The following is a 487,587-nucleotide window of genomic DNA, read 5'->3' as shown; positions in this document are numbered from 1 at the left end:
CTGTTTGAAGAGTAAATATTATTGGATATTTCTAACACCACCGTCTATTAAGGCTTATTAAGGCTTATTTATTAAACACAGTGTCTTGGTTCTTTTAAGTTTCAGTCATAGGTTTGCCTGAGGAGACAAAGCACCAAAATCACTGCCTATTTACTTTTCTTTTTTTTTTAAGTTTCAAACTCCAAGGCTTGCCTGTTTGCTGATGTTTTACACATTTAAAAAGAAAGTTGTACCCATGAGTTAATGGGTTAATATCAGTCTAACCCTCCTGCTTTGACTGTGTCCATACAATGTTGGCCTGTGTTGGCTGTTGTGGTCCGGACAGTGGCACCACCTCCACCCTCTGCAGGGAGAGAAAGTGCTGCTGTGAGCAGGACACACTGCAGAAACTTCTAGCGGACAGGATAGAAACCGATGTTTTATCGACCGTGTACAGAGATGAACGAGCACTCAACTGCTCCTAAAGCGTTATTGTTTATTTAGACAAGTTATTTTCTTTCTTTATTTTCTTTATTTTTTTTACATTGTTTTAAATCCCGATGGCTGAAGCCCGGAGAGAAGAGGAGGAAGAGGGGGAGCGCAGAGATCTGCGGGACGTGCGGAGCAGAATCCAGCCAGCAGGTATGTTTGGGAATATAGTGGCTGACAATCCTCTGATGAGCTGAATATAATAATTTCATCTAGTTTTAAAATAGTATATATATATTTTTGTAGTTCAAAATAGGACACAATTTAATTTTGACGTTTGAAAACGGGCAGCAGTGGAGTATAAATTAACCAGACGTTTTGTAACTGGCGCTGAAGTGCAATTAAATGATTTGTTTAAGTTGTTTTGCGTGTTTAACACCTTCACTACAAATCACATAAACATTACATCACTGTTTAGCTATCCAGACTGCTGTGTTTTAAAAATGTTAATGTACTTTTCCCAGGCAGCCATATTTCCCCCCATTAATTTCTGTACAATGAAAATCAATATGATCAATAGACTCTTGAAACTTCTGGAGACTTATAATTCATCATAGTCTACATTTGTTTTTGTCAAAGTTATATTATCCTTTCAGCCCGGATGGATATGAAATGTCTGCACTGCTAAGAATAATGTAAAATTCACAAAAGTGAATGCAGACTTGATGTTCATAATAATGGATTGCACAAATTAAGCACATTTCAAGAGTCTGTCATTTGATTTTCATGACTGGAAAGCAATGTCTGTTTAGAAAGGAAGGAAAAATACATCAGAAATCTATAACTGTTCTTCATGCTTTTTGAAAAGACGACATGATTTATAGTTACGGAGCCAAACATGCCAAAATACTAGTATGGTCCTTCAACAACTCAATGACTTATCCTCTTTTCACACACAAAAAAACTGTTTATATGTGTCGTGTACGAGCAGACACACACATCAAAAACATTAGACTTGTCTTTAGCATGGGTGAAAATCTTGAATAACCTAAAAATATCTTTACTAAGTGTGTCAATAGCTGTGAAAACATGGGTGAAACAAACATTAGATTTTTTTTGTGTGTATTTGAGCTTTGACATCTCTCCTTCAGTTGCTATGAAACACAAAACTGTATGAAGCAGTGTGGCTGCAAAACCTGCAGCTGACTGTCATGTTTATTCTACTGAGTGGAAGTGACGGTTAGTAAAAAGTATTTTTTTAATATTTCTTACAAAATACCAGACAGGAAAGTGTGCTTTTTGCTAACTGTACACATCCAGTCTAAAACAATAATTTGATTAACAATGACTTGACGTTACAGATAAAATTCATGAAGTGAAAGTATCATTATTACAAGCCACTGGCCTCTTTGTTCACCATCATCACGCACCACTGATGAGTGTCTCGGTAGATAAAATATGTGGCTGTTACAATTAAAAGTAGCTGCAAGCAACAGAGCTGAAAACCTGTTTGTCTGTATCTTTTTCTATTACTGTAACATTATTTACCTTTTCAGTAAACCAGCTAGTGGGTACAGAAACTTTGGCTCACATCTCATAGTAATGTGTGTCACTTTAAGTTTTGATTTGTCTGTACTCACCCTGTGATTTACCTTAGTGAACAAACATTAGCTTGACATACAAGCAGAACTGTCTTAGTCATAAGTCTTAGTTAGAATTTCTTTCCATTACGGTCCAGAAGAAAGTTTCTCGTCAATATGACACGGTTTCCTTTGTTCGTCATTTTCTCAGCAACACCTGGTGTTCAAACACTTACATCCCCTTTTCCCCTGTGCCCTGCCCTTCCCAGCTATCTGCAGCCGGTGAATCAGCTCAGACTAACCCCCCTATACCCCCCCACCCAACCGCACCCCGACCCCACCAGCTGTCTAGATGGGAATTCCTGTCAGTCCCTCTGGGCAGACAGGCTGCTGTGTCATGAACAAGTTGTCATTTCTTTTCCTCCCCCTTTTAAAATAACGTTATAATATGATGCATTCCATCATAAGTGGTTTGCATTGGCCTCAGAGCATTTACCGTGTTTCAGGTAGTTTCCGCTGTGAATCACTTGTCTGCATTGACACCATCTAATCTTCTCTGACTAAGGTGCACATCAGCTGCTGACATTGTGTTATTCACACATGACACCATAATCTGTCCGCTTCACACAAAATCTGTTGTTTTGACCTGGATTTTATCACAAATTATGCTTCATTGTTTAAATTTTACATGAGGTTGGTGCTGGGTATCACGGTTTGGCCTCTAAATCCAGAAATGTTGTATTTATTCCAGCATGTATCACTAAACTTGTTAGAAATTGTCTCTAACTAAAGTTGGAGACAGACTAAAACTAAACTGTCATTGAGACTTTTCTTATTCTGTCTTCTCTAGTATCTATAGAGTTCTGGCTGGAGCAGCATGACACAGAGAGACAGAGAGGCAGATTGTTTTTCTTTCTTTCCCTTTGTTGCCAGCCTTCTCGCCAGCTGCTCTGCGACTGCTGCTGCTGTGCTGAGTAATGACAGCATGTGTTCAAGTGAGAGCGCGGCTGTGAAGGGAAACCTCTCCTGCTGACCTCAGCAGCTTTGTCGTTCGCTTGTGGTGTCTTTTCAGGTGTCAGCGTTCCCCAAATACGAGGAGTATTTACTGATTTGAAACTTTATGAGCTTTTTCACTGGAAATGTCAAGGAATGTGAGAGCGTTTTCCATTTTCTCAACCTCAGTGCTTAGTCAGTTGAATAATGTTAAATGAGCCTTTATTTGGTAAATCATATGTTAAGTAAATCACTATTCCAAGAGTACTTAATGAGCGAGTATAGCACACTTTGTGCAGGTCAATGTCACTGCAAATTAAAATTGCTCTTTCAAATAACTCCATGTTCTGTTAGGGATGGTAATGCTGGTTGGTAATGTGGGTTCAGAGTCAAATATCTCGATACCTGTTGGATGCATTGTGAGGAAATTTTGTACAGACATTCAAGGTTCAAAGAGTATAAGTGATCTCATGATGGTCACACCAAATTAAGCAGTTTGACATAATTGAGAACATGTTATTAAGCATCCTTCCAAACAATGTATGAACCTGGACCTGACCAGTGCTCAGTTAAGAGCTGGCATCATTTTTTGGTTTCCACCCAGTCCCACAGGAAGTCAGAAAATGTCAACTATGTGACTTGGATGAGGTTGAGAAGGAAATGCATTTTATTTTCTGCTGTCCATTGTACCATCATCTTAGAGTTAAGCATTTCCTGAAAATGTCTGCTGGATATCCCAGTCTGTTTGTCCTGACAGATGAATGTAGATTACAATACACATTCACATACAAGGTGGTTGAGATAGCCATCAACGTGTGAAAGTTTTGTGTGTTTAATTAAGTGTATATCTGATATAATGTGTTTTAAAACAATACTGTGTATCGACTTGATTTCCTTTTCTTTTGTTCTTCTTGATCCTGTAAGAAGAGTCTTGTAAACCCATGTGGGCTGAGCACCTGGAGTGTATGACACTCCAATAAAAAAATCAATTCATTCAATTACTGTCCTGTAATCTTTGGGTCATGAATTAGGTCAACACTGATAACAGATGAAAACAATTACAGGGCCCTCACCTGGTTTATATTCACCTAAAAAAACTGACATAACCTGTAACTTGTTTTCCCACAGGTTATAGCAGGATCAAATGTGTTGCCTTTCGATCTACATACCAGTGTGTTTTTCCTTGACACTCTCATTAGTGTCCCCTTTCATGGCTAAGCTCATAATACACAATGCATAACGCTCTTTATAAATGTCTTGTATTTGAGATAACATTGTCTCAGTGCTGCACACTTTCCTACAGCTCAACCTAGATAAAAGTGAAGTGCTGGTTATTGGTACAAAGGCCAATGAACTAATTTTTACAGAGACTTAACCACAGCCCAGCCAACTGGTGAGCTATTAAAATGTTATTTTTGAGTCTGCAGTATCACTAAAACTGCTACTTACCACCTCCAATTATCATCATCATCAAGTGCATCAATTTCCCACCCAAAGCTATACAAAAAGACTAATGTTAATATAGTCGGCTCGACTTTTGTAAAGCAATCTATGATATGACTGAGAACTGAGAAGAAACTTTAGAAGACAAACAACACACATTACACCTATTTTAAAGTCCAAAAACAGACCTGTTAGTTTTTATATTGATTTTAAAATTCTCAATATATATTTTCAAAGCGCTTCATGGTCTTATATCAGACTACTTATCTAAAATGCTTTTAATATATGGACCAGAAGGGCTCCTCGGGTGCTTTGGGAGTGTTTAAACTGAGTTTAGTTCCTGTGCTCCAGGTTGTTTGAACAGACTCCCAGAACATCACAGAGTAGATACTTTTAAATGTAAACTCAAAAGCTTGTTTTTTAGCCTGGATTTTGCTTAGAGTGTTTCTATGATCATAAGCTGCCTCTTAATGTTTGTGGTTTTTAGTATTAGCTGTGTATGTGTGTACTTTCCTCCAATTTATTTGCTTCAGCATTTTGCTTATACTTGTGTGCAATTGATTCAGGCTTTTGTTTTGTGTTCTAGATGTAATTTGTCAGTTGTCCTAACCTGTATGAAAGATGCTGTGTATATAAAGTTTAATTAGTTTATTTATAGGTTCATCTTTATTTTTTTAGCCAAACAAAAAGGTAGTGAAGTTGATTACTGTAGCACTTGTAGACTCATGCCAGTTATGGATGGCACAGAGCGACCTGCATGTCCCTGTGACCTTTTACTTGGCAGGAAAAAGACAGTGCAGTATCGTGTAGCACAACCACAGCTTCCTGAATGACCACATTCCTGTTCGTTAGATTGGCCAAGTAAACACAGGAGAGCTGAGATATTACAAGCAGAGCCCTCCCACTCTTCTCTGTTATCTGTGGGTGTGTGACTGCAAGCCTCGAGTTCTTTTCCACATTGAAACATCACCGAGACACTCATTCGGTGGACCTGGAAGGAGGTATGGAGATATCCATGTTGATCCTGGAGGTTTTATATTTATTGGTTTAATTCCTCAGCAGGTAGGGTGCCTTGTTGCATAGTATCACCAAAGAGTCGACTTCCGTTCAAGGTGACACAACTGTGTCTTTATGTTACGTTTGTGAGACTGCACATGTACAAGGAAGTGATGATACTTTGTTTAAAATACCAAAGCTTAATTCTTTGTCAGGCAAATGCTAAAAAGACTTCCCACCATTAAGTGAAAGTACAGAATCTCTATTCTCACGTGTTGTTAAAGTGTAACTTGAGGCAGCAGCAATAGCGGCACTAAACAGATAACAAGTAACAGGTGTGACAGGTGGATCTGACTGTGAACGAGGTCATGGTTTCAGGCCCACGGCATTAACAACAAAGCTGACTTTGCCGCTCATATTTTTACTTCCTCCAACAAGTGTTGTCTCAAATGGGAGGACTACACTTGAAATTACTCCTGAGAGATTAGATTATTTGCGTTAATGATATTGCTCCTTAGATTGGCCGTTAACTAATAGACTGTGATGTGAAAGCTACTTTGTTTACATCTTGTTGTTTGATTAAGACATGAAAATTAGGTCACTGCCAAATACTAAAGCAAATAATAGAAGTAAGTGTATTGTATGTGTCTGAAGCTTTGCCTGGAAAGTACCAGTGTAGCCGAAGTACACAGTGCTTTTTGTATGGGAGTAGTTTGTCTTTCAACAAACATAATGTACAGTCAGTGTGTCATCTAGATACAGTGCAGCAGACAAAATTAAATGTACATTCATGAAGTTTAAAAATGAGGAATGGTGTAGCATTGTCATCATAGTTTGTCTTTATCTTTTAAAAATAACATGCATCATGTTTACATAATAATTACTTCTTTGTAAATTTAGATTTGAAAGCACAAACACAGTTGTTTTACACTAACTGGTTCATCAAGATTGAATGGTTGATCCTGTTGATTAGAGTTAGGTTCTTGTATTTCTTGTTTAAACAGTCCAGACTCTAAACAGAAACAAATAGGATTTTAAATGAAACGATACCTGTGAGTTCAATTACTGACTCTCAGCTTCAATTTGAAGGTGTTGAAATCCACACCAGATCAATAGCCTATGAATTGTAACCCTTTTTACATTAGAGTCCCCCAATTTTTGTAGAATCAAAATCTATGGGAGTAGGTTGCAAATCCATTTACATTAGTGAGTATCTAAAGTCTGGTAACCATAGTGATGCTTTGCTAGGCCTGTGCTGCATTTCTTGCCCATTTCGGTGACTTTTACCTTCAGTCTTCTCTTCATCAATTGAAACACGTGATCGGATGCATTGAGTTCATGTTTCTCACTTGGCCAGTGAAGAGCATTCCACTCTTTTCCCTACAAACTCCTTGGTTGCCTTGTTTGTATACCTACCATCATTGTCCTGCTGTTATTCACTAAATGCATATACAGAAGTGCTAAAAGTTCTTTTCTGTTCAATCAATATGGATGTGACTGTGAGCACCTTCAAACACCCCTAACTTACAAACTGTGTCACTGTCCTGCTACTGACACACAAAGGATGGTCGATATGACCATATATAGGAAAAGAGTAACGTCCATACACTTACTCCAAAGCCACAATTTTTATTATTCAAATAGACAATGTTTTGATTCAAGTCAGATCTTCATCAGGTCAAAATGTATATATTTTCTTTTCCTATTGGTGCTGTACATAGGTGATATAATTGTACCCCTTCAATATGACCATATACAGTGTATCATGAGATGATATAAATTTGTCTACCATCAGATTTTGCCATATGGTTCATGGGGTGGTAGCAACCCCTTAATATTTCTGAGTGTACAGTATTAGGCCATCATGGGCTATGCTGTAAATCAATGAGCAGGACTGTTTTATGGTAATATTTGATTTTTACATTGATTTCTGCATCAATGTGATAAAGTGTTCCAATTTGTCAGGTATTTCATTCACTGGACAAGGCAAAAGCAGACGTTCAAATCTGGTCAGTTTCCATAAAATGTACTGTATCCTGTTAATATCAATATTGCACAAAAAACCTTACATATATTCTGAGAGAGAGATGTATGATAGAGATGAGTTGCCAGGATGCTACCGTTGTTACAACACCTCACTTATGGAAATGGTAACACTGTTTTCCTTCACAGATCTTCCTGAGAGAACCAAGCCAGATCATTTTAATTCCAGGTATGCCATTTTCCTTCTTGAACTTGTGGTTTTATACATCATATCTAGTTGTGTAGCTTCACCAAACTGAATCTGTAGCTGGCAAAATAACACTGTCCCTTTAACAGTCAGATCTGCTGATGGTGAGGTTGTGAATGGACCAAACAATGCACTGATCTATCCTCTCTGAATGACAGACTGAGGTCAAAATGGGGACGGATGCATCATGCTGCTTTTTTAGTTGTTGTTTAGAGACATTAAGGAGACTTTCTAACTGACCCTTGTAGACCTCAGCAAGATCAGGGAAATGATTTAAAAACATAGTTCATGATAGATCACACAGGATATGTTAAGATCCTGGTGTTTACATCTTAAGTAATCAATTAACTTAACCACATGGAACAAAGAGGTGGGCAAGGATTTTTTGGTTTTTCCCCCAGATAGTTTACATCACCCTGCTGCAGTCAGTCCTTAATGAGCAGGATATGTGTTAATGATACGCCTGCCTCCTCCGTCAAGGGAATTCAACATAGCCTTGATGAAGAGAGTGTTGGCGCAGAGTATCATATTAGTTTAATCCCTGCACAAAAACAAGGGATCTTAATGTAATATTGCCGCTGCTGTGAAGTGAAGACAGTTTAGGATTAGAAAAGATCTAAAACCTTTTGAGAGGAAAACAGTCTGAGGATAAAGTGCTTGGTTCCTGTCTGGAGATGATGTAGTAAACAAGAACAGTCATTTGAATTATGATTGTTACGCCTATATTGACCTAGAAGTGGTACCATCCACTGGTCATCATGTTTTTGTAAGGTAGGTGGATTTTAAAGGAGCACATAACCGGCATTTGTTATTCATGTTATGTTATTCTTCTCTCATGTAACTTTTTTACAATGCTGGAGGCATGTTTGGTGATATAAATCTGTGGCTTTTTTTTTTAAACCCATATATAAAATATTTATGCTGAATAGTAATGCAGAAGTGAACTAATCACTCCATTTGCTTCTATTCATGTGTGTCACTTTTATGTTTACATCTCAGTGGGCAATAGTTTGTTCCCTCAGCAATCTCACTGCATACTAAAATGCACTATATAGTGTATCTTACTGTTTCATATTATAATGCAGACATCTTAAAATCTCAGTCATAAAAGTATCTTTTTTAAATCACTTCAGCCTGTTTTATTGTATTTCCTTTAGATTTTACTTTTCTATTGTTTTGCCCAGCCTCTTTTATTCCCCTATGTATTATCATTTTCCTCTTTTTAGTTTAAAGTTAGACATTATTTTAAATATTTTGTCATTAGATACCTTAGCATCAACAGTATAAGTAGCTGCATTGCCAGAACATATTGTACTTTGTTGCCCAGCGGCAAGTGAAGAGATTTATTTTAACCATTGAGTCACCACTAAGGTATGACACTGATCTTTTCAGTTTGTGTCCCACGCCTTAGTGATAAATGGATTTCCTGTTGTGTTCTGTCTTTCAGCCAAGGGCCTCTGTCTTCTATACGAGCTGCTATCAAACGAAGTAAGTTTGCCGACATCAAGGGTTTGTCCCTTGAATGTGCAGTTTGTAGAAAGTGAAAAATCCAGAATTATAATATGCTTTATATCTGAGACTAACCTGAGTCCTTGGATGACAGCATGTCAATTGTGATAGTCTAGGATAAACACATTGTTTTTAAATGAAAGTTTTCAACCAGAAATTTGATGAAAGCTTGATAGCTTGCTTTTAATGAAATCTTCAAGTTTCCATCTGAAATTTAAAAAAGCAGTGTAAAAAATGTGATATACTGTATATAGATTAAATTAAAGTGCTGAGCAGGCAAAGTTATGACAGTTCATATGACTTTTTTTCTTCCTTCAGCAAGAACAAACTCTCAGAGTGACCATACCAGAGACAGAAGGTAATGTGAACACAACTATCTTTATAATCCCTGTTTATATTTACTTGATCATTGTATACTTTGCTGCTCATTAATGCTGATTGAAATACACTAAGATCTACAAAATTTACATCTAATTTGTTGCATGTTGCTTTGCAAATAACCATAACAAAAGCACCATTGTTTGCCAGCAAGACACAAATCGAGGAGTCAATAACAAATCATTCATAACCATTCATTTTGGCATTTTTAATGTGTCACATAAATATAAACTGCATTTCAGGCGACCAGAGATCACCATCATCTCAGCAGAACCTCTGGTCAGCAACAACTGGTTCCCAGGAACGTCTGTGGTTTTCTCACCTCCCCCTCAGTCAGGCTGGTCTGCAGGCATCCAAGCTGTTTCCCAGGTAGGCCTGATCTGAATGTCTGTGACAGGGCTTAATTCAATTGGCTATTTGCCAGTATGTGGAGGTTCTCAGAGATTAAGTGTGGTATGACTGTGCTGTTGAAGAATATTTCTTCCTAATGAGGGAAAAAAAAACACTGAACGGGGTCATAGACAGAATTTTTGAAATACTTCGGTGTGAGCTAAAATCCCCCCATTTTCAGAAAGTTTTTACTAGACACCAATTTGGTCTTATTTTATCATATTTTATTTCTTCAGTTAAGTGTTAAAGAGTACGGTCTAGACCTGCTCTATGTGAAAAGTGCCCTGAGATGACTTTTGTTGTGATTTGGCGCTATATAAATTAAATAAAATCGAATTGAATTGAACACATAACTAAGTAAAATATCCCACCACATACTGTAAATGCTAAAGTACATGGGGAAATAATATGTGTGCATGTGTGTGAACACCTTTCTTTTTCATGACTTAGCCCCCACCATCCTATGACCAGGTGATTAAAGAGAGCCAAGAAGAGCACATTTTCAAGCCTACTGCAGCCCCCCGCCAGTCCACCTGCACCACCACAAGTGCCACGCAGACCGACCCTGTGAAGGAAGACAACTCCACTACTGTCCAACAGTGCGTTGCCACTCCACCGACAGCAAAGAAAAGATCTGCTGGTGAGGCATTTGAGAATCACTTGTGGTCAGTTTTAAGTTTCAGTCTATTTCTACAACACAAGATCATTCTTTACATTTACCTGCAGGTAAAAAGCCGCAAAAACCACCAAGGCCATCATTGCCGAAACCAGTGGACAGAGAACCGGCTGCCGAAACTGTTGGACCCAGTGATGAGAAGGTTGCAACAACTACAACAGAATCCACAAACACTGAGGAGCAAAGTGACTCTAAGACTGATGTAAAAGAAGCCAACCAGGCAGACTCTACTCATACATGTACCAGATCTGTTACTGTGCACTGGGATATTCCTGCAAAACATCCTGCACAGCTTCTGTCTGCCTCTGCTATCTCTGCTGAAAATACTCCTTCCTCTTCAGACTCTGAGCACAGTCAACGCCCCGTTCCACTTCCTCGTATAAAATCTCGAAAGCAGACCATCAAGGAAGAAGCCAAAGTTCAGACTTTGGTCAAACTCAGTGAAAATTGTGACAGCGTTCAAGTCATCTCAGGCACTGATCCAGAGGATTTCTCCTCAAATAAGTATCTAAAGGAATTGTTGGAGGTCTTTAGTGTAGAACACGAGTGTGAGGAGAACGGTGATAACCAATCAGACGAGGCCTCTCAAGGTGAAGATGCTAGTGGCGAGATGAGTGCCGGCAACAGTCAACGAAATATCCGGGCCAGGATCCAGGCCTTTGAGAGCCAGGCTGAAGATGGAAATGTGGTTGAACCAGCCAAACCAGAACCTCTACCCAGGAAGACCACTAACAGACCTCCAGTTGCTGCTAAACCTTCGATAGCTTTTAAACCTCAGTTTAACCACAGTGTCGATAATGACAATCAAAATGTACCAACCACAAACATCCCCCAAAGCCCTACACCAGCACCTAGACCTCTGCAGCCTAGGAAATCCGTGGGATCGTCTGTAAAAGAGGAACTAGACACTTTACTTGCTAAGGGGGCCGTCCCACACCGGTCACGTCCTTCATTATTGACCAGAGCCAACAGCATCCATGAGGAGGAAACTTCAGCAGCTCCTCCTACATCTCCAGTGAAGCCTTCTAAGGAACCTCTGAAACCCAACCTTAACATTAACAACCACAACTCAACCTCCGCGGTCAAAGGGAATGAGTGTCTGTCAAGTGAGTAGCATTTAGTTTTGAGGTGGATATTGTGCAAGACAAAGAGCACTCCTCTGTGGGAAAGCATCCTATATTTTTTGTGATTGATTAATCTGTGGATTAACATATTGATTAATAGTTTTATCATAATAACACACTTTTCAGAACAATGTGCTGTACATCAGTCAAAGCAATCAACTAAATAGAAGCAACATAAGTTTTGTCTACAAGGTCAAAAATGATGATGTCAGTTGTCAGAGCCCAAAGTTTTAAAATGGCTGTCATTTTCCATAGTAAATATATATTTCAGGGAAGTTTGACCTTTTGCGAAATGTGATTATTCGCTATGTTTGTGCGTTGGATAAGATAGTTGATACCACTCTCATGTCTGTGCGTTAAGTATGGAACTAAGGCTAGGAGGCAGTTACCTTAGCTTAGCTTAGCTTAGCATAAAGACTGGAATCGGGAGTGAATCCGTCCAAAGCTGTATTCGTCAAGAGTATGCAACTCCCTGTAAAACCACAAATTTTTACATTTCTGTTTCAGATTAAACACATGAGATAAAGGCTAGCTCTCCCTGTCTCCAGTCTTTATGCTAAACTAGGCTGACACTAAGCTAGTTTGAGTGCTCTGAGTGCTTGAGTGTTCTGGATTACATATTAAAACTTGATTGTGATGACATGTATCCTAAGAAAACAAAATATTGTTTAGTGTAACATAATCAATATACAATCATCTCTGTGTTCAGATCACATCCCAGTCAAGCCCCAGCGTAATGTGGACAGCATTGAAGGCTCATTCACCAGACAAAGTGTAACAAGGAGACCAACCACCATCAGAGTTCCCAGCAAAACTGATTCATGTGAGTTCAGTGTACGGTAAACCATGTGACTGTTGAAATATTGTCTGAATTATGTCATAATATACTGAAGTTCATTTGTTAAAAGTGTTTTGTAGAACTGTGTTTTCTAATTTATATACAGTACTCTGCACATACTGTACATACCTTTCTCTATTTTTAAAACTCATCATAATGTAAGTTTTCAGTATGTTTTAGTAAAGACAGGTCTCTTCTCAGTTTCAGATCATTTTCAGGACAGTCCTCCTCCGCTCCCTGCTCAGAAGCCCATAGGCTCCCTGAATACCTCAGTGAACCACAAACAAGGCCTGCCCCCCATCCCCATCCTCTCCACTCAGGTAGGATTTGCATCACTGAACAGAGTTTTGAGAGCACTGGCTCAGAAAATCCCATCTTCTTATATCAAAAGTTTCCACAGCATTAAGGCTATGCCTTATGTTTTAGACCTGAAAACACACTAGGAGGGTGGTGTTTCTTCTCTTACAGTGCTTTTGAGTTGTATGTTGGTATTTGAGCTTTTAATCAAAAAATAGCTCTTGAGACTGCTTGCCTGAGTGCTAATAATGTGTTTCTACCTTTTAAACTATGATGTGGTGCATTCTGAGCCCAGAATGTCCCTCTCAATCAGGTTTATCTTGTCTATCAGCTGTGTGGCTTACCTGCTTCATTTCCTCTGTTTTCCACAAACAAAGAAAACCATTGTGGCTCCATGAACACATTGCCTGCCATTGAGCTGAAGCTAGCTGTGGTTTCTATGGTTACTATGGTTTCCAGTACTGTACACCGATTCAGTGAGTCTGTTTTACTGCTACTAAAAATGCACAATTGGATTCTTCTGCAGGAGTCTTTCAATGTTGGGCCGGAGCCATCACTACCATCTCGGTGAGTGAAGGGGAAAAAATCCTCATCAGTAAAATTTAAATGTTAAGTGGTAGTGCACTTTAAAAAAGATGATGATATGTAACTTGATGATGGTGTTGCACTTCAGGAAGCTCAGTACAAGCAAAAGCCTCCCACCTCGCCCACCTCCAGCGAAAACAGGCCCGGGAAGACCTCCCCCACCCAGCCTGCAAGCCACAGGTCGATCCCATTCAGGACCACGGCAGGCTTCACCTAAACCCCAGACACAGAAGCCCCACAGGAAGGGACCAATCTTACCTCCAAGGCCCAACCCAGGCCACCGTCTCTACAACAAATACACTGTGAGAGAGATCCCACTGCACACCTGTGCGCTGTCACTATGTATCAAACACTACATGATGAGCATTTGTTGAATTTTTTTGCTTTCCTCCATCAGCTTCAACTTCCCCATGGAATCACTTCCTCTGACTACAATGGGAGCAATACAGGAGAACTGTCATTTCAGGTGACAAAACTAGCTTAGATATTACCTTTACATAAAGTGCATTATTTCACACATTAAATTACATTGTCAAGTCAAATCCACAATGATTCAGCAACAGTGAACACTTTTTGTTGCCTTTTTCAATAGAAAAATGAAGTGCTTCTGCTGCTAGAGGAGATTGACCACAATACATTTGAGTGCCAAATTGGAGACACTAGAGGTAGAGTCCACAAGTCTCACATGAAGGTGATCACTCCTCTTGACTCCGTCTCAAACATGTCCCCATCACAGGTAACTTGTCTTTCATTCAGGAGTAAGCACATGTCTCTGATACTTGAGCATCACTTTCTCTTTTGTGCCCACCGGGCTCTGATACATTAACCTAATAAGAGGTTCTGTTCTCTCTACAGAGTGCTGGTTCAGGTGGAGCTGGGTCTGGGCTAAAGGTTCAGGCCATACATGACTTCACACCAGGTGAGACATCAGTTTTTAAAAAAACAAACAGCTGCTGGTAGTGACAATTTCATAATACCACTGGAATAAAACAATATATGGATATAGTTTAACATTTTGGGTGTGTAGCCAAGGCCTGGAGGAGATTAGTTTAGCATAAAGACCGGAGACAGGGGAGAAACAGCTAGCATGGCTCTCTCCAAAGTTTAAAAAATCCACTCATAAAGTTCAATAATTATATCTTGTTTATTTAATCTGAAATATAAAAACAACTATTTGTGTTTTTTGTAGGAACAATTTAACATGTTAAGAGATTATTAGAGGTGCTAGAAAGCTGATATTTTAAATTTTGGACTAGGCTAGCTGTTTCCCCCTGCTTTCAGTCTTTATACTAAGCTAGGCTAACCACTTTTGGCTCCAGCTTTGTACTTAACACATAGACATGAAAGTGGTGCAAATCTTTTCAATTCAGTCATGGTAAAAAGCGAATAAGTCCATTTCCCAAATGTCAAACTATTCCTCTGACATGTTTTCATTATTAAAAGATAGATACTGGCTGAAAATAATCAAAAGCAGTGTAAATTTTGTCAAAGGATTTGTTGTACTTGGAAGTTGGATTATATTTTTGGTATCATAGATGACTGATGTGTATGTTCTTGGCACAGAGGGTCCAGGAGAGCTGAGTCTGCGGGCAGGAGATGTCGTTAGCATGGTAGAGCAGGTGGACAGCAAGTGGTATAGAGGCACTTGTAGAGGATCTACTGGTTACTTTCCTGTCAATTATGTCAATGTGCTGGTAAATGTCATTTTTTTCACACAGACATCATATATGCATCACACCTTTTTGGAGAGTTTTACATTATGGCTGAGAAATCTCTGACTTGAGGAAATTCATTATCATTGTCTTTTCCAATTAGTCAAATTCACCAAAACCCCTCGTTGAAAGGAAAGCGAAGCCATCATCTGCAAGAGTCAGGTAAAGTTTTTACATCATATCAACCTTTGCACTAGCATTTACAAACTAACATGATGAATTAACCTGATATTTCAAATGTTGCATACTTTTGAAGTGGCCCGAGATGTGTGGCAAGGTTCGACTTTGAAGGCGAGCACAGCGATGAGCTGTCGTTCTCTGAGGGCGATGTGATCCAGTTGAAGGAGTACGTGGGACAGGAATGGGCTCGGGGACAGATCGGCGTCTTTACTGGAATCTTCCCTCTTAACTTTGTAGAGGTCATCGAAGAGCTGCCTCCGCCTCCAAGTCAGCAGCAGACACAGCCCAATAGGATAGCACTGCCTGGTAAGATTACCTAGAAGACTAAATCCATTCTTTTCATTATGTGCTGATTTTGGTTAAGTGGTAATATTTTATAATACATCAACATTTTATCCTCTTGATCCTCCATGGAAAACAACAGAGCGGCTGTGTCCATCAGTGAAGAGCCTTTATCCATCCTTTTTCTTTGTGTTGGCTGGCATTTTACTCTGTGGCATGCCAGGAATGTGTGCTTCTGTTTCTGTTTCATTACATAGCTGTTTACAATAGGTCTGTTTACACACTCATGCAACTAGGTCCGTAGCCGGGAGTTTAGAAATACTGGGCTCTGAGTCTCCAAGTTTATTCATTTATATTTTTCATATTTTATTTATCCAATTATCTGTTCAAATATTTTTTCTGCATGTTCCTTCTTAAATCAACAAGTATTTATTAAATCAACACAACTAAGTGAACTCAGAGAGACTAATATACCCGTCTTCCTACCACAGAATTAATACTAGATTATATAGTTTTTTCTAAGAAACTTCCAATTAAAATTATAAGAAAATTACAGACCTGCATATAAATTTGTAAAAAATTAAATATACTGACTTTAAGAATACTGTAATCACCCCAAAAATGTGCAAGTTTTTAAGTGCAAAATATAAACTGCCATAGATTCAATAATGTTTTTTCTTTTCCTCCCCTGATTGGATGTTATATAGTTTTCATTTCAATAATATATTATGATAATTTATAATACATATGTATTATAATAATTTGTCTTTTTTTTTCACAGGCATGGGTGCCTCTCCCAGTACCCACCCCAAGGTTGCCAAAACAGATCAGGTAATCAATATTTATATAAAGCAGAAACATCAATAAGGAGAAAATATCAAATAAAGGTCTGTTACAGTTAAATATTATGCATGTGTTCTGTTTTAATTACCATTTGTACCATGTCTTATCTTGTCCCGCTCCACTCTCTAGGCATCTCAGGCCACTGTGGAGTGGGTGGTGGCTCTGTATGACTTTGCTGGGAAGTCAGACGACGACCTGTCCTTTGAACAGGGCGACCGAATCCTGATCACCCAGCATATCAACGAGGAGTGGAGCTGTGGCAGGCTCAACGGCAGAGAGGGCATGTTCCCAAAGGCTTTTGTTGAGAGCAGCGCTGGTATGAAGTTCTCACGGTGTTGTTGAAATGATGAAATTACTGCCCTCTACAGAGTTCACTGTTATCTGCACTAGTTCCAGTTTGCCTCAGTTGTCACTGAACTCATCATCAGAGTCAATTGAGGCAAATAATTAGATGGCACATCAATGAGACTGTCTTATGTTTTTTTAAAAATCTTAATTACATTAAAGTTAAATATTGTTGGCATTACAGTTATAATTTGCTTTTCATTATTGATCAATCCTCAGATCCTTTTCATAATTGATGTGGTCTATATAATGTCAAAACATGGTGAAAAAAATAATTTCTTAAAGCCCAAGGTGACATCTTCAAATTGCTACTTGTCCAACCAACAGTTGAACATTTTTGAAAAAGTCAGTCTGCACTCTCATAAGTCAAAGAAAATCAGCAAATCTTCAAAGTTGAGAAGCTGGAACCAGGTTATGTTTGAGATGTGTACTTGAAGCTACTTAAACAATTAATCAGTTTTCAAAATAGTTCATTTTCTGTCAATCAACTAACTTTTTCAACTCCATAATGGGCACTAATAGTCAGTTTTTTAAGACCAACGTCATTATTATTCATTCACTGATATTGTGTATACGTCTTTCTCAGCAGGCCAGCAGTTGTCTAATACACAGCAGAATAAAGCTGCCGGTGGAGGGAGAGCCAAGGCTTTGTTCGACTTCGCATCAGACTGTGATGAGGAGCTCTCTCTGAAGGTACGGTGGTTCATATTTCTCCCCCTATTATGAATAATTTCCATAAATTCACAGTTCAAATGATATCTATTGAAAGCACCGCCACTAAGAAAGCCTAATTCCTTCTTTTGCAGGTTGGGGACATTATCACTAATCTGGAGTCCATTGATGATGAATGGTTTCTGGGTGACTTAAAGGGGAAACGGGCCCTGGTCCCCAAAAACTATGTGCAAGTACTGTGATAGACATGTGGCTTTCAGTACAAAATAAAGGGGACACTGTTGGATGACCAGAACTGAAACGAGGCCTGAGGACAAATGTTTTTCGTAGTGGAATTCATAAACATGAACTTCTTTTAACTGGAAAGCAGTATTTCATCTCCAAGTAGTGCGACATCTGTTTTCTTGTGTAGCATCAACTTAAAATGAAGTGTTTACTGAATGATTTATCTTGGTTATAAATAAATATTGTGTGAATCTGGCTGTCAATTTGAATTGACGTACAAGCTATTTTGGATCCTTCACCAGTTGTACATTTGCACCATCTAGTGGTTTGTCTCTTCCATTACAGTTTGATCACTTGTTGCATATCAAAAAAAAAACAACCTTAAGTTGTCATACTTTTACTTTTCACCTACAAAACCTTGTTTATTGATCACATGGAATAAAACTTAACAGATCAGACCAATTCAGGGAAATGGAGTGCTTACCACCAGATTAGGTTACATAAATGCTTCAGTAATGTGACAATTTTGGCAGTAAAATTGTTATAGAAGCATCAGTTTCCCCTGAATTGGCAGAATTCCAGAAACTGATCAGTTATCTTCTAATGAAACATGACTTACTGTTAAATCCCACTTACTGCTTATTCTCAAGTCACTTAACATTCATTGTACCTATAACATTGGCAAACTACCACCTTGCAATACAGTATTAATGCTGTTCAAATGTAACATGGCAAATGTAATGGTCAGATTGAAAACAAGTGTCAGATTTTTTTTGTAAGGCTTCTGGATATGATTTCACTGTTTGTACAGGTTTTTATTGTGTCCAACTGCTGTGTGTGTATAAAATGTTGCAGCCCTTCTACTGTATGCACAAAAAGAAGATTGAAAGAACACAGTACAGTTTGTGGTCATTTACATTTTTTATTAAATCTGTCAAGGTGTTTAGACTGTCTCCTGGATGGGGGGCTCGTAGCCATCAGCCCTCTCCACCTTGGCTCCAGTGTCGTCACCGGAGGCCTTTGCTGCACTGCCGGCACCGCCCTCACCATGGAGCTCCATCAGTTTGCCCACTGCAATAGAACACGATAAGAGTTTAAAAATCAGGGTGATGATTCAAAGTTAAGAGGGCATAAATCCAACCCATCTTCAGAGACACTGAAATGGGGATCCATTTTTTGTTAGGGATCATCAGACGATCTCTAATGGATAGTAATCAGGAGATCATATGGGACCGAAAACAGTCATCATGTGTTCCCTTAAGTACATAAAAAAAAAAAAGAATAGGTGTATATCCAGTACTGTTGTGTACACTTACACTCAAACTTGGGCTTCTTAAGCATCTTGACCTTGCGAACGTAGACGTCGTGTAGAGGGTAGATGGACTGGCAGGCCTTCTCGATGTCCTTGCCAACGCTGTCTGGGATCCTGGAACATAAAAACACAACATTTTAGTATTAGGGTCACCAATCTTTTTCAGAGATGTCACAAATCAACATAAACCATCATGTTTAACTAAACATCACCTGATGGTAAACCCAAATACAAGAAATTGAATCCGCAAAGCCAAGACTTGACCTCTATAATTGGACACAACCCACAATCTAAATCAGCCATTTTGATCACCACTAGCATTAGAAACATGCCATGAATATGCAATAAAATGATTATTCCAGTTCATTTAGCGGCAGGAGAAACTATGACTTACAGCTTGTTGACGACTTCCTTCAGGTCGTTGGTCTGAACCTCACGGGTCATGATCTCCATCATCTTCTTGCGGATCTGGCGGACCTGCTGGTGCTGGGCGTAGGAGGTCTTTCTGATCTGGTTGGTGCGCTTCTTTGTGAAACCCACGCAGAACAGACGCAGAAGGTAGCCATCGGTGGTCTTCACATCCACATGGGCTTCGATCATGGTCTGAGTGGAAAGAAACAACATTCCTGGTTAGATTTTGAATACTGCATATACATATATATTGTAGATGGAAAGGTGGCACTCTCAATGTGAACGTTTCCTCGTTGTGTTCCAAATGTCCTCTCTGTAGTAATGTAACCTCTGCTGTGCTCACATTCCCTCAACCTGCTTCTTACCAGATTTCCTTCATCACCCAAAATATTGTGTTTACAACCTGTAGATGAGTTGTACCAGACTGCATTTTGGTTTACTTGGCGTTGGATATATATTTGCTACTCAATGCCTTGTAGATAAGTTTTAGAAAAACACCACGGATTACTGATGTATGACCATATGTCTTGCAAAGTATGTATTTATTCCAGTAATTACAGTTTTAGAATTTACAAGTTATTCAAGATAAAAGAAATAAGTATCCACTAAAACATCAAACTAGCTGTGCTGTTCTTACATGTAGATTGAGTGCAATAAATATAGCCAAGCTGCGGTTTCAGATGAGAAAAAGTTGCACCTTTAAGTCAGAACAATACAAGTCTGTTGGCTGCACTGTATCGTGCCTACTGCTGCAACTGTCAGTGGAGCGAGTTTCTGTGCTTCCTATGCATTTTATCCTATGAGTACCAAACAGATGCACTGTAAGTATAACTAATGTCCCTGCTTAGCTTCTGATGGGCTAACATGATTTTTTTATGGTTCATGTTTAACAGTTTGCTGCTACTGAGCTCCACTGTTGTGGGACAGTAATCATCAATACCATTTCACATTGTGTGGTTCAGTCAACTACTATCAGAAATAAAGATACAAAAAACTGGTCCATAAACGCAAACCATGGTAAGGTGTTACCACCAGAGGAACTTTCCCAGGGGACTAAGAACTGTTTTCAGAACTCAAGATCTAATCCTAAATGTATTCCCTGTGGGACAGCTCAAAGTGTGATAGAAGTAGCTACTTCACAGATACTACGGCTGCTTCAACTTGTGTACCGCTTCATTCATAAAAACAGTACTCTAGTATCGATACTAACATCATATTTTCTTTACCAAAGTTAAAAACTAAAATATGAATTTAGTTGTTTCCCCAATTCAGAAGAAATAAAGAAGCAAGATGCACAGAGTATGCAGGTGGTTGTGTGAGCTAGAGTGAATGAGAGAAATAGCACTAAATAAAGACTTGTTTTTAAATGTGACCATCATAAGACTAACAAACACTAAGCAGATCATTAACTGTGGAGAGGCGCTCTGAGTTTTCAGCCTCATTTTCCTCCTCTACATGTCTCATTTTCATTCACTCATTACATTCAAATCAAACACTAGTCACACAACATTAGATAAGAACAACATGACTCTGGGGTTTTATTCTCATTTGTAAAATTTGAGTTTTAACCACAGTCATATAATCTGTCAATTTACCAAATTTTTATGGTTCTTCAGATGCAGTGGAAACACAAACAGGAATGCACAACAGGAATTTTTTGTTCTAAGGTCCTCTGGCTCTATTGATCCTGGAATGTTTTTGGTAATAAAGAGTTTTATATTGCCATCACTTGTTTAACTATGGTCATACGTATTATGGAGGAATTACTGCATGTTCGGAGACATTAAGTACATTAGTGACTATGGTTTATGAAAACATGGTTTCCCCCCACCTACACTAGTATTCTTACAATATATTATATATTCCACCGATCTCACTGTAAACAGTGATTATGCCTAAATGACATAACTGCATTAAGTTTTTAGCCCTTTCTGCAGTAGATAAAGCATCCATGCTGTTATCTACCAGATACACTCAACCTGCTCAGCTCTTAACTTCTATTGTTGGCTACTACTGCAGCAGTCTATCAAATATCTCAGTAGACACCTGAACTTGGGTTCCTCTCAAGTTGTCCTGGCTGTTCCTCATCCTTCTAGTCACAAGCTCATGTCACATGTACACTATCGCTGCTTCTAAAAACAGTGCAGCTAATGCTGGAGGTTCACTACGCTCAATTTAACCAAATCAACATTCTTTGGTGAAAATAACATAAAAACAAGGCTGGTATCGAACCTCAAGGCTTTTAAAGAACTTATCAATATGGGTCAAATATGCTTGTACCGTTTCCTAATTCTTGATATTGTTAATAAATCACAGGGCATAATGGGTGCAGTGAAATATTGAGATGTACAGCACTGTTCGTGAAACATGTAATCATTACCTGCCATTTCTTGACCATGGAGCACATTTTGTCACGGGTCAGGTCCATGCCGTGGAAGTTTGTGAGGCAGTTCTTGCCCTGAACATCCTCAGTGATGAGCTTGAACTTACGGAAGGCCACCTCATCGTTCTGCAGGTCAGCAAGGCTCACCTCGAACACGCGTCCCTTAAGACCGTCTGAGGCAATTCCTAAGTGGTGGTGAATAACACAAGAGGGTTAGAAAACAAGAACTTAAAGGACTGAATAAAAAGGTAGTGAAATTAGAGAAATGTACAGAATAGGAAAATCAGTTGATCTCATAAGTAACCTGCAATCATCATCTGGGACTGAAACAGTTTGTTATTCATTCCCATTGTATCAGAGTATCATCTTTAGAGTCTGCCATGTATTAAAAGTTTATCTGAAGCCAATATGAAGCTTCAACCGTCCAAATGAGCCAAATCAAGCAAATATCTTTCAATGTTATAGTCCTTTTAATGTCAAAGTCCCTCTCTTTGTTAATGTACTTCCACCGCAGCTCAACAGGGAAACACTGTCCGAGGAAACACAAAGAGGGAATTCGATGCTAAAAAGACTGTAAATGTGGCAGATAGGCACTTTATTTGACTTGCTCAGACTGCTGAAGCCTCACAAGCTTCAGATAAACTTTTCAATGCATTTTTGCACAAAATGACTGTGTGGACACACTGAGGCCCCCCATCACTTACATTGAAAGCGCATTTGAAGGGGATCTTTTAATAAGCCAGTATGAATAGGAGGAATGAGTACAGTGATGAAAACCTCTTTCACTGGTTCATTTGGGCATGTGACTGTTATTTTAGGATGGACTTGAAAAATTGTGAACCTATCCTCTTTAACTACAAACAATCTCATCAATCCTATCAGTGACAATGATATAGTTCAGGAATAGTGTGCTTACATGCACAAGGGTAACAAGAACTAATAGTTAAGTTGCATTTTCACACTGAAGAGATCGGCTGAAAGGTTTGTGCTTGTCACTCTTATATTACAAAGAAGATGAAGACAAATATGAGCTATATGCGAACCAGTTTACCTCCAGTTGGAACTGGCACTATAAGCATAATATGTCAGGCAGTCCGTTACGGCACACATTGACTACATATTAAGCAATTTCACTAAATAAAATGCAGACTTACTGGTTCCCTGGGTCCTGGTGACCAAGGTCTTGCCAAGATTGCGGATGTTGAACATAGCAGGTGCCTTGACATCATACCAGTCCTTCTTGGAGAAAGGGTCCACACTACAGGAGAGTAAGAAGTATTTAGCATTCATTTAAAATCCATTACTCTACGCGAACACACAGCTCCAACCAAAACACAGACAGCTTGTGAGATAGAGTTAGAGGCTAACACGCACTGCTAAGGACACTGCCCGGGTTAGCACGCACCATAAGAGGATTTGGCTCAATCGTAGTTATTCACAAATATCCAGCGACTTTTTCAGCGCTTGGACACACAACTTGGGTTGTTCATTAATGTCAGTACCACTATTCTTATCATTAAACACTCTATTGTGGAATTTGCCTACCTTATTGATAGATATGATCGGCTAAATCAATGCTAACACATAACTAGCAGCATTTGGCATACTCACGTTAGTGGCCTTAACTGTGCGGCCAAACTCGTACGGTTATTACTGCTTTATTTAACGTACTCAGAGCCTGTTGGATTAGGTATATACGTCTAATTAAACCAACTATAAAACGTGAAGATGTAATATCACAGAGTCAAAGGAAACAGCATGTTACAACTGCATCCAGCGCCACAGAGGCCGGCGGCGAAGAGGTTAGCACTGGCCCCGTAACATCCACTTAAAATCAGCTTCATCCTTCATATTTTTTAGACCCAAGCGTTACTAGTGTAATAAGCAATACGTATTTTGTGCTCCGGTGTAGGAATTTTCTACTTACATCTTCTTTTTGGCACCTTTTTTGCCGCCTTTGGTCAGCCTCTTATTCTTGCCGACTGCCATGTTGGCTACAGGGAGTGAAAGAGGAGGAAATACGAAATCACGCGAGAATTAAAGAGACCGATTTCGTGAGATTTGTCCTATCTCGCGAGTCCTCCGTGCCTTTTTTTGGTGCCCTCTGCTGGTAAAAAGACTAAACAGTCCATTAGTCAGGGGTTTCATGAATTAAATGTATTTGTTTGTGTTTATTGAAGCAGATAAGTTAAGTGTAAGTAATTATTTGAAATTCACAAGCAACAGATAACCTCACTGTGAAATGTAATTACTAGTGGGCACTAAATTAAGTTTAAGTTTAAATACACTTAGCTTTTAAATAGACTAGTTTAAATGGAAAACCAAGGTTTTGAAAATCATTTTCAACAGATACATACAATAGAAAGGAAAAGAAAGAACAACAGTTCCCTAATGTAAAAGTCCATACAGTTTTGTATAAAACATTTCCAGTCTCCATCCTAGTATTTCTCCGGCATGTGTGAGTTCTTTGTTGTTCTTGAATTTTACTACTTTCTAGGCAAACTATGTCAGTTTTATCATCCCTCCTTTTGTCTCATTGGGCTTGTTCATGTGACACATCAAAGATGAAAACAGCTTACATTGCATATGTTTACAATTAAGGCGGTGAATATGATCATAATTCTAAAACCACATCCAATACACTGCCAAACCACTCAGATCAGGACAAGACATGACAAAAACTATTGGTAGAATGATTTATTTAAAGATTGCACAAGAATAATAAATGTAGGTGTTAAACTGCCTTCACGGTGTAAAATGATCCCATTTGTTTCCATACTGGAGAATGAAAAAAGGACCCTTGATAATTGTATTGGTACCCAATATAAACCAATACCCAAGTTTAGAAATCAACTGATATCAGAAGAGAAAAATAAACAAAAAGTATTCTTAATTTCTGAATTTGTGGACTCTGGATCGATCGATCGATTAATCGATCGATTAATCGATCGATCAATCAATCAATTTTATTTACAGAACGGAATCACCATTCAGCATGGTCCCAATACACTTTACAATTAAAGAGAATACATAGGACAAAACATACAGTAAGCAATTAAAATAATGAAAATTAAAATAAAACAATTTTAAAACATATTAAGAACATCAGTGTTGAAGGGATGTTAAAAGATGATGGACCTGACTAAGTAGCCTGTAATGAAATGAATAAAGGTTTTCAGTCTTGCTTCTTTAACGAGTACTGGAAGGTCACCCCACAGATAAGGATCATGGTAGGCAAACGCTCTGAAGCCAACTGATTATTTGTTAACTGAAGGAATGACCAGGAGACTAGAATTGAAAGAGCGAAGAGGGTGTGCCAGTGTATATGGTGTAATTATCTCAGATAGGTAAGGTGGTGCAAGTACATGCAAGACTTTATAAGTTAAAAGAAGAACATTAAAATCAGCTCTAGCTTGCACTGGTAACCAGTGAAGAGAGGCCAAAATGGGTGTTATATGGTCAAATTTTCTAGGTTTTGTCAAGATTGTAGCTGCAGAAGACCTTTAGTAGCACAACTAGGAACACCAGAAAAAAGGACGTTATAATAATCAAGTCTGGAAGATACAAAGACAAGGATTAAGGTTTCAGCATCACACAAGGATAGAATAGGTCAGATTTTAGCAATATTACTAAGATGAAAAAATGCTGTCTTGGTAATAGCCTTGATATGAGACCAGAATGTCAGACAAGATTCAAAAATAATGCCCAGGTTTTTGATGGTCAAGCTTTCAGAAATTATACATCCATCAATGTTTAAAAAAAAGGTTTTGGAATTGTATAACTTGAAAATACCTACTGGAAATTTCAAAGAGACATTCAAACAACATAACTTTAGAAAGATGTTTTTAAAGTGAAGTATGTAAAACATTTTTTATATGAAAAATCAACTAAAGGTCATTGGAATTTCAATTTCAGTTTCACACAATATCCTTTCACAATTTGATTGCTTATAAAATTCAAATTATTACAGCTTTTATGTGTTTCCACAGGTGTCACAGGCACCACATGTACTATGTGTTTAATTTGCGGAAGATACAGTGTGCCTTTATTTCTAGAGTTACATTACTATACAATGATTACTTCGATTATAAAAGAAAACACCAACATTACTCTCTCTGAACAGGAAGAACCAGTCTCTTGGTGTGTTAGCACATCATGCTGGTGTGTAGGTTACTCCACCCGCACTGTTATTGTAACAAAGGGGAAGATATAATCTGTTGGTAAAATTAAACAAAACACTCCCTAAAAACACAGTTTCCCCAATAAGCAGACATACAGTAATAGTATTAGTAATAGGCTACTGCAGGTAGCTGAGAAGTGATGTTTCATGTGCAGTATTCTAAGAAAACACTAACATTCATGTGTCTGTATCTAAACAAGTAACAAAGGTCTGATAAATGTGATGTTTCTTTACACGCAACAATATTTGGAAAATGTGCACTGCAGCCATTACGTGTGCAAAAACATTCTAGCAGAGATAATGTGTCCGTCAAGATCATTTGTATGCCAGAAATTTAAAATCTTTTCACCTAAAATGTTTGAAGCCTTCCTTACAAATGACAAAACATCCCAATGTCTTCTTGTTTTTACACTCATAGTTTATGCCATTTGAAATGTTGACTGAATTATTCGCACAATCATCAAGATTGAATTGATTTTAATAGCAGATTTTATCATGTGGGATTTTCTTTTGTGATCTTTAGCATCCTTTGCTTTCAGAATGTTTATCATGAATCTTGAAAGCTTTTGTCAAACATAATCTGAGAGTAAAGCTCTAGCTCGAGTGCTAATAGGTCAAACAATTCAGTATTTGCAGGAATGATGACTATTCTCTGCTTAGATAGTAAGAGTTTAGATTTGGGCGGCAGGAAGAACAAAAGAAGATTACAGTGAAATATACAATTTGAATATGCCGCTGAATGTCTCAAGCTTGGAGTCTCATTATTTCTATAAAACACAGTTAGAAAAAGAAATAAGGCCTGGCTTATGTTCAATTTAAAGGTCAGTAAAAGCATTTCAAAGCCTTATTTAAGAAGGGCTATGGGCTGCAGTGAACAAGTCTGTTGATTTTAGGTCATTACATCAGAGACAAGACTCATGGGTGGTGCTGTTGGCTTCCATGACTCCCAGGGTCCCTGAGGGCTCAGCTACACTTCACTGGGAGGTCAGTGGTAACGGTGACGACAGCTGCCTCTGTGGCAACAACACTCATAGCTGCTCAGCCATCCTGCAGAGAAAATATGAAGTCACCGGTATGAGCAAAGAAAGGAGAAGACAAATACTTAAAATAAAAATAAAGGCATTATTTAATACATTATACAGTATTAACACTGTTGGATTGGGATTTTACTTCATGCAATAATAGACATAAATGAAACTAGGACCTCTGCTGAGCTATGTGAACATCTCACGTCATGGGATATTGGTTGTGATTCGAAAAGGCACGCAAAGCAGAGCTGTCACTCTGCTTTAATGTTTGGTTCCTATTGCCTTGGGAGGCAGACATCTGTCAATGTGCTGTTGTGCTGTAGAAAAACAAAGTACTAAACACATTTCAACCATCCTTTCTATTATTCACAGCATAAAACTGTGAAGATGAAACTGTTCAACATGTTACACAAACAAAAATATGCAAAATTACTGTAGTTTTCCTGTGGGGACGCAAATTACAGGTTGGTAATGTAGTAACTTTTCATTTATGGGTTTATCTATTACATGCTGTGAATTATATCTATAAGGAATGCATATTATATCCTCTGAAAATGTATGGAAGAAATTAGGCTTCCTCATGAGTTTTGCCATACTGTACTGTCTGTACAGTTTTATAGGCAATGTGGTGAAAGTTTTTCTGGATCTCTTCCTGCAGATGCCTTTTGTTACGTAGTGATATGTACAACTTATGAGGAATGCCACAGTCTAGTTTTTGAACTACTTGAATATATTGTTTTCATTAGAGTCAGCTATCATCACATTTTTAACATCGAAATACATTTTGGTTTCGGAAAAATATTGACTGTTTTTTTTTTTTTTGTTCATTAAAAGTTTATACCGTCAATGCTAAGTTTTCAACTAGCTTTATGGCTGTAAATTACGACATACTGTATGTTTGTCAGCCTGCAAGAGAAGAATATATAATTTTAACTGAATTTTAGTGAGTATTTTGATCCTTTTTTATTGAAGCAATACCAGCAGTACTAAGTAAAATACTCAATTGCGAGTAAAAACATTTACTTGAATACAAAAATGCAATGCAAAATGTACTTCAAAAGTAGTCATGGTGCAGAATGGCTCCTCTCAAAGTGTACTTATATTATCATATCATTGGATTATAATTAGTGACGCATCGATGTATAAGGAGCATTTTAATGATGTAACTGGTTTAGGTGGAGCTGATTTGAACTTCTTCTTATGAGATCATCACTTCTTCTTAACCTGCAAAATAACTACAGCTGTCAGATAAATATACTGGGGCAAAAATTACAATTACAATAGTATTCATTCATTCAGTGTAGTAGAAGCAGTGGTGGAAAGTAATTTAGTAAATTTACTCAAGTACTGTACTTCAGTTCAGTATAATTCTAGGCACTTGTACTTGACTTGAGTATTTCCATTTTCTGCTACTTTCATACATTTCAGAGGGAAGTGTACTTTTTACTCCATTACATTTATCTGACAGCTGGAAGTTAGTTAGTTAGTTAGTTACTTTGCAAATACAAATTTTCTTCAAAACATGTGTTTTGAAGAAAATTTGTATTTTACTTGTATATCATGTTATAATATATACAGTATACGTTATTGTAGACTATCCAAAAGAATAAAAGTAGTCTACTAAATTAGCTAAAACATTAAAATTCTGCTTATCTATGAATGCATCAGTAATAATCCAATAATATAATGATATCCTTATAATATAATATGACCATTCAGCCTGGTGCTTTACTGCACCACGCTTGTGGAGCAGCTTTCATAACCATCTGAGGGCAGCACAGACACTAGACTCTTTTAAAACAAGCTTAAAAACCTTTTTATTCAGGAAGGCTTTTTCATCATTATGTCTCTAATGCTGTAGCACTTTGAGAAAGTGAAAATTAAAAGTGCAGTATAAATGAAATGCATTATTATTATTATTCTGCATAGTCTGTGCTTTTACATATAATACTTCCAGCATATTTAGATGATAACAGGCTATTTTTGTACCTTTACCTTTTTGTACCTCAAGTAAAATGCAGCAATTTTACTTTTAACATAGTATTTTTGCATGGTGGTATTACTATTCCTAATTCAGTAAAGGACCTGAATACTTCTTCCACTACTGAGTTAAGGTATTCAGCATTAAGTACAGACAGGTACCTCAAAACTATACTCAAGTGCAGTAGAATACTTGAGTGAATATACTTAGTTACTTTCCATTTCTACCCTTATATATTTCTCTCAGGATGACGGAACATAAATCGCAGTAACTGAGTACAAATGGTTTTCCGTGAAAGCCAGTGTAGCGTGCTAAAAAGCCACCTGAGCGACACACCTGCCACTGAGCTGAAGAGACCCAACTCCCCCACTGCGCATGCTCAGCTCCACTCAAGGGCTACACTGTCATGGCGGTGACGAGCTGAAGCTACCGGGGTAAAATCAGGAAGAGAAAGCAAGCGCAGCTGGGTTAACGCTGACATTTACGCAGATCAGTGGAGTTTCCCGGGGAGGACGGAGCGGACCTCCTTCCTTTGTCGACTTCCAACGGAGCTACTGACGGACTTGCCCACCCCTTCCAGTTTGTGAGTTTTTTTCCCTTCTGCCAGGCGCGCTACCTGTCAAGTGTCTGGACTCGGTGACAACAGCAACTTCCAACCGCTGTACGGGGGATATTAAACTCACCGTATACTCGTTTACCGTTTGACCGGGCAGAGGAGGGAACAGCTCCGCTTCACCTGCTTCCCTCCTCGTTACCTGCAGCACACTTCCCCACGGCTTTCAGCAGCATTAATCCATCCGTCTGCTATCAAGTTACGGACCTGGGGGAGAGGAGTAGTTCACTGTGGAGTGAAGCGGTGACAATTGTGTCAACGGCTGAGAACCACTCTTTGCTCACTTTCGAGGCTCATTTGCTCAACTGTTTTGGATGGGGAGGGAGACGTTTTGCTTGTGTGCCTGTAGACTGTCAACAACTCAGCTGAAGGGGAGATAGATTTCCCCCCTCTTTTTCTCCTCCCAACCATCAGCTGCACTGTCACCATAGGAGGTGAACAGGTGCCTTACCTGTGAACGCCACCTGTCCCCGTCCTTCCTTAGCAAATGGCTAGCGAGGAGACAGCAGGTGATGGAAAGGACGGGATATCAGGCGCCATGGCGCTCAACCCCGGAGTGCCTATCAGGGGGATAAGGATGAAATTTGCCGTGCTTGCTGGCCTGGTGGAAGTTGGGGAAGTTTCCAACCGAGACATTGTGGAGACGGTGTTCAACCTGGTAAGCTGATTATAAGGGCTCAGAATAGGCCTTGGATAGCACTGTCACACGCTGTAGTGCTGAATGTGACATCTGAACGTTTTGGGAGAAAAAAGTCTGACATCATCCTCATTTACATATAAAGGCGTTGATGATCCCGCAGCACTTTACACAATTAGTTGGGATACTTTACCGCCAGTTGTTTTAAATTCAATTAATGGTTAGCAGCCACACATTGGGAACTATGTCCTGAGTTATAGGCTAACTGATTGTTCTCTAGTTGCCCTTGTTGCCCTTATATGACATATAATATTGTTTATATGACAAATAACACCGTGCAACCTTGACTGGGTCCCTCAGAAGAGTTTAAATGTGGATATTTTATTATATCACCCTTATTTAGGCCTTTATATTGTGCCATACAGTTTCTCATTTGGCACATTTATCTCCGTCTTTTCTTATGCTGCTACAGTTTTATACTGTAGTGTATCTATCTACGGTATACATGTATATGAATTGTTTGGCGTGATCAAAGAAATCAGGTTAACTGAATAAGACATGATGACCAGTGTCAGAATCATCATGGCAGGTGGTGCTCTTTGTGACATATCCAGGTCAGCCAATGTGTGTGTGTGTGTGTGCCTTATCTGTCTACTACCTGTTGGCCACATAAAGTCCTTATCCAGTCTTGTCTGGCTATAGCATTGATAGTCCTTCGGGCTGCTAGAGTTATCGAATGACTTTGCGGCACCTGAACGAGAATGAATGAACCGAACAAGGAAGTTCAGCGTGAAGGAGGAGAGCATGCTCAACTGGAGCCTGGCTGGTTAGGTGGGAGGCAAAGACAGGGAGGAGAGGTGGAGGTGGAACCTGCAAAACTGCTTTGTCACTGTGGCAACACAATAGAGTCCTTTTTAGGAAGGGAGGCTCATCCTCTCTACGTCTGTAGTAACAAAGTTTGCTCCAACACGAGCCCCCCACAAAGGAGGGAAATGAACTGTAGTAGTTGTGACACTACAAGGCACAAATCTATTTCACCATCCAACCAGCAAGAAAACCTCTGGGTGCAACAAGAAAGCAAAAAGCAGCTCGAGAGTTGCTTGTAGATTGTAGCTGTAGCTACTATATCATCATTTTTGTTTTACATCTTAAGTTTGAGGTGTAAACTGAAATATTTGTGGGTTTTTACTCTAATGCTAGTTAATGGACAAGATGTTGGAGGCAACAAATGTGAAAAAACAGCAATCTATAGCATTCAGTTGCCCTGTCCAAAGAGAGAAATTTACAAATCAGTACATATATTATTGTGTTTTTTGTTTGATCTGGAAAAAGTTAATACTGCACAAAAATGAGCTGGAGAGAAAGTCATACAGGCACACAGTATGATTTGACAGAAACGTCAGTGTGCAGCTCTGCTGTGTCCCTGGGTCACCATGTTTAGTACGGTCAGTGTTATTTTAGGGCTTTCAGAGATAGCACCATGCATTAATCATGTCCACCACCGGGGTGTCACGATTTCGATTCTAAATGGATAATCGATTGAAATGAGCGTTTGATTTCAACCTTCAAAATCGAAAGTAGGATTTGCGATTCTTCCTCTCCACCTCCGCCTACTCGCACGTGCCCCAGGAAAAAAGATAAACAGCATTTCAAAGATTACGGCATAGCTTACCGGTAGCCTGCAGCTGCATTACTTTTCGAGACACCTTGGCCACTGCCGGAGTCGGAAATGTTGGAGAAACAACAGAACTGGAAAATCCTCCTGCTTCCCTGAAGTCACCGGTGTGGCAACATTTGCCTTCACTGTGAGTTGTGTAAACAATGAACACGTTGTTGACAGAAAAAAACTACAGTTTCTAAAAAGTGCAACACTTAAACTTAAATTTACCAGGATTAAAGCCACCAGGATTAATCCTAGTGGCTTTTTGCAGGTGAGGAAACTCAAGCTGTTGTTGTAAAGTCCCCTTCTGCCATTTAGTGGCTCTTCTTTTTTATGTTTAACAGTTTGTTAACAATTGACTGATGAAATAAGTTATTATTACATTTTAAATTATTTAAATTTGACTATATGCTCTTAGTGTGGTACATTCCCAAAAAACATGGCAGTTTTATCACACTTGATACCTTGTAGCCTATATTTTTAAAGAAGAATTTAAAAATGTAACTGACAGTTGTCAGAGTATAAAACCAATGATCTGTTGATCTTTACAAATCAAGACTCAATAGTCTAGCTCTGGCATTGCCGTCAGTGCTGGGAAAAAAAAAAAAGTTTATATCAAATCAAATCGTGACCTTAAAATCGAAGGTCAAATCAAATCGTGACGCCCTTACCCTCCACCCTCCACATCCTCCGCTCACCCTGGGCGTTAGTCTGATTTACCACAGAGGCCAGAGTCTTCTCTTTTGTCGTGTCTCATTTGCAGCCTCTCACCACATGAGTCCTACACTGTATTTGATTAAATGCAACATAGTTTTCTCAAGAGAATTATCCTAAAATATTTCTAGTGTGACCTAAAACAGTGCTTGTGATGACTCGTGACACAAGAGCTGGGGTTATGAACACCAGGATTCACTGGTTTTAAAAAAGCAGCTCATTATGCCGGCTTAGTTTTTGCCTGAAGTCAGGAGAGCACTAAAGTGCATCTCATATTCTTTGTCAAAGGAGCTGTAACTCAAACTACCGTGTGGGTTTAACACTTTTGTCTCTCGGTTGTTACATCTGGTCCTCTCTAGCTAGATATCTGTTAAGCATGCCATGGTATGTTTCAGATAAAAGTGAAAGTAAATGTGAGTAAATCAGAAAAGGAGGAGTTGAAACCTTTCTAGGCCTCCTCTTTACAATAACTAACAGTTAATATTCAAACTGTCTTCCACAATGTTTTTAATTAAAATTTTTCTGTGTGGTGGAGTATCCTAGACACACAGCCACATATTTACTGTAGCTGGAGACTGGCTCATATTTAGCTACTGAGAAATGTTGTTTGCCTTATCCTGGCTTGTGGGATCGTATCTGTCTCCGTCTTCGTTGACAATCACAAAGTCTGTTCAAAGCAGAGCCATTGCACTAGAAGAAACAAGTTTCACACCATATTTATTTATGTAATTTCTTTTTTCATGCATCCAAAACAAGCATAAGCCCAGACACAACTGCACACAACCTCCCTTAGTAAATATGCCATCTTTGCTGTAGAGGACCACAGTGTGTAGCAAGTTAGATTTCAGCTTTAACCTGACTACATGTCCAATTACACTTAATGTTGCCTGATTAGACGCCTCCTCAGGAGTTTTGTTATACCGAACAGGGTGGGATTATGTCGGCTGTTGTCATTGTTATTGGTCCATAAAGTTTTCTGACGTCACATAATTCCCAGCATAACTCCACCCGGCTACAACCTGAGTAGAGGTCTTATAGACTAATTAGAGTAATTTAAAACACCTGTGTTATTATTTGTAGTTTTCATTAAATGAAAAGTCTGTGGTCCAAAACATAAACATAGAGTAAGGTTGCACACATTTGACAGTAAGAACCTTCTTTAAACCCATGTCTTGCAGTTTTGAAAGCAGCAATATATTTTGTAACACACTGAATCTGAATCAAAGGACTAATAATAATGTGAAAAGGCTACTTCAAATTCCACCGAGAATCAGTGCCCTACTTCTTCACTCTGCACAGCTTTCTATCACTGTCAGCTCACTGTTTAGTCGGTCTGACCGATAAAACCAAAACCATACTGGTTCAGATAGAAGGTTAGGCTGAAGCTCGCAGCCCACAAGATGACACATACTGATTATGAGCTTCTTCCGTCGCACAAAGGGACTAGTAAACAATGCTGAACATCCCGCAAGCCAGAGACACCACGTAGGACCTCTTTCTGGTTACCTGTCAAATGTTCAAAAGTCCAAAGGTCACTGGTGTTTTAGCCCCAGCTTGGTCTGCCAACTCTTAAGGAAAACAACTGGGTCTCTTGGGTTAGTAAATGTTTGACTCTCTTCCCCAGTTAGTCGTTTACTTCATCTTTTAAGGCAAGTACAATACAGTCAGTTTATGAGCTCCTGTGCTGTTAGCGGCTTCCCACATTTAACAGGAAACAGCGTTTTGTTTTCTTGGTTTGGCAAAGCAAACAATGTGCCGAAAGCTGCAAACAGCTGCAAAATGAGCTGTTAATTCTCAGCTGGATCGTCTGCAACAAAGACTATTGACTAATGTTTCTGCCTACTCTGATGTCATTCTCAGTCGACACTAAGGCGGCCTTAGCCAGCATACAGTTAGCATAAGGTCAGCATGTTTATAGTGTAAACACCCTCACATAAAGAAGAAGATTTCCATGCAAAATTAGTTTTCCCTGCACAAAGTAAATTGTTTTTCTGAATCAGAACACCTCAACATTATCACTGTTAAAACATGAGCACCCACCTAGGAAACAAAAGGAAGCGCAAAGGTTATAATCCTGTATCAATGGAATTATGATATAATGATATGAACATTTTCTGAACTTTAAGAGGTCACTTATTGGACTATAAAGTTATCCTTAACAGACTGGACCATTTTTTTCAACTGAGATTTGCTTCTGTCTCATCATGTCACACATGTGCTGAATAGTGTTATAAAACTATGAACGTTGATATGTGTGTTTTATGTCGATGATGATGATGTTGTTGACATTACCTGGTCCACCGCAGTCCTCTCTTCCACTGAGTAGAGCAGAGACTCTGTAAACTATTGACTGATATAAAGCTCTGTGAAGGAGAGCTGTCCTGAATCGAGCTCACAGCTCCTCTGTTAGGTGACACTGGAGATGGGCGAGTTAGTGGTGTGGAATGTAACTTTGGCTCGACATGAAGACAAGGTCATGAGGCTGGCTGCAGGCTTTGTGGACAGCAGCGGCAACCGGAGGTATCTGACCACGTTGTCATCGTTTATTCCTGCAGTTTGAAGTATTACATTAAGGTTATATCTGTTTAATTTGAACTAGATCTGCAATGATTAGTTGATTAATTGCGCCATCTTGGGCTTTGAGAAACTGTTCTGACAAATCGATGAATTGAGAAAATAATCACTAGATTAATTGACAATGAAATAAAAATTAGCTGTAGCCCTAATTTCAATGTATATTGTATAGAGCACCAAAGACAGATAGTCTGTCACAAAGGACAAGTGGAAGTTGAACTCATTGTGATGTTTTGTATATTTCGGAAGGATTTATTTCATATATGAAACGCCCATCTAGGGGACTAAAAATCCATGAATGCATGTTCTAGTGCCTCAAAAACCAATGTAATTCTGTAATACAGGACTATTTGTAAAACTGCAGTCTAAAGCTTGTCGGGAACTTATCTGTAATGATTCATAGAGTGCTTCAATTTGATGCCTGAAATAATTTTCTGTAAGAACAGCCTTCATATTTTCCTCAGCTGCTCTCTTTCCTCTCGAGCTACTGAGCATCTCTGCTAAGCTGATTTCATACTTTGCACATAAACTTCCAGTCTGCAGGCGGTTTTATTAAATCTATATTAGGCTGTAACTATAGCTTAAAAGTTCTCTTGTGTTTCAGATCTTTTAATATTTCATGTTATGCGCCTGTATTTAGTTTCCTTTGTAAGGGGCAGCCACAGAAAACATAGGCACCTTGTTTTGTTCTGAATTTCAGGCTCTCTGTACCTCTTATTTGTGCCAAAGAGAGGGAAAAAAAAAATCAGTTTTATATTTGTTCAGTATTATTTTAAGGTGCCATTCTTTGTCTCTTTGTGTCTGAACATGCACGGTATCTGTTTGATGGTGTGTACTCTATCATCTCTAGCACTGATGTTGACACAGAGGATCCTCCTTTGAGATAGGCTGTCATAAGTGAAATTAATTGTTCTAAACTGCATCTTCTCTGCGTTTCTTTAAATAGTCTACTTAATACCTTTTCTTACTCACCACTGCGGGGAAAGAATTATGCAATGAATTTGCAATGTGTCAGGTTTTAAAGTCCTGAAATTGATTTTTAGTAGCTTTGTTTCAGCAGAACACTAGTATCAGTGGGTGTAGGCTTCTTTTGGCTTTCACTAACTAGGGATGGTATAAGGTTTAATGCAACCACATTGGTATTTTTTGCCATTTTTAGAGACCTTAAAAGTCATATTTCCCCACTTACACCTTTTGGTATCTAGCCTCTAGAGAGTTGGGTCCATTGACCTTTGGAAGCTTTACCACTGCCAGTATTTCTTGCGTAATCTTCCATCAGAAAGCATGCAGTAAGAAAATATGAGCACTGAGTGATGTGAATGTAGTAGTTAAAAACGGCTAAATGAAATCAATAACAGCAATAACATTGCGCTTTGATTACGACCTTGAGAAATGAAATAGAAAAGTGCATCTCCTTCTAATTCCTAGCCGTGCCTATGTGCATATGATGAAGACAAGAATGGATCAAACAGCAAACAAACACACACACACACACACACACACACACACACACACACACACACACACATATGCTCCCTGCACACAATTTAACACAAGTGGCAGGGAAGTGAGGGCGATCCTTGTCCTCTCTCCAGGCATGCTTCACCCTCTCTGGCAGTAACAAAGAGTCCTCTAATCTGACACATGAATGAAACTCTATCTGCTTCTCTCCGTTATCTCTTGCATCAGCCCAATTCTACAGTCACACCTTTCTCCTCTTTTCTCCACTGTAGCTGAATTTAGTTTGGAGCACTTGAGGACTGTTGTTGGAAATAAGCGTGACCTGACTCGGTTTATACTCTTTAAATGCAGGATTTTTTTTTTTTTTTTTTTTTTTACATCAACATGACCTTCAATGCTCTTTGTGTATGTAAGTGACCTTGTTATTTCCCTACACAAAAGAGGGCATTTTTGTTGCCATTACCCCATTTTGGCTGTAACATCTTGTTTACAGTTGTAGCAGTTTCTGCATCGGGTCAAGTTTTGACCTGAATAGGAATAGATTTTGTGGCTTGGAGTGGGTGCATAGGCTTTACTTTTTTTTCCATTAATACTGCCTTTTAAATAGCCTTTCACCTACACAATGTGCATATAATTACACCTCTACAGTCGTAGCAGTGAAACTAACACAATGAGCATCATTTGGGTGTGAACACAGGTTTGACTAACCAGCCTGCATTTACCTGTAAATAAACTGGTTCTCAACAAACCACTACTGGGATGTCCGTTTTTCTGCTTACCTGTCCTGTATAGTGAGTCATTACTTAGCCCTCAAGCAGATCAGATAATGCACCCATTATGCCTCATCGACCGCTGTGTGCTGACAAACATACAGATGGCCTCAGGATTCAATGATGTTTGAAAGAGATTTGTGGCGGCGAAGAGACCGCAACGTCTCACGCAACACGAATAACTGTACGAGAAAGATTGAGATACAGTACGTTTGGGATTTGTAACTGGGATGGGGTGGTATTGTTTCTAATTAAACAGAAATTTGATTTGATTATTAACACTATAGTGAATAGCCCTTATCACAGCAACAGTATGTTTGTTTTCGCATCATCCTATGGGCACAGTGGTTATGAAAACATGTTACATTCGGCAATTAAGTGCTTAACTACCTCAAGAGATTTTTGTCTGTTCCCCCACTAAATGTAGTAAGAGATGTGGACAACTGTTGTAGGGTAAGGGTTGTTCCGTGCTGGCTGTCACAGAATTTTGACACAGCACAGAATAATCAATTAGCTCAAGTGTTTGTACACGCTTCAGCCCAGTGAGCACGATTTTAATTATTAATTTGCTTGAATTTTCTGCACTTCTTTGTAGACTAATTGGTTTGTGTGTACAGTCGGTAAACAGAAGAATAGAATACATTTTCTTACCACACATGGTGCTTTTCGAAGTCATGTGTAAAATGTTAATGGAACGCAATAGACACGTTCACATCCATTGTTTACTTGAAAGTTGGTTTTAAAGCTTTCGGAGTTAAAATAAATTATTCACAGGGAGCCAAACTTTGAGAAAGATTTCAACTTTTGTTGTTTAGGTGGTTTTATATCTATGGATTGGTATCCCCCTTTCAGATAAGGGCGATAAGGGCGTCATTTTTCTTTGGTGAGTAGTGTCTCTCTACCATCAGCAAAAAAAAAACATTCTTCACATTTTTCAATCATTCAACTTCAAGTTTGAGTGTGTTTAGTGAAGGATTAACTAGTCACAAATCATTTATCTGGGTCTGAGATGGCTGCCATGACGCTGCCTGTTTTTAGGAATCAGGGCCTTAATATAGTCTACTTCTTGGCCTACATCTGCCAGCTCACAGAGGCAACAGAATGCTACTGGTTATGTTGGACGGAGCTGGGAACAGGAACGGTCGGTGGAGACTCTCAAAGACCAACAGGATGATAATTAAACTGTGCCTCAGAATCAGCCACAGGGGCAATTAGAAACTGCTCCCTAGTATTTTTGAGTGTAGACTAATACTGTACTGCTTTACGAGGGAGTTATATGAGCAAGCATGGGCTTCAAAGCTGCAAAACTGGGAAATTTCACATGTTGGCAGCTCAGAAAAACAGTAAGAATTTCTTGTTCTCACTGACAAGAAGTGGGTGAGGGGGTTTTTAAATTCTGATTTTCCATCTGCTGTGTAGTGTGTGTGTATAGAGAAAATTTCCCACTAGCGATCATATCCTACACAAGAATGAGAAACCAAATATTCTACTTGGCCTCAGCCCCAGTTTGGTTTTTGTTTTGACACACATTACCCCCCCCACCCCACCCCACACACACAAACACAAATTACAACTCGCTGGACTTTTGCAAGATCTCCCTTCCCCCTCCCATCCATTTTCGAGCTGCCCACTCCAGTCAGGGTAGCAGTGGCAACAGGGAAATCAGAGCCTTGTTGAATTCATTTTCCCCAGTAACTTTCCATAGAATTCATTGCTGGTCCTGGGGCTGTGAAGAGCTCCAGCTTATCCAAGGTTTGCCCCACAGTCATCGGTCATGCAAACCCACAAGTTATACTAAACTGTTGACTATAAAAACCATACATTTTCTGGTGCTGTTTGTTGCTCAGTGTTAACTACTTCCAGAAAAATGGCCAAACCCAAGATTCATGTCTTCTTCTTAATTATTTAATGTTTATTTGTATAGTGATAAGTATATGGCATGAACTTATGTCACATTCCCCAGCAATTATATAACTGGACTGCATAATTTCATCTTTGACCTTGAGTATGAAGGTCAAAGTCATTATTGAAATAAAGGCGATGTGCATTCTTTGGACATGAGACACAACTGGGGTAATGAGCTGTGGAAATGCACAACAATTCTCAAAGCCTAATTCACTCTGGTTGCACAGACACACACACACACACCATGCAAAGAAGTATAGCTACTGCTACGTTAATGTGCTGGCATGGTGGTTAAATTGACATGTCGGAACACTATAGCAGAGCTTTTGGCTAAACAGGAAGCGATATTAACCTCCCGGCCTGCTATCGTCTCTTCTCAGCAGGGGGTGTAATGATATGCTAATTCTGCTTGCCTGCCAGCCAGGTTTCAGTGTTGGATGCTGAAAAGGTGTGAATATTAAAACATGGCATGAAATGTTGCTCCTTTTGTAAAAAAAAAAAGAAATAGTATGTTGAAGCCTCAAGGTGTTGGCTCACTGTAGTCCCTGTGGTGGGGATTTCTCAAGGGAAAACACAATATAATTGTTCAGTGAGATCAGTGAAGCTTCTCATGGTGTGTTCAGAACAAATGTGAAGTGAATTTTCACCTCATGTTACCTGCGGGGGTTTAACCAAGGGATCATTTGTGTTTATTCGCCCCAAACAGCCAGAATACATTACTGTACATTAGCCGTAAGCTAGCAAGCAACGGCAGGCACCGACTGTGTCTGAGGGGGTGTGTCTGTTTGTGTTCAGTTCAGCCTCTGACTGAACTCGAAACTCACCAGGAACTCTGGTTCTTTCTGTTATTTCCCTCCAGTCTCTCTCCTTTTGCCCTCTCCTTTCTGTATGTTCATGAAGTACATTTATAAAGCCCAGCAATACATGCAAGTTTTTTGCTCAAGTTGAAACATTTTTTGTGTCTATTCATGTCTTTGCTTTAACTTTGTATGTTATTGCGGCGCATAAAAAATCCACTTCGTGTTTGGTCTGAACGCACGATAACAGGTTTAATGCATGATGCCTAAATTCCAACATGTTTTTCCCTCCTAGTGTTTGAGCACTATCTTCTATCTTTTCCATTATTTTTAGGCAGATGAATTAGTAGGAGTGTATACATTACTTTATGGTGAAGATGCACCTTGTTTTGGAGGTATGTTGTGATGATGCAGTGGCTTTTTTAGGGCTACTTCCAATTAAATTGCTTTATATTTCAATAATCATTGTCTGTATCAATATGAGTGCCACAAGAGATTTAGCCTACACTTTCTCCCAGTTCAGGTCTTAAAGGATAGGTTCACAGTTTTTCATGTATGTCTTAAAACAACAGTCAGGTGCCCATATGAACATTGAAACATGTATCTCTTGTCATTCCTCCCGTTCATACTGGCCATTAGAAGATCCTCCCAAATGTGCTCACAATCTAAGTGATGGGGGACAAAATCCACAGTCCTCGTTTTGAGCAAAAATGTATTTAAGTTTATCTGAAGATAATATGAGTGTTCAGCCAACTGAGTCAGTCAAATTAAGTGGATATCTTCTAAAGTTAGTCTTCTTAGTAAAAAATTCCCTCTTTGTGTCTTGATTGCAATGTTTTCCTGGTCAGCTGCAGTGAAGGATCGTGGGAAAAGAGGGAATTTGGCACTAAAAAGACTTTAACTTTGTTGTTTTCTTGTTTTTGGACAGACTTGAAAAACTGTAATGGCCGACCTTTCTTGACTACTTTACCCTTTGCTCAAATTAATATAATTTTATGTGTTTAGCATATCTTTCCAGCAAGCATTTAACTGGAGGGCCAGTGGCGTTATTACTGTACATTCATTTGCACTCGCAAGAAGACAGTGTGCACTGAGCTTCTAGCAGTGTAAAGCACTATCACACTCATGGTGAGTTGACACAACTCACTCACATGCAGTCACCATTAAGTTGGCAACTCTCTATGGCCTCTATAAGGACAATGGGCATAAAGAAGTTTTAAGGTCATACTTGCTTTTTCTAGTATTTTGCTATGATTCCATGCTGTTCAGTTTAGTCCACTATGTCCAGTAGGTTTCATAGAGGATCAGTGCAGATTGGATATTCTGCCATCCTCTTAACTTTATGATTTCATGGATAGATGGTGATGGTGGTGATGCCATCTAACAATTTTTCACCTCAGACAAATCAGCCTTTGTTTCACAGGACTGTTGCTGAATACTGACACAATGGTGACCATTTAAGACCCCCCCCCCCCCCCTCCCTGCTTGTAAGCAAATGCTCAATGTGCAGACCAGCCTGTGGGATGTTTGTCTGCATTAGTCATGGGATATACTGCATGATTATACTGTTCTTAAGGGATCATCTGTTTCCCCCCAGCCTATAGTTGTAAGGTAGTTTAGTCTGTCATAATATTACTATGCATATCACTCAGCTAATGCTTGTGTGATACAACTGGTATGTTGAAATTGGGTTCTTCTAAGGAGAGACTCCCATTGGCAGATGCGTTTATGTTTCTAGGCTTTATGTATAAACAGATACACACATTATAATCTAATCTTCTGCTCTAACTGTGAATTTGGAGGTGTGATTGTGCAAGTTTCTGTGAGTTTAAATGGCAAGATAACAGGGCCTCTCCTCAGATAGATGGCTAAAGGCCAAATCTGGCAACCAAAATTTTTTGGCCGCCAAGAAATCTGAAATGATCTCTTACTGGGCTACCACAAAACTTTTAGGCATGTTTTAGAAATGTTGTGTACATATGTACGAAGTCTAGCAAATGTATTACTGTGACTTGCTGTTTACTACACGTGAAGCTATTAAATAAGCCATATAGACAGGGAAACACGATGTTGTGTGATGCACGTAAGAAATGTACAGGCCTGTGTCTTCACTGTTGGTCTTCCAGTGAACAGTTCTGAAAAAACAGGCCCTTGGGCGAACATGACTGGCGACCCCTGGATGGTTCCGCTACCCTTGACCTGCTTTCAAACTCTGCATCAGCAACTCATCTGTTGCCAAGGCCTGGCATGCAAACTGTAGGGAATACAGGCTGCACATCAGAGGTGCAGCCTATGAGTAAATGCTGCACAATAAAATGTAACACAGTATTTTTTTTACTAGAAAATATTCAGCTTGTAGTGGATATCTGAACAGATATTGTTTGTCAAACCAAACAAAAGCAAAAATTCAGACTGGATGGAAGCTCTTTCTTCTCCGACTACTTCAGACATGGTTAGTAAGAGGTGCCTACCGTTCATAACTGTTGTTTCTTAAGCTTTGTTATAAATTTGCACCTTGCACATACAACTACACATCACTTTTTTACACTGCAAGGTTTCAGTGGTTTGAAAACCTCAGCAAGATCTCAACTTCCTGGGTGCCATGACATTACTCAGTAGCATCCTTCTTCTTTTTGCCCTGTGTAAACTTCAACCTATCCTGCTTTAATTCAATGACAACCTGTATCAGTCAAGTTCTGAAACTGTGCTTCTTAAGTTTACTCAAATGCATTAAATCCCATTTGTTATCTGACCAAGATGCACCAATGTTTATATTAGTATCTGGTGAACTGTTTTTTTAAACAGAAATAAAAAGATTTTTGATGATAGCAATATCTAACAGGACAAAATTTTAAAGCATAATTAAAACTGTAAATCTGAAATCATGTAACATTTGTCTGGGGACTGTATACTTTTGACTAACTGGTATGTTTATGATAATTATTATGTATGTGGTACCTGTTTTTTTTAATATTCTAAAACTGGCAACACTGCTTTGATCCACAACAGATTAAGACTTGATGTAAATAGCTGGAGAACTATATTCATGTAAATGATTTGATGTTTAGCATTCTTTTAAAATATTCACCATATAATTATTCACGGGATCTCTCATGGTGTTTTGAACATATGTTTTTATTGAAATAAGTTTGAAGGCAGTTGCCTCTTAACAAATGATTTATGTTGCACCTCTGACTTGCACTCATAACCTGAAAACAATAAGTAGAAAAAAAAGGAAAGATAGATCAGAGTGGTCACATGGTTCACCGTTGTTTTACTCGGAATGAAATGTGTATAATTATATTTCTGTCATGAACTCATATGTTGTGAATAACAAGACTTTCTTTAACTACCAGAACAGTTTAAGGAAACAGATATTACCATAGCAACTGACCGTCCAATTACTGTCTGTACACTGCAGTTCTCAACATGACCATGATGTTACAAAGTCCTGCTTGTGCACAACAGCACCTGTTTTACCACCAAACATTTTTTTTGGTTTAAATGTGTTCGAGACAACTGTCAAGAGTCTTGAGTGACTTGGTGCAAATTAAGCTTTAGGCCTCATATATAGAAGTTTTTGTAGAATACTGCATAATTACTTGCTAGTTCAAGTGAAGTATACTTGCTGAGGTTTTCCATTTCAACTTATTTCAATGCAGTCTTTACACAATGTCTTCTTTTAGCATACTTATTCATATGCAAATAGAAATAAGTTTTGATTGCTATAAAAGCCCCCCTTCGGAAAATGATCTCTTGTTTTGATTGTAATGTCTGGAAGTACCAGGCTGTGCTTCAGGAGAAGGTGGAGGAGGATGAGAACATGTTGTGGAAGGTGGGGAAGTATGCATATCTTAAATCAGTGAATTTGTTTGGGCATAACGGTTAGTTGAAGACCATGTAATCCACACCCAGATATTTGATAAGCTGCCAGAACCACAGATAGGCATTTTCAGATTTCCTTACAAAGCAGGAAATTCAAAGCATGTTTATTCCTCTTCATTTCTGGAAGAGGATGAAAACTATTAACTTATTTCCAATATTTGAGAAAACCTTAAGTTTAAATGCATGATAAATATCAAATAGATATTTTCAGGTCTCAACCAAAATGGGATGTTGAGTTACGTAGTTTACACGTGTGAAGGTGATCAGGTTTGACATCTCATGACCTTTAGCTATGAATGAGAGTCTCCAAGGAGTTATCATTTCCAAGTTCCTCATGGTTGTAACCAGTAAATGACTTGGTAAAGGCATCATGTAAAACCTTTTTTGAAAGTGTAATTTTAATTGATTTGTAATAATGTTTAGTTATTTATCCCTTTTTATAATTTAGTAAGAGCTCCCTTGTATTGTAGGCAATAGATAGAGATGTAGCTTATCTGCAGTGTGATCTGTGAGTGACATGCGGAGAACGGCACAGCTGTTTGTTGATGGTACTTGGGATTAAAACCACAAGTTTCACAACACCATTTGCATTTAAATGTGGAGATGCTATCAGTTCAATCCAGTTATCCATTTCAAAGAGACTGAAATATGTTGGAATATTGATAGAATGTAGTGCAGTTGTTATCCCTTAACATTAAAAAATCATGACAAATCTTGCCCATCACAAGTTACCTTGAAAGTTGCTTATTTTGGTGATCAGAAAGCCTAAAAGTTATTGGGCCTCATGCAGGAATTTTTTTTCGTATTCTTATCCTAAAACTCTCTTTACTTTTTTCTGTGAGGTTTGCTTGAGTGTTCAGATTCAACACACTCTCTTAACTGCCCCGAACTAAATCGTATGTTTCAGCCTGATAATGTCACCTGTTCATGAAGAGGTGCATGTTCATAAGATTTGATCTTTAGCATAATCTACACCCCTAAAATTGCCATAAAAGGCTACGTGTACTGCTCCGTTTGTTTTAGTGATATATTTTATTTTTTGTTGATTTTGATGTTGTATTTAAACTCCAAATTAATTCAGATTAAGACATTATAATTCTAAGTCAACCAAGAAAGGCAGACTATCTGTTCATGACTCGTATGACAGGTCTGGACGGCTGGTAAATTTTTTTTCGTACCTCAGAGGAAATTCTAAATGAGAGAAAATTGATTGACTTTACAATAATATGGAACTAACAAGCAAGAATCCTCATGTTTTGGGTGATGGAACCATCAAATATTTGGGATTTTTACTTTTTATACTTTATTAATGATGTGCTCTAGTCCATCAAAGAATAGATAACCAACATTGTATCCACAGATTATTGTATGCACAAGATATGATGTTACTCATCCTGCCATAATCCACATCCAACATACACATAGGAGTTTTTTTAGATGTCAAAAGAATGATGCACTAACCCATAAACAGTGACTGTCTAGATATCATGTCATGCCATCACACATCCACAGCACCATCAGACAGGCAGCACCTGGTCACAAGCCACAAAAAGTAAATGTTAAAAGGTCGAGCGTGTTCATACTGGTACATCTTGGGGTTTATCAATTTGGCATCTTACATCTCGGATGTTTCATTGAATTATACCCGCATCATCAAAGTTGAGCAGTTAGTTTTGGTGTCTCAGAGACAACTGTGTCCATATTTGAAACATCGAATAATTCAGCTATAGCTCTTTATCTTGGTTGGTTTTCAAAGACCAAACTATAGTTTTTGTGTGTTTTAAACCTAAATTACAAAAGACTTTACTTGTGCTCATTCAGTGTATATACTACGGCATATACACAATTACAGTATACTGTGTACTGGTGCACAATATGTTTGTCTTAACTCATAGTTTGCCATTGGTTTCAGTTCATTTCAGTATAGATACTAGACTAGATAATCCATATATCTTGTCTAGTATCTATACTAGATGGCATGAGGTGGCTGTGGAGGTCGAGTGGGTCGTCCACTAATTGGAAGATTGGCAGTTCAATCCCAGGCTCCTCCAGTCCGCATGTCTTAGTGTCCTTGGGCAAGATACTGAATCCCAAATTGCTCCCGATGGCTGCGCCAGCAGTGTGTGTGTGAATGTGCATTAGATTAGATTCTGATGAGCAGGTTGGCGCCTTGCATGGCAGCCTCTGCCATCAGTGTATGACTGTGTGTGTGAATGGGCGAATGTTGACATGCATTGTAAAGTGCTTTGAGTCGTCAGAAGACTAGAAAAGCACTATATAAATACAACCCATTTACCATTTACCATATATCTTATTTTTGTGAAGTGATTGCTCCCACATAAGGATGGAAATACCAAATCTGTCAGGGAGTAAACTGGCGTTTGCACTGTGTGCTTTATTCAGTAGCATTCAACATCAGCTTTTGTTGATGAGAATTTTAGGATTGAGAGAGGAAGCTGCAGTGACACAGGAAGTATAAACTACAACAAGCCCATTGGAGTGCAGTAACTGTGTTAGGATATGCTGCAGACAGTTTCCTGATTCCCCATTCAGGCTTTCCCTCTGGAAATTCTTTAGCTGAGGTGTTGGAGATTTTATACTTTTCATTTGCCAAGGAAGTCAGGAAGAATGCTGTTCATAGCCCATTAGGTGCACTGGGTCTCATGAAATGAAGAGGATATCAAGAAACCTCAGACAGTCTAAAGTTACTCTTTTCATTACATGAACTACTAAAAGTTGACCTTAACTTGATCCTATTGTCCTTATTTGTTCATCCTCCTTTGTCGTACAAGTCAGTCACTGTAAGAAATGTTTAATGTTACATTTAAGACCAATAAGGTTGAGTTAGGGCATCAGCAGCTTAATCAGATTTAGCCTGTGGGAAAAAACTAGTGGTGCTTTGCATCAATGTTTGGATAAGCAGGTCCCTACATTGTATTGTTCTGTATTCTTTCTAGTACAAGCACGAGGATGCACATGCAAACCATGAACACGGGGTATATGTTCGGTCAACTGCAGAAGGTAATGCATATTACCAGTTAGTGATGGTTATGAGCTGTAAAAATGGAAAATGTACCAATAAAAGGCAAGACCTGCAATACTGGTTTCAGAAAAAAAAAGATAAACTAGGTTTTATGAGGTAGCGATTACAATCAACATGTTTGTTAGCCTTAAGGATTTGAACAAAACTGTGTTTGTTTACAATGATAACGTCACCGGATACCTTTTTCAAATTGAAGTATCTAATCTAAGGTGGGTCCTTCATCTTGAAATCCTCTTTTCACTCCTTCTTCCAACAAGGCAGGCTGAAATTCCTCACTAATGTTTATCTCTTTCCTTTTTCACCTCCCTGATCCAGCTGCTATTTTTAACACGTTGCACCAGAGCCAACCTTCCCATTTACTGCTACTATGCAAACTTAAACCATTGACGTTGATGTATCAAACAAGGAAATTCTTTGTTTTCTTCATGATTAAATCTCTCCTTTCCATGTCTGCATTCACACTGTCGTCTCTCTAACAAAAAACACATATTCTTCAGCATTAATTGTGTTAATACTGGATATCTCATTCCAGACAGATTTTCTGAAATAGAAAGCCAAGCAGTCAATAGATCGTATTCTAGTATTCTTTTAATTTTGAACATCTCATTCCAGAAGCAGACGACTTTAGTTGGTCAAGGTTGTCTTGGAAAAATGGAGATTGCCCTGAAGCCTAGACTCTGACGTCTAATGAGGACCATTTCCTGACAAGCCTTTTCCTTTTGTTGACAATAGCAGTCACACTGCAAGTTAGATTGCCGTATAGTTCTTGGCTTAAAATTGTCTGTTATACAGTGCACCTCTTTATGTAATGCTTTGCCAAGACTTTCTTTGCTTAGTGGTCAAAATGGTCAAAATGCAGCTACTTACTTTGATTCAAAGTGTCATCCAAATGCACAAGCTTGTGTTTGCTGAAACAAACGCGAAACGTGTGATAAATGCATGACATGGTGTTCCCATGGATTACATTCGTCGTCCTCCTCCTTTTTTATTAGTTAAAAAAAACTCTAGCCCATTTAGCACTAACTTTATTACTTCAGTACAGAATAAAGAGGATGACGCACACAAAGACATCCCCAGAACTCTTCCTGTCTTCAACAAAGTCTTTGTAATAAAGTTGAAGATGAAGTTTTATCTTTCCATTAGGGTTGTTGATTATATTCTTGATTAATTAATTAGTCGTTTGGCCTATGAAATATCAGAAAATGTTGATCATAGAAGACTAAAGAAACCATAAAATATTTATATTTAAGAAGCTGAAATAAGAGAATTGTAGCATTTTTTTCTTTAAAAACGACTCAAATGATTATCAAAATATTTGGGGATTAATTTTCTGTCGACTAATCAATTAATGACCAATAGTTGCAGCTCTACTTTTCATGTTAACTCAGGCTAATTCCAGCTCCTGTTCAGGAGTAACTTTAAATTGTATTAAATAAGAGGCGTATTTTGGAGAAAGTTCGCATATTTGAGCGGGAGCCCATACAGGAAACAGGAATGCTGATAGAGATATACAAAATTGGTATTTGTGTCGATACTGACCTTATTAAGAGGATCGGATAACGGTCACGGTGTGAGCGATCCATATTAAATACAGTTTCCTTGTCAATGTCAACATAACATTGAGCGTTTCCGCTATCGGTTACATTAATTCAGTCATGGTTGGCTGCTGATTCAGTTTTTAGTGCCACAGCAATCCCTGTCCTGATATTACCTCACATAAAAATCATTCCAGTGAGTTGAGGTAACAGAATCGGCATCAGGAGAGAAAAAGTTGGATAGGTGTATCCCTAATTGCTGACGTACCTGTAATTTCAGCAAACCTTACTCTGTCAACAAGTAAATCAGAAAGGATGGAGCAGCATGGCTATAGGGAGATCTTCCTAAACCAACTTTGCTCTTATTTGTTTGAAGTTCCAAAATATGTATCTGCTATCTGTTTTCTTGCTTTGGATCTTTGCTTCTTCCTCATTAATCCCATCCCATGGTGCAAATGGCATAACAGACACATGAGTGGACTGATGGCAAAAATTTAATGTAATCTAAAACAGCATCGGTCAATTCTATCTATGTGTTATCTGTTGTTTTTCTCCATGTTGTATCAAAACCTGTTTTCTTAGAGAAATAAAATGGAGCAACAAAGGAAATTATTTGTTGATCAAGCTTCTGCCCGGGAATGATCACATTTAATGTAGTGTAAAAATGACTGCCAGCCAGTGTTTAAAACCAACGCTTGGCAGGTTGCCCTTCTGAAGATATTCTTAGAAATCCAGCTATTAAAATATCTCTCTCCGCCTCTCTGTCTCTCATTATCGTGTTTGTCTCAAAGTGTAAGAAAGGTAACATTGTGGCACTGATGAGAGAAAATGTACTCAACAGTGTCAGATAATCAGTCTTCTAATTTAACTATAATGAGTCAAACCCCCACAAATGCTTTAACAGTTTCAGTTTAATTATCACTATTTGTTCATTATTCCCAGTGTTGACGATCAACACAAAATGAGTATTTGGTGCCATTTCTAGAAAACCTTCATAAAGTGGCTTTTGAATAACAAGTTGCTCTATATGAAGAGAGTGAGTCAGGTAAAAAAAAAGTGGTTGTTGTGAGCTGTGATCATTGTACCAGTGTATTCCATGGTCACTGCATGCATAATTGTCACCACTTTTCTTTCCACTCCTGCTTTGACAAATGTAGAGTGGCAGAGTCCTTTACCAGGCTGGATGTCGGTTGGATGTTTTGTGAATATTTTTTCACGACAGGAGCAAGAGTAACAAGCCATAGTGCAAGACCGTATAACAAGTAGTTATGCATGATTCTTAAGTTCTGTGGTTTGGTCGTGTATAGAGAATCACCAATCCACCTTTTCTTTCCCAATACAGATTCTGATACCTCATCTCATTATATCTGCTTATCCTGAACTGATCTGATAGCAGTGCTCTCTTTTTTTCCCCAAGATTTAAATCTGTATACATCACTGTGTCGAACTCATTGGCATCATTTTCATGTAACCTATGGCGAGGGATTGCTGCTGTGACTGAATGAATGTAACCGATACAGGGAAACACAGTTTTATAATGACACTGACAAAGAATAATAAGGTCAGTATCACAGTATTGTAATATAAGTATCCAGGGAGCTTATATGAGTTATGACTGTGTTGAAAGCAGGCTGATGTATCTCTTGAAATCTCAAAAATAGTGTGGTTGATCTGTGTTGATGAAGGGTGTTTTAAACTACGAACATATCTCTGTATATAAAATACATTTACATTATTAACCAATCAATAGATTCTTCAGTTTTACTTCATATTTTGCTGCATCTTTACTGCACTTCTGTCACCCATATCATCACTTGGAGTTCGCCACACTTTCTGAATCGGCCATCACCCAACACTGTAGCAGTCTTCCTGCTCTCCTCCGTTCTTTAGTGTGCACTTGTTTACATTGGAAAGGGGATGACTTCCTTTTCCTGTTGACACACAATTAGCTGGTTGAAAGAGATTTATTTTATTCCTTACAGTAATTTGCAGAGCAATTTCACCTCACAGTTGAAATGAACATATTTTTTTCATATTTTGAGAAAGAGTTGTTTTATTGCCTAGCACTAGAATATTTTCCACATTTTGATAATCTCCAAGTTATCATCCGATCTTTCTTTTTTAAAGAACAGAGCTTCAAATGAACATTTAGCCCAGATGTTTCTCTTTCCATTTGACTGACTTTAAAAGACATCCTACTGCGAAGTCATTTGATATAAGCTTTGAAATTCAGTTAAAATGGAGGTGGTTGTGCAACAGTGATTAACAGGAATGATTAAAGGAAATAACACAGCATTTGTTAAGCTGAACAAGAAACAGTGGACAGACTTGAGCATGTACGAGCTCAAAATATATCCCCCCCATTCATCACTGAAATGGTTCTTGCGTGTTTTATAATCTCTTTCGAATTCACAAACCCCTTCAAATAAAGTACCTCCTTTTCACTCCGAGGCCCTCGTCTGACTATTTCCTCTCATCTACTCCATCAGAAGCTCATTCCTCCGTATCACCGCCTGCACTAGAGGGATTTGAGTAGGACAGATTATTTGGTTGACCTCCCTTTCTGCTGGAACCATTTCAACATCTCACATCAAAATATTGGAAATGTGAGTGTTCATCAGCAGTGAAGAGCGCAGGATTATAAGATGTTGTCATATCACGAATCATGTGTTGGGTCACTGTTGATGGATGTTTCTGTTTGGGTAGTGTGTGTGGAGTTGGGGGTAGGGGGGGTGGGGGGGGACTCATGGAAGAATAAGCTAAACTGCCTTCAGTTTGACAAGATAGCTTGTTAAAAGAGATTTAGTTAAAAGAGCTGTTGAAAAAGTAGGCCATCGGTGTTTGGTGAAAGCATGGTCACTCCAACAGCCTATTCATTGAGTATTTCAGTACCTTGGTTTATATAAAAAAGACTGAAAACCATAGGCAGGATGGGTTGTAATTACACACAAGCTGACATTTATAGTCCTCTTGTAGAGAACAAATTGAACTTGCTCTGAAAAATGACAAGCATTTACATATTTTTTTCCATCACTGAAGCATCACAACACACTAACGAAATCAGCTATAACCAACCATTCAGATCTTCTAGACCTCTTCTCGCGTCTAATGAGAAGATAACAAGACATCGACATACTGTATTCTGATTGCTCAGAGCAATTCAAAGCCTGATTTAACCCATCTAACAAACTACTAACATGAGACATGCTAGACGTGAGCACACATTTATCACAGGCATTCTTCTGTTGTCCATTTTTGCAGTTGTCTCATTTAGGCAAATTACTTCATATTCAAATGATTTCACCCATAGAATTAATTGCAGTTTCATTAGGGAGAGAACTGAAAGACGAACATCAACACGGACACACGGACACACAATGAGTAGAGGGGCTCATCGCCCCGCAGCCGTGGCTTGGCAGCATCAGTGTTCCTGCCTATTACATTTAGATGGGTAATTTTCTCCCCTTTGGTGCAAAATGACCATCATTTGTTGCTCGCTCTCATCCTCAGCGTCATGTAGCCGTCTGTAATGCTTTAGAAGTCCCTCAAAAAGCTCCGCTCTGATATATTAAACCTTTACTTGTTAATGTCTCAGTTTCTTGCTCACTGCCAAAATGTATGGTCTCTATCTGTGTTTTGTAAAAACAGTGGAAATTATATTGTTGACTGATGAATTGTAGCCTTTATAGAAACATATGCAATGCTACATATGCGATGATGTTACTCCTAATACCTTTTGGAATAAAAGTTTTAAACAAATATTAGAGAGTTTGGCAAAAATGTGCATGTTTCCATCAACTAGCTATACATAAATATACTGAAGAGAAGATGACAACTTAGATTACACGATTGTCTTTCTATTTTATTTTTTTTATTTCTGGTTATTTCCAAATTGAAAATGTGCTTAAAATAGGTAGGCAGGAAACATAAATTAACAACATGTTTTATTTCAAAAGTCCCATTATGCAGCCCATAAATATTGTTGACACTTTTTGTTTTAACAAGGATTTGGGGATATGAAAGAAATATTTGCCCTGTGGATTCTAGTGACATGTTTGACATTGGATTTGGAATCTCAGTTTTTCAGAAGTCCTAATCCTTCGTTGCTCCGGCTATCATGTAACCTTGAATACAAGTGTAGCTCCGGCAATAGATATGAATTCTGGTTGTGGCTTACCAGTTAGCCCTGCCGTCCTCCCATGTTGTTCTCCATGGAGACCATAGAAGCCTGTTTGTGCTTTGTATTACGGCCCAGTGGCTGCTTGGCTGCTCAGCCATGATTAATTCAGGCAGGCCTCAGGGGAGAACAGCCAGGCTAGGTTACCCAGCCAGGGATCTGGTGTCTATAGCTGCCATAAAGACACTGACTTTATGGCAGCTTTAGATGCAGGTGCCTCTCTTGGCTGTAGTTGAAGCTGTAGCTGGCGACGTGTAACACTTGCTCCTAAAATAGAGCAATGTAAATGACTGAATTGAACAATTGAAGAAATTGAAACGCTGTGAACCTCTTCAGCATGCACCGATAAACACATGAAACTTGTTCTCTCACAGCTATAGGAAATTGCTTTTTGTTTTTGCTGGTGCAGTTGGTAATGGTGGCAAAGTGGTGCATGGTTTCCAGGTTTGGAGCAGAGTGCTACCATAAGACAAAGTATGTTTGAACATGACATTTTATATCCTGAAACACATTTCTATAATAAGATACGCCATTGACACAACTCCAGAGCGTTCATCTCCTAGTTATACATGTCAGTTATAGATGTAAAACATTCACCTGAGTAGCTTAACTTGGTTGGTTTGGCCTCTTTTTGAGAATTGTGATAATATTTGGCTTGATAAAAAAAAGTGGAAGAAAAAGACAGATTCTTTACAGGTTAGTGTGCCGCTGCAGTCCAGACAGACTCTCTAGAAGTAAAGGTAGTTCTCTCCTTGGGCATTACAGACTATAATTCCTGTCACACAGACCTCAAATGAATGTTGATATTGAAGATTTGAGAGGCCAGTACATGCTGTAATGATGGATAATGTCAGATAATGTTATCTGTTTTTTTCTTTTTTTATAAGCAGATACTTCCAAAACAGAACATAACACTCTTACACTCACAAATGACAGCTGTGGTCAAATTATTGTTTGTGAATTTCTCTTCTCTACTCAGCTCCGCTATCAGTCTTTCACAAATCACTTGAAAGTTGTATACAAGAAGGTTGATTTTTCACATCACACTGCAGAATTAGGGGACCCAAGGAGATTTTTTTTTTTTTACTGATTGCTTATTTTATCTTACCAAAAACCCCCAAAATTTACAATGAATGAAAAGAAGAAATTGTCAAATTTGAGAATCTAGAACTTATTTGGTAAATTACTTAAATATTTAATTCTTTTCCAAAATAGTCACTAGTTTACTTTCTGTCTATTGACTAATCATATTATCACAAAGTGAAGTAGATCATGGTGGTTGTGGTTGACGATATCAGTTCCTCACATCACAAGATGTTCTGACAAGATAACTGTTCAATCTATCTTGAAATCAAACATGTTCCCAAACGTAGGAAGGGACAAACCCACAAACCCAGCCCAAACTCTTTCCCCGTTATCCTCAAACGTATGCCAGGTGTATGTAAATGTAGTGTGTGGGGCGCTCTGTCCCCATCCCCATATTGTTCTCCATCCCCTTGGTCAACTGACTCTGATGGATGGATGACTCGCTCACAGTGTCAGGCTCATAAATCAACTGTTACTGTGGCAAAATGGCACCCAACATCCATTAATGGCAGACCTGGCTGCAATCGGAGGCATCCACCCCCAAGTTTATACACGCTACTCTGTAGAGAGACGCGTGATTTATCAGTGACTTGCATGGAAAGAAAAAATAATGAAGGAGACAGGTTGCCAGTGGGGCATTAATGAATGCATGTGTTAATATAAGTGTTTTTACATAGGCTTTGGCATGTTGCCCTAACAGCTGGGCTAGCTGAGAGACCTAATCGGTCGTACAAAACAAAGACATCATCTCAGGCACTGGAAAAATGTGATGGACATTCTTTACGGTATTCTGAATTTTTATAGACCAATAGATAAATAGAGAAAATAATTGGCAGATTAATTGATAATGATAATAATTGTTAGTTGCAGACCTAACTGGCAGCGTAGATACTGACAGAAACAGAAAGGTCAGTATGACATAGAACGAATGTCAAAATGGCGACGTTGCAGTATTAACTACTTGGCCACCAGAACACCCCTTGGTTGTTGTTTTTTTTCAACTGACCCAATCACTTCATCCAGTGTTAAAGTACAGAATTAACATTTCTTTTTTGCTTATATGCTGAGATATCTGTTGTCATATAATGTCTGTCCTTGTATGTCAAGCTGACACAGTGAACATGGTGCTTGTCACAGGGACAATTGCTAAATGTGACTGTTAAAGACATTTTGGTGCTTAAAAGTATATTTTTTGTTAAAAGTATAAGTATTATAATCGGTATGATTATTGGCATAACAGCATAAAATATTTGTACATTGCATATTAATGATAAACAACAATGTATGAAGATTAAAAGAAATGGGTTTTTGTGTATTTGGTGATGGATAGTCTCATTGTTTTCATGTTGACGCCTTGACATGAGAGAACAAATCGATATTCTGTGAGACGAGGTTAAAGGGACGATAGGTGGGGTCTGCGTCGGTGTTATTGTCACTTTATCTCCTGTCCTATTGGATGTTGGCGGCAGCAGCGTTTCCCCAATTTTCCCGCTTCCCTATCTCGCACACAACACACACAAACACATGCACACGGAAGTTAATCTAGCTTCACTCATTTTAATGGGACAGTTTCCATTCCCCCGTACCCAGCGATTATTGTTTTCACATCCAGCCCGTGTAATGGCCGAGTACGACTATCACATGTTCATTTTTTTGTCCAGTCACACCTCCTCGATTCTAAACATGACAGCCTTACTCTTGAAATTAATTTGACATCAGCATTGTTATTTTCCTTATCTTTTTTCTATTAGGCAGGGTTCAATAATAAAAATGTCATCACAACTATTAAGAAGTGACAAATTATGACATTTATGGCTCATACAATTTATTTCCACACACCAAGAACATTACTCCTTCGCAAGAAGACAAGCATTCTGCCTCACCACTCCCTGAACAGGCTTTAGCTGGAGCTAAGGGTCACTGACGGGGTGGGATGCATTTACATTCTTTCTTGTTGTCCATGAAAAACATTTTGTGTTTTTGATGTAAAACTCGCTAGTGTAAAAGATGTGAAGCTACAATGAAAACAGTGCATACTGGGTAGCCCCTGGTCTTCAATGTAGATTTTAGGATGAGGTTCAGCGGTATCACTCTATGTATTCTCTTGAATATCATAAGTGAAAATTAATCTCAACTCGGGTCTGTGTCTGCCAGGCTGTCAGATGCTGTTAGTATTCCAGTGCCTCCTACAGGAACAAAAGACCTCTAAATACTCATTTCACTGTTTGGGTCTGCACTGGATGTCTAGCTTAGTTTCACTGACATGGCTACTTTTTTGATATTTCTTTGCTCTGGGTTTATCACAGTATCTCAAGGCTAGCAGTAAACAGTTGAATCCATTGTCAGACGTACAGACATACAGACAGAGACCTGTGTTTTCCCCCTGACCTTTAATCCACTTGGCTAGCAGCAGCTCTGATGCACGATTAATCATCTGTCTGGGAGTGTGCACACACATAGTAATGTGAATACATTTGTTTATGCCTTTTTGAAGCTCTTGGTTATGTTTAACCGGTGATAAAAGTGGAGTTTATGGCACATTTGTGCCTATTGCTCTTTTCTGTTTTCATGATTGCTGACTGACACTGAACACTCTCTCCCCCACTCCCTCCCTCCCTCACCTCTCTCTTTGTATCTGTCCTCCAGCTGGTTGGCGGCCAGTTTGACCTGGAGATGAACTTTATCATCCAGGAACCGGAGAGCATCGTGTGCATGGTGGAGCTGTTGGACAAGTGCGAGCCCACCTGTCAGGCCGAGGTCTGGAGCATCTTCACAGCCATCCTCAAGAAGAGCGTCCGCAACTTGCAGGCGTGCACTGATGTGGGGCTCATCCAGCAGGTGGTCCAGCGTATATCCACCACCGACAGCATGATCGCAGGTACTGAAGACAGCAGCTCATCTTGGAAAAAGTGTTTGGAAGCATGGGACACATTTTCCAACATGTTTCAAGCAATATAACTTACCCATCTGACCTGTCCAGTTTAACTCATCTGAAGCCATTAATTGTGGTTAATTAGTCTGTAAATATCATTGTTTTTTAATTTAAAGGTAGTTGGGTTGTGTAGCAATTACAAAGACTGTGCAAGACACCGACCAAGATACTGAATCCCCACAACCGCTAGAAGACATCTGTGTGAAGGGGGAAGAAGCTATAAGAGGAATTCCAACTTTGAGGATGAATTGAATCATTTCAAATAAACAAACCAATCTTAGCATTTTACCATCCATTTTTCGTGCTTAAAGTAACTTCATGGTTTCGTCCTCCAGCGTTGAAGGCTAGAGCGTTCCCTGATGTATTGCAGTAAATAAGGACACAATCATCCTGTATAGTCTCTCTAGAGTCTAGTCTGTTGCCCATCTGCAAATTAGTACAAATTAATCCTACAGTGTGCGGCTCAGTGAACTTTTCGCCGGCTAGAACAGTGCTGGCCTAAAGGGATTGTGCAGTCAGGCAAAGACAGATACAGCCCAGCAGTAACCAGGCAGCTGAAAGTGATGGTTATAGTAATATTCACAAAAGTACAAATGCTATGCCTTTTAACTTGTATGCAAAGTCTTCCTAAAGAGTTGTTTCATAGAACAGATGTACATTTTTAATTGATTTCACATGAGCAACTTTAACTGCATCATATTAAGCTTAAAGATTAACCTTTGCCTTTTTTTAAATCCCTCTTTCGTTGCACTCACAGTAGATTTGCAGGCTGTCGCTTCCTCTCTTCACATAATTTGTCTGAAATACTGACTGCGGATGACAGAACTGCTGAGTTTGGGTACTTATGTGGAAAAAAGACCTGCCCAGATATGACTGCCACTCATCTTTATATTTAGAGAAGTACATGTGCATGCTACTCATAGATCTGTCATACTCTCATCATTAGTCAGTAATAACTGATGAAAGTCGGTGCACAGTAGCTGGGACTCCCAGAGTGTCCTCTCTATTTTAAGTCTCCTGATTTTTAACTTGGATCCTGCTCATCCTACTTTAATTATTCTCAGCTCCTGGTAGCTGGGACATCACTGTAATATTAACACATCAACGTCAAGATGAAATCACTGTGAGGTTGATGGAAAAACTGGCTAAAACTGACCATTACGTTGAAAGAGCACATCTTGAAAGGTTTTTTTTTTTTGAAATGCAGTCATCTGGAGCTTCCTCTCACCTTCAGGGTTCGATTATTACATCTTGTATTTCTCTGCTATGCTATGTTCAACCCCTGTATGTTTCTATGTTTAACCTCTGCCCCCGCTGTGTGTGTGCGTGCACGTGTATCTCTTTCAGACCTTCTGGTGGACATGTTGGGCGTGCTTGCCAGCTACAGCATCACAGTCAAAGAGCTGAAGCTTTTCTTCAGCAAACTGCAAGGGGAGAAAGGCCAGTGGGTGAGTCAGAGTCATACCACGGTGATCTGTCTTGGTTGTCTGGGACCTGCATGAGGAATGTGCTAGCAACACTTCAACTGCTGTCGTCCCCCAGGCCAATGCCCTCGTCACAGAGACAAGATAAATCATGTGGAACCAGCCTACTACTCCACTACTGTGGTCTTGAATCCAGGGCAGCGTTACATTATTGATATTACGTTGTTTATGAGATTAGCCTTAGGTTCTGAATTTGAGTTACCTTTTCCAGTCTATATTTACTACAATATTAAAACATTGTGAGCCAAAAGACCTAGTTGGAGAAAATAAACTACCATAGTTGTCGTGTGCGGCTGTAAGGGAATAGCCACAGTAAACTGAAGATGTATGATACGTGTATGGAAGATAAGTTACTATATTAAGACAGAACCAGTGGCACAGAGGGAGAGACAGATGAGGCAGGAAGAGAAGGAGAGTTAACCCATTGATCACTGACACTAATCAAGTTGTCAAGGAAATGGGTCAAGTTGCTTTTATGTTTCTAGATTTCACCTCTCTCCCACTTTTTCAAGCAACTTTTGCCACTGCTCCTCTCTTCATTTCATCCTTGTGAAATATCCGGGGAAATGGGATGGGTGCAGAATTTAACCATATCTAAAAACTTGTTGAAAATTGCATAGGAATTTCTGACACTCAACATTTATCCGACCCCAATATCAAAATTCTGTGAGTTAGAACAGCGTATTTTTGATAAACGTACTTTGCAATATGCATCACTTGTACGCCGTAAGAAATTAAGACGTTTCAGTGTTCTGCTACAGGAAGTAAATCTCTTTGGATGTCAACGCCTGATAAGTCTGAGAGTTAAATTTAAAGCAGTGGCAAAGCTGTACTTGCTTTTAATCATCTGTGGCTGCAACCATGAACTGTAAGGGCCCTATTTTAATCGCGCAAGCGTAAAGACAAGCGCAGGGTGGTAGGCCGCGGGCGCTCCGACTGTGTGGGTGTCTCTAAGCACACCTGCTATTTTGGTTTATGTAGGTGCAGCAGAACAAAGTGCAAAAGGGGCGGCTGACGTGCAATATAAAGTGCGGGATGTGATAATTAATAAATACACTATCAGCCGGTCACATCACAGCTGTGCCAATCAGAGTGAAACATGTTAAAAATAGCTTAACAAATGGAAAAGACTCTTCTCCAGGAAATCATATTGTTGTGTGGATGGTGCAGAGCGTTGTGATGTCAACACACCATGATTAATTAGTACAATGTACAATAAATAACTACAATGATGATGACAGAAATAAGTAATAAAAAAAACTTGGTGAAGCTGTTTAGGTTTGATTGCATTGCAAACAAATGATTGCATCACTCCAGTGCTGTTTCAGTTTTAATCTGAATAAGACCCAATTTCCACCAATATACCAACAACTGGCTTTGCTTTGCCTCATTTGAATGACCTCCCACCTGTCTGTGCCTCTCCTCCCACCTTTGCCCTTTGTGCTTGGCACCAGATGGGCAAAGCAAACTGTTTTAGAGGTGGCGGTTGTGCTGCCACGAAAGTAGGAGCCTAAGAGTGTAACTAGGGTTTAAATGCTTTTTTTTTGTGCATGTGTATGCGTGTTTGGACATTTACACTGTCAGCTGTCAAAAATGATCCCCATATATCGTGTTGTCTCCTCAGCCTCGTCATGCAGTGAAGCTTTTGTCAGTGCTGAAGTACATGGCTCACAGGAATGGCCCAGACTCCTTCTTCAGCTTTCCAGGGAAAAATGCAGCTGTGAGTACACTTCGTAATGCCACAAATGTTGCCACTGCACCACAAAAATAACTTCTCCTTAAGTGTTAACCCATAGATGATGACCTAACAAGTGTAAATTTAGTGTTAGTGAATGCTCCAGTGCATCGAATTGCAAAATTTCCCACTAAATATTAATGCGATAATGGTCAGCCGCCAGAATGTGGAACTGCACCACAACCACTTCCCAAAATTTTCAAGAAGTTCTATTTCCCTTCAGACCAATGAGAGGGAGAAAGATGGGACTTCAGATATTACATGATGATCTCTTTGAATTGCTTTCCATTGTGCCAATCATTCACTGACACAATTGATTTTTCTCCAATATATAACCTTCACACATTCTCTTAGTTAATGAAAACATTGTCTCGTCTGCCATTATCACTCAGACCTTCCTCAAACCTCAAAGGCTGTTACACACTTACAGAAAAGTATCTAGAAATGGAACTAATAGCATGCTCTTTGATGAAACTGAATGTTTGAGCACTATATGTTTATATTATTCATGTGTCTCTTACTCGTTGGAGCTGTTGCTATTCGGGTCATTCCATGCCAAATCAGACAGAATCCAGGAAACTGGTTTCAGCACCGTCTCAGATTTTGTTCAGAGTTTGTCTATATAATGTTTGGGTCCCAAAACTAAGGCCTGTAAAATATTTTTGTTTAATTTCAATGTTTTTATATTTTTTTTGGCCTTGGTATGTTTTTTTAATTTCTACAATCTCAAAACTGCCTCATCTTGGAAGCCATGCTTGGGCATTAATATCTTTAAAAATATTATTCCTAGCCTCACCAAACATTGAAGGATGGAAGACAAACATGTTGACTGAACCATTAAAAGTTTGTACTGCATGCCTTTTGATTTTCTAGACTTGGAAAAAAAGTGCAAAATTCCTAAACAAGAATGATATCGAGGGTATTATCAACCCATTTTTTCAAATTTTCCAGTTACCCCACATACCACACAAATGCTACCACGCCTTGTTTTACTTCATAATATCTTCATGTCCATTGGTGGTAGAAACCTCAAATATTGGCACAAAATTAATGAAAGATTGTATTTGCAGAAAAAATAATGATTGATATCATATTGGTGCAAAAATGCGGCTTTGTAGTACCCTCAACATTTAGGAATTTTGCACTATTTTACAAATCTAGGGCCTTATAAGAATAAAATGGCATGCAATACAGGGCTTTAATGGTTTTGGTATACAGAACACATGTTTGTGTTTCATCCTACAAAGTTTGGTGAGGCTAGGAACAATACTTGTAAAGATATGAATGCCCATTTTTGAGGCTATAAAAATAAAATAAAGTTGAGGGCTTAAAAAATATGAAATCAAAGGTTTTGTACAGAAATATTTCATAGGCCTTAGTTTTGGGATCCATTTATGATATAGACAAGATTTGAATGAAAACTGAGACGGTGCCGCAACAACTTTTATCTAATTTGACATGGAAGGATCCATTCAGCTTTGGACTATTCAAATGGTTGTGCTTTGCCTGCACATTAGTTTATTCAAAACATTGGTTGTTTACGTTCTGTAGATATTGCTTTAAGTACCATACAACCACTGTTAGGTTTCGGATAGGAGAATGACACCTGATGAGTGTTAAGTGTACAACATGTTTGGATGAAATACAATAAAATGCACATTACAGGATCAGAGATTACCTAGATTATTGTGCAGACACTTTAAAAGAAAGAATCAGTCATTTCCTTTAGCGATATCAAACAGATTGTTTATTCATTTCATGTTAGATTTGTTTGCACTCTCCAGTTTTAATGCTCATTGCAATTACTTTTTGGTCTTGAATTTTAGGATAATTTTCCCATCACAATGACTCTTTGATCAGTCATTAATCGCCAACAGTAATTAAGTCTGTGGGACATAGCAAATCATTTCCTTTTTGATGTTTTTCTTGATTTATTTGTTGTAGGAGTAAAGGACAGATAACGTGATTATTGCAACATGAAGATAATTGAACTTTTCATCACATTAAATGCACAGGAAGCTGTGTAAATATGTGCACCATTGAATGTCGCATCAGTCAGGCCCTTTACATTATGTGTGTGCATGTGCAGAAGTCTGCCTTGTGGGTTTGGAGTCTCATGTGGTTGATCTGAATTTCATTAGTACTCGTCTGTGTTTGTCAGCATTGTGTTTAAGAAGTAACACACGTACCTCGTTCTTCCTGCTAACAAGAGGGGAAGGCCTGGGAGCACACAAGCCCGCACACATACAGAAACAATTTTAGAGTAATGGTGTTCAAACTTCCTGGAAGGGCATGTTTGCTTGATATTTTTCCCCAAAATAGTATGTTTTCTTTCCTGTTTGTTAGTTTTGAGATGGTCAGAGCGATACATATCTCACTGTCATCTTCTGTTATGTTTTTTTTTTTTTCCTAACAGGCTATAGCTCTGCCTCCCATAGCAAAATGGCCATACCAGAATGGGTTTACATTCCACACATGGCTCCGCATGGATCCTCTCAACAACATAAATGTAGACAAAGACAAGCCTTACCTGTACTGGTAAGTAACATAGAAACACTGTTCTCTAACCAGTAAACTCTTTGCCTTTTAACTGTTTGTTCAAACTTCCTACATATGAATTGCTGGAGTAGTCTTTTTTTTTACCTCTCACTTAAAAAGTAGTACATATTTTTAGTTTAAATAATACAAAGAGAAGGGGAATTGAATGAAAAGTTGGGTTTGTAAGTAAGTACATGTGCATGAGTAAATCTTCATCAAAGTCTCCAGTACTACTGTGGTATATCTATAAATACATTTGAAGCCTGAAACTGTGCTGAAAATCTGCAGCCTCCAGCCTCACAGATGAAAAACAGTTGTGCTTCCCCCTCCATCTTTCCTGTCTCCTCATCCTTCGCTCCCTCTGCGAGAAGCGAGTAAATCAAGCCCTCCGATCATCTCATTTTGAAGCAATAATTAATTTTCTGTCAAAAATCTAATTTATACAACAAAGATCTGTTTGGGCTTCTGAGAAAATGATAACCAAGCCGGGCGGCCAATGAGCTGCTTGAGAGAATCTGTAATAAAAGCTCCTCTTCAGCCCTGTGTCCTTTTAAAAAGAGATAAATTCACTAAATTGCATGCAGGGGCCCCGTCCCGCCGGGACACGGTGAATGATAGGAAGACTTTGTGGAGTTGAGAAATGATTGTTTGCTATCTTTATCCTTTTCAGACCCTTTTTAAAGTGTTTATAAGATTTATTGGACACTATAACCCTTGCCCTTGTTGCCCTTGAATGTATTCGACATGAAACATTAACTCTAAGAAACTAAAGCTGTATGTTTCTCTTTGTTTCTTTTTAGCTTCCGCACCAGCAAAGGCCTAGGTTACTCAGCACACTTTGTGGGCGGCTGTTTGATAGTGACCTCATTAAAATCCAAGGGGAAAGGATTCCAGCACTGTGTGAAGTATGACTTCAAACCACAGAAGGTATGAAAAGAAGTAAAACAAAACAGAGCACAGGCGCTGGTCTGGTAACCCAGACAAACCAAATATTCATGCACATAAAAAGACAAATCCTGGGAAGGTCTCTGTAATTAGATTACAGAATTCATATGTCATCACACGCATAATCAATCACATAAACACACACAATAAATCTAAACCTTGCTGTATGAAGGAACTGTCATATCTTACCTGACTCTGGGGGGAAAAACAGAACCAGAAGAAGGAGGAATGAGGGCGATTTAAGAGAGGGATTATCTAATACACTCAGTCCCTTCCAGGCACAGTACTCACTGAAGATCATCACAGTCAGAAAGATCCTTTGCCTGTGGACAATATGAAACTTCCTCCTTCTTCCTCTGGACACGAAGGCACTACCTTACCCCAAAAAACCTCATGAGGAGTCAGAACTCATTTTAGTTGTTTTTTCAGTCTTATTTTTAATCTCTCTTATATCTTTCTGCATGTTCTGTCATGTCTGTCTGTCCATAATAACCTATTTCACAGTGGTAAGAGTGGTAACCTATTTCACTGGTTGTAAGGCTGAGGAGAAAACTATAAACCTAAGTAGGTGGGATTTTAGCTCGAGGGGACCGAGTACTGAAACAAGATGGAATCAGGCTAATGGAGTAGGTTAGATGACTCTCACCGTATGCTGACTTATTGATATCTTCTGTGTGATTGATACCTCGGATATACTGTAACAGTTTCACAGTGTGAGAATATGCTGCTTTCTGTTTTGTTTTTTCTGCAGTGGTACATGGTGACTCTTGTTCACATCTACAATCGCTGGAAAAACAGTGAAATTAGCTGCTACGTGAACGGGGAACTGGCTTCCTTCGGAGACATCGCCTGGTTCGTCAACACCAGCGACGTAAGTAGCAACAGTTCGAAAACGTTCTTCGATGTCTGCAAATGTTCTTTGGAATCAGCCGCAAGCTTGTGTAATATTTTCTATCTGAACAAATTCTCATGGATTATTGGTTAAAGGGATCGTTTGACATTTCGGGGAATAAGATTATTCTCTTGACCAAAGTTAGATGAGAAGCTCAATACCACTCACATGTCTGTGCAGTAAATGTGGAGCTACTGCCAGCAGCTGGAAACAAGGGGAAACAGATAGCAGTACAACTAGAGACTGGTATCAATCTTCTTATGTAACTGGAAGAAAGCGAATAAGTGTATATTTATTCCCCAAAATATCAAACTAATTCTTCAAGTGGACCGTTTCTATAGCTGAGTGTGTTCTGTATGTGTTTGTACATCTTGACTATTGCTGCACAAACCCCCAAGGCAAAATTTATGGTTATAATTCTACCTGCTGCATCGTACACTTTACAGTACATTAACTAGACATGTGGGTCCATGTAACAAGTTTTCTGTCATATATCAAGATATTGCCGCTGGAGCGTGTACCAAAAACTGAAAACCAAACCTTGCTTTCATGCCCTTCTCGCTCACACATAGATCTAATCTCAGTCTTTGCTATCAGAGGCCTTGTGGGTGAAACCATTTTCTCCCATCTTTTTGCATGGATAGTACAGCGGAAAAATGGTTACATACACTCTGCTCCTCTCACACATCACAGTACGAACTCTGTCACAGTCCCCGGGATTACTTTCTGTCATGCTGAGATATGAGATTTTTAAATCAAATTTTTGTAAGGAATAAAAATGCCTCCGCAGTGTAATATAATCCTCTAGATGTGTCAGTATGTCAGAAAGCAAATTAGCTACTTGATTGAGATGTGGCCATATCATTCTCAACATTTTTTCCGTATGCCTCACTGACCATGACTGGAGGAAGATTAACATTATCATGTTAGCTATGCTCGTAGTTTGAGGCTGTGTGTTGCTGTTTATAGTAAGTGCTAACATGAATTCCTCTTTGTTCTTTCTTGCTATTTTGCTCTTTCCTGTCTTTTTTTCCCTTCCTCCCTCCCTTCCTTCCTTCCTTTTCATCTTTCATTCTTTTCTTGATTCCCAAACTAATTGTTTTCTGTCTTTTTTTTTTTCTCCTTTCTCGATTCCTCAAAACCCTACCTCAACCACCTCCCCCTCACCCCTCCCTTCACTTGCGTTCTCTCTGCTGCAGACATTTGACAAGTGTTTCCTGGGATCGTCGGAGACGGCAGACGCCAACCGTGTGTTCTGTGGACAGATGGGGGCAGTTTACCTGTTTGGAGAAGCTCTCAGTGCTGCTCAGATCCTGGCTATCTATCAGCTGGGTCCAGGTTACCAGGTGGGAGGGCATAACACTAGATGCAATAGTATTTTTATGAGGGATATTTAATAACTGATACAGGGAAGTGATGTGTGCTTTTCAACCATTAACGGATAACTGAAAAAATATAGTGCCAATGTCATTTGTTATGAAGGAGGCAATGTTGTTTTTTAAAAAAGTCCTCCTAATATCACGGAACCTTTAAAAGTACAGAATCTGCTGCATTTTCTGTGGTCGCTTATGACAAATGTTGGTCAGTTTGTCAAGTCCCACCTGTTTTGGTTGACAACGCCAATAAAGTAAAGAAATGATTTGAGGGCAACAACATATGGAAAGTTGTATGAATCAGCCTTGAACATAAGCATGATAGCAGCATACTTTTGAACAGTGATTTGGTTGGAGCTGTGTACTTACTTTTGTTAGTGCTAGAATAGTCTTGGTCACTGACCCTTTTGTAATTTAGAAAGACACTTCTGTGGGGAAAAAAATAAAATAATAGTCACTAGTTTGTCTGTTTTCTTTTCTCAGACACTGTTTTATTTTCTCTGGCACTAAATCTCTTCCTCTCCATTCTCCTTTTTCCTCCTCCTCCTCAGGGCACATTCAAGCACAAGGCTGAAAGTGACTTGCTGTTTGCGGAGCATCATAAGACCTTACTGTATGATGGCAAGCTGTCCTCTAGTATTGCCTTCACTTATAACCCTCGAGCCACAGATGCCCAGCTCTGCCTTGAATCCTCCCCCAAGGACAACGCCTCCATATTCGTCCACTCACCCCACGCACTCATGCTGCAGGTAATAACGCCTTCAGTGTAACTTTTTGCGTGTATAGCGAGTGGAATTGATATTGCTGGGGTTGCCGTTATTTCACTTAAATCAGAATCCACCTTGCTGTTACCTTTTTTTTTGAAGCAATACCAGTACAAATTCATTCACCACCTGTTCGCCTGCTCCTTCCCTCCCACTGTTCCGTACCGTACCGCGCTTTACTCTTTCTTTCCTCCTCCGTGATAATGAAAGTGGCCCAGTTGGCATCTTTTCATTTTAATAGCCTCATTAGGGCAGAGGTTCAAATATGTTGAGTTAGCCAGACTGCTGCAGCTGCTGAAAAATGCCATGCTGGTACGCTAATTATGGAATTAGCCTTCCTTTGGACTTACAGTTTAGTTTGGAACTACATACAGTACAAGAAGTCCTGCATTTTTCTTTTTAGAAGTAGGTGGTGATCTTTGTGGAAGTTTGCCACTTTGTGCTTGAAAATGCACTCAGGCACGCACAAACACACACACACACACACACACACACACACACACACACACGCACTCACTCACACAATACTGTTTCTTCACTCACTTTGAGTTTTCTTTTCTCAAGCACTAATTGAGTTTTCTCTCATGCCCTCTCATCAAAGAAGATGCTTTGTTTCCTTTGTGAGTGGAGCTTTTGCTGCCACAAAAACATATGCCCCATCCACCACACAAACTCGCACACAGTGTGAAATATGGATGAATATGTGACCTATATTTTCAGCTTTTCCATGCCATGCTCAGAAATTCCAATCCTATAGAGATGAAAAAGTTTTGTCAAGCCACTGTTGGTGTTGCAAAATACAACAACACAGACACCAGCTCATGCACCAGACTACCAAATATTAAAAGAAAATATGATCAGTTTCAGCCTCGTTTCCTGTGTTTTTCGACATTCTTATGTCGGTAGTCAACTAAACTAACAAAACTAAAGAAAATCCAAGGGTTAACACTTGAGTTGGAGTTCTTGAATCATCATCTTGCAGAATGGCATCATTTGCCCTCTCAAACACTGAGCATATCCATAACCTGGAATTATTATAGAAGCTATAGTACAAAAATATGTTAGGTTTAAGGTACATTTTAGCGGTCAAAGATTCAAAGAGTCCATTACGATTTGTGCCTGTTAGGATAGAAAGCAGATTGTCGTAGTACAATAAAGTATCAGTATTTTATTCACTTGTGATTATTTAGTATTCTTTCAAATACATCAACACATAGAACCAATTTATTGCACATCACAGTGATTAAAAGAACAAATATTGTGACTGAATTAGATGTTTGTGTGATTCATATATGAATGTTGGCCCTGTTACATGTTAAATGTAGTCATATGGATTCATGTGTGTTTGTTTGCACAGGATGTGAAAGCGGTGGTGACTCATTCAGTCCAGAGTGGCATACACTCTATCGGTGGTGTGCAGGTCCTCTTCCCTCTGTTTGCACAGCTGGATTATTGCCAGCCCTCCAGCCACGAGCTGGACACCTCTGTCTGGTAACCATAAACACTAACACACACACACACACACACACACACACACACACACACACTTAAAATGTTCAAGGAACAATTTGTAGTTTTTGTTTATCCTTCATTCAAGTTTATCATTATTTTGTTTTCTGGTATCAAGCCATTCTGATAGTGTAGAACATATAAAGTGTAAATATTTAGGCTGCTGGTTTGATGGCTGTAAAGTAGCATAATCAGTCACGTTCGCTGCAGTGCTATACTTCTGCTCAGGCATAATGGAATCTCCTGCTACTGCTGTACTTAACAGCTGAGTGGCAATCCTGACAATCATGTTCTGCTTACAATATACAACTTGAACTAATGCATTATAACCTTAATTAATGTTTTTCTTATGCCAGAAGAAATTAAATTGGCTAAATACTTCAAGCCACTTAAACAGTTTGAAGATGTGTGACATTATTTACCTCATTTTTAAGATGATATTAAACCTAGTGTTTCCCTTGATGGTTAATGGTGAGCTGAATTGTTTACTAGCGTAAAATAACATTATGTCAGGCTAAAATAAAGGTTCTCACTACATGTGGCTGGTATACAAAGAGCTCACAAAGCCTGTTATTTAACATTCTTAATTGGCCCTATGTTTTTAGTCTATTACCGCTGTCTTTACAGATACAGTACCTCAGCTGTCTGTCAAAAATTGTTTGTGCTATCACTTTCAAACTACAGTAAGTGTTTAAAAAGCAGTCATAAAATAGGTTATATGTTATATGTTTGATGTCCTGCTGAGTTTGAAAGCTGTGAGGCCGTTTTACTTGTAACTGCAACGTTGTTGTTGTGTATGCTGCCCTAAAGGTGATGCTAACTAGAATCTGTTCTCCCAGCACAATGGAGACACAACACCCTCATTCAATCACATTTCATGTAGGATATGCCCTTCACAGCCAGGACTTTGTCAGCAGCTTACATAGATTATTGTCACTGTCTCTCTCTCTCTCTGTCGCTGTTTGTCTGTCTGTGTACCTCTTAGCTGCACTTTGCTATCCTTTGTGATGGAGCTCTTGAAGAACTCAGTGGCTATGCAAGAGCAGGTCCTGGCCTGCAAAGGCTTTCTGGTCATCGGCTACAGTTTGGAGAAGGTAAGACAAACATAATTTGGCTCAGCTGGCAAAGAAATACACGAGAGAGCTATCTTCCTGCGCTCATAATGAACCCAGCACAGTATTCCCTTAACACCACAAACACACTAACACACGCACACACCAACACCAACACTTAATATGAGACGGACTTTGTTTTCCCTCAGCTGTATTTAGAGGTCACAGCTGGCTCGTGTGCTTGTTAGGCAGAAGAGGAGCTCCTCATCTTTCTCTGCATGTGTCCTTTATCTCCCCTTTCTGTGTTGCACCTCATTCACCCCTTTCTGCTTTCCATGTCATCGACTCCGTTCACTGACCTATCATCCTCTCCTCCTTTTTCCACCTCCTATTGTGCCACTTTCCGCCTCCTTGTCTCCCTGTCTGTTCTCCAGTCTTCCAAGGTGCATGTGACGCGGCCCGTCCTGGACATTGTGCTGGCCTTCTCCAGATACCTTAGCAACTTGCAGAACGGCATCTTGCTGCTCAAGCAGCTATGTGACCACATTCTGTTCAACCCTGCCATCTGGATCCACGCCCCTGCCAAGGTAAAATGAATATACTGTTTGAATACACGCATACACATACATGCACAGTAGCACATTATTTTACATTTGGTTACATTTGTAAGGGATGCAGATAAGCACATTCACATGTAGACTGAAACACATATTGGTTACTGCATACAGATGTGCACACTCACAGATCTGCAGAGACAAGATCACCTTCTTTTGCTCTGTATGCTCTTGCCCTGATTTTATTTTCAGTGTTTCAGAGTTCAGCTAGGAGTTCAAGGTTATCCCTCCACCTGTGACTCACTGACTGCTATTTAAGTGAGAATGGGTTGCCGACAACCCTTAGAGGCTTAGAATCCTCCACGTTCTTCTCATAGGAACAAGAAACAAGGACACAGTAAAACTGGATTATTCCACTCAAACTCTAAAGTGTGTAAGTATATGTGATTTCTCATATGTGCTTTATCTTCTGCAGGTGCAACTGACACTGTACACTTACCTGGCGACAGAGTTCATCAGCACAGTGACCATCTATAACGCCATTCGCAGGGTGGGCACTGTGCTTCAGGTCATGCATACACTGAAATACTACTACTGGGTTATCAACCCTCAGGACCGCAGCGGAGTCATGCCCAAAGGCCTAGGTGAGACTGCCTACAAAATGCAAAAATTAACTGTGTTTATAATGTAATACAGTAATGTAACGCTATTAATGTATAGTGTTCCCATTCCTCTTCTCACTCTCCTTTCAAATATGTAATCAAGACATGCGTGTAAAGACAGATTTCACATGCAGACATGAGCATTTGCACAGAAATGTGTGCACACATACGAACACACACTCTCACATTTACTCACTGCGAGTACTCCAAGTAATAAATCAGGTGCAGAACTTTGCTTTTACAAGAAAAAAATAGACCTTTAGAATTTCTTGCCTTATCTTTCTGGATCTTGCCAAGTTGTTCATTTATTAGCCTACTTTCAACAGTCATTGTGTGCTGTTTTGGGTTTTCAGATGGTCCAAGGCCAAACCAGAAGGAAATCCTTTCTTTGCGAGCCTTTCTGCTTCTGTTTGTCAAGCAGCTCATAATGAAGGTATGTTTATGACACCAAAAACCAGACCCACCCCCCACCCCCGCCCCCAGCTAAAACAACTGAGGAAGTGGCACATTTGGATGCCAGAATTATGCTTACTAGTGGTTCCTGTAGCTGGTGTTTCATTGGCAGTGGTGCCAACATGTTGCAGTATGCGTAAGAACAAACTAACCGCCACTTTACACAACAGCAAACATAGTTTACTCTTGGTCAACCCATAATATAATAACTTTTAGATGTCAGTGAGGGGATTAAAGCTTTCAGCTTTCACTACAGCTGTCTGTTGGCCAATAATTTGTTATACACTTAATAATGTAGGTGCATACATTTTTTTAATTGAAGGGTTTATTCAAACTGGCATGTAAAGCATTTAATTAGCATGTAAGTGTAAAAAAAACCCCTGCATATTTATAATCTTGGACTTATTTATTTTTTGAAAAGCAATCAAACACTTCTAATAAATGGATATTAAGGGGAAATAACTGAACTTTTCCTTTGTGTCTTTTATATTGAACCATAAAACTGCATAATGTTGTAATTAGTTGAATTTACATCTTTTCCCAAGTTTCTCAGTGGTGCACCTCCTCTCACAAATCAAGTTTGTGTTTTCACAGTGGTGAAATAATCTGTGCAAATATATTCTAGGATCATGGAGTCAAGGAAGACGAACTACAGAGTATCCTCAACTACCTCCTTACCATGCACGAGGTAGGGACGCATACAGTACCTTTGTTCATGCAACAATGAGCAGCCGAAAGCTCACCACTAGGTGGCATCATAACACTTCTGTACTGTATTGTGTCTTCCCACCACCTGATATGCAGAGCAGGAGCAAACAATTCCTGTTGCTCAAAGAAGAATTACTGTTTCTTGTTATTTTTCCAAGTTTGCCAGTTAGAGGTCCTGACAGAAGTGGTTTTGTTTACAGTGGATTGATGCATAACAAATGAATCAGTCAGTTTGGTCAGTTACACAATAAAACTATGTAAGAATAAGGGGTCATTACAACATGGCTCAAAAAAACCACTGTTATGTAGCAACCCTTGAATTTATAGAGCACATATTGTTATCCTTTAGTTCAGACGTGTATAATGTATTGCATTATTTCTACTGAATTTTCACTATGTTCTACCATTACTGCTGCTACCACCACTACTATATATTACAAGAATAAACAGCAGTAAATAACTACACATATATCTGCCTTGACATAGAAAACTGACTTATACTGTATCTTCCTCATAATTTAAAATATCACCATGGAAGCTGATCTAATTCAGCTTTACTAGATGCAGTTTTACCACAGTAGCCTCAAGTCTCCTTCTCTTTGTCCCACAGGATGACAATCTCATGGATGTGCTGCAGTTGTTGGTGGCTCTGATGTCTGAACATCCTGGGTCCATGGTCCAGGCCTTTGACCAGCGCAATGGGATTCGGTAATGATCATATTATATGCATATGCATATTACATATGTACTGATAGCTTTATCAGTGTTACTCAGTGTCAAAATGGTCAAAAGTGGAGTTGATAACTTTAGTCTTGTATTACTGTAGCTTTATGTAACATTTTTACGGTGGATACTGTATGCATTCATTGTTTTTGTTTAAATTAACAACAGATCAAATTCTGTTTTGAAAATAGAAATGTGTTTTGCATGAACATGGTACATGGTATATACAGCTAAATCTCTAATGAAATGCTGCAAGTGTGTAAAATATTGTGCATTTTAAATATGTATTTTTATTTTTAATTGATTTAAAACATCAATTGAATTTTTGTCTTTTTTTACAGTGTGATTTACAAGCTTTTGGCATCAAAAAGTGAAGGAATAAGAGTGCAGGCACTCAAAGTGATGGGCTACTTCCTGAGACACTTGCCACCAAAGTAAGTACAGTGAAAAAGCTAAAATACACATGAATATATTCCTGGACTTAAGAGGTTGTAGATTTTAAAATTATTCATAAACACACACAATTTTGATATTAATAAAATATGAAATAACTGCAATCAATTTTATGTATGACAAAGTCCATTTCCAAATGTTCCCTATAGTTACAGAGCTACTGTAAAGTATTGCAGTGTGCAGAAGAATCTGTCGCTCTTATATGGATAAAATTGTAAAAAAAAAAACAAAAAAATGTTGCATTTGACCAAACCTGCCGTATTTTTATTTTGTGCATTCTACTGACATAAATGTGACACTTGTAGGTTACCATTTTGTCTAATGAGCAGTACATATACTGTGTTATTTCAGTGTTATTGCTTTATTGATTGATGTTCAGGTCATATTGTAAGATGTTCCCCACTTAGTTTTTACCAATAACCACCAATTATAATGTGCGCACCTTATGCTGCAATCGTAGTACCAGAAACAACTCTAGTCTTGCCCTGCTGGCAACAGCATTGTGATCCAAATGCAAGATTGACTATAAGGCACTCTGCAAACAGTGCACAGTTTTTTAGCTGATTTATAACACTAAAGATGGAACTGATCCATGATCAGAGATGAAAGCGACAAAGACTTTTCTGTGAGGGACTGCTCTTACTTAGTCAGCGGGGATTCTCTTTTTCATTTCCTCCGTGTCAAACATCAGCTGGAGCTCAGCTGATTTATACTGCTAAAGATTTCAACCGTTGCAATTATTTGACTCATCAGAAACTCCAGATTTTGCCCTTGTCATTTTAAAAAATTTACAATAATATAGGACTGTTTGAATATTATTCAGTATTACTTTTGAGATAAAAAATACATTGTGCTATCTCTGTGCAGTTATATTAAGCCAGTTGTGTATGTACCAGTTTAAAAAAAAATGCATTGCATTACTTTCTGATACAGCAAAGTCATGTTTACTGACAGACCTTTGACCTCCTAATGTCCTAATTAGGAGGAAATCGGAGGTTATGCTGAGTCACGGCCTCTTCTCCCTGCTCACTGAACGCCTGATGCTCAACTCCAACCAGTTCACCATGACAACCTACAACGTGCTCTTTGAGGTCAGTCGGCCTACGTTCACACTCGAGGCCTGCGCTTACAAGACAGAAATGGTCCACAACTGCCCGAATAAATATTTATGTTCAACTGCATGACAGTATTTATTTTTAATATGTGGTATGTGTGTATGAATTATAGCAGTTTAAAATGTTTGCCTTATTAGATTACTGTTTCTTCCAATTTTGCCTTTACTACTCAATATAAATATTTAACGAATTATACATAACAATAAATTGTATGGCCGACCACCTGCAGAAACTGGATTTGACAATTATTTAGCAATATACAACATGATGGTGAAACATAAACATAGCTATGTGTATCTATTGTGTAGTTTGTTTCCCTGTTATTGTTAAGACCTATGTAGATATTTATGACTTGAATTCCCTCTCCGTCCCTCGGTAGATTCTTACAGAGCAGATCTGTACTCAAGTGATCCATAAACAGCATCCGGACCCCGACTCCACTGTGAAGATTCTCAACCCACGTAAGTGCCTCCTCTGCGCCACACTACTCTCCTAAATCATTCCCTGCAGCGTACCCTCTACATACCTATTGCTCCATACTGCACTGGAGGATATTCCCCATGGAACCGTGCGATTGCTATATACAGTCAAACAAATGAACGACATAAATTTTGCAGCCAGAGGGTATTTTCATACAACTGAACCTCTGATGTAAACCTAGCATGAGGATAGCTAGATAAAATATATACACATGTGCTAGTTTTATTGATTCTCTGTATCATGTTTTGTCAGGATTAATTTACACATAAAGGAATGATAAATGTAATGAAATTATGACGTCACTTAATTCAGTTTATTAATATTTTATATGCTTATGAAACAGATGTATGTATTAAATTAATTCAATCAATTATCCAATAATATTTAGGTGAGTTTGTAATTTATTGTTTTTAATGCATTTGTATAAATCATTTGGAGTAAATAATGCGAAATGTTATTATTATTTTACCTTCAAACTTAGTCTATCCATGTTACCTTTTTGTTGTATGTATTTTATAATTAAAGATGAAATATTTGTTACAATGATCATAGCATGTAATTAAACATAACATGTAATCAATATTATTTATGACCTGAATAACTATGTACATACTTTGCGTACGTATATGTATTACTATATACTATATTACTACTGTATATACTAGCACACACGCAGTTTTATTTATGTTTTCTACCAGTGCATAATTACAAGAAGAAAGTGCATAATCATTTTCTATATGCCGCAACATAACCAGCTGAAATGGCGACTCCGGGCTTTGATCAATGTTGCCATTCTATAATTTACTTACCTCAAATTTCACGTCAGCTCACAACATTTTTTTCTTATGGTGAAATCTTAAGTATTCATTTCAGCTATGAAAAGAAAACTTTCCTCTCACTTTTATGCTCATGCTCCTGCACAGGCACACGCACCTTTTGTGCACACACACACACATACAAAACGGCTTTAATCAGTTTGAAATCCAAGCACTTGGTATAATCACAACCAAGGTTTACTTCCAACCAGCCTTAATCTGACAAGGTCCTGCTGTAGTCACACATTGATTATCTTAAGCCTTTATTGTGTTAAAAACTCTTCTACCCAACCATCCTAGACAGGCGGTATATATCATAGAAACCTTGTATGGGTTCGTACATGTGAGCACATTCTATGGAACATAGAGCGGTGGTCTGTTTCTCCTTTGCTGTGCATTCTCTTGATTTAATCTGTGACAAACTCCCAAAATGGCCCCCTGATTGCAGTCTTTAGTAACGTCAGAGCCAATCAAACAAACCGAGGAAGTACTGTTTCCCTCAAATTAACTCAAGGGAAAGGAACCAAGAGCAAATGGAAAAAAGAAGGGAATACGCCATCCCTCCATCCTCATTCCCGGTACATGCTGGGGTAATTTTCTGGCGGTAAAGGTTCAGCGACTCATAATTTGAGTGACTAAGGCGTAGAAACAACACAACCGTCTGCCGGGGCAAGGGGGCATCGGTTAGCGCCAAGGTCTGAAGAGACAAGTGAAATCCAAGCCCTGCCGTCTCTCTACTCAAAGTAAATGGACACTGACATTGCCTAGATAATTAATCTAAACAGTCAGTCTCTTTGGTTTAACCGAAAGCTAAGCCTTCCAGAAGGGCCTGCGACTCTGGCTCTCTCATTTGAAACAATACCAAAACCATTACAGTATGATAAAGATCAATGGCCCGGACTTTTATATTTCTCCTCTGTTATGTTTTTCTTACCACAGGCACAGATTTTCAGGTGTGTACAGCTGGGAGTTCAGATAGTTTGTGACACAATGATTTGCACATGTTGAGACCAATGTATGATTTAGTTGTTGATTTGTACAGTTTCCTTTTCTGCGCCCAAAAAGCAAGTTTTATGTCTTAGCAGAATGCTGAATGTTTCCAAATCCAAGCCTTGAAAAAACAAGCTTGCCATAATGTATTATGTTACAAAATGGACAACACAGACACGGAGAAGTATCTTATTTACATGCACTGTATATTTTAATGTAACTCTATGAATATTTTTATTTTAACAGAAATATATCCATTCTGTTTAATGTTTTTTTTTAGAGATTCTGAAGGTAATAGCTGCTCTGCTGAAGAACTCTCCCCCATCCCCCGAGAGCATGGAGGTGCGCAGGGTTTTTCTGTCAGACATGATCAAACTGTTCAATAACAGCCGAGAGAACCGCAGGTAAGAATTCAGCCTGTTTCACAGGAATCGAGAACTACATCACACACAAGTCTGAACTGTGTTTACGTGCTCGTGAGATTCACATTCAGCCCTACACCACCTTCTCATACTATAGCTGTGTATGCTTTTTTTTTTTTTGTTTCAGGAGCCTGCTGCAGTGCTCGGTGTGGCAGGAGTGGATGCTCTCTCTGTGCTTCATCAACCCGCGAAACAACGAGGAGCAGAAAATCACGGAGATGGTGTACGCCATCTTCCGCATCCTGCTCTACCACGCCATCAAATATGAGTGGGGCGGCTGGCGCGTCTGGGTGGACACCCTGTCCATCACCCACTCCAAGGTCAGAGCGCTCATTATAACCATGCACGCCTCACACACACACACACACACGCAGAGGTTATCCACAGCTTTGTTTATCTTTCTCTGTGGATCTTCTTCTATCTCCTCATCTGTTTCATTTTTACATTTTTTTTTTTTTTTGTGTTTCGTTTCTGTTTCTCTTTGTTTAAGCTCACACGCTCTTTATCTTTCTGTAGTAAACACAAGCACGCACACACACACACGCACACACACACTCAAATCTTGCTGCAGTATTGTCAGCCTAAACATTCACCTCATGACCGTAACCACGTCTTTGCACTTACCCTGCTCCTCAGTTTGATTCCAGCCAAACGAACAGCAGTATTCAGTCAAAGCCATCAGCTCTGTCACCCATATGTTTAGTTTGAATCTGACATAATGCAATTCATCAAATAAGAAATTAGAGAGCATAATCGTCTGAACCCTCTAACTTGCAGCATAGACCAGCATAGTAATTAAACCTTGCCTCTCAGTGCCCATCAGATTAAGCTATGGAAGCCATACAGTGATCATTTAAAACCTAGTTGCACTATAAACCAATGAGAACGAGTCCAGCAGCCCTTCCATTCTTTATTTATGTATAGAGTCTCTTTTCTTTCACGTTGCACAGATAAAAATAAACTTCTGGCACTTCTTATTTCCAAAAGCTGAATTCAAAATACTGCTTTAGAAATTCAGTGTTGATATCATATTACGCTACTCTGTTCCAAAGCAGTGAAGTAATTGAGGTTGGTGTCAGATTGTGGTCTGGGGGGTTTTTAAGCCTGGCAGATTGAAGGTTGAGTTAAAGAAGTGCTTGTGATATGAGACGCTTCACCGTGGCGTGGGTGCTGTGAGCGTCGGCGTCCAGTAGGGGGCACAGACAGACTGCCTGGGAGATGATCAGTATGAAGGCGGCAGTTAACAGGACAGTGTGTGTGTGTGTGTGTGTGTGTGTGTGTGTGTGTGTGTGTGTGTGTGTTGAATGCTGGATGCTCTGAACTCCCAACATCTCTCCATATCTCTGAACACAGTAGAACTAACCTGCAGTGAAAATAAAACATGTACATGCAGAGGCTTAAGGAAATTTTCCACAGTGGCAGACAAGGACGGTATTTGATGTATGACAGTCAAAAAGATGACTACGCAACAAGAAAAATTTGCTTGATATATAGTGTTGCAGTGTCAGTAAAACTGTGACAATGAAAATATAACATGTTTATGTAGGTGGTATTGTTAAAATAATAAAAAAAAATCCAGTTTTGTTATCCCAAGTTTAAAATGCATCTGCTTATAAATATAGAAAGTGTGATTTTGATATTTCTGTTTGGCAGTGACAAAAAATCGTAGTGTAAATATAATCATCTGAGATTTTGGCTATTTATGAATAACATCTTGTTGATGAAGGACTTTTGTCCTTTCGTCTGTACATATTGCTGGAGTGTGTTTAGGTTTCACTTTGCAATGTAATAAAGTGTTTAGTTTGGTGTTGTGCAGAAATTGTTTATTCTCCTTTGTAAACGACAGGCTGTAATTGCCTTTTTTTCCTATAATTGCACAAGATTAATGCTGTTTCTCCTTGGCTCTAGTAACACTGCACTCGTGTAACAACGAAATTTCGCTCACAAACTGTGTGTGAATAAACCCCAAGCACTTGTAAGATGTGAGATATACACACAAGCACACATAAACGTACACACAGTGCAGGGAACCCGCCTGTGAATCGGATAGTTGCGGTGGGTGCTAGCCACCAAGATACATGCATCTGCTATAAAAAAGCTAAAGAAACTCAATTGCAATTTTATTGTCCCGTTTGATAGATTTCCTGCCACCTTTGTAGCACCGAAGCTGTTTGTCACTGTTGCTCTCTCCTCCCACTGCTGCAGGGCTGTGTATGTGTGCATGATTGTATGTCTGTGTGTGTGTGTGTACAATCGTGTGTATGTGCGTGTCTGTGTTTGTGCGGATGTGAGTTAGCGGGCACGTTTTCTCTTTACCCTCCTTTTCTCTCGGGCTCTAGGAAGCCCTTCTCTCTCCGAGCCCATTGAATATTCATCGGAACCATGCGAGAACAATCAGAGAAACAAGGCCTCATAAATACAACCAGCCCACTGGGAGCCTCTTGATAAGTGCATATGTGTGTTCACAAATACATATTTGAACGCTTCTTTCTTACGTAGGCTTTATGATTTGGTTTGTCTTGTGTCAAACTGGTAAAATTGTCAGCTTGGCATGTATAGAGATGACATGGCCTATGCTAAATGCGTGATTTCACCCCACTGCTAATAGAGACAGTCTACATAGTAGAGAAATTGCCCATGACTCATAATGTTTGAACTGCAGTCTCCATTAATGCATTATTGTTTTCTGTATCATGTTTTTTTTGATTTTTACATTTTTCAAATTATTTAAGGTACATGATTAAGATAGCTTCCATTTTATTCCTACTTTTATTTTTATACCGGCAAATAATAACTAACAAGAGGCACTAACAACTAAATGTAAGATTTGTGAGAATTAAAAAGTCTGTGTGTTTTGGGTTGCTCCGTGTGTGTGTGTGTGTGTGTGTGTGCATGCTTGTGTTGTGTATCCTTATGTCAGTCATTAACAAGTACTGCAAGTGTATCTGCATATGTGTCTCTCTGAAAAGACAGATGTTCTTGCAGGTGGGCACGCTGACACAACAGCCCTCCCACTCACAGCCCACACACCCACCCAAGGTGCCCCTCGTCCATCTCTGCACACAAATCAGTCCGAGAACAAGGAGTTCTCCCAAAGAGAGAGATCGAGGCGTGAAGGTCCCTCTGTCCTTCAGACTCCCACTGTCAGCTAACTTCATTATACCTGTCAGACATTTTACCACAAAGATAAATATGAGCAGAAATGAGCCAACAGATCTTTGAGAAAATAGAATGTATGAGCTGCTAATTCTATAAGTAACTTTAGAAGTGGAGCGTTTTTGGAAGAATTGAGTTTAATTGTATCAAATCAGCCTTTTTTAGTTAATGATGGAATTGTTTTTCAGTAAAGCTGGTGCGGTCTGAGGTTATTGAGACATTACATACACAAGATTCGAGCTGTTGTTCTTGGCAGAAGGGTTTCAGATCGGCGCATTGACAAGTGGACAAAGAAAGGAGAAGTCAGAACATTGAAAAAACCAATGCTAGACAATAGCCATGCATCAAATATCGTCTGTGCTACCCAGTAGCCCAAGAACTAGTATCCATGACTTTGATCTACTACCCTGTAATTCTCAGGTAATTATTAAAATCTCAACGTGAAATGTATAATAATCAAACGATGGCTTATTTAGCCCGCAAGACTCCTCACTAGGGATCTTTGCGCAAGCTTATCTTACTATGACTGCGATAGACATTACAGATAAGGAATGTATGCATATCACTGAATCAGATGGGCAGGAGGAAAAACTAAGAAGAAAAGTGTTTAAACAGGGAGTGAGAAATGAAGATATTGCGAACAAGAGCAAAACCACACAGCCAGCTCCGCAGTAGCAGATGACATTGATTTTGGAGGAGGAATTGCATTTAGCTAATCGGATTAGAGCCACGCTGCCCTCCCCATTTCCCCTTTGTTTTGTGGTTGCTCTCTATCTATTGATCTAAATGGGGACTCCCAGGCTCCTACTGCGGGGGTCTCCCAAGATCAGCACTTTGCCACCCCGACCCTCACCTACCAGATTGTGGTGTGGGGCCTTTGCTTATTCTGGATCTGTTATACTGCACAGACGTGCGGACAAAGTTGTAGCTTCTGTTTGCTTTGTTTTGGAAATGCGATAGCTGATATCTGATGCAGTCGATACTGTTCGACTACAGGAAAATGGGGATTTTATTTCTGTTTCTGTTTGTTGATTTTTACGTGATATCTTTTGTCAAAAAGAATTGAGTTAGAAATGAAAATAGTAACTAGCCGTATTGAAGTATTGAAATGTATTTTTGTTTATAATGCCCCCATCCCAGGCGTTTCAAATCTTTTGTATAAGCTGGCCATGCTGTGCCCAGTTAATACCATGTTACCTGTCACGTTAGAAAGGCCCACCATGTTTTTGTACATTACCATAACATTTTTCCATACCCCACTGAGGCCAGGCCGAGTCATGGAGTAGGATTAAATTAGATTAGATCAGCGCTGATGTCCTAGCCACCCAAGGCAGTTTCTATATATTGTAGCAAGGCTAAACGCTCTTTTAAAAACCACAGAGACATATACTACCTCTGTCTAATGGTAACTGGATCTGTTACAGAGCCCCATTTAAGGCCAACATACATCATCTTAATGTACAGACTGCATCCTGAATCTATGACGTTATGTGCAACACTGCTCTCCTGCATAATTTCCATCGGAGCTGCGCTCTGAATGTAGCCTTTTAATTGCTAAAAATGCTAAATGTCAAATTAAGCTCAAACTAATGGGGTAGAAGGTCTTGCTGTGTGATCACTGGGAGAGACGGAGGAAGAGAGAAAGAGATGGACGACTGGTGCATTTAGAACAGGCTGTGCACTCAGAAACAGCTATGGATTACCAATCACTGCTTCCTACTACAGAAGATTAATGAGCACCTGTGTAGCAGGCTAATTTAGAACAATAACGCCTAATTAATTACAAATAATCAGCTTCTTTCTCTCCCTTTCCTTTCTTCCTCTCTCAATGACTCACTTTCTTTCTCTTCCTCTTTTGCAATTTCTTTTTTTTTTTTTTTTCTTCAGCCTTTTGATCTCTGGCTTTTTAATTTTCTTTGTTTTTCTCTCTCTCTCTCCTCCTGTCCAAATAGCCTCAGGTAAAAAAGCACCAAAGTGGGTCTAGTTTCACCCCCCCCACCCCCCTCCCCTCCACCAACCCATCTTTGACTTTCTGTCCTCCAAGCCCAGTGATTAATGCAGGGTCTTAAATTAGGCGTGGGAGGATTTGCCGATGCTGGACACGCACTCAGCACAGCTCACAGACACACACTAATAGTATCTACTGCTAATCTATGACTGCTTACATGGATGGGCTCTTCCTCAAATGCCACTGCAGACCATTGTCGTTATAGACTAGCAGTCTAGTCTACCCATATCAGATGGTAAGGAGACTGATAGCGGTTAATAGGCCGTGGGCAGCTGTACATGAAAGAGAGGAAAAGTTTTAAATATGGCGCAGTTACCCACAAATGGTCCCAGTGGTTACATGTAGAAATTAGGTGAAAACTAAACAGCATTTTGAGAATCTGTTGCTTTCAATTTGAAGTCTGAAGAGATCATTAAAAGACCAAAAGTTTAACCAATGGATATCAGTTAAAGAGAGGAACTACAGAGGTACATCATGAAGTAACCACTAAAGTGTATCTTGATGGGTTTATAACATGAATCATCAACAGTGTATTTGAATAGTTTATGACATGGATCATCAACTAACAGCTGTGGTGATTTTCATTTTACTGTGATGTGTAAATGTCCTATTGATGCAGCATTTAATGATGCCTTTCTATGCTCTCCAACAAAAGTGTATTAAAGAAACTACACTTAAAATTAATTAAAGTTAATTAATAAAATTAATTAAAGGATAATTTCAGTTAATATTTTTGTTGTTTAATAATTGTAGTAGTAGTAATAAAATGGTTATAGTCACCAAGTTAATTGCTGAAATCTGGAAGTGCAGCAATATTAAGATGAAATTCAATGGGGCAAGAAAGAAAAGCAGTCAGGTGATGATTCAGGTTTTAAACAAACCCCCAAGTTCTTTTTATTTGAAAATGCTACATGTTTGGAAGAGAAAACAAAGGTGAATGTTACAATTATTATGAAAACTGTCTGTTGCAAACATCCACGGTTATAGACTTCCTGTAAGTAGCGTAGTTGTATGCACACAGTTTTCCTGTTCAATGTCGGGATTATCATTGACATTTTGGGTAGGCTCACTTTTGGTTAGATCTCCAAATAAATTTAGCTAAACAGTTGGCTTGTTAATAATCTCTCTGTCTTGCCCCGTCGGATGTTGCCCTGTTCTTAAATCTGAGCAATTACTTTGATTGGAACAATGTTAATGTAACTGATAGAAATGATGGCCACAATTACAGAAATGGAACCCAAGTTGTTGTTAACAGAATTATCCATTGACTAATTAAAGGACAGACCAATCTGGTAGATTTGTGATGCCATAAACCAGTACTGTTTCATATATTGTAATATTTTTTTTATGTGTGTTTTGCAGGTAACCTTTGAGCAGCACAAAGAGAATCTGTCCCGCATGTTCCGTCAGTACCAGCGGCACGAGTCTGCAGGCTCTTTCAGCACTGTCCGAACCGTCTCTGGTGCCAGCCAAAGCTCGGAGACCGCGGAATGTGTTAATGGGCCACCTGCAGAGGAGACCGCTCCTTCCACTGTCATTGAGCTGACAGTGGACAAGCTGTCCCCGAAATCCCCTGACTCAGCATCGAGTTCCACCATCACCTCTAGCCAACTGGAGGCTGCTGATGAACGGGGACACACATCCGTCACTGTGTCCAACATCTTGGCGCAGGCCGAAGAAGAAGACGAAAAACTGGTTCAGGAGTCTTCTCCAGATGGCTCAGGTGATGGGAAAGAGACTGAAGATACTGTGATACAACAAATTAATAAAGACGGACTGAGTGAAGAAACCAACACACAGGAACCAGTGACTGAGGCTTCCACTGAGAAAACCGATAATCTACAAACATCAGTTAGCGACCAGCCTGAAACGAAGGCAGCTGAAGTGGTCAAAGACTCTGCTAAAACATCTGTGAGTGACGACACACAAACACCTGCAACAGATGACGAAAAATCTGAGAGTGAACATAACAAAGGTGAATCATCAAACTCCATGACAGATGACTCTTTAAATGAAGCAGACACAGAGCTTCCAGTGACTTCAGAGCAAGAAAGTAAGAATGACCAAACGTCCCCCGAGACGACGTCTTGTCTGGAGAACAGTGTGCTGGGTGGAGCCTCTGTCTTCAACGAGGACTTGGTTGACGTGTCGTCTGTTAGTGACCAGATCCACCCTAGTGATGCTGATGATAGCCAAGAAGAATCCTCTTATGCTTCTGCTGCTGCCGGAGAGGAAGTGGAGGTAGTGGAAAAGGAGGGAGATAAACACGATGAAGATGATGAAGGCAAGAAAGATGAAGGACAGGAGTTTCAAAAAGAAGAAGAAAAAGATGAAAAACAAGAGGTTACAATGGAAGAAAAAACTGAAGAGAGTGAAGAAACTGAAAGTAAACAGATGTCCGATTTAGAGAGTCAGAAGGTGGAAACGACTCCAGCTGCAACACCTGAACAAAACATGACAGAATCACCAAAAGAAATAGTTGAAGAGGATCAGTCTTCCTCCATCGCTGAAACCGCTACTGCAGACCAGCAGCCCGCAGATCCCACACTGCCCTCTACAGCCCAGGAGGTCGCAGCAGCGTCAGACTCCGTCTCCACCTCACCTGGCCAACCTTCGGAAACCCCTTGCACTACCGGGGAGGAAACCCTGTCCGGTGCCCCAGACAGTAGCACCGCCACCTCCAGCTCTGACACCCAGAAAAGTGCAGACGGCAAGACCAAAGAGATCAAAATTGCTAGACTTGACGTGTCTAATGTGGCCTTAGACACAGAGAGGCTCGAATTGAAGGAGACCTATACAACAGTATGCATCTCTTTGATTCATTTCTCTAATTTTAATTTATAGATTTCATTCAGTCGTGTTATATACAGTAGATTAATATGTATATTTTTCTGAAGAATCAAATAGACAAAATTGACAGTTTCAGTCCCTATAACTGCTTTCCGTGTTGCCAATGTGTCTATAGGAAACAAGCCAAGGCCAGCCAGCGGCGGCGGCAGCAGCAGCAGCACCAGCACCAGCAGGAGGGTCTGCAGGCCAGCCGAGAGAGAGCGGCACCTCAGCCCCTCGTTCCACCATGTTTCGTATCCCAGAGTTCCGCTGGTCCCACATGCACCAACGCCTCCTCACTGACCTGCTCTTCGCTATTGAGACAGATGTCCAGATGTGGAGGAGGTAGGGTAACAATCCGCTGACGGTGACTTTACTATTGCCTTGAGCTAACAATAATTTTGTTAATTGATTAATGGAATAAAGATTTATTGACTCTGTGTCTCTGAGGAGCAGGCGGAAGATTTAATCTCACGAGCCGTCTGCTCATCGAGGGGCGTCTGAAAGAGTCTTTCGCAAGTCTTAGTTTTGTTGCTGGGATGTTTCAATTGTAGGAGTTTCTCTTTACATGTTTATTCATTTAAAGGGAAGGAAAAATAGTGGCCAGCAATCTTTTTATTAACCAAAATCTTTGCACAAAACAGTACTGCAATGTACTCTACATTAAGCTTGAACTAAAGTCTCTGTTGATGCAATGGAATTAATTTGTCATTGAGGACCCTTTACATCAGACTTGAAAGTGTAGACCAATGCACTGGAAACATTTCTGTAAAGAAGTAGGATATTTATATCCAAGAAGCTTAGTAGTGCAACTACTGTAGGTAGAGCTATAAACACTCTCTGATCTGTAGGGTCTTATTTAAGTTATCCAAGTAAATTAAATGTCCAAGTAATAGATGCTGTAAGTGTTGTTCCACACTGGTTTCATTTTAAGTTTGTGTTATTTCTGCTGCTGTGGAAGCACTACTTTGTGTTTCAGTAACAAAAACATTTTTTTTATTTTCCTCCTTCTCTTCAGTCACTCCACAAAGACAATTTTGGATTTTGTGAACAGCAGTGAGAACGTCGTATTTGTCCACAACAGTATACACCTCATCTCCCAGGTGGTGGACAACCTCATCATGGCTTGCGGAGGCATTTTACCTCTGCTTTCTGCTGCCACCTCTTCTTCTGTGAGTCTCCTGATGTGTGTTGCTTTGTGTGTGTGTGTGTGTACACTTGTCTATGGTTGCAGCATATGTAGCTGATGGCTCCAATCACAGGAAGCTATTCATCCTCAATGACCTTTCCCAATCACATTAGACTACAGTTAGCCCCTTCCTAACATTGTTAGTTTGTTTTTGTGTTGTCTGACCTCGGTGACTGTGGCCGTCTTACATGATTCTTTGCTTCTGCCAATGACTTTGCCGGCCTGTTGAAGAAACGGGTTGATGTTCAATTCCATTATAATTTAGTTGTTTGTGCTATGTAACCAAATTTAAAAGTAGAGGTTATAAATTCCAATTTTATTGTAAATAGTGTGTCATTGTGATGTGTTTACAATATAACTGTGCCATACCATACATGTTTAGGTATATTTTATATTGGAAGTAATTGTAATGCTTGTTTCTTATTTATAATTCCTGGAAAATGTCTTTGTGATTAGAGCCAGCATAAAATCTGCATGTAATTTTACTTTTGTTCTTCTAGCCATTAGTCTGAGTCATAATCTAAAAGTCAAAAATAAAAGGTTTAATTTATTATCTATTACCTGGACAAAATGAAGATATAATTTTCATCATCTTATATACAGAATATCTTCCAAAATTAATCTGTACTTAATATCTACTGAATCAACAATCTGTTTTTTTTTTTTTTTTTTTACTTATCCTTTAATTACTATATATTTTTTCCTCTCTCTACTTCCAGCATGAACTAGAGAACATTGAACCATCCCAAGGCCTGGCAGTGGAGGCTTCAGTCACCTTCTTACAGCGGCTCATCAACCTCGTGGATGTTCTCATCTTTGCCAGCTCCCTCAACTTCTCCGAGATAGAAGCTGAGAAAAACATGTCGTCAGGAGGCATCCTCCGACAGTGCCTTCGTCTTGGTAGTCACGCTGCAGTCTTTGTTTTGTTATTTTTCCCCATGACTTGCTCCATCTTTTTCATTTTAATGGAATCAATATTCCTGAAACTGCTCATTTACTTCTAATCTCATGCATTCTTTCCCTCTTATGTCCTATTTTTAAATAAAAAAAAATGTAGCGAGTCAGAGGTTTAGCTGTCTTTCTACTAATGTTCCCCCTCACTGAATTTCCTTTGTTTATCTCCTCCTTCGACCAAGCCCTCTGTCCTCCCCTGTTCATCGATCCACCTCATATCAGCCGGCAGTAGCCTCTTATATTAGCCCCAGTCATGGCTCCCTGTAGCCTTTTTGACCCTCCCTTCTGCGTTGTCTTTCTTTTCTGCCTTCTCCCTCTCCATCTCCCTCCGCTGCTCTCATTCCCTCTCCTCTTTCACTCTGCTCGTATCGGCGCTCTCTTATCTTGTTATTATAACCCCACTGCATGGCAACACTCTAAAATGGCTACTATCATGATATAGTGAGTTCTCCATAATGGCCTTGGCTGTACTGTACTGCAGCGTAGCCCGGGGCCTTTTTCTGCCTTCTGTTCCAGGCTATTAAAGTTTCCTCTGACAGCATCAAAAAGCCAAGCCTCGCTCTAGCTGAATAAAAGATATTGAAATTCTTACATTATTCATTGGTGGTGCACCTTTTCAGCAAACACAGAACAACACAGTACACACACACACACACACTCAGAGTGGAAGCAGCGCAATACTTTCTACACTGATTTAAATAATTTCTTCATGCTTTGCTCCATATATGTAATGGTGCATATCCAGGTATCCGTTTTTGCTTTTAGATACTCATTACAGTGAAGGTTGCAAAACAAAAAGGCTGTCAAAATGCAAAGTTGTAATACAAAGACCACTTCTTCTCTCAAATATTATCCTACCATCCTACGCTGTTGAGGTTTCGCAGGAAAGGGATGCCACTGTACTACAGGTCCAGTTTTAGAAAGCAGCCGTTATGAAATGAATATTTGATGAGGTATGTGCTCCCCATTGCTGGCACCTAATCTGATTTTGGAAGACTGTAACAAGGTTTTAGCGTCTCCACCCCTCCCTCCCCCTCTCTTTTTATAAATGGTTGTATGAAAGAGTAGTCCTAATGGAAAAAGCGAGCCCATTTCCAGACGGAATAATTCCCTCCTTCGTAATCTAAATGGCTCAGAGTTAACATTTGTCAGTTGTCAAGTACAGCACAGTGGGGGTTGGGAAGGCCTCCAACAGAGGGAGCAGTACATTAGATTACAAATGGTAAGCGTGCCAGCTCAGAACACACCTAAAGTTGCGGGACCACGAGATATTTTTTCGTGACGAAGGACGTGTTTTGCTTCTGAGCACGTGCACACCCTAGCAGCGTCATTTGTTATGGAGCTCTATACGGTGGATGTGATTCAAGAGCACACCCTTGCACTACGACCTTGGGAGGAGAGGTGGAGCAGGGAAGAGTGAACGATGCTGCCAGAGTTGGGCCAGAGCACTGACCTTGTCATGGCCCCCACTTTTTCTCTTTTGTTTTTGTCTCTCTCAGCTGCTCCTCCTGTGTCTTCTCTCAGTTTATGTTCTGGATTTTTACTGAAATGTCTCTATTTTTTTTTTTATGCATTTGCCATGGATGCGATCTCCTTTTAAGGCACTTTCACACTATTTCAGACTAATCGTCATTCACACGTTTATTTATAAATTACTATTTATAGAACGTCACATAATATCTCTGTCTCCATCCTTCTCCAGTGTGTGCTATGGCAGTGAGGAACTGTCTGGAGTGTCAGCAAGCCCAGTTTAAGCACAGCAAAGAAGGCTCAGCACACAGCTACACAACCATGCCCAGTGCTGTGCTCGGAACAGCCAAGTCTGCAGCCGCTCAGGCAAGTTATCCAGAGTATCGTTCTACACATTTTCAACAACTCCAATTTGTTAACCACTTTCATCTTGCTGTCTTTTAAGTCTTTATTATATATAACTATATATAGTGGCTTTTTTTGGCCCCAAACAGATTGTAAATAACACTGAAAATCTCAGCAATCTGCTCTCGCTGTTGCCATTATTTTAGTTTTATTTTTGATAATAGCTGCATCTTCTTTCACTGTTTTCCCCCTGTACTCGCCGGTAGACCAGAAGAAGCTCTGCCCTTTTGTTCTCCTCGCCAACAACAACCAAGTGTTATTGCATTAGCTCATATCTTATTATATTACCGCACTGGTTGCTATTTGTTACACAAGACAAGGCCTTGTGTCATTGCTCCTTTGATTTGATACAGTGACTTCCAGTAAACTCATGTTGTTCTTCCCTGAACCGGGTGTTAAAGCTCATTTATAATGCAGCGGCTCTATAGAAAAGCCATTATGTTAAGGACATGATCCCAGGAGGAATAGCTTCCCTAAGCTGTGAAACCTTACCCTGCTCCATGAAGTGCACATGGATTAATAAACATTCTGATTGGTGTTAAAGTGCATGAGCTGTTTGCACTTTACTTGTAGACAATAATACGTTTCATATGGAAATGGTTTGATTTTCATGCTTGCATGCAGAGTCCTGTTGACGCAGTGACAGGTGGAATGTCTCCAGTCAGAGATCTGGACCGGTTGCTCCAGGACATGGACATTAACCGCCTCAGGGCCGTCGTCTTCAGAGATATTGTGAGTTGTACAGCAAACACATTATTGTATTGCACACGTGTACTTTAACAGAGTTCATTCGGAAACACATATTAAATTACTCAACTATCACAGCTTTCTGAAGACACACACACACACATACACACACAGATTGTTTAGTGTGTGTTGTTTGTTTCAGGAGGACAGTAAGCAGGCCCAGTTTCTGGCTCTTGCTGTGGTCTATTTCATCTCAGTCCTCATGGTGTCCAAGTACCGCGACATCCTGGAGCCCCACAATGACAAGAAACACCCTCAACGATCCCAGTCTTCCAGGAGCACAGGTATAAAAACAGCTCAAAGGAAAACATCTTTCATCTAAGATATTTATCTGCATAGGAACATAATACTGCATGCTGTAATGCAGTGGTTCTTAAATTGTTTTGCTTGTTACAGTCAAGTACGGTGCCATTTCTACCTCTGACCTCTTGATGAAAAGTGTTGTTCCCTTTTTAAGGGAAAAAATATGTGAATGATTTTATAGCCTAATAAAACTATACAATTTAAAACTATACAATAATAAAAAGGGAAAATATTAGAAGAAATTCTAAAAAAAACCAAAAAAACCCATGATTTTATGTTGCTGAATTTAGCCTCATGACCCATTTTTTGTGTCCCAACTGCTATAATTATAATCATATTATCATAATATAATTTTTATAAAATGGCTTCATTGCTAACGTTTCTTCATTACTATTTGTATCTTCTTAGATAGTGGTGCCATTTCTGGTGGACTAGAAGTGGAAAATGGTGTCTCTTTCCGGAGGTATGATTCTGGCATCGGCGAAGACCACACCTCAACCGCAGCGAGCGAGGCAGATCTGTCATCCTCTGGCGTGGCTCACGGTCCAGACGCCATCTCAGAGGCCTTGTCTACGCTGTCGTCTGAGGTCAGACCCTCTCTTCCCGCTGATTCAAAGGGCAAGAATGTGAAGGACATTCTGCGCAGCCTAGTGAGCACCCCGGCTGATGATATCATGGTGGATCCAAGTCTGCTGCCCCCAGCTTTCCTAGGAAGTGTGGGCGATGCAGCCAGAGAATCATCGCTGCAGTTCCGCTCGTTTGATAGGTGAGGGCTCAGGTTCAAACATGGCTTGACACACACATATACAGTACACCACCATATTTATAGGATATTCTATTTTTCTGCTCTGCACCTTGGTGTTTGTGGGGGAAAAAAAAAATCTGGACCAAATTCCCCTCCTGTTGACATGAGTGCGGACCTGACAGCTTCATCAGTTTCTCAAAAGCCCATATGGTGTATACTCTTGTATTTCTCCAGCTTCACAGTTGACAGTTTCATACCGTTTATCCCAACATAACTGCAGGGGACTTTTGAAAGTCAGACCTTGAAGACATCTCAGCTTGGTATCCTCAAGAGGAAGCTTTGGTGGATCTTGAAAAACATTCTGTAACAGAAAACCCTTTTGAACTGGGAAATCCTAGTCTCTCCGACTCTTTTCCCCCCTTACTCCCATTGTTCTTTCTGTTAGCTGTTGATGCAGGTCCTCATCCAAAGCAAACTGCCTTACAAAGAACCTGTCTTAAGGAAAACGGGAGTCATGTCTGGGATGAAGAGACTGAGAGACAAAGCTGGCAGGAAGCTGTTTCTTTTCACCATGTCACTGATATTTAACGAGTTTCTTTTTCATCTCTCCTGCTGCTCGTCTCTCCCTGTCTAACAGTGGAAGGGGTATCCCCCTTTTTTTTTTGGCATAAAAGCTGTATAATTTGCATTACCCCTGGAGGTGCTGAGGTGAACAGTCAGGAGTGAGGCTTCAAAAGCAGAGCCATGTACTGAAGCCACAGACGGGCCCAGGTGAGAGAGGATGGTCACCGGTCTGGTTTGCATTTGGAGCATTGATTCTGAGACAGACATTCACAAACGGCTGAGGGGTGGGGGGGAGAGTGGTAAAGAGTGAGAGGGAGATGGGAGAAGGAGGGAGGGGGGGGGGGGAGAAAGACGCCTCCATGGGGGTGATGTCAAGTCAAGGTTCTCATGTATTGAAGAAAACATTTCCCCATTTCTTTCTCTCTCTCTCTTTCTCTCTCTCTCTCTCTCTCTCATACTCACAAACACACACACACACACACACGCTCAGTCAGTCTGCCTACCCCCAACTGTGGGAATTCCACGGCATCTCTGTGATCGCATGTCTTTATCTGAGGAATGCTTTGTCAGGTCTCAGGGCGCTCCTCATATCAGGGGGATTAGACTGGCTCCTGTCCGCTGAGCACACTCGGTAGGAAGAGAGGACGTCAGGAGAGCTGGAAAACATAGACTAACAGCTCGCTCACTGCTTATGGGAGCCTCTTCATATGAGGCATACAGCCCAGGCACAGCCAGCAAACTTTCCCTCAGCTATCTCTCAAGAAGAGATGGAAGCTGCTCTGAAGGGTATTCACACATGAATACATGGTAGGGCTATAAATAATAATTATCATTGTCAATGACATAATATTTTTTTTTTATCCCATGAAAAGACCAAAGCCAACAGTATGTTAGTCCATTTCTCAAGAACTGCCAACTTCCCCACCCCATCTGTGACTCAGTCCCAAGCCCATTTGTCACTACTGAAGACATAAAACTACAAAAACAGGTTATAAATATATACTTAAAAAAAAAAAAAAAAAAAAGATAATTTACTAAAAGCTTGGCGTTGTAGTCTTTAGCATATGTTTCTCAAAAAGGAGTAAATAGCATATGTGTCAGGGACTATTTCCACCTGTGTATTTGTCGATGTCGGATTTACTCAGTATAAACTACAGTGCCCATGTTCATTGTAATTAAGGAGCATGATGTCACCCAGTACAACCTTGTGGCTCATTGATGTGGTTTAATAGTTTTTGGACAACAGTGGGAGGTCTGAGCTCAGAGGAATAAGGTTTGAACACTTGGACTGAGAAAATAAGCACATTTTCATATTTGAGAAGCTACAATCTGTGAATGTTTGGCATTTAGCTTTATAAATGACTCAAACAATTAATCACGAAAATCAGCACTGAACACCTGCAAGGCTTTCTTTTATTATTATATATTATTATGGACTATTATCCATATCATCCAGTGGCTTTACACCTGTATTTATTCTCTTATCTCCTCAGTTTACTACTTTTTATCAGCCTGCTGTCTCTCAATCCTTACACTTGCTAGTTCTACCTACCATGCATGTACATGTAGTATGTACTAACAGTGTTTATTATCTTGTTGTAATGACTCTGTCACTGCTCGGCATCTCCCCCTAACCCGTAAGTCTCCCAGTGACACCACTGAAAGCCAGAGCTGACATTCTACACTGACACGTCCTGCCAAAACATGGCAACTTTCTTCTAGCCCAGAAGGCTGGATTTACGAGACCAATGTATGAAAAAAGCTGGGATCTCCCAGATAAAAACTGGGGGTGGGTCAGGGGGTGAAGTATCCTTACTGATTTATTTACCAGTGGAGACCTGTTGGATTTCTCCCATCCATTTTTCAGCCATGCCCCTGTTATGACAGCCAGTCTGCAAATATTTGCTGACACTAACCAGAACTAAACAGTGTCATTGTACAAGCCAGTGATTTAGACTGCATGGTTCAGCAGAATATGCGAGTGTTAGACATAGGGATATACATGGTGCAGTTGTTTAGATTCCTGGCAGCAGACTCTGCATGCATGTAAGAGCCGATGTACAGAAAAGCTTTGTGTTGATGGTGAAGTGTTGTTAATGTAGTGCTTAGAAAGAAGCTAAGCTTGTCAGAAACAAACACAACTTAAAGAGTGAAGGTAATTTGCCTTCCTATTGAATTTCTTCACCGCTATTTACAAAAGTTGATGCTAAAAAATAAAGGATTCAGCGCAGCGGATAAAAATGGGGATTCGCACAAGTTCACCTGTTGTGATGCACCTGGAGCAAGTTCTCTGGTGATCCTGCTGTACATCAAACTGGCAAACTAATCAACTCTTTTGTAACCATGTTACATACAAATCAGGCATTTGTATGGATTTATGTTAGACAACAGACTTTACTGATTCCCTCATGTTACTTGATTACTTTAAATAACTGAGATTCATATTAGAACCTAATCAATATGTTCGATTGTGATGTCCTTCCGTATCAATATTTGAGAAGGGAATTAAAAGATATACATTTTCAACCGGAAGCTTCTTTAACTGAGAATAATTTAAATTAAAAATCACATCATTATTAAAGAATCAATCTAAAAGAACAATTGTCAAAAAAATTAAACTTGAATGAAGCAAAAAAAAGGATTAAAATACATTTAAAACGCAGCCTATAAAACATTTATGTACCACAATTACTACGAGCATATTTCCCTATGTGAGCCAAGCCCATATTGGCACAGGCTCTATTTCACTTGTACAGTGTTGTGTGATTTTCAGTCTTAGAGCCAAGTTACCCAGTACTGTAAAAATTGTATTTATTTCTTTATTAACAAGCAACACGAAACATGAACACAAAGAAAATACACATGAAGACAGGACTAGATACCTCCCAAGATTACAAGATAAGTATTGCACTATGTTGCCCACAGTATATGCATATATAAACACGTACACCTGTGCATACATATAAATATGTACATATATACAATACATACAAGTTCAAAAATACATAAACTTTAATAATACAAAAACCTTTTTTGCTACTTCAGACCAAATTTCAACATTTTCTGTCTTTGCCTGATGTTTTCTGGCTGCCCCCTATTCTGTATAAATAATATCCAATGTATGCATTTCTAATACATATATACATCATGCATGTATACTCGCATACACTGCAATACCCTTGTGCGTGCACACACATACGCGCACACTCGAAAGACCTTGAGATTCTGCTATTCTCATACCCTGTTGGTCCCAGTTGCTCCATGTCATCAAGGTAATGCCCCGTTCACGCGAGCCATCATCATCATCATCCAATCACAGCTCGAGAGAGAGTGTCAGATGCGATGGACTTTTATTAGAGTTGATTTGAAAGTGTGCATGTGCAAATGTGTCAGTGTGTACAGTGAATGAATAACATTTAGAACATTCACATGCGAAGGGCTGCATGAAACAAGGGTGAAAGGGGAGATCAAAGCTCTGTCGGGGTTTACGCTCGCCTCCCTCACATGAGTCGGCTCTGAGGTTAACACTCTAGAGAATGGTATTTTTACACACACGCACACTCACACACACACACAGCGTTCACACTTCCTTACTCAGTCTTGCGTTTCTTTTACCTGAAATAGCAGAGATTACTGGAACACAGTGTTTACTGCACTTATCCATTGTGGGTTAAAGCCTTTAAATAATTCAGCCTCAGCGTACACACACACACACACACACACTGCCCTGGGCCCCTGTTTGTGGGTTGAGTGGGGCCGCTGACGGCTGATTAATCGACTGGGGCGGCCCACTCATGATAAGTGTGGCTAATGACCTGCTGAATAATTCACTGGGCCTTTGCTGTGGAACAGATGGAAGGCCAAACACATACACGGACATGTTCACTGGCAGACTCGTACACACTTGTACACTCGTGCATTTATTTGTACACTCATATGCATATATTCAAATATTTGTGGAAACACACACACACACACGCACACTCCTAGCCTCCACTCACCAGAGGTCTCCTGTCTCTCTGTCTTTCCCTCCTGCTGTTAACACCCGGGGTGCTTCACGTCAGCGCCGCCCTTGTTTCCTGATACCACCATGCAGTCTACTCACTATCTGAACAAAAAAAAAGAAAAGTAACCAGATACTTTTATCTACAACCTTCCTGGCTATCAATACTGATTTCATGTTTTTTTTATGTATCACTCTGGATCTTTTCAGTATGTGTTTGTATTTTAAACACAACTGTCAAGTCTCTGGGATCCTAACGCAGCTCTATTATTCTCAAATCATAGATCACTCGAGGCAAAGGTCAACTGTCAGGGTTTAGCATTCACAGTAACTTTTAATAGATCAGATCAGCTGCCTTAAATCAACCGAGAACAGCCTTTGATACTGCAGCCAGGTATCTGTCTGCACCACAGGGAGCCAGACCCAACTATCCTCTCGTGTGCATACATACACACTGAGTCTGGGAACGTGCAGGAATGTATGTTAGTCTTTTGTCTGAATGCACACGTTCTTTTCTCCGTGTATTCAAATCTGTGCATTAGATGTATGCTTGCATATCTCAGTAAGACTGCATTGGTTTGTGTTTCTGAGAGGGAGCAGTAGCCGGTGATTAGGCCCTGCTTCCCCTGTGTCAGCACTGATAAGCAAGGCCAGGGCTCTCTTTGATATGGCCAGTGGTCTGTCAGAGCCTTGTTCTAAACTGACAGCTTATCTGCATGCTGCTCTCCTCCCATCTGCTGTTCGCCGGATGAGAATTGAACTCCACTCAGTTGTACCACATCACTATGTTGAAACATTTCCCGTTTACTTAACAGGAGGGACATCTGAAGAAGCAGCATTATCATTTCCTAGATAACTGTGTGGAGAAAAAAAAAAACATTTAGTTGTCAGTGATTTTGCAATGATTTGTAATGAGCTTTGAGTGCTATAGTTACACTTGTGATTTTGTTGTTAATGTTTTTTTTTAAATGTATTCTTTGATCAGAGATTTCTTGATCTAAATTGGAAAACCAATGAACTTTACTAAATTTAAATTGTCATTTAGGCAAAGTTCTCCCACAGCATATATGCATTTAGGAGTTTGACATATTTTGTTAAAGGAAAAAAGTGGTTTTATCGAAGAATATTTCTCAAAAGAAAATATAGAAAAACTTTTTTTTAACCAAAACTCCAGTATCATGCAAAAACTGTTATTACATTGGCACCAGTGACAAAAAGTTTTATATTACACCAGCCCCACCACATGCTTATAATTTTTGAAGGATTGCATTTGATTACAAAAACTTTTAGCTTGTGCTGCAGAACTGTGAAAGTTAGACTGGAAATGGGCTTCAGCTGTCTTTGTGTGCAGTTAATTGTAACTACCAATACAATATATTTTGATTATCAAATCAATCTCTAATTCAGCCACCTGAAATGTTTCCTTTAAAGCCTGAGAGACCTCACAAGGCTGTTGTATTTTATTAGAACTAGATTTGATGCATGAAACAATTAGCATATTAGTCCAGATAAAAACCGCTGCAGGAGTCCTTTTGGTTTATGGAAAGATGGATGTGACTATTTTAAAACATTTTGTGTAAGTAAAGTGTCTCTGAAATTACTCTTCCAGTCTAATGGATTGATAATGTTGTTCTAGCCACGCTGTGTACATAAAGGTCTTCGAAGGCTCGCTGTGAACTGGCACCATCAGCATTTTCTTACAATAGTTCTGTCAAGGTGACAGTTAAATGAATAATTTGTCTCTTCTCTCTACAGAAGTGTCGTCGTCGCACCTAAGAAAGCGGGCATGACGCCGTCTCCAGGCACTTCCACTCCTGTCCCAGCAGCCACTGCTGCCTCAGTGTCCGGTGGGACACCTATTGACAGTGTCGCTGTGGTATCTTCTGGCGACGCCTCTCAGAGCACCTCTGCAGACTCTGCAGCTGGTGAGTACACACACAGGCACACACACGCGCACACACACATACACAAATATTGGAAGGGCAGTGTTTCTGTGAGGGCAGCTAAGTCATAGCGTCGATGAGCCTGCTCTGAAAAGTCAATATTTATTTAGAGCTTGTGCACTTCTGCGTGTCTGACAGAATAATATGGCTGTGTTTGTACAACGTAATCCAGTTATCTAAGGACAGACAGGACATGAAACACTAGCGTTACAATAATTCAGTTGCAGTTGCTGAAACAGCTATAGTCTTGGTTTTATGAAGTAGAAATAAAAAAAAGAAAAAAATGCATATAATAAAAAAAAATATATAGACTGCAAAATAAAAATGCATGCACTTTTTATAGAATTTGTGATTACAATCATTTCTGATAGGGTGTTTTAAGGTGAATCACCAAAATAACAAGTCAAACTTTTTTTCATTGCAACGCTATGAGCACACTAACTCTCCTATATTAACTGATTTAGCATTGACAATAAATAATGAGGTTTTTTGTTAGCTTTCTGTATATTTGAGTGTATATGAATATGAAATGCTTCTTTATCATGGAGTCTGTGTGTGTTTAAGAGAAGAGAGAGCGACGTGAGAATGCAGTTTGTGTGTTTTTGGAGAGTGTGTATGTGTATCTGTATGCGTGCGTGTTGTTTGTGCTTGTGATTAATGATCACTGCTAGAGTTGTGTGCGTAGTTGTGTCAGTTTGTGTCAATGACCAGTGTTGAGTAAATATGCTTTGTGAGTTTGTGCGTGTGTGTGTGTGTGTGTGTGTGTGTTTTAATGGGGCGGTGGGAGGACTAATGGAGACGTTCATTTACTCCTCTTTGTTTGAAGGAGCTACTTCAGCTCGAGAGGGATACTCTCACCAGGCCCACATGGCACTGCTTAACACCTTACATGCACACACACACACATGCACACACATTCCAGGCCACATTACACTGTCTGTCATTCCTTAAGAGTTATCCCTGCTTGGAGACTGTCCTGGCTGGAAAAACAAGCCCGCTGAAACACCAGAGGAATCCCCCTCCTCCATATTCAGCTGGGCATTAGCTTATTTATGAGCCACAGGGACGTGAATTTACTGCCAGATCAATCAAACATGGACTTTGTACCTTGTGTGCCTCTGTCTCCAGAATGAAGTCGTAAAGCACCTTTTAGTTGTATAATGAAACAGTCACAAAAACAGCCCAGAGGGGTAAATTGGTATGTAATGACAATAAAAGTAAAAAAGTAAAAACAATAAAAAACAAGCTTTTTTTTTTCCATATCTCACATTCCAACACAGGTGTAACACTGAAATATTACTTAATTATAACAACTTAGGTATTATTTTGCATGTGTCAGATATATGGCTGCAATATAAAAAAACAAAAAAACTCCATCCAAAAATTGCTTAAAGTATGACTGTAGCTGACAGTGAAACCTTACCAAATCTCTCAGTGTACAATTTAAAGGTTTCCATCGTGGAAACCTCAGAATTGTAAATTGATAAGGAAGACATATTGTGCTCGGAGTACATCATCTGCTATCTAACCATAAAATTATACTTGTACCCCCACTTGCCCTATTCGACCATAAATCCCCCCGTTTCTATACATTTGAATGGAGACCATTGTATTATTTCATAAGAGGCATGTTTCCACGCAGGTTTATGGTGCTGCGCTGGCCGTATAATGTATTGCTGTGTGTGTGTGTGTGTTTGTGTGAGTGTGTGTGCAAGATATGTGTGTGTATGTGTGTGTGTGTGTGTGTGTGTAGCGTCCTATTCTTGTCCAACATCCAGACTAATAACAGAGTTCTTTGGTTTCTCCCTGCAGCAGGCGGCCAGGTTCCAGCCAGCGCTAGCTTGCCATCTGTCCCCCCACTCTCCCCTGTGACCCAGCACACAGCCCCCAATATGAGGTGATTCATCTTCTTTTCTCTCTCTTTCACACACACATGCGCACACACACACACACACACATACACTATCAGCTCCTTATGCATTTAAACATACACAATCACTTATTTATATTATCAGCTGATTGTTGCTTTGTCCTTATTCCAATATTTTTTCCTCTTAAATTAAAACCATATTTTACTGATGTTATATTGTTAAATGACTGAATGATATGATTTATTTTGTAGTTGCAGGCCAATTTAATGGCACTCATCATGTATTGTGTTTTGTATGCTGTTTGCATTACATCTCTAGTATCTCAGAGCGTCTGGAACATGCTCTGGAGAAGGCAGCTCCTCTGCTGAGAGAGATCTTTGTGGACTTTGCCCCTTTCCTCTCTCGAACCCTGCTGGGCAGTCACGGACAAGAGCTCCTCATCGAGGGCACCAGTGAGTACAGCGTCGCACAGACTCAATACAGATTCACACAGACTGTTACCACTTATCCCCTCTGCTTGTTTACGATATTGTTTCCCCTTTGTCCTTGCAAACCTTCTTATAAGTGCTGTCCTCATTTAGATGCAATAACATCTCCTGGCTGTTGTTAATCCAATAGCATGATGAGAGTGCGTTGAGCCCAGAGCTGGTAGTTGTGCTGAAGGTTTCCAGGGGGCCAGGTCAGAGGCCAGGCCACTAATAGCAGTGTTTGGGATGTCTGCTGCCACCAAACAAAATGGAAAGTTGATTGATAGCTGCAGGGGGGCCTGAAGAGAAGGCAGGGGGAGGTGTGTGTGCGTGTATGTGTATGTGTGCGCGCTTGTGCATGCATGTGTGTTTGCCTGCATGTGTCTCCATGTCATATGAAGAGCAACTGAAAGACCAAAGGCTACTCTGCCTTCTTTCCGTCTGTGCCTCTGCAGCAGAGTCTGGACACTCTAGTTGCCCCCTGCCCTCTAAAAGCCCAGAGCTCACCATTAGGGATCAATGGGACATATGCTGGCCAAGTCAGGCCTGTAATACAAGGCCCAAATATGTATTAGTTTACAGTAACATCATGTCGGCTCATTAGGCCCATCAATACTATCTGCTCCCTTGCAGATGGCACAAGGTTAGGTAATCCCATGTCCCATGTAGTCCCATGTTGCAAAGCTTGTTGAAGTAAAAGGCACCAAAAATAACTATGAAATGTTCATTCCTTGCTTTCTTTTCCGTTCTTCTCCAGGTCTGGTGTGTATGAAGTCCAGCAGCTCAGTGGTGGAGCTCGTCATGCTTCTGTGTTCACAGGCAAGTCTGGCATCTTTATCTTTCCTTATCCCCGTCCTCCGCTTTTCCACCAATCTTGATTTATCAGGCTCACCTTGAGTGTAGTAAATCCAAAGCCCAGAGTGGACAGTGAGCCATCCAGTGCCTTATCTCGTCCACCTTTCCACATTCACCCCGTCCCCGAGTGAGGGCAGAGAAACCGGAGAGAAGGCATCTTTGGCTACAAATATTGGTTTGAGGGTCAAGGGTGACCGACCTGTCCGTGTCACCTTTGACCCGAGCGCCAGCCCTTGTGGCCTGGGCCAAACTGATGAGGAGGGATAATGTAGATTTGATGGTGCTTTGCATTGATTATCCCTCTCTTCTCTGTTGTCTTGTGGGTGTTTTGTTGCCAAGTTTATTTAACTGCTGCCGGATTCATGAATACTAATTCAAGGATCATAAGCAGGCGTGGGCAGATCAATGATAGCGGGTGTCAATAGATCACTCCGGGATGGCTCATTAGCATTAAGAGACATAAAGCTACTGAAGGACGTGTAGTTACTGCATTTGGACCGAAATTCAGTACACAGCGTGTTATACATTTTCGTGTAAATACATCTCATATGCAGTGCATTTATTCAGCATAGAAACACTCATTTTCACACAGTCGCCGTCATATAGACATACCTAGTGACAAGGACAACAGATAATAACTCCCCTCTGGCCCTGTTTGTTTGCGTCTTTTCCATTTAAAGCACCTCATGAAAAAACAAAGCTCTCCAATAATACAAAAACACGTCTGATTAATGACACCTCTCTCACCACTGCGCTCTGCTTTTTTTTTTTTTTTTATCAGCTTTATTTCCTAAAGAAATAGCGCCTGTCATCTGGCTTTCTTTCCTCTACCTTCTCCCTCTTTTAACCCCAATACCCTATTTGGTTCCCATTATTCACTTCGCTTCTTCTCTAAAAAAGTAATACAGTCAGATTACACATCTGCTTGGATGTCAGTGGCCTTGCATAGATTTGGGCTAGTGGGACACATGGAGGGAATGTGAGCCCCATAACGTCCGGAGACGAAGGAATAGCAGGAGTGAAAGCTAGATAGAAAACCAAAGAGAGAAGAATGACAGGCTCTAATGCACCTATTTGTCATATCTGTCAGGGTGTTGTTTAATGCTAATCTAATCAAAGGCAGAATCTTGGTGATTGCTCCGCTGCACAGCTCATGCCTCGCTTCCCCCTTTGGTCCCCAGCCCAAGCTATTTCTTCCTTTCTCCAAGCTCCAAGCTACCCCACCCAATCTCCACAACACACACGCCTGCACACACACACACACACGCTCTCTCTCTCTCTCTCTTTCAGTGAGACGACCAGGGATTGGCCAGCATAGTGTTGATTGCTTCAATAAATCATCCAACCAAATTCTCTCACAGCTAATGCAAATGTAATTTTATTGTTGTGTAAAGGAGGAAAAGGAGGGGGTGGAGAGCAGGGGAGATATGCTGCTTTCCACCAGGGAAAGAGGGAAACAGGGACAGACTTTCCTCTGGGCTAAATTACAATGTATAATTATTTGTGTGTTTGTTCTTCTTGTGGGGCAGTGAGAGTGAGCCAGTGCCATGATTGATGACGTTATTTAGCAAAGTTTGTTGGGCCCCCTGGCACAGGAAGCACTCAATTCTCTCACAGGAAGTGCCTCAGTGGCCATCTTGTGACTCTTTCCTGCCTTCAAGCCAACCACTGGAGGGAGTAGATGGAGATGATTTTGATTGATTTTTCTCCCCCCCCCACCCCCCCTCAGGCCCCACACCTTCATCGGAGATGCGATGCGATACCATCTCTGTGAAATTTTAATTAATTTCCCGTGCTTTGAGATGGAGTGGAGCCAGGGTGAAGGGTCAGGAGGCAAGGGACTACAGAGCAGTTTTTAATCAGGGATCCTATGAAAGTTGCATTGGCGGCCACATCAGCTTGGCATTGAGGAGGGGATTGTAAACCGCTGTTTGATAGTGCCCTGTTTCTAAACAACTACAACAGCGCTCCCAATCAAAGGACCATTTCGAGCAGACATTAACTGTTGTGGTGGCATGTTGCCTTGTTCTCGGCTGTAATATTGATCCTTATGGATTGCTGAATATACAAAATGAGGATTAATGATGATATACTGTAGTTGTAACAGAGTTGAACTTTATCTGTACCTGATATTGTTGTCAGTTCAAGTTGTACTCTGTTACGGGAATGCTAATACATTTTATTAGATAAATAAATGGAGAGAAAGAATGGCTCAAAACACACACAAAAAGTGGAAATCTATCATTTCTCTTGTTATAAATGGCTCTCTGGTTAGTCTCTTAAGTTGAACAATGATCTATTATTCCTTCCTTTGACTAACAGATTAAAATGTGATGCTTAGGTGTTAAAGAAATAATTTCAAATAAACAGAGAACAGATTTTTCTAAGGTGAATATGAAAATGTCATTGTCCTCCTAGGTTATTGAATGTTAAGCCTTCCTCAAAGTAGGTCTTGCATATTACATGAATATCATCACTCGCACGTAAGGAGCCACTCTCCCCCTCTTCCCATGCCCCTGATTCGCTTTGACAGTTTCACTCTCTCCCTCACACTTGTTTTCTCCCATCTTTGTCATATTTACGGTCAGCGTGTTGTTTCCTGGGTGCACTTCTTAAAGTGGCTTCCACCCAAAACATCAGATTAATAAATAACACGCTAGGACAAGAGAAAGAGCTTCCCCATGCGCTCGCTGCCGTCTGTCCAGAGCTTTGAGAAATCATCTCATCGGATACTTGACAGTCTACGATGAGCAGAGACCCATAAATCTCCTCAGTAGCTGCATTTGTGTCCTGTAGATCAGCCATTATTGTCCGGCCCCTCTGTCAGCCCATCCATCCTTCTGCCATTTATCAGAAATACATCCTGTACATGGAGTGGAAGGAAGGAAGAGAGAGAGTTGTGGGGTTGAGGAGCACTGGTTTCACGATGGTCAAGCCCAGATAGGAAAGACTGCTCTTCCTTGCTGTATCAAAAGAAAAACCCCTAACATTATACATGTTTAGATTGTTTTAAAATTCAGTGTATATGTGAAGTAATGTTTCTTGATATCCATATCATGTCCAGATTTCTAACCTTTGTCCCGATGTTACCTTTGCTCTCTCTCTCTCCTCTTCTTTTACCAATCAAAGGTCGGTTCATCCAAGTTACACATAAAGAAAAAAATAGTTTTCTTACTTACCGCAAGTATTGTTCAGCCATACAGATAGTTTTGGTTTTATTTTCCCTGGTTTTGAGATATCAGTCTATGAAATGTCTCCACTTACCTCCACCCCATCACAATGAAGATTAATAAATGTAATTTTTGGTGCTCACAGCATTGAAAAATATTATTGGAACTACATACTGCCAAAGAAATAGTCCTTATGAAAACTGTTCAGAGAGATCTGCAGATTAAACCAGAGTAACATGGAAATATTCCTGCAGAGTAATGTTTCTGCTGATTTTTTAAAATTTTTTTTTTAAAAACCTCATTCATTCCCATTTTTATTGAGATAGATATTGCAAAGCTTAAGCAAATAAAATCAAAAATATATTCATGCCACATTGAATGAGCATGTAAGTTCATTCTTGACCTTGAAAACAGTAGTTTTGCCAAAAAAAATCTTATCTGGAGTTCCACTTTTTCCAGAGCCTTCAACTGTATTTCACATCTTTCTCAATGGATGGACTTTTCTCAGATGTCATGGCGATAGCTCAGTTGATTGTATTCAGTTGTCCACTGAGATGCGACTGAAAGATCTGGAAAAAGCTAAAATGCATAGTACACATTACAAATAAGGCTAAGTAAGTGAACCTCAAATTACTTTTTTTTGATGAAACATGTTTTTTTGTGTGTGAACAAACCCTTTAAAGGACCAGTGTGTAGGATTTAGTGGCATCCAGTGCTGAGGTTGCAGATAGCAACCAACTGAATACCCCTCCCCTTCATCCTCCCCTTCCAAGTGTGTAGGAGAACCTACGGTGGCCATGAAACTCATGAAAAACATTAAAGGCCCTCTCTAGAGCCAGTGTTTGGTTTGTCCGTTCTGGGCTACAGTAGAAAAATGGCAGTGCAACATAGCAGGCTCCGTGGAAGCTGACCCACTCCTTATGTAGATATAAAGGACTCATTCTAAGGTAAAGAAAACACAATGATTCTTATTTTCAGGTGATTATGCAGTAATTAAAACATACTTATGAATATCATATTCCATTTCTGCCAAGTCCGTTCCGCTAGATGCCACTAAATTCTACACACTGCACCTTTAATAGTCAAGAATTCAAGCTGAAGTACATTTACTGTTAAACACTTACATGTTAAAAATGATTTTGGACTAAATGATGTATTGAACTAAAACGGCTGGAACGTACACTATCTCTGATCTAAACAACTAGTATTTCGTTGTGACCACTGATGCCTATAATCCTTTAATAGTAATTCAATAACATCAATGTTAACCCCGCTAATCCAATGACTGCACATTATCATATGTTCCCAGCCAGTCTCACCAAAGTTAACCTGTTTAACAGATGGGCAGCTCTCTCTCAGTCAGCGGGGAGAAAGACATTGACTTCCCAAAACACTTGGCTCCTCCTGACCCTTGACCCTCTGACCTCCAGGTTAGGACTAGAGAGTGGTGGAGGCATAGAAGTTTAAACCCCCGCAGTCAGGGAACAGGTCGTGAGTGCACGGTCGTCATGCTCTACAAAATCAATACCATAATCTGAGAAACGAGGGAACGGGTTGCTAGCTTAGTGGTTATAAAAATAAAAAAAAACAACCAGAATTCAGTTTTTACATTGAAACATAGGCTCAGTTACTTATACTGCTAGTTACTTATTTTAAAGGTTATGTTGGTGAACGTGGAGTCTTGATGTTTGAGTTGCTAAATAGTCATTTATATCTGTCAGTGGTCATATTTCTACTTCTCTCCCGTAAGTGAGGCTTTGATGGATCAAGAGCAGACCGTGTTGTATGAACCACTTGGGGAGCTGAGAGAGGTGAGAGAAGTGGCGAGGAATGTGATGAAACCAGGGGACAAAAATACTTTCCCCATCATTTTCCTCACAGTCAGACCCACACCCCACTGTGCAGTTAAACAGGCACACAAGGTTCAAGATCAGTGCAAATCAAAGTGTTATTTTTCCTCCCTCCCCGTTCGCCCTCACCCTGTGCTCTGCTCCTTTGCCCCTTTACGGCCATGCCACGCGGCTCAGTGTCCCTGCCATCACTCTGTAGTTCAGAGGATAATATCATGTTGTATATTCTTTGAAAGGGTACTCTCCTGTGAGACATAGAGAAAACAGAGTAACACCAACTGGCACTTAATTCTGCAGGCTCCCTATCGTTGCCAACTATGCAGCTAGAGAGAGGGCGGTGGGCGTGTTGTGTTGGAGGAGTTGGGGGGTCAAGGGGGGTTTCCTGACAGGAAGTGAAGTCTAGCTGAGAGGGGAGAATCAGACGGGAGACTCCTAAAAAATTGAGTGGCTTTTAATTTGGCTCCCAGCCGGTTTTACTGTGAGCTGGCTTCAAGTGGCTCGGGACTGGAGGGCCTCAAGTGGCATGAACGGTTGGTTATTTATACACAATGTATAATCATGTTTCAAATAAATGAATTTCCCCGACAGAGCCCTCTCCTCCTGACAGGCACTGTTAATGTAATGTTTTCTTACCTGACAGGTCCCAAGTTATAAGACCTTGGAATTTTTTCATGTATTTCTCCCCCTGCAATCCTCTCTCAGCTATCCTGCTGATAAAATCATGTCCTGGCGTCTTAGCTAAGATTTGGAGTGGAAATTCATTTCCCTGCATTTTTTGATTTAGTAAAAGCAAGTTTCAAATCTTGGACGTGATTGATTGTTGAAATAGGAAAGTTCACTCTTGTCATTCCCTATCATTCTTCATAGGCCCACTCTTGAAGTTAGAGTTGCACAAAGTCATACTTAAACAATTGTTACAATATCCTTAAAGCTATAATATGTAACTTTTCTGCATTAAAATGTCTAAAAACAACTAGACCTATGTTAAATACTTTGAGTTGTATACTTACATTATCCCAAATGTTTCCAACAATTTTCAAACCCAGAGAAATCTGTCATTTTAATCAAGGTCTGTTTCATTTGGTCGCCTCTCAATGGCATCATACCCCCTCTACCAAAGAGTATACGCGCACAAGATGCATGTGTCAGCGTTGTGGTTGTCTGCCACAATGGTGTCTACCAAGGAGTATATACATACAAGATAATATATTGGCGTTGTGGTTGCCTGCCAGAAACTGTCATAAATTGACTGATTTATTCTGTTTTAAGCAACATTTTTATGATAATCTTTTTAGATCTTGGTCGTTTTTAACTGTATCTTTAAACCGGATGAAGGAGTTTAGTCATCGGACGTCTGGATCTTAAGTTATCAGAAAAACAAGCTTAACAAACTTTAGCAGCAGCTTGGCTAGCAACCTCTCCCAGACATCTTCTTTCTACTGAACAGCTTTGGAGAGACACCGATGTTTTTTTTTTTTTTTAAGTGAAACTGCTTTATTTAGTGTTTTAGCGGTTTTAATCCCTGTGTACGTTTGTTTTGGAGATGAGGAGACCTCTGTGGATGATTTGGCTTCTGGTAAAAAACATTTTGAATGCCTGAGTCTTAAGTTGTCAGAGAAACAAGCTGAGCAAACGTTAGCAGCAGCTCAGCTAACAGCCCCTCCTACGTCCTGTGTCTGCTGATCAGCGTCAGAGAAACATTGATTTTTAACGTAGAACTGCTTTGTTCAGTGTTTTTACCCATTTTAACCACTTCATCTGTTTGTTCTGGAGTGGAGGAGACCTCCGCAGATAATTCTGCTTTCGGTAAAAACATCTTGAACAATGAACACTAAGGTAATCCTATCCTGGAAAAGCTGGTTGTTTAACAGTAAAGACAACAACTCCCATGATCCCACGCTACTTCACACCATCATCACACTTCGTCTATTGTTATTGTTTTGATTTAGAGACCCCTAGTGGCAGAAATTTTATATTGTGTGTTTAAGCACAGTGATAGGGCTGTTTCAGGTATTGTCCTGCACAGGTTTGTGGCCACAGATTAAAGAGAGCGGTATTAAAAGGCTCTGTCATCTGAGTAAATATTTTACAAAGATGAAATTCCTGTTAATAACATCCCTAAATTTATGTTCATTCCAGTTAGTCTATGAGTGAGTCCATTTTCCAGCTCTATCATCTTATATAATGTATTTCTTGAGCGATTACATGACTGCTTTTTAAACAAGTTTAAATAAGTTTATTTTTCACATACAAGAAAATGGCTCAAGCATTTTTGTTGTTGTTGTTGTCAATAGTCTAGATCCCCATCAGTAGTCTCTGTTCAGCAGAATATTTACAACTGGGCAACAAGGAAACGATATGATTCAGCAAAAAAGTTAAATAAGCTAAATAACGTTTACATACAGTACGTAATGGACGGTAACTACCTTGAACTTTTCTGTTTTGTGCTGCACCTTTAATCACCACTCCCTTTCACGCCCACAACAACAGGATGCAGATTTTGAGCTTAAGTAATGCAAAAGGTAGTCTATCATCATCAATTTAAAAGGCCTAACGTGCAATAATATCCAAATGTTTTGATGAGTCAAGTCAATTTTATTTACACTTTATAGTGCCAAATCACAACAGAAGTTATCTCAGGGCACTTTTCACATAGAGCAGGTCTAGACCTTACTCTTTAATTTACAGAGACCCAACATTCCCCCATGAACAAGCACTTGATGACAGCAGCAAGGAAAAATGGGAAGAAACCTCAAGCAGATCCGGATTCTAGGTGGGCGGCCATCTGCCTCGACTGGTTGGGTTGAGAGAGAAGGAGGGAGGGGGAGAGAGAAGACACAGAGAAGCACAGCAACAACAATAATAACAACAACATTAATAACAGAAATATAGATGATATTCACTTATAAGGCTAAACTGCATTTCAGTTGCAATAACTGTGAATTCCAATATATCTTGATCATTATACATTATATTACTGATTTTTATGTGTCTTCTAAAAGAGATGGCTTGAAATTTACACTGAGCTTTCATCATCAACTAAAGGCTAAGCTAACAAGACAAGATGTCTTACAAATAGAGCAAATTTAACCCAGTGTTGAGGCATACTGGAACTAAAAAGGTATAAAGAGACAATTTTCAATCAGCATGATTAGGAACCAGTTTCTATGTTATGCTGCACAGTTAACGCTCTTGTGTTAAACTGCACAGAAAGGTCTAAGGCCCACAGTTCAAGTCAAAATAAATAAATGTAAACAAAAGAAGTTGTGAAATGAAGAAATTAGGTTATGAAAATTGGGTGATTGCTTTTTTCGAGCATCTGTTCAAGTATTTTTAGTCTCCCGATATCATTAAAATCTGACATTAAACTGAATGAACCAAGTATCAGATTTGATAAGTTTGAAAAATTAATTATTTAAAAAGGAGTCCGTTTTTTATGATATACTGACATCGTTTGAAACTGTATGTATTATGTATTCCAAGTAAATATATTGTCATGCACAGCTCAAGTGCCCTGACATGTTTTTGGTTTGTCTGTTTGGGGAAGGGGGTTTAAGTCCTGCTTTTGCACTCTTTGTGTTAGTGTAGCCATGAAAATGTGAGTCCATGAAGCTCTTGGAGACCCTGCTGTATAAATATTTGGACATCAGTAAATATTCCTCCAGTTGTGAATTTGATCACGCAAACACCAATACAAGTGTCTGTTTTTCTTTAAGCTGATACCATCTGAACACGCACATGTGGACTGTTGAGAGCTGAAGTAGACACGCCGGTGTTAAGTTATTCACACACACACACTCACACAAGTTTTCAGACACAGCAGCATGAATAAGCAACAAAACTAGTCAATGTCTACATGAATCAGACAAAGGGGCTATGATGAATAACATATTTGATAGCTTATGCTAGCTACTTTTTTGTTTTGTCTTTGTCTTATTCATCCGCTCACATAGGTGTTTTTTTTTTTGAGGGCGTCGTTGATATCAGATCGCTGTTCACATTTCAACATTTGGATCACACGGCTCCAAAAAACGGTTTCCTTGTCTGTTCTTTTTTTTGTTGTCGTCAAAACGCAAAGGTTAAATTCAAAATGTCAAGATTTGTCACCACCTGTTATTGACGTCAGTGGTCATAAACACTTTTATACTACAGCAGTTACTGACAGATTTATTTGAATTAATTTAAGATGTCCAACATGTTTAAAACATATGCGTTTTGTTTCCATCTGCTAAGCTTTTTTGTCTCATCGCAGGCTTACCCTGTCACCTTGGAATCAAACTCTTATACTTGTAACTCTTACACATTTTTGGATTTGAAAAAACGGAAAAAAAAATCAGTAGCTTTCAGCCTCTTTAATTTAGCTTCTGCAGCGCTGCCACATTTGACACAAGGATTTATGCTTTTGTCCTCTCATCTAAAATTGAATCCCCATAGCCTTTCAAATAAACAAATACTTGTGATTATGAGTGATGCCACTGAAAAGCACTACTGACTTATTTATTATTTCGAGAGAGCCGAGACATTTCTTTCCTCAATGTCGGAAAATGTTTTCCTTGTGTTGTGGCGAGCCTGATGTTTGAAAGGCGATTTTGCTCAGGAGGTCTGTGTTTTCTCACTAGTGGTAGTGGTATATTTAGATGTTGATTATGGATAATCAGCTGTAATGACGGAAGTGTATGGCATGTGTGTTTAGACTCAATGCCATCATCACGGAACACAGACCAAACAGAGCTGTCTTATTGACTTCAGATTGAGACAGGCATTTCCATGAATAGATTAAAACTTTCATTCATACACACTCTCACACGCAAAAACGAAAGAAGAAACAAAATGCAGCTCCTACTAGCTTTATTAAACACTGGTGGCAAAACGTCTGTCTAGTTTCCAATCAGGATCAAGGGACAGCGCTCTCTCTCCGTCCTATCATCTGTTAGGAGGTCAGGTTAAAGGTGAAAGGTCACAAATGGCTGCTTGTATCCTCTCATCAGGAGTGCTATGGTCATGGCCCCTATCGCGGCCATAAAAGCTGTGACACTGCTGACCAGGGCAGCCAAAATCCAATATTCCATCACTGACCTGTCTCTGTTTCCTTTTTGTCACTAGGAGATACTCCTCAGATCAGGGTCATTGCTTTTTTTAATTCAACTAGAAGAGCCATTTCTTAGCCCATAATGACACCATTAGTCTTGCTATCACCTTTGTCTGTGTCCACAAAATGCCAATGGCCTCTACGCCGTTCGTCAAACCTAATTTCGAGCCTTGCGTCACCGCTTCAGTTTTTACAATCGATAATCTTTGTATTTCGGCTGTAGTTTTATATGGAATTTGTAGCCTCCTTCATCAAACGCCCAAGTATTTTAAAGAAATCACGTAAAGGAAATTTAATGTCACTGGTTCTCCAGAGAGTATGACTCTATTTACGGCCTCACTTCCTGTGGTGTTTATTTGAAATCCGGCTAGCACAGTCTGGCCTGGTCTGGAAAATCCCCACGGCCACGGGCTAACACTCATGGTTAATGTCCTTCAACTACAGTCTATGCTTCAACTAGAAGGCCCCAAGGCTACTCTCGCACACTTCCTCCAAAGCAAGCCTCAGCCACAAAAAAACCCCTCTGCCAGTACTCAAGTCCAAAACACTGTTTCCACTCCCAAGTGCGGACTTTTATTCCCTCCGTGCCCTCTTTATTTGGAATGTATTGTAAACATGGTCAATGCCAATATGAGCCTTCAGGACAAAAAGCAGTTATGAATTGAGGTTAAGTGTTGGGTTGTTGTCTGTATGACGTGCAGTTGGTTACAGAGTGATGGTGCACAGGCATTTCAGAAGAATGGTTTCTTTTGGCTTGGGGCATGATTGGTTCTGATGGTTTAACATTTGTTGTGCAGGGAAAAACTGTTTATGGGTTTGGAAACAGGGAAAAACTGTTTATGGTTTTGAAAGTCATCACATATGTACAGATATGTTTGGATTTGTATTAGAAATTCTTGTAAATTGATCTTTCCTTCCTCCTTGTGGCGCTGATATCCTTGTCCCTGTGGGCTCTCTAGGTTTACTGAAAGGGCAGTCTCTACATAAACACACAGTTTCCTCTATCAGCTCAAGAGATGATGACAGCAGAGTTTAAAAAGTTTATGCTTGAATACACATTCACATAGCATATCTTTCATGTCATAGTTAAACTGTAAGAGCAGTTGAAATAAGTTGTTTTGGGCACCTTGTTGAAATTAGAATTTCTGTAAGCTTTTAATAAAATGCGGATCATCGTAGAGGTTATTTCTACAACTACTGGAATAATCTAAATATTTATCAACACATGACACATTCAATGATATCTCAATAATGTGGAATGCGTGGTGGAATTCAAACTGTGATTAATGATTTTTTTAAAAGAGTAGTTTGGTAGTTTAGGTCTTTTAGCATGAGGCTTTTTTGTGCATATTTCTCCATCTCCCCAGAGAGGAAGAAGGGGAAAAAGCGCTGTGAGGTTCAGACAGGCCTCATGACCTTGTTGCTTTATTATTCTTTTAACGGTTGTGTTGAAGGTGTTGAAATATTGAACAGAGAGACGATGACCGCTTAGTTTCCCTTCTCTCGTTGTCCCTCGAAGTTGAGGATATAAAGTCACACACGGCTGCGGTTGGATTGTTTAGACTGACACCTTGAACCATAACGTTAGTCAAAGAGAGGAGGAAATTTGTGTATTTACATGTGATAAATGCACTCTCAACACAGTTCTTTCACTCCTTTCCACTCGTTTGCCAGCTGATTTTGTAGCCTGTGCTGACCAAAGCGGTTGGTATCCCTTTTTGGATCGTGTTTTATCGATGATGTTTCTTTTTAAGCACGTACACCCTTTAAAATGTGGTGTAGAATATATTAGCTCTACCTTTTTCAAATGTCTAACTCAATCCAAATGTAGCATTCCCTCCCCACTCCCACATGTGCCAAGAGTTTCACAAGACCGTGTTTGACATTAATTCTCAATAACATTGCAAAGTTACATCAGTAATGTATTGATATATTGTGTGTTTTTGTGTGTTTGCTTGCAGGAATGGCAGAACTCCATTCAGAAGAATGCAGGTCTAGCCTTTATTGAGTTGGTCAACGAAGGCAGGTGGGTAACTCCGACCTGCTAACTGCTGTCCCTTCTCCTTGCAACAGCACTTCTTCATTATCTTTCCAACCTCTACCCATCGACCACTTTCCAATTTCACCTTTTCCCGGATCACATCACAGCCCCTCAGGCCCTCAAGATCCCAGACGCCCTTGTGATGTGGTGGCTATTCAAGATTCTGGCCAACAACAATCAATGGTCAGGGAGTGAGGAGGAGCTTGGGAGAGTGAGGATAGAGGACTCTGGAGTTCAAGGCTCCATTCAATACCTGCTCATCCCAGAGGGATTTGGGAGAAGGAGAGGGGTGACAGGGGCTGTGATAGCTTGTTCCTCTGTGACACTTGGGAAATCGCTCTTAGTTTCCTACTGTTCCTGTGTCAGTTTATGTGTTTCAGCTTGAGCTTTTATCCGCCTCTAATAATCTCTTCTGTCTACGTCTGTCTTTTGTTATTTGTCTTTTTTTTTCTTGTTTTTCAATTATCCCCACGTATGATTTATCTCATCTATTATTTTTACCGCAGGTCCTCCTCGTCTTTCAGATGTAGAACGCCACACTTTCCATTATTGATCCTAGCTTTTAGAATGTGCAGGTTAACTCACAGTAATGCTAATGAGACAAGCAACGTAGTCCTCTGACTTCTTTGCAGAGGACTCACTTTAAAGAGGCTGCTCTTTCACAATCATACCTCAAGTCAGGGTCAAAGTGTGGTGATTTTTAGTCTACTTCTGCATGCATATATGTTTAAACAAATGCATGTCTGATCTGTCCCTTAGCTGGGATCAGACAGTTATTTAAAATTATGAACTGTATGATTTTAATCTTAATTTGTATAACAGCATTCATAAATGATTTATAAAAGTTCCTATCCAACAATCACATTTATCTCTTTAAATCTAGACATTATACTGTGGTTTCCACAGTCAGTCCACCCTAATTAGGTTTTTAATAGCAGTCTGTAATTTCATTTTTATATCTGATCTGTGGAAAGTCAGCATCAGCTGGTAAAGGAACATTTTAAACCAGTGAAACCCCTATTTCTACAATGACGATTTTAAAGTGCATGTTAAAAGAAATACACTTTAAAGGATACTGTAAGTCTGTTTTGTCCATAAGTATGTGAGTACAGAGCACCATAAAGAAGGGCAGTGGTTGGGTTATTGATAGCGGGGCCTAGACAGGGCAAGAGAGGCTACAGAGGCCCCAGCACCTCCGCTCCCCTGCTGCCCTGTGCTGAAACAGCAGGCTTAGGTTACAGTCATCCCCTGGCCCCTAAACCCCCACCCCATACTCGGTCCCAGCCTGGGCCCCCCCCCCCCCCATCCCTCCTTTCTGGCCCCTGGTCTGTTATTGTTCCACTTTGCACAGTCCTGACCTCTAGGGCTGCAGAGAGGTTTCTTCGACCTGCACACACACGCGCACACACATAACATGCATGTTTCATCAACACTGATAAGAAGAGGGAGGGAGGTAGACTACATATGTAGCAACATGGGCAAAGATCCTCCCTCTTGTCAGATGCATATCATTAACAAATCAATTAGCACCTGCACCCCTGTTAAAGGATGTAACTGGTTTGGTCTTGTTTCCAAATTAGATTTTCTGCTTATTTTGCACGGTTCTGTTCAGCATTTTATGGATATTACATGGCTTTTCCTTTTCTAGGTTACCAGATATCAGTGTTAAACAGATGTTTAAAATGCTCTGAGTATCAAGATTTTATGATTCCCAAGCCTTTATGTGAGACGTGTAGCGTCTTTTGACTGAAGTAAATGAATCACATAATCGACATCTATACACTTTTGTTAGAAATGTAAATAAAAATGCAAATAGATGTACAGTATTTCTGATGTTCTGATGCATGTCTCCCGTCTCCCTCAGGCTGCTGAGTCACACCATGAAGGACCACCTAGTTCGCGTGGCTAATGAAGCAGAATTTATCCTCAGCCGACAGAGAGCTGAAGACATCCATAAACATGCAGAGTTTGAGGTAAGATGCCGCATATTGCTGGCAACCCATGCACAGACACAGAAGTATGGGCATAATATGCCCATTGACATAATTTCTTCTTAAGTAAGCAAACTAAATCATCCTTAAATATGGACCATTGAAAATCCATCCAAAATATATGTATTTTACAAGTTTGGAATTACAGCTTACTGTAGCAAATACTGGAACTTGCCACATGTTCAAAGTACTGTACAAGAAAGATGACGGATTGCCTAGTTTTGCGTTTGTGAAGCTGTTTCCTCTCATTGTTTTACTACACAGTGAGAATGTGATTGACCAAAAATATAAACTGATTGCAAGTTTTCATTGAATAGACAAAGTTAGACCGCATTGCCTTGTGTGACGTGACAAAAAGCAATTAACTATACTTAGCAGAAGAATATGAGGATCATCTCCAACCACGAGAGATGCAGGGTTTGTAGTATTTTCAACACACTCCATTGTGGATGGCTATGATAAATTCACCGAAAACAATTTTCAGCCTATATGGCTTCAGGAGAATTAAATGAGATAATAAGATGAAGATGGGAAAGACTGCAGCATTATTTAATCTTTCCCATTTCCTTCTGTTAGATCCACAGCTTTAGGCTTGCTGTGCTTGGACAATAAAGTCCATTTTTAACTGAAGGCCCATCGCGCTAAGACTACTTTGATAGAAAAATGGTTGATAGCTTCATATTCTCCTGCTCTGTCTGTGAATATATTCAATGAAAACAAGAAAGAGGTAACAGTCAGTGAGAGCACAGAGGAGCCGATCCAATGACTACTTCAAACTTGTCCATCAAGTCAGATCTGTCACAGCAAACTGAGAGGATAAATGTTTACTTTTCAAACATAACCCTGTACTAATCTTGAACACACACACACACACAAACACAGACACACGCACACACACACACTGGAGTAGTTTGAGGCTGGAGATCACGCTTGGCACATATCGCTAACCAAACATTGTGTAGTGTTAATTTATCCCCGTGCCTCTTGGCCTAACTGCAGGCTTGCCCTCTGAAACATAACTTCTCCCCCTCTCCTTCCTACCAGTTCTCAGCACAAACGTTGCCATTCACATGTAGCCGCCGGGCCAACTCCGTCCTGACCCATGGGCACCCCTCATTACCCCTTTCCCAGTCCAACTCTGCTACGCTACCCTCCCTCTGCTTTCTAGATCTCACCAAAATCATTTCCTGTCCCGCTGAGATCCTGTCCATTATACTCCCGCTGGGGGTGTATTTTGCCAGTGACAGGAATATGGCATCCTCCCCTCTCTTCCACCCCCCCCCCACCCCTCCCTCATTTCTCAGGAACCTGCCAGCACTAAAAGCTGCAGACAGACCTGAGAGGTGCTGGCCTGAAGGGCCGACTGTGTGTAAACCCACCACCTCCACCTCTACTCCCAAGCCTCAGCCCTCAGCTCCCACTTTGCAGTAAAATGTGATGCTTTTTTAAGGTTCAAGGAAGGGTCTCTCTTACATTCGGGTGAAGTAAAATCCCTCAGGAGTGTTGAAAGTCAATCAGAGGGGTAGGGGCACAACTCTTGCACATCAAACTTTTGTCTTGGATTGCTTTTTTTTTTTTCTCTCCTCCTTGGATAGGCTGCTTTTCTATGTGATTGGCATCTTTTTCTTGGGAACCCTTATTACTTACACTGCTCCCAGTGTCAGTCATTTGCAGAGTATGATCTGACCCAACGTGACCTTATCATCAACACACAGACTGCTGGAGTGTGATTTAGTTCTGCTAGGCTGAATGTAGCAGATTTTTTTTTTTTTTTTTTTTATTCCACTGGATACAAATTTTATGAAAAGGTGCACGGTAGTTGTGCTCTTGCGAAAGTGCATGTATGTCATGTTAGGCAGCTGTGTTCATCTGATGCAAGAGCAGCAGGAGGACGGGGAAGGAAAAATGGCTTGGAGCATGGTGCTGACTGGCAGGGAGACAGACTGTGCAGCCAGTCTACACACGACAGCCTCTAATGAGCTGCTCTGCTTCGGCCTCTTTCTGGCTATGTCCCTACCCCTTCTCGATTTCTCAAACTCCCCAGCATTGGTCCCCGATTCCTAACCTGGCATACAGTAGTTTGGCTCAACATTACACTCGACAGGCAATGTCCCCAGCTCTCCAGACCAATTTGATTAATTGGCTTTTTGGTTGTTGTCTGTCCCGTTTGTGTGTAATGACATTGCTGGTTTCTGTTCTTTCATATGCATTTCCAGCACAGGACTTACCATGCCCTTAAAATCTGTACTTTACATCTAAATAACAAGAGTTGGAAACACAAATAAGCTATTACAGGACCTTCGTTGCATGTCATACCCCTCTCTGTGTTTCCTGCCTATCTAAACTGACTGTCAATAAAGGCAAAAGGCCAAAAAAAAACCCCAAACAAATAAGCAATGTAACTGATAGAATTCAAGTCCTGTTCTTACATAAGACTTTAATAAGCATGCTGTTATTTGTCTGTTTACTAGCATGCATGAAAACACAGTATGACTTGTTTTTTGATGAATGAATGTTGAGTAAGAGAGGGCAAATGACAAGGCAACCATGGACAAGGCATCTGCTGTTCTGCTACTTAGTAGTTAGCTGATTTGCTCTGTCAGCCTTCTTTCTCACCCCACTTTCTTAAGTCATACTTTATAATAAATATGCAAGCTAGACTCTCCTGTATCTGTATTGCAAGACATTGTGTGCTCTCTGTGTAGGCCTTTTTCTAGTACAATACTGTATGCTGTGTAGGGTCAGGGGGTTGTTTTGTTTCTAAATGAAGCAGCACTATCAGCTACATGAACTGATCAACTGACTGGAAAAAAAATACAACTAACGGAAAGCTATAACTTTCCATTAGTTGTATTTTCTCGTTGTCATTTTGAAACTTATTCTACCCCAGCAATCTTCCAGCCGTCCTTAATCAGATACCTTTCAGAGCTCGTTCCAAACTATGTTTCACAATTGAATTCCCCCACTTAAATGCAGTTGCTCCTCAGTGACCTCTGAGAAGAAGTGAACCCCTGATAAGTCTTGCTCTGATATTGCTGTATTGATTTTTGCCTCCATACAAGCTCTGCTTGAGCCTGCTGGAGCCAACGGTTTCATTTTGCACTGCCACAATAAAAATAACAGGCCAATGAAACATCCCCCCTGAGGGCGTGGGTGGAGGGTTTTGAAATAATTTTCAGCTATGTCCCAGTTTTATAAAGCATGCTTTCTTTCTATTGTGTTGTGGCAAGACTATAGGTTGGTTATTGTCTTAGAAATAGACCAAAATGGGCCTCCGAAATCACTCTTTTCGGCTGTTATTATTACACTGCAAGTGAGGAGTTTTACTAAGTCATGCATTATCAATTGCCCATACATAATCTGCATCCTCCCTCATTATACTTTACTGAATCTAAGAAATCTTGGTATAGTTAAACAACAGCACTGAATGCCAACCACGGCCCAAAAAAGTAGAATCATTCAGTACATGAAAATAAATTCATGTTTGCTGCATTGTTAGAGTTCAGATCCTTGAGAAGCCAGTGAAAGAGGTGTCGATTTAGATACCGGTTTGCCTCAGAGACATAACATATGCTTTCTCCCTCTCGCTGTCACTCCCTCTTTCTCACTCACACTCTCAGTGGCTCTCTGCGGGACACAATTGAGTTATCTTTGGCTCTGAGAGTAAGTTATTACAGTGGGCTTAGGGTGAAACAGAGATGAAGATAACTAGGGGGAAATCCAATTACCTTTTAGGGTTCTCTATCTAATAGGATCCTTAATGTGAAGGAAATCTGAAGATCGGATGCTGCTGCCCAGCACAGCGAATGATAGACTCTGATATCTTCCAGTGGAGCAGGATGGAAAGGGGAGGCCGAGAGATGGGAGAAAGGAGGAGAGAGAAATCGAACTCCCTCTTTTTATGGGGCTGTTCATTAGGGATGAAATGTGGTGGGCTCAGGGGCACAAGGGCAGATAAGAAAGTCCAGATAGGGAAGAGTGAGCAAGACCCAAGTCATTTCTATTCTTTCTTACCCTTCCCTTCTGCTCACTCGTTCTCTTTTTTTTTTTTTTTTATACCCTCTTGATTCATCCTCTGCTGTTATATGGAGTAATTGAATTGACTGTCTGAGAGATCCTGTGAAAGCCAGACGATAGCAGCTAATTAGTGCTTGGCGTCATTGTCTTCCCTCTGCTGAGCTTGTAAAACGATCTGATCCTTCTCCCCACGTTAATGACATTAACATTGAGCTGATGCTCATTATGTTCTATTATCATAGCTCTGGTCTCTGGAAACTTGAGCATCACAGAGCCGAACATCAGAGAAAGAGCCCGGGCGATGATGTACTGTAACAGTTTAAGTTAGGTCAGCTCTGCAATTTAAATATAACCAGCAGGCAGATCAGTTCGCTGATTACACAAAAACCTGTTCAAGGGAATTACTTTTATTGTTAAAACAGAAGCAATCTGCTGAACAAAGGTTACCCAAACACACATAATGTAGAGCCAGAGAACCACAACTCCCAAAGGCTGTTTACATCAAGCCATGCCCAGCTCTCAGACTGATAGCTGCCACCAACTGTAGCTTGCTGTCATGTAGTTGTCACAACTGTAATGTAGTATGTCAGCAGGACTGCATGCCCGGGCATCTCATTGTGGTCAAAACTGCTGTCAGGAGAATAAGAGAAAAAACAGGAACATGTCTATTTATGTGATGCCATTGTAGCACAACCATCATGATAGTGGTGGTTTTTCATATAATTCATTTCATATAATGTACAATAGTGGTACAACGAAAACTCTCCAAAAATAGGCAGCAATAGTTGTCTTAGTGCATATTGCTGACTTTATTGTCAAAATATATAACATTTTTCCATGTCCGTTCTTTTTACTGTACATGTGCCATTTTACTTAAGACAGCAGCAGATAGAAAACAGAAGTGGGGTACAGAGGATTGCTGGAGAACAGTTGTCTCAGTCCCGCTGTCTTGTCAGCGTAATGAAGTCCCCAGGTACCTCCTCTGCAGCTCTCATCACTGTGCATGTGTGACCAGCTAACCCTCGAAGTATGACTTTACTTCACAGTTCCCTTTGTTTCAGTCTAACACAGTCTCTTTAGTCAAAGGGAGCATGTTCTCTTGAAATTTTTTTCCTGTTCCTGGAGCAGAGCAGTGTGTTATAGTTTTTACATATTTTTATTTAATTTAGTCTTTGCTGCTTACATTTTAAAATTATTGATAGAAATTTGTTTCGGTCATTCAACCTTGAACCTCGAGCTTGGTGCCATCGCCCCATATTCATGATTACAGGCAACAGCCAGTCCATGGGCATGTATTTTTCATCTGGTCATGTCCTTCCTTCATTTGACTATTTTTCACCTCCACACGACAGTTTTAACACATATGATTTTTCACGTGGCATGACCTTGAAGCTGAACCGTGGTCATTGTGCGAAGATGGCAGCAATGTAGACTGATGTGGCAAGAGTAGGGCGCGGTTTTGCAGAGACAAGAGGTTTCAGGGTAGAAGAGATGAAGAGGCTGCCAGCCGAGCATGGTGACCAGTCCATTAAAGATCAGCCACGGACAGTGTAAGGGGAGGAGCAGGGAGGAGGAGGAGGAGGAGGAGGAGGAGGAGAGAGATACTTTGATAAGTGTTGCGCCTGCGTTAACCTTGATGGTCGCTAGCAATGGGCTGATGCCAGCAGCAGGGATCTGTTTCAACTGGATTAGATTATTTTTTTTCCCCTCCTGCGCTCCAAGAGGAGGAAAAAAAATCAATACTTGGGAGCACGGCATGACAGGGACATCATTTCAGAATTGAAGTGGCTGTCAGGCATTGTCATTTGGTGACTTTTGTTCGCCATTGTACTTTTAAGCCCTCATTTTTCTCCCCCTCCTCTTCCTTTCACTCGTTTCTTCCCTAGCCCATTGTCTGAATTCCCCTGGTGACATTTTATGTTGCAATTTGAAAACTCGAGGGCAAGAGATCAAGTGCAAGAGAATCTCTTTGAAACCAATTGGTGAACTGGTTCAGCATCTACTTTTGTTTTGCGACCCCCATCCTCCTTTTCTCATTTCATCCTCTTGTCTCCCTAGACCTCCATTGTGTTCCAGGAGGAATTTATTTGTAGTATATTTGCATTCTGTGATACCAGACAAGGACAAGCCTGATTTCTCGCCTTCCTCTGGACAGTTTCTCTGCCCGTTTGTAAATGAAACCCTCTGGGAGTGCTTGTCGACGGATGTGAGAAATTGGAGATTCTCTCAGAGCGATAGCCCAGACTTGGAGAGTGTGTAGCCCTGATGTGCCACCAATGTCAAGAGCTTGCAAATCAAACGCTTTAATAACATCTCTGCTGGTTTTGTTTCTTCCTCCTGTTCTCCCCGACAGAACCTTGAGACCCTGTTTTTGTCAGTCGGCGTGTTGAAGGCTCACTGTGGCACAGCAACACCGCTAGACCTTTCTCTGTCACTCTAATTGATAAACATAGGGCTGATATCTTGTAATGAGCCTCCATTCTCCGGCCTATTATACTGGTTAACCCTCTCAACCCACAGAGGGAGAGGAGGAGGGGAACCAAGGCATCATCTGACAACAACTACAGCATTTAGATAAGGCTGACACTGTTACAACACCACTACTGTGGAACTCCTCTCCTCCTCGTTTCCCCTGCTTATTATTTATAGAATCATTATTACAAAAACATGAGCAAGAGGCAGTGATAACTACAGCAGCAACGTTTAACAGCAGAAAACCGATGTGTGTGTTGTGCTCTGGTATAAAACGGGGTTAAAACGCACGTGTAATGTGATTAAAACGCACGTGTTCCAATGCTTTGTCTCCGCATGTGCGTGTTGCCATTTTCTGCCATTATGTGATTTTAGAGATGATTACTGTTCTTTCCACTCCCCAGTCACTTCCCTCGCAGCCCATTTCCTCCCCAAACTCCAACACACATCCATAGTTATTTATTTGAACTGTGGATGAATTGCGGGAGACACGACTCAGTGTAATTTACTCGATTAATGCCAGCCATTATCATTTCGTCTTCACCAAGCTGTCTCCTCCAGCAGAGCAGGCACCCATGCCGGCCGACCCTGTCAGCCAGGCCATGTAATGGAAGGTGCTGCCCACGATTACAGTGTCGCAAGTCATAACGGTCTCACTGCAAGCATGTTATGCCCTGGTGGCTGAAGCTAAAAGAGCATAGTCTTCCTTCCCCTTTTTCCTCAGCTGCACTCCTTTAACTTGGTAAATGGAAGTGTTTTATGTCTGAGCATGTCTTTTTTATGGTTGTTTTCTTGTCAAAATATGCACAGTGCCTGCTTAAGTCACTCCAAAAGAGGCATGTTTCTAATAGCAAACTGGAACAAATACTTTTAATTTAGTTCTTATGTTTCCTCAGCATTCCTTTAAAAGAATGAAAGGAAGGTTTGTTTGAAAACACCCAAAATGCCTCTTTTTAGTTTCTGTGCTTCACAGTATTCTGTCAGTGGAGCTAGATGGAAGTGAATGCAGGACGGTGCCAAGGAAGGAGATTTAGTTATTCGCTTTAACCTTTGTAATAACATAACATAATAAGTCCTTCATAATACCCCGGCATATTCTCTGACTTCACATCAACGGAATGACCTCCCGAATTAACAGTGACCTGTCTTTTCCACTTATAAGCAAACCTGACTTTGGGTTTTAATGGCACTACTTATGTGTTCAGCTTTTTTGGTTGTTATTTTAGGGGTGAGTCTGAATTTGGCCTTTTCTCCCGCAGTCAACTTTGGCTTTGGATATGAGAAAAGCCCATTACAGCATGGAGGGTTTGGGTGTTTGGGCAGACTCAACACACAGGTGATGAAGTGTTTGTTTATGGTTATGAGTTTGAACCCAGCACTGCTGATTAGTACTGCAGACTTTACATGTCTCAGACAGGGGCTGATGGAAATGAACTCTTTATAGGCTCGCTGCTTATATCTGTTTTTAAAGGTCTGTAAATCCAAGTATCCAATAAGTGTTTAATATATTGTTTTCAATATAATATATATCATCTTCTGCAATAATTTGAAATTAAGCATAACCAGAATTTTAGGATTTTTGGACTGGTCCCGTCCTTTTGGTCGGGCTCTCTTCCATGTCCTCATTCCTGCTTGCCTTTACCTCCACTGATCAAGATTAATGGACATACGACGCACACACACTCGCTCACAGCAAAGCATTCTCTGGTTTAAAATTTGAAACATTTATCCGGAAATCCCTCTCCCTTTACTCCCTTTATTTTGCTGTTTCCCAGGTCATCATCCTGGAAGGTCAAGGCCCACTTTAATGCCACACAAAGAGACATAGATTGATAATTAAGGCTCAGCAGCCTGCAGAAAAGCCTCCCTAATGTGATTTATACCTATAGATTTTCTGTCAGATATGAAATGTTGTCGTTCAAATTGAAGAGGAGGACCCATTATAAAGCGCTTTACTGGTAACTTTGGGAGAGCAGGTTGCATTTGTTCAGCCATGTATCTGTGTTAATAGTTACTGTATGACTGTTGTACCAACGCTTTGGTTTAAGGTTAATTTGATAAAATTGAATGAGTTTTCATTCCTCATAGCGCAGCTGTAGCTGTCCTCAAAGCACGCAGAAGAAAACATAAATGCACCAATGCAGTTATCTGTGTGACTAGCTGCACTATACATAGCACATGTTTTTTTTTTTTTCCTGAATCCTTTTTTCTTACGCTCACCTTCAATAAAAATATCACCGTGAAGCATTTCTTTTAGAGTAAGCCATGAGCGCAACACAAGTTTGCAAGTGAAATCGGTTCTGAAACAGAGATTGAAAATCAAAACGCTGTTTCAAATTATAGCTGTTATTTTCAGAAGGTGTTTTACTTTTACCATCTCTGCAGAGTTCAAAGGCCCATTCTGATAACAAATTCCGACAGAGAAAAATGTCCTCCCTGTGCATTGTGGGTATCGTGTGATTTGGTGCGCCGGAGGGCATTAGTAAATACGTGTCCACTGTTATTAATCAACATGACATGAGGACAGAAATGACCCCATGCTTTTCATTTGGTTCTACTCAGAGTGGAGTTTCTATAATGTGCAAACACTGTTGTGCTCGTGTCTGTATTGTTCCTTCCTATAGATGTCTGGGCCATATATGTTATCGGCAAGATATTAACCCAAGTTATAATTTATATACTGTATAACTCACTCTCTGGACACATTTTTACATGCATTTGGAATATACATACTCATGATACTTTCACTTGCAAAATGTGTAATGCGTTCTGTCTCTCTTCTTTCCAGTCTAACTGTGCTCAGTACGCCGCAGAGAAGCGAGATGAAGAGAAAATGTGTGACCACCTGATCCGTGCAGCCAAGTACCGCGACCATGTGACGGCCACGCAGCTCATCCAGAAGATAGTCAACATTCTGACTGACAAACACGGAGCTTGGGGAAACTCTTCCATAAGGTAAAACAAAAGCTACTGTACTGTATGTCTTAAAACAAGACTGAAACTGGAAGTTTTACATTATTAAGTTGTCATTTTGCGCTCAAGTAAGATGATTATTAAAGAGTTTACCCTCAAAACTATTTTAGAATTTATATGAATACAGGGGGAGGGAAATTCTGTGTGGTGCCGTTAAGGTTGTCTGTGCTCAGTCACACTGCCTCACGCATACATACACACGCTATTTTACATTTTGTACAAGTGTGGTACACTTTAAACAGACAATAAGTGATGAAAGGTGAAGCATAGTATATAAATGGATTTAATTATGCACCTGTTTTGTTTTTCTTATGATCATAGCATGTAATTTTCTCCGCCTTGAAAATTATTCAAACCACTATAATGGTTTTAATCTCATCATAATATGTCTCATCCCCCAATACTCATGACTTTGATTAAATTAGATTTGCAAAGGTGAAAATGTCAGCTGTGGGTTGAATGATGCATTGACTCGGGAGAGAGATGAAAGCCATTTAAACAGCTCGGCACCCATTAAGAACAGAGGAAACCCTATCCTCTGTGTTTGTTTCGCCGAACAGGCAGCAAAATCCAATGCAGCTATTCCCTAATGATGGCTGTTTGTGCAGGTAGTGTGTAATGGTGAGCTGGAGAGACGGCCGCTGGCTCACGCTTGTTAGGCTGAACCAACTCTCCGGGGACTCGTCTGGCGAGGGTTAGTTTGCTATTGGATCAGGAGTCTATCTCTGGCTGGCTTTGTTTTCCTTTGCTTTTTTTTTTGCTTTTTTTTTTCTGTCTTATATCAGGATGTGGTGTATTATTTGTCATATTTTTCTTTCCTTGATTCCATCTCTTTCCCTCTCTCTCGTCCTTCCATCTCTTTCTTTCTATCAGGCCCCATGTGTACTCACACAAGGCTGTGCTATTTACTATGGAGATTGTGTTCTACGGGCTCCGGCCAGAAAAAGTCCCCCATTACCGGCCCTTTATGCTGTTGTGCTATTGATGGTTTTCCTAATGGTTGCCGATGGGTGCAGGGAGCCATTGGCACTGGGCCTTGGAGTGCAGCGCTCTTTTAATAAATCACAATCAGTCCTGTGCCATTACATCAATATTTTTGGTCAATTACTGTGAAGGTCAGGTGGTGCAGCTTCGCACCAGAGCCTGTGGTATGCGGGCATAGGAGAAACATCTGGTGCTGCAAACCCTAGTAAAGAAAATGTAAGAGAAGAAGAAGATAGACACAGAAAACAAACTCACAAGCACACCTGCAAACCTACAGGCGGCCCAATATAAGAGATATTCTTTCCTCCTGTCCACACATACGCGAACCATGTGGTGCAGCAACATCTAGCCTGTAAATAAGAAGGGGAGGGGGAAGAGCGGATGCACACGATGAAACCCACAACCTTTTTCCAGCTGTGAAAATTAAATCCAGGAACACAAAGACAATACACAGCTATAGCCCCGTTTCCACCAAAAGTTCCAGGTACTTTGGACCCAGAGGAACTAATCTCAAGGTCGGTTGGGTTGATTAGATGCAGAATTGGTTAATTTCAACTTCAGCAATACAAATCCTTGGTTTGGAGCACTGAATTCCAATTATGTGGTTTGGAGCCTTCTACTCATGTAAACCCAGAGAACCTCTAATGCGCGTCTTGAAGGGTGTCTCGTGCGTGACCATGACAGCAGCAGTCTGGCTCTTTGATTGGCTGGACGGCCTGTAACTCAACACAGAGGGTAGAGGAGGAAGGGGCGGGGATGAATGTAAGAGGAGGGATATGGTGCTATCATCATGGTGGGAGGCATGAAAATGACAAACGGTTTGATTTCTACAAGTGCTAAATCAGTGGTTTTCATGGTGCTGCTTATCTGTTTACCTCAAACCTCACACCAGGATACGGTTAAGATGAAGTGTTACACGGACACCTTAGTTTATTTGATAGTTATTTTAAATGACAGAGTATTATGGTAACACTCTCTTGTTTCCTCCTTGGTAACAGCATTATTTTTTTCATAGTTTTATCATAGTTTAATTATAGTAAACAAAGACAAATGTCTGAATTCACGTTTGCATTTATGTTATTTGTCAAATGCACATAGACTAGATGGAAGCTTTTTATGAATTTTACCAATTACATCCCTGATAGTGGAAAAGTGTTAATAAAGAAGCTACTATAAGCTTGTTGTCTTCTTGTTTTTATCTTGTTGAGGTTTTCAGCTCCTACATCTATCAATTCCTTTTATGTGTTTTATGTAGGGTTGTTTTACCCCATAATAGCTGTTAGAATTAGTTTTCAAGCAGATGCAAATATACTTAAAAGTAACTAGAAATGAGCATGTAAAGTAAATTTTCTCCCGGAGCAGCATGTCCCCAGACTCCCTTAGTTGTGGCATGTTTTCTCTATCCACGCAATGTTCCCACCTTTTTTTTTTACCCCTTACCTGTTTGCATCTCTGTAAGAGCGTCTGTCGCCACAGTATAACGTCATTGAGTGTTTGATGGTTATATATTTCTGCGTTAGAATGTAACCGTTGTGAAACAATCAGAAAATAACGTTATATTTCTCTCATTCACAAGCTTTGTTCTCTCTACCGCCGCTCCCTCTCTCTCTCTCTCTCTCACTCTTTTATTAAAATGAGTAGGGAAGCTGAAAACAATGCCTTACTTTATTTTCAACGTTAACAAACAAGGAGAAATGTCTCTCCTTGTCCTAAACTGGTTCTAAATTGATGCGTGAGTACTTGTTTTATGAATGATGCGGCACACAAGTTGAAGCAGCCGGACTGTGTGTGTTTAACCAATCAGTGACAGTCATCCCTGCAAAACCTGCCCCCAAAGTTCCTGTACTTTTGGAAAGTACTACCCCCCCTAGCAGGGACTTATTTGGGGGTAAAAGGATCTCTCTGGAACTTAATTTAGACCCAGGTCCCTCAGGTGGAAATGCAGGTAGAGGAACTGAGTTCCTCAAAAGGTTCTTAGCACCTGGGGAAAGTTCCTGCGGTCGAAACACGGCTTATGATTACGACCTTTTGTTGCTTGGGTGTAAAATCCAACTCTGCCTGCTCACACGCTATAAGAATGTATTCCCCAAAGTTTCCATTCAATAAAGAGTCTGAAAATGAAAATATTATTTTCTCACAAGCTGATGGGAATTGTTGTTTCCTCACGGCAGGCATCTAATATCTTCTGACATAGTGTGACCTGCCTGAATGCAATTTGTGTCTTAATATCCAGCTTACAGCAGCCCTGGCCTCTGGAGAAAAGAGGTGTTAGGTGATTTCCCCTTTTCCATTCCCCTGCTCAGTCTTTTCCTCTGTCTGTGGTGCTTTTTCCCTTTCTTTTTCTCATTCACAGCATACAATTTCATTCCTCTTTTTCTCTCCCTCTGTGTCCTTTACTCTTTCTTGTTTCACTATCTACTTCAGTTGTATCACAGAGTGTCCAGGGAGGATTCCCTCTACCAGACAAAGGAAGTATCTATTGTTTTTGTGCCCTTGTCTGTCATCTAGTGTCAAGGCATAGACGGATCCACAGCCAGACAGATAGGACGACTACCTGTTCATCCATACATTTCTGTCCCAGTGCCTGGAGACTCAGGTGTACAACATGCCAGCCTGCTGTCTTCCTAAGAGGAGAAAAAAGTAAATGAACAGCTAGCAAGATGGCCACAAATGAAACAACTGGCAGATGTCATTTTTTTCGCTCCACATCTCTCCAGTTTTTTATTTTTTTATTTTTTTATTCCCTATTCTTTGAGCTTGGGTCCACTGAGCATCCAGACTGCCGCTGTGTTTATTTGGGTCAGGAATCATCTTTCATGTATATGACACCTAGACAAAGTCGACAGACAGAGAGGGGAGATGAGGGCAGATGATGGAGAACGCCAACTCACAGTCTCTGGGGACACACACTACTCTCGTCTTTTTTCCCCTCTCATACCTTCTCTTTATTGCATTCTAATAGGCTGACTAATGTACCATGGAAATTCACTCTGGATGCAGGAAGCGGGGGAAGTAAAAGGAAGGTGGCTGCAGCTGAGTGTGATGCAGAAACGGTGTGCACGTGTTTTTATCCAGAGCTGTTGTTGACAATCTACTGATGTAGCCAGTCTGTTTGAGGCAAATGGAAACATTATTCAAGATGCAGAGGTTTAGGTATACTCCCTGGCATTTGCTGTTCTCCTACTTTATCTTACTCCTTTCTTCTAAGGCTACATCAGCATCCTTTTTATTCCCAGTTTATTCCAACGATCCTCACCTACAGCTAGTCCCCCCAAAGCACACACACATCGAGCACCAACTCCTCTCCCTCTGCTCCTCCTCCCTCATATAAGCAGCTCATTTTCTGCAGCACCACTGCTCTAATGGACGCCCTTAGGCTAGAGGCTTCCCAGCCAAGGGACATCCATCTTTTGGAATGTCACACTCCCGCCCGGCGAAAAATCTTTGTGATGTGCACTCCAATTTTTCTTCAGTAAATCAAATCTTCCTTCCTTCAGAAAGACGAATGCTTTAGGGTTGGAGTGTTATAGAGAAAATCAATGCCGGCAAAATTGAAACAGTATGCCCTCGTATTGATCGGCCTTGTGAGATCGAAAACGAACAGCTTTGTAACTGTTCCGCTGGACAGTTAGCTGACCTGTAATGGACAAACTATTGATATTAGCATTACTATTTTATCTTGTGCTATGTCATTTCTCCAGCACACTATTGAGGGAAAGAAGCCAGAGCAGAACAGTCACAGTCAGTCCCAGAAAAGGGTTTTTTACTGTATCCACAAATTATATGGTGGGAAATGGTGTCTGAACAAAATGCAGAGGAGGTTTCCTCATAAAAATTTGTTTAGATAATATGGCTATTGACAAAGCAAGTTCTAGAAATGATTTATCAAATTAATATATTTTCAAAGAAGGTACTCCTTTTACATACTATCTCCCCATGAGATGTACTGCATTGCATGTGACACACAGTAACATATACATTTGACCATTTTACACTACCTTCTATCTTCTTCGTATGCTACTTCCAACCTCTGCCGATCATAAAGAGTGCAACTAACGATTGTTTTCATTATCAGTTAATCTCTTGACTATTTTTTTTTACAATTAATCAATTTATCACTTAGTCTATAAAATGTTGGAGAATAGTGGAAAATACCCATCATATTTTTCCACAGGCTAACATGACATCTTCAGAAGAGGGACCATGTGTGTCCACATTCAGGCAAAAATATTCAAGTGTAAGCAAAAAAATATTTAGCTACAGGGCACAAAGGAGAGAAAGTCTGCACACTGTTAGGTCCCAAATAAATAGTTTAATTAAAAAGAGAAAAATAGGATTAAACTATTTATTTGGAGCCTAACAGTGTGCAGGCCTTCTCTCCTTTGTCACATGACATCTTAAAATTGTTTGTTTTCTCTGAATAAGAGTAGAATGTCCAAACATATTCAATTTACAGTGATTATAAAAAAGAGAAGAGCAACAAATCCTCACATTTAAAAAAAACAGGGAACCAGCAAATGTTGCATTTAAAACTTGAATAATTAATTAATCTTCTAATTTGTTGTTAAAACCCCTGAAAACTAGGTTTCAAATTCTCTATGCAATCAAATATTCAAGACTAAATAAGCTGGTATAAGTTTGAATTCGGATAAAAAAAAAAAACACCCTTAGTTGTAATTTAATAAAATCCCAGCTAATTAGCTGAATCATAACTGTGTGGGTGTGGTTTTATCAGATTTGATTGACGGCGGCTTCTCCTTGGCAACATAAGCAAACAACTCCACAATGATAATCACATTAAAATTTGTTTAATTCTGATTGGTGCTCTGAAATATGCATCATATTAGATTATAAACCACATAATTAACACCACTGCTTACTGTCCTGTAGTCATACCAGGGCTTGTTGGTTTTATCCATCATGTTTAGCCTCCTCTTCTGGATTGAAACTGTATCACCCACCCAAGTAATGAGTTTAATTGTGTTCTGAACATACTGCAGAGTTATGCTTACCACAGAGAGAACATTCATGTCCACATAGTATTTTTTTAAAATAAATGATTGCATGAGAAGCTGCGGCAGCCAGATTCATCTCTACTTGTATGCTTTCATTCCAGACTTAAATCACAATTATGATACATAATACTGAATGTAATGCATGTGTTAAAGCCGAGGTCTGCACAATGTCTGTGTTGCCTCGCGTGTATGTTTTATGAACAGAGGAGCGCTGGTAGTGTGCATGCAGAGCTGAAAAAGGAAATGGGACTCCAACACGTCAATGGAGATTATAACCATAGGAAACAAGAACATAACTGTTTAGAATACACTGGCTCTCGGAAATGCACCACACGAGAGGGGCAGGAAGACAGAGAAAGAGAGAGGGAGATGGATGGAACGGAGGATGAGAGAGAGATATTTGTTACTTGAAGCATCAAAAGTTGAGATGGAGACAAAGACAAGACAGAGACAATTTTTTCCCACATCCTTTCTTCTAGCTACAGTATATACTAAGTCATACCGATGAGTAATTGTGCAAACCTGTATGTAAAAGGTTGAGAGTGTGTCTTGTTTGCTGGATGAAAAACTCTGCAGCTGCTGTCTTATCTGACCATCAGTTTGCCTTTGTTGCATTTGGGAAAAGAATAAACACTGTAGCTGAACCTCCAATCTTTGTTAATCCTGAATTTCTGGGGAATCATGGGATTTATGGGAATCATTTGTGTACTGCATCTTTCTATTGAGCAATTGTTGTTTTTTTTTTTTGTATTCTAATCTTTATATTTTAAAACTTTCCAAAAAAATCTGAGAAAATTGAATCAGAACGATTGTAAACCTGCAAGTGCAGTAGATAATCATTAAGATGAGCCCTTCTTTACATAGAAAAAAAAGTCTGTTACTTTATACAGTACCTAACTGGTCATTTGTACTTGTAATGGTTTTTGGTTTGCTTATAAATACTTGCCGTCTAAACACAAACATGACCCAATGTACTGAGCAGTGGCAGCTGTCGCAGTCCGCTGCTCCCGTCTCATCCGAGGCAGAGACAGTTGTTTCCTTTAGTCCAGGTCCTGACTACTTCAAAACCAATTAGCCAGGGCTCGAGTTGTGATCATCCATCTGCCTTGATACAGTCATAAACATACCGCATAAAGAATCACCAGCCGAGACTCCCAGTATCACGCAGGAATCTCCAGCACCAAAGCCCTTAAACGGGGTTTAATGTGAAACCCTCCACCTCATTAATCATGCACAGTAACATGTGTCTGGGACAGAGAAGTTGTGACGGGGGGACAAAAAGGATGTTCCTTTAAATCTCTGGGGGGAGAACGTTCAAGTTTGACAGACGTGGATTCCATCAGTTACATAAAATAACGTGCCACGAAGGCCCTACCGTGCAGTCCGGCTCATGGATATGAATTAGAATATAGTCTTAATGATAACATTTACCTCTACTGTATATACAGTACAGTGGCTGGGGCTGTAAGGAATAGTAACAAAGTGTCATGGTGGAACATATTAACAGCTGATGATGTCCATATGTTAGCATGGTTAAGTGTTGGAGTGCAGACCGAGACTCAAAAAAAAAATACACTTAGTGAATCATTTACAACAAAAAGCTGAGTGGTTAAGTTAAACCGGTACTTTCAGTTATTATCAGGGAAATTATTAAAGGTTTATTTTTCATAATTTATAGATTTTGTTTCACATACGTTAGAGCAGTGGTTACCCCACAACCCTGTCAGATGAGCACTAATACTCCTTCAATACCACCCGTCATGTTCTTAATGTGCTCATTTGAGCTGATTTTAAACTCGCCACAGTTAATTGTATAAGAGTTACAATACATGAGAGTAAATTCTCAAATTGTTAATGTTTAGTCTAGTTTTTTTCTTTTTTTTCAGTAGATCTTGACAACTTTGCATTTGTACTTCTACCACTTGGGAGGTGGTAATTTTTGACCATTTATCTAACTTTTAGCTATCTTTTTTGACTTTGAGGTGTATTCTGTGCAATCAACCCATCATAGCTGGTAGTTTATTGGTACTGAGGATTACTCTCACACTAATTTATAATCCTCTTTGTGGGTTTAGTTTCCTCCTAAACATTTTTTTTTTAATTTTAGCAAATAATAATTCCATTTTTCAAATTAGCCCGAGCTAATTTTCTACCCTGGCAACTGAACAAGTATCCTTTGGGGTGCAAGTACCCTAGTTTGGGAATCCATGTGCTTTAACTGACTATGCATATGCACAGTGATTGGTTGCTACAGTGTTAGTGTTTTACCTACTCTGCAGGCGAGAATCGGCAAGAGGTTTTTAATGTAACCAATGTTCCTTAATTTTTCCATTTACATCTCGATCCTCTTCTTCCTTTTTTACACCATTCGTATTGCCCGTCCCCTCCCTAGCAGCTCAGAAATGTAATGGAATCCTTGTTATGAAGTATGAAAGAAGGCCGCCATCCCAGAAAGACCAATTACACCATCCTGCTTCGCTGCTCACAGCACGGTGTGACTCTGTAGCAACTCTCAGATTTATGAGTTTCATATACCCTTAAGAAAGTATATGGCCTTGGTGGAGCAAGGTCATGATAAAAGGGCGCTGATCAATATCTGAATGAAAAGCCATTTGGGAAGTTTTTAGGGCTTTTTTTTCCTCCGTTCTCCCTGGATGCAATATCTGCAGAGTATCGATTGTCAGGGGCCAGTAGTTAGTCAAAGGCTATCTCCTTTGACTAACCCCTTTGCAGCGTGTCAGCCCCCCTCTTCCTCTTGATAGATTGGTATGCTTCCAGCCACTGTAATTACACCACGAGACCAGCAGGTCATTTATTTTGCTACTTTCACCATTTGCCAAAAATCGCCTTTATCTTTACAATCCAGCACTTTCTTGTGCAACCAAAGCAGGAAAAGGGACATATAAAATACCGTTGTCCTCGATATAGAAAGTGGAAGAGTGAGGATCATCCTTTACTCATAGATCTTCAGCTTGTATTCTTGCTGTAGATTTACTCTACACCCCCATCCTGTGTCTGAGTTCAAGTTCAGCGCCACACTTAGAGGATAAGACCAGGAGAGTTTGATACGTAAGCTCTGTGTGTGTGTTTTTTTTGTTTTTTTTTTAAGAATTGATATTGATAAAAGATGTTGCGGCAGATAGAGCGCTTCATTCATCCCAGAATGACTATAAACACACTTTATCGGTGAAAAACAAATGTAATAATAGAAAATGGAAATAAAATAAACACAATAAACAGACACATACAATATATGGACTGTTTCTATAGAAAGTCTATTTATACTACAAACAGTATGAAACATGTAAGTATAGTAAATATGAACAAGTTAAAATTTTGTCTGAGGTACAGTATAATGTCTCATATGTACAAAACAACAAATATGAACAACATGATACATTTTTAATGTATGTTTATTTAATATAGTTTATTCATTTTTTTAAAAATTTTAGTTTATTTTCTCAAACGAAGAGATAACATGAGCATTACCAATCACCTTGCAATGGAATTGCTGCACTTGACACACACACACACACACACACACACACACACCGTGCTCTAAGTGCTGTATAATGGGCACAGCCGTATGATGGAGAGAGGGGAGGAGGTGCTCATGAATAGCAGACAGCCTTGCTAGATGAGATTGCCGAGCCTTGTAGCCCTGCATTACACAGAGGCAGGACACACAACACACTAGAGTGCAAAGGAGAGGGCACAAAGCTGATTTGTTTGTATAATAAAATATTAACAAACCCCTTAGAATAACAGGCAAGCTCGATTTAATTTGATTAACTTTGCATAGGGTTAATTATAAATTAAATGTATGATGGTTTGCTTTTTAAGAAGTTCAAAATTATATGTTTCAAAATGTGTGTTTTTGTTATCAGTAGTTCTACCGTGAAGCCACTTGGTTGGTTTTGGAATCTGAAGTGTAAGGTTAAACATGATCCCGTGTTTGTGTTATAAATGTGAAACTTTAAGACTGAAAAAAAAATCTCCTCAGACTCGCCCATCTCAGCTGACCTTGAGCTTCTCCGCCGTGCTTTTTCTTTTGGGGTGGTGTTGGAAACGTTGGTACGCGTTCAGATTTGTCATACCATTCAAGATCAGCTTTGAAAGCTAGAGGTCAGAAGATTATTACAATGGGCCAGTAATGGCAGAATTATTCAACTCCGGTCCAGTGGATGCCCTCATTACCGAGCAGTAGTGGTGATAAATGGCCATAAATGCATGTTGTCAAAATCACAGGAAAAATGTGACTCTTCATCAAAGATACAGATGGTACCGCTGAAGCAGTGAAAGTCTGTATATACTATTTATTATGTTGTTGATGCTTAGATAATTTTCTACAGTGAAGCTATTTTAACATTAAAGAATAAAAACATTTTTCACATGAGTGGAAAACACATTTTCACAGCACGTTAAAGAGTCCTGTCTTTGGTCAATATTTACTACTTTACTAAGCACGACACTTTCCCTTTACCTCCCATGAAATCTGATATAATTAGTGTGTAATTGTCTGGCTTTTTGTTGGTGAATTTACACTGAGTGTAATTGCTGCTAATTGGAAGCTGCACACTAAGCTGGTGGTAATTAGGGCTCGATTTGCATTATTTAATTTGGCTGCACTGCATTGTGGGGAGTCTGAAGCCTTTTGCCTCCCACCCATGGGAGTACTTTGATCCTCACAAGCCGGTGATGTTACAGAGATGCAATATCACTCCCTCTTTTTCTTTTTTTTTTTTTTTTTCTCAGATCGCTTTTTGAAAGCTCTTGGATAAATTGGAGTTAATTGGGAGGAGTGGTAGGTGCTCATGTTGTCTTGGTAATGAGAGTGTGTGCACTCTTGTGTGTTAAAAGCAAATTCAGTGAAAAGGGAGTTAACAAGGGAGTGATAAAACCAAAGGATGTGAAGGCACGTATACTTTGTTTAAATGTGACTGAATTCCTTGGTTCATATGTAAACCTAAGATTTAGATTTTTAGTTTTGATTATTTTCTCTCATCGAGCGCATACGCTTTGATTAGATATGTTTTCATACATTTTTCATCTCAGATCTGATCTAGTGGTGGTTCATTCATTGCATGTTATTTAAATTCATATTAAAAATAGACAAATTAAATGACTTGATCCTGTGATTAATAATAAGGATGGGCAAAATTACATGTGTACTGTCATTTAAGGGGATAAGATGGAAATGTTGCTGGGTCTGTGACCCTAACGTTACCTCTGGTAAATCTTGTAAACAACATTAGCCGGGGTGAATTAACATACACACATGTAGATGGTCTTCTTTATACCTCATTGGAGTGGGAAGGATAAGCATTAATGCACATGTAGAAAATCACTTCAGCAAGACTTAATCATGCCAAACAATTTCAGTGGGAAGGTATTTGCTCCTGTTTCATTTTAATTTGAGTCTGGAGATACCATCGAAGCGATCGCTGCCACCACTTGACAAAGAGCCAGTGCTCAAGCAACCAGTCCTCAACATGACAAATCCTCAATCTATTCCGGCTCTCCCGTTTCTTCTAAACACATGGTTTATGCAAATCAAAGCAAAATGGTCCTGGGGATAGCGGCAATATTTGAGCAATTTGAGGGCTGCCAATAGGAACTGGCATTAATATAAAATAAGCAAGGAGAGAAATCTCCTCTGCATATGCAGGTCTCATTGACTGTACCCAAATTAATTTAGCAGAAAGGTTATGAATGGATGTTTGTGCCAAAGTGCAGTCGCTTGTAGTGATATATGAAAGCATATTCACTCTGCATGTCCTGTGTGCTATGATAAAGGTCATGTTATATCATTTACATAACATCCAATGCTTTGAAAATGAACCCAAGCAAAACAGTGATATGTTTTGTACCCCTTCAAATTCACCCATAGTAAATTCAAGCTTTTTTCTCCAAAAAAAAGATAAGTTCATTTGAAATAAAATTATAAGGAATAAAATTAGATACTTCTCTAATCCATTCCCAATGTCCGTTTAAAAATAAAAATAAACTTTTAAAGACTGAAAATGGCGTCAAAGAAGTAAGAACTGTGATGCATCTGCCTCTGGACAATCATGTCAGGTTGGATCTTGATGGATGGGAATCATTTGTCCTTGTCAAAAAAAGAACAATCGTGCCATTGAAATAATGTGCTATCAAACTTTCGGGAGCTGCACAGAGAATCTATTAACATGTTTAAACTGGTCGTTTGATAATGATGAGCAATGTTGGCCCTACTTAGAATACCACTAATCCCAATAATATATGGTGATTAATAGAGGTGACATGGAAGTGGATTGGAATTGTTTATTTTAGGCTTTTTAATGCTAGATTAGTATTATATTTAGGATAAGATTAAACCATAATACATCCCTAGGGAAATCTGGTTGGTGTAGCAGGAAATGGTAATAGCTTGCAAAAAAACAAAACAAAAAAAATCAACAATAAGAAATTAGGAATTAATTCATGCAGAAAAAAAGGGGGGAAAAGTTTTTAAATTTGGTTAAAATTGACACAAAAGAATCATTATCATTGACTTTATATTTACTAGTGCTTCAAAAACACTCTTTGTTGAAACTGTCAAACCTTACTGGCATTAGTACAGTCCTGTAAATAGGCTTCTTGTTTATTTGGGTAAATAGCACCTGTGTGCAATAGATTATCATAGAGGACATAGTTAATGTAGTTCACTTGGCCCTCCACTTTTCTAAACGCTGTTCCTTCCAAATAAGCATTTCATTAATCCTGAAACAGCTCTCATACTGAACACTCGTCACAATTAAAGCATTTGTTTTGTATGTCACCTCTCTATGCCAGATCTACTTGGACTCCTACTCTGTTTTGATGTAAATGGACAATTTAGGAGTGCAATTGAAATTTTAAAGAGCTCACCAGTAAAATATCTCCTTGCAGCGTGGTGATGGTTTGTGTTGAGTTTATTAAATTGAAGGCATAACTATTTTGTTAACTGATTAGGGACAAAGAGCATCGGGGCCACATAAAAGGAGAAACTTGAGCTTCTCCATTCATCCCCTGTGTTGGTAAACTTCCTCAAATTTACAACTCCAGAGTCCTGAAGAGCATCCAAAAGATGTTTAAAAAAAAAAGAAGAAGAAGAAAAAAAGGGTAATCACTATTTACTACCTCACATAAAATTCTTCCGGACTCTGTTTCATCAGTAGCCAATGTGGTCTACATTAGAAAGGCTTGGTATGCCTCAACAAATTCCCCTTAACACACACAAACTCAGAGCACGCACAGTGAGATATTGTATATTTAAGTATCGCTAAGATTTAAAAGAACACACACACGCTCCCTCTGTCAGATTCGGTCTGTGTGTGTCTCTCCCCCACTTTCATCATCAGACAACAGTCACTTCAGGCTTAACGAGCGGGCCTTCCAGACACCTTTTATGACCGAACTAATTACTAATTACACAAGTGGTTGGCGTGAGCCACAGCACAACGCTGGCCCTTTGTTATTTTAATTGTTGTTATTTTGAAGAATGGCGCTTCAGTAAATTCTGCCAAGGATGCCCTAGGAGGATGGATGAGCTCTGAATAATTTATCATCTTTGTGGAAACACACTCAGTGTGCGGTATGGGGGGTTGCATAGCGCCGTACATCTCCGTTCTTGTTACAGCGGCGCTCTCATCGGGGATTGATGACGAGGTACCTTTCATCGTCCGTCCACCTCTTCTAGCACCCCATCATTAGGACTTCCATTGTCGCCTGTTCATGGCGTACTGGATGAATATGAGTGGCTGAGGTAGTCCCCCCATGCCGTGACTAATTACTCCAGCCAATGGTTCCCCTCCTGATGGATTAATGTGTATTGTGTGGATCACACAGACCCCCACCCACCCCCCACCCCCTCCATGGGATGAGAGACGAGTGCGTCCTGATTCAGAGCTGTGTGCCATGCACAACCTTGATAATTATTTTCATAGATGAATACTATTGCAGGCAGGATGATGAAGTGGCCATTTGCGTTCAGAGACTATCACATGCAAACACGGAGCAGGGTCTTTGTCACTGGTGAGAAATCTGCTCCTGCACAGACCTGTGTCCCGTGTGTCATTCCAACTCGCGTTCTGCGTGCACACACACACACACACACACACACACACACACACACACACACACTAGCACACAAACACAAACACGTACACTCTCTCAATTCATTGCTCTGAATATATAAACTCTAAATTCCCATTTTTGCCATTTTCTTAATTTCACTTCGTTTCGTATTGTGCATCATTTTTCCGTATAGTAGTTCTTCTCTTCAGCTGACTGCTTTACATCCAGACTTAAGATATGAGCCGCAGCAGCCACTCACTGCTCGTCATTCAGCCTTTTAAGACAGATTTTTTTTTTTGTCAGATAAATCAAATAATCAATGGTTTTCATTAGCAAGGCCATACAAGGTTTTAAAGGACCCACTTGGAAATTGTATTTATTTTCTTGTGCAAAGCTCCTTTCCCTTTTAGAGGCCCCTGTGTGATCATTGGTGTTGGGCTGAAGATTTGTGAGGAGCCCCCGGCCGGAGCAGCGTTCAAGAGTAGATCACATAAAGTATGCTGGGGTTCTCCCATCATAGGCTGTGCCACGGAAACTATAAACTGTGTCTTCCTAAACCTTTACAGGATAAACTGCAGCCACCTTAAATTTGTTTTAGAAATGAATAAACCTTATTTTCGTTTCATGAGAGCGTGGACCCTGTCGATTGATAAAACTTATTATTATTTTTCAAATGGTACAGGAATTAAAGACATTTACAATATTTCACCAAACCATGATCACTTTTTGCAGTGGTTTTAGCATAATCTGTCGGTGAATAACTATCTAAAACCAACCCCAGTGGAACCTCAGGATGAGTGTAGAACATGATTTTCTTACTTCCTGAAAGTGTTTCTCATGAGAACATTTAGTACAAGTAAAATTACTATTTGACTTGAGTCCGACAGTCAGGATTTAGTTTCACTGAAGACCAAGTGCGTGTTGTTTTTTCCTCCCCACCTGAGTTGTTAATCATTAACACATGAGCTGTTTTTACATTTAAAAGTGTTTTTTTGCGCTGCCTAATTGACAAATGTACAGCTTTGTTTTATAGTAAAGTTCAGATTGAAAAACCTTTTTAAATCGTAGAATAAAAAAAAATGCTAATGTTACGCAAAAGATGATTTTGCCATGAACCATGGGTAATGAATATTTTCAATTATATTTTAATTAAATCACTTTCAAAAACAGAGGTGATATTTCATAATAGACAGTCACACAGTGTACATGCACAATGCTATATGCAGTCACTCCTCATTAAAAGTTAACACTTTCTTTGCCTTTAAGAGCAGAATGATTTACTGACCAGGCTTGGTAAAGGGTGATGTAAATTGGTAAGAAAAATGGAGGCTATAGACATTGATTAATATTGGTAATGCTATCCATCCCCTCCTCTGTGTTTGTAATGGCCTTCTTCTTATCCCGCTAGCCATGAGTCCTGACAAGAGGTATCCTGCTGGGCTTGAAATGAGCCTAGAATGGAAGCACGTGCCACAAAAGTGTGTGGAAAATGATCATGCTGTCATTTGCTCTTTGCACTTGGTGCTCAGTTCACCTTCCCAAAGAGACGATGGGAGGAAAAAGAAAAGCAAAAAAAAAAAGGAAACACCTATAGAAGCCGATACCGTCATTATCAAGGACAGAGATTCAATGATTTCGAGGTCTAAACTTGCATATAAGTGAATGTTTTTAAAGAGTGATTCTAAAGGTTAAAAAAAAAAAAAAACACCAAACACAATACTGGCTTTATGTATGCTTCCTCGGACCGAGTGCTAATGCTGGGCTGCTATACCATGCTGGCTGGTAATTGCTAACACATGTGCTACCTCTGTCTCATTGCAGCCGACCGAGGGAGTTCTGGCGCCTGGACTACTGGGAGGACGATTTAAGGCGGCGACGTCGCTTCATCAGGAACCCCTTCGGATCCACTCACTCAGAGGCTACGCTCAAAGCTGCAGCCGAACACGGTCAGTCACATCCACCAGTCACACCCTCCTCCCCCCACCCACCCACCCACCCCCCCTGCCTGTTGTGTGCACTGCCTTTCTTACTCACTTGGTGGTAGCACCAGGTACAAGGCAATAAAAATTAGTCCTCCCGTTGCAATAAAAGATTTATTGTACCACAAGACACAGTAAAATAGCACCCTCATTAGAATTTCACACAGGTAATTTCCTACCCTGCCTCCCATTATGCAAAGCTGGACTAATAATCAGTGTTAGTATGCTTTACTCAGACGTTCAGTTTTGAGCTGAGTGGTTGTGAATGACATGAAATGTGAAATTTTGTTCATTCTTTTTTTTTCCTCGCTGCATAACAGTGGCTGATATCAGTGGTAAGTAACATTCATGCCCCTCTTCTATTTTTAATCACTGAGAGTTTTTCATTTGAATGAGGGGTTATTTTTATTATTTAAACATTATTTATTTATAAAAATGTATAGCTTTTGCTGTTGATATTAAATGTTTTGTGAGGTGTATAACTCAGGAGGGGATGTATTGATTTAATGTCTACTATTGTTAAACGGTAATATATGATATTGGTCCTTTAGGTTAATTATACTGGCAAAATACAAATTGCAGTGTAACACACATTCCTGTTGAAGTCCATATTGTATTTGGATTCTCTTTATAATGAGGGGGAAATTAAATGTGGTTTGGAAAAAAATCATAAATACTTTGCTATTAACCCAGAATACAGAGCTGTCATTAAAACTGACAACATTGATCATTTCCTTTAGTATTGGCATAGAGCCAATGAATTCTGCCCTTTTTCCATTGTTTCTGTGCACTGCCCCATAAAGACAGGTGCAGATTTTCAATAAACTGTGCCTGAGAACAACTACACATTCCCAGCAGTCTCTTATAGTCACAATATCTAAATGACACATGTCCTTGCATTAGCACTAGGAGTCGCATTTCTCCTCTAGAGAGATTGTAATCCCTCGTCCCTGCAAAGATCCAGTGCACACACCAGGGTTTGCAATCATCGTCATGCTGGGCCTCGATTTACCAGCTCTATCAATTACTCTCTCTCCACAAAACGGCCATTTTTGGACCACAAATGTCCTCAATGTGTCACCTGCAAAAGTCCCCTTAAATGTGACATCATAGACAAATGGCAGGTGTGACAGGAGTCAATATGAGTTTGATCTAAAAGCAATAAGTGTTGGGGATCCCAGAATCCTGGGAGACTTCTGATCTGCAGTAATGGCTGCAGCGTGGAGGCAGCTGGAGACCGGGAACAGAGTTCAGCTGATCGCTGTTCTTCTGCAGCCAGCCTCTGAATTTTCCTTTTGTTTCCATCTTAATTCCTCTTTATTTTTCTCCTCAGTTTGTTCAAAACAGAAAATAGACATATCACTTATACTCTGTCCATTCTTTTAGCTGAAGAAAATGTGTTGAAGGCACTCTGCGAGTTGGTTATTCAGGTATTTGGTCTGCTATTCAATTTTATTCAAAACGATTTCAGCTTATGTGCTGCATGTATTCATTACTGAGGGAAAAGACAAATTCCTGCAAACAACATTTGGTTTCAAAGTCAAGTCTGTGTAAAAATAGCCAGCAGCCAGTTGTGGCAAGGGTATGCTACCTCAAGAGAGTATACTGCCTGGCTGAAGTATGGGAATATATCATTAAAATAACTCTTTGACATTGAAGCCTGACGGCATCCATTTTCTGATGTAACCTTTCGTCTTGTTTTAGTCGACCCAATGCAGGGCTGAGTTTTCAAACAGAGCACAAAGGTCATATCTGGCTGTAATTATATTCATCAGATGCAGAGGAGAAAATGCAGTCTCACTCCCTAAGAAAATATTTAGTATAAGATCAGCCTGAATTTACCCTAATTTTCTAGCTACTTGTGGCTGCACTTTTCAAATCTCACATATGATTATAAAGTCAGAAGCAATGGAAAATATTCAGCATTTTTTAGTTAGTGATATATTGTAACAAAATTTTTTTTTCATTTTTTTTTTTAAGTGGAGGGAAATATGTGTCTTTTCCTTTTAAAACATGGAGAAAATGTGCATTTCTGTGTTAAGGACATGGACAACTGTTATCATTCATACCGCGCCAAGATGATTTCCACAGGAGAGTGTATGGCTGCCAGTAGGCTTGAGTAGGCTGTTATGTTTTTATGGCTGGAAAGAACCATCTTTTCTGGGGATTGATTTGGTCTGGTCCAGGGCCCGTGTAGCAGAGGTGGCAGAGTAAATACCTGAAGACTAATGTCTCTGTTCTGGTAATCAATACTCGCCTCATGACCACACTCCTGGCTACGCTCCTGTTAAAAACAAATTTGTTAATTTTGACAATTTAATTGCTGTGACCATGCATGCCTTGAGTTGTATAAGCAGGTAGCTGAACCTCTCAGTCGGGAAATGGGGTCTTGGAAAAAGTGTAACCTGTTGGGATTTATGCACGTTTCTGCTCCCTGTGTGATGAGTGATGGGGTTGAAGTACCCTGGTAGATTTTTCTGTTAATGTGGCACGCCAGCTCTTTGCAGTAGATTGTTCGTTGTTGTAATATTTTTGATTACGCATTCATTTTAATGATACTCTTATTTTTTTAAGGTTAATGATAGTGAATCTATTTTTCAATCTATTTTTTTATTTTTATATTTTCCTGGGTCATTGTTATTTGTATTATTACTTATTTGTATTAATACTTATTGTTAATTTTAGTCAATTCCATGTTTCACACACATACTTTAAAAGTTAATTGTTGAAATCTTGAGTTCCTAAAGTTTCCACTGGATTTCATGAGTTTTCATGTTTGACATAATCCCCTTGCCACACACACACACACACACACACACACATACACACACACACACACAGACAAAAGTACATACAATACCACCACAACCTCAAAGTTGCCAAATTAAAAGAAGAAAAAATAAGCTATCTACTCCAAGAACAGAGAGCGAGAAGTTAGCACGTTGCCTGTCACTAAAGTGCACATGTCTTTTATGTATGCCTAGTGATAGGCGACATAACTGTGGTCAAAATAACTTTTCTTGCTCTTCTATTATACTCAGCCAAACAATATGCTGACTGGTTATTATTTTTGTTGCTGTTGCTTCAGTGTTATATACTGAGGAGCTAATAATAACTTGTGTTTGGGGGTAATAGAAGGAGCAGGGAGTCTTGAGGTTTAGTTGCATCAGACTGTGTATAACTAAGGCCAGATACTGCGTGTTAATAGTACTTGTACGTTAGGGTTGAGAATTGCTGAATATATTTAATGTGAAATGCATAGAAGGTGAAATACATCTCTGTTTTTAAGCTGGTCTGACAAGTTCCCTGTCCACTTCCTTGGTGTGAATACAATGGCATGTGGTACGTATTAGAGGAGCTGGTAGTAATTTCAGTGCTGCTAACTAAAGAATCCTCCAGGGAGGCTTAATTACAGGAAGACCATTCTAAATATCAGTGAGCTGCATATTTTCCATGACAAGAGATTTTTTAGCCCTGCTCTTCTAGCAGTTTCAAAGTATATAGCCACATGACGCGGCTGTGCATTTTAAGGAAGTGCAACTGATCTCCCCTCAGGTGATGATGAAAAAAACCCCACTAGTTATATGTTCAGTGACTCACTCGATAAAAAGCAGCGTTGCCTTTTACCAGAATGCTAGATTATAAAACATACACATGCACAGAAGCGGCGAGAGCTCTCACTATATTGCCGGCTATGTTTACAAAGAGGGAAGACTTGCCAGCCAGTCTGTACTGTGTACTTGTGTCTGTGGATCCTTACCATGCACCACTGGGGAATGCAGGGCTCTGTAAATGTTTGCAGATTACCATTTTTCTTAAATAATCCATTTGGAACCTCAAGTCATGTTCGGTTGAAATCAAAATGGGCAGTGTACGACCCTCATTTTGTTTAAATGTGTTTGGATAATCTTTGCATGTTTGTTTTGATGTATGTTTAAGGGCAAAATGAATTTTAGGGTTAGGATCATGTCAGTCTTTTGTCTGTCTCGTTTTGTTTGCCGTGTTTGGTTTGCCTGCGCGCTGCGTGTAGTTGAAAATGCAGTGTCACTCAGCTCTGCTCCAAACTGATGAATCAAGCTTAAACAGCAGTGCTGATGAACTTTGCAAAGTTTTTTTTTTAGCGTGTAAACCCACTACACTTTACAAGAGCTGTCCTTTTTTTTTTCTGTTGGCAAAACAAAGTTGTTTTTTTTACCCACGTTTGGAAGCTGACAAGATTTAAATACCATAAAGATAATATTTAAAATAATAATAACCTAAGTTACTTTACTAAGTAGTCTCAAATCAGTGCATTTCACGAAGACTAATGTAGTTCTGAAAATATAATTATAGATTAGATTTGAATTTTGGTTTTGTGTGAGGTTATTATGATAGTCAGTGATTGGAGGTCCTTTTTATTTAGCAGTACTGAACACCACTTGAAGCTGCAGTATAAACTAAGGCAGTGGGGGTAAAAAAAAAAAAAAAAAAAAAGCTGATGACTCATTTTACAGCAGCTACTCTTTATTAGTTAGTCTGTGATGTGGAATGATATTAACCTTTTCTTTGTCATGTTTTCCTCTTTGCACTGGTTGCTGATTTTTACTGGAGTTTCTCTGGAGAGAAGAAATCTCAGCCGAGTTCTTGCTTTCAGTGTTAAAAAAATTCCTCCTCAACGTGTGAACATTGAAACTCTGCACTGAAATAAAGTCAAATAAAATCGCTGTGTTAACCTACAATACAATGTGATATTAATTTAACTGCGTGTTGTAATACTTTATGGCTGTAATGTACTAAATATAAAATAAAAAAAAGCCCCTATTTTCCCCTCAGCGTCCGAAGAGGATATTCTCAAAGGCAAGCAGTCCATCAGGAGTCAGGCTCTGGGAAATCAAAACTCTGAGAGTGAGACGTTACTCGACGGAGACGATGACACTCTGTCATCTTTAGAGGAAAAGGACCTGGAGAACTTAACAGGTAAAGAAACAGATCATCCTTTTCACCTCTCATACCTGCATTCTCAGTCATTCTCAGCCCTCCCCATCTTGCTACGTTATTTGTCCCGCAGCCCCGAAAAAATAAAGAAATAAAGCTGTTGTCATTTTCTTATACGCCACTATACTATATATGTTATTCCATTGCTTTGGTGTACTGAACAGTGAGTTATAACATCATGCACTAGTATGCACATCTCCCATGGTAGACTATCATGATTTTCCCATGCAACGTTTCTGTTTTGGTGTTACATCATAGCACTTTTTTAAAAAAATTTTTTTGATTCATTGTAGGGTTAATTGTTTGACTCTTTATGTACAAATAAAGCAGGTTTATATCTATGGACAACTCTTTTTCATTATGGCACCACTATCCCAGGAGAGTGCTGGTGAAAAAACACTGTATATCCAGTTTTCTGTCTCTGCCACTGGAGGTCTGCTTCACAAACATACACACAAGCCTGAGTAGCAACACTCAAAACATTTTATATCCAGCAGTAGCCAAGTTTATCCCAGGCTACCGCTTACCCTAAAATGGGACATTATCTGATTCAAGAACAGCAGCATTGCCTAAATAAAAACCTTAACTCTTTGCATGAGCCTTTCAGCCCTCCTTAAACGACAACAACACAACCTTCTATTAAATTATATCCAACCCAGAGATGTCGTCAAGCTTTTGTTGCTTTTGATACGTAGCCTATGTTATTTAAATAATCTCAATTAAATATCATAGTCTGCTAATCGGATTGCAGTGTAATCCGCGTTTTTTTTTTATATGTATGTGCAATGACAGCGCGCCTAGCAGACTTAAGATGCATTAACGTGGCTCAGAGTGGCTATTAAAAATAACGCAACTGGATGACAATAGGATTAAACGTTTGAATCCTGTCTAATAACGTGACGTGTATATACTGCAAGCGAAGGTTCAGCTTTTCTTCCCCTTAAGCAGCTGTCTACTTCAGGTGTAATTGAATGTCTTTTGAGTGAACGGAACAAAAAATGTTATTTCAACCCACGGATAACATGTCAGTACTCACGGGGTTCACGGGAGGCAGAGGAATGAATATATCTGTTTATTCCATCCGTTTGCATGAGTGTGAGGGGTGCTCAGGGAAATCAAGCCGGCCTCCGAGCCTCCCCTCTTCTCCGCAGCGCACATCTGCAGATACAATGGCTCATATGTGCGCAGAGCCGGGCAGAGCTTCCACCCACAGCTCCCCTGAGCCGAGCTCTCATTGTCATACTGGCATAAATTAAGATTGATGAGGGATTAAACAGAGCTTCACCCCAGCAGCCCGCAATCAATTGATTCTGACGGACAGTCGATTCTACTTTTTTGACGATTACGCCTCAAAGTTTTACACTTTAAACGTCTTGTTTTTTAGTGCGACTGTTATTTGGGCCTTCAGTGTTACATTTTTTTTTTTTGCTACTGCACTCATAGAGCCTATAGAAGCAGCTTGCACTGTTGCACGACTTCATTTTATCTTGTTTTTTTGCACATCAAGAAGGAGGAAAACATGCAGTGACGTAGCCATAGCTGTTAGCCTCGCCATTTTTAATAATGTTGCAATTCAAATGCAAAGTAGTTTAATATCAAGATCGTTTTTTTAAGAAGAAACAAACTGAAATACATGAATTAATTATCATTAATTATCATTGTCTTTCACCTGTTTATCCTCCCACTCATCACCTCTTCTTATGAATTAACTGCGTCTACCATTAAAGGCCCATATCTAAAAAAAAAAAAGTTATCTTTGCAATGAAACAGCCATCAAATCAGAGCAATCTCTCGTTCCGTTTTCTGTGTTTACCTTTTTTTTTTGTTTTTACCACTGGTGACTTTTTAAAAGGCTGTCCCTGCTTGCTTTCTGGCCGGCATCTGTCTGTCCTCCAGGCCCGGTAAACGTGAGCACCAGTGCTCAGCTGGTGGCTCCGGCCGTGGTGGTGAAAGGCACCCTGTCCATCACCGCCTCCGAGCTCTACTTCGAGGTGGATGAGGACGAGCACGGCTTCAAGGCCATCGATCCAAAGGTAAGAGACTCCATTGATCCCGTCTCAAAATAGTCACTTAACATAAGCCATGCTTGAATTTCCTATAGTGCTGGTAAAATGTTACAAGCAGGCTTTGGATTTGAGTGGAAGTCTTTCAGATGTGTTTAATATCTGAGTATCTATGAATGTGTTGTTTTTGACTGAGCGTATATGGGGACTGTTAGTGTGTTCCCAAGTTTGTATTAAGATCTGATAATTGTGAAGGCAAGAAAAAATTAAAGTCTTGTCAGCCTGTCGTTGAATATTATTATAGAAATGTCATTTATAGCAAGTTGTAAAAATATTAAGAATATAAAATGATTCTTTCTTTTTTCTTAAAATGTTGTAAAGTAAATTTAAAACCACGAAAATGCTGAATATTGTTTAGTGGTAATAAGAAATTGTATGTTTTTGTAATAAATGATTTATCAAACTATCTTTTGGGGGGCGGAACCTAACGACAAATTGATAAAGCCTTCCCACTAGCAATGATCATCCTTTTTAGGTCTGCAGCATATTTTTTTTTCTCTTCATAAACACATCTTTTAAAAAAACAAAATACACGGAAGTAGGCTATTGAGCTCTGATTAAAAGATAAACAGTAAAATTTGGATACTTAGAAACTATGTTAACTTAAGAAGCCTGCTGACCTACAGGTGGTTGTGTTTGTACAGTTACAGTAGAGCAGTTTTAACACTACATGAAGCCATTGTATTTGTGTTTAAATATAAATGTGTATATAAAGGGGATAAATTGCAATAATATCAGAAATTATATGGATGTGATTTTCTATCAGAATCCATCAAAATAAACCTGACAATTGAGGTGTCATACACTATGCTATGGGCTGCACTGCATTATCTAAAGTGAGCCGCATTAATCAGATGAAGGCTTTAGTTTAGCTGTAGGCCCTCTGCTTTTGCTGCTGTTAAAACAGAGCAGTGATGCTCCCAGGCCTATATATTAACATGCGTCGGTTGATTTACATTCATTCGAAAATCCTTTTGAGCCAGTGACGCACTGTAAAAATAACTTATGGCCTAAACTACGCTGTGCACATTCCCTCTTTAAATTTAGCAAAAAGCTTCATTTTTCTCTTTTCTTATTTCCAACGTAGACCAGAGGTTAGATTATCTCTGGTGAAAATGAGTAATTTAACGTTTCTCTTCATCAGACAATAACAAAAAAAAAAAAAAAAAAAAATAGAGTGCAACAGATTTGCATCATTTGCGTCATCTCAGCTGTCAAAACACGTCAAGACACGAGGCCTAGTTGTAATTTAATTTGCAACATTTTATTAACATTTCTTTTTAAGTCACATAATGAAAAAAATTGAACTTGGCACGCTACATTTTATTCTTTCACTTAACGATTTTGTGCATATATTTAAATAAAAGTTTCTTCACTTTGTGAAAACATTTAAAGGAGACAACTAAAAGTTATTACATTTATCTTAAAATGTACCTTCACTTTCTCTCTGGCAGTGGCCCAATTGCTCCATTTAAAAAGAAAAAAAAAAAAGAAAAAAGGTTTTTGTGGTTTTCTCGCTGCATTGTTTTGTTACTGATTTTTTTTTTCACATTGCTTGGAGAATCAGTTGGAGAACCATCTTTGTCCTTCTCTGAAGTTTTATCCCAAAATGTCTCTCGACTCAATCTCAACAATCACTTCATAATTTGTCCAAACTTTTAGCATTGGTGAGGATTTCCCTCGCTAGTCTCCACGTCTGCTTAGCAGCAGCCTCCAGGGCTGAGTGAGGCTTTCCCTGAAACAAGTCCAAGTTTGGCAAGAAGTAGTGGGGACATCTGCGGCACTGCAGACAGGATATGAGCTGCAGCAGGATGCCATTCAGTCGGTCTCCGAGGCAAGACTCGTCCCAGTCGGTCTCTCTTGGGTGTTTCTCACACTCGTACAGCAGCAGGGTCTTCATGTGGTAGTTGTTGAGCGGCTGTCCCGGTAGCTCCAGGTGACGGTCCCTCAGAGTCTTGAGGACGGACAGACACTTCTTCCTGCAGCCGGCCATTAGCAGCCTGTTCTCGGCCTCGCTGAACTGCAGGACCCAGGCATCGCTCTCTGCAGAGCTCTGCTTCCCCGTTAACGAGTAGCACTCTTTGGAGAGGAGGTTAAAACCCTCGGCTTTGACTTCTGCTACCCGGTTAGGACCAGGCCAGGGGATGTGAGGCATGGGCCACTGGGCTGCACTTCTGGGCCAAATCCCAGTGCACTTGAACGCGGGGGTGATCTGCACCACATACCTCTCCCTGATCCGTAGTTTGACCTCACTGGTGTCCGCTACCATCTTTACCACGTCGCGGTAGCTGCATTTATCCACGGCTTGTGCCACCAGAGTCTGAAACCTGGAGCGGATCTTTCTTGCTGATAGGTAGCCCGAGGCGGTGATGAACTCGACCCACAGCGACATGCTCCTTTTACGGCCATCACTCAGCTTCAGCACCGCGCAGCCGGGCAAGGAGCCGTCGTCCACAAAGTTGAACACCCCCATTTGGTTGAGGTAGAGCACCACCTCAAACTCATTGGGGGAGATGACCTCCATCCCCTCATAGCGCGCATCTATCTCACTGAGGGAGCTGATAAAACGAGGCTCCTGCACTTCCACCTCCTTTAGGACATCCGACACCACTTTACAAACCTCCCTTATAGTCTTCGCAATGGCCGCTTTGCGAGCTTGGCATCTCTCGTTGTAATATTTGTTAAGCTGGTAAACCAGCTTTGCCTGCGTCGCAATCATGTTAGGGCAGAGGTCCGGGCTGTACACCGGAGAGTCGCAATAAGTTGACGGATCCAATGCTTACCGGTAAAGCCAGAGGCAAATGCTTCCCCGTGCAGGAAAAATGTGTAATCAAAGTTTTTTTTTTTGCTTTTGCAGCGGATGGACGTCAGTGTAAGGAGGAGGAAACGGATAGGGATGCAACGTAATAGCCTGCTAAATATCAGTCCAACTCATGAGCACTTCCAGCACGGCTAGGTAGATTCATATTCAGGTTGTGGGTCCTGGGCTGCAGACGCTAAAGGCTAAAACCACCGTCTGTGACCACTCATCTCTTCCTCGCTGCTATTCTCTCCTCTGTGCCCCCCGCTCACTTTTCGTCCACACTCAGCTGTGAGCTGGACTTGTGTAGTTTATGAATGGTTCCTTTAGCAAGAGTGAAAGGGGTCGGGCTTCTCTCCCTGCAATCATGTGCAGAGCTGTCAGTGCAGGCAGCCAATCAGAGCAGCCAGACGCAGACGGTCCTGCAGGAGAGCCTCCAGTCCGCCTCACCAGCATCTGGGCGCACGGAGCTGTCCGCTGCTCCCATGTCGACACAGGGAAACACAAACCTTTAGGGTTTTATACGGGTAAATGCCAATGTACACGCTTTAAGCCCAGCAGTTAAACTTTATTTTTTTTCTAGACAAGCGGTCGCTCTTTGCGCGCAGTTTCGCCCGGTGAGTTTTGAGGATTCAGAGTATAGGCAGTGTGTGAGTGACAGCTTTACTGCGTGTTCTGCAGATAAGTCTCAGTCTCTGTTTCTCTCCGTTTTTTAACAGAATGTGTTTCTTCGTGTTTTACTTGTGTCTGAAAGGCTCTGTAATTGCAGCGGTTTTCCTCTCATTCGCACTTGCTATTTATTTTTATCTACTGGCGTATGCAGCATGTCCTACTTTTGTTATAAAAAGTCTAGCGAGCTGATGATTTTATAAACTTGTACGTTAAGCTTTTAAATGTGATTTCCCCACTTTTTGTAAAAAAAATGAGGCACGATAAACGGAGGCAATTATTTCATATAATTAAAAGTGTAAAGGTAAAACCATATTTAGGCTACGTATTGGTTTTTATTTAGTCTTTATCTAGGATTAGTTACACTTCTCTTTTATTCTGGGGTGAATCCTCTAATAGTTAACTTATTATTCTTATGAAATTGCAATTCTTATAAACTGTAAATATTTTATGCCGTGGGGTATTATTTAACATTTTGTTAATGTGCATTTAAAACGGTAAACAGGTCGAGTGCACCTGCAGTTTTAGGCTCAGTGAAGCTCGAATTAAAGGCCTAAACTATAAACTGAAACACAAATATTACGTTACTGATGTCCACATGGTAAGATTTCATCCGATTGAAGTTTAGTGAATTCATTTATTTGCACAGTCGATATTTTGTCGGGAGTCAAATGAAAGAAGACACGGCGGCCGTGGCTTCACACACTCACACACACACACACACACTCTCTCTCTCACACACACACAGACACACACACACACACACACGCGCGCGCGCGCGCGTTAATTTACCCGTGGGTTTATCTCTGTGAACCTTGTCCATACTGAATATTTTAACTAAGGGTCTCTCCGAGGTTGTAATTGTGGTGCCCTCGTTACCTAGACTTCATGTTGGAAGACTAAAGAAGCCACACTTTCCTCTTCAGAGAAAGGGCTGCGGTGTGAGACATACTAAGACATGTGGGAAAATAAAAAATCCCACAGTGAAAGGCCTATGAAATATTTATGCAAGTCTTGTAGCAGCCTGTACCTGTGCAGACTATCACACGGTGTCCGCTGTTCTAGTTAACGAGGTCGCGGTCGTTATAGGTGTCTGGTGTAAAATGCATGGAGTTAATTGGACATTTTGTACGACTTTGAAGTCTCTCTTCTTTTAAGACGCTTGTAGTTCAACTCAACATGTTTACATTTTAATTATGTATTTTGAATACTCGACAAAACCTCCTGCTACTTAAATAAGTTCACTCCTCTATACAGTCCAATCATTCCCGAATTTTCAGAAGATAAATTGCACTAATAATTAACGATCACAGCCTCTGCTGTAATATCTTGAACGTCATTTTTCACTGAAATGCTGATCAGAGACAATGAGGCCTACTGTACAAGTAGCATGGCTGCATAGTGGAAAAATGTCGGTATGATATTTTCTCTGCAGCCTGCCTGAAAGCAGCATATTGCCTACATTGCTAAACCTTATTTCTAAAAACAGAAAAGACAATCCTGAAGCATGTTCAGAAGTTTTGTGCAAATATATAAAATATCCACGAACAGATTAATTTTCATGACACTTGTTACAAAAATAATATAACATAAAGCAGAATATTGATTCAGCAACGATTTCCAGTAACCCTTTTGCTGATATGAGCTAGCCAACTATGCAGAGGATTCAAAAATAAGCCACAAACATGTCAGAAAGGGCAAAGATGAATTTAGCCCCCCTTCATAGTTGCCACATCCTCTGGACTTTATCATGGAGCCTTTTCAGAAAGTGGTGATGAGGCTAAAGGGAGTGTAAGATAAGATAACTTATGATTAAATTTGTAGAATTTATCATTAATTTCAGTCTGAAAGAAGCTGTACACCCGATGGATATTTGAGCTCATGTCAATGTAACTAAAAACTTCCCACATTTAAAAAGTGAATACACAAGTTAATAAAGATCATTTTTGCTTGACTTTGGATCAAAAACAACATATTTGATATGTCTATAGGTCAAAGGCAGTTAGATGTCATAAAAAACTATACACAGTATTGTATTTTGATTAAATGACTCATTGCTGAATATTGTATGCAATTAGAACAGTTAAATAAACTTCAGTCTCAGGGGTGAAGTTTCTAGGAAGCATATCCATTTGGATAAGCTTCTTAGAACTACTAGGGTATTCAGAGAAACTGTGTCAAGTCAACTGTAGCTGGATTTATCAAGAAATTTTAAAGAAATACCAAACTGAGATTGCCTCCCTCAGCATCATTATCAAGTTAAGCGATAGTTATCCTTATGTGGCTGTAGAGTTTAGAAAAAAGTAACAGATGAGAAAAAATGTCTGGGTGTTTGATTTCAGGATGACTGTTTATTATCAAGCGCACGGCTCCAGAGAGATTAATCGACACTACTTGGAGAGCAAGTGTCCAAATATTATGAAGGACATGCTAACTGTAGCTTAATGAAATATATGGCAACACAAACTCCGGCTTTTATAAAGACTTTATGAATCTGTTCTGGCCCGCTTATCAAACCGCATGTTCCTGAGCAATTGTGTTAATTTTTATTACGATGTAAAATGGAATGGATACGGTGGATTGGATTTATTTTGGCAGTTGATAAGGGTGGAAAGGTCAGTCATATCTCAGAATATAACACTTATCTTGTGTGTATGTACGTTTCTCTGTGTACATATGTGCCTAACTGCGCATCACAGACTTAAGCTGGAAACAAAAGTAGAGTAAGCACACTGCTGGCACAGCTGGGAACAACTTCGAGAGCCAAGCATTTAATATTTTTTAGCTTTGCCAATTCTACTTTCTTTTTTTCCCCCCCTCTTTCCATTGCCTTACTAAAGGTATATATAAATATAATGACAAGCGCCAAGTGATTGCCACTTATTCATTCATCTATTCTTACTACTCCTGTGTGCCCTTTATCTCCTGAAAACATCTAGAATTATCTGTGGTTCCTAAAGGGTTTTCCCCCCTGCTTTATATTGACTGGAGAAAAGATCAGGGGCTTGTCAAGGGGCTCTTTGATCTGAGCCTGTGTGACGACGCCACAGTGATCCCCCTCACGAGCACAAAACAGTCTCCATGCCTGCATGTGCAAATCTCTGCCAGCTGATGAGTAACCTCACTGCTTCTCATTTTTTATCTTCTTCCCCTATCCTTTCTCTGTTTCTCTTTCTGGTCTCAACCTTATTCTTCTTCTCCCTGGCTGGCTACTGTGTATACAGCACTGTTTATAACATAGTTAACAATCAGAAGAACAACCTCTAATTTGTCTATAAAACATATTTTAAACACGCATACCTGAGGATGATATGTAATAAATGTCATGTTAATGTTTTGGTTATAATTCTTTAAATGTCACCATTTTCTGGAATGCCATGAAAGTGGAGATATTTGAAGAAAGCAAGAGAAAAAGATTGGTTTGTTTTGCAACAGAATATGCAACAGTTGTCTGATCGAGTTAGTGCGCTTTGTACTTCCAAGCGAGTGATAAGACATCCACCAACCGACATCCACACACATGTGAACAGAGATAGTACATTTTTGATACTCTTGTTCACACATTTTGTCGCTGCCTCCCAAACCCGGATGGACCCAGCTGCTCCCTCCACAGAGGGCTCAAAGAAAATCATCGCAGGCAACTAATTGGCTGGCAGGCCCCTGCATCTGCTCGGCAGATAGCAGAACTGATGAAGTCATGGAGCAGATGTGCGAGTGTGTTTGCTTGTGTGTGTGTATATTTAAGCAGCACCCTCTCTGTGTTTAGACACAAGCCATCAATATTGCATGTGGAGTTATTGTTGCAGAGCCTCTCCTGCAGACTACTAATATTGCATGAATGAGGAAGTGAAAATGCTCTACTTCTAGCTGATTGGTTAAAGGAAATATCAGCAAAAACCTGATTGGAGGATATTTTCAACCCTCCCTTCGATCTGTATTGCAATCCGAGTGTTTGATAAATTATTCCTGTGTCCTGATAGCAAACTGTTGACTAATTCTAACTGTTGTTTTGTATATGTAGGATGTTCACACTAGCAAAATAGCAAATGTTGACTTAAAAATTGTCCAAGCACATTAATCTGATTGTGGTTTTGATGGACACTGTTTACCCACAAATCACCACACACCAAAAATGAAAAAGCTAATCGAAGCAGAAAAAAGTGATAGAAATGTAGAGGGTGGTGCAACAGTTTCAGCAACAGTTTGAACAAAGAAATTAGAAAATAAATATTCAGTGAAACACTTTTGCTTGCTCTTCATGAAATTTCCAGTTTGAAATTGTCATAACATGCTAAGATTGAGGTCGGCTAACAAATTGTATATAATTTCCTGTCAGTAAAACATAGAGTAGTACATCAGCTGCTTGTATACTAACTGTAAAAATAGTGCACTGTCCACATTAATGCATAGCAGATACTTTATAGCATTTATAGCAAGTTTTTCTGCCACGCCCCCCTTTGGAAGCAAAAATATGTACATTTTACTCTATCTGGATAAATCTTGCTAACCTGAACCTCGTCAGCGTTGCATGCATCAGCCCTGTAATTTCCATTTGAAACACAAAGCATAGTTGAATGATTGTTACAATGATATACAGTACTAATGATGCCTAGTGTATTTTTACTGTTCAAAGCGATTGTAAATATATAATATCAGAAATCTATGTATCTCAATTAAAATGGCATGATATTATTGCCTCATATATGCTACTATTTCTGAACTCTGTTGACATTCTGTTGACATCCACACCGTGTTTCCGAAAAGTATTTTCAAAAATGCACCAGTAAATTTTTGCTAAAGGTCAGTGTCCAACCTTGGACTATGCAATGATAAAACCCCCATTGAGAAGACATTGGTAACCGTAATTAGCTGGGTGGCGACGGCAACCTGGGGTTAGCTAGAGCGGCTGAATGGATGGTCACTCAGTCAAGGAAAATCACCCCAGTGTTATGTAGCCACCAGTCCCATATCGTTAAGCTCTCCCTAAAGTGTCAAACTGCTGGGACCACAAACCAGCCCCCCTACCCCACCACCCCTCCCTGCTCGCTCCGCCAAACTCTCATGGTCGCCAGGGACGACCTTCGGCTGCAGCTGCCAATCACAAAGAGCCATGGCAGCAAGAGGTCTCTGAGAGAGGAGCCTATTGATTTTCCAGTTAGAGCCTAAGTAGTTTGTGCTATAGGGCTAACAGACAGCCTGAGCAGGTATGTCATTATCAATGAGCCTAAGGAAACGGATCCCCTCACTCTCACTCATTCATATTGGCCTCCTTCCATCCCTTGTTCCCTCCCTCCATCTCTCCTTCATGCCATTCCACCAGAGTGCATGACAGAGTGCATTCTGAGATAGTCAATAAATCGCTCAGCCACACCATGACAACAACTGGCAGAGTGATGGGTTGGGATGACCTTCCTTCTCTTTCTTTCCCTTCTTTGCTTCACTCTTTCACTGTCTGACCGTCCCTGCTTTTCAGGTACAGTAATTATAATACCTGGAAGACATGAAATTTTTCCTCACCATAGACAGACTTGTTATTATCACAGCCATCGTGTTTTCCTCTTGGATTTTCCAGTCTTCGAATCCTCAACATCCAGAATCAGTTTAATCTCAAACATCATGTCCTCGCGGCCCACTTTGGCTCATCCAGTCATCAGGAAACCAAATTATTATCTCCCTCGTTTTGCTTCAGTGCTTATGTGGAGTCACTGACTAGGCTTTGGGAGCTGCTCAACACAAAGACATGTGCAAACAGTTAGCAATGATTTAAGCCAATTAGAGGAGATAAGGCCAAACAAAGGTTTAAAGCTTCCTGAAGTGTTTTCCTTTTCCCCAGTAGAGCAGTAAAGTCTTGTTACCTTTTCTACTATCCTTTATTTCTCTGTGTCCCTCATGCAAAATGCATATGCGCTCCACCTCCGTTTCCTTTTCCTTTTCCTTTTAAGTCTCAAACTACATCGATGGTTGAGATATAGTCCCTCATATTTCACTCAGTAGTTTTAGTGAGGTTATATCAGTGATTATGAACTCATTCTGTAGGCATGAGGTCAGTGGACCCATGGCCAGATGTTGAGTGTTAAAGAGTGACGGAGGAAGACTTGTTAATGATGGCCTTCAAAGATTTAGAGTTACCCTTTACATACAAGCTCCTCCTTTTGCTTATAACCCATACTTGTCAGGCTTCTTTTTGATTTTGGCCAGTTGTCAGACTATGAGATCACTGACCTTCTATGGCCAGAATTCAAGATAGTTCTTTTTCATTTATTTTTATTTAGTCACCCTATGGGATGGATTGCTGTATTTTTTTACAGACACTCATGATTCCCAGAGGATGAACCATAATGATTTTGGTGATCCTGTGACTTTTCCTCTAAAACTCCACCATGACCTTCACATTTGCTATTTTATGTGAAATGTCTCAACAACTATTGGATAGATTTCCATGAAATTTGATATATATACATTCATGGTACCGATAGGATGAATATAATGACTTTGTTCATCCCATAACCTTTTATTTAGCACCACTTTCAGGTAAAATGTTTAATTAGTCTAATATTTACAACCAAATACCTGCATAATGAATGACATTCACATCAACCTCAGCTGTTATTTGGATTTAGTGCTATTAGCAAATGTTACTGTAGTGTGCTAAGGTGCCAAATTAAGATCATTAACAAGATAAACAGTGTGCTTACTAAATATGCCTCTTAGCCTGCATACATTAGCATTTAGCTCAAAGCTGTAAACTCTTATTTTAACATCTTTCTATCTGTCAAATTTTTTCTCATTGAAAATGTTTGATATTTATTCCCTGGAGTTTATTCTTTAAATTGTTGTTCTAATCGGACAATTCAAGTTCGGAGATATTTCAATAATTTTTTACCCCTGAGGAATTGTAAACCACTGAGACTCTTGCAAAGTGGGCTGATGAATCTCTGCAGCGAGTGGTAACCAGGTAGGACAGGTCAGGAAAAGACACTTGCCACATTCGTAATCACATAAGGAACCATTAAACACAGTGTCATCTTGCCACCTAATGATGACTAATGTCTCCCTTCCAATTGCTTTTCCCACACGCACACAAGCACACACAAACACACAACTACCCCTTCTCTTTTCACAAATAAACAATGCTCGGCTTCTCTCTAGCCACATGTTTGTGACCTGACTTAACACAACCGCAGACCACTGTGGCCGAGACCTGGCTCACACTTAACCAAGCACCTCCAGACAAGGAGCTGCCACCCCCTCTTTGCACCTGAGCCTAGCCCCTCCATCATGCTCCATCTCTGGGCTTGACTGGGCCAGTCAGGGGGCAGGTGCCTCCCCTCCCTTCCTTTGATTGATCCCCTCTCTCCATCATTTATTCTCTTCGTCTGCCGCTGACACACATGTCAAAGGCAACACGCCAGCCTGATGGATAGGCCTGTTTATGGATGCCAGTCTGCCTGGTAGGCTACTGATATTACAATCAGCACCTGTGTACCTGCTGTTCACACAAGCCTCTGTTATTCAGCTAAGGTCAGAGAGAGACCAGACTCCGATTGAAAGATCGATGTGTAGCCCAGCATATTGGGAAATTGAATTGTAAATGTGGTCTTGTTTTGTCGGAAAGGTCTGTGCTGCATCTGAGATGATAAAACTAGATCCATATGTCATTGAATTTGAGTAAATATCGATGTTGTTGAGCTTCCTATCATCTGGATTTCTTATCTTAGAATACCTCATAAACACAATGACTCGCAGGATGACTCGCCTGGGACATAATATTCATTATAGCTGTTAATTCCTAAAAGAAATCCAGTGTAATTCTAACCAGCTGTATTTGTTGTCATAAGGTAAGGTGATAGCATTGATGTGTGCTCTGTGTAAAGACATCTCAGAGCAGAATGCTACATTGCTGGATTCTGGTGCCTCTATTGCCATTATGGTTAATGACCCATCCAGTCTGGTTGAAATGGCACATCCACAGGGACATATTGCATATTACTTACTCATCCAAGACTCATTTATAGCAGACATCAGCACAACAGAGCTTTACTCCTGCACTATAGTGGAAAGACTTTAGAAAAAAGTATAAATACAAAAACAATTGTAATACACAGATTATCTTAAATTCTGTAATAAAATCAAAGAATGAATAAGTTTGGGTTGTATTGACTTCTCTAAGCTACTACTTATACATTGAGTTAAGATCTCAATAAGAAAAACGTGATATTTTTCTTGCACAATGGTTTTTCATTTTCATTTGTTTAACAGCTCAATTAAAATTAGTTTCACACCAGCAATCACAATCAAATCTATTCTGTATCGTAAAGTGCAATGCTTAATCCAATTAAAAGTAAAAGTTACATAAAATAAAATGCCGCAATGTCTATCCATAATTATTTTATTGTTTTTAAGACAGAAGATTAACTCTTCAAGCAGATAGTATGTATGACATCTACAGTAAGCGCATCCAAGTGAATATTGTTGTTCTTCATTTGTATGTTAATTACATCATAATTTATCTGCCTACACAGTACAAACAATGTTTACCAACTGGCTCACTCTATTAGTCGTAACTCTCAAAATGTTTCCTTCTCACTGATAAACCTGTAGCTGCGATTGAGTCACCGTCAAATTCTAAAAAGTCTCCATAGCCTTTCTTTTATCCAAGTGTTATTCTCTCCCTCTTCTTTCGTTTATCCCTCCTTCGGACAACAAACCTCGAATTCCCTGAGCGGGGTGTGCTTTTCACCCCACACCCACTTAAGCTGGTGACAATAGCCGGATTAGAAAAGAATTTACTTCAGCGAAGCTTTGCGCCAACCCCAAAAAAAGCCTATCCATCACTAAATGGCAAAATGGGAGATTGAAGGAAAGCGGGGAGAATGCGATAGGAGCCGGTCAGCGATCTTAACCTGTCTGATGTTTGCCATGGCAGCTTATAGAGGTGTGGAGGGCCAATAGCGTTGAGTCTTTAACAGCTTTGGTGCTTCAGTGGTGGCTCTGGGCTGTCTCCTTGATTTTCTGAACATCTGTGAAAAGCATATACATTCTTTTTATCCTTTTCCTGATGTGCAAGTGTTTACTGATGAGCTTGACATATCAAGGAACACATTTAAGCTCTTTCATTACCATCGCAACAGGTGCCCAGCAATACGATGAAGGTCTTGTATCTGGCTGCTGGTGTCACAAGTCTGCGTTTTATATGCACTATATGATCATACAAAGCTGATCTTGGTTTTTTTATGGTTCATATCTGTTGCTGTAGTATTGTTGTCCAATTCAAGAGTAGCAATGAGCCAACTCTAATTTTAAGTGAACTGTTTGAATCTATACCATGGTGTTTCTTTATCACAGTCCAAAGTCAAACTTGAATCAATTTTAAGGTAGAATTGTAATGATGAAGCAGTGATGAATTCAGCTTTCAGTGTGAATTACAGTAATTCAAAGGTAGCAGGTAAAGACAGCAGAGTGTGCCCCCCCCCCCCCCCCCCCCAATTTGTGGATGCCGCATTTCACATCCCTCTTCTCTTCCCTTCACTTATGAAGCTTTATCCATCTTTTGTTCCCCATCACCTTTGAGTCACCAACTCTGCCCTTTGTGGCCTAAGTCTAAGCTGTGATGGGGGTAAAAAGGAAGTGCTAGCCTTGAATATTGTTAAAAACAGAGGGAGGAGTCATCCTTGATGCTATCTCTGTGTCATTTGCCAAAAAAAATAACGCTTCTTCATTGAAAAGGCTATTCACATTTTTTTTTTACTGAGGTCAAGACTTATGAATTCCATGTACTGCCACAATTAGTGTTTAAAATAGCCACTTTGCTATCTTATTATATGTCAGGGACCCTCTGAGGCTTTGGCCCTCATAGCTTATCCCCAAAGGCTGAATGTTTAATGAGTTAACGCACTGAAGTCTTCACTTCTCTACCAATTAACCCCAAGACCGCAGCAGTATTTCCCTAAATCCACACAAGACCTTTTTTTTGTCCCTACTTCAAAAAGGCTAAGCAGCCAAGGAAAGGACAGAAGAAAAGGCTAACCTGTTAGCAAACAGTGAAAAGGGCCAGAGAGGGTTTAATCCTTATTAGGCTAAATTCAGACTAAGTGGCCCCAAAGATCCTTTCAAAAGGGGACTTTCTTCAGGCAGTGCAAACTCTCACTGGGTGACGTTTGGGACTGAATGCCTTGAGCCTTTAGGCTTCATAACCTTACATTCGCTCTGCAAGCTGGGCTTGTTTATTTTTCTTTAATTCTCTCACACTCCAGCGCAGCTTCTTAGTTGTGTTTATTTTTTTTGACCTTGTAGTTTGTTTTACTTCCCTCGAGGCAAATGGACCTTTATGTGTGACCAGTGATTACATCTTGGATTAGTTACATGATGGCAGAACAATTGTGTCTATCAATCATTGGTGGACACAAATGGTCTTGACTACTTATACTGAAGTCTGTTGATAATGCATCCAATACAAGCATTGTCTAAGTTCTTTCTCATATATAAACTCTATTTTCTATATTCTGTCTGCTTTATACTGAACCATTTGTACTTAAATTGATCTTTAGTGCTATGTTAAAGTCATTTCTTTGGGTTTGGCAAGCAGGCTGTTGATTTGACAGCTGTCAGGTACTTCACTTTTATACCTTTTTATATATTTTATATTCCCAGTGCTTACCCAGCTGCACTACTCCCATAGTTCAGCAGTCATGGACCACATGGCTAGACAATGATGGTGATGTGGCCAGTTAAAGCACACTCCTGCGGTGCCACGAAGGCTACAGGATAACTGCTGGAGTGTGAAAGTAGAGTCATGTGGCTGCACTGTCTTAAGGTCATATGATTCTAAGTTTTTACGGTGAGGAAGCATTGTTTTCCTCATGAATGAATAGCCTATTTTACTCCCAACCAAGCCACCCAACTCTTACCCTCCGCCCATACACATTCTACCTGTGCTCTCTCTAGTAAATGCGTACCTATTTCAAGGTGTTGTTATGCTTAAAATGTGTAATTTCACCTTTCTCCCTCTTTCTAGCACCTACAGCACTTTCAGTTCTTCCTTCTCCCTCTCATGATTTTTTTTTTCTGGCTATCACTCAATTTCAAAAGCAAAATCTGTCTTAATTGGCTCCAGAGGGCTCGGGGAGGCTTTGTGTCAACGGTGATGAGGGTCCTGATTGGTCCAGAGGCACAGGCAGCCAACAGACCCTTGTTAGTGTGTCGGGACCCTTTGCTTGCTCGTTAGTCTGATGAACTCATTTACTGATGGCTGGTGACAAGGCGTAGTTTACCAGTGTGGAACAGAGGATTGGCGGTGGGGGGGTGGGGGGGTTAAGGCGAGGGGGGGAGGAGGCAAACAAGAATATGGGTGAGGAACAAGGAGAGTAGAAGGTGGCATTACAGTGTGTGATGAACTATCGTGTTTTTGTGGATGCACCAGATGAGAGTGTCAAAAAGCCCTTAAATGTCAGCTTGTGTTTGTCTGTGCTTTCTTTCTCATTTGCTGCCGCAGTAAAAGCACTGTTGGCGTCGTGGTCCACTGAAACTGCGGTTATCGTAGATGGCTTGATTCAGCGGTCAGTCATGTGAGGAAGAATTGCAAAAAGCATGGCTCTGATGTAACTCTTTGCAGTAGGTTTACTCCACATTTGTGACTCTTGAGTCAGAATTTCTAATTTATTTTCTGGAAGTTTTCAGAAATATGCAACCTTAGTCCATTGTTTATGTGTAAAAGTCATTTTTTGACATGTGCATGAGTGTGGGGGTTTAGGAGAACCTAGGGAGTGTTTGGGGAATGAAAAGCAATAAGCAACTCTACATGCTGATAAGTCCACAGGTTTTTTTTTTTATGAAATCTATCAAGCTCTCCCAATACTGCTTGTCCCTCGTCTCCGTTTTGATGTTGATGGATCACCTCTCTTCCTCCCGCTCATTAATTTCATCACCTTATCTCCCACACCACTTCATTTGACCAAAAGGTAATAATAAATCCCTCATCCATTATCCTTTAACTGAGGCAGCCATGCGGAAATACTTAATAACAGGCAACAAATTGAACTTCAATCACCTCATTTTCCTTCAAGGATGCATAGCACATTAAACTGAACAGCCCAATATGCATATATCACTTATCTCACACGGTTTATGTGCAGTTTTAAATAATTCTTTTTACATAAATGGCAGTATTGGTGTTGTAATTTGACTTTTTTCTTATTTTATGACAAAAAAGTATATAGTTTATTGGCAATTGGCATTGGTTTCTGTCTTCAACCCAAGGGTCTTATCAGCCCCAAAACACACACGCTTAGCCTGCCCTGACAGCTGAGGCAGTTGAGAGCCTCATCTATCTTGAACCACGCTGCTGATAGTCTGTTGCACCCCTAACTTTCCCTTAATTTAGTGCAGTTTCAATTAGATTTCATCCATGCTACCATGTTACTCTGCTAGACTTTACCAATGTTTCTAAGGAGACAGTGGTTGGTAAAAGAAACTGGGTTTTGGAAAGGAAAGGGTGATGGAGAGGGTTCACTGGCAAGGACTGTCTGCAAGATTCAGTGGTGACAGTTTTTGTGTGTGTGTGTGGTTACACACCACAGCCACAGTCACCCGGTCTCTCTTCATGTGTCCCTCTTCATTCCGCAGTCTTTTGGCCATCTGACAAAGACAAATGACAGTGCTTCAGAAATGAGCAGCAGCAGCCGGGCGCACAAACAGGTTGAAAGAGGAGGGAGATGGAGAGGGAGAGACAGAGAGAAACCATTGCAATCAAGGCTAGTTCCTTTGTTTTCTGTTTGGCTGTGTCCTCTCGCGTGACGCTTTGAAATTGATCTCAGGACGCACCAGACCTGAATCCATGGATATTGTTCCACTTGAAATGAAACATCAATAAAACTGTGCTTTATTCTCAACCAATCACGTTGACGTATAAGCTCCTGATCCATTCGATGTTTCCCTTAATGGAATCTTCTGTCCTCTTTGCACCTCTCATCATTTGATTTTTATTTTTATCATTTTTAAACTGAACAGCCTTTTTTTGTTCAGACTATAAAATATAACTTTGATGTAAAATATAACTGATGGTTTAAATTCTTCTTCTGCTTCTGTGTAGCATTACCATCTCTTTAAACCTGACTGATCCAGTTCCAGTATTACTATCTATCACAGAGGAAGCTGGTGCACCCATAACTCCAGCTTGGACAATAACCTCCACACCATTGTAATTTGTCCAGACGTGGTCAGAACAGCTAGAGCATTACAGCTCGGATAGTTTGTCACGCTCCTTGTCACCCAGTCAGCTTTTTCATCTGCAAGGGAAAGGGCGCAGCCAATAGGGACAATGATGTTGGGAACATAGAGTGCTATTTACAGCGTTCCAGGAGATTCATTGGTCTGGGGAAAAATATGATATCTGGCTGCCTCTGCTACTGTCACATCTATCTGTGGAATCAGGGACTGCAACTTCATCAGTTCAGCCCTGGGCATCTTCTTGTCATCTGTCGTGAGGTCTATGAGTGTACTCCTGGGGATGGAATGAGTCAACCACACCCTTTTAGAGGTTAGAGGTTACTCTCCAAGCATTCACTCATCATACACCTGAAGACAGGAGTATCATTTTTAATCAGATAGTATGAAGAAGCTGGTTTTTAGCCATGCTAGCAGTATGGCTCTAGGGATGGCAGTGTTGGTTGGATGGTCCACCACTTTGGTCCAGACTGAAATATCTGAACAACTACTGGATGGATTTCCACAAAAGTTTGACATTCATGTCCCCCTCAGGATGAATTGTAACCACTTTGGTGATCTATTAACTTTTCATCTAGCGCCACCATCGGGTCAGAATTCCAATACTTTGATTTATGACCAAATACCCACTTCAGGTTTTGTGTGAATTAGGACATGTTAGAGTGCTAATATGCTAAAGTAAGATGGTGAGCATGGGAAACATTGTGCCTGAGAAAAACATTTAAAAACTAATCAGGTCTCTCTGCCTGTTTGTCATCAAAATTCAGTCATCTCAACTAGAAAACAGATTGCTAGAAACACACTGAAACACAAAAACATGGCTAGGAACAAGACTAAACACAGTTTCTCATTTGCTTGTTTCATTCTTTTTATACACACAAAAGGGTATAAACTAAAAGATCCTATGATATAACCGCAACTCAAAACACATAGCCTGTCTACAGTATCCTTTTTGAAAAATATTTTAGAGATATAAAGTATGTTTAATTCAAATTGGTAATTCAACAACTAGTTATCTTTCCGTAAAACTGTAAATGAAGAAATGTGTTATGACGACTGACCTGCTGTGATGGCACTACATTCATAAGAAATCAAGATACTAGCATTTTCTTTGCCACCAATCTATTTTCTTCTGGTTTTTAAAATGATTAACTTTTCATTTACTTTGTTTTGATGAGTCATTTTTTTGTCATGATGGGTCCAGCATTATTTTTTTTAACACCGTTACTTGCATTGTGTCATTTACAGTTTTGTAAATATATTTATCAGTATATCTGAAATTACATCTTTGCTTAAGGATATTTCCACATCTTGCAAATATTTCGGTATGCTTTAAAAAATTGTGTTGTTTGCTCTTGTAAGTGCTGCACCATCTTCATGATAAGGTTGGCTACATGCTGACGGTGACTGTTAAGGAAGATAGTAGACTGCCGGATGCAGCCCCAGTCAGCCTCTCCAAGCCACAAATCCACATTTAATTGAACTCCAGAGACTTTGAAGTGAGTCTGTGATGCAGGCAGGTCTTATTCCTCAGAGAGAGAGCGAGGGAGAGGCTGTCCTCCGCTAAAGGCCTCAGCTGGTCCCCTCTGCTGTCCCCTGCCTTTAATGAGCTCCTTTAACGTAACACTAGACCTAGCTTGCTAGCTCACATTTGAATATTTTTGATTAATAATACAGTCTCTGAACCATACTGTGAAAACCTAAAGTGTCCCTTTTACCTTTCTACTATATCCCTGTTCGCCCCCTGTCAGCAGACACCTTTGAAGCTAAAAGCAGAGGGTGAAACAAAAGCCTAGTTAACGAAGCAGTGCTAAGTAGGATAGTAGCACATCTAAATGCCGGATTAGTAGGAGTACAAATCACAGGGGCAGGGCCAAGCATCTGGCTCTGTCAGGCACTGTGACAGCCATCAGAACAAGTTACTCTGACAGCAACCGCAATCTCCATGGGGACAGATTAAGCTCAGTCCATCGAAGCATTTTTAAATGTGGAGCTAGCTAACATAATATTGTTTAACCCCTTGTGTCAGTTACCATCATGGAAATACAAAAAATAGTCTAATCAGCATAAAATAGGCTCTTAACCTCATCTTTGTCACATCAACACAGTATTTTTTATTGTTGCTTCTATATATTGTAATTTTCTGATATTCCTAGTCACTTGTGTGCTGTAATATGGATTATCTTTTAGTGAACTAAACATTTCCATCACTCCCTCCAGCTGAATAGTGCCCATTTTCTTGCTAAAGGAATCTCTTTTTCATTGAGGCTGATCAATATAAGACATTAATCGTGCTGTTCAGGCCTTCATGCCAGCGCTGTGTGAAAAATGAACTAACCTGGCCTTTCTGCTCTTCTTCCCCTCCTTCTCTCTCTTCCCTGATCTTGTCTGTCCTTCCCTGGCTTCTTTCCTTTTTAAAATTTTCTTCCTTTACTCCTTTTTTTTTGTTATTCCATTTGAATCTAACCCCTTCCCTCCACTTTGGTCTGTTTCTCTGTCGTGTCTTCCAGATTTTAGCCTATACAGAAGGTCTTCATGGAAAATGGCTGTTCACAGAGATTCGGGCTGTCTTTTCAAGGCGCTACTTACTGCAGAATACCGCTCTGGAAATCTTCATGGCAAACAGAAGTAAGACAGCACCCAAAATTACCCATGTGTAAACATTTTACCTTATTGTAACCCTGACTGATATGCGTATAAAGTTTCTTGGTTCCTTTCATATTGCAGCTTAATACTGGAAACATCAAGATTTGTTTAATGGCAATGTGGTGATTTGATGTCATATACAGAAGATAATTCTTGATATAACTGGACTATTTCCTGTGCCACCTACAGCGGCAGTCATGTTCAACTTCCCAGACGCAGCCACGGTCAAGAAGGTGGTCCACAGTCTTCCTCGTGTTGGGGTGGGCACCAACTTCGGCCTTCCACAGACCAGGTTAGACACAAAGTGACACACAGACATATACAATCACTCTTTCATGAGGTACTCAAATATTTGTTGGGTGCTTCTCATAATTCCCTGTAGACCTGTTTACAACTCGTACATCACCACTCTTGCATCCGAATATTGAAGTTATGGAAAGACCAAAGGGGGTCAGAGGGAGTGAAATTGGATTAGACAGTGTTCACGTTGTTGTTAATTACATACTAAAACCCCAAACTAGATTTCCTCCCTCCCTTTCTTACTGCCAAATGTACAAAGAGGTTGGTCACTGATTTGTCCATCCCTCCCACTCTTTCCTCACCTCAGCAGCATAATTGGCTTCACACAAACATAGTCCAGTTTATTTATTTATTTCCATCAGTGTGGAGCAAATAGTTGCTTGAAAGCCTGCAGGGCCCACCTCCTCCCCTTCCCTGCCTTCACTCACATCATGCTCTGTGTCCAGGCAGCGCTAGAGCCAAGGCCAACACAGATGCTGGCGTATACGTTCCCTATGTAAGGTCTTGTAGAAATCAAGAAAAGTGAAAGTGTTGCCCAGGAAATCTAAGGGTACTTTTATGACATATTTTTATTATGTGATATGGTGTTTGGTTTGACATATACAGTGGTAAAGGTGTAATATTTTCCCAGTGTTTCGGGAAAAAACACTGGATGATAAAGATAATAATAACAATAATAATAATAACAATACAAATCTTGCATAAATTAGCTTAATAGTCCAAATTGTAAACATAGTGACTGCAGGTTCCTGTAAGTTAGATTAATTATAATTATCAGTTAATATTTCTAATGAATTAAAATACAGTTTAAAAAAAAAAGGAATACAATTAAAAATTCAAAGACATGACAGTTATGGACAAGTATACATTTTGCAGCCAGGTTTCATCCTGCATATTGTGAATTTTTTTGTCTTTATTAATCTGAGCGATGACAGTTTCATTGTGGTGGGATTTGTGAATATTTGTTTGACAGGAAGATTCAGAGTCTACAGATGTTTTCTCAATATTAAGAACAAAGTACTACATGTAAATAGTGTAACGCTGAAGGCTGTGCAATCAGTCTGAGTAAGAAAGTACATCCAGTAATGAGTCATTGTGGCTGTAGGAGAGTGTGTGTGTATATAGCACAAACACAGGTTTGGGGTGAGAGAATGTGTGTGTGTGGTTGTGTTGGGCTCATTAATCAGGCTAGTTTGCAGGCCAGGAACACCTTGCCTCGTTGACCTGAGGACAGCTGCACAGGGCAGTGCAGTGCATGCACGCCATCTCATACAGCCAGCACAGCACAAATTATTTCATGTTCGGGGTGCTACAACGATAATTACACAATCACACTTCATTATCCATTAATATTATCATCATAATTTGATATAATGCTCCTGCTTTTAAAACATTTTGCCAATATCGAGCACCATCTGTCTTTTCTCCTTTCTAAATTAACACATTTAATTATGATGTGTTCTACAGGAGATATAAAAATACAGAAACCTACAAAGACACTATGTTAATGCATATTATTGCTTGATGACAGTAGAAAATAGTGGGTCTTGTGGTACACTCATAGTTGGAAAGTCGTATTTTCACTTTTGAGAGGACTAATGACTATAATCACACCCTGACAGTGATTAATTCCATCATTTTCCTTTGTTTTAATTGGATTGGGGGTCATTTGTTTTTGTCCTACTGCATCACGCTGAAGGCCACGTATGTGTGTATGCACATGCACGCAAATATGTGTGTTCATCCAAATTTACTGCATATTTGTCTAAGCCTTATTTGCCTAAGGCTTTTTTCATCCTGCTAGGTGCTGTTCTCCTGATGTGACTGACTTTGTCTTTGTACTGCTCGGCACTATTTGTCCAAAGGGCAAGGACTATGTGACCACTATGAGAGAAAACAATGACTACAGTTGTTGTAATGTCGTCTCTCTGTGTTTGTCCCTGTAGACGTATATCTCTGGCCACACCAAAGCAGCTATTCAAGGCATCCAACATGACCCAGCGCTGGCAACGTCGTGAGATTTCCAACTTTGAGTACCTCATCTTTCTCAACACCATCTCTGGTGAGGACACCACCGAACACCTGTGTGGTGTTATTACAGATGGAGGCTCAGTACTGGCAATAGAAACATACACAAATACAACTTTTTTTAGCAATCATTTTGAACTTGTACTTTCAGTCCTTTGTACAATTATTTATATAATCTTTTTTATATAATGTTTTTTTTTTTTTTACTTTCTTTCCTTCCACAAGGTCGAACCTTTAATGATCTAAACCAGTACCCGGTCTTCCCCTGGGTTATCACCAACTATGACTCAGAGGAACTTGACCTCACTCTGCCTAGCAACTTCAGAGATCTGTCAAAGGTAAGACATTCAAGTTGGATCCTCTCCTCCGCTTTAGTCTTTTTTTGTAATTCCAAAGAGATGGAGGGCAGTTCAGATACAGGAAATATTTGGTGTGTGTGTGTGTGTGTGGGTGTGTGTGTGTGTGTGTGTGTGTGGGTGTGTGTGGGGTTCTTTAAGTCCATTTAGTGGCCGTGTAATTGCCATTGATCATAGTTTAGTGAACCAGCTCTTTAATCACTGGTGGCTGATTACTATCTTTTCTCAGGAGTAGCACTGTCCTTCTCATCGCATTTAAAAGCAATTAGTATCAGCTCGATTTTTTAATTAACATATTTTTCCCTTTTTTTTTTTTAAAACATATCTATCCTGATTGAATTTGAATCCAGTGGTTTGAACAGTTTAATCTATTTGCAAATATATGAAATTGGGGAAATACTGTGACAGATTTTCCAAAATTGCAAGTGACATACATCATAGATAATCTGTATGATTGGTTGTCTTTTGTCCGTTCAGGCAGTCTTGCCCTTCTGCAGTTAAAGCAGATTTAAACCTTTCATGACTCCCATTTTCTGGTTTAGCTATCGTTTTCTGGCCATAATTCAAACTTCATAATTGAATTCTTTCAAGTTTGACCTTCCGCAACACTCCAGGAAGTGAAGTAATACTCCCTGGTAGCTCCAGGCATCAAGTGATTGGGCTTAAAACAATGAAACCTGCCCTATGATGCCCCCTCACACATAAATAAACACACTCTTGTTGCTGCAACTGCTTAAAAGATTCTCCCCCATATTGTAAGTAGACATGCAATTATTTACTCGCATGAAGAAAAAACATACTCCTAAGCTCACCAGCTCCTGTAGTTGGACAGAACATCAGTTGTGTGTAATGGTGTCCAGTGGTGGGAGGACGGAGGATTAGTTTTAGAGTGAGATGATTGAGCGACTGTGTAGTTGCTGGAACCAAAATGACTGAATAAATCAGCCATGGAAACAAAAAAGGTATGTGTTAATGGACGGGGGATACATCGGAGGAAATGCATTTTAGAGTTACACTTGAGGGCATTTGTTCAGGTCCTGGGGCCCATTTTCATGCAGGATGAGGGATAGGTAGAATTGAGAGGTGCTCAGCTTGTGAGACAAAATGGAACATATAATAGTTCGACAGTGTCCAGTTTGAGTAATTGATCCAAAGGTTTTAAGGCTTTTTGCACTTTCGTCACGACGAATGTGAGGTGAGCAGTAGCTTTATATTGTAATAGGAATGTAGGAGTGTTGCATGTATTTGATTGACCAACTGTCAAATATGGTAGATTTCCTGATGATGTTGCATTGCATTTTGGAAAAAGTTGAGCCATGTTCAACTTTGTGTGTGTGTTTTTTTTTTTTTTCTGGAGCCCCCTATGTGCTGTGTTCATATTCAAGTAAATGAGAGGGCTGCGTTTTTTGATGCATTGCTATTGTTGATGTGAACATTGCTTTAGTACCCAGTCACACTAGAAAGAGGTATGGTGAAATTAATTGTTGAAGCCTCACAAAATTGGTGAGGCTAGACATTTGGTGAAATAGTGACTGTTGGAGGGTCGTGCACTGGCACATAGCAAAATAAATACGAAGAGTAAAGCCCTGTTGGCATTGCTTTTCATTTGGCAGTGTAATGGAATGGTGCAACACAGCTAACATGAGGTAGCCATTTTTTTTCCACTGATAGCTGTGATTCCCTTATAATATTTTTTTTTTTCACCCAAGATTTGAGTGTTTAAATTCTGGCGACCAACCCTGTAGGCAAACATTGAAATGCATGTAACTGTAAAAATAAAGAGGGTGGAAAAATATCATCTGTACAATATACCTAAAATAAAAAAGCCCTGCACAAATACCATGGTTTTGAAACACACATGAACCATCCACTCACACTTCCATTCTTTCACACTGCCTTGTCATACAGATTCAAACACCCCAGCAGTCAACACCTTGTCCCTTAGGTTCTTCCCAGTCCTGCTTTCACTTTTGATCCGCTCCTCTGTGTCTCTATCCTCTGTTTTTATCCCTCCCAGTGTAGCTTTCTGCACTGTATGAGGCTGCATAATATTTCTGTTTATCTGGCTTCATGTTGCCCAGTAGGCTGAAATGTGACAGTTGTACTTGCCTCGCCAACACACACAGACTCACACAAACACACATATACACAAGCATGCAGCCCTCCTTCAGTTTCTTAGCTTATTTCTGCCTCCCGCTCTTCTTTGCACTGCCATGGAGTTTGGACAGCTCAGCCTCTGTGCTCAGTCAAGCCTCGCAGCCCCAGGGACTCAACTGAATGAAGGGGAGATGGGTGAAAGGAGGAGAAACAGAAAGACAATCAGAGAGCAAAAGTAAGAGGAGGAGAGAGTGTAAGGGAAGAAGAACAACATCATTTGCCGTCCCTGTGCTTCATTCTCCTCGGAGAATTGACTAGCACCAGAAAGGGGGGAGTGAGGGGGGGCAATCTTTATTACATCTGTTTTATTCATGTTGTTGACACGCGTGTGATATCAGTGTATGACCACTGGACCGTGGCAGACTGCAGTGTCTGGAAAAGGCCACGCAGCGCTGTGCAGCCCTCCAAATCAACCCCCACCCCGTCAATTCTGCACCCGCAGTCGCTTCCTGTGCTGTCTTTCTTTTCTTTGCATCTTAATGTTTCCTGACCTTCACGGTTAGTTCAGCGTTGTATGTCTATGCCTGCATCATCACCACCTTGCTCGGTTTATTTTCCTCTGCTTTGTTCATTATTTCAGTTTTCTGTCTCCCTCTGTTTGTCTCTCACTCTTTCTCTCTCCTCTCCCTCCTCTTTCTCACCCTCCACGTCTCTCTTATCCCCCTCTTATGTCACGTTGGTGGTTGTCTCTTGTAGAAACAGGTCATCTGAGAAGCCTCCAGTGACACTGAGGAGCCCAATTGCCATGAACGTGTGTGTGTCACACAGTGTCATCATCCCCAGCACAGCAGAGGCCACACAGAATTTATGTTCCCTTCTGCCAGAGCCATTGTGACCCCAGGGACTTTCTTATCATAAACTCTAACCTCAACCTGACATCAAACGCCGACCCCCGAGATAACATTGTAGTCACGATAAGCACACACTAGAACTGACTGCATGTGTTGAAAATCTCCCCTGTTTTTTTTTTTAAATTCCTCCTACATTTATTATACACGTCCTATACACTGTCACACATTTCCCCACAAAAATACACTTGTCCTGTATATACAGTATATAGCTGTAGGATGAATATAATTGGTCAGTTGGGTCATATAGTTCCACATAATGCAAAAGTATGCTCAGACTTTAATGAAGCTAAACAAACAATTAAAAGAACTGCTAACCCTTCTAACCATAGATTAGGTAGTCTGCATTTACATGGCAACAGAAATAGTGAGGATTTATTGAGCGTTCCCTGTACCTTTGTGCTATAACCTACTACTCACAGCCAGATCAGCTAATGGTGTATTGATTTCACCATACGCGCCCCATATGTTTATCCCCCAGGCCCTCCACACCATTTTCACTGTTTAAATAGGACATTATACATAAACACTCCTTTCAAAAGGCTCTTTAGATTTATGACTCAAAGCCCTAGTGATGCTCAAATAGTCAGTAAGCCATTATACTTCATCACCGGTGACCCATTATTGTTTTAAAAGCAAAGTAGCACTGGATAATGTTCTTATAATAGTTGTCAGGAAGATCCTTGTTTCCCCTTATGGCACTGTATTTCTCTGGGTATACATACACATTTCTTTTTAAAATATTTGTGCTCTCAAAGTAATCAGAGATGGAACAGAGGTAACTTACTGAGCAAATTTACTATGGAGCACATTTCAGCTAGGTTGGCATCTGGCAGTATTATTGACAATCCAAATGATCAGTTTAATGTTTCTGTGACACGCTGTCAGTTCCTGATGTTTTGGCATTATGGTACTAATATTTCCTTTTTAAATTCTCTACATACAGCATGCGTTAATGCATGTTTCCAGTGTTTTGACATTGAAATGTCATAATACTCTATTACAAATACACTGTTTTAAACACGAATACGATCATAAACCATGTGTACAATACCTGTCGATGTGTTAAGGGACATCCTGTACTCTTCTACAAATGTTATTACCTGCAAATTGGCTTTAGTTACTTTAACTATTTCTTCTGAATTTTTCATCACAGTAACTTTAAAATGACTGTGTAACACCATCTCTGTCTCCACTCTTGATAAAGAACTTATTAAGACTAATCCAAGATTAATTTGCAGATGCTTCCTTTCCTCAAAGCACCAGCACAATTTTGTTCTGTAGCTAACTCTCTAGTCTAATTAAAACTACAAGATTGGTTCATTTATCTGAGTGCTCATCAGAGCGCTATTCTTTGGCATGACATATTAGGCCAATCTGCAGTGGGGCGGCAGTAGGCGTTCCATCAGCACACTGCCGGGTGCTCTGCTCTGATGTACGGCGCCGTCACCGCCGCTCTGTTGTAGCTACTGTAAGCTGAGAGCGCTAGCCCCTCGGTAATTTACAGCAGTAAACAATGTCGGGCTCGCGCAAACCAACAGCCCCCACATGCACTCACACACAATTCTCTCTCTCTCTCTGTCACTGTGGCACTTTCAGTCTTTTTTTTTTTATTTTATATGCCTCCTCACCCTTTTCTTTTTTAATGAGTCGACTGTTATTAGGGCTATAAATCAGACCAATGGGTGTGATGTATAATTCACTGTGTGTACCCACCCACCCCCAGTGGCCCTGAGGAAGCCCACAGTGTATCACTGTCAACACAGAGCTGCACAGTGTTGTGACACGAGGCACTACACATTTCACTGTGCAAATCCGCACACACTCAGGAACACTATTTACAAAATAACTCAAAACACACACACACACACACTATTCAGAAAAAGCAACCGATTCTGCACAAACACTGTGTGTGCATCTGGTCCTGTACACACAAATACATGCACATGAGAATGCCCTATTACACCAACACAAAACAGTAGCCATAGTGCAGATCAATATCAAAGCCTGGGGCTCGATGAGTCTTGCTGTGACAGGCACCCTATGATATGAAAGAGATTCAATTGATCCACGCCCTACTAGACCCTCATCCTCAAAAGGCCATCATTCCATTACCATTGATCTGGTCTGTGTGTGTGTGTGTGTGTGTGTGTGTGTGTGTGTGTGTGTGTGTGTGTGTGTGTGTGTATGAGGGAGATAGATTAAGGGGGGTTTGAGAGAATGAGGCACAGCCAACGGAAGACTAATAAAAATTGAACCAGCCTGAAAGTGATTTCTATAAATGAGTATTTAAATAATAGCCGGGCAGCACAAGCTTATTGGTTTTTGAAGAGCAATGGAAAATTAATGCAACTTAACCATTTTTCTAGACTACAAATAGGGCTGGTAACCAGTGTATTAGTTACAGATTAATAAAAGTATAAATTAAAGGAACCAACAGCCTTGCTATTGATATTCCTAGTAGGCTCTCTTTCATTGAAGCACATTAGTTTTCTCTGACAGACTACAGCTGCAGGGGCTCTGTTTCACAGCCTCTAAAAAGCACTCTGTGGGAAAGGATTGATCTCTGAAGGGAAACATCATCTAATATTCATTTGAGATTGCACAAAGGTTACTAGCTTCATTTTCTTTGGAACGGTTATGCTGCAAATCATGGTCACAGAATGTATTCACTGTAAAATTCAGTACTGCCTCTTCCCTTTGCCGTCATGTGTTTGTTATTTCTCGTCTTCATCTCTGCTATCATGTCAACCGGTAGTTAACAGAAGTTGCAGGTTATTTTTCAACTTTAGTTTATTTTCAAATATGTTTTATGTCCAATTTTCTCCACAGCCCATCGGTGCTCTGAACCCCAAGAGGGCAGCATTCTTTTCTGACCGATATGAATCCTGGGAGGATGATCAGGTGCCGAAGTTCCACTATGGCACCCACTATTCCACCTCCAGCTTCACGCTGATGTGGCTACTGCGTATCGTAAGTGCAATGTATATAGGAAAGTGCGTAATTTAAAATTTGCTGGTTATAAAAAAATATATAATTTGCAGCATTCTTAGTTGTTGGCTCCTGCACTGATAGATAGCATTGCTAACAAGCGACACTGGTTGTGTAAAGGCCTCGCTTCCACTGAGTGTTAAAAGTATAGTTATGCGCAGTAATATGCATATCCAAGATATTTGTCAAATAATTTTAATGTAATTTTTAAGTCATATTCCCTTTTGTAGTTCCATATTGTCATTCATTCATTCTTAATTAGGCCTCTGCGTCATAGAAACAAATTTGTTTATATCAAATTGAGAGTATTTATATGCTAAATATTGCATCACATGCATATTGTTGCTCATTTATTGTTGTATTGATTCATGATATTGTATATTGTTGCCATATATGAATAGATGAACAACAAAAACAATGCAATTCAGTGTGTCTGCCATGAAAATAAATGTTCACTTTCAGTAAAATCTTATTTTTTTTAATTTTTTTCAGAAATAACAGGCATTGTATGAGCTCTGATTTGTTTTTGAACAGCATATGTAGTGTTCGTTGTGTACTGGAGTGCTCTCTTTTGGTACCTTTGTTGAATGGATGCCATCAATCTTTCCATACTGCACTCAAGGGAGAAGGAGGTTACTAAGTTTCTCCAACGTGCAGTTTTCTGCTGTTATTGTCCCAGTAGCTCACTGTCTCAGTGACTCCCAGTAGAATTACCTCATTGATCCCTGCACATCATTAGGCAGCTTACTCTAAAGCCACTTTACCAGAAACCCTTACTCAAAGATCAAACTTAACAGAGATTAAATGAAAACTGTTTGTGAAATAACTGTGAACAATTTTTGTGTGTTTTGTTGTTTGTGACTTTTTACAGAACACTTAATCCCTTGTTGTATAACTTCTAACACTTTTGTTACAAATGAGGATTACGTCATTTCAGGCTGAACTTAATTTGCCATCTACAGTATTAGTCTGTAGCTGTGGCCCAGTATATTGTGTCTATGTCACTAGGGGGCTGTTGCATGAGAGAGACTATTGATCTGTCCTAACAAGATTATACATGATTAGAAATGCATCAGGAACACAGGTTTATTGGCTTTAGTAGCTCACTGGGATTATTGTTATTTCACTTGTTCATTTTGCTACTCCAATTTGTTATGGGGGCTGTAAAAAAGAGTAAATTTTTGCTACACTGAGTAAATAAATTAAATCCAGACTACACACTCATCCTAAGCAGGTTTTAAGTATGTAGTGTGTTCACAGGAAAACTAAAACAAAATTTGGTATACTCAAACCAGGCAGTATGCATACTAAATATAGTAGATTTTTGAGTGTGGATGGGGGAAAACAGCACGTGTAGAGGGCAGCATTATACGCCTTGTAGCATACAGCCTGCTGGAATCTCATAAAAAGAAGAAAAAAATGGATAAGGGAACAGCTGGAAAAAATCGGCATAAGACTAAGCAGCAGCTCCTCACGTTTGCCAGTTGTTTTAATGTTGTAGATAATATGAAGATGATGAAGGTTTTTGTCATTTACATTTAGGATGAGATATGTAGTACGCAACATTTGTTGTAAATTAACTGCAAAAACAGTATTCTGTGATATGTAGTATATAATGTAGAGAATTAGTATGCAGTATGGATTTAGGACACAGTGAAAGACTTTTATTATATGTTTTTATTGCACCACAAAGGATTGTATTTTAGTTTTCACAATAGATGTTGCCAATTACTGTAGCAGAATCCTGAGCTCCAATTCAGAGCCTCTTTTTGTAATTCACAGGAGCCCTTCACAACGTTCTTCCTTAACTTCCAAGGAGGGAAGTTTGACCATGCTGACCGCACCTTCTCTTCAGTGTCCCGGGCCTGGAGAAACTGCCAGAGAGACACATCGGATGTTAAGGTACTGTACACACTGATACATGCACACACATAACATAAAACACTTTCCAAAAAGTTGCCTTCTTTCCTTTTGAAATGGTGGACTTGTAACAAAGTTGAAGTTGGAAGAGATAAAGGACTGAGCACTGCAGAATAAATCCCTATCCAGCATCTTTGCAGACAAAGAAGAAAAGGTTTCAAAAGAGTAATGTCCAGTCACTACCAATCATTGTCCCTTTGCAATGAAAGCTTCCTGCTCTTCTGATCAAAGCGTAAGACTAATCCTCATCTGTCCCAGCCGTCTGTCTCAGATTCAGCCAGCTATAACCTGGACTTGAATCCCTGCCCATTGGGCCCCCAAACTCTGCTGAGCTGTTGGATCTGCCCTGAAACAGCACAGGTCATTCTCATACTGAGGGCCTTCGAACCCCCAGTGCACACTTTAACTGCTCTCCTAAAACATTTACGACTACAGTCAGACATTCTATGTCAAAGCAGAGTTTTGCTTGGTCTCCTGGCACTGGGTCACTGGATGGGGGAACAGTGGTGGTGTTGGGGGTTTTGACGCTTGATTGCGTTCACCACCCCCTTGCATCCCGCCGATAAAACATATGGATTGTGTTACTGCGTAGCTGGCCAATGCTTGATTGCGAAAGCCCAACAAGAGCCCTCGTTTGCTCTCTCAGTCTAGACCCGTCAATGTGGATCAAACTGTGAGAGCTCAACCTCAGATCAAAACAAAGGGGAAATCTGGACCACATCACTTTGTTTCCATGTTCAGTTTGAATTTTTAGCATATTCTGAATGCAAGTCCGTCGACTTTATCCACTTGGACGCACACATTCATGTTTTAGGCAAAGGAGGAATTAGGGACGAGATGTATCAATTTAGTATGCTAAGTACACCATTTAGCTTTAGCAGTGGAGCTATTGATAGCAATCCTCTGTCCCTGCCAGAGGGCAAAAAGCCCCAGTGTTTTCATACCCCACTGTTAAAGAAGAGGTGATAATAGGTTACAACACCCAGATTCAATGTGTCTCTAGCCTGGGTGACGCTAGCATGACCTGGAGTCCCCAATCCCCTGACCCCTAGCCTTAGCCCAAAGGCATCAGAGGGGGAGAGAGAAGGGAAGAGAGGTTAGAGGTAGCAACAGTGGAAGTGTAGCAGAGAGCCCAGGGGCCAGAGCCCTTTCCAGTGACCCATGACAGGACAGGATTGGGGATCAGAGGGGCTGGCCTCTGACCAGGCCAGAGCAAAGGGGCCACTGCACATAATGGTCCATCCAAGGTAGGCTTGAGTGTTGGGGAGCAAAGCCCTCAAGGTTTTGTTGGTGTGTGTGTGTGTGTGTGCATGCATACAGCCTGCCACCTCCTGCTCAAATTTACAGGAGGCTGCAGCCAGTGAACCTGGGTGAGCTAGAAGGCTCGTTAAGAGGCTGACCTTTAGTTTTAGGTCAGGTTTTGTGGGGTGAAGAGATTTTAGAAGTGAGGAAGTGCTGTGTTGTTTTAAACCTGTGTGTTTGCTTGCTCATGTGATTGGATGTTTTCACCCCATTGATGAGAGGTAGCTGTGTTGTGCAGCTAATCTTACACAAGTGGTATTAGTATTTGAGTGTATTTGTTAGAGATCATGTTGCATATGACCATTTCATTATAATGTTATAAACACTTGTAAAAACCTTAAACTTGCTACTCCGGCTCAGCTTCTATCACAGAATATTTGCATGCCATGCTGTCTTTAATGCTTCTGGCCTGACAGACTTGCACAAGTCAGCTTGGTGTTTGCGGCGGTTGATCTCTGATGTCAGACTGTCAACATGCTTGTATCTGTCTGTCCTTTTCAAGAGGAGCAGTCAGCACTTGTAATCACACAAGCTTTATTCACAGACAGCCCGGCTACCAACGGATCACAACAAAAATTACTGTCATTTGGTCCGTGTGTTAAAAACTGTATTGCTAATCATACCATGAAATCATACCAGGAAATCCTGCTAAATATTAGAGTTGTACTGGGCTGAAATTACTATATTAACACATACAACTCTTGCATATATTTATGTTCAAATGTCCCCTATTGCAGTATAAGAATGACCCTGTGCTTTGTGTTATAAAGTACATGTCTAGACAATGGGAAAGTATAGTATACTATCAAGTTTAATGTCAACAGTTTACAACACAATATACATTTCATGCTCTACATTCCTTTTATTATTTACATGAAGCAGCCAAGAATTGAAATGCCTGGTTCATCCTGGTGTCTTGTAATTGGTGACACCTGGGGGGCAGTATGGGTTTATCTACATATTTTTAAGCTCAAACTCTGTCTTAATGTTTACACTCATTATGGCAAGTTCTGCTTTGTTAAGAATGATAAATGGCTAAACATATAGAGTTACATCTCCTGTCATAACTAGATTTCTCTACACAATCCTGCAGTTTGAAAATACTTTGTGTTGTTTGAGACAGCCAAATAAAATCATCATAGTTAGGAAAGAATTTGGCTGACTATTTCATTTTTCTTCGTTGTGTGGAAGAGGAAGAAAAAGCTAAAAAACAACAAAAAAAACTCTTTCTGTTGATTTGATACAAACAAAGACAATGAGTAAATCTGAACAGTGAAAAACCACAGCCGAGATCATGCTCAAAATGTTTTTGACATCTTCTATAGTGGCCAAGCACAGACGTAAGCAGCAGACAAGCAGCCAGAGTTGTAATTTCCATGAATAATTGTACAATTTAGAAAACACCACCGTTTGACTGTTGTAAGAGATGCACGCAAAGCAATCTCTAAATCAATTTCTAACTGGATTTAAACAAGAATAGCCCTTCTCTCTCTCTCTCTCTCTCTTCTTTTACATCTTCTTGTTGTTCAGCTTTCCTTAAGAATAATTCAGATCTACCATTCACATCTTTCAAAATCTGTCCCCTTTGCTAGGGCTGGTTGTTGATTTTCCAAGCCCTCTGTTATGTCACAGTCATTTTAGCTGCATTCATTCAGCATTATTATCTTACCCAAAAGCACTCTATGTCAATTATGTAGTTAATCTTAAAATTTGACATTTGGGGAAATACGCTTATTCGTTTTTGGTGGAGAGTTTTAGATGAGAAGATTGATACCACTCACATATGTCAGTTACATATGAAGCTACAGCCAGCATCCTGTTAGCTTAGCACAAAGACTGGAAATGGGGGGAAACAGTTTGCATGTTTCTGTATCAATACTAACCAAATCCACCTGCCAGCACCTCTAAAGCTCACTAATTAATTTGTTGTATCTCATTTGTTTAATTCATACAAAAACCAAAGTGCAAAAATGTCCAAAATTCACCATTTTATAGCGTTTAGGGGCTAGACTATTTTTTGGCTCTGAGCAGTTGCCAGGCAATCAACGGAGACTCCAGGAGACTCCAGCATATAAACATCCATAAAATGGTGATTTAATGTTTTTACACTTCAATTTTTGTATGGATTAATATATAGTTTAATGTGTTAATTGGTGAACTTTAGAGGTTCTGGGAGGCGGATTGTGTGTGTTTTCCCCTGTTTCCAGTCTTTGTGCTAAGCTAAGCCAATAGGCTGCTTGCTGTAGCCTTATTTTTAACAGACACATATGAGAGTGGTATCAATCTTCTCATCTAACTCTGCTCATTGTGAATAAGCATATTTCCCAAAATGTCATACTATTCCTTTAACTGCTGCAGATGGTAAAAAATGTTGAGGATATCACTTCCTATTTGTAGCATTGTAATTAACCTTTGTGTAAGGTTAAATATGTCTTTGGGTTGTACTCATGCAGGAGCTGATTCCAGAGTTCTACTACCTCCCAGAGATGTTTGTCAATGCCAACACATACAACCTGGGAGTGATGGAGGACGGCACTGTCGTCTCTGATGTGGAGCTGCCACCCTGGGCCAAGACACCAGAGGAGTTTGTACGCATCAACCGCCTGGTAAGACACACGAACAGAACAGAGAACCATAACGCATGCGGGCACACACAAATTAGCATTTATGCCCACGTCTGGCAGTAGAAAGACGTAATAAGAAAGGGGATCAGCCTTCATGTGGATGACCCAGGTTAAAGCAGGTCAACATCCCTGTTGAAATGTCCTTAAGTAATACACTAAATCCTTCCCAGTTTACAGAGGTTACTACAGGCATCAATAGAGTGTTGAATTATTATTAATTGTGTTTGTGTTGTCATGCTGTACATGCTTAAAGAGGCACATCCATACACACATTTCTGTCTTTACCTCATCTGTCACATGACCCGGACAAACTGAAGTCTTGTCAGAGCTTTCTTCCCCTCCTAGCTTGGAAGGAAATGCCAATTCAAAGAGACAGTGATATTTCCTGACCGTCTCACAGTTCTTCCTGTTACCTGAGCCTCCCACTCCTCCGACATGCCCCAGCTCTCAGATTGCCGTGTTGGCAAAGTAATCCAACATCACCTCACCCCATATCCCTATCCACCTATTCCTCTCCCTCTCTCTCTCTCTCTTCACACACATCTAGTGCATGTGTGTGCGCAACTGTGTTTGTATGCAGAGAAATGATACTCTATCCTGTTTCTGATCTCCCCTTCCTGCCTGCTCAGCCTAGAGCAGAAATATTCTGTGTATATCCTTTTTTTTTAACACCTAGATTTTATTAATTTTAAAAAAACAACAACACAGTAAAACAATATTATTGCCAGGCATCATGATATCCACAACATCCACATAACAAAGATGATATATTATAGATTATGGACAGAGGGTCTTTATACTACACTACATAATTTGTATATGTTTCCTTGGTTGGCAGAGCATTCAGCAGAAGGAAGGTAAATTATATTTTAAGCAGTGAGGATGAGGTGGTAAAAGCAACCAGCCACATTCCTTATTCCAACAAATATATTATCCACTTATAGCAAAGCATCATCAGCAAACAATGCTATTTTTTGTTGCCTGTTATTGACCAGAATTCCCTGTACATTACAGTCTTCTCTTGTGCCAAAGTTTCTATGTAAAGTGCAAAAAGGGTAGGTGAAAGGAGGCATCCTTGACGAGTGAATCTTTCTAGTTCTATATGATCAGTAAGTCCATTTATCCTTGTCTTGATTCTTGCTGTAGGGGCAAAATATAAGGTTTTAATGCTGTTCATTGATTTTTCAGCAAATCCAAATGGCTCCAAGACCAGAAACAAATATTGCCAGCATCTCAGCATCTAGACCATGGGTCTCAATCTCGCAGCCTGCAGCCAATTGGATAAACAGGGTGTAGGTTATAATAGGAAGCAGCATGTATTTTTCTGATTTAAATGTTTAAAATATCCTCTCCCTGTTACATTCCCTTTCACTTAAAATGTTTAAAGGTAAAAGCAGATGTAACTTTCTGTGTGATGTGTGCCCAGTAGTGATGGGTGTTGATGAGGCCGGGTGTGCTTTGTGACCTGTGTTGTCTTGTGGTTGGGTCCGTTAACCAGCCTGCTGATATGACCCGGCCCCTATCATTAATCACACACTTCTCTCTCTTTGGCTGTCAGCATGGTCTTGGCCAAGGTGGATACTGGGGGAAGCATGTTGTGGTGGCGTGCTGTTTTGCAGTGTTGTACCCAGTCAGGCTACTGAAGCCTTTTGTTAATTTGTGCTGGAAAGAGGGTAAACTGGTTGATTTTTTTTTTACTATTATTTGACAAAGAAATATGCATATGTGTCTGATATTATGTAGTGCTGAAACAATTAGTTAATTGTCAAACATACTTTCTGTACAGCTTCTCAAGATTTGCTGCTTTTTCTGTTTTATATCGTAAATTGAATCATTTAAATTGAACATCTTTGTGTTGTGGACTGTTAGTAAGACAAAACAAGCATTTTGAGGATAGTGCCTTGGGATCTCAGATCATTAATCTAACATTGAAAAAATAATCAACATTTAATTGATAATGAAAATAATTGTTAGTTGTAGTCATTTTATCATGTTTTGTTATTTTTTCTTACAGTCTTACTTTGTACTGCAGTAGGTGTAATTTCCATCTTTAATGCTGTTCCCCTGAATAATTTTTGTTTAAAATACACTAAAATAACACATACTCATTTTATAAACACACCTAATTTGGATAATATTATAGTATACACTAAGTCAAAGTAACACAGTCTCAACTACCTCAGCTCCCTCAGTTTCCTCCAGTCCTTTCCTTTGTGCCCAATTTAGCACTGCAGAGGCAATTTGAACTTATCCAATTGGTCTTCACACATGCACAGGTACCTGCTCGTTACTGCTTTCAGGCTGACAGAATTTCAGTCTGCAGTTTCTTACTCTACTGTGTGCAAATTGAGATATTGATCCAGCATGCAGGCAGGTGTAGGTGCACAGAAATATAACAAGCTCAGGAAAACACACACAGGCTTTCCGAGGTGTCACAGAGGGACTGTGAATATCTGCTTCTGCCCACACAGTCACACACTGTAAGTTTCAACATTGGTTCTCCATGACATCATGGCAGATTGATTCATTTCTGGATCTTATTTTTTATGCAAAAAAAAAAAACAGCATTTGGATTATGTGTCATACCAGTTTAGGTCAGTTAAACTTTCCCACATTGTCAGTATATGATTACAGTTTATCTAAAGTGTAATTTTGCCATTTTAAGAGACTGTACTACAATACTACAGAACATATACAGACAGGATCAGAGAGACAGAGTAAATGAGGGTGGACAGGAAGAATAAAGGAAAGAATGGGCCGAGGACGAGGTAGAGGGAGGGATGTGTGGGTGGACAGGTCTCTGGTCGTGACAGATAGCTGGCATTAGAGGGTGTCAGCTGGCAACTGTGGTACTGTTGGGAGAGAGATGAGCATGGTGGAGAGGAGAGAGGAAGAGTGAAGGAGTTAATGGGCTGTTTGGCTCTCTTTAGCTTGTCTGCTGCTAATGGCCTCACAACACAAGGATAGACAGCAGGAGAGAACACGTAAACACACGCAAATGCTCACACATGCTCACAAATACACACACGCCTGCTGTCTCCACTCTGGTTATGAGCCCTAGATGATTAACAGCTAATTAGGGTCCAATCTGGAAAGGCCATTAAAAGCCTCTCACAGTAAAGGATCGTGCTGCTGTGCAAAACGGCAGCTTGTTTTTGTTGTTGTGAGTGAGAGCTGCATGGTTGGTAATAAAAAAAAAAATTAAAAATCCAACATAAGAATCAAACATTACATCAAACTGTAGCCTGGTTTATATTGCTCTGCCGTTGGAAGCGTCATACTTAATCACTGATGTTTAGTAAAAAATGTGTTGCATGGCAACAAATTAACTGCAACTGTGTGCCTACGCACTTTTTTGTTTAACTTCTGGTTTACACAATGCTGGAGGTTTGAAAGCTCCAGCTTAAAATCATGGTTTGACGTGCTGAGGAATGGTTGGATTTTAGACAGTTGACTCGTTGGAGATGAAGCACCTAAGCACCTTAAGACAAGCATGCACCTTCATTACACTAACTTGCCTGCAGTGTACTGAAATGCTTGCTGGTAAAGGCACACTCCCTTATTTTGTCCATCACACATCTACACACACATACATGCAAGAGACACTGGGGTCTGGAGGCGGCATGCCACAGAGATCAGGGGCTGCTTGTTGTTTTTACCAGGAGGTCGAAGGAGAGGTTAAGAACTTGATCCCTCCTCCAGCAGATAACTACATGTCTCTGGGCACTGTCAGCCTCTTTGACATTCCACTATATATGACTGCATCTCACTTCTCAGGTCTGCTAACCATTAGTGTGATAGCAGGTGATTGTGTGTGTGTGTGTGTGTGTAAGCTTGCATAGGTTTGTGTGTGTATTTATGTGTACACCAGTGTTTACCTGTGCTGTCATGTGTCCAGGCTTCACTGGAGCTACTGAAATGGAGCAGCCTAAACCACAGCATGCTGTGGTTGCTATGTCCTACTGTGAATAGTCTAATGGCAGAGTTGAGCAATAGATTATGAGAGGCTGAAACACAGAGAATAAAAGGTGTAAAATTACACAGTTCAAACTATAAAGTGAATCTTTGATTTTCCACATTTTTATAAAAACAAGAATGCAAAATTCACCTTTAATATTTTCATTCACTTGAAATAGAACAGTAAGAATTAAATATTTTTATGCAAACAAAATTGGTTCTTGATCAGAAAGTGACCAAAATGGTTGTCAATAACTGTCATGTTAGTATCATTTTAAGCTGTATTGTTTTATTCCTAAATCTAATTTATAATGAAGCCAAGACTACCTAGTTTAAAAAACTGTTTTTCCATCAAAAGAGGGGATACAGTTTCTGTTTAATCCATTTGAACTCTATAGAGCCCATTTGCTGCTCCATAGTTCACGTTTGGTTCCTTTCAGTCATCTGTGCTCTTGTAGTGCTGCTGACAGACCAGCAAACCACACACGGGAGAGACGAGCAGCACATTACTTTTGGCCTTTTTCCCCTTATAAAGCATCTGCTCGCTCAAAGCAGTGACAGAGACATCAGCTAAACTGCCCTCACTGAGGGAGAGAGAGAGACTTTCCTCTCGTTGAATGGGCAAAACCAATTGAGTGATAGATCAGAAGCTGATACTGAGAGGGTTGACCACAGGTCACCACCACATGTGGTAAACTCTCACTGTAAGTACCCAGGACAACTCAGCTCAATGGACATAAGACACCAAGGTAACTTGTGTGATTCTTCCACAGCTAATCCTTTTTGCCATTATGTTATGTTATCCAGTGCATTATGTGTCGAGAATAGTTTTGAGGTTTGCCCAAACTGCGGTAAGCCTCTGACATCGCCTCTCTCTTCATCAACTGGAGCTGCATGTTTAACATACCTCCCTTGAAATATTTGAAAAGGGTGCATTGACAAGGAACCAATGTAAATTGTCCAAATCAAGATATATACCAATTTTTACTGAACAATAAGTTGGCAGTCAGTCATTTAGTCACAGTCAAACCTCTTCTTTACAGAGGAGCAATAATTCAAGTGAAGCTGGCCATGGTGAGCCTTTTGTCTCTAGTCCACTGGATGTCACAAGTGCAAAGGATTATGATTGAGTGTTTGTTTTTGTTGTGTCTGCCGCCTAGGCATCACTAATTACTCAATGCAGTTTTAAAATTAAAATGTAACCGTAAGCAATGGGTCTTGGTCCCTTTGAATTCATTGATACAGAAAGAGATGACACTGGATTATGGCTCCTAAAACTTAATATTGTATACCCTGTCCTTTGCCATGTTGGCTTTCTCCCTGATCTAAACCTGAAGTAGGGTTGAAACATTGCCTTTTTCAGTCCAGTATAGTTGTAGGAGTCTAATCCAGTGTGCAAATACTCTCCACTTTTCCCTTCTTTGAATTAATTCTCATATATATTAATAATTTTTGCTGTGAAATAGGATGGTGATCTTTTTCAGTCTCACACTCAATCTTACAGCTGTTGTCGTGGTCACCACACAGTAATCTTGCCTACAGAGGTACATGGCTGCTCAGCGCTAACAGACAAATGTCATGTTAATATGATCCAAATCACCTTTAGCCCCTTAAAGCTCATATACTCACCCAATCACCCCATTTGAAAGTCCCACTCTGAAGTTCGTCAGTTTCATATGCTGACAGCCCTTCACACTTACATAAACTATGTCATCAAGTCCATTATCCCACCAGTATATGATCAAGACAGGGGAATGGGATATTTTGGATGCTATTTTATTTATATCTGATAAGATAATTTACTAGACTCAATGTTATGGGCAGTGCTCTACATAAAAACATATGGTATGTAGTTATTGTCTAGGGCCTGTGCGTGTGAATTGTGAGGGAGAGCGGGACACAGAAAACGAAAGCGGGTCCCCACATTTTTTCCCACAAGACAAGTAGCCAGACATGATAGCTCCCCAGCTCGGACCACCAGCTACACCAAGTCAAAGATCATGGCTGTTTGCATTCACCTCTCATCTGCACCGCACTCTCTGATCAGACACCCGCTGGGACGCACATAATATCATTCCCACCAGCCTCCACATCTTATTCTCACAGGAACCCCATAGGGATTCGTGTGTGAGCTGAGGTAAACCACTGCAAGGACCAGTCACTAACCGCTAAGATATACTTACGCACTTGTGAATGACTGAGTGAGTGAAAATCTTAACGTCGTCTAGCCCAGCGTGGCCTCGTGTAACAGAACACAGTTTACCATGTTAGCCTAGCGCTAATCTATTCCCCTGGTGTCTCCACTGAAAGCCTTGTTGTTGGATGGGAACTAGCACGTGGGGCGGGGTGGGGGGGGTTATCTGGCTAATGTCAGCCAGCGCTCACTGTAGGGGTATTGTCATGCGTAAGGGCAGACATGTTTACTGTGTGCTCAGTGTTTTACGAGCTGTCCCCCCTTCTTGTCCACCTCCCCTTTTTCCCTGTCCTCCCCCTCCTCTTCTTCGTCCTCCTCTTCAATGACGTAATGGAGGGGGCCGATGAGAGCCTGAGAAATGGGATGATCTACTGCTGCTGACATACTCACTCACTAATGTTGTCCTTCTCCCTTTTCCTGCACTCCTCCACGCTCTCATTTTACATGAGCCAAAGTCTACTGAGATGCTTTTTGGAGCTTTATGCTGTTTTCACACTCCTTCACTCCAGTACTTTGTCTCTTGTTGCCTCTCAAACTCCAGGACATTTTTGTTGTCATCTTGGCTTCTATTAAAAGAACAGTTGTCTTTACCCTTTTGCCCCATTCCAAGCTTATGTGTCCACCTACGTTTGAACAGCAACAATTATTTTCTGTATTTTTTTGCAAGCAGTTGGGAGATATGGTTTGAATCATTACACAATCTTAGTGAAGATATTTTGTGACAACGATATATATTACAATATGGTCTTTTCTATGCAAAATCTCAAAAAATAACTGGTGTTCAAAACAATGAACTGTGTCCCACTACATGAGACCAAACTCTACCAAATGTGTTAAAGAAAAACTAATTTTGTTAGTTTTCAGTTATAGCTCTCATTAACTATGAATTAGGACAACATAACTTGTAGAATGATTACATGGTAAGATCATATAATCCCAATATTATTCCAAAAATCAATTAACAATAATATTAAAAGATTGCTCTCCCATACAAGGCATCATGTTAACTAAAATAAACACTGTACTGTGTATTAACTGAATTCTACATATTATATTTTATGCGTTAAATATCATATTTGGAAACATTTACTGCCGTACTTCCTTTCTCCTTTTGTTCTCTTCATGCACATGTGAACACACACACAGAAACACACTAACAAGCTGCAGCTCCACATAACCCAACACACCCTAACAACCTCTCCTCAAAGACTAACTACACTCAAGCTGATCAGTTGAGTCATTCATCCTAATCATCTCCACTCTGCGTTGAGAGGCCTCCACACCTTCAGACAGGCGGAGAGACGGTCCAGTCCTCCAGCCAACTCTATAATCATCTGAGACAACAATGCTCCTCTTAACAGCTATCCAAATATTCCTCCATTCAGCACGCTCCGAAGCGCTCCTCACTGGTCCTGTGTTTAATCAGCTCTGACTGTTGACTTAGCTCTTGCTCACTTGATCCTGTGTGTCTTATGGCACTGGTGATGCATTTGCTAGCTTGTTAGCTTTTCTGCGTGTGGGTGGACAAATGGTTAAATTCACTACAGGTGCTTGTTAGCAGTTGTTGAGATTATAGTAGACAGTTGTGAAATTGCATTTATGTGATAGTAGCAATGTTTTCTTTTTTATTGTAAAAAAAAAAAAAAATTAGAATTTTCTGTATTTAAACCCATTATAATCAGGTTTGATTGCCACATTTATAGATAATAAGCCTTTCTGCTACATCATACTGCTTGTCATTATCATGTATCACCTACAAACTTAAAAAAAAGAAGGCAACAGCCACAGCATTATTTCACTCTGAGTTTGAGTCAGCACTATTTGTTTCACCCATTTACTTCTCAATCAGTATTGTTTACTCCATTGTCTGTGCTGTAAATTGGACCACTTAGTGCACTGTCGCAGTCTACACTATGCCATTTGTCTGACTAAGACCAAATCCACCATGACATGTTTGTTTTGGGGAGATACTTTCCCAATCACTGCTCATTCTGCTTCTTTTCACCCCATAACATGATATTCTTGCTTTTCAAGTGGGCGAGGGATAATAAGAGCGATGGGAGGAGAGAGAGTTGGGGTTAGAGTTTCAGGTTCCACTTGCCAGCGAGTGCCTCCGTTGACCCATAGCCAGAACTCTCACAGTTGTGACCTATCTAATTAGTGGAGCAGGAAGGAGGGGGGCACTGAAGTAACACACACAACCCATCTGGGGTTCTTTTGGTGTGTGTGAATATGAGAATAAAGGAAATGGTTTGTTAGCTGCGCGGCTGCTCCAAGGTTCTCATTCCTTACGTCACCCGTTGCTTTTTTCTCTTTCCTCTTCCATGTTGGGGGGCCCCCCTCTCTCCTGGCTGGCTACAGGCTTCCTCTGCCTGCTTCAAAATGACAATCGGCTTCTCATTTACAGCGAGCTAATAAGCCCTTTAATCAGAGTGCTTGTCAACCTCAGGGCAAGGCAACTCCAGAGGAGTTGATCCAAAGGATCAGATGACTGGAAGAAAGAGCAGGAGGGAAAAAGTGGAGTAGCACTAAAGAGTGAGAGAATAAGTAGAAGGGAAAATGAAAGGCGGCTGTTGAACTTGGAGGAAGAATAAAGAGTTGAAACAAGAGAGATAATAAACTTGTATTAAAGTAAGAAGAATAACCTGGCTACCACTGAGGATGATACTGTTTGGTGTACTTGGAAGCAGAAAGATTTGATTGGATTTCAAATCAAAATGCATAATAAGAATAAGATATGTGCAAACAAAGTGCACCCAGATGATACTTTCAATTGCTTAATTTCTTCTGTTTTCTTTCGGTTTAGCAGCATATTTTTTCCATGTCACCATTCGAGATATTTCACTATCACACATACCAAATGGAGTTTTCAGGATGTTGTGATCAGCTTGTTCTTAAACAGGCTTTTTAGTATATACAGACCTGACAAGTGTTTGCTTTATTCATCCGTAATCGATACAAAAGAAAACATTCTGCCGCTGACAACACTCTGCATAGAACATGTGCATTTGATTACACACCCACACCATCAGTGACATATGTGCATGCACATGCACGTATGTTCGCATCGCTGTTGGCATGCAAATGAGTGGATTGATTTGTTAAGTGACATTTTAACATCCTTACAGACAGCTCTCCATAAGTCCTTAAAAGGGTTTTTTAGGGCCAGCGAGGGTAGGAGGAAAGCGTTCAGTGTCACCTCGTTAAGGCAGAAGTGAAATCCAGCTCAATCCAGACCATAAAGCAAACTGCAAACCACAACGAGGCACAGAGACTTCACTGATAGGTCCAGTGCAACTCTGCACGGCAGACCTGTAGCATGGGTAGAAACTTGTACTTTTAAGCAGAGGAAAATAATCACTACAAGAAGTCTATAAGAAGAAAAAGCATTCCAAGATGAGGCTGGGTACACTGGCCAGTGAGTTGAGATCAGACGTTCTCGGTTTTGCTCCTCAGGACTCAAAGAAATTATGGTTTAATGTCCACCAGCTGGTTAATTGCAATCACTTGGTGTCCCAGGTCTGATGTCTCAAATAAGGATAACATGTCTCCTAAGTCCTGAGTCTAGGGTAGCTCACCCCGTGAAGACAAACACATTGACAGACATTTAGTCAAACTGTCGTTCTTTTTGAGTCTTTGGGGTTTTCTTTTAGGCTTAAAGTTCACACTCCAGCAACAGATGCTTCAAAAAGAAAAGAATTAAAGTAATCTGACACTCACACACAGGCAAGGCATGTTCATTATGATATATTTTCATTGGAATTCACATCACTGCTCTGCAAATTGGCAGGCAAGAAAAACAAACACAAGATTCAAAAAGAGAACATAATGATATGCATTTGAATACTTGGTTGCTTTGAAGGGCAAAAAAATCTGAATAAGGTAAATGATTACATTTTCTTACATTGGAGAATATTCCAAATTGTTGTTGCCATCGGAAACAAGCCACAGCACACAACAAAGGGGACCCCCTATGCTTCAAAGGTGTACTTTGTCAAATTCGTAACAATAGAAATGTGGGATTCCAGTGACTTCTACCCCCTATCAGCATTTACATAAAGGAATGCTAAATTATTCATTAATTATCAGAGAGTCCCCCTGTGGATTGGGATGACACACACACTGGCTGCTAATTGGCCCATCAATAATCTTGCCTGGCTCTCCTGAAGTGGCACCAGATCCCACCTCAGGAATCTGCTATCTGGCCCAACCTTCTGCTTCACTATTTCCACAGTGTGGTACTACAGAAGAAGACTTTTCCACACCTGCTCACTTGGCACAATGTTAATGGGTTACTGGTACAGGCCAAATATCTGTACTTAATGTATATTGCTTGTCTATTAAGTATCTTACATTCCCTGGATTCCTTACATGCAAAATTTGATTTATCCTTACATTACGATGAAAGGATAGTGCAGATAATATTCTATATTTATATTACCTACATCACTCCATTTCTCAATACTTCAAAACTCTCTTGAAAACTTCCCTGCCCTGTCTGTGGCTCTTAGCCCCGAGCCCATTGTTTCCCTCTGAAGATGTAAATCACACATATATTGTTTCAGTTTTTTTTAAAGTTTAAATAATTTCCCAAAACAGTAGGACTCTGAAGTTTTTAGCAAATGTTACTGAAACAGGAGTAAATACTAATAGCATATTTGTTGGACACTATTTCACATGTGGAATAGGTGCACTAGAATTGATGGTAGTGGGCTGGTGTATGTAAGATTGAGTATGTTAAGTGTATTAGTTAAGTTAAGTATATTATTAAGTATGTTCATTGTAATAAAGGAACATGTCATCCAGTGCACTGATGTGGCCCTGATGTGTTTTTAATATTTTTTGACAACAGTGGAGCTCTATGGCACTATGGAGGAATAACCTCTATCAGGATTTGGCTACACAGACAATACTTATTAGTATGACCAATTCGTTATTGGTTATTTCTTGGGATTTGTTGATTTAAGAAAATATTACCAGGCTTAGTATTTAATACTATGCAAGCAGTTATTTTCTTTTGACAACTGGATTTCTAGAATGTCACATCAGTAAAGTCCCTAGTTTTGACAAAGGGTTTAGAATATAGCTCTCATATATTAACATCCTACATTGACTGTTGTCTGAGTTGTGTTGTAACATTCAGCTCTTTTTGAAAGAGCTTTGAAGAGACACGATCAAGGCAGTTTACTGTATCCCCACAGGCGGAGGCAGATATTCTTTGAATCGCTGAAATCTAGTCCGCTGAGGTTAAATTCCTATACCTAGACTTCAGTCAGAGTACTGCTGAGCCTTTTGTCATACAATAATACACAGATATACACTTGCAGTGCAGCACAGCACACAAACACAGACCCACTATCACTTATTCCTTCTCTCTCCCTCTCCAAATGGTAAACGCGAGTCATTTCCATAAAGGCGGGCCTCTGGAGAGGGAGCTGCAATAACATGGCTGCTCTTTGTTTCCCCATGCTGATTGACAGTAGATTGCGGTGCACATTAAATGCCCATCAGCCTCAGCTTTAGTTTTAGAAACAGGGGAGCAGAGCCCGTCAAAGGTCAATCCTAGTGCATAATGAACTGATCTCTCTTTCTCACACACAGTCTCACATACACACACACACACACACAATTGAAGCCCACTCTGCCTGCCATTAAAGTGAGTTTGAATAAAGGGGGTTACCCTGGCTTATAATTTAACATTAATAAAAAGGATTGCCCTGTGACACGAGCCTTTAAATAATGACATACTGTGAAAATACTGATGCCAGAGGGACAGTTAGACATGGAGTCTAGACTGTTTTAGACTCAAGGGGTGTTCTGTTTTATCTTAATACTAAAGGTTAGATTTGTTTTGTTTTAACATTATGCCATAGAATAGTTCAGCCCTTTAGCAGAAAATGATGTTGAATACAGTACATTAAGGAGAGGAGACTAGACAAATCTTTCTCTATGTGCTATCTTTGTCAAATCTACAGCTCTCAGAACAGTGATTACATCTAAGTGGGGCATTGTCCAAAATACCAAAGTGTGTAATAACCATACAGTATACATTACACCTACAGTATGACAGGAAAGCTATGTACTAGACTGCCCTGGTAATAGTAGACCTGGAAATTGATAGAAATTTTTCAAGTTTTTCTCCAAAATCTCTCAAATTTTAGATGTTATATTAACACAAGCAAGCGTATGTGAACTTTGCCTGAATAAAATAGCATAAACTTGATAAATGTTTGGTTGTTAATAATCAAAGAAGTAGATTTAAAGATTACCCGTCTGAATAGGCAATCAATGCTAGCTTTTGGTACTTGACAATTTTGATACATGGTGCTACAGAGTAACACCACGGGCAACACACCGTTTATTTAGGTGGACAATGTTTTGAGTTTCGAGCCAGTCAGATTTTCATCACGTCAAAATTTTAAAAAATAGGTACTACACCCATATACCAACAGATAAATATGCTCTATGGCAACACATGTGGTTAACCATCCGATCTGAACAGCCTAATAAACACCTCAAAACGATCAACAATTCAAGAAACACACAATAAAAACTCAAAGCAAAAGTACATCAATCCCAAACAGTGAGAGTACAGAGACAGAAATACATTAAATATATTAAGTACATAAAAAAATAATAAATGAAATAAATATAAAACAATAATAAAATAATCAAAAATATCCAAAATTGTAAAAGTTGCATTTTCCGATAGCCTTTCTATTTGTGATGTGTGTATAATTACGCTTCTTTTACACAATGCTTCAGACACGTTTATAACAAAAAGATATTGATGTGTGATACTCACCCTAGTTAGTTCAGATCATGGAATTTATGAAAATCAAAAATTTAATCCGTACCCGAGTTACAGTGAAAACATCATTCACAACCGCACACAGTCTCTTCTTTATACCCGTGCTTTCCTGATTGAAAGTTGTAATTAAGAGAGTGGGGAAGAATTAGATGCAGAATGAGCTGTCAGAAAGTCACATTTAAGTGAGGGATGCTCTGGTCTCTGCAGTAAAAATTTAAATGATATAAATTGCCATTTAAGTGTAGCACAGGCTAATGTTTTGTCACAAATTAATGTGACACCAGGCAGCAATGACAATCAAGGGCTGCCTCATTCTAATTTGGTCGTGTTTAGAGGGCTTTTGTGAGCCGACAGCTTTACACAAATTAACACAATTGCCTGTTTTTATGAGGAAACCATAAATGTTTTTTCCCTCCTTTGCCGGCTAATGAGGAGAGAAAACGGCTTGTATCTCAACGATGGCAATGCTGAGTTGTTTGTAGAGCAACACGGTGCTCTTATCCGCCCACAACCAGCAGAGAAAAGAACAAAGACAGAAGCTGAAAATGGCTCCCTAATGAACTACAAGAGTTCTCTAATGTTTTGATGCTCCCATATGATTGGATATGGATTTACTGTGCTTTTTGCTCATTATAGAAATCATTGGCAGATTCTGTCACAAGAACAATTAGAATATTCTGCTTTCTCTGAGGAGTTTATCTTTGAGGGTTATTAGTGATAACTGCTGCTCAGTAATGGGATGAGGAACATGTTTGGGGAGTAGCATTTGGTAAGAGTATGGTGTGTAAATGGTGTGCATCTGTTGACATTTACATTTCTCATAATTCTCTGTTCTCTCCTCCATTTACAGGCTTTGGAGAGTGAGTTCGTGTCCTGCCAGCTCCACCAGTGGATCGATCTGATCTTTGGCTACAAGCAGCAGGGACCTGAAGCCACCAGAGCTCTCAATGTTTTCTATTATCTCACCTATGAAGGGGCAGTCAACCTCAGCTCCATCAACGACCCCATGCTCAGAGAAGTAAGGCTGATACACAATACACTACACACATACCAAACATGCATATGCACACACATTTTGATACACATTTATGTACTGTACAATTTTAACTCCCTTGGCAGATGATGCTGAGTAAGGGGAAAAATACCATATTACAGTAAGTACACTTGAGTGTTAGCGCTCTCAAATGGATGCTTAATCTGACTATATTATAAAAGCATCTGTCCATTTACTGCATCTGTATTTCAGGGAGATTTTTGATGCCATTAACCATGTTAAATTGGTTTTAGAATGGCATGGGAGAGCTAAGCTAACAATCTACAGGCAGGTATTGCTGAGCAAAGCCTTTCCCCTCTGATACCTCTGAAAGCACTCTACCAAGTGTTCCACTTTAACGCCTTAAAGCCTCCTCCTTGGCTTTCATTCATTATTCATCCCCTCACTTTGGACTGCTGCACACACGAGCTACGCTGGCCTGCCCCGAAAGCAACCGCACAAAACACAGTGCTGAAAAGAAAAACACAGCTAGCTTGCCCACAGCCAAACAACCTCCTGACAACTTCACCAATCTGCTGGAAAAGGCAGCTAGCCAGCAGCAGACCAATTGACCCTGCCCCCTTCAGCCTTTTTGATGTCTTAAGTTGTATTGCCAAAAGTGGCACATATCCTATTTTTATCCTTGTCTGAGAAGGTTTCTCTCAAAGGAGAATTCCAGTTTATTACAGCTCAGTTTTGGCCAACATTTCTTCAGGCAACGAACAGTTCACTTACCAAAGTGATCGCTGAGATGTGGGAACTCTGCGACATTGCTACAACAAAGTCTGACAAAGTCAAATATTGTTGTAACGATGTTGCCATATTCACAGACCATAGCAATTAAGTTGATGAGAATATTGTTACTATTATCTATAGAAAAAAAAACGTACAAAACTATGATCCAAGTTGTAATAAACCGGCATCAGCCTTTAAGATCCTAAGAGCTAAATGGAGACGAGTTCAGAGTATATCAAGGGGCCCAACAGCTGTTTTCCTCTACGGTTCTGCTGCCCTTCATGCTCAGTGACTGGAGCATCACGGGCACTAGGCGTGGATCTTTGATTTATCACCTCATTCACCCTAATTCCCATCCAGATGTGCTTTGGCCTTAGCTACACACACACACACACACACACACACACACACACATGCAGATTCATTACCAGGGTGCACCGGTCATTTCCACACACAGCTCAAGCCCATTACCCATTCCTCTGGTGAACACATACACGCACCACAAAATTGGATCACTGGTACTTCACCATTTCTGCCAAGAGGTTCCAATGACCATAAATAAATTCACATACATACAGGATGCCATCAGGGGCAGGTGCATGAGATTTGAGTGGTATTAAAATCGCACCTCCTTCCTCTGCTGTTATAGCTCTTGGTCATCATGCCTGCAGTAATACAGATTTTGGATATGCATGCTTCTGAAGAAACAGTCTTTATTTTACTCTAGATGAGTAGAAGATGCTATGTGTAGCACTTTACCTTTGAAATAATCACTATTAATTATTCACATTTTGAAGGAAATCGCAGCATTTCTTCACAGGACAAATTTTTAAAAAATGCTACTGTTTTTCTCTTGCAGATGCAGTTAGTAATTTTTGGGACAGGAAGTATCAGATTTTATGGAAAACATAGTTTTAATTTGCACGTACCTTTACTGGGATTAGATAGCAGCTACTGTCACTCGTGTCAAACATGGTCTTGTTTGCTTACAGTATTTATTTATGTTTTGAGTAGAATACTGTATTTAGTGCAAGTACCATATTTAACACCGCCAGTGACACACTGAACCTAATGCTGTAAATGTGCAAAATATGAACAAAGCAGCATGGTGTGTTTCATTCCCCAGACATTTAAAAAAGTAAGAGAGTTGTTTGTTTTCTACTCCCACCCCCCCTCTGATGCTGTTAGTCCAATCTGCTGGCTTTCACCTTTCAAAAACACCCACAGTCTGAGCGCTTTAATTAGTTAAATAAACCAAAGCAGTGTTATCCCTGTGAGCTAAGCCAAGTCTCTCCTTCAACTGTGTTTGTGCGGAAGGAAGCATGCCCTGTCTGTGCAGAAGGTGGAAACAGAGTTCCAGGCCTGGGCCTCGTCACGGCCGAGCGCTGGGGGTGGCTGAGGGCTACAGGAGCTTTGAGACTGAGGGCTTTGGGTCTGAAAGTGTCCCCAGAGTCTGCCATTACTGAGTGACAACTGTTTCAGCCTGAGCTGTGGTGTGGGCCAAGCGAGGCTGCATTAGGACAGGCCCTGGGGCTGTTCATTGTCAGGGGGATGGGTCACGGACTTGTGTGTGTTTGTGTGTGCATGTGCGTGTGCATGTGCATGTGCATGTGCATGTGTATATGTGTTTGGTAGGAAAAGGTAGTGATTTGGGGAAGAGGTTTCTGTATTTCTGGTTGGCTAGTTATGTACTCCTGCCACACTGTTTGTTAGCGGCAAACTCCCATCCGCCCTAACCTAAACACATACACACTCCACAGATTTGTATGGATCATACCTTGATATGTTTGTACATACACATATGTATGTATACATGCATTCACTGGCATGTGTATACCTTTGTATATTTATGTGTGCTCATCAGCATAAATGCACACAGTTGTGTGTTTATGTGTGTATTTCTGTTCTGGGAGAAAGTTTGGAATATCTCAGCACAGATTAGGGAATGCTGCGGAGACCACTGCTGTGTTTTTCAAAACCATGATTACTTCCTGTCCTGCCTCTGCCGCAAGTCAAAACTTACCCCCCCCTCCCCCTCTCTCTAAAAGAAGTGTGTGTGTGTGCAGATGCATTTATTGTGTACGTATGTGCACCCATGTGCATGGCATGCATGCACATCTGTGTTGCCTCTCAGTGAATAAAGAGAAACACACCCTGTGTTGCCTTCTCATCGTTGTACAGGGCTTCCCCTCTTTCACATGTGATTATGGAAAATCCCACAGCCTCTCACACCAGCGACAAAACACAGAGCCCCGTCTGAATTGTACAGCGTTTGCGTAATTCGGCAGAAGACGGGGAAATATACCCACGCGAGTGAACCTGCTTTGACACATAGCCAAAGTCACTCACTAAACACAAGGCCCACTGGTTTATTTTCTTTGGACAATATACACCCTACTGTTGAAAAAATATATAAAATTTCTTAGGAGTATGGATGTTTAAAACTAAAGATACTGAATGTACGGCCACGCTGCTTTTCTGCAATACAAAACCATCATAGTTATTATTTTTATTCTATTCATAGAGTCAGTGTTATTTGATCGATTTGCATAAATGCAGTATGTTTTACATGGAGATCCATCTTGTCAAGCAGCTGAGTAAATCAAAGAGCAGGCTGTGACATCTGAGCCGAGGGCGTCCCAGCCATTTAAATGTATAGAATATAGAAAACCTTCATCAGACATGGGCCAGCGCTCCCAAAAGAGATTGGCCTTGTGGACGGCCCCTCATATAATCACCTGAGCATTGCATTGGCATATAGGGATAGGACATGCTGACCTAGACTCAGCCACTTTCCAACGTTCCACAGCCTCATAAATGTCAGGGCTGAACTTAATGAAGATAGGTTGAGTGGTTTTGAGGAGTCTCTTCCTCACATTAGCTTAAGCAAAATGCTCAGCTCTATAGGCAGAGGAGAAGGGAGGCACTTTGACCTTGAATGATGCACTGATGTCCTCTCTCTAACAGACTAAGTATGGATGGAAAATGTTACGATTCCCTGTAATTATGAGTGTTGAGGTCGTGTACGGAAGTGTTTTGCTCTTTGATAACATTGTGTTAACAGAGTACCTTTTATTTTAAAAGCTTTTATTCCAGTCCAACAGACCATTACACAACGCTTGATCATGGATACTGAAGCATTTCTTTTCATATGCTTGCACACATGCATGTGTTTAGGTCACCTTACAGTAAATGCACTTTTGGCCTGAACACAAAACCACAGACACCTCTTCTAACAGGGAGACGTTTTGAAACTCTCTTCAAGAAGTTTCCAATCTGTCGAGCCAATACCAAATCACACATAATGCTTAATAGCTGCTCCTCTTGTGTCTTTGCAACATGTCATGCTGTGAAATACAGATATTGAATACATTTCATTGCTTTGTCTTTTTGTATTATCTAAATACATAAATGCATTAATGCAGACCTCGTCCTGTTCTCCATTTTATACAGACGAGGGTTTCAGCCTACTAAGAGATATTAAAATGTACAGAAGGGAGAAAGCAGAAGAAAATTGCATAACTGGCAGAGTGAAGAAAGTGAAAGTCGAGAAGATGAACAGAGTCGAATATGATTTCCTTAGTTTCTTAGTTCTACATTCACATAAAAAAAAAATACTGTCTATATCGAATTTTGGGTGTACAATTCCTTCCAGTAAAGAAGCTAACACAACCTTGACAGTTGAGATTGCTCCTTCTCTACGCCTCTCTGGTCTCTGGTTAGTTTCAGACAATGGGTATGAGCGCACTAACTTCCCAAACTTTTTCTCATGGAAATACCATATGCAGGCCTCAACCATGAGCTCATTCTCGCAGGCCCCGCCAAGTCAGGCTCAAACATCTCAGCCTACACACACAAGCTGTCACTCCCACACAGCCAGTCACAGTGCACACCAACATACTGACGGGCCTGTCATAATTTTGTGTTGGCCATTTTATTTCTGTCCAGCCCCTTTTATAAACAATCCATCAAACTCTATCCGTCTCACTCATTTTTTTATTTTACCTCTGTTTTATCATCCTGAGAATAAATTCTGTTCGACTCTGCTTTGTGTCCCTTGCTTAGATTTAGTTCAGTGAGGAAACTGAATTAAGTTTCTTTTTCACGAAGTCAAATTTTTTTAAAGCAAAAGAAACGTTTAATTGGCTAATAGTAAAAGCAACGCTGAAATTATTCTATTGGCAACCATTTTGATAATCTATTTAGTGTTTAAAATCACTTACCAGCTTCTCAATTGTAATTATTTGTTGGTTATCTCTGTTTTATACAGTTGCACCATTGAATACCTTTGGTTTTGCACTGTTCTTCAGATAAAATCAGCAATTTGAAGACGTCACCAATAGCTTCTGTAAAATTGTGATGGTTATTTTTCACTATTTTCTGACATTTTCCGATTTAAAAAAAATGAACGAGAACAGGAAAGTGTAGAGTATTCTGATGATATTCTGGCGTAGCCTCATGCGTCCATACACTGCTGTGGGTGTGTTCCATCCCGTGCTAGCTGACCTGACAGTGAGCTGTGTGATGATGTCCAGAGGCTGCTCGGCTGGCGTCTGCTCTGACATTTATGGTCCTATACCTCTTCATTAACACCACCTAACCAGCCTACAAGCCCGCCTGTCCCTGCCCTCATCTGATTCTGTGTGTGTGTGGTTGTGGAGGATAAATTGGTGTGTGTGTGTGTGTGAGTGTGTGGCAGACAGTGAGAAAGTATGTGTGTATGTATGAGTGTGGACATGTGTGCTTGAACACAAGTGGATGCATTTTTCCCTCCCTGCGCTGACCTTTGTGTACCTCCATGTCTACCTCTATTTACAAGATTTTTGTACAATGTCTTTTTTTAATTCTTTGGGTTATCCTAAAACATACATCTATATGTGCTTATTTTATCTGTTACTATAAATGGTTTCTGAATTAAATGTATTTATCCATTTTACAATATAAAATATCATATGAAGAATGTTTTGTTCATATTTCCCAGCCCCAATATGTCTGATAGAATCTTTTTAGACATCTACACTAAATTCTTATTTTTGCATAAATTCTGAGGCACAATGATACAGAATAACATCTTTTCCCCTTTTCTTTCAGTCTATTTTGTTTTTGTCATTCCACCATCTCTCCTTTTCTGTCTCCTCAGGCTGTGGAGTCTCAAATTAGGAGTTTTGGACAAACCCCCTGCCAGTTGCTCATTGAGCCACACCCACCCCGAAGCTCAGCCATGCAAGTGGTGAGTGGTTTACACACATACATGCAAACAGATAATCTTAGAAAACAGGCTGTACCTACTGTAGCTGTGTAATCCTCCTGTCTGAAACTACTCCGGTTCGCCCTGATGTTGACGCTCTGCTTTCGACTCGTTCTTTTCATCTTTCATTTACCTCCTATCCTGTCTTTCTCTATCTACAACTGTGGGGAAAATAAAGTCTTCGGTTAGAAAGCATCTCCTTTCTCATCATTAGAGAGGTGTGTGTGATACAGAAAGATCACAAGAATTTAGTTGCATGTTTGTTTAGTAAGGAGGGGGGGGGGGGGTTCACAGAAAAGCCTCATGCCTTCATGCTGGAAACCTGAGTCTGAGCCAGATTTTCCACCTGAGCTGGAAGCAGAGGAGATCAGCGAAGGAGAGCAATGAACAGCAGTCCTGAAGTGACAGCTTTTTAAGGGCCAAGGAGTGCAGTCAGTGTGCCTGCTTGTGATGGACCAAAGCCCCATGAGTCCCTATTAGTGTGGTGTCCCTGTGGCGCTGACAGCTGGCTGTAGACCACCACCCAGTGCACACATGCACACACAGACAAAAACTCAGTCAAGGGCTTTGAATCCGCCTCACTTAAGGGCAAATTCCTATGAAATGTTTTTATTTTTATTCCACCACATATAGTTTTCAAACATAATATTCAGACACCATTATTCAAACATATTTCTAACCCTCCCCGCAGCTCTTTATTCCTTCAGAACACCCTGTTCTCTTTGCTTTTACATGTTCTCGCTCTCTCTACTTTCTCTCCATCCTCTTTCATGTGAGTGTGTTGTCAGAGTGTCGGCATCTGCCCATGCTGGTGGTAATGATACTGTCAGTGCGTCTGGTTAGCTGTCAGACACACCGGATTTACTCAGGTCTGTTCCTGATGTTAAACACTGATGTTCCTCTTCTTTACACGCAAGGAGGAAAATGGCTCTCTGTTAAAGCTGCTTAGTACAAACAGTCTGTAAATGGCTCTATATAAGCTGCTGTCTAACCAGAGGAAACAGTCTGATAGGTCACTGTTTTGTTATGACTATTTTATGGTTTGTCTCTCCTTACGACTTGCATTATTTTAATGTGGATTTTATTCTTTTTGCATACATTTATAAAACTTTCAAATAGTACTGAAACTTTAAACAACAATTTTGATCATTAATTAATTGTTCAAGTCATTTAGTGTATCAAGCAAAAAGGCCAAATGTTGGTTCTAACTTATCAAATGTTGAAATTGGCTTTTTTTCCCCTGTTTTATGGCTTTACAGCTTCCTGAAATTTTATTTACCAAAAGTGTTTTTATTAATTATGAACACAAACTCTTTCATGTGCTGCGTTCTATAGCACAGTGTACATATACATACCTACTGTAAAGCTGTGTTTAGTTCAAAAAAGTTTAGCACTCAGGCGAGGTCAACGTTACACTTTCTGTATACTCAACCTAATGCCTTGTCTTCCGTAGCAGTTTTCATTTATTGATTCTTAAATTAAAGGTTAGTTACACATTTTTTTCAAGTCTGTCTTAAAACAGTAGTCGCATGAACTAATGTACATTGAAAGAGTTATTGGTCACTGTAATCATTTCATACTGGCTGTAAAGACATACCTTACTAAAGTAATTCAAATATGAGAGTTGAAAGGACAAAATCCACAGTTCTGTGGAAAAGTGAATCCTAAAACTAATATGAGGCTTCAGCAGTCAGAGTTAGACAAATCAAGTGGGAATCTTCTGCCTCTTTGTGTTTGTCTTAGAGAGTCTTTCTAATCCTTTTTCCTGCTGTGTATCTTCAAAAGAGATCTACTGTTTCGCCTTTTCTGTACAAACTTTATATCAAACTTTATTTCCTAGCTCTGCTGTACTGCTAAATTGCTGCTATCTGCTATCCTGCCTAAACTTCCTAACTTTCTTTCTTTCCTTCTCTTTTCTCCCTCTCCCTCTGATTTTTTCCTCGCTAACACCGGCTGTGGCTGCTTCCCTCGTCTTTTTATTTTTGCTCTTTTTGTCTGCCGCTCCATATCTTGGCTCTTTTCCTCTCTTCCCTGCATCCCATTGTCCACCCTTTTGGGGCCTGAACAGTATCTTCTCCTGCAGACCCCGCTGATGTTTACGGAGCAGATGCAGCAGGATGTTATCATGGTGTTGAAGTTCCCATCCAACTCTCCCGTGACCCACGTAGCGGCCAATACCCAACCGGGTCTGACATCACCTGCCATCATCACGGTCACTGCCAACCGCCTCTTTGCTGTCAACAAGTGGCACGGCTTGACAGGTGAGACATTTGTGTCCATGCACACTTATATTTGGGGGGTTCACATTGTTGTTTTTCCTTTATAAAAGATCCATTTAAGTGGGAGAATTTGTTCTGTGATTTTATGCCATTGTGACTCTACATCAAACTGGCCTCAAGGGTATTTTTCAGCAAGTAAAGACAATCCACGTTCTTAGCGTCTTTTGCTACCACAAAATCATTTTCATACTTCCTCGGTTCATCTATCCTCTATACTCGAGTGTCTAATTTATCTGAGGATTGACCCGTCTCGTCTCTATAGGATGGACGTTGATTTGGGAGACAGTTGACTGTGTCTACTGGATAGCGGTATCAAATGTGACACATGCAGCAGCCAGCATTAGGTCTCACGTCCACCTCCATACATCAGCCTCTCACTTCACAAAACCTTATTTACGCAACATCCATCCTGCCCTGGAAGAAACATTAAATTTGATATCTCTGAATTTATGAGGATGAAGACTGATCAGTTTTCAGTAGAATACAACCTCAGTCATGCGGACCACAGACCAGACTGATTAACCTAATTGGTTTAGTGAGCTAGCATAACGGCGTTCAGAGGTAGTTCATTAATTGCGAGGATTTACTGGAGTCTTCACATTGCTTTTTCAGGTGCAGGGCAGAGAACTCAATTTGTTCTGGGAAATTGTGATTGTGCACACTTTTTTTTCTCTGTTTTCAGACATTTTACAATCTGAGTGATTAATCTGTTAATTGAAAAAAATAATCAACGGTGCTGATAGATCATGAAAATAATCATTATCATGTTTCATTCATTACCAAGGGGCTCAAAGAAAAACTGTTTTATGTTCTTATACATGTGCATACAGAGACATGTCTTTCAGTACCATAACTTGATTCTTTTTAGCAGAATATCACAGCTGCTTGTTGCTAAAATGACTTGGCTGAACAAAGAGATTTCTATTGTCGCTTAAAATTATTGTCTCTATGTCCTTCGTAGCTTTTTGACATAATTAATGTCTAATTCACGAAAGAAGTCTCGGAGCAGTCGGTGACACTGTGACTTTGTGTTTATAATTTCCAGCGTGTTATAATGAACTGAAACCCAGTGTCTACTTCACAAGGCCACACGATTATAATATTAATCCAATCTGTCTTCTTCTCTTGTCAGGTCATCAGAGCTCAACGGTGCAGGACCAGCAGTACCAACTTCCTGTGGAAATTGACCCTCTGATAGGTATGCTGTCATTTTACGACTGTAAGAGAATCCACACACATGCATATTCTTTACATAGTGTGAGCTCATATATGCATGAAATGATTTTTTTTTTTTGTGTGTATTTGTGTATGAATCCTGCTGGCATCTTGGTGACTCATGGCGGTCTGTAGCGCCGTGTCCCTGGACAGTAGATTAGAGTTGTTTCTCAGCCCTGTGCCCCAGTTCACTCCTCATGATATAGGCCCTGCTCTCACACTAAACCATTTGCATGCAAATTGGAATGCAATGAGCTGTGGCCTAGGCCGGCATTTCATCATCAACTCCCCCCCCCCTTCTTTCTCCCTCTCCATCGTCCCCTCCCTCCCTCCCTTTCTGCATCCTCTTTGGTTTAATTTGAGCGGAGGGAAAGGACGCGTGTCAATGGAAATGAATATGAATGTGGTAATAATGTGTGATTGAGAATGCACGGCGGATGGCTGTCAGGACAATATGGGCGCCTCTCATCCTTCACGACTTGTTGATGAGCAGGAGAAGAGTGCCGAGCCGCAGTGATGTATGGGATGCACTGGTGGAGCAGGGAGAGACGAGCCACTTCTATCTGTTCCCGCCCTCTCCTCCGTCGCTTCTTGCAGTCTTTCACAATCTCACGCACATCTGCAAAGGGGGACTGTTCTTTCTCTGCAGATGTTGTGGTCACTCTGTCTCACCAGACCATTTTCAAGTTGTTTTTTTTTTTCCCCAAACACTTGACTACTGAAAATAACCAGGGTTTAGTCTCACATATTCATCTTTATCTGCACGTACTTTATTTCTCTCCTTTACTGTTCATCTGTAAAGACAGTATAAAAGAAATCTTTGTGTGACCCGATACTTCTACATTCAGTACAAGTTTTTATGAGAGCATTGCAGTGTGTGTGTGTGTCTTATTTGTTGTTGAATCTTTAATATTTTTATTTCATTTTTTGGGGTTTTTTTTGTTGCCATGGCTGTTTTCTCCCATCTCACAGACTCAAGCATAAATAATGTACTATATTATATACTTTTTGCATTTATAGGTGTGCGTGTGTGTGTTTCAGGGATCTCTGTGCTTGTCAGTAATATATTTACACTGTTTGCATTCCACAAGGAGTGTGAGCTAAACACACGTAAATTGAGTGTTGAACCAACTGTGGCTTTGGGAAACGTTAAAAAAATTGTTGAAATATCAGTCGTATCATTCTGGACTTTCTCAGTTTGTGTACTAGAAAAGCTTCTCCGACACCTGTTCTCCAGTGCTTTTGACACCACCAAATAAGAAATACCTCACAACTGACACATCTGTCTAGAAAAGAAAGGAAAAAAAATACCACTTACTGAGGAGAGAATGTCAGTGAATTTGCTTTCTAACCAACCACTGACTAAATTACACAACCGAGATGAATTTGCAGTGTGTGTTCTGACTTGAGTGGTGTACATATTTTGTGAAGACCGTGTATGCCCTATCATTACTCAGGCTCTCAAGCCCTCATGGAAAATGTGAAATCCCCTAAACTTAACCTCCAGGATGTTTTATGCATGCTCTCCCAAATCTTCTTTGCGCTGTGCAGTGAAACTTGAGTGGAGGTGCATTGGGCTTTTTGAAAATATCTCCCATACCTAAACAGTAAATTGCACTTCTGTGTGCATTTGTACAATTTCAACCTGTAATCTTTTATTTGCTCATATTATTTTTATCCCTCTCCCCTCTTCTCCTCTCCTCTCCTCTCCTCACCTCTCCTCTCCTCTCCTCTCCTCTCCAGCCAGTAACGTGGGCAGTCATCGTCGTCAAATCTCAGACCTGCTGGACCAGAGCATTCAGATCAGCTCACAGTGTTTCGTCATCACAGCCGACAACCGCTTCATCCTTCTGTGTGGCTTCTGGGACAAGAGCTTCCGGGTCTACTCCACTGACTCAGGTACTGTACTGGGTTACCCTTGTGCTCTTGTACCCCAAGTATCCCGATCACAAAATGCTTTTTGTAGACCATATTATATCCTAACTTTATTCCATATATGCATTATCCATTCTTCAAATTAGTAACTATAGTTTACTTTGTCAATATAAGGTAACCATTATGTTCTGTCCTTTAGCTAAACTCTCTTAGTAATGTACATTTTCTCTGCCACTGAACTTTTGCCTTCATTTCATCACTAATGGTGTTTTTTTATGTCTCAACAAACAAAAACCTAAATGCACTTGTTGAACACTTGTAATGTTAAACAGCAATGATCAATATTCATATATAAACAATGGATCACATGACTACTTGTATGTGAAATGAGTTGCTTGTAGTGATGAACCCACAGAGAATTATCGCTGACTCTGTTGTTCCCCTCAGTTCTACAAAGCTTTATAGCATCGTCCAGCTCAATGTTTTAGTTTTCTGGCCTGCACCTTATTGTTTTTGGTTTAGTCTCACTGCTCTCATCAGTGTCATTTCCAGTCTCAGCAAGCAGCTGTTTTCAGCAAAAAAAGTTCAGTTAAACTCATTGTGTGCTACAGTATGTGATCATTACCAAACAGCAGAGGCTACTCCGAGTGGCCAAAAAAAATCTTTAAATATAATTAAATATAGCTACTACTTTTGGCAATATGGTCTGCTTACAAAGTGCAAAGGCACTACACTGTTTGGTCGAAGCAGAAAATAAATGTGTTCATACTAAAAAATGCTCTAATTCACTATTAGTGTCTGGGTTGGCATATAGTGGCATGAACCCCATGAGCCACATTCAGATTTGCTGTTGGAAAATATAATTCTTGCACTAATATCAAACTCTAATGGGCACATTGCCTTGAAATTTACTGACCACATGCATGCCTATCAGAGTATCTGTTTTGGACACTCCCTCTTTTAACCCTGAGACTCTGAACACAAGATGCTGCATAAACAAACTGGCAGATTGCCATGAAATTTGATGAACGCATTCATGCTGTTAAGGGGGTAAATATTTTTGCTGTTAATGAAGCTCCATGGTCTTTCCTCTAGCACCATCCTCAGGACAAACCTCTTACTTTTAGTCCCACTATTAGTAAGGCTGTAAAAAAAAAAAAAAAAAAAAAAAGCAAAAAATCATTAGTATGTATTTCAATTTGTCCAATTCTCTGGTATTGTGGAATGTATGAACATTGCATGGTAGCCTTTAGAGTCCTTCAATTTTCAATTCTTTAAACAATACAGTGTACAGTCTCTGCTGTTTGTTATTCCACAGATGGTTGTGCTATGCTTACTGTACTGAGCTATCACAGTGGAATTGTTAAAAGTTTACACAATTACTTAACACACTTCTTCCACTTCAGGGAACCTGTTCTGTTAGCCTAATATTGTTAAAGTAGGAGTAAACAGTTGAACTGCGTCGTTATTATAAGACATATTTGATGTGTTGCACAAAAATCTGTTTTCAGGTTTAAAGCCATTGTGTTTAGTTGTACCTATGACTTTAAGGTGTATTTTGTGGTAAATGTATTTAACATTTACCACAATATTCACCTATCATGAATATATACTGTGCAGTATGTCTGAATGCTACTGACTTAGATACTTGCATACACACAGATGAAGGCGAACAGTTTTACACACATACAGACACACGCACACACACACAAGCTCTCACAGAGACGCCATCAGGTCAGGGGTCCTAAATGAAACTGTCTGAAGCTTCATCTCCGAACCCCGCTCCTCAACTCTTCTCCCCCCCCCAGCCCTATTCAGAATCCTACACACATCTACACAACAGACTCCGAATCAATTTCTATAGGCCAGGGCCTCCCTGTCTTTAATCGGGGAGGGAGGGAAGGAGGGATGAGAGCAAAGAGATAGCTCTATTGTGTGACTGCCACTGGGGTGTACGACTGGAACGTGAACACAGTTTAATCGCACACGCTCAACAGCTGCCACCAAGGTCCCTAAAGCCCCCAGGTTAAAGAACTGAGGGATTTTATCAATTACAAGACTTGATTGGTACACATGCACAAAACATATAGCCTCATACGCCTGCGTGCACACACATCCGATTAAATTTGTCTGTGTGCATGCAAGTGAGTGTGTGTGTGTGTGTGTGTGTGAGCAGAATAATGTGTCTAATACGAGGTGCATGGCAGCCATTATCGCCGCAGCCATGATTACTTATTTTCAGTGTTTATAAAGACGTCAAACATTTTACAGCTTTGATGTCTCCCTCCCTTCGGAAGTTTAGTCAGTGACCCGCCCACTTTCATAATAATCCTCATCTTTTCAGAGATACAGCTTAATTATCCAATGGACAGTGATTTTGACACCCAGACAGAAATGTCATGTGCTGCAAACCATCTACTGTTTGACTGCAGAGGTCACACTATGAGGAGCGTAATGAGTATTAGACAGCTAGACAGTGGAGCTGTGGTCTGGAAATCTGACAGCAATTAGCCTCCTTATATATACACATGGAGCACACTGCATATACACACGCACACATACACACGCACACAGTTGGAACAAATATTTATATATATATATACAGTATATATTCTTGTCTGCGAATTAGTCGATGTCTGATCTTATGTAGAACAACAAGCCGAGCAGACATATGATCAACAAACACGTGTTGGAGGTTAAAAGCACTGCATCCAACCAAAAACTATTACTCAGTTTTTGTTATGTAAGTGTAATATGTATGTATGCATGTATGTATTACAACCATTGCTCTTATATTGTTCAAATGTTGTAATCTATTTAAAAATTCATTTCTTGCTTGCAGGCAAATTTATATTAGATCTAAAGAATATGTGTGTATTTGTGTGCTTTTGCAGGTAAACTGACTCAGATAGTCTTTGGGCATCGCGATGTGGTGACGTGTCTGGCTCGCTCCGAATCGTACATCGGAGGAGACTGCTACGTCCTGTCAGGCTCCAGAGATGCCACCCTGCTGCTCTGGTATTGGAATGGAAAGCACAGCAGCATTGGAGAGAGCCCAGGCAGTAAGTACACGTCCGTTATGTGCACACACACACACACACGGGTATTCTCTGAGTGCTCACTCTCCCAGACAGTTGTGAGTGTGTGATTTACGGCCTCCCTCTGTAAAGTAACAACTAGTTTCGTCTGACCAGGCCAGGCCTCCTGCATACAGATTGGATTTCGCAGCACTGTCGCACCAGGAACAGCTTTTGATAATGTGTTTGAGATTGTGGCTAAGTGTTTCCGTGAGACCAGATATCGTGTGTGTGTGTGTATGTGTGTGTGTGTGAGAGAGAGAGAGAGAGAGAGAGAAGGAGAATCTGTCTTTAATGTGAGTGAAAGTGAGGGCCACTTAGAGACGTTAAATGTGACGTTGGGGGTCGCCGGCCAGCCCATGAAAGTTCACCACCATCCGAGGGCCACGGGGTCACGCTAGTCGATAAAAGTGAAAAATGTCACGGGCCTCCCTTACGTTACCATAACATATGGCATCGGCCATGATCAAAGCATTGCACACACATTGCTCAGTCCTTAGCCCTCTCTGTGCTAATTTGGTCAGCTTAGATTGGCGTACATGTTGTTAAGTGATCCATTACAAATGGGCTGAAATTTATGACAAATTGTGATTTGGTTAATAAGCCACATTGGTTTTTGATTTGGAGGACAGGGCCAATAGTATTTTTTTCACTTATCTCATATATGTTGATGTGGGATGTTCGTATCAAGGAAAATCTTTAGTTTATGCCTACAAGTTAATTCATAGGGATTTTTTTTTTCTCTTTGAAAAGAAAGGATAGATGCTTTTGTTGTGGTGTAAAAATACGGAGAAATATAAACCATATTCTCATTCTCTGTTCATAATTTCTACATTATATTGAATTCTTTGAACACTATTCAACTGAAAATGTTACAAGAACAACAATTTAAAAGAAAGAGCACTTCTGAGTGACGGACATGCAGCATAGAAGTTGTTGTTAACTAAATTTGCATTTCCTTATGGGAGAACAATGAATGTTGCACGGTCACGCAAAGGTTTCAATTAAGTGACACAAATAATGACATCATACTCTACTTGGCATCTTAAGTATAACAATTCAACTGCATATTTTTTGAGAATAGGCTGTGTTTTGATTGATTTATAGTGTTTTTTATTTGCTAAATATGATTCTGAATGTATGTTCCCATGCATGTGATGTACATGTTCTTGTAAGCATGTGTGTGTCAGTCTAACGTCAGTCAGCTTAGCACAGTTACCACGCTGTAGCTAGAGGAGCAGACAAAGCAGTCGTCATCCTAACCCCTCACCACCACAATGTGATGCTCCATTGCCCCAGACCACAGGAGGCTCCCCCAGACTTGAGGCTCTGGTGCACACACACACACACACACACACACACACACACACACACACACACACACACACACACACACACACAAACATGTACTCACAAAATACATACAGACAGCAGACGTTTCTTTATTCCTCTTCCAAAAAACTGAACGCTTTCAAGCGTAAGTCTGCACATATTCTTGAATGGGAACACATGCATACACACACACACACATTCCTTTTCATGCATAACGCTCCGTGAATATCCCACACACTTCATAATCTTGACACAAATGCGTCTGAATGGCTGATATGCACATGTACACATTGACCTATGCACACTTGGTTCCTGCTGCAGGCACATGTTGTTGTGCACAGCGGGAGAAAGATTCCTCAGACACCACTGCCATCTGCTGGTCACAGGAACAGTGACATTTATTAGTGATATCAGTTGTATTTTTGTTGTTTTAAATGGACTGAAAATAAAGATATTTTTTTCAATAGTTGTTAAAGCAGCAGTGATGTTTGAACATAAGCGTACTGTAAATTATTTACCATTTAATTTGTGCAAATAGATTTCAAGTCCACAAAATTTGAATATTCACACACCATTGTTTTCAAACTTTTTCTGTCATGCCACCCTTAAACAGCTGAAAATAATTCATGCTCCTCACTCCTGCGAGAACTGGTTTGATTTCTATTTTTCACTAACAATACTGGTTAAATTAATAATAAAATGAGCCAGTTCAGTTGTACTGAAGACCAACAGAGGTTCAGTTTCAGCTCTACCATCCCCAGTTTGAGAGCCACTGATGTATATCAAACATGTAGAGAAACAAACATCATTTTAATATAGTAAATTTTTATTGAGTCCAAATTCATCAATGAGGTTGAGAAATTACAAAATTTGACATTCAAATACTCAACATATTGTAATACTCATGTTATTCATTATTACACATTCCTTATTTAGTTAAATGATTACCTAACGGCTTTGTACATCACTATTTGCAAATATAAAAATAGGGAGACGGTAAGAAATCAGGCTATTTTACCTCAGAACAGGATCCAAAATTAACCCATTCCCTCACACACACACACACACACACACACAAACACACACACACACACACCTTGTCTTCACTTGTCCAGATAGTTGATACCCTCCACAGTGACCCAGCTTTGGTCATATGCAGGTATGAATTATAATCAGATGTGGCCCTAATTCAAACCAAACGGCAGGTAGTGGATCAAAAGGTTAACTGATACACCAATATATCAGCTTTATTGATCTTCTCTGAGTAAAATCCGACATCATGCTTTAATCCACAGGCTTGTTGGCCATGAGTTAGCTTTTAGTGACGCTGAGGATGTTAGCTGATTAACAAAATGAAATGTAGATGTTTAGGCTGCCAGTGTGGTTCTGACTGAAATTTGGGCAGCTGATACTTATTTGCGAAGTAGACAGGACCGCCGTAAGGACGAAAGGAGTTAAAATTTTCAACAACTGTGATTGGTGGTGCCAGGAAAAATGAACTGTTTTAGTAAAAAATATATCTGATTATTCTATGATTATTAAATATTCCGTCCAATTTAGTATTTTAACATGGATTATTTTAATGTTTTTGTTAATAATTTCAGTTACCATTTACCTCTTTTTTCGTCAGAATCCATTCATAGATACAACTTCTGTTTATTTATAGTGCAACTATATCACCTGAGGTTTCTCTGCACACTTTACAGGTTGAATAAGAACAACAGACGCAAAATAGAATAACAACAGACACAGACAATCTGTAATAGTCTGTATACCGTACGTATGGATCAGATAGTTTTTGGATTTGAAACACTGCTGACACGGTCTTTATACGTGAGGAGAGTTTAGCTTGCCCTCTAGTTTGCCTTTTTACAAGAGGGTTCAGTAAGCAATATGGTCTGAATGGAGTCTCTCTGCTAAATCTAATTAAGGTTTAACAGTAGCTGTGGCTTTTAGGAAAAGGTATCTGTCTTATTAGTGAACCTGTACTGAGTTTTATGTCATATAATTGAATTAAAGAGTAAACTACATCAACAAACTCTGAAAAAAGATAATCAAATCAGCTAGATACTACATTATATCCCACAAAAATGCCATTTACAGAAAGTAATTACTTTTACATTGCCCTGGAGCTGTTTGCGGTTTGTACATAAATATTTATGTAAAAATAGAGTAATCGAGTATTTAGACATGAATCGGTGTCATTGCCCCGTGTTCCTCTTTTCTGAGCTGAGCTTGACCTCTGACAGAAAAAACGACGAGGTCACTAAAGACAAGACCCCCTCCCTGAGACTTCAACCCTTAATGAACTCCATGCTGTGTTTCAAGGATGCTGCCTCACTACTGGCCACCATACATATACACACACGGCTCTGCTGACGTGCACAGTTCCTCACATTTTACATCATTATTTATACACAAGGCATCCAGCTCAACACTTTGACACTAAAACATATTTGGATACAGCCTCCATCTGCAATGAATCCCCCCTACATACACACAAAATAATTACATTTCTTAAAAAATAATTACATGTAAAAAATGCAGGAATGTACACGCGTGTGTTTTTTGTGTGTGCGCTTTGCACCGACAGAGAAGACAGACGGAGAAGTAAAAGGCGATTTTGTTTTGTCGCTCGCCCTGACAGCTCAAACCAAAACAAAATCACACAAACTTCATGACTTGGACCGTAACTTACTCCCTCTGGCTCTCGCTCTCTCTCTAGCGCAGAAACATCTGGATCCAGTGAAGGCAGTCAGTGGGAGAAGGTTTTAAAGATAGGGAGAGGCGGTGGGTGTCAAGTGCTAGACAGGGAGAGTGACTGAGAAGAGAAATGTATGTGCAACAAGCTACAGTACATATGCATCTACGTAAAAGAAATATAAAACACATTTACTCTTAGCTGAAAAAAAAAAGAACAACTTTTTGACATTGTTTGTTTTTAATTTCATACAGTTTGACATGTCTGTAGTTTATATGTTTGTTTATAATATGTTTTTCTTTTTTTTTTACTGCATAGAATTGCCTTCATCTTCTAATGTAAAGGTTATTCTATTAATCAGCTCTGACTGATGCTTTTAGGAATGATTGTTATGAATTGTTTGCATTACTCTCCCTCTAGTGACCAAAAGCGGTAATAAACATGTGAGGCTATTCTTGGTAATAAACGAAACTATTTTGTTTGTGTTTTCCCAGCAGAGTTTACCACACCGCGGGCCATCTTGACAGGCCATGACTGTGAGGTGACGTGTGCAAGTGTGTGTGCTGAGTTGGGTCTCGTCATCAGCGGCTGCAAAGGTAAGATTGCGTGATTATGTCCAAAATGCACATTTATACTTGACAGCCTAAAGACACTCACCAATGTGGAAGGATCACCTGATAACAATAACTACACATTGAACTCTTCAAACTGCTTTTATAATTTTGTCTTATATCTGTGCAGAGGGTCCTTGTCTGATCCATTCCATGAATGGGGACCTACTGCGGACCCTGGAGGGCCCGGAACGCTGCCTGCGGCCCCGCCTCATCCAATCCTCCACCGAGGGCCACTGCATGATTTACTACGACAAGGGACAGTTTTGTCTCTTCAGCGTCAACGGCAAACTGCTGGGACACATGGAGGTGGACGACAGCATCAAGGTGAGGAAACGCACGTGTTTGTGCGAGCATGCATGTGAAAGTGTACTCGCACATGTACGTATGTCTGCACCACATCAGCGGAGAAAGTCCTCTCACTGATTAAAGGCTTTCTTATAGTTTGAGATCTGAGTAAGGTAAGGGTCGGCATGCCTCGGGGCAAACCGTGGCTTCACATCTCTCTTTCCCTTTCACACGCATACAACAGAGGAAATGGTTCTTTTGATCCAGAGCTCTGTTGTCAGGTCAAATTGTGTTGGCGGCAGTGGTAGAGAACATTCCAGAGGAGTGGTCAGCCTCGGACACCTACACCATTAACTACCCTCCAGCGCAAGACGACACATACCCCATTTCCCACATTTCCTCCCTCGTGGCTAGAGTGACACAAGATAGCGGCTACTGCCTTTGGTTTCCCGACCCGTTGTTTCCGGTCTGGCCTGGGAAATGTAAGCCGGCTCTGACAGACAGCCACACGCCTGTTTCCTATTAAGAAACCTCTGGTGCCCAGGCTCTTAACCTGCCAACCAGCCCACTCCTACACAAAGCCACAAATATATCTCGTATAAGGCTTGAATAATGAGCACACGGAGAAAAATACTGATTGAATGCATTAACATCTCTGGGAAAGAAGCTAGTATTTAGTTGGTAGGTTGCACAATACTTTATCGTGTCTTTAGGAGAGTTAATGATGTTTTTACTTGTTGAGCTTTATAGTTCCTTCTTAAAATATGAAGCTGTGACTTGGGAACTGTACGGGCCACTCCTGGCCTTGTCAGCTCTCTTCTGCTGTTGTAAATTCCAGCCATGTCAGATGGCATTAGGAAAATCCTAACATTTTGGAGTAAGGCTGTGAGAGTCTCAACCCCCTCCCACCTCACTCCCCTTAACTCCACCCCTCTGGTTTCTCCAACAGTATTTAGTGCACTCGTGTACATACCAGAATCAATCTTCTCAGCCCTCGGAGCCTCTGCACAGTATGACTCCAGGATAAATAAGTGTTTGTCCTGGCCTGCAGTATTCACTTAGAAAGGAGAGAAAGACTGAGAAAGAGAGAGAGAGTGTGTACACACTGTGAATTTATAAGGGTATGGAGTCAGAGGTTAGATGACAGGCTAACAGTCGGCATCCTAGTCTAATAGCAGAATCGAGTGACAGAAGCCATACTGAATGGATTACAGTCTTTTAAGTACTAGTATAACTCAGGCAGTGTAACCATTCCAGCAGTTTTTTTTCACTGCCTGCGTCCATGTAACAGGGGGATTAACAGCATCATAAATTAAACTTTTTACCTTCCCCAGTCTCAGAATCCACCCACCGTTCCCCGAAAGAAGTAGGAAATATGGGCATTAAAAGTGCATGTGTTTCTTCTGGAGTCATTTTTTTTAGTCATCCAAGCCTGTGTAGCCATCTTGGCTCCCACAGAGCCGTCGGCCATCTTGTTTGACCGCCCAGTGGCAAAAGGCTGATTTATAATGTCTGTCTGCAGCCTCCTACCTGGCCTGGCTGACATGTCTGCCAGCTCTCCTGCCTCCTGCTGGGCTTCAGTAAGGTCATGGACTCCATTAGTAGATACAGAAATACATTAATACAACACAGTAACGGCTAAATCGTACTTATATTCTTTTTATTTTGTAATATAAATGCTCAGCATACCATCTGATCATGCAGAGTATTTCTAAGCAATGAATAGCTGCAACCGCGTATTACATCAGTTTAAAGCTGTTTTTTTTAATAACAATGGATTAAAAAACTATGTGTTACATGAAAGAGGTCACTAATCATCCTAATGTGCAGTTCCCCTCTGCTCTGAGTGTTTTAGCCTTTCAGCTCATTGTTTTGGTTTCGCGGCCTACGACTTTGTTCCGTTCACTCTCACTGCTCTCATCAACCCTGTTTGCAGCCACAGCAGGCTGAAAAGTTTTGATAAACCGATTGTATGTTACCTACCCATAACCAAATGGCAGATGACACAAAGTTAGCAATGAGAAAGTGCAGCATTTAGCAGCTGCAGAGCAAGAAACTTCCCTCAGGAAACTTGGTGGAGAACAGAACAGAGCTAAAAGGAGTGTAAATATTGGACTTACATTCATAAGATGGTCTGCTGGTTGTGTAAATAGGCAACTGTAAGCTAACGTTACACTGTGATAATGTCTTAATGTTGTGTTTTCAGCCTCTTCCCAAAAACGGCCCAAAAAATCTATTAATACGGCTTTAAATTGACAGTTTTTTGATAAAAAGGTAGCCATTTTTTGGTAGGTGTATCACGTTCTCCCATGCGCTGACTCACACTACAATTCAATTGCTTTGATTATGATTGGTTGAACTGAACATTATCTTTATCGTTGCTGTCAGAACAACTCTAAATGTTGATACACAAGACAATTATTGTACACAAAAACAGACCCACAGCACATAAATCAAAACAGCGCCGCACTCCGTCATGCTCTATTCTCAGCCATCTTGGATGATGATATACAGTAACGGAACAATTAGGCTGGATTGATTCTCGAGACCTCCTGCCAGCGTGGAGCATGCGAGTGCATCATCGTGTGCCCATTTTTTATGTGTCTGTCTGTCTGTGTGAGCGCCTTCACATGCAAGTTTGTGCCTATCTTAAGTGCGCGCGTGATGAGAAACAGAACTCCTTTAATTCTCAGTGTGGTAGGAAATTCCACAAAGGTTTTTATACAAAACATTTGCTTAATTTAGGCTGCACTCCTACGTCCAATCCACTGTGTACTGCTCTTGAAGGGTTATTTATGTTTTCCTTACCAAGTCAAGTTCCTGAAAATGACTTGTTCCAACTTCAGAACTGAAGTTTCATTTTTCCATTTAATATGAGCCTGATTCAACACACATGCTGCTGATGATTGAAGTGTCTCTTGCTGAATCATTGCAAAGCAGCTGCAGCTGAAAGACGGCCGACTTCGGTGTCATGAAACCACAAACGAGAAAAGCTCTAAATTAGTGTCATTTGCTGCTTTTAGAACTTACATTCTGCCTCGTCATTTCATCAGCTACGGTTACTTGCTGATTGATGCTCCTGACTGTTTCAGTTTCAGCTTCTACTATGCACTGTGCCCATAATAGACTCCAACACACGACTTGATTTGTATACGTCTGATTCCCGGGGGACCCATTCGGCTGTTACAGTTTGCAGGAAAAGCAGATGAGACGAGTAAATCTCCGAGCCTCACTGTGGGGAGCCATCTTTGTTGCAAGTCAGGGTCTGTGTACAGAAAGCCCCCAAGGGGGGTGGCACTGACCTGAGATCTTTGTCTGATCACATGACCTCGCAGTATGAGCTTTACTCTGACATAAGAGATAAACTGGTCCCAGATCACCAGGCCTATTCGGAGACAATTTATGCATGTGGTTCCAGCTTGAATAGCTCTGCCTCCATGTTTTTTTTTCCCTTTTGAGCATTGAAGGACAGGTAGCAGATAAATAAGATCAAAGGGGTCAGGCAGTGTAGTCACTTTGGAATCTCCAGTACTGTAAATTTACCATTTGAAGTGAATTCCCTTCCCAATTCAAACACATTATATTTTATAAAAGTTCCAATGATTGGACCATAGCCAAACCAAAGTCAATGGGGAATTTTCAAGCTTATTAAAAAGTTAATAATGACCCCTGTCTCTGTTTGGTTTTTTTTGTTTTTGTTTTTTTTTGCCAGGCCATGCTTCTCAGTCGTGATGGCCAGTATCTGCTGACAGGTGGTGATGGAGGAGTAGTATCTGTCTGGCAGGTCCACAACCTCAAACAGCTGTTCACCTACCCTGGCTGCGACGCAGGAATCCGCTCCATGGCCATGTCACATGACCAAAGGTAAAAAAAACCAAAACAAAACACATCTACACATAAAAAGTACAAATGCCTACAACCAGTGGTGGAAGAAGTATTTGGATTTTTAACTAAAAACTTTACCCAAAAGTAAAAATAATCCATTACAGGTAAAAGTCCTGCATTAAAAATGTTATTTTACTAAAGTTCAGAAGTGTTTTGGCAAAAGGTACTTCAGTATTAAACATACTCATACTCACTTGTATCAAGTATCTGTATCAAGTGTGATACACTGTATATTTAGAACTGAAGTGATAAGCGATAAGATTAATTGATAAGTCAATCAGCAGAAAATTAATTGTCAACAATTTTAAAAGTAATTTTTTTTTTTGGAAAATGTTTTTCTATGTTTTATTTAATTGTAAATGGAATATCATGAGGTTTGGACTGTCAGACAAAATAAGTTATTTGAAGCTGTCACCTGGGACTCCGGGAAATTGTGGGCGTTTTTTGCCATTTTATGACATTTTTTATAATAAACAATTAATAGAATAAACATATAAATAACCAACAGATAAATAAATAATGAAAATAACTGTTGGTTGCAGCCCTTTCTATATTTTATTATTAGATTGATGCATTAACGTGTAGTGTTGCAGCTGTCCAGGGTGAAACATACAACAACTTTACACTGTTGAGTAGTTTAATCTATAACAATATATTATATTTTATAAGGTGATCATATGTACATGTATGTCAAATCTTAATATTCAAAGTTACTGTTAAGTAAATGTAGCGGAGTAAAGAGTACAGTATTTCACTCCAAATTACATTGATGTATAAAGTTACATAAAATTGAATATCTCAAAGTACAAGTACCTCAAAATTTTACTTAAGTAAAGTATTTCAGTAAATCTACTACTGCCTACTACTTCTGTATTCAAACAACTAGAAGAGTAAAGAGTGTTTGCATTCAAGACTTCTAACTTCTTGTAAGAAAATAAATCCACAGCAAATTAAAAAAACACATAGGATGGAAACAAAACCTCATAATGTTCCCCTCTTACTCCTCTAAGGTGCATCATAACTGGCATGGCATCTGGAAGCATCGTCCTCTTCTACAACGACTTCAACAGATGGCACCACGAGTACCAGACACGGTACTGAGCTGACGACAGCAACAAAACTGACTGACATAGTTGGATACTGATAAAAATCCAAACTGTTGCAAGTGTGAACTCTTCTCAACAGCACTATTCTGTCTATATCCTGATATCCTGAATGTATCTCAAAGAAAGAAGAAAAAAAAAATCTGTCCTGTAATAGAAAAATAATCAAACTATTTTTAAAAAGGGCATTGCTATATTTTGTAGCTCAGATAGAAAATTTTCATATAAATCATAGGGTGGGGGTTATGTTACTGTACGGTTAAAAACAAATCTATTTTTAGCTGTAAGAGTCTATTTTCATCTCCTTCGGAAAAGAAAAGAGGGATTTGTGGGGAACTAGTCAGAATCTTATCTCTTGACTTAAGAATCCAAATATTTGTGTACTTTAGGGTGAGTGGTTTTTGTTTGTTTTTCAGTAGGTGTGTATGTGGGGAATAATTATTAAGCTGTCATTCACCTTTAACATGCGTTTTGCCATTTTGGCAACACAGCAGATACAGTAGATATGAAATGTTTCAATAAATAATAAATGTATTGGACAGAGGGATAAATGAAGAGGTAATATACATCTATATAAATATCTATATATACTGTTTAAATGTAGTCCTCCATATTTAAAATCTCCATTCCCTCTGTACCTCTGTGCTTGCTAAGAGATTCTGTGCATGGCCCACTATTCATGTAAAACATATCAGAGCAGATCTATCGCTTTATCATGTAATACTTCACACATCAAAACACAAAACTTCCCCGCATCAGTGATGTTAATGATGAGCTTTATGCAGTGGAGGATGAGAGGAGAACCATGTTAGGGATTATTCTCATTTTACATTTAAATTTCTCTCCTAAATGACTGAAATTAGAAAATATTTGTTTCTAAAAATGGGATTCCTGACCAATACCTGTGTTGGAAAGAGTGAGTGTATGAGATCTGATTGGCACAGGGTATATCCACACTTGTTTTTGTTTTTTTAAAACATCACTAAATGAAAATCATATCATATCCAGTGTCCAAGCCAGCTTAGCGTCTTCAAAGTCCTCTTTGAGTCCTGTCTCCAAAGCAGCTAACAGCAAAGTGAGATGTGCAATGAAAGGAAGGACTTATTCTTTTTCAGTCCAAGGTTCTTTCTCCTCTTCATCGCAGCAGTCTAGATCACAGGATGAGTGATTATGCTGGGATGTGATTCAGCACTAAAATGGTGATGAAACGGTTTCCTTTGGCCCTCAGTAAAATAAACGTCCAACTCTAACTTTTGATTTTTGAGGAAACATTCCTTCAAAGTTTGTGCTTTGATGTGGTTTGAATCTCCAGTTATATAAAAACTAGTGTCATCTATCAACCAATATTTTTGCAATCATTTTGGAGTGTTTTGTGTGCCGAGTTCTGACAATAAAATGGAATTTTATAACTTGACTTGTGCCGACTTCTTTATGTTTGTTCTTTCATCAGGAGTACATAAGACTGTATAGCACCCTCTAGTGGCCAGTTTAATGGCAACAGCTATTGTATTTTCAGATAAAATATTCACCACAAACACACATTCATTTAGAGTCTTTATTGCATTTTTATTTATTTTTTTTACTGTACTGCTGTTTCAAAATATTGGGACATTAAAAGCAGCCACTCTATGCCTAATAAAAACAATTTGACACAGTTGATCTACCTGTTTAAAACTCTCTTCATACAAATATCCCTTTACAAACTGCTATGACAAAGCATATGAAAATCTACTTTAACTACATATACATAAGAGGGAGCTAAATGACACGATGTACCAACTTGACTTAACTGTGTTTGTGTGTGAGGTTTTTGTCTTGCAGGGAGGCAGGAGGTGGGGAAAGGAGTATGCATGCAGCTGAAAGTCCTGAAGAGGTAAAGTTAGCCCTACTAACACCAGCTGGGATAAATGCCGTGAAGTTTAAAACATGCACAAACAAGGATGAAACAAAAAAAAAAATCACTTAATGATTATTACAGATAAATTATTTTGAGGATGCACATTTTGGGACCCCATTATTCTGCCAAGCTGGTTTTGATAAAGGCATCGTTAAGCTGTTGAGCCGTTAGCCAGTGGTCAGGCACGACCCCGTCACCTTTACATTCACACATTCATTCTCATTAATCCAACAGATTAAAAATCAAAGGTTGAGTATTTTGAAGGAACGGTGTTGACTAGTTTCATGCAGCCCACATTATACTGTAGTGTAGCATTGTCAGTAGGAATGATATTAACTGGTAAAATAACTAAATGTGTGTCCTTTCTGTGCAGTGTTTTAGTTGTAGCAGTAAGCACTTCAGTTTTGAAAATAAGAGCTCATGAGAAACAGACCAGCAGTTTGGTTTCATGTCTGTTGGGACTCATATCACTAATGTTATGCACAGCAGTTATGACCGAGGGTCACGACTGCTCTGACAAAAACAAACCTTCCAGTTTCAGTTTCGGGTGCTTCTTTACACTATGTGGAACTACAGATTTCACTCCAAATAATACAAATAAATCTGTGAATGAAATGTGTCCAGATGTCTGTCAGTTACAGGGGGTAAACAAAATAATCTACCTAATGGACTTTATGAATCACAAAGGAAACTACAATGTCTTACTTCCATCTAGTGGTATCTTTATGTGCAAACAGTTTGGTGGATTTTGAGACCATTTTTTGAGATGTCTGATCTCTGTCCCCACTCTGCAGAATCCCAAGTACGCTGAAGCTTTTTACTCGTTATCAGCTACTTGGTACTTTAGTAGGTATTGCCTTTTATTTTGTCTACCCGCTGTATGTAGTAACAATTTAAGGAAGTCTTAAGTTAAACAGAAAATTTGCAGTTACAATCGGGAAGTTTGATACTGGAGAAAATACTAATAGTGGTTATAGTTGGCTTAACGGATTATAACTGTCCCAAAACTACAGGTAACCAAGCTAGCAAGTTCAGACATTTGATGTGCTAAAATACTTGTACATATTGTCTCTCTGCTAAAGCAAAAGGACACCAAAATGGGATGTGGGAATGTGTGTGTAATGAATAACTATTTACAAAAGAGCCACCGGCAGTCAAAATGGGATAATAAATAAAAGAATTCACATTAATGTGATACAGTAATGCATGACTTTAAAAATAAACAAACCACTCAGAACAGTGATATTCAATTCATTCCCTTTCTCCACATCCTCCATTAATAAATACAGACATATATACAATCGACCAACTCTTAGAAAATGCCTCATATCCTCTGCCTCTTAAAATGAGTGGGATAAGAAGAGAAGAGAGAGAAAAAAAATGCGGACACAGCAGTCACTGGCTCAGTTTACAGCTACTGGAAATGCTCAAGGTGGTGTTTTAGCCTTTAATTTTTCTGATACATACATGAAAAGAGGAGGATTGGGGGTGAAATTGGCTACAGAAAAGACCAGCCATTTAATTCTTCTCAATAAGCTCTTCGGTAATTATGGCGTCAGCAGGTGGAGAACTGGGAGAAGGTGGGGTTGTGGATCTAGGAGGTGTAGAAGGAGGAGAGGGGAACAGGGTTGGATTGGGAGATGGGGGGGAAGGTGCTTGTTTGTTTGGGGAGGAACAAGGGAAGAATAAAACAGGTTTGATGGGGGAGACGGGGGATGGAGAAGCTTGTTTTGTGGGTGAGGAAGACTGGGATGTTGTTTCTTTGGTTGGAGAAGAGGAGGAGGCAAGTTTGGTGGGAGAGGAGGGAGAAAGAGGAGCAGGTTTGGGGGGAGAAAAGGAGATTTGGGCTGGTTTAGTAGGAGATGAAGGGGAAGGACAGGAGAGAGGCGTAGAAGGAGTCGTGCAAGCGGAAAGAGCAGGAGGACCGGAGGGTGAGAGAGTTTGTGGATATGAGCAGGGAGCAGCTGAGGGTGATGTAGGTGATGTTCTTATCTCAGGAGGAGAGAAAACAGGCAAAGAGGTGGCAGGGAAATTATCAGTAGAGGGTGAAGGGGAGAAATTAAGTGAACTTACAGGAGCAGAGGGAAGGAAAAGAACGCTGTCAGTAGGGGAATGAGAGCAGGGAGGATTTGTAGTCACATCAGGCACTGAAGTCCCCAAGGTCTCCGGTGCCACGAGAGGAGCAGTCTCGGCGGGTTTTGGTACTTTGGTGTGTGATGCCAGTTTGGTTGGCAATGACTGTTTGGTTGGAGAAGCTGGCCCTGATTCTGAAGGCGAGGCTGGTTTGACTTGAAGGACAGATGGGACTTTCTTGCCAGCAGACGGTTGTGGACATGGCACCGTCTGGGACCCTGGACGACGACAGGTGGTGAGCTGGAGGGTCTCCTTATCTAGAGCTGTGTTCTGGCAAAACAAAAAGACAGTCAGCTTGATTCTTACTGTGCGTACCTCTGAAGCTCAAATAATACCAATCAGGACAAAGAAAGAAAGAGATATTGTGGGTCAATCTACATTGAAGACAGAAAACCTCAGTAATTTAGTTTGTAATCCTTTGTGTGTTTTCCAGTGAGCATTGGGATTTAATCAACTAAATGTTTTGCATTTATATCTGTAATCATAAACTACTGACCCTGTTTTGCTGTTTCTTTTGATTTCTATGAATGAACACACATGATGAATCAAAGCTAATGGAAATGGACAGAAATAACTGAATGATGGTTCAATAAAAAGACAGTATGCTTCACACAGTAGACTGACCCCACGAGAAGGCAAATCAGATCATCAGAGCTACTCTATGTGCAGAGAAAAAGGGCAAATGAGAAAGAAAACATTTACTATTACATTCAACAGATGCATGCATGTAGCTTTTTTTTTTTAATTTTCAAATTCTATGTTCTTCCGTGAGACAGAAAACTAGTAAATGTCACGTTTCTCTTTTGCCCTTGTGCTGAACCTCAGCAGCAGAACAGGCGAGGCGCAGCGACAGCGTTAAGTGTTAGTACATACCATTGCCTTGGAGCTAATTCAGAGGGAGGTAATGCACGCGTGTGGAGGGGAGGAAGAGGGGGAGAAGCAAAAAGGGACAGAGACTAGTCTTACTCACAGCTTCACAAAAAATAAAGTCAACACAACAAGCATGACGGCCAGTGGACAGTTGTTGTTCCGGCTCAGTGAAAATCTGGTATTTCAAATCATAAAGTCATTCAAAGCCAAATAACTCTGTCAGGACTGAGCTGGAACAAACTGTAAGACTCTTTACAAATGACTAAGACACGTGTCGGTGAGTGCTAAGCTATGTGTACATAAGCAAATAAAATGCTGTGGTAAAGTATGATTTATAAGTGCTTTTGAACGTACCAGTTTTAATAGATAAGGCTGGCGATATTCTGTATTTTTCTTGTCATCAAATCCCATGAAAAGACCAAAACCAACAATGAGTTGATCCTACTAACAAATTTGACTGTGTAGCCAAAGCCTGATATAGCTTATTCCTCTGTGATAGAGACCGCCGTTGCTGTCCAAAAACTATTAAAAGCACATAAATAAGGCACAATGTTGAGCTGGGTGACATGTTCCTGCATTATCATGAACATGAGCACTGAAGGTTTCAATCCCACATACAGTACACCCTCCAACTGCCTTAAATACTCACTAGCACACCAAATGTGTATTAATCCACAGCTGAAAGTAGTCCCCAACAAATGCACTGTCATCATCTCTGCTAAAAACTACATTGCCCAGCTTTTTAAAGGAAATTACTAAGCCTTTATTATAAGTGAAACAAAAAATATATTTTTACAGTTTTACGTATTCAGTAGGAACAAAAATGCCAGGGAAGTGCCACAGAAGTCAGAAAGTTTTTAGAGACAAACTAACGCATTGTTGTTTTTTGTCCTTTTATGAAATCTGTTGTAAAATATAGTTATGATGAGTTGTTGTAAAATATAGAACAATGCCAGCCTTATCCTTTAAAATGTGCAGGGGAATCTTACATCCAAGACAATACAGCCAATTTGCTTTGCATCCATCTCTGCCAATTGAGACTACAGAACAGTGTGAGCGCAGTTTTTAATATTCTCCACAAGGTGGCGTCAGAAGACCATTAACATGGAACATTGCTGGGGTACCAATTGTAAATTTGTAAACCCAGCAGTCACAGGAAGTTGACCGTAAGGAGATATTTTGAATGAGATCACTAACAAATAATAATGAATAAATAACAGAGAGGGAGGCAAATGAAATTAGCATTAGTGCTGTAAACATGCTAAAACACCTCGATGACAAAGTGATCAAAACAAACACATCCTTTGAAACACATGGTTTTTTTCCCCACATCCCATAATGTATGTGATCGACACATATGTAATGAAATGTGAGAGAAGGAGCAGTATGAGGAGTATGATAAGAGCCAAGAGGGTAAATCCAGGACAGTGTTAGCAAAGTCCACATCAGTTGGTTATAAAGAGCAGTTACTGCAGCTGGCGGCTGGAAAAGAGGGGCAGGGGGTCTGATAGAGAGACAGGAAGGAAGGGAGGGAGAGCAGAGGGGGGTTGTTGTTATGGATGGAGGGAAGAGGGAGTAGGGAAGGGCGATGGCCGGAAAGAAAGAAGGGAAGCGGAGAGAGGAGGGGGTATGAAGTGTGTACCCGGCTCTCAGCTCCAGGCGTCCCCTGTGGTCCTGGGTCGGGTGTGAGGAAAGGGAGAGGAGGAGGGAGGAGGAAGAGGATGGAGAGGAGGAGGAGGGGCCGAGGCCAGGGCCCGTGTTTACACCTCAAACTGTCAAATGAAATTTACAACAAAATGAGGCTCTTTGCAGCAAAGAGGGAGATCAAATCAAATTTCAAATAATAATAATAAACAACTTCCCCTCCCCCCTTTCCTGCTTTGAGACAAACAGACTGAAAAGAGGCTTGATGGGTGGTGTGACCTGATGAGATGAGGAGTGGAGGAAGTCAAACTGTAGAACAGGAAGTGATGCGAGTGAGGCTTGAAACAGACAGGATGGAAGGATGCGACTACCACAGGAATGACTTCTTCCTTGTCCGACCTCCTTTTCGTCATTCCATCTCTAAAATCCTGTCTGACATGTTTACAGCTGCACAAGTTGTCTTGCCTGATCATCTTTAATGTCTTCTTAGATGATGATGGAGGCCAGATATTCTTAGCCAAGTTATTAAGTGGGCATAAGATTCATATAAGATGAATTAGAAGAGGCTCAATTTTCTGTATTTGGGTCAAACATTCGCTACCATGCAGTAAATGTTTGGAAAACGGCCTGACATGTTCAAGCCGCTACAGGCACCTAGTCCATTACTACTAAACCCATGTCAAAATCTCCATATTGGAGATTTTGAAGTCATTGAAAGTCAGCAATCTCATTAAGGTCATAAGATTACACTTCAAAAAAGTACTGCAGTAAATCTCAGAAAAAAAATGACAAGTGATTGTTCATATGTTGGTTTGTGATTGTTTTTGGTTGCTTACCGTGATGACAGACACTGCAGCTGAGGTGTTGTTGTGCTTTGGCGCAGTGTTAAAGTGCGTCTTCAGTTTACCTGTCACCTCCACCATCATGTTGTTCTCCATGACTGCGTCGTCCTACATACACACATAAATATGCAAAGTGTATAATAGTTCTGCACACCCAAAACTGTCCTTATTGTACAAATCACAAATGCACCCAAGTCTGGCCACACTTAGAAGACAAACACAAACTGCGCTATGAGATACCGTGACCCAAGGGTGGGAGAGGACATCTTGTGCTGTGTATCGAGCCTCAGCGTTGACCTGCAGCATCTTTCCAATCAGCTCCTGAAACAAAACACACGACAGTTAAGGTTGACATCAAAAGTAACGTCCTCAACAACATCCGCTGCGTCAATCATGTCATTATGACCTCACTTTGAAAACACACAGAGAGGTGAGACTGGGCCATAATTCAATATTATTGACTTTTAGTGGAATTGAATTGTAAATATATGATCATGCTGTGCTATCACTAACAATTAACATTTTCATACAACTTAATTAAAAGCTAACAATTGTTTGTTTTATTGTATGCATAATATGAAGAGCTTTCTGAAGAGTTCATTGCAGTAAATATTAGTTTAATGGTGCACTAATCACTTTTTTGGGGGGCCAGAACATGGAGCAACTTCAGCAGTCATTTGGAGTTGTGTTCCTGGTGACCTGATTGATGTAAATCCAGTATTCACTCTCGTTTTAGCTCTGCTTTTGATCTACACCAACTCCACTAGTCACCAGTGCTGGGCAGGTAATAGAATGTAAGTTTATTAGAGCTTTTATCAGCAGAAAACAGTTGCCTGCTGTGTCTGGAAATGAGGTGGGTGAGAGTGGTAAAAATGACCCAAAACAGTCAAGTTGTGGCATGTGTCATAATAATTTAAAGCCTGAAAGACACTAAAGCACTCTGAAGAGCTGAAGGGAACTGTAGAGTTGGGTGATAATTGTCTGTGAGTTCATCACTTCAGCAACACCTTCCACTTAACACATCACTTTACCCATTTTTCATACAGAAATAGTGATTAGGGCAACTTTAAGTACAGTATTTTATGTTTTATGTATCATGATATATACTATTATTATTTTTAATATTGAGATATTGATTTCAACGTGCAAAGAGAGCAAACGTGTTGCTCACAAATAGTCTCCAAATTAATCCTGCTTTAGATTTACACCTGCACAGCTACATAACTGCACGTCATTTCATGCTGTGGTGTCTATAACTGTGCACTTGTCTATGGTGACAGGGCTGCTGTAATAGCAGTGGGTTTAATTAGCAGTTTGGTCTTCCATGCTGTGCGCGGGCTGTCACTGTAATACATGACATTAATTTAGAGGGTTAGGGGGGTTTCTGTGCCCTTCAGCAGACAGTAGTCATTAAAGCAGTGGGTTCACAGGGTTCGTGTTAACATTTGGATTTTCAGTGGCAGATTTTCTACTGCCACTGCATTCAGTTTAAGGCGAAATGGTCTCTGTCCTCAACGGGGTTAGATGAAAGTTAGACTGTGGTCCCAACCTTGGCTGAGTCAGTGATGTTGTCCCAGTAAGGACTGGGAAAGTCCAGCCGCCCCAAAAGGATCTGGTCAAACAGGTCCTCTTGCAGGTTACTCTCACTGCATAGAAAGACACAAACACACAGAGCAGAAACATGTATAATGTATAATGTTTCTCACAGAGCAAACAGTATTTATCTACATTGTGGAGAACTACATTTTCTGACTTTAATGTATCTGATAAATAATCTAACATCACTTTTTATTATGTGGCTTTTGTAACAACCATGGTGCTATACTGTAGATTAAACACATATTACTTTATGCCAAATCCCTCTTACTTTATGAGCACACAACTAATCGGTTTATTTATGGGTATAAAAAACAAGTAATCTCTTTGCCTGCAAACAAAATTGTTGTGTTGTCAAATAATGTGACAAATGTCTGAGCTCTTATTAAATATAATCTATGGCTCAACCTTTACTCAACATTGTGTTTAGTGTTTCAAACTCAACTCTATCATGCTGGTTACTACACATTGTGCCTGGAGTTGGTGATAAAATGGTTTGATTCAGTTTAAGAATGAGCTTTACTAAACTGAGAGCAAGTACCTTCTAAATGGAGGAAAGCCGCACAGAAGGATGTAAGTGATGACACCTGCAGCCCAGATATCCACCTTCAGACCGTAACTGTGGAAAGGAAAGAGATGTGGAGACAGAAAGGGTCAATGAGGGATTGACTACAGCTAAAGTAAATGACTTTGTATCACTACAGTGGTCCAAATAGATGACAACATAAAACAAGGAAAAAAAGGACAGTTTTCATTTGACTATAATGTCATAAAGGTAAAAAGGTCTGTTTATCACTATCAAGATTTATATCGACGCAGATATGCTGACCAATCTCTGTTTTAATGTCCTCTCAGAACATGGCTTCTCACCAATACAGCAGCAGACCCACATTTTTATTCCACCCTTAGAGATGAAAACAGATGGCTCTATTTAGACCAATAGGCTAGAATAGTCATGAGCACGTCTACAAATTCCTTCATGTGGGTATGTGGGACCTGTGTTGGATCGAAAAATTGCTAGTGAAAGCTTAATTGAGCTCTGATCGCAGTGTGCAGGTACTTTTCCAACTCAAAAATGAGGAAAAACATGCAGTCACTAGTGAAAAGTTAAACTAAATTCTGCCAAAACATCCATCTTACCCAGACTCAGAGATGATTTCTGGTGCCACATATGTGGGAGTTCCACACACAGTATACAAGGGTCCCTCCACCACTGTAGCCAGGCCAAAGTCACCTAGCTTTAATGACTTGGTGCCATCTGGATACTCAAACACCTGGAATGCGAACAGATGATCAAGTTTAAGCCTGCTGAGCAACTGGATGTGTAGGGTGTGTGTAAATATACATGGAAAAACCGTTAACACCTGCACACTTATCCAAAGCCACAATTTTAATTTGAACTGAAATGAACAACACTTCAATCAAATCAAAAGATATTTTTACATGTTTGACCTAGTGAAAAAACAGAGTTCAGAAGGAGTGCCCATCTCCGCAATCAGCATGATGATGTTGGGGTGTTTTTTGATATTTTTGACCTTACAAAGATCTGACTTGGCTTAAAATGTCCATTTCAGTTCAAATTAAAACTGTAGCTTTGGAGTAACTGTGCAGATGTTAATAGTACCAGTCAAAAGTTTGAACAAACTCTCTCTTTTCAAGGGAATGGGAAGATGTGTCCAAACTTCTGACTGGTACTGTATGTGATTTGTGGATAATTACACCCTTTCTATGAGTAAATATACATACCAGCAGGTTTTCTGGTTTAATGTCTCTGTGGACAATGTTCATGCTGTGTAGGTACTTCAGAGCTCCAGCGAGATTGTACACCATGATGCTGGCGTCTCTCTCTGTGTACTTAGCTGAGGAGGTGATGGAATCGAATAAATCCCCGCCCTGCGACACACATCAAATATTTAAGGGTTGCACAGAAATCAAGATTGTTCACTCATATTAACTGTTGTTAGTCTCTATTGTACCTTGACAAGCTCCATAACTAGATAGAGTTCAGAGGGAGTGTCCACTTCCTCAATCAGCATGATGATGTTGGGGTGTTTCACCTTCCGCAGCACTGCGACTTCATTCTCTATGAGGTGTTCCTGGAAAGACACCCACACAAATAATCCAAGTGACTATGTTACTGTATGCTCCAGTACACAGGATTTACACTGAGCCATTATGCTAATAAAAAAGACGTTGTGTTGTTGATTGAATCTGAATAGGTGTCAAGGGTGTGTGATTCAGCGTGTGTCATTGTCTGCGTGTGAAAGTGTGCAGATAATTTGAGTTAGGCGATGAATAAAACATTACCCACCTAATCTAACTGTGAGGGATAAGAGGATCAGAGACACACAGGCAATACTGTGCTGTGTGTGGGTGTTAATAATGCACAGTGGAATACTAGCATATGACCCCTTCTTAACGTGTGCGTGTATGAGTCTGAAGAAGAGACAAAATGGGAGATTGCGTGAAAAAAAAAGACTGAGTGAGACCTTTCCGCTACACTTGGCCTTGTCGATGATCTTCAGTGCAAACTCTTTTCCTGTGGACCTGAACAGAAACAGTGCAATTAGGGACAATAATAAAAACAGCACTGATGCTGCAGCAATGTCTTGTAATTCAAATCACTGCTCACTGGAGAGCCTCAATTACAGAGTGCAGGAGCACTGCCACACAGTTATTGGAGTGTGTTAGTCAAGTTTATACAATAAGCAGAAATACAGTGCAGACACAGGCGGCTCGACAAGAATCTAAGAACACACAAACATACCTAAATTGTCTTTTTGACAGTATTGATAATAAAAGGTTTTTTTGATCACTTGATTTAAAGTGTGGTTCCCAGTTTTGTTTAGATTTCCACTAGCAGGTATACAAAGCTCGAGCCAATTTAAAAAAGGATGTTTACAATGCAGGTTTCACAATATTAAAAAAACAGCTTTGCAAATGTTGTATGTTGAAGAAAATGCATTTAACACGTTTGTTCGACCTGTGTTTGTTTACAAGAAAACTCCATTGGAAAAGGCATTTAATACATCTAACTCAATTTACTCATAAAATGAAAATGAAAGTCTGGAGTTTTTATGTGTACCAGGCTGGGATAGAGGGTCTAATGAAGAGATGCTTTTGAGTTATATGGGAATTGTAGGATCCAGCTATTTTGGAGCTTGACCCACACTAGACACTAAAAGTAAGGATATATTGGCCTCTGCTACTTCACCTTTTATTTGTCTCCTGTGACTTAACTTTTCGTAAGTGCAATACTAAATCACTGGACACAGTTCTCCTTCAAAGGACCAGTGTGCAGGATTTAGTGGCATCTAGTAGTAAGGTTGCAGATAGCAACCCCTCACCCTCACCCCTCCAATTCAAGCATGTAGGAAAACCTACAGTGGCCATGAAACTTGTGAAAAACATAAAAGGCCCTTTCTAGAGCCAGTGTTTGGTTTGTCCGTTCTGGGCTACTGTAGAAACATGGCGGACCCACTCATATCTAGATATAAAGGGCTCATCCTAAGATCATAAGGTAAGGACACAACAAGACACAACGATTCTTATTTTCAGGTGATTATACTATCATCAAACACACTTATGAATATTATATTCCATCTCTGCCAAGTCTGTTCCACTACCGATGCCACTAAATTCTACACACTGCACCTTTAAGTACACTCTAGGAAAGTGCATCAGACCGTGAGAAAACCCCCTTGATAGGTGTCTTCTCATCATCATCCCTCCTGTCTGCCTGGGCAGTGTGTTGACTCAGAGATTAAAAGGCTAATGAAGTGAATTCACCGCTGGATTATTTCTGTCTCCACAATGCCTGTCACCAGGACTTAAAAACCCTGATGGAGCAGTTACTGCACGTGATGCCTGTCTCATTAAGCTGGCAGCAAGGCACACTGCTGTGCTATTACTGCAGACAGCTGCCGACTGTGCATTAAACATTTCCAGCCTAAATGAATGTGTTTCGCATACCTCTCAATACACTCCTTGACCACAGCGAAGTTGCCATCTCCGATGACCTTGCCAATTTTGTATTTTTCCAAGATGTTTGATGCAGGAAGGTAGCGGTTGCCGTTCACTGCAGGACAAGGGTTACAACAGTAAACAAACAAACCTTGGTGAGCTTTGTAGGATCTCAATCAATTCTCAGACTGAATTAAGGGACCACATGCTGGCACTGAGAGGCACAGTGGTCTCTACTACTCTACTAGAGAACTGAGAAGCAATATTTTGTACACACACACACACACACACACACACAGCCCTAAAATAATTTAGTTAAGTATCTGCTAACACAGCACTGAGATATTTCACACTTATCGTTCACACGAGGCTTACTCTTTACCACTTTTGTTGGGTAAGCAAATTCTGTAATCTGCCCTGATGGCACAAGATGAGGAACGTTTCAGATAGTCAATGTCATTTCCATATGATAGAGGGTGAGGGAGTCCTTGCAATACTGTTGTTGTAGGCAAATGACTCAGGGAGGAGAGGAGAGGAGAGGAGAGGAGAGGAGAGGAGAGGAGAGGAGAGGAGAGGAGAGGAGAGGAGAGGAGAGGAGAGGAGAGGAGAGGAGAGGAGAGGAGGACGTACCCTCTGGACTCAGTCGATTGGTTTGTTCCTGGTGGTTGCTCAACGAGCCATTGACATTTGAGGAAGAGATGTGGTGTGACGGAGGGATCTGCAGGATGCAAAAAGGAACAAAAATAGAGATGAGTGCTTGGCTTGAAACAAAACCTGTGAACGAGTCACCATGGCAACTTAAGCACCCACAACCATGCCATACATGGATAAAACATAGATGGTTTATTATTGGTGGGTCATTTTTTTTTATAGTGGCAAAGACATTTTGTTACATAAAAATGCGTCAGATGACACAAAAAGTAAACATTGTGCTCACGAAATATCATTTAGTAAGCTACATTGTGTCACTGCCCATCCATGTATTAAAAAAACTGAAGAGTTATATTTTAAAAATTTTCAACTCTTAAACTATAAACTCTCAATTCTTAAACTATAAAATCTACTTGTGTATAAATGCTATGGTGAGATATTCTATGAGGCATGCTTGTTACAAACATAAAACTTTTTAACAGCCTGCACATTAAACCTGAAATAAACATATTATTATTTGAATAGTGAGCTGGGTCTAAAATAGCTTGCCCTTCAAAAAAGGTACAAGGTGTCACTACAGGAATAGATCTCCTCCACATCCACTTATCATCACTGCACATAAAACCATTAACGCTCCAAATGAATGATTCATCTGTTAAGAGTGTCATTTCTGCTGCAGCACCAGCACTGGCATTCTCAACACCTTATGGCTATATTTTTGAAATGTCAGCCATATGTACTGCCAGCATTAAAATCAATCTTTTCCATTATGTGCAGTAGTGGTCATGTACCTTTACTGCATCATCATGCACTGTCAGGATGTATTATTTAATCTAAAAGGGTAACCCTCTGGACTAAAGTAGAAAGTGGGACAGCTTCAAGGTCTCCTTTACAGCAGGATACATAAAAAAGCTTTTTCCTATAAGTAACTTCTTTTTGTGGCTTTAGTTTACTTGACCACTTCCATAACTTTTTTAGTGAGAAAGAGTGAGAGAGAGTGACAAACTTTGTCATTGATATGTTATTTTGCTTCCATATTTTATTCATTTATCTTTTCTAAAAATGTTATTTTACTCAGCATCATTGCTAGTAAATTTTAATGCTGTCACTAAATCATAAAAATCTAATATCCTGCCAAATTAATGTGGATGGATAAGTCTATGACTCGGCTTAGAGAGGAACGGTGGCTCTCTGGAGGAGGTTTGCCAGTTGGCTGGAGCAGTTAGACAGCTCTGTAGTTTGGGACTAACACGCGGCTTACAGAAGAATCCATCAATAAATCAGATTAGTATCTCAAACTCTACTAAAAACACGTCATAGAGATACAACATCAGCTGTACATACTTGTACATGGTCACTGACTTGATGACTTGACATAGATTTGTTTCATCAATTTGTGGCAAGTAGGTCGATACAATCTTCCCTCCTCCCCCCTCCTTTAAAATCTAGTACAAGCTTGTAATTCATAATAAGAAGCAACCATTTACTATATGACCCCACCTTGACTCACTCAGGTTATAACATGGGGTCTCTAAGGCAAACCTGCACTGTACAGAGTGAGCCATTAAAGCTGTGGCGAGTAAAGGTCTGATACTGACGTTCAGCAGGAGAACATATTTCTTTTGCCCTTTCATGTGTCAATCATATGTATTATGAGACTGATTAACAATGTGAATGCATACATACAGTATGCATATACTATACTAATATAGAAATTGTGTGTGTTGAGTACAGCTGCCAGTTTTGAGTGCACAACATCTACAGTATATGTGACATGCATTTGATATACTGTCTTACCTTAAAATTAGAGATGGGTCTGGGGCTGGTAGGAGAAGGAGTGGACGACTTGGTTGACTTTGGGGTTGAGATCTGGCTGACACCATTTACTGTATGGAGAGAGCAAGGGAATGAGTCATTCTGATATTTTTTATAAGGTTTATTTAGATAAAATCGGATAAAACCGCTTGCCATTGGGCACCATCTTTTCTGCTACCAAGTAATCTACAATATCGCATTTCTAACTCAACTTCAACAATGCATCCAGGACTGACTACTGGTGCATACTGAGAAAAACATCCCACACTGGGTAGTGTTTTTGTTAGATGCAACTGGCTGTTAATACTCAAACTCACACATTCACGTTTAGCACGTTGGAGATTCTGCTGATGTAGAGATATTGACATCGCCATTTACAATAGCATATGTTACAATAGCATTTCTTTCTTTCTTTCTTTCTTTTTTAACAGCTGCTGGTTTCTTAGTGAGTTTTTAGGTACTTCTTGTACTTTACTTGCAGGTAGCACAGGTGTCACAGTTGAAGAGTATATTACTTTCATTCCCTGTAGATAAGGCACATTAGCATGTCTTCATCTGCAGGTCTAAACTGGTGCCGCTGCTAGTTTTCTTGCCAACTGTTGAGCACATGTTGATATAATGCATGCCTAAAATGCTTTGGTTAATCATACTGTACATAACAAGAATGTTATTGTAAGTATTCTATTACACTACAAGCAGACTTTCTCATGTACTGTATGAGGCTTTAGTGTGTAGCACAAGGTGCACAGGCACACAGCAGGGATGAGAGCTTCTATTGTTTGAGTGAATCACTCTCACAAGAACAGATTTTTCTGCCTCCTGCTCACTTGGTTTCTGGCACAAATACAGAGACATAATGCGTCAAACTTTAACTCAAAGTCTCTTCATCTGCATTTACCCAGCTGAGCTGAGGAAAATCATTTCACACTGCCTACAGGCTACGTCTTTGTACTGCTGGTTCAGAATTGTATGCGTTTCTTCATTGAGTCATTCAGAGTTCACCTGTCTTCTGGGTATTTATCTTGTCTTCTTAAAGGAACTTCCAAATCAATATTTGAGAAGACTACTGAAACATACAACATGACATTAGTTTTTCATGTTTTAAAAGTATACTTTTACTTCTGAGCACCTACAGATGTAGAGAGATGAGATATAACTGTTCAGTGAGAGCAGGATTTAATTAGCACAGTTGAAGGGTGACTCTAATCAGTTCATGGCTTTGAATCAATGGATTCTGCAGCAGCTGGTTCTCAGATTAGATACATGTGTATAGTACTGTACGTGACATCCTGTGTTGTAGTCTGGATCAGCCATTCACCTCCAAGCAGAAGGACAGGCAAAACAAAAAAGTGTCTCTGTTTGGATACAATGCTCCTTTAAAATCAAAAAACAGAATTAATGGATAGATCATGGATTAAAAAAATGTGGACAAAAACCTTTACTATTCTTGCCACGCAGTTTAAGAATTTAATTCTGGCCTGAGTGTGGTACCTCAAGAAAGGCCATGTTACCCAACTCGAAAACCTTTTAAGACTTCTCTCAGAATCTCTAATGCTGCATTCATGCAATGTTGGTAGAATGGGAAGAACAGGAAAATATCTCCTTCTTCCGTCTTGGAAGAGTTTTTGCACTGTTTCAAGATACAAACAGGTGACAAATTAAAGGAAAAACTGGTACAGGTCTGAATACTTGACCCCTACAGTGAGGGGATCTGGTGGCTCTGTTACACTGTGGGGGGCATTTTGCTGGCATGTTTTGGGTCCATTTGTCCCCTTAGAGGGAATTCAGGCCTGTATTGGTTTTTCCTTTAATTTGTCACCCGTCTGTAGTTCCCCCCACTGCTACGTGCCAATTAGTCACACCATTTAAATCAACTTAACTTTAGTTGTGTTACAGATTTGTGGCAGTTCGTTGAATTAAACCAGATACAAACAATATATGACTATTTATGTATTAGAGTTAATATCAGACTTTAATTAGATGTAATTGGATGTAATTGGTAATATGGTGGCTTTTACTAACCATTTTACCACAGGGTTGTTGACACAAGTGGGAGACCATCTGTAACTGTCAAAAATTCCCGATATCTCTGACACAAAATTACAATAAGAGGTTGATGTGAAAGGTTTTTTCCACTTAAATTCATGGTCTGAATAATTATGATGTGAGCACTAACTTACATTATCAGACTTTGCTCAACGTTCAACAGTTAACATATTAATAATATATGTGATTGTATGTAATTTAATATGGAATGTTTCATGTTAGCATATAACATTTAGCATGTTAACATGCATACAGTTAGCTAACAACAACAGTTAATATTTAGCATGTAAGTGTAACATGCTCATGTTTAGCATATTAGCATGCTATGTTCACATCCATCTAAGTCTAAGTAGAAAGACTGTCTAAGTACTGAGAATGAAAGCAATTTTGTCAAAAGTTTTAGGTTTCCAGTCAAGAAGAACTGCTGGACAGCTAGAAATTTGATCCATTAGTCAAAAAGGTCCAAAAGGTCCAAAAGGTCTGGTTAACCAACATTTGAGGAGCATGTATGTCAGTGGTAAAATTTTCTGTCTTCTTGTTAAAATATTTCACTCTCTCCATGTTGGACTGACAGACCAACTCATCCACTGACTGACATAGTGGCATCTCTCACCCCACCAGCCTTTATTCACAAGAGAAGAGGGGAACCCTAAAGCTGCAAGAACCTTGTTATACCCATTTTATCTTAATTACCAGAGCAGAAGGATATGGCAGGTGGTTGCTAAGGCAAACAGTTTGAGACCAGATTGGGTTGAGATAATGGACTCACCTGGGGATTTGATTGGAGACTGACTGGTGGAGTAGTGGACTGGACGCCTTGCTGGGTGTGAGAAAGAAAAAGATGAGACAGTAATATAAGAGAACAACAAAAGTCAGGCAGATAACTATTGTAATCACATAACAACATACTGTGAAATAGGCTAAACTTTAAATGCAATGCTAACACTGCAGTCATTGCCACTCCAAACAGTCTGGCAAACTATCAAAATCTTCCTCTTTAAATCTGACGTGATGGCTTGTAGAACATCAGCTACTCAGCATAATGTTACCTTTCCACAATGCACCACACAAATTGCTTAGTCACCCATCACAACTGTTGGTGAGGTAGTGACGGTTTAGGATGAGGCTGCCAAATAAAAAGGCTATTACTCAGTCTGCCAGCAAGAAGTATACTTACAATATCATTTTGGTGCCACATAAATGGGATTTTTCTTATGTAAAATGAAATCATTTCACTCTTATACCCTGATTATTTGCAAGACTTGACCTTTCAGATTTTCTATTTATGGTTAGGCTACATATTTGTATTTTTATATATGTATGTACATCTAGTAATCTCACAGGGCTATTACAGGCAGAGTCACAGAGTTTCTTGGCTCTTTGTGTGCACAGTCATGTGTCATACCTGCACCAGGGGACTTGCTGCGTCGTGAAGGCCCAGGGCTCTTAGTCCGATTCGGAGTGGCAGAGCGGCTGTATGATGACTTCAGTACTCTGCATTCTGGAGAAACAACACACTCAGGGTCACCATCGCATATATTAACCTTCCTCTATCAACAAACCTGTCTTCTAAAAAACGAGTTTATGTGGCAATATTATTCTCAACAAGCTGCTCTGCCAGGGATATGGTCCTAGCAATGTTATTTAGAAAGGGTGATTTTTATGACTGCTGGTGACACTTGATTATGGCAAAAAAAAAAAGGCAGCAAAAAACACAAGCAAACAGTGGTTAGTCAAAACAGATTAAAAAGCGCAACAGAACAGATAAACCATCTTATATCAGGTTCTAGTCGGGGATGAGCTTCAGTACCAGTGAAAAGTTTGGACAAATGTGTGTTCAAACTTTTCACTGGTACCGTTCATCATCATTTTCACACTGTTTTATGGCTGAGTATCATATGAAATTTTTTGATACTTGTGCCAGTAAAATACCTAACTTTTCTGAACAGACACCAAACAATAACCTATTTTTCATTTTACAAATATAAGACAAAGTTCTCTGATATTGTCTGGACCCAAACAGATTTACAAATATTGATGTAAACCATGTTGTTAAAGATGCATAAATAAGAATACAAATCAGACCAAGTGAATTTCAATGGTATTTGAGAGTTTTCCATTGCCTGTTATAAAAAGACACATTCTGGGCATCAAAGTATTACCCAAAGTAGTACATAGCCTTAATTTAAACTTAGCAAAAAACAAACTGTACCGTACAATATAATGTCCTAAAAAACTGGCAAAAAAATATGACACATCTGACACTGCCAAAAAGCCTAGACAATTCTGAGAATACTTTTTGCACTTAATAGTACAATTTACATGACTATGAAGCATTCTGTTGTGAATTTCTGGTGGCTTTGTCGAGATATAAAGTTGAATTTCAACTGACTTAAAACATTTGAGGATAAAGTATCTTGTCTGGTATAGAGCCTGACTACATCAGGCAGTTAAACTCTTTCTGCACCTACAGTTAATGAGGTTTGTAGAAGCTGATTGAAATAAATGATAAAGGGTTAATTTAAAACAAGTGTTTAGCCAAAGTTACACTTGCAGTATATTCTCTAACGATTTGCAGATCCACAATACTAAATACACAGTAAGCTATTCATAAGTAATACACTTTATTCGAGCCTAGAGCTGTGTCTGTCCTATAAAGCAAACAGGAAGCAATTCTTTTGTTTTCCTCTGGAACATCTAAGCTAAATTATTACTACAAACTATGAACAGAATGATGGTTGGTTTTTATGGCGTTTGCTGCATGCCACAGCTGATTTTGTGGTGTTGCTGTGTAGTTGTGTTTAGTAACAGCTGATGTTGTAATAAAGCTTGTGGTAAAGCATGTCAGGGTTGTGGTAATGAGGGTGGGGGCGGTGAGAGGTGTAATATAATGACAAACACATGAAAAAAACACGCCCACGCAGCATTTCGAGTGTGTTCCCCACACTATTTATCACTAGATACATATTTCACTCACTGATTAAAGGAGATCTCAGTAGGGCACAATTCTTTTCATGGTGTACACATGTGAAACACCAACAAACCAAATCTTTTTATAGGACAAATCCTGAAGTCAGAACATTTATATATTTAAAACCTTTAGTACAAAATGAATAACTTGAACATATGTTTGAGGGTCCAGGTGAGAATGCATATAAACTCAGTTCTGTTTCTTTATTTACCTCTGCTGATTAGTGATGGGCAAAAACGAACGAACAAATCCTTTTGAACGAATCTTTTTAGTGTCCGGTATGTACTGGGTCAGCCTGTCGAACGTACCGAGTGCTCATGAATCCTGGACTTTTCCCCACTCATACCGCCCACACCCACTCACTGTTATCGTAGGGTACTGCTCACACTGCCACGGTGGTGCAGTTGCTCAAAACATGAATGAGCACCAATGACTGAGCGGGAATCATTGTCTCGAACGAGAACATCAGTGAGTGACTCGAGTCGAGACAGCCTGGCAGCTACTCACTGAGGAAGATCAAATGAACCGTTCTCTCGAACTAGGACGTATGAGTGAACGAGAAGCGATTCAGTCGACTCGAGTCGAGACAGACGGCAGGTTAAATTGAACGAGACTGAACGAACTGCTGCTCTCTTGAACTAGGAGGTCTGCTACCTGCCCCTCAAAAAGACCGACAGATTGTTGGTCAGTGTCACATCACATTTCTGTAACATCGTATCGAGTTTATATAGCCTTCTAACATACAAGTGGGATGCTGAATCAATGCATTTAAATTAATATTTTATCTTTATTAATGTAAACTTATACATGATGACTGGTAATGCACTGAAGAGAAATTTTGTGGGGCAGGCAGCACTAGCTGTTGAATGTGCATGTACTATAACTGAGTGTCACGGAGAAACTGACGGCACATTTTGCAAAAAGTATCAAAACTCGAAAGGTTCGATACATTTACATGTATCAACTCGAAGGAACCGATACTGTGAAAAGAATCGCTCCGCCCATCACTACTTCTGATTACACTGATGCAACTTTAATTTTTATACCTTTTTGCATTATCTATTATGCAGACCATTTTTTATCATTTTTTAGTAGAGTGTGTACTGGACCTATTTTGCAAAAGGAAGAGCAGCTTCTGTACCTTCTGCAGTGAGTACAGTGTGCCTTTTTTGTTCTTTAAAGACCTAATTCTTAAAAGTGGAGCACAGGAGTGTAAGTGGAACGAAAGTTCCAACTATCTCTGAATACCACCAATGCACCATCATTCATCCTGAGCACACAGTGTGCATGTGTGTGTTAGGATGTGCCTCCTGTTGTTAGCTAACCTGACAAAACTGCAAAAAGAAAAAAGAAAGAAAATTAAACAGGATGTCAATACTTTGGACTGTGACTAAAATAAACCCTTTTTCCTTCCCGTGAGGTTGTCCAATCTTGGCTGAGGTTCTACATAGCTGTGACAGTGAATGGATCTGCTGGTTTAACGAGGTCATATCCTGCCTGTGTGCTCTCATACTTTCAGTGGCTTTTCAGCAGGAGAAAGAGGTGATATCCAACAGAGGATGTGTATTACATCATATGTACACCACATGCAGTACAGGACATGAACACAATGGCATTCACAGAGATGGGCTGGGTTGAAGTTTCAGTCAGACACAAAGAATGCAACATCTTTTCCTCATTTGACAGCATAATGTGTGTGTGGAAATGGGTAGTGCCTATGCTTTTCTGTTGCTGATGGGCTCTTGGCTATTAAAAATACTGTAGTAAAATGAAAATTGTCACTTTCCACAATTAAAATGCCAATAATCTGGATTAAATAGGTAAAATAATCATACAATGCTCACACAAACCCCATTTCCTGCTGTCAAATTACAAAAGGGAAAGAGCATTGCAAGCACTTGTGAGAAAGGAATGGTGAGGAAGGACACCAGGACTAACAAACACACACAAACATGGAGACGGATGTTTAGTTAGTCTTAGGCAGGCCTACCAGTCATAAAGGCTGTGGAAGCCTTACCACTGTGATCCAACACAAAGTCATCCTGGGCATAACGGTACTTCTCTGGGCCGCACGCTATAAACACATCATCATCCCCAAAGAAGTCCTGTAGGCAGATGATCTGGGAGAAGATGGGTAAACAGAAAGGATAGATTAAATACATGAAGATTATATTGAGGATGTAGTAACTGTTGTGATGTTCGGAGGCAGTTGTAGAAGAAGTATTTGCATCCTCTACATAAGTAAAAGCAGCAACACAACATTGTTAAAATAGTTTATTACAAGTAAAAGTTCAACATTCAAATTAAAAACATTCAACTATAACCAGCTAAATGTAGATTAAAGCCATTGGAGGTACATTTAAAAAAAAAAAATTATAGCATCCTTTAAATTACTTTAAAGACACACATTTTTATATTTACAAAAATGTGACAATCCCAGCCATTTTTTCTGTGATCCAAGGTTGGAATCATGCTACTGTACTTTTTTAATAGTACCACTGGGGGGTGCCGCATTAAGAAGCTTTCAAACTTTACAAAAAAGGGCGTTTAGTATCAAAACTTACTCATTATGTCAGATGGCCCTTTCAAGTTCAAGTTAGTGAAGCATTAACAAGTAAGCAGTATTTCAGTGTTTTAGGGGTTCATTTAAACTACCATAAACTGTATACTGTCCAGTAGTTTAACCGATCATGATGCATCCTCCTTTTTGGGCTTGAAAGTTCATTCTTCAACTTGGAAACAAGCAGTTGACAAAACAACCTAAACTCAAGATCCACTTTCTCACTTGTTCTGGCCCAATGAGGTAATCATGAGGAGGCTGACCTAATGACATAGTCAAAAGCAAACAAGCCAGTAAATGGACCTTGAATTGGGATTGTTTTGTCAACAGCTGTTTCCAAGGAAAAGAATGAATTGTCAAGCTAAAAAGGTCCTAGAAGTGCACAGAAACATGACAAGTTTGAACATCTACATTTCCATGGCAAATGAGCAAACTCAATCTGCTGATGAGGGCATATGTGATATGGTCGAAAGCTCCAGTACAAGAAAGTGAAGCAGACCTTGTGATGAGATTGTTTTGTGATTTTACATGTTTTCAGGGTTTCTGCCAGAAAAGGCCTGGCAGGAGGATGAGGCTGAGGAGCGAAATTGTCACTAAAGTCAGAATAGCTGATGCACCTTAAAGAGGTCCACCTTAAGTAAGACTGGGCCAAAGTTAGCTTCGGGGCTAACCCACTTTACTTCAGCCTGGTGGCAAGCAAGACACGGGAACCTGGCTTGGGTCTTGAGGAGTTGTAACATTTATTCACTGACAAATAGTCTAAACTCTTATTCAAGTACAGTACTTCAAGATTTTATTGTAGTATAGTAATTGAGTAAATGTACTTAGTTACTTTTCACTTTTGTTCAGGGGAGAAGTATTATGGTATTTGTATACTGTATATACCATATTTATATTGTCAATCCTAGAAATAACACCCCACTAAAGCCTTTTAAGTTACAGATTTGGTTCACCAGCATTCCTCCTGTCAGGCATGCCGGTTACATTATTTTACATGACCCTTCTGACTTTCAGGCATTTCACTGTACATGTTTCAGGAGTGAATGTATGAGGGTGGTATTTTTGGATTAAAATAAAATAATTGCTTCATTCCGCTGTAATGAGGACAAACCCTTTCTTTAATTCCACAAGGAGACAAGGTTGGTGTTGTTCCAGACTTTTGGATCCGCAGAGCTAGCCTTTCACCTCTCATAGTGGGGGTGACAGAATGGAGGCTGCCTGGACCAAGCACTGGTGCTCTCAATCTCCTGAGAGACCGATAGCTGACAATATAACAAAATTAACAACAGGATACAAAGACACTTAAATGACCCTTGGGTCATGTTAACCAAAGAACACAAGTCAAGAGAACTCCACATTCACATGGACAAAGACTTGAGTTACGGAACTGAAATGCATTTTTCAAATCAAAACAAGGAATAATTACCAGGATTATACAAGTAACGACACACACACTTTTTCTTTCTCTCTTACCTCCTGACGGGGCTGAGATAAGACAACTGCCAGACCTGCCATAAATTAGAGTGTGCATTCCTGAGTTGAACTACCACCATTATGTTCCTTTCTTTGAGCCAAAGTTTGAATTAATGTTAATTAAATGTCAATCATTCATGAACCAGCTAGTATTACTCAGCAAAAGTTTTCTTGTAAGATGGTCCACCTCCAATGTATGATATAAAACGAATGAATTAGCCATTCATAGATTTAATGCAATAGTCACTGTGTGACCATACTGCTTTCTATTGACTGTGGATAGACTAAGTATATAGATATGTTGTGTAAGACTGCATTTTATTTTTATTGCGTGAGCAAATTAGTGTTGTTTAACCTCTGTTTAACTGTTAGTAGTATTAGAATCACCTTGACAATTTCACAAATTTCATGCTGGATGAGATGCTGAAATGAGAACTGCTGTTAAACCATGTGTTTTCTGAATATATATACACACAATACACTATTACATACAATTTTATCACAATTGAGTTCACAATTGTAGTGAAGGAATGAAGCATGTGAATTTTTGCATGTAAAACTCAATTGAAACAATTCCCTAGAGTCAGGAAATATAAGCCACGATTTTAGTTACAGAAGATAAGCAGCTATTTTAGTTAGGAGTTCCAAACCACGTTTTCTCTTTAGAACAAAAGAATTAATATTCATAAGAGGTTCTGGCGCCTAGCGTTTTCCCCATGCCCAAAACATGGCAAAAAACCCTGCCTGTTATTGCAAGTCGATAAAAGGAACTGACAGCCTTATTTCACCAGGCTGGTCCTCATCTGAACTCACCAAACTCTGCTATAGTTTATCTTAATTTTTCTAGACATCTCTATTCATTTTTGTTTCCTTGCCTTAAGTATGTGCGCATTTTAAGGTTTTTCTAAAACAAGCCTCAGTGCACCTCAGTTTCAAACTGAAGGAACAGTTTATTTTTGTACCATAATAAGTCTTGCATTTTATTTTATTTTTTTAGCATTTTGAAGTTTTGTCGTCCAGCCAACAGAACTGCTACTACTCAACAAGTAGAGTTCGGAAAGTTAGTGTAGCACAACAGCTCCATTTGACTTCAGCCACAAATCATCAGAGACTGTACTGCCTGCCCACATCTGACTGCCTCACAGAACCGTGCCAGCGGTGCGTCGGCCGCAGACTTCAGTTCCATCGACCTGGAGTGAGACCACCTGGTCGGCTAGGAGTCTCTGCTGTCAGACCCTCGTTGCTCGGCGACCAACTGCATCCACAGAGTTGCCTGGGAGTGTAGCCAACGCTGGAGGTGCCTTTGTGGCGATGCCCTGCAGGCAAACGGCTTGCACTTCTCTGGTAGGCCATGTGAGTGAACCGAGCACTGCACAAAACTTTGGAACCAGCTGAAACGGCTCATCTCTGCAAGACGTTCCAACAAATAGGCGTATTCCACATCTTTCTATGATACAAGTTGATGTTTAATAGAAATAATTCCCTTAGAGGAGTTGATTATTTTCCCTACTGTCCCACCGCCCTTTGATAACTCTGAGTCACATATTTCACTTCACCATCTCCCACTAAGTGATCAGTTTCTCTCATCATTTAAAGATCTTTTCTTAATTTGTTTGAGTCAGGGTTTTTTTTTTTATGTCCTCAGAAGTTATCTGTGTGTGTTCTTGAAAGCAGAAGACAGAGGTCACTGTATCAAAAAGAATAACAATCTCTGGTTATGAAACTGCTTAAATTGATATTTATTTTCCCTCTAATGGGGGTGGTGCCCTAAACTTTAACGCGTGCAAAGATTTGATTTCTAAAAGTAGTAAAATCGCTACACCATGCAGACAGCTAATTGAAACAAGCCGATATCTGCGTGATGTGTGTGGTAGGGTGAGTTTGTGACTGTGTATGTGTTTTAGTGCAGAGACACATGGCAAGACACAATGTCAAGGTCAATGCACCCCAGCATCCACAATACTGCAGTGTCAATGCAGAGTCATGGGAGGAAAGCAGTACAGTTAGCGTTTGTGCTGCAGGGTGATTTGTCTTGCTTTTTCTACTCTGTCTCACACTGTGATCGTCATTTTCTCTGCAGCTCTGAGCTCTTTTTCTTTTACACCTACCACCCACCCTTGGAGACGGCAATGGGAGTTACTTTTAAACTACAGCAAGTTGTGCCCACACACACACACACAGTCGTGTTTCCATCACTTCAGAGGACTTTACATTAACTTACATTAATCTCTAGGAGACTTATCCTAACCTTAACCATAACCACCACATGTCAAACCCTAACCCTAACTCTAACCTTAACATAACCCTAACTTGCTTTTTGTCCCCATAAAGGAGGCAAGTCCTCACAACATGAGAAATACTTGGAATACACACACACACACACACAGATTATCCCTCTGCCCTCTGTTGCTGTAGGTGGACAAGGAGGAAGACAAAGGAGGCAAAAGATCTGTTCATTATCTCACCCCCCACATGCTCACCCACACACTGGCAGGCATATGTATGTACATGATCGCATACACACACACACACACACTCACACACAGTAAGTAAGAGGAGGAGTACAGGATGGCTGAAGATTGTGGGCAGATGGATCCTCTGGGGGAGATTGGGGGCTGACACAGTGGGGGAAAGTGTGCATTTTGTGTGTGTGAAGGGTGGGTATTAGAAGAACTGGAAAAGGCAAATGGCTACTGAGGAGCGCAAACCATCACCTCAGTAGAAAGAAAAGGCAGAGAGGGCTGTGGGAAGAGAAAACAGAAGAGGAGTGGGAGGACTCTGAGGACTAAAATAGCAGAAGTAGAGTATTTAACACCACAAATATACTGTATAACATACAGGAGGCCTGAGTTACACTTCCATTAATAATAAATAAGACACTTCACATGACACTTCTGCATGTCCTACATTCAGACAGCATGAATTAAAAATGAAACAAGATTCGGTATCCATAACATTCTCATAAATAATCAAAAACAGTATTTCACGGCCGTAACATGCCCTCTTTTGTCTAATCTTTGACAGATGACTTTGAAACAAACGAAAAGATCAATGAAAGTAAAAGAGGTGTGTTCGTAATATGTGTTCATACTGGGCTGTGGCAAATTATCAAAAGGTTTGACATAGCTGGAGTGAATGCCATTCTTTAGATGAGTTCTCACTGTGGAACTTGGCAGCTGAGCGCTACGCCATACTGTCAGGGCACAGGTGTTAAAATCACCATAGCAACAGCCCACAGGGATAGTCCGATGTATGTGTCAAAAATTCATTGAGGGCGTAGTGAAAGCTATCATGGTGAGAGACTAGTACATGTAGTACATGTGGATAATATATAATATTCGTATTGACACATCAGCTTTTTCAGTGACCACACTTTCCTGTAATTATGTATTTTTCCATTTACCCTGAGGACTGAACGTGTTTGGAGCTCTCTGAGTACAAGTTTGAGGACAACGTGAGTCAGCAACACTGGGACTGCTGAGGTGAGCACTGTCCCCCTGCCAGAGAAATCACCAGCTGTGATGACATAAGCAGATAGAGGACCTTGGTGACAGGTGTAGCCATGTGACGTTATTTGACAACCACATGCAGTCTCTGCATTTTCATATCTGCACTTTTTTTTTCTTAAGATATATTTTTGGGCATTTTTTTGCCTTTAATGGAAAGCTGATATAGACAAACAGACAGGAAACAAGGGAAGAGAGGGGGTATTACATGCAACAAGAGTCCCTAGCCGGAGTCAAACCAAGGAAATGGTGGTTATGTCGCATTCACAGTAACCACTTGGCTACCAGGGTGATTTATTTTTTGTTCTGCACTTAACAAATGGTGGCAGATTCACTGACATAAATTACCTCACATTCATTTGAGTTCCAATTTGAATCCATGCTCCAACAAGCTTTGCCAAGTTAGCTTTCTTTTTTGTACTAGCACCCCCTACGGCAACAGGCTTATTGTGAACAAAAATTTTTTTTGAGAAGGCTGTTTTCTGATTTACTTCCACTCCAACACACACCTCTCTCTCTGCAAGACTAGCACGTCTCTAGCCTGTGATAAAGTACGCTTCAGCTGGCCTGTGACACCCTGGGGAATACAGGGAAATGGAGACAAATGTTTTCCTGTACTGTATGGACGCAGCTTTAAAGATGCAAAGATGAAAGGAGGTCGTGGTTGAGAAAATATGTTAAATGACATGACAATTTATCTTAGATGCATAAAGTTGTACCACTTACAGGTTAGTGTGACCATATTTAAATAAAGAAAACAACAATTGAACAAATGTGTTTTTTGTTTATTTTGTGATCATTCATTTTTAATTTCTGAACTTATAATATTAGGTGAAGTAATTTTGTTTTGCTGACCCCCACTGGTTTAAATTCTCACCTTGCTGCAGTGATGTAGATGTGTTCAGCAGGGTTTGCCAGTACACCGTGACATCACTTTTAGGTGCGGTTACAGGTACAACACAGCACACTTCTGACCACACCTAACCAAATTTATCAGTGATTATGGTGTGGCTACAGGAAGAACAGACTTCAAACTTTCAACCAGAGAGGGCAGTGAAACACTCTTTCTTAGTCTTACTCTTGAAAGCCAACAATTTCTGACTTTGGTGTCCTCCAGAGATAGTATCAAAAAAGACACTGCGGCAGGCAACTCATAGATCCAAGCCCTGATATTAATGAGCTAAAAGGAACACGTAGACTGCATCCATTTTAACTGGGATTGTCTCATTTTTCTACAGAAGCCAATTTGAAAGAGGTTATAATCACATAAAAAAACTGACACATGGTGGTTCTGCAAGGCACTTATGCCATGCATGCTGGAAGCTGATCGGCATCAGGTTACTTTTAGTCAACAAACACTTTTATGAAGACCATGAGGTGGTGTTTATAATCTGTTAAACTCCCACTCGGTCCAAATGTTGCCACTACTTGTTCAGATTTGATCTGATGATTTCTCCCTCCATCGCCTGCATTTCTAGTTTCTTTTTGCCATACCCAACAACAGCATATATGGTCTTGAAAGGCATATAACCATTTATGCAATAAATGACCCTAAATCCTCTGACATAAATGTCTCTGACAGAAAGATTCAGCAAATACTAACTAAATATGATGCTGCTGTTATCTAAAACCTCCAAGTAACTTGAAGAATAAATAAACTTAATGGGGTATTTTTCTTAAAAACAAGTACAAAACATTACAGCAGATTATTTGGAGCAAAGGAGGAGGGGTAAAGGACTGTATGAATGTCAGATTGCATCGTCCATGTTTCTCTTTGCTCTTGTCAACCACTGCCAGGATAAACAGCCAATGGCACTCCATCGCCAGCGCTGTCCTGTTATGGCCTGTCTCGGCCAATCAGTGAAGTGAACTGTTTGCAGGGTTCTGTATTGGCTGGGTGACGTATCTTGAGGGTAAACTGAAGTTCGCCCTCCAAAATGCGACACCCCCCCCCACCTCCCCCCACCCCCTCGTATGTCTGACCTTCTCTTGCTCTCACCATCCGTCTGTGTCCTCTGTCTTGCCTGCTGTACTTTCTGCCCTGCTAAGCTTGACAACAGAGGAAGTACAGGCCAAGGGCTTAAATTGTGTTTGTGGGCATATGAAACTATCAAAAAGAAACTATTTATCAGACCAAACACAAATCCTAACCTTGGCTGGACTTACCAAAGTCATATACTACTACAAACTACTTCAAGAGAAGAAGAAATGGGTAAAAAATGTAAAACATTATAACTTATTGTGAATTATAACAAAACGTTTTAACAAATCTAATAAGTGAGTGGCTTCAATTTTTAGGACATTAATGCAAACGGAAACATCTATCATCCAAAAATATTCACAACATACACAATATCAATACACTTGCACCTGGTTTTTAAAAAGGAAAAACTATCTTCACTTGCTCTTTAATTTGGGCTTTTTTCCTCACAAAAACAAATGCCACAAAACAGCAGATGCTGAGTATTTAGGACACTGGAAAAGGCTGTGAATAGCTGAAAAGGAGACACACAAGGAAGTGGAGGCTCCTCTTGTGTTGACTGACACAATGATCCCTGTAATCACTGGGTACCATCAGCCCCATTTAATCTCCAAACCCCTCATTGTTGCTCATTACTGTGAGCCAAAAGAAGGTGGAGTCCTGAGGAGACAAAAAGATCAAAATCTCTGCTTCTTGCCTTGAGGAATGTCACCCTACATAGGACTCCCACAGTTGCAAAGGAAATAACCTTTCATGGTAAACTAGTTATGCATTCTTTTCACACGCTTTAACTCTCACTTCAGCTGTTACTTACTTGAGAACATACACAAAACTAGATGCCCATTAAGTTTGTCAGGGCGATGCTTAAGCTCAAACCAACCAGGTTATTAACTCTGTTTGAACTCTTACTCACAGACATAGGCAGCTTCCTGAGACTGTTTAAGTCCTCTGGATTAGACCACTAATTCTCAGGCACGTGTAACAGTCAAGACAAGGCGTCTGTACAGAAATGGGCAATGAGAAATCTTAAGCCCATCATTAGCTCACTGCTGTGGATTTGCTACATTAGCCATATTAACCATTAGCTACTAAATACCCTGTTTAATAAATTCAAAATCTCTTGAATAATAAGCTTTTCAGTGCAATCCTTAGTATGAACTGGTTCCTTTACACTGGTATGTAAAGGAACCAGAAGAAGAAACATGATATACAAGCATGCAGGATTTCATTAATTCATGAGGGACATTTTATCCGGAGATACTGAAAGCAAAAGAAGCATAAAGTGAAATTGTAGACCAATTTAGGGAAACTCTAAGGGCAGTACAGTGAACAGCAGCCAGTGGCTGCTTGGCCTGTCACACATTACACAACTGTCTGGCTCCCCCTCTCTCTTCACAAGTCATATTCACACAGAGAAGACTTTACAGTACATAACCTCAGGCTGTCTGTACATGAGTGCAGAGCTCTTTAAACTCAAATTGAGTTGTGCAAGAAGGAATGGAGGGGACAACCTAAACCTGCACACATAACTTTTAGGCCAAATGAGCCTCAGTAGATCCATTTAATCATTTAGAAACTGAGACTAAAGACATAATTGCTGAGGTGCTAAGAGACACACATTAGATGCATAAAATGTTTGTTTTTGTTACCAATTAATGTAATCCTCAGTCTCCGATTAAAACCCAACAATACATATATATATATAATTAATATTAGAGTATATTATCGTGGCAATATTTATATAGTTAAATAAATAAAGGATAAAAATAAAAACTGCCCACTAGCATAAACATAAACACCCTTAATCCAGGAGTTACACCTCAAGTCAACTAAAAGAAGAGACACTGTTTGATGTGCAAATGAATCTCCTCCATCAGAATCAGATGCTCACTACAGTTGTCAGGTTCACTTAGATGTAAAGCTCAGAATCTGCCCTATGCAAAAAAATAAATAAATAATAAAAAAAAAATCATCACATCAATCTTCCAAACTTGCTGAGGCAATCTGGGTTTTCTTGCATGATTAAACTCAAGCAGACAAACAATGAAGTGTTTGGGCTGTGGGGGGGTTTGGACGCACGCTAACCATATCATGATGTCAACTCTCCTGGTGGGAGAGTGAAAAGCTTGCTGAAAAGAATGGATGAGAGCCAGGCTTGGACAAACAAAACAAAACAAGTGGTTGAGATCACACAATAGCGCATAATAGATGCCCTCCCCGTCTTTGGCCTCCACACGTTCTGCACAGCTGACAGCCTCGTGGCCCCTGACACCACAGCTCTCTGTCGTCTGCCGGCTTTTTGTTTTCCTGTTTGTCAATGTGGGGTGTCACGCCAGCACTTGTGAAACATGGAACAGGCACTTTTGCTTTTATAAATACAAGGAAGGACTATGGAAGAGCACTAACAGAGAGTGTGTGTTTATAAACCATCTGCCAGGACCAGAGAGAGGAGATCTGGATTTGTGGGTTTCCGTCTCCAAAGGCCAAACAGCAGCCCCATTATGCCAAGCCTTAATCTTTTTGACTTGTAATAATTTAGTCTTTCACTTTTAAGCTTGTATTTTGCCAAGTTTTTTTTTTTTATGGCCAAAAATCAGAAGTTTGTCTTAGAGCACTTTGCAGCCTGTACAATATGTGGCACCCTCCACCCTTAGATCCCCAAGTCGGATTAAAAAAAAAAAAAATCTTATTTGATTGAATAACAAGTAAAATGTAATATAAAGTACACTGAGGCGGAGGAAGTGTTACATGTAGTAATTTTAGTGTATGACACTGTTTTTTCTTGTAGGAATTCAGTACATGAGAGCATGATTCCTCAGTGAGTCCAGAGTAAACAATAGCTCATCGCTGAAGATAATCGAGAATATTCCTGGTTGGATGGTGTCACGTCACTGGTGTCAGATGGTGCTGTATGCTAATGACAGCACAGAACAATAGGTGGGGATGCAAATTTCATGGCTGTTGACCTAAATGGCAGTGTTTAATCCAGACCTGGCCCTGAAAACAGCTCATGCCTGACAATCAGTTGGAGCCCTTGTGCGGCCTTGCCTCTAGCTATTTAGAGAGGGACACCGTCTTACTAATCTGTCTATAACTGCCAGCATGTTTCATTGTCCTGTCAGGATGGTATGCAAATGACATGATATTATCCACATCAGTATGACAACAGGGTGAGCAGAAGTCAGACACCTTAATGAATGTACGGTAAACCCTTTTACAGTGGGCACAAGACAGCAGAGCAGCACGTCCCTGTTAACACATGTACTGTGAGACCTGTGTGGGTTTAGAGTATTGGGGCCAGGAGGCCATCATCATTAGGAGCGTGTCATTTGAGATGATGCCACAGTCCATCAATGTCACGCTCACCAGCATCCACCTCCCTCTCACAGCTCTTCTCCTCTTAAGATATATTCACAAAGCTGCTGAGGGCAACTCTCAGTAAGGAAAGAGGAGAACTTTTAATCTAAGAGAACAAGCAGGATTGAGCTCGTTATGAAGGAGCTCATGATATTTAATGAAAAAGCGTCCTTATCACGTCCATAGGTTGCAGGTCCATGTCCCCACAATGCTGGGAAGTACAAATACAATTGCCACAATCACAAAAACTGTACAGTCTTTTTGTTACAAATTTCTCTGCAATTTAAAAAGAAAAACAAAAGTGAACTTAATTAAAAAAAAAAAAAAATAGTCAACTGAGGTTCTAGTTGTGGATTGAGGTGCGGCGTGAGGTGCCTACAGCCACTGTTGGCCACCTCATGACATCCTGTCAGGCCAGGATCTCAAACAGCAGCCTCGACCACTGGAGGACAAGTACATCATGAGCTGAATTATGTCTAAAAGAATATGTGGTAGCTTCCATTAAAAAACATCATCTTTTGATGGCACAATTATTTGGACATGGGTCTATAACACCAGCTACACCAGGGATTGTGTAGTAATCAATCTTTAATTGAGAGTCCTTTAACTTTTCTCTTCATCTGCGTGTTCCAGAGCGAAGTGAGGGACAGAAATGACTATAAATGTGTTTTGTTCATAACTGATATAGCTAAAGGGAAAGTTAAAGAGCAAAAGACTCAACTATTAGAGCAGTACATTCAAATAAAAGAGAATGTCTTCAATTTATAGCTTCATACCGATAGAAAATAAGATACATAAGAAAATGCATCGGCTGTTTATATGAGGAGTCTGTTGGGAGTTGTCCCAGTCTGTCTGCCTGCCTGCTGCTCCTACCCACAGCATGGCATTGAATTCTTTGTACCATGATAAACTGCTGCAGCGCTGAGACCTGTGAGTGACCTTCAACTTTTGTTATGCACACTGTATGAATGCAGGAGCACTAATGCACTTGCTTTCAAGCATTTCAGTACAAAACACTGACAAGACTGTGTGATAAGCTAGAAGAAAGACAAAATGAAACCATCAATTTGCTTTATGTAATTGAAACAGCATGACTTTCTTTCATAAACCAACATTTATAATATAGGTTTTTCCAGACATACAGTATTTATCATGGAGGAAACATCGCCTAAACTACTGCAAAGATCTAAACAAAAAAGAAGGCCTTTCATCAGAGTGGATTGTCCAATTATCTGTGCTGAGTCCAATTTCCTCTCCCTGTACCTAGCTTGCTGTGTGTACTGAAAAGGCCTTTAAAGATTTCTGCGAGATGAGCATATCAGCCCTTACAGCTCAGCAGTCTAAATGGTCCAGGTCTGCTTCCAGCCCCTGGTTAATGGACAGACTGACTGTCATCCTGATAACATCACTGGGTGAAAAGGATCGTGAAAGGCAAACGCATTTCTGTATTTTAATCCATTTTCCATGCACACTGTTGTTTGCGCATAATTTTGGAAAGAGAAAGAAGAATGTTCAACTTACATACATTTTTAGCCATTACAGAGAAGAGATCCAAGCTACTGTATACAGTATCTCTATGCTGTCTCCAAAATATACCAATTTATACTAAAATACATGTAATAATGTCGTCATATTCTATAATGTAAATCTACTGTAATACACACATAAAATACAAGAATGCAAGAATTCAGTATGATTAGCAGTAACAAAAGTTAGTAACTACTTAATCTAAACTCCTTATGAGAGAGAGAAATATTTTAAGGTACAATTATTTGCAAGATTCAGTGAGACAGAAAGGACAGCATGGATATTGATTGCTACAGCTAGAACAAGCACAGGTTAACACAATCTTTTTTTTAAAATTTGTTATTAGTTCTGACAGCAATGACATATGCAATGAACTGAATCTAATAAATGTTTGTACAGGAGGCTACATGTAGAATAGTGGCCTATACCTTTGAACATTTGGCTCTTAAATGATAACAGGAAGTGTTTGATTTACAATAAATATAATGGAAATAAATGAAAGTGAAAGAAACCAATGTTGGGTGTACACAACTGGGCAACTATTAACAATAAAAATACTGTGGATAAATACTTGTGTGAGTTGTTGAATTATAGTTTTCTTAATCCATTTGACTGTATTTAATTCCTAATGTGTTATTTTTTACTCAACATTGCAAGTTATGTTTTGCCCTCAGTCTTTGCGAATGTCAGATCAAAGTTAATACTCGTTGGTTCAACTGTACCCCCCACTGAATATTTATCCATGGAAAAATGGGACTTCCGCTTATCACTATGCACCACATTGATCACTAATATTTCAATAGTAGTACCACACACTGACTTTTGTTCCTCGCTTAATGTGTATCAGGGTCACCGAGGACTGAAGGTTACATTAGGCAAAAGGCAGAGAAGAAGCCCTGGACTGGACCCAAACACCATTTCCCAAATGGACTGATGTAAGAAGAGAGGCCACTAAATGGTCGATGATTGTCCTCAATTATCTGTTCATAGACTTCCTCTTGAGAGGGATTTTCATAAGGCTAAGACAATTAGAAGAGTTTGTGTTCTAATGCCACCAACCAGAGAAAATAAACAGGCCAGTAGATGTTGCATCTTCCTATTAAACAAATCTGTCAAATACACAGTGTCGGCGATGATGAGTTGATTCATCGATTAGTTGATCAGTAAAACATTAATTTTGACAAATCAAATAACAATTTTTCTAAGTAAAAATGCTAAAAATTTGCTGGTTGCAGCTTCTCAAATGTGAGGATTTGAAGCTTTTCTGTGTCAAACACAATAGTAAACTGAATATGTTTAGATTTTCTGTTGATCTGACAAAACAAGGCATTTGAAGACATCACCTTTAGCTCTAAAAATGTATATATTATATGTATTTTTCACTATTTTCTGACATCTTTTAAACAAGACACTTAGTTGAGAAAATAATCAGCAGATTAATCGATAATGAAAAGAATCATTAGTTGCAGTCCTGCCAGAAAGACATAACCTAAACTCCTGATTCATGCAACGAAGGGTGAATATAAAACATATTGTCTTGTAATTATGTCAAACAGAAGTGGTTGTCAGCTGCTCTGCACAGTGGGATAAATAATCAAGTGGTGAGAAGGGGGGTTGGGGGTTGGGAACAAAGCCCAATGATAATTCACACTCTCCACCATCCTCTACCTTTCCCCTCACTTTTCCTGGCCAGACTCTCATCTGAGCACATTAACAAGTCTTAATGAGAAATGTAGATGGGACAGTTGCTGCCTGCTGGCAGTGGTCAGAGCTCAAGTCTATGATCTATCATAGTGGAGGATAAAGAAAGCCATGAAGAAAGATGCTGATTCTCACACTCCCAGCCCAGGTCTAAACATACAGAGTCAAGGTGCCTGTATGCCTGTAAAGCAGCAGAAGAACTAATACTTTGTATCAGTCACGGATAACCAATTGAGGAAAAAATAAATGCTGAATACTTTCACTCTCAATGGGTCTACTGTATAAAGTAAAAAGTAAAGTAATAAACTAAAGAAAATCCTGAAAACATACAGTATTTGGCCAAACTTTCTGGTTGTATTGAATGTGCAACAGACTTCTCCTCTGTGCCATCAGTTCTATGGTCTATGGTATAAAAAAAAGAAAACATTGCATGTACTGGACTGCTAACTGTTCCCCAAATTAATGAATGCATCAATTAAACAATAAAAAATAGGGAAATCCTTTTTTCTGCTTGCCCAGTCAGCTTTGAGATGTAAAACAGGGTTTTCTCTCAAAAGCAGCAGCTGATTCTGCTGGCCCTGATAACCAAGATCTTTGATATTCAGTCTGAAGAGCAGCATCCAACTGAGGAGGGAGAGTGGACAGAGAAGTACTGTGTAGTACTTACTCACACATCCACATCCATGAGCACACATACACACACACACACCTGACAGCTGCACTTTAACGCTCCCTTCCAGCTTATAGGTCTAATTATCCGGTGGTGGCCAGGGCCCCAGTGGGGGGCCTCTGAGTGCATGTGTGTGATGCTGATGTGTGTGTATGTGTGCGTGCATCAGTGGGAGGGGGCTGCAGCGCCTGCAGACCGGGTGGCTGGGACCTGTGATTTGATTTTGGAGGAGCAGATGGTAGGCTGCTGCTGGAAGGCATTCTACATGTGTGTGTGTATGTGTGTGTGAGTGACAAGTGAAGAGCCTTTCTTTCTGGGACTGAAACCTTAAGCTCTTTATAGAATCTACGGGGCTTTGTTTAAACTTGTATGCCAAACATTCGATGCTCATTTAAGGAAAATCTAAAATATTTGACAATGTACAGCTAAAAATTAAGTACAGGAACCTAAACCAAAGATGGTTGGATGTTAGCATACTGACATGCTAAACTAAGATGCTGAACATAGTATATATTATACATTGTCATGGTGAGCATGTTAGCATGCTGACATTAGCATTTAGCATTTCACCAAAACCACTGTGCCCAAATACAGCCTCACAGAGCTATGAGCAAGGCTGTAGACTATTAGCCTAGCTGCAACAATACAGATACGTTTTTAGCAATGACAACTGCGGAGAGATCAAACATAGAGGTTCACACCTCCTGATGACAGACATCCTGTGACATCTCTTTGCAAATGATAAACATTTTTAAGACAGATAAGACAGTAAAAAGGAGTTGGACAGCATATTTTTTCATTTTTACTTCCAGTTTCCAGTCTATGCTAATCACACACTGCTGTATTGATATCAATCTTCCCATCTGACTGTAAATTTGAGGCCAAACAAGATATGTACTTCCCAAAACGTGAGTGTAATTTTTTATAGGAACTGACATAAGGCAATGTCCTCTTTCACTACCGCCAATGTAGGAGCCCCTTTCCAGGAGACTAGTACATGAGCTGTTTTAATCATTTATTTTTAAGGATACACATTTAAGGGTGAAGGTGCATTTTGGAAACTGGCTTTAGTTTGTCTAGACAGCAGTACGGCACCCCTTTGCGTGATGAAAAGAGGCTTATCAGGGCAGAGAGGCTCCATGACAGAGGGCTCCAAACAAGTAAAGCTGTCAGATTATCAAGACATGTCTAGTCTGGGAGAGTGTTTTTCCTTTTTACTCTCTTCCATTCAGATGGGGCAGAAGTCAGGAGAAAGTGAAAAGAGTAAAGCTATCACTTTTTCTATTTAGTTGTCTAAGTAGCCAGTGTTATATATTATATATAGAAATATAAAGATTACGTTGTCAGATAAAACAACATATTTTGCATGGGCAAAAAAGAAGTGAATCAGCTTCATCTCAAGTTAAAGAAAGCACCCACTAGATTATACTGACTTCTATTATCATGGACAGAATATCGTTAGGTGTCCTGCTCTGGTCTCAGGATCAGGTTACAGGCTTAATGGGTTAAACCTCTAACCTAGACTCTTAATTCAATTTAGAGACAATCCTGTTGAAGCCAAGAGAGTGAGACAAGTCTAGAGAAAACATCTTGAAGTAGACATCATGGCACAAAAGCATACTTGCCATCCTGCCAACATCTGGCTGCTGCTTTAGGGTTGTTGCACTGGCAGATGGAACAGAAATACCAAGTTTGGTTGGATGATTACGAACAGATGCCAAAAACAATATTTCCACTGATGATTAAGCAATTTCCTCTGAAATGATATAGCATTTTGTAAGAGTAAGTGTAACTGTCAAGTGAAAGCTATATGACACAAAAATTGATAAAATCATGGTCTATTTTTTACAAAACTAAATCACTGTTAAAGAACATTTGTTCTGGGTTTTACTCAGGAAATCTGATTCAGGTCAAATGATGGAGCTGAAAACCAAACCAAACCAAATGACACTTGCATTGTCTAATATGACTTCATTCAAGTATAGGATATTGTTCGAAAAAATGTAAAGACCAATAAAGCTTCTAATGCTTCACATTTCATCCATTTAAAACAATGCTTACGTTGTCTAAACTCACTCTTAAATCTTTTAAATAGAATCCATGACTTCCTTAATATAAGGAAACGATTGGAGCACTTATTAACAAGCCAAAGAGGCTTGTGATAAATTCTAATATCATTTCAATGCTGACAGTAATACACCATATGAGGGTGAAATGTATCCTGTTGTGCTCTCTATATTGATTTAATGGAAATGGGCCACACCTCATCATCTTTGTTGACAAGGGTGTGTTAGCAGATAGAGTAAATGCCTCATACCGGTACAGATGAACATTAACCTCTAAGAATTGATTATTTAAATGGGAACTGTTGCTTTTATACAAAAGACATTGCTGTAGAGGACTTGAGTATGTGGCAACACCATGTTGGACTAGTCATAGAAGAACATGCCTTTGGTGTTAACATTGGCGGTGGAACTGCCTGGCATTGACTTTAAATCCCCAAAAAAGTATACAAGGGTTACCTCAAAATACATCAGGCCTGAGTTGCTGTGTGGTTTGGGATTTTTGTCAAATGAGTTACCCTTGCTTCTGCATTTACAATCACTGTAGAAGTTGCAAGAGTGAGTAATGATGAATGATACTGTGATTTCTACAGTCGTCCTCCTGACCACACGACACATCATCTCTGCAGTCTATTTATGGGCCAGACTAAAATGTGGGCATGAATATATCTGTGTTATTTTAAAATGCATAGTATGAATTATGGGATCTTTCTGTAAAACAGCTTTAACTAGTATATTGCATGCACGCTGTCTACACTGATAAACAAAAAATACATCAAAATGTGAGAGCACATAACTTAAAGTTTTTAGGCTTAACTTTGTAACTCAACACCCCCCAGACTTCCATTATTCAGTCATTACCCAACTCATGTTGTACTCAACCCAACTCATGTACCCAGGTGCATTTTCTCACTGGTTTTCAAAGATAAAAAGAGAAGTCAAGTTTAATAAGGGCTTGACTGTGAAGGTTAAGTGTGAATCACCACTGATAGACACTCTATTGCAACAACTCTGGAGCTATCAGTTTTGCTTTCACACCCTGATAGTGACTTACTGTACGTGCACTGCATGTAATTCGGTATCAGCTCTCAACATGAGTAAAAGCTTGATAGTTAGCGAAATAGGGTGGACACCACAACACAAGCACTAAAGTTACTGTTACTGTATTTACATGTACCCCATAAAGTCTAATGCAACATTCCTCATGGCAATATGGAATGCCTGGAAAGAGCAGCTGGTCTGCATGGCTGATCTACTTGGAATCTACTAAGGAGATGAAAATAGAGACACATCAAGGCTTTGTGTCACAGATATGGAACTGAATTAATAACAGTGGAGGACATAACAAGATTCTCAAGATGCATTTACGTGTGCAACTGCATGCGATGCATTTATTAGGAGGTATGTTAAATTAGTACCAAGTTTCTGAACATATTAACCCATGGCATTAGTTATCATCTACAAGTGTGTAAACCCATGTCTCTCAACCCAAAGATATAAACAAAGAGGTAAACTTTGTCCTTTACATGATTACATATTATAGAAGGAAAACAGATGTTTTCATCCGCGATACATCAACACTCAATCACATAGAGCAGAAACCCCAATTAGTGATGTCATAGCAGGTGTTTTACCTTTGTCAGCTGATGGAAAACAACTACTGTCACCACTGATTGATTTATGACTTCTGGGCAATGTGCTTTACATGTTTCAACCCATAGAGAGAATAACTGGTTAAAAGTGCCCTATTTGAGCATTACTTGGCTAAAGGCTCATAAGCTGTAGAACTTTTTCTGTTGCCAGTTTATTAGGTTCACCTTCCTGAAACTAATGCAGTCTAATACTAAAGCCCTGCAATAAATACAACATTGCTATAATGTTCAGTTTTGTTGAAACTGTTACCCAGGTGTTGATTCAACTTTATGGTCAGTTTGAAGGCTGCAATTTATGGGTTTAATAGTTTCTTCACTCGATTTATATCAATGAAAGTAGTAGGAAAACCTTTCAGTACAATGCAATATAATTCAACAGAACCAGAAACTGCAGTTTAGTTTTAGCTAGGTGCACCTAATAAAATGACAACTAAGTGTATACAGAACATATTTAAGCTACTACAAACATAATTAATTCTCCAAAAGCTCGATATTAAAAAAAAAAAAACTTTTCTGCTACCCTCCAGGCTAAGCTGCGTTCACAGAGCCAGACATCAAATTCAAAACATACTGTTATATAATCCAAAGTCATTAGAAACTGTGTGCCTGTTCTTTTCTGGCCTGACAGAATGAATGCTGGGCTTGGTCTGTCAGAGGTGATAAAGATCACTATTCTCATGAGTCATTTGTCCGGCCAAGAAAGATTCCTGTCAGCTCACAGGAAACAAACATCAGCTGCTTTTGTTGTCAGAAAGTTTTAACCTTAGAAAACATTTGAACTGAAGAGAACCTTCTTTCTCACCTCTCGTGGTTACAGTCCCGTGTCAACAGTAACAATTACTGAGCAGTTTTTAGTGATTTTGAACTACTTTCATCCCTTCCCCTCCCCTCACCCCTCCACACATTGTGCTAGCCACATTGTTGTCATCAATAACCAACACCTCTCAATCTACGGATGGAGAGGTATTGATTATCATTATATGAAGCAGGTCAATCCGACTGAAAAACAAACAGTATTTAAGCTCTTAAAGAGAAACAACAAAGCAGATTATAAAGCAAGCATCCACCTTCTAAAAGGTGGGTGCTTCATTATAACCAACATATTTCATGAATAAACGCATTATTAGTGCAATTACAGCTCTGTATGGAGCAAGGCATAGCAGAGAGACGTCCTCATAAGAGTCATAAAAGTGACCAAAACACTTAAGCATTTGATTTTAGTGCAGTCTTTAGCACTTCAGACAAAATCATTTCTTCTTCTTGTATCTAGGACACTATAGTATTTTTAATTCTGTACGTCTCACAAACTCACGTGGAGTTGCTCAAAGTTTTACATGTCTGTCTTTTGAAATTTGTTTATATCAGAGACACATTTTCACTGCTACACTGGCAGTAAACAGGCAAATGTACCCTGAAATCCACCAACTCATGGTGCTGGACAACATGGCCAGATCCTCTGATGTGACTGAAATTTCTAAATTATTAAACTACTATTTCCAAACTGTATGAATTATATTATTTACTAATCTAGACAAGATCATTCATACAGTATATTTGTATTTAAATTATCTCAAGCCTTTAGTCTGTTATCAGCTTGAGGTCTGTTAAACTTTTGAAACTGGTGGATTCTTGAAATTTCTGCACTTACCTGTTTCAGGTTTAATTTTAAGATTTCACTGAAGACCAGTATGATTCTGTCTGATCCTAAAATAATGCACACCTAATAACTGCATGTTAGCCCATCAGGCTCTTCAAATCTAAACAGAGATGTACAGTATGGTGGACAAGTTGGTGCATTCACACTCTGTCAACCTCTCAATCAAAATGAAGTGATATACAAATTTATGTAAACGTTTTAGTTATTCTTTAATCTCATTTCTTTATTTGTAGTATAATTTACCCTCTACTTTTGTCAGAAGCTGTGTTTTTGTTGTTATAGTACAGTACTTTTAATCATTTCACATTAAATAATTCTGTGAACTGAGACTTAAAAAGATCTTATATATAGAGAGAGTTATGTAATTATAGTTATGTAAAAATTTGAAGACTTCTCCCTGATGAGACGACTTCAGTATAAATCTTTTTTGATTAGGGGCCCCATGTGTTCAAGCTCACCTCATCTCATAACACCAGGGAACCCCAGATGAGAATTTCAAATGGAAACATTACAATATGTGTCCCAGATGGATAGGATTATAGTGAAAAACTGTCTCACATGAATAAACGGGGGTGGACGAGGTAGGGAGGAAACTAAACTAATGGATATGGCAAAAGGCCTGAGCTCAAAGTGTATTCATTGGTGCCTTGTTGAAATAACTGTGGCATGTAATTATATATGGATGATTAAACGGGGTGTAATTACCTAGACTGCTGACACAGCTGAAGCATATATATCACAGCGCTTTTTAGAGATAAAACCTTTTGCTAAAAAGCTCAGCCTAGCAGTTCCATCTGGTTCTCATATGCACGTCATTCAATCTGATCTCACTGAAAACAATACAGTGAACTTCCTCCAACTGTCATGTTATGTAATTTTAGTCGATGAGTTCATGGATAATGGCATAAACAAGAACAATACCTTGGTTTGTTGGCGGGTTTTACATGAGTTTGCATGGTCATTCTAAAGCTGTAGTCATCATCAATACATAACGTGCTGCTTCAGGTTTGGGCAACTTATAGTACCAGTTGGATGATGATCATATGATGTTGTAATAATGTTTTCCACACCGCATTTTAAATCCTTACAACTAAATCAAGCATTCATCATAACAGACTTACCTGCTTGCCTTCCAGAGTGTACAGTCTCCTCACAGCTCCAGAGTCCAACTTGATTGCATCCGTGATATCGGTGAGCACCTGCTCAAAGGAGTGGGCCGTCTTCTTATTGAGCAGAATCCGAACTGCCTTGCGGGGTTTGACGCCGCTGCGGATGACTGTGACTAGCTTGGGTTTGATGAAGTCCTTGGACTCGCGCTGCAGCTCGCTCTTCAACGGGATGAGAGAGGTGAGCGAGCGTGATGTGCCAGTCTTGCTGCCCACTGACCAGTTGGGGTTGACGTTCTTGGTGTAGTCCACACGTCGGAAGGGTTCATTGGAGGCACACACATAACTCTCACCTGGAGGAAGATATAAATTGTCAGAATTGAGAAAATATTTTAAGGTAAACCTAAAAAAAAAGAAAAAAAATGCTGAAATATTTCTAACTCACGCACGGTATGCACCATAAATACTCCACCCACATGGCATTAAGTGAATCAGCTGTACAACAAAGTGTTAACATTCCTCAGTGAAACAAAAAGGCACATTGAGAGGCCAGACCAGTGTAAAACTGTCCTCTCTCCCTTTCAGCTGTTGAGCTGCTGCACTGGCCTTCCTCCAAAGCAAAGCATTTTGTTTTATCTGCCAGCATTCCATTCGAACAGTTAACACGCAAATGTTTCCCCCTTAAGAACAAAGTCATGTGACAAGTACAGGGGCTTGGCTGGTAAATGAAAACCAGAGTGAGAATGTCTGGTGATTGTTTTGAAGGCTGAGTGTTGGAAGAGAAACTTAAGTGCTGTTCTGCTCCACTGTGAGCAACAGAGAGAAAATGACAGGCGCTTTCTCTTCATGCTACATTCTTCAGGAAAGTATTTAAGTGTCAAAGAATAGCTGACCCTCTCTCAACAGAAACTTCTGCTTTACAGCAGTTTTCGTGTAGCATATAATTCTGTTTTTCAGTAAATTTATTCAAGGCGCAAATAAAGATCACAGAATTTCTCATTGAGGCTTTCAGAGAAAAGACTATACTGTCTACAAAAAAAGGGACAACTTTTAGGAGCACCAGCATCCTGCAGAGTAACACTGTATTTGTATTTATTTGGTAGATTAGAGGAGAATTTCATAGCACTGAGGCTGGCAAACATACATCTCAGTTCATAAGCAACATACAGTATAATCCTATAATCCAACATACCACAGATAGTTTGAAAAAGCCTGCTGTTTGTGGCACTGTGTTCACCATATATTTGGACAATGTTAACTTTACTGATGAAGAATCAAATTCAATCTCTAAAATTTTGGTTATCTGATGTGTGTCAAGACGAACGAATCGAGCGACAGTGTTAAGGGGGCCATTTGAGACAGTGTGTCCCACGATACTTGGTTTTATTAAGCTTGCAATTAACCAAAGGCTAATTAAAAGGCTAGGGCACAGCTGGGGGGACTAGGCTATGGCTGAAAACTAAAGCAAAATAAAACTGGGACTGTCATTCATTGGGGGGGACATTGAGAGAATACTGAGATGCCCTCAGGTGGCGACTGGTGACAAGTGTATTCCCTGGAGTGGAGGGATCTCAGGTGCAATGACATCCATCAGTGATGCAAGGGGGGCCTCAGCCACCCACCACTAGCTGTTGTCCTCATGTGGACGACAGATGAGGTCAACTTTAACAGAGCTGTTCAAACCAGCCCTACAGATTTTACTACAGTGATCACACAGCTGTCACCAATCTGCAGTATAACACCGATATAAAAATGTCAGAAAATGGGAATCACAAAACAGTGTTAATGTCAAGGCAATATAAGACTGTTGTTATCACCAAAACAATAAAGTGGCCCCGTGATCCAATGATGTTGTCAGCATGTATGGTCTTCCAGTTTTCTGACTTAATATCCACTACAGTAGTAAAAAGAATTGGACTAGTATGGCAGAACAGGTTGTGCTTGATGGTCTATCTTTATCATCAATAAATTGTTTCAGTCGTTTTTCAAGCAATAATGCCAAATGGTCTATAGCTCAAATTTGGTGATTTGTTGTTTTTCTTTGACATATATGACAGTAAATTGAATATCTAAAGGTTTGGGGCTGTTACAAAATATGCAAATAAAAGGCATCATGTTTGCTCTCATTGTGTTTTTTAGCAATCACAGAGACTGTAGACTATGAAAGACTACAAAATGCTTAGGTCTGGTGCCACCAAGACACAGAGGACAACAACCTCATCTATCCATCAAGCACACATTCAGAATGCTGCTCAGCCGGAGCCACAACAAATTAGACATTTAAAAATACTCCCAACTGAGTGGCTCCTAAACCTGAATGTATTAATCAAAGATAATTGAAATCAACATGGTTTAAAACTGAAATTTTCCAGGCATTGATGACAAATAATGGTAAATGGTAATTCACTGAAATTGAATAATAAAAGCACTGATGGATAATGAACACTTCACTTGCTTTAATATTATTGTAGATGCACATTTTCATTATAAACCCTGATATTTGATCCAGCCTCAGAGTTCTATTGTCAGCTAGCTCTGGAGACGATGTTACAGTGATGTTCATGTAGGAGCAAAGACGTTTTCAATAGCTGCACTACATTGGAGGAAGTCAAATTTTTGTTACTATACATCCTTCTGACAACAACTTTTCTTCTCCTGATCAACCGCTGAAACGTTTACCACAAGTTTATATTTTTACTATTCTCTCCTTCATGAACTTTATAAGCACTAAATCACGGAAATGAGTGGGTTTCCTCATTTAGTACAGAACCATGCTTTGTGATATAACATTCCTGGATCAGGGCTAATTTTCAGCCAACCATTTTGCCATTTCACATTGTTGCTAAGGGCAACACGACACCAACGTAGGCGTAACCATAAACATACACATACTGTACACAACATTTTTCTAGTGCTGGAATGCTTCCAGATTTTTAGCCACTTTGAACATGATCATTAAAAAGGCTTAATTTCACAGATTAAAGCTAAGGTCTTGGCTTGCACACTTGTCATTGTCCTAGCTAGAATGCCTTTGTCAGCATGTTGTGTACCCCCACATATCCACACAGTAAACTACAAAGCTGTCTAAACCCAGTTGAGTATCTGCTACCTCTCTGTGTTCTTTTCCACAAGCGCAGCAATTCAAGTTGACTGGTCGGCTCAGTAATCCCATCCAGCCATAAGGGGCACATGTGTGAATGGTGCTTGATTGGGTTTTCACACAAAAGAGCCCCAACAGGCCTCAATCAATGGAAGCAGACTGCTGAGCGGTGCAGTAATGCTCTCTCTCCCTGTCCACTAGATGGGTGAGTAAACATGGACAAGACACCGGTGCTCTGCCTACCTACAGCCCATCTCATGTCTGAGAAAAAACCAGACCGCCTCTGTGTAAGACTGACCCTGGACAACGTGATATCCTTTATCTCATCGAAGATCCCTTTCTTAAAAAGTGTGTTAACCCAAATCACTCACAGCATGTTCCCACTTTCCCATCATGGCATCTAGCCATGCAAATGATTTCAGATTTATTTTAAAGAGGATTTCAGATATCTGCTGGGACTTCAGCCACCGTCCCAAAACAATTTCATTTTAAGGCATTAAAATTTTAATGCTCAAAGTATTTAAAAAAAATCTGAATGAATGTTACTTTCCAGAAACAATGTCCTGGTTGTTCAGGATAATCCACAAACTTCACCTTCAACAGTTTTTAAGCAGGAGCTATTTTTTCAAATAAAAGGTAGAAAAAAACAGTGAAGACAGTAAATAATTAAGTGAAAACAATGGCGCCCAAAAGGAATGAAGTGCAACATTTCTTAAACTGAGGTAAACTCTCTTCATGAATTGGTACCTGATTTACAAATTACTTTTGGCTTATCTGACTGTAATAACAGATTTAATTTAACTTAGATGGATGGTTTGGAAAGTACTTTTCCCTTTTATTTACTATGCTTGCATTCTCACATTCAAACAAAATGTGATACTTGTATCCAAGACAGTCATCATTGCAAAGGTTAAAGACCCTCTGATTCCTATCCAAGACTCTGAATCCATTCACCTTTCTTCCAAATTCTTGAACAATCTGACTGGAGTTTTTCAGGTGAACTGGGCACTCAGCTGCAGATATCACAAAACAAACAAACAAACAAAAAAAAACTGCATTCCCTGACATAACTAAGAGTAGGACCTTCATGTGATTAGGGTGAACTGACCCTTTAAATTTGCTGACAAAATGAACTGTTGAGGTATCAGTCAGAACTCAAGACAAAATTAATAATCAGTCAGAGGATGCCTAAAATCCTCAGTGTGCAACAATGTCCTGTATATGTAAGTGCAGAAGTGCCGGAGCCAATGCACAAGCAACAACTTTTGCTCAGTTTGCCAAACTAGTGATGCTACAGAATTCAGATCAGACACTGGCCTAAATCTTCCCCAGGCTCTCAGGAGATGGGGCATAGGAAATGAGTGTAGCACATCTAAAGTTTTAGGAGGATGTGAGATGAAAATAGACCAGTATATGAGAATAATCACTGCAGCAGAGAGGTCGACGAATTCTGAGTATGTGTGGCTGTGCGGTAACCTCTCATGTTGAAAGAGGATTGCAGGAAGGTCACAGTGCAGACAGGCATGCATGCACGCACACACACACACAAACACAAGGGCTGAACATGAAGATTAACTTATTACTGAGAGGTCACAGTCCCCGCAGGGTGCACAACACAGCCAGAAAGTGAAAGGGTAGGTGACTGTGCTCCATTTGTGTCCAGAGTACAAATGCCTTTCTCACACTTTGATAAAAACTACTGTAGTGAACTATGTGCTAATGCACTGAGCCAATTTTAGACTGTAGATGTTTGTCAGCCCTCTACTTCTGCATCAATATGACATAAACTCTTGGTACTGCTCTTACTGCAGGATGCAATTTTTACTTTTTTTCCACAATTTTTACTTGTGGCTAGTATTTTAAAAATTCATTTTATAGTCTATAAATGGTGACTTTTGGGCTGCTTTCTTGATTCGCTGATTAATCATTTGGTCAATAAAACATCAGAAAACAGTGAAAAACGCTCATCACAATATACTAGAACAAAAGATGACATCATCAAATATGTTATTTTGTCCAACCAACAGTCCAAAATCCCCAAATATTAAATTTTACAGTAATGTAAGACCATGAAAAGCAATATATTCTTACATTTGAGAGCCTTGAACCAGGAAATGTTTGGTATTTTTGCTTGAAAAAAGACTTGAATGATTATTCAGTTATCAAAATAGTTGCCAATCAATTTTCTGTCAATCGATTAATCGACTAATTGTTGAAGCTGTAGGTGACTGTGTTACATTGATGTCTGTGTTTAAACCTATTAAATCACTTCTTCGCATCAAGGGTGAGATAATTCTAAACGATTCTAACAGCCAATGAACCCTTCAACAACAATAACAACACACACACACACACACACACACACACACACACACACACACACACACACACACACACACACACACACACACACACTCATTCCCCAGCAGCTATGCACTTAGAAGTACATACTGCACTTTCACACCCTCACAAACTCAGGTCACAAATACATGCTAAAGAAGGGAAAGAAAGAAGAAGAGAGTGCAGCTGAGATCAATGGACATTGATGCACATTGCTGCAGTGAGGAGTGGTCTGCTTTCCTGCTCACTGGGTCAAACATGTCAGAGCAGTTATGTCAATGCATCCATAATGACGCAGGAGAAGCTCTGCATCGCATCCAATATTCTGTAATGTTCTCCAGAGATAAAGATATGGATTGAAGTAATGTAGATCTCTGCATGAAGGAGCACTGATCTCAGAGTCTAAGAAGCTTTACTGCTTGAAAACATAGTCCAGCCCTTAAAATGTGAATGTGTCGAGTGACCTTTTAAACGTCTGGCATAACTTGCCTGAGGCTATAGTGTACATTTGCATGAGCCATTTAGCCAATATTCAAGGCAAAATTAAGCTTTTATATAATCAATTCCATGTCTGAATCAATACACATTAGGTTGTGATCAATATAATAAAGTACTGAGCTCCTTTCATGATTTGTGGTCACATAAAGTGGTTTCATCATCACCCTTACCCTCTACTAACTCATCCAGACTTGTGATCTTCCTCCCTCCATCCAGCGCGTACAACACCCGGACTCCTTGAGGAAGGTTGACGTTGTCCGACAGGGACCGTGTGAGCTCCATGAGCAGAGCATCCAGGGACCTGAACCGGTCGTGAGATACGGCATACACCAAACCTTTGAAATACTTGTCACCATTGCGATAAAACCGCACTTTTCTGGCTTTTTTCTCGGAGGTGAGCGACTGGAGAGTGCGTGTGCGGTAGAAACTACAGTGCGCACTGTGCGCAGGGCTGGGGACCAGACCGTTGCCTCTGGAGCCAGACTGAGACCCGGAGACCGAGTTGGTCCTTGGAGTCCGGTGCGGCTTCTCTCGCTCCTCAAAGTGTTCAAACTCAATACTTCTGCTTAGCGACATGTTTGTCTCTATATCTTTAGGTGTTTGACGAAATCCCAAACAAGAAAACAACTTTATCCAGGCAGGGTTGTTGGATCGATGCGTTGGCAGCCGGGAGGAAGCGGATGGATGGATACACGTGTGCGTCTCCAGTCTCCACTTCCAGTCTACAAACTGTGTGACTAGTTGAAGCTGCACCAGCTGCTTGTTAAGTCTTATAGTTGACTCCTAATATGAGGAACAAGTCGAGAGTTTCACAGAAAACCTCGTCTTGACAGATCCGATTGATTTCTTCTCCACTCACAAAACACAGCAGCGGCGATAATCCAAACGCCAAATCGGGATTATCCGGTTGAAAATGTGTCGAATACAGACCGGCTGTGTTTGACAGGCATCGCAGATGACTTGCCGACAGCCTTTAAAACAGCCAAGGAATTTTTTACAAAACTTCAGCGGTGCCGCACGAAACCGCAAGCCGCCTCCTTCTCCCCTTCACATCCTTTCTCTGACTGGTCGTCCGCTCAAGCTGTCAAATCAATGGATAATGAGAGAGCAGCAAGCCTTCCCCGCCTCAGGGTCCTAATGCTCCCTATTGTTCTGCTAATCTATTCAGGTCCTGAACAATGAAGTTTTACACTCCTCCTCGATGACCTCACATGTGTTCAAATTGTAAATATGCTTGGTAGTGTTGAGGAGGTTTTGTATGGATACATACTCGTACGGTCTATAAAGTCTGGATGAACAAAACTGATTTTACGAACAGTCCTTCAAGTCAAGACTATAGGACGATACATTTAAATGTAATCTTTCTTCTTATTTTTTTTCTAATATGTTGGTATTCGTTGGGTTCAGTTCTGTGTTCTTTTCATGCTTACCATAGCAAAGCACATGCAACTGCTGGTTTTGATTAAGTGCTATATAAATAAACTTTGTTGTTATTATTATTATTATTAAAGATGTGCACTATATTATGATTAAGAATGCAAAATTTAAAAATTACAAACATTCTGACAAAAAAGTCAAAATCAGTTATTAATTATTTATTGATTTATTTTGTTCCTCTATATATTTATTCCTCTATAGCCTATTATAAACCTATTTTATGTCTTATATCATAAAGTATTAAAGTAAAAAAAAAAACATTGTGCTTAACAAAAAGACATGATGGAGCTGGGGTGTATGTAACCAAAGTCAAAGTCCAAAGCACAAAAAGGGAGTTCACACACCCAAATCAATCAGATACTTTCTTTTTTATTTCATTTAAGTTGTTCTCTTGTGCTTCAATACAAGCACAGGAGAAAAATGCACAGATGTTTCACCTATGCCTTCTTGCCTTGTAATGTCTTATGTCATAAAATAGGTATTGTAGTGTTTAAATGGTCAATTATAAAACTGATGAGATTTAATTTACATAGATTGATAGGTTGCTGATTGATTGATTGTTTGATATACAGTGGGGTCCAAAAGTCTGAGTCTGTATGTATAAATATGCTACATACAAACACACAAAGATAGATACATATAATACAGTACACAAATATAGCTTACACATAATAAGATAAATGCATATCATGTTTGTTTTCCTTTGGACAAGAATGCAGTATGTCTATGCAGCAGAGTGCAGCAAATACTGATCTGGACTCTATGTCTGCCAAATAGAGAGTGTGGATTATACGGGGCAATGCCAGTTTTACTCACCGCCTGATGGGTTCCTGGTAGAAACTCACCACCACTCCTACAGGGCTCTAACCCAATGTATCTGCGTCACTACCTGGCACAACGCAGTACAGTACAGACTCAGACCTGAACCACAGTCATTGCAGCTTTGTCAGAGAAAAGCAGGGCAAACTGGGCAGACTGGGTATGAGTTAACCCACTTTTCAACTATGGTAGCCTAATTCCTTAAGCCACTGCAACAGAAACTATCTGTCTTTGTTACATTTTATGAGCACTAATTAAGGACAAGTCAGTATTTTTTGATCATAATTTATAGTTATAGATGAAAAATCAGCGTATTATTTTGACCTTGTTTTTACAAATATGAATAATGTAAACAAATCTTTAAATCACATCAGGAAACAATAGTAACTTTTAAGTAGTTGTCTTAATGTATGCTGATAGTGAAAGTTGCTTGACCTCCTTTGTTCCCACAAAATAATAACAATAAAGATGAATAACAATTTAAAATCACACCATACAGTATCAATGACACAAGAGAAGGAAGATATAATGTCAAGAAAAGTAGTGAAATGAGTTTGTGAACATTTACAGACATGGGAGAGACATATTAAAGAGACAGATTAAAGTCAAAATACAGTCTTATATCGTAGATGTGGTTGTTTTAACATTTATCACAGATTGTGTATTTGAGGGAATAAATTCGATTTTGAGTGAAATAAAATAATGAAAGTGATATGTCCATATATGTAAAGGTTGGCCCGTGTTTGAGTAGGACACATCCTAAAAAAAAATAAAAACAATCAAATATCATTAATTAATTTGTTTTTTAAAAAATCTGCTTACTTCTAATGTATATGAATACCGCCCATGTATTTCCAGAGACATCTTTGGAATTCTTCTAATCCAAATCCAGCTGTGTTGGATGTATTGTTTGAGTCTTTAAGGGAGGAAGTCACTAAGTAGAAAGCAAATAGGGGCACTCTTCCTTGGGAAGAGGGAAATCCTGTACAGAATGACAAAGCATAAAATCCCACAATGACAAGAATCCCTCTCTCCCTAAAATAAAATAACAATCAGGTTGAAGATAAAGCTTAAGCCTCCCCTGACGGTTTCTTCTGGTACTTTTGGTAAGCTGCTAATATAATGCAGTTTATGAGGGATTTTGGGGAATAATGCTCCTCAGGCATTTGTATGAAAATCACTTAGTTAAACAATCTACTCTTAAGGAAATAATACAAAGCATGTGATCAGTTGCAAAGCTCTGCTGACTTCAGGCTAAAATCACGTGCCTTTTGAGAATTGAAAGCACATTTTGCTGACATTTAAATACAGTAGCTTTTGTAGTTACATGGATACATCTCTTGTATAAAAAATGGATGCATTGTTTGTCACAGTCTTTATTCTTATAATTTATTACTGTAATCTCTGCAATTTTACAATTGATATGTGAAAATAAATTCAAAATAAAGATAAAAATACATTTTCAAATATTTCAGAAGGTATATACATTTTAAAATGTGTCCACATTAGGTTTTACCTTTCTAAAGGAAGATGAGGGTCCTCATAATTCAGAAGCAAATACAATCTCATGACAGTAAGTGGATAAAATGTATGTGGAGATTTGAAAAACAATTTGTCTCTGAACTCAGTGACAGGCAGGCTGCATTTATGCGCGCGTGTGTCTGTCATAGGCTACTTTCAGGGATAAATTTCAGACTTAAGACCAGTTAATTGGGGATGGCTTTTCCAACTGGGGAGGGAAAAGGCTGATTCTGGGTCAGTGCTTAAGGTTAGGGTAATGGTTAGGGTAAGGCAAGTAGTGGTTATGGTTGGAGTTAAGGTAAGTCTCCAGGAAATGAATGTATGTCTATGTAATGTCCCCAAAAGTGACCTAGTACAATGTGTGTGTGTGTCTTTGTGTGTGTGAGTGTGTGTGTGTGTATTTTTGATATTTACATGGCAGACACCAGCTGCACACAATTCAGTTTAATGTGTTAATAAAAATGAGGATCTGACTTTGGGGTCAAAGGTTAAAAGAGAGGAAGGGCAGCAGTGGAAGAGAAGTCAGTGGTGCACATCTCTGAAGAAAGCAAAGATTTTATTGGTCATAACACATCACCCACAGTCTCAGCCGTAGTGAACACTTTAAACCAGTTTATTTGATGGTTAAAGATAAAAGGACACAATGACAAAAGAGATCTATGATCAAAGCATAATCTCTTCCGCCCCATATTACTGTAGACAGTTAACAGATAAATAAGCCTGAATACACTGATTAGCATCTAAATCCATGGATTGTTGTTTTGTTTCCATGAGGTCAAGGTCAAAGTTCACCCTGATTTAGTGAAGTTCAAAGAGAGAGAGAGAAAAAATACTCTGACGCCCTCTAGTGTTCGCAAATGAACACAGAATGAGGGATGAGGAGATAAAGTGAAGTGCGAGCTGTGTGAAAATTAGCAACTGAAAGCGTGAAGATTCAGAGGTGATGATGAGACACGATTTGTGAGAAATGGTTCCCCTTTATGGAGATACAGAGGAAATGAAAGGCCAGGATCTTTTGCATTTTGATGACACAGTATGGTGGCCAAAACTTACCAAATTTTCAAAAGCAATCAGAGAATATAATAAAAAGCCATGAATTAGAAGATTAAGATGTAAAAATTGGTGAGGAGACATAATATACATGCATTAATTCACTGCGGATTAGCAATTTCACTTCACTTTTACCAAAGTCCAGACTTACTGCAGGGCATTTAAAACAACCCTATGGCATTACAGTACAATACCCACATCACTACGAGTGCTCACCAGCAATGGTTCTTTAACTCAGAGTGAGTTTAAAAAATCACTTTGAATGACACTTGAAACTTAATTTTATTCACATATCTTAAGGAAGCACAAAATGTGCCACAACGATAAACCCCCCCCCCCAAAACAATCATCCTCAGCCACATGGCAAATACCTCTACCTTTATTATCTACCAGGTAGTTTGTGCACCCCCCTCCCCCTCCAAAAAAAGAGAGACAAGGATATTACAGGTGCCAGACAATGTGGTGCAGCTACAGCCTGGTTAGAAACCTTCTGAAATGAACCCAACACTCAGTTCGCTACCAAGACAAATTGAATAATAGCAGGTTACTTCAAGTTTTACACCACTTGGCAGCAGTGATTCTGAGGGGCCATGTTTTCCCACAATGACCCAATTCTCTCACATTCTGTTAAAGGTAGAGCAGCCGGTGTTGCTGCCAGGTCAGCTAGCATGATGCTGTAAGTGAGCAGAGGATGCACGGCCTTGTCTGGGCTGAGAACTGAAGAAGAGCTGAGAAGAAATTATTAATCCCTAATTTTGTTTTCCTCATTATGTGGTGTCAGATAATCATAAAAAAACAAGTTGGAATCATATTGATTGATTGATCATGATTGTTTATGTATTAGCATATGATAGTGGTGGCAGAATCAGACTGCTAGTGAAAAAATTTGGTAAAATGGCTTCAGGACATGAATGAAAAAGTCCTCAGAGTGACAACAAGATTTTAATCCATAACCAAGATAACTACACACCTGCTTAGAGCCTGGATGCTACTGGAGGACCCTCAAAACTAGCCAAAGTGTCAAAATTCAAGTATTTATATGATACTTTTTTTAAATTTTTTGTTTTACTTTTACAATTTCTAATTTAAATGTTCCATAAAAACAAAATTGTTCTGAACAGATATTATACCAAGTATTTATTTTCTTCCTTTAAGTGATTTAAGTAATTGTAGTTGTTCTGTATATTCACACATGTCATAGTTGATTTTAAAACTTTTAATCACTTCATTTTGGGGAAGTTCTAAAAGCTATGTTGGTGTGTTGCATTATTTTTTTTTAACATGCCACTTTCAGAAAATCTGTGAAAATTTTCCGACATAGTTTAAAAATGTTATTGTCAATAAGTTAAAAAACATTTCACTTTGTCATTTGACAGTGTTTGGTGTAGACTGATGACAATGAATTAATAAATGAATGAATGAATGAATGAAAAATTAAAACAATGTGGAAAAAGAGGTGTAAACATCATACATCAAGACATGCATATAACAATATTTCTCTGAAGTAAAAAAAAAAGACAGGTTACAGTGTTTTCAGACTCTTTTAATACACTTTGCAAGTCTTGCCACAAGATGGGGATATTACACCTCTTCTTCAGTGTAGCCGCTTCAAATCGGGTAATTTATTTTTCAGCTTTTTCAGCAATACCTCTAAAATAAAAACATCTAAAAAGGATGTTTCAAGTAAGGAAACAATGACTCATCTTGTGAGTCTTGGGTCTGCTTATTAGGAATGACTTTAAACATGTAGATCAGTATAATGAGCACCAAATCCTGTATCACCTTCATTACTGACAACGAGGAGTGCTTGAGTCAGAGCTATACTTCATATAGAGCCATGGAGGGGAGAAGCAATGGGAATAGAAATAAAAATAACTGTGAAGGAGAAGAGGAAGGGATTTTTTGAAAAACAAATTAGAGTATGTAGAGGATGAAGATGGCAGAGTGTGGAGAAATGGGGTATGATTCAGTGAGGCAGGGATGACATGACGTATTTCTTGAAGAGATGAGTTTTCAGACTCCAAAAAAAGAAAAAAGAAAAAAAAATTGGGGAATAACTGAAGAGGAAAAACAATCTTTCAACCATCGGGGAAAACACCAGGATGGAGAACAATGAAGTCTGCATGGAATGATGAGCAGACTGCAGGGGAGAGAAAGCTTCATGGCTGGTCAAAAAAAAGCAGAAATCTGTAACATTTGACTCCAAGTCCCTCAATTTAGCACTTATAAGCAGTGTACGATCATTTAATAAATGGATGATAACACACTAGTTGTTAGCAGTTATAATTGTTTATCAATGTATTTGTGAACAATTATAACTCTTCCAGTGGGCACCCATAAGTGAAGAAAACAGATAAGGGGCAACAATATAATAACATTACACATTACAGTAGTAATGATATAAAATATATAGAGAAGTTATAATTGCTGACAAATGCTGCACACAAATAAAGACTTAAATTATCCTTATATCTGCTTATAACTACATTTAAGTGTGTTATAAACCATTTATTGAATGTTTGTATTCTGCTTAGAATTGCTAAATAGGGAGACTTAAAGTAAAGTGTTACTGATTCATTGAATTAAGTCGGTGAGTTTGCAGTAATTGTAATATAACATCAAGACATATATTGCACATGTTTCTGGGTATACTCACCCACACACAATTATATTTAACCACCCTACTTCATACCACCTCACTGCTCTTATGTGTCACAACCCCTCTTGGCCTTGACCTGACATGAAACACACTTCTCTCTATAAGTAGTCCCAACAGCAGAAAGACAAATCTCTGATCAATAATATACTCTGTGGTTCCTCTGCAGGGGGCAAAAACATCTAGACATTAATAGCGTTGTTAATCTGTCAGAGCCGGTACTGGTAGATTACAGTTGGAGAGGTCATAGCATTGAACAGTCAAAACTAATCGAGGCTGACACATGTCAGAGCGAGGCACTGCTTGGGCCTGATCTCATCCAAGACAACCTGCTCCTCCCCAGAGAAATCACTGGCCCTGTGGCCTCAGAATTGTGAGAAGCTGCATTTAACAATCCATCATAGGCATAAGTACTGTACACACTGGCATTGATCTGGTGCTGTCATAAGGTATCGGCTCATCAGATAGCATTATTGTACTCCATGATGGTGCTTAAGTGGTGACGGGTCTGAAAATATCTGATGCTTGACACATTTACTTCAGTTGTATAATGTGAAACATGTAACAGAAAAAAATTGTGTAAAAATGCTGGTACCACTTTCTAGTAAAACAACCTTTATAAAGAGTTTATAAGTAGTAGCTAACTGTTTAAAGAAAAATATATATATTAATGCTTCATAGAGCAGTAATACACCATTGATATGGCTGTTATAAATTATGGTAATCCATTAATAAACACTTATAAGTTTCCCAGTTTCTAATAAGTCAACAAGTCTGCAGTTATAGATGTTAATAAGTCCTTAATAAAGGTTTTTTTTTTTTTTTTTTTTTTAACACTAATCCATCTTACTGAGGAATTTAAGAGCTAAAAAGACAAAGCAAGTGTCATGCTGTGAGACAAACACCAGTAAAGGAGATTTTTCTGGACTTGGCAACCCCAAAATTGTTACTGATCTATAGAACATTAATAAATAATTTATCAACCATTAATAAAGCCATTGGTTACCACTCATAAACCCTTTATAAAGGGTAATCTATTAGAAAGTAGTAGCAAGGTGTTTATTTGAAGAAGTTAAGGGAGTCACAAACCTACAATATATAAACTATAAATTTGCATTTAACTATCTGTGAGAACAGAACTGTGTATTTACATGTTAATGACTCCATTGCGAGTATTACACCTCCTATATAACACAATTACCCGATGTGAACTATGATGCACAGTTACACTGGTCACTGCATGTCACCACAGATCTGGCATAAAATTCACACGAATGTGTCAGAAATTAGCATTGTGAGCAGTTGGGCATTGACGGTTGTCTTTCACTGTGAATATCAACCACGGTGCTGGTGAATAAGTCCTTTCTCATCTAATCTTGTCACAAACTCCTACAGACCACTGTGATGTCACAGTCAGTCTGTAAGTTCATACCCATATGAGTGTGTCTGCTGTTAAATACAGCTGTTGGACTGAAAGGCTCCATGTAAACCTTATGATAAAGTGGGTAGCAGTGCTTGCTGATGAATAAAACATCGCAGTAAGACATTACAAGGTCCAGTCACTTTGTGGTGTGAGTGCTTCGATGACACATTGTTAGTGGCTCTCCATTTCTAGATGGACTAGCTGATCTGCTAAAAACGAAGCTCTCTTTCCGTCCTTCAACAGTTTTAACCCTAAGATTTACTACAAGCTCTTCAATTCAAACATAGGCAAATATTTATTACAATGTTTCTGAATTGTGGATATTTCCCGAAAGATTTGAGGTCTTATGATTATTATTTCATACCAGATCGGAAATTTAGAACCCAGATCTGATTTGGGGTCAGCAGTTGTAAAGATTTGTGAGTCAATTTCCAGGTTTTGGAGAGGTACAAAAAGCCAACACTGATATAGATTCATATATTTCTATCTGGACTGGCTGATTTAAAATGGAATAGATTACAATTTCATTGTCCATCAGGGTGGAAAACTGAATGGATAGTACAATAGAACATACAAAAATAGAATAAAATATACAATGTATAAAACTGTAAAATATAAAAAAGAGCATGCCCCTTTCCCCAGATCCACACTAACTTTTATCTCTAAAAAGATCTGAATATTCTTTAAATGATGTCACATACATACTGTATGTGTGGTTATAGAGTACATACACCCACATTGCCTATATACCTTAAGTTGTTCATTAATATTCACTAATCTTCAACAAGTCTTCATTACAGTATTTGCATTAAGTTACTGAATGTCAAGCGAAACATATGCCTTAGAGGAATAACCTGCAGGGAGAGAAATGCCTCTTCCTGTGCTGTCACTTGTAGTATTAGTTAAAGCTCACAAGCACACATGGCTGCGGCATTTTAGCAGAGCAGGAAGTAGAATCAATAGATGGCACTGTTTCCCAGGCCTTGGTCTTCAATTGTCCTTGATAGCGCTTCACATCTCTCTCTCTTTCTCTCTGTCTTGCCTCTCCTGGGAGCCTATAGTTGTTCTGTCTAGAACCAACTTCACTAAAATGTTGAACAGACTCTTGGCCCAAGTATACCTGGAGCCACTTCAAGCAGAATCCTACAGGGAACCAAACATCACTTATTGTATCAAAATTTAACTGGGGATGGAATAACTATTTGGGATGAGACAGATGGTGGTGGTCACCATATAAGAGATTTATATGAAGCCTATATGTGCAATGAAATATGTGCTTTTGCATTATGGAGATAAGAAAATATATGTCTGTGAAGTTTCTAAACAAGCTCTTTCTATCTATGGTACAGCAAAGCCTGTAAATTCTTATATATTATAATACAGTTTATGCTCTGCAGCAATGTCAACACATCATGTATGGCAATGTATATATAGCCCAATCCTGACTTAAATTGGTTTTCCACATGGGGAGAGCACTGTCACTTCCAGCATGCACACTGCCACATTTGAGCAGTCAGCCTGTAATATTACAGGTCTGCTGTCAATGTCTGCTGTATGTGTTTTCTTCACCCCTTTTTAGTTTAGTTTGAATTACAGTCTAGATTATGATTAATTGTATTATTATAAAAATGTATATCTAATGGTGGAAAGTCATTAAAGTACATTTACTAACCCTAACCCAACTACAGTACTGTAGTTGAGTACCATTTTAAGATACTTGTACTTTCCATTTTACGCTACTTTACACATGAGCTCCACTGCATTTCAGATGGAAATATTACAATCTTTACTCCACTGACGACTTTAGTTATTTTTAGGTATTTGCAGGTTCAGGTTTAAGATGGAAATTCTATGATAAACAAATACAATATGATGCATTTTTATAGATTAAACTACCCAACAGCATATAGAGCAGGTAAAATTAGCTCCATCAACCCCCAGGAACATTAACATGACACTCATTGCATCAATAATAATCCAGTAACATAATACAGTATATAAGAACAGAATACTCTGAAAAGAAATATTTTTTTACCTTTGATACTTGAACCATACTTTAATAATAATATTACAAAACTTTTATTTAATGTTGTTGTTTAATAGTCTGCATATTTTACATAAAATATACACCTTCGCTGGCAAGACTGGTGCCCCCATGAGATTTACCGACAGCTGATTGACTGTTGCTTTGTTGCAAAGATGTCTGGCTTGAAACGTACAGTAAGAAACAAGATTAATTTGAGTGCTGTGTGGTGTTGTTTGATTAATTATAACATTGATCACATTAATGTGAAAGTGTGGAGAGAGAGAGAGAAAGGAGTGAAGCTTGATTGATGAGTCAGTGTGGAACCAGGGAAAACCTCCTGAGCTCATGATACTCTTTCTTAAACCTTTTTTGCCTTGATAAGTGCACAAACTCAATGTGTGTTCTTCTCACTGTTTTCTTGAAATACAAGAATAACAAGGTTTCAAGTTGCGCAGCACCCACTTGGTTCACATGGGGCTACCTTCTTTGCGGAGGTTACACCTGGAGCATGAGACAATCACAGCGGTTGCTAGGTAACGGGTCTCCCCATAGTCTCTGGTGAGAGCTTCCAGTAAACCAAGCTTTACTCTGTGAATCACTCCCTATACTTGATACAGGAGTGAGTATGAAAATGAGTGGACCACATAAAGTAGAAATTTGTGATTGTATGTGTGTGTGTATGCGTATTCTTGGGCTTTTGAGTAAAGTTACAGGTCAATACTCAGGAACAGGACGACGCAGAAAGTCCACCAATGTGAGGACATTTGGCCAGTTCTCACTTCTACAAGAGGCTACTTAAATTGAGGTCACTTAAACCTACATTAATTAATTGGGGGCAACACAACACATTAGCAAACAATTACCTACTAACACGTCCTGCAGACATGGAACAACATAATCATGAATTTGTTGCAGACAGGTTGCTGGCCACCTGGTGAATATATAGTAAGTCCGATATTCATGTAATCTTTTAGTCCTGTTTTGGTCTCCATTAACTCCTGAGGGAAATATCTGCTAAATGCTCCTCTATGTTCACCAGCTGGTCTCCAACTTTGTCTGGCTGCTGTTTGGTGCTAGACAGGTAAAAGAAATTTGGAAAAGATGCTGATGTGACACCTCTGACATTATTCATATAAAAATATTGATTAGCGCAGCTTTAACATTTGGTTTAAATGAAAGACACTATAAACAGCAGTTTAGGAGATGTAGCCTGCTGTTAAAGGTTAAGCTTTGGGTTACTTTAAGTTTTTAAGAAATGAATGATGGAAGTCCGTAATTTCTGTAAAGTGCATGTGTAAAAGTGTGTGTGTGACAGAGTTTTTAATCTGAGGTAAATTTTTATGTGATGAGCAGATATTGGCTCTCCTTTCTGAGAAGTACTCTCCTCTGACTAGTTAAATGAATGGTTTATTATGATGGAGACGATAGGACTGAAATCTGCCTGAATGCCTCTCCACCTCAACTCAATAGTGTCATTTTCCTCTCCTCATCAATTCCAGCCATCTGTTGCTCATTTCATATCTGTCCATCCCAGTTTGGCCCTGGAACCTCGCATGTTTTGAAGCTGCGGGTTAGTGTTAGAAATATTCATTTATTCATTTCAAATGCGGTTTGCCATAATGATAGAATTTTAAAGCAATACCACCATTTTAGAAAGTAATCCCACTGAATTAACAGTTTACAAATGGCAAAAGCATTAGCAACACTGGGAGTCGTTCACCCAAATTAAAAAAAAAGAAGTTTCCCACTTGCCCAACTTTGGTACATATCCATGCTGATAGTTTTGTTTTAACTTGCCCATGTGTTGAAACTTCCATCTCTGAGACCTTCTTCTGTGCGCCTATACAGTGAAGGTGAATTGAATTTCATTTGTCGTGCTCACAGCATCTAAAAATCACATCCAACAATAAATTCAACATCTCCTTCCAGGAAGTGTCCCCATGGATAATCCGCAGAACAAGATGTGGACAGTTTTCATAGGGACTCTTTCTCGTAGACAGTAGTTCCAATGAAAACTGATTTAAGCAAGGTCTGTAAATTATCCAGGGTAATGTTTCTGGAAAGACATGATGTTATTGAAGTTTTTCAAATGCAGTATTTCAAAGCTACATGCTGCCAGGGCTAAGTGAGAAAATATGTTATTTTGTAATTTTGGTGCACTGACCCTTTAAGTATTTACCCTTTAAGCACTGACCCTTTAAGTTCTTTACATACCATGTCTAATAAATATTTCTTTCCAGTTGCACAGTAGTTGGGGCTTAAATGAGACACATAAGGTGATATGGAGGACTACTGCTGATTTATCTTGGACTGGGACACTGTTGTGGTGCTACAGTTTGGCACAGCTGCTCTCATAAAATGTTTTGATACCCCCAATAAGAGTTCAGTGTTTTACTGTGATTAAATCCCCCAGGCCTGTTTGCAGTAAAATTCTCTCTCTCTCTCTGTCTCTGTGTGTGTGTGTGTGTGTGTGTGTGTGTGTCTCTCCCCCTCCCACACCATCACTAACCCTGTTTGCCTCTCTGCCTCCCTCATCATTCTTATTCTCTCCCACTCTCTTCCTCTAGTGACCTACACACAGGGAGACACGGGGCACTGAGTTCGAGTCTGTGTATTCAGTACAACAGTCTAGTTAAAAACCTCATAACTGTCTTTCAATGAATTCATGCCAAATAATTGTAAACAGTTTTTTTTATGTCAAACAGCATGTCTTGCATTATTGGATTTATTCATCACTTCTGCCATGGAGCAATATACTGTATGATCTCCTCTGTTCAACTGAGGTGTGTTTGTCTATGATGAAGGTATTTCAGCAACTTAGGACCTGGTTGGTCTAAACATTTGCTGTGCACAATAATGTTTGCAATGAAAGAAACATGTCCTCATGACCTTCCTCCTATAACATCACCATCAAGCCACATTTTGGCTTCCTATTCCTCTCATTGATTCTGTACAATGTTGACTGATTAACTGGTGAGATTGGCATAGGTGGAGAATGGCTGCCTTTTTAGTGCTTTCTTAGTGTTTATTTCAAACAACTTGGAAATGTGATTTAAAACTGGCAATACAGCAACCCTACAGACAGGTGTACAAATTTGAGGTGAAATCTGCCATCCTTTACTATCTAATTCATTTTGTCAATTTGCCAGTAGTGGGAACGGAGTGCACATAGTTCAAGATTTGCTTCAGAGGTGACATTGCTTATATCCTGTTTAATATCGCAGCCATTAGGGTTTCTCAGTGTAGGAACAACAGTGTCACCTTGTCAGATTGTTTGAGAAGCACGTTTGACCTCTTTTTTTGTCTTCCTGGACTCATATTATCTGAACCTGTTTCCTCTCACTCTCTGCACCGCCATATGACTGACTCCGCTTAGCCCACATTTGTCCTCTGACGATGAATGATTGTTAACCAAATGCCCTAATTGTTTAATTAGGTTGGGGCCAGGGAGCCGTGACAGCTGCGGCGTGATTCATGTATGCTGCATTTTCAGCAGCAGTAATGGGTGGTTGGCGGGCGGGGGGAGGGGAGGGGTGCAAGGAGTGATGCGGCCTTTGGCAGGAGAGCTGGCATCTGTCACCCATGTCAGCATAATGGGAGTGAGAAAGGCAGTCCAAAAATGCTGCCAGGTAACCCATAGCCTCCATTTTTCACAGCGGTTGAGTTAAAACAGCTTAAGACAGAATTCTTAGGATTTTTAAGCAAGTCAGCCAATATTTGCAACTCTCCCAAAGTCAGAATTGAAAGACTCAAACTTATTTATGCTAATTCTGTCACTTTCCTCTGAAATGTCACAATAGTTTTTGCAAAATCCTACAGTTAATCTACTATACATTAAGTTAGAATTTCCCTTCATCAAGTTGGTCTTCTTCCAACTTTTCATTCATATAGCAGTACATAATACAACGCATAAAGACCACAGTGAAAAATGTAGTTATATCTACTATATTTCATCAAGCTATAACAATGCCATACCTTTTGATTTTGTGGCCATCTTGTCTCTAAATGAGCCAACAACAGTAAAAGTCACATGCATCCCCAGAGCACCATGAGCAGACTGTGTGTAGCTCTTGTTGAAGTAAATATTAATAGACAGGCAAGAGCGCTGGCTTGAATATTTCAAATCAGAGAGGCTGCACGGTATGACGGAGTCCAAGCCTGTGTGCTGCGATCCATTAGTGCTATGTTCTCCACTACAACCATCCCCAGGGCAGCGGCACCAAGTGGAGTCCAGTACTGTCTTGGCAATCTCTGCTGCTAGTGTTTCCTCACTAGCAGCTGACTTTCCAAGGGTCATATTACTGTGGGCAGGGTTGAACCAAATTTTGAACAGCCTGGTATCAATAGTTTCTGTGTCATTCTCTGTCTAATGGTCACCTCCTCTCTCCACTTTCTCGTGGGCAGCAAAACAGACACACATTGTCTCTCAGGAATGTCTACGTTTGGATAGGTGGTTGTTAAACTAATGGGAATACTGTGGCGTGAGTCCTCCAGGAAAAGCTGGCTGCCAGATCAGAGTTATTATAAATTTGGAATGTAGGAAAAGTTTCCTTGGGGCTGTTATCTTGCTAACTAATGCAGGCAGCATTAGGGTATACATGGGTGAAACAGTCATTTACAGAAAGTAGTACTACTGGATCTATGCAAAATAAGGTCACAAATGAGATTCAGGAGACTGTCATTATCAGTACACTGACAGCATTAGTTGTTTGTTCAAACAGCTTAATACAACACTTTTTTAGCTTTAGCTTTAGCTTTTAGCTGGTTTAAGCTTTGACCACAATCTTTCCCTAGCTTTAACCCAGAAGTTTAAGTCTCTTAATGATGCATTAGTTTTATCAGTTTTTGTGTCACTTGTTTGACATATTATTGTCTTATAAAGGTGTCTGTATGGTGAATGCACTGGCAAACAGTTGCTTATTTAGACTAGCAGACAACTGGAGCAACATAGCATTCATCTGAAGTCACTTCTGTCAACCTTGCAAATATAAGTCCAACATTCACTCTTTTTTTATTTTTTTACCAATCCCTAACAAATATATCTGGTTCTTTAACTGCTCAATACTCCGCTATGGCCACCAGCTAATTGCTAACATTGCCTGCTGTTTGGTGCTGGACAGGCAGCATACAGTAGATTTATCAGAGCTTTTTCACTGCAGCTTGTTGCAGCCTGAAAAGACACTGATGAGAGGCGAGACTGAACAAGAAAAATATAAAAAATTTGATGCCGCAAAACAAAACAATGAGCTAAATTATGCTATAATGCTCTGTAGAGCTGAGGAGAACTGCAGAGTCGCATGATAGTTTTCTGTGGGTTCGGCACTAGGAGCGACCCCTTTCACATTAAACATGCAGTAGTCATTTGATCTTTCATATTATTCTAATAAAACACTGATTAGTCCAGTTTTAAATGTGAACCAAATTATAAGGTGTGTCTTCATCCTGCAACGCCACATCAGAAAAATGTTTGTATGGGTCAGTTTGGAATTCAATGAGAAACAACCTGTTTGGTTGCTGATTCACATTAAGATTGTGTTTTGGTTGGTCTGGTGTTTTCGTTTTTACCAAATGTGGTTTTTCTAATAATCAGTGTTTCTCATGAAAACACAAGGCCTAACAAGCATGCTGAATGCATTTCCTACACCAAAAAACATTTGCAAAGCCTTTTGTTAAAGTTTTGAAACCTGAATTGTTTACTCAGATGTGTATTAAAATACATGGGATACAAAAAAAACTGCTCAATGTGCAGATAAAACATCACGTTCATACATGTATATGAGTTTTTATTTTTTTATTTTAAATGTTTCGATAATGGGCTAATTAGATTTGATGTAGCTGGGAATTGCATTCTATTATTTTATTACAATTTATTTTGTTTTTGTTTCAAATTGTACAATTTTACACCAATTTTTTTTGTTGTAGTTGTGCTTGTGAGTTATGGTCTCTGTGCCTAACTATCCCTTAGTGTCAGCATTGTTTTTGATATGCATAAAATTTAGTTAGAGAGTTTTTATTAGGATATGTGGTGTTGCTGAATGAAGCTTTATGTTTGACAGACTTATGGTCGGCTTTGTTAACGTGCTGCCAGAGTTTTATAGCTCTTATTTTGGAGCGTGAGGGAAGATTTCCAGTTCTTGCTCAGAGCATTGTTATTTACACCAAGGATTCATTTTGCACCAGCCTTGCAAAGCCAGCCCACATTTCATCACAAGAACTGAGCTCACAAGATTTAGATTGGTGTCTAGATTTGTAGCCCTCATCTCAAAGATTCCTGGGACAGTCCTGTTTGCCCCATTTTTAATGTTTGCATGATAGAGAGTGAAATTCATTGTCATACTGTGCAGGTATATGGACAGCCGGATCAAAACCTAGCTTTAACTTCACTAACAAAACTGTTACAGTCTATCATTGCTAAACATAATAATATGTTCAAATGAAAATGAATTTGATACTTGTTCAGTGAGGACTCTGATGCTCTGGAATGAATCTGAGCAAGCTTGACAAGCTAGACTGTCCTTGAGGTCACAAACCCCCCCTGGCAGAGCCTCAGATACACAACATTTGATGAACGTGAACACATTAAAAAGCAAAACATTCAACATCACAAACAACTAAATGATGATACAGGAGGAGGCTGGGGAGGTGGAGGGAATTAAATTCTGAAGCAGGCAGCAGTGTAGCAGCGATGGCAGCATTGCTGACCGCCAGATGTTTATACTGACCACCTATTGAGAGAAGTAGGTCATGGACATACATGAACTGACTTCTGTGCCTACCATGCATACCTGAACTACATTGGCGCTCCATTTTTTCTCAGTCACTTGAGTAATTTCCTAAGGCGTGACAAAGTTCCCCTCGATCCATAGAAGACATTAGACAACAGATTGAGAAGTTCTCCCCATGACTTGAACACTGACTTTCTTTTAGATAGAGAGGGGTGTGACATGTGACAAAGTTCCTTAGTGGAAATTGGTATGCGTCTTAATCACTAGGTCACCAGGATGCCCTTGTAAATGGACTTTGACATGTAAAATCAATGGAGTACCTCTTTAATCAGTCACTTACAGTTATCCTCAGTACAGATGATTGTACTACTGTTTTTGAATTTCAACTTTCACTGTAATATGTTTTGAATGATGAGCAGCGGGCTGCAGTGTGGAGGTGATAGTCTGAGTAAACACTGAGCTGTGGATTGATTGTACAGTCAGACTGTTGTATGATTTATAGGGCCAACTGTATATTACCACTGAAACTCCCTTGAGGCAGTATAGAGCCATGGCGTTCTCGTACCTGGATATACTGTAGATTTACAGCCATACTGTGACATACAGATTGGATAAGTCTGTGAGAAACTATAAATGTACTGTTTGTCTGTGTCACCTTTGAGTTACTTCCTCTGATAGGAAGAACAAATCAATGTAGTACTTATTTAGTTGTTTTAGTGTAGAAGCACTTGATATGTCATGGGTATAGATGCAGTTTTAACACTGCATGTGCCACTTTTCTCCTCTGGTATTTTTGTGCTGCATGATAATTAAGGCTTTGAATTTGGAAGGTGTCTCATGTGTGAACAGTAATTGTAATTTCTTGCAAAGATTCTTTTAGTACAAGACTCATTTTGAAAGTGTCATGAAATGTCAAGAAAAAAACGTCTCTGACACTGGGACCTGACAAAACAAAAAAACAATTCAACAAATGAAACAATTATTCACTGGGAAAGTACAGGTGAGCATTTTGCCTCTTGATCAGCCTCTGAAATGTTACACTTGATTATCTGTGATGTGGTTTTTATACTACAGCAGACAGATTCAGACAAAACTAGATATTTCTAATGGTGATAGCATTATTATAGGCAAATTTAAAGTAGGGTTTTTCCAAGAAGCACAGTGTGTCAAATGATATTTCTAACATTATATGAAAAGACTATACATGAGAAATAATGTTCCATGCTTGTGTGATGTGTTACAGCACATCTGATTTTCTTTTTTTACTTTTTTTCTACTTTTTTATCTTTAAAAATAATATACAGAGAACGTATAGGGTTATACGCAGAAGTAGAAGGCATATAACTCATTACAAAACAACATAATACATGTTGAGGGCACGGTGACATCAAAATAGAGATTAACGACTGATTCCTTCAACTTGAAAGGTGCTGTGCTTATAATAAACCATCTATTCCCCTCTGACACAGTGCTACCAAACACAGGAGATGAAGCAATAGTTGGCCATGACCACATAGCTTCAGAAATGAAAAGTTTTCCTCTAACAGAAGGGTTGGTGAATATGGGAGATAGTAAAGGCTCCTCTGGTATCGAAAGTATGACTCGGGTTCACGGGAAGCTCATTAACACTGCAAATCCCCTTGATCTTTTCCAATTAACTGTCCCGACCAGGACGATGTGAGACATGCAATTAACAAAGGCCAGTGGCTGACTCACCCCTCATCCCCCTGTTTCATTACCGGCAAGCCTTGGATCTGAGTCAAATTCAACAGCTGACATATGTGCTTTAACAATCTGAGGGCTGCGAGTTTGATGCATAGCAGGTCTTCTTTCTCTGTGCGGTAATTATGGAGATTGCCTCCTGTTATTGGGAGAATCAGTTCAAGGTCTTACTTGGCAAAGGGTTAGGGATAAAATGCAAGAGTCAATCATGAAACGAGGAGGATGATCAGATATGTATGTGACAATTACAACACGGACTTTGGATCTATACTGTGCTCTGCTGTGTCGTAGCTTGTTAGTGTTTGATGTAACTGAGTAATGGTATTACTTACCCAGATGAATCTTTATCTTTTTTAATAAGATAGGATTAATCATTCTTAGATGATATGTCTGTCCATTAAATAGACAGCTTGGCTTTTCAGCAATTTTAAGTTTTTTACTTACTTACAATGTTTTATGTCTCTGTGTGCAGTTCGGATGTATGTTGAAACATCTAAACAATATGATTCGATTACTGTAGGTTACTGAGGGTGGTACACAGCCTGAGAAGAGTCGCTGCCTGTAGGTTTACCTCTGACTGCTGGTAGGAGACAAAATGAGAACCACAGTACTTAAGTCAAAGTCACATGCTTTACAGATATTTTTCACACAACTATAACAAGCTGCTTGACAGGAAAACGGGAACATAGTTTTTTTAACACATTTGAACAAACAGCCAGTGAAGTTTATCTACTGAGGACAGTCCTAATAAAATAATTGTTAGGGTTGTGTATATGGAGATTTTTGAACTCATTGACTTAGAGTCAATATTTCCTTTAGGGCTGCAACTAACGCTTATTTTCATTATTGATTAATCATTTAGTCTATAAAATGTTAGAAATTAGTGAAAATTGCCCATCACATTTTCCCAAAGCCTATGGTGATGTCTTCAATTTGCTTGTTTCATCTGACCACCAGTCTAAAACCCAAAGATATTCAGTTTACTATCACATGTGACAAAAAAGCAGCAAAATGTCACAAATAAGAAGATGGTAACAATTAATCTCTAGCATTTTTCCTGGAAAAAAATGATTTAAATGACAAATTGATCATCAAAATAGTTGCGGATTAATTTTCTAGCAGATTAATCAATTGGTTGTTTTGCAATTAAATGTTATCATCTGTAGGTAGATAGCTAATTAAGCTAACGTTAGCTCCATGAGTTCCGGCTGACTTTTTAATTTTTCCATCTGACTCATTTTTAAAGGGGTCTTAAAATGCACTTAATGGCAACTTGATGAACGTAAGTATTGCCTTAAGTCATACAATTATAAGCATGAAAAGGAAAAATATAAAATCAGATCTTACCAGGAATCTAATGCTCATCGTTTCAGCATGTGGAGGAATCCAAAGCTTGACAGAACTGATTGGACTATCACTGTTTGGGGGAGGGGTTTAGGGAAAGGTCATTTGGAAAAAGTTTAATTTCCTCCTGAGAGGAGCTGTTTTACTGATCCCACTGATATCAATGAATTCATCTAAGCAAGGCTAAACTCCCTGCTTAACACACCTTCAAACTACAAGCAGAGAGAAAATCTGGGAAGGAAAGAAGGCAGGAATCATTTTCATTTGGAAAAAGCAAACTTTGCCGAGGACCATAGTAGATTGTGGGGCCATAAAGACAACTCCACTGATCAAACAGAGTAGTTTAGACCTTTCCTCTTTTTGTACATATCCATCCAGACTGTGTTTTTTACTGCCCATTGATTGTATACAGTAAAGTCAACAAAAGTTATGTGTAATTTTATATACTGCCATGTTTGGAATAAAATAGGAAATCTACATAATCCACTATCTCGCTGAAAAGTTCCCAGTATTTCAAAAACCTTGTTATCAGGCCAGTCTTTAAATTGATAGATTGAAAAAGTGACCTCACTGTTTTACCGCTGATGGCATAATTAATGGAGAAAAAACACCACACAACGTAATGGAGAATTAGAGAATCTTAACGTCCCTTTGAAGATAAAATTTGCATGTCCTGTCAAGTGATCATGTAAGTGGGCACACAGACTCTCTGGCTTCAAACGCGGAATTTGCCGCCCACCAGAATGGACGCATACAGTACACACACCAGCCAGCACAGTACACACATGCTCACACACACTCAAAACCTGTACTAGTGTATTTGTGAGGACATCGTATTGACTTACACTCGTTCACTGGAAGCTTACCCTATATGACCCATAGTCATAAATTCTAACCTTAAACCTAAAACCCTAACGTAAATGTTTACTCTTGTGGGGATGGGAATTTTGGCCCCGCATGTGAAAAATCATCTTAAAAGGAAAAACAAAATTCTCCAACTCTATCTCTGTTTTGAAATTTTGTTTCAAATTGAGATATGCACAATATCTGCTTTATTTCACAAAGTGTTTTATGGCTCTTATCATCTTTCTGTCTGTCCCTCCACGCAGCCTCTTGGTCTCTGCACCCGTACTGTGTGTGTGTGTGTGTGTGTGTGTGTCTGCTACTGTATGTCTCTGCATGTGTGGGCTGCTGGAACTCAGTTTTAGCGATAGAGAGTGAATTCAAACTCCTTTGCATACACTGTCTGGGTAGCTGGGCTCAGATTTCTGGCACTGCTAACATCTTTGCATTTTCATTTGGTTTAAAAGGACATTGTTACAATATTCATCATCGCATTACATTTGCATTAATGTTAATTCTCTTGAGGGCATAGCAGCATCAGAATGTGTTTCATTTGGAAAGGAAAATAGTCTATTTTGGTGATCTTGATAATGTTAGTAGTACAATATGCATATTTTCTTTGCAGAGTATACACTCCCTTGTCACTCCTCCTACCATTACAGTGACATACTAATGAGGAATGTGATGCCTGTTCTATAGACGTATACTGAACTTAAAACTTAAATTTTGTTTTTGAAAATCACTATTTGTCAATTACACTACAAGCAATAAAATGGCTGATATCAATATCAATTTAGAGCATTTCTTAGTGAAGATTAAGAGTAAAACTAATATTAGGGTAGCGGCCAAAAACCAAGTAGGTTAATGTTTTGTAATCATCAACAATTTTATATTAATGTTATGTTTCTGAATAAAAAAAAACAGATGCCTCTAAATATGCATTTTCTACTGACTACACAGAAGTTCTCAGCTTTGTTTGCTTGCAGGTTGTGGATTGCTGGGAGCTAATTAGTGACATATTCGTTTTAATCACTTTTGTAAGGTGTAACTGTTCACACTGGTTGCAGAAAAAGCCTAGAACATATGCAGCTGTAAGCAGTGCCTCAGGAATCGACAAGGTGCAGAATATTAAACTGAAAATATCGGAGGCCTGTCTGCTTCTGGATAACATCATGACATGATCCGACTACTAGTCTTTTATAAATGAATATGAAAAAGATGTTTGGCATCAGTTACATCTTATTTATTCACTGTGCATCTTAATGTCAGTGCTTGTCATGAAATATCCATGATAGATCATATCTGACGGTGAGTGGACAAAATATTGGAAACAGAAAATATAAAAGGACAAATTAAATCCCAATCACCAAGCCAAGTACACTGGTGTGTCATTTTAAGATGAAAGTAAAATTAGTATTATGGGTCAGCTTTAAAAGAGGTCTGACAATTGCCGCTTATATGTGACTTTTCAAAGCACCATGAAGCAACTAATGGGCTTCTAAAGTGGTCAAAGAGTTGTTAAATTGCACATCAATTACTAGAAATGCAAAAGTATTTGAAGCAGCAAGGGTCTCATTTATCAAACGACAAACTGCACTGGCAAATAGTTCACAGCACATCACTACATTATTAAAGAGTTTGGTCAGTCGATTTCAATTGTGGATTATTATTCCGACTACATGTAAATTCATATTTAAATACATTTAAGCTTCTTTTTTTCTGCACCTTTGTTGGAGTAAAAATGAAAGGTTAACAGAAATGAGCTTCAACTCAGGATCTCATATATCCTGCTTCATAGATAACATTGTATGAACACCCTGGCTAATTAGTCCTTATCATCACTTCCAATATAGACTAAACAGTGGGCCTTAACATAAACTTTGATTTATTAATTATGACCTTGATTAAAGTCCTCCATTCTAATTGTTCCTACAGTTGGATGTTTGTGCTTCTCTGAGCAGAATGATGTATGTGCAGAGTTTGACATTGGAGGGTTGTTTTCACATTCATCCGCATCTCTCTGTTCATTGAGCATGATTTATGACATCACAACTAGTTTGGAAGAAGTGTGATGTGGAAACTTGAAACCTCCAGTGCACATACACTGAGAATGGACTTTAGAGTGAAGTAGGAGACATCTTGTGTCCAGCAAGCCCTACTTCTGAAATGAAATATGTTTGCATATTCATAGGTTCTGGATTTTTAATGAGGGAGAAGCAGTAGATGCCATTTTAAAGTTTTTAACTAGGTAATTATATATATATATATATATATATATATATATATATATATATTGTGGAAAAAACATATCAGACGCACAACTTTGTTCAAAGCAGAGTATTTTTTATATTTCTTAATACATGTCTGGAAGAGATCTTTTATTATCATACCTTGAGATGAGATTGTTTTGTCAACAGCTGCCTCCAAGGTCAAGACTGAACTTTAAACCTCAACCTTCATCCCAACATGGACAAGAAGTTCTTAAATGCTCAGAAAAGATGAATACTTGAACATGAATTTGAAATTGACGACTGGACAAACTCCATCTGCTGATGAAGAAGCTCTGGAACAGCTATTAAATGGACCTTGGTGAGATTGTTTTGTCAACTGCTGTTTGAAACTCAATTTCCAACATTATCCTATGACAAAATATTGTTGGAGGAACGAAACAAGCTTACTATAATTATAAAAGGCAGTTAGATTAATGAAATGAATGATAAGTGATGATTAGTCTCAGTCTCCTATAAGTTTTAAACTACTGTGAGCTGCGCAGCCTGAAAACTCTTATTAACCTAGGTGCCATTCATTAACATCACATCATTCATATGCATTTCTATATTGGACTCCCTGCATTTCCAATCCTGCAACAATTACACAGTTCTCAAGGATTAAGGGATCCTAAGAGCGGTGAAAGAGATAAGCAATTATTTTCAGGATTGAGCAAATTCAAATTAGAATCACTCATGCAAGCTTCTCTGCTAATTATCGTATAATTCCGTTCATCAGCCTATAGCAGCAAAATAGTTGTCTTAGTGTAATTTGAGATAAATAAAAATGACCTTGAACCACAGCTTGATCATACTTCTTGTTGGTGCTAATAGATAAAATGATATGATGTCATAAAATACCTGTCCTTGGGGTCCTTCATTCTTACTACAGCATCATTAACTGGCTCTGAATGTAAAATGTAATTTCTCTTACAAAATGTTGACTGTGCTGGGCTTTGGATAGTGGGTCACCTCCCTATGTTATGTTTAAGATGAACTGTGCTGTTGCCATAACAGCACTGAGAGGCATGGCCAGCGAGTTCCCTCTTCCTGAAATAGCCTGCAAAATTGTTTAGACAGATAACTGGGAATCTGGCTACTGGCCAGGAGCGTGGCCCAATGCCTCATGGGATATTAATGGCAGCCCAAGCTGAGGCAGGTCTGCAGTGAGGGAATAGATCCTAGAGCCAGCACGGCACATCTCCCTTAATCAGTGCTTTAAAATCAGCTGTGCCTCTGCTAATTGGCTTCATTTCAATCTCCGGATGTGTCCATTTGCTATTGAATGAGAGCAGCGATGGGCAGCTGTGAGGCATGTTGTAGGAATACATGTCTTTGAGTTGAAATCACACTTAGGATTAGATCTACTTCCCACACTGGATTTGCCTGTAACCACAAATGTGTACAGGGGATGCAGGAGATGTCCAATAAAAGCTTTTAATATAGAAGTGACCACTCTGTGGCTCTCTTAACTAAACTTTCTATCTTTGCCTCTCTCTCCTTGTGCCCTGGCAAGCTGGCTGCTGGTAGATAAATATCAGCTCCTTTGGCAGCGGTGTCCACGTACATTTCCCCAGTGAGCCCATGGCCCCTTGATGAAAGCCATCCGTCACTGCAGTGGGATGACCTGTCTGCACTGACCACCACACACTTCCACCCTGACCACTAGACTGTGAAGGGGATGTCTCCATGAGCACCCTCACACGCCACCAAATCATGATTTAATGCCTTTAATTTACACTGTCTCGAGGGCTTATCAAAAGGTTAGCTCAGGAGCACTGAGACAAGTTTATAAAGGCCTTGCTGGGACACTGTTACATTAGGCTTGGGGTATAACACTGAATTTTGGATTGGTGTTACAATTGTAAGTGATACAAAATGTTAATTAGCGCTATAAGTTTCCATTTAGTGCTTAGTGCCACAGCCGCACCGTGTTTTGGCAAGCAGAGCATGTTCTTCTGCTGTTGTATCGTTGTATCCCAAGGGACAAGACAAGAGCGAATGATGTGAAGCTGAGTGAGATTAATGTGTGGTAAATGGAACATGTGCTGGGATGACAGTGTAGATGAGGAATGATGCCTCTACGGGAGATGGAGAGTGACAGGCTGAAAATAACATAGAGTGGAGATTATTCCCACGAATATTCCTCCCAAATATTTAGAGAAGACTCTGCTAACAGTGGATGCAGGCAAAATCAGCGTTGAAAGGCATTTGATGCAATTTGCTGCAACATTTTATCATAGAAGTCACATAGCAATACTCTAATTGAAAGTGATGAAATGGTTTATTAAGCAAGCCTTGGTTAGCCAGTGGTGTGCAAAACAAATCCCATGCAGGTTTTAACTGTTGTGGGCCATCAGGACCGATTTATGGCTGTCATCATCATCACTTGAAGTAATGTCATTGGGGGGCATATGGAACGGTAAATCCTGTTCCCAGGTTCCTCGTTACTGTAAATGTTCCTCCTACACAGGCAATCAAAGAGATAATTCTTGTAGCAATATTCTCCTGTAGGTCAGAATAGGACTGAGGATGCATAAAACATGGGAGAAGAGGAGGTTTTAATTAAGACAAATAAGAAGGTATAAGAGAGAATATGCAAAATGTAAATCTTAATACTCAACCTTAAAATCTCTGTACATCATGAAGAAAAAATTGGTAAGAGCTTAGCATCTACATGCATTTGGATATGTGAGTGCTGGATTATAGATTCATTTTGGAGTGACTCTTGACCTAGTTTGGGACCTACAAGTGCTACAGTATGTGTTGCATGATGATAAAAGGACAACTGTAAGGTGTGCTCTTGAATTAGTCTAGTATTTCTGAAAGAGAAGTGACTTTAAAGTATTAATTGATCTTTTGTGGCCACTTAGGGGCAGCACAACAAGTTGAGGACACAACATTGACATATTATTATCTTACAATGTTGATATGCTAAATATGTTAGCAAATGGTTCCCTATTTACACATCCAGCAGACACAAAACAACTTTAGCATTAAACCTGGCAAATGTAAGTCCAATTCTCCTTATAGCTCTGTTTTGGCCTCCACCATCTTCTAAGGGAAATATCTGACTTTTTAGCTGCTTAACGCTCCACTATGTTCACCAGCTAGTTGCTAACTTTGTCTCCCTGCTGCCTGGTGGAGGGCAGGTAGTGTACAGTTGGTTTATCAGAGCTTTTTGCTGAAAACAGCTGCATGCTGCAGCTTTAACCACAGCTTATAAGAGAGGTGAACTAAAATAGTAAAGCTGTGGGATGTACAACTAAACAAAGAGCTGAAAGATGCTAAAACCCTCTGTAAAGCTGAGGCGAACTACAGAGTGCTGTGATAATTCTCTATGGGTTCATCATTATAATCATTACAATTTAGATTACAATATAAAAAAAATAATTAATGCAGGTTTAAAGGGTTGGTTCACTCAAGTTAGATGTAAATAGGTTTTTTTTTTTTAACTTACTCTTAGGAGTATGTAGCGTTACAGATAGTTTGGTTTGCCCAGGTTTTGTTTTAGGTTGCTTTCTCTAACATTTCCACAATAATGTCTGTTTCTGGAGACAGCATCCTCTTTACTCTGGATAATTCACAGAAAGCACTGTCAATAGTTTTCATGAGAACTATTTCTATAGTCTGTGGAGTATCCAGAGAATCAGGGACAGAAAATAGTTTGCTGCAGATTTTTCAAATGCAACTTTTCAATGCTGTGGCAACACAAACTAAATTCCATTCACCTCTATTGTATTGGGATGGAGGAAAACCTGGACATATAAAAAACAAAATTATGTGTAGATAGCACTAGAAGTAAAGAAAGAAAATATGTTATTTTTTCTCTTTTGTAATTTTGGCTCAACCACACTTAAAAGGCAGGCTCTCGAATTAGACAAAGACCAGTATTTCTGGTAGAGTGATAAGTCTGTTATTCTCACTCCACCAAACTCACTCCACAAACACTCCACAACAATTGCTCCGTGCTTGATAAGTCACATGGACCCAGCCATGAGAATTTTGCTTGTTAATAGAAACCAAGGACACAGTTTACCATATTCCTCTCAGTGTTTCTTCCTTCTCTCATTCACAATGCCTGGCAGCATAATAACTGAAGTAAACAGAAAGAACACTCATATTGTAGATGGACAACTTCTACCAAAGGAGGAAGTCAAGTCTACTTTTTAAACTTTTCCACATAAGCACAGCATTCCTTAATGTATGAAATACTTGTTCACTGCACACAATCGATGTTCAGTATCACCACCAAGACCCATACTTATTCCTCAATGGATTTCACTCACCAAACAATCACCATAAAAGTGAAAACTTTCATCCCCTCCCGTCTGCCAACTCCGGCAGTGCAGCATTTGTGCAGTTGCAAGAATGAAAAGTAAATGTTTTTCAAAAGGACATTCTTGCTCTGCTCTTTATGGCACACATTTTAACCACTATTCAAATAAGCCGAGCAGACTGCTCCGGGGCTTTAAAAAAATACTTAATAATAAAAGTAGAGGTGCCAAAGTTGCCAATTTTCCTCAGATAAAATGATATTTGACAGGCATGTTGCTCAGTCAGTATGTACAGTAACCAGTTGGATAAGAGGAGGTATATTTCTAAAAGGAGGAAGAGGGTTTGTGAGTCTTCATGAAGTGTCATAGTGAAAAAGAAAAATTAGTTCCATGAAGAAAACACAAAGGCTTCTCCACAGAGATACATATGTAAGCATTTCAAACATCAGGGGAAATGTGTTTGTTTTCTCTGGTAAAGTAACTGCTGTCCATTTATGGCTAAATTTTCAACATAAATGTAAATATTAATAATTCAGGTTTATTTGCACTAGTTTATTTTCAAAATGACCTTGACAGACCAATACTTGTCTTTTAAAGTGTCCAGACTAACATAATAATAACATTTAAAGGAATTATGTGACATTTTGGGAAATATGCCTATTCACTTTCTGGCCAAGAGTTAGATGAGAAGATCAATATAAATCTCACATCCACACTACCTATGAAGCTACAGCCAGCAGCTGGTTAGCTTAGCTTAGCATAAAGGCTTGAAACAGGGGGAAACAGCTAGCACAGCTCTCTCCAAAGGTAACAAAATCTGCCTAGCAGCACCTCTAAAGCTCACTAACTAAGACATGTTACATCTAATTTGTTTAATCTGTTAAAAAAGAAAGAAAGAAAGTAAAAACAACCAGTTGCGGTTTCCTGGAGTGCCTGCTGGTTGCCTGGCAACCTCATTGCAACAACAAGACTCCAGGAAGTCAAAATGTCAAATTATTCCTTTAAGATTTTTTCTAACAATGATCAAACTAAAAACATAATATTTAGAGTTTGACAAAACAATCACAACTCACCAGCTTTTTCCAGAGCTTTCAATCATATTACGGGGTCTTCCCCAGCCAACCAATGGATCAATAGCTGTTATGATTTAAGGACTATCTTATACATGTTGGCTTAGTGAAGAGTGAAAGTTCATTCTGGACCTTGTCTTTCAACAGATGCATTTGTATGATAAAAGCTAGTAAGAGGACCTCAGTTTGGGATTGTTTTGTCAAACTGCTATTTACAAGATAAAGAAGGAATTTTTTCTTGCTTCACTTTTAAGCCAACTTGGACAAGAAGCCCTAAAAATGCTATGAATGAAATCATAACAGCTACCGAGCTTGCATGTCAATATCCATCTCTATGACAACTGAGCAAACTCCATCCTCCGGTGATGACCTTGTGATATGGTTAAAGAGAAAAAGCCAGTAAGGTGACCTTGATTTGGGAAACTTCAATCATATCTATGATATTGACAGATTTTCAGAGGGTGGGAAACAAAATATTATTGTTTACAATACAATGCAAACACAAACACAGTTGCGGTGTGGTCAGTTTTATAGCCTAACCACTATTTTTTTTATTTTACATGAAACACCAAAACAATTGGCTACAGCATTGCTAAGTATAGTATTGTTAGGGGGAAATGTGTTTACTCATTACAGATAACCCAATTCAGTCGTGTTTGATATCCGTACTGTCAGAACACACATATGTTCCTAATTTATCTTCTACGTTGCAGTTTTATTTCATTTGCTTCAAAAACAAACAGACACATAAGAGCTTGCTGTTGTTACTTTGTACTGGAGAATTTTCCCTTTACTTTGTCTTGATTCTAATCTTAAAAATAAATGAAATTCCTCTGAGATGCTGGAAGCACATCTGCAGCCCTTCACAAACACAGAGATAATGAGGTTGCTAAAGAATAGTAAAATAAGAAAGAAAGAAAAAGTTAGTTTGTACTAGGAGGTTCCTCTCGGGCAGTCGGAGCTGGTGTGTATATATAGCAGAGCAGGCTTGCTTGTGTGAGGGGGTGTGCATGCTGATGGCCATCGATCGAAACAGAAGGTGTTGTCTGGCACTTCAGGCCATTCACACAGACTCCTGGCTTTGAGTTCAGAGTTATATTAACAACTTTGCCAGTTTGTAATTAATATGAATCTGCTGGTGAGCTTCATCCACCCTGTTTTTTGGTAAAGGAGTCATTTTGACGTGCTGTTGAGGTATTATCAGGACTTTTCTTCAGAAAACAAAAGGACCTGACGAAGACAGGAACTGACAATTGATATTGCTTCCTTTTAAAGATAATCTTTTCTTAAATGTTTCACCATATTGATATATTAGTCAGTTTCCAGATACAGTAACTTCAAATTACTGTGCTTGTGTGTCTTCTGTGGGTTTATTTAATACCAGCTTTTGTCAGTTCATCATCAGGTCATATTAGTGCCTGCTAAAGGAATATATACGTTTCAATCCAAGGTGAGATCACTGTGTAGGATCATAATGTAGCTGAAACAATGAGGCGATGAATCAATCAACAAAAAATTTGTCAGCTATTTTGATAATTAATTTTTAATACATTTGAGTCACTTTTCAAGCAAAATTGACAAATATTTGCTAGTTTCAGCTCAAATATGATGATGCAGTTTTTCTCTGATTGTACACAGAATATCTTTGGGTTTGGAAAAAACAAGCAATTTGAAACCACCATGAAAAGAGGCTCTGCCGTTTTCACTTTTTTCAGACATTTTACAGAGAAAATTATGAAATGATTAAGAAAATAATCGGCAGATTATTCAATAATCAAAATTATCTTAGCCCCAGACCATAACACACCTATTTCCTGCCTGAGTCCTTAACTGTCCTTACACAAATGTTCAACAAAAAACACTCTTTAACTCTTGTGCTGTCAAATTTCAGGGGGAATATTGAGAAAATGTACTCATGGGTGCTTTTAGAAAAACAATTTCATCTGATATCAGGAAATGCGTGACGGTCAAAATAGTCTAAATTATTACCTCAGTTGAGTGCAGTCTGCAGCATGACAGGCCAGTACGATATTACTTGTCCCAATCCTATACTCTTTTCTCCGTGTTCACTCTGCTACAATCAGCCACCGAAGACCGAAAAACCCATGTTCACAACCTGAAAAGTTTTTAAGTCTTGTAACAACTTTAACCCTTCCCCATTGGCAAAAGTTAGGCTGTGAAGAAAATGATCATCAAAGCCAGACAAATTTACACCTTAGCCAAGTATCATGAGTCCTGCAATTTCACACAGATCCAGTTTTCCTCCACAGCAACACCAGGAAAACAGCCAAGTTTGCCACTTTCCAGATGGAGGCTAGGCTTTTGAATAATGACTAGCTCTAAAAGTTGCATTTGAATGTCTGCACTACAGTGTTTACAAAAGTGCTGATCTCTACACCGGTGCTGGAGCCAGTATACATTGATGCATACTGTACATACACCATACTGCCTCACACATCAATCTCAAGCACATTTACATTTCACTGAGTATGGATCTCTGTACATAGCTACTATGTTCACGTCATTTGGTGTTAAAATAACCAGAACTATTTATTCTATCTATCACCCCAAGTTATTTAAAGATATTCTGACGTCTCCAAGCATCATTGTGTCAAGTCTACATTGAAGCCTGTAGATATACTGTAGGTGGACAGGAGAAAAATGCAGGATGGAATTTATTTTTTCCACAAGCTTGTTTACACAGCTCTAAGATGAGTCTTCATTCCCTTCATTTCTATCAAGGCATTCCTCCTCTTCCAGTCACTGCTCACACAAACACACACACACACACACACACACACGCATGCACACAAACAAACACACACAGGCACACTGCACATCTCTCTATGTAGCGTCTTCCTCAAATAGAAAATGTGCACTAAAACATGACAGCACTGGCGGCTAGTCTCCGAGAGCAGCCCCACTCTCTCTGGCCTAGATTCTTTCAAATCCGCTCTGGAAGTGCCTTCGTCCTCAGCTGCACTGCCAGCCCGCCAGAGAGTGAGTGAGCAAGCCATCTGGCTGCACAGCACATCAAATCCCAATCTGTGTTAATTTGAGTGTTATGGGCCATTGTTTATTTTTGAGAAAAAGACGACGGGGAGGGTGGGGGGGGGGGGACGACTCACTCACAGGATTAATAAACCCTTTTGTAGTTAATTCTGTGCAAAGTTTGAACCAAAGTTTTTGCAGACGTACAGCATGCCAGGCATACTTCAGGTCACTGCTGAAAATTAGATGTGTCCAACCTGGCAAAAATAAAGATTTAATCTAGCTACAAGACAATAATACTTCATGGATTCTACCAAACTGTAGAAGATGCATAAATGGATAATTGTTATAAATAAAATAGACTATTATGGAGGCCAGTCATCATGCTGTGCACTTAAAGTCATTGTGCTGCATTTGTTTCCACCACCTGGTAACAACATTTGGATCGCCATAGGCTTTCATTCATGTTTATGTTGATTTTTTTTTAAATTCAGATCCCCATTAACTGTCACCATCACAGGTAATTATCTCACTGGTTTTTAGAAGTCACTATCCATTATATTACTATACTGAAGACACTCTGGGCTTTAGAGATTTCCTATATATACTGATTACATTTAAAAGTCCAACACTTAGAAAGTACAAGACAGCTACTTCAAAACTTCCTTTTGGTTTACAAAGGAAATAGTTGAAGCCATATCTCTTTTTCTTTGTCTCTTTATCCCCCCCCCCCCCCCCCCCCCCCCCCACCTTCCTCTCTCTCTCTCTCCTCCTCTCTCACTCACACACTTGTCCACACGCACATGCACACACACATGCCACCCACCCTGACACATGGTGTGTTATGCAATGGGTGATGCCTAATTACCACTGACATCGCGGAGACTGTTCACTGCGAAATTAATCATGACACAGGCGTCAGCTTTTGATATTTTTCGCCAAGTGCTCTGAGTTTGTACCAGCCGATGTAATTAATAAACCAAATGCACACAAATACTGATTAGACGCTGACACTGATGTCTTAATAATAACCAAGCACCTTAAAGCCAGTGCCAGGTGCCACACAGTGGAGATAAGTGGAGGGGGAAAAAAAAAAGGTGCAGCAGAAGAAGTAGAAAAGAGATGTTGAAGCTAATAATTAGTATGAGGTTGTTTATTGTTTTGACTTTTAGGAGCTGTGGGCAAGCATAGACGGAAAATAATGAAACAGTTCCTGTGTTACAAGGGTGTATAATTGTATCTATATACAAATTCTAAACAGCTGTGGGTCCACGGTAGCTCGCAGAGGGCTTCAGTGCTATTTATAAATCATAGCATTGTACTGGAAAGCGCTTACAGTATATCCAGTCATGCATAACATAAACAGTTTCTTTCCAGTTAGCAGAAAACCTTGCTGTTACTTTATTATTACAAATAGATGAACTGAGACTCCAGAAACGCAGCCCACCCGTATCTGGCATAATTAATGCGCAGTTCATCAGTGCACAAACCTCTACAAGAGGTGGTTGCTCATTTCTAGAGGTTTTTACTGCCTCAGAGGCAAATGATCACAGGCCAAGCAGTTTGGAACAGGATGCAGGCTAATTGATTTGACATCTCGCCTCTTTTGTTAAAATCAGGTTCAGATATTGTTTTACTCTCATAAAGCCATTTTTTTTTTCACCACACGGCTGTGATTAGCTTTGATCTTCCACAGGCTTCAAAGTGTAATGTATCAGAATTGTTCATTTGGAAAACACAAAGAAAAAACTTGTTTCCCATTTGAGTTGTGTTTTTTTTCCCCGACAGAACAGAGCAGCTATGAATAGTGTGCAGTGTTCCTGTGTTTTTTAATTGGTACAGAAGTGTGTTATGTTTTCCTAGGAAAGTGTAGTATTAGGCTATTTTAAGACCCTTAGGTGTCTCTTCACGTATATTCTTTCAGGTCATTTAAACTTTTGCACCTTGGCTTCCATATTCTACAAAGCCAGTCCTCCTACTGTATCTCCACTCAGGCTGCGGTGGGTCAGTGAGTGCACCTGGAGAAGGGAGTGCAAGAGCACAAATGAAAAAAGAGAGAAAGAAGGTGTGGGAAAAGGGGCAGAGGTTGTTTCCTTTTCTATTTAAAAATTTCCTCCTTTACCTCTTGTTCTTTTCTCTGATGGATGCTTTTGTGTTTATTCTTTTACTGTGTATTATTTATGAAGTATATTGTTTTACTGTTTCTACCGGCTCGGTAAAGGTGTATATGGAAGTCATGATGATCATATTAGTATTAATTATTACTGATTACCGTTATTTTTGTGATTGTGGTTGTTGTTACTCTTTGTATTGGTTGTGTATTAACTAAATATGTTGTTCCTGGATCCCAAGAATTGAAAAGAGAAACGAATAAAAGGAAAAGAAAGCTGAGACACAAGAGAAAACTTTTGGAAAGTCCCGATAATTATGTAAACAATTTTATCAATCTGTCTGACCAAAGGTCACACAGGAAAATAAAGTGGAAGGAGTTTCAAAATAGGCCAGTTTTCACTAACTATCAACACAGACCCATATGTGCAAATACTGTACACACATGCGCACACACACACGCACACACACACATGCACATGACTGAAAGTCACCAGAGACCCTCTGTTATACACCACAGTTGTTTCCATGTGCAAAGCCCAGACGCTTAAAACTAGATCAAAGTTTCAGATGGGATTCATATTGCTTCACTGTCTATATTTATCAAAAATCCCTCTTTCATGGTGAAATGCACATGCGGATGTGTGTACCGTATGTGGCAGACAGAGGAGCAGAAGGTAACCTTTATAAATGACACACAAACAGCTAGACAGTGCATCATAGTAAAGATGGCTTTTCTAATCTTCTCCCCTCCTGTTGTCTGGTCTCCCTTCTCTACTGTATCGCTGCATTATATCCCAAAAGGAGTGACACATTGGCTACTGTTCTGACATTCTGTTTGTCTCAGGCTTCACCTGCTTTCCTCCTTTAGCTCAAGTCAGCAGCATCAAAGAGTGCCTAAGGGAAGGACCACTGATGTCTTCGCATCAAGAATCCGGACCATTACTGTATTATTAATGATAGATTAATGTGTAAGTAGCATTTTAATGTTGCAGCTGGTCGAGGTGGAGCTACAGTGCTTTAAGTTTGATAAAAAATTCTTAAGTAACTCAAGATCCTTTTTCTAACTCTCTCCAGAACTTTTGATGACTTTGACCGTTTCCCTCAAAATCACTGACAGGAGAAAGTGGATGGACAAAGAAAGATCAGAGACCACTCACATCCGATGCAGAAAAAACACAATTTCACCACATTGATTTCCAGGGTCAAGAATGAATTTTCATTCTCTACTTTAAAGTACTTTATTTACTGTTGCTTAGTTTAACGTATAATAATTTATCATATTTTATTAGCTGATTAAATAGTTTGGATGAAAATTATCATTTGAAAAGTTATCCAAATGTAATTGGAAGTAGAGTAGAATTACTGAGTTGTATAAAATGGAAATACACGAATGAATTACATGCTGTTTGATGTCCATCTTGAACTGTAACTAACTAACTAACATCAAAAATGTATCTATAGGTACAGAAGTTGAGTATGTAATTTTTACTTTACAACACTGGGGTGCGCACATATAAGTTGTGTGTTATTTGTGTGTGTCTGTACATGTCAACATTTACATCTGAGCAGGTGTTCTGTCAAGAGACCCCTTAAAGATCCAGGCGAAACATTTTTCTCAGAGAGAAAAAGTGACTTATTTGTTGCCAAGAGACAAAAATATGGAAGTTGCTCAAAGTAATCATCTTGATTCAAATTTTCCTTTGCTGGACTAACATCTGTTATCCAACATCTGCAGTCATTTTATAGTTTCGATCCATTTGTCCAAACATAGCTACCCAAACTCAAATCCAGTGAAATCTAACACACCTCTGCGGCTACTTTTCATGAATACATTTTCATTTGATTTAAAACACTAACTAACCCGCAACACATTGGTAAAAGCCCTCCCCAAATTTATTGTGCAACAAAATCAAGCAAATGTACAAAATGCAATCTAAAGCTTGCAGCACCTTGGCATCTAGATGCTGCAGAATGGGAAGAATGTTTTCAAGCAGGCATCAGGAATATCAATTCATAATGTACTTGACACAGTTTTGTTGAACAACACATTATTTAGTGATAATTCTCAGCATGTTAATAATCTGATCTGAAGTCAGGCTGTAGCCTATACGCGGTGTTCCCACTGAATATGTATTTCTGACTACACTGAGGGTAAACATGTTATTTAATCATCAACATGTTTTTAATCGTCATTGCCTAAGTAGGATGAACAAACCCCAGGTGGTGTACACATAGTACGAGAGACTTTCTACAGGGAAGCGGGGGGAATGCATATCATTCAGCATTTAGATGATACGTGCCATCCGCGTAGTAGGGCAACTTAAGGTGACTGTGATCTGGGCCAAAAGTGGGACTGGAGGGTGGCCTTATTTGTGTTGTCTGAGTCGATCTTTAGAGAGACACATGAAGATTTTGCATATCACGTTGCTTAATTTCTATCACACCTGTAAATCTATTTATGATCATACATTTGTTCCCTGATGCACTTCTTTCCTGATACATTTCTGTCCTGATCTGGAATCAGTTAAATATGCTTTGATATGAAATGTTGTAAAGTGTAAATCTTCACGCTGATGCAGTCACACTTGAATGACTCTGTCTGTAATTATACCTTTGAGTGAATTAATTCAAATCTTGCAAGTTGGTAGTGGAACTCTTCAACTTTGCAATTGTTTGACTGCTTTTACTTTTACTGCAATACTATTGGGGCTCAAAGTTCCAACATATAGGGTAAGAGGCATCAAATGCACCACATGCTGCATGCTGATGATGTGAGTCTTGATCTATCATGTTACTGGACAGTTAAGGCGCAAAAGCACTTGGAGTAAAAAAGGTATATAAACATTTGCCATATCAACTTAATAATATGTAATAATCAGCTTGTTCTTGTTGCCCAAAAGTGGCCAAAAAAATCATATATTGCAGGTTTTTGGTTTTAGCAAAAAAATTTCCACCAATGAGAAATGCAAAAAACACTTAAAGCATGGGGGTTACAGTAATAATCAAAAATGTGTTGTGAGAATGACTTACTGGATGCAAAGTCAACATTAAACCAATCAAATCAAAGTTATAGGAAATAAGGGTGAATGGCAATTAAGTGACTGACTGATGAGAGGGCGACATTTATCACTGTAGATGTGAATGGTCCTTATGAATAACTGAAACAATAAGCAGCTGAGGGAGGATGGTGGTGACGAACCTCTTCACTGATTAAAACTACCTCTGTAATTACCACACACGATGGGGACAGGGTCTTCTGCTGAGTTGACGAGTGTTTTGTTTTAGAGTTAACATGCTCCAATTCACCTGTCCCCATGAGGCGCAGCATGCACCTCTCTGTTATGCCTTTGGCCCTCTCCGCTACTGGAGTTGCCTGCTATGTGTCTAAACAAGAGCGAAAGCCTGCTCTTAATCATAGCAATCACTCATCCGAAAGGATTTTCCTCCTTTCCCCCCTTAAAAGAAGGCTATTTTTAGCGCCAATGTATGTACAATGTTTTCAGGCTTAGTGTGATTATCACTGATTTGACTAAAACGATGGTGCTTGAAAGCTCAGTGAGATTCAATGGAGCTGCCTTCAATTTTTACCAATGAGGGAGCCAATTATGACTGATTTCATATCAGCTGTGCTTTGCTGTCAGTCTGCAAATTCTTATAACTCTGTCACTGTGGAAAAATCTGTGATGCGAAGCTAAATTAGATTTGCTCATGATGTGTTTGACTGGCACCCATTATGTGCAATGGACAAGTGGGAGCTGCATGAATGGGGGAGGAAAACGTTGGTTATATCTCAATTCTCCTGCTTTTTCTGAAGCAGGTCCCCATTCATGGGTGATTAACAGGCAGATCAGGGAGGTGGGCAGTGTTGCTTGGATGGCTTTGTCTAATCTAGCTGCTGCTGCTTCGCTTGGGTAATGGCTACAGGCTGGCTTGAAGAACCCAGGCAAGCATTGAAAAAAAAAACATTCAAACTACAGAGAGCTGCTCTGAAAGCCTAAATCCTACATGCACACTTTTATGCAGCCACGTGAAACACCACAAAATGTGACTCGACTGACTGACAACTCCAGAGATTAAACTGATTATTGGATGTTGCTGGAGTAAAACCAAAGTCTATGCTCACACCAATGCGTGAGACAGCGTCAGTAAAATGCAAATAACAGCTTAATCCAAATGATAGAGTCACAATCATTTTTGATGGTGGCGTCACAGATAAACACGGACATCTTACTTTCTCATAAATGCGCCAAAGGACATTATCAGTGAGCTATACTGATGTAATTTAATCTAAGTACAGTGCAGTACAGTACAGTATGCCAACATGACTGTGTCTGACAGCTTTTCAAGGGGCTACACTTCTCTTTCACACATTATTACTGAATTCGAAACTATATTTAGTGGTGCATTTTCACTTTTAGGCATGCTTGAATATCTGTAATGATGTCATGTGTAATAATGTTGCTTCAGTTTTTGAAACCAAAACCCCAAAACGTCTACCTACATATAAGCCATAACATTTCATGCCTTCTGTGTGACTTCTCTCAAAATCAGTTTACTTATTCATGAAAGCAGTTGATTGTTCATGAACTCAAGACATCTGTGCTCGGAGTGTGTAGTTTGGCTGACCAAAAAGAAAGAAAAACACATCTGAATGAAGTTCTATTGTGTAAGAGTTGTAAAAAAAGATTATTTTTGTCACACTTTGACATGGCTGAATCAAAGGAGTGACCACTTGCTTTTTGCACAGCAATAGAAATATTGCTCCACCTAGTGGAAGCAGCCGTTATAGTGTTACAGGGCAACTTGATTTACAGTAGGATGAGTCTCCACTCAATATCTGCCGGATTTTATGAGCTCCATGTTAACTGTAAAGTGAAGCTGGGAGGGCTGCTGCTCTCCCCTCATATTTTAATTGTGGGTGCGCGTGCATATGCGCGAGCTCTTACGGAAAGGTTTTTTACAGGAAACCTTTTCAGAAGTGGCACTATAAGGGAAGGTGAAAAAAATAGAGGAGCTAAAGCTCGATAAGGGAAGAGGGCAGACGATGCACCATCAAAAGAAAGATGTAACAAACTTGCGGATATGTATTTAAATAATAAAAAAAAGACTGCTTCACACTGTTACCCTGAGAGTTCATTTCAAACAACACTGCTCGGAGTACGGTGCCCTATTTCCAGACGGCTCTGTCTACCTGCGCTCTGAGCCCCTCCCTCCCCCCTCCGTCTCCCCTCCTCCCCCCTCCTCAGAGTTTGTGTTGCACTCGATGCAGTAGGAGGGTCCATGTGCACAGAATGACGTCGCTCTGACTGTAAGTCCGACCGACTCCTTCGTTTGTTTTTATTACTCTTTTTATCTAGGGCCCAGAATCGGCAATCTGCAAAATTGCGGCCATAATGTGAGATCGTCTGCCGCTGTCGTCCGACCCGTCGCTGTCGTTCGTCCTGTCAGGAGCAGCGGCTCGCTGTTGACGATCACCACTGATAATACGCAGTAGACTTCTCCAGTGCGTCTAGCTGTCAAACTGCAAACTATCTATTGGAAAGAGTAGACAGCGCACGTTTGCTGATATTTATTGACTTTGCTTGGCGTGTCTTTTTTCGTCCTCTGGATTATCGCTGCCCAGCAACACAGCCACCTGACAACTCTGAATGTCGTAATTAATTAAGGTAAGGAAGGACAGAGCTCAATGTTTGCCTGTAGATTTTATAATTTCGGACTGGGTCTGAGATGATAATGAAAGCCAACTACTCGCTGTTGAGTCTGATAACTGAATACTTGCATCCTTGCTCCGTTTTCTGTGGGAGAGAAATGTTATAACTTTTAAACGGGACCATTGGTGTCTTGTTTATAATAAAAGTCGCCGAGAAGTTGATTAGTTTAGGTACAAACAGGAGAAGAAGCAACAATTTAATCAGAATTATTAGCAGATTTATATTTCTGTACGCACCTGTCTGGAGGTGCTGGAGCTGTCAAAGTCTTTCTAAAAATATGACTTAAATTATTTATATGTTCTCCCTATTGCACTTAGTCCCCTTTGTCCTCCCAGAAGCCGCACAAAATGCGACTTAACACAGGAAAAAAATAACTTCAACAACAACAATACTGTAAAAATCGTCTTTTCGTATTTAATCTGCGCACCCGCAAAATGGAGAGATGTGCAGAGAGTTGCATGTCCTACAGAGGCAGGACAATCACGGTAGGAGCTGGAGACACTGTTGAGAAAAATGATCGAGCTGTCATCTGTTTTATTTCTTATTCTCATTTTTGAGGATCTGCACATACGGTGCATGAGATATTTTGCAGGCACCCTGAATAACTTTAGCTCGGATTTCTTTGGCTGCTCCAGAGCTGAGAGCCCTTCAGAGAGTGCACCGTAACATGCAAAATAAATACTGAAACTTCACCCAAAACGATGCCTTATAATAGCAATGTGTTATTTTTATTGTGTAATAGTTGCCAGTATTTTTGTTGTTTTTGCACTACTATAACGGCAGTTAAAACAACAAGTTATGTCGCAGCACTGTTGTGGCCGCAAGAGCAATAACTATTGAGTGACAGCTTTCCAACCAATCCATGAATGGCCTGATGAAGCTGGTGGATATCTGGCTCAGTTGTCCAATAGAGGCGCAGTAGAGGTGGGCATTTAAACAAAAAAGCCCAGACGACGTCACGTAGACTCATTAACCCTTACAGTGCACTTTTCCCTCAAGTTATCATACTGTACATCCCCTGTAGTGCAGCGATAAGGAGCTTTATCTGAGAGAGGAAATACTGTACACACTTGCTTTGAACTTTTTCCAGATATACTATACATACAGTTTTCAGTATAATCTGTATTTTTTAAAAACAAAGTCTGTAGAATAACAAAATTAATACAATCTATTATGTATCATTTCTATGTCACACAGCCATTCTGGCTTGCCGACCTGCTTGCGTCATATCCAGTGAAGCCTAATTTACAGCCTCTATCTAAAACCAAAAGGATCATTTTTTAAATCTAGAGACAATCTAAGACTGACTAGCATATTCCTGAATATATAATCCAGTCTCATATGAGATCTTTAATCTTTGCCTAAAGGCCAATACCCTCAATACACCAGCCACTTAAATATTAATGTTAAACTGATATGTGTGTAGATGGACTATAAGTTTCTTTTAAAGTGTTTCTAATTTTGTTATTTCTTGCCTCATTTGCCAGGTGAATCAATGAGCCAGCAATGGAGACCAAAAGATACCAAAGTTTCTTTGATGGGAATGATACAGAAAACAGATGGTCTCAGGTCCCTAGCACTATGGAGTACTGTTGCAGCACAGAGGATTCAAATCTGACTAGCAGTGATATCCTGATGGACATAGTCAATGTCAGCTGCCCTGCTGGAAGCCCAGCCACTGACTGCAAAGACAACAATGCAAAGACACAGGAGCAGCCAATGCTTCGGCTCAGCCAGAACCAGCCATTTGTTCTCCCACACTTCAACAACTCTCTCCATGGTCATAAGCAGGAAATGGACTCCAAGGAGCTTTCCAAGACTGTGGCTGAGTCTATGGGGCTGTATATGAATGCTGCCAGGGAGGCAGACTTTGCTTTCAGCCAGCATGGGGGTAGTAGCAGCCCTGGGAAGATGTATCCAGTATGTGGACGGCCACTAGAGGAGAATCAGTGTGGCTCCACAAAGAGTCCCAAGTTAAAGCCATTTGGTTTCCAGCAGCCCAGCACCACTCCCAGAGAACGCACTGCTGGGACTCCTGTTAGCTCAGCTACTATGCTGGCCTCTTCTCTGTCCTGCAGTCCCCAGACCTCCAGCTCCATCTCCAGCCCTGGGGGCAGTAACAATATGGTGTCTTCTACTACCAGTCCCCCCACATGCTTTGGACCAATGTGCTCGTCCGTCAGCAGTCCTGTCAGCCAGACGTCTTGTGCCCCAACACTGGCCAACATCAAGCACAGGAATTCAGCCACATGTAGCCCTGTTGAGTCCAGCACAGTGGGATCACCACCTCTTACCAGCCCGCTCAATGTCATGAGGTCCCCCATTTCCAGCCCCCAGAGTATGAGTAGTGTTAGGTCACCTCCGTCCTGCAGCACTACCTGTAACATTAGGTCATCTGTCTCGAGCCCCACAGGTGGCAGCTGCACCAGCACCGCCAACAACTGCAACACAATAAGGCCCTCCATCTCCAGTCCGGCCACAGGGGGCACTATGGCTGTCAGCAGCCCACAGAATCCCTCCTCCGCTGGGTTTCCTGTGTCCAGTCCTGCCGGGGGACTGGGTTTGGTGCAGAATGACACTAATAGCCCAGAAGCGACAGGTCTGACCAGAGACCCAGACTTCAAGAACTTTGAGTTCCCTAAAGTAGAGATGGTGGACGGGGAGGTGTTCAACGTCGGCTTAGACCAGATGGGCATGGTTAAGTACATTAAGAACGAACCTGGAACTGATTTCAGGAGCATGTGTTTAGGCAGCTCCAAATGTAATGTGAGTAGCACACCCTTTATCACACAGATTAAGAGTGAGCCAAACAAAAATCAGGGATGTATGAATCAACAGTCCTACAGTGAGCAGTCACCGTCTCTTGGTCTCTTCCCTGCATCCGAGACCACCTATTTGTCCCTGAGGAATAACATTGATGAATACAGTCTTTCTGGTATCTTAGGACCCCCTGTCTCCTCTATGAATGGGAACTATGAGCCTGATGTGTTCTCCAACAATGTCCTGTCTAAAGGGGTTAAGCAGGAGTCCAATGATGGCAGCTATTACCAAGAGAATAACAGCGTGCCCACATCGGCCATTGTTGGAGTTAATTCCGGTGGACACTCATTCCATTACCAGATTGGAGCGCAAGGAACAATGTCTTTCACGCGGCACGATGTGAGGGACCAGTCCAACCCCTTGTTGAATCTAATTTCGCCCGTAACGGCGTTAATGGAGTCGTGGAAATCTCGGCCGGGCATGTCACAGGGGTCACTGTCGGCCAGAGGTGAGGGATACCCGGGTCAGAACTCCCTCACAGACGGCATGTCGAGGTAAGGAGCATGAAGATTGTCTCTATGTCTCAGTGAGTGCCTGTCAGTGTATTTCTATCAGAGCTCTGGCTTAAAAACTGTGAGATTTTATGAGTTGTGATTAATATTTCAGCTTAGTTTTATAAACACTAGCAGTTTTAATTTTTCCTACATAATTGTGTTTTTTTTTTCAGTATACCTGTATAATCGTATGTCTGTCTAGAGGATCAGATAGATGGAGGGCTAGTTTGTTTCAGTCAGACACATATTGCTCAAGGGATTTAGGGCGTTTGCTTTTAGAAGTAAAAAATAATAACAACAGCAGGGCTTGGGAAAGGCAGCGGGATGCTGGCTGGGGGAACAGGAATTAAAGGATGGGGTCCAGGTCATTGTTGTAGTAGCATGTGATCACATCATCATCATTTGCTAGCGCTGCCCTGTGTTCTGCCGTTACACAGAGGCAAAGTTTACCTCTTATCAGGGGCCTGTGTGTATGTTCAACAACAAAATTTATTGGTCTGTTATTGGGAGGTCCAGCGAAGACCTTGTGTAATGCAAATATCTGTTTTTATGGGTCCTAGGCCATTGGCATCATAAATTATGAATGATTGATCACATGCTTTTGTTGCCAAACTGATGAAATAGACAGTTGCTTTTGTGAGGGTGGGGGCTGAAACAAAACAAACAGGCCAAAGGGAAAAAAAATCTATAACAGCCACCAATCTGGCAAAGTGCAACTTTGACACAGTTGTTGTGCTTCCAATATATTCTGGTGTCCTAGTTGCGTGTGTAGCTGAAGGAACTTAATTATCACCAACATGGTTGATAACAGTGAATATAATAATAATAATAATGATGCGAAAATCTAAACCATGAGACACATAGTAACATTTTTGAATATACACACATACAGTACATTCACCTCACCACAATGAACTGTGCTGCCGTTAATTTACATTAAATCAAAATACTGTCTATTGGTGTTGTTATAATATACATTACTATCATCTATTTATATATGAGGAGTTATAAAGTCATAGATTTTATGAGTTGGTGCAAGAAGCAGTTAACAAAGTCATAAACGATTTCCTGCTTACTTGTAAAGCTTTGATAAGAGTCAGACACTTGCTGTGACAGAAGTACAGTATTTGAGCGGCTGCTGGAATGTCAATGTATGTTGCTCTGCTGCGTACCTATGACTGTGACTTGAACATTATAAGTCCAGACTGAATTTAGGCTGTGATGTTGCACAGAATCTCAAAATGGAAATGTATTAAATCAGAAGTTTTCCTAATTGAATTTATAGAAACCAACTTTGGAGATCTTACGGATGGCTCTGGTATTTCCAGTTGTCTATTTTCATTTTCTTCAGCTCAGCTGTTGTCATTCAGATTGCAGGGATACGTTTGGAGGAAGGGACTGGAAAAAAAAGTCAGTTTATTACTGTGTTTCATCACTGTATATTCACATCACCCGCAAATGGATTTACTGCAGCTTACCATTACAAAGAAAACATTGCCGCTGCTGATGGTTGGTTGTTTGTTTACATTTTTGTGTTAAGAGCTTATGCATCTATCATAACTTAATTATTCAACAAGTCGTTTACGGTCATCTTTTAAGATGTGTAGCCTGGTTTAGTGACACTGAAATATATGTATTTAATAGCAAGCAAAACTGATGATTTGGTCATGACCAGATGACTTCTTAAATAGTTTCTCTTCATTCATAGCCCTAAAAAAACTACATTAGATGATTGTTGTGATATTTTTGTGTTTCTTATGGCAAAACTTCATAGTAAGCATCTTGTACTGTGTGTCTGTGCCGTGTATGTGTGTGTCTGTGTCTGTATTTACTCATACTGCGTCTCACCCATATCTGACCTGATTATCTTATCAGCCATATTTTTTGAATGTCTGCACTGTTTGATGTGTTTATCAGGTTAATATGTACAGTACACACTAGGCTAGAGAGTAGATACACTGTGTGTGTGTGTGTGCGTGTGCTAACAAGGCTTGCAGCTCCGAGGAGATTGATACAACCCGTTACCTTGGAGGCGACCCATATGGCAGGAGCCAAAGCGATGTTGACGGGATCACTGCCACCTTAGTCCTAATGAGATCCAGCTTAGCCCTAATGTCAGACAGGATGACAGTAAGAGGTGGGCCGCATGGCAGCCAGCCAGGAAGGCAGGGAAGCAGATAGACACAAACACACATATACATACATACAATTAATGCATACACACACACACACACACACACACACACACACACACACACACACACACACACACACCCTTATACAGTACGTACAGAAATGTCTGAGGTAGAATGCAAGAATCTAACATTTTTCAAAGGTTCCTGCCCACTTGCAGTGTCCTGTTACACCAGTAGTATTTTATTGATTGACAGCTATACTTAGACATAAACATAGGCTTATTGTATCCTGCCTGAAATCTGAAAGTACACTGCAGGAAATCTGTGATTCTGTTGAGCTTTGGGCTGACTACATGGTGCCCAGGCCCAATATTTCATAGGCAAAAATGTTACGTAACCATTAAAAAGCACAACTAACTCTTTGATCCGCCGAAGCCTTGGATGACAGAGTGTAAAATCCCATGGCTCTTTTTTTCTCACTTTGGTTTCCTCTGTAAATGGTTTTAATTAAAAATGGCTGCTCATCTGAGCAGTCTGGATTACTTTGTGCGAAAATGTTTTAACTCAGATTCACAGGAGAGGAGAAGGAAAGGAGTTGCCCTAACTGGAATTAGAGTATGTTTGTGATGTTTTATGTAAATGTCGATAAACCTGGTGGCGAGAATGGTGTATTATATATAATTAGAGGTTTAGCTGTTGAAATATCTTTCTTAATTTTATTACAAAATCAAAAATCAAAAGGTTTGATAATTCCAGTATTTATTCTCTTGATGGATATTTAAGAAGCTGTGCGCTATAGTTTGAAATCCATTATAAAAGAAATCTGAAATAAATTAAATATATAAACATGGAAATTATTATAAAGTGACCTACATTAATGTGCTGGATTATGTTTGCTTGCTGCCTAAATCTCCAAATCTCTTTTCACCCTATTTAGGGCATTTTTGTGCTGGTTTTCACAGTAATGTTTCACTGAATAGAATTTCTCTAAAATTTGTCAGCCTTTTCACCTAATCATTTCATAATAACACAAAAGGTAAAGACTCAAACTAGAAGCCAAAAATGTATTTTTCTATTTAGATTCTCGGCCTTTTCCATACCTGCGGGAAAAGTAGCACCTTACATGAGGCTAACATTTTCCTCGCTTTAAGATTGAAGCCAGTGCCTCTAGATCGACAGAGTGCCCATCATGAGGAAGCACCAGACTTAAGCAAGGAGAATGCTTTGCACTGGACTCTGGCCAACTCTCAATGTTCTGCAAAGGGATGAAAAGGCATACTCCTGAGAGCACACTAATAAGGCTTTAATTGTATGTTCCTCCACTAAATTAATGGATGGAAATGATTTGATTAATTCAGACACTGCTGGATACTAATATCCAATTAAATCCCGACACCAGGCATGCACAGGGGCTCCCAGTGCATTATGGGTTCCTGACTATAAAGCGGACAGCTGCTTGTTTTGGTTGTGAAAAGGATGTTACAGGTGAAGGTGTTGGGGAATGGCAGTGGGTCTCATCTGTCTACACAGCAGATGTAATAATGTTGCAAAGATATTGTCTCATGTTGCATGCATGTGCATCAATTATGTGCATTCTCATGTGTGCCATCAAATACTTAATATAAAGTAGTAATTAAAGGAAAGAATATGATCATTTAATTGTGATAAATATCACCTAAAGCACATATGCTGAAAAAGTTCAAGTAACGTTAATTTTTTTTCTACCATTAGTGTCACTCTCAATTCTGTAACTTCCATGTAGAAACTTAATTTTGATACTTTAAGTGTAGATCTGATAATCACTTATTGAGTCATTACATGAGCTCTTAAGCAAGATGTATTGGGGTTAATATGGTGATGCTTCTGCAAGAGAGTGTTAGACAAACATAAATCATTTTATCTGGTAACTGAATGTATGAGACTGCCACGCCATAAGTTCATAAAAAATAATGCAGCTTGGAGGTCAGGACCTATCCACATTTAATGAATAAATTGGGTTCAACCAGTTGAGCATTGAAGCCGTCATGTGCTCGGTACTTTACATTCCTCCGACTCCCACTGCAGTTAAGTTCATTTCAAAAGGAAACACGTTTTTTTTTTTTCAATAGTAATTTAAAATTTATTAATATGTGTTCAAAATGCATCTTTCATCAATCCATGCTGTCGGCTGGTTCAAGAAGACATCGGGTGAAAAGGTTATGTTTTTGAGAGTGATCGGAAGCTTGTAAGATAATTAGTAGCACACTGAAGGACGCTGGAAATAGTCAACAGTTATCTATAATGAAATAATACTGTGTGTGTATTGTATGTACAATATGTAAAAAGGATGTAAAAGAGCCCCACAGTTAAGTTATGCGACATTAAGAAGATCTAATTGGGTTTATTCTTAAAATATCTTTTTGCATAGGTCAATAAAGAAAGAGTTAAAGACATGCACACTGTGGTACATATACACATATTGGGGCAATTAAGGCGAACAGATTTTCAGGTTGCACTTATTTCAAGTCTACTGAAATATACTGAAAATGTCATCTGAACTGTTGCCATAACACTTAGGGACAAGCACATGAGTAAAGCCATGTCTGTGTATGACAGTTCAAACTTGCCTTTCAGAGCAGCAGTGCAGTCCAACAGTGAGTGATGGAAATTAGGTAGTTTTCCCAAGCAGAATGCAGCAAAAATTTAATAATGATAAATTTAATAGTGGAAAGTAGTGTGATACTGTTTGGCTCACAGAAAGGAGAAAAGTGAAAATATGTTAGCGCTGTAAATACGTAGTATGATAGGATTTGTCATGCCAAGGACAGCCTTGAAACATCTGAGCCATACTGCTCTATGCTCTCTCTCTCTTTCTTTAGAATAGAGAAATGGTTGAGCATATTAATCATAAAAATTTGGTCAATATTTCCTCTCTCTCTTGAATTGGCACAAACATCTTTGCATGAAGATTGACATCTGCTGGAAAAAATCTAAATGAATAAAACACCTGAATGAAAAAATATGAATATGTAGAGCTCACAAGGATCCAGTTCTTTTCTGTCTTCTGGGCAGCTTATCACTCGTTGGTGTGGGTGGATTGGAGGCTATGTAGTGCAGAGTCGAGAGGCAGTATTCAAGGTATGAGTAGTAAGTGTCAGTCCTAGTGGTGAAATTCTATGGTCTGCTGTTCTTGAAATATAAGAATTTATCCTTAAAAATTCATGCATGCCAAAGATGAAAGCTCTTTGTGAGGAATTTTAAGGTAAATTGCAAGGTAAAACCTTTTTGAGTAGGGCGAAGGGCTTCTATGGAGCTTAGGAGTTTTTAAGCAAAGGGTTCATGGTTGCATGAAGCAGAGGGAAGAGAAATGTTCTCCTAGTGCTGAATAACAGGGAGTTTGTAAACCGCTAAGTGTTTAGATTGTGCTGTGATAATATTTGTGGTTGATCTCGATCTCATTAGAGATATTTTCACATTGCTCCCGCAGTGAAGTCATTTAATGCTATCACGCCATTTATGCTGTTTCATATTGTAATGCAGTTTATTACATTTTTGCTGGGCTGTGCTGACCAACATATCAGAATTAATTGATATTGTGGACTTACTTTGGTCAGAATAATTAATGGGACTCTGGTAGCCTCATTCAACAACACAGTTAATTCAGACTTGCCAGTATAGTCATGATATCAGACTAATTACAATAATTTTCAAAACCTCTTCAGATCAAATTGATAGAAAAGTTGTAGTAAGGTTACCACTTCCACACAAGGAAAGGCATGGTGTTATTATTAATGTATAACAAGTTAAGACTTTGGCTTACAATGAAACATGTGGTATTAGTTTGCTCTCAGTGTTTTTTGTCAACCTGTGTCATTATATAGTAGCATAGTATGTGCATTCTGAATGAATAAAAGGCTTAATCCACCAATGACCAACCACTTAACATGAGAAAATTCATTTAAGACTACTGAAGAGAATATTAATTTGAATAAACTTTTATTTTGAACATTTAAACACACACACACACACACACACACACACACACACACACACACACACACACACACACACACACACACACACACACACATATACATACACATACATACATACATACATACATACATAAGTAGAACTAAAACAAAAATAACCAATTAAATTAACAATAAACATATACCACAGAATCTCAATAAGCAACAAAAATAGTATGAAGAAGCAACATACATGTCTAGTCCTACCCCTATTCTATGCTAATCAATCAACTTAAAGATTCACATAGTCCAATTATTTGCCCCAGTGTCCATCATACACAACTAAACCTCTATGTTCATCCTCTTCATACATAATCAAACACTACCAAATCAAGAATGTGAAAAAAAGAACAAAAGAAAACCAATAACAATGTCACTATTAAAGAGACTTACACCCCCCTTCCTCACAAAAATTGTTTTTTTGTACATCTTTTCAAACTGTGTGATATTTTTACTCTGTTTGATTTCTTCATCCAGACCCAAGTCACCCCACAAATTGAAATACACATACTTTTAAGATTGGTGCGAACACAGTGTTGTTTCAAATTAAATTTTCTTCTTAAGTTATAACCCCTTTCTCTGTCTAAGAACATTTTTTGTATGTTGCCAGGAAGTAAATTATTTCTTGCTTTGAACACTGTTTGTGCAGTCTTAAATTCCACCAGATCCGTGAACTTCAAAGCATGTGACTGTAAAAACAGCTTGTTAGTGTGTTCACGATATCCTACGTTGTTTACTGTCCTTATGGCTCTTTTTTGTAGTATGCTTAATGATTGTAAGGTGCTTTTGTAGGTGTTGCCCCATACTTCCACGCAGTGATTCAGATACATAATACAAGTGAACAATACAGAATGTACAGTGCTTTATGATCCAGAATGTGTTTTTCCCTGAACTGCAATGCTCCTTGCCAGCTTTGCTCACACATATCTTACATGAGGTTTCTAGTAGATTTTGTGGTTTAATATAACACCCAGAAATGTATTTTTATATACTTTTTCTATATTAACATTATCTATCATCACTTGAACTTGTGTGTTTATCTTACAATTTCCAAACATTAGTTTTGTTCAAATTTAATGATAATTTGTTTGTGTCAAACCATATTTTAATTTATTAATTTCTGTCGTGACCATCTTCAAAAGCTGCTGCAAATTTTCCCAGAGCAGAAAATATTGGTGTCATCCGCAAAAAAAAAAAAAAAAAATCAGTATTCTTGATAATTTACATGTGTCATTTATATAAAAAATAAACAATTTAGGGCCCATTATTGACCCCTGTGGAACCCCACAAGTAATATCAAAACATAATTTGTAGTCACCTATCTACACAAATTGTTGCCTGTTTCATATATAGCTTTTGAACCAATTCAGCACAACCCCTCAGATACCATACCTTTCCATTTTATTGAGTAATATGTCGTGACCAATGGTATGAAATGCTTTTTTAAAATCTATAAATACTCCCCTGCATACCTCTAATTATCTATACAACTGTTTATTTCTTCTATTAATTCAATCAATGCCATACTTGTTGATCTGTTTGTTCTGAATCCACACTGACTGTCCATCAACAATTTATGCTTCTCAGTGAAATTATCCAACCTTCCAATAAAAAGTTTTTCCAATATCTTAGAGAACTGGGAAATTAAGATACAGGCCTGTAATTAGTAAAATGATGTCTATCCCCAGCTTTATATAATGAGTTAACTTTAGTAGTTATCAATTTACATGGAAACGCACCTGTTTTGGATGACAAGTTACAGATGTAAATTAGTGGGTTTACAGTACCATCAATGACTATCTTGACTAAAGTCATATCAATTTCATTCCAGTCAGTAGACATTTTATTCTTACACTTGCAAACTATTTTGATAATTTCCTTTTCTTCCACAGCTCTCAGAAAAATTGAGCTTGGATTTCTATATTCATAATCCTCAACAGAAAAAGAAAAGCATTGATCCTATGTAATTAGTGCATCAAGCTCAACGACTTGGCTTGGTATGATTGATTGGAATTTTAAATTATGGCCACAGGTACCACCACAGAAAACCATTTAACCCTAAAGCTCCCTGTGACAAAATTGTGATTGTGGGCTATATGAATAAAATGAATATGCCTTGAATTAACCATGTAATGGATGTTAAGCAATACAATCTTATCTTCTGAAATAATTTGGAATTTATTGTTAAAAATGTAAGGTATATTGTTTTATGACAAGGAATTAGCTAATGAGCCAATAAATTCATTTTCATTTAGTTGTGACTTTAAAACTGCTCTAATCAATATTTTTTAATTAACAATTGATCAAAAGAGTATGTGTAATGTGATAAATATAGCTTGTAGTGATGAACAGTAACAATTTTCACCTGACTCTGCAGTTCCCTTCACCTCTACTGAGCATTTTAGCTCCTTTCAGCTTATTATTTTGACAATTTAGTTTACTCTCTGATAAATCCACTGTAGGCTACCTCCCCAGCACCAGACAAAGTTAGCAACTACAAGCATTTAGCATTCAAAAATACAGATGTTTCTCTCAGGAGCTGGTGGAAACCAAAAAAGAGCGAAAAGAAAAGTGAATATTTGACTTACGTTACTCAGGTCTCCAAGAGCAGATTTGGTTTGGGTAAAAATTCCATTAAATACCACAATACTCTTGCTTTCTGTGCCAAGAGCTCTCCAACTACAGTACATATTGAATTCATTTCTTTGACTCCTGCTGGAGGAGGGTAACTGCAGTAGCTAAAAGTTCTGGCCAATTCTGATGTCAAGGTTGTCAGATAATTTTTTTATCTTTTACCCAAAAGAAAAAAGACCCAGCTTGAATATAGGACTCAGGGAAAGTTACAGATCTGATGCAAATGCTGCATTCAACAAAGTTATCTTAACAGGTATAGCCATGAGGGCACAAAGAATGCTGGCATTCTTTTCCAGCTTTATGAATGGATCTGTGTTTTACCTTGTGCTACTAGAGCGTAGGAGTAAATGCCTACAATGGATGTTATCTTTTTAAAAGAACCGAGATGATACTGTGTGGCACAATGGTCGGATGCTTTTCTCGCACAGAAAAGAAACCATGTTAAAAGTCTTCACTCTGCTTCTCCCACGCACAGGCATGCATGCACACACACAAGTACACAACACGGCCGCGGCGGCCGCCAACAACAACAACAACAGCACACATTCTAGGCTGGACTTGACACCCCAATAAAAGTGTGGTTACTGCTGGCTGGGGCTCCTGGGATTTGAATGCCTGTCTTGTCCTCATTTGAACTTCTTCCTGAAACACAGCCTGGTGACAGAGGGCCAGTTTTCCGCTAGGCCAGTTCTGTAGTTGGAGATCTACTCTCTGTTACCTACCGCTGACATTCCCTTCTGTTGTTGAGGTCATTAACAAACTGCATAAAGGAGGCAGAAACGAAATACCACAGTTGTAACAAAGCATAGCTCATGCTTCTGTATGGTGATGAATGCCCTGATTTTTATAGTGTTGCTGTGTGTACTTTGTTTTCCTAGCGTGCAAGTAGTCTCAAAGATATCCTGCAAGTAGTGTCAGAAATCTCCTGAGTCATGAGTTTTGTAGGTAGGTTTTGTATGGAGGAGAAGCTGAATCAAATACATCATTCCAAGATGATATAGCAACATGCGGGTATCAGTAATATAGAGTGACTACAGGGAAATGTGTGCATATTAAATCACAAATTACATAGATTAACTGGTCATAAGAGCTTATCACCGTTGTCATAAATAAAACAGATTTGTTTGTTGAGCTAAATGCAGGCGGATGTCTAATTCATTGGATATTATTCATTCAGAGCTATAAAAAGCAATGAAATCTATATTTCATTTGTGGTGGAGAGGATGCAGAGAGAACCAATCTCAACTCACTCTCTCAGCATATTATTGTCTTCCTCTTGCATCCTGATATACTTGACTGAGCAAACAAGGCATGCCTTTATCATTCATGTTTAATTAGAGTTTGCCCAAGTATTCATGCCAAAGTGCTTACGTTTAAACCCTGTGTTTGTCTTGTCAGTTCCTCCATGGAAAGGATGCCATAAAGGAAGAGGCAAAAAAAAAAAAAAAAAAAAAAAAAAGTTAATTGTTCAGCTTGAAAGGTTTGCAAAGTAGGTCATGCATAGTTGGTTCAAATAAAGTGAAGGGTGTGTGTTTGTGTGTTGGTGGGGGGTTACTCCGGGCCCTTTTACATAACACTTTTATTCTCTCACAAATACACAAACATGGACACACAGGCAACAAGCATCCACAAACACTTTTACGTCAGCAAAACCCATGATTCAGAGAAGTGCTGTTGCCCACTGTGACTTAAAACATTAATACATTTTCTGATAACTTAGTTTGCTGATTACTTAATTCATTCAAAACAAATGCTCGAAAAGCAGAGTAAACAGTAAGGAATGATCTGTATGGTGAATGGAAAACAGTGAAAAGGAAGTGGAAGGAAGCGGCCTTCATGGATATAATTATGCTCTGTTGCTTAAATGTTAATTCTGTAATCATGTTCAATTAACATGGGTGAATTAATTGAAAAATACATTTTTAGATATGCTAAAACTGATCTTTTATTAAATATGTCACACAGATACTACTTTTTTTCAAAGTGCATACTAATATGTGTACTGTACTGTACTATACTGTACTGTACTGCACTGTATATCCTCCACTCAAAACCCTAATCAACTGTCTTTTGGAAAGAGCAGCAATGTGCTGATGTCCGTCATATCTCCCCTTATATGTTCAAATTCCACATGTTTTAGTCTTGAAAATTCATAATGAATGAATGACCATTACGGGGGTGACCTAGAAGACACACATTTACTGGGCGCCTGATCTCCTGTGGGGAAGAGAAACTAAAAGTACCAATGATTTGTGTCCGTTGTCAAGTATTTAGTTGAATCCATAAAAGACTATCCCACAGAATCCTGGTTATTCAGGATCTGGCTCCCTCACGTACACAAATCATGTATGTAGTGCCATGACAGCCTATGACACACTGACCCAGCAGGTAAAAGGAGGTTTTCAAGGATCAAGTGACAGCTCAAAGAAAAGATACTATATCATACTGAACCTGTTGGGAGAGATCATTTGCTTGCCTGACGCTGCAAAAGGGTAAACAAGTTTGGCAGGAAGTGTAATTCGATTTCTGTTTTCACTTGTAGAAGAGAGAAGAAAAGTCATAATTGAAGGGATATTAAAGGATCATTTTTCTCGAATTACACACACACACAAAACATGTTTGCTCCCTTTTCTCAGGTACTGTCTACTAATGCAGATAGTTCTGGTTTCACTTGTCTGGATTTTGTGATGTCTATCTTTGATACTTCTGCCTCAAATACACTGCAAGTGAATGGAATTTTGTTTGTGGTGCTTAAAGATTTTCACGAGCATGGAGTCTTTTCAGAAACAGTGTCCTGTTTACTCTGGGAAATCATTATGAACAGTTTTCATTGGAAATACTTTTTAGTCCCAAGGAAAACTGTTGGCACCAACGTCTGTGGATTATTTAGAATAACAATAAAATTTTATTTACCTCCACTCTATAGGGGCAGTAGTAGAAATCTCAGAGACATATAGGGTTGGATTATGAAGCTTAAAACATTTTTGGTACCAACTAAAATGTGTGCTGAGTATTGAAAACTATCAAGTATTGAAAACTGGTGTTGAAAGGTGGATCTTGTTTCTGATTTAAATTTAAAAATCTGTATGGCTGCTTGTGGTTGACAACATTGTAACATTTGACAAGTTTAGATTCTTTTGTGAAATGGAAAAAAAAGGTTTTGTAGAAAAACATGTTTATATTCCTCAAAGTAAGATATGGAAAAAGTATAATTTTGGTATTGGCACTGAAACTCAAGTATCGTGTTAGCATTAGTATAAAAACTTTCATTAATAACAATAACAGCTCTATACTTAAAAACAGGAAAATCAATACAAAGCCATCTGCACAGCTAAATAGCATTAGAGGTCAGGTAATGTAAAAATGATCTGCCCTTTAATGTTAAAAAAAGTGTCTTAAACCCCATTCGGACGGGATTAACATTACAGAGGGAGGTGGGGAATAAAATATTCACTGTGCTTCTCAGTAATTTAACTCATCGTGACAGCAGGCATTTTAACCACTGTGAAATTTCAGAATGCGGTCTGTAATAGAAATGGACATTCAGCAGAAATTGCCAAAAGAGAATACCGGTACCTGCCTAGCTGTACTTGATATTACAACAGTTTATTTTATGATTTAACTGTGTCTTCCTCTACTGATGGCTTTAATTTTTTCCCATTGTCATATTGGTTCCCAAATAGGCCTATTTGTTGATATTAACATGTTTCCGTCTGTCAGATCAGCAAAATCATTTTTGGCTTTTTGAATTTGAAAAGACAAATTTCACACTGAGCTGATCAAATGCATTAGAAGGAAAAGCAGCTCTTTCCACAGAAAAACTCAGAGATACACTTTAAAATATAAGGACTTTGCTCCGGACTGTATTTAAATTACAGACCAGTAACTTCCTGAAAAAAAACGGTTGGTAATTGCAGCTGTAAATATTACTGGGTGGAGGGGAGAGGGGGGGAGAAATTATCCATATACATGCTCCGGACTGGATTAAAATCACTGACCAGTGCATGTAATATTAAAATCACCCCACCTCCCCTAGAAAAATACATCCAGTCTCAGTGAGGCTTTTTAACAGGGTTTCAGGGTAGTATCAGATCTAGAAAGATGATAATTTGGCAGGGATTATTTTATTCTAATGAACAGTGGGCATGTGGTTGAGTGTTTTGGGGACTTGGCCTGTCTATAAAGAATATAGCTGTTTTAACAGAAAGACACAGTCAGACTGCTGATAGGACATTATGATGGCATCATCTCAGTACTGTCCACAGCTCTGGGAAATACTCAGATCTGGCCGTTGTCCCTGTAGAGTTTACTGCACAGTACCTGGCACAAGCAAACATTCCCCTGTTCAATGTCTGCTTTTTGTTTAGGCTGCCTTCCTCTGACTTGGCTAAAGCTGCCTGTTTTACTCTGTTCTAAAAGGGAGAAAGTCTGGGGCTTTTTGGGTTTTGACTGTTAAGCAGGAGCTTTCTCTTTTATTCACGATCTTGATCAGCTGCTGGACCTTTGAGAAAATGAAAGAAGCTGAAGCACCATTTTACTATAATGTTGTACTTAAAGCACAGCAGTGCATGCCCGTGTGCACGTTCATACCATGATTAATTTATTTTTTGTCTAACCACATGCAGACACGCTAACAGATTCATATCTGCTTTGTTATGGTTTACTGTCATCAACAGAGTGACACTAAGATAATTAAGCAGGGACAGTGAGAAAATGAAATGTAAATAATGATTCAGGTTCATCCAGTGCACTCCTGAACAGGTCTGGTGCCACCGGTGCCTTAACGTTACAATTATGTTTATTTCTTAACATTAAAATTAGAGTAACACAATCACGTATGGTAGTTATATGAGTTCCATATACAGTATAAATTGTTTTTTCTTCGTGGCAATCATATGTAAATTTATTTCTGGTGTTTCATCCCGTCAACAAACATACCAGGATGTATCCGTACACTACGACTCAGCAAGGAAACACAGTTCAGGGAGACACACAGAAGTAATTCACAAAAAGACCATAACTTTGGAAGATACCCACTTGATTTGTCTAATTCTGCTGAAGGCTTGTGCATTTAAGTTACACGTCGCCTCAACCTTATACATAGTGTTAACTTGCTTAATCAAGGCCAGTACAATTGTTCTGACAGTGGGAATGGTTGCTCTTGCTAAGCTAGATTCCTGCTTTATTAAATACGTAAATTGACACACATATGGTTGACCTTGATGTACGCATGCCAGCGATGGTGAACAGGCACTGCTGAAGGTTGCACCAACTCCAAAAGGGCACCACTGTTGTCAGTTTATGATGCCAGCAATCAAAGAAAACAATGGTCTTCCCCAATCCTATTTTCTTACAAGTGGGTTATTGATTTGGGGCCTTGCTCCAGGAGCTCTGAACTCTGCAACAACATCCAAAATTTGATATTTTGTTGGGCTGGGATGTTCTGGGTGTGGATCTGTCCCTTATTATTGGCCAATCTCAAACAACATTCAGGTCACAACTGCTTGAATGAGCATAATTTGCCATTTTAGAACCATTCTATTATCTGTCTTTGTGTGGTCTGGAGAAACGGTTTGTTTTCTTTTGTTGCTATTGTAAAACTTTTGTTGACAGACCTTCAAAACTTTGGTTTTGAAGGTTTGTCTTTGCCAACTGAGAGTAGATATTTCTATGGGGTTGGTGGAAGAGGATGTTATCCTGCTTGTTGTGAATGTAGCTGACATGCCTTAAGTTCTTCCTTCATTCCAGTATGATTACACCCACTCGCTCCAGTGCCAGTGACACGTGTGCCTTGTGGTATTTCAGGCTCACCAGGAAGCTTCTTATTCAGGTGCAATGCTGATACTATTCCAACTGCCTTTTTAATTGTCCATCTGACAGACTGAGTGGATGGTTTGATTGTCATAGTCTAATTGGAATGCATTTGATTTGCCCGCTCCACAGTTACATGACGGCAGAAGAAGAATGACATGGTAAATGAGGAAAATGATGATCTACTTACGCATGTGACCTTTATCTGTTAACTTCAGTCAGTAGTTAGGTAGGAAAACAATGAGTTTATTATCTACCCTGATGCACCAGGAGAGCCCATGTCATCATGTTCCTATAACATGAGACACATGATTACACTTCAATGCATCTCTTTAAACATTTAACACTTTATTGGGTATTTCCCATGTTTGCACAAACTCAGCTTTTCAAATGACTTTTCTGTCTACAGAAGGATTCATTTACAGCCATAAATTTAATACAATATGGGAAACAACTTCCACAGCCTTGAAATCACAATTTGCATGAAAATAATTTGGTTTTGAAAATGTTCTGACTTTATCATTGTTTCATTATAGTTTTGCGTTCTTTATCAGTTTAAATATTTGCTTATTGTTCGGGTTTGTTATTGTCAGGTAAGTGACAATAACAAATAATACTCTCAGTTAGTGTCAGTTAATTGACACCATCATTAGAAATAAATGTCCTCAACAGAAAATCTTTCCTAAAATATGTTGCAAGCTTTACTGTAACACCCTGTTATTTTCATTTGCTGTGCCATTGTTACTTGAGACAGCAGTTATTTTCAAATAACATGGTACGCTTGCACAAAAAATACATTTTTAAAGCTGCATTAATCAACATTTTTATATTAACAATGGATCAAATAACTAGGTGTAACTTAAAAGGAGACACACCCACAGAAAATTATCAGTTACAATAATTGCAGTTCCCTTCGGCTCTAAGGAGTGTTTTACCATCTTTCAGCTCTTTTTTTTTTTGGTCTTACGGCCTCCAACTTTACTGTTTTGGTTCAGTCTCACTGCTCATCAACCTTGTTTCCAGCTGTGGCAGACAGTCTCAAAAGAGCAAAAAAGCTCTGATCTTCTGAACCCAGTGTACACCTGCCCAGCACCAGACAGCAGACAGATAAAGTTAAACCTGCAGTGTGGAACTTTTACATATAAATGAACGTCCGTTACATTCAAGCCCTTGCCAAACGAGTTCACACAATGCTGATTAGGCCTATCACTGCCAGGTATTTCTCTCTGTAATAAATTAGTATACAGAGTTTTTACATCTCATGTTGGGCGCGACATTCTGGCTGTTTGGCCATTAATTGTGCGGCTCTTCTAGACTTTCCAAATGTGATTGGACTGAATGGATCAAATTCTGATAGTGAAACGAGTCATTTCACAGGGGTTGTGTGACGCTCAAAACAATTTATCCACCGTTTTACAGCCGCAACAGTAAGTTATGGCCATTGGTGTACTGCATTTATAACCTTTTTTTTTTTTTTTTTTTTTTTTGGACTCAAACTATGCTTAACCATGTCATGTGATTTACATGACATGGTAGGACCACTACAGAAAATTGCAGATAACATTCAATATCCGGGAATTCACATTATAGACACTACCACTGACTATCCCTGTAATAAACTGGCCACAATTACACACACTGATCATACACGGTTGAGCTATATACTAGGTTTTGACCTAGTCTTGCTCTCAGGAGTTGTTGAAGACCAAAACAGAGCCAGAAGGAGAGTGAATATTGGACTTACATTTACGTGGTGGGCAGAAACACAACTCCAAACAAATGATATCATTGTTCTGTGTCTGCTGATTGTGTAAATAGACTTTTTGCTCTTCTGCCATATCATATGAGACGATGATATGTCAATGCTGTGTTTACAGCTTGTTCAGCTGCTCCTAAGTGGCCAAAAAACCCCAATGACAACTGCTTTAAGAGGAAATGGAGCAGAAGGCCATGAACTAAAAATCTTCACAATACAGTCACTTCCTAAGAAAGGGAGTGATTGTCGTATTTTGTGTGGCCTGTGTGGTACCACGTCTGTCCTCATATTAATCTTCTAACTCTCCATCACAAAGTCAATAAGCATACTTCCCAAAATGTTGCACTATTCCTTTAATCCATTGCAAGCAAAGGTCAAAAAGCTACTATTGAGAGACCATAAATATAAAGTTGATTCTGAGTACAAATTCATAAAATCATATGGTTTAATTATATGCACTAGGAACTAATTATGCACAAACACACCTGGACATAGTGGCCTATAATTAATGGTATTGCACAACACAAACACTGAGTGTTTCATTTTTTATAGCCAAACACAGAATAGAGATTAAAATAGATAATTCTATGAGAATTATCAGTAGGTGCTGCAGGATGACTGTGCTCTTACTGCCCCATACATGAAATATTACATGTCAGTAGATCAGTAGGTGTACTACTCCAATCAGAAAATAAGTGTCAGATCAGTTACAGGTCCCATTTTATTGTTCTGTTTTATTCTCTTGGCTGTGGCACTGGTTATTAGAGCTCCCATCTGTGGGTTGTATTAGACAAGCTCTACTGACGGCATGGCATTTTTTCCTCTGTGAACAAAGCTGCATGCTCATTTCATGCAATATGAATTAAGGGCCAAACACTCACGAGTGTTTCAAGGGGTGATTTCCCCTTAGTGATTACACTGGAGAGGTGCCAAAAACTGAACAGGAGAAAATTACCATACTGTAGAGAGAGAGAAAATGTTAAAAAGTACAACACGCTGTGCGTGTGTGTAAATCTAAGTTATGCATGTGTGTTTGCTAGAGGCGGAAACAGAGAAGGAACTATAGACAGAGAAGGAGAGAGGGGGAAAGTACAGTAGATAGCTGCACGTTTTATTGTATTGTATCTATTAAAGTGACCCTTTCTAACTCTTGAGTGAAGAAATGTCACATACTTAAAAACAGGGATGGCTTTAAGTAGGATTTTACCAATACCGGTATCTATACCACTAATGCTTAATTGGCATTGATACTTTTTGGTAAGCAAATTAAGAGTAACTTTTTGCTGTTAGCAAAAATAATGAATATATGTCTGGAATATTTGTTCCTGTTCTACTAGAAATAAATTAAACTTACATAATACTGTAGAAAAGCAGTAGCTTCATGGAAGCTAACTGCAATAGATAAATAAATTTTACAGGGCTCCAGACTGCAGCCATTTGGTGACTATTTTTAGAGATAGTGTGACTAAAATTTATAAATTTTGCTGAAGGAGGTCGTGGGATATGGTACAAAGTGCTGGGAATATCTGAGTGAGTGGACTTTGTATAAATCAAATTATGAGTGATTATACTTGTCACCCTTGGAAATTTGTCTTTGATCATGGCATATTCTTTTTAAATGTTGACGAGGGAAAAAAAGAGATACTTTGTGTTTGTATGATTTAGACCAGAGGTTAAGAGGTTATGTAAAAATGGTCCATGGAGCAAAAAAGGTCCCAACCATAAACAGTTGGGAACCTCTGATCTAGACTGCTCATAAAGTAATAGGTTTGGTTCTGACCACTCAGGAAGTGGTAACAAATTAGACCAGTCCTATGTGTCCATCCCCACTCTAGGGGTCTTGTCACTGTAGTCTTACTTGTTTGGGCACAATTAGTGGCTAATGTTTGATTACCGATGTTAAGTCTGTGAAAGTGATGTTACTGATGGTTGACTTGATCAGTCTTTTCTATGTGTGCTACTGTTACAGCAGTAAAAAAACTTTGCAGAAGGTTTATTATAAAAAATAAACAACCTAATGCCTAATGATGATTTCATTATAGCGGCTGCCTAAGAAATGTAGGGAAATTTCACCCTTTTCCTGTGATTACACCTGTAGCCACAGTGGCTAATATCTAAAGGCTAATAGTTGTATAGTAATTATAGTTACAGGGTGGAGATGAATTACATCATACTGTAACTTTGGATCCACATTTCTTCACCCGCACATTCAGTTATGGAATGACACACACCATACACCATTTTAAACAGTTTCTAGATGAGTGGCAAAACAAAACGGTGAGTCAAATGCTCAGTCTACTGCATCATGTTTCACATCCCCCCCCCCCCCCCCCCCCCCCCCCCACACACACACCAGAGATTAATGGTGTTGAAAATGAGGGCACGTCACATGTGTTGATGTGATGGGAGGCACTGGCCGCAGCAGAGCTAGCCCGGAGGTTCAGCCACTGTACAGGCTGCTGTATATATGTATATCATCATGATGCATGCTCCTGAGGTTAAAAGATTTGAATAATTATTAATTCACTAACAAGACCTCGCCATTTGTACAGTATACGTGAAATACTTTATTTGGCTTGACGGTTGTATGAGGGTCATGCAGGGTGGGATGACTGAGGGTCCAGAGGTGGAATGAAGAGGGTCAAGTGCAAGGGGATGAATGGGGGTCGTGATGTGTCTGGAACGTCGAGGAACCCAAGGAGCGAGACTCAGGGTGGGGGTACGTCTCGATGAGCTTCGGCTTCATCATCCCCAAAGGTTAGCTTCAAATGACAAGGTGAGAGTGGGCTGTTTGGATGTCTTTGGGGTGGCTGTAGATGTAACTGTGGTAAGCTTGAGATGGCCGACAATTTTGATGGTGTGGTCTGAGATTCCCTGTCTGAATGCTTTGAATGGGTTTGAAAGGACTTGGATATGAATTTAAGCAGAAGAGAAATATGGGGTGAGAGAGGCCAAGCTGGTCAGTCTTGCTTTGTGTGAGATTAAATGTGAGGGTGTCTGGGGAGTGGATGGAAATATCTGAGAGGCTTGTGTGCCGTGATGGGTCGTAGGTGGAAGTGGTAACATTGAACTCTGAGCATTGCAAAAACCAAAGAAAAGTAGGAGAGACATTGATTTGAGGGATGGGTCGATGAAATTGCATAGGTATCCTTTGTGAAGGGTTTGGATTCAGCGGAGGAGGAGCTCTGCCGTCAGGGGTAAACATTTTGGTGCAAGTTGAGTTACTGCTTTCATAGGCCTTTTGATTATTAGCATATTGGCATGAGGGTGATCAATGGAAGGGGCAGGAGCTCCGGAGATCAGTTTGATGAAGAAGTTAATTTATGTAAACCTGGATGGCGGATATTATCATTTTGAGAACTGAATGGGCGTAAGTGACGGGAATGGAGACAGGCCAGAAGGAAATGGAGTGGGTTGGAAGGAGGAAGCTCTGCGGCTTGCTGATGGTATGAACTAGTGATGAGGGAAATGAATCGATTGCATTGAAAATGGTTCACTGTTTCGAAGCATTTGATACAGTCAAAATGGCAACATCTGCTGGGCAACTATTGTGCTTGTATGGTTGAATTAAGTCTGAGGTATAAAGTATATATTATTAAAATAGATCACTTTTAAACAGAGTCTACAGCTCTGTTTTTAGATATCGTGGCAGATTTACACCCTTATCCAAAACGTAATGTGTGGCGTAACAAGACCTTGTTTGGGGTGGTAGAGTAATTTTTGGCAAGGTGAAGCAAGGCATCGAAACATCTTGCCACAGTATTTTCTTTGAAAGGTCAATACAGTGTCAAGTAGTCTGCTTCAAGTGTAACATCCTTGTATGAACAGCGGCATTAATAGTTTTAACTGTGAAAAAGGGGGCTGGAGAAGCAGACGGAGTCAAGGGAGCTATATTAGCTGTGGTTGGAGGAAGCGAAGAGAAAGGGATGCTAAGATGGAGGGATGTGTGTGTGGAGTACAGCCTGCAGACACGGGGATGAAAGAAATTAATTAAGAAAATGCACGAGACAAATCAGATAGAGAGGGAGCATTTGAGGATTTGAGCGGCTAGCCAGAGGAGTGATGAAAGTAGTCTTTGTAGGGTTGGAAAAGTTTGGCTTTATTATCGTTTTGGAGGAATGTCCCTCTCCCTAAGAGCACGCTGGAGGTGAGCAAGCATCCAACTGGAGATGTTAATTGCGGGAGGAGGAACTGTGTCCCTGACCTGTAAGTCAGCTATTGCGCGGATGCGTGTGGAGTACCTGGATCCGGGCTGATCAAAAGCGCGGTGTCTGAAGGAGTAGCTTTCCTCCGAGGAGCGGCAATGATAGCGGCCTCCGTGTGGACATGGTGGTGAAGGATGTATCTCGTTGGTACTGCTGGATCGAGAGTTATGGACGGTACTTTGCTGAGGAATGTGGATCACAGAGCACAGGCGGTATGGCTGAGTGGCTGGCTGCAGTGATCGGAAGGCAGCAACGGATCGATCATCAAACAGGTCACTGTCCGAACAGTTGAGGACCACTTTGTTGTCTGTGGTTAAGGTAAGCGAAAAAACGCCCCCAATGGTTGCAACCAGATAGCGGTATGTCTGAGAACGAACAAAACGTACGTGAGGACTGAGACAAATGGAAGAGAAAGGGTTTAGGCACGCCTGTATAAGTAGACATAGGTGACTGAATTGGGGAGAAAGGTGTGGTCTTGTTTCTGAACCTCAGTTATAATAACTCCATTTTCCTGGTAGATACTCACTATTAAAGAGTTTATGAGGTGTACAACCCATTAGCAGACATCATCAAATGCACTAGCATTCTTTGAAACGTCTGACTTTCTCTTCAATTCTTGACATAAATGCTTAAATGAAGAAAAGTTAGCAAAAAATGAATTTAAATAAATGTATTTCAGCTTGTAGCTTATTATCTCCGATTAAGCTGCATCTCAATAAACTTTTCTCCACGACATCATGAGTGCTAGTATGCCAAGTATTTCTTTGTTCACTGTTTGTGTAGGGCTTATAGTCCTCCTGTTGACTAGTTTACATTTGATAGCGCTACACACAAGCTGACATGGATTCAAGGATGGATTTAGACCCACATTTGTCTAAAGCATGCTCATCACTGGTCAGACAGAATTTCATGAATACCACATCCACACAACAATCTGACAGTTTATGGCCCATCTTTTCTTTCCCATTGTGGTATTTAACAAACATCTGTGGGCTGAATGATTTAGTTATTCCCCCTCAGTGGGCTCCCTTTGGTCCCCTTGTGGCTCCCTTTGGGGTGTACACACACTCACACACATACACACATGCGTGCACACTTGTAAACAACCACAGCTGCTTAGTGGACGTGTTGACATTTCAGTGTGGCTTATCATTTTTGGCTCTGTTATATTGTATAATGACAGAATATGTAGAGTTTGTTTTACCAGGATTCAATGGATGCAGATACATTTTAAAGGAAAAGTTTGACATTTGGGGAAATACACTTATTTGCTTTCTTGCCAAGAGTTACTGTAGGTGAGAAGACAGAGACCACTCTCATGTCTGTACAGTAAATATGAAGCCACAGCCAGCAGCTGGTTATCTAAGCTTACAGCACAAAGCTGAAAGCAGAGGAAAACAGCTTGCCTGGTTCTCTCCAAAAGGTAACAAAATCCGCCTACCAGCACCCCTAACGCTCACTAATTAACACATTATATCTTGTTTTTAAAAATCTGTACAAAAACTGAAGTGTAAAAATGATGCATCGTTATTATGAGGAGTTATGTGCTGGATTAGGCACAGTAACTTCCTGAAATATTAAAATCAATCACTTCTCGTCAGCTCCTTAGTTTTATTTTTTGGACCCCTAATGTACAAAAACAATTACCTCAGACCTGTTCCCTGTTTGTAACGGTACACAAAATTCACGGTTCGGTATGTACCTTGGTTTTGGCATCACAAGTTTAGTTGTGCTGCAGTGAAAAAAGGAAAACAACCTTTCTATTTCCTGCATGGAGTCAGGACACCTGCCTGACAGCTGTTTTATGCTGATTTATGGTCTAACTGTATATAAAGTAGTTGAAACTAGCTCCACCTCCAGCACCTACAACAGTAGCATGCTGCTGTTCCTAACGGCTTCACTCAAAGGCGATCATCACAGAGTGAAGAGCGGGATGTGGTATTGTTTCAATATGGAGATAACGGAGCATATTTTAATGACAGTGTTGCACTCAGTCAGTGTTATGGGTCTATTGTTTGTCATCCTGACAGCAGCAACAGGTTAACCAGGCTAACTTGGCTAAGACGGCTAGCATACATCCATGAGCATGGATGTATAAGTGGCATGCTGCCATAACATTCCAGGTGGAACTCGCTTTCTAGAATTATTGTTCTGCACGTCGGAGTAAGTGGACTATTAAACTATTTTGACAGTAATTGTTTGGCTCAGGGAGCATACCAAACCAAGGAAAGTCATGCACCAAACCGAACACACTGTACCAAATGGTTCGGGACGAATACATGTACCATTACACCCCTATTATTTACACATCTATCAAACATAGTAAATACATATTCCTGCAGTACTTGATGAAGTCTTTCCTCCATAAAATTCTTTGTTGTCTTCATTCAATTTTAAAGGAATCACACTTATTTAAGTAATCTTTGTCTGTACCTAAAATAACTCCAAGTCTTTCATTATGAGTATTTCACAATACAGTGTAATTATTTTATCCGGAGGAAACATGGAAATTCATTTGTGGTTGGACCCCAATGTAGGAATGTCCACACAAACATCTGAGTGAAACCCACAATGTACACTACTGTTGGAAAAAGGGTTTAAAGCTCCACCAAGCACAGCAAATGCGTGACGGATTTCTTTTTTTAGATAGCTTCGATCTATTTTGAGAGATGGGTAATGATACAGGACAGACACTGAAGGACATTCAAACCTGTCAACTCCTCTTTCTTCACACCTCATTGGTCAGAGGGAAGATGGCATTGATGAAAGGTCGTAGTGTCTCTGATTAAAAGAGAATATATTCAGCTAACCCTCGGCCAGCAGAGTGTAGTTTCTACTTGCTGTCTATCGATGGATCGGGTAATTGATCTGATCTGTCCTCACAAAGTTGAGCTTGCTGCGCCTCCAGCATCTGTTAACCCTACAGTATATTAAAATCAGATTAGGCTCTTGCACAGAAAGGAGTGTGCCAAAGGGAGGGTTACAGCATGTTCACGTGTATCAACACACCTCTCTATACTCCAGTACAAGGAGGAATAAAGACAATCTCTCTCCTGTTGCTTTAGTGCCCCAAAGGTATCTCCTTTAAAGAAGAAAGTGAATACAATGACGTATAGAGTACAAGGCCTATATAGCCCAGTGAATATCACATACTTTCTGTGTTATATCACATTTATCAGGTTACAATAGTTGAGGCAGAGAAATGGACACTTGAAAAAAGTGTTTTTCACAGTTTTTGACCACCACACTTCCATCAGTTTTCTAGAAAATAAGAAATTCAATAGCTAAGTTTGCTAAGTTTGGTAATGTTCCTCTATGGGCTTAAATAAGGATCATATGTATTGTAGCTGTGTATCAGTTTATCTGAATGTGTGAAAACATTTTGTATGAATACATTCAGATGTGTGAATGTGTAAAAACGTTTTGATCAAATGAATTCAAATGTTTGAATGTGTAAAAAAATGTCTGAACAGATAGATTTAATTTTTGAATCAGTAGGGAGATCTGCAGCTGTGCACGACATTCTGTGAACAAATGAAAAGGATTTGTTCAAATCATTTCCAATGTGTGAGTGCATAAAGAAGATTTGCACAAAAGTTTGCAGTTACAAAAAAGATTTGCAGTTACAAATCTGTTTCTTGGTGAAAAAAGTTTACACAGAAGTGAATTGTATGTGTGAATCCCGAGCTTACAGCTACAAATCAAATCTATGAGTACAAAGCAAACCTACAAGTACAAATACTTTTTTTTCAGATTTAACGCTTCCTCTTGAATAGCCAACGGGGATGCTCTGAAACACTGGGGGTGTGTCTGCTGAAGGCACTTGAAAGCACGCCCCAACTGAGCAGCCTCTGAACTTAACAACGCTCATGCTGAACTCCCATATAGAAATACACATTGTAAAATAGGCCTTGTTTGTTGGTGTAGGACAAACATGAATCATATATTTTTAAAAGTAATGTTAAGAGCCACTGTCTAATTCGGCATCCATTTTGAACGTAAATGTGGACTTATTTCAAATGACTAGTTGACAAGCGATCCATCACCATCACGTTATGTTAAATTGTTGGGTTTTTTTTCAGTGGCGTTTAGTGTTAATGTTTCTCTGCTGAAAAGTCTGCTGACTTCATTTTCGCCATCACCCTTGGAGTGGAAGCCTCTCATGTCATGCTTTTTGGTGAAATGCTGCCTGGCAAATGCTGTCCCTCTGTCTGGGACCTCCCAGCTGAACAGCCGGTGCTGAAACTGAAACCAGAGGCCACGGCCGGCGCCACTTTAACAAAACATTTGAATTCCTTTAATCAAAACGTTTTTACACATTTACACATTTGGATGTATTCATACAAAATGTTTTCACACATTCAGATATGGTGATACACAGCTACAATACATTTGATCCTAATTTAAGATCATATTCTTCTAAGATGTTTTTTTACACTTCCATAAAGTGACATAGCAGGCTGTATTACTGAGAAAAGGGAGGTGTAAGGATACATTAGCAGAACTTTTGACTTACAGTATGACATCACTTTGTAAGCATATGATATAAGTACTGTAGGTGGAATAAATCCTGAAGTCTTAACTTAGGATACCAAAAGTGCACAAGGAGAATTTATATTTACAGTTGGAAGCAATGACAGTCTTATGTTTGTCTGGGATCTATGAATTTAGATGTGTTTATTTGAGGTATTGCAGTCCTTAAAACAAAGGATGCTTTGTATGTCAAACATGTAGACTTGATGGAAGACTTTTTTGAAATGATTGTGGTCCATTTTCCATTATTTAATTGACATTGACATAAAATTACATTCGTGAGAAAAAATGTCTTCATTTATAACTGCTGTGCCAGTAAATTTCCCTCCTCCTTTCAGAGGACACCATGTGAGGTGGTAGTGTGACTTGCAGCATAAATTAGGGCTACACATTTCAATTTGCTTCTACAGTCTTAAACATTATAAGTACATGTTTGTTTGGGAATTTCTTAATTCAATGTGAGCTTCATGCACAGATTGTTTTCATTTATGTTATGAGGAAGAAAAGGAGGAGGAAATAAAACAAAACTCTGAGCAATAGATTTAGCTAGATGAACAGAATCAAGGTATGTCCTTTCTTCGTCTGCAGAGACAAAAGTGCACTAATGTAGATTATAGATTCTCATAAAAAAAGATATTACTTATTCTATGTGTGTACACTCTAAAAGACTAAAAATTGAACTGACTAAAATCTTAAATAAGCCCTCATTTGTCATTTATTACTGAAGCCACATAAAACTGAAGCACTGAAATAACTCCAAGAAGTGTGTCTCATTTGGTTTATGTCAGTGTCCTGAAAATAAGAGATTTACAGTAAAAAGTAATTGTGAAGAAAAGAGATGAGAGAGAAACAGATAAAGAGCTGCATAGGGAATGGACAGAGAAGGAGGGAGACGATCAGAGATGAGCACAAAAGGGAACAAAAGGGCAGAGGGAAAGGGCATGTCTAAGTCCCCTTTCAATTTATTCTATATTGTTCATTGCAGATGACAGATTTCAGAGCGGAAAGTCTCAATGAAGTGCCACATGACCACAACTAATCCCCACACATCAACCCACACCTCATTGAACTTAGCCTCTTCTTTTTAATTACAGGAAAATCAGATTATCCAGCAAATGAATCATGCTTTATAATAATCAAAGCATTGTGTTTGGAAAGATGGACATTTCTCTGTGCCATGTGTGAGTACAAATGATTATAGTTGCTTTAATAAGATTAGGGTCGATTCAAAAAGTCTTAATGAATTGTTTGTTGTTCTTGTGGTGCATGCGTAGCACCAATAAAAAACACTAAGCCATACACACACAGTATACTGTTTATTTTAAACAAGGGGAAGTAGCCTTTACAGTAGATGCCTGAAGGGAGTGAGGAATGTAATTCAAACAAAGTCTGTCGTCCTTCCTGTCATCTTTTCCTATTGGCTGGTAGCCAGTGACTTGGGAGACATTGCCACTTACTGCATGCATGAGCCTGAGATGTTGAACATGTTTTAGCCAAAGCATGTCTTTCTCCCATTCCAGATGAGGCATTGCAGACCAAGCTTTTGTTATCTTTTGACATTTTAAGTTGAGTCTTTAAAGAAAGCCAAAACAGCAACCAACCACAAGCCTAGAATTACATTGAGAGTGATTAGTGATTGTTATAATGCTGGATAGTTCAATAAATTTTTATCACCAAGTCCGACCTCTCTTGATATCATCAGAGAGAGAGACAAGAAAGAAGACAGATACACGGCGCGATCGCTGCTCTGCACATTGAACACAGCTCAGACAAGTGACTCTACTGTTTTGGAAAGGAAGAGTGAGTAGACAGACCAGACAAACTTGGCAGGAAGACTGAGCTCACACAAGAACGTAGAGGTTTGTTCCAAAATCAATGCGGCCTACTAATATTTGATTCTCCAAAAAATTGAGGCTTCCATTGTCAGACACACACATACACTCCAATTGCAAACACTGCTAAATAGATAGCTACAGTGCAAACTGGTGCATGCATACAAGTGCCCCCCAGATGACATCACTCAGAGGACAAATTCTTAGTAAGTAACTTCTAAGTAAGTAACTTAAAACCAGTTTCATTTTTTTTCCACCTGTGGGAGAATAAATGAGATGTGGAATTTGGTAAAATGCCCCTTCAGTGATTATTTTTCTTGAACATAAAACAGTCAAACATGGAAATTAGATGGCAGAAAGCATTTGCTTGTTTTATTCACTAAACACAGTGCATTATTGTGGAATAGGAATGCAACTTATGTGAATAGGTGCCTCTATTTTGTGTTTGCAGGGAATACTGCAGCAGTCCTTCCACATCTACCAGGATTTTCCATTGTCTTTTCTTTTGAAAATAAACAGTATAACTCCCTTGACATATGTTATCAGGTTTTAGAAGTATTGGTATACTGCAGCATTAGATAAAAAGACTTCAGTGGATTTGCCTTCCATTTTAATCCTCAATGAGGAGATCTCATCAATGAAAACTGCCTTGAAGTGCGTTGGCCAGCCCATTCTCCTCTCTGACTAGCTGTCTCCATACCATGCTGACCATTTGGTGAGTGAGGATTCTTAGGGCAAGGGCAAAAGTTTGAGTTACTTTTTACAAACAGGACCCATCAGAACGGGTTTATTGTAAGTAATACATATTTGACAAACTTGCTGTGAGAAGGTTGGTGCCACACTGTTTCTGAGCGATGCAAGTGTGACTTAAAGGGGACCATTGTGAACACTGCGAATATGATGATTTCTTAAAACTACGTCACCTATGTAGTAGAAATGTGCGATTGTTTTTGAAATTGGTGCCCTATGACTAGAGAAAATTGAGGAAAAGGCTGTAGATTCCCCATATTGCTCTTTAGGGGGAATCCTACAACAACCAGAATGCATTGCATGTGTCCCGTCCAATCCGCTACTGTTGCTACTGTTGACGGTGTGTTTATGGAAGGCAGGCAGCGAGTATGTCTCCTAGCAAAAGCAGCTGGTTAGCAGAGACAAAATTAGCGAGCAGCATTATATCTCTGGCTTATTTTCATTTACAAAATGTATTTCCTCATTGAGTCTGGATATATCATAGTGGTTTACAAGGATCATAACACAAATGACGTGCTGGAGTTAGTTACGTGGATCAATGCAAACTTAGCGACACACAACCCAGAATGCTGCCAGAGCTGCCGGTGCTGGTGGACAGTGATTTGATTTGATTTGATTCCAAAGCACGATATTCAGCCGCGTATCATGAAACTAGTTTTCTTCCAAATATACTGATATTTTTAGTATTTAGTAGTATGATATTTTAGTGTCTGGTTTTCCCTGTTGTAATCGTAACATGGTAGGCAGAGTGTTTTGGGAGACCCACCTTTGACCGTCTTTGAAGGCACCACTTGAAGGCCTGTAGTTCTTCCTCGCCCAACTATATCACTGTACACGTCAAATGATGGCGCTGGTGCCGGAAGAACAACAGATTTTGCAGCTGCGCCCCAGAGACACAGAGAACATCAGCAACAACTGCAGGCATTTTTCACACCACATTCCTAATTCAGATAGCTAGAGATAAGGTTGAAAATCGGCGAAATGGTCCTTTAAGCATGTCCCGTCAGCTTCAGACATACTTGCAATGCCTCACCGATTTCCAAACAGTAAACTATCTGTAGTGTATATTACAGTACATGAAATCCGAGTGTGTCCGTGTTGCTACCTGAGGGCTGTTAAGAGTTCTATTTGCTGCTCTTTTTCATTTTGTGCTTATTTTATAAAAAACAAATTCGGGTTCAACTAGCTTTGGTTTCTTACTTGCCTTGAAGAGTAGGCAATTTTTTAAAATTTTACATAGTGTTTTGGCATCTAATGATCCTTAAATCTCATCTATCTATTACTTAAACCGGTCCTTCCTCGTTTACATTTATTCACCGTCTCAAAGGTACCTGGAACAAAAAGCCCCACCAACGCAATGCTGTTTTCAGTCTGAATGCCCTGTAATGCTTGAGATGAAATGTGTCAGAAGGTGCCTGCATCCTTGGATCTCACATAATAAAATGAGACTACTTTACTATCTACTATGACTTAAGCTCTCTTTAGAGCTACTATAGAAGTTGGAGATATTCTAATCACACATACAATAAACCAAAAAAAAAAAAAAGCCTAAATCTCCAAAATTCTATATGAAGGAGAAATATTTTCAGCTGACTGTCTGCGGAGAGTAATAGTCAATAAGCCGCAGAAAATGATTAGAAATTATTGCTTTTGAGATTCCTTGAGACTGCCTTCATTACGGCTAATTGGATTGAATGGTGCCCACTCATTGGCCTACATTTATACATTTACATCGTATTTAAGGCGCTTAATCTGAATGGCACTGATATCATGAGACTGACATTTAAGCTCTTAAATCTGGAGGATGTTATAAGGGTTTTAGAGGGAGAGAGAATGAGAGTGAGGGGGAGGGAGAGAGAGAGAGATGTGGAAGGGAGGGAGAGAGGGTGAGGAAGCAGAAGAGAAAAAAACAGTGAGAGGGTCTCAGTGACTGTGTGCTCAGAGAGACAGTAAAGCAGAATGACAGTGCAGGGCTTTTGTTCGAAAGACTGCCAGCATGTCAATTCAGATGTAACATTTTTATCGACACCCTCTTCGCCGCAACCTGACAGGCGGGCAGGAGCTCAACTTTTACGTTCCACACCAGAAGTTCAGGGTTAGTGAAAGAGGTTCCCTTAGCAAACTTTGGAGGAAGTCTTTCTTTTTCCCCCCTGTTGTCTGCTGCTTAAGGGCGTGCAGTGTTTATTCACTTGACCTAGAAAAAGCTGGTGGTATAACTGCACACATATTCTGAATTCACAGAAGTCTTTTTTGATTTTGTAATGGAACTGTATACAGTGTGTGGATGCACAGTGTACTGTATAAGCTATTTACTGCATGGTTGTTGTTTTAGAGGATCTCAGGGGGAAAATGGTTTGTTTATTTGGGCTTGCAGACAAGGCAATGTATTAAAATTGTGACTCTTATAATCTGGAGTAAAATAAATACTTGTGTGCAACTTGTGGATGGCACTAATCTTTAACCTCCCATGATTCCCCTCTCATCAACTTGCAAAATTATAAAACACTAAAAATTAGAGCTGAAATTATTAGTCAGTTAATCAACCAGTTGATAGACATTAAATTAATCAGAATATTTTTGATAAAATGAATCGACATTTCTTCAAGCAAAAATGTTTTTAAAAAAAGTGAATGTGAATATGTGTTGCTTTTTGCATTATCAGAGTGTCTTGGGCTGATTAGTAAACTACTGTAGCTGGCCAGCTCACAGCTAACACACTAGCCAGTCAGGAACATGCTAGCACTAGTCAGTCATAATAGGTCTCCAAACTTCTATTTTCTCTGTACTGTGCTGTTTAATCCCCATTGGCATTTTATTCTGAGGATTGTTCATCATTTCACTCAGTGAAGAATTATCAAAGGGGGAAAAGCTCTTGGAGCTAAATAGCTTCCTAACCTGTGTGGGCTGGTTTGTTAGCTTGGTTGCTAACAGGGCAATAAGTTTACACATCAACCTCGGTCTCATAACTCTCTGTCTGCAAACCATTCTTCTTTTGTGGAGCAGTTTATACTCAGTTTATACAAATGAGGGTTAAATAAAAGTGGATGGTGCTAATAAGCTACGTTAGCTTCCTTCATTTTGGACTTTCCAGTTCTTCAATCCAAGCCCCCAGGAACAACGCTTTTTCCAATACATAATTAGAAAATGAGTGGTTATAAAACAGTGAATACACTTTCTTGAATATCAAACACATATGATCAGAATTTGATCCATTCAGTCCAGAGTTAATGGGGCGCCATCTTTGCAGTATCCAATTCTTGTTAAAACACCCACTCCATCTAAGGTCAGCACTATCAAGACGCTATTGATCGCAATTTTGCATATCAAAGTTAAACTCAACACCATAGATTCATACTGATTTACTTCACCCAAATACACTAATTGCAGCCATCCCATTGAAAACAATTTATTTAACTGCAAAATGTCAGTGTTTTAAATGCTTGTATGGGCCTTAAGTCCTCTATGATGAAAAAGAACTATATCTTAGGATTTTGAACTGTTGGTCGACAAGACGTTGTTGTCACTTCTGGAAAACTCTGATGGATATTTTTCACAAACTTTTTATAGACCAAAAATAATTGAATAATCAAAAAAATATGTAGCAGATTAATTGATAATGAAAATGATTATTAGTTACAGTCCTACCAAAATTTGTATTAAATTGATTTTAATCCCTATCATCACATGCATTATAGTATCGAACTTTTATTAAAAACATCAGTTTCTCAGCCTCTGCATACTCAGTTTGTGCCGCCTTTCAATGAAGCCACTGTTATATTTAGCCAGTTTTATAGCACTACCTGGCTGTAAACAGAAAGTGCAGCAGATTACTACACAACCGCCCATCTGGACATTAATACACAATAGAAACCCAAAGCTATTTCACTGGCCACAGACAGACTGTGTTGTTCATTGCAGGGCTCAGTTTAAGCCTCTCGACATACATTCATCCAAATTCACCAGACTGAGGAGGACAGGGAGTGTCTGCGTGGAGGAAAGATTCCTTTGATGTCTAATAAGCAATTATTGACGTCTCACGACAATAAATTTACTAATCCTGAACAGCAAGTTGTTTGATGGCTTTATTCACTGCTAGTACTTAAGATTGCTTTTGACCACCTCAAATGATGCTAGCATTCCATATTGATCCTGTGCCTTGTGTCTTATGTTTGTTTGCCGATTGCTCAATAATCCAATTATTGCAGTACTGCTTTCTTTGAGCCACTGTGATGTGTAAAGAGACACTTTCATAGCATGCAGAAAGACAGAGGAGTGAGAAAGGAGGGGATGGGAAAAGGGAAGAAAAGTGGGAAAGAGAGAAAACTCTGAGAGCCAGAGAGACTGTGTGAGATAACCTACAGTATGTGGGAGAGACAAAGAGACAGAAGGAGAAGGGGAGAGGGAACGAGTGAAGGAGAAAGAAACCACTGAGGGACTCTGTAGCTGTGTGTGTGTTCATGTGAGAGAAAGAAAAAGACAGAAAAAAAGAATAGAGGAGAAAGTTGCAGCCAAAGCCAAAGTTACCTTTAAAAATGCACTGACCTTGTGCACTTCACATTAACCTCCCTCTCCAAGAGAATTAGTCTGTATCATTCACACTCTGCTGTTCCTAACTGTGCCAATTGATTTCAGTGGACCAGAAACGGGGAAATTGAATCTCTTGTTACTCTGGTCAAAGACCAAGGGAATACATGGTAATGCTGCACAGAGACCTGAAACAGCCTATGCTTACTGTTAGTCCACTGTTGTCTCTCTAGATAGATTTGGTGTGGCTCGAATGGCTCCCTAGGGTGCGAAACTGTTGGAACAGCTTCATAAGCTGTGGCTGCATCTAAACTCTTTCACTTCTCTTCACTGTGTGCTGGGTTTCAAAGGCAGGTAAGGAAAGAGGACAAAAGCATACACAATGGGTGGACCAATAGTTTCAGTGAATGACATGCAGCATCATAACATTGTGCTGCACCGTGGCAGCCATTCTTACCCTATTAAATCAGCAGTGAGTGTATTACTTCTGATTGATGGCCGAGGGCGAGGAGCTCAGACAGATTCATTTATGCAGCATTTGCTCCTCGTTAATAACAACTGATGCTATCACAACAAAAACAAGTTTTCAAATAGTCCTTTTGTACGTTCAACTCAGGCACAAAGGGCTTTGGGGTGCAATGAGTTTAAAGAGACAGTTCAACTAAACGTATGGATTTTTTTAAATGCCTCCGGTATACAATAGAAGATGTTAGTCTCCAGCATGAGGCTAATGCTAATGTTTGGCTCCACGATGCAACAAATGGCTTTAATCCACATAAATTAGAAGAAGTTGCTCAGCAGGAGGCAAAGATTACAGGGATAATGCACACAGTGTGTGTTTCAGAAGAGAGGGGAGACATGAAGGAGTGGAGAGGCTCCGACAGAACGGCTGAGGAAGCATGAGTGTTTAAAGAGGAACAGTGCAGCTGGGGTAAGGACCTTTCAGCAGCAGGCAAAAGTTAGCCCTTTACAAAAAAAGGTGGCACAAGAGGAAGGTTGAATTAGACCAGCGGAAAAGGTAGAAGAAGGAGCTCAAACACTCGAAATGCTTTGTTTGGTGAAAAGTTGCAGAGCTTAAAAAACTTAAATGATGTGAAGATGGTGTATGGTTGTAAAGAATACAATTTTATAGGTTTTCTGAACAGGATTATATATCCAACATGCTATTGCCGAACAGATCCTAAGAGCATAGTTAGATACAGCAGAGACACACAGACACAATAAAATCCAGACATGAAAAAAATATAAACGCAATCTACAAATCCCTGTTTCTTTGTACATCCGGCAGGGCTAGCCGGTTTCTGATTTATCTAGAACAGTAGAGAATCCTTCATCTTAAACCTCAAAGACCATGTGTCTACAGCACAGCAGCAAAGCCTTTCAGGTTTTGGCCTTTTTGGATTTATAAGTCTTCATTATTTCAGGCTATACACAGAAAAATACGCCTCATTTATATATATTTTACATGTGCGATGAGTGAACACATGTGAGGCTGTAAACCGTAACATGTACGCGTAGGAGCAGTAGGTGTTAAATGGAAATTATGACCTCTGTTTCCCTTGAGGATTTGGTGTTGACAGATCTGCTCAGAGCCGCCTGGCACTTCTTCTGAATTTACAGTAACCAGAGTTTGTATGCTTTGGCCAGGGATCCCAGTGAAATGGGAATGCCTTACACTCTAACATGGCTGTTATGACAGGCTTTCTCATAGAAAGCCTCTGTGGACAGACAGACCCTGGGGGCAGAGTACATAAAGAGGAGTCACTGGCACATTGAGAGGACGTCAATGTGCTACACAGTGTATGGTGTCAGAAATCTGGCTGTTGTGTGCCAGTCAGGTCTTGGTAGAAGGTATATGCTTGATGTGAGATTGACAGGCATCTTTCCCAATTTCACTCATGTCTTTGTATTGCTCAGAAAAACCAATTACGCTCTATTTCCTCTTATAAAGCCACTCATTAGCGCTGACGGGTTTCGCAACATGAAGCAGAACAGTGAATAGATAGAAAATGTAGAGCTACAAGCTGCTTTTCTGCTGCACAAAGCCCGTGTTTCAATAGGGAATCCTTTGTTCACTGTGTAAATCCCCATGGCCTCCTGTTTAAGAGCTCAGAATGTCACTTGAGACTAAAGTCCTGCTCACAAAAAAGTAATTAAAATATTTTTAAAAAGCCACTCAGGTTGGACCATGAGTAGTCCTCTTTAAGAAAGAGATCCATCTTTATAAAACTCAAGTCTTTATTTAATAGCCGGTATAAAAGAAAAAACAATACTATGGAAGTCTATAGGGGACTATATTAAAATGATAATGTACACTTGAAAATAAAAATATAATTCCACAATAGCATTATAATTTTCCACATGTCTGTGTTATTTGAGTAAATTTAAAATGAAAATGCAATAACCTAATTTTCATTTTCATGTTCACATACATTTTCACATACAATGCACATACAATGGGTGTTCCCATTTAATTTTCAAAGTCGTACCCCACTGTACAGTGGGCAATATTCAAATGTTAATACAAATTTGAAAATTAAAATGCAATATAAACAATGTGACCAATATAACCAATGTAACATTTATGCATGCAATATCACAGGAACAACATAGAGCATCCGGTCAACTAGCTAATGCTAGTGCTACTTTGCTAACAGCAAAGTAAAAGAGATTTTAGCGTTTTACAGTAAAAACAAATCACAACAAAGGCGTAGGCACACAAAATCAGAACTTCTTATTACAGGCAGTGCTCAGACTCAGGCTAAGTAATAGCCTATAGCCACCTCATCTGTTCCTCATTGGCACTGGGTGTTTTGTCTTGAAAATTGTCTGGATTCTCTCTGCTGTTCCTGTGTCTGACTTCCTGCCCGGCTTGATCTGTTCTGTGCAGCTTGATAGCCTTGCTTTACGAAAGTTGGAACAAACTTTTAAAGGCATTGTAGATATAATATAAGTGAAAAATTACCAACTGGATTGCTTATTTTTTGTCTATAATTTGTTCAGAAACAGATTTTAGTGGACTGCTAAGATGAAATAAGTGAAAGTTGACACAGTTGACTGCAGTTGAATCCTCCGGGTATGGTGTCCCACCTACAGAAAATGATTGATGTCCAAACTGAAGACCCACCTTGATGAGAGGACTGACAGATTGCATTTTCATTTTCATTTTGACCCCAAAAGAGTGTGGTGACATGTAAATGTAAATACAATAGATTGGGGGCGCTGTTTCACTTATTGCATTTCAATATTGTCTACTGTACAGCAGGGTATGATTTTGAAAATTAAATGTCAAACAGCTTTTCCATTTTCATTTTAATATGGTCATAGAATGCCCATACAAATGTAAAATAAAAATGCAAATTGGAATGAATGAAATTTTGATTTCGATTTTTACTGAAATAGCACAGACATATGTGGAAAATTATAATGCTATTGCGTAATTACATTTTCATTTTCAAGTTTACATTATCAGTTTAATATAGTCCTCTTTAGGCTTCCATACAACATCATCATACACCTTTCAAGATACTGTACATTCCCCTCTTAAATATTCGTAAATATTTATGGGATGAGCTCAAGATGTCGTGTATTTACCCTAATCTTTAGAGTTTCACACACCTCAAACAATGAGACGCAGTGTACACACAAGAAAAGAGCAGCACGGAGGGAGAAGAAGGAGAGAAAACTCTGAATCAACACTATATCCCTCAGATGGAAAATGTGGGAGATATTCTGAGCCCCAGGAGTATTTGGTTGGGCAAATGTTTTATTTGGACAGGGCATCTTAGTGGCAAAGCCTGATGTTATAATTTATAAAAAGGGCAGAGTGAAGGGAGTTGCAACGTTGTGGGAAATGGTATGTGTGTGTTTGTGCCTGCAACTGTATGTTGATGAATATATTTGCGCACATGTGACTGCTAGCCTGAAGAAAGAGGGCAAGGACAGTTCAGTCAGATGATAAGCAGCACATAACATTTCATTTCTATGATGGATACTACTGTTCATCTTCTTTAACAGACCATAAATGTGGTAAAGTGAAGCAGCTTCTGTGAGGATTTATGATCAATAATACAATTTTAGGACTGCAATTAATTATTTTCATTAACAATTAATCTGTTGATTAATAGCTTGGTCTGTAAAATGACAGAAAATAGGGAAAAATCACAATTTATATTCAATATTTGAACTTCAATTGAATCACATTGTGACAATATAATCTAGGTCTGTAAATAATAATCATTCAATTATTTTAAAGATTAAGTGTCACCTGTTATCTTCCAGTTCCATATTTTGTCTGAACAATGGTTAAAAACTCAAATGGATTCATATTAAAATAATATAACACAGAGAAAATCTACAAATCCCATTGGAGAAACTACAATAACCATAAAATATTTTTTTTAGCATTTTTCATTTAATAAATTATGACATATCAATTAGGACTAATCTTTTCAGTTCACATTGTTTGATTGTTTTACAAAATTCTTTCCAAATTAATAATACCGAAAAGGTCTGATTTAATGCTAACAACTGTGTTAACTTCGTTGAATATCAGCCATGTAATTTGATGTAATTTGATTTTCCATCCATTTGCCATATTGTCGTATTTGTGAAAAATATCCATCTAAAAGATGAGATTAATTTTTAACCATATCTCTGAGCCCAACACGCAATAATTAAACATCAATTATCGTGACTGATAATAACAAAATACTGTAGTCAGTTTCATGTCAGAATCACCTGTGGATGTAAGAATACAATTAAATATTTCCTTTTGCTTCTCTAGTCCTGTCTGACTCCATACCTCATTGCCCTACTCTCTGTACTCCTCCAGTCTGCCTCATCATTGCTGACATCTCTTGAAGTGGCCGGCCTAAAAAGGTGACATGGGCGCCCGCACTGAAAGGGCAGCCACATGCACCACTGCAAATCTTTCACCTTATTAAATATACATCAATAGTCAGCCATACCTGTGAGGCAGCGCTCACCTGAGTCAAGGTTATGATGACTGATGTTATTTTTAACCTCTTGTTTTGAGCAGGAAATTGTGTTTCGGGCTACAATATGTGTTACATATAAGTACAGTACTGATGAGAGGGATGGATGAAAGGTGACAACAGTTGGTGAAAAACAGCCTTTCTCTCTTGATTTTTCTGTTCTCTCTGCCTAACTCCTCCTCTCCTCCTCATTCTCTCTGCACGTAGCCAACACGTCTCTTTGTGCAACATTTAAAAATAAGTCTTTGGTGTCAAAACAAATCTGGGCATTGTGGCCAAGACCTGGTGCATGTCTTATGATAGAGATGCAGCAAGTAGACATAGCTGTAGCATGAGAGCAATTGTGGAAAAATTCAGCTCTCTATATCCTTTTTCAAGAAAGCGGTACAAACTGAAATCAGTCAGAAGCTGTGTTTCCTCATTCTCAAGGCCAATCTGGTCAAATTTCAAGTGGTTCACGACTTTGCCTCAAAGGAGAAAATTGAGAAAGGTTGATGGGGTTTGTCAGGATGCACCTGCTTATAGGCCAATGCCAGTGCAGGCTAACTTCATCACTTCAGACAGTGAAATATAGACAATATTTCTTTTCACACTACCTGGTTTATTCGAAACATTAACACTGTCAGCAACGACAAAATCAAAAACCTTCACAAACACAACGTTCTGTCACCCTTGCTGCTGGTTGAATGTGCATAAAGCTACATATTGCACCTTTAATGTTTAGTTTTCTATTCTGAAAAACAGTATCACACTTAGTGGATCTCTTTACAGAGATAATTTTTCACCACTACCCTTTCTTGAAAGTGGAAACAAACAGTACAATATTTTCCCGCTTACAATGAGACATTTCAGAAAACCCTTGATACTCATTGTGCACTATAAGGACTGACCTTGACTGACGATCTACTATAGATTAAAGGGTTGGATTAAATTGTAGTTCTAGGCAGAGTTAGATTAGCAAGGAGTTAGATTAGTCAGCACATGTGTACGTGTTCCTTTGATAGTTCATTGTGTAGACTGAGGTTTTCCTTTTTGCAGTATTTTTTACGAAAACCTAATTGCGCTATGTCCCTCAGCAGGTGTTGCATTGTTCATCCAGTGGCCATCTGGGCCTGTAATCCTTTGGAGGTGAACACACTGAATTTGAAAAAGGTCATTGCACAGACACATTTAGTTTGACCAGACAGTGTGTGTGTGTGTGTGTGTGTGTGCATGTCTTTGCCCTCTAACCTTCTTTTTCTTTTGCATTTTGTACCGCATGTCGTGGGACCTTTTGTACTTATGAGGTCGGAATCTTAAAGTTGACCTTTTAAGAAAATAATGTCGAGCTTTACAATGAGCAGGCCTGATGCTGCTGGACAAACTGTAGTCATAATCCTGCTGGACCATTCATTGAATTTGCTCTGAGTTGCATTAATCTCCCATTCAGCAGCACTGAATCACCATAAAGTTGCGATTTTATGTCGTGTTAATTAACCCAGCCTCTAAAAATGTAATTGTAAAACAATTGCCAATATTCTTTTCTACGTGTGACTAAATCTCATTGTATACAGAATACTCTATTAAAACAATAAACCATAGAAAACTTACATATTTTTGTAATTACTCAGTTGTATAGTTCATGTTTCATTGGCACGTTTTCGTTCATTACCTGATTGGCTCCTGATAGATGCTGTCAGCAGCAGTTTGGACTAAGTGGGTGAGTGCATGCAGGACTTCCACTTGGGTATACGACTGCCCGTCTGCTGTTGAACCTGTCAAATACTATAGAGCTGACTGGAGAGCAGTTCTCAGCAGTTCTTGAGCTAACATGCAGAATGTGCTGCCGTGGTGCTAACCACCTGGATCTGAGCCAACCAGAGACTTGGCTTGGGCTCCCATGTGCAAGCCCACTTCTTGGCGTTGTGGTTTCATACCCTGTGACTTCAGTGAGACACTCAACTATTAACTATACATACAATAAACACCCCAGGCCCACTTGGCAGACCCATAGCTAAGTTTAGCTCACAGTATGGATGTTAAAGTACAATGGTTTGTGTGTGTAGTGTATCCCCTTTGCACACACTGGATTCCTCGCCTGCTCTTCCTCCATGTTTGTCCCAGCAGAATTGTAAATGACTGGTGGGTGTTGAGCATGATCGCATGTGACAGCTAATGCGTAGGGTTGCTGGCAACATGTGTCAGCGTCAGTGTACATTAACCTACATTCAGAGTGAGGCCTTTTTGAATCACACGGGAAAGGAAAAGGTCGCCTTTTGAATAAGATATTATTTGGCACGTTTCATTTCTCTGGACCCATGAGCTTAGTTCACTTCTTTTTTAAGGTTTTAGAATTAAAATGCCCACCTTTAGCTAATAGTAAACCGTAATCTTCGACTAGACACTTCTTGTACTTAACAAGGTTAGGGCAAACCGGACTCGGCTGTGTGCTAACTGTTGCTAGAAAGTGGAGAACAGAGGTAAGGAGTGTGTGGCGTTGAGGTGGCTCAGGTCAGGGCTGATCCCTTAAAGATAATCTTCCTCTCCAGGGATTTGTTTTTCTCATTTGTCCTAGGGCCTCTAAGCTGAGTTTGGAGGTCACCTGCTGTACAGGCAACGGGCACACATTTGCACTGTAAGGAACCAGGTATTGCATGGAGTTGATGGAAGAAAGCAAAGTAAGCAGTAAATAGGGTTAAAATGTGAGCACAGGGGGAGGCCAGGTCTAGAGTTCATCCATGCCACTGAAATAAAAGGATTTGGGGCTATAACAAAACCAGTTTTAGCAGCATAGCTTTGAAGTGGTCCATTTGTGTTTATGTTCGTGGCAGTAAGCTAGATTAGAGTAAATTTTGAGCCTTGTTTCACAAAGGTGGTGAAAACAGCCTCTCTTTCGTCTATTTAGTTAGATTTGCGCCAACTACTGTGCTTATTTTTGTTGTTATCATGTAGGTTTATGTTGAGGAGGGAAATGTGATTTAAGTCACTGAGCTGGTATTTCATGTTCCTTCATGTGTTGAACATTTTGTGGTTATCATCAGCCTCCTGTTTGCATTGTTTCTCTATTTCCCATGCCTGGAAATCAACCTGATGCCCAACAATGTATTTCTCAACATGTCAGCTGAATTGTGTCCCAGCTGTTTTGTGGCTGTTTCTGTTTTTCCGCAAAGGTCTTCATAACTTGCCGCTAAAAACAGAAACTTTAGGGATCAGCAACGGATCAGTGTGAGGAGCATGTGAGAACCTAAGTTCTTTTAGTCTGTAAAGACACTTTTGTCGCTGTCGATCAAAACGGTGCCGCAGGACTTGATGAGGAGATTTGTTGGGGCTGCTACAGAGCTGCATAAATGAATAGCAGGATTGTTTTAGAGGGGGTAAATTCAGAAGTATCTTTATCTTTACAGTATACTTTTTGTATGTCTGTTGTGCATTACACTATATTTTGCACTATATTTATATTTTGTTTTTTTGTCCACCTCTGGTAGCAAGTGACAACTTGCAGCTCTGAAAAATATCTAAGTCTAAGAGAAAGTTTTCGAGGTAATTAAGCTACCAAGTGTGAGCTTTACACCCCTAAACCTTCTGCTCAGAGTTCTACAGACACATTATTTAGAAATTCAGATGCATGATTCTTCTAAATGGAGTTCCTTGCATTGTTGGAGATCCGGTTCATGCTTTGTGTGTAAATGAACTCTGTGGACCGCATATGGTCAAACTGAACGAGTGGGCATATTGACCCCATGAACTGTAAAGGAACTGTTTGTTTTTCTTTTCTCTTTTGGCATTATGCAAAAAGCAGAATTTAAAAACAGCACCAGTTTTTGGAATTTTTGTGTGCAGTTTGAAAGGTATGAAAAGCATGTATACCAACAAGCATTCATCAGCAGCACATCAGCTTTCATAGAGTTTAAGTATGTCATGCTGTAGAGTAACCATGAACTGAGCTTGGGGCATGCAGTGGCATCCTGTGCCTAATTTTATACTGTATGGATATGATCAGTCCCTCGCTGCCCTTGACAGGCATGAATTACGGGAGTTTCCATCCATGATAATCCTCCCCGCCAGATAATAACACCCTGCCACATCTCCTTGAAATCCGTGCCTGCGTGCTTTACCACTTAGCCAAAATACCTCAGGTGATTAATTCCATTCGTTTTGTTTGACAGTGAGTGATTTAGTTGAAGTTAAAATGGTCAAACAGCTCTAGCTAGTTATAACCAGTCGAGTTATACTCCCACTGCCCTAAAGGTATCCACTGACTCAAAGCCCCTAGGCCACTCAGCTGCTGCAGCATACTTAAGAAAAGGTGAAAGTTCAGATCCGAGTGTTTGGGAAGTTGATGTTTATGGTTGTTTTTGGAATTTAAAGTCAGAGAAAGGTACAACTTTAGACATGTTGGGTGAAGGAAGATACAAAGTGGATACTGTGTGTAGATCAGAGCGATACTAGAGTCTGTATCCGCCCATAGACCGAGCCTCTATCAACTCCCTGAAGGGGGCTGTGTTTGTGTGCATTTCTTGTCTCATTTCTTTGTTTACACTCAAAACAGTGGATTTATATGAGAAAGATAATCATGATTTGCTGTTATGGGGAAGGTCACTTAAAGTTTGTAGGCATAAGCCTTGGAGGCGAGACAACACAACAGCTTGGAATTTAAAACAAGGAGAGCAATGACAGCTTGGAATACAGATTCCATCAGACTGCAAATTTTCCATTTCTGTGGTGAAATAGATTTTTTATTATGGTAAAATAGCCTCATTCGCCCTGTATTTTGTGTTTTTTAAATATTGTATTTAACCATAAAATATAAGCAAAATTATGAACATTGACAGGGGAAGTTACTATGTCTGCTAACTAAAATGTATGAAACCCTCATGCACAACATTTTAAGGTTATACACTTTTTTTTCTTCACTATATGAAGCAGCCTGTAGGAGTTGATTATACTGTAACCTTAACACAAGTGTAACACAACCCCAGCAAAGAGGAAATCTCATATTTCTGTATGCTCAGGTACTCTGCCCAATGCCAGGGTCACCTTCACCAGGAAAAATAAATCCCCAGTGGCTCTCTAACACTACCCATAAGACCTCTCTCCCTTTGAGAGGCGGTGAGTGGGTGTCAACCTAATGTTTATACTGTCTGCTCATGGTTATGTAAGCCATTTTGTCCTCTTTCTTCTCTCTCTCTCTCTCTATCTCTCTCTCTCTCTCTCTCTCCATCTCCCTCAGCTTGTTTAAACTAATCTACCTTTACCTTTCCAACATGCCAAGTTGTGTGTTATATAAATATCCTTTGAACAGGTCGAGCTTAAGGTTTTTCAGCATTCCAAAGTGTGTATTACATAAATATTGTAGGCCAGACTGTAGAGAGGCACTGTACCGTGGAAGCTGTATGTTTTTTTTTGTTTTCTTTTTTTTTTTTTTTCGCAGAGTCAAGGATGCTTCTCTTTTATGAAGGGCAGGTTCAGGGAGGCTGTGATACTTGTCTGAACTATCCGTGTGATAACAGCCTCTAGAATGAACAAGTCGGTGTGTCTACTCACACACACACACACATATTTATCTTTACAGTGGGCGGCTGGCTCTACAGCAGTGTAAATACAGTACAGTACAGTACACATTACATACATGATGAGGACATTGTTTTTCTACACAACAGAACTCTCTCTGTGGTTCAGCTGCTTGTTTACTGACTCTGTCATGCTAATGTACTTATGTGGGTCACAGGGTTCATTCTTACCACGTGAGCCTTGCTTGTCCTCCATCATACAGCCATCTCACGGTCCATTATTCACCCATAACGATGTTATCTTGATAACCTCAGAATAACTACAGCCCCCTTGACTTCCTTTGTATCTCTAATTTGTCAGTTTTCTTCGAATTCATGCTCAGTTTCTATGGCAACTAATTGTTCTAGTTATGCTACGCTTGGATGACTTCTGACCTTTTCTTGTGACCTATATTGACCTGTTTACAGTTAATGGAGATTACAGACTCAGACCAGCAGTGGCTTTGACAAAGTTCAAGAAAAAGCCCCTTTAAAAAAAAGAAGAAAAAAAAAAAAGAGGAAGAGCGCTTCGAATGACCGCTGTGATTAAGAAGTGCAATATTTCTGGATTCTGGTAAATCTTTGGCTTAAATAACCATCCTTTCTGGATGTAGCTCTCGCTGATTTAGCATTCTTTCCGCAGCTGAGAGAGGGTGGAGATATTTGAACCATTTGGAGAATGCTCCCAGTGTGACATCCCAATTACATGTAGAAAAACATGAGGCCAATTTTAACCCAAACATCTGTCCTGTAGTTCGGTCCTCACACATTTTACTGGGCACAGTGGGCCTTATCTGGCTCCAAGCTCATACATTTCTTTTCTTCTGTCATTTCATTAATATTTTCTGTAAGCAGCATGTCGGTCTGAGAAGCAGCGAAGAGGGCAATAGAGTCCGTGAGAGATAAAAATTTCTGCTTGTACATTTTGGTGGGAAGAAACAGGCATTGTATACTCGCACTCATCTGTATCCTCATGGGAAATAAACAGCAACTAAATCAGTTGTTAGCTTTGTGTGTTATCTTTATAGATGAAAGGACATTGAAAACAATGAAACCGCTGCCCTGGGGTTTCTGTAGGAAGGGAAAAAAGCAACAACTGGAGCGAAGAATGAGACCTTTGATCTGTGCAGTCAGTCCCATTGAGTAAGTCTGAGACTGTACCCAGAAATAGAGAAGACAGGGGTTAAGAAAAAAAAAGTTACTGTCCTAGTTCACAAAAGTAGCCTGCACACAATTGCAGAACTTGTTGGGATTCAGTCATACATGTCATTTAAAAGATACTGTTATGGAGATTATTTCATTTTAATGAAAAATGGCTTTAAGGATTAGGTAGAATGACTCTTTTTCTTTTGTATTCTTGTTGTACTGCACAGTGCAGCTTCCTAAAATTAACATCTGCACTACTGTAAGTCAACATTATATCTCTCTCTCTCTGGCTTTGTGTTTTCAGCACGAGAGGAAGGGTGAAACTCACATTCTGCGTGCAGAAGTTAACAGGTTGAACTGCCTGCTTTAACAAGATTTTACTTCCAGTGCTACATCATTATTTAAGCTTTCATTGAAACAGACAGAAATTGCACCCTCAGAATATTTTAAACTGCGAAAATGACAAGCCAAACTCATTTGGTGTGTCCTCGTGGCCTAGTGGTCTAAAACACACACCACTTAACCGCAACGTCCCTGATTTGGTTCTGACTGGAGATGTTTGCTGCATTTTATCACTGTCACTCTCTCATGATCATTAAAACATATTTCCATTATTATTTCTGCATGTGCTGTACACTGACAAACTGTAGGCTTATAACATCTCCTCTGAAACTGCCTGATTTGGGAATGACTGGTAGCTTGTGTTTAGTTTCGGGCTACTGGCAGCCGTTGGTGCACAGTCACTGCAGCCTGGCCTGTCTGCTCTGGTTTCATAAGCAGAGAGAGTGAATGACCTATATACTTCTCTGAGGGAGGGGAAGTCACCTTGTTGGTGGACCAGCAGGCAGGCTGGCACGCAATGACAAGGTTTTCATGCGCGGCACTATTAAAGGGTTGACCACCGACTGGATATTAGAGGCATACTTTAGAGGGACCTCTCATATGCTGCGCATGTTGTTTTTGGCCATAAACTTTTCCGCGGCTGTTTTTCTTGGCGTGGACTGTCTCCTTGTTAACACTGCTTTATGATGGTGTGAAAAGGCCAATGTATGGGGGAATATTCAGTAGATTAACATACTGAAAAACACATCTTGACATGGATTGGATTTGTGCATGCACACACACTGACACACGCACGCTCACATTAGCTGGAACCATGGGGCCCAGTGCCAGAAAGATCTAGTCAGACAAACACCTCACCAGAGACTCCTCTAAGCGTCCTAACAAATTGAATGTGTGTGTAGATGGACAAGAGGGAATTAGATCAGTGGTCCTGATTGTATCTGAGTGTGCTGTTGCTGTACCCCTTTCCAGCTCGTCCCCTGGAGGAAATGTGTGTGCATGAGAGAGAGAGAGAGAGGGAGAGAGACAGAGAGAGAAGGAGAGAGAGGGAGCTTGGCAGCTGGTTTGATGAAGGATGTAAGGAGAATGTTAACCAGACAATCACCTTGCATGTTATTGATTGAGATGGGAGAGAGGTAATTAGCACAGAAAAGAAGGGGAAGCTGAGGCCACTTTTAATGTTTTGATACATGGTGTTCTCTCTTTGTACCCATCTACATGTTGTGTTCTTTGTGTGTGTTGTTTGTGTACGCGCATGCAGGTTAATGTTCTATCAGAGATTATACTGTATATCTTCATTTTTTCATGTGTGTAGACTTAATATTAAATGCCTTAAGCTTTTAATCCGCAAAGAATGTGAATATATGTTACATTTTTATTAGATATGAGACCCAACTGATTCAGTGTCGCTCCTCTAACAAAGGGCATAAATAAGCAGCGTACGCTAATATAGCCTGTTCCAATTTTACTCACACTGTTTAGCTCCATGCCATGTGCATGCATGGAGCCCCATCCATTGAAACAATGATGAAATCATGTCAGGTTCCATACTAAATTGTATTCAGGTAGCATATTCTTTTATAAAAATCACCTTCTATTTGTCTTTTGCCTTACATCTCCATTCAGCAGACACTGGTTTGAGAAATTGATTTCGTCTTAATGTCCTTGGGTGTGCATTTGATTTAACTTCTGAAAAGCTTTATATATAGCTTATTATTGAAGCCGCATATAGTAATTTGTAGTATAGTATATTGACATTTGATCAAAAAAAAAATCAAAGTATAAAACTTTCATTTGAAGTCACAGTGAAACAGAAGTTAAAGCGTCTTTAGCTTCTGTATGGTGACATATTTCCCAGTGAAACAGAATACGTGAGTGGTGTACGGTTACAAGAAGAATTTAAATCAAATCCTTCACATTTGATTGGCCTGCTACAAAGTGGGCGTGGCATAGTGAATACAGCACAATACGGAGCTGTGGAGAGAAATAGAGCTGTAAAAGACTGTTGGCTCTCACACACACTTCCCTCACCCACATTGTTGGATCAGGAGGAGGACGAGGCAGTTTTTGCTCCCTGATATAACACACACTTCCATCTATGATGTTGCCCTGCTTGTTACTACAACCCACAAGCGGTCAAGTGCAGATTTAATATGATAGGTGTGGTTAGCCAGTTACCCAAATTCACATTTTATTGGATACATTTTTGTATACACTCCTGAGTTCAAGATGAGTTATCAAACATTTGAAAACATTTAACAGGGAGAGAAAGGAGGGATTTTGATGTAAAAATATTCAGAATTTGGCATAATTGACATATAATTGATGGGTATCTTATGAACTAAGATATAACTGAACAATTAACCCATGGACACAGGAATAAAACTGGGAAAATGTTGGAATTTTTTCTTATTTCATTGTGTCTTTAAATTTGGGCCCTAACACTAACCGTTGATGTACAGTTGCTTTGTATTGACAGTAAACCAAATCATTTATTAATAAATAACCAGCATTATGAATCTCTTACAGACTTGCTTGTATTGCAATTTTGAATAAATGCCTATGAACTAATAAAGCTACAACAACCAAAGGTATTTAACCAAAAGTTCAACCAACCAACAGTATCTTTGGCTATACTGCATTTAAACAGGAATAATATATTAGAAGTGAGCAAGCATGAGACTAGAAATACATGCATTGATGTGTAAAAAGTGTGTTATTATTACATTTACGGTCATCAAAATGAATCAGATAATTTACCTTGTGTGGATTTTACATATTGCTCAACATTGCTTTGTATGCACTGAATGAGTCCACATGTTTGTTCAAACATGGCAGTAAAAATGCCTTGGCGTGCCTCTGTAGTACCTGAATTTACAATAGATGAACTGCAGACACACATCATCCATTACAGATGACCTTTGACACTCATTACCAGGATCTGGATGAGATCATTTGCAGGAATATGTAAACAATAACCCTTAACTAATTCTCCCATTTAACGCTTTATTAGTAAGAACATAATGTACATACTGAGCTGTAATATCATGTAATTGTAGAAAACAGTCAGCAGTGAAAGCGGTAAATGATGCCAAAGTATATAATGCTTCGGATCATGAAAACTGCAGCAGACTGTCATCAGATGTGTTGCCTGCTGGTTACGGCTCAAAGTAAATAACAGCAACATGTCATGCTTCTTACTGTACAGAACACGTCAGTACTGATTTTCCCCTTTGATCTTTGACTCTAAACTGGTTACATAACTTACACTATCACACAGGAAGATTTTTTGCTTCATCATGGTTTGTATTATTTTTGTCCAGCACTCAACACTTTTTCAAGTGCTTCACACTCTTCACGGCAGGGAAGGGTACAAGTGTTTTGGATCCCACTTAAATATGACATCCTGCTCTGTGTCTCTCTGCTTATTGAATTTAAATAATCTCCTCTATAATTCTGTCATTGTCATCTCTATAAGCCTGGTGAAGCTATAAATCAGACGAGTGCAGAGCTCTCCTCTCTTGGTTGGCAGACATCTTTATGGCTAGCCACATTGTGCAGCTACTGTTCTGTGGGTCGTAAAACCAAAAATGTTTCACAATGTGTATCAGACTGTAACACAGTTAAGAAGGGGACAGTCTGCCCTGGCTTTGTTGTTGACTTTTTAAAATTCTTTGTTGATTTATGTCTGGTCTGAAAAATGTTGTGTGTGTGTGTGTGTGTGTGTGTTGTCTTTCCAGCTCGCCCCTGAGACAGCCGTCCTCAACGGCCAAAGTGTGCCTGGTCTGTGGAGACGAGGCATCAGGATGTCACTACGGTGTCGTGACATGTGGGAGCTGCAAAGTCTTCTTCAAAAGAGCTGTGGAAGGTACAGTATGGCTTAAACTCACATTCAAGCTTTGCTATGGTGGCTTTGAGAACACAAGTAAATAGACTGAAGACAAGCAAATTAAGAAAACACCTTTACCACTTTGACAGCACATATTGGATGTCATATTTAGAAAAAAAAAAAGGGAAACACAAGCAAATTAGGAAACACCTTTACCATCCGTTCGGCAACACCTATGCAGTATTTTCACTGCAAATACACGCGGAGAAATGGTGCAAGTCGTAAGCTAAAACCAGATGTGTATTAGTAATTAGCAACAAGCAAGGCCAATTACTCCTGTAATGTCAGAATCATGCAATCAGATTCTTAAAATTAAAATAATTGCATTGCATAATCAACTCATTTGTCATCCAGACACTTCTGTACTTGCTTATGTTTTTTTGTATTTACAACATGCACTTTTGCAGCATATATGTTGTCAAATTACTGAACGTTTCTTAACCTGAATTTTTTTTAAACTTCTAAATGCTACCTATGTGTTGTCAAAGTGATGTAGTTGTATCTTTTGTTGCAGTGTGTTGAGCCACTGTAATTTTCTTCCACTGAGCATGTTAAAAAAGGAAATTTGTGTATTATTTTGTTGTTCAGAGAGAACTGACATACTGTAATTATTTCAACTTTAATCCTAAAAGAAATATTTGTATAGCTATGGTGGAAGAATGCTGCTGTGCAGAAGATGTTATTCTTTTCAGGATGTTTCATTCATCTTGCATTACACAAAAATTGGCGCACAAAAGTGTTATCAAATGAATTCAGTCTACATTACCTTAATAGACAACTGCAGCCTTCAGAATGTTATTGGCAGATATTCTGCTCCATTTTATTAAAAGTTTGTAGGGAGTACCATATGCAAAGTAAATTGAAATTTGTGGTACAAACAGTTGCAACTGGGAAATGTTAATGAGAAAATGCATGCAAATACAATGACTCTGCTTTTGGTGTATTTCCCTTTTTCACCTTTTTTTCCAAATCTTCCGACAGAACAGAGTTCAGAGCTCAGTCAGAAAAGAGCAAAGCAGCTTGTTCTTTCATTTAGGCAGCATATTTTTCTGATAACATTTGCAAGATTTATCATCCACTAATTGATGCTAGTTTTATTTGCACACACTCTTTAATGTTGTAAATTATGGTTTGTGAATTTAATCTCAGTAGACCTTCGACATATTTATTATTTCCAAAAAAAAACAGGCATAACATTTATAGACTGTGACCAAGTTGAGTGGCACATCAGTAAAAAAAAAAACAAAAAAAAAAAAAAAAACATTCAGTAGGTAATTCTCCTGCAGCAGCTCTTTATGTTATATTTAGCTTGGGGAAAATCAGCAGCAGCCATAATGTGCTTTTCATTTTGTTGCCAGAGGCGTTGGCCTAACTCATTTAGATGAGTGTGTGAATGCAAAACACACTCTTACAGACCCAGTGCAGGCGAGAAAAAAAAAAAAAAAAAAAAAAAAAAAAGCAAACAAGCCCGCCTGCCAGCCAGCCGTCAAGCCCTCTAGGTGTTTTCCTGACCATTGGAGGAATTGCACTCATTCCCAATCAAATCATGCCTTAATTTGATGATATTTACACACTCGTCATTATGGAGACCTGAAACCAGATTATGTGTCTGGGGTTATCGAATCAGATGCCATTGTTCTCGCTTTAAGCGTGGCCGGCAGAGAGCTGGTGGCAGATGCTGAAGATCTGACTTTATGTGAGAGCGATAGTTAAGTGAAGAACGCTCTATAGGCTATGTGATTATACTACTAAGACCTCATTTGTTTCTCATCTGATATATAATTATAATAAAATTGACTCATTGATTATGTATTCATGTCTAATGCCCTTTGTAATCTAAAGCGGTGCCCCTTATTTTCATATCTTTTTGAATCTCTGTTTTTGATTGGAGTTTCCTCTTACCTCTGCACTGCCAAACTGCCACTGTGCAAACTATGAACATAATAAGGGCAACCCATACAGCGGTGTGATGTCATCAAGGTTGCGTGCCACGTGTGTGCCCTTCTGATGTGCAAAGCTAGCCGTTACATCACTTGACCCCTCCACAGCTGCTGCTTAGGTGGAAAGAGAGAGGTGAGGTGGAGGGAGGCAAAGGATGTAAATAGTGAGAGAAGGATTTTGCAAAGTGAAGAGAGATAGAGGACGGTGAAACAGATACAGAGAGGGAGGGGGCGGAGGAAGGACAAAGAAAAAGTCAGACGCAGACAGAGAGATAAAGAGAGGAGGAGCCGAGAGCGGCAGTAAGAAACAGGGAGAGGGATGGAAAACGATGTGTCAGCAGTGAGCTCCAGAGAGGTGTAAGTTAGGACGTGAGGAGACGTTTCACTCCTCCCCTCTCCTAGTATTTCCTCCGCCTTCTACTCCTTTTTTCTCTCAAAGTTAAAAACTTAGACTCGGCATGTGAGATATAAAAGAAGACTGCAGAGAGTGGGCATCTGTACAAGGGGAATAATCCAGCCCATGCTTAATTTCTTTTGGCACCGCCTGCCTCAGGGGACACAACTTTTCGTTCGGCTGTAGCTCATTAGACGACTAACTGGCTCACAGCCTTTTACTACAGAGATAGTTAACATTCTGGATTCATCAACAAATCAGATGAAATCCTTCGACTATGGAGGGTCTGGTTTCCCTTTATTCAAGTCAGACAAGTCATTGTTAGGTAGCTGTATTTGACATCACCGGAACTTGGCACAGTTATTCTTTGAAGTCTACGTTTTTTATGTTACAGTTAAAACGTCTGTTTGGAATATCTATTGGCCACGTGGGCCTTTTACCCTCCAACTCTGTGCGCTTACAGTCGTCCTCAATATTCATTCCACTTAATTTTTGTCATATCTACCAGAAGGCACAGCCAACTGCACACTTTAAAGTTTACAAGCATGGTCCCAGGAAAGGTATAGAAATATTTAATAGTGGAAAGAGCTGTCTATTTGGCTGCGAGCTTTTCGAAATGCTCTCAATTCATTCTTTAAACGCTCACAAAACACAGTACACACTCACACACGTATTTCACAAAAGAAACATTCATCCACCTGCTCTCCCATTCACCACAAGTCATCCAGTTTATCTTACAGTAAGGCAGCCCTTATTACACTCGCACATTTTATTGACTGTCACATTCTAGATGTTGTTGTATGGTAAACAGACTTAGAGGAGGAGTAATCATTTTTATGAATCCTACAAGTTTTGCAGCGGTATCGCTTCTGTTGTCTCGACTTTCACATGCGAACATGCAGCCAATTTATACTGTAGGCTCTATTAAAGAAAGTGAAAGAATTTTTTCAGTATAAACATTTTCCTGTGCTGTGGAAAAATGCCTCCTGACACAAAACAACAGTTATCATCGCTAATGAAATGTGGAAATAGCTGAATGCATTCATATGTGCTCCTCTCCTGCAGCCACTCCGCTAAAGACTAGTTTGTTGATACAAGACAGCTGCACTCAATAAATGACTCCATGTGGAGCACATTTGAAGAGTTCAACGCCAGCTTATTATTCACATGTCATCAGTGGCTTGGCATGTCTGCTCTTCATAATAATACTAGGCGCAGCTTTCAGCTCACTTGCTGTTTCTGCCGGTCTCTTATTGAACTGAGAGGTTTACAGAGACATTAGTCAACCTTGTTATGGCCTCACTTTGTTCTGCAATGTGACTGGGTCATGGTTTCCATGGCGCTTGTGTCAATCTAAAAACCTTTTCTTTAGTATCCGCCCCTGTGGGAGAGGTCATCTGAGGACAAGTCTTACACTGTTTCTGCTTTGACTGGCAGCTAGGGCATCCAATCCCGTCTTTTCCAGCTCAGGCAGGGGGAATAAATTCCTCCCCCCAGTGCCGGAGTGAATGCTTCAGGTTGTGTGTGAGAGGCTCATGTAACAACAGCTGGAGTGAAGCCATTTACCAGTGTTGGATCCTTGCTCTCCAGCACATGTCTCACATCAGAGGCTCTTTGATCGGAAACCGCACACATCATACAAACACAATCAAGGGCATATGTCATGCACACATGCATGGGCACATGCATCTTCATAAGTGTTAGAGGAATTCAGGTGTGCAGCATTACGTAGAAATTAAATCTGCAAAGCTTACTGTAAGCATGTGTGTGACCCACATTGCTAATAGGCATTTAGGTTAGAGAATGCAGCCTGAGGAAGGGTCTCTAATGCAACCTAGATACATTTACCATCGCAGTAGGTGTGTGCATTTTATATCCTTCTGACTTTAAAAATAGACACAAGGGCATATAACATGTTAGGGCTACGACTAATGATTATTTTTAATATCAGCACAGTTTTTTCAATCAGTTGATCAACTGTTTAGTCCACAAAATGTTTGAAAATAGAGAAATGGCTGTAATACTGTTCCAGAAACTAAGGTGACATCGCCAAATCGCTTTTTTTGGTCTGACCAACTGTCTAAAATGAAAATGTATTCCATTAACAAGTACATAAAACACAGAAAAGCAGCAAATCCTCACATGTAAGAAGCTGGAACAAGCAAGTGTTTGGTGTTTTTTGCTTGATTATCTAAGTCAATTATTTTCTTTGTCAAACGACTAATTGATGAATTGAATTTAAATCTCAGCACTACAATAAATACACAGCACCTTGTCTACCTGTGAAGCCTCTAATAACAGTAACAGGTAGGCTGTATGTTTGGCACATGTATGATGATGTAACTCACTCATCTGTGCACACACTACTTCCTCCATGCCCTCAGTTCCCCTGGCCTGGGCCGACCTGCAGGCCCGATGGCTCTCCAGCGGACATAATCTGACCTCCATCTCTTCCTGTTCCCTGGTGATACCTTTGTTCTTTGACATCAATGCAAAAAGGATCAGCTGCAGTCAGTGGGTTACACCTTTTGTGTTCAACCAAATAAGCAGTGCCAATCTGATGGGCTTTATCAGTGTCTCCACTGGTTATTCATTTGTTAAAGACATAGTAGAGGGAGAGTGTTGTGAATGCATCTGCTGACAGGGCTAAATTACTGTTAAAAAAAAAATCTGTGGCATCATTTTTTGATGCCAGTAGTTGCTCAAGTGTGCCTCATGTGCATATCAGACACCATACAAGTAATAGCAGACAAAATACTAAAGTTATATAGCCCATACTGTATCAGCATATTGTAAATGGAAGAACTAAAATGCGTGGGATTTTAAACTATTATTCAGCCCGGCAACTAATTTTTTCAAAACAGCTTTCATGAGAAATGTGTGGGCATATTTCTGTTTCCATCTGTAGTCTGACAACAGGTAACTGCACCCAGGCCTCTTCGATTTGTAAAAAAGAGTCAAATGTGTTTTCAACCTCTAGTTTTTTGACTGCTAGTTTTAAGGCCATTCTAAATTAAATATTGGGCCATTGTTCCTACAGTTATAATCAAATATCAGAGTGTTAAGAAACAAGTGTAGTGCTAGTGCTGGTAATAGTGTTATGATGATGCATTGTAGGTGAAAGTACTGTCAAATAGATTTAGGGTGCGTTTATCATAAACTCTACCATACAGTAAATGGTTGCTTTTGTACACTAGACGCCTCTCAACACCATATTGGGGCCTAAACAATGACTGAATGCATTATGTACAAATGCAGCAGATGAGAAAAATCTCGGTAAAAAGAAAATGCACAAGACAACAGTTTGAGATATAGTGCATTATTATAGAAGTGGAGACATTAGTAAACAAAATAACAGCTTCTATTTACATCCTTTTTTTAAACTTCTGTAGCCTCTTTTTATAATGATCCAGACAGGGAAACCTAATTGTGTAGAGCCCCATCCAACACAGCTGTTTGTGTGTTATCCAAAGAACTGGAGTAGCAGCGCTATTGCAAGGCAGTGATTTGCATACTGCTGGCCCAGTGGTAACAACAATTATATCCCTGAGAGACCTGTTTTTTTGGTTGTTTGGTATTTTTTGGCTATGTAATTTAGGTTGCATAAATACCTATGAATGACTGAATGAATTGTGAGTGGATAATTAAATGGCATTAATCCATCAGACTGACATGAATTTCAGCAGCGCATACTTTAATTATGTGCCCTCCTGTGTCTGCAGTACCAACTAAGAAATTTGTAGCCAATGCCAAATGCCATTCAGGAGTCACTGTAGTAGCATTGATGAGGGTCAGCCACTGTATCTGAGAGGCTGTTTTCACAATTAGAGGTCTGACTGGCTGTGTGTAGTGGCTTTTTAAAAATGTCAGGTTAAGGGCTGTATTTCAGTCTGTCTGTTTTTTTTTTTTTGGAAAGTAAATGTACTGTATCTGTGCAGGAGGACTGCAGGGCAGATCACTCTTGTTAAAGCGGGGTCCCCATAGGAGAGAGTGTTTCCCTTTCAGAATAATGTCTCCATAACTGATGTGCGCGGGAGCTGACAGACAACAGAGACTACTCAGCGGGATGTTGCCAGATTCTGAGATCATTAGCTAAAAGTAGACGTGAGCAGACTCCATTAAAGAACTCTGAGGGCTGTCATATGTAATGGTGAATGCTGAAAGAGTGTATTATACCAGCAGACAGGAGTTTTTAAATTGATGTCAGACTCCATACTGTATAAAGAATATCTTAATAGAAATTGACATTATTGAATGTTTTTACAGTATAAACAGGAAAAAAGAAGTGATAGATTTTTGGATGTGCATATGGAAATATGAGTCAAGATGAGTTCATAAATGAAGAACTTTCTTATCAGATGAAAGGAGGTTTTTTTTTCACTTTTTGGAGATATTTTCCAAGGTAGGACTGAAAAAGTAACGTTCATCAGTAAGCCCGCCATGTGCCAGGATGATAAGCAAAAGCACATATTCAGAAGTAAACATGCTGTGTGAGTGCATGTGAGTACATGCACACAGTGCATAAATAAACAACCTTTTTCCCTTTTAGAGACAGACTAACACTCGTGCGCATACACACCATCGGACTACAACTTCGGCTGTCTCATAAAGTGTATTTCACTCTAACAATTATTAACAAGATTCACGGGAATGAGCAAAACAGTTGACAGGAGGGCTCCAGAGTTTTCAGAATTGCCATTTGGTCCGACCTATCCAAGCGAGAGTGTGTGTGTGTTGTGTGTGTATATGCATGTGTGTGTGTGTGCGTGCACGAGGGGGATGGGGAAGGGGATGGCTGCGTTGTGTTTCCTGTGTCGCAGTTTACTGTTTTTTAGAGCAAGAAAAATGGGCTTATGTAACGGTCATGTGATTTAGCCAGAAATAGTGGTGGGGCTACAGCTGCTGCCTCTCCTCCTGCAGCTCGGTTCCTTGGCTTTTGGCAGCAGCCAGACAGACACACTGCGCACTACTCCTGCTAGCTCAGAAAACAACTTCTGCTCAGTCCTACACACAAATACAAATACTGTACTGTAGATGCGAAATAAGGCAATGCACAAAATATACATGTTTGAGCAACTGCATGTAAACACAACACACAAGCTGTCATGCTATAGTCTATGCCAGGAATCTTGGGTACTTTTAATTGCATAAATGATACAGGACAAACAAGCAGGAAAATACAGATTGATACTCATCCATACATGTGCCTGCATACATCCAAATACAGAGTCTGAGATGTACACACAATTTGAATATCAACCCTGACAGAGCTAAACCATGCACCGGGGTCATTGGGGTTACTATACCACACTACACCTCTCCATCTGGGTTGATTTCCATGTGTGTCTATTGGTTTGTGGAAGTAGATACAAGATTTGCAGTGTTTTTGAAATTGCCAAGTGGAGCGGCTTTGGCTCTATGTGTGTGTGTTTGTGTGTTTGTGTGTGTGTGTGTGTGTGTGTGCGCGTGTGCATGTGTGTGTATACGATAGTGAGAGAGTGAATGACTGCATGTGTGCATGAGCGCGAGCCTGCCTGCCTGTGTGTGGGCGTATGGCGCTCTGAGGCTGGCGGATGTGTGGAAAAAGGGAAAAGGGAGGGATGGAGACGCAGGCGCAGAGAAGGAGAAGAGTGGAGGAGGAGAGGAGCTGTACAGTGAAGAACTAGTGGAGCGGAAGGAAGCGCTCTGAAATGGGAGATCATTGGGTTTAGCTAAGGGCTAGGCAGGAGGCAGGAGGGATTCTCGCCATGTTAGCATCACTGTCAGGAATAGTCTAGCTGCAGCCAGTGTCCTGGTTCCAGCAAATTCTAATGCCCTCATGCCATATACTGTATAATACACCATTAGTCATGCATTGTAGAATGTGAGAGCGGAATAATCACGATTTCAATCATTTTCATGGTGATAATCATGAAATGTAGATCTCTGATATTGCCAGACATTTCACGGGTTTCCTTGACCTACATAACAAACAGTCACAGACAGAGATAGTCATGTAAGCAAATATAATTTGGTATTTCATAAGTTTGTCCCCTTTATCTTCCCCTTCATTGCTTTTTTTCAGCTCTTTGCTTCACTTAGAAAATATCACCGCTGTTCTATGTCAAGCTGCATATAAGGTTCACCATTGAACTGACGCCATGTCTTGTCTTTTTTTGTAGGTCAGCACAACTACCTGTGCGCCGGGAGAAATGACTGCATCATTGACAAGATCCGAAGGAAAAACTGTCCGGCATGTCGCGTACGGAAGTGTCTCCAGGCTGGGATGAACCTAGGAGGTGAGGAGTCACACTCTCATTACAGATTTGCCCTGTCTCAGATGTGACATTTGAGCCAGCCTCCCTCTGCTTTTAAGAAATGATAGATATGGAAAACTAGGTCTGGTCGTAGTCACAGGAGGCCCAGGGATGCTGAGTCATAGGATGTTTGTATGTGCATATAGTATATCTGAGCACAATGTGCATTATGTATCTATACTAGGTGTAGATCTACAGTACTCTATGCAGTGCCAGCTGACAAAGCCTGCAGACTAGTTACAGTATTGTGTTAGTCAGAGGGATGTGGTTTATTCAGAGTGGAAATATGATTTTTTTTAAGTTGAAATGTATTAATTCATTGTTCTTATTTATTCCATTATTGAGGGCTGCAATGGCATATACAAGCCTAAACACACTCTTGATAGGTTTTCAGTCCATTAGAGTGACTGGAATTACAATTTCAATGTCATACTCTCAAAGGAAGTTAGATTTAAACATTAGTGTAAACACAGAGAAAAATGGTACTTGTGGGATTGCGGACATATAGTTATGCTGTCAATAAATAGCACCACTGATATTTTAGACCAGCTGTAACTGCTGTGCACTGTAATTTCAAAGCAATTTCCTTGACTTGGTTTCAAAATGAAACATTTACAAAATGACTGAAGTTATTTTTCATAATTACCATCACCTAATATTCATACCTGTTATTTTAATGTTACCCTGTGGCATATTGATACTATTGCAGAGCTGCACTTTTTTGTCATGAAACACTTCAGTGAATAAATCTATTCAAATATGCAATGAAACAATTGTGTAAAAACATTGAATATTCTATAAGCCTGGGGGATATTTCAGCACTTTGGACAGATTATGTGGCCTGATCCAAATTACAGCATACAAGCTGTTGGTTTATGAAAACTCTGTCATTTAAAAATGTACTGGAACTGTCTGCTGTCAGGTCAAGTTTATTTGTTTAGCCCAATATCACATAAAAGATCTAAATGGGCTTTACAGGCCCTCAACAACAACACCTCCCAACCAAGGCCGAGCTCTCTCTCTCTCTCTATTGCTTACTTCGTGACTAAATGGCTGCAAGAATGAGGTTCTAATTTCTTATTTTCTGATGAAGAGATTATATTGATGAAGTTTATTGAGCGGGAGAATAATTTACCCAGACTAAGAGTCAACAGCCATGCCAGCAGCTCTATCAGGCTTCACTTAGGCACAGTGGTGCTTTGAGCTAAATGCTATCATCAGCCTGCTAACATGCTCACAACGACAATACTAACATGCTGATGTTAGGCGGGTTCAGTGTTTACCATTTTAACCATCTTCATTTAACATCATTTAACATTAACAGCATGCTAACACTTGCTAAATAGCACAAAACAGAAAGTACAGCTGAGGCTGATGGGATTCCCATTAATTTTACAGGTATTTGGTCATCACAGTAGCGAACAAATCGAAATTATGACGTGCTGGTGACGCTAGATGAAAAGTCAGGGGATCACCAAAATCATCAGGATTCATCCCCTGGGTACTATGGATATCTGTACCAAATTCCATGCCAATTGACCAATAGTTGTAATAGTTTTTTGTATTTCGGTCTGAACCGAAGTGGTGGACCACCAGACTAACAGCCGTGCCGCTAGCAAGGCTAAAAATTTGATGTCATGACATGAAAATGAGCACTTTCAATTAATGATACATTGTAAAAAAAGAAATGCTCTCAAATTGTTATGGGTTATGTATGGGTATGTGTGACCAATCAGATAAATTACAGAGGATGGCCACTTGAAATCAAGGGGTCATAATGAAGGTAAAAATGACTAATCATGAACATTTCAGTGGTGAGGATACTGTTGTGTTTATTTTAGTATATCTTGCTTTTTTTTACTGAAGCTTCTTGTTAGTACACTGCCTCCTTTGCTGCTGTAACACAGCAAATTTCCCTGCAGTGGGACTAATAAAGGATTATCTTATCTTATCTTATTTTTTGTTTGTATTTGGTTGAAGGACTGGGCCTTTAAACATTAAAGCTAACACGTGACAAAATGTCTATCCTGGAACCAATCCTAACCACTGATTGGTTATGTGTTGTAAGAAAAATAAATATGTGGTTGCTGACTGGGAAAATCAATTTTTGACAAGCTCTTTAAGATACATTTTCTGCATGTGAATGTGTGCATGCTTTCTTTTTGACCAATTTGACTTGCTTTTACATATTTTCAGTCACTCAACACAATGAAGAATGGATGTATTATTGAATAAATACAGAGTTTTCTTAGAACTGATATTTAGCTTTGACCTAATCAGAAAGCATATATCAAGTTCAGTACAGAGATGATTAGGGAGTGAAATCCCTCACAGGGAATAAAAGCCTACAGGTATGTACATGCTGGGGTGAAGGCAGGTCTTATGAAATGCGGGATGAGCAGCATCACTATTGAAGCAGTGTTTGGAGCACTATAGCAGAAGATTTAAAGGAGCTGTGAAAGAGAGTGCACAGCAAGGTCAACTTTAAGGGGACCTATTGCTTTTCCTTATTTTCAGTCATATATATAATGTTATAATGTCAGATGTTCATATTTAACATTTTCAAATGCCAAAATGTCAAATAATGAGGTAAATGTATATAAAAGTAATGTGAGCAATGTCAGTTTCCAACATTTTTTTTTATTTTCAGCCCAAGCTGATTTTATATGGTCATCTGCTCCACACACAGCACGCAAGTTCACTGCTCCGCTCTGCTAACATTATGGTGTTTTTCCATTGTTTTGGGGGTTGTCTAACCAAGCTATGACTCGAGTCAAGCTGGCATGCTGTGGGTATTTTTCCATTACACAGCACAGCCAAGTAAATTAAATTGTTTACCTGTTAGAGGTGTGCTGGTCATTTGCAGCTCACCATCAAACATCTCACTGTGGCTGTCTCTGCTCGTACTATTCCTCCCTGCATTATCTCTCTACTAAAGGAAGGAATCTGTGTGTGTGTGTGTGTGTGTGTGTGTGTATGTATGTATGTATGAATGTCCTTTACATAACTCGAAAACCATTAATCCGATCTACTCTCACACTTGGTGGGTGCATTGCTGGGGACCCAAGGAAGCGCAGTGTCAAATTTGGTGCAATTTGGACACACGACATAATCAATATTGATAAACTTTGAAAATACAAGTGATCATCGAGCCACTCCACTCTGCAGCAGTGGGGCGGGGCTTCTGGGCTCTGCAACCACATGTCATGATCATGAGCCCAGACGGAGATCAGAGCTGTACAACCCTGCCATGAGAGAGATGAGGGGACGACATCTCTCTTTATTTGGTAACATTAAAAGTTAGGCTTTTTTGTTGGCTTCCCGACTCATTTTAAAATAGACAAGAGAATAAGAGAGAGAGAGAGAGAGGGCGAGCAAGCGGAGAGCACAAGCAAGTGACAGAGAGACAGCACTGGTGAGGAGAGACAGTGGTGGAAAGCTTTCTCTGAGAGAGAGAAAGCCAGTGAATGACAGAAATATTTTCTGATTGTTTCACAGTGGTTACGTTTGAAAGCACAAATAAACAACCATCAAACACTCAACAGATGATTTATTGTGGAGACAGATGCTCTTAGTTTCTGTTTCATTTTCCACCTCTGCATTTCTCTCCTTTTCATCCATTCATTATATCCAACTAATGCAGCCGTAATTACAAAAAACAACAGGACAAATTTGCGTTATTTTTACTTCATGTGAATGCAGCTGAAGAGGGAGAGAGAGAGAGAGACTACTACTTCCTCCTACAATGTAAAACATACAATGAAATAAGGGACATTTACTTTAACAAGTTCAACTCTGTAATTTCAGATTTCAAAGAGCTCAATGACCTCTCAAAATTAAAAATAGGCCTACTCCTAGGAGAGGGAGACAGGGCATATCTTGCTGCCCAATATGTATCAACATGCCACAACCTGAGGGACAGTGAATGACCTAGACACACACAGTACACGCATGCATTCTCTCTCTTTCTCACACACACACAAATACATGCATATATATGTATATATATATATATATATATATATATATATATATATATATATATATATATATATATATATATATATATATATATATATATATATATATATATATATATATATATATATATATATATATATATAATTAATATAAATATTAACATTGTTCTTGAAACTTTCATACCAATAAAGCCTATTGAATTGAAAAGAGAGAGGGAGCCGTGGAAAGCTTTCTCTGGAAGCCCGTGAATGAGATAAATGACTGACCAATCAGTGGTCTGCAGTGTTTTTACATCACCTTTTAGTATCAGCTCAGCTTGAGAAAAGTTTTTTCGCACGGTGTGGTCTAAAAAACAAAAAGTAGACAGCGGAAACAGAGCTTTTAATCAAGAATGGACAGACTCTTAAGTTACCTCCCACAGGCAGTTCAAAACCAGTATGTCTCACATAAGCTGAAATCTTTTGAGTAAATATACCCATTCAAATGATCCAAACTGAAGCCACAGAAAATAAATGATCTAAGAGCCCAATATCATTGATACACTTTAATAAAGGATGCAAGCTCTCTGTTATGTATTTTATTTCTAAATGCAACCCTCATTATACTTGAAATGAGAAAAGATTCACTATTACATTACTTAACATCTGTGTATAATAGAATGTTAACTTCTTTCATGGTACTGATTTACACCTCACATCAACAGTATTAATTTTTATGTGCTTTTATTATTATTATTATTATTATTATTATTATTATTATTATTGTACTTCATGTTTATTATTAGTGAGTGGTGGTGGTGTTCTGGAGTGCATAGTATTGAAAAGTGTTCCTAAAAATGCACTCCACCACCACCACCCACTTCAACCTCAATATTAAACATAAATTTATTGAGAGTTATCACCTTTCTGACAATATCAACAAAAACTGAAAATTCATACGCTTTGTAAAAGTAGAACTTATGGCAGAGTTGTTGTACTGGATTGCATTAAATTGCACATGTGCTCCATGAGTGTATATTGCAGTGAGTAAAATATGTCATGTGTGAGTGTAGCATTGAGACTGGAGACTATCTGAACAAACTGAGAATTGTATGAATGTTTATTAGCATGTATGTATTTATTTGTTATTTGGTTCATCATCACTTAAAGATCCCCAGCCATGTATGGGAATATTTAAACAATACCATGATTATTGCACTATTATGTGCTCTTGGTTTTACTGGACTTAATTCGAGATGGTCTCTTTCTAACATCATTCACAATTACAACTTCTCAGAAGATATAACTTCCTTCAGATTCAGAAATAACAGAATTCCTTGAATATTGTACCGTTGAAATTTAATTGTGAAATTAAAAAAATTGCATTGTCATCCATGGATGAAAATGACATATTTAATAAAGACATTGTTAACACATACAGTAGACATAAATGTTTACACCCAGATACTACATACATAGATCCATATTTTCATTTTTATTTAACACATTGCAATTATCTCAGTCAGATTAGCAATGTAAGAAATGCCTCCATTAACAATGTGTTAATAAGGGCTGTTGTGTTCCCCACAGCACGAAAGTCCAAGAAGTTAGGGAAGCTGAAGGGAGTCAGCGAGGACCTGCAGGGCTCTAAGGATGGCCAAACCGCTACAGGTGGTGTTGGAGGCAGTTACCTGTCCTCAGAAAAGGAGCTGAATGCCAGTGCTGCCAATGCCCTCGTGCCCCACGGGCCTGGGGTAGTCACACCTTTTCTGCCGCCCTCCATCTGCAGTGTGTTGGAGCTGATTGAGCCTGAAGAGGTGTACTCTGGCTTTGATAACACACTGCCTGACAGCACTGACCACCTGCTGTCCAGTCTCAACCGCCTGGCCGGAAAGCAGATGGTTCGCTTGGTGAAGTGGGCCAAAGTACTTCCAGGTTAGTGATCACTAGCGTGGTGGGCTGAGGCGTAAAATGCTGTTTAAGGGTGTGCATAAGTTGATGTATTGTGCCATCGTGGATAAATATTGTGTGTAAAGACAAGTTTTTTTAAGGTTATATGGAAACAGATGGTTGCAGTATTTAGGTTGTACTACAAATTGAATTACAAATTGAATAAAGGTCAATAAAGAAGGCTGCAGTTGGATTAAAGCAGTTTATAAGTCTAATAAATTGGATATTTTAAGTGAAATCCAGAATGTCTAAACTTCAGTCAGTTTGAGCCTGTTCATTTTTACAATTATAATCCACTTCTAACAAAGTTTAAATATAGTTGGTTTTATTTTTGGATACATCTAATAAAATGGCAAGCTAAAATATCAGTCCAATAAATCTAAATATTAAAGTCAGTCTTCTGTACTGTAAGCCTGGACTGGGATTTTAATGAAGATAATATCTTCACCTTTGATCTCTAAATTTTAAAAAATCCATCTCTGCTAGTTTTGTCAGAGCACACATTTTAATTTTAAATATTAGGTCAGGAAATTATTCTGCAAATCTTCAACAAGATTAGCAATAAATCCTATTTTACCATTAAATAGAATCAAGATTAAGATTTGCCAAACAGAACTCATTTACATCACTGTTGTCAGATGTTATATTGAAAAGAAGATCTAATGTCTATCTCATTAATTTTTACCCAAGACACTGCACAGAGAGAGAGAGAAAAAAATGTTTAAAAAGGGATAAGCAAGTTCCACTAAAATGCCAGTCAGTGGGAGACATATTGAAAGATGCCTCACAGGTAGCTCTTTGAGGCTGTTTAATTTGCTGTATTGCAAATATTTGATACCTCCACGGTGTCTGCTTGCCATATCCGGACGTATAAATAGAAGGGGAGCCAGACAGAAGGGTCAAAATGAGTACCTTCGACTTTCAGATATGCCACTGCCTGTGTTCAGCTCACATTTGGATGTGGCAGAGCTAAAACACGGCACAACATGGAACCATAGTGTCAGTTTTTCAGTATTTGGGAGCTAAATTATTAGCACATATGATACTGATATCAGATTACCTTTATAGTTACATGAAAAATGAAAAGTCACATAATTTTCATAGAACATTACTAAGTTTTAATCATCAGCCAGCCCTGCACTCTTTATTTTATTAACTGAATACAGTATTAAGCCGGGCATTTGACAAACCTTTTTAGTCTTTTTAGAAAACTGTTTTTGGCAGATTGACATACATATAGACTGAAATAGTTCCTAAGCCTTGATAAGTCACTTGTGTGTCCTCATTTGGCCTATGTTTTGCATGGGGAGGAGTTTCTTGCCAGAGTTTGATTGAGAGTTTGGCAAGTTTCCTATTTGACTCTATTTTTGGAGCTCCATAGACAACACGCCAATAACTGGAGGCCTTGTGGGATTTGCATAAAACAAGAATGGGTGAATACTATTCGGTGGTTATCATGTCTAAACAAATATTGGCACAAAAAAAGTACACTTTAGCGAAGATATGTGGTACGTATTGCATATGTGCAGATACAGGTAAACACATGGACGTGCCCAGCTAAATAAACGCCTTTCGATTTGGGGATTAAGTCCAAATGCTCTTATCAATTTCTGAGTATTGTCAGCTACTTTTAAACATGATGCTTTCTGTGTATCAGCTTCATCTCTGTCTGATTTGTTTGTGTTTGTGTGTGTTAGGTTTCCGGGGCCTGCCCATTGAGGACCAAATCACCCTGATCCAGTACTCATGGATGTGTCTGTCCTCCTTTTGCCTCAGCTGGCGCTCCTACAAACACACCAATGGCCAGATGCTCTACTTCGCCCCTGACCTCATCTTTAATGAGTAGGTCTACACTCCAGTATCTGCAGTATATTGCACAAATTGCTCAAATGTTATTAAAGTTTACTGGTCTTGACATTTAGCTGTGGCCTAGATGTTAAATAATTTGTTATACATCATTAAATGTTATATTATTTTAAAAATGTAACAAAGACACGCGTTCACCCCACCACCTTTTTATCTGTTTATAGTATGTCTGAGCATGAAGCAGTGGAGTCAGTGGACATGCATATAAAATACATTTGGTGTTTGCCTGTGAAATCCCCGTCACACGAACATGTCTATTACAGAATAATTTGTTTTTCACAGTAGATAATTAGTGGATACAGTAATTGGTTGAACAGCCAGGCTTTGACGATTAGCTTCTGCTATTTTCGGCAAGTCAATCAGATGCAAATTCATGCATAAACATCACTTTTGCTAGGGGACTTTGGAGAGTAAGGAGGGTATTTTCCTGCTGTACTATTCTGAGCATGCCATTGACGTACCTGAAAACTATTCAAAGAGTCAAAATTTGTTTTTGTGATAGTGGCGCTGCTTTCAGGAAATCATGACGTACTTAAAACAAGGTCAGAATCTTGCATCTGATTTCTGGTACTTCACGAGGAAATGCTTCTGTACTTTTTGATGGTTCTTTAATTGCACCCGACACAGATGATCAAGCCTAGCAAGGGCAGTCAATGGCCCACTTGATCTGTGTTAATATGTTTGAACAGTGGAGCAAGTGGAGAGGAAGTGTACAGTATGTGGGCCTTTTCTCGTTGGAGCTGCTTGGTGATGAATAGAATGTTATAGAATTCATTGAAAAGGAGAATAGCAACCTCTGTAGGCAGCCTGCTGTAGAGGACCTGGTCAAGGTTCTGGGGCAGGTTTAAAGCTGCAACTAATAGCTTGTGTAAGTCAATGTCAGTGGGTCAGTTTGTCCCAAATAAATAAACAACAGCACAAATGCCATTGTGCAACACAGCGACAGCGTCTGTGAGCCTGTGTGGTATCACTTAGAACTTAGCACAGTTGGTAAAGCACTAGTTTGCCACTCCAGAGATCCTCTGATCCTCATCAATTTAGTGCCAAGTGGATGACAGTTAATTAAGAATTATGTGTTTACTTCTGTGGAATGACAACAGTTTTTGGAGAAAATCAAATTTTGTGACAGAGATTGCAACCAACTGAATACCCCTCCCTTTCAAGTGTGTAGGAGAACCTATGGTGGCCGGGAAACTCGCAAAAAATGCGAAAGGCCCTCTCTAGAGTTGGTGTATGCCTTGTCCATTCTGGGCTACTTTAGAAACATGGTGGTGCAACATGGCGGGCTCTGTGGAAGAGGACCCGCTCCGTATGTAGATATAAAGGGCTCATTCTAAGCTAACGAAAACACAATGATTCCTAGTTTCAGGTGATTTTACACTAATGAAAGCATGAATATTATATTCCATTTCTGCCAATAGATCTAAATCTTACACACTGGTCCTTTAACAGTTTATGTGATTTGGCAAGTTCAATTTGGAAAAAGACAAAGTTCTAACACAGGAAAATACTGTAATTACATTTGCATTTATATTTTAAATGAATATGTATCACTTGCAGAGAAATTAAGATCTCTTTTTACTGTACAGTATGCTGCTATTTCTGTATGTGATGCAGTTACAGTAGGCCTGCCTCACTGATGGATGTGCCTGGTATTCAGTTTGACAGAGCGGATAAGATGTAGACCGGCTGGAGTTACAGTACTGGTGGCCTGTGTGTTGGTCACATGTTTGCTGCTCTGTTTTTTTTATATAGCCAATATAACTATACAAAGCAGTGACACAGATAGCAACCACCGGGGAAAAGTACATTTCTAACATCAGTTTGCATGCTAGATAATTAATTAGCCAGTCATCTGTAGCATGTTGAACAGCTTGAAAACTTAACTGCAAATGTCAAGATCTGTCAGTTTTGATGCTAACAAAACACAGTCTATCCTTGGATTGTAAGCTGTAGTGCAAGTTTATTTACATTTTGTCACTGTGCCAGCTCAGCTGTCAATCAGTCAGGTATGCCAGCCCACCCACTCAGATGCTTTGAGGATAAGGGAACATTTCAGATGTATCTGTAAGACGTTTTTTTCTTACCATCACTGATTAAAAAAAAGAATATAAACAACACATTAAAAAAAACTTTTTGACATTATATTTGACTGCAAAAATTAATGCTTAATTGTGATTTCAGTTGGACTTTTAGTGAGTTGTTTTGATGTACTTTTCTGAACAAAATAAATGTTATTGGCTACCTCCATCTAAGGGTGAATCTGAACTTTCCTTTCTCCTTAATTCTGTCCTGCTTCCTGAATCTTTTACCATAGAAACAGAGAAATAGAGAGAGTTCAAGACTGGGAGAGAGAGATAGAAAGAGAAACAGAGTGAGAGCGAGACAGAGAAAGAGATTTAGAGAGATGAGAAGGAGAGAAGGGGAAGGAGAGAGATTGCTGCCAGTTTTTCTTTCCTCCCCAAAACCAGCAGCTCATTTTGGGCAGTGATTCAGCAAAATTGATTTCAGGCAGAGAGTGCGAAAGAGACGGAGAGAGAGAGAAAACGTGTGGAGACTTTAGAAACTCCAGCCCCAAAGTTGTATCAAATGGTGTTATGCTGCACTTTGCAAAACTGCTCACATAGACAGAGCTGCTCGGCAGAAAAACAGGTCTGCTCCTCACGCAGACGTTGTCACACTTTATCAGCCATTCAGTCTGGCTGACAGACACAGCTGTAGAGTAAATAACTGTAAAGCGTTATGCTATCTTATGGCTTAATGGGAACATTATGCACTCATTTCCTATCGGCTGCTCCTGGTCCTCTCTACAAAATGTTTAGTCTAGTTGTTATCAGAGTGAAGTCTCCACCCTCACTGCCTATGTAAGGATGCCTATGTCACCATATCGTGGATAAAAGTCTGTTCAAGTCAAGCCACAGTGCTTGCATTTAATTACCGTATTCTAGATGTTATGGTGATTTATAGCAGAGAGAACTGGCATCTAAAAAGCCAGAGATTCCCCTGAATCTGTGGCATCTGCAGAGCACATTTCTGATTGGCTCGTGCTTTATCCCTTCTAATGTTTCTTTCCTGTTTTTGTGAAGTTTGTGACTTAACTGAGATTATTTTGCTGATAAAACGTGTGTGAAAAAGAAAAGGGAGTGAGAAAGTGTTATGCATTATAAGCATGGACCACTTGTGTGTGCATTTGGGTATAAACATGTACAACTCTATGTTCATCTGTGTATCATTTCTGTCAACATATATGTTGGAATACTTACCTCCCTCTTAAGAGTGTTTCTGTCGTGACAAAGGTTAGATATAGGGTCTTTCCTAGTCTGCCACAGCCTTAGAAAAGTGGTGCATATGTGCTGTGATACTGTACGCAGCGCTCTGCAATCTTGGGGGGATTTGGTATTCTGCTCTTAGCCCAGACTAGCAGGATCCTCCTCTGCACTGTGTGGAAATATTGTTTCACTGGGCTGAACTCCTGTGGTAGGAATTGTGAGCAAGTGAATGACTGAGTCAGCTGTGAACAAAACAAAGAGAACAAATGAATAAATGACTATGATTGAGCGAGTACTTAGGATGGATTGTAATGATTAGGCCCTGAAACAACTACATTTTTTCAAGTTCATAATGTTGTTGCCATGTTCTTCTGCCTCTGTTTCATCATATAACCTTTCTCCCTCTCTATGTGCTTTTCCTCAGGGACCGCATGCAGCAGTCAGCCATGTACGACCTGTGTCTGGGCATGAGGCAGGTGAGCCAGGAGTTTGTTCGACTGCAGCTAACCTACGATGAGTTCCTCTCCATGAAGGTCCTGCTGCTTCTCAGCACAGGTAGGCAGTGAGCTACAGGCCTGAGCATGCACTTATTTATTCATCCTATACACACCTGCTCACACTGTTTTTGTGTGTGCCTGCAAGCAAACTGTATAATGAAATGTCATTTGGAAATCATTATTTCAAAAACATGATGTAGTCAACATCGCTTCCAAGCAAGAATTGATTGAAATTTCAGGCTGTCCATGGCTTAAACTGAGAAATCCCAAACTTGAACATTTATGTGTGCATTCGGTAACATTCTTTAACTTTCTGTCTGTATGATATGATACGTTACGATACGATACGATACGATACGATACGATACGATACGATACGATACGATACGATACGATACGATACAAGGAAACGAAATAAAATACTTTATTAATCCGCCAGGGGGGAAACTGAGTGCCACCATACATATAGGACAGACAACAAAAAAAGACAAAAACAGACAAAAGGTGGAAGGCATACACATCTCAAGGCAGCACAAAATAAGGGGAAAGCACAGCACCATAATAAATAGTGTAAACATCAATGTGACTATAATAGTATATGTTAGTGGTTATATATGACATCAACAGCAACATATCCATGGATACCAACATCATCACAGTCCTCAGTAAAACCACCATCCTAGTCATCAACATCAGGTCATCATCATCATCATCAACAACAGTGACAGTCAACAACAACATTTATTAAAAAAACTTCACTGCAGCAGGTACAAACGACTTCCTGAATCTCTCTGAAGAGCACCTGGGCATAACAAGCCTGTCGCTAAAAGAGCTCTTCAGCTCGCTAAAAACATAGCACATCAGATGATCCTCATTTTTGCATAACACTCTTGAGCTTCCTACCCATTCTTTGCTCCACGGTCATTTTTAGTGAGTCAGGAGTCAAGCCAACAATGGATCCTGCCTTACTGATCAGTTTATTGATCTTGTTCCTGTCCTCTCAGAGGACAGTAAGGCCTACACACTAGACGCTACTACTAGAGACTGTTCAGCACCACTTTAGTCCACCTTTGTGCCTACAAATGTCATTGACTCTACCAGGAACATGTCCCAATTCAAGCAGACCACCCAGACATCACTGCTTAAGGTTGATGGTCGGATTCTTCTTTCTATGAATTCTGCATTTAATTTCATCAGGTTGGATTGATCAGATTTGTTTTTTTATCAGGGGATCATGATAGTATTTCACGTCAATCCACCAGAATGTTCTGTAAATTCTTTCTGTGTAAATTATTTTTGCACAATGACAGGAAACGTTTTCTAGTTGAAAGTACCAACCCCCTTTTATACATGTTGCCCATTAAAGGATGAACATGCTGTGTTGCTCTAACATGAAGGCATCCATCAATGTTAATGGACCCAGTTTCTACCAGTTGAGTGGTCCTTAAACCAGTGTGGTGTAATAATGGTACAGTTAGAATCAGGACTCATCAGAATAAACAGTACTGGTGTTTTTAGCCCACAGTGATAATCTGTGGTTTACTGTGAACGGGAGAGGTACTTGTCTGTTTGTCTGCTCTTATAACCCTGTACAGGCAAAGGTGTGATGCGTTGTGTCCTCTAGCTAAATTAGTTCCCCATATTTGTATTATGGGTTTTCAACTGTTGTTCTATGGGCTGTTATGACCTGATTCGCCCAACATTACCATGGGAAACATTTTGATATGTTGTTCTGTTCCTTTCATTACATACCTTGAGATTGCAGCCTTTGAAAAGAACAGCTACTATATGGTGTTGGCAACGCTCATACCTGCCTTCCTGGCAGCCACGATCATGCCTTTTTAAAGTCTGTTGGATCATGCTGTAAGCTCATTCTTAGTAATCCGTTGACATGCAAAACAAGTGTGGAAATAGACTTGCTGTTATATGCACCTGTTAGGGTAGCAACATACAGAATATGTAAATGAAAAGGGGGGAAAGTGTTTTCACTTTTCTTATCATTTAGTGAAGGATTTACTGTTTTACAATATTTTAGTTTTTAATTGTTCATACATTAACAGAATACTGTACGTCTATCACTCGCTAAAGGGGATCTCACTGTGTTTCCACTCACCGCCAAACTGCCCACAGGCACTGCAGCCTCATAGAAAGGATGTGTTGGACGAAGTTGCTGAATTGGAAACTGAAAGCAGTGTTTTTTCCACCACCTCAACACACTGTGCACTGCTGCTGTCAGTTCAATAGTAACAGTTAAAGATTCCGTGATGGCAGCTGTGTCATAACTTCACCATCCACACCCACTCGTAGCTATTAAAAAGATAACCGCAAGTCTCACAACGACGTTTGGGACACAAAAGACCTGCTGCTGCCCTGCATTCATGCATATTATGTCTATGTGAGAGAGAGTGTGAGAGAGTGAGAGAGGGGTGAGGATAAGGGGGTGAGGGAGAGTTGTGAGGAGCTATTTGAAGAGTCTGCTTGCTGGCCAGACTTCAAACTCTTTGAACTTCAGCACCAGTGCCAATCAGTGGAAATATTCATTGGCAGCGTATTTATTTTTCAGTTACTGAGGCCTCTCAAAGTGGTGCGTTAATGCTGGAAAAAAGAACAACCATGGTAAACTTTACTTCATCCTAGTATTATAAGTTCTACCATTTTATATGTACATTTTGGCCAATTAACTGAGACCATTTTCCAAAATGAATTATAATGAGTTATAACACATACAGTTATGTATCATATTACAAACATTAAAAGCAATTGAAAGGCCAAAACTTGACAATATATATTATGTCAGATATTTCAGATGTTTCTTTGAACTATTTAAATATTTCATTTCTAAAAGAAATGAAAAACTGTGATTTTGATACCCAACTTGCCTCTAGAGTCCTTATGGAAGGTTATAAAAGGACCTTTGCTATCAAGTTTTAAGCCCGAAAAGTTTTTGTTAAATGTCTTGGCCCTTTACTCTGATCCATTTTTGCAATACAGTTCCTAAATGATAAAGTTTTAAAACTGTAACTGTGCTGGAAAGCAGTTTTGCAAGTTTCTAAACCTTATCATATTTTGGAACTAATATGAGGGACTTTTTGGCTTATTAGATGAGGTATGATTATTAAAAACTGAAAATATGGCATTCTGGTGGCCTAGGTGTGTCAGTCACCACCATGAATCCCACCAAACCTTTGTTGCATGTCCTTGTCCTTCTCTCTCCCTTCATCTTCTGTCATTTCTTTATTGTTGACTGTGATAAAGTAAAAACAAAACCCCATAAATTCTTTACAAAATGTTGCTTCTTGTGCAGTACATAATGTATATAAGAAAGAAACTGCATTTTGTTACAGGCACATTTCTTAAACATACAGTGTATCCCGGGCCGATGGTATATTGCTGGCTTGGCTTCATAGTGCAGTGACATATGGAAGAGGCGGCGTGAAAGCATTTCCCTGATATAAACTCAGTGTGGTTGAGTCATATGGAAGCAGGGGAGCTGCGGCTGGACTTTTTGCTATTGGATGTTGGGTGAGATGAGGAAGAGTGAGAAAGAAGAGAGGATAGGAAACCAAGAGGGAAAAGGGAGATATAAAGAATGAACTCAGACAAATGTTGACATTGAGAGTTAGTGTTGGCGAGAAAGAGACAGGTGCATAGCTATAGGGAGACAGAAAGACAAGACACAGCGCGGGGGGGTGGGGGGTGGGGGTGGGGGGGGGGGGCAGAGCTGGTCCTTCTGTTGCTGTGCCCTCCCTCTCCTCTCCTCGCTGGTCCTCTGGAGGTTTTCCAGAGATCCCTGCTGTAGTTAATAAAGGCCAGTCAAGCACCAGGCAATGCTCCAAGACGTGCTATTTTTCTCCACTTCCTTCAAACCTGGGCTGGAATTTTGAAGGATAGGGTACAGATAAAAGAAGCAGGGATGCAGAATTGAAGGAGGGAATTTAAGGTACTTCACAGTTACTTCAATCTGCTCTGGTTATTGGGTTTACTCAAAATATAGCAGGAGAGAGAAGAAAATAATCATCTGATGCTCCTTTTCAAATGTGCGACAGAGAAATTCCTGTATCTGCCCGTTCCAAAGTACACACGATGGAGCAGCTGCACTGTATGGAAGTGCTGCAAACATATCAGCAGCAGCACTTGTGAATAATTTCAAAAACAAGCAGACCATCTCTGGATTTTCTGAGGCACTGTAGGAAGCTCTCTTAGTTACAGTCATTCAGAGATAATGCTAGTGCCTCGTGGAAGGAGTAGCGGCAGAAATGTTTACAGAGGAGTTGTCAGAACTTGTCAGCTGAGCAAGTACTGTGGAGTCACTGAGTGTGTGTGTGCCTTTGGGCTGGTTTGAAAGATTGTGTGTGTTACATAGAGAGAGGAGGAATGAGTGAAAGAGAGAGAGGGAAGGAGGGATAAAGAGAAAAGAGAGAAGGGCTGTTATTCCTCTCTGACCTTGGCTAAGGTTTCACTCAGCCTGCGGTGTCTCGTGACCCTGTTTGGATTTGGTACAGGAGCAGTGGCCTGCTCAAACCAGTTACACTCCTCACCACTACACAGACCTAGATAGTATTGCAAGATTAACTCGCTCATTTGTTCTCTTACCAAAGTGTCTTCACCTCTTTTTTCGAAATATGGCTGTTGAGCCTTATTCCAGATGGGAAGTACAGTATGTTTACCGTTGTGATGGGCGCGTTTCAAGCGACACATTTACAGTTAATTACGTAAAACCCTTATAATTGCTTTACACTAATTAAAATACTGTTATCATTTCTATTAGTGTTTTTGGGTCATGTTTAAATTTAAATTTCCTATCAGACAACATCCTAAAGCTTCACTGAGGTGTTATTGTAGTCATGCTCAGTGCTAGTTGTAGAATTCCCTAATGAATAGTATCTGGTTTTAAATCAAAACCGAGAGCCACCCTGTCAGTTAAGTATGTGCCAGCAACTGAGAGCAGGAAGCTGCATGTCCTTTAACTACGCACATGCCATGAGTTATGTTTGCCTCTTTATTTTACGTGCATTAGAAGAAGAGTCTTCCCCCTGCTTGTGGTACTCATAATAATGAAGCTGTTGTCTACAGAAGAAATATGGCCTAGTTGAAAAGATTCTATACCTGCAGCAAAAAATCCGTTTGACAACAATTACGGTGGTATAAATGCCCTATTTTGGGGCCGGTCACGGTAACGCCCTGAAATGCCAGGTCAGTTTCTAATCAGGGCGTATGTGGGTCAGTGGGAGAAAAACAAAAGGTACAAATGCGGCCCTGGGTTTTAGCACATTCTCATCATTTTAGCCATGAATTAAAGGCACAGAAATTACAGCCTCTGCACCAGGGTCCAATCTGTTCTCATATCTGTTTTCCTTTGCGTCATGTATGTCATGCCTGAAGGTGTTTGTGCATTTAATAGAATTGCATAGAAAGAGATAGAAAGGGAGGAATAGGCAGACAAACACACATTCTCAGTGTTATTGACCTACAGAGCAATGATCTGTTCTAAAAAGATGCAATTTTAACTGACAAGGAGTAGTCTTTTGCTACAGGCAAAAGCCTTGTCTGCCTATTCAGCAGAACTCAAACAGGTCTTGTCAGTTACTGGTTTTTGTGAGTGTTGTTGCAAATGCCTAAGATTTATCAGAGAAATCTGGCTACTGAAAAGTACTGAAAATAAATAACTGATATAGTTTTTCAAAGTTCAGTAATTTAAACCATAAGGGCTCAGAATTTCATATTCTGCTGTAAAAGATGTTTTTGTGAGATTTCAAAAACATAATAAAAATTTACGAGACAGTGATACCATCGCCTTTTCTTGACATGTTTAGCCATGCTGTGAACGCCAAAGAGTCTAGTCACAGTGTTTTTGGTCGGGATGACTAGTTCTGTATCATCGCTACATTTGATTGAGAGTATTTTTGATTAAACATGACTTGTTGTGACTACTTGCTATCTTTCAAAAGTGGCCCATACTGCTGTATAAGAGAACTCATTCTCTATAGGCAAATGTGTAGAGCTCAGCCTTGGATGTCCAACATAATAATAGTAATCACTTTTAGTTATTATTAAGTCCCTATCTGTTTTTTTTTTTTTTTTATCTGGTTAACTATTAACAGTGGAGAAGGAGTGGGCAAGATGCATAAAATCCTCTTATCATGGTATATATATATAATTGTATATTGTTAGTACACATTTTCTGGAAAATCAAATAACGTCAAGCCAATTTTATTTGTATAGCCCAATATCACGAATCATACATTTGCCTCAGGGGGTTTTACAATCTGTACAGCAATACAACATTCTCTATCCTTAGACCCTCGATTCATCGGAAAAATTCCCGCCAAAAATCCTTTTACAGGGAAAAAAATGGAAGAAACCTCAGGAAGAGTGTCGGTGTATGGAATGGACCAGATGACAAACTTACCGAAATACAGCATGGAAAATCAAAAATTATAAATATATAATCAATTAAGAAATTATTTAAATATCCAAAGAAGAATGTCTGTTTTTGGCTGATCCTGCAAATGAAATACCTGACAAGTCAAGGTACATACTTCATCACATTGATGCAAAAATCATATTTTGTCATAAAACAGCTCACCGATTTGCAACATTGCCTAAATGTACACCCAGAGATATTAAAGGGATAATTACCTCGGCATAAAACGGTATGGAAAAATCTCTGACAGCTAACAGCTTGTCTCTCGGTATACACTACCAGTCAAAAGTTTGGACACACTTTCTCATTCAAGTGAATGGGTGTGTCCGAAATTCTGACTGGTACTGTGTATTATCGTCACAGAGGCAGCATTTGCATTACTCTGTTCAAGACAGGAGTGTGCACCGGACATCTTGGCATTAGCTGAAGGATAACTGAGGGCGTTCCCTCAGACTGATTTGAGGTGTGCTCTTTGAGAGGCGAGGTGTTTCTTAATCTGGTAGCCAGCAGCTTAATGTCATTTAAAAGCTTTTGGCAGACTTCCATTACTGTGACTTTGTTCTACCGCACAGAGGGAGAAAGTTACTGTATCTTCACATCAGTCTGAATTCCTCCCATGACATTGCCTTTTTATTTTAAGTGCATTGATGCATCCAAATCATTATAATGTGAACGAAGGCTGTACTGTTGTCATTTAATAGCTCTAGTCATTGAACAAAGTGCATGATGAATGAGGTTTGGTAGACAAAATGATGAAGTTCTTTAATACACATAAGCACTATTGTTCCATTCTTTTGCTGTCACTGTTGCTGAGATAACTTTTAATCAATGCCTTCCAGTATGTCAGCCATCTTTCATGAATTCGTGTCTACACATGAGAACTAATTACCACTTGAAATGGTGAAAGTGGTTGTAATGAGTTGCTAAATAGGCTTGGGTCGTCAACACAGGGAAAATGTCCAAAAAAAGGCAACTGTGTGGGAGTTAGAGCGTTACTTCACTGTGCACCTCTAATTACCCCTTTACACAAATACACATTTCTACATAGCATACCAGTGGTTGTGCATATTGCAGCCCATTAGCTACCAAGCGTGTTTAATGTGCATTTGCCACACATTTTCTGAAATGTACCATACATTTTGAGATTTATTTCCTAGCTTCCAGGTGGCCAATTTAAGTATGGTATAAAAATCAACTCAAAGAAACTTGCTTGACATTACAGTAAGCATTTAGTCTTTCTTTTTTAAAGTTATATTATTGACATATGCATTTATAAAGAAAAAAATGTTAAAAGAAAAAAAAAAAGTTAAAATCTTCCATTTCAGTACATTCAAGGAAACATGGACAGGTGAGAATTAATTGTTGATTGCGGAACAGTAACACCTCAAAGAAAAATAAATTACCAGTTCACAGTATGATTGCTTTTTCTCTTTCTTCAATGTTTGATATCCTGACAACATGGTTGATAAATGAAATGCTTTTTGAACATCTGAGTTTAATTAAAACACAACACCAAGTCAGAGATTTCAAAATACAGTAGTCCCTGCTTTTAACTGCATTAACACACAACAATATTCATACTTGATATTGATGCATACTGCCAGCTAGGAGCAGGCAATATGGATAAAATCATCTATCACAGTATATTTAATGTTATATTGTGGTTTTAATTTATATTACAGTATATTTATAGTACATTTTCTTGAAAATCTATTAAAAATTTGTATGTGAATACTATAATAAGATGGATAAATGACATACCAGACAAATCAAAAGCACTTCATTACATTGATATAAAAATAATATAAAAAGCCAATATTGCTATAAAATTGTCCAGGTTGTTAATTTACATAATTGCCTAATACAACCAGAGATATTAAAGTTATATCTAACTTTGTATAAATGGTAATTTCTGACAGTTTTCTGACAATTTTTTTATTGTCCTATTGTGTATGTATGGTCATACCCTGCAGCCAACTAACTGTTAATTGTGATGGATGATAGTCATCAAGTCTCTAAAGATTGATGAGTCAATCTGAAAGCAGTAATGTAATGTATGCAAAACATGCAAAGCTAGTGATATAGTCTTTTAATATCATACGATAAAGACAATTGGATAAGAATGCTTTTTGCTCATGATTGACAAAAGTTGAGATTTTATTATGTAAGGCATATCCCTGCCAATCATGTTCAGTGACCCATGGATTTTAGTAATTTCTAATAAATCCACACAGTATGTCATATCAGTTGAGATCAATTTTTATGCCAGATTTTGGCCATTTACACCTGTTTTGTTGTCCACTTATTAAATCCAGTCAATGACAGCGGGATTTGTTTGTTTCCCAGTTCCCAAAGAGGGTCTGAAGAACCAGGCGGAGTTCGAGGAGATGAGGGTTAATTACATTAAGGAGCTCCGGCGTTCAGTGGGAAAAGCAACCAACAACTCTGGCCAAACCTGGCAGCGCTTCTTCCAGCTCACCAAGCTACTGGATGCCATGCATGATGTAAGTACCCTTGCCCTGTCTGCCTCCTATGCCAATGGCCTACAGTACAGCACAGGCTTCCCTTGGCAGCCTCTCATTATGCCATGCCTTCACACACGGAGGCAGGTATCCAATGGCACTTTGGGACTCTAATATCACTGGAAATGTTTTGAGTAAAATAGCGACATAGTGGATTTGGATAATGCATTTTACTTAGTGGTTCAATGGTGCTGTGGCTTGGAATAAGGATTATTGCATCCCAATCTCTCCCTGAGGGGGAGGTTATTTTGGAAGAGGCGGTGACCAGCATGTATTGGTGAATGGAACAGAAGGGGATCAATGCCAACTCACAGTTTATTGGAACAGAGTACACAGTGACCACTGTAGCAAATGTGCTAAATCACTGTTCTCTTTTTATGCACGGGTCAACCGCTTTGTGCCATAACAACAGTGTAGGCAAGGGGTCACAGAGATAAATGGCCAGAATTCAATGACCCTAATGACTGAGTGAATGAGGTTAGTGCTGAACGGATGAGCTTCCTTTAAAGGAAGTTTTGTCCAGAAAATTAAAAAAAAAAAAAAAAATCAGTGGTGCCCCCAAGTGGTGAGCTACAAAGAATTGAAAAGGGGTCAGTGCCCCACAGAAAGCAAATGCACTTGCATGAATATGCAGAGGTGCACAGTGACGCTTTATTTTACAGGGACTTTAATTTTATACTAATTTCCTGGAATTTTGAGTAATTTGCAGATTTTTAACTGTTAATTTTTAGGGCACTGTACAGAGAGGGTGGTGCAAATTATAAGAAAAAACAAAAAAGTGTTAATTTGGTTTAGTTTGTAAGTACCAACTCATTATACTTATGCTCATATGTAGTTGTTAATTTGCAAAATGTTTTAATAAAGTAGACCCTTAACAATTCTTTAACTGAGATTTCTTAACTGAAAATACCAAGTTTTCAGTGTATAGTTTTCTGTGTCAAACTACATATTGGCATATTAGTTGTTTCTTTAAAACTCGATATCTCCATTTCCTCTATACTACCAAATTACATAAAGTATTGTCCTAAGAATTAACAGTTAGACAGCAGCTAATTTTAGGAAATTATTGAAAAAACCTAATATGCTAATATATCGTTTGACGCCCAAAACAACACCTGAAAACTAAGTATATGTAGTCAGGTAGAGAGTTGTCAAGAGTCTAATTAAGAATTAATTAAAATTAAGAATTTTAGTAAATTAACAACTACATATGAGCCCCAATATAATGAGCAGGTATTTACCAACTAAATTAAGTTACCACATTTTTTTCTTATAATTTGTACCAAGTTGCACCACCCGCTCTGTAAAATGTCCTAAAACTTAACCGTTAAAGGACCAGTGTGTAAAATTTAGGGGTATCTATTGGCAGAAATGGAATGCAATATTCATAAGTATGTTTTAATTTGTGTATCATCATCTGAAAATAAGAATTGAGTTTTTGTTACCTTAGAATGAGTCATTTATCTACATAGGGAGCGGGTCCTCTTCCATGGAGCCCGCCAAGTTGCAACGCCATGTATCTTCAGTAGCCCAGAACGGACAAACCAAACACGGGCTCTATAGAGGGCCTTTTGTGTTTTCCGTGAGTTTCATGGCCAACATAGATTCTCCTACACGCTTGGAAGATGGGGGCTATTCAGTTGGTTGAAATCTGCAACCTCACTGCTAGATGACACTAAATCCTACACACTGTTCCTTTAAATACCAGCAAGTTACTCTGAAAATTTCCGGGAAATTTGTATCAAATTAAGGGACCTGTGAAAGTGAACTTAACTACAATATATTAATAAATGATAATGTATCAATTATATCATTCTAACAAAATAATAAAAGTCCCTCTTGACAGCTATAAAATAAAAAAAATAAAAATCTACAGGTCCAGCATGTTTCTGATTAAATTGTGTGTCTGTGTTGTCCAGCTGGTGGGGAACCTGTTGGACTTCTGTTTCTACACCTTTCGTGAGTCCCAGGCCCTGAAGGTGGAGTTCCCTGACATGCTGGTGGAGATCATTAGTGACCAGATACCAAAGGTGGAGTCAGGCCTCACTCACACAATCTACTTCCACAAGAAGTGACTCACTGAACAGCTGGGACAGAAGCAGCATTGAGAACTGGAAGAGGGGAGTAAAGAGTTCAAGGAAGAATAAATGTGCATAGAAGGCCTGACCTGTGGCCTGCACCCTGTCGCCTAGTATGCCAGCGTCCTCGTCTTGGATGGGAAAGTTAAGAGACGTGGTGACAGAAGTAAAAGGGGGAGAAGGATTTGACCCTGCAGTCACCCTGAGTGGGTCAGAGCTGTGAATAGTTTGTGGAGTAGAGCACGACATACAGAGAAGGACTTGTGACAAATGTGACAAAGCATCCCGAAGTACCCCCCTGCTCTCCGTCCCAAAGACGATAACAGTATTTTCTATGGAGATAAAGCCATACATTTCTTAGGATGCGCTAGATACATTCACTACGCGCACACACACATACACATACATACACACGTAGAGGGAAATTCTCACTGATACACATGCTGTCCACATGCCTTCACACAAACGCACAGATGCACTCCACATGCACTAAAATCAGATTCCCTTACAAATCTAGAAAGAACATTTTTTGCAGATATTAACTGTTGCTTATGCAGTCTTTCACAAATAATAGCACTATGAAAAAAGATATATGCCAATATTTAGATTTTTGCTTTGCAGTGTAGCAACATACTGCAAGACTGCAGGGCAAAAGACATTATGAGGAGGCTCAGAAATTCTAGATGTAAGACGAAAGGTCTATCTGAATATATTCCAAGGGCTATACATGCGTCATCATAAGCTGAATAATCACATTAAAAATCTAACAAGTCCAAGTTTGAATTTCAATCGGTGTCATAACAGCCATCATTAACATTCACATACTGAGTTTTTTTTAATTAAAATATGTAGTAAAACAATCAAAACTAATATGCAAAAGTCCAAAGCTAAAGCTGTTTTGAAATAAAAATGTCTCTCTTGTGTAAAGAAAGCTTGCACGTGAAGCTCCCATGTCATGAAGTCACTATTTTAGGAATTGTGGTGTAGAATTAAAAATTATCGATGAACGATTACCTTTGTGCAAAAATGGTCAGGAGTGCTGCAGGATGGAGAACAAGCATTCACAGAAACGATTGCAGTAGAGTCCGCTGGTAATGGATTTGACTGAGGTGCATCCATAGTAATTGCTGTCATTTGTGTTATCTCCAGAGCAGCTGTCCAAATGTCTGTTTTTACTCACAACGAAGCAAAACCAGCCCTTTGTGAACCAACACTTATCTACTCTTCCCAGAAATAATAAAAAGCATTTTATAAAAGTGTGTTGCAAAGGTTTAGTTTTTGACAAGCCAGTCATTTTACATTAAGGTGCTTCATTTCTACAAAGCCAGGCAAAACATAACATGTACAGTAACTTGTAGACCGTCCATACAATACACTATATGGACACAGTTCAAACACACATACTCTGTAAAGTTGATATAATCCAAAATGGAGCATTACTCTGCAGTGCTTACAGCAACCGGCTAATGTATCAAAACCAGGCAAATGTGTACAGGTATTAACAACTTCTTAAAAACATTATATTCAGCTGTTGTACAGAAGATGTTTTGAGGTACATGTTGATGAATGCTTGATGAAAAACTGTGTTGGTATGATCACCTGTCCTTATTTAGTTTATTTCCCTTATCTTTGGGCCAAGTACTACTATCTTAGGTATGGCAGGCCTAGTCATCTGGACCATTAACTTGTCTCACACCCCACTGGTTTCTGGGTGGTTGTGGAACACTACTATGATGCTACTGAAAAGCGACAGAGCTGCTGGGGAAGAAAAACAGTGGGGGCGTGTGATTATTTGGTTTTTTTTTTGTTGCCCTGTGAGTGTATATTTACATGTGCGTATGGAGCGAGTATGGCCTAAGTTGTGTGTATATGTGCGTATGTGTGTTGTGTTTTTTGTTTTTTTTTTCCTGGCAAGCATGTGCATAGTTGATCTGCTCTTTCAGTGTGGGTATTATGCATTTATGTTATAGGATTAGCCATATCCTATTTCCACTTTTAGATTTGCACAGAGATACAATGTGAAATGAGGCATTAGTGCAGCTAGCAGGAATTGTCTGTTTTGATAAGAAACTGTGATGATGCGGGAAAAGACTTTCTGCATGGTCACCCAGCCTAAAGTTAGACAACATGACATCATTAGCACAGCAGGCTGGCGTACTGTATTCGTGGCCTCAGCTCTCTTGATGATGGCGCTGTGCTACACTATGAGGTCTCTTCTGTGGTGGTAAATTGTGTGAAGATCGGTGTACAAAGAGACGGAGGTGGCAGGATCACAACTGTCATTATCAGAGAGGCTTCATTTTACAATCCGTCTTTGTTGTGCATTATTGTTCAAGTTGTGAAGGACCCTTAAGCTAATCTCTCACTGTTTCTTTATTTTGCCCCCTTTTTTGTCCTTTTTAAAAGGAATAAAAAAAAAAACTGTCTAAGGTTCATAGGATGAATGGGAAAGTATTTTTGAGAGAATTATATTTTGCTGGAAAACAATATTTAAGTACTTTGTCTAAAAATGATATCCTTTTTGTAAAATGAAATGTTAATGCATGCTTTTTGATGAGATGTTTACATTGTATTTAAAAAAGGGAAACTTGTGCCTTTTTATCTCACCTGATTTACAATTTTACAGTATATATTGTAAATAATACAGCAAGTCCTTATGTTGAGTATAGTATAAAACATTTCTACTTTAACCATCTTGTTGGAATATTGGAAAAAATGTGTGTTTCCCACTCGCCATGTTCTGTGTGTTGGATCACAGAGAAAGAATTTACAGTGAGGGTTGGTGCCAGAAAGGGCCAAATAGAGAAATGAATGTATCATACATTGTGAGAGACTTATGGAACTTACTACCTGAATGTTAGAGAGAGTACATTTATTATCTTCTTATTAAGTAAAGTTATTTGATTTTGCATCTTTTTTTTTTCTTTTTTTTTTTACTGTTTGCATCATTGTTCACGTGGCTCAAACAAAAAAAAATAATCAAAAAGTATTTCTTATTTTGTAACAAGATGTATCAAGTGATGGATCCTTGAGTTGTTGCTGTTTAAATGATTTCCTAACCCATGGCGGTATTGTTGATGAGCACCACAATAAAATCAAAAAGTCACAAACTATTGACATTGGGATACGTGAAAGAAAGTTCTTGACTTTTCAGTTTGAGAGTACAAACTTTGTGCACACACGAAAAGAAATGAAACGATGGATGTACAGACTGTAAGACCTGAAGTCAAACCAATTCAAATTTGACTCTCCTGACCAGTTCTAAACTGGACATATTGCACTAACTGCCAAAATAACTTTCACAGAAGAAAATTTGACCCAAAGAATATTAAGATCTATACATCGTAGATACTTGATAATGATGACATTATCAGTCCCTGTATATCCCTTTGCACTCCAGAAATATAGACTATGACTGTTGGCTATTTAATGTTTATCGCTATTTAAAGGAATAGTTACGACACTTTGGGAAATACACTTTCTTGCTGAGTGTTACAGTAGATGAGAAGATCGATACCATTTGTGTCTGTGTGTTAAATATGAAGTTAGAGCTAGGAGATGGTTAGTTTAGCTTAGTATACAGACTGACCTGGCTCTGTCCAAAGGTAAAAAAATACAGCTACCAGCATCTCTAAAGCTCACTAATGAACGTGTCTCATTTGCTTAGTATGTAAAAATAACACGTTATGGTTTTGCGGGGGGTCATGTGGCAAACTTTTAGGAGGTCATTGTACTATTATAGGAAACCACCGTGCTCCACCAACTGTAAAACCACAACTTGTCATTTTTAATTTGTTTTTTGTGCCTGTTAAACGATATAACTAGGGCAGCAACTAACCATTATTTTTATTATCGATTAATCTGCTGATTACTTTGGTCTATAAAACATCAGAAAAATCTTGAAAAATGCCCATAACAATATCCTAGAGCAAAAAAGTGATGTCATTAAATGTGTTGTTTTGTTCCAATAAAAAGTCCAAAACCCGCAAATGTTTGATTTACTATAATGTAAAAGCAAGAAAAGCAGCACATTCATTCTCATAATAAAAACCTGGAGCTATCAAATCTTAGGCATTTTTGCTTGAAAAATAAACAAATAATAAATGATCAAAATAGTTGTTTAATGGCCTCTTGATCGACTCTAAATATAACACGTTAATTAGTGAGCTTTAAAGGTGCTGATAGCTGGGAGTTTTTTTTACTTTTGGAAAGAGGCAGACTAGACGTTTCCCTCTGCTCTCAGTCTTTATGCTAAGCTAAGTCAACCGTCCCTGGCTGTAGCTTCATATTTACTGGATAGACATTAAAGTGGTATCAATCGTCTCGTCTAACTCTTGGCAAGAAAGCGAATAACATGTCCAATTAATTCTTTAAAAGGAACCAAATTAATGAACTGTTTTGTTGGTCATCAATCACTACCTACTGTAAATAATAATAAAAAAAAAAACCCTTTCCCATACTCAAGAGAGCAGCGTTATCTTCAAAGCTGGCTCCTTCTAAATGAACTCTCCTTGTAGGCATGAATGACTCAGAATGTGTCCAACTGCTGTGTCACAGCGCACTATCGCGTCACTGTATGTGGAGTCACGTCATTGCCATTTTCTGTTCGCGGTGGTGAATCGGGTGTAGAGAGACTAAGCCATATCTCCACAGCCATGGCAGTGCATTTCTTATTAATATATAAATAAATATAATTGCTTTTTTTTTTCCAATTCCAAAAATGACTTTTTACTCAGATGCTTTGTACAATATTTCTCAGCAACTATCCAGCAAACACACAGTAGACAGCCTTCAACATAAACCAATAAAACATCTTTGAAACCAGTTACTACTGTATATCTTGATGCAGATATTGCCATACCTGTGTTTGCAAAACTATTGCAAGATTCTAATAAAACTGTTAAATTGATAATTTGATGTGTAATTTATCGGTTTGTGCATGTGTGTGTGTGTGTGTGTGTGTGTCTGTGTGTGATGAAAATTGTACCATGAGACAGAAGCTAGGAAAGGTGCCCTAAAGAAATGGGCTGTTTGATCTGGATGAATTTGAAACAGCTGCATTTGGTGGCTAGGGAGGATAATGAGCCAAAAAACACAGAGTTCGCATGGAAAAACAGAAATGATGTGGAGCAGCAGCAGGTACAGCAGTCACAGGGAGATGAAGAGAACAAAGAAAAACGGGATGAGTGGAAATGACAGAGATAAAGCATGCAAGGATGAGACTTTTTACAGTAAAACGGTGCCTGTGGAGAAAAAAAATCACCATTAACCTTGTTAAAAGCTGATCTGAAAACACGCCTGCTTTGCCAGACTGTATTACTTTTTTGCTCTTTTTTTTTCTCTCTCTCTCTCTGAATCCACAGCCCTCTCCAAATCTTCCCCAGATTTCCAATTGCTTTCACTTGTAGTCGTGCCAGATAAACAGAATCTATTGGATCAGGCTGATTTCACGGCTGCGCCCGCGCACATGGCGGCTTCTGTGGCCCACTTTCTGAGCTGAGGGTTTTTTTTCCCCCCCTCCCTCCACACTTTCTCCTTTATGTTTGAAATTTACTTTTTCTCCAAATTCCTACTCAGTTTTCACATCAAGTCTCATTATGATTATATTTCAGATGCTGTGAACTCTGAAGGAACCAGATAAAGACATAGGGATGTATTAAGTTAGTGTTACTTTAAGACATACACATTTGGGAAATTCAGACATATTTGTGGCAATTAGTTAAGTCATTTTCTCATAGTTAGAAGTAAACTGCTGTACAGCTTTGATCTAAGCTGAGTCATGGTGTGGGACTATGTTGTGAGGCTGAAGGACACTGCGTCATGCAAGGCAGAGGACAGCTGGCTCGCAGCCAGGACTTTGGGAAATGAGAAATGAAAACGTCCATCTGGATTTTTTCTCAAAAAAAACCTACATCTAGTCTTAATTGATACGGTGACGCTGATGTATATACATCATCCCCGTCTAATGGACACGGATACATAATGCATGCAGAGACACGAAAACTACCAAAGGTGACGCAACCTCAATCTCAAGTGATATAAAGAAGGCTTGAATATGCACCTGACCCATCCAGATTAACACTGTTGTTCATTGCATTACAGTCACAAGCTTAGGAGGAAAGAGAAATGCATGGAGCTTAACTGATTTCATAAACAAATTACTTGACACAGAGAGGAGTTTTAAATACTCCTGAGAGACACACAGGTAGGAAGAAAAAACGGAGGGGGGAAAGGAAGGCAAATAGAGCAATATGGCACGATTTCTGACAGACAGCAGAGAGCAGAGTGAGTGGCAGGCAGGGCGGATGTTTCTATGATTCAGCAGTATTCTGGCAGAGGGAAGATGATGAAGGACCTCGGGGGTGGGTGGTGGCGGTGATAGTGTGGGAATATTTTGCCTGTCTCATTAGCTCTGCCTCATTTCATTATGTAATCATCACATCTGCAGTGGCTTTAGGGAGCTGGTGGACATACTGTATGTGTCGCACCAAAACCTCAGCTCCAACCTCCTGTATTTTTAAAAAAATTTTTTTGAAGTGGACAATGTGTGTTTTTATATTTTTAAATAGTGCAGCCCACTTACTGGAGGTCTGAGTGCGGTGGTGGACTGATGGTAATTATGTAACTGAGGCCACAGAATCAGGTCTAGAGGCCATTTGGTGTGTTAATTACACAGATGCAGTCTAAGAATTAACATGCGTGAGGCTGAGATGTAAATGGATCAGGGAGGTGGAGGTGGATTAGTGTGTGTTTTCCTCTACGAAAGATTACAATCTATTTTTAATCCCGTTTAGAAAGTTAGTTTGGAAGTGGCTTTTAGTCAGACGAGCCAGCACAGGTCAATATAAAGAGGGAGGCCTACATTACACTACATGGCTCAATGTAGCTCAACAGCAATGGCTGCAGAATGAATCCTCATTTCACCAGAAACTTTATTCTTAGACACTGTGGGGAAACTGTAGTTTCACTGTCACAATGGATGAGTCATCAAAAATTAGACATATTTCATAATGACTAAACAAGATGCATTTCCCAAAATATGAATTTAACTCTAAGTCAACAAAATGTAGCTATAAATGTGGCCTACAGTGCTTTTCTTAATTCTCTTTGGTCTACAGTTTTACAATGTCAGTCTCATTTTGGGAGACGAATCTCTTAGTATCTAATAGAACCATATGAAATCAGTGCCTCAAGTAATGATTTTAAGATTTTTTAATTTAAAAAAAAAAAAAACAACAACAAACCAAAAAGCAACCCTTCTCTGAAGACCTAATTTTGTTTCATTTTAAGTCATCATTTAGAACATTTATTTCGCTGCAAGAATACATGATACACTAAAGAACAAAAAAATCTTTATTTGTTTAACATTGATCAAGAGGATACCCAAAGGTATAAATGAAAGTGAAGTCAAGGCCCTTTACAAATATCATAAATCAATGTCTTAAATTATTGCAACCGCCATTGAAAACACAAACAATCAGCTGAACTAAAGCTCTCAGAAAAATTAAAGTGTAGCGTTGAATAGGCGAGGGATGAATTGTAATGTGAGAGGTGCGTACATGCTAAAACCATTCCAAATGAAATACACCTACTTAAAACCTGGCCAACATTTAACGGAGACTTGTAAAATATACTTGGTATTCATAACTCTTTTAGGCTATATACAAAAAACAGATGTAAAACTTTGAAATACTGCATTTTGTGGTCTTATTGATAATAAAATTTTGATTTACTATCTAATTACTTATTCCACTGAAGTTGAGGATAAAATAATCATAAACTAAAACTACAACTTTTTGTGGGAGTGTCTCATTTCTCTGCTCAGAATAAACTGAGCAACGTTTAAAACAGACTTTAAAAACAAAAACACAAAATAAATCATTTTACAGGAAAAAAAAACACTTGGTTTCAATCATTACTATCTATTGAAACTGACCTCTGCTGACTCTACATGTTAATAGTGTTTAACACAAGAGGCTTATCAGGCACCAAAGAGGCAATTCACTGTTTCTGTAAAGGAGTGCACCAAAAAGAAAACAGTACAGAGTGTATTTAAAATTTTTAAAAAGTCATGCAATCAACGTGCCAATTAAATAAAATAAAATTAAAACAGCAGTGTGCCTCATTTTGAATATCTAAATAAGAAATATGCAACATTTTTATAAGTGAAAGCAGTAACTCTCCCATTCATTTTCATATATACCCGTACATACATTTACATTTTGGGTGTTCTGGTGAATAAGGCACAAAAGGTATCTCTAATATTTCAACAGAAAACTCTGTGCATCATCGTCAAGAGGGTCGAAAGCTGCTGGATTTTGGTGCAAAGCTTAAGAAGAATTGATTACAGTGATTTTAGTGCTGACATCAAACCATAATAGTTTCTGAGGATCATGCTTTGACTTGAAAGCTCATGGATACCATGTATAACTGGGCAGAAGAGAGAGTGAGGCCTCTGAGACGCTCACTTTCTGGTGCTGCTACAAAGTTACTTGGATGTTTAGAGGCTACGGAATCTTCGTATACAGCAGAACGTTGTAAGTGCTGACCCATTTTGTAATAACAATGTTGAAATTCATGTGAATACTAGACCAAAGTAAATAAATTCAAACAAAGCAACATGCTTACACATGCATCAGAAATGCTGCTTTCTGGCCAAAATGCCTATACTTGTATATCAAGAATATTCCACCACACATTGTCACTTGCTTGAGAGAATTGAGGGTTTTGGATAAACAAGGCCCTACTGTGAATTTCATAGTTGAGGCACATGCATTCCCAGATACTTTTCCTGGTGGAGGTGATGATATGTCCATAAATATTTCCATTTGAGGGGGCTACAGCATCTCCACATAGTTTTCAGGGATGAGGCCCCGCTTTCCCTCCAGCTCCCCCTCCAGCCAGCCGGGCTCTCTGGATTGGGTCACTGCAGGAAGAGGACACAGCGTCACCAGGGGACAGCACAACAGCGAGGGCGAGGGGGTGGGGGACAGACAGAGGACACAAAGCCTCCAGTGAGAGTGTGTGCAATGTGTCAGAGAGAACAGAGCAGAGGTCTGAAGAGGATACAGTAATTATGCGGATACACACAGCGACTCATTTTTATCTCTACTGTACATCTCCACTCTGTTTTTCGGAGCCAACTTTTTCTCGAGTTTCGCCGTGTGCAGAATCTCAGCAGCAAAATGGAGCTTCTCAAAACTGTTTAGTATGACAGATGTGTCGGAGCACATCGCATTTTTATGACAAGTGGTTTCAAAATCCTCCCTGGATTCCTGATTTGTCTACAGAGTGAGCCAATTTAAAATTTTGAGTTCCCCCTACCATCGCCCCTCAAAGGCAATGGTAGAGTAAATATTGAGTATAAACTAAGGAGTCGACCTGCCACAAGAAGTCAAAGCACAGTATTTAAACCTGCCATCAGTCCCAAACTGACTGACAAGTCTTTCAATATAAGGACTTACACAAGAAAACAATTAAATCAGTGTTATTAATGTTTTCTGTCATTGTTAAAGGTGTGTCAGTAATGTTTGCACATAATAAAAAATGTTTTCAACTATTCTGTGAATTAACCATATCTCTGTTTTGGTGATATAACTCTTGACTGGGGCCTTTAAGAGAATAAATTGGAAGTTTTTAGATTAAGTAAGTTAGAGAAAGTTGTCCATCTAATTTTAGGGTTGGGGAATAAACATATGTTGAATTCTTCCTTACACCTACTGTATATACAGTGGTTTGTTCAGTGCTCTTGACCTTTTGCACATTGTTACGCAGATAGCTCAGGCACAAAAAAAACCCCATAAATATATGCAGAAATAACTGAATAGTGTAGCAACATATTGTCAGGGGTCTTCAAGACACTGTACTGTAGATGTTTATGTAATAACGATCTCTGGACGTAACATTTATCTAATTATAATGTCAATCACTTAATTTGAAGCCTATTCAAGAGTTGAAAGACTGACAAAATGTGAGCAAAACTCTCAAAAACTCTCAAAACTTTTTATCTAGGAAAGTGGAGATTTGCTTTGAGATCCAAAACACACACTATCATTTAATAATACTTCCACTAAACAAAACAGTTAGGCTCCAAATTAAATATCAGAATAAGAAAATTGGCTCTAGAACATAATTCAATTTAGTTTATGAAAATGTGATACTTAATTCATTTTGTGTTTATTATTTCAGAGAATGAGTACATATTTATGAGTTGGAAATCCACCTTCTATTCAATTTAATTTTGCCATTGTAGGCGTTTTATCCTGACATGAACCCTTTCATCCATCAATGATGGCTAAAATGTAAAGCCATTAAAACAGGAAATACTGTAAATGTATTGAAATATGATTAAGGGATGGTTTCAGTCATCTATATCTGTTGATACTCAGGTTCTGATGTAGAGATCATGATGTTAACTTTAATCTGCAGGACAACAGAGGCTAACATTGTCAAAAAGATGTTTTAGGTAGAAAGAAACAAATCTTAGATGCTTATCTAGAACATAGCTGACCTTAACGACCAATAAACTGCAATCCATCGTGGGATCTTATCAAAGACATCACTACATGTCCCCTGTAAAGACTATAGTATATCAGTAGTGTCAGTGTATCACAAAAGAGGGTTTTGACAAGAAAAAGGAACTACAAAATCCTCATTTCCTCTGAGAGTGATTAAAGCTCAGTCGAGCCTCTTCCAAGACACACTGGAGAGGAAATCTGTGTCTCCTATCCTCCTACCCCCCCCCCTCCCCGACCCCCCCCCCCCCCCCCACCCCTCCCCGTTCCCCCTCTCTCCGTCTCATCTCGCTGTTCGATTGAAGATCAGATTGGGTGTTCGGTTTTCCTCCAAATCCAATATGCCAGGGCTGGTTCTGAGTGAGCGACTGGTGTAGGCGATAACACTTACCAGCGTTGAATATTGCGCCGACCTGGAAGGAGAGCTCAGAGTCGTGCTCAGCCTCACATGGGTACACTGCCTTTGCTTTCCTGCTGGAGACACTGAAAAATGAAGGCAATCAGTGAGCTGGCGGAGCTTTGAGGAGGATTACCGCACAGTTCAATCTGGGCCCGGGGCCTGCTTGTTCATTCACTCACTAGCCTGAAACAGCAGAAATGGGCCAAGTTGAAAAAAAAAAAAAAAATAAGAAAAGGTACTAAGAGAGGAGCAGGGCTGCTACACACTCTTGTCTTGCCCTATCTCCAGTCTAGACAGACTAGCGAGCGAGTCAAAACACACCCACATGCACCCGTGTGCGTGCACAAACACAATGAGAAGCAGCGCTGTTTGTATCAGGTTTTGTACTGCCGAAAAAGGCAGGCGCACATCAGGTCCGCACAGCAGACAACCATCTATGTTGAGATAATTAAAAAGTGGCGGGGGGATTCTAAAGTAGGTTTGCACACAAACAGAGGTAGAATAGAAATCTCTCTCCACAGTGCTTCAGCTTTTAAATTCACATTTGTGAGCTTAGAAGTCGCATTTTAAATCAGTTTGATGTAAAAGAGCGCCGTCAAAGAAACCATATTCATCGCTCTGCAAAGGTTAGTAAAAAGGAGTATTTATGCCGTTCCGTTCCCGAAAACATAAAAACTGTTTCCACAGAGAGGTTGTTTTGCCTGCCATTGCAAACCGTTATCTCGAATGCCAGCAACATTACCACGTAGAAATTGTGCCTTCAACAAATGATGCCCTGATAAATATTTCATATTCTTTCTGCAGAGCAACAACAATGCGGGATGAGAGAGGAGAAAGAGGATATACAAACTGGGAGAGAGAAAAAAAAAAAAAAAGTTTGTGGTCACAGAGCTGTCAATACAACAATCTTCAGCCGAGTTCTTGACTTCAGAATTTTAGAAGACTGCGCTCTTGTGGAGCCGGCGTTTGGCGAAATGAGGATTTGTGTTCATACGGTATGAAAATAACATTAATGGACTGCCCACAGAATGACCGAGCTGTTTGCAATTTTCTGTGCAACTTCTGAAAGCACTGAAAATGAATTTATCATTTAGTCTGAAAGAAGTAGAGCAATAGATCAGTGTAACGGGTGGACTGTCCGCACAGTACCATCCGGTTCACTTAAACACCTGTGTGTGTGTGTGTGTGTATCCGCAGTTTGACAGAAAGGGGGAGAAGGCTGCTGCTGCTTCTGCTATAGCCAGAAATTTGTGTTGCATTAAAAACCCTCAAAAGGTAGCCAAATTACAGGAAGGGTGAATTCATGAAGGTAGATGTTAGACGAGTGAAGGGGTTTGTGATTCTGTTGAGTGAGCATGCAAGATAAGACGAGCAAGCAGGTAATTGAAGCGAGCAAGTGAATGAAAACTGAAAAAGTCAAAGAGTTTCAGAGTGTGACGTTTAACCAATATGAGTGAATGAAAGTAGTTAACAGCACTCGTGAAATCCATTTGGGAGGAAAACAGGTATTTGTAGAGAATCCTGACAGAGGGACCCACGTCTTACCTCTCCTCTGGCTTCTCTTTTTCAGAGGCAGCAGTTGTGGCAGCAGGCTGGTTCTCTCCTAACATTGCAGGAGAGGACCAGGAGGTTGCTGCTGTGGAGGCTCTGCAGGAAAAACATATCTTAGTCACAACAGATTCTAGGGTTTTTATCTTTTGACTGAAATCATGGTATGTTTGTTTTGCCTTCAAGACTTTTATACACACACAGTATGTTGTGGTTGGAAAAGATAACTGGTAGATAAGATTTAGATTGTTTGGATGTGTGTCAACATTAGGAATGTGCATCACACATAGCATTTTTTTTCCCCCTAACTGACATCATGTCTTTTGAAAAGAAAAATGAAAAGAAAATATACTTAAAAAGGCGTTCAGAATGAGATGGCATGTTAAAAAAAAATGTTGGATCTGGTGATAAGAAGTAGAGAAAGTTTCAGATGTTAACCGCTTTTTCTAAGCCAAACAATCAAAAAGATGCTGGATTTTATACATCGTTGAATTATTAAGTATTGGGTTGCTACTATAGAAAGTGGTGGAATCAGAGCAACAGGTAAGCTTAACTGAGCAACCTGTTGTTATGGAGACAAGGTTCAAATTTCTACACCAATCCTGTGTGTCATGAGAGCCACCAAAACTTGCAACAAGGTATAGCTTTGTACAACATGTTCAATACTGTACAGTTACATACAGGGGGACTGTGTGCAGGCTGTACATTTGTCCTAATAAAAGGTTTGGTGGTTTTGAAACTTTCTTGAGCACAATAACTCATGTCAGATGAGTAACATTATTGTACTAAGTCCTTGGTCATTACATTATTGGCTAAAATCTGTCCTGGACAGATTCACAACCCCAACCTGTCAACTTGCCCGAGACAACATATAAATCCTCAGTCTAAAATCATCAGGGTGGACTTCTGTAAAACTCCAAGAGAGTGGATTGAGAATGAGAGATACAAACAGCCATTAATTTAAAATAATGTTTGAATTCAGGAGGAATATTCATACATGCAGTTGTTTGTATTTTTCATTCAGAGACCAGCCAGCAGCACCAGCATCCCAAAAATACAGCAATTATAGCTTTGACCATAGAGAAAAGAAGTTTAATATCTCTTCACTGCCATCTTCAACATCCTGAAGATAACTCGAATCTCCCTATCATCATCATCATCGTTTATAGTTAATTTTCATGTAAGCATCAGTGTATATTCAGTGCATGTCGTTTGTAGGTACTGTACATATAAAGTCAGGAATTCATCGGTCTCACTGGTCACAGTAGTTGCTGTGCTTTACGCTGGCTGGTGTCTAGGCCAACGAGTCTATGGCCAACCTGCAGGATGGAGGTAGGGGTCCTGGTAAAGGCAGAGTGGAGCAGAGGAGAGCAGGAGTCTAAGCCAGGCATCCCTCTGTGTTCCATGCCTGCCCCAGGGCCAGTGCTAATACAGCACATAATGAGCAAATTGCTCCTAGCTGCCGCTCCCATAGAGACGTTAATAAAGGCAATTAGAGGGAGCAGCTGGGGAGGGGCTGGAGGTTGAGAGGATGTTGTGAATAGTGGTTACGTTGGCACTGGTGTAAGAGAGAGAGAGACGGCCTTAAGGGGGAACAAGGTAGGGGATCTTATGTGTACATAGGTGGAGGTGAACACACAGTGCCCATGCTTTCACTTCCCCCTCTGCATCGCCTCCTCCTTCCATTTCTTTCTCTGCCTCCCTCTCAGTGCGCTTGTCCATCCCCAGCGGTGGCTGTTCTGTTCAGGCCTGGCCTGACTGTGGGTGATTTATAGCTCTGCAGCAGTGTGGGGCCACTGTGGTGCTCAGCTGCTCCACATCAGCATGGGGGGACAGTGCGCTGCAGTGCAGCAAATCCACTCATTAACCTGGGCCCAGGCACAACCACTGTCTGCCTGGGTCACAGCCAAGACAAGGGAGAGCAGAGGAGCACCAACACTTCACCCACCTGCAGGTGAACCCACTCACATACACACAAAACTCTAAATTTGATGAAATTAAAAACAGAAAATGCATGCGCACACACATTTAAGAAGTTATTAACATATCCATCTTACTGCTTATTTCAGTTGGAAGAGGATTATACAGATCTATTAAGATCTTTAAAATAAGCAGATATTTAAATAATTAGAGAATAAACAGTTTGGGGAAATCAGTGAATGCCACATGGCTGCCCTAGAAACTTGTTAAATGTACCAGAGGTAAATGGATTCATCCCAAAATTGCTTTCACAATTATAGCTAAGCCAAACCGAGGGAAATCGTTTGCCATTTCTCTTCAACAAAAATAGCAACAAGCTTTGAATTGCTCATCCGTTGTTTTTACCCATCACAGACCTAGCTAAGCTTCTTCTGTAAACATGATTAAATACAGTAAATGGGGACTTGAGTGAAAATGCACTATATGTGAGGCACACATGAAAATCCTTCTCTCGACATTGGTTATTATAAATTTTAGTAATCTTAAATTTTAAATTGTACAGAATATTTACATGGTGTATATATATATATATATATATATGTAATATGCTGCATTCTTCATATCAAAATACATCAAAAATGATCATAATATCAAAAGATATCAGACAACACTTATTCTAATTCTAATGTGAACTCCAGTTGGAGGTCATTGGTTTTATTATTTTAACCATCAGGGTTATCACACATTATCACGCGTTGCCAGGTTAGTAGCAGGGAGAAATTCATCAACAGAAGTAGACTGCTGCTTCTCATTACTACAGGAATTTCACCCTGCAGCATCCAGCCCTTGTTGATCCTGGCGTAGATGAGAGGGACTATCAACAGTCTTTCTACTAAAGGAAGAAGGGTAGCGGTGGGATTTTCTAGTGTTTCTAGTAGAAAGTGGGATAAGTCGAGCTGCTTGCCCAGTCACCGCCAGTTTGGGTGGGCAGGAAATAAGCTCTGATCCACCATTTTATGATCCGCAGCTGTCTGCCAGCGAGAGGCATTGAGGGCTGGAGGTAGGGCAGGGGGAGAGGAAGGAAAGGAGGCCAAAAAAATGTAACCTCGTTGGGCAGGACTTGGGGCAACAGTGCCACTAGGAGAAGCTGTGACTGAATTTAGGGAGAAGAGGACAAATGAGGCGAGACATCGGAGATGACGGAGAAGATAAATCACGCCACATTCCACAAAGAGTTATTGCATGATATAGTGAGTCATGGTGCATTTGTGTATGACCAGGCAGATTTTACGGCAGCAGGAAACCGACTAAAATATACTGTTTTCCAGGTGCAGTTTTGAGCACACAAGAGTGCAGATAAGACATTTCTGAGAGTAGCTGGAAGTAATCTAGCAATTGCCATCCCTATTGCTCTTTTTGGCTACGACTGAAGCCGAATCCCTGGGTTCTAGGCCAGAGAGGTGCTGTGCTAACAGGTCTCAACCAACTCACATGCTAAGATTTATGAGTGAACAAAGCCAGGGCGACACCCTGTGACATATGGTGCAAGTCTTCATAAAGGGACAGGGGCTGCGGCTATAAGGGTAAACAAGATGAATATCTCCCCAATGTCAATACGATTTACACGGCCAACGCACGGCCACCTGTCTCCCAAACAAATAAGAGCTGAGATTTACGACCTCCTCCTGGTTGCTCCTTCCGTCCTCCAACATGATGCCACATATGTGGGAAAGCACGAAAAAAAAAAAAAAAAAATATCCGCAGGGGAAAAAAAGGAGTTGGTTACATAAGTAATATAGAACCTTGTCTGTCTAATCCTGCAACTTAGAAAGAAAGCTAGATACAAACATGCCTACACACACACACAGGTGGGCACGCGCCCACAGGGGTCAAAGTGAGATAGGAATCGCATTGTCCTCTTTCAAGTTGTGAGGTGGATTTGTTTTTATTTTACAGCTCTTTTCAGCTGATGGAGAAGGAGAAGTGGACAGTGAATGAGAAAAAAAAAAGTCTATTTCAAGGTGAATCTGTAGACATGACACAGCAGAGTCTAACATCTGCAGCATAACCCAATAATTCATCTCTTACATCAGCATTCAAGACAAGTCATGGGCTGGAAACAACAAAAAGGACCAAGGACTTCGAGAGAGAGTGAGGACAGAAAGGAGAGAGCCAGACAGAGGCACGGCAAAGCATCCAACTACAGAAGCATGTTTGCCTGTATGTCTAGTACTGGTGAGACAGAGGAAGTAAAAAAAATGTTGTTGACACTTGATAAATAGCATCAATGTTATGGCTGACACTAAAGATTAATTTCACTATTGATTCATATGTTGTTTCATTTTTGATTAACTGATAAATAATTTAGCGTATAGAATGTCAAAATGTATTACTAATGCCCGTCACAGGCTACAAAAGATGATTCACACATAAGGAGAAGAGATTCTTTGACGATATTTACATATTTCAACAAAATTATTTTCACCAGAATGGAAAAGAAGGAACTGTTCTGCGACGAACCAGCGAAGTAACTGCTACCGAGTGTAACTGCGACCCATGATGCAATATAAGAGAAAAAAAAATCATTTAACCAGCCGAACCTACAATGAAGTGTTTGGACACATTTCAGAATTCCTGTGGAAGAGGGAAATGAACATCAATCAAAATGTGCAAGGTTTTAGAGGCACTATTTTATACTCTTATTGCAGTGCGCTGCATGCTGATACAGGAAAGATTTACCCGTCATTTTAAGTCTGCTGTCTGTCCAGAACACTAAAATATTCAAAATATTAAATTCCAATATTTCAGTTCCTTCGGTACTATTTGAACTCCTTGTGGTATACAGATGTCTACATTTGAATCTACAGAGTGTGGACTGCATTTCTCATTTATAACTTTGTTTACTGCGGATCTACTTGCTTCACAGTCAGTACCTGCATTTTGAATGGCACACAGGACTTCGGCAGAGTGAACCACTTACCCCGAGTTGCTGCCTGAGCTGAGGCTGGTGGCGAGTGGGACATGATCACTCTTCTCTGTAGTTGTCTCGGAGGTTGAGGCTGATGATGACTGGGATGATACCGACTCATTGCTGCCCATTGATGTCTCATCTGTAGCTAGGCCGGAACCACCCCCCTCTCCTGACACTTTGATGAAAAGAAAAAAAAAATCGGTGTTTGCTTAATTAATTACATCTTTTCATTAATTTTACTCTTCTGTAAAACATTCAGCCTATTTTTGCTAACAGACTATATCTTGTTCCCTGATAAAACGGCTGAATAATTTATCAATACATAAGGCAATGTTGCACCAACAGGGGACTTTATAAATCAAGCTGCTGTCAAAACAGGCGAAACTTACATTCAAGTTTGTATTGTTCATAATAATACACTTGTGCAGTCATAGACAGGAACCTAAGAAACAACGGGGAGATCCAAGCTCTTTTATTTCAATTTTCCTGTCAAGTAAAAAACCTGCTTTTGGGACTTGTGAGAGGCACAAAAGGAAGTGTTAAGGTTAAAAAAAAAGTTGTTTGTTTGAACCATTTCTTCTCTTTTCCCCCCCCAATAAACACATATCAATGCACTTAAACCAAAAGCCAGAATTCAGTTCAGATTGAATTGAATTTGTGGTGACAGGTTATAGCCTAATTACCAAACATAATAACAATATTTATACATTCTACATTGATCATGCATCCAACCAAAGCATTATTGGTCCTATGTAATGTACAGTTTGTTTATAATACATACTTTTACCTGAGAGGTTTGCCTTCTTGTTATGAAATGAACCCCCCCCCCCCCACACACACACACACAAACGGGTGTTTTAAATTATTCTGATTGATTATGCCTCAGCTCACGTTGGAGGTGGGTGGAGCTATGCTGAGAATATAACCTTTTCACGGTGAACATTTTGACTTGTCAAAGCAGGAAAAGCACAGGTGGAATGAATAACATCAATGATGGCTGCATTCCATATAGATAAGCCGGTTCCAGGGCTCTGGTATTGGGCATGTTCAGTCATTGACATGGCTTACTGGGACAGTTAGTGCAACGGAGCCATTGTTAGTATTATTATTTACAGCTGTGCTTTTCCTGCTTTGACAAGTTAAAATGTCTGCTGTGAGAAGGGTCTGTTATGTGATGTCACCAAACTCAAGGCACCAATAATAAGGAAAAAGGTGTCTTTTTTCTTACCCTGACATAGTGTTTCTCTACAGGGGCTGTACCGCCCCTCAGGGGGCATTCAGAGAACGTTGAAGGGCGCTGGAAGCAATATTTTTGAAAGGGGGGGGGCGTTTGTGTGTGTCTGGTTTTAATGCCAGTTTAGTCCTACATTTGAATGCACATTTTCACAACTGCATCATTAGACTTCAGCGTTTTCCTATGTTTTTTCACAGCGCTGTCAAGTCTATTTTCCTCTGTTTTACACACAAAACTTCATACAAATTTGTGTACAGGGCTCTGAGCACCTCAAAGATGCGGGTGACCTTCACTCAAGTGTACCTGAACGTCTCCTGTGTACACACACACGGGGGAAACTATGCTGAGTCTCTGCCATGTTTTGCTGTCATTTACGGTCGCTCTATCCTCTCTGTCCTCTCCTCTGCTCTGCAAATTCCTGTAAAGTTCGCTACTGGCTGAAACAGACCCTCCTCTCAACCAGCAGTAGAAGGAGGAGGACAGAGGACAGGATGAAGATACTGACTTCATTTTTTCTAAACTTCACTCGATATTTTAATGTCAGGAATATTATTTATTTTACTGACATTTTTTATTTCCATCAAGTGAGACATTATTGAATTTATATAGTGACTTTGCTGATGGAAGCATTACTGTCTCTGCTATAAGAAATGATATTTTGTCATATTTAAAATATAAATCTATGCTAATGCAGTTCTGATTTTTTTTTTTTTAATAATAATTAAAAAAACCCAAACTCTTTAGCAATGAAAAAGAACCAATAAGTATTGATAAATACTCTTATTTCTTTCTTCTGGCGTTTTGTTCATTCCACCAATGCAGTCAACAAAGCAACATAACTTCACACAACATCACTATAACTACCATCTTTACTGTTATCGGATCATTTTAACACCTGCAGACACAAACATGATGGAAACTGTTGGTTACGTTACCTTTAGATGCTGAAAATAATCTGAATCAAGCTGATGAGTGAAGGTGAAACTAATCCGCTGCTTCAACCAGAAAACCAACCAGAAGAAGAACAAACATGTAACTAACAGGAGGAGGTTTGTAAGGTCTGCTGACTCACAAAGTCTCAACCCTCTGTATTTATCTTTAACCTGAAGTGTTCTTTAAGGAGATCTGATCACAGAACAGTAGCTCTGAACTCTGGAATGATTAATCTGGAGTAAAAGTCGAATATTAACAGACAGTATAAATCTTTATCAGTTGGATCATAAAGTCTTATGTGTGCCTTTTATTGCAACAAGAAAATAAAAAGTGCTGATATGGCATTAATACAGTCTGTTGTATCTCTGTGATATGTGCAAAACTGGACAAATAAATTGTTTGTGGATAAGATAGAGATAAAATTCTAACCATAGCCATCCCTACAACTGGCTAGTGACTACAGCCTGATTATGAGAGGATGAGAAAATCACAGTTCAATACCATTCACTATAAGCCTGTTTTACTAATGTTTTATAATTATTATTTTTTATGGCACACAGTGCATTTTTTGGTCCAAAATTGTGTGAAAATCCCACATAACATCCAGTTTTCTTGGGGGAGGACCCCCAAACCCCCTGACCAGAACCCCTGTGGGCCAGACCCTTGAACTGGTGTTTTTATTTGACCAATTATTTAATGAACTGGATAGCATCATGAAACAACAACAATCATATCATATCAGCAAAATGGTACAGACCAAGAATAAATGCCGCCAGTATTCTATTAAACACCTTAGCTATTGATACGTATCCTTCTGCTTTTTTCCAGTAGCCTCAGACGTTTTCCTTGGTAGGCTGCTCTCGTTTTCCGTTGGAACAACTAATAAGAAAGCTTCTTGTTTGGCATTGGTACCAAATTATGGCTTTCTTATTGGCTGCTTTTCACAACTAATAACAAGACCCAATTAAAGTTTGAATCTCAAATTTCTAACTGTCGCATTTGTTTAACACTCAGAAATAAAATTTCTATTCCCATGGATTTTTTTGCTCCCTGCATGGGAAACTAATGATAATGACATTCCAACTATCCAGTTAAATCCAATCTGTTATTTGGCATCCAATGGCATACTTGCTATAACACAAAATAATAATCAACATGAATATTCAGGGGAGACAATTAGTTCATATTTTAATTGATGGAGGGTGGTAAGGGACCTGGATCATGGATAGGGGGGCGCTGGCCCAAAAAAAAGGTTGAGAACCACTGCCCTAACAGGTACAACAGGATAGTGAGTGAAGTGTCAATCAAACAGCCCACCCACACAGTCTTGAGAAGTCTAATCAGAGAAAATAGGGGAGATCACCTGTGTGGGTGGGTGGTCCATTGGCATCTTATATGCCAATGGACCAATAATAATAAGACCTTTAATAACTATTTAACACAGTATAATTACAAAATGTTACATGGTGAAATAGACGTCCCCTAAACTTGGATGATTCATCAGCTGAGAAACTAAAAACAAACCAAGTCTCAAAATTACCTAACTGCCAGTACAAACTATTGTAATTGTAATCAAAATCGAAAAGGGTGATAGAAACAGAGGGCAGAGTGATGCAGAGCAAGAACAACTTGTTTCTGTTTGCTGCTCTGATGCACTCAGCTTTTGCCTAAGCTACTTTTGAACCAGACGCTAGTGCAACCTACTCTACTGTCATCAAGTGTGATCCACACAGGAGAGACACTTTATGGTGCGCTACTATTTTATTTTATGATTTCTACTTTTTAATTTCTTGGGACTGTGCAGAAATCTAGTGTTTTTCACATCACAGATGATGAACAAAGGCATTAAAATGGGAGTGTTACAGGTGAAACATGAGACTTGAGCTATAGTAGTAGTTTAGTGTGGAGCGGCTGCTCTGCAGGTGTGCTGCAGTGGAATGTAACTCGGTGGGGACCGTGAATAATACATTTCTCTTAATCGCAGGCAAGGTGTATTCAAATTATTATAAATATTAAAAGAAAAAAAAAACACCAGTAATAATGTTGAGTATTTATATATATATGAAAAATATCTGCAGATAAGTAAGAGCAGGAACCACAAGCACATGAAAAATTAAAAATTAGAAGTGGAACCTCCTTCAGCGACTCAGTTGATTTGGATCACTCTGATTCAGGTACAGCCCTAGTTAAATTGTTTTTTTTATTGGATTTATTTGTAAACAGCATTATTTCCCTTTGGTCTATGAATTTTTTGTTGTCACTTTGTAACTTATTTGAAAAGTCACATCAGTTACCATTCTGAGCTGAGGATGTTTGATTAAAAAAAACAACAACAAAAAAACAAAGCACGACTATCATTCAGTGGTAATCCATGTTAATACTTTTTTGGGGAAAAATATTTTTTTACCTCCATCTTTCAGCACATTTGAAAATTGAATTAATTAAGTGTCAAGTCTACAATTTATCTGTAATAATCCTCTGAGAGGTTTCCACACCTGCTAGAACACTCCTGACACAAATATTGTGCATCAATACACTTCTCTATGCATGGTATGCAATCACGTCTGGAGGGAGATCTGACACATGCAGCGTCACAGGTAGACTCTCTCACAAGAAGAGTCACATGCATACATTAACACGCTACATTAACATTCTCTCTCACTTCATCATCCTTAAATTTGCTTTTACCCTCTGAACGCAGAGACAACTTACTTTAAATCCATTATCTGAGGCCCATATAAAAGACACAAAGGTTAAAAATGGATTACGCCTTTCATCCCTGATATTAAAATACCCCATGGTAAAAGCTGGTGCGAGGGAGGCAAAGAGAGGCTATCTGGTAAGCAGATTTAGACTCCTTTGGTACTGTATTGTGGAGGGGAAGGGATTTGACTGGCCCCAGATCAGAAATCTCTGGAGTTGAAGATTGAAGATTGTTTGGTTCACCAGGTCAGGTGATCAGCTCACCTGTGGAGCAGGAGAAGGGCCTCTATAATTGTCTCCTATTTCATTAAACTTCAGAAGACATTTAAGTGCACTTCAAGCATTTTGAAGTAAACAAGGGCACACAAAGTCATAGATGCAAATCGCTTCACACAGTATTAGAGAGAGGAGGCGACTGAGTTCACTGTGTCTGTAGACGCTGCTATGCTTCCTAGTGGTCACTTGGCCGACCACGAGTGAGTGAATGAATGAATACAGAGCCCAGCAGGCATCAAGGGTAAATATTATGATAATTAGTGCACAAAACTGTATCACTTGTGTTCTAAAATTAACAACTTGTATGCATAAATAAGCAATTCATACCCCCAAACTAACTTAATTTGTGGTCTTAATATACACACTGTGTGGGATGTAAATTGGTGCTCCCCCACTGATAGTATCACAGAAAAACACTATGGCAGACAGCAATGCACACTGTGTAAAATAAACACTGAAAGTTGTCAGGTCATGGACAATTTAAATAAACAGATTGGGTTTTATACATTACAATTCATGACAGTTTTGGTTTGGTTTTAGACTGAGTTGTCGCCCACATCTCCAATTTGTTCAGCGATTAATGTAAGTCCGGTATCGGGCCCACGGACAGCTATTTCAACTAGTCTTTGTAAACAGGATTAAAAATAGTACTGTAATGTCAGCTTCTTTCGTAGCAAGCTAGCTTCCTAGATATATTAATGAAAATGAGCAACAAGCTTGGGTGACATTGACAGAGTCGTACAGGTTCTCATAAATGAACCAACAGAAACACACCTCTTAATGTATTTGTTCAGTCTTAGTGACAGGCACTGTTGACTGTTCCTAGCAGTTGCCACTGCAGCTTTTGTATCAACTGAAAATACATAGGCGGGAAAGATACATGAATCACTACTGATTGAGAGTGAAACAAAACAAAATAACCCTCTTCCCTGCAAGAAATCAGCTAACATGAACACAATGTCAAGATGTAAGAATGAAACGAAACGGCAATTCTGGCTGATTATCGGGCTAATATACATTAAGTTTGCCCCTAAAAGCAACTTGATATCAACATTTCTTAATCATATTTTATGGAATAATAGATTGTTAATGTTTTGTTGATTGGCGCGCACTAGTTAATTCAAGACCACAAATTACCAGGATATGCATATGGGTATCAATTATCAACTAGCCTGCACAAATTATCTACTTAACATCTGAGGGAGGATCTAAAGAGGTCTGACCCACTATAACGCACAAAAATCTTACTGCTAAGAGTATGTGTGTAAAATGTCATATACTGTATTACACATTATATGACAAGGTGACACTTGAAACTATAAATTAACAACAGACCAAGCAATGGTTAGATTAGAGGGTTAAATCTTCTCTAATCAATCAAATTCTGTATGATCTAATTACTGTATTCTGTATACTGTATTCCTTTAATAAATGTAAAAATATACAGGTGCATGTGTACATCCCTTACCAGTCTGAATGTCCAGAGCTTGTGGATTGTAGACAGCCAGGGGCCGGTTCTGTCGACTCAGCTTCTTGGACTGCCTTGTGGGAGCACAGAATACTGGGGCAGCAGGTGAAAGAGGGCATGACTCTGGAGCATCTGCAAAGATCTGAATACACAATGTGAGTAAGTCTCTAGCAAGACTAAACGCACAGTGCAGATACTTCAAGAGTGTTGAGCAGCAGCATGTCCTCGACTGACCTCACTTAGCGAACGGCTTTTAAAACTCGCAGGCTTTATATAGTGGAAGATGAATGGAAAAGGCCATTTGCAGCCACAGCATGTGCTCCTAGGGAAAGCGGAGCAGCTCATTGATTGAACCCTAAAACTGCATGTGAAAAGATTTTGTTTGTGCCAAAATAAACAAGAGCAGCTCCACATGTAAAGCAATCACATCCTGTCCAGAAATGTGGGTCTAAGTTAAGGTGACATTTCTCCACAGAGAAATTGACCCACTCGCTGAAAGAGTGGAGAGTAAAATAAATAGGCTTTGGACTCGAGGAGGGCTGGCCAACTGGCGCAGCCTGTTTACACCGGGTCGTGTTTACATATAAACTTCAGATGTGGAGTTAAAAGAGAATAGGGCTGCAGAGGAGAGGAAGTCTCAGCAGAGCCTCAGAAAGGATCACAGACAAGGAGAGGAGGGAGGTAGGGAAGGGAGGAGAGAGAGAAAGTGGCAGAGAAAGTGAGACAGAGTGTGAACGGGAGAGGCAGACGCAGAGGAGGGGGCATGAGAGAAAAAAGTTTGTAGGAGCAAGGCAGATAGAAAAAAAAAAAAAAAAAAGAGAGAAATCTGATACGGCTGAGAGTTTCTGCTGCCTCTCTTTCTCCCTCTCGCTTCTCTCTGCAGATGGAGGTGAATGTAAAACAGAGTCTACTGTTGGTATCTGGGGGTATCAACAGTCTGGAGTGGGGCTCAGCTGTGAGGGAAGTTAATGCCTGTCTGTCTGTCTGCTCAACTTTTCCCCTGCTCTTACATGCTGTACTTTCCAAAATGCTCTTGCTGCATTCTAACACTACATCCTTTATCACCTGGATGGTTTTGGATACCTATGGGTAGTGTCAGAGACTAGAAGTATACTCTATGCTGCCGGTGTTGTTTTAGCGCATTTGTATGCCCCATTGGTTTTCACCAGTCCTCTTTATTCTCTCACACCCCATTTTAGATTTGTGAGCTGGGTGGAGATATTATTCACAACACACAACATCTTCCATTTAATGAAGCTGGGTGAAAAAAAAAAAAAAAAAAGAGAGAGAGAAAAAAAAAAAAAAATCACTAAAAGCTCCTGGTTTCATCTGATTCTACGCAGAGTGCAGTGCTGCTCCAAACAGATTAGAAAACTAATCTCAAACCTTTTTCTCTTTTGACACGGAGAATTATCCCCCTTTGAGGATTGACACCGATTAATGACATTCTGGAAAGATTACATGATCCCATGAACTGCAGGTTATGAAACAACTCCTCATAAAAATAACTGTTTTAGGCAGGAGCAGGAAAAGGACCTTCCAGATATGATAAAATGTATATAATAATCTATAGCATAACCAACCTAATGAAAATGAGGAGAATACAATGTATTTCATCCTAGTAGGGACACTTTGGGCTCCCCCTATTGGCCGGATTCAAACGACAGAAATTAAGATTGCTGTCTAACTCCTTAGTACTTTAATAACTGGGTGAAGGGTATGCTGTCCAAAGGTTTTAAGTTAAATGTGATACATGTCTCATTATCTGACAACTTTATTTATGCATTTTTAGAGCAAGCATTAAGTATAAGGTGCACATTTCCAAACAGACCACAACCAACAAAATATTTAATGTGATGCATTTTCATTGCTTGAACATTTGTTAAAAGAAACTGACTATAAATTGGATTAGGCAAGATTTCCATTTGAACATACACAAGTCTACACTGCCTTAACAAACAAGACCTACAGGGTAGAGCATCACATCCACTCTAATTGAGATTCTTACTCTGCCAAATGAAATTGCGGTGTCAGGTAGAGCACAGTATGTGCACTTCTCTGCCAACAGAAACTGCCAAATCGAAACTTAAGAGCAAAATACAAAACTTCAAAACAATAGTGAGAGAGCGCTCGGCACAGAGAAACCAGGACTTACAAACATTAGCTCTTCTGCTTCGCTTGCACATTCATTGTCCTTCAGTATCAAGTAATTACACGCCACCCAGGTTGGTAAACACAGAGCTGCTGTGTGCAGCTTATTGATGTCATGTCACCAGATACAGATTTCATTTGGTGCTATCATCGTACCTAATGTTGCCTAGTGTGCCGGGTGTTTAGTAAATAGTTCTGGATTGCAAGTGGACGTAATTATTCAAAAAAGTAACAAAGAAAAAATAGCAGTCTTTCTACATTAGTGTGACAGAATGAATCATAAAAGTGCAACAAGTGGAACAAAGATTAGGCAACAGACAGAATTTTATATACAGCAGAAAGACTTTTTTTCTGTATTCCTATACACATAGTACTAATGACTTCCGCTGGAAGAATACTATGAGTAGACACTTCTACTTTCCAGAGTGTTGACTTTCAAGTGTATTAGTTACTGACTGTACTGTCGATACTGCACTTTGTGTCAGGTAAATCCCAGTCTAGAGTGTTACCTTTTTATGGTGTTCGATGAGGATCTCCACAACAATGTTCTGGAACTTAAGATCCATGATGGCAGCGACAGTCTCCTCCTGTGGCCTCATTAATGTGGGGCCAAACACCACGCCCAGGTTAGCCACAGTCATCAGATTTTGTTTACTGTGGGCCGCCACACTGAGGAAGATAACAACTCACATGATACACGTTCTACAACAGCTAACTAACAATTACCTCTGATTCTACATCATTCTTGATGTGCTTATTAAAGTTTAACGACATACACTAAACCCTTGACAGAAAAATGGAAAGAATAAAGAGGAACTAAGGAAAACAGGGTACAACTCCTGTAAATGTGAGTAGTGTAATATTATTGCAATTTTAAAGAAGTGTTTAAAAAAAAATACAAAGTTAGGTATATGAGAAAAAACAAGAAAATTGAGGCAAAAATAGGTACTACCTGAAAAAGGCCCTTGATATACATTTCAGGGCTCCTCTCGGGAAACTCTCATGATCAATTCCCTAAATCTTTTCCCTAAAGATTAATGTTTTCTTTCATATATTGTAATAATTTTCATACTAACACAACAGTGGTCTTTGTTTCCAGCCAGGTGCTACAAAAACATTCGGTATCTACAGTTATTTCCTAAAATAGATCTTTTTTTAGAATAGGTAAGCATAGTAAAAATCCATGACTTAACAGCTACAGTGAGATGTTACGACCATGATAGATTACTTTGAACCTTCTCTGTATTACTTTTTCTCATTTAAAAACATATTTTCCTGATGACAGTTGTTTTAATTTCCCAGTTTTTGAAAATCCCATCACAGAGGCACTCAAAACTACGAATACACTAAGCAGCCACTGCATTTAGAGATAAAGTGGTAACAACAAATGTGAGATTTTAGCACATTTTATGACATTTCACATTTTTGCCAACATCAGTAAGCTGTTGCAAATCCTAACCAATGCTCTGAAATCCTAACAGTTTGGCTTATATAGTTCCTACACTCAATATAACATTAAGCAAAAAATGGGAGCATTTGAGATAGTAGAGGAAACTTTATCTTAGGAGGTCAAAAAAAAAAGAAAAGAAAAGAAAAAAGCCCTTTATTTCAAGAAAAAGTTATATAGACAGGTGAAGAGATTTCACACTCAAAATATGATGATATGCAGTGCATCTGCACAGAGACAGTTTAAATAGCTTCAAAGGATGCCTTTGAAGACAAAAACATTGGTGACAACTCACATTTATAACATCTCTGAAACCATTTCAGATAGGAGTGTGAAATTCTGGCTTTGCTTCCTTCCCCTGCAGGACATGCACACACGCCAACTTCAGAAAAATATTTGAGTCTCTCCAGTCTGGAGAATTTCACGCTGGATAATCCAAATTCAATTTCAATAGCGCTGCCTTTTTACCAGAGCCTGATTCTGCAGTGGGTTTCTATGAAATAAGATCCACCAGACTTTCACTGCCTCAGGGAAGAGGGATTATTTACTTATCTTCAATTTGCTCATATTTAGTTTATAAAAAAGCTTGCTGAGGTAAAACCTTGTAATGTTAGCTAACATTATTTCTTAAATCTTTTTTCCTATCTAATCTCAGAAATAGAGTGATGCACAATAGTGGTCCATCCAGGGGTGTATAGAGTGATCTCAAGAGAAGGCTTAATTTGAGTGGTCCATTTCATTTCACCTCACTGGTGGGCTGCAGAACAGCAGGCGGAACATGTATGGTAGGCTACACAATCCTCCCTTCAACAACTTTAAATATACACTAAAATGACATAAGAAAAGGCAAAAAAAAAAATGTTAAGATGCTTGTGGCATCAATTTTCTTACCCAGCAGTCACTGAGTAGACAGAGAAGAGATGGAGTGACAGCAGGGAAGGGGGAGTGAAGAGAGTGGGAGTGAGGGAGAGAGAGAGAGAGAGAAAAAGCATGTGGAGTGAGAATGAGGAGACAGACAGGAAGAGCAGAAAGAGAGAACTGAGAGAGAAAGAGAGAGAGAGAGAGAGGGGGTGTAGATTGGATGAACTATGACCAAGGAACTATGAAAACTCACTTGGCCAGATGCTTCATAAGCAGCCCGAGGACTAGTCGATTCCTCTCCGGTAGTTTGTGGACCAGGCAGTGGACGGCTTGGATGCGAGACTCTGGACTACCGCCCTCTGTTCAAACGCAGAAGCAGTCATGCACTTGCATTAAACTATGAGGATTTCTCGGTGCTCCTCAGGTGGCAAGAAGCCAACAGCTGCTACTGAATACTCAATTTGAAGAGATTCAGGTTTCCAACTGTTCTGACAAAACACCATAAAACATTGTTGATTTGAGCAATGACGCTTAGTTGGGAGTCAGAGTTACAGACGGTACCAAAACCTGAAATTAGCATAAGATCATTTTCAAGTCCAAAGAAACTCATTTCATACATTCTGGAAAATAAAAAGTTAGTAGACTTTTAAGTACAGAATCATAAGAGGCTATAACCTTCGAGTACAAGGGGTTAAGTGTAAGAGGATGATACATTTTAGTTAATAAGTGAAGAAGAGGTGTGATGGTGATATATGGTCTGAAGCCTCTGAGAATTTGGCAGCAGGGACCACTATGCTGGCGGAAGAGATAGCTTTACGTTACTGTCGCTACCATAAAAAAAGGTTGTGTTAAAACCCCCAAGATCATCTCTTAAACATTTCCTCACACATGGGCATCTGACCGCCCACACACAAACACACACATACAAACAAGATATCATTACTATGGGAACGACAAGGATTTAAACATGAAAAAAGCTTCTTATGGATGCTGTCATCCATCAAAAAACATTCATTGCTAATCCATTTTTTCCTCCTCGTTATGAGGGCATTGCGAGTGCCTGATAAAAATGTCAACCCTGATCCAATTATAGCACTTGTTGTAATAAGATTCAAGTTTGGCTTGCTTTAAAAACATTTCATACATAAATGATGTTATGTGGGCGAAAAAATGGTGTGTCTGTTTGCTGCTCAAGGTCACTGGACCATTCGAGGGCATGTTAAACTCCAGTATATTTATCATTTCAAACCTTCTAGCCTTAACCTTCAATGACTTATTTGGCCACATATTTTAAGCAGCAAGTTAAAATAGGTAGAAAAAATTATATGAAGACAGAGCGCAAGCTGACATGGGTTTCCTGAATGGCTAATAAATGTCAGATACATAGTGTCGTAAAACAGTCAGAAATGTCAAAAAAAAAGTATGTTTGAGCCAAAGTCAACCAAAAACTCTTTGGTCAAGCAGAGTGGATCAGCTGTATTCACTAGAAAACAACTACAAATATATTCACATTCCTGATGAAAAACAAGACAAGCATAAAAATGAACACATTTCTTAAGACTAAAGTATAGCACTAAACTTTTTGGCCTTCAGAGACCCCTGTCATCATGTGTTCAAGTCTACAGACGAGACAGATTGAGGATAAATCTTAATTAGCATTCAAGATACAAACAGACCCACAGTTTTAAGACTATCCCTACCTGGTAAAACATTTAAAAAGACATAGTAAAAAGTAACTTAGAAGTGCTCTAACCGTTTTCCACTTCACTACATGCAGTGTTTCTCACGGGTTGAGAATTTACTTGTGGTGGTGGGTGGCGCAGCGTGTGACCATTGTGCATGCAGAGCCTCATGCAGTTTAGAGGGGGAAAGTGTAACCCAGGTTGTTTTCTGTAGCTACAATTTACAGATGTCCCCTAAACGTCTCACGTGCAGACAACTGGTAGACGCGACAATTTACAGATGTCCCCTAAACTCCTCACATGCATACTAAAGGCAGTCACTACATTTCACAGATGTCCCCTAAACGCCTCACATGCAGGCTATCAGTAGATGCTACAATTTACAGATGTTCCATAAACACCTCACATACAAGCCATCAGTTGGCTAGCTAGGCGGCTGTGCACAGAGAAGCCTCTAGTCCCCACTCAGTTACTGCAGCATGCAACTCAGACAGATTTTTATCTACCTGGGCAAGTCTTAATCTACCTGGGCAGGCCACCCAAGTAGAGCCTATATATGGAAAATGCTGACATGTTTTCCATAACTCACTAAGGAAAAACACAACTGGGGTCCAGTGCTTAAACTGATGAAATGTCTCTTTCAGACTGATACAACACATGTATACACTGTTGTTTACTTATGATCTGTACTCAGATTAAGTGGTGGTATGAGAGGTGTTGAAACTTACTCGCAGGGCCGATGAACTCTTTGTAAAGTCCATAGGTCATCAACGGCTCAGGAAGGCTCCTTCAGAGAGAGAGTGAGAGGAAAAGGGAAGGGTGGGGGTGGGAGATGGGGGGATGGAGAAGGAGAGTATAAGTGAGTGAGGGGGGACAGAAATAGCCAGCACACTGTTTTATAGGGTCTGCACAGAGCAATGATTAATGTGGCCAGGCCAGGGGATGGAATTAGATGGTGCACGCGTTGAGATAACCAAGTTCATCTGAAGGTACTTTCACACTGCAGCTGGCCTGTGGCCAAAGGTACTTAGCCTCAGAGGAAACTGAGGAGATTGACCCTGCTTTATTCCAGTAGGCCAGACACAAAGAAGACAAGTCAGAGTAACACTCAGCATGATTTAATATAGCATAACAATATGCTATGTTATCTTAAACAGTTCTAAAAATTACTAAATGTTGCAATGAGTGGTGCTCAACTAAACACAATAAAGCTTTCCTTTACGGTGGGAGTTGAAACACAGAAACTGTGAGTCTCATAGTCCACAGCCCATAACATCAAATTGCTTCCTGGAATGGGTCAAAGCTTAAAATCAGCCAATCACAACAAAATCTTAAACCCTTTAAACAGGACTTGTTCTCTACATCCAACACTTGAAAATCAACACAAAAAACAATATTACAATTTCATGATAGCACTTTAGTTAACAGTAGTGATAATAACAGAGAGCTCAAAAGGAAATAACTTGTTTTGTCATTGTTGTACTTTGAATTTTTTTAGTATTGTAAAACTGCTACCAACTCAATTACTGACAAAAGTAGGGGACGAGATTTTGATCACAATTAATATTTTGCTTTTTCAAGTTGTCATGTGCATGTTTATTTTGATGCTAATCACATCTTACAAAGAAACCAGAAATGCTGCCTTGTGGTTGTATGCCTCCGACAACCAGTCAAGTTGCAGTTTATATCCATGTCTGTCCAGACTTATAATATTTGTAGTGAAGACTTTGAAGGAATTTAAAAGGTGTTAAGTGTATTTTCTTTGTATGTGTTCACATACGTGGCCAATAAAGCTGATTCTGATAGAACACAAAGTTGCAGCCATGACAGTAGACAATGCGTCAGATATGGATGTTGCTGCAAGGAAGATCTTCAACCACTCATTACAGAAGATCTATATAATCACCACAGTTTCAATGTGGGCACCCAAGATTAGTGTCACCAATTCAGTATCCAACCAAATGTGAAATATGTTCACAATCTCCGCTTCTGTTCCCGAGTTACAGCATTGAATAATGGCCAGAAGAGTGTTTTTGCAGAACATTATGATGTCACAGTGAAGTTGACCATTGACCTTTTGGAGATAAAATGTCATAACTTCATCATTTTATCCTATTAGACATTTGTGGGAAACTTTGTCATAATTAGTGTATCAATTCTTGAGTTATGGCCAAAAATGTGTTTTGTGAGATCACAGTGACCTTGACCATTGACCACCAAAATCTAATGAGTTCATCCTTGAGTCCAAGTGGACGTTTCTGCCAAATTTGAAGAAATTCCCTAAAGGCGTTCCTGAGATATCGCGTTCACGAGAGAATGGGATGGATGTAAGGTCACAGTGACCTTAACCTTTGACCACCTAATTCTAATCAGTACATCCTTGAGTCCAAGTGGATGTTTGTGCCAGATGTAAGGAAATTCCCTCCAGTCGTTCCTGAGATATTGCATTCATGAGAATGGGATGGACGTGAGGGCACAGTAATCTTGACCTTTGACCACCAACATCTAGTCAGTTCATCCTTGAGTCCAAGTGGACGTCTGTGCCAAATTTGAAGAAATTCCCTCAAGGCGTTCCTGAGATATCGCATTCACGAGAGAATGGGACAGACAAACTGAAAACATAATGCCTTCGGCCACGGCTGTCACCGGCGAGGAGGCATAAAAATAACAAACATTATATAATGTTACAAGTTAAAGAGTAGACAAATCAAAATAAAATATTATTTATACTGCAGGAGAATGTTGAATAATGAGGCAAAACCTAAAAAAAGTTCAATCATTTCAAGTATATCAGTTTCTTGTGAATACTCTTACTGTGTTTATAAGAAAACAAACAAATCCGAAACTTGTTTTTCAGTGAATAAAAAAGTTCTTTCATTTAAATGAGTTAAGCCAACTTAATTTGTTGCTACTGCACATTTACAAAAAAAACAACTGGCATTTAAATGAAACTGCCTCAGCTTCTTGCAGCCAAACTACATTTTTAATCTTTGAACTTCACCCACACTATCTATCAACCTGGAAATAGTTGGTGAATGTGGAACAGGCAAACAATAAGCAATGTGACTGTCGCAAGGAGTTAATCATACAAAGCCACTTTGCATAATAAGCTTTGTATTCATTTTATAAAAGACAGAGCTGACAATAGGTGAAATCTGTCATTTTCAAGTCAACAGAGAGGCTCTGTCATATTCATCAAAAGAGATAAATGTACGTATATTTAACATCTCCCATTAACCACTGAGGTTATCTTAGGTCAGAGGTGGATTTGCTTAGATACGTGACAGATCAGAACAATGCTGTTTGGTAAGATGAATCAAAATGATTATGCATCCCACATTGGTGTGTCTGGACCAGTCAAGTCGAAATCAGATTCTCTGAAGACATCCATAGCAGAACAACAAATTATGAAACTGCATCTCAAAATATGTTCAAGGATTTGCCCTTTCAAAACCCACACAAATAACTGCAGATTGACAATGTCATCAATGCTTTTTGTGTAGAAATGGTTGGTTTACAGGTCTGTGTGTGTGCGTGTGTGTCTTTAATCAGTCACCCTTACCTCATATAAAGCTTTAGTGCACTTGTTATTGTCTTAACGTCCCAGTCCTCGCTGGTAGACAGATCTACTTCGTTGCTCTTCTCATCTGAATGAATCACAATCATAAAACATATTCTCACTGGAAAATTCACTAACTGAGGAAATGACACAAAGCACCAACAATTACTCTTTTTACTGTATGCAGCTAATGACTTTGTGTGATTTTGTGGGCAGCCTAGAAAGTCCAAATACTTAATATAAATATGTAACTTGTAATTAGCCATATGAGGATAAAAGCACTGCTACTAGCCTTGGGGGTCGAGTCTAGCCCCAGTGGATATGGAAGGAAGTTACAGCTTCTGTAGAGGGCTGCTGGTTCTATACTCATTACAAGTTTAATTAATCCCTCACTACTTCACAGGCTCCACAGGGACTCCCGCGCTGTGTTGTGCTGAAAATTCAGGGGGCTTTAGTCACACCTTAAGTTACCTCTGATGAATTACAGCGGATGTGGAAGTGCAATGTGTCAGTAAGGTGTTTTGAGTCAGACACATGTAAAGGGAGGGCCCGGGTCACCATGCAGATTTTAACTATGTGGTTGGTAGGTGGTCTGTTGCTGAGGAAATTTATTTTTTTGATTTCATCTATGCACTGCAGCCAGGAGGACTGTGTGTTTCTATGGCTGCTCTGTCCACAAATTGGCCTGTCCAATATCAACTTCTGAAAGCAAATGTTTTTGTGGAGTGTTTGTAGTCAAAGGTGTGCCTTTGTGTATGTGTGTGTTGAGATTAATGGGGTCTGCACAGGCTCTGTAGTCTGCTGTAGCACAAATGGGCCTGACTTGGTGAGATCAGGTTAGAAAAAACATGATTACAACAAGAGCAGTTGAAGCAGCATTGATTACAAAACTGCTAACCACAAAGCAGCAGCAAGTTCAAAGGTGCAATTCTTTTGTATGTGCCGTGGAGGTGTTAAATGGAACCAAAATGAAAAGGAGAAGATGCAGGGTGGATGCCAGCAGGTAAAAGGAAGAGACAGTGAGCAAATGTGCCAGCTTTCATAGCCTAGAGTAATAGTTCCCAACTCTTTTTGCTTGTAACCCCTTAAAGGACCAGTGTGTAGGATTTAGTGGCATCTAGCGGTGAGGTTGCAGATTGCAACCAACTGAATACCCCTCCCCTCGAACCCCCCTTTCAAGCGTGTTTGAGAACCTAAGGTGGCTGCGAAACAAGCAAAATGTACAAAAGGCCCTCTCTAGAGCCAGTGTTTGGTTTGTCCGTTCTGGGCTACTGTAGAAACATGGCGGTGCAACATAGCAGGCTCCATGGAAGAGGACCTCCCCCACTCCCTATGTAGATATAAAGGACTCATTCTAAGCTAACAAAAACACAACGATTCCTAGTTTCAGGTGATTATACACTAATGAAAACCTACTTATGAATATTACATTCCTTTTCTGCAAATAGATGCCTCTAAATCTTACACACTGGTCCTTTAAGACAAAGCAGTGCCAACTTGTGACCCCTCGTCCATGTTGTCTTCCTGTATGTTCAAGTTATGACCAGTTCACCTGTTTTTGCTTTCTCATCTTTATACTAATCTTGTGACCCTTTAGATTTGCCTTGCAACCCCATTGTGGAGGTCCTAACCCTCAGGTTGGAAACCACCGGCCTAGAGAGCCAGGTCAGCTAAATGAGCAGATGATCCTCCCAACTGCCCACCATCAAGAGCTGTTATAAGATTATATTTTCAACTGATATTATTTAAAGATTCCCTCCAGACATGTTGTAAGATATATAAAAATACTCTGCTTGGAACAATAATATGTGTCCAATATGTTTTTCTACTAAAAAAAAAAAAAAAGTACGATTACCTAATTAAAATGCTTAAAATTACATCCATTCCTACTCCTTCTCCTGTCCTTCAAATTTTTACATCGCACTTGTGTAGGTTGCGTACTGGACCACGATTTGCCTCCAAATTAATTGTGATGTTACAAATCATGCTAATGGGTCAACCCCTTAAACTCAGATTTTCAATGAGCACAGAGAAACTTTCCACATTCAATAGATTCATGTGCAAGAAGCCTTCTAGTTTCAAAGGCTGAACATAAATCATTCTGCACAGTGAAGCTCAAATACACAACTGAAGGAACAAGAAAGAAAACACATTTTTGAGTAGAAAGGGACTTTAACATATTTAGGGAGCGACAAAAATGTACTTGTAACTGGAATGAATTTTTGGATACCTCATACAGAGTTAAATACATTTATCTTTCCCTTCTTCAACCATGTGGAATATATTGGGTAGGTCTTTATCTCACAAAATTCTTAAAATTTGCTTCAATCTGCAATTATAGCTATAGAACTAAAAACTCTAACTCAGCAGCGATCATAACCGTATCCTTCGACCAACACCACACACTCCCCTGCCACAAACTGTACAACAGACAGGTCAGAGACAGAATGGAGCTCACTTTTACAGTCTTCATCCTGTTATATTGTTGCCTGACATTTAATAGGTGCCGCTCTCTTTGTTTGTACTGTAATATGATGTGAGCCCCGTTTTCTATCACACTGTCCTTTCTGACTGGACCCTGGCCATGTCGGTGGGTGAGAGATGAAAAGGAGGAGGAGTGGGAGGATCCGAAGTCTTTCCTCAGGGTTTAAAGCTTGCTTCACCCACACACTGTGAGCTGTGGTATTCATGAACTGTTTGTGAATGTGCTTGTTTATGTGTAGAAGTAGTACTACCACTATCATGCGTATTAGTCATTTCAGAGACAAGATATAAGTTATGTTCAGGCCAGTTTAATAAAAATACTCCCTATGTTTGACATGCTAATTACTGTAGGTAATCCATCATTTGTAAATAAGAAGTAAAATCAGCTGTTTCCCTGAATTCACAATATTATGTGAAATGTCTTCCTGTACTATATTCAGGTTTTAAAGAAACTTCTTAGAGTGCCGCAGCAGAGTGTTAATGGAGTCTACAGCATGAGTCTGCAGGTTGGGAGGCTGGAAGGTTTTGGAGAGGAAGCTGAGACAGGCTGGCGGCTGCCTTAGTTTGTTGTCATTCTGAACACAGAGCTGAAAGTGAGCTGGTGTCTGCTGGAGACAGCAGGAAACCAGAGAGCAGACAGGGAGCAATGAAAAGGACAGAGGACAAGCTCTATAGGAAAGGAGTTGAGTGAAAGGGATTCAAGAGAAGTGAGAGGCATAAAGGAAATTGAGAAAGGCAACTGACAGACTAAGCCTGCCACGAGCACATGAGAGGCTGTCGTAGCTGCACGTTAATGAAGCAAAAGCCAAAAAGTGCAAGGACGTGGATGGAAAGGACCCTGTCTGGTTGTCTGGGGGATATAAAATTGAATGGTAGTGAGGAAAAGATACAGGAAAGCACTTGTTGCACAGAGAGACGTGGTTCTGATAGACTGAGTCATAGACAGATTATCAGTCACTATCTTTTTAATATCACCCCAACAGACACATCCATTACGTCAGCACATTCAACTAACTAGGGGCAACGTAATATCAGAGAGATAGTGCGGTAGCCTATAAATTAAAATTTTACCCCAACTTTATTCGGCTCTCACCAGCAACATTTTTTCATGGAAATATATTTCCAGAGTAGAAAGAAAAGAAAGAAATATGACTTACCAATCATTAATGAAAGGAGCTTCTGCACCTTGGAGCTTACCCCCACAACTCTGTATAGGCCCTGGTCATTAATACCTGGTAAATAATAATGATAAAACTATATGTGACATTTCTCTTAATAAAGTCCTTTACAGGGAAAGAACAGACAAAGCAAACAATAGAAGCAAAGACAACAAAACAAAACAATGAAATCATAAAGACTAAGAACAGAATATTATATATACATAAGAACAACCATGTAATAAGTATGTGGAGAGCAGATGCATGTCATTGCAATTCGAAACAAGTTCACTAAGACAGATAATAATTTGCATAAATACATATTAGGCATGTTGAGAGGGACTAGAACAAACCAATTTTTTTGACTGAAAAAGAGGTCAGATAAGCATGTGAGGAGAAATTAATAGGAACTTTAATGCTCCTCAATGAAAAGGCGTTCATATAATCTACATGCTGCCTGCAGTACCTGCTAGTCAGCCATTTGTTTTAATATTGGAGCAAGTCTGCCCCCTTGTGTACAGATAAAGATACTGTACCCACATTACATGTCCCTATCCATGAATTCTTGTGTTGAATTCCCTAAAATGTATCACCTTGTAATGCTGTGATATCAACTGAGCGTTTCCGTATTTCCATACCTAAGTCTAAAGCTCACCTCTTGTTTCTATGGCACTGATGGAGTTCTTCACAAAATTCAAACCCACATCATCCAGCTGGGCATCGACTGTAGGAAGAGGAAAACAACAACCCTTAAAAATGTTCATTAATTGAATGTTATTCTTTTATGGTCATAAAACCTGGTTTGAAATATATAAACTCACAGTCTGTCGCATTTTGATACTTACTTCCTCTTTCTTTAGAAAAAGTCCTCCCAAGATAGTGTCCAATCTGTTAAAAATAACAAAAAACATACATCATCATAGTTTACTACAATTTAAGTGCTCGACACTTGACACACATGGCATAAAGTGCAGGCATAAACAAGTATAATATACTATAAAGAATTATTTTGATGTCAGTTTAACAGCATACAGTGGGTCTACATGAATAAAGTGTGAGTGGTAGATGATGACACAGTGCAGGCAGCTGACTCACAGGTTCCTTCCCACCCATGGCTTGCATCCAGAACTTGTGGTCATCCTCTGACAAGGCCTGTACTGTGAGTACTGTCCCCGGCCTGAGAGAGAAGCGGTAGAACAAGGTAAGTAAACATGAAAAGAGGTTATCATTCTGTGAAACAAAAAGAAATCCACTGCCAAGGGCACTTGCACCTTGGGTTTGCAAATATGAGCCCTATTAGTCAGCCCCAGCTGGTTTATGAGATGTACAAATCGCGTGGAACCAGATGGATATCAAGTTACTCATCACAGTCCGAATAGAGGTGTGGATTTGAATTTCCATACTAAATCTGGGGTATTGCTCGTCTATTAATACTACAGAAAAGGGGCAGGGCAGAGTTAAGTTGTATGACAAAATGAGATATCTATTACAGGAGGACACAGCAGGGTGTGGCGAATCCTCCCTGTAAAGTTTATGAAGGCAGCCCTCCAAGACAAATCCTCCTATTCCGCCCTCTGCAATCCAAAACACATAAAGTAGAGCTACAAGCTACACGGTAAACAGCAAGCATGTGGAGCTAAAATCTCTAGCTGAATTGTTAATGTGGAATATCACAGCAGATAATATATATGCAGTGTGACCACTATGGACCCATTGAATATTTTGCATTGTGTTCCTGAAAGATCCACCCAGGGGTAAACTTTTCAAATAAAGTCACTCTGTCACTTCATAATAGCTTCAACTGCAAACATAATATCATCACAGCGTGTTTGAGGAACAGTGTTACATAAGTGATGTACCGGTCTGTTATGTCGAGTTCTAGGCAGAACCTCCTGTCCAACATGTCTGTAGTTTTGCGGAGACAGGACTTGAGCGTGACAGATTCTGTCTCACCCTGATGAAAAAAAAAAGAAATTAGTGTTCAGAATGTTTTTTTTTACAAAATGACATTCTGTGAAAAATGAAAAATTGCATAGCGAAGAGAGTTTGAATATAAAAATTGTGTGACATTAATAAGCCACTGACTACTCACAATTTTCCCACCAGATCTGTGGTCGAAGGTCACCATGTGCAGGATCTTCTGCTCTTTGACAAATGTGCAGTAGCGCTTGACCCAACTTGAACCAAATGGAGGTGGCCCTAGAAAAAGAAAGCAGAAATGTGACACATACATTCACCAGTATTTAGATCATAACAAACACTATTGCTTACCAAGCGAAAAGTAAAGTTGCAGCTGCAGGATTTTCCAGGTTGACATATATAACATTCCTAACATACAATGTAGTCAGCAAGTGAAATGTGGAGCAGCAAGAAAAAAAATAAACAGTCTGCAGTTTTAGTAAAAATAGTCACAGCAGGTGTAGTGTAGACACTTTAGGTAAAAAAAAAAAAAACTAAAAACTAAAATTGGTCATTTTGCCACTACTTGAACATCTTGCAGGTGCATCACACTGAATCAATACCGCTACTGTCTGTTTTGTTCATAACATGAAGATGGAAATGCGAGTTTCTCCAAACTTTCCTCTCCAATCAACCCTTTAAATAATGCCACTGAAACATACTGTATGTACAAAAGTAAATAAAACATTAAGCAAGTTCTGTACAAATATGGGGAATAAAGTCCACAGCTGAAGAAAAACTGTAAAAGCCCCTCCTCTGTCTATTATATAGGAAGGTGTATATTTGCAAGTTTGTAATGTTTGACAATGAATGAGTGTAATACATAACCCATATTTTAACACATCTTACGTTTTTCCTGTACATAGAGGTAGCCTTCACAGCTGATAGAGCTGGTCTGTCTGTATTCTTGAGGCGCCTCTCTGATCCTCTTCATCAGCTCGTACACCTCTGACCGTGTACCCTCAAATCGACTCCTTGTCTGGGTGATAGGAGAAGCAAACACACAATCTGCTAAGTCACTTTCTGATACTCGTTGGTTAGGTAGGATGACCCCCTAATGTGAGGCCACTGCAAATCAAAACTTGAAAAACCTTTTACCTGCATGATACTGGTTGAATAATTAGGAGTAGTATAAAGCTAAAAATGAAGCAGGGTTAAGAGAGTAATGGTGCTTGCAGAATAGAAGAAACCAAACTGATGGTAAATGGACTGCATTTATATAGCGGCCACTCTGGACCTTATTATTTTCAAGGCACATAAATAGCAAATAAGCATGCTGAGTATCAGTTATGAGTATGAGTTATCCAGATCCAGTCTTTAGTCTAAAGAAACGACAAAACATAATAAAATATTCATATTTCTTACATTCTGAATATTGATCTGCAGTGCTTTTTTATAATGGTCAAAGTCCTTGGCAAGCTCGTAGCCCTGGTGATAAAAGGTGAAGACCGTCTGAAAGAATGCCAGCATCTAAAAAGATCACAATACAGGAGATAAGAGATGTTAATCTGGGTTCTAAAGGACTCTGCAAGTGAAAGAGAAAGTCTATGGCCTGAAACATTATCATGTCACATTAGATTATGATGGGATTGTGTAGTCATTATCCAGTAAGACAGAAACTTAGCCCCAAGTGACATATCCTATATTGCACCGTGCTTTTTATTAATGTGAAAGACAAGCTATGTCAATCACTCACCGGTTCCACACATTCAAACTTCTTTCTCTCCTGGATTTCCTGCAGTTTGCACACATAGTCCAGTGACTCCTCCTGAAAGTGCTGCCTCATGGTTTCCACCTGGATGTCTGCCTGAAGAGGCGGATAAAACACACACCATGATGATTATAATCACAGACTGATGCATGGAAGCAAAGGAAAAACATTATGATCTTATACGTATGTGATAAAGTGCAATTTTGTGAAGCTAGAGGCATTTCTTGGTATGGCATTAAATTCCTACAGAAGGCAAACTGATGTTGCGCTCTATCAAATGTTGATCATACTTCTGGTTAACTGGATAACCCCAAATAACAAGTTTGTCTCGGAGGACTTTACAATCTGTACAACATATGAGACCCTCTATGGTTAGATCCTAGATTTGAATGAGGAAAAACTCCACACACCAAAAATACTGAAACGGGGTAGACAGAAGTAGCAGTGGTAGAATTTTAAAAAAGTCTGTCTATCTATTACCTGTACCCACTTGTCCTTTGCAAGGTCACAGGAAGGCTGCAGCCCATCCCAGCTCATTTTGAGCTAGAGGCTGGATACCAAAGGGCTGGCATGTATAAACAGACAAAACGCTCAAACTCATAGCTATGGGCAATACAGAGTCCCCAGTTAATGTAACCTAGACTGTAGGAGGGAACCAGAGCTACTCGGGGGAAAATTCAAGATAAAAAAGCCCCAGCCAGCTGGTGGATTAAATGCCTTCTTTCCATAAAGTGACAACCACTGTGCCACCCTTGAATTACAATATCACTCTAAGAATTACAAAGTAGCAACGTATATATAACAGATCCGCAATGTAACATAGAGTCTCAGAGGCCTAGATGTTAAAGCAAAATGTAGCTTATATTTAATTCTGCAGAACAGCCTTAAGCGTAATAAGTGTTTTTTGACTACAGCAAGGTTGTCTCAAACTCCTTTATGTCAACTGTTGATTAATATACATAATATCTTATTCACTTTGAAATAAATGAGATCAGTGTTCACACAGTGTTTTTCATTGTGTATGCTACTGTTTAGTGGGTTGACTTGTAACAACTGATGCAGTGTTGATGAAGTTCATGACTCTTGTGGCTTTGAACGAATCACTGGGTCTATTTATTCAAGTCTGATAGCAATCTGTGTTGGTACCTTAGACCCTCATGTCACAAGAGTCACAAAGAACACACTGAGCAGCCTGCAGTCATAATGTCAACAGATTCAAGTGTCCTCTCTGGTTGGTATATACAACATATGGGTAAGCCTTACATGGCTACATGGAATAGCAAAGACAAGGACACAGACACATTGTTCAGTGAGAAAGATTTTAGATTTTCATCTCATGGTACTGCAGCATGGATTGTTCCACAAACTATAGCAACCAAGGTTGACCTTGGTGGTACAGTACAAGCAAGCACACATTTCCTTTCCAAACAAGCCAGGAAAAGTGTTGCTGCAAGGCACGTCAGTGGAAACTCACGTAGACCAACAGAGTTTGCAGCAAGGCTCTTCCCCACAGCACCAAAGACAAAAACCAAAAACAGGGATTCCCAAACTAAGTACCGTTTTCCGTCCGTTTAGTTGTGAAAATGATCTTTCAGAGAGATTAGTAAAAGACAAGTACCTCTTGTAGCTGTGGCTCTTTTTTCTTTGCTGACATATTCAGAAGTTTTTCCAGAGAGCTGTAGTACTTCTCAGTTTCTTTCTCGTACTTTTTTCTTTCCGCCTTGAGAAGATGCAGCGGAGGATGTAGAAGCATATAGGAAGAACAAAATACTAGATTATTCTTGGTGACGAGGAAATCAAAGCTATATGTGCAGTACAATTAATTTTGTATTAGCAACCAAATGTTGAATGTGGTCATTTTAAACAATTATTATTAGGGTAGGAGCTACAAAAAATATTGGGAAGAGGCAATTAACCATCATACAGTACCCTTACTGTGCCGAGGTGGTCTTTCCTGAACTTCTCCAGAGGTTTCATTAAGGTTTCTGTGATGTTTCTCATCTAGACAGAAATAGAGACGGAAGTCTTGCCTTCGTTATTGCTTAACTCAATGACAATTAATATTTCATATGACACTACAACATTTTATATTGTTTGTTGATTCTAGTGAAGAGTGGCAGCTGTATACAGTTTCTTGGCCTCTAGGGCAGCTGCTTTTTGATTGATGCCCTACCGGCCTTGATGTAGTAAATTACACGGCAGATATTGCATAACTATTCTACTAAAGTATTTTTGTCCTCCAAAAATGTATTAATAAGGTGAGTGTATTTTTCTTCTTTCCTCCGGCGTGTCTGTTATGCTGGCTGCAGGACATGTCTGTGCCTGCATGCCCATCCTACTTTTCCTTACTTTGCACTGTGATGTCATCCCACTGTGCTGAGCTGTGCTGAGCTGAGCATCATGTTTACTACTATGGTCTGAGCCTAGCGCTAAAGCAGTCATCCAAAGTCAGCCTCTGATGATGGGCCCACTCCCTAACCTCAGACACTAGAGACAGACATTACAAGAAAATGGCTGTTTATAGAGAGTTGGAAATACTGTAAAGTGTGCATCCCTGTCCAAAGAAGAGTTTTAACTGCTTAAATTAAAAGAAATCTTCAAATGACACAAAGATACATACAGAACATGTATATCACAAATAAACCACAGGACATGTAGTACATAGTGTAACACTTTAACACTTCAGGGTTGCAAGTCATATGTCACTGTCATAAGTAGAGTCAGGAATCTTGTAAGAATGAAGTAACTTCCTTCATATTAGATGTGTGATTTTTGTGGTTTGTAAATGAGCAACTAGGTTTTTTGAAGTAGCTAGTTTTTATTGTGGTATGTTGCAATGGGCTGTATTATTGTGGACCTTGTTGCCAGCAGTAGTTAATGTGATCTGTCTAGGTATTTAAAGCTTCAGGGTAATAGAGTGATCCGCACTCCTGTCTTCTCTGCAGCCACTCCCAGGCAGGTGCTGAAGCAGTGACCCTTAGACATGCACAAGGGAGGAACTGTTCACTATCAATACATTATCCACCCACTAGGGAACTGTTTTTCTCTGCATACTGGATTATGTAGCCATAGTGTATGTTGGAGAAAATGACATTACATGTGCCTGTTGGGATCTCTGGTGGATGACAGAGTTAAACATTAATAGATGCAAGTACCAAATATGGGCAGTAATAGGTGTAGGCTGGTTGGAAACACACACGGTGAAAGCACACACACAGTTAAACACTTCAAGTGCATGACACCACACACACACACACACACAGACACACACACACACACACACAGGTATTTCCCCTGGCTTTTAAGCAGGTTCTGACTGGTTGTGCTCACCATCAGCTCTCTTTGGTCTTCTAGGTTCTTGAGGAATGAGGAGAACTCTTGCAAAGACTCATCTGGAGTAAAAAAAAAAAAATCAAAACACAGTAATGAATGCAATCGTCCTGTCTCACTCTCTCACATACTTACACATGCAGCCCACAAGATATTATGATTATCAGTTGTTCCCACCACAGGTGCGCACCAAGAACTGTTCTTAATTTGCTGCTAGAGAAAGAACTGTAAACAAACATTTACAGTTTGTGTCTGCTTCAGTGGCAACACAACTTGTGGTTAGTTGCAATCATGTGAGGGCGCAAACCCATACTTACCAATACATTTCTCATCATCCGTCTTTGCATCTCCGATGTACTCAAACTGAAACTCTCCCAGGCACTGGGCAAACTTTCGCTGTGCAAGAGCAAGCTCTGAAAGAAGATTTCAATTATAAAAAACATTAAAAGTAGCACTTTTAAAAGGAGGCAGAATTCTTGATATGATTATACTGTGTGTTATAAACAAGTCTTATTGTAGAAGAACATTTTGACCACACAGACTACGTTATATTCATTATACAAATATTGTCCTAAAGAACCATTTGTAAAAACGTGACAGTATAAGCCATTTTAAGAGTAGGTCTGATGCATCACACACGGTTAACCTCTTTGCAAACATCCTGTCTGTCTACAGTCTGCTACATCCTGTTGCATATCAACCCTTAAGAGTGCAAGAGGGCAGGGATGACAAGTTATCTTTATTTAGTGATAACTTACACAAACAATGAGAAAAGAAATTGTATGATACTACTAATTGACATTCCTATTTATCTTTGTCAGCTTAATTTACACTAATTTGAGTCCTTTTAACTATTTTCAGTTAACAAAACTGTTCAAAAATCTTCGTCTCTCATTTGGTTATTTCCACAAATTAACTACGGCCTCATTAATGGCAGTAATTGCCTTATTAATGGTTTATAAATACAAATCTATAGCATTGATTACTATATGGCAAATGCCTATGACTATGCTCTGAGAGAATACACACAGCCACGTATAACCCCATGGATCTCTGCATTAACACTATTTCTGATTTTGAGAGGTGGATAAATGTTGTTTAAGTCCACATTCCTCTTCACCCTGCAAATCAGTAAATAAAGTAAACTAAATCTATTTCCAAACAGTAAAGAGATTCCCTGAGGTGGGATTTTTGACCTATGGCAGTCCCCTAGGGAAGCATGACAGAATGTGGCAAGGGTATTTTAAGACTGGAGCTATGAGTAGTATACAGAGGAGCACTGTCATTAGATTTGACAGATGGCTGGGACTCTATTGGGAACAATCAACTGGGCTAAACCACTGCAAACAACTCTCAGACTCTATTGAGCATCTGTAACTGCTACAAAGGCATTACTGTAGAAAGCTGGCTTGAATGTAGAGCTGTGGCTAATAATGATTTTTTTTCTTTCTGAGTGGTTTGAGCAAATACTTCCTAAAATTTGAGCAAGCAGTTTCTAAAATTGTTAAGTCGGAAGAAGGCTAAAATTACAGAGTAATGAAGATCGGAATTAACCGGAGCCCAGACTGGGTCAAAAACCCCCAAATGTATGTCGCAATGGGAAAAATATACCGTAAATGACTGAAAATGTAAATTATACTGTACTTTTTCTTATTGGTAAATTACACACAGTATTCTTGTTGTTCAAATAGTTCAGAGGTCATCCAATCATAGGGTGTTTGTTGTGCATGTGCACTGTGTTTTATGATTTTGGAAAAAGTTGAATAAGAACCAGCTATAGGCCCTACAAACTCAATCATCCATTGGACCCCTGTTGCAAGCCACAGGGAAGAGCATGCTAGCTGTGAGCATGTTTACATTCTTATGTTAGCATGCTAATTTTCTAAATGTTACAATAAACATCAGCGTATTAAGATCCAACAGTTAACTAGCCAGGATGTTGACCTGCTAATTGTAGGTGTGCTGACATGTTAACATTAGCTACTATCAGATCAGACCAATTCAGGGGGCCCTGCTATTGTTCATGCTGGCTCACTGGGACATTTAGATAAAAACAGAGCCATCTTTAATGTTGTTGGTTCCAAGTGGACTTTTCCTGCTACGACACATCAAAGAATGTCTTGTGCTTTTAATAGCCAATGCTTAGTAGCATCCTTCGCTGTGTTTTTACCTTGTGCTAACTTTGCATGATTATGGAATTGCAATTAAAGTCTATTGACAACTTTAATTGCAAATGCATGACTTTTTTTTTCATTTAAAGATTTAATTGGGAGGACATTTTGCATTTGTTTTTCATAGTGCACAGTAGAGACAGAGGGTAGAGAAAGGAAGGGGGATGACATGCAACAAAGGAGCCCAGTAGGATTCAAGCTACAAACTAGACATTGTGGTAACATGGTATGTGTCTTAGTCTATTGGGCAATTCATGACCAGCAAAATAGATTCTGTTATTGCCTGTATAGTCAGGTTTTGGTAAAGGCGATACAAGATTTGAGCAAGGCAGCTGCCTTCATTCTCTATGCAGGAGAAAACAAAATGCTTACAATATAACAATTACTTATACATTTGCAAATGCGGTGCATTTCCATAAATGATAATAAAATATCAGAGCAACAATCCAGCACTCACTTTTTTGATTAATTTGCTTGAGCTGTTTTTCTATTTCTTGTTAATGTTTACCCATGGCTATCCTGCTGCTTACATACTCCAGGTTCCCTGAGCAGTGTGTGTACACATGCTATGGATTAAATCTACGGTAGGACCCAAAGCCCAAACATGTGAGAGGTGTTGGACAATGTCTGCCTGAGCCTGGCACAAAGGGCATAGCTTCTGCCTCAATAATTTATTTCAAACAGTTATCTCAAATGCACCTCTAGCTGTTCTTCAGCTCAGTCTCAGATCTATACTATCCCCAAGCACACAACAAAAAATGGGCCAACTAAACACCTGTACTCAATTCCTTTGGCCAATTTATTTAAGTCATCGAACTACAGGAAGCTAAGGGATTCACACCAGACAATGGGACAGCTTGTATATCACAGTATTTACAACTGTTTGTTCTGTGAGCAGGTCTTTATATAGCACTTGGAGGAAATGTTCTTTCTTTTCTTGTGAGTGAGGTAATTGTTTAAACAGCAAAAGAAATGCATAACAAATACAAGAAAATTAAAAATCAGGTGCAGCTTGGGTGCAGCTTTTGTCTATCCACATGAATGCAGCAAATATGTGCTAATGACAGTGAGCAAAACAAAAGGATTAATGACTTGTTGATGGCTTATAATAGCTCATTTCTTGGCTTGTGAACCCTTGCAAGATGCTGCACAGACCTAACTTCAGAGTATTAATCAAAACTAGAGATAGTCAACATTTGTCCTTTCCTCAGACACCACATAGACGTGGCAAACAAAGAAACAGGCCACTGGAAAAGTTAAGTTAAAGGTATACTATGCAGGATTTTACTTAAAAAAAAACGCAGCTCCCTCTCTTTTGCTCTGGTGTTGAGTCGTGGAGGAGGGGCCAACTTTGAGTGCTGTGTGTTTACAAACACCAACTGACAAAGCCTGCATAGCATACCTCTAAGAGACAAACAATAGTAGTTGGGTGTCAAAGACATGGGAGGGGGGTTTTGGGATGCCTTAGTATTACAGACATGAGTTACTGCATTAATATATTTGACACTAGTTTAGAATAGAAACTTATAATATAAACTTGCATCAACAACACCAAATAAATTTATAGTGCATATTATACACTACTAGTAAAATGAAATGCTTTTTGGCAAAAAAAAATCTGTCATTACTTCCAACTAATGTAAACACAACCTGATGAAGTGTTATGTGGGACATTTAAGTAAGGGTTGCGGGCATTATTGTCAAAATAAAGGTATGGCAAATATATGCCTGTCAGGTCATTATTTTGAGAGCAAACATTTGTAAACTGAACATAGCAAATTACTTCAAACTGACTGTAAATCTAGGAGGAATCTAAACCATGCAGAGAGCTAGGATCCAGACCAGGGTGTGCAAGTCCATAAAAGGTGAATCTGGTCACTCCGGTTTAGCAAATAGTCCTTAATTTTGCAGTGCATGGAATGACTGCAGACAATACAAACGAGCCTATATTGACATGCTCTAGAGTAACCTCTATAATTTTACTGGGCTTCAAAAAGTCAAATAAGTCGTAAGCATAAAGACAGAGGGAGCGTAAAATAGCTGTCATTGGACCTGGCACCTTGTCCCTCTATTAGATTTAACTGGTATGTTTTACCTGTGAACACCTGACATAAGACCTCTACCAACTTAACCACTATTACTATATTTCACCACTGTTTTTATTTTCCCTTGTCAAACATTATGCACTAAGGTACAGCCATTAGGAGTTGAGAATTTGACTGGTATTCACCAGAAGTGATGCAATGTCTAATTACTTTTTCATGTGGTCTTTCTATTGTTTTCCTCTTGTTTTTTTAATAGAATACTCAAACTATGATACCTTTAACCATATCAAATCCTTTATGAACCTTATTTTATAGCTTACTACATTAGTAAAATAATCTAGCCAGGCAAACTACAACAAAACCTCTTGCTAATCATCCTTGCTAACACAGCTAACAGCTGAGGCCTCTTTTGACTACTTCAATCATTATTCTTCTCTCAATTATATTACTCTCCATTCATACCTCTGAAACAGTTTTTTTTTCACTGGGATTGCCAATATTGCCGGTACCCTGAGAGCATCTCAACTATGGTATTAATATGCCCCTTTTAATGATATCATTTTAAAAATATAACATTTACTATAATTGCTGTAACTCAGTAGTCTGCCTTTCAAGCGATCCTTATATCTAGGCTTGAAAGAAAGAGTGACAAGGTTTCTGAGCTCCAATGCTTTTCAGACTGCCAGAGGAACGCAGGGAAGTTGTCTGTCGTCTTTCAACTTCCTGCTTAAAACTCTTTAATATAACAGCTATTTTATAGGTTGAATATTGTTTTATTTATCTGTGTCTCTACTACTCATGTCTATCCTATACTGGCTCCGCTTTTGAGTGGCTTTGTTAGCAGTTTTCTTTACTTACTTTTACATTTTTCCACCTGCATGTCAGACAAGAATGGAGCTTCACATACAGTATGTGTGTGCATTGGTGTTAGTAGTAGTTGTGGTAGTAGTATATTAAAAGGCATAATATGCAGGATTTTCCTAAAAATTATGTATAGACTCATACAAAAATGATCACTCTTAGTCATCACTAATGACCCAATAGAAGTGTGTGGCAGGGTATGTACAGAGACACTGTCCTCTGCCTGTATTTTCCTATTATTTTGCTGTGTTTGAACGTTTCTGGACGTCAGCCTTTGGGCAGTGGGTGTGTAGCCCCCAGCCAATAACAGCATGCAGGTGTGAGGATGGGACTCATAGCGTAGCGACCAGGTTACATCGCTGTGTCCGTCTCTCTCTTCTGCTCTGTGTCATGGATGTATAAAGAGAGCAGGTCCTTGTGTCTGTTTGAACAAGGGGTGGGGCTCCACACACACACACACACACACACACACAAAGTTGAGCTTTGGTTGCATTCCCACAAAATCCACCAATTGGATTCCCTTCCCCCAGGGTTGTACTGAGGTGTACGGAGGTGTGGGTGTGTTTATTTGTGCTTTGGAACATAACCGCTGTGAAACAATCAGAAAATAACATCTTATTCATCTGATTCACAGCTTTGTTCTCACCAGTGCCGCTCCCTCTCTTCATTCACTCTCTAGCTAGCTCGACTACCACTGCTCTCTCTCTCTCTCTCACTGGCTCATTGAGCCGGGGAGGAGGGGCCAACTTTAACTGATATGTGTTTACAAACAGCAACCAACAAATCCTGCATAATATACTTTTAAGTTCTTTGTTAATTGTAACATTTAATTTACCATCAAAAACACATCATAACTTAAATCTAAGTTCTCAGCTTCTATTAGTCTGATGGATAATCAGAGTTTACACTACGCGATTATATCCCTGATTTTCCACTCGCCAACAGTTTTTTGAGATCGGCGACAAAAGCCCCAAATCAGAGGCAAATCGGCATTCGCTCGGCGTTGACAAATGTGAACTGTTCAAAGACGCGATCTAGCATGCATCGTAGACAGCTGAACGATATCACGCAGACTAAATATCTAGACCTGTCGGGGAGTCCAAATCCTTTAGTGTGAAAAGTATTGTGACTGACAATGAGGGTGGTGATGAGCTACTGCCAATGAGAGGACAAGACACGGGGTGAGAGGAAACCTGCCATATCCAAATCCATTCTCTCACCCATATTATTTTCTTTTTCTTTCTTGTTTTTTCACTGCAAATCAGCACACAAACAACTTGGGTCGCTGGTTTCTCGCGGACCCCGTCTCACACATGGTATCATTTCCCGTGTCACTTCTCACATGTGTCTTGCAATGTGTGACCCCCGTCGCCAATCAGTCATGTACTATGTAAACCACAATGACTTCAAGATGCCTGATTATAAGACAGAAAGTTCTGTAGTGTGAACAGTATAGCGATCTGACTTTGAAAGTCACATAGTGTGTGCATGGCATTAAGGAGCCATCGTTGGTCAACTGTAGGACTCAAATGATCCAAAAACACACATGAATATAGAGTGGAAACTTCAGCTGCTCCCCCAGATAGTAAAAACATGTTTTGACAACATTACACTGAACCTTGACACACCTTAGTAAAGCCTCAACACACTATATTATGACTGACGTAAGGCCAGGCCAGTATCCAATGTCACTGTATTGTAAAAGATACAAGTATATATATATAGGATATAAATCACTGCCATTCAGGCATTTATAAAGCTGTGATGAGGATTCCACAATCTTTACTACTCCGTTGCAGAACTAATCAATGTAAATCATTTGCAGCTATTTTAATAGGGTTGCTGGATTGTACTTATACCTAGAACTGTTACTTATCAACTCATGCTTTGTTTTGGATGAAATGTGCAAAAGCAATGTGATAATGGACAGTTACATCTAAAAATAAATTTGGTCTTATAATTTGGCATTTTACTATTCCATTTTATTAAAATATTAGGGAAATCATTTATCCTGGGCAAAGACAGGATCAAGGCTCAGGTCACTGTGGACAATTAGAGTGTTCTCCAAGAACAGTGATGTCAATGGACAGATTTGCAATCTCTTTATTAGAGCCATATGTGAGTGTGGTGCACAAATTGTGTACAGAATCACACCCATTCACAATCTGATTACACAGGCTGCATGCATGTTTAACTCACTGCAGGGTGGACAGTTAATATGAGAGGATATGAGGCCAAGCTGTGTGGACTTCATTACATAAAACATGAAGAATGAATGTTACCCCCTTACATGAAGCCCCAGCATTAATCGACGCCAGGCAACATTCGAAGAAGGAAAAAATAGCGCCTGCATTTGTGTCCCTGCACAGTGTCAATTGAAGTTACAACAGCATAGATCAACTGGATACAATCACTGGAGCAATAAACAAAAGTGTCAGATGAGAGGTCTGCGTAACAGATTGAAAAGATAGCTCATGTCTTAAAGGAAAGAACTATCACAAGATAGAAATACCACACACACAAGGGCACACAAGAGTCCAAGGCAAAGGCTTCGCCTGCTTTTTGCCTTTTAAAGGAAGGCATTTCAGAGCAAACCTGGGAACTGTCAAACTTGGCTAGTTTCTCTGCAGAAAACCAGAGACTGCAGTCTACTGGCTTTAGAGTATGAGTAATACAGACCCCACCTTACAGCTATCTGATGTTGCAGGCCAGGTTTTTCTGTAACAGGAAAAAATGTGAAAAAATGCATGACTATGTGACATAAACACTGGTGCCCCTATTCAGAAGAGGTGGGTAGAAAAACATAGAAAATACAATGGGGAGGGCACTGAATACAGGGTTTCCGCCAGAAAAGTTGTTAGGCCCGGTGGAGTGGGGGGGCAAAACCGGTGATACACGGTATTCGGGTACTAAATACATTACTTGCCCACCGCCCCCCTGTTGTTTTGCTTTTTTTTAATAGAAATAAAACCCATTTAGTTCATTTTCGAGTATCTGCACCCACGTTTAAATAAAAAAACTCTTAGTCTACAAAGTCGGATGACAGACGCTATAATTAAATACTGAAAGTTTCTGCTCCTCTGCAGCAGCAGCAGCAGCAGAGTTGCAGCACAGAGTTGCAGCACAGAGTAGCGGAGTGAGATGTCCTCCCTCCTGCTCTCTGTTGTAAACACACATAATGCTAGCTGTTAGTGAGCAGCTGCTCTCATGTCTCCCGCGTCTTGGTGCTTGTTTTCGGCAGAAACTCTCCCGCTCTCTGTCTGCTCAGCCTGATCTCAGTGTGTCTCTCTCCGGATGGGGGGGCGGGTTGCTCCGGTTCTGGTTCTAAGCTGCAGTCGTCCTTCAGTGTCGCGGCAGCCTCACCGTCACACGCGCTCTCTCTCTCTCTTTCGACCACACACTCGCTATGCACTGAGCTATTCCTTAAAGGAGCAACACTACTTGTGTAACACATTTTAGCTTAGAAAACATCTTAAAACACTTTTTTTTTTCAATTCCCCAATGCTTAGGCCCGGTGGGGGGTTAAGTCAGGCCCAGCGGCCCACCGGGCTTGCAATACACTGGCAGAAATCCTGGAAACACAGGGCTCTGGTTATTGTGGAGCACCGCAGATCAAAGCAAAAGTCACTCAGGCTCAGCCTTTTATCAACAAGACAATTGTTAAACAAAAAAGACAGTAACATGGCAACAAGACAGGACATTACCACTAGAGATTGTTTATTATCGATTTACCTATTGTAGATTGTAGATTTTCTAAATCTATAAACTGTTTACAAAATATACAATTATAAGATATGGGATGTTTCAAAATGCTTTTGTCTAACCAACAGCAAAAAAAACAAAAAAAAACAAACAAACCCCATTTGATTGAATGGCATGAAAGAGAAAAGAGCAGTAGAGTGAGTAAATTACCTCAACAATTATTAAACGTGTCAATTAATTTTCTGTTCATCAACTATAAGGTTAATTCACTAATTGTTTGGTTCAACTTCCAAATATTGGTGGCTTTCATAATTTGTTCTGCTAATCTAACGGACGAAAATGTTTACTGTGTCATAGTTTTACTATCTAAACTTGTTTTTCACTAAATGCATATCTTAAAGCAGTAATGATAGCGTGTTCAGACTGCTTCAACAGTTTTCCTCAAAACAAACCAAAAAAGGTATGTATATGTCAAAGTTCAACTGCCGAAGATGTCCACAGTGTATTCACTGGCGCCTGATGAAGTGTTGTTTGTTATGATTTCTACATTTTCATCAGATGTGCCACTTAGGTCACAGCTTGCCTGGTCCAGGCCCTGAAAGAGCAGCCAGCGTTTACATGCTGTGCCTTTCCACAGCCCTTCCTGTTCCACTCTCCCATCTTTTCCAGTCTGAATCCGTGCTCCACTCTGCTCCCACCTTTGGCCTTAACAGAGCCTACCCACCCATCCCTTCCCAGTGATCTCTCTCCCCCTCCCCAGCTCCCCAGCCACAGAGCATGCATTACTTCATTCATGACTTCCTGATTCTCAAAGCAAGTCTGTAGGGTGAGGCTACACCAAACAGCATCTTGTCAATAATTGCCAAGTGGCTAATCGCATATATGAGTGTCTGTGTATTCTATTGGCAAATATCAAAAATGTTAAAGCACATCAGGCACTAAAAAAAATGCTTCCGATAATTCTCCACATTCATTTGTGCAGCAAAGGAGCCCCAAAAGCATCATCATGCCCTCCAGCAATACACTATCACTTTTATAGCCAGCCTTGTTCTTTCTGGAGTGAGAGATGAAAAAGCGCACCTCCCACATGACTTTGCGTCTTGTGCTAATGCGATTTTAATGAAAGATTGTGATGTGGCTCTTTGACAGAAACAGTAATGTGATTACAGAGAGCAGCAGTGAGCCAAAGCACACCATGGCGGGCTACTCTTAAAGCTGTCTGACAGTGAGAAAAAGTCCCTCACAAAGCCGGTTTTTCAAAGTGAAACTGGTGGTGACGCAAAAAAAAAAAAAAAAAAAAAAAAGAAAGATAGAAAACATTTTCTTTTACGAGCCAATTGGTCTGTTCACTGGAGGAAGTCCAGCTGTGGACATGACAATGTTTGACCTCAAAGAGACTCTGCTCGACTTCACTTTTCAGATGATTGCAAAATGCAAAAGATACTGTCACACTGGTGAAGCTGGTTGGTGGGTACTGACAAGATGAACTATAATAACAAGCTCTTCAGAAATAAAGAGTTCATACTTTCCAGACCTTCTAACAAAAAAAAATTTGCTAAAGACAACAGTGAAGGGTAGTTGAGGGGGCATAGACAGGACACAGTTCCTGTGGAGGAAACCTCTGAAACAGAAGCACATCTGCATGTTGCTCCTCTGGTGGGCACTTCCATGTCATTGCTCTCTGGCCCAGGGCCCCGCTTTAAAGTTTCCTCTCTGAACCAAGGACTTTCCGTAGTGGGACATCCTCCCAGCCGTAGGAGTGGAGGGAGTTAGTGAAAGGCGGATTAAAAGACTTTTGGATGGTCCAAATACCAGATCATTATGAGGTCAAATGTATTGTAAAGCATTTTATCACACGACTCTTGAATACATGGCGTTCACTACATGTTTTTAAAGGAGACAAATCTGGCAAAATCTACAAAATGCTAAATCAACCATTTTTACACCACTGCTGAGTGTTAGATCTTATTATGAAGCTAAAAGTGGCTATCCTATACAGAGAGGATTACACTAAGCTTAGCCTCCCCAAATCATCTCCAGTCATCACAAACAACTGTCCGAACACACAAGTTCATCTCGCTACTCTATCTGCTTCAAAGCCACAAACCACAAACAGCGAAGAAAAAAAAAGACTGCTGAGCTGTTTTCTATGATCTCTATGAAGAGAAGGGTCAGATTCTCATGAGACAAGATTATCAAAGTAATGTCCAACTAACAAGAGCTAGGCTGAGGCTGAACTCCACCCTGAAGAGTGTATATTAACAAAGCTGTTAATTCATAACATACTTTATAATTTATTCATTGCGCTTAAAGAAGTTTTCACAGTCCACCAACCTTTATGAAAATGGAGACAAGGCATTCAATGTCTGACAATAACAAATATTAAAAAATCCAATCACATGAACAATTCAGACCTCAATCCCGTTTCGACATCTGCACACAACTTTATTTCCTTCCCTTTTTTATTCTGCAAAATCTCTGTGGTTACTGGGAGTGAAAATATATATACACGGACGTGCACAATATGAGCACAGATTATTCATACTGTTAACAAACAGTTTACAACAGTTCACAACCCAGTTTGATTACCCTTGCCTTAAATTAAATATAATATTAAGTAGGAAACACCCTTTGTAAATAGCTGTGTGTTGTTTTATGTCTTTATATTCTCTCTAACAGCCAGGTCATGAGCAATATTTTAATATTTAGCTGTGAATGTAGGATAATATTGGAGTTGCTCGACAACTGCTATTACAGTGATTACAGTGATCCAACAATGTCAAAAACAATCATTTGGTAGAAGGATCAGGCCACATTTTCAAAAACGTGTCCTTGAAGGGTGACAGCATAGTCTGCACTTCATTAATGTCAGTACATAGGGACATGACCATCAATTCCAGACGGAAAATTTCAACGGACTTTCTGGAACTGTATGACGAGGATTCCTTGCCATTTTCTCATGAGCATGAGGCTTAATGACGGTTAAGATACTTGAAATCTGGTATGTTGGACACACTTTGAACAGCGCTCAATCTTAAGGATGTCCCATTGTCCCGCAGAAAAACGTTGATGCAAATTTTGACATAGGTATTATTTTTGATAAACTGACCATATATGAGAATCTAAATGGTTGCTGAAGTGGCCGAAAAACACCAGCAGTAAAACAAGTAAGCCCCCCCAAAGAAAGCCGCGGTGACAGCCAAAACCACGAAGATGTGTTGGTATCTTCCTCCCACAGCTCTCAGTCGCAGCCACATCATTCGTCCATCCAACACTAAATTACGGTAACGGTAAATTAGCCAGCTTAGCATCAAGTGCTAGCTAGCTATTGAAATGTGGTTGTGATGTCTTGTTTATCTACATAAAATGAGGCCTGTGAGGTGTCATATCATTATTATTATTATTATGTGTACTAAATGTGTATAAATTACATGAGATATAGGAAACAGGAGAGCGTCAAAGAAAAAGAAGTGCAATTTATTTCACTGATTTTCGCATGTAAATAAAGAGTGATTAAAAATTTATCATGCATAAATAATTTAGAAGTTTATAAATGCACCTTTGATTGACATTTTACCAGCATACAGTGAAGGCTGCAAGAATAATAACACAAAGAAACTCTGACACCAGGAGATGTGAACAAAAACACTGATAACCTTTTAAAAACAGATGTGAGAACAGCTTTTTTTTTTTTTTTAACAAAAAACATTACAGTCATTTTGTGCATTTGCTCTTGTTAAAAACACCTCTCCCTCGGGGGGGGGGGGGGGGGGCAGTAAGGAGATAATGATGAGATTCATGATGTACATATGAACTCAAAACAAATTGAACTGAATGTTATGTTAAACTATGAAGCTGCATGGTGTTTAAAATGAAATTAAGTGTTCAGATCTTTCATGATGGACCAGAGTGTTAAGTCTGGGACAATCGAAAGTAGAATTCGGGACAGTTGCGGGACATTGAGGGAAAAAAGCGAAGCATAGTTTAGCCACAGTCATATGAGGCATGACATACATGACATGACATGTCCTCCTGAAACTGGATCCTGTGTATCAGTTTACACCAACACAGCAGAGCATCAATATCAACTCATCTGTAAGTGACTGTGAATATCAGAGTTCACCAGTGACCAGATTGCTCCTCCTGGTAACGCAACATGTAGCCTGCAAACACTGAGGCTGGAGAAAGTGACATGTAACCCCTACAATAAGTCACAGGTCAATATAGAACTAGAGCTGCAACGATTGGTTGATTGACAGAAAATTAATCTGCAACTATTTTGATAATCAAATTATGATTTTTAAGCAAAGATTTGCTAGTTTTGGCTTCTCAAATGTGAAAATGTGATGATTTTCTTTGTCATACATGATAATACACTGCATATCTTTGGGTTTTGGACTGTTGGTCGAAGAAAATAAGTCATTTAAAGATGTTACCTTTGGAAATTATAACAGGCATTTTTCCAAGACCAAGAAAATAATCTGCAAATTAATTGATACTGAAAATAATCGTTAGTGGCAGCTTGCGTGAAGCGTGAATACGGGGTTACTATGCTTAATTACTGTTTAACTACAGGTTACAAAAGGAAATAAGTCTTACTTAAGCAAAACTGAACGCATAGTATGACATTTACTTAAAACTGCTTCCTTCCTGAGACACTCAGCAAAATCAGCCACAGTCTTGGTGGCAAAAATCACAATGATGAGAGAGGTTAGAGGAGAATGGCCAGACCAGCTCGAGATAGGAGGTACAATACACCACAGGTATGCAAATAATAGCTTAGTGCGACAGTGATGTACGGGGTGACAGTATGAAGCAGAAAAGTTAGAGCAGCGTTAAGCCGTGAGCTAAAACAGACTGAATCTGCAGAAGAGTTGAGTGAAGAGTAGAAAAAAAATACACCTGCTCTAAAAAAATCCTGGCTTCTTTTGTGACATAAACAGCTTGAATTCATAATTTCATCCTGCCTGGTGTAAAACTACAGATTTGTTGGTGGTGTAACATTGAGAAGCAAGTTTTATTGAAACACATTAGACCCTTAAATACTACATCGTTGGAACGCCACAACAAACTGAAACATTGCTGCTAAATAAAGGGGAATCCCTACAAGACCTGACCATGTGTCAAACGCTCACTTTCCACCAAATCGTGAAACATCTGCAATTTCAATACAGTTTTGAGAACTGACACTGAGTGATCTCAGTACACTCACTCAAGCAATGTCCTCAAAGCTCAACCTAACTAAAAAAGAAAAACTTTAGCATGATGTTCTGGCATGCATGAACATGCCAAGAGCTGGGTGATATAGTTAAAATCAATATAACAATTTTCAGGTCTTCAACACAATGAACTGCTCTCCACTGCTACACATTACATCAGACAACTCTTTAAAACATGTTTTGTTAGTTTTGCCTGATGCGTGTGACATTAGGTGGCAGCACACATATACAGTCAGTGACAAATAAAAGGAAAAACCTGAATAAATGAATGGAGAAACATGCTGAGCAGGCCCGGTTGATTCTGATTTTGTATCAAGATGACAGGAGGAAAAGATCTAAGTGACTTTGAAAGAGGGTTCATTTTTGGGGCACGGATGGCAGGAGCTTCAGTCACAAAGACCGCTAAACTGGCTGGTGTTTCCATAGGAACAGTGAAGTGTTATCAGCGTTTAGATCAGAAATTGTGGTCGACAACATACATTTGATGACCGTGATGCTCGTGCATGAGTGTGAAGGAAAAACAGAAGAACAACTTTACCTCAGGTGACTGAGAATTTCAAAGCAGGACGTGATCACACTGAGTCAGCAAGAACAGTCCATGAACAATTACATAGAGAGATATTATAGTAGGTTTGCAGTGCATAAACCCCTCATTACAAAGATGAAAGCACATTTGAGAGTTCAGTGGTGCAAAAACCATAGGCAGTGGTCTTATGGTCAGATGAGTCATCACCACCATATTCTCAACAAGTAGGCATGTGTGGCGTACACCAATTGACCCCTATAGTGAGGGGCATGTATTGGGTCCACTTGTCCCATTAGAGGGAAGGGTCACTGCAAATCAATACAAAGTTGTTCTGAGTGATCATCTTTATCCTTTGATGAAACATGAGTGGTCTCTTCAAGGATGACAATGCCACCATCCATAGGGCACGAGGGGTCACTGAATGGTTTGATGAGTATGAAAATGATTTGACCTTCACAGTCACCAGATCTCAACCCAATTGAACGCATACGGGAGATTTTGGACCGACGAGTTAGACAGCGCTCTCCACCACCATCATCAAAACACCAAATGAGGGAATATCTTTTGGAAGAATGGCGTTCATCCCTCTAATAGAGTTCAGAGACTTGTAGAATGAATGCCAAGGCAAACTGAAGCTGTCCTGGCAGCATGTCGTGGCCCAACACATTACTCAGACACTTAATATTGGTTTTCCTTTCATTTGTCACCCATCTATATGAATGTAAAGTGCAGTGTCTATGTGTCCTATCTATAATATATGGATAAATATCTGCATGTGTATATTATATGTGTATGCACATAGAGTACATACATTACACTCATATGTTTTATACTCTTTTATGTATTACTATTGCTTTTACTATTTTAAATATGTCTTTTTTTCCCCTTACTGCATTTTCAAGGAGCTGAAACCTAAGATTTATACTCTCTTATACTCGTGTAGTGAGATGTAACGATAAAGACACTTGAACCTTTTAACTACAATCTTCTTGGAATTGTTCAGTTGGACAACCGAATTGTGGAAAACTACAACAAGATATGATCAAGTCATCATGACCCGATTGCAGTGAAAGATGATGGACTGAGATAGGCAGCACATTGCTTGGCGCCGAACAAATCGAAATTCTATTGAAACCGCAATGTGATGTGGCCTACTGCAATTTTCAAACCATAGGAGGTACAATATTTATTAAAGATGAAATATGGCTGAACCTGTAGCTAACTAGCAGCATGAAACAGCAAACATGCAATGAAGTAAGTCCGTGTGAAGGTTTTTAGAGAAGGTGCAATTGTAGTACTGCTGCTGAGACAAGCTGTCAACTCTACAGCATTGATACTACTGTATTAATAATGATTTACTGCTTAAACTTGAATATCAGGGAAATTCTTTGTTAGACTAAGTTTTACAATAACTCTTTCAGCAACTGCAGATGACGCATTTTGATTTTATTACAAGTATAAAAACATCACATAAAGACGCCGAGTGATTTTCCAACAGCGTTGACATTTTGACACAGCAGTTCATTTTTGATGACTATGTGTTGAAGTCTGGCTGTAAGCAGTAGGAACCTAACAGACAAGCCCAGCTCAGAAGACTAGAGGTCAGAGAGATAACAATCTAATCATTTTAACCCAGCTGAGGTGTGTGACTGAGAGTTAATAGAGCAGGGGGGTTAAAAAAGAAAGTGGAGCCTTTGTTTCAAGCTGACATTTCTTCTAAAATATGAATAACTCCTCCTCTAACAGCAGAATAATAGAATGAAATACTTACACATTAAAAGGCAACGCTTTTTATTTATAGTTCATATTATTTGGCAGTTAGTTAATCTATTTTTAAGTCTCAAGCAAGCTGTTTTCCCCACTTCTAACTCTACCAAATGCAAACAGCAATCATTGACAAACTAGGATAGACTGGACACATTAAGACTCCAAGGCAAGTGCAGAAAACTGATATTAAAAAAAAAATCCACTCACGCTTTGTTGCATTAATGAGGTTCTTCCCATCCTTGTACAGTTCTTTGATAAACCTGTTGGTTTTGTCAAGCTCTGCTTCGTGTGCCTTGATTTTCTCCCTGAAGTTGGGGCTGTCCAGATAGCATTCACTGAATTCAAGCGGGTGCAGTCCCATTTCTGCCACTGATTGATAGCTTCGTTTTACAGTACGGAAAACTCGTCAAATGTCGCTTACTTTGTAGCTAAAAAATATTAGCCGTAACAATCAAATAACCGCTTTTTTTCGCTGGCAACTTCAAGTCTAACGGAGGAAACATAGCTACGTAAAGTAGCAGCAGCTAACGGTGGTTAGCATGGTAACTTCTGACACAGGCGCATGGGTGTTGTTCCTCACTTGTCAAATAAAGAGAAGAGTAGCTAACAGGTATAACGGTTAAAAGGTGATAACAATACGCTGTCGGGTGAAGTGTTCATCGGAAGTCGGTTCACTAGAGTTGTCAGAAAGTCCCTGTAGCTGTATCCAATTTTTCCTTCCTCCATCAAACGTACCCCACCTAGCAGAGTGACAGATTGAGAAACTCCACTGACATTTGTGTGCGTGTAGCTAAACTTCTATCAAAGAGTATCTAGCTTCAAGACGATCTCCTCTTGTCTACTTCCGCCTTCGCTTCGCTAGCCAGTAAGCATTGATTGGGTTATCTAGCAGCTTTGTTTTAGTTTTTTAGACGTCTGGGTTACGTATACTGTGCATAAAACTGTTGTTTAAAAAAAATGACCATTTCAATGTGAAGCAGGTCCTAACTAGTAAACTTACATAAACAATGAAATGCTGCTTAAAAATTCCCTCTGGACGTGTTGTAGGATATATAAAAAATATTCTGCTTGGAATAATAATATGTGCCTAATATGTTTTTCCTCTAAAAAAAAAAAAAAAAAAGTACAGTTACCTCATTGAAAACTTTAAGATTCCATATACCCCTTCTCCCTCATTGAAAATACAGAATTAATGTTAACTGCTGGATAAAAGAGGTCTTCTGCTTTACTGAAAAGCCCATTCTCAGTGCATGTGCACTGGAGGCTTCAGGTTTCCATGTCACACTTGTGTAAGTTGCATATTGGACCACAATTAGCCCCCAAACTAGTTGTGATGTCCCAAATCATGCTTATAGGTCCACCCCTTTAACTTAGATTTTCAGTGAGCACAGAGAAACTTTGCCCCTTCAGCAGATGAATTTTAAATCAGCCTTCTAGTGTCAAACTCTGCATATACATCATTCTGCACAGTGAAGCACAAACATCCAAGAGGAGTAACAATAAGCAAAACATATTTTTGAGTGTGCAGGGGACTTAAAAAACATCTGAAAATCAAATGTCAGTGTCTGCTGCATGTAGTGAGTGCCTCTCGTGTATTGCCATTACATTCTGATAATATATGAAAGGCACAAATTGGGGCTAACTGGATCATGGGGATAAAACTCACATTACACCAAAGCTCAGTGGCTGACACACTTGAAAGCAGACCACTACAGTCTCCCAGAACAGTAACCAATCTCCAGTCACCATCATCACAACAGCAGATAAGTTCATTAAATTATACAGCAATTGGGCCCAACATGATCCACACCGAGAGGCTAAAAGCACCGAATAAACGCTTAGCAGCACAGGTTAACCAACAGCAGGCGTCCAACTAGACTGGCTTGCAAAAGACAGGAAATTCCTGACCAAGAAAGACCATAATCTGTCTCTCCACATCATGGTAACTCCTCTCAGGCAAATGCGTAAATTAGCACAGCTCAGATGGGGATTCACAACATCAGAGGCTCAGTCAAAAAAGTAGACAGAGAAGTTATTTAAGACTGTAAGACTATATTGAACTGAGTGCAGAAAAGACTATGTCTCTGTGCCACCCAGTAATTTACAAGGTCAACAACTCTTTGTCAAGAAGAAGCAAACTCAAAACTAGTCACCAAAGTAACTATAAATTGTTTTATGTAATCCCACCAAAGTTGTGTGCATCAGCATAGTTTTCAGCTCCCAGATCATCATGAATAAATGGGATATACAGTTAGTCCAGTGAAACATCAGCCACCTCCTATTTATGGATGATAAAGCTTTATGCCACAAATTATTGAAACATTAGCTTGTTGATCTACCTTAAGATCTAAAGCAGTGACAATGCTTTAGAGAGTGGAGTGGAGTCATGCTGGAGTGGAGAAATGTGAGTCAAGTCAAGTCCATTTTTATTGAAATAGCCTAGCCCAGTATCACAATTCACAAATTTGCCTCAGGAGGCTTTACAATCTGTACAGCATACAACATCCTCTATCCTTAGACCCTCGATTCAAATAAGGAAAATCCCTACACACATACACACAAACACAAATACGAACACACACACACACACACACACACACACACACACACACACACACACACACACACACACACACACACACACACACACACAACAAACTTTAACAGGGAATGAAAATGGAAGAAACCTCAGCAGCAACACAGGAGGGATCCCTGTTCCAGGACAGACAGACATGCAGTACATGTTGTGTGTGCAGAATAGATCAAGATATAGATAAATTGATAATATATAGGCTATGAAGAATAAGAACAGGTGATAGTAAAGAAAGGGAGACTAATTAGGACTGAGTGGGTAACTTGTATTCATATTTATTTCAAGAGTGCTTCCGTCATCCTTCCACTGTAACGGTTTTTCATGTGTGGGAACTATCTTGATCTTTTGTACTCTTTGATTGGGCTTCAGGATTTGTTGCCATTGATCCTTCCGGAGCCAAATTTGAGGCTGTACAATTACTGTATCGTAACTATGAATCGATATGGAAATTATTGTCACCATGGTTCGTACAGAGATTGTGTCATGCTCTTTACTTCAAATACATTAAACTTCACTACTATTGCGCCCGTGAGGTGGAACCTTGTGTGGTTACATGTTTCGTTCCGAGTTGTTTTGCGAGCGGACACGTCTCTCGTTCAACGGTCGATGCGCGATATTAAGCAGAAATGTGTTTAGCTTGAGTTATAGTGAGCAGTTAGCACAACTGACGTGAATACAGACAGATAGGGTATTTTTCTAGACATGCAGTAAACCTGTTGTAGCGACTGTCAGAACAGCTTTTACCATGTAAGGTCGTGTTAGGCTGCTCAGAGCGATGCTAACGACTTTATTGGACATAACCGTAATGTTAGCGTTTGCGTGTTTGTAGCATTAACTTATAAAAGCCACCTCAAAAAGTGATCTCCGCGTGTCTGCATCCAGAACCTCAGCCTGTGATTTAAAACCACTCACAGTAAGTCAACATAAACAATCAGCGATGCTTGTAAAGTAGCATTTTGTTTAAAGTGTCATTGTTAAACAGTGGCTAACTTATGTAGTATTTACTGTGTAACTTATATTGATATCCTTACAAGTGTTGCTTTGCAGTGTGTTGGCATGTATGGAAGCCCATTTCAAGGCAAAGAAAAATCGACAAATATAAGGAATGTCAAAAAATATAAAACTATTCATTAGTCAAAACTATGAGACCTAGGTTACTGAGTTAATATCTTTAAATTCAATCTCATAATTATAACTAACTACAGTAGGTCTTAGTTGAAATTATGTGATAACATGTTTGAGATAATATGCCAAAATTTTGATTTGGTCAAAATTACATTATAGCAAGTAAATAAAACTGACGTGTTTTATAATCACAATTACATATCTCATAATTTTGATTGATCAGTTGATCTATGCTCTAAAAATGTTGACAAAGAAAAAACAAATTTGACTTGGTAGGGCTGCAACTAACGATGTTCAGTCTATAAAATATCAGAAAATTGTGGAAAATGTCGATCACTATTTCCCAAAGCCCAAGATGACATCCTCGGAAATCTAGTTTTTAGTCCACAGCCCTAATATATTCAGTTTACTGTCATAGAGGACTAAAGGAACCAGAAAATATTCACATTTAAGAACCAGGAATGAGAGAATTTTTTTTAGTTTTTCTTACAACATTACTCAGAACGATTAATTTATTATCAAAATAGTTGGAGATAAATTTTCTATCAATCGATTAATTAGCTTAATTGTTGCAGCTCTAAACATGAGTATTTCTGTTTTATTTGGTACCTTGTCCTATTAAAAGTGGCTTTAATCCATATATTGCACTTTCTTTGTCATTTCTCAACAGATTCTCAACTCCGTGCCTTTCATTTCTGCTTGGGATGCCTAATGCCAGTGCAAGGCCGAAGCATGGCAGGAGGACCCGAAGGCGACGCAGAGAGGATCCTGCCAGGAATGAGCTGGTGTCTAGTTCACTAGAAAGTGCCCAGCAGTGCCTGTTCAACCAAGATTATGGAACTGCATTTGTGCACTACCTTCTGGTCCTCAACCTTGCACCTGTCTTTAAGGAGGTTGCGAAGGTAATGACATGTTTACACCACAGTCTGTGTACATTAACTGCCAAACATTGTGCACACATAGCCCGCCAGAATCATACATGTCATACACTTCAAACAAAGTAGTCACTGCTGGAGAACAAAAAGATGTATCATTTTTTAACACAATTTTGTGACCTCACTCTTGCAGGAATCCTTCAGGTTTACTCTCTTCAAATGGGCAGAAGAGTTGGACTCTGTCGGCCGCATTCAGGACCTCTTTGACTGTTACGAACAAGCGTTGGAACTCTTCCCTGCCGATGAAGTCATCCTGAACAGCATGGGCGAACACCTGTTCAAGTATTCTCTCCTCCTCTGTTTACAGAATACATTATCACTACCCTAATTACACATGCAAAAGTGTTATTACTTTTAGATGAAATTTCTGCTTAAACTGTTTTTACACCATGAGTCTCTTTTTATTATCCAGAATGGGATTTAGAGATGAAGCTGCAGGTCATTTCCACAAAGCCTTGAAACTGAGACCGGACTACCCAGAAGCCAGGGAGAACTTCTATCGTGTGGCCAACTGGCTGGTGGAGCGCTGGCATTTCTTAATGCTCAACGACCATGGAAGGAACCGGAAGTACCAGCAAGCCATCCAGAAGGCTATTGAGAGCGGCTGTAACACTGTACTTGACATAGGTACTGGCACTGGGATCCTTGGGTGAGATATTTTCCATGAGACTTTGGAAACTTTTTTATTTTTTATGCGTGCTTTGTGGGTTTGAACACAACCTCAAATCCACACTTAGTGGTGGCATATTCTTCAGGCTACAGTTAGAATTAGACCTGTGTTTTAATGCATGTGTTGTATTGTTCTGATTTCCTGGTTGTCTCTGTTAAGCATGTGTGCCAAGAAGGCAGGGGCTGCTGAGGTGTACGCCTGCGAGCTGTCGAAGACAATGTATGAACTGGCCTGTGAGGTGTTGACTGCAAACGGAATGGATGGTAGGATCAAGATCGTCCATATGAAATCTCTGGACATGGAGGTGCCAAAGGACATCCCACAAAGGTGCAGTGTACGCCTAAAATTTTTGACACTTATCCTACAGCTACAATACAATAAAAATGTAATATTCATGCTCATGTTGAAAAATCTTTTTCTTTACAATTGTGTATGTTTTTGCTCCCCTGTTAGGGTTTCGTTGGTGGTGACGGAGACCGTAGATGCGGGATTGTTTGGAGAGGGCATCATAGAGAGTCTCATTCATGCCTGGCACCACCTCCTGCTGCCTCCACAGGCAACACAAGCACAGGTCAAAAAACCTAACTTTGTTTTTCAGTTGCTTAGTTACTGGTTCATCTGTGTAACTCATTAGCATCAAGCCATTGTGCACAGCATTTTTCCACTGCTGCCTCACATAGAGCCATCTCTTCCTATCAATGTCTTATTTATATAGTTCTTGGCATCCAAGTTTGTTGTCAGATGTTTCCCCGAATTTACTGCCATATTACTTGTTTAATTTTTTATGCATGTATTATAAAATTTTATCCTAGGTGTCCTATTGAAGTAGCTGCTGTAGAGACCAGGTTCTATACAGGAATTGTAAATGTTTAATGCAGTCTGCAGGATAACGCTGCCTCACACTACAGCCGGTAATCACTGATGAGATAGGAATGTACAAGTCAGCAGTTGCACGATATATGATATTGATCTAAATGGAAACAAAATGACCCATTACCAGATATCCCTTGGGTTGGTCTAGAGAGAACTTAACGTCAAACATAAAGACGAGCATGGTTCCATGGTCAGGAAAATTGATGGTAATAATTTCATAAATTTGTAAAATAAAACTTTTTTAAGCTTTGAAAAACATGTAAAATCGAAAGCTGTATCTCAGTTCAGGGTGTGGGCTAAGTGGACACGAGGGCCAGAGAGGTATCCTCCCCAAATGAGATGGTCTAGCCTCACAGAGACCCAAACAAAGGGTGCATTCAGGAACCTTTCAATGACTTGTAAAATTTTTAAAAATCCAAGATTTTTACCAAGAAGTTGCTCCTAAACAACAATGCACCAGGCAAGCAATTGTTATTGATATCCAGCTCTTATAATACATCCATGGTAAAAACATGTAATAAATTGGAAAAAGTTCCATGATACTGGCATCATGGTTAATCTGCGGATCGGGCAGGTCGGGTGTCATAAATATTAACATTCTGCTTAATAGCAGATACGTGGCGGGTGGTGAGATAATATTAATATTAATAATTCATTAAAGTAAATAGTTGTCTTGCTTTATTTTCACCTTCTCTCTAACTGGGAATGTCTCAAATCTTTTTTCTTTAGTAAAACTATTTATATCGCAGTAAAAATACTGTAAGTGTAAAAGTCTTGCATTCAAAGATTTACTTAAAAGTAAAGAGAGCATAGGTCAGGACAATGTACTTAAATTTACTTAACTTGTGTTCAAGGTGGAGCTTTTAATCCTTACCATTGTATATTATTCTGGACAGTTTCATTAATAATAGTGCATCATATTGTATTTGTCATAATTTGTGAATAAAATTTGAATCTGCAACATTACGTATCCAGTAACATTTAACTGTCGGGTAAATGTAGTGGTACAATGTTTTCCTCTGAAGTAGAAGTGTACAGTAATATTTTTTAGGTGCTTTGGAGGCTTTTTGTAAGTTATTTCGGTGTATAATGAGTTAGAATAGTAACATACTTCAATATTTTTCATAGCTAAACATCATAATAAATCTATAGATGTTTGGGGCCCTTTTAGTTGGAGGCCCCAGGCAGTTACCTAGCTTTCTTAATAGTAAAGTCCGCCCCTGTACATCAATACAACACACAGAATAAAGTAGTAGCTTCAGGGCTTGAAGACCTCAGTACAAAGACTGAGACAACTGAGACTGAGATGCAGAATTTTTTCCCAAATTCTGTTTTTTCCCCCAAAATTTTCCCAATATTTAGGACAGTTCTGGGACATTGGTGAAAAAAGTTAGTCTTGAGCCCTGCTTACTGTGTAAGGTTTTACATTTTACTTAAACACATAATGGGCAAATAGTATGCCTGGTCAATTGTAAACTCTGTATATGCAATCTACTTCCATGTGGAGTGCTTTTATCATAAAAAAAAGCATTTGTGTCTTGTTCCAAAGAGCGGGGAGAATGAAGTCAGGGAACCATCTGCGACAGGTCGGGTCATCCCTGCTGGAGCTACTGTGTTTGGAATGGCTGTCGAGTGCCCTGAGATCCGCCGCAATCACAGGTACTTTATTCACACGTTTGTTCCGAGAGAAGCGGATCAGTACTTGTAGTCAACCCTTTTGAGACAGCAGCACAAGGTGTCTGGACCCAGCATTCGATTGCTGTTTCTGTCTCATACAGGCTTCGTGTGTCAGAGGTGGGCGGTCTGTCCATGGCTGCAGCCGGGGAGCTCCGTAGTCCAGTGAGCTGCACCTCTCTGCCAGATGACTCCATGGAGCCTTACACTACAGAGAGACTTAGCAGAGTGCCAGGAGGATATAAACCACTCACAGAGCCGTTCACAGCCCTCAACATAGATTTCAACAACGTGCAGGTGAGCAGAATAATTCTTTCATTTTGTCTCTGTTGCCCTGAGTCAAGCAGAATAATGTAACCAATTAATTTTCAAATAGATAATTAACTTGACCATATTTCTATTGGTCTCATGGAAATAGCATATTGGCTGCCTCACAGGCCTAAATATTGTGCATTGGTGGCTACTTATTTAGCTAGACCTGCAGGGATTGTCTGATTAATTATCTCCTAGTGCACACCTGCCAGATTGGAGAGACAGTGTTTGTCTGCCAGACAGTACCTGCTGGATAATTTGTTGGTATTCATCAAAGAGTATTTATCCACACATGCAGCAGGGACTTGCAGACATGCCCAGTCAGTACATACGTAGCCTGATGACAGATCTGTGACGGATCTGTGTACAGAATCAGTGAAGCAGACTCATGTAAGCAGAGTGATGTTTGGATTCATTTGCATTGTAATTCAGACTGAACCATACTCAATCAGCTGAGCTGCAAAAAACCCACGAAAAAATGGAATCATGAGCATGTCTCAGGAATATGACAGTGAGCAGGACTATGGACTACTTGGATGTTTCCGCTGCTGCATGTTTGTGTCATGTTGCTTGGAATAGTTTATTTGAATTATTTCATCATCAAGCTTGGTTGCTGAATTTGAACAGTTTTCCCTATAGGATCTCAACAATCTTCATTTTTTTTTGCCAATTTGAACTATTTTGAAATAGTCTTTGATGTACCTTCAAATCACCATAAAGTGGCCACGTCATAGTTTTGAATGTGTTAGAGAGGCTGACGGTTGCTTTGGTCTGCTGTAACACACAGCATGCAGTATTAAGCTGTATGATAGAGATGTCTATTAGTTCACCCACTACTGTAGCCAGGATGTCCAGAATATAATTACACATGGGTCTTATTTGGCCAGTTGAAAATATGTAGTCCATGAGGTTTGGAATTGGATTTGTAATTTATTAAATCTATAGAATATTAGGTATAAATACATGTAAGACTGCTATACACACACTGCATGAAACGCATAGATCATTATATAACTCCTCAGCTTTTGACCCAATTAACAATTTGTTCGGCTTGAAAAGCTGCAAGACCTGTAACTTCCAAACTGTCTGTGAAATTCCCAGCACTGTTAAAGAAAAAGCATTCTATACTAATCCCTCTGAAACTTCATTTTATTTTTATACTTATGTTCTGTATGTAGCACCTTTTTACACACCTGCTTTCTCTAAATTTCTGTAAAACTTGATTTAGTTTTTTTTATATATCTAACACCTGACATCCTTGCTTTTACTGTTCTGTATTTGTCACCTGTAGGAATTGGAGGGGCTGACCTCTAGGGAGGTTCAGCAGATCCGCCTGCTTGTCACGCAGGAGGGACAGCTGGATGCTCTGGCCGTGTGGTTCCAGCTCCACCTGGACGAGGAGAGCAGTCTGTCCACCGGACCCCAGGAGGACACCTGCTGGGAGCAAGCCATCTACCCTGACCACAGCACCAAGGGTAAGATGCAGTACACACACAGGGAGACATGATGGAGGAAGTTTGGCAACATTTATACAATAGGCATTGTCCATCTGTTCAGGGAATGTGTCATTAGTCATGGCTAGTATTAAATTCTCACGACTTTTAATTATGATTAAAATAGTTGTATTAAAACAAATTAAAAAGACAAATTAAAGGAAAAACCTGAATAAATGAGTGCAGAAACATAACGAATGCAGATTCTTCCACACAGCTGCACTGCATGGTACAATTAAGCAATTAACATTCAGTCATGCTCTGCAGCATGCATAAAAATGATGAAGAGGCCCAGCTGATTCTGATTTTGTATCAAGATGGCAGGAAGAAAAGATCTAAGTGACTTTGAAAAAGGGTTCATTTTTGGGGCACGGATGGCAGGAGCTTCAGTCACAAAGACTGCTCAACTGGCTGGTGTTTCCATAGGAACAGTGACTAAAGTGACATCTGCAGTTAGATCTATAGGAAAGTCGTCAGTAAATAGAGTCGGAGATTGTGGCCGACAGCACACATTTTATGACCGCGATGCTCGTGCATTAGTGCCATATGAAGGAAAAACAGAAGAGCAACTCTTCCACAGGTAACTGAGAACATCAATGCAGGACGTGATCACACTGAGTCAGCAAGAACAGTCCGTCGACAATTACATAGAGAGAGATATTATAGTAGGGTTGCAGTGCATAAACCCCTCATTACAAAGATGAAAGCACATTTGAGAGTTTAGTGGTGCAAAAACCATAGGCAGTGGACTACAGAGATGTGGGAAAAAAATGATATGGTCAGATGAGTCATCACCACCATATTCTCAACAAGTGGGCGAGTGCATGTGTGGCGTACACCAAGAGAACCGTACAGCCCTCAATGCTTGACCCCTACTGGTGGCTCTGTTATGCTGTGGGGGGCATTTCGCAGGTATGGATTGGGTCCACTTGTCCCATTAGAGGGAAGGGTCACTACAAATCAATACAAAGTTGTTCTGAATGATCACCTTTATCCTATGATAAAACATTTCTATCCTGATGGGAGTGGTCTCTTCTAGGATGACAATACCCCAGTTCACAGGGCACAAGGGGTCACTGAATGGTTTGACGAGTATGAAAACGATCATATGCTGTGACCGTCACAGTCAACACGTATGGGAGATTTTGGACTGACGTGTTAGACAGCGTTCTTCACCACCATCATCAAAACACCAAAATGAGGAACATCTTTTGGAAGAGTGGTGTTCATCCCTCCAGTAGAGTTCCAGAGACTTGTAGAATCAATGAAGCTGTCCTGGCAGCACGTGGTGGCCCATCACATCACTAAGACTCTTATGTTGGTTTTTCCTTTAATTTGTCACCCGTCTATATTTATTTTCTGCCCAGCATGTATTCTGTACTCCCATGTATCATGCATTTCCATGTTATATCAGATGAGGGCACTGGATACTTGCTAAGCAACACACATAAACTGATAAGAACTGCAGAAAGTTTTAATTGCTTTCTGTGCATTAAATTAAGGGTGTCAAAACTTCCTGAGGGCACTGTATATCCTTTTCTTTGCTATGACATCATGCCACCGTGAACTTAATAGCCACAGACACTCGGTGACGTGTTCCAGTTGGCATCGCAGCACATCATCTCTCAGACAGGGCTCAGCAGCATTTCACCGCGCTGCTAATTGGCAAGAGCAGCATCAAGGGAACCGCCAACATTCCCGGTGATCACCAACATCCGTTTTCCGGCCGCTGTGACGTGTGCGCCGTGATCGCCTGTGACACTCTTTAGTGTTCATGAAATTCTTATAGGCAATAAATATGCATTTTTCCCAAATGCCTCTGATGAGCCACGCACTGACATGAAGACATGAACAGATGTTATTCCTGTAGGAATCCTTTCTGTGCCTCTCCCCCTCTCTCCGTGCCTGGTCCCCTGAATCTCATTTCTCTGTTGGCCTCGCTCGCTCTCTCGCTCGCTCGCACTCCCTACCTCTCCTCTTTTCCTCTTTCTGCATCTCCTGCTTTCCTTCCCTCTCTTCCTCTTTCCCCTCATTCTTCACCCTTTTAAAATGTTGTCAAAGATGCTCGTTCCATGCCAGCTTAGCGTTTCAAAATCATGATAAAGACATTATGAATAACAATGTTGTTTTTGTGTATTTGTGTCTATGTAGTGTTCCTTTTTATTTAATTTTAGGTTTTTTAGTGAATTTTCTTTTTTACAGCAGGTGTAGATGAACCCTTTAGTTTCATCTACACTGCTCCAGGGCTGGGTATCATTTGAAATTTTCCAGTACAATACCTGATTTTTGATACTGATACTAAAATTATATTTTATTTGATACTTTTGCTTTGAGAAATAAACATTTTATCACATTTTAAGGCTATTTTTCATTTAAACCAGGGAACCAGGGAAGATTAACTTAACAGGACTACAAATCTGACCAGACATTAAATCAGTGTACATTCTCTGTGATTCAGAAACATTTCACACAGTACCAAAACAGTATTGCACAGTACTGTACCAGTACATTGATCTGGTAAAAATCCATCCTAGTCAATTGTTTCCCTCGTTGTTTCTACCCAGGTTTTGTCCTGAAACCCGGAGATGAGCTGATTGTTGAAGTCTCCTGCCGTGATGCCTTCCTGAGGCTCTGCAGTGTTGCTGTGGTGAGAGATGGGCACGAAATCCATCTAAACAAGCGTCTGGATTCGCAGCACTCTGGGAGCCCCGTTTCAAACCCAAACCCAGAGGCAGAGCTGTGCAGTGCATTAGCATGTCTACAGACTGACCAAAATCAAACCAAAGATTTCTGCATGCTGGAATGTTCAGAAATAGCGCTCCTGAACAATCATGACTACCATCAGAGTTTTCGCAGCGCGCTAGCCAAACTCATCTCCCAGCTGAAGGTTGCATGCCAAAACGAAGAGCCAGGATCAGGTGTTCAGTCTGACCTCGCTGGTAGGCCCCTTTTCTACGTGCTGGATGTGTCAGAGGGCTTCTCTATGCTCTCCCTCATCGCTGCCAGCCAAGGTCATGTAAAAGCCTACAGCTCTGTGGAAAAGAAGAAGCAACAGGAAGTGCTGAAGAAACTGGCTTGCTCCAGTAATATCCCAGAAGAACATCTAGAGTTCTGGCTCAACCACATGGAGGACGAGCACGGGATGCTGCAGAGGCCCTCCAGGGAAAAGCTGTGGAGCGCCATCATCCTGGACTGCGTGGAGACGTGTGGTCTAATAAGACAAAAGCTGATGGAGAAAGCCTCACTGGCCAGGTAAATGAAGTCGCCAAAGCAGAGCACGTTGGGAAACGGAGTTCAGCACATGCCTGACATGCTCTATGAGTTTCGTGTGTTTATTTTTCTTTATTTGAATGCTTTTAGATGTCTGAGAGGAAAATATATTTTCAGGGAATAAAACCATCTATAATCTTTATTAGGTGTCTGCTTGAAGAAGGAGGACGTGTCTTCCCAGAAAAGATTGTGGTGTATGGTATGCTGGTGGAGTCAGACACGTTGCTGTTGGAAAGTGCTGTCCAGGGTCAGGAGCCAACACTGGGATTCAATATTGCTCCCTTCATCAACCAGTTCACTGTAAGTGTACCTACATAAGCCACTGCATGTTGAGGTATACGTATTTACTTTGCATGTAAAGATCATAGCTTTTTTTTTTTTTTTAAAAAGAAAGGATCAAAATTGAATCTCAAGAGAGATATTGTGTTGTTTTTTTATTCTATGCATTCTTCTTACTTGTCAAAACTTGGCGCCTACATTACCCACAATCAGGGCTTGACAATAGCGCCCGCCCAACCGCCAAATGCGGGTAGACTCCAGCAGTGGCGTGTAACACACTCACTCTTATTATTCCACTTTGGTGGGTGGCACTCTGTGTTGTGAACTCTTTTGTCATAAAATGGAGCAGGGCTGCAGATCGATCCGAGGAAAACTGCTGTCAGCTTGACTCCCAGCGAGCATTGCTTTTCCTACAGCCACTTAGAGGGCTGATGAATGCCGCCCCCTCTCCCCTCACTCCTACCCGCTCTCCTGCTTCAGCTACAGGAGCATGGCCAGGTCACTTACACACACACTCACAAACCTTACTGCTGCATCTACACACAGTTCACTTTCACTTGTAAGGATATAAACCTCTCTCTCTCTTACACACACACACACATACACACACACACACACACACACATAGCTAGCAAGACGAAAAATTAGGAGTTTATGATTCTGTCATTTTGAATCAGGAAACAACTGAATTAATTAGACAAAAATAATTTGTTCTTTACTGCAGAGATTTCTTCTATTTTGTATAATTTGCTGTTGTTAATAAATATTTAAATAGTTTTTCTTAACAACTTTTTCAAAAAATATATGTTATTGGGGCATTATATTATAAGGACAGTGTAGATATGACAGTAAATGAAGGGAGGGAGAGGTGGGGGGCCACGTGCAACAAAGGTCTGCTGTTGGATTCGAACGGCTGATGTTGCGGTTATGTGTCATGTGTCTTAACCAGTAGGCTACCGGAGTGCGCCTAAAACTTTTCAAATCTGTCGTCTTCAGCACCAACTGCCGCTGACTCAAGTGACATTACTTCCCTCAGGAAACACAAAAGGCTTTGTAAAACATTTTCACATGCAGTGGAGTTCCCTTTAAGGTCACTGCAGTGTTTGGGCTGCGCTGTGACCAGTTTTTTTTTTTTGTGTGTGTGTGTGTGTGCGTATGTGTGTCTTAAATCTTGGCATTGAAAAGCAAAAAGACATTCGCTACCTTAACTGAGGTAAACAACAAAGGATGCCACATCACATCTTTTGCTTGCTTCCTTTTCTCTGTGAAAAATGGGTAAAGGTTACATCATGAGCAACAAAGCAATGAGTGAAAAGCTGATGGCGTACCGATCTGCAGATTGCAAAATGTCAGTTGAAGGCTTTGTTAAACATGACATTTAAATTAAAACACCTTTTAAAACATCTTCCTAGGCAGGCACAAATCTACACAACAGTCCCTGAAAATATGCCGTAAAATGTGATGTACTATATGTAAATTGCTACAGTTTGGTCAGCTTTAATGGGATTTTTTTTAAGCCATGTACTGCACACAAAGACAATCACCTGTTGCAATGCAGTCAGTGGCTCAAATCAGCATCTGTTAAATATCAAACAGCATTGCTCATGCTGAAGGAATTTACAGCATAGTTTTCACTGTGAACTTTGTTAACCCCTGCATCCAAATGAATCCATAGTGGCTTCATCCAATGAAACTGCACTGTGTTACACTGTCACTTCTGCAAGTGACCAATTAGATTCTGACTTACCAGTCTGTGTCACGTTTTGACAGTAAGTTCCAAAGTGACAGAGCCAGATGATTTAAATATTCATTCTGATAAATTATAATACATTCCAGTAAAGAAATGCAAGAAATATGTTGGAGGCAGTTTAAAAACAGTGACACCATTAGGCTTGTTTTTCAACTGTAAAATGTCCTATTTAGTGCATATAGTAATTTTGTGGCAATCATAGAGTAACTTAAGTTATGGGATCCCTATCAAACATATGTTTTACAGTTTTTAGATGTGAGGAATATCGGCCATTGTGTAGTTATATACAATGAGGACTGAAAGTCTGAGACCATATTAAAAAGCTCTAATATTTTCACACAAACCTGGAAATAACCAGAAAGTTTGAGGTTTCAGACACATTTTAAAACACAAGAAGTTATGATGTAAAATAAAGAAGAAATATTTAAGATTCTGCACTATTTCTAGGTCAGCAATCAAATTTAAATACATTTGTGGCATCGACCAACTTAACTCCGTTGTACAAAAGGTCAGATTTCTTGAGCTGTATCCCTTCCATTGAAGGGTTCGGATGACACTCAGGTAGATTTGATCTACTCATCAGAGGCTCGTTCAAGTAACTCAACCTGCAGCCAGTGTTCACCTGTAGCATTGTGATAGTGGGGAAACATGGCATCAGAACAAAGTGAAAGTGTCAGAAGTCAAATTGTTATTCTAAGCAAAGAGGGACTTTCTCAGGGTCAAATCATGACTACACTAATGGTTTCTAAGGGGACAGTGCATGGAACTCTAAAATGCTTTGCAGAAGCTGGATCAGTTGTAAACAAAGCATAACCAGGCAGACCAAAAGTGACCACACCATCAGAAGATCAATAAATCAAGCTTAGTTCCCAGAGAGAGAGAGAAAAGCAACTTCATCACAGATACAGAATTTGCTAAATAAAGAACGCAAGACTCCAATCAGCTGAAATAATGTCAAAAGAAGGCTGTATCTCAGAGGACGAGTAGCAGTTTCTAAACCACTTCTCAAGAGGGGAAACAAGGCCAAGAAATACCAGCATTGCATAGTGGATGACTGGATAAAAGTCCTATTTACTGATGACACTTATGGCAGTAACAGAAGGGTGTTGAAGCCATAATGAACTATGAGCTATGGTTATAGTTAAAACTTGGGGAAAAAAAGGGAGTTAAATGTATGAAAGTAAAATTATTTATATAAAGCAGTATACAAACATGCTATGTTAAAAACGATATGTTTAAATATGAATGTTGAATCTGCGGTGGCTTATTGTTGGATTGGATTGGATCGTGTGTCATCAACCCTGCTCAAACAGTGGCTTACTGAATTTGGAAATTGTTGGAAGCCACTATATTGGGTGTAAGTAAGGAGACAAACAGGAGCAAGAACGATCAACAGACGGTGAAACATGGTGGTGGGAATATTCAAATCTGGGGGTGTTTTTACTACTCCGGAGTTGGACACCTGCACCGAACTGACTAACCACTCCATTCTTCAGAGACATGCTATACCTTCTACCTTCTGGTTTGCATCTCCCTGGAGGATTCATATTGCAGCAGGATAATGACCCCAAACACACCCCAAAGCTTTGCAAGAACTACTTGGAAGACCAAAGAAGACCAAGGAGTCCTGACTGTCATGGACTTCCCTCCACAGTCACCTGACCTCAAGCCCATTGAACATTTATGGAGGCATTTGAAGACTGAGAAAGCCAAGCATTCTCTGACATCACAAGAAGCTCTTTGGAACATTGTCAAATCATGCTGGGATAACATGGGTCATCAGGCTTTGCACAAACTCGTGGAGTCCATGCCAGCTCGAGTGCATGCTGTCATTAAAGCAAAAGGGGGACATACCAAATACTAAGATATTCTGAAACACATGTACATTTTTCAAAAGATTTCAACTTTTCACTCAAATTGATTGACAGGAACTCACATTGAAGCTCACTGTCGAGCGGAAACTTATTCAGTCTTTACAACACAAGTTACCAAATCTTCCTTTTACACATCTCTGGCTGCTCATATCTTGTATTCTGTCTCATGTTACTGATGCAACAGTCAATCTCATGGTCCTGATGCAACAGTCAATATTGACAGTTTTCACATATAGTATTCTGTGTTTGTGATCTTGCGTCATTCACATTCAAAGTTTAGACCATTAGGTGCAAATGTGTTGCCTGGGGGTATTGTTAAATATGATTGACATATAGTGCATTACTATAAAAGCACAAAAAAATCTCACAACAAATTTTTACTTGCCTCAGATAATCAGTCAGACTGTTCATCCAGTTGTTTTGTTTCCTACCATATGTGGTTTGTCTTTTGTTGAACAAGGTATTTCACTTGGAATACTAAGGTCCAGGACTGTGTTTTCTTTTGTGCACTCCTCTTTGATGTGTGCTTTCCAGCTGCGTGAACGAAGGTGCAAAACCTCTTTGAATTCTTTTTCTTTATTTGGTCTGGAAATTATATTTTTTTTCTTTCTTTTTTTTTTTCTTCCAACATCATGTTTGTGCTCCAATTTTACAGGCCCTCGCGGGACGGTCGTTTGTTTAAACAGATGTTGTCTTTGAAGCCCTCAGTGGAGGGCACTTTTCTAGCACAACTGTCACACAAGACACAACACACAGCTTGGCCCAAGACATTCCTACCTGAATCCATCAGTACACATTACATCAAGCACATCAAACAGCGGGGCTCTGAGGTCTACACAACTGTGACAGGGAGGAGGAAAGATTCTTTTGTTCTGCAGTAAAGGAAACGGTGCCACATTCTGTGCCACCACTTTCATTTCTCCCCCAGCTTTTTAGTCTGTGGCCCTGCAGCTGAGGCCTATTTGTCAAGTTTTGGAGAGTTTGAGATGGAGGATGAGTTAAATACCGGTGCCGTCATCAGCTGTGAGTCAGGCTCAGCATCACTTTTAATACACTGCAGTGTTCCTTTGGTTTCTCTTTGAAACCTGAGCCCTTATTCTGAAGTTTTCATGCAAATCTGTATCATGAGCAATAATAAGCAACTTAGATTTTTTTTTTTTCCTTTCTGTTTTTCTCAACACTTATTCATGTTAGCAGATAGTCCTTTCTTTTGACTGCTGCTAACCACTCACTTGACTGTGTGTTTAGGGCTGCAAGTAAGGATTATTCGCATAATCGATTTAATCTTCTGATTATTTTTTTTGAGTAATTGTTTTGTTCTATAAAACATAAAAACGGTGAAAAATTTCCATCACAATTTACTGGAGTCCAAACAACAGTCTGAAGCCCAAATATATATAATTCTTTGTAATGTAAGACAAAGAACAGCAGTAAATTCTCAAATTTGAGAACTTGAAACCATCAAATATTTGTCATTTTGCTTACAAAAGGACCTAAATGATTAATGGATTACCAAAATAGTTGCACATTCATTTTCTGCCAATCGATTAATCTTTACAGCTCTAATCTTATGTCTCCCTTAGGTACCAGTCCATGTGTTTCTGGACTTCTCCACCCTGGAGTGCAGGCATCTCAGTGAGTCTGTGGAGCTCTTTGTTCTTGACCTTATGAATGCCAGCGCAAACTACACCAACAGAGAAATCAAGGTAAGGCATATGTTGGCCTTGGAGTGCTACGAGCTTGATTGGAATAAGTATAATTAAACTTCAATGAAACACACAATGTATGCGTCTCCTTTACAAGCTTACTTCACCTCCTAACTTTGCATTTTTGGTCCTGCATGAAAGCAGCATTAAACCCACTTCTTGAGTTAAGGAAGATAAAACTGAGATAAAACTTTGTGTCCTGGAACAGTTTGAAATAGTTTTGTTTCGGAACATTAAAATATTTTTGTCTCATCTAACATGAGGTGCAATGTGAAATATTCCCAGGCATACCAGCTGTTCCCCAAAGTGCTGAAATATTAAAATGCAAAAATATTTTGGTAAGGGTAGAATCAAAAAGAATCAGCTCCCCATTTTGTCATAAATTATTTTTAAACTATTTTTAAACCAACAGAAGACAAGTGATTAACAGGTAATTGGAACAAGCTGTAGCTGACCATTCTTATGTACTATGAAGTATCTTGTTAAGCAGTAATCCATGTTCCCCAGGTCCAGGCTACGTCTGCAGGCAGAATAACTGCTATTCCCTTTTGGTACCAAATCCACCTGGACCAAGACATCAGTGTCAGCACCCTCAGCCAGAACTCTCACTGGAAGCAGGCAGCTGCCGTGCTGCAGCAGCCCCTGGAGGTCCAAGCCGGAGACTGGGTCCGCCTCGCAGTGAAGCTTCACAAGAGCACCATCTCCATAACGGCCCATATAGAGGATGTCCCCGGTCAAATGGAGTAATAATTTCTTACAATGTAGTTATAAGTTGCATTTTTATGAAAGTCATTCCTCAACAAATTCAGTCCTATTGGCACACAGGATGGATGCATTACATCCTTTCTGATATCATTTAGTTTGCCCCTTTTTTTGTCATTTCTCATAAATGTAATGCCAATCTTCAAATTTGCAAGTTTTTCCAGACACACATAATCTGTTTTGAGATTGAGTTAGAAGCCTGCATGACCTGAACCCGTGCTTGTGCCAGTGGGATGCTGATTTATCACGATCATGAAGAATTTGTAACAATGAACCTCCCAAGTTATGTTTAAATTTGTAAATTGTGCCATAAGATCATAGGACATTTATAATTTGTACTTATGAATATATTGTTTGTAAGTATATCAGAAATATTATTATCATTCCTTGATTATATAAAATTGGTTGGTACCATAAAAACAAAATTAAATAAATGTGACATTTTCTTAATAAATGCAAGAAAAAAAGAAATCTGCTATAGTTAATCTGGTTTATTGAAAGTTTTATTGAAGAAACTGTCGATGGAGTTGAATTAAAATGTGGAACATGTGTTCTGATGTAATGCCGTCAGTTTTTATTTAAAAAAATAAAATATGTAAGGCAATGCAACATGCTTTGGCTGCACATGATGCAGATTATGCTGTAGGTATGATCTATTTATGTATTTACGGACACATCAAACTGATATCCTACACTGTACATGTAACGTTGATATCCCTGCACAAATCCATATAAGTCACAATGAAAAATAAGCTTGGAAAATCTACAGGAAAGAATAAATGGCTTAGGTGTGGTGGCGGCAAAGTTATTGCAGTGTAGATAAAGGATAAAGGATGGAGAACATCTCAAATAAAACGGATCCCGGAATATAAAAGCTGAGTTGATGAAGTGGATGGACTAGTTCCACGGCACACAGAACAAGGCATCTCAGAAGACTAGTAAATAAATTTCTATTTAACACTGCAGAGTGAGCTGTATGCAGTAAAGCGATGACAGCATGAATTTAGTACAATGTGCTCATTGTACAGTAACAGAATGAATGGTGTAAGTTGTTTTAATACTTGGACTATACCTGAAGTATCTCCTCAAATACTGATATTTTTTGTAGTGTTGTAACATAGTCAGTTAAACCCAAGTGTACTGATCACCTGAAAAGGCATAAACTGTCAACTCCCACCTCAAGTTTATTTCAGCATCCCAAAATACTTAATGCTGCTTTAGATCATCATAAATCATCAGATTATTTTTGTCCTAGCAACTAGAGGATGTGTATTCAAGAGGGAGGGTATGAAAGAAATGTGCTTTACTATAGTAGATTTCCACTGATAATTACTCATGTCCCCTGAAATCACTATAAACCAATACATAGAGTGCATATTTCTTTTTCTAATCTGTAACATCTGAGATTATGATATGACTTGAGTTGAAAAAAAAAAAAGTGTGATAATTTCCTACTTGGAAAGAATACATGTGCATGTTTCACTCAAGACTTGAGGAGTAACGTAGCCTCACATCTCAAGTAACACGACAGCACAAAGACTGGGTTCGCTGGATAAAAGTGTGCTATTTTTGACGCATGTTTGAATTGACCTTTCCCGATTACAATGGAGAACAACCATTCTGACATAGTCTATTGAGCCATATAACTCCCAAGTACAACAAAAAAACGTCATAAAATTTGCTGAACATTCTTGGAGCTGTCACAGGCAGAGAGGTCCATCTGGTTTTGCATTTGTTGGCGAACGTCTACTAGTACTTGGGTGATGTGCCCTTTTAAAAAAGTTCTGTTTTATGTTGCATTAGTGAAGTAATGTCTGAGGAAAAATGGCAAGGCTGTAATTGGGTCCTGCCCAAGCATGTCTGGTAAGAGTCTGTTGGTGACATCAGCATTGACAGTAGGCTAGGTGATTACGATCAGATCTGCCTCTGTCGGTTCTTTGGTTTGGTCGGTCCTTTCTTCCTCCTCCGTTTCTTCGCATCTAGCTTCATATCCTTCACCCCAAGGTGCAGAGCTGAGCCCAGCAGGGGCTGACAAAGAGTGCGGGGTGAGGGTTCTCCCCAGGCCCTGGTATTGACCCTTTGGTGACACCGGGTTGGATGCTGCCTCTGTGATGGCATCTTGAGAGCCGGAAGATAGAAGACCAGATCGCTCACCGTCACTCTGTGCCTCGCCGAAGTAGGGTTTCCTTGGACGACCCATAACTGTTCTCCCTGTAAATTAATCCAACAGAGACTTTTTAAGAGTCGTCTTCTCCATGCAGGAGAATATGAGAGATACATGCTTTTTAAACACAACTGTGGCAGTACACCAGTAGCCAGGAGGCACTTACCAACATTGCGGACTTGTTCAGAAATGTCTGCTCTGACATCGGAGATGTCCCACATTGCCATGAAAGAGTCAAAGCAGGAGACCTCCTCAGCCTCCTGGATGTACGGCTTGTAGGTGAAGCTGAAGTGATGGGCAATGGCTGCCAGAAACATCTCCACACATATGATGAAATCCTGAAACAGGACAGTTTGATGTATGTTTGGTTATGTTTCAGACAGGTAGTAAGACAACCAATATCAGATACTTGCAACAAGTTGAACAATTCAGGGTTGAAAAATAAAATCATTCTGTCGCATCAACTCATTACACAAAAATTATTGTCACTTGCATTTTCAAATAAATGAGCTTTATCTTACCTGTAGACCAGTAGCAACAGCCTCCACACTCTGCCAGTCCCATGTACGTTTCTCTGAGATAATACCCACTTTCACCAGTAAAGCAATGAACACAGCTTGCCTGAGAGAGTTTGCATAATATTAGCTACATCACAGTAGTGTAACAACAGCTCATACAAAGTCTATAAAAATATTCCGTTTAATGAAGCAATAGCCATGTCATTATGTTTGAACAAACTGAGTTTTACCAGAATGAGACAAACACCACCATTTTGACACAGAGGAATTTGCCCACTGGTTTGATTGGACTCAGTTCCTCTCTCAGAGCCCTGTAGAACAGCACCAGACAGTACATGGCAAACTACATAAAGAGAAGGTAGAGAGAGAGAAAAATATTAGTTAATCTTAATGTTTAAGTAAAGGCAAACTACATTAGGACCTATTAAAAAAGCAGTAGCATTACCAGCTGTGACATATTGTTGAAAATGACCAGGTATGTCCATGCATTTGTTGAACTAAAATTGCCTTCATCATACACGTCACAAAGCTGACAGATCCTATGAAGAAGAAAAAACAAACACAAGAGACATCAATACATATGGCTGACAAAAAGCTGTGATTTAAGAATAAATCTGGTATTTAGGAATAAAATGAAATGCATGAAGGGTGGAGCTTACTTACAAGGCAATCACAGTAGTGACGGGTCGTACGACTGTGTACTGCAACACTCCCAGCTTACATCTCAACAATAAAACCCTGAAGAGGAAAGTTTTTGATTTGAATAAGAAAATGCGTTTAATTACATCTAATTTGGCTGATTAGGTGTAATCTATTGTGTTTGAGATCAAACTGAGCCACTGATGATCACAGGACACATTGGTAAGTAGATCCTCGAGACAAGGATAATGACATCATTTTAACATTGAAATACCAAACTTTTCCTCAACATCTTCTCACTCAAAATTCATATTATCAGCATGTACAATGCAGCAAAACAGCAGGGATTGAAAATAACAACAGGACAGCATTTAAAAAAAAAAAAAGAGATGGCGCAGTTGCTGCTGACCAGGCAAATGAATAGTTTAAAAAGGAGAACAAACGGATCCTCTTTTATAAAAAAAAAAAAACTCTGGACAAAATTAGCCACACATAGGCATGTTAACCAATTACTGATGTTGCCTGACTGAAGCTAATTTGAAACTGGTGACTGTTATTGGGTTGTCTGCTTTGTGGTTTATGAGAAACTTCAATAAAATGCAAACACAAGAAACAGACATGTTGCCTTTTTATTACTTACTTATGTTCAGTTAATTTTCTCTCCAAAATTATAATGCAATGTGTGTGATGTGTTGTTTGCCACATAGTATGTACAGCAGAGTGTCTTGAATAGTTGTCTTCACCGCCTGACATGTGACCAATGACCATGGTTTGAGTAAACAGAGCGACAACAGGATAATGCAGGTCATCAAATTTACTGTAAAATGGTCCCACGTTGATTGTATATGAGTCCTTAGTGTAAAAATGGTAATATTATTAAGAGAACTCACTCTCCCATAGGCCAGGGCGGGCAGCAACAGAGAGGAGGCAGATGTTTCTGCTGCTCCTGGACCTCCAGCATCATCACCAGGCTGGGGTACTGATTTTCCAGGTAGTTCAGCAAGAAGGTCATGAAGTTGTAGATGACAAAGGCCTCATAGCACTCTCTGCACGTGTCCACATAAATTGCTATATTGGGGTATTTCAGTGCAATCCACTGTAAGATTAAAAAAGAGAGGGATTTCAGAGAGAGCGAGGATATGATTGTCAAAGAGCAAAGTGTATTAAAATATTCTCTCAAGCTTATTCCTTGAGAAACTGTCTAATAAAGAAAGTTAAGTAAAATGTCTGTTATTCCAGTGATACATACATATGACCTAGGTATATACAGTATGTGTGTTGCACAACGATTTTGCTAATATAATACACAACTCACGCTGTCCAGGCTGTAGATTGGGACCATCCATAATATCCTAGAAAAACAGCACAATAAAAAACACAAATCATTAAAAAACACTTGAAGGATATTGCTCACAGATGACATGATTGTTGACGCCTTTACCTGATGATAGGTTTCTGAAGCTCCGGCTGAGTGTAGTGAACCAGATGCTGGAGGATGCCCCATAATGATATGGGTATGGTCATGAAGACAAATATCCCAGCAATGAACCATGCTTTGTTATGAGTGCCAACCTGTCATTACATGAAAAAAAAAAAAACAGTCAACACATAAACATCTGACTTGCATTCAAATCTGGGAAAAGTAGCAACCTGGACACCCAGAGTGTCTGTTAACTCTTCAAAACCAGCGATGGAAGCAGTACAAAAGTATTATCAGAAAATTGTACTTCAAGTATCAAAAGTACAGTAAAAGTGTTATAGATATTGCCTTGTGGGATTATTATTACTTTACATTAATATGTGAGTAGCATTCTACTGCTGTAGTCAGTCAAGGACGTTTCTGTTTTTCAGTCATAAAATCCATAAACAGTACAAGAGTCGACTCTGCAATGAAGTGAAATGTCAGTTTAACATGGAAGTACTCCAATATGGGTCACAATTTTTCAAGTTTGTCTTAAAACAACAATCAGGTGCCCATATAAACAGTGAAAGATGTTTTCCTCGCTGTAATCATTCCTCCCGTTCTTACTGGCTATTAAGAGATCCCCTTTCAATGTAAGTGACAAATCTACAGTGTGTCCACATAGTCATTTTGTGCAAAAATGCATTTAAAAGTTTATCTGAAGCTCATATGAGGCTTCAGCAGTCTGGGTTAGTCATATCAAGTGGATATCGGCCACATTTACAGTCTTTTTAGCATCACATTCCCTCTTTGTGTTTCCCTGTTGAGCTGCAGTGGAAGTTTAGTAACAAAAAGAGGGACTTGGGCACTAAAAACACTGTAATGTTGAAAGATATCTACTTGATTTGACTAATTTGCACACTGAAGCTTCAGATGAGCTTTAGATGAGCTTTAGATAAACTTTGAAATATATTTTAAGGCTTGTGGATTTTGGCCCTCATCACTTACATTGTGAGTGCATTGTGAAGGGATCTATGAACAGGAGGAATGATTATGGAAAGAAAAACCTATTTAATAGTTAATTTGTGCAGCTGACTGCTGTTTTACGACAGACTTGTCGTGACCCTGCCCTTTATTTACAGTTCTTGGGTAAATGTTCTCAGTTACATTCCTTCACAGTGTAAAACCAACAGAGCACCCAGAAACTTGACTAAGCAACATGTCAATCAAAGCCGTCGATTGTGAGAACTGACCTCTGACTTCTGTAGTTCCCAGATGCACAAAGGCAGGACGACTATTAATAACAAGATATATAACACAACGACCAGCGGACGAATCCATCTTCTCCAGTTCCCACAGGAACAAGGCATCTTGACATGAAGCCGCTGTAAAGGCCTCTCAAACTGGACGCAGATTCAGTGAGTAAACAGTTCAACTCGTCTAAACGTTTCTGACGCTCGACACATTAAACGTTAGCTTCGCATTGTTACACTTCCTACAGCTCACTGCGACTTAAGACAAGCCCTCGCTGGTCCACATGTCAGTTATATCCTTCACCAATGTCGAGTTTCATTCATGAGGGCAAAGCTGCGGGATAATTATCAGCTCATATGACTCGATGTTAGCAAGCTAAGTTGCTAGGCTAACGTTAGCTTGTCAGCTCTTTCACCATGTAAACAACACAGATGATCCATGCTGTCTCAGCTGCGGAAATTATCTGATTAAACGCAATGAAGTATAACTCTATACTGATATAAAATAGATAGTCTAGATAAATGCACACTTAAAAGTCTTTTTAGATGGTTTGCATTCGTTGGTAGCTCAAAACTTTCCAAAGAAGTAATTGCAGTTAACTGTGTATTTCCTGCTGTTGGCTAGTCCCGCCTACAATCTAGAATCTGATTGGTGGCATTGAAGCAACTGGCCAATCAATGGAGAGAGTTTGCTTCCGTAATCTGACGTTACTTGTGGATAGTCTGGTTGCCCTGCATCCTTCTTAACTACGTGATCTGTGCTTTCGCCACCAGATGGCAATGTGAATTAACAATTACCTGAAAACCAGACGTGAAAATGGTGTGGTATCTTTTTTTCAGCGAATATGTTCCAAAACTCTTGTTTGTTTTTGGAGGAGGTGTTTTAAAACAGCACAATTCAGACATGTCCCTGTATTCACAGTCATGTCTCTTCATGTTTGTCATCTTCAAGCGTTTATAGATCATATTTAGGCTGTCCAAATCTTTGTGAAAGTGCATTTCGTTTGGTCTATTTGTGCAATTGTTCGCTCACTAATGGCACTAAAATGCTGTTTGAAATATAAACAGTATTAAAAGAAAAAGTTTCTCCTTATTAAGATGAAAAAAAAGTTACAACAAAAAGATTTTTCCTTTTGGTATTTAAAATAATGTATATATGATAATAATTATATATAAACATTTGCAATTTTGGACTAAACTACAAGATATCAGATGAGTAAATGTGATGGTTTTGCTTCTCTTTCCGATTGTACATTTAGTTTTGTTAGGCCAGATGGACGCTTTCTAAGGCCAAGGCTAAGATCAGTATTTCTGGACTAATATTGTGCAGCATCTGTTGTGTGAATATTAACAATTAATATTAATTTTAATCAGTCAAACCTTTTTCCAATTAAACCTACAATTAATTCAATAAAACTAAACCTAACAATGTGTGTGTCATATGTTGAAGTTGTGGATTAAACTACCAATCATACCAATTATTTAAAAGTGTAAAGTCAATAAAAGTGCATCCATAAAAGGCTTCACGGCAAACATTTTGACTTGTCATAGTAGGAAAAGCACACGTGTTACTAATAACATTAATGATGGCTCCATTGAACTCAGGTGTCCCAGTAATACATAACACATAACATTTTCATGTGGGCTTTTCCTACTGTGACATGTCAAAATGCCTTTGTGCAAAAAAAGGCACAAACAGAAGGCAAGACACTGTTTGCATGATATACAAAATCAAGAAGGACCATATCATTCCAATATGTCAGTAAATTGATGTTAATGGTGTAAGTGATGTTAATTTTACACAAAATATTCTGATATTCTGGTCCCTGGTTTTAGTTTGACAAGAAGTTGTAATGATACTTTACATAAAATGGCAAAAGCAAAAGAACTATCATCCATCGTTCACTCCCTTCAGAAGTCTATTTATCTCAGAAATGCAGAACTCCATTAGCAATTTGCCATGTTTTTCAAGGTTATTTTTGTTTAATCTAAATCCAGCATGACCAAAAGTAATTCAAACCACCAATCACAAGCTCCTTCTTACCTTTTGGCCCTTGTGTGCATGTATGTGCGCGTGCATGAGTATATTAGTGTATGTGTGTCTTCCTGTAAATGAGGGGAGGCAGAACTTTCCTTTCTGTTGCACCATGTCTCCACTGCCCCACAGCCACAGAAATCACTGGTTGTTGCAGGACAGATTGTTCATAAATTTTGAATTGATCCTTTTGGCTTTTATGAATTAGAAATAGTCTTCGCCACAAGTCATGCAAGCGAGTGCCATGGTGGATCGCTTGGAGGGATTGCCATGCAAAGTGGCATACACGGTACAGCCATGTAAGGGCAGGGTAGATAAACATATGCTTTGTTTCATCAGACCCAAAACATAGTTTAGCATAAAGGAAGTGGCGTCCATCACACTGTATCATAGCCATAACTGTAGGGTGAGGTGACGCATACAGTATGTGCTTTGCAGAAAACACACAGAATGGATAGGTTTGAGGAATAATAATAATCAATGCACAACAAAGGAGGAGACATACTGTCTGATTCCTGAGATAAAATGTATGAGCCAAAGTGCACCTCCTTTGTCAGAGGAATACACAAGTCTGCAATTGTTTGACAATTACTTATTTATCTTAATACGTCTGCCATAGGCCTTTGTGTCAGGAAATGTTCAGACTGACTGAGGGTGTTCACTTCAGTTCTTCTGTTCCTGAACAACAACATAAGTAAAGTAGGATGGAGTAGAAGAAGCTTTCCTAAGTCATATAGCATGAAGAGTCGTTATATGAGAACAACAGTTGTAATGTTGCTTTGAGTCTTTATAAGTACAAGTCATGACAAAATTACAAGTCAAAGCTTCACAGAGTCACACTGGGTGACACTCAGGGATGGATTAACCTGCTAGAAGGCCCCAGGGTAAAAAGGAGCTGTCGGGCCCCCTATCAATCCCCCTTTTCCTCCCACACTCATTGTGCATTGTGTACAGTTTCTCTACGCTACAATAGCAGCTGGGCCTAGGAATGCTGCTTCTTAATTTGATTAAATACATTCATTTAGAAACATGCAACATATAAGCACGAAAACTGAAATTATGAAGGTATTTAAACCAGATTTTTTACACAGGGAACTGCTTCAAGACAAGGCCTCGAGATCAGAGCCCATCAAGTCAGTTGATATACACTTACTATGAATCAGAATCATATAGTCTGAAGAAATATATTTATTCCTGAGGTAGCAACAAATTATTTTATTTTTGATTAATCCATTTATTTTTCCTGTTGTGATTAAAGCTGATTATATAATTGATGATTATTTGATTTTGTGGTAAGACAATGTCAGTAATTTTGTGAATTGTGTATTACATTGTATTTTTCATGTAATTCTCTATTTTGAAATACAAAAGACCACCACAAGGAGCTTGTAAAATATCCTCTGTGCATTAGAAATACACTAAAAAATGAAAACGTTAAAAGATTAAGTAAAATAACCTTTTTAAATTAAACATTTTTAATGTTTAGTTTAAAAGTGTTTAGTTTAAAAGGCATGCATGTTGTGTGCTTGCATTTTCCTTTCTCAGTAGCTATTCCCTTTAAAAAAAAAAAAGTAATGGACATGCACGTTGAGAATTAATAACAACAGAAAGCTTCAACTTTTTCTTTCTCTTTTTGAATGCCGTGTAAATGTGCCCTCCATTGTCTTTGCCACGAACACTGATTGGTCTTGAACATATTTATTGTATCAACAAACAAATCTGAAAAGGCTCTGCATGGAGAAGCACTTTGGACCTTTGAGATCTTCTATTATTTGTTTTTGAGCTTTATTCAAATCACTGCTGGCAAGAACCAAGGTTCCCACCAAATTCCACAAGCCTAAAACTGCTCTGTTTCACTTTTCCTCCCTCTTTCTCACACACATAGACACGCGTACACACACACACACAAACATACACACAAACATACACACACACATTTTTTTTCTCCCTTCTTTATTTCTCACTTTCACTTCCCAGAAATGCACAAATATGTTACATTGTAATATTATTGTTTTTTGGTTGGCTTTTTTACTCTCTGCTTCGTGGAACTACAACATGTTAGTGAAACCAAAGTTTTCAGGAATTCAGTGTTTCTTTGGAGTTGCTGGAAACTGATAGTGACATGATTTCATATTAGGAATATGAACCAGTTTCATAAAGTTTATGACCTAGCTCTGACTTATCACTAACCCGCTGAAACAAATAGCAGGCCAACGTCCGATAAAGCCGAGGCTGCTACAGTGTTCTGTTGGTCTTGGGTGCCTTTCAACTTTGTGTATGGGATTGCATGGTTCTGGTAACTGTCTCCTTTTGAGAGGGATAGAGAGTATAATCCTGGGTTAATGAGACTTTTGGTTACCACAGACTCAGTCTTGATGCAACTAATTTATTCAATCCTTTCAGACAAACAGCTTGTTATTGTAACAAAGAAACATTTGTTGAAATGCATTGCTATCACTTGCATTAATGCTTTTCAGTTTTCAGCAACTTCTTGTGACTCTTTCACTGACATTATGGCATTGTTTATGAAGAAAATACACGCAATCCTGCCCCATGTAAGCAAAAATATGACTCAGTCTTTTCTGTCCTTGATCCTCTTTTGGCAACAAACATGACAAGTGAGTTATATGTATCAAATTCCCACCGTCCAAGCTGTTCACATCCTCTCCACTGACATTAGCAACCCTTAGGGCTCAGTTGCCAAGCAGGTCACAGTGTGCTTCAAATCACTCCCAGACGCCTCTTTCTCACAGACGCAGATGAAAAACAGAAGGGGCCCCCTTAGCGTCCGGAGAAACCAATATTAGTATGATGGTGAAATAAACCACTTTGTTCCTTATACTGGAGATGGAAATGAATTTATTGGTATAAGCAGCAGAACTAACATGAGGTTAACGTGTCAAATCAATGAGAACATATATAAATTCCATTTTTCTACAGATTATTATGAATGGCTTCGATGGATAGTGGTAAAATAATACTGTACAGATATAGCCTATTTTTCTGTACTCAGTGTGCAAAACACTCCAACTAAAGAAGTGCAACTAAGTATACACACATCACTCACACAAACACACATGCTAACACATTCAAACACACACAGGTTTACATGTATTCACATATCAAATACTATAAGGCATTATAGTTCTTTGATAGCTGAGTATGATTTCCACATTAAAGGAAGAGTTCGACATTTTGAGAAATATGCTTAGTCGCTGTCGTGCCGAGAGACAAATAAAAAGATTAATGCGACTTTCATGTCCGTTAGATATGAAGCTACAGCCATCAGCCGCTTATCTTAGCTTAGCATCAAGACTGGAAATAGTAGGAAAAAGCTAGCCTGACTCTGTCGGAAGCATAGACTGCATATAAAGATGGACGTAGCAAGGTGTGACGTCACCCACTGGTTTGCATTGGAGCTGGTTTGAAGCCCAAGCTTTTCCATTTGGAGCCAGGACCTTCCAAATAAGAATAATATGCCTTTTACACTATGGAATGACGCCCCGCTACCTCGGACTGAAGCGAACGCTATAGCTTACTGTGGCCGCGAACACTACTTTAGCTAAATTGTGCTAAAAAGGGCAGGTTAAGTAACATTAAACTTACAGAAATATTGTGACAATAGTTCAATTCAGTGTGAGTCCCAGAGCCGGGGAGAGCAGCAGGTGAACCAACTGTCAACCACATCTGTCAATCAACGCTCACACGGCAGTCATTCTAGCCTACTATAAGTCTTGAAATCTTATTAATGGAGCAATCATTTCCAAAATGACCACCAGCACACTTATTAAAGCGTCTGAATTTAGTGATTGCGACCATCATGAGTCATTGAAAAAACGATTGAGTTAATATTTCTAGAGAAGTTGACGCTTTTTGAATGGGAGTCAGTTGGAACCAGCATCTAGCGTCTGTCAGTGGTATAGCACTTTAAGGTACTTCCACACTGGCTTCAGCCTAAAGCTGTGGTAGTTGCCGCTTGGTCCAAAGGTAATAAAATCCGTCTGTCAGCACCTCTAAAGCTCACTCACTCTCATTTGTGATTTTAGCTAGTTAGCTACAGCCAGAAGCAAACTGGAAAAAACTACAACTTGTAATTTTTACACTTTGATTTTGTGAGCTTTAGAGGTAGGTAGGGACAGATATGAGAGTGGCATCGATCCTCTCATCTCACTTGTGGCAAGAAAGCAAATAAGTATATTTCTCAAAATGTCTAACTATTCCTTCTTTACTTTATCCATACTACTACATCTATATCCATGTGGAGTGTCTGCTATCACTCAAAAACCCTTCTACCTCTGTCATTACACAGGTAATGTAGTCTGAGTAAAATACTTATTATTACTGCAAAATAAAACACTTTATAAAAGTGGACACTACACATATATATTCCATGGGTTATACAAGCATAAATGTCACAATAATTGTTGATTATGTTGGCAAAATTCACAGTGTTGAAGAAAAAAAAGCTCATTCCTGTCCACTTTTGGATCAGTGGTGATATCAGACCTGTCATAATGCATTACTTCATATTTATCATTTGCTTGACATGTGCTATGAAAACACAGAGTTGTACCTTATCCTGTCTAAAAATTACAACCCTGTACTTGATAACGTGCCAGTTTATTTTGGCATATTCTGACCGTGGACATGTTGTGAAATCTTTCATTTTAGGAATACTAACGGGAAGTTTAGTGGTTCATGTTAACATCAAGCAGAAAAGGTTATTATATCAAACCTAAGGATGAATCTTTTTGTTAAAAGGCATTTTACCTGTTTTACACACATATACCAGAAAAAGTTTTTGTTGGGCAGAAGAGCCAAACATCAAGCAACTTAACTTCAAAACATTCTTCTAATTATGCCACAAAGTAGCTCAATGAATAATGAGTGTGAGTAAAATACACTGTACAGACACTCGCATGTTTAATGGAAAATTAATTGATGCTCAAGTCAGTAACATGCTTTCCTGTTTTCCACCGTCACAGAGTAGCAAACTCCAGGGGACGGCGTATACTCATCTCACATCATTCCCTCTGACAGCGAGCAGTCTGCTTTTTCCTTCCTGTAACTTTGTGCATCCTTCCCAGAAGTGCTGCCCTTTACAGGAATAGCTGGCTTGGATACTAATTGAAAGTAATTTATAGTCACCGTTCAGCTGCATCCTGTCAAAGGGTCCTCCTCCTCTTTATTCCGCTCTGCCCCTTTTTTCTCTCATGCTACAGCGTCACTGTCCGTGGGTGTGGGAACACAAGGAGTTTGTTTCAGGAAGTTTGGCCCACTGGGAGGCGCGGGCAACTTCAGAGCACCAAATCCATTGTCTGTTCCTTTTAAGTCCAGTTCCTATGCCATTCCTGCCAGGCTCACGGTGTGGCTTCAGTGGTCCTAAGGATGTGTATTTATTGTCTGCTTTTTATGTAAATATTTAGTGGTGATCAGTGGTTGCATTTTAGAAGCTTGCTGGTTATATTTAAAGAGCTTAAAAATCCTCCTCAGGTGAGTGATCAGTCGCTGTCTTTTCTGATGCTGCGGTCAGTGTGGTGGTTGTTGGGCTCGGGGCTTTTACACTGGATACTGGTACCATTCATGGGTCCGATGCTGCTCAGCTGGTTGTCGGAGTAGCACCAACAACACAAACACGACTTGAAGAACATGTGAAGAGAGGAAAGAGAACATTTTAACACAGCAGTTCACCAAAAGGTTTTCCCGTACGTGCAGCTATCTTCTCGTTTGTTCCTCCCCCACCCCTCCCAGAACTTCTTTAACGTGCAAACTCGAGACATGGTTTGTCTCCAGCCCAGGTTCCTTTGACAGACATTTGCAGTGTGTGTGACCTCAGCCAACAAAATGAATACATAAATCACCAGGCTGCTTTTACATGTTGCTCATGGAATGTCATTGCCATCACAGCCTGTGAGTCATGAACAAAAGCCTAAGTTCACTATTTGCTTTACTGGCCAGACTAAATCAGAAGAGTGTGTGTTTGTGTGTGTATATGAGACATAAAAAAGTGAGCGTGCGAGTATGTTACATTGATTTATAGCCATCTGTTGTAGGGAAGTACTATACCTTGAAGCAGTTCTTGAACTTCTTGCTGACAAAGTAGAGGATAATGGGGTTTATGCAGGAGTTGATTGTTGCAAGGTTGATACTAAGGTAGTCCAGGACCAAAAGGAAACTGAAAATAGAAGAAAAACTCATTGTAATAATTTTAAATAGACCAGTGGTAATTTAAACTTTGGATGCAGTTTCAGCAGCATGTGCAGTAAAAGTTAACACTTAATTATGGCAACATCAGCCTGGTTTCTGCCAGGTGAAAATGCTTTTTTTCAAAATTTAAGAAACACATTTGTCATATTGACCTGTATGCATTTTAGAAATGTTTTTTGAGTGTGGCATTGGAACTGATACTTTCTCAACCCACAGAGAAACAGGTGAGATCCTAATCTAGCCTCTTTGAATAACATTTGTGACCACCAGTAACTCACTTGAACAGCTCACAGCGCGTCTCATCATACGAGCGGTAAACCATCTTCTTAAGGATCCTGCTGAGGTGCAGAGGGAACCAGCAGAGGGCAAAGATGAGGACCAGACAGAAGACCGCTTTGGCCACCTCCCTCCTCTGCAGAGAGAAACAACAGATTTCATACCACCATTAGAGGAGAGTTTAATTTAATTAGAGTTTGTTTAATGGAAGGTTAGAGGTTAAAACCATGGAAGACACACTTTTGAAAGACAGTATGAATTCATTTTTACACCATCAAAACATTGTGTAATAATAAATTCGCATCACAAATGTTCATGTTCTTTTAGTGAAATAAACATCTAACATAATGTAGTTTCATAAGTGTTAAGGGCTTATTATTGTGTTATTGTTTAGAAGTATTGTCCAACCTGTTTGAGGTGCTCACTGAGGGCTATCCGCAGGCTGCCATTCCTGTGGTTGAGCATTTCGCAGGTCATCAGAGTGTAGAAGACAGCGGTGCAGATCAGTGGTACACAAAAGTAGAAGCCAAACAGCCACCAGTCCTTTGCTTCCCTGTAGAACTATAGAAAAAAACATGCACACATGTACAGCCAGTTACTTTTAAACTTAACGAATGCATTAATTAAAATGTGGCTTAGTAGTTAAGAGTCTGAAGAGTTTTTTCAAAGTTACCCTGCCCCCTACTCCACCAATCTGGCTGCTCTGATGATGTTCCCCACACACATCCTCCAATTACGCTCCCACCTTCCTGGCCCTGCTTTAATTCAGAACAATGTGAGGCACTGCCCCCCCCCCCCCCCACACACACACAGCTATCTCAGGAGGGAGAATCTCTCATCTTAAATTTTGGCAAATTAATTTAGGCTTTAAAGTTCTAAATGTGACATTGGATTACAGAAGTAGATTTCATTTGATTTGGTATGATCCTAGTATTAAGAATCTATGCTTATGTAACTGAACCTGACCCAGCCTCTAAAATCTCCACCAGACTACCCCTGTACTCCGATGCCAATGAAGTCCATGTGAGTGCTACATGTGTGCTCTATTGTAGCAAGTCTGAAAACAAACCACCTCTAATTACGTTGCGTGTAATAAGGACATCTGGCTGTCTGTGGTTATGAAGAACATTGCAAGTATGCTCTTTAAACACATCCACAATTTTGAAATCACGCAAACCTGTCTGACTCTTATTACACAATGTCCGTGAAAATCAAAAACAAGCATTTGAAGTTTACAGATCCACTCAAAAGTTTGTCCATATGTGCAGAAAAAAGACAGAAAAAGTAGTTTGGGTGAGAAAATGTGCTATGGTGTTTCATTGCCGTTATATAGACCTAATAAAGCTGCTGGAAAGGCTGACTTAAGCATGGTGTTGCTTATATTTGAGAGAGATTACTCCAGTTTTGTGCATATGGAATAGATACGCACATGTGGCTCAGCTTGAGGCTCCACATTTCAGGCCTCAGTAATTGCACTTGGCCTGCAATCAATTATGTGCTCCAAGGATGTGAAAAAAGCCAACAATCACCAGTTAAGACTGTGTCTTGGCGAGTAAGTAGACTGGATTTATTTTTTTTGAAGTGATACTCCACTCCAAATCTTTCGTATCAAATACTCATCTCCTGGCACAAAAGGTAAATTTGTTGGAGTGGCACAACCTTAAGTATCACTGGGTTTCACTCTCTTTTTCTTATATTAATGTATTATTTATTGCCCAAGCAGGAACTGTTGTAGGTGATTGACTTTACTGTTGTATTGCTGCTCTAAAAATACATGCCCCTATAACCAAAATAGCACATCAGCATGCCAACTGGCCATTAAAACTACTCCCTTTCTCCAAACAAACGATGCTTTTGCTTTTAAGATGATGGAAATAATAAGCTGAACTTGCACTTTCACTTTAAGTAGTTCTCATGCAGATGCGGTTTTTATCTCATGAGTCCAGTAATGTTTTGTCTCTTTATTGCAAATTTCAACCACTTTTCCGTCCCAGTGCCTTGACACAATGTACTACACAGCACATTTTGGCCTGAAAACTATGTGACACAGAAGCACTTATCTGCAATTTTCTTATCCAAAAAATGATAAGAGAAGGAT

At 39.5% G+C, this 487,587-nt stretch overlaps 10 protein-coding genes and 2 long non-coding RNA genes across 22 annotated transcripts in view; 4 read left to right on the top strand and 8 right to left on the bottom strand.

The window, feature by feature from the left end:
- Positions 1-373: 373 nt before the first annotated feature.
- sh3d19 (SH3 domain containing 19) lies at positions 374-17,975 on the top strand. Of its 4 annotated transcripts, none has more exons than XM_067584982.1 (21): positions 374-621; positions 7,593-7,632; positions 9,098-9,138; positions 9,478-9,517; positions 9,780-9,906; positions 10,378-10,567; positions 10,654-11,709; positions 12,437-12,550; positions 12,767-12,885; positions 13,389-13,429; positions 13,536-13,749; positions 13,845-13,913; positions 14,040-14,183; positions 14,303-14,366; positions 15,011-15,141; positions 15,263-15,321; positions 15,416-15,645; positions 16,403-16,452; positions 16,594-16,780; positions 17,399-17,502; positions 17,616-17,975. In XM_067584982.1, the coding sequence occupies exons 1-21, from the start codon at positions 540-542 to the stop codon at positions 17,721-17,723; spliced, it is 3,210 nt and encodes a 1,069-aa protein (XP_067441083.1). In that variant the 5' UTR covers positions 374-539; the 3' UTR covers positions 17,724-17,975. The 4 variants fall into 4 exon arrangements, with proteins under 4 accessions (XP_067441083.1, XP_067441084.1, XP_067441082.1 ...); XM_067584983.1 differs by having other exon boundaries at positions 375-621; positions 10,399-10,567; positions 17,396-17,502; XM_067584981.1 differs by having other exon boundaries at positions 380-621; positions 17,396-17,502.
- A 633-nt stretch (positions 17,976-18,608) lies between these two features.
- Positions 18,609-23,862, bottom strand: rps3a (ribosomal protein S3A). Its single transcript, XM_067584986.1, has 6 exons — positions 23,740-23,862; positions 22,967-23,070; positions 21,810-21,997; positions 19,413-19,621; positions 19,023-19,132; positions 18,609-18,777 (listed from the first exon to the last, which is right to left on the bottom strand). The coding sequence occupies exons 1-6, from the start codon at positions 23,799-23,801 to the stop codon at positions 18,650-18,652; spliced, it is 801 nt and encodes a 266-aa protein (XP_067441087.1). The 5' UTR covers positions 23,802-23,862; the 3' UTR covers positions 18,609-18,649.
- A 2,547-nt stretch (positions 23,863-26,409) lies between these two features.
- LOC137179912 (uncharacterized) lies at positions 26,410-29,802 on the bottom strand. The gene is made up of 2 exons (XR_010927886.1): positions 29,685-29,802; positions 26,410-27,039 (listed from the first exon to the last, which is right to left on the bottom strand). It is a non-coding gene; the product is annotated as an uncharacterized lncRNA (long non-coding RNA).
- lrba (LPS-responsive vesicle trafficking, beach and anchor containing) lies at positions 29,382-220,280 on the top strand. 3 transcript variants are annotated; one of them, XM_067584975.1, is made up of 56 exons: positions 29,382-30,272; positions 56,505-56,736; positions 58,138-58,238; positions 59,899-59,994; positions 62,426-62,547; positions 63,348-63,474; positions 64,244-64,363; positions 65,584-65,730; positions 66,309-66,506; positions 67,879-68,012; positions 69,016-69,124; positions 69,517-69,669; positions 70,112-70,280; positions 70,652-70,731; positions 71,377-71,439; positions 72,070-72,167; positions 72,524-72,616; positions 73,618-73,726; positions 74,130-74,211; positions 76,316-76,439; positions 76,585-76,777; positions 82,984-84,423; positions 84,587-84,795; positions 85,469-85,622; positions 86,359-86,539; positions 88,296-88,429; positions 89,093-89,200; positions 89,361-89,499; positions 89,927-90,284; positions 96,586-96,755; positions 98,586-98,670; positions 98,963-99,096; positions 99,869-99,930; positions 112,037-112,101; positions 113,981-114,089; positions 123,385-123,551; positions 139,466-139,590; positions 144,436-144,579; positions 146,494-146,630; positions 165,861-165,978; positions 166,186-166,288; positions 168,243-168,358; positions 168,550-168,662; positions 174,518-174,658; positions 176,459-176,578; positions 180,352-180,504; positions 194,335-194,502; positions 200,393-200,482; positions 202,584-202,761; positions 203,912-203,977; positions 205,738-205,893; positions 208,764-208,931; positions 213,474-213,575; positions 213,721-213,917; positions 217,591-217,742; positions 218,774-220,280. In XM_067584975.1, exons 1-56 carry the CDS (start codon positions 30,102-30,104, stop codon positions 218,862-218,864), a joined length of 8,874 nt encoding a protein of 2,957 aa, XP_067441076.1. In that variant the 5' UTR covers positions 29,382-30,101; the 3' UTR covers positions 218,865-220,280. The 3 variants fall into 3 exon arrangements, with proteins under 3 accessions (XP_067441076.1, XP_067441077.1, XP_067441075.1); XM_067584976.1 differs by having other exon boundaries at positions 89,358-89,499; positions 213,477-213,575; XM_067584974.1 differs by having other exon boundaries at positions 89,358-89,499.
- mab21l2 (mab-21-like 2) lies at positions 147,848-149,809 on the bottom strand. The gene has a single exon (XM_067584980.1). It carries the CDS (start codon positions 149,377-149,379, stop codon positions 148,300-148,302), a length of 1,080 nt encoding a protein of 359 aa, XP_067441081.1. The 5' UTR covers positions 149,380-149,809; the 3' UTR covers positions 147,848-148,299.
- A 127-nt stretch (positions 220,281-220,407) lies between the features above and the next one.
- dclk2a (doublecortin-like kinase 2a) lies at positions 220,408-269,574 on the bottom strand. 3 transcript variants are annotated; one of them, XR_010927885.1, is made up of 18 exons: positions 268,656-269,574; positions 262,563-262,900; positions 241,285-241,414; positions 237,729-237,824; positions 237,093-237,143; positions 234,260-234,348; positions 232,442-232,529; positions 231,821-231,926; positions 230,338-230,395; positions 229,825-229,944; positions 229,595-229,741; positions 228,989-229,122; positions 228,390-228,467; positions 227,802-227,898; positions 226,493-226,573; positions 226,247-226,360; positions 225,409-225,538; positions 223,028-223,166 (listed from the first exon to the last, which is right to left on the bottom strand). XR_010927885.1 is itself a non-coding variant. In XM_067584978.1 (17 exons), exons 1-17 carry the CDS (start codon positions 269,059-269,061, stop codon positions 222,282-222,284), a joined length of 3,018 nt encoding a protein of 1,005 aa, XP_067441079.1. In that variant the 5' UTR covers positions 269,062-269,572; the 3' UTR covers positions 220,408-222,281. The 3 variants fall into 3 exon arrangements, 2 of the variants coding, with proteins under 2 accessions (XP_067441079.1, XP_067441080.1); XM_067584978.1 differs by lacking the exon at positions 225,409-225,538 and having other exon boundaries at positions 220,408-223,166; positions 268,656-269,572; XM_067584979.1 differs by lacking the exon at positions 225,409-225,538 and having other exon boundaries at positions 220,408-223,166; positions 241,312-241,414; positions 268,656-269,572.
- Positions 269,575-294,583: 25,009 nt separating this feature from the next.
- Positions 294,584-297,939, bottom strand: LOC137180583 (uncharacterized). Its single transcript, XR_010928006.1, has 2 exons — positions 297,669-297,939; positions 294,584-294,783 (listed from the first exon to the last, which is right to left on the bottom strand). It is a non-coding gene; the product is annotated as an uncharacterized lncRNA (long non-coding RNA).
- Positions 297,940-307,995: 10,056 nt separating this feature from the next.
- On the top strand, positions 307,996-394,193 carry nr3c2 (nuclear receptor subfamily 3, group C, member 2). Of its 2 annotated transcripts, none has more exons than XM_067584970.1 (9): positions 307,996-308,076; positions 309,967-311,793; positions 359,737-359,864; positions 368,381-368,497; positions 374,065-374,409; positions 376,122-376,266; positions 379,984-380,114; positions 388,827-388,984; positions 390,922-394,193. In XM_067584970.1, exons 2-9 carry the CDS (start codon positions 309,986-309,988, stop codon positions 391,075-391,077), a joined length of 2,988 nt encoding a protein of 995 aa, XP_067441071.1. In that variant the 5' UTR covers positions 307,996-308,076; positions 309,967-309,985; the 3' UTR covers positions 391,078-394,193. The 2 variants fall into 2 exon arrangements, with proteins under 2 accessions (XP_067441071.1, XP_067441070.1); XM_067584969.1 differs by lacking the exon at positions 307,996-308,076 and adding an exon at positions 308,083-308,434.
- A 4,222-nt stretch (positions 394,194-398,415) lies between these two features.
- Positions 398,416-452,483, bottom strand: arhgap10 (Rho GTPase activating protein 10). Of its 3 annotated transcripts, none has more exons than XM_067584971.1 (23): positions 451,887-452,483; positions 435,706-435,801; positions 435,389-435,450; positions 433,988-434,059; positions 433,677-433,778; positions 432,044-432,154; positions 431,713-431,817; positions 431,197-431,326; positions 430,481-430,587; positions 430,248-430,342; positions 429,484-429,565; positions 429,234-429,276; positions 429,044-429,112; positions 428,389-428,463; positions 424,751-424,835; positions 421,917-421,975; positions 419,760-419,865; positions 417,708-417,867; positions 415,048-415,189; positions 408,443-408,608; positions 403,540-403,641; positions 401,986-402,077; positions 398,416-400,006 (listed from the first exon to the last, which is right to left on the bottom strand). In XM_067584971.1, exons 1-23 carry the CDS (start codon positions 452,038-452,040, stop codon positions 399,918-399,920), a joined length of 2,304 nt encoding a protein of 767 aa, XP_067441072.1. In that variant the 5' UTR covers positions 452,041-452,483; the 3' UTR covers positions 398,416-399,917. The 3 variants fall into 3 exon arrangements, with proteins under 3 accessions (XP_067441072.1, XP_067441073.1, XP_067441074.1); XM_067584972.1 differs by having other exon boundaries at positions 433,994-434,059; XM_067584973.1 differs by lacking the exon at positions 401,986-402,077.
- A 2,342-nt stretch (positions 452,484-454,825) lies between these two features.
- Positions 454,826-471,552, top strand: prmt9 (protein arginine methyltransferase 9). The gene is made up of 13 exons (XM_067584966.1): positions 454,826-455,185; positions 456,068-456,299; positions 456,466-456,614; positions 456,745-456,981; positions 457,162-457,329; positions 457,456-457,573; positions 459,425-459,534; positions 459,654-459,846; positions 461,153-461,336; positions 463,919-464,606; positions 464,771-464,924; positions 470,111-470,233; positions 470,741-471,552. Exons 2-13 carry the CDS (start codon positions 456,102-456,104, stop codon positions 470,978-470,980), a joined length of 2,562 nt encoding a protein of 853 aa, XP_067441067.1. The 5' UTR covers positions 454,826-455,185; positions 456,068-456,101; the 3' UTR covers positions 470,981-471,552.
- tmem184c (transmembrane protein 184C) lies at positions 471,481-477,601 on the bottom strand. Its single transcript, XM_067584967.1, has 10 exons — positions 476,972-477,601; positions 475,758-475,888; positions 475,632-475,668; positions 475,207-475,412; positions 474,341-474,415; positions 474,123-474,216; positions 473,908-474,020; positions 473,681-473,780; positions 473,326-473,497; positions 471,481-473,206 (listed from the first exon to the last, which is right to left on the bottom strand). The coding sequence occupies exons 1-10, from the start codon at positions 477,086-477,088 to the stop codon at positions 472,896-472,898; spliced, it is 1,356 nt and encodes a 451-aa protein (XP_067441068.1). The 5' UTR covers positions 477,089-477,601; the 3' UTR covers positions 471,481-472,895.
- A 4,247-nt stretch (positions 477,602-481,848) lies between these two features.
- The window catches only part of ednraa (endothelin receptor type Aa), an 11,577-nt gene continuing 5,838 nt past the window's right edge, over positions 481,849-487,587 (bottom strand). The window contains exons 5-8 of the mRNA XM_067584965.1: positions 485,898-486,050; positions 485,492-485,625; positions 485,073-485,181; positions 481,849-484,645 (exon numbers count right to left, since the gene is read on the bottom strand). Of these exons, the coding sequence (XP_067441066.1) occupies positions 484,508-484,645; positions 485,073-485,181; positions 485,492-485,625; positions 485,898-486,050 (534 nt within the window). The 3' untranslated portion in view covers positions 481,849-484,507. The remainder of the gene's footprint in view (positions 484,646-485,072; positions 485,182-485,491; positions 485,626-485,897; positions 486,051-487,587) is intronic.

This window comes from Thunnus thynnus, chromosome 3 (assembly GCF_963924715.1).
Source record: "Thunnus thynnus chromosome 3, fThuThy2.1, whole genome shotgun sequence".
Taxonomy (NCBI): domain Eukaryota; kingdom Metazoa; phylum Chordata; class Actinopteri; order Scombriformes; family Scombridae; genus Thunnus; species Thunnus thynnus.
The sequence above is the reverse complement of the archived record's forward strand: the minus strand, read 5'-3'. Positions and strand labels throughout refer to the sequence as shown.

Excerpts from the sequence above, each read along its gene's own strand:
- lrba (XM_067584974.1), top strand. The coding sequence starts at position 30,102 with ATGGCTAGCGAGGAGACAGCAGGTGATGGAAAGGACGGGATATCAGGC. Across the intron at positions 59,995-62,425 it reads TTCCAGGGAAAAATGCAGCT|GCTATAGCTCTGCCTCCCAT; the intron begins GTGAGTACACTT and ends TTTTCCTAACAG. Across the intron at positions 66,507-67,878 it reads CCCACGCACTCATGCTGCAG|GATGTGAAAGCGGTGGTGAC; the intron begins GTAATAACGCCT and ends TTGTTTGCACAG.
- dclk2a (XM_067584978.1), bottom strand. The coding sequence starts at position 269,061 with ATGTCGCTAAGCAGAAGTATTGAGTTTGAACACTTTGAGGAGCGAGAG. Across the intron at positions 241,415-262,562 it reads ACACTCTGGAAGGCAAGCAG|ATCATCTGCCTACAGGACTT; the intron begins GTAAGTCTGTTA and ends ATCTTCTCCCAG. Across the intron at positions 226,361-226,492 it reads TCTCCCACCCTTGGGTCACG|GACGACGCAGTCATGGAGAA; the intron begins GTATCTCATAGC and ends GTGTGTATGTAG.
- nr3c2 (XM_067584970.1), top strand. The coding sequence starts at position 309,986 with ATGGAGACCAAAAGATACCAAAGTTTCTTTGATGGGAATGATACAGAA. Across the intron at positions 359,865-368,380 it reads CTTCAAAAGAGCTGTGGAAG|GTCAGCACAACTACCTGTGC; the intron begins GTACAGTATGGC and ends CTTTTTTTGTAG. Across the intron at positions 388,985-390,921 it reads TACTGGATGCCATGCATGAT|CTGGTGGGGAACCTGTTGGA; the intron begins GTAAGTACCCTT and ends TGTGTTGTCCAG.
- rps3a (XM_067584986.1), bottom strand. The coding sequence starts at position 23,801 with ATGGCAGTCGGCAAGAATAAGAGGCTGACCAAAGGCGGCAAAAAAGGT. Across the intron at positions 21,998-22,966 it reads CACCAGGACCCAGGGAACCA|GAATTGCCTCAGACGGTCTT; the intron begins GTAAGTCTGCAT and ends ACCACCACTTAG. Across the intron at positions 19,622-21,809 it reads CCATGGTCAAGAAATGGCAG|ACCATGATCGAAGCCCATGT; the intron begins GTAATGATTACA and ends CTTTCCACTCAG.
- tmem184c (XM_067584967.1), bottom strand. The coding sequence starts at position 477,088 with ATGCCTTGTTCCTGTGGGAACTGGAGAAGATGGATTCGTCCGCTGGTC. Across the intron at positions 474,021-474,122 it reads TCAACAATATGTCACAGCTG|TTTGCCATGTACTGTCTGGT; the intron begins GTAATGCTACTG and ends CTCTTTATGTAG. Across the intron at positions 473,207-473,325 it reads TGAACAAGTCCGCAATGTTG|GGAGAACAGTTATGGGTCGT; the intron begins GTAAGTGCCTCC and ends ATTAATTTACAG.
- arhgap10 (XM_067584971.1), bottom strand. The coding sequence starts at position 452,040 with ATGGGACTGCACCCGCTTGAATTCAGTGAATGCTATCTGGACAGCCCC. Across the intron at positions 433,779-433,987 it reads ACCACCTCGGCACAGTAAGG|GCGGAAAGAAAAAAGTACGA; the intron begins GTACTGTATGAT and ends CATCTTCTCAAG. Across the intron at positions 431,327-431,712 it reads TGCAGATCAATATTCAGAAT|ACAAGGAGTCGATTTGAGGG; the intron begins GTAAGAAATATG and ends CCTATCACCCAG.
- prmt9 (XM_067584966.1), top strand. The coding sequence starts at position 456,102 with ATGCCTAATGCCAGTGCAAGGCCGAAGCATGGCAGGAGGACCCGAAGG. Across the intron at positions 456,982-457,161 it reads ACTGGCACTGGGATCCTTGG|CATGTGTGCCAAGAAGGCAG; the intron begins GTGAGATATTTT and ends GTCTCTGTTAAG. Across the intron at positions 464,925-470,110 it reads CCTTCATCAACCAGTTCACT|GTACCAGTCCATGTGTTTCT; the intron begins GTAAGTGTACCT and ends TGTCTCCCTTAG.
- sh3d19 (XM_067584981.1), top strand. The coding sequence starts at position 540 with ATGGCTGAAGCCCGGAGAGAAGAGGAGGAAGAGGGGGAGCGCAGAGAT. Across the intron at positions 9,518-9,779 it reads GACCATACCAGAGACAGAAG|GCGACCAGAGATCACCATCA; the intron begins GTAATGTGAACA and ends ACTGCATTTCAG. Across the intron at positions 16,781-17,395 it reads TTTTGTTGAGAGCAGCGCTG|CAGGCCAGCAGTTGTCTAAT; the intron begins GTATGAAGTTCT and ends CGTCTTTCTCAG.
- mab21l2 (XM_067584980.1), bottom strand. The coding sequence starts at position 149,379 with ATGATTGCGACGCAGGCAAAGCTGGTTTACCAGCTTAACAAATATTAC.